This window comes from Schistocerca americana, chromosome 3 (genome assembly GCF_021461395.2).
Source record: "Schistocerca americana isolate TAMUIC-IGC-003095 chromosome 3, iqSchAmer2.1, whole genome shotgun sequence".
Lineage (NCBI taxonomy): Eukaryota > Metazoa > Arthropoda > Insecta > Orthoptera > Acrididae > Schistocerca > Schistocerca americana.
In genome coordinates, this window is record NC_060121.1 from 880,020,853 (window position 1) to 880,545,642 (window position 524,790).

Consider the following 524,790-nt stretch of genomic DNA (forward strand, 5'->3'; position numbering starts at 1 on the left):
TAATTTGCATCTGCAAAGTTTCCAAAGACAGCAAAAGCTGGCAGAATTTGTGACATCACTATTCTGTATTCAGAATTACCCGAGTTGTCCTCTGGTTGTTACATTGCCTGTATTTATGATGAAAAATGGTGGACTGGCAATGTTGTGTAAGTTTCAGTTGAAGAAAATGATGCGTTGATAAAATGAACGTATCTGCCAGGACCTGCTCATTCATTTTACTGGCTGGAAAGGAAAGATATATGTTGGATTCCAGAGCAACACCTGATTTGCATGCTTCCTGCTTCTCCAGTTACAGTGTCTGGCCGACAATATCAATTTCCAGAAACCATGATGAAGGAAGTGGCTTGTAAATGTAACAGAATGTGAAGAAAGATTACTATCAATTACAATCAAACTGTGTACATGGAATGGGGAATCATGTAACATAACCAGTTTACACATGAGAACCTAGGATAAGATGCTCAATCATTGGCTTAGGAACCAGGCAGACACTCACTTAAGGCTTTGAAGCCTCAAGTAGCAAATTACAGGCTGGGGAACCTGGACTGAGAAATCCACCCACGGCTGGTATTGCACAGCTACTGGGTGTGACCTCTACAGTGATGGGGTTGCCAGTTCAGGTTTCTTGAACTGGTAGTGCGACAATGTTGCTGTGGACCAACACAACAGAATACTCAAAGTTTCTCAATTTTTAAAAAAAACCTGTTGTTCAGAAATGCTCCTTACTTTGATCCTTTTCGTAGTGCACTATATGCCAGCATTGGTCAATCAAATCCACTTTTCTAGAATGATCAAAACATGCTTTTTCTGAAGAGAGTGGCTTTTGAAACGTTTCTAGAAGATAATTTTGTGCAATATCTGATTGAAAATACCCAAAGTCAGCGAAATGTCAAGTGTTGCCCTGTACGTGGTTGGATATGGGGGGTCAAAAAAATGGCTGTATCTCAAAGAGTGTTCCAATGAAGAATCTAAAACTTATCCAAAATTCGTCTGATATATGTGGTGCTCTATATACAAATTTCAGGAAAAAATTCAAGATCATTGAGTGGGGATCCTAGACCACTGGACATGGAATGACCAAAAAATTATTTGTGCCACACACCACTGATTGTCATACACAACGAAGCTTTTCACAACAATTCTAAAGTATGCCGAGATCTCTGCATTTCACACACAGTAACATTTCATGGAAATCTGTTCTTGCAGTGTATATGTCATCCCAGGAGGCCATCCACAGAATTCTTCTCATGTACCTTCACTTAGAAGTAAGAATTTCATTTTTTGTAGTAATTGTGATATGGTCTGTACAAATCCAGTAGCATCAACAGCTTCATGATGGAGATTAAATCTTGTTGCAAGATGATTACAGAGACCTACCCCATCACACATACTTTTTCTTATATCTATTGCTGAAAATATCCATTTTTTTCCTTCCTTATTTCGTGCACAGTATTTCCAAGCTGATAAAGCTGAAAGTGGTTTTTAAATAGAGATGCTGCACCATCAGGCATATGCACATGTTCAGGAAACATACGGCCTCTAGATGCAATGTCATCAATTATTATGCTGACTGCGTTGCATGCATGCGCACCTTCATGAACGAGATCATCACTGACAATAGCAAAAGGAAGTGAGCTACATATATGAATATTGATACCTGTGATGTGTGCCAGTGGTAACTTTGAATTTCATTCTGGAAAGCACTAGACCAGTTCTCAGCAAAGTCAAAATGAACTAATACATGTATTCTGGGATGTGGCTGATTTTACTTCTGCTATGGACTGTCTCTGAATCCTGTGAATATTATAATGAGCTACTCCTTTCATGACCCAATACCTAACCTCTGTAACAAACTTCCCTAGTTCCACCATCTTCTTCACAAACTCTCCTCCCTCCCATAATGTATCGATTACATCATTGTGAGTATACTGAAGGTGTAATGCTTCCAACAGTCATCCCTTCAGCACCAGGACACATTGCACACTCCTGCACCAACATTTATCTTGTGGTTATTAACACACACACAAAAGCATAAGGTCCATCCCTGTGTACTTCTTCCCTGTGACACAACTTACGGTGAAACAAATGTTTCTGTTTAGTGTAATAAATGAGTGTGCATACTTCCTTCACTTGCTGACATCTTATCCATTTTGGTGATAAACAGTAGAATTTGTGCGACCAGTTATCGATTCCGGTTCACCTTTTTCATTAGGAGATATGCTTCTCTTATTGATCTTGCCATACATCTTTTTACCTTTTTCACCATTTCCACTAACAGAGGTAACATTAGCCTGATTATGACTTCTGCTGCAATCCTTGTTATCACCTAAGATAATATTCCAGGGCAACATTAAGCATATCATCTTGCAATGCAGATCCACAGTAGGAATCTGGGCATGCCCAAATACGGTTTTTATTCTTTATTTTACAAGCTTTTGAAATTACATGATGTGAGGAAGTGGGCATGTATCCGCTGCTTGGAATAGCCACCTGGTATCAGTGTCAGTAACTGGACCTTCTCGGTATAAGTAGATGCCGAGATAGCAGTGTTTAGGTTTTGAAACAATACATCACACTGGGCACACGTCACTGCCTTCTGGTTTGGCACCAAGTGCATCTACATTATACAACTAAGTAAGTTTCGAAGATGTTGCTTGTGTAAAACTTGTTTCAAGTGCTACCACCTTTCTTTATATATACAATTTTTTTTCTTGTACTTCTTATCTTGACTGGGCATTTAAGGTGGCGGGAGGGGGGGGGGGGGGGGGGGGGTATTTTGGGCTACAACACAAATGCTAACATCCAACACATTAACAACTTCTCACCCAGGAATATAAACATCTATAGTGTCTTCTTCTGTTTCACATTCTGGTGATGGTGATAGTTCAGGTGGTTTATCAATAAATTTCTTGTTGTAGTGAGTATAGGAATTCCTGCACAATAGATGTGATGGTGACAAAATCAATTGAGGGCCAAGATATTTCTGCAATGCCTCTCACATATTTCAAACAATTGTGAAGAGTTTTCTCTTTTCTTAAACATCACCTTCCTGTGTGTGTTTTTCAGTCCATACACCTCACCCTTTCACTACTGTATTTCCTCACTGACATTGTAGTGAACAAAAAGTTCAATGATTCATGTGCAAGTTCTCACTTGTTTGTTATGAACAGAAGAGAGCTAGAAACAGTGTTGCCAACACACATATTTTACACTAAAAATTCAATTATGCGAAATATGCAGAATATTGAAAAATTTTTAATGCTTTACATAGAAAAATATTGTCCACTTTGACTGCAGTAACTACTAACACATTAACCAAAAATATATTGCTCAATCTTCATAAGTTTTGTGATAGTGGTTTTCAACTAAATAATTTTTAGTAATAAATATTTACATAATACAGATAGCTGGAACAGAGAAGGTCTTTTTTTTTAAAGTATATCAATTGTATCTAGTAATACAACAAAGATGTCAGCATTCTGTGACTTTCCAAATCAGAAAAAAATTTAAATTTTTGTATCTTCTTCTTAAATCTGTAAGTTAAAAGAAAGCCTATAAGTGTGTGTGTGTGTGTGTGTGTGTGTGTGTGTGTGTGTGTGTGTGTGTGAGAACTAAATTTGAACACAAAGATGGAGCTTTAAAACAAAACATCTGGCATATTTTTTAGTTCTCTACTGTTTAAAGAGTTACTTACAAAATACAGATTTTTTGAAGAACTGTACCATTTAAAAAACCAAGATAAAATGAAAATATTTACTTTCTTAATACACATGATGTAGATGTCTTAAAACATTTTTTCCACAGAAATTCATGATCATGAATTGACACGTCCTGCATGATTTGAGACGAAATTGCCCAGGAGTTCTCATAGTATGGTGTTCCATTCCTCCACTAACGCCTTTGACAGCTGCTAGGTGGTAGTTGGTGCATGTGGACGTGCTGCAATACATCTCCTCAACGCATCTGATATGCTCAATGGGATTTAAGTTGAGAGAACAGGCAGGCCATTTGACAGACATCCTCTCATTCCAAGAGTTCCTCTGCCTGCACTGTTTGATAAGGTCACACATTGTCATGCATATAAATGCAGTTAGGACAGAATGCACCCCTAAAGAGACAAACATGGGGAGGAGGTACAGTGTCACAACAACATTGACCAGTGAGTGTACAGTGTTCAAGCACACTGAGATCAGTACACACGTGCAACATTATGTGCCCCTCACCACAGCATCTAGACTACCAAAACAATCACATTCGACAATGTTCCTGGGTGAATTATGTGATCCTACCGCTTACCATTTGAGGGTAAGTCCAGAATCACTCCTCAGACTGAATTTGCTTTCATCCAAAAAAAGTGTTCGACTCCCACTTCTAGAAGCTCAGGTCCATATGCTCTTGGCACCATCACAGAAGGTGCCACCAATGAGCGGGTGTCAATAGAACACAACATACTAGCCATTGGCCAGAGTGTCCACCCCCATGCAGTCAGGTATCACTGTGGATGTGAGAGGTGGTGTGCCTTGCAGTCTTTAAAATGCAATTACAACTGCACCTGCTGTTAGACGTGGCTCCCTTCTTGCCTGTCGTAAAATTTAGCAGTGGTCATCTGCTGTTGTTGTTGAACAAGGTCGACCACCTCCTCTCCTTCAGGTGGCAGGACCTGTGGCACCCCATTCATGTGAAACAATGCTGTGCGCAATACCAAACTCCTGGGCTTCATCCATCTTCCATTTTGTGATGATTCTTCCATGTGTACAGTCATCCAAATGTCTCTGGACCATGCTGTAAGAAGAACACCAACAAAGTGCACCATAACTGTCCACTGACTGGCATACACCACCCTTTCCCGCACCTTCAATTGCCTCTTGTGAGGCCAGCCCCATTTGGTGCTATAGTCACGCTGACCTCAAATCATGTGACATCGAGCTTTCTGGGCACAAATGTGAGAGCTCTGGCAACACATTCCCACACTTTCATTCACTTCCACTGAGATGTTAATATTTTATGCTACTATACCTATCTGAGTCTTACATTGTGCAGATCAGTGTGATTGGAGAACTTATTGACCAAGTTTTTGTTTACATACAAGAATTACCTATTTAAAAAGAATTATTATCATTTTTGCCACACGTATCACGCACATGGTTATAGCCAGGCATGACTGTTTCCACTGCATAAGCTTTGACACTGTCTCTCAGTTATGTACCCATTAAACAACTAGGATACCTCAGTAAAGTACAGGACCACAAACCGCAGTATCACAGGCAGACAAGCAGACATGTTATTGTAATTTTTCTCTTTGTTTATTGCAATGACAAACATAAATTGATGCTGAACCAGTAAGTAATAGCTGTTTCATTTATTGGTTTATTTCAAATTAATCTGCGTAAAAAGTTTTAATGCAGGGTTTTTAATCCAATAACCACACAGTTTAACCAAAACGGGTTACAAATTTTCAGTCCCATAAGGAAACAACAAAACTTAAAAAGATACTGAGTATTCTCCAACAAGGAACAAACATCAATATTTGTTAAGTATCTGCAAATAACAATGGGTACTAAAGTTTTGGAAATTTGATTTATGAGATGTGTAATTAAGATACTCCACAAGAATATTACAAATTTGTTGGGTCAACAAAACAAACATAAACCAAATCCTCTTTTCAAAAAAGTATAAAGAAAACAGTAGTCACTAAAGTTTACAAGCCCACAAAATAATCATAGGCGCAAATTTCCAAACAAACAATGCTGATTGCTTTTGGTTGTAGTGCTCCTGACACAAAAATATCTATGAAAGCAAGTGAATGATACACAAGTTTCATATATTTTAATTTATTTTACAGTAACAATTGTAAACAAAGTTATCACTAAACACTTTATCATGGACAATTTTGTTATTCGATTCATCACCTGGCTCACACTCTGCAAGTTTCACACCAGTTACTTGAAATTTTAATTTGCAACAATATGCAAACAGCAAGGAATTGCCAATTCTCAGTCAATAACCTGACAGTGACTTCAGTGATTAGCTGCTCCTGCTTCCCTTCTGACAGCGTTACGATTCGCTTCCGTGTAATCCAATATTCTGCGACGTGTCTGTCGAACATACTGTTTTTGTTTATGGTATATTCTTAACACACCTTTGACAGCGACGAATGCCAATCCACCCTATGGAGAGAAAAAATTATTTTAGAGTAAGAATTGTAACAGAAAGCTCATCTAAACAGGCTCTGACACCTGCCTGTCAAATCACATACAATTTTTCAGACCAAAAATTGCCTCTTGATACTGGGTTGCAGCCATAAAAATATCACAACTTTCTGGCCTATAAAGGACTACTTAATTTCAAAATATTCCTCAATACACTGCCGATGAAGTCATGAAAGACTGCTGTAAATCTGAGTACGAATCCACAATCACATCTGGCTGGATGTGATTAGAAGGGCCACATAGTCTATGGAAACTTTAAGTACAACAGCATTTTCCACATCTGCTATTTTTCTGGAAAACGCTTCATTAAATGTTAATATAAAGCTTGTTTAAAGTTGACGTTTATTTAATATTTATCTCCCACACTGTCTGAGATGTTCAGTTAATTCCAGCCAGACTGTAAAGATCAATTGAGAATAGTTTGAGGTGATAGTGTGACCAATACCAAGGCCACAGAGGGAGCTGCTGGAGAGGTTACACTCCAGGAAATGGTTCAATGCTCTTTAGAAGGGGTTCCCAAACTTTTCATTCAATGGAACACTTTGAGAATCCTAGTACACTGATGGAACACCTTGTTTCTTTTGAAGGTTAATAAATTATTAAAAATGAGAAAAACTTGTTTTATTCAGTGATTAGTTCAATTCTGCAGAACACAGTTTGGGTAGCCCTGCTCTACAGCAACAAACTGTTTATGATTCTGACAATCCACATCAAATAACACAGGTGGGTCACCTCAAATCTCAAATGTCACTGAACAAAATGTATGTTACAATTTTAGGTTTACAATGATATCCTTGATTTGGAAATATGAGTCAAAGACCTCGTCGTAGCCTCCCAATTTTTTTATTTAATAATTTTTTTTTTCTTTAAATGTCAGTTACCGTATTTACTCAAATCTAAGCCGCACTCTTTCCGGTTTTTGTAATCCAAAAACCTGCCTGCGGCTTAGAATCGAGTTCAAAGTAAGTGGAAGTTCTGAAAAATGTTAGTAGGTGCTGCCACAACTAACTTTTGCTGCTGAATACATGAAGCGCTACACAGGCATGCTTTGCAGGTACAAAGATAAATACTGACGCCAAAACCTCTGTGTCAGTAAATAAATTAAAAGAAAAGGTAGAAGAATGAAAACATTATGCCATGTATTCTTCTTTCGTGTTTGCTGCTATCTCATTTAAATCCTGTCTGCCTAATAAACTATGAAACTAGAGTGAGACAACAGCAAATGCGGAAGAATATATATAATCACGTCATGTTTGTATTGATATTATTCTTATGCTGAATAGTGATACAGTCAGAAATGAAGCAAGGAAACTGACTAGATTTTTAAATCTAAGATTACTAATTTCTGCACAGAGTGTAATATACGAAAGAGGAATCTGCAAAGATTTTCAAACAGAGAAAAATGTTTGCTAAACTCTCATTCAGAAAATCTTGTATAATACGCAGTCTATTATTTGGTTAGTGTTGATCATTATCAAAGAAAGCAGCAGTGTAAGTAACAACAAATAGCAGTCTCTTGCCATTGTTTAGCTTATGAGACAATTCCTCTCTTTTTTTATTGTTAGCCGCGGTAGCGCGTACAAAAGCAAGCCATGCCGCGAGTGGCGACAAGTCGTTAACACTCATTATCAGAATCCGACAAACAATGCATGACACAGTACAATAATGCCTTTTCAGAAAGAGATTTTCACTCTGCAGCGGAGTGTGCGCTGATATGAAACTTCCTTGCAGATTAAAACTGTGTGCCGGACTGAGACTCGAACTCGGGACCTTTGACTTTCACAGGCAAGTGCTCTATCAACTTTTTTTTTTCTTTCTTTCTTTCTTTTTCCTTGTTTTGTTCAGTATTGTTCGTTGTGTTTGGTCTGGGCGGACATCGCAAGACATTGATTCAGGTCGATTATTGATTCCTTTACTCAGTTTTTTTTTTATTACCGAGGGCGAGCAGCCCACTGACTGAACACGCTGAGCTACCCAAGCACAACTCACACCCTGTCCTCACAGCTTTACTTCCGCGAGTACCTCGTCTCCTACCTTCCAAACTTTACAGAAGCTCTCCTGAGAACCATTTTGATGCATAGAGTGACATAAACACGTATAACAAAGAGAACGACACTTATCAGATCAAAGCATAATAAGCAATTGATTCAAACCAGACGAAGCACGTGAAAAAGGAAGGGTACTCGTATAAATATGGACAGAGCGCCTGACGCATAGCAATGGCTACCTGGTAAAGCTTAACTGCTAAGCTTACGACTCGAACCAAACTACAGTAGCTGTATGTTCATCCATTTGACCTAAATTGTGTCTCATGTTACAATGGACCAACTTTGTTTCGATTTGGAGGTGCGGTCTAAAAATTTTCTCTCCCCTTGAATTTCGAGTCTGAAATTTCAGGTGCAGCTTAGATTCAGGAAATTTCTTTTGCTTGATTCAGTGTCTCATTTTTCAGGTGCAGCTTAGATTTGAGTGTGGCTTAGATTTGAGTAAATACGGTAGTACCATATAGTAAAACATTCCCTGCAGAGGAGAATTTCCACTTTGTAGTTGAACAGGTTTTATAAACAATTTAAAATGTTGCCATACAATAACTCAGTTCCTTTTGCCACATCTTCACATATTGGTCTCATGAAATTAAAAGCTCATTTAGACTCAGAATTTTATCTATTCTGAAACGAATAAGCGGCACATTTTTTCAAACATAATAAAAGATTTAAATAAACAATTTGCAAAAGTTTCAAAAACTTAAAACTTGCAAAGCATGCAACTCATGTGCAATCTGCTTGAATTAAAAATGTGTTCAACTGCATCAGTCTCTTCCTCTGATATTGAATGAAGCCTTCGCATTGAATCAACAGCAACTGGAGCATTCATTCACAGTTTTTAAAATATTAGGAACCATAAGTTAGCACCGATGGTGATGGTGCTGTCTGCAGCTGGAAACTTGTGTCCAGCAGCCAGTCCATGTGGCAGCATGAAGTTCACAACAATTTAATTCAATTCTTAACTATTTGGTAGCAAGTCAAAGGTTGCAATTTACCGTTACTGTCAAAGAACAATTCACCCCAAACTTCAGTATATATCAACGTGGATAAATGGACATTTTGAGAATTTTAGAAGTTATCATTGATGTTTGCATAAACTATTTTTTAGTAAATCAGAGTTTGTGATTTAGTTCCTGTAGCAAATTTTATAACTAACATATAGTGTTGCATTTCACTTTCCCTTTCAAAGGGAGTGTATATTATCATAAGTTAACACTATTTTGAATGTCTTAGTAACTAACACCCAAAAGTTAGGAAACTAGTAACTTTCACCATGTTATTTTGTTGCCTTAATAGCAATTCTATTTTGTGTACTAATTTTTTTAATTCTTGGATGGAATTATGAATATTTTTTGCCCAGCAGATTAAAAGATAATCAGCAGGCTTAGTTTAAAGTTATTTGTTGATTCTCCTGTAAAACATTGCACCAACCACAATGCAGCCCCCCTGTGAATGCTGTTCTCAAATGGGACGAGTTAGTTGATGTTCATAAGCCGGTGGAAATCGCCTTGATTATTGTCAAAATTGGCAGTTGTTGCAAATTGTTGTTTGGTTTGTGACCCTCTCGAGCTCTCCCATTACAAAAGGTATCTAAAGTACTAACTTCTCCTGTGAATGCAGTCTCCTCTGCAGGAAGTATGGGATCTGCCACTACCTCTCCAGTTGAATGCAAGTGGCCTATCAGTGACAGGTATGGGCAGGCATACAAACAGATCAGGGGTATGGCCATATGAACCAGGATGGCTCCTTCCTATGCCAACCTTTTCATGGGTCACTTGAAGGCAGGTTTCCTGGGATCCATAAGTCTTTAGTCCCTTGTTTGGTTTAGATACACTGATGACATCATTGCCACATGGAATCATGGTGAGGTTGACCTGTTAACATTCCTGGAATCTATAAATACCTTCTCCCAATTAAATTTCACATGGACTTTCCAAATCCCATGCCACTTTCCTCGATGTTGATCTTGCCCTCACAGAAAGCCAGCTACACACTTTTGTCCACATTAAATCTACTAACAAACAACAGTACTTATATTTTGACAGTTGCCATGTTTTCTATGTCAAACGTTCCCTCCCATACAGCCTTGGCATTCGGGGCAAACTTATTTGTTCAGATGCGGACTCTTCATAGCACTACACCACCATTCTCACCTGAACCTTCACTTGGCGTTAATTACCCCACCAGCCTAATTCAAAAGCAGCTTTCCCAGACAATCACATCCATTCCTGATACTGCTGCCCCCCCCCCCCCCCCCCCCAAAAAAAAAAAAAACAACTACTTTGGAACACTTGTCACTCAGTATTATCCTGGCCTGGATTAATCAGCTACTTTGACATGCCCATGACTTCCTAAAATCATATCCTGAAATGAGATCCATTCTGCCCAAGATTTTACCTACCACACCTAGAATAGCTTTTTGTTATCCTCCCAATATCCTTGTCAGACTCCATGCTCCTTCTGTAGCCGTCTCCCTACACTGTGACCGATACCACTGAAAGATCTGTCCTATGCACCCTCCTACTAGTAACTCGCAAAACATATACTATTAAAGAGAGAGCCACCTGTGAAACGAGATGTCATATACCAGCTGTTGTTGTTGTTCTTCTTCTTCTTCTTCTTGCGTTACGGCCTCTGCAGGACCACCTCTTCATTCTTTCTCTTCTTCTCTCCTGCTCTTCTTCCGAGATCTTCAGTTTCCATTACTCCTGTCAGCTCCACTGGGGACACTCTAACTTTTTCCTGTATTCTACTTTGTCATTGATCTCCGGCATATTGGTCAGTGTATATTTGTTCCTCCAATTTTCCTTTCCTTCGACCTTGATCCCCAATTCCAAACAGTCCTTATGAAGTTCAACAACCCACTTGGTTCCTGTATTTCCCCTTGTCCTCCCTGTTGTTTCCCACACTCTCTTCGTCATTCTGTCCATACTCATCCTAACTACATGTCCCGCAAACCTTGCCCTTTTGAGTCTGACTTCCCCAGATATTGTTCTCATGTTCCGGTACAATTCTTCCCTAGGTCTTCGCATCCACCTCTTTTGGGACCTAGTATTTTTCTCAGTATTTTTCTCTCTTCTTTTTCTAGTTGTTCTGCCCAATTTCTTCCTAGTGTCATCGTCTCAGCACCATATAATACTGCATTCCTCATCGTTGCCTTGTAGTGGCGTATCTTTGTCTCTGTGGATATATTCTTATATTGTATATGTCTCTTGTCATGCAGAACGCTGACCTAATCTTCTTTGTCCTCTGTTATTCCCTCCTTGCTCCTGTTCCTTCCTGTTATAAATTCTCCCAGATATTTAAATCTGTCCACCATTTGCACAGTGCCTTCCGGTGTTTCCCAGTCTGCAGTGGTATTTAATGTCTTTGTCTTGTTATACGCGATCCTCAGCTGGCTACATTACTTAAGTTGTCGAGTTGTGTCTTTGCGTCTTCTTCCGTCTCACTATTGCTATACCAGCTGTTATGTAAACACTGTTTGGTCTTTTATATCGGCATGACAACCTGTTTCATCGCATGTGCCACCTGCATCTTTCCCTCAGACACCAGTTTCTCAGAACCCCACAGGTGGGAACTAATGCTGCAACACATCTTTGGTTTTCACCACCCACCTGGTCTTAATTTATGTTAATTTCTGAGCCTCAGCACTCCTTTCTTCATTCCACCTTTCATTTTCTGACCTGCCTATTTTTTGCTGTCCACCTCCCACCTCTGTTACATACAGTGCTTTTCATTCTTATTAACTTGTGCATGTTTTAGTAATAATCTCTGTCTTGCATACTACACAGTCTTCCACCTTTAGGCTCTCAGGTTTTCAAATCTTGGCCAGTGCAGTTCTCAACAGTCATCTTACCTTCTCATAGTGCCTGGTATGTCTCCCCTGACCAGCAGTTCTGGGTGACTTTTCTGAAATCTACCCCTTTTCCTAAGCCTCTCCAGTCCTCCTCCTCCACCCCTCTTCCCCTTCTGCTGGAAGAAGGGGCCACTATCCCTGAAGGCCTGCATATGTATAACCTTTTATGCTTGGTGAGTAGACTTTTTACATATCCAATTACATTATATTGTCAAACAACTGGTAATAATTTTAGAGCAATTATGAGCACTGTTAAAAATAATAATGATCTTTTCTGCCTGTGGTTGCACGTGCTGAATTTTGCGCATTGGCAAAAATCCTGATTTATGTCCTGTGTCGTCACTTATAACTGCAACACTTGTGGTCTTGTCCAGAAAATGTCACCCCAGTAAAAACTGAAACTTAAGTCATTACTCCAATGATATCCCTTTACTTCTTATAGCATAATCACAGACCATTTCTCAGCAAAACCACAGTGAAGCATTAAACACAGTTCTTCTGCCTGTAAAAGTCCCTTCACTTCTGCAATGTGTTGTTACAATTTCTTCAGATGATGGTGTATTACTACTTTCACTGACCATTTCCCCAGTCCACCAGTGAAAATGTTGATGGCAACGGTTTTCTTACTTAGTTTATTTTCCTTCCATGGTGGATATGAAACTTCTGGGGAGTCATCTAGTATGCCTTCCACATCAGGTGTCTGTAATGAAAGTCCTCCCTTTCCAGTGCAGTTGCCACATTCCGAAACAAACAGGACTCTTGCCTAACTGCACAGACTACTAAGAACTTCACACTTCCAACCACGGTGTGGTATGTCATGTGTTCAATAAGTTCTTCAGCGTTATCAAATGAAATTCAAAATGCACGCAATACACAGACATCTCCTAGATGGCTGTGGTAGTGTAACATATCACTTTGATGACGTGAAGTGTTGCACAGGCTTTTTTAAACCGATGAATGATTACAGTCACTATAAAAAGTTTATTTTCATAATGTATCAGGTAATCTATGTTTGGATGTTTGTTTTATTTACGTGTGTGTATCGTGGGATGGATAGACACAGCATATCTGCAAGCTGGGGCTACAATAAACATTATACCACATTTGCGGTACCTGCTGATTGGGCAGTTTATTCCGTGTGGCCGATCCATATTTTGGAGGTATGGTGCACGCCATAGAGCAAGAAAGGCCGTGGCAAAGCCAATGACGTCATGGGAAGAAGAGAAAATTTTTATAGAGATACATTCAGTTGACATCTATCAACGAAGCAAAATTTTTGGACTATGTCCTTATCAAAGTTTTTGCAGTGATCTGCATGATGTAATTGCTTTGTAATGCACAGTTATTGTAAACAAGATTACAATATATGAGATGACGATAATGAGAAGACTCATCTTTATTTTGAGAGTCTGATATTGGGATCATCCTCTTAACTTCCGGAAGTACCTGCAGCACTTTGAGAAAAGTAGTTTGATTAGAAGAGGTCTGTGAGCGTGCTGAAATATTAAATTGAGCAAGATTAAATCACAGGAAATCTTACATCCCAATCAGACTTTGTTCACCACTCAATGTCATGGTAGAGAATCGGTACAGTGTGGAACCACCCTCTTACGTCTTAGTGCATTAAACTTTGATCTTCCATTGTACAGGGTGTTTCAAAAAGGACTTTACAACTTTAAAAATACGTATAAATTTACTGAAGGAAGATATACAGCTCGGTTTAGTTTATCTTTTTAGGGAAACACGTCAAGTTTTTTACCTTAAACTAAGGATGTTGTATGTGGGTTCCGTTGGTTATCATGCACATGTCCCATCAGAAGTCAATTTCCTCCCTAACTAGCTGTAGCACTGCAGGTGTAACTTGCTCATCCTCACTGATCTGTGGTATCAAAAATTGTTGTAACATGTCTACGTACACCATCCCATTGATCGTTCTGTCACAGAAAAACAAGGGGCCTAAACTTTGTTCTTGCTCAATGCACAAAAAACATTCAGTTTATGGCTATCACAAACATGTTGCAATGTTTGATGTGGATTTTCACTGCCCCATATACTACAGTTGTGTGTGTTAACTTTGCCACTTAAGTGAAAAGTCGACTCATCAGAAAAGATGATTTTGTCCAAGAAATGATCATCCTCTTGTAATCGATTTAACGTATCTGCACAGAAGTAGTTGCGAGTTAATTTATCAATGTCTTTTATTGCTTGTACGATCATAAATCTGTATGGTTTCAAATGCAAACAGTTTCTCAACAGACGCCAGACAGTTGTACGTCGGATTTGCAGTTCGCGAGATGCATGCCAGCTCGATTTTGTAGAGCTGTTGACAAAACGTTCTCTTGCTCGCTCAATGATGTCATCAAATGTGCTTGGATGACCTGACGATTTCCCACGTCTTACCGAGCACCCTGTTCCTACAAAATATTTATGCCACTCATAGATTGTAAGCCTACTACGAGGATCTTTAGAATACTTGGTATGGAAATTACACTGAACTGTTGTCGCTAACTTCAATTCTTCAAACCAAAACAGACATCTAGCACGCTCGGGTCTAGTGAAGACATGTATTTTTAACGCAACTGCCGCTCGCACTCCTTACAATGCAATTCGGCACTAGCAAAGTATGCGAGACAAAACTTTATGTATTTCCCTACAACTTGACACCTCTGTAGGTACTATGAAGTAATTTATATGCACTTTCAAAGCTGTAAAGTCTTTTTTGAAACACCCTGTATTACGTTGTACACTACTGGCCATTAAAATTGCTACATCAAGAAGAATTGCAGATGATAAATGGGTATTCATTGGACAAATATATTATATGAGAACTGACATGTGATAACATTTTCACGCAATTTGGGTGCATAGATCCTGAGAAATCAGTACCCAGAACAATCACCTCTGGCCGTAATAATGGCCTTGATACACCTGGGCATTGAGTCAAACAGACCTTGGATGGTGTGTACGGTTACAGCTGCCCATGCAGCTTCAACACAATACCACAGTTCATCAAGAGTAGTGGCTGGCGTATTGTGACGAGCCAGTTGCTCGGCCACCATTGACTAGACGTTTTCAATTGGTGAGAGATCTGGAGAATGGACTGGCCAGGGTAGCAGTCGAACATTTTATGTATCCAGAAAAGCCCGTACAGGACCTGCAACATGCGATCGTGCATTATCCTGCTGAAATGTAGGGTTTTGCAGGGATCGAATGAAGGGCAGAGCCACGGGTCGTAACACATCTGAAATGTAACGTCCACTGTTCAAAGTGCTGTCAATGCGAACAAGAGGTAACCAATGGCACCCCATACCATCACGCCAGGTGATATGCCAGTATGGTGATGACGAATACATGCTTCCAATCAATGTGCGTTCATCACGATGTCGCCAAACACGGATGCGACCATTATGATGATGTAAACAGAGCCTGGATTAAACGGGAGGGGGGTGAGATGTTTTACCAATCATGTACCCAGGTTTGTCATTGAGTACACCATCGCAGGCGCTCCTCGCTCCTGTCTGTGATGCAGCGTCAAGGGTAACCGCAGTCATGGTCTCCAAGTTGATAGTCCATGCTGCCGCAAACGTCATCAAACTGTTCGTGCAGATGGTTGTTGTCCAGCAAACGTCCCCATCTGTTGACTCAGGGATCGAGATGTGGCTGCACGATCCATTACAGCCATGCAGATAAGATGCCTGTCATCTCGACTGCTAGTGATACGAGGCTGTTGGGATCCAGCACGGCGTTCCGCATTACCCTCCCGAACCCACCGATTTCATATTCTGCTAACAGTCACTGGATCTCCACCAATGCGAGGAGCGATGTCGCGATACGATAAACCGCAATCGCGATGGGCTACAATCCGACCTTTATCAAAGTCGGAGACATGATGATACGCATTTCTCCTCCTTACACGAGGCATCACAACAACGTTTCACCAGGCAATGCCGGTAAACTGCTGTTTGTGTATGAGAAATCGGTTGGAAACTTTCCTCATGTCAGCACGATGTAGGTGTCGCCACCGGTGCCAACCTTGTGTGATTGCTCTGAAAAGCTAATCATTTGCATATCACAGCATCTTCTTCCTGTTGGTTAAATTTTGCGTCTGTAGCACGTCATCTTCATGGTGTAGCAATTTTAATGGCCAGTAGTGTATATTGCTTCTTGTACATGGCAAAAGTGTCTTTAATATTGGGAGTCTTGTATCTTTAAACTTTCACCACTTTTTCTCCTTATACTGTTGTAGCACCTCCCTTGTTTGCATTCTGGTGAGAAGTCTCCTTCATCTTCCATATAAAATAACTGTGAATATGACCATAATAAGAATCTGATCTTCCTTTTACAGACCTCTAATTTCTTGTTTTGTCCACCATGTATTTTGACACACACGGAATGTGGTGCAAAACTTTTTTAAATGACTTGGGGATAAGAGACCTTGCACCTTTTCACTGTAGGAGTCATACAATTCGAAAGGTGAATTGATGTTCAAAAAAAAGTCTTGGCAAGTTGTGCTAGTTTCCTTCGATTGAATTTTACAGAAGCTCTCCTGCGAACCTTGCAGAACTAGCACTCCTGAAAGAAAGGATATTGCGGAGACATGGCTTAGCCACAGCCTGGGGGATGTTTCTGGAAACATCCCCCAGGCTGTGGCTAAGCCATGTCTCCGCAATATCCTTTCTTTCGAGAGTGCTAGTTCTGCAAGGTTCGCAGGAGAGCTTCTGTAAAGTTTGGAAGGTAGGAGACGAGGTACTGGCAGAAGTAAAGCTGTGAGTACCGGGCGTGAGTCGTGCTTCGGTAGCTCAGTTAGTAGAGCACTTGCCCGCGAAAGGCAAAGGTCCCGAGTTCGAGTCTCGGTCGGGCACACAGTTTTAATCTGCCAGGAAGTTTTAAATGTTGTCTGTGTCACTGAGCTGTGAGCACTTCGACTAGCTAACAAGAACTTTGCGTAGTGGGTAATTTGGTTTCCATGTACAGAGAACCTAGGAAGTGCTACCCTAGTGTGTAGTAATTCCGATAGGAATGTCCAGCTACGGACAGCTGAGTGCTGCCTACTGTAATGATCTGAGGCAGAAGGAAGTTTACTGACCCACAGCTCAGGCATGCTGGTGCAGTCAATGTGAGGAGAAAAATCTGCAGAAGCACTTATTGTAGAATTAAATGAACAGCTACACTCAAGAGTCCAAGCCACCAACAGCGAAATGGAAATTCCACTAACACTTACTGAACAATTTATGAACACACACCACAGCATGCAAAATTAGGAACTTCATTACCTTCATCCCACATCTATTACATGAAAGTAAGAGCCGTGCAGAATTCTTGTGTGAATGTTTAACTGTAGTTCTAAGTTAAGCAAACAGTATAGATGAAAAATGATACACAGTAACACATGTTACACCTTAGTAATAAGTTACTGGTATAATTCCATGTGGTTTAGTTTACTAGTTATGAGAAGACTAACTCAATAATATTGCAAACCCAATAATTTAACATATATAAGAAATAATTTTATATTTATACATTGTAGAGAATCAAATTAATGAACATTTTAGCAGGCTGCATATAAGATTACATTTATGTAAATCTAACAATTGACTTTGAACTAGTAAATTTTACACTACATTAGGATTCTTCACTAGTGATAGTGTGGCTGGAAGGGAGACAGTAAAAATGACAGTCAATGACAGACTATATAACTACATTAGTGGGGAAACACATTATAGAAGGACAGTACAAGTGTAGTCATTTGAGAATGGTATGGGAGACTGTGCTGTGAAATGACTGAATGAAGATCTGGCAGCACCATGTTTCTGGTGAGTGGTGGCGATCTCTGTGCTCACACTGATGTGTATAAGAATTTTCCATTCTAATACCAGATATAAACACAGCTTAGAAGCTTTTCATATATATATTTTTTTTCATAGATGACAAAAATGTAATGTCACGACACAAGTAAGAAATACTTACATACTTTCTTAGTAATTAGTCACTACTGGACCTCTCTTAACTCTAAAGCCACCTTTAATTTGACAACTGCACTCTTAGTTTTTGTTCTAATCCATAGAAAGAAAGATTAGGGTTCACCATCTCTGTTACAACAAAGTTATTAAAGACTGAGCACAAACTGGAGTAAGGGAGAAGTGGTGATAGGGAATTGGCAGTTTTCTACTAAAAGCAAATAGACTGACAATTGCTTTAGGGAAATCATGGAACGCCAAACTCTTTACACTTGTTATCCACACAACAGGCATTAACAAGCAAAGGGCACTTTTACTTTATTTGCTGTTTCTACATGCTACAACTTTTATCTACCATTTTGTTCTAAATATTTCTGTTTCTTTATATGTTTCTGTAAAGTACTTCTCAAGATCATTCTGAATGAAGAGTCCGACATGTACAAAATTGTGGTCTTCTCTGACAATGTGTGTGTGTGTGTGTGTGTGTGTGTGTGTGTGTGTGTGTGTGTGTGTGTGTGTGTGGGCGCGCGCGCACACACACACACACACACACACACACACGCACGCACGCACGCACGCACGCACGCACACACACACACACACACACACACACGCAGGGGGGAGGGCGGAGGTTGGACCAACCTGCATTGCAGTTTACATATTAAGGCATAACGCTGACCACAATGGCAAAACTGGCCAGTTCACAAGACAAAGAAAGGAGCAAGCATATCTTCTCCCAGAACCATGTCAAGCAGAGCAATGTGGTGTTAAACAACAGTTTCTGGTTTGATATCTGGTTTATTTTATTTTTTTGCAAAGCAAACTTCACCACATATCCTCTGTTTTGTAATAAAAGTCAGTTTCATGCGCTCAGAAAATAAAGGACTGTAAAGATGACACTACAACAAGAGATAAATGCATTGTTTTCTTTTTCCTGTGATTTTTTCCTTGTTTTCTTGCTGTTTTTATGTGATACATTGAAAGTGTTATTTCTGGATGAGCTTTGTAAATTTATTTCTTTGTACAACTATGTTTCTATTTAGGCACTGCAGTTGTCACGAGACACTGTAAAATTAAACAGAATAATGGTAATGCATTTCCTGACCTCAACACAGCTAATTTAAACACTTTAAAGAGTAAACTTAAGTATTTATTAATAGAGAAAAGCTGTTATTCAGTAGAAGATTTCAAGTTGTAATCTCCCTTTGTAAAACAGTGTATATAGCATAAGTTTGTTTTTGCAACACAAAAATGATAATTTATGATCTTCGCACATTACATCAATACATGCATTTATATTTCAAGCAGTAGAGTCTCTCTGTAAAACAGTGTATACAGCAGTTTGTTTTTGAAACAAGATATTTTTACCTTCACTATTTATGTCCATGTGAGCACTTATGTATGTTAACTAAACCTTTGTATATGTGAACTAAAATCTATGACAATGTCTGAAAACTGATTGTTATATGGACAGCAAACAAATAAACAAATATCCTAAATGCATGGTATGACAATCTTTCTTTAAATATACATAGATAATTAGTTTATTTGCGAGTGTTTGTCCACATGTGACTTATGTAAGCGTACAGTGACAACTGTTCACAGTATGGATTGTTTTGTGCAAACCGTGAAGTGTTAATTCAAATTACAAGTATATTAATGTACTTTCTTATCACGGACAGTTGTATTGTGAAAGGTCCCAAACCGCGATTGAGCGGAAAATCATAAGTTTGAAACTGTGACCTGTAATGGTTAGCAAACATTATCTACGTTTACATCTACATGAATACTCTGCAAATCACATTTAAGTGCCTGGCAGAGGGTTCATCGAACCACTTTCACAATTCTCTATTATTCCAATCTCGTATAGCGCGCGGGAAGAATGAACGCCTATATCTTTCCATACGAGCTCTGATTTCCCTTATTTTATCTTGGTGATCGTTCCTCCCTATGTAAGTCAGTGTCAACAAAATATTTTTGCATTTGGAGGAGAAAGTTGGTGATTGGAATTTCGTGAGAAGATTCTGTCGCAACGAAAAATGCCTTTTTTTTAATGAAGTCCATCCCAGAATCCTGTATCATTTCTGTGACACTCTCTCCCATATTTCGCGATAATTCAAAACATGCTGCCTTTCTTTGAACTTTCTTGATGTACTCAGTCAGTCCTATCTGGTAAGGACCCCACACCGTGCAACAGTTTTCTAAAAGTGGATGGACAAGCGTTGTGTAGGCAGTCTCCTTAGTAGATATGTTACATTTTCTAAGTGTCCTGCCAATAAAACACAGTCTTTGGTTAGCCTTCCCCACAACATTTTCTGTCACTTAAGGTCAACTGCCACTTTTTGCACCATCCCAATATTTCTTCTAAATCGTTTTGCAGTTTTTTTTTTTAATCTTCTGATGACTTTATTAGTCGATAAACGACAGCGACATCTGCAAACAACCGAAGGTGGCCACTCATTATGACATCGGGAGACATTATGTGTTAACTGAATGAAGTGTACCTTACTTTCATTGCTGCATGTAGATGTGCTATATGAGACAATTCTACAAACATCATTCACTCTTCCTATATTCACAATGGATGGCCAGCAAGACAGCAATAAATACTGGACTATATGCTCACAGATTATGGACCAACAATGCAAACATCGCCAACAGCGTCAACTGAGTGAAGAGACAAGAGCTCACCAACACGAACTATTGCCAAAAAGTACTTTATATTGAACTTAATAATTTTGTTACAGAAATGTTACTTTTTCATAGTCACTGTCTTTTGGATAACTGAAGTTGCACTTAACACTGAATTGTGTTTTTCCAATATCTTTCAAAATTAACAATTAAAAGCACTATTTTTCAGTAAAATGCAACTGGTTTTATAGAAGTCATTTCTTTGCAAACCTTCTATCTTCCTATTCTCCTCACTTGCTGGTTCTCATGTATTTCTTTAAATATACATACATAATCAGTTTAGTTGCATGTCTTTGTCCACATGTGCATGTTGTCTTGTTTTCATGTGTGATTTATTGTCCTATGTTGATCAAATATGCACAATGTGCAGTGTCACATTATGTTAGCAGACCGTAGCCCACCACGACTTGTCCACTGTGTTTAGTGAAATATTTTGTTAGGGTCAGCTTTTTGATTTTGGCAGATGGATGAATTACCCATCATATCACAGTTTTATGACATTGCTTTGTGTGTGTGTGTGTGTGTGTGTGTGTGTACATAATATTCAGTTGACCGTGGGAAACATTCAAGCTCACAATGGTTTTTGTTGAGATATATTGAACCATCCTGCAAATTATCCCAGCTTAGCACAAAGGGACTTCTTTCTTTGCACTACTTTGAAGGAGTACACACGCAGGGTCACCCCCCCCCCCCCCCCCCAATTCATCAGATAGGGAGGTAAATATCTGTACACCCAAGTAATATTACTTATTTTACACATAGAAACTGGCAAATTTATTATTGACTGTTACAGTTTTATGTAGCTACAGGGACACCACACAAGTATGGAATCTATGATTTTAAGCCCCAAATATTAGTCACAATTTCTAAGATATTACTGAAGCCCATCAAAAACATGAGGTGTGACTGAGAACCTGCTTACAGCTGTTCACTTACCTGCAGGATCAAATTTTCTTTAATTCAGTATTTCTCACAATGACACATTATAAAATGCCTAGTGACCAAGTAACTTGAAAAATGCACATGAATATACTTTCCAAAACCACTCATTTGCCACAAAAATACACTCACTCACCAACAATGTTCGATGAATATTTGACTCTACAGTTTCGAAGAAAATGTTTCCAACTAATGATGCCACAGTTGGCAATAATAGTGCTCCACAAAGCACTCGTGTTGCAGAAACGGGATCATTCATGGGAGGGAATTCTACACTGCTCCGTGTTCCCTCTGAAGGCCTGGAATGAAAAAATTATGGGAGTTTCAATCGTGGTAAGCAGACAAACTGATAAAGAAAAACAGTACACTGGTAACTGTGAAAACAGTGAAAGAGAGGTTTGAAATTAATCAAAATATCAGAGTACCCTTTATTTGCACATTTCTGTCATTCTTGGTAAGGAGGCTGATTCGCTGCAGCTCTACAGTTTAGTCTATGCCGTGCAAGTCTCTTCATCGCTGGTAAATATCGTTACCCAAATTGCTTGTAAGTGTACTGTTGTACTGCTAACCTATCGATAGTTGCCTCTCTGGCAAGGGTAGAATGCATGGGTAGTCGTAGCTCAGTTACTGCGGGGAGGTGATGCTGTGCTGTGTCTGCAGCACACATTTCTCAAGTCATTGTGACGTAATTAAAAATTTTTGCCACATAAGTTGAACATTTCATATCAGTGTTCATGGCTCAATATCTAAACGGTGACTACTTCCGATCTCGTATGTCATGTCGGGAGTTCAATAATCAATCACACCGGGATGGTTATGGGAAGATAGCCTGAACTGGATTGACTAATTACAAGTTCCAAGTGATACAAACATGTATGGCTGGACTGTTTGAATGTCACGAGCATAAATACTTTCTTGTTTCGGATGTTGCACACCTACTTTTTGAAACATCCACATCGTGACTCGGTCATGCGGACGCTCCTGTAATGAACGAAGGAATTGTTTAGTACTGACTGGAATAACTGTGGTTTACATTGACTTATAAAGCACATTCTGAACAGCGAATCTCATGTGTGTTCTGTGTTGCATGTATTTCAATTGGATACTATTACTTAGTATTTGAATTGGATCCTATTACTTACAACAACTTTAGTACATCAAAATGGATTATGCTGTTGGACTGTAACTACCGACTACGTCAACTGTGGAATGACGTTAATTGTGGAGAGAGCAGCTCAACCCTGTGTGTGTGTATGTAACAGAATATACTGAATTCCATCAGACTAAGTCAGTATTATTTGCGTGAGTAGCTCTGCATCTTGTTGGATAAAAATTATTATAGGAAACATCTAACTGGACAGTGCAATAAGAGAAGAGCAACCACTGCGGAAAACCAGGCATGTGGAGTTTAGGCAAGTGATCTCTTAAACGTCCAGCCCCTGTTACTGTCTTTAGGGAGTACTTGTGCAGAGAACATATGTACCGCATTTTCCCTGGGTATGTTACAAGCTGCTTCCCTGTTTCTATTGTTTCATACCCAGAAAGCTGTTGAACTGAGCTTAACAAAAAGCAACAATAATTGTGTGGATGAAACTGTGTGTGGAGAGTGAGACAGTGCGAATGAAATTAGAACACAAGATTTTCATCGTATTTGCACATAATTAAGAGACAATTTTTTTCCCCTGTTCCATTATCTACATTAAGTGACTTGTACTAAATTATTAAAGGTTTAAGAAATATTATTATTAATCACCTACATTCATTTGTAGCTGCTTACTGTAGTCAAGCCTTTGTCAGACACTATAATTTCTACACCTCCACTTCCATTCACAAGAAAATTAACTATTCCTCAATAGTAGAGTATGTTTCTTAACCTATAATTTTGTTTACTCATGTTGTGCCATTGAGCTTATCCCCCCACCTCCATTCAATTGACAACCATTTTCTCTCTTTACCCACACAATCTTCAGCATTCTTCCACAGCTCCACATTTCATCATGTTTTGTCCGTACAGTTTATCCTTCATATTTCACTTCCACATAAGTATACAGTCCACGTATTTGATGTCAAATATATTTCTCTTTTTAATAATAGTTTTTCTTGCAGTTGCCACTCTGCATTTCATATTCTCTCTGCTTTTGCCACTGCCAGTTATTTTAACTCCATACTCTCACTATACTTTTACTGGTGTTAATCTTATAATCTGTTTTCAAAACATAATCGATTCAGTTAACCTGATCTTTCATGTCCTTCGATGTATGATAGAATTATGATTCCTTTGACAAACCTTAGAAAATACTAATTCTTGTCATTGATCTTTAATCTCTTTGCCAAATTTCTTTTTCATTTTCTTCACTGCTTGTGCTATATAAAGCATGAATAACATGGAGGACAGCTTACAACACTGTTTCACTGTTTTCTCCACTACCATCTTCTTTGTGTCTTTAGCTTCTCAAAATGCAGTCCAGTTTTTGTACAACCTGTAAATAAACTCCTCCAAACATACTAAATTCATATAAATTAGGGTGTGGTTATGGGCAGCCGTCGACAAAACATGTGTTCACAAAAAATTAATAACATTTTGGCTACTCACCCTGATGGAAGAATGTATTTAAGAAGAGGCAATTTGTACGAATGTCGTCGCAAAAAATTTAGGACAGCATCCTCCCAGTGAAGAGTTTTTCCAACAATTAATACCATAGGTATCATAGGCAGTCCAAAAAGCAGCACAAAAGGGTCTGCCTTTTCCATTACAGACATACCTTCATCCTGACCTACCACCTGGAAAACAGACAAATACATTCTCATGAAAAATGGATGTAAATGATTCATCCCTAAATATAACTTTCCATTCATTTTACTTGCAGGTTTCACGCATATACTAATGGAAAGAGAACTTTCAAAACAAATTCCAACTGTCACTGATACTCCAAACAGCTTCGAACTCTGGTTTAATCTAAATAGATCAAAATTACTGACAACATAGACCCAGCTAACATATTTAAAACAAACAGTCAAATAACTATCAAATTATCCATACAAATCAGGAGCTTTGGGAAGCAGATTCTATAAAATTCTTGGAGATATTTTTTGACAAAAAAATATCATGGTCTTCACACAAATTACATACTTGCCAAATAAGTCAAACAGTTGTTTCCACAATGTCAATGTCGTCATCTACAACTGACATGAATACAATAATTTATGCAACTAGGGTACAGAGAATACTGTTATTACGAAATACAATTATTAAAACGGTGAGTAACATTAATCCTAGGGATTCATGCTTATCTTTATTTACGAATCAGTATTTTGACCATTCTATGTATTTTTATATGAATGGACTGTTTATCCTTACATCAATAACTAATCTCCACAACATATTCCTTACACAAAAAAAGGGAAAAAAAAGATCATGTTTCCACTCTGTGGATCAATAAAATACACATGTACATAAATTCTCAATCTGATTCCTGAAGTTGTACTGGTGGCACCGATAGACTTGTGTCCACATGCATTGACAATTCCAGTTTAGTGCACAGTATTCTGATAGGTGATATAGTTGATCTTTGTTCGATATTGTGAGTCATGTTCTTATACATGCTCACTGATCAGACACAAACCTGGCTGTGTGATGAAATAACATCATAAGTGAGGGCTGTCTGCTCTGCCCCCTCTGAGGTGTCACACAGAAAGCACAGGACATTCAGAGAACAGACACTGCAAGGTGCCAAGTAGGATGTGTGAGAGGATCAACATAGTTTTCTAACAAGTATTGGAAATCGGACAGACAGTGCTGAAGTCACTTCTCAAGTAACTGAGTCCACTGAGGCCTGAAATAGATCGTGAAATAGTCGACAAAGTGAGAGCCTGTGATACCCAGAGGAAGATCATCAATGTGGTTTACTGCCTCAACAAATAACGTTATTCTCAACACAGAGCCCTGAGGTATCCTGTCCTCATGAACAAAAAGGTCCAATACAGGCAGACTTGCATGTACTTTAAAAACCGGGCCTTAAAAATCTCCTAATTAAGTGGGGCGCTCCTCAAAGTGGGGCAGGTGACCTTGGAAGATCCGTGTATGGAGGATTCCCATCCTCCAACAAGTGTCATAGGCCTACTGGGCTTTTGATTATGTGTATTTTTACAAGGGTGACCTTCTAATGCTTTCATTGATGACTTCAAAATAGTTTCAGGGTCAAATGCAGTCTCCCCCCCCCCCCCCCCCACACACACACACACACGCAGGTGCACGTGTTTGGGCTCAATTCTGATGTCCAAATTTTTATTGAGGCATCACTTTTGGCAACTGGATTCTTAAGGGCTGACACAAAAGCAATAAGAAATGCTGGAAGCTGCATTGGCTTAACAGCTTTTATAGCTTCACTATAGAAGGTTCTTCTTTTAACTTTCAGCTCCAAAAGTTTTCTTTTGTCAATATAAATGCTGCACTTTCTGTTCCACACCAGGTGAGATAAATGGAACATTCTGTACAATTTGGAGGAGACGTACAGGATTCAAGTGATTTGTAGGATGGGCCTCCCCAATTTCCACTTTTAGTTATACTATTACACGCCACAGTGGTATGGTCAAATATTTGGCATTTAAGGCATCACATCTTATTTGGGATGTACTGTTAAACATTAAGGAGGATGTACCCTACAGTAATCTATTTAGGTAGTTCTGGTGTTCTGAAGGTTAAAATAAATGTTGCTTTTTTTTCCCACGAAACGTTTTTTTTCCGACATACATTTCCAGCTTTGTATTACCAATGTTTTTCCATTCTTCTTTTAGTTATTTGGGTATAATCATCATTGTAACTGAGTGGGCAACTAGACATTTGCTGTAGTCAATGGTGTTATGCATTTCAGTTAGACTAGGGTATTCACTTAATGCCTCACATCCTAGAAACCTATGCACTTTGTGTGATGTAGCTGTTTCTACTAGTTGTGTACCATTACACCCTTATGCAGTCATTTTATTCCTTTTAAAGAGCCAACAATTCCCTCCTAATAGAAAGAGGTTATCTTTTTTAAGGTTCTTTCTCTCCCTTAATTACTAAGGACGTATTATGATAGACTAGTGCCCATTTACTATCTTTTTGGTACTCTTTTTCGGTGGACTGACCATTCGAGCTCTGTTGGTTGGGCACAGGAACACACTGTTGATTGGGCATATTTACCTGATGGTCCCTGCCTCCCATTTGGAGTATTTTTGACGAGTTCACACCATTGGAATCCCATGAGACACTAGGAAAATGTCGACTCCGCTTATCTGAGTAAGGCTCTTACAACAGAAGGATGGGGGAGGGGGGCCGTGGCAGATGCATGGAGACTGCCCAGGTGTGCAGCACATCTTGAGGTGTGTGTGTGTGTGTGTGTGTGTGTGTGTGTGTGAGAGAGAGAGAGAGAGAGAGAGAGAGAGAGAGAGAGAGAGATATTCCGTCATCACACCTAATGATGGTCACTGGAGTATGCTCAGAGCTTGTGTAGTACAAGAGTACTGGAAATGCTGATCACAGCCCCAGCTTGGGAATCCCAGGTTTCCAGTCTCTGTAACTGTCCACCACTGGAGAGGCTCCATCCCCTAAGACGTGGAACATACTTCACCAGTACCCTCTGCTGAGGTTTGGCTTTGGTGACCCTGCCTGCAGCTACACCACCTCCAGAATAGCCCTCAGCTTCACTGAGACAGGCAAATCCTCCTGCCTGGCACTGAAAGTGCCTGCAACAACACGGCATCTGCTGGGAGGGTGTGCAATCAGTTTTAAAAATCTCTGTATGTCCATCTTTTCAGAGATGGTTGTGGGACTGAGCTGTTCAGCACAGAATGTCACATCTAACACCTTCCAGCCATCTAATTTCCAAACTGTTATTTTATTTGGATACCAGTTTTGGCAATTTACTACGCCATTTGCAAGTGCCCTGACCATGTAGGAAGATTTTAATCTCGGTTCCAGTCAAAATAGGGCCCAACATTCAAAGACTGGTATCTGTAGATATCTGCTCGATACAACGATCACTTCAACTGTCATCTGCCAACCAAAGTTGATGGTTGAAGTGATCACTGTATCAAGCAGAAATCTACAAAAAACCAGTCTTTGAATGCTGGCCCTTATTTTGATCGGAACCGATGTTGGAAACTTCCTACACATCAGTCAGGGGGCCTGAAGATGGCCTAGTAAAGCGCCGAAACTGGTAGTCAAATAAAATAACAGTTTGGACACTAGACGGCTGAAAGGTGTTTGACCTGACATTCAGTTTTAAAATGGTTTATATGCATCAGAGCTCTGTAGTTCATTGCTGAGTTTATTGACATGTATAGAAAACACAATCTTTTGTGGAAAACTAAGAGCAAGGAACACAGCAAGATTGGAAGAGGAGACCAGTTGTTTGTGGTTCTAAATGTCTATACCAGGTTGCTGGTATACTTTAGGTATGGAACCGAAAATCTCCAGACACACAGAAATAGAGTAGAAGATACCTCACTGCCCACTCATACAGTTTATTTGAATTATGTAGTTACAAACATGTCTAAAAATGTAAATATATTACTGAATACTTGTCACAATTGATACATCACTAGCCTTCATGAAACCAAAAAAACACACAGACACAAAATGATAACAACTAGGCCATTCATCAAGATATTATGCAGAAAAATGGAATCTTCAATCCTCACTGTCCCACATCAATTCACTGGTGAAAGATTCAGAGGGGCACCACAGCTGCTTGTCCAGAACATCGAGCCCTGAGTGAACTGTGTGGCCAGAATGGAGCAACATTTTCTGGCACATGTTATCACAGGTGACACCTGGCAGCACACATTCTTGTTGACCTAAGCATGCCCGCAAATTTATCATTCAGTGCAGCAATTCAACCCTAAAGTGGAGCCCCAAGCCCTCTCGTATGATCACGTAAGACTTGTCTACTAGCATACTTCACCTCTCGAGTATACACTGCAGCAGCCTACTGTAAGTTTTTGGCTGCCACAAACTTAGTGGAGAATTGTACAGAGAGTGGACAGTGAAATTGCATGGTTTATCCCCTGACTGTCGGTTCCAGTGCAATAATCCTCAATGTAAACAGTAATATGCAACTACTCATCAGAGACATGATTCTTGTACGTTCAACGGATGAAGGGGTCCATAATGACCTCCTCAGACTTGAGGTTCCCTTGTTAAATACTCGCCTCCCCATCATTAGGACTTCTGACAGTCTCTATCGTAATCAGCACCATTACATGGTCCTTTTTCACAGGTGTTTACAGCCTGTCTGACTTTCCAGCCCCAACACCGACCACAGCCTGCACGGCATTCTGATCTGCTCATGGCTGGCAAGCCCTCAATCAATGTGCATCGCCCACAACTGCAACTGTTTTACCACTCACCAATAGGCTAAATTTGGGCTCACCTCCGCTACAGGAACTCTCCAAACACCTATGTAGCTACAGCAACGAAACTATCTGAGTGAAAAGGCAGTTCGTGGCCCACATTCACTATCATTCTACAGTCTTCATGGCATGCATTTTTGTGGCAAACATTGAAGGAGCCACAGACATCCTTGGTTTGGACCTTTCAAAGTTTTGGGCTTGGAATTACAGCATTAATACATCAGGGGCTAGCTCCTACTCAAGCGAGCTTTGCTCCAAGTACAAGTCAGTTTGTTCTCATCCTACCACGGCCGACGCTAGTTTTGAGGCTCATCTCACACTCCTTGCACAGCCAATCCCTGGTTCTTCAAAGCACGAAATGTTCCATTCAGTCTCAGGGATAATCTACAAGAGCAGCTACAGCACCTCTAAGTGGAAGACATTCTACTACGTACAGACACCAGCAGTGAGTGAGCTACCCTCATTGTACCATGGAAAAGTCGAACATGAATTTATGGCAATTTCAAGGCCACAGTCAACACATAGTCTGTCGTAGATGCCTATCAGATTTCAGAGATGGATGACACTATGGTGCAGCTTGCAGCAAGCAGATTTTCACCGAGATTTATCAGCAAGATGCTTACCTTTAGCTCCCCCTGGATGAGGATTCGCAGAGCATTCTGACCATGAACGCTCTGTTTGGACTATTATGCTATAACAGACTTCCTTTTGGCATTGCCAGTGATCCGGTTAATTTTCAGTGGTACTTGGACAAGTCGACACAGCACATTCCCAGCACAGTGAACTATCTTCATAACATTCTAGTTACTGGTAAAAACACCCAAGAGCGGGTGCAACCCTCACGCCTGTTTTGCTCCTTCCACAACTCAGTCTCAAGTATCAAAGACAAAAGCCCTTTTTTTGGCTCAGGTGGAATATCTTTCATCATTTTCTCACTGTTTCGGGAATATGACCCATACCTCAATATAATCAAACCATTCAGCAACTTCCAGTCCCAAAGGACACAGGGTATCTACAATCTGTGCTTGACCAACTTAATTATTATTGCACGTTCATCCCACACGTCGTGGCCACAGCAAAACCGCCCTATCAGTTGTTAAACAAAAGTGTGAAGTGGAACTGAACTCCTGCATGTAATAAAGCTTTCCAAGACCTCATTTAAGGCTCGCTTCATCTGCCACGCCTTACTGCTTGCGACCCATCAAAATCTTCAATTTTATCAGTTGATGCTTCAGATTACGGCTTGGATGCGGAGTTATCCAAGGAAGTAGATTGTGTGGAATTTCTTACTGTGTTCACATCTAATACTCCGACACACACACAACACAACTATGGTCAGATAGCACTAGCTATTGTGTTTGCAACTCACGAAATTCCACAATTATGTGCATGGACGCCATTCCACATCATTGATTGACCATAAAACTCTTATTGCTTTTCAAGGAAGACTCCAATGTTCCAACCAAATTAGCACATCGCCTCCAGATGTGGGCAATGTTTTCATCTAGCTATTAATACGAGTTCAGATATTGCCCAATAGGTCAACATTCCAATGCTGACACACACCAGGTCACCACAGGGACAGGTCATGCAATTAATTGAAATGGAAGTCTGTTGCCATATGGGCACACAAGCTGAAGAAGACATAGCTACCCTTCCCTTGCCTTGGAGGTCTCATATATCCGGAAAATACTCTGGTGCACAGAGGGTGGCCAATGGATCGGAAATATTTCAGTCATGTGGGAGTCCAACAATGGCACAGGCATCACACATTCTCCACCCTCAGTGCAGTCTTCTTGTTGCAAGAGGAAGATGGTCGCGTCCGCAATCTCACTCCCCTTGCAGCACCACATCCTGCTCTCCTACATCAGGACCACTAAGGAGTTGTGCTCACGAAGAGGCTGGCCTATCAACATCTGTATTGTCAGGGCATCTATATCAACATTGCCAACATGGTGGCACCACGCAAGGCCTGTCAAAGCCACTAGGTAGCAACTGCTTGCAGGTACTACCCTTGGCCGTATGTTTCAGCACTCTGGTTGAGGCTCCTTTTAGACTTTGATGGCCTCTTCCTTTGTTATTCACAGTTTATTGGGTTCGATGTGGAAACTGGATTCCTGTATGTTTCTTGGACATCTCCAATATCCTCGGCACAGGCTTTGGCGTGAATCTTCACCATAGAAGGCCTCCTGAAAACCTTGGTTACCAACTATGAGCCTCACTTTACAACTTCTTTGCCCTTCCAACGTAACTGCCCTAGTGCACATGGTGCCTTTTCATCCTGCACCCAATGGATTATCAGAAAGTTTTGTTCACACGTACAAGTGAGAATTGGCAAATATGCACAACCATTGTAATTTAGATGAAGCCGTCACTCAGTTTTTGTCATCCTATCACACTCAATCCTTCAGGTCAGTGCCAGCCATGCTGAAGAGCTCCACGGACAGAAGCACTGGAATTCTCCATCCTACGAAAACTCAGTCTCTCCATCTGTGGGGTCTTGAGGCCACTCTTATTCCATCCAAAACAATGTCTGGAAGTTGGTTTTCTCAAAAAGAGTTGCTGCCACTGGGCCCCAGTAGTGGTCACCTATTTATTGGGACAACCCATGGTGGAAGTGAGGCTACATGACAGCTCCATTACACAAGTGTGTCAACCAGGTGCACCCAGGGTTAACAGCAACACCACCTAGCAGTGGATTGTCATGATCTTTTGTTCCACAGTCAGACGTGCCCATGGACATCAACCTCAGCCAACCTGAGTCACCAGTTCCATCAGCGCCTGAAAGGAGGTGCCAGGCTCCTCAGAGATCTAGGGTGGGAGGGATGCTGTGTACAGACTGTATACCCTACAGACTGACAACATCAAAACAACAATATACTAGCAGCCTATCTTCCACCAAGGGGTTATATCAGCAGATGACAGAGCTTAAATCACACATGCTGCCCAGGCCGACAGAGTGAGCACCGGCAGAAGTCGCTGTCCCTGTGGGCCTGTTTGCCTCTGCAGGTCACGTGATCACAAACAATTCCTCTAGGATCTCTACATGGCCTGGATATTTAGGGTGGCGCAAAACCATTGTGAGGTATCTTCTGTCCCATTCTGGGCCAGGCACTGACTGCACCTATATTTCTTTGACCGGAGCCTTGACCAAAATCTTAGCTACATCTGCCATGCTGCACCAGCCACCACCAACAGAGAACCTTCACCATCACCAGGACTCAGTCTCTGCATCAGAGATGACCAGGATCTTTGTATCAGCTGTTGACCTTTACTATGTTATTTTGTTCTACTTCTGAGTGAATATCATTACTGCCTTCAGCCTAAGTCCGCACTTGTGTAAATTCAGCACTAATCACTAACTTTCACAAACTATTGTAGTGATTAACTTTTTTCCAACAGGAGCATTTTGGCTCATGCGCTTTCCAATAAAACTGTTTTACATTGTCAATCTGGGATGTGTTCTCAATGCCCCTCATCCAGTGAAAGACTTAGTAGATCACTCGTCTCAGATCAGCCAGCAGGGCACACACTGCAAGAATATGAGCGACAGTGAGATGACAACCATAGCTGCATTGAGGGTTATACTCCTGATGCAAAGGAACTCTTGGGTAAGTCTGGTTTCACCAATATGCGGCCAGCACAGTAAGGTGGCATCTTTCTGAGAGCCCTGGTGAGAAGTATGACACATCTTGGCAGTCCTCTTGATTGCTCTCACCTTGTTGAAGGTGGTGGTGGCCTGACATTCAATATCTCACGTTTTTTAAGTTTGATGCCACAGCTGCAATCTGCAATTCAGCACTCAGTACTCTGAGTTAAGTTTGTCTCCTGTGGTTGCTTCTTTACCTAATTTGTCAGTGAGTTCATTTCCCAGAATAGCCACATGGCTCAGTGCCCTGATGAATGTTACTGTCGTTCTGGGGCTATGGAGGTCAACTGATAGGTTTTGGATGTCAGCGATTGAAGGGTTTTACAGATAGCACTGAAATATGTCCTATAAGGAGCTCACGGAGTTGCTACAAACCAGGAAGCCCTTCGTGGCTGGAGTTTTAACATACTGTAGTGCCTGTGATATAGTGACCAACTCTGCAATGTATACACTGCATGTCCCTTTGAATGTGCAAAAGGAAAACCGACCTTGTCATTGACTTTCGATCCATCTGTGTATGTGCATGTCGAATCTGGGAAGTCATGAAGAACAGAACGGAACATGCGCCTGAGGATGGTACGTTCACCGTTTTTCTTAGGGCCACAAAAGAGATCCATCTGAATGACAGGTCTGGGTATAAGCTACAGGCAAGAACAGAGAGGAGAAAGCAGGGTGAAGGCAATTTCTCAAGACGGGACACTCAGAGAAGACGAGGGGGCAGATAGAGATCCCTGCATAGAATGTCCAATATTATCTCACAAGCTGATCTACTCACTTTTGAGTGATTCATAAACAGTCTGAACTGATGATAATGAAACAGAGATGAGTACCTTGAGTGGGTAGGAATTTGACAATGTGACCACACAGCTCGCCAAGAGTTGTTGGCGTCTGACCCTCAGTGGTGGGACACCAGCTTTCACCAGGAGGTTGTCTACAGAGAACATACAGAAAGCTCCAGTTGCCGATCACATCTGTAATTGGGTCAGAATAAAATCAATGCTTTATAAAAATGCAGAAGAACTGTGCAGTCTGTGCCACAGGAGGTGCTGCTGAGAAATCAGAATATTAGGCTTCTCCATGCAATATGCTTTGAGGTGGTATAATGTGGTAGCCACATTAATTTACTGTCAACTAAAAGGCTTAAAAATTTGAAAGTTTCAACAACTTCAATTACTGGTTACTAAAGTAAAGTTCTGGGCACAGGAAGACAGTCCTAAGTTGACAAAAATTCACAACGCAAGTTTTTGCAGGAGAAAACTGATGGCCAGAATTCAGGGCCCAATAATGTACACTCTGTATTGCCCGTGAGATTAATACTTTATGGTGCGCAATCATTGAGAGCTGCAATACAGGCAAAGGTCATCCACAAACAGTGATTGTGAGGCTATGGATCCAACTGCAATTGTAATACCATTGACTGCAACGTCAAAGAGTTAGGCTCAGAACCAACCCCTGAATGACTCCATCTTTCTGTGAACAATGGCTGCTGAGAGTCAAACCTCTCCAGACCTGAAATCTGGAGGAGGACAGAAAGTTCTGGATAAAAATGAGTAAATTGTTTCTCGCATGAGGCTATTAGTTGTACATGTTGATAGCTTTTAATTACTAGATAGTCTACAGTTAGTCATGGTTTTTGATTATGTATTTTTCCGTTGCTTTTGTTAACACATAAAATGGCAACAGAAACTCTGTGCCTGGATAACAAATCACACAAAATGTATGTGTAACAACAAAACAAAAGAAATAGGCATATAAACAAGGGAAACAAGGGAAAAACGCTGACATCAAAAACCATGACAAGCTGCTTATTGTAGTAGTAGAGGGGTTTTTTGGGCGCACGACAGCAAGGTCTTCAGCGCCCTTTCAGTAACATAGTGAGACGGGTGTCAAGAAAAAAACTCAGAACAGCAATATAAAACGGAACATAAAACACAGGGAACAATTGTTGAAAAACATGTGCTCACCCACACCGAAGCGTGGGATGAAACAGGGCGTCAGCAGTAAAACATGGACAACACAGGAAGAAGGTGGTAGAGGGAGCTAAAACAATGTAGCAGATGGAAGTGGTTGGCTGACCACAAGGAAAAAAGGGAGGAGTCAGCCACTCTGCAATACACTAAAACCTCCAGCCTAAAAGTTTAGGCCAGAGTCCAGACACATTACAAAACTTAAAAACCCTAGACACACACGTCTCATTGTTAGCTAAAACACAAGGCAGATCCCCATCAACTTGTGCTTCTGCCCTTGCATCACGGTATAAAATGCAGTCTGTTAAAATGTGCCGGACAGAGACGTGCACACCACAAGCATCACAAAATGGAGGATCCTCCCGCCGTAATAAAAAGCTATGTGTGAGAGGACAGTGCCTGATCCGAAGACGTGTGAGGGCCACCTCTTCCCGCCTGAGCAACCGGCAGGAGGAACGCCACGGCCGAGTGGTTGACTTTACCAACCGCAGTTTATTGGCCGTCACCGCCAGCCATTTGTCCTCCCACAACTCCATGCACTTCCTGTGGAGTGCAGAGATGACAGACTGCAAGGGGATAGGACACTGGACCACATCCTGCTCTCTGTAGGCCTCCTTGGCAGCCCGACCAGCCTGTTCATTGCCCCATATTCAGACATGACCAGGCACCCAGCAGAAGGAGACCTCTTTACCCCGCTGTTGGAGCAAGTACAGTTGGTCATATATCAGCTGGACCATCTCCTCAGTCGGGTACAGGTTCTGCAGTGATTGTAAGGCACTAAGAGAATCGGACCAGAGAAGAAATCGATCACCCCGAACATGATTCATCTGCTCCAGTGCCTTCAAGATCGCGTGGAGCTCTGCTGCGAAAACGGTATATTCAGCAGGGAGGCGAATCCGGGTAACATGATCAGGGAACACCACAGAACAGCCAAGGAAATTCTCCTGTTTGGAGCCATCAGTGTAAACGACAGTGAAACCGTGATGCACATCTAAAATGTTAAAAAACAGAGATTGGAATCTAAAATCCGGTGTGCTACCTTTCTTAAAATTAGTCAAATCTAAAATAAGTTTGGGTCTCCGGAGGAGCCAAGGTGGAAATCTGCTCCAACCGTGACGTAAAACACGAAGACCAGCCATAGACATCACAGCGAGGCAATCCTGTACGCGAATCCTATAGGGCTGCGTTGCACGTTGCCAGGTGTGTATGGTGTGGACAAAGTTTTATACGCCTGGAGTACTGTAAGTAGCCGTCGTCGCATATGAAGTGGCAGTTCACCAGCCTCTGCACAGAGGCTTGGTATGGGGCTAGTTCGAAATGCCCCAGTGGCCAACTGAAGCCCTTCATGGTGCACAACGTCCAACATCTTTAAGTAAGAAGGCCTCGCAGACCCATACACCGTGCACCCATAATCGAGCCGAGATTGCACAAACGCCCTGTAAAACTGGAGCAGACAAGTCCTGTCAGCTCCCCATGTACTGTGGCTATGACATTTTAAAATACTTAAAGCCTGAAGCGACCGCCGTTTCATGTCTTTAAGATGAGGTAACCATGCAAGCTTCGAGTCAAAAATGAGGCCCAGAAATCTCACAGTGTCTTTCAAAGTAAGAATAGTGTTCCTCATTCTCAACTCAGGAAAGGTTAAAATCGAACGAGAACGGTGAAAAAGAACACATACAGACTTCTCAGAGGAAAACTTAAAACCACTCTTCTGCGCCCAGTCATCCAAACGTCTAATAGTAAGTTGCAACTGACACGTTGTCGTTGCAAGGCTGGAAGAAGAGCAAAACAAAGACAAATCATCCACAAACAAGGACAGGACTTTTCACTATGGACATAATGCTATTAATAGCAATGGCAAAGAGAGTCACACTTAAAACACTACCCTGAGGGACACTGTTCTCCTGCTCAAAGCGATCAGACAGGACGTCACCAATTCGGTATCTAAAATATCGTGACGAGAGGAAAGACTGAATAAAAAGAGGAAGACAACCACAAAAACCCCATTCGTGAAGCTGCTCCAGGATGAGACACCTCTAAGTGTTATCGTAGGCCTTCTTGATATCGAAAAATACACCTAGAAGGTGATGATGGCATAGGAAAGCTTGTTGTACAGCCGCCTCCAGGAGGACAAGGATATCGAAGGTGGAACGAAACCTCCTGAACCCACACTGAAAGCGACTAAGAAGTTGCTGGGATTCTAACATCCAGACAAGGTGGCGGTTGACCATCAGCTCCAAGGTCTTCCCCATGCAAGTAGTGAGGGCAACACTATGGTAGCTACTCGGGCTCGTGCGGTCTTTCCCAGGTTTTAAAAAAAGGAATTAAAACTGCCTCGCGCCACACGCCAGGAAGGTGACCCAATGCCCAAATGGCATTAAAAAGTGCAAGGAGGATTTCTTTGTTCCGCATTGTGAGGTGCCATAGCATACTGTAATGGATCCTGTCATGACCAAGGGATGTGTCACGAGCTGCAGACAATGCAGAATCCAGCTCCCACATAGAAAATGGGCAGTTGTAAACTTCATGAGAGGTGGACTGCAACCGCTCTATGGTGCTGGAAACCTGGATCCTGACTGGTTGTTGCAGTAACTGTGGCAAAATACGTTGCCATAGTCTGGGCAATGTCTCGTGGATCCGTGTGGAGAGTGCTGTTATTCATTACAGCAGCTATGGGGCACCTCCCTCCTCTGCCAGAAATTCTCCTGACGGTCTCCCACACAATGGAACTTTTGGTGGAACGATTAATGGTGTTCAGGAACTTTTGCCACGACCTCTTCTACCTCTCACGAATAAAGCGGCGACATCTTGCCCTCGTCACCCGGAAGGCTGCAAGATTCTCAGCAGTTGGCCGACACTGGAACCGACGCAGAGCCGCACGCCTGGTCCTGATTGTAGAGCGGCATTCGGCACTCCACCAAGGGACAGGTGGCCTCTTCCGGTGGCCCGTGGACTGCGGAATGGATGCTGCAGCAGCGTGGTGGACCGCTTTGGTAATATGATCCACCCACGCCTCAACATTCGCACAGTGTTCGAACTGGGCCAACTGGCTATAAAATGTCCAGTCAGCTCCACTGAGCACCCATCGTGGTGGTCTCCTTTCGGGACCCACGCGATCTGGCAGGTGAATCCAGATTGGGAAATGATCACTGCCATGCAAGTCAGCGACCACTTCCCAACGAGCACTCGCGGCAAGAGCTGGAGAGTAAACCGAGATATCAATGGCAGAGAATGACCCAGTCGCCATGCAGAAATGAGTGCTCTGTCCTCCATTGAGCAAGTAGGCACAGGATGACAGGAGAAGCCTCTCAACTGCTCTACCCCTGGGACAGGTAATTGCAGAGCCCCAAAGCACATTGTGGGCATTAAAATCACCACAAATAATGAATGGCTGGGGGAGCTGTGTAAGAAGGTCGGTGAGGGCCGCTTCATCAAGTGCATCATGTGGGGGCAAGTAAAGCGAACATACAGTCAATGGATGATGCATGTGCACGGACACAGCAGCGGCCTGTAAAGGCGTCGTAAGTGAGAGAGGTGAGGAGTGGTAGTCTGTCCTGACAAAAATACCTACGCCTCCTCTAGCTCTCTCTCCATGCAGGTCGTCCTTTTTGTGGAGTGTATAGGCTCGTAGCTCAGGGGAGTAAGAGGGATGGAAATAAGTCTCCTGGAGACATAGACACAGTGGTCTACCCTGAGATAGTAGACGAAGTTCCTCCACATGCGTCCTGAGCCTTTGCAAGTTCCACTGAAGGATGGGAGCCATCTATGATGGGGGTAGCACCTTCATCCTGTCTCTCCGATGGGGCGGGGAGACCGCAGCAGGTGGAGGGGCAGGCGTGGGGCGAGATGATTGCCCCACACATACATCGTATTCCATGAACTCTGGGAAGAGTCAGATGAAGCCTCACGTAAAACAACATCTGCATGGTCAGACGGTTTACCACGGGATTTGACCCGCTGTTGCTGCTGTACAGTAGCTTTCTGCAGTTTGGTGGGCTTTGGGGGAGCTGATGTGGGAGTGGTAATGGCTGTACAGGGCTGGGCTTCGGAACATCCTCCGCTGTTGGAGGCACCAGGGGCTGGCCCAAGTTCGTCACTGTACCTTTGTCTGCCGTTCGAGTAGGGGCTACTGGCTCTGAAACACTGGCTGCCTTGCAAGTGCACTGACAGCTGCAGGTATTAGTGCCAACACTCACCCCCTCTGTCTGCGTTGAGGCATCGACTTTTGGTGTAGGCTTCTGAACCAGGGATGCAAAAGATGTAGCAAATGTGGGAGGTTGCATCGACTTATGGATCTTCTTGGCCTCACCATAGGGGATACGCTTGGTTGTTTTTATTTCCTGGACTTTGCGTTCCTCTAAAAATATTCGGCAGCCCCTACTCCGAACAGGGGGGTTCCCAGAGCAATTGATACATTTGGCTGGAGACTAGCAACCAGCTCATTCATGAGCAGCCTTACCACAGTTGCCACAAGTCACTTCACCTTTACATCCTAAGGTGGTATGCCAAAAACAGTGGCATTTGAAACAGCGCATTGGGGTCGGGAAATAAGGCTTCACACTAAGGCGAAGGAAGCCAGCTTTACCATGTTCAGGTAGTTTCGCGCTACTGAAGGTCAGAATAAAGGAGTCGGATTTGACAAGATTGCCATCAACCCTCTTCATGATACTTCTGGAGCCCACTCACGTTGCAGTTCTTCCTTGGGAATGTCAACTAGATCCCGGCATGTCACAACACCTTTGCTGTAGTTAAAGGTGCTGTGCAGTTCAGTGTCTATGGCATACTCTCCAAGGCATTTAGCAGATTGGAGGTTAGTTGCTTGCTGGGAAGTGGAAGTTTCCACTAGCAAGGTCCCATTACGTAAGTGCTTCACCGATTTTAAGGAGCCACAGATTCCCTCCAAACCCTTTTGTATATAGAAGGACGAAACCTTCTCGAAACTACTCTCCTTCCATTTCACAATGAGAAACACATTCGGATTACCAGAATGCATTCTGTTACCTAAGACTTGACTCATCAAAGAAGTGCCAGAGTCAGGGGGACTGACTGCACGAGCCCTCTTAAGAGACTGGGTGTTAGAACCTTCCAGCGGCCCACCCTTTCCGCTGGGAGGAAGAAAAGAGAACTTCGAAGGATCCATCTCGGTCCCATGAGCAGCTAGAGAACTAAAAGTCCACCTAGACAGAGCCCTGCGTGCCTAGGTAAGCCTTATACAACTGAGGTGCTGCAGGTTCCCCAGAGGTTGCCCGCTAACGACTGTTCCACCTCAACAGCCATGCATCTCATCAGCGCACGGCACACCTTGAAATTGAGGGGTTGTTTATAGAGGTTTATCCCATCCTCGCGATCCCCATTCCCTGAGACACACAACATTCCACCGCCGCGCCACACGGTGGTCGGTGAGCTTACGGTGACGGGACTGGCGACGCTTACCAATCCCCAGCTCAGGAACCCCAGGGTCGCCAGGCCCGGCACCTGAATGCCGAGCCCCTGGGGGCCTGTTTATTGAAGACCATATTTAAAGCTAGCAGCATACACAACTAATAGCTTCTTGTGAGATGATGCAACATGCACTGAAGATCATAGGTGTAAGGTCCAAAGAATTGTCATTACATGGATGGACACCTGTTGGCGTCAGGCAGCCAATGGCCAGTGGCAGTTGTCTGTTCTACTGAACGGAATTCTCAAGCAAAAAATTATTCTGATCAGTTTTCTATTAATGGCAATTAAGGAAGTAAATTATCTTTCAGTTCCATCATATTGATGATTTCAGGAAACGAAAAGCACTTTACAAAATTTATGTTTATCTGCATCATTTGTGTGAGTACGGGTTGTCTGTTGGATTGGTGCTTGCAAAATATTTTGATGATCTCATGTTCGATTTCACCCGAGTCACAAATTTTAACATACACCATCCTTCACCTCCGTGAATGCCACACAAAAATGCTGGGATCGATTATCATTTGGACTCACATTGTAGCATGGTGATTCCCGCTACCAGCCGGCGTGAAATTGGTTTAGTTCAGACTGACAGACAAATGTAGCAGCAAATGAAAACTCCGAATGTTAATTCCAGATTCCTCCCCCCCCCCCCCCCCCCCCCCCCCCCCCCCCCCCCCCGCTATCAAAAAATAATAAATTGAAAAGTAATTATCCATTTGTGAACACAAAATTTGTTTGGTGCTACACACTTTGCTTACTAACTAGATTTTTCCCAAGGCTATGGACCAAGACCATGGATGACCACAGTAATATTAGTTCACAATATTTGTGATCCTTCAGCATTATTAATATTATACATGTCTTTCTTTTTAGAGGCAGAACATAGTGACCAGTACATAGAAATGCAATATAAATGTGATAAAGGGAGGACACAAACCCCCAAAGTTTGTGTTTGTTGACCAATGTTAACAAATAAGTTTATCTCTTTCTTAGAACTTGGAGTTGTCATTTCCAGTAACTGTATGTGTGTTAAGTATTAGGTCTAAGCATGCTATCATGTTATTATAATTAATTATTTTAATAAATGCCAATTTTTGATCAATTACCTGCAGCAATAAATTTTCACTATCAATCATCGAGATTTTTTTAGTTGTGGTATTAACGTATGGGAACTATAAACAAGAAGCAGGCTTAAGTTGGCAACATCATTTCAGAAATTATTAAACTCATTTCTCTATTACCTGCACTCCTAGACATGTTAATAACAAAACTAATAATCACTGTACCTTGCAACTCGAAAGTTTATTTGTTGTTGGGGTCCTTTACAACTATTGTTTCCCACATCGAATTACGACACATTGCAGATTATTGTATCAGTAAAGGAAACTGTCCAGCCATGACAACACAGCTAACTTTTTCTGTCTTTAATATTTTAGTTATTATGAGTACCATGTGTGTTTCAACTAGTGGAGATGACAAATTACAATGAAATCATCTTTTGAGAACCAGCGAGCATCACACCAAATAGTTGTGTGCCTTCCTAGCGAGTGACAGAGCTGGTGGGTGGAAACTTGTCACCAATCTCGTCCAAAATGTTTGGATCAGTGGTCTCTAGTGCACTGCAACAGAGTGTGAAGCACAATCCCTCAGACGTCCTGCCAATGCAGAATTACTACTACTTTTCCAGATGGTCTGCAGTTTTTGTTTCACTTAAATGTCTGACAATCAATAAGAACAGGAAAATTTTATCTGGATCTTAGTGCAGCTTCAAGGACTACATTAACTTATAAAATGTTTCACATACAGACATAAAATAATCATAATATTGATAAATAAGTATGTTCATGGGTTTTGTTTCATCTTCCTCTGAAGTTACGATATTTGGCTCCTTAGTGACTGCCAAATGTCGATCGGAAATGTGTATATATTCAAACTATGGCATCTGCATCTCCAGTCTTTCTGGCCTCTTTGTTACTGATACTACGATGTCTGGGGTGTAAAAAATGAATGTGTGAGATGTGAAGCGCTAAAATAGCGCAAGGAAGAATGAAGCTGTGGATCAGTTATTAATTTTGTTTATGAACTCTGCATTATACGAGGGTCACTCCAAAAGAACCACACACTATTTTTTTTTTTTAAATCCATCTTTTATTCTACATGTTTGAAAGTTTTACAGTGTGTAGATGCATCCTTTAGGAACAATATTTTCAATTTTCATTTCTCCACATAATTTCCATCCCTGTCAACTGCCTTACACCATCTTGGAACCAGCGCCTGTATACCCGCACAGTAAAATTCTGGACCAACCTGTTGGAGCCACTGTTTGGCAGCATGCACAAGGGAGTCATCTTCAAACCTTGTTCCATGAAGAGAATCTTTCAGTTTCCCAAAGAGGTGATAGTCACATGGAGCCAGGTCAGGACTGTAAGGCAGGTGTTTCAGTGTTGTTCATCCGAGGTTTTTGATTGCTTCCATGGTTTTTTGACCGACATGTGGCCGTGCATTGTGGTGCAACAGCAAAACATCCTGCTTTTGCCGATGTGGTCGAACAAGACTCAGTCGAGCTTGAAGTTTTCTTCAGTGTCGTCACATATACATCAGAATTTATGGTGGTTCCACTTGGCATGAATTTCACAAGCAAGAGTCCTTCGGAATCGAAAAAACACCATAGCCGTAACTTTTCCAGCAGAAGGTGTAGTTTTGAATTTTTTTTTCCTTGGGTGAATTTGTATGATGCCACTCCATTTATTGCCTCTTTGTCTCTGGTGAAAAATGATGGAGCCATGTTTCATCACCTGTCACAATTCTTCCAAGAAATTCATCTCCACCATTCTCGTACTGTTCCAAAAGTTCGCTACATACCACTTTTCTTCTTTCTTTGTGAGCCCCTGTCAACATCTTGGGGAACCCACTTGGCACAAACCTTTTTTAATGCCAACACTTTCAGTATTCTGCAAACACTTCCTTCCTCTATCCCAATGTAGCATGACAATTTGTTCACTGTGATGCGTCTGTCAGCAGTCACCATTTCGTTAACTCTCTGCACATTGTATGGAGTGTGCGCAGTATGAGGCCTGCCGTTGCGAGGACAATCCTCAATTTTGCTGTGCCCGCTTTCATCACATAACCTGCTTGCCCACCGACTAACTGTACTGCGATCGACAGCAGCATCTCCATACACCTTTTTCAACCTCTTGTGGATGTTTCCCACTGTCTCATTTTCACAGCACAGGAATTCTATGACAGCATGTTGCTTCTGATGAACGTCAAGAGTAGCAGATATCTTGAAGGCATGCTGTGACGGCGCCACTCACGGGAACAGGTTGAACTAAGTTTGAAAACAAGCGGGAAGGATGTATCTACACACTGTAAAACTTTCACACATGCAGAATGAAAACTGTATTTTTAGAAAAATAGTGTGCATTTCTTTTGGAGTGACCCTCGTATCATACAAAAATACATGCATCATGAAAAATGTGTTATTACTGACTGTGATGTTTGTACATAACTATTTCCTCCTTTGTCTTGTGGTAGAAGAAAATGGACCTTTCTGTTAAACCATTTTTGCTTGCAGTTTGTCTTCTGTTAACTCCTAACTCAGTCCAGATGACATCTCACTTTTTCGTTCCCTGCAAGGTGCAGTAGGACCCATGGGACAACAGGTATGTTAGTACTATTGTGTAACAGACAAGCTCTGCAGTTCAGCATAACAAGAACGTGAGGGGTCTCACGAATTGTAACACCAGCTATATGATCATAATAAAAACAAAATTACATTGCCATCAACGGTTTCTGCCAACAAAATGAACAGGAATATATCAATGGTCAAATCCCCTAACTAGAATTATTATTGCCAAATGCAATTTTTTTAAATTTAAAATGCCTCTGTCATAAAAATCCGATTATGTAACAAGTAAAATGAAATGAAATGAAAAAGAAGGTGGCTTACCTGCATGATCGTCACTGCGCCATATGTCACTGCTGTCCAATATATGGATCCAACAACAATGCCAGCAGCCATGAAAGGGCACACTTTTATGACAATACTATCAAGTGTGTCTAGTATAAACACCACTGTACCTGATTTAAAAAAGGAAACATGTTGAAAAAACACTCGACATTACTATACATCCAGCAAATTTATTTTTCTGTGGTGGAACTTACCCACATTAGGAATTAAAATTATGTATTCTGTTCCACACTGTGGACAAGTTACACGGCCGGAAGGATTTCCTTTTTGTTTCTCATCTACCCATCGTTGTATGCAGGACTGATGAACCTGTTTCACAGTAAAATACTTTGTTATTTAAGAAGTACTAAATTTAGTTAACATTTGCATATTGTTCAAGTTGGCACTAAGTATTTCCAATAAAAGGATTCATGTTATGAGGGGAAAATTTTATGTATTAAGTGCTGCAACTCCCATGGCATTTATCCCTTCCAGAGGCAAAATTTAAGGTTCATTGTAGAGTAGTATAGGTTACATCCATTCTAGTTTTGTATTTGAAAATTAGCAGTATTAGACTCATCTGTGAGTAGCTTTAGTTGAGAAAATTCAGTATACCCAACCATTTAAGTAGAGAGACACAAGTGTGGATTTCTTACTTAACTAATTGTGCATTCAGTACCTTTAACAGCATTCCAAAAAAGAATGTTGTCCTACAAAATATCAACAAATGGAAATATGCAATATTTTGCACACATCAAAAGAAGATGGCCTGAATGCAATTTTTTCTCCTCAACAAACATGGCACATGAATTGTTAAAAGGTAAGTTACACTTTGTTCCAATGGTGTGCACTTACTTCCTGAAAATGTATTCACTGCAAGTTCCATTGTTTACGACAGTAAATACTAGAAGCTTACCTGCTGCAACATATCTGACTCTCACGACTGCATAGTCCCAAACATCATTATTATTAACATTAAACAATGGGAAGGTCAGGATAGACAACTGTATTATGAAAAGGACTGATTGCTACTAACTATACAGAGGAGACATTGAGTTTCAGACTCGCACAACGAGAAGACTGCTACACATTAAGCTTTTGGCCAAAGGGGTTTCTTTCAAAGTAGCATTATTGTTATTGTTACAACAACAACAACTACTACTACTACTACTACTACTACTACTACTAGCTATATCCTGCCACACATTGCTGTGGCTCAGGTGGGGTGGGGTGAGGGGGAAGGAAGGAAGTGGGGGGGGGGGGGGGGGGGGAGAGAGAGAGAGAGAGAGAGAGAGAGAGAGAGAGAGAGAGAGAGAGAGAGAGAGAGAGAGAGAAGTTTCTAAAATGTATGACAACTGGATATCTGGATATACATCCTGATCTCCTACTCCTGCCCGTCTATGTCCTCCTCCTCCTCTCTATCATCTTCTGCCCCTTTCTCGGCCTAAAAACTCCTTTTCAATCTCTATGTCCATTTCCTTCCCACCCCTCTGTCCATTTCCTCTTTTTGTAACATGTATGGATATCATTTTTTCCATGATCTGATTCTGATGAAATATAGTGCATACAGTGCACAAAGCTCTACTCACATTATCTGCAAAATCTCTTGAAATTTCATCTAATGGTTTTAGAGATTAAAATATCCAAACAGACAGACAGACAAAAAAAGACACTACAGTCGTACAGTTTTATTATTAGTATAAATACTATGAGGACTGATCAGAAAGTTTCCGTTGGAAGGCCTTACTGTCCAGAATCTGTATGCCACGCAAGCAAAACTGTTGTGAGCACTGAGGCAATAATCCCATAGAAACACCAAGTTGAATATGCCTGTCTCATAAAAAACTGTGTTCTAGTGCGTGAAGAAGTCTGTATCTGCCTGTTGCACATCCTCATCTGACAGAAATCGTTGACCCTTTAACACCCTTTTTAAGGGACCGAATGGGGATCACCATGGGAGAAAACTGGACTACAGGACGGGTGCTCAAGTGTCTCCCACTCGAGTTGGTGCATAATGGATCAGACTGGCCACCCAGATTGAATGGAATCTGATGTCAAATTGCTATCAGCATGGAAGTCAGAGCACCATTTCACAACAGTGGTTTTCAACAGTCATGTTGCCCCATACGCATTCTTCATTCTCAGATGGCTGTCAACTGGTGTTGGTCCTTCAGCAGCCAAGAACAGAAAAAACAGCACATTGGCCCTGTTTGAATGCATTTGGTAGTAATGTTGTCATAATTCATGTTTCCCCTTTACCTTACACACAACAGAAAGACAAGAATGCCACACTATTCCTTGCCTACATGTCAGTGCTTATGTATCCCCATCAGAGATGCACTACGCTGCATATACGCTACAGCAACACAATCGAATGCAAGCTTTTTGATCACTCCTCGTATATATTTTTACAACATAACCTTATATATATTTACACAACATATGTCACTCCAGTAGGTATGCAAAAACACATGTGTATTCAAATACAACATTGTTTCAAAATTTAGAAGGAATCTAAGAATTTTGGAGATTTTTGCTAACAATGTATCCCTTTTATGCTGAAACATCATACATACATTCATTAATCAGTGTGCTTGTGGAGTATGCTGAAAAAAATAATAGTTCTATTTCTGGCACCAGGTGAAAATACGAAACTGTAAGCAGTCACAATGTGGTGTGGGTGCAGGAAAAAAAAAAGAATGATCAAAAACAAAGAAGAACCACATACAAGACAGAATCCAACTTAACACGGTATGTACCCAATGGATATGGACATTTTGGTATTAGAAAATGTATTAAACATATGGTAAAGTAAAGTTTTACTATTTTAAGAACTTAAGAAGAAAGATCCTACCCCCATGAACCATGGACCTTGCCGTTGGTGGGGAGGCTTGCGATACAGATGGCCGTACCGTAGGTGCAACCACAATGGAGGGGTATCTGTTGAGAGGCCAGACAAACGTGTGGTTCCTGAAGAGGGGCAGCAGCCTTTTCAGTAGTTGCAAGGGCAACAGTCTGGATGATTGACTGATCTGGCCTTGTAACACTAACCAAAACGGCCTTGCTGTGCTGGTACTGCGAACGGCTGAAAGCAGGGGGAAACTACAGCCGTAATTTTTCCCGAGGGCATGCAGCTTTACTGTATGGTTAAATGATGATGGCGTCCTCTTGGATAAAATATTCCGGAGGTAAAATAGTCCCCCCTTCAGATCTCCAGGCAGGGACTACTCAAGAGGACGTCGTTATAAGGAGAAAGAAAACTGGCGTTCTACGGATCGGAGCGTGGAATGTCAGATCCCTTAATCGGGCAGGTAGGTTAGAAAATTTCAAAAGGGAAATGGATAGGTTGAAGTTAGATATAGTGGGAATTAGTGAAGTTTGGTGGCAGGAGGATCAAGACTTTTGGTCAGGTGAATACAGGGTTATAAATACAAAATCAAATAGGGGTAATGCAGGAGTAGGTTTAATAATGAATAGGAAAATAGGAATGCGGGTAAGTTACTACAAACAGCATAGTGAACGCATTATTGTGGCAAAGATAGATACGAAGCCCACGCCTACTACAGTAGTACAAGTTTATATGCCAACTAGCTCTGCAGATGATGAAGAAATCGATGAAATGTATGATGAGATAAAAGAAATTATTCAGGTAGTGAAGGGAGACAAAAATTTAATAGTCATGGGTGACTGGAATTCGACAGTAGGAAAAGGAAGAGAAGGAAACGTAGTAAGTGAATATGGATTGGGGCTAAGAAATGAAAGAGGAAGCCGCCTGGTAGAATTTTGCACAGAGCATAACTTAATCATAGCTAACACTTGGTTCAAGAATCATGAAAGAAAGTTGTATACATGGAAGAACCCTGGAGATACTAAAAGGTTTCAGATAGATTATATAATGGTAAGACAGATTTAAGAACCAAATTTTAAATTGTTAGACATTTCCAGCGGCAGATGTGGACTCTGACCACAATCTATTGGTTATGAACTGTAGATTAAAACTGAAGAAACTGCAAAAAGGTGGGAATTTAAAGAGATGGGACCTGGATAAACTGACTAAACCAGAGGTTGTACAGAGTTTCAGGGAGAGCATAAGGGATCAATTGACAGGAATGGGGGAAAAAAATACAGTAGAAGAAGAATGGGTAGCTCTGAGGGATGAAGTAGTGAAGGCAGCAGAGGATCAAGTAGGTAAAAAGACGAGGGCTAGTAGAAATCCTTAGGTAACAGAAGAAATATTGAATTTAATTGATGAAAGGAGAAAATATAAAAACGCAGTAAATGATGCATGCAAAAAGGAATACAAATGTCTCAAAAATGAGATCGACAGGAAGTGCAAAATGGCTAAGCAGGGATGGTTAGAGGACAAATGTAAGGATGTAGAGGCTTATCTCACTAGGGGTAAGATAGATACTGCCTACAGGAAAATTAAAGAGACAAATATCAAGAGCTCAGATGGAAACCCAGTTCTAAGCAAAGAAGGGAAGCCAGAAAGGTGGAAGGAGTATATAGAGGGTCTATACAAGGGTGATGTACTTGAGGACAATATTATGGAAATGGAAGAGGATGTAGATGAAGATGAAATGGGAGATACGATACTACGTGAAGAGTTTGACAGAGCACTGAAAGACCTGAGTCGAAACAAGGCTCCGGGAGTAGACAACATTCCATTGGAACTACTGACGGCCTTGGGAGAGCCAGTCCTGACAAAACTCTACCATCTGGTGAGCAAGATGTATAAGACAGGCGTATCCTCAGACTTCAAGAAGAATATAATAATTCCAATCCCAAAGAAAGCAGGTGTTGACAGATGTGAAAATTACCGAACTATCAGTTTAATAAGTCACAGATGCAAAATACTAACGCAAATTCTTTACAGACGAATGGAAAAACTGGTAGAAGCCAACCTCGGCAAAGATCAGTTTGGATTCCGCAGAAATGTTGGAACACATGAGGCAATACTGACCCTACGACTTATCTTAGAAAATAGATTAAGGAAAGGCAAATCTACATTTCTAGCATTTGTAGACTCAGAGAAAGCTTTTGACAATGTTGACTGGAATACTCTCTTTCAAATTCTAAAGGTGGCAGGGGTAAAATACAGGGAGCGAAAGGCTATTTACAATTTGTACAGAAACCAGATGGCAGTTATAAGACTCGAGGGGCATGAAAGAGAAGCAGCGGTTGGGAAGGGAGTGAGACAGGGCTGTAGTCTCTCCCCGATGTTATTCAATCTGTATATTGAGCAAGCAGTAAAGAAAACAAAAGAATAATTAGTAGCAGTTGTTAAAGTCCATGGAGAAGAAATTAAAAAATCGCCGATGACATCGTAATTCTGTCAGAGACAGCAAAGGACTTGGAAGAGCAGTTGAACGGAATGGACAGTGTCTTGAAAGGAGGATATAAGATGAACATCAACAAAAGCAAAATGAGGATCATGGAATGTAGTCGAATTAAGTCGGGTGATGCTGAGGGAATTAGACTAGGAAATGAGACACTTAAAGTAGTAAAGGAGTTTTGCTATTTGGGGAGCAAAATAACTGATGATGGTCGAAGTAGAGAGAATATAAAATGTAGACAGGCAATGGCAAGGAAAGCGTTTCTGAAGAAGAGAAATTTCTTAACATCGAGTATAGATTTAAGTGTCAGGAAGTCGTTTCTGAAAGTATTTGTATGGAGTGTAGCCATGTATGGAAGTGAAACGTGGACGATAAATAGTTTGGACAAGAAGAGAATAGAAGCTTTTGAAATGTGGTGTTACAGAAGAATGCTGAAGATTAGATGGGTAGATCACATAACTAATGAGGAGGTATTGAATAGAATTGGGGAGAAGAGGAGTTTGTGGCACAACTTGACTAGAAGAAGGGACCGGTTGGTAGGACATGTTCTGAGGCATCAAGGGATCACAAATTTAGCATTGGAGGGCAGCGTGGAGGGTAAAAATCATAGAGGGAGACCAAGAGATCAATACACTAAACAGATTCAGAAGGATGTAGGTTGCAGTAAGTACTGGGAGATGAAGAAACTTGCACAGGATAGAGTAGCATGGAGAGCTGCATCAAACCAGTCTCAGGACTGAAGGCAACAACAACAACAACAACAACAACAACAACAACAAGTAGAAAGATGACTGATACAATCAGAACTTTTAGAACATGCCAAGACACAAAGGAAAATAATTCTGGTAGAAGAGACAAGTGGTACCCAATAATACCTGTGTCATTATACGATCTGACAGCAACGAATTTCTTTGGACCCTTCCAAAAGAAAGATGGGTACTAAATAAATTTTTGTGTTATTAGAGTGCTGGTCAAAATATGTAAAACTTTATCCTATTAAGGTAGCCAATACTAACACTGTAATATACTGTTCATGAGAATACTTTGTCAACATTGGAAAACCATGTCAACTGCTTATGGACGATGAATCTAAGTTTACAATACTACCTTTAAAGAGTTTTTGGTGTGGAAAGGCATTAAGCACATAGCAATATCCAAGTATCATCCACAATGTAATCTGAGTGAACGGTTGATGAAGGAAATTGGCGTTCTGTGTAAAACATTCTGCTCTGACAGGCATACTCTTTGGGTTCATCTTATTACAGAACAATTTTAAATGGACCACCACACCTTTCTACAGAGTTATTAGGTGTTGAAGTTTTAGGCAAACATTTTGCAAGAGGACCTCTATTGAAACTGCTTCGTTGGCCCAGAGGCACCATAATACAGCCAAATGATATGCAAGAAGTGGTGATAGACAATATACTTATGCAAGCAAATTCCAGAGAGCACAATTTTAACTATAACACTAGCGTATCTAATGTCTGTATCAACGATTTAGTACTGGGAAGTATCATCCACTGAGTTTGGGATTAAAAAAGGAAATGAGTAAATTTTTTCTGACTTACATTGACCTTTATAAAATAGTTGGAATTCCACATCCTAAAGTAGTGTTCCTGGTGGATCCAGTGACCAGCTAAAAGAAAGACCTGTATAATACAGAAATGATTATGAAATTCCTTGAAATCGCACAGAGACTACGGTCTTAAGTGGTCTATGCATCTTTAAGTAGGCATGGAACATGAATTAATCAATACAGTTTTACTTTTTCTTTTTCCCTGCATCGATTATTTATCCTCTTATGTTAGTCTTGCTAGGATGGGTAGAATGTGTGCATGCTGTGTGTGGATGCAAGAGAAGATGGCTACAGTTCACAAACAGCTGAATGTGCTTTTGTCTACAGACAGTCACCTTCACGCTGCTGTCTCAGGGTTCAGCAGTGGCAGAGAATCTGGCGAGTCACATTGTACACCTCAGGTGTCACTTGTTTCACCCACGAGCGCTGCCGAGGCACCTACTAGTGCGCCTGACATGGTGGCTCTGTCCTCATACTAGGGTGAGGAGGGATGGTAACACATTCGCATCCCTCGACTTGGAGGGCCAATGTGGAAGTTGGCCATCTGGCCTCACCCATTCACCCTGTGAGCAGACAGGTGGCTACTGCTTCAGCATGGTCCCAGTAAACACGAACGAAGGTGTTTACTAGTTATTGAGCGCCCTAGGCAGGTAGCATTTAGGGCTGAAAGAATACCAACGTGCGCTTGGAATGTCTGCCAGGGTGGGGGTGGGGGTGAGGGACACTCGTCCAAGAAGTCATTTCCAAGTTGGGACTAATGTCAGCACCAGTTACACCTGTCACATAGGTTCAGAGGTCACCCTCAGTTCATACAGGCAGCTGGTGGAGATGGTGAAGGCTGCTGGTCTTATGTGTGGGGTGCAAGGAGAGCTCGCTATTTGCAGCACTGTTCCCAGAGGTGACTGGGGTCCTTTGGTTTGGAACCGAATATAGGGTCTCAACCAAAGGCTTTGTCAACTCTTGTGAGGGTCTTGGCTGAAGATTTCTTGACATGCATTATCAGGTGGGGATTTGTAGAACTCCCCTTGATAGGTCAGTGGTGTACTTAGCACTTAAAGAAAGCAGCTATCCAGGTAATAGAGTCCTTGTGGAGTGCAAATGAGGATTTTCTTTACACTATGTCGTAGACTGAGGTACTCAAATGAACACTTGACAGTTGATACACACAAGGGAAGTCAGACAGTGTTCAGAAGTTCAGAACTCATATTTTTCTTGAGATTGAGACCTCGCTGAAACCCGAAGTAGAGATATATAGCAAGTCATGGAATGTATATCAGAAAGACAGATTAGAGGCCGTTTGGGGGGAAACCAAGTAAATTGTTGAATGTTTACGGGCCACGTGATCCCACTGTGGCAGTTCTACAGTCATTCAAAGAAAGTCTACGGTCAATAATGCGTAAATTCCCAGATCATGCAATACTATTTGGAGGAAACTTTAACTTAAATGTCTATGGATTCATTGTGAGGAGTACAGACCAACAGTCTTGCGAAGTATGTTTGAACACATTATCTGAAAACTGTCTTGAGCAGCTAGTTCGACAACGCACATGCAACACAAATATCTTTAACTTCGTCACCACAAACAGGCCAGACCTTAACAATGAAGTCACTATAGAAACAGGGATTAGCAATCATTATGTCATTATAGAACTGTGGTTAATAAAGTTAATAAATCAGTCAAGAAGGCTAGGAGAGAGCTTCTGCTAGAAAGAGCAGACAAGTAGTTGTTGGCATCTCACTCAGGCTGTGAAATGAAATCACTTAACTCCATTAAGATGGGCAGAAAGAAGTTATGGGCAAAGTTTAAGCAGATTCTGAATTGTGGTCTGGAGAATTCTGTGCCTCGTAAGTAGATTAAGGACAAAAAAGACCATCCAAGAAAGTTCTAGTCCTATGTAAAATCGCTAAGTAGGTCTAAGGCTGCAATCCAGCCACTTTTGATCAGACTAGTGTGGCAGTAGAAGATAGCAAAACAAAAGAAAGTTCTAAATTTTGCATTTAAGAAATTGTTGACACAGGAGAATCGTACAAACATATTGTCGCTTGACGTTTGCACAGAGTCCCATACGGACGACTTAGTAATAAGCATCCCTGGCATAGAGGAACTACCGTACTGAAAGAGTTCAAAGCAAATAATTTGTCAGGTCTCGATGAAATTCTAATTCAGTTTTACAAAGAGTACTCTATGGCACTGGCCCCTTACCTAGAATGCATTTATCGCAAATCTCTCACCCAGCGCAAAGTCCCAAGCGACTGGGAAAAAGGTGCAAGTGACTCCTGCATATAAGAAGGGCAAAAGAACAAACTTGCAAAACTCCACATCAATAACCCTAACATTGGTTTGCTGCAGAATCCTTGAACATATTCTCAGTTCAAAGATAATAAATTTTCTTGAGACCAAGAAGCTAAGTCCACGAAACAGCATGGTTTTAGAAAGCATTGCTAATGCAAAACTCAGCTTGCCATTTTCTCACATTGTTAACTGCAGCAGGCAGAAGACGACCTTCGTTAGCGATAGACAATTTAGCAAGTTTGTCCAAGATAAAACTCACGCCGCTACCTTCCTTCTTTGGCATGTCAGTGTATAAGTATGTTAGTGAAAGATCAGTGTAATACACGTTTATTTATGTATAAAAGCCAACTTCGAAATTTTCCTTTGTGCGAGTCTGCATATACACGATTTGTGTTCCGATTTGAAGTTCCAGATTCATATTTTTTACTGTTGGCATCACTTCTGTATAGAATTTCACTGATTGTACCAATACTCGTTCGTATTGTGCTCTACTGTGACATTCTGAACATCCACAAGTGCAGCAATAAAATCTTACTGTTATTGTCAACTGTAGGCTTAAGGTTAATTGTACCCTTTTAAAATTTTTAAGAATAGGAGGCCTATTGTCGTTCAAAACATTCATTCTCTAATTTCAATGTACAATTACGTGAGAAAGATTGTTTCTGAGAAATTTTGGAAGCTTAAAAAACTATATTTTCGTAAGTTACTGGTACAAGAGTTCTTGGATAACTTATTTCATAGCAAATCAAATCAGTGTTTGCGATTTACAGTTACTGGCAAAAAAGATAATCCCGAATTTCATTATATATCAATGCAAATAAATATGTATTTTTTAAGAATGTCTGGAAGGTACCATTGCCCTGTACATAATCAGCATGTCATTTAATTACTGTTGCAGGTATTGTAACTAACATATTGTGCTCCATCCCGTTTTTTCTTAAAGAGGAGTATATACTATCTACATTTATTGTAAATTAACTCTTTTCGAGTTTGCTAATAACTATAATTAACTTCAAAAAGTTTTAGGAAATTAGCAATTTTTACCCCAGTATTTCCTGTTGTGTATTTGCTTCAATTCTTCCAGGGAATCAGTTTTTTTTTAGTTCAACAGGTACAAAAGACAACATCTGGCTTAGTTTAATGTTCACTGCACCAGCCAAAATGAAGCCCCACTGTTAATGTCGTTCTCAAACATGAGAGGAGTTGGTCGACATTCGTAAGCAGCTGGAAATCACCCTTACTACTTTCAAACAAATGGCAGCTGCTGTGAATCAGTGTGTTTGAAGAGCTCCTGAGAGTCATGTACCTGTGATACCTGTACCAGAAGTACCTCAAGTACTATCCTCTCCTGTGTATACTGTCTTCTCTGCAGAAAGTACAGGATCTGTCATTACTTGTACACTTGACTGTGAGTGGCATGTCAATTGTAGATCTAGGCATCCTGTACAGGGTGGATAGGAAGCAGGGAGAACTCAGGGTGTTCTACCCATCCCATAACCAACAAGTTTGAGGTGTTTTCTTTCACTGAAACTGAATCTTAGTCAATGGGACTCATTTCACCTGTTTTGGGGAAACATGACCTGTTCAGTGTCAAGAGGAGGCAAACGCAAAAGAGTTGCAGTGTATTAATCATCAGCAATTCAAATGTGCCACAAAATGGTACTCCTTACATAAATAGCAGCAAGGGACAGGAAAGGACGCCAGGCACACTCAGTAGGTATGCTTGGGGATCTCATTTGACACGTTGAAGAGGCTATTCCGGCAACCATTTAGGGGACCGGGTGCAACCAACTGCAGACTGTGGCACACATTGGAACAAATAATGCCTGCCGTCTGGACTCCAAGGTCATTCTTGGGCCAGTCCAGCAAGTGACAGAGAAGGTTGGACTTCAACAAAGCTCACAATTTGCAGCATTGTACACGGAACTAATCATGGCCATTTGGTTCCAAGTCGGTGTAGAAGGACTGGACCAGAGACTTCGAAGGTTCCGTGACAATCTATGCTGTGACTTTCTGGACTTGTGGCATACGGCCGAGAACTTTAGAGCCCCCTAAATAGGTCAGATGTGCACTACACATCCGAGGCTGCTAATCAGATAGCTGACTATGTGTGGGATGCACACTAGGGCTTTGTTAGATTAGGTGACTCTCAATCCAATCCAGATAAGAATTGCTGGAAGTATCTGTGTAAGATCGAAAGAAATGCCTCCCACAGGTAAGTGAAATAAAATCACAACGGTAAGCTGTCGAAGCATTCGCAACAAAGTGGCAGAGTTTGAAGCTCTCCTGAAAAGCAGTGAAGCTCACACAACAGTAGGTACAAAAAGCTGGTTGAAACCTGAAACTGATAGTGATATACTGGAGGAAAATTTGAGTGCATATTGAAAGAATAAAAAAATGGGAAAGGAAGTTGGTGTATTTGTCGCGGTAGACAAGAAACTCAAATCCACCGAGATAGAAATTGAAGCTGGCTGTGACACTGTTTGGGCAAGACTAAGTATCAGGAGTGGGCACAAAGTGATAACTGGATTCTTCTATAGCCCACCAGATTCATCTCCTGATGTAACCAAAACCTATACAGAAAACCTCAGTTCACTTGTATGTAAGTTGTGCGGTCATACTGTAATCATCAGTGAAGACTTTAATCACCCAACAATCAACTGGTAAAATTACAGTACTGTTAGTGGTAGGCATTATAAGAAATCTCGCGAAACTTTATACTAAATGCCTTCTCTGAAAACTACCTGGAACAGGTGGATAGGATCCCCACTCATGATGGAAATGTATTGGTCCTAATGGCAACAAGTAGACCTAATATCTCTGAGGATGTCAACATTTAAACTGGTATCAGTTACCGGGATGTGGTTGCAGCAACAATGATTACCAAAATATATAGGACTACCAAAACAAGCTGAAAAGCACTTATATTCAGTAAACTAAATAACAAATCAGTAGCGGCATGCTTCGGTGAGGGACTTGAAACTTTCAGCACAAGACACGAGCACGTATTGAAACTATGGCTCAAGTTTGAAAGAATAGCACCCCATGCACTGGATAGATATGTACCCACTAGAATAGTTCATAATGGGAAAGACCCTTTGTGGTATACAGTCATTACGCAGAAACTTCTGAAGGAAACAGAGATTATTGCATAATATATTAAAAACAAAGTGTAGAGCTATAGACAGGGAGATGCTGAATGAAACACTTCTGCTGTCAAGAGAGTAATGCATGATGCCTACTATGACCACCGCAGCAGAATATTGTCAAATTATATTTCATCAAACACAAAGAAATTCTGGTCATATGTAAAGGTTGCTAGTGACACCAAAGTTAGTGTCCAGTCCCTTGCGAATAAGACAGGACTGAAATTGAGGATAGCTAAGCAAAAGATGTAATGCTTAACACCATTTTCAATGTTTCTTTACAAAGGAAACCCAGGACAATTGTCAAATTTAATTCTCATACCACTGAAAAGATGAGCGGAATCAGTATTTGTATCAGCGGTGTTGAGAAACAGCTGTGATCAAAGTTCCAGGGCCCGATAGAATCCCTAACAGATTCTACACTGAATTTTAAGCTGAGTCGGCCTCTCTTCTAACTATATTCTATCTTATATCCCTCGAACAAAAAATTGTGCCAAGTTCTTGGAACAAAGCACAGGTCACACCTATCCAAAAGATGGCTAGTAGAAGTGATCCACAAAACTACTGCCCAGCATCCTTGATAATGATTTGTTGCAGAATCTTAGAACAAATTCTGAGCTCAAACATAATGAGGTTCCTTGAATATGATGACCTCTTCAATTCCAACCAGCATGAATTCCAAAAACATCTATCATGTGAAACCCAACTCGCTCTTTTCTCATGTGACATAGTGAAAGCTTTGCATCAAGACAACCAAGTATATGCAGTATTAGGGTCCCGAGTTCGAGTCTTGGTCGGGCACACAGTTTTAATCTGTCAGGAAGTTTCATATCAGCGCACACTCCGCTGCAGAGTGAAAATCTCATTCTGGATATGCAGTATTTCTTGATTCCCAAAAAGAATTTGACTCAGTACCACACTTACACTTATTGTCAAAAGTACGATCATATAGGGTATCAAGTGAAACCCGTGACTGGACTGAGGACTTTTTGGTAGGGAGGACACAGCAGGTTATTTTGGATGGAGAGTCATCGTCAGCAGTAGAAGTAATTTCAGCTATGATCCAGGGTATGTTGTGACCCTTGCTGTTCATGTTGTATATCAATGACCTCGCAGGAGAGCGTCTGTAAAGTTTGGAAGGTATGAGACGAGGAACTGGCAGTAGTAAAGCTGTGAGGACGGGGCGCGAGTCGTGCTTGGGTAGCTCAGTTTGTAGAGCACTTGTCCGCGAAAGGCAAAGGTACCGAGTTCGAGTCTCGGTCCGGCACACAGTTTTAATCTGCCAGGATGTTTAATATTAACAGTAACCTCAGATTTTTTGCATGCGCTGCAGTTATCTATAATGAAGTCCTGTCTGAAGAAAGCTGGATAAATATTCAGTCAGATCTTGATAAGATTTCAAAGTGGTGCAGACATTGGAAACTTGCTCTAAATGTTCAGAAATGTAAAACTGTGCACTTCCCAAAATGAAAGAAGATAGAATCCTAAGACTATAATATCAGTCAGTCAGTTACAGTTACAATCAGCCAACTCATACAAATACCTGGGTATAAAACTTTCTAGGGATATGAAAGTGGAAGGCGTAAAAGGGTAGGTCAAATCTAAAAACTGGAAAAACAGAACAATAAAGAGGCGGTCTTTGGAAGGGGGTGTGGTCATGGGTCTCTCACCCATAAAACCAGAAGAGTAGCCCCAATCACAACCAACCTGCACCTGCCCTAGGAGTAAAGCAAAACCTTATAACTGAAAATAGAAACCACTTTCAACAAGAAACTGAGTTCTCATTCAACAATCCACGAACTGTCTGCTAATATTAAAGACAAAAAATCCGGAAGACTCTACTTAGCACGAAGGGCGAAAAGAAGGGAACATTCCATCAATATATGGGATACCATCAGTCTGGCTCCACAGCTACATTGTGGAGATGGCTCATAATGCAAGAGAAAACTATGGGTGAACCCAGTATGACTGATGCATAGATGGCATAATACAGTAGACTCATTCTGAGAAGAGCAGAAGGAAGAGCACCAAACTGCAGTAGTCTCCCTGATTATACGGAGTAGTAGCACACTAGATGTCATTCCACGTTTGGGCAGAGGGAGATTTAATATGTGTCCGTATATCTGCATCTGGAATCGTGACAGGGAATTGGGAGGGGGGGCAAGTATCTGCCTATCTAGCCAAACAGTCAGCTAGTTCATTCCTTGGGATGCCCACATGACTTAAGACCCAGAGAAAGACAGCTGAGCAGGCGGCACAACTGAGGACAGAGCACAGACCAAAGTGTGATGAGAATAGCATTGGTCTATAGTCTACAGGCTGCTCACTGAGACAGTACACATTAAAATACTGTGGAAGGAGGCCTGAGTAACAAAATGGAGGGTCCTGTTAATGGCTAGCAGCTCTGCTGTGAACACACTCCATGATCCCACTAGTAAATGGTATTCCATGCCAGAAGGACACGTACAAGCACATCCCACCTTATCTATCCTTTTAGAACCATCAGAGTAAAAGATGGTAGCACCCTAGAACTCTTCAAGGATGGACAGTACAAGGTGACAGAATATCATATGGGTGCCAGAGACCTTAGGACCCAGGAATAGGTCAGTCCTAATCTGTGGTCTAGGCACCGTCCACGGAGGGATGCAGGAGGAAATACACCAAGGGCCACATTCCAGGGAGTGGCGATCCCAACAGGAAGTGAGACACATTCCAACTGGTAATCCCACATGATGGCAGGTATTAGGAGGGAGACAACCCTCGTTTACAAATAGGATGGAGTATATGGTATGGTCAGGGGATCTCAAACGGCGATTGCATAGGAAACCTGGAGTTGGCTCCAGCGAATTTGTAGAGGGGGAGTCGCCGCTTGTGTGAGGAGACTGTCGACAGGACTAGTGCAAAAGGCACCGATAGCCATGTGCACCCCACAATGATGAACAGGGTCAGGTAGTTTCAGGGTAGAAGGAGCCACTGAGCCATAAACCTGACAACCACAATCTAGTCTGGAAAAAACCAGAGCATGGTTAATATGGAGAAGAGTAGCACAGTCTGCACCCCAAGATGTGTGGACCAGGAGGCAGAGAGCATTAAGCGTCAGCCTGCAGGTAGTCTTTAGGTGGTAAGTACACGATAGCCACATCAGCTTTTTATCGAAAAGAAGGCCCCAAAAATGAGACTGTGCTACAACATCTAGGTGCTGGTTGCCTAAATAAAGTTCAGGTCTGGGGCATTTTGTGGGTTGACAGCAAAGATGCATAACCAGCATTTTGGAGAGAGGAAACAGAATCTACGACAAATGGCCCACCCAGAGGCTCATCGGATGGCACCTAGGAACTGGTATTCAGCAGATACTACCATGGGGGAGCTGCATCAGATGCAAAAATTGTCCTCATACAATGCCTGGATAACCAGAGGCCCAACAGAGGTTACAAGCCCATTGATAGTGATGAGAAAGAGTGTGACACTTAACACAGAACCCTGTGGGATACCATTCTCCTTGATCCAAGGGGTGCTGAGTAAAATGCCAACTCTAACCTGGAAGAGCCAGTGGAATAAAAACTCATGGATAAAAATCTGAAGGGGGGCCGCGAAAGCTCCAGTGTGGAGAGTAACCAAAATGTGATGGCACCAAGCCGTGTCGTATGCCTTAAAACTGTGACAAGGTGTCGGCGTTTATGAAAAATCTGTCGGATTGCTGTTTCCAATCATAGTAAATGGTCAGTTTAGATTGTCCAACCAACAAGCCACACTAATATGGGGACGAAAGGCCCCAAGATTCGAGTACCCAACGTAATATGAAGGTAACCAACCTGAGCAGCTTAGAAAGTATGTTCGCCAGGCTACTCCGTCAGTAGCTGTCGAGAGATGTTGGGTTCTTCCTGGGCTTACATGTGAGAATAACTACGCTGTCTCACCATTATGATAGGAAGACATCTGTGAGCCAAATGTGGTTGAAGACCCTGAGTAGATGTTTCCTTTGGGTAACATCTAAGTGTTGGATCATCTGGTTGTGGATGCAATCCTCGCCTGGGACCCAGTCATAAGAGCCAGCAAAAATTCCCATTCAGTCAAGGCTTAAGCTTGGTGGTGGTTGAAACGGAGAGGGGTTTCTTTAACTCGTCATCTCTGTCAGAGAAATGCAGCAGTATAGGAAGAAGGCGCTGATGCTGTCGCAAAGTGTATCGTGAGATGTTCTGCAAGGATCGATGTATCAGTACACAGAGCATCCTGTAGTATAAGACCCTGGACAGTTGTTTTCAGTGACACAGAAGGCTATGGCTCTTGGCCAAAACCTGAGATGAAGAGGCACACATCCCTAGGATGGAAACATAGCACTCCCAGCATTCCTTTCTACTTGGCTTAATAAGGGAGTGAGTCTTGGCATGGAGATGCTTAAAAGCTATAAGATTAGTCTGTGAAGGGTGTCGTTTAAATCATTGTAGCACCTGTCAACGGTCCTGAATAGCGACTGCAACACACTTGGTCCACCATGGTATCGATCGATGTCAAGGAGGATAGCAGTGCCAGAGACAAGAAGAATAGTGACAGACATGTACTGCACAACCGCATCAATGCAGTCAGAGAAAGATGTCAAAATGCACAGCACACATACATAGAGGCCAAATGTCTCTGCAGAATGCCCAATGTAGGAAGTCTATCTGCCTGGTGCAGCAGGGGAACGATAGAATAACCAGAAAGGGGTCACTGTCACAAAGATCATCATGGGGTGACCAATGTAGTGAAGCTGCGAGAGCAGGGGAGGAGACTGTGTGATCAATAGCAGAAACAGTGCCATAAGTGGCACTGAAGTGGGTTGGAGAACCGTCATTGAGGGGAGACAAACCAAAGTCTGTAATATGTTTGTCAATTAGAAGACTCCTACACATTGAAGTAGCACTCACCCACATGGGGTGGTGTGCATTGAAGTCCCTGAGGAGGAGATACAGGGGTGGAAGATGCTGCATTAAGGTAGGCAGTTTAATATAAGGAAGTGGCCTACCTAGAGGGAGCTAGACAATGCAAATTGTGATTGCTGAAGTCGTTCACACTCGTACTGCTGCAGGTTAGTACAAAGGCAGGATCCTTTCACTAATGACATCAGAGCAAACTAAAGTGCAGAGCCCCCTGTGACGAAGCAAGCTGGGATAATTTTAATTCCCCTCTTGTTTTGCTATTTACCTCCTTAAATTCGTTTTTTTAACATACATGAATATAATCTGTATTTTCGTAAAAGAGAAAGGATGGCCCTCAGTTCTAAAGAATATAACACCAGATCTAATTTTGTGTTTAGTTTCATGCATGGAATTGATTTTCTAATTTATTTTGACTATTCCTAGTTAGTATCGTTTGTTATAGGGTGAAATCAGTGACTGTTTCGTAACTTAAATTCTATAATAATTGTAAAAATTTAGAAGACAAAATGATGGTATTCTTAAAGTATCTACACAGCTCTATTCGAAAACATGTTAGCAAAACCAGCCCTTCATTAATCCCAAAGTAATTAATGGTTTTATCAAAAGTATTTTTTGCATAACTATATTTGTTAATTTTACAATTTAAACAAATAATTTGGCATAACCTTCGTAGTAGAAGAAACTGCTAAAAAGAACCAATTTTTTGATGTATTCAGTTAATTTAAGGAGTTAAGTTTTAATTGTAATTTCTGTAAATTTAACTTTAAACAATGTGTAGTTTCAGCACCTATTATTGTGATGATATATAAGGGCCCGATTTTTGGTTGCGAGGCATTCAGTACATGGCCTAATTTCAGACAAGTAACCTATGCTGGTTAGATCAACAACAATGCTTCAAATTAACAGTTTAATAAGTGTTAAACAAATAGACCATGTGTAAAAACAGTTACAGTGTCTGCTCCATATGTACCTGATTATTCTTCAAAAACTGTGAACTTTATGGTTGGGTTTTACTGCTCGCAGCTATTCAACAGTAAACTATTGTAGCAGTATGTGGAGTTTCGCGTGCAAACCATTAATCAGGCTTATGGAAAGTTTAAACAATAGTACACTGGCCATATAACTGTGTATTATTAGTGCATTGTGAACAGTAAAATTAAAGCACTGTAAAACGTAACTGTGCATATGTCGGCCACATCATTTGCAGTAGCCGGTGTCAGAATCCACAGCCCATTGTTTCAGCCAGTGTAGCAATGCAGTACATCAACACCGAGGACAACAATCAACAAACGAAAGAAATAAAAGAAGGTGGAACCGCTACACCCTCCAGATGCTATCTTGGGACAAGCACAGATCCAACAGAACACCTGATAACCACAAAATGTTGGAGAGCAGTCATCACGGAAGAAAGTTTCCTGAAGAGCAGGACCAAACACAGAATAAGAGCAAACAAGTCATTGCATTTCCAGCTGCAATTTCACTGGATTATCATGTGCCAAGAATCCAGGTTAGACATAAAGACGCCAAGGTGAGGTCATGTCATCAGGTCAGTAGTCATCACTGACGAGGATCAGGTGACATCCATAAAGACTGGGTCTGATTTGGAGTGAAAAGGGGGGGGGGGGGGGCAAAGTCTTCCAGGATGCCGGAGAAGCCTCATCCTTGGACTTGCGCTGCTTCTTCTTCTTCTTCTTCTTCTTCTTCTTCTTCTTCTTCTCCTCCCCCCTCGGAGGAAGGGAGACTATGTCATCAGTACGGGTATAGATGGCAGCGATGTCTGGATCGGAACAAACAGCGAGCGGCTTTGGGGCTTTCGGAGTGTGGGTCCCTCGTCCAAGCCCCAACCCTGGCAGGAGCAAGAGAAGAGAATTTCTTCACTGGCTGCGGAGGAGGAGGAGGAGGAGGAGGAGGAGGAGCTGTTCCTTGCAGGGGATGGGAGCTGCCGGGGAGGGGGAAGTAACAACTGAGGCAAAGGTAGGTGAGAGATTCACAAGATGAATTCAGTCAAACTTCTTCCAAGCCTCAAAGTAGCTCAGATGGTCCAGGATCTTTATTTCATGGATTCTTTTTTCCTTTGTAAACACTGGACACTAAAGTGAAAGAGTAGGGAGAATGCAGACCAGGGAAGTTTTACACATTTAGGCGGCGGTGTGCAAGGGCTCCTCACAGGAAGAGGGTGGCAACAGTCATCACAGATGGCAGTGGCATCGCAATGTGAGGACATGTGGTCGAAATGGAGGCAATGGAAGCAACACACGGGAGGTGGAACGAATGGTTTGACGTTGCATCTATATATTGCCACCTTGACCTTCCACCGAGATGAAAGTGCCAGTCTCTACAAGATTGCTCTTAGTGTACCTCTGAACACACCAGATGAAATAAACGCCATGTCATTCCAGATTAGCCCCGAGTTCATCATCGGACTGATGGAAAAAGTCCCCATGGAAAATTACACCTTGTGTCACATTGAGAGACTTGTGAGGAGTGACGTTCACTGGGACATCTGGTCGCAGTCACAGCGGGAAGTGACTAGCTGACAGGGGCTGTCTTAAGGAGGGAGACAGATCCCATCTCGCTTAAGGATTCAACTTCACTGAACTTGTCCTTAATGTATGTAAAAAAGAAGGGTTTAGTTGTGCCAGCCAAAAGTCTCCCCTTCACTCACGATACAGACTAGGAACTGCGGAAAGGGTTTTGCTCCAAGTTGGTGGGCCTGGCTCTCCTCCCAGGGACTAGCCAGGAGGGGAAAGTCCATGAAGGCAGGAACAGCAACTGAGACAGAACTATTCCTCGGAAGACACACAGCCACAGAAGAGCAGCCAGAGTTTAACATGTTTCATGTGTCAAATATCAGCCTCTGCATCACCCACTCTGATCAGGGGCTCGCCTCACAGGTGCCACAGCAACAACCACCTGGCATGATGGTCACTGCCGGGAGCTCCGATAATCCAGAAAGATAGGCAACTTCTACTAGGCTTTCATGGGGTGTTCACAGTGCAGGTAATAGAAGTGTGATCCCTGTGGCATCAGGGGGATCAGCCAGATGGGTACATAAAAGCCCCACCACACAGACTGGCTACCAAGCATGTGACCTAGTAAGGCGGCAAAAGAGTTATTGTGGAGAGGGAGGGGAAGAGGGGAAAGGGAGAGAAGGGAGAGGAAGGGGAGAGGAAACCACACCAAAGACACTAGGGAGGGAGTTATTCCCCGTCTGGTTCACACTACATATATCAAATTTAGCGATAGAAGTCGAATCCATAAAGGGGACCAAAAAAGAAAACCCAGAGAGGGGAGGGGGAAGCAAACAAACCAAAACTGCAAGACGAAATGAAGTCAGGAGGATAGCTGGGCCACCATAAATAAAAACACCAAGCGAGGGAAAGGACTGTAGGCCCCCTGGGGGCAATCCCTGGAGAGAAGGCAGCGTTCTTTTCATGGAACACTAATGAGAAAATTTAGAGAAGTGGCATTTGAAGCTGATTGTATAATAATTCTACTGCCTCCAGAATGAATTTTCACTTTACAGTGGCATGTGTGCTGATATGAAACTTCCTGGAAGATTAAAACTATGTGCCGGACCAAGAATCAAACTCGGAACCTTTGCCTTTTGCAGGAAAGTGCTTTACCAACTGAGCTACCCAAGAACGACTCACGATCTGTCCTCACAGCTTCAATTCTGTCAGTACCCCATCTCCTACCTTCCAAACTTCACACAAGCTCTCCTGCGAACCTTGCCTGCAGTTTTAATCTGTAAGGAAGTTTCAATTCTACAGCCGCCAACATACAACGCGCATAAGGACCAATGGAGATAAGCTAAGAAAAAGTAGTGCACATATGGAGGCATACTGAAATTTGTTTGCCCCTTCGCTCTATTTGCGAGTGAAACAGTCAAAGGAATGACTTGCAGTGGTACAGAGTACCCTCCACCAGTCGCTGTATGGTGGTTTGAGGAATATGTAAGGAGATGCCTGCTCAGCTAGTCACGTGGTCTAACACGCTGCTTCCCAGGCAGGAACACATGCCGGTCCCTGGCACGAATCCACCCGGCAGATTAGTGTTGAGGTCTGGTATGTCAGCCAGCCTGTGGATGGTTTTTAAGGCTGGTTCCCCTTATTCCGCCTCAGTTACACTATGTCAGCAATTGCTGAGCAAACACTGTCTCCACATAAGTGTACACCATAATTACTCTATCATGCAAATACTTGGGGCTACACTCGTCTGGTGCGAGACATTCCCGGGGAGTCGGTCCACTAGGGGCCGAACTGCACAATAACCTTGGGTTCAGTGCGGGGCAGCGGTGGGGTAGGCGGACTGATGTGGTCTGTAGGTGGGTTGTGAACCACTGAGGGCTACAACAGGACAAAGCCTCTGTGCCATTTCTAGGTGCCCGGTTTAATACACAATGTAAATAGATGAAGATGTACATGCAATGAAATATGAATAATCTTGATGAAATATAAATACATTGTATATCTGTGAGTATTAAGTAGCACACAATGTTCTACATTAAAGGGGGAATAAGGAAACTTTAGTTCTATAGTGTTATATAGGAGAATGTCAGCTGAAATAAACAGGCGCAAGTTCAGATGCTCCATGAAGTAGTACTAAGGGTAGTGAAAGACATCTATGGAGATCAGGTGGAAAATAGTGTAGGTGGACCCATAACTGAGATGCCCTGGGTTATACAATGTGAACCTACAAATGGGATGGCCTTGACTTTCTTTTTCCCTTTTTTTCCCTTGTAACACTACATCAACTCACGGCTGAGATGACCTATGCCTAGACAAGGTAGACTCGTGAACAGGACGACCTTTACCATTGTAGGTTAACACCCGCCTCATGTTATGAATAATGAAGGGGTATCTTCCTCTCTGAATGAAGGTATTGTAGCGTTCTTATAAGAAATTAAGTGACGGTAGTGTAGAAGCATTCTTCAAATGGGAACGAACCATTAATCAAAATGATAACGGTTGAAGAAACGTAACGAAAGAGTAACTGATTATGATGTAAAGGAATGTAAGTGAAAAAGGTCACACAGGTTCCAAAATTGTATAAAATCTTGTCTCTCATCTAAGCAGACGAAAAATAAGATTTATGGGGACTGGTCCCTAAATACTAGGGGAAACCTTGAAAAAATTGTCATTTTCTAAACAGTGTAACGGAAAGAATAAGATTTGAAAGCCCATATAATGCTTACCATCTTTTCACACACCTTTTGGGAACATTTTTATGTATGAACCACAGCTTTAGCTCTCACACTTTTTTTAATTTTATTTTTTTGTTGCAAGTGAAATAAACCACGCTGATTACTTATGTACATCACAGGTACACATTACTCAAAACGCAAAGTAGAAGGTTTATTTTTTTCCTGTAAGTTCTTTACACTATTATCTTTAGGGCAGACTATTGACACAATGGTGCTGTCATAAATAGTAGTACAAATTTTTTTAAGTATGACTATCAAAAGTTTTAGACATGAATTCAGGGTTTTTCTTCAAAAAGTATTTTATTTTTTAAGTTAATCCACAAGAATACTTTTTAGTGAGGGATGTTTTAAGACAGTATACAAAATTTCAGCTCTCTATCTTTAATAGCCCCCCCCAATGAATTATGGACTGTTGGTGGGGAGGCTTGCGTGCCTCAGCAATACAGATGGCCGTACCCTAGGTGCAATCACAATGGAGGGATATCTGTTGAGAGGCCAGACAAACGTGTGGTTCCTGAAGAGGGGCAGCAGCCTTTTCAGTAGTTGCAGGGGCAACAGTCTGGATGATTGACTGATCTGGCCTTGTAACACTAACCACAACAGTCTTGCTGTGCTGGTACTGCGAACGGCTGAAAGCAAGGGGAAACTACAGCCGTAATTTTTCCCGAGGACATGCAGCTTTACTGTATGGTTAAATGATAAAGGCGTCCTCTTGGGTAAAATATTCCGGAGGTAAAATAGTCCCTCATTCGCATCTCCGGGCGGGGACTACTAAAAAAGGACGTCGTTATCAGATGAAAGAAAACTGGAATTCTACGGATCGGAGCGTGGAATGTCAGATCCCTTAATCGGGCAGTTAGGTCAGAAAACTTAAAAAAGGAAATGGATAGGTTTAAGTTACATATAGTGGGAATTAGTGAAGTTCGGTGGCAGGAGGAACAAGACTTTTGGTCAGGTGATTTCAAGGTTAAAGTTAGATATAGTGGGAATTAGTGAAGTTCGGTGGCAGGAGGAACAAGACTTTTGGTCAGGTGATTTCAGGGTTATAAATACAAAATCAAATAGGGGTAATGCAGGAGTAGGTTTAATAATGAATAAAAAAATACGAGTGCGGGTAAGGTACTACAAACAGCATAGTGAACGCATTATTGTGGCCAAGATAGACACAAAGCCCATGCCTACTACAGTAGTACAAGTTTATATGCCAACTAGCTCTGCAGATGATGAAGAAATTGATGAAATGTATGATGAGACAAAAGAAATTATTCAGGTAGTGAAGGGAGACGAAAATTTAATAGTCATGGGTGACTGGAATTCGACAGTAGGAAAAGGAAGAGAAGGAAACGTAGCAGGTGAATATGGATTGGGGCTAAGAAATGATAGAGGAAGCCGCCTGGTAGAATTTTGCACAGAGCATAACTTAATCATAGCTAACACTTGGTTCAAGAATCATGAAAGAAGGTTGTATACATGGAAGAACCCTGGAGATACTAAAAGGTTTCAGATAGATTATATAATGGTAAGACAGATTTAAGAACCAAATTTTAAATTGTTAGACATTTCCAGCGGCAGATGTGGACTCTGACCACAATCTATTGGTTATGAACTGTAGATTAAAACTGAAGAAACTGCAAAAAGGTGGGAATTTAAGGAGATAGGACCTGCATAAACTGACTAAACCAGAGGTTGTACAGAGTTTCAGGGAGAGCATAAGGGAACATTTAACAGGAATGGGGAAAAGAAATACAGGAAAAGAAGAATGGGTAGCTTTGAGGGATGAAATAGTGAAGGCAGCAGAGGATCAAGTATGTAAAAAGACGAGGGCCAGTAGAAATCCTTGGGTAACAGAAGAGATGTTGTTGTTGCTGTTGTTGTTGTTGTTGTCTTCAGTCCTGAGACTGGTTTGATGCAGCTCTCCATGCTACTCTATCCTGTGCAGGCTTCTTCATCTCCCAGTACTTACTGCTTCTCTACATCCTTCTGAATCTGCTTAGTGTATTCATCTCTTGGTCTCCCTCTACGATTTTTACCCTCCACGCTGCCCTCCAATGCTAAATTTGTGATCCCTTGATGCCTCAGAACATGTCCTACCAACCGGTCCCTTCTTCTTGTCAAGTTGTGCCACAAACTCCTCTTCTCCCCAATTCTATTCAATACCTCCTCATTAGTTATGTGATCTACCCATCTAACCTTCAGCATTCTTCTGTAGCACCACATTTCGAAAGCTTCTATTCTCTTCTCGTCCAAACTATTTATCATTCATGTTTCACTTCCATACATGGCTACACTCCATATAAACACTTTCAGAAACGACATCCTAACACTTAAATCTATACTCGATGTTAACAAGTTTCTCTTCTTCAGAAACGCTTTCCGTGCCATTGCCAGTCTACATTTTATATCCTCTCTACTTCGACCATCATCAGTTATTTTGCTCCCCAAATAGCAAAACTCCTTTACTACTTTAAGTGTCTCATTTCCTAATCTAATTCCCTCAGCATCACCCGACTTAATTCGACTACATTCCATGATCCTCGTTTTGCTTTTGTTGATGTTCATCTTATATCCTCCTTTCAAGACACTGTCCATTCCGTTCAACTGCTCTTCCAAGTCCTTTGCTGTCTGTGACAGAATTACAATGTCATTGGCGAACCTCAAGGTTTTTATTTCTTCTCCATGGACTTTAATACCTACTCCGAATTTTTCTTTTGTTTCCTTTACTGCTTGCTCAATATACAGATCGGGGAGAGGCTACAGCCCTGTCTTACTCCCTTCCCAACCACTGCTTCCCTTTCATGTCCCTCGAGTCTTATAACTGCCATCTGGTTTCTGTACAAATTGTAAATAGCCTTTCGCTCCCTGTATTTTACCCCTGCCACCTCTAGAATTTGAAAGAGAGTATTCCAGTCAACACTGTCAAAAGCTTTCTCTAAGTCTACAAATGCTAGAAACGTAGGTTTGCCTTTCCTTAATCTATTTTCTAAGATAAGTCGTAGGGTCAGTATTGCCTCATGTGTTCCAACATTTCTGCGGAAACCAAACTGATCTTCGCCAAGGTCGGCTTCTACCAGTTTTTCCATTCGTCTCTAAAGAATTCGCGTTAGTATTTTGCAGCTGTGACTTATTAAACTGATAGTTCAGTAATTTTCACATCTGTCAACACCTGCTTTCTTCGTGAATGGAATTATTATATTCCTCTTGAAGTCTGAGGGTATTTCGCCTTCCTCATACATCTTGCTCACCAGATGGTAGAGTTTTGTCAGGACTGGCTCTCCCAAGGCCGTCAGTAGTTCCAATGGAATGTTGTCTACTCCCGCGGCCTTGTTTCGACTCAGGTCATCCAGTGCTCTGTCAAACTCTATACGCAGTATCGTATCTCCCATTTCATCTTCATCTACATCCTCTTCCATTTCCATAATATTGTCCTCAAGTACATCACCCTGGTATAGACCCTGTATATACTCCTTCCACCTTTCTACTTTCCCTTCTTTGCTTAGAAACGGGATTCCATCCATGCTCTTGATGTTCATACAAGTGGCTCTCTTTTCTCCAAAGTTCTCTTTAATATTCCTGTAGGCAGTATCTATCTTACCCCTAGTGAGATAAGCCTCTACATCCTTACATTTGTCCTCTAGCCATCCCTGCTTAGCCATTTTGCACTTCCTGTCGATCTCATTTTTGAGACGTTTGTATTCCCATTTGCCTGCTTTCATTTACTGTGTTTTTATATTTTCTCCTTTCATCAATTAAATTCAATATTTCTTCTGTTACCCAAGCATTTCTACTAGCCCTCATCTCTCTACCTACTTGATACTCTGCTGCCTTCACTACTTCATCCCTCAGAGCTACCCATTCTTCTTTTACTGTATTTCTTTCCCCCATTCCTGTCAATTGTTCCCTTACGCTCTCTCTGAAACTCTGTACAACCTCTGGTTTAGTCAGTTTATCCAGGTCCCGTCTCTTTAAAAGCCCACCTTTTTGCAGTTTCTTCAGTTTTAATCTACAGTTCATAACCAATAGACTGTGGTCAGAGTCCATATCTGCCGCTGGAAATGTCTTACAATTTAAAACCTGGTTCCTAAATCTCTGTCTTACCATTATATAATCTATCTGATACCTTTTAGTATCTCCAGGATTCTTCCATGTATACAACCTTCTTTTATGATTCTTGAACCAAGTGTTAGCTATGATTAAGTTATGCTCTGTGCAAAATTCTACCAGGCGGCTTCCTCTATCATTTCTTAGCCCCAATCCATATTCACCTACTACGTTTCCTTCTCTTCCTTTTCCTACTGTCGAATTCCAGTCACCCATGACTATTAAATTTTCGTCTCCCTTCACTACCTGAATAATTTCTTTTGTCTCATCATACATTTTATCAATGTCTTCATCATCTGCACAGCTAGTTGGCATATAAACTTGTACTACTGTAGTAGGCATGGGATTTGTGTCTATCTTGGCCACAATAATGCGTTCACTATGCTGTTTGTAGTAGCTTACCCGCATTCCTATTTTCCTATTCATTATTAAACCTACTCCTGCATTACCCCTATTTGATTTTGTATTTATAACCCTTTATTCACCTGACCAAAAGTCTTGTTCCTCCTGCCACCGAACTTCACTAATTCCCACTATATCTAACTTTAACCTATCCATTTCCCTTTTTAAATTTTCTAACCTACCTGCCCGATTAAGAACACCAGTTTTTTTTTCTCCTGATAACGACGTCCTCTTGAGTAGTCCCCGCCCGGAGATACATTTGGGGGACTATTTTACCTCCGGAATATTTTACCCAAGAGGACGCCATCATCATTTAACCATACAGTAAAGCTGCATGCCCTCGGGAAAAATTACGGCTGTAGTTTCCCCCTGCTTTCAGCCGTTCGCAGTACCAGCACAGCAAGGCCGTTTTGGTTAGTGTTGCAAGGCCAGATCAGTCAATCATCCAGACTGTTGCCCCTGCAACTACTGAAAAGGCTGCTGCCCCTCTTTAGGAACCATACGTTTGTCTGGGCTCTCAACAGATATCCCTCCGTTGTGGTTGCACCTACGGTACGGCCATCAGTATCACTGAGGCATGCAAGCCTCCCCACCAACGGCAAGGTCCACGGTTCATGGGGGTAGGACAGAAGAGATACTGAATTTAATTGATGAAAGAAGAAAATACAAAAATGCAGTAAGTGAAGCAGGCAAAAAGGAATACAAACATCTCAAAAATGAGATCGACAGGAAGTGTAAAATGGCTAAGGAGGGATGGCTAGAGGACAAATGTAAGGATGTAGAGATTTATCTCACGAGGGGTAAGATAGATACTGCCCACAGCAAAATTAAAGAGACCTTTGGAGAATAGAGAACCATTGCATGAATATCAAGAGCTCAGATGGAAACCCAGTTCTAAGCAAAGAAGGGAAAGCAGAAAGGTGGAAGGACTATTTAGAGGGTCAATACAGGGGCGATGTTCTTGAGGACAATATCATGGAAATGGAAGAGGATGTAGATGAAGATGAAATGGGAGATATGATACTGCGTGAAGAGTTTGACAGAGCACTGAAAGACCTAAGTCGAAACAAGGCCCCGGGAGTAGACAACATTCCATTAGAACTACTGACATCCTTGGGAGAGCCAGTCCTGACAAAACTCTACCATCTGATGAGCAAGATGTATGAGACAGGCGAAATACCCTCAGACTTCAAGAAGAATATAATAATTCCAATCCCAAAGAAAGCAGGTGTTGACAGATGTGAAAATTACCGAACTATCAGTTTAATAAGTCACAGCTGCAAAATACTAACGCGAATTCTTTATAGACGAAGGGAAAAACTGCTGGAAGCCGACTTCGGGGAAGATGAGTTTGGATTCTGTAGAAATGTTGGAACACGTGAAGCAATACTGACCCTACAACTTATCTTATAAGAAAGATTAAGGAAAGGCAAACCTACATTTCTAGCATTTGTAGACTTAGAGAAAGCTTTTGACAATGTTGACTGGAATACTCTCTTTCAAATTCTGAAGGTGACAGGAGTAAAATACAGGGAGCGAGAGGCTATTTACAATTTGTACAGAAACCAGATGGCAGTTATAAGAGTCAAGGGGCATGAAAGAGAAGCAGCGGTTGGGAAGGGAGTGAGACAGGGTTGTAGCCTCTCCCCGATGTTATTCAATCTGTATATTGAGCAAGCCGTAAAGGAAGCAAAAGAAAAATTTGGAGTAGGTATTAAAATCCATGGAGAAGAAATTAAAACTTTGAGGTTTGCCGATGACACTGTAATTCTGTCAGAGACAGTAAAGGACTTGGAAGAGCAGCTGAACGGAATGGGCAGTATCTTGAAAGGAGGGTATAAGATGAACATCAACAAAAGCAAAACGAGGATCATGGAATGTAGTCGAATTAAATCGGGTGATGCTGAGGGAATTAGATTAGGAAATGAGACATTTAAAGTAGTAAAGGAGTTTGCTATTTGGGGAGCAAAATAACTGATGATGGTCGAAGTAGAGAGGATATAACATGTAGACTGTCAATGACAAGGAAAGCGTTTCTGAAGAAGAGAAATTTGTTAACATCGAGTATTGATTTAAGTGTCAGGAAGTCGTTTTTGAAAGTATTTGTATGGAGTGTAGCCATGATTGGAAGTGAAACATGGACGATAAATAGTTCGGACAAGAAGAGAATAGAAGCTTTCGAAATGTGGTGTTACAGAAGAATGCTGAAGATTACTAACTAATGAGGAGGTATAGAATAGAATTGGGGAGAAGAGGAGTTTGTGGCACAACTTGACTAGAAGAAGGAATCGGTTGGTAGGACATGTTCTGAGGCATCAAGCGATCACCAATTTAGTACTGGAGGGCAGTGTGGACGGTAAAAATCGTAGAGGGAGACCAAGAGATGAATACACTAAGCAGATTCAGAAGGATGTAGGCTGCAGTAGGTACTGGGAGATGAAGAAGCTTGCACAGGATAGAGTAGCATGGAGAGCTGCATCAAACCAGTCTCAGGACTGAAGACCACAACAACAACAACTACTACAACAACAACAACTAATTCAACTTTTGGGAAATTCAAGTTAAAGATATAACTTGCTTTTTCTATTAAACAAATGTACAGTACTAATGCATCCCAGGTCCATATTCATCCAGTTTCCTGTGTTGTTCTTCGTTGCTTCTCTTTTTCACACTACTCCGTATTCTTGCTTCTTTGGTGGCTTCCAACAACAATTTTTCTGCTTCGAAGAGTCTCCTTCGGTCAATGGCTATTACAGCTCTATACATATTCAGTCCAGCATGCACTTCCATCAGTTCCATAATATTAAGCCTTGAGACTGCACTGTCATTGCTTCCCATTGCTCTTAAGTGGAATAAGATACTCACATACACAATTACTTCGCAGTAAACAAAATATTCACACCAAAACAAAAGCACGTTAACCAGCTTATGGTCTAAAAAGTCATAAAAACAAAACGAATGACAGAAAAACTTTATTTTTTAACAGAGCTCACTTTGTGCCATGGGGATGTTGTGGTGTGTGCAGTCACTTTTAAAGTCCTCTAATTTTGGTACTTTCTGTGGTCCATTTTCCTGAAAGTAAACTTTTCCTCGTTCAGAAAACTACTGTGACTTTTATAAGACAAAAATTTTAAAAAACAATTTTTGACAGTTTTTCAGTACAAGTCCCCTTAAAGTTGGCCTAAAAATGTGCAAAGATATACAAAGATAATAAAATTAAACTTAAAGGGAATAATGAAGTTTCTATTTTCTTTTGTTCTTGAAAGAACATAACAGAAGCAGTATTAAAAGAGGTGTTAAGTAGCACACTAAGCCTCAATAATAAAATATTACCAAGATATAAATTAAACAAGGAGCAGTACAAGCTCAATGTAAATGAATAATTTCAACATCTTTCTCCTATGTGGCAGTATATGCAGTGTCACAGGTTATTTTGTATGAGACTGCATGTCACACTCAAGGATTAACTTAGCTTTTGAAAAGTGTTGGAAGATTTCTTAATGTGTAAGGTAGGCAAAAAGATTGGACAGCCCACTATGTGGGAAATTCTGTGGGAAGATGGAGTGAGAAATGAATGCTATATATATATATATATATATATATATATATATATATATATATATATATAATGGAAGGAAACATTCCACCCAACCTATCCGAACTCCGGAGATGGGAACTTGCCCTTCAGTATATCCTCTCTTCTCGTCATCCGCCAGGCCTCAATCTCCGCTAATTTCAAGTTGCCGCCACTCATACCTCACCTGTCTTTCAACAACTTCTTTGCCTCTACACTTCTGCCTCGACTGACATCTCTGCCCAAACTCTTTGTCTTTAAATATGTCTGCTTGTGTCTGTATGTGTGGATGTATATGTGCGTGTGTGCGAGTGTATACCTGTCCTTTTTTCCCCCTAAGGTAAGTCTTTCCGCTCCCGGGATTGGAATGACTCCTTACCCTCTCCCTTAAAACCCACTTCCTTTCGTCTTCCCCTCTCCTTCCCTCTTTCCTGATGAGGCAACAGTTTGTTGCGAAAGCTTGAATTTTGTGTGTATGTTTGTGTTTGTTTGTGTGTCTATCGACCTGCCAGCGCTTTTGTTCGGTAAGTCACCTCATCTTTGTTTTTATATATAATTTTTCCCACGTGGAATGTTTCCTTCCATTATATTGATATCATTAATTTGAATCCAACAATTACGTTTGTTATTGTCACTGTTGCATTTCGAAATCTTTTCTGTCGTCTTATTTTCCTCTTTCTGTTTTTGCCAATAGTTTCACTTTGTATTCCCCTTCTCTTTTTTACCGTAATCTGCTATACTATTTTATCCCGCTTATATATATACTCAATAATACGTAACCCACTTCCAAACCATAACCAAAAAAAAAAATATTTTTTTTTGCCGCATTCAGCACTACCGCCGCTATAATATCCACCGTTTCTAGCTCACAAACAGCTCCTTTCACCTTTTAAACAACCATTTCGGCCAGTTCTAATAACTTTCGCTTTATTTCCATTTCCGTTTTTCCCACATCACTGATCATTTTTAGCCGCTTCCCACGGGTTTTAACGCCATTATTTCTTCGTCAAACAATTGTTAGCCTCATTTTCATAATCTGCCACCACAATACCACTCCTTTTAATATACTACACGCAGTTTTTTCGAAATTTTCCCGAATTTCTCCGTCCTTTAACGTGTTTTGGCGGCAACACAACCACCTAACCTTTATGCACATCGTTGTCTACCAACCCAAGTCCAACATAGCCCAGCTGTAACCAACACCTTTTCGCCTTTTTTCATTCCAGATCTCCAGTTTTTTTCCGGTTCACCTTTATCTCTCCCCATATATTTTTATTTTCATTTTCATTTCACCTCATGTTACACTTTCCACCTTCTAATACCATGTCACCCTCACAACACCCCCACAATGACCCCATTAAGTTTTATTTACATTCCCTCCGCAAACATGCCTTCGCCCTAGCCAGATTACGCTCGCATATTTTATTTTCTCAGGCTTGTCTGACATTTGGCATTACCCCCAAAGGCCTCACACTCAAAGTTCCCATCTCTGGCTGCAACCCTTCCTTCCATCAGTCCCTATACCAGTTCCAAACTGAACAATCCATTGCCCTCACCCACCTAATCCTTCTCCTACACATCAACTCAGCCAATGAACACACCCGTCAACTCCTATCCTTAATAAAAGTCCTCAATCTTTCCTCTCCCACATCCACACCGGCTGTTCAGAGCATCCTCCTACAGGCCAACCGTAAATTAGAACAGCATGCCACCCTCCACCTCAAAAAACTATCCAATCTCCTGGTTTCCCACCTCCGGAAAGGCAACTCACTCTCCCTTCACAACCTTTCCAGCAAACCTCAACCTCCTCTCATTGCACACAAACCCAGTCTCTCCCATCTACTCAATCTCCCACTTCCAGCTCCACTCCCTCCAAAACCTCAAAATTCCGATCAACACAATCTGGAACCACAACACCCTAATTCAGTAGTTAACCTTTCCTCCAAACCTCTCTCCCAATCCGAAACCTCTGTCCTATCCAAAGGCCTCACCTTCAGCCCCACTCCCAGATTCAACCAAACAGCCCTCGTCAAAGATTTACTGTCCTACACCCGTACTCTCTGCTGGAAGTATCACTTTGCCACGAAGAAAAATGATCCTAATCCTACTCCTAATGATCCGACTCCTCAAGACACCATCCAAATTGAACCCTGCCTGGAACAGTTCCGTCCTCCGTCACAGCGGGACCCACCTCCTCTTCCTCAAAATCACCCTCTCCAAACCTTCCAGGAATTTCTGACTTCCAGCCTTGCATCTCAATCCTTCTTAAAAAACCTTAATCCTACACCCAACATCACCACTGCTGAAGCCCAGGCTATGCGTGATCTGAAGGCTGACCGATCCATCGTCATTCTTCCGGCGGACAAGGGTTCCACGACCGTGGTACTTGATCGTCGGGAGTATGTGGCTGAGGGACTGCGTCAGCTTTCAGACAACACCACATACAAAGTTTGCCAAGGTAACCCCATTCCCGATGTCCAGGCGGAGCTTCAAGGAATCCTCAGAACCTTAGGCCCCCTGCAAAACCTTTCACCTGACTCCATCAACCTCCTGACCCCACCGACACCCCGCACCCCTACCTTCTACCTTCTTCCTAAAATCCACAAACCCAATCATCCGGGCCGCCCCATTGTAGCTGGTTACCAAGCCCCCACAGAACGTATCTCTGCCTACGTAGATCAACACCTTCAACCCATTACATGCAGTCTCCCATCCTTCATCAAGGACACCAACCACTTCCTTGAACGCCTGGAATCCTTACCCAACCTGTTACCCCCGGAAACCATCCTTGTAACCATTGATGCCACGTCCTTATACACAAATATTCCGCACGTCCAGGGCCTCGCTGCGATGGAGCATTTCCTTTCACGCCGATCACCTGCCACCCTACCTAAAACCTCTTTCCTCATCACCTTAGCCAGCTTCATCCTGACCCACAACTTCTTCACTTTTGAGGGCCAGACATACCAACAATTAAAGGGAACAGCCATGGGCACCAGGATGGCCCCCTCGTACGCCAACCTATTCATGGGTCGCTTAGAGGAAGCCTTCTTGGTTACCCAAGTCTGCCAACCCAAAGTTTGGTACAGATTTATTGATGACATCTTCATGATCTGGACTCACAGTGAAGAAGAACTCCAGAATTTCCTCTCCAACCTCAACTCCTTTGGTTCCATCAGTTTCACCTGGTCCTACTCCAAATCCCATGCCACTTTCCTTGACGTTGACCTCCACCTGTCCAATGGCCAACTTCACACGTCCGTCCACATCAAACCCACCAACAAGCAACAGTACCTCCATTATGACAGCTGCCACCCATTCCACATCAAACGGTCCCTTCCCTACAGCCTAGGTCTTCGTGGCAAACGAATCTGCTCCAGTCCGGAATCCCTGAATCATTACACCAACAACCTGAAAACAGCTTTCGCATCCCGCAACTACCCTCCCGACCTGGTACAGAAGCAAATAACCAGAGCCACTTCCTCGTCCCCTCAAACCCAGAATCCCCCACAGAAGAACCACAAAAGTGCCCCACTTGTGACAGGATACTTTCCGGGACTGGACCAGACTCTGAATGTGGCTCTCCAGCAGGGATACGATTTCCTCAAATCCTGCCCTGAAATGAGATCCATCCTTCATGAAATCCTCCCCACTCCGCCAAGAGTGTCTTTCCGCCGTCCACCTAACCTTCGTAACCTGTTAGTTCATCCCTATGAAATCCCCAAACCACCTTCCCTACCCTCTGGCTCCTATCCTTGTAACCGCCCCCGATGCAAAACCTGTCCCATGCACCCTCCCACCACCACCTACTCCAGTCCTGTAACCCGGAAGGTGTACACGATCAGAGGCAGAGCCACGTGTGAAAGCACCCACGTGATTTACCAACTGACCTGCCTACACTGTGATGCATTCTATGTGGGAATGACCAGCAACAAACTGTCCATTCGCATGAATGGACACAGGCAGACAGTGTTTGTTGGTAATGAGGATCACCCTGTGGCTAAACATGCCTTGGTGCACAGCCAGCACATCTTGGCACAGTGTTACACCGTCCGGGTTATCTGGATACTTCCCACCAACACCAACCTATCCGAACTCCGGAGATGGGAACTTGCCCTTCAGTATATCCTCTCTTCTCGTCATCCGCCAGGCCTCAATCTCCGCTAATTTCAAGTTGCCGCCACTCATACCTCACCTGTCTTTCAACAACTTCTTTGCCTCTACACTTCTGCCTCGACTGACATCTCTGCCCAAACTCTTTGTCTTTAAATATGTCTGCTTGTGTCTGTATGTGTGGATGTATATGTGCGTGTGTGCGAGTGTATACCTGTCCTTTTTTCCCCCTAAGGTAAGTCTTTCCGCTCCCGGGATTGGAATGACTCCTTACCCTCTCCCTTAAAACCCACTTCCTTTCGTCTTCCCCTCTCCTTCCCTCTTTCCTGATGAGGCAACAGTTTGTTGCGAAAGCTTGAATTTTGTGTGTATGTTTGTGTGTCTATCGACCTGCCAGCACTTTTGTTCGGTAAGTCACCTCATCTTTGTTTTTATATATATATATATATATATGTGTGTGTGTGTGTGTGTGTGTGTGTGTGTGTGTGTGTGGGGAATGGTATGGGTGTTAAAACATCACCACCTGTTGTGATGTGGGGCTGTTTACTCCATGCTGGCACCATACCAGAGAAGAGTTTGGCCAACAGAATAGCACTGCAGACAACACTGTGCGATCAGCTCCTTCTCTGTGCAGAGATATCAAGTAATGTGGACCTCATGTGAGAAAACTGTCTACTCAGGCAATTGTAATATTATCTGGTGCTCAGCAAGACATCAATGTGAAATGTCATTTATGATGTTGAAGGGTATACAAGTTAAACTGAGGTCCGAATATTTGTCGATTTGGTGACGTTAGTTGGAGAACAATCTCTTTTACAGTTCCACACATAACTGCCGTGTGAAGAAGAATGATTAGCATGGCAGACTGGAACTGAGTAGCTGGTCTGGTCAACTACTACAAACAGCTGCCAAATTATTTAAGGAAATCCTTAGTCTTCAGAACACCAGGCAAGATAGTGTGCACACTTGCATGTACTACTTACACAAGTACAAGCATGAATAAAGCAACTGCCACACTGCAGCATTATCCACAAACCTAGCCCGTGAACAGATTTACCATGGCATATCCACAAGTGTCCCGATTCCACTGATCACCAACTGCAAAAGAACACTGCCCTTGATAACCAGTACCACCCTGGACTGGTACAATTTATCCATATTCTTCACTGCGATTTCAACTACTTATCACTAGACTGCGGATTTTAGGTAAAAACCTATTTTGTTCCTGAGTTCCTATTTGCATAAAAATTTGTACTTATGCGTTTCATGACTATTTACATTTAATAGCGTTAATTCTATAGGACCTAAAAAAGCCTATTTCGACGTTAGTGCCTATTTTTGCCTATTTCGACTTTAATATCCTAAAAAGTGCCTATTTCATCATATAAGACAGTGGCTCCAAGTTTTTCCACACTATACGACAGATGGAAAAAAAATATGTTCTGCCCAGCGTGCAGCGAGGTGGCTAGTTGATGTGCGCACATGCTTCGTATTTGCCTAACATTTCGGTCTTTTTATATTTTTTTTATATCGCTATCCCTGTTAATACCAAATACTCCTTATAGGTGTTTTATTATTCATATGTAAAAAATAGATCATGGATCTTCAGGTTAAAACCTATTTTGTTTTCCTAAGCTCCAATTTGCATATAAGTTGGTACTTATGCGTTTCATGACTGACTAAACTGAATACCGTTAGTTCTATAGGACCTAAAATTGCGTATTTCGACGTTGACGCCTAATTTGGCCTATTTCGCCATCAAAATCCTAAAAAGTACCTATTTCGTTAATCTGACAGAGTTCTTGTGTTTTCAAAGATTAGAAAAAGGAAGTAAACTTAGGGCTTTACATCACGTCGAAGGCGAAGCTCGTTAGAGACTGTTTACAATTCCTTTGCTTGCCTTACTACCAACAGCACTCGGCACGGTTGAATGGTCATCCATCCAAGTACACATCGAGCACGACAGTGCTTAACTTCGGTGAGCAAATGGGATCCGGTCAAAGATTTGAGTTACACATTAGAATCAAATGTGGGAGTACTAAATGATATATAGGAAAATATTTCATTCGTAGGATTCTGGTCAGCTGTGTATTTTCGCAAAGAAACGGTTTCATAGGCCTTAAGCTGAGCACGGATTAAAAAATCACAATGTTAATCGTAGACGTCCTCTATAGCTAAATTACTGCCCTTCGCGCATTTTCTCGCTGCTGTCTACAGGCAGTCCTATCAAACTACTCTGTTTCGTGAAAGGTATTATACGTGAATTTTCCGGTTCGAAAAATAGTTTGCCAGTGGTGAGATGTTTTCATCTGAAGCACCGGCAGATTCCATTCGCTTGTTCAGAAGGGGCGGCCATCTGTCAGGTGCCATATGTCCAGCAACGAGTACGGTACTGCCCCTACCGCTCCCATGCACCGCAGTAACAGGGGAAAAAAAAAAGAACAGGTCATCGTTCACTTTTCCCAGCGAAAACAAATCAGTACATTGTGTAGCGAACGACATTTTAAGTGTTACTGACGTTCTAAGTGCAAAATAAATTCTAGTTTCTGTGTGAGAATACTACAACATGCCGAAAACAGCTAGTTCAAAGTCTACTCACATAAGGCAGTGGCTGCAAGATTTTCTGCATTATACAACAGATGGGAAAATCATTTTCTGCCAAGCATGCAACAAGGAGGTTAGTTGATGTTTTTCTTAGACTTCTTATTTTCCTGTCACTTAGGATTATTTTTTAACGCTATCCTTTAGTAATACGAAATACTCATATATGCGATTCGAAACTGAATTTCCATTTTCTCTCGTATTAGGTTTAGTGTTAAGAAATCAAAATTAACTCAGCATGCAGATGGAATCGCACATACAGCTAATGTTGAACGAAAGTCAAAATTGAAGCAAACTCTTTTAACCAATAAATCTGGTGAATCCTCCGAAAAAAACTAGTTCTGCAGTGATTTGTGTCATGCACTTGTGGCAGCAAACATCCCCTTTCGGAAACTAGAAAACCCTATTTTCAGAGGTTATCATGAGAAGTACTGCCATCAGTCTATTCCTGCAGAGTCAACTTTACGTAAGAATTATGTGGAGTCAGCTTACAATGCTGCATTGCACAGAATCTGAGAAGACGTTAGAGAATCTTGTATATGGATTTCTGTGGATGAAACTACTGACAATCTTGGCCGTTACATTGCAAACCTGATTATTGGCAAGCTAGATCCAGATGCTCCATCCAGGGCTCATTTGATTTACTCAAAAGAGCTTGCAAAAACTAACCAACAAACAATAGCACAGTTTGTGAACAATGGGCTTAAGGTGCTATACCCAAACGGAGTGAATGAGAATAAGGTGCTTCTGACCGTCACTGATGCTGCTGCATATATGATAGCAGCATTTCAACTATTAAAAGTATTCTAACCATTGATGCTGCACGTAACTTGTGTAGTGCATGGGATCAACCACATAGCAGAGCAAGTAAGGCTACAATTTCCTAAAGTAAATAAAGTAATATCTATGGTGAAGAAAATTTTTGTTACGGACCATCAAGAATACAGCATTCAAAGAACAGCTTCCAGATGTCCCATTGCCGCCAGAGCCTGTTGTCACCCACTGGGGCACGTGGCTAATATCAGCAGAATACTATAGTACGCATCTCTCAGCTGTCCAGAAGGTGGTTGAAAATATACTGGAGGATGCTGCATCCGTAACTGTAGCAATGGAGTTACTCAAAGATTCTTCTTTAAAACGGGTCTTATGTTACATTAGGGCCCACTACGCATTTATGGCAACAATAATTTCACAATTAGAAGGCTCAGGGAGACCTATCTATGACAATATTTCTTTGCTTGAAGAAGTCAAAATGAAAAATAATGAAGTCAGGTGAAGTAGGGGAAAAAGAACGGGCAAAAATGCAAACGGTTTTGCAGAAGAACACTGGCCTGAAGGAGTTGTGTGTAGCTGCCGACATACTTAGTGGAAAATCCAGCACTCCTGACTGCAGCATTCCTGTCCAACATGTGCCAAAAATGAAGTACGCCCCTGTCACATCTGTTGATGTAGAACTTTTTTTTCAGCGTATAAACTGATTCTGACTGACAAGCGCCACCTTTTTTCACTAGAAAACCTAGAAAAGATTTTGGTTATTTATTGTGAAGCCAACTATGGTGAGAATATGTGAAACTACGAATGTATTAATTAATCCATGGCCACATCATTTTTAGGGAGATCTTTATCTTGCAGGAACTCAAAAATATTTGGAGTTATGTTCAACATTAATGTTGTAGATTGCTGTGCTCTGTAACTGTGTAAATATTCATTCTCCTTGTTTTAATGACTAATAAGATGTTCATACTGTCAACACTGTGTATTTTAATTTATTTTTATTTTCTCTGCATCATTTTTATTAGAGCCTATTTTAGGTTTTATATAGCCTAAATGAACTACTGTAGGAGCCTATTTTAGGTGCCTAAACCACACTTTTTACGACCTAAAAATCCGGGGTCTACTTATCACACCTGGAAATTAACATCCTACCTACAATTCTCCTCACTGCCTCCACAAGTGGTTTTCCACTGACTACGCAATCTAAAAAATACCCTAAAACCATCCTTAAATCACATATTACTCCCTAGCCCTTGCCACATGTCTTGTACCCCTGTGGGAGATGCTGATGCATGACCTGTCTGACACACCCATCCAGCACAGGACTATCTTATCCTATCAGAGGCAAGACCACCTTTGAAAGCAGCCAAATCATTTACCACTTATGCTGGGATCATGCAGAGCATTTTATGTGGGTGTGGCCATCATATACCTGCCCAAGCAATTGCATGGCCACAGTCAAATTGCAAACAACAGCCTCAACTTCTGTTAATGCTTTAGCGCTTGTGTCATTTAGACCCAACATCCCCCCCCACTATACTAGGTGCTCTTAATTATGTAGATAGGGATTGTTCTCCCAACACATCTTTTGATCCCATACACCTCTGATCTTAGCCTCAGCTAGCAGCTGTCCCAGCACCACCACTGTCTCCATGACATCTCACCCCGCCCCCACAACACTCCCACTTAAATCACTAGACATTCACCCACTCTTCCCAGCCATCTCCCTCTACTTCTTTTCTACCCATCCCTCAAAAACCATTAATTCCTGCCAATATGCAGAAAACACGATCCCTCCTGCCTGAGCAGCTTGCATCTGTCTACATAAAACTATCATCGGGGTACTTAATGTTTTAAGCATAAGCTACTGTTCATTATAATGATTTAGTATAAGGAAAGCTAGACAAACTCCCAAATCAAATTATAAACTGTCTCTCTCCACAGCAGTGAATGACACCAAAATCAATATAGCTGTCATCATTTTAAGAAAACTTACTTGTAGCATTGATGAGGACGAAAAGGATCTAATTCTCACCTAAAAACTAGACTGTTAGAGAAGATAATCCATATGAAACTTAATTTGAAAAATAATCAATCTTAGCTTTATTTTTCAGATGTGACTGCATCTGGCATACAACCAACTCTGCAGAATGGTGAATGCACTACCAAGATAAATGTTCAGGCCAGTGTGTGCCACCACTTCAATTTACTAATCCACTTTTGAGGATTATACATGCAGGGTGAAATAAATCATCTCTACTACTACTATTAGGTAATAAGTCGAGGGGCCTGAAAGGGAAGCAGTGGTTGGGAAGGGAGTGAGACAAGGTTGTAGCCTCTCCCCGATGTTAATTCCATCTGTACATTGAGCAAGCAGTAAAGGAAACAAAAGAAAAATTCGGAGTAGGTATTAAAATCCATGGGGAAGAAATAAAAACCTTGAGGTTCGCCGATGACATTGTAATTCTGTCACAGACAGCAAAGGACTTGGAAGAGCAGTTGAATGGAATTGACAGTGTCTTGAAAGGAGGATATAAGATGAACATCAGCAAAAGCAAAACGAGGATAATGGAATCTAGTCGAATTAAGTCACATGATGCTGAGGGAATTAGATTAGGAAATGAGACACTTAAAGTAGTAAAGAAGTTTTGCTATTTGGGGAGCAAAATAACCGATGATGGTCGAAGTAGAGAGGATATAAAATGTAGACTGGCAATGGCAAGGAAAGCGTTTCTGAAGAAGAGAAATCTGTTAACATCGAGTATAGGATTAAGTGTCAGGAAGTCATTTCTGAAAGTATTTGTATGGAGTGTAGCCATGTATGGAAGTGAAACATGGACGATAAATAGTTTAGACAAGAAGAGAATAGAAGCTTTCGAAATGTGGTGCTACAGAAGAATGCTGAAGATTAGATGGGTAGATCACATAACTAATGAGGAGGCATTGAATAGAATTGGGGAGAAGAGGAGTTTGTGGCACAACTTGACAAGAATAAGGGACCAGTTGGTAGGACATGTTCTGAGGCATCAAGGGATCACAAATTTAGCATTGGAGGGCAGCGTGGAGGGTAAAAATCGTAGAGGGAGACCAAGAGATGAATACACTAAGCAGATTCAGAAGGATGTAGGTTGCAGTAAGTACTGGGATATAAAGAAGCCTGCACAGGATAGAGTAGCATGGAGAGCTGCATCAAACCAGTCTCAGGACTGAAGACCACAACAACAACAACAACAACAACTACTACTACTACCACCATGGGCGTACCCAGAGAGGGGCAGGGGGGGCAGCTGCCTCCCCCCCCCCCCCCTCCTAGAAGATATTCGCAGTTTTTTACTAGTTTACTGATTTATTTAATAAGAAATGCTGCATGTTTTCTCAGATTGTACAAGTGCATTCTTGTATTTCAAATGTTCATTAAATGCAGTTTTTCACTGCTTTACTGTTTTATTTAATAGGAAGTGCTGTTTGTTGTCTCGAGTCTTTGTTTCCTGAGACAAGTATGACCTGACCTGCCCCCCCCCCCCGGTTCAGATCCTGGTTACACCCTTGACTACTACTATTAATAACAATAATAATAATAATAATAATAATAATAATAATAATTTTGTGTGGTTCAGTGGCCTGGCACAAGTCTTTCAATTGGATGTTATTTTCAGTGACTTGCGTGGCCATAACGTACCCCATTTATCCAATCAGGGGAAAAGGACCTACAGCTTAACCAGCCATATGTTTTTTGTGACAACTCTTCACATCATTGTGAGGTGAAGCTTAACACACATACTGAAAAATCCGTGGTTACACCTTGACTTGAAACCTTCAGTTTTCAGCCAAGTGCTTTACCACCAGGCCTGACATCTATAGTACTGAGGAATATAAGACACTTTGTGTGAATTGTGTTTTATTCATCTCATGACATACAGTTGCAATCCATTTGGTTTGCATACAGGAGACATGGCAAAAATTTATAAAACAATTACAATGATTTTTACATTAATAAATAATAGCACTATAATAAATAACAGCACTATAAGGATAACACATTGTACCCAGCTCAAATTTCCAGTTTGTCCTACATGAATTCATCCACTGAGTAATAACACTTCAGTGTCAGTACCTCAAATAGTTTTCTTTTAAGCGAATCTAAATTCATCTGCATCATCTTGTTCCCTTTTAATTTATTACAAATTTTCATTCCCATGCATTGAGGTCCCTGGGCATACAGTCTGAGGCGGTGGGTGGGGAGCATAAAATTTTCTTTGTTTCCGGTATCATGTGAATGGACAAAATGGTTTAAAGTTTTCCAAATAATGGTTGACATGATTCTTTGTGATTTGCAGTGCACATATTTCGTATGATTTTTTTCTGTATTTTTAGTATCCGCACTATGTTTGTCGAGTTACCCCAAAAAACAATACCATACCTAATAATCGATTCGAAGTAGCTTGTATATGCTACTTTTCGTGTGTCCATGTCAATATCAGTTGACAATATTTGCATTGCAAATGCAAAGCTGATCAGTTTGTGTGCCAGGTATTCAATGTGTGCCTGACAGCTCAAATTTTTATCTACATTTAAACCTAAGAATTTGACTGAGTCAACTTCTTCTATACCTTGGTTGTTGTGTTCAATCTTAATCTGCTCACATTTTGATTGTTTGGTTCTGAACTGCATCACATGAGTCTTAGATATGTTTAGATTCAGCCCATTTAGCTGAAACCAAGTTTCTAAGGTACTGAGGGTAATGATCACAGATTTGGGAATTTTTTCCGAGTCCTGATCTTCAACTAAGACAGAAGTATCATCTGTGAACAGAACTGATGGGGAGCTGATATTTAATGGTAAGTCATTAACATAAAAGAGAAATAGGACTGGGCCTAATATGGAGCCTTGTGGAACACCCTGAGATATTTTTTTTCAGTCAAAAAATAATATGTGCCATGTGAAGAAATGCTAACTCTTTGCTTTTTGTTGGATAAATAGGAGTTAAGCCTTGTAGGGCACTGCCGCTAATGCCATACTTTTCAAGTTTGTAAACATGCAATGCATGGTTTACGGAATCAAATGCCTTTGAGAGGTAGGAGAAAATTCTTGCCACCTTATTTCTCTTGTCTAATGATGTGCTTATTTTCTCGATGAAACTGTTTACTGCATCGATGGTGTTTTTACCCTGCTGAAAACCAAATTGATTGTTTAGAATAACAGAATATTTTGCAATGAAGTTTTCGATTTGTGCAACAGCAAGTTTTTCAAATATTTTAGATAGGACTGGGAGAATGGAGATAGGACGATAATTTCCCATGATCTCTCTTGATCCCCTCTTGAAGAGTGGTTTGACCTCAGCATATTTCAGTACCTCTGGGAAACAGCCCTCTTCAAAACACTGATTTATTATCTGAGCTAGTGGGTTTGCAATTCTATTGTGTACCACTTTAATAACTTTGGTGGGTATTCCATCCCACCCTGCAGATTTTTTGTTTCTTAATGTTAGAATAGCATTTTCTACATCCTCCACAGAAACTTTTGAGAATTTTGTAAAGTTTTCAGAGTTTTCACCTAGGCCAAAGGGATTCACTTTGTTGTGATAATCTGTTACATCTACATCAGACTTTGCTACATTTATAAATAATTCATTAAAGTACTCAGGTATTTGAGCTGGATTTACAATAATATTTCCTTCAATGTCACTACATAACCATGTAGTTAATGTCCTTTTCTCTTTAATTTCTTTTAATATCTGGGTCATACCATGTCAAATCAATACAAAAAAGACCATTTGCTACCTCACCATCTCATATTTTCTGGAAATTTGGCCCTGGTGTACTGTTGGTATAGACATAGAAAAATATGAAATTTTACTGAGCTATGTCAACTTGTTTACATAGCTGTAAATTTATCATAGCTGGATGCAAAAACAAGGCACAGCAGTTTTTAGAATTTCTGTAGAAACTTTCCTAATTGAACTACAAACCTGAGACACATACCATTTTACAACACCTTTTCACACCCTTTCATATGGTATAGAATAATATAGAGGTTAATATCAGAAAAATTTTTCAAAACAGTATTTAAAATATTTTTTAAGGTAAATATTTCAAAATTTCCAAATTTATTCCATGAGTAGCAAGTATTGCAAGAAAGCACAGGCTAAAATATGTATTTGGGATGATAATTTCCATATTATTAAAAGAAGAAGAAAGAAGAAGAAGAAGAAGAAAAGGATAATGACTGAAGCTCTATTTCCAATAATTGGACTGTGTACTCATGTTAATTGTTACAGTATTACTAATACAGACATTTTCATGAAAATAAACAAACACTGCTGTGATATTCCAGTATGAATCACAGGATTTACTTTCACCAGAACATCCATTACTGATACCCACAGAATGTCATTTCTTGGGTATGAGAAGCATGTAGATAGCCCAACTGAACAAAAAGTTATCTTTACTCCATTAGTTTCTCCATTTTTCTGTAAGATATACTTTGCAACTAGTTTGCTTGACAGAGCCAGTGATATATCATGGTATGTCTGCTAATTTTAATTTATCAGGAGATTTTGACACTTCCTTTTTGCAAAATTCTGCATCCCAACGAAGTTTTTCCACTGACCTACTTTTTGGAATTAATATGCGGTATTGATGCATTCCTTTGATGGTCAATTATTGTTTAAAGCCTTTTTTTTTTTTTCAAGAGATATTCTGATTCAAGAAAGTCTTCTCGAGCTCTACATTGGTAATGTTTTCTACTGCCCATTCAAAAAGTTGTGTTAGGTTTTCATATGGTTTTGCAAACTGGCACAAACTGCAAGTTCTCTACAGATCCTCCAACACACGTCCCTTTGCCATATGCTGCAGCAAAAAGTGCCACTCTGCTTCCACTTTACAATTAATTCATGGAAACATAAGGTTAAGAAGTTTTTTTGTTTTTGTACTAGGCAAAAGACCCATCTGAAAAACTGAGTAACTTTTTTTTTTTGCAATGTTTTGAAATGTGGCTGTCAGAAAAGTTTTGTGTGTGTGTGTGTGTGTGTGTGTGTGTGTGTGTGTGTGTGTGTGTGTGTGGTTTGAGGTGAGACTTTTCTTTTTTGAAAAGTGTATTCATAGACAATGGGTTACAAAGAACTTTTGCGAGGTACTGCTTGTAATTTTGAATTTTAGCTTTTGTTACAATTTTCTATTTAGTATTTTCTATCATTAGTTTCACATTTTTGTGATTTGTGTACACCCAAAAGGTGTATGCCCCTTTGACCAGCTAACATATAATGTTCAGATCTCAATTCAGCAAATTTAGAGAAACTCATTTTTATGCTGAAAAACTTGTCTTTAAAATTTGTGTGCTGCTTCAAGGTTACACAATGTGTGTGTTTTTGAAATCACTGACTTACTTCTGTCTGATTCAGTAACTGTCACAGAGTCTTTTATACCTTGCATTGCCTGCTTAACTACATCATCTCCATAAAATGAGTGTACAATTCCCACTGTCTCTATTGGCAAGCTTTTCCCTAGTTTTAAATACGAACCTTCCAAAAATCCTTTTTCTTTAAGAACTCTTTTTGACTGCCTGGCCATGTAGTTCAGTTCATTAAATTCACACATTATCTTTCTAATGGTCCAAATTTGTGGTAAACATTTTAGAAACTTGAGTCTTTTTGTCCTACATTTACAGCTATATCCATACTCTGCAAATCACCATGAGACGCATGGGAGAGGGTACATCCCATTGTACCAGTTGTTAGGGTTTCTTCCTGTTCCATTCATGTATGAAGTGCGGGAAGAATGACTAACTGAGTGCCCCAGCACATGCACCAATTATTCTAATCTTATCCTCACAATTCCTATGTGAGCGATACATAGGGGGGTGGTGGTTGTATACTCCTAGGAGTCATCATTTACAGCCAATTCTTTAAACACTGTTAATAGACTTTTTCAGGATTCTGCCAGTTCGTTCCTTTAGTATCTCTAGGACTCTCGTACGAATTAAACAAACCTGTGACCATTTGTGCTGCCCTTCTCTGTATACGTTCAATATCCCCTGTTAGTTCTATCAGGTACATGTCCAATACACTTGAGCAATGTTCTAGAACTGGTCGCATGAGTAAGCAATCTAGTTTGCAGACTGATGCACTTCTCTAGTATTCTAACAATAAACCAAAGTCTACCATCTGCTTTACCCACAAAAGAATATGCGATCATTCCATTTCATATCCCTATGAAATGTTACACCCAGATATTTGTACGAGTTGGTTATTCCAACAGAGACTCATTGATAATATAGCCAAAGGACACTACTTTTTTTTCATTTTGTGAAATATACAGTTTTACATTTCTGAAAATTTAGAGCAAGCTTCAATCTCTGCACCACGCTGAAATCTTATCAAGACCTGCCTGAATATTTAAGCAGCTTTCTTCAGACAGTACTTCATTATAGATAACTATCATATGCAAAACGTCTAAGGCTGCTATTAATATTGTCTGCAAGGTCATTAAGAGACAATATGAATAGCAAGGATCCCAACACACTTCCTTTGGGCACACCTGAAGTTACTTCTACAACCATCCAATATGACAAGCTGTGTCCTCCCTACCAAAAAGTCCTCAATCCAGTCACAAATTTCACTTGACACTCGATATGATCATACATTTGATAATAAGCGTGGCGCGGTACTGAGTCAAATGCTTTTCAGAAATCAAGAAATACTGTATGTACCTTGTTGCCTTAACTCAAAGCTTTCAGTATGTTATGTGAGAAAAGTGCGAGTCAGGTTTCACATGGTCGATGTTTTCAAAATCCATGCTGGTTGGCATGGAGGTCATTCTGTTCAAGATACTGCATCATGTTTGAGCTCAGCATACGTTATAAGATTCTACAACAAATCAATGGCAAGGATATTGGATGGTAGTTTTGTGGCTCACTTCTATTACCTTTCTTGCAGACGGATGTGACCTTTGCCTTTTTCCAAGAACTGGGTACAGTTTTCTGTTCGAGGAATCTACAATAGATTATAGTTAGAAGAGGGGCTAGCTCAACCACAATTCAGTATAGAATATGATAGGGATTCAACTGGAGCCTGGAGCTGTGTTCAATTTTAACAATTTCAGCTGTTTTTAAACACCATTGACATGAATACTTATTTCACTCATCTTTTCAGTGGTACTGGGATTAAATTTGGGCAATTCTCCTGGGTTTTCCTTAGTAAAGGAACATTCAAAAATGGAGTTAAGCATATCAGCTTTTACTTGTTACCCTCAGTTTCAATTCCGGTCTCATTCACTAGGAACAGAACCCAAACTTTGGTGCCAGTAATAGCCTTTACATATAATGAGTATTTCTTGGAATTTGTAAAATTTTAATTTACAATATTCTGCTACCATAGTCATTGAAGGCATCAAGCACTGCTTTTGACAGCCAAGCATGTTTCACTCAGAATTATCTATCTTTAGCCCTACACTTTGTTTTACGCGTATTATGCTGTAATCTCTGTTTCTTTACAAGATTCTTTACAGTGACGGTATACCATGAAGGTCCCCTCCCATTATGAATTGCTCTACTGGGTACATACCTATCCAGTGCCTCACTGTTGCCACAATGGCATCATGATCACTGATATCAGTTTCAATGTGGACTTCCTCAAAGAGGTCAGGTCTGTCTGCTGTAATCAAACTTAATATTTCCATAATGAGTGTGGTAGTTTTCAGAGTTCCACAACTAATTTGCATGGATATTACTACTTGGGCAGCACATAAAACAGGTGACAACTGAACTATAGTTGATATTACAAGTACTGCAATGACTAAGCAAGCATTCAAAATACACTTAATTTATCAACAAACACACCCTTTAACATACAAACAAGAAATAAATTAATCAAAACTTTTATCTGGGAGTACAGTTATGAAGGGTGGACTATAGAAAAACACAGAAAGAAAAAATTAGAAGTAACAGATGTGGATATGGACAAGAGCCACAGAAACAATCTGAACTGAAAGGAAATATAATGACCAAATACTAAAAGAAAAAATATTGTGGTATCCACATTCCCTATGTGTGCAGCTTTCATGATGTTGATCAAAAGAGAGGATTTAAAATTTAGACTGGCAATGGCAAGAAAAGCATATCTGAAGAAGAGAAATTTGTTAACATCGAACATAAAGTCTAGTGTTACACAACATTTTTCTCAAGGCAACTGTCTTGAGTGTAGCCTTGTATAAAAGTGAAATGAGGGCTATGAAATGAAATGTGTGGCGAGGGCCTCCAGGCAGGTAGCCCTGATCGCCTGATGCTAGTCTTTTGAAGTGATGCCACTTTGGCAACTTGCGCGTTGATGAGGATGAAATAATGACGATGATGGCACAAACACTCAGTATACCTGAGTGGTGCAAATCTCCAGCCCAGCCAGGAATTGCCCCGGCATGACAAGTGGTGCGCTGTCCACTCAGCTATGGTGGTGGACGTGAGGGCTATAAGCAGCACAGATAAGAAAGAGAACAGGAGCTTCTGAAATGTTGTGCTAAAGATGAATACTAAGCATTACCTGGGTACATTGGTTAACTAACAAAGAGGTGGTCAATCAAACTGGAGAGAAAAACCTATTGTACAATTTGAAAATAAAAAGAGAATGGTTTATGGTACGTGCCTTCAGGCATCAAGAACTTCAATTTGGTAATAGAGGGAAGTGTGGTGGGTAAATATTGGAGACAGAGACAAGGGTTTGGCTTTGATAAGCCAATTCAAGTGAATGTAGGTTGCAGTGGTTATGCAGGTGATAGGCTAGTTTGGAGAGGTGCAGCAAAACAGTCTGTGGATGGAAAACAGTAGTGGTAACATTGTGGTGATGTGCTTACTGTCTTAAATGGCAGTTCTGTTAAATTTCTTTCATGTATAAGATGCAATTTATTGCAAATATTAATGGAACTGTCAAGCTGTCACAGTACATAGTCTGATTCTAAAACTGCCTCACATTACACATTGTTTTACACAGCTGATATGTCTAACAAAGTTACTTATTTGAACCCCCCCCCCCTCCTTCCTCTCCCTGCAATCTTGGTTGTGGTAAAAGAGCGATCTGAAATGAAGTCTGAGGTCCACGTTAGGTTAGAAGGTGACAATTTGATTGTGGGATGATCAAGCCTACAAATGTTAAGGCAGGCTTTAGGTAACAAATTGACCAGTAGCAGCGACTAATGCTTTATGTCTGCGTCTTACTGAAAAATGCGGGCGGGGGGGTGGGGAGGTGGGGGGGGGGAGGGGGGTGAGGGTAGAGATTCTAAATATCTAAGAGGAAACACTCATGCGGTGGAATGTTGCCTAATGAAGATCCTTTTGGGAAAAACAAACAAGAAAAAACTGGTTTGCAGTTGTAGCCAACATACATCTCTAACAAAGATCAAAGATGAACCCAACATTCATAGCTGAGAATTAGGGAGGCCAATGACTGATGTAAAATCTCGAGAACAGAATGACAAGCTTTACAAAAATCTATTTTAAAAGTATAAGGCAAACAGAAGAACAAACTTGAATAAACAATGTTAACAAAACAGAGTAATCATTTAAAGGGGAAAATTGCCCAGTATGCTTGACCATGACACGAAGACAATAAAAAATGCAAATTACTCTCACTTATTTCACATAGTGTTCTTACCACTCTCAGATGGATGTATTATAATCCACGTCTTTAACTGTCATGGCATGAATCTCCCAGATGACGGGAAGTCTAATCCTCCAAAATGTGACATGGACAGAATAATAAATTGACTTTTTACAATAATTGTTATTCCAAATTAAGGGAATAATCAGTTCATCAATGAACCTGATGGTAGCAAACATGGCTGCTGAAACATTGTACCCGTTTGACACCAGTAACCAGCCTTTGCCTATGAACCAATTTCCAAATAGGAAACCAAAACGACTTACATCAAACAAGGACAATGAAAATTAAAATTATGTAGACTGTTTTAAGATGCTCAAAAGACACACGAATACAAAATGCAATGCAAACGTATACGAAAACAATGCTTTATTGTCACACCATAAACTAAAAACTGATGTTTACCCTTACTTACCCACTTAGTTGTACCACGACAATTGCAAGGATGCACCCACTCTGCTTCACTGTCATCATCATCAGTGGCAAAGCAAACCCAACACGTCCTCCTATTGAAACATGGCAAAATGTAAACAGCAAATACATCATGACACAAATCTTAACAACAGCAACTATCAGAACTTGTTCTCAAATTATTTGATGCTAAAATCACTAACAGCTGCATTTTACTTTATCTACTCTACAAACACAATTTAACAATTGGAACAGACAAAAAAGGGTACAGTGCATCAATATTATATGGAGAGAAACTGCATTACCTTTCTTCATCTAACCTGGACGTCGCACCTACTAGCTGATTGGCACTTTCCTCCCGTTCTCTTCCAGCCATCTCACTTTGTCACGATTCCAACATATCAGTTTCTGATAAGAGATAAAAAAATATTTGACAGTGCCTTGAGAACTTTGAGAGATCCACAGCTTCATATATGAAATAAAGAGTAGATTAAACGTCGTGAGGCAGATTTTCTCACAATGTAGTTCATATTTATTTATCACCTTAATGAGACTTTGTACTGGAACATGTGGGTTTTATGTTGTTTGCGTATCAACTGAAACCAATCATCATGAAATAGCACATTCATAAGCTATTTTGATTCATTATTGTCATGGTTTGTCAGATTATTTAGACTTATACAGTGAACCGTAAACATTTCTTAAACTAAACAGAAAAAAATACATATCGTTAAGAAACATACTCGAATGGATCACCAGCAGTCGTTACACACTTATCTCACGTTACGAACGAAATTTTGTTGTGCTGACACATGTGTCTACATTCCAGCAATTAAATGATCTTCCCAGGTCCCACACACAACACTGCTCAGCGGCTTTTAGCAAACACTTACGAATATCTTTGGAATGATTGTTGCAAACAAATACATCTGTGATCATTTACTGATTTCGATATGGTGTAACAAGACTGATTTTACACGCGTGTGTTAATCAGCGCTTTCTAAAGTCTCACCTTGGACGTGTAGTGTTTCGTTAATAAATACGTCATAAAGTGTAAATGCGCAGGGCTGAAATTCTTTCTGTACGCCCACTAACATCTGCACTGCAGAATTGCTTAGACGATTATCTGTGAATACAATAAATACGTGAGCCCAAGGAGGTATTATGCACCATGGAGCACATGAATCTAGCTGGCGGCTACTTTATATCAGCAAATGTTAATAATCGCTGATGTATTGGTGAAACAGACGGCAGTTTATTACTGAAAATGAGTAACTCCCTTTTGTCGCAAGAAAGTTGGTCTGGACGTCTCTACACTGCTGCTGATATTGCGATTATTGGTGCTGGGCTGTCGGGTTTGACAGCAGCATATAGGATTTTAAACAAGGACCCAAGTCTGCGTGTAATTGTGCTAGAAGCGAAGGGTGAGAAACTAACCTCTAATTTTGTCAGGCCATGAGAGTTTTTCTTCCCATAGATTTGAATTTATGTATTAAAACTGTAAACTCACTTTCTTGCGTTCTTAAAGATTGAAACGAGAAATATGACGTTCTCTCGAACCCGATATCTATTCTCATACGTACTTGTATGTGAAATGTAACGTATAGCTATAACTAACTATGGACCTTACACAGTGCTGCTACTAACCTCCGCTGAGGAGGAAATCAGCAGGATCGTACATATACCTAGGAGTAAAATGCCCACAAGTCAAGATGAAGTTAAAATGTGCCTACTAAAGACAGCATTAACAGCATGAAAGTATCCCTAACAGACGTTATAAATGAGCTATTCTCATCATGTTACTTCTGTAATTACCAAAGCAGGCAGAAGTACTTACCATTCATGAAAAAGGTGGTACAGGTAATATAGAGCATTACAGAACAGTTTCACTACTGTCTTCCTTTTCAAACATGGTAGAAACTATTATGAAAAACAGACTTATGGATTATTTAAATAAATACCAACTTCTGTGCAAGGTACAATTTTACTAGGTCTGGGAAGGGAACAGAAGCTGCTTTAGCAAGATTTACAAAAGCGGTTTTAGAAGCCCTACACAAAGGAGAACAAGTAACAGGCATTCTCCTGGATGGCAGTAAAGAATATGACACTGTTGAGCATGAAATACTTGTAGGTGAACATGATGCACTAGAAATAAGGGAGATGGGGTGGTAAATGAATGGTTTAGGCCTTCACTAGCAGACAATGTGCAGAGGGTAGAGATCCCAAATTTCAAGTGGCTCTAACAATATGGTGAAACATCTTTCAGAGACAGAATACTTGAACACCGGAGTTCCTCAAGGGAGTGTGTTAGACCCAATACTGTTTCTAATATACATTTACATGAGGAGAAACCATGTTATTTGCTGAGGACAGCAGTATGATAATTACAGAAAGGACACTTAGAAATTTTAGAAGTAAATGCTGTAAAGACACTTAAGGTGGTTTGCAGCTGGTCTAGTAACAATAAAGTAACTCTTAATGTGCTCCATGGTGCTAATAACCTAAACTTCTACATAAATAAAAACCAAATATAACAAAACTTAAAATACATAACAAATTCCTAGAGAGTGTAGCGGGCAGAAAATTTTAGGGTATGTATAAAATGGGATGAACATATCGGGGTACCAGGAAAAAGAATTAGCACTGCATGCTATGCCTTATGATTACTAACCACAGTGCACAATAGCTCATGCCTAAGAGGAACATACTATGCACACATACATTCTAATATCAGTTATGGCATAATATTCTGTGGTGCAAATGCACAGAATGTGGTAAATGTGTTCAAATTGCAAAAACGAAGCATCACAATCAGGGGGCATTTCCTGATATGCTAAAAGTCACTGAAATAAGATCAGTGCAATCAATGATACACAAAATTATAGATCTATTTTACTGACGTGAATAGTTTATAAGGTGTTAGAAAAGCTACTTACTGATCAACTGGAATTATTTTTCTGTAAGTACAATCTATTAAAAAACTGTCAGCATTGTTTCAGGAAGGGCAGGTCTGCAGTAGCAGCTGTAGCTACATTTTTTCAAGCAGTATTGAATAAACTTGATGAAGGAACAAAGTAGTTGACACCTTTTTAGACCTATCCAAGGCTTTTGACTCTGTAAGTCATTGTATGCTTCTGTATGAATAAGAAACTTTTGGAGTCAGGAGAGTGGCATTACATTTGTTAACATGTTACCTTGCTGACAGGGGTCAATGTGTTAAGCTGTATCATACAACTGTGGAACATGTACAAACAGTAAAACCATCTTATAAAATCCTTAACTGTAGAGTTCCTCGGGGAAGTATTATAGGGCCACTTTTGTGTATTGTGTACATCAGTGATATAATAATTCCTCAAAATTCAAATCTAGTAAATTATGCTGACAATACCTCCTTCATAAGCTGCAGCTCTACAAAACAGTAAGCAATGCAAAATGATACAGAGAACGTCAGTTTCATCGCAGAATACCTCACTGAAAACAAAGTAGCACTTAATTAGGCAATTCTGATGGAGTTTCTACAACATTATAAATCAAGACAAGTGGATACTGAGCCAGAGTTATGAGTTGAAACAATTGAGAAACATAAATTCCTGAATATTACAGTAGATGAACATTTTACATGGAAGGAGCACATCAGTTACACATATAAAAAAAGACCTCCTGTAGCACCTAAATGCTAAAACGCCTTTCAAGTGTAATAACATCACCTGTCTTAAGACAAATCTATTTTGGAATTATGCACTCCCACCAACAATATGGTATCGAGATTTGGGTTGGGGCATCAATGGTATACATGTATAAGGCTTTCAGAGCCCACAAAGGAGCAGTTATGATAATAGCTAATATCAGTAAACACCAGTCCTGTAGAGAATACTTCATTAAGCATAGCATACTAACAGAGTATTCACTCGACGTTTTCAGGACTATACTGTTTAAAAGAAAATATGGAGCATAATATAACCAGTAGTGAAATCCATAATTATAATACAAGAAAACGAGAGGATTACCACATAAAATTTAGTAACAAAAGAGCAACAGATCATAGTCCATAAAAGACTGACAAATAACATAAAACTGTTAAATGGAAATGTATTTTAGATAAAAATTAAAGGAACTGTTAATTGATAAATGTTTGTACTCCATCAAGGACTTTTAATGTTATTGTGTATAATTTATCCTTATTTCTAAACTCTTTTTAATGTTACATGTAAATAAACAGACTATGTCCATGACTGTAAAAGTTATTATGGACAAATAAACCATTTATTACTATTATTAAACAATGGAAAATCCAGGATGGTATGTAACAGTGTTATGAAAATTGTTTAATATTATGAAAAGGATAGTTGCTACTCACCGTGTAGTGGAGATGTTGAGTGCCTATTTGCAACTTGGCATCTCTGCCATATGGTGAGTAGCAACTATCCTTTTCATATTACTATTATTATTACTGAGCAAGAGTCATAAAAGGACCCCCTGCATTGAGGTATTAAAAAATGGGGTATTCTGACAGTTCAAGTGCATATGTATTCCAAACTGCAGTTAAAAAAAAAAAAAAAAAAGGCATTGAGCTCCATCATGATCATCAAACCAGATACAGTGATTGCTTGTACCTGGATAGAATGAATAGGTTTTCATCCCATTAAAGAATTCACCCAACATAAAATTATTACAAATAAATAAGCAGGTTGTTCAATTAGAAAACAGACAAAAGAGTATGGAGTGTGCTTGTAAGCAACACAATACACTGTAGTTTGTAATTTACACCAGGCAATGCGAAACCAAGTTGTATTATCGAATAAGTCTAATGATTCATTTCTGTTGTTAGAAGCAGGTTCTTCTGCCTAATTTAAAGCAGTGGTAAACTGTGTATATGTATATTTGTATTGTGGATATATTATGTGTAACCTATTTTTTCCATTTTCGTATATAGATTAGATTAGATTCAGTTTTTATTCCATAGATCCAAAAATGAGATGATTCTCGTAGTTGTGGAACATGTCAGAAAGTGCAACATAAAAGACATAGATCATTCGAATATAATACTCTCTTACCTGATCATTTGTCTGGAGACAGTCAAAATGTTGCAGTAAACTGGAACCGCTAATATTTACAGAATTAATACACTGTCAGAATGAAACACAGTTATGCACTGAAAGTATTTGTATGGAGTGTAGCCATGTATGGAAGTGAAACATGGACGATAAATAGTTTGGACAAGAAGAGAATAGAAGCTTTCGAAATGTGGTGCTACAGAAGAATGCTGAAGATTAGATGGGTAGATCACATAACTAATGAGGTTTTGAATAGAATTCATAGTCCTGAGACTGGTTTGATGCAGCTCTCCATGCTACTCTATCCTGTGCAGGCTTCTTTATCTCCCAGTACTTACTGCAACCGACATCCTTCTGAATCTGCTTAGTGTATTCATCTCTTGGTCTCCCTCTACTATTTTTACCCTCCATGCTGCCCTCCAATGCTAAATTTGTGATCCCTCGATGCCTCAGAACATGTCCTACCAACCGGTCCCTTATTCTTGTCAAGTTGTGCCACAAACTCCTCTTCTCCCCAATTCTATTCAATACCTCCTCATTAGTTATGTGATCTACCCATCTAATCTTCAGCATTCTTCTGTAGCACCACATTTCGAAAGCTTCTATTCTCTTCTCGTCCAAACTATTTATCGTTCATGTTTCACTTCCATACATGGCTACACTCCATACAAACACTTTGAGAAACGACTTCCTAACACTTAAATCTATACTCAATGTTAACAAGTTTCCCTTCTTCAGAAACGCTTTCCTTGCCATTGCCAGCCTACCTTTTATATCCTCTCTACTTCAACCATCATCAGTTATTTTGCTGCCCAAATAGCAAAACTCCTTTACTACTTTAAGTGTCTCATTTCCTAATCTAATTCCCTCAGCATCACCCGACTTAATTCGACTACATTCCATGATCCCCGTTTTGCTTTTGTTGATGTTCATCTTATATCCTCCTTTCAAGACACTGTCCATTCCGTTCAACTGCTCTTCCAAGTCCTTTGCTGTCTATGACAGAATTACCATGTCATCGGCGAACCTCAAAGTTCCATTCTGTTCAACTGCTCTTCTAAGTCCTTTGTTGTCTCTGATAGAATTACAATGTCATCGGCGAACCTCAAAGTTTTTGTTTCTTCTCCACGGATTTTAATACCTACTCCTAACTTTTCTTTTGTTTCCTTTACTGCTTGCTCAATATACAGATTGAATAACATCGGGGATAGGCTACAACCCTGTCTCACTCCCTTCCCAACCACTGCTTCCCTTTCGTGTCCCTCAACTCTTATAACTGCCATCTGGTTTCTGTACAAATTGTAAATAGCCTTTCACTCCCTGTATTTTATCCATGCCACCTCTAGAATTTGAAAGAGAGTATTCCAGTTAACATTGTCAAAAGCTTTCTCTAAGTCTACAAATGCTAGTAACGTAGGTTTGCCTTTCCTTAATCTTTCTTCTAAGGTAAGTCGTAAGGTCAGTATTGCCTCACGTGTTCCAACATTTCTGCGGAATCCAAACTGATTCTTGCCAAGGTCGGCTTCTACCAGTTTTTCCATTCGTCTGTAACGAATTCGCATTAGTATTTTGCATCTGTGACTTATTAAACTGATAGTTCGGTAATTTTCACATCTGTCAACACCTGCTTTCTTCGTGAATGGAATTATTATATTCTTCTTGAAGTCTGAGGGTATTTCGCCTGTCTCATACGTCTTGCTCACCAGATGATAGAGTTTTGTCAGGACTGGCTCTCCCAAGGCCGTCAGTAGTTCTAATGGAATGTTGTCTACTCTCGGGGCCTTGTTACGACTCAGGTCTTTCAGTGCTCTGTCAAACTCTTCACGCAATATCGTATCCCCCATTTCCTCTTCATCTACATCCTCTTCCATTTCCATAATATTGTCCTAAGTACGTCGGCCTTGTATAGACACTCTATATACTCCTTCCACCTTTCTGCTTTCCCTTCTTTGCTTAGAACTGGGTTTCCATCTGAGCTCTTGATATTCATACAAGTGGTTCTCTTTTCTCCAAAGGTCTCTTTAATTTTCCTCTAGGCAGTATCTATCTTACCCCTAGTGAAATAAGCCTCTGCATCCTTACATTTGTCCTCTAGCCATCCCTGCTTAGCCATTTTGCACTTCCTGTCGATCTCATTTTTGAGACGTCTGTATTCCTTTTTGCCTGCTTGATTTACTTCATTTTTGTATTTTCTCCTTTCATCAATTAAATTCAATATTTCTTCTGTTACCCAAGGAGTTCTACTAGCCCTCGTCTTTTTACCTACTTGATCCTCTGCTGTCTTCACTACTTCATCCCTCAGGGCTACCCATTCTTCTTCTACTGTACTTCTTTCCCTCATTCCTGTCAATTGTTCCCTTGTGCTCTCCCTGAAACTCTGTACAACGTCTGGTTCTTTCAGTTTATCCAAGTCCCATCTCCTTAAATTCCCACCTTTTTGCAGTTTTTCAGATTTAATCTACCGTTTATAACCAAAACATTGTGGTCAGAGTCCACATCTGCCCTTGGAAATGTCTTACAATTTAAAACCTGGTTCCTAAATCTCCGTCTTACCATTATATAATCTATCTGATACCTTCTAGTATCTCCAGGATTTTTCCATGTATACAACCTTCTTTCATGATTCTTGAACCAAGTGTTAGCTATGATTAAGTTATGCTCTGTGCAAAACACTACCAGGTGGCTTCCTCTTTCATTTATTAGCCCCAATCCATATTCACCTACTATGTTTCCTTCTCTCCCTTTTCCTACTCTCGAATTCCAGTCACCCATGACTATTAAATTTTTGTCTCCCTTTACTACCTGAATAATTTCTTGTATCTCATCATACATTTCTTCAAATTCTTCATCATCTGCAGAGCTAGTTGGCATATAAACTTGTACTACTGTAGTAGGCGTGGGCTTCGTTTCTATGTTGGCCACAATAATGCGTTCACTATGCTGTTTGTGTAGCTTACCCACACTCCTATTTTTTATTCATTATTAAACCTACTGCTGCACTACCCCTATTTAATGTTACAGAACTGCAATCATCATCCTAAAACTAAATCTCTACACTACTAGTAAATGGGAATTCTCTTAAACTGTAGAATGGGTTGACACAGCTGCAGGCATTGGGTTGTCTTTGAATTGCACTGTAGTTTATTAGATGAGAAGAAGTTTGGTGTTAAAAGGAGAGTGTCCTGTGATTTCTGGTGTAACCTTAATGTATCTTGATCTGTCGTGTTTAAAGCTGTGTCATCCACATAGCAAGTGACTGAAGTTGAGCATAATGTGACAAATAGTTAATTGCAACAGTGAAGAAGAATGGCCCAAGGACAGAGCCCTGATACACGACAGATGTGACTTTCAACAGGGAAGAATGCCTATTTTGAATTGACTGAGATTCCCCAAAGAATGAATTATTCCTAATGTTGTATTGTTTATTATATAACACTGTAGCATGGCTAGTAAGATGCCCAAGGGGATACATTCAAATGGTATAGCTCAAGACAGATTGTGTTCTCGTAAAACAAAAAGAAAACTTTATCTGTCAATCTGAAGCAGTTCTGATATTGATGCTATAGCACATTACAAGAAATACTGCAAGGTATTAAAGACTGTAATTCTGACATCAAAGCAAATATATTACGAGGAAAAGATAGTCATATCAGATAACAAAATAAAGACAATATGGGATATAGTGAAGGAGGAGACCGGTAGATCCAGACATGAAGAGGGACAAATGGCATTAAGAGTAAATGATACATTGTAAATGATACATGAATATCAAGAGCTTTATTGGAAACCCAGTTCTAAGCAAAGAAGGGAAAGCAGAAAGGTGGAAAGAGTAACATTCCAGTAGAACTACTGACAGCCTTGGGAGAGCCAGTCCTGACAAATCTCTACCATCTGGTAAGCAAGACGTATGAGACAGGCGAAATACCCTCAGACTTCAAGAAAAATATAATAATTCCAATACCAAAGAAAGCAGGTGTTGACAGATGTGAAAATTACCGAACTATCAGTTTAATAAGTCACAGCTGCAAAATACTAATGCGAATTCTTTACAGACGAATGGAAAAACTGATAAACCCCGACCTTGGCGAGGATCAGTTTGGATTCCGCAGAAATGTTGGAACACATGAGGCAAAACTGACCTTACGACTTATCTTAGAAGAAAGATTAAGGAAAGGCAAACCCACATTTCTAGCATTTGTAGACTTAGAGAAAGCTTTTCACAATGTTGATTGGAATCCTATCTTTCAAATTCTAAAGGTGGCAGGGGTAAAATACAGGGAGCAAAAGACTATTTACAATTTGTACAGAAAGCAGATGGCAGTTACAAGAGTCGAGGGGTATGAAAGGGAAGCAGTGGTTGGGAAGGGAGTGAGACAGGGTTGTAGCCTATCCCCGATGTTATTCAATCTGTATATTGAGCAAGCAGTAAAGGAAACAAAAGAAAAGTTCGGAGTAGGTATTAAAATCCATGGAGAAGAAATAAAAACTTTGAGGTTCGCTGATGACATTGTGATTCTGTCAGAGACAGCAAAGGACTTGGAAGAGCAGTTGAATGGAATGGATAGTGTCTTGAAAGGAGGGTATAAGATGAACATCAGCAAAAGCAAAACGAGGATAATGGAATCTAGTCGAATTAAGTCATGTGATGCTGAGGGAATTAGATTAGCAAATGAGGCACTTAAAGTAGTAAAGGAGTTCTGCTATTTGGTGAGCAAAATGACTGATGATGGTCGAAGTAGAGAGGATATATAAAATGTAGACTGGCAATGGGAAGGAAAGCGTTTCTGAAGAAGAGAAATTTGTTAACATCCAGTATTGATTTAAGTGTCAGGAAGTCATTTCTGAAAGTATTCGTATGGAGTGTAGCCATGTATGGAAGTGAAACATGGACGATAAATAGTTTAGACAAGAAGAGAAGAGAAGCTTTCGAAATGTGGTGCTACAGAAGAATGCTGAAGATTAGATGGGTAGATCACATAACTAATGAGGAGGTATTGAATAGAATTGGGGAGAAGAGGAGTTTGTGGCACAACTTGACAAGAATAAGGGACCGGTTGGTAGGACATGTTCTGAGGCATCAAGGGATCACAAATTTAGCATTGGAGGGCAGTGTGGAGGGTAAAAGTCGTAGAGGGAGACCAAGAGATGAATGCTATAAGCAGATTCAGAAGGATGTAGGCTGCAGTAGGTACTTGGAGATGAAGAAGCTTGCACAGGATAGAGTGGCATGGAGAGCTGCACCAGACAAGTCTCAGGACTAAAGACCACAACAACAACAACAACGATACATTGGTGACAGATGTGTATAGTGTTGCAGAAATTTTTAACAAACATTTTATAACTGTTGCTGAAAAGATGGAGTTGTCAGGTTCTGTAGATGCTGCTATGGAATACCTCAGACCAGACATTTTAAGTTACTTCCGTAATATGAATTTGACCCTCACTACCCCAGCAGAAGTAATGTCCATCATAAAATATTTTAAAATAAAAAACATCTAGTGGGTATGATGAAATATCAACAAAGTTAATTAACGTTATTCTGAGTTAAGTAACATAATAATTTGTCTGTGTAACCAATCGTTTATCAGTGGAATATTTCCAGAATGGTAGAAATATGCTGAAGTTAAGCCACTGTTTAAGAAGGGAGAAAAAAAAATAGCATCAAATTTCTGTCCAATTTCACTTTTGCCAGAACTCTCAAAAATTTTAGAAAAGGTAATGTACATTCCCTCCCCCCATGAACCATGGACCTTGCCATCGGTGGGGAGGCTTGCGTGCTTCAGTGATACAGATAGCCGTACCGTAGGTGCAACCACAACGGAGGGGTACCTGTTGAGAGGCCAGACAAACATGTGGTTCCTGAAGAGGGGCAGCAGCCTTTTCAGTAGTTGCAAGGGCAACAGTCTGGATGATTGACTGATCTGGCCTTGTAACAATAACCAAAATGGCCTTGCTGTGCTGGTACTGCGAACGGCTGAAAGCAGGGGGAAACTACGGCCGTAATTTTTCCCAAGGGCATGCAGCTTTAATGAATGATTAAATGCTGATGGCATCCTCTTGCGTAAAATATTCCGGATGTAAAATAGTCCCCCATTCGGATCGCCGGGCGGGGACTACTCAAGAGGACGTCGTTATCAGGAGAAAGAAAACTGGCATTCTATGGATCGGAGCATGGAATGTTAGATCCCTTAAACGGGCAGGTAGGTTAGAAAATTTAAAAAGGGAAATGGATAGGTTAAAGTTAGTTGACTGGAATACTCTCTTTCAAATTCTAAAGGTGGCAGGGGTAAAATACAGGGAGCGAAAGGCTATTTACAATTTGTACAAGAACCAGATCGCAGTTATAAGACTCGAGGGACGTGAAAGGGAAACAGTGGTTGGGAAGGGAGTAAGACAGGGCTGTAGCCTCTCCCCGATGTTATTCAATCTGTATATTGAGCAAGCAGTAAAGGAAACAAAAGAAAAATTCGGAGTAGGTATTAAAATCCATGGAGAAGAAATAAAAACTTTGAGGTTCGCCGATGACATTGTAATTCTGTCAGAGACAGCAAAGGACTTGGAAGAGCAGTTGAATGGAACGGACAGTGTCTTGAAAGGAGGATATAAGATGAACATCAACAAAAGCAAAATGAGGATAATGGAATGTAGTCGAATTAAGTCGGGTGATGCTGTGGGAATTAGATTAGGAAATGAGACACTTAAAGTAGTAAAGGAGTTTTGCTAATTGGGGAGAAAATAACTGATGATGGTTGAAGTAGAGGATATAAAATGTAGACTGGCAATGCCAAGAAAGCGTTTCTGAAGAAGAGAAATTTTTTAACATCGAGTATAGATTTTAGTGTCAGGAAGTCATTTTTGAAAGTCTTTGTATGGAGTGTAGCCACGTATGGAAGTGAAACATGGACGATAAATAGTTTGGACAAGAAGAGAATAGAAGCTTTCGAAATGTGGTGCTACAGAAGAATGCTGAAAATTAGATGGGTAGATCACATAACTAATGAGGAAGTATTGTGGCACAACTTGACCAGCAGAAGGGATCGGTTGGTAGGACATGTTCTGAGGCATCAAGGGATCACCAATTTAGTATTGGAGGGCAGCGTGGAGGGTAAAAATCATAGAGGGAGACCAAGAGATGAATACTATAAGCAGATTCAGAAGGATGTAGGTTGCAGAGGGTACTGGGACATGAAGAAGCTTGCACAGGATAGAGTAGCATGGAGAGCTGCATCAAACCAGTCTGAGGACTGAAGACCACAACAACAACAACAATGTACATTTGGCTTTATAACCATCTTATGACAAATAACATACTGTCAAAGTCACATTTCAGAGTTCTAAAAGGTTCTGATATTGAGAAGACTATCTGCACTTCCAGTGAAAATGCTCGTAATTCAGTAGACAAAAAATGACAGGCAGCTGGTATATTTTGTGATCTGTCAAAGGCATGTGACTCCTGTAAATCACAATATCCTTTTAAGTAAATTAGAATATTATGGTGTTATAGGAAATGCTGCAAAATGATTCAAATCTTTTATCTCCGGCTGGAAACATAGGGTGTTTTTGGAAAGAGACATGTATTAAGCTATCAGGCATCATCCAACTGGGAACTAATTACATGTGGGGTCCCATAAGGTTCCATCTTAGGGCCCTTACTTTTTCTTATGTATATCAATGACCTTTCATCAGTAACATTACCAGATGCCAAGTTTGTTTTGTTTGCCGAAGGTGCAAACATTGCAATAAATAACAAATCAAGTGTAGTCTTAGAAAGAGCGGCTAATAAAATATTTGTGTACATTAATCACTGGTTCCTAGCCAATTCTTTGTCACTAAACTTTGAAAAAACACACTACATGCAGTTCAGAACTTGTAAAGGGTGTCCCATGAGTATATGCCTAACATACAATGACAAGCAGATGGGAGAAGTGGACAGTGTTAAATTTTTGGGATTACAGCTTGATAATAAATTCAAGTGGGAGGAGCACACCACAGAACTGCTCAAGCGTTTTAACAAATCTCTATTTGCAGTGCGAATTGTGTCAGACGTAGGGGATATAAAAATGAAAAATCTGGCATACTATGCTTACTTTCATTCCATAATGTCATATGGGATTATTTTTTTTGGTAATTTACCAAACCAAGCTAAAGTTTTCTATGCACAAAAACGTGCAATAGGAGTTATATGTAGTGTGAACTCAAGAACATCCTGCAGAAGCCTGTTTAGGGAGCTAGGGGTGCTAACTACTGCTTCCCAATATATTTATTCCTTAATGAAATTTGTCATTAAAAATATATCACTCTTTCAAACCAACTGCTCAGTTCATGGAAACAATACTAGAAATAAGAATAATATTCACAAAGATTTAAAGTCACTTACTCTTGTACAGGAACACACATTTTCAATAACTTGCCAGCAGCCATAAAAAGCTTAACAACCAATGAAATTCAGTTTAAGAGAAGCCTTAAGGATTTATTGGCGGCCAACTCCTTCTACTTCATCGATGAATTTCTCAGTAGAACCAACGGATTTTGTGTGTGTGTGTGTGTGTGTGTGTGTGTGTGTGTGTGTGTGTGTGTGTGTGTGTAATTGATTAATGGAAAATCTCATATAAGATGTGAAACAAATACTAACAAAGAGATAGAGGGGCTGGCCAGTACTTACCTCAGCTCAGTACAGCCGATAGACACACACAAAACAGAACTGAAAATTTACATTCCTAGCTTTCGGAACTTTGTTCCTTCATCAGGGAGGAGAGAGGGGAAAAAAGGGAAGAAGGGAAAGTGGATTCAGTTACTCACAACCCAGGTTATGAAGCAACAGGGAAAGGTAAACAGGGAGGGTAGCAAGGATGGAGGCATGGTTGTCAGAGGGAAGCCAAGGATATTCTACTGTAAGTACTGTGCCAGCTTCAAACCAAAGAGGATGCATACAGAAGTAAAGAGGTATGTAGTATAAAGATAAACACAACTATGTAGGATAAAAAGATGCGTGAATGGCTAAAGAGGAAAGGCAAAGAGGAGAAGACTGAAGAGTGAATGGGATTGAGGTTGTTTAACGTAGGTTCAGTCCAGGGGGATGGCGGGATGAAAGGATGTGTTGGAGTGCAAGTTCCCATCTCCGCAGTTCAGAGGGACTGGTGTTGGGTGGGAGAAGCCAAATGGCACACATGGTGTAGCAGGTTCCTAGGTCCCTAGAGTTATGCTGGAGGGCATGCTCCGCTACTGGGTATTGGGCATCTCCTAGGCGGACAGTTCGTCTGTGTCCATTCATGCGCTCAGCCAGTTTGGTTGTTGTCATGCCGATGTAAAAGGCTGTGCAGTGCAGGCATGTCAGCTGATAAATGACATGTGTAGTTTCACATGTAGCCCTGCCTTGAATTGTGTATGTTTTACCAGTAGTGGGGCTGGAGTACGTGGTTTTGGGGGGATGCATGGGGCAGGTTTTGCAGCGGGGTCGGTTACAGGGGTAGGAACCGCTGGGTAGAGAAGGTAGTCTGGGAATATTGTAGGGTTTAACAAGGATGTTACGGAGGTTAGGGGGGCGACGAAAGGCAACTCTGGGTGGTGTGGGGAGAATTTTGTCAAGGGATGATCTCATTTCAGGGGTTGTCTTGAGAAAGTCATATCCCTGGCGGAGTAATTTGTTGATGTTTTCGAGGCCAGAATAATATTGGGTGACAAGGGGGATGCTTCTGTGTGGTCTGGGGGTAGGAACATTGTTGTTGGACGGGGAGGAATGTATTGCTCGGGAAATCTGTTTGTGGACAAGGTCTGCAGGATAGTTGCGGGAGAGGAAAGCACTGGTCAGGTTATTGGTGTAGTTGTTGAGGGATTCGTCACTGGAGCAGATACGTTTGCCACGAATACCTAGGCTGTAGGGAAGGGAGCATTTGATGTGGAAAGGATGGCAGCTATCAAAGTGAAGGTACTGTTGTTTGTTTGTGGGTTTGATATGGACAGAGGTGTGGATGTGAGCTTCAACAAGATGAAGGTCAACATCCAGGAAGGTGGCTTGGGTTTTGGAGAAGGACCAGGTGAAATTCAGATTCGAAAAGGAGTTGAGGTTATGGAGTAAATTAAGGAGTGTTTCTTCACCATGAGTCCAGACCACAAAGATGTCATCTATAAACCTATACCAGGCCAGGGGAAGCAGCTGTTGGGTCTTCAGGAAAGCCTCCTCCATGCGGCCCATGAAGAGGTTGGCATAGGAGGGAGCCATCCTGGTTCCCATGGCCGTTCCCCTGATTTGTTTGTAGGTCTGGCCTTCAAAAGTGAAGTAATTATGGGTGAGGATGAAGTTGGTAAGTGTGATAAGGAACGAGGTTTTTGGAAGATCTTCGGGTGGGCGTTGGGAGAGGTAGTGCTCAAGGGCAGAGAGACCATGGGTATGTGGGATGTTTGTGTAAAGGGATGTAGCATCTATGGTGACAAGTAAGGTTTCAGGTGGGAGAGGAGTGGGAATGGATTTGAGGCGTTCTAGGAAGTGGTTTGTGTCTTTGATGTAGGATGGGAGTCTGCGGGTGATAGGTTGTAGGTGCAGACATTTCAGGAATTCCTCACATCCAGTGTTGCCTCCCAGTCCTTCTTGAAGAACATCCCGACAACCCCCAACATCATCCCAGCTGAATCCCGTGCCATTAAGGAGCTGAAAATAGACCCCTCTATTGTCATCCTCCCGGCAGATAAAGGCTCCACAACTGTCGTACTTGACCGTGTGGAGTATGTGGCAGAAGGACTGCGTCAACTCTCTGACACCTCAACCTACAAAGCTGTTACCCAGGATCCCATTCCCTCCATCCAGACTGAGTTGCAAAAAATCCTAAAAATCCAAGGTCCCTCACAAGGCCTCACAACGGCTTCCATAGACTTACTCACTCCACCTGAGCCACGTACCCCTACCTTCTACCTATTACCCAAAATCCACAAAGAGAACCATCCTGGCCATCCCATTGTAGCAGGCTTCAAATCCCCAACCGAACGTATCTCAGCTCTGGTAGACCAGCACCTACAACCTATCACCCGCAGACTCCCATCCTACATCAAAGACACAAACCACTTCCTAGAACGCCTCAAATCCATTCCCACTCCTCTCCCACCTGAAACCTTTCTTGTCACCATAGATGCTACATCCCTTTACACAAACATCCCACATACCCATGGTCTCTCTGCCCTTGAGCACTACCTCTCCCAACGCCCACCCGAAGATCTTCCAAAAACCTCGTTCCTTATCACACTTACCAACTTCATCCTCACCCATAATTACTTCACTTTTGAAGACCAGACCTACAAACAAATCAGGGGAACGGCCATGGGAACCAGGATGGCTCCCTCCTATGCCAACCTCTTCATGGGCCGCATGGAGGAGGCTTTCCTGAAGACCCAACAGCTGCTTCCCCTGGCCTGGTATAGGTTTATAGATGACATCTTTGTGGTCTGGATTCATGGTGAAGAAACACTCCTTAATTTACTCCATAACCTCAACTCCTTTTCGAATCTGAATTTCACCTGGTCCTTCTCCAAAACCCAAGCCACCTTCCTGGATGTTGACCTTCATCTTGTTGAAGCTCACATCCACACCTCTGTCCATATCAAACCCACAAACAAACAACAGTACCTTCACTTTGATAGCTGCCATCCTTTCCACATCAAATGCTCCCTTCCCTACAGCCTAGGTATTCGTGGCAAACGTATCTGCTCCAGTGACGAATCCCTCAACAACTACACCAATAACCTGACCAGTGCTTTCCTCTCCCGCAACTATCCTGCAGACCTTGTCCACAAACAGATTTCCCGAGCAATACATTCCTCCCCGTCCAACAACAATGTTCCTACCCCAGACCACACAGAAGCATCCCCCTTGTCACCCAATATTATCCTGGCCTCGAAAACATCAACAAATTACTCCGCCAAGGATATGACTTTCTCAAGTCAACCCCTGAAATGAGATCATCCCTTGACAAAATTCTCCCCACACCACCCAGAGTTGCCTTTCGTCGCCCCCCTAACCTCCGTAACATCCTTGTTAAACCCTACAATATTCCCAGACTACCTTCTCTACCCAGCGGTTCCTACCCCTGTAACCGACCCCGCTGCAAAACCTGCCCCATGCATCCCCCCACAACCACCTACTCCAGCCCCGCTACTGGTAAAACATACACAATTCAAGGCAGGGCTACGTGTGAAACTACACATGTCATTTATCAACTGACATGCCCACGGTTCAATCCCGTCTCCGGCCATCCTGATTTAGGTTTTCCGTGATTTCCTTAAATCGCTTCAGGCAAATGCCGGGATGGTTCCTTTGAAAGGGCACGACCGATTTCCTTCCCCATCCTTCCCTCACCCGAGCTTGCGCTCCATCTCTAATGACCTCGTTGTCGACGGGACGTTAAACACTAATCTCCTCCTCCTCCTCCTCCTCCTCCTGCACTGCACAGCCTTTTACATCGGCATGACAACAACCAAACTGGCTGAGCGCATGAACGGACACAGACGAACTGTCCGCCTAGGAGATGCCCAATACCTAGTAGCGTAGCATGCCCTACAGCATAACTCTAGGGACCTAGGAACCTGCTACACCGTATGTGCCATTTGGCTTCTCCCACCCAACACCAGTCCCTCTGAACTGCGGAGATGGGAACTTGCACTCCAACAGATCCTTTCATCCCGCCATCCCCCTGGACTGAACCTACATTAAACAACCTCACTCCCATTCACTCTTCAGTCTTCTCCTCTTTCCCTTTCCTCTTTAGCCATTCACGCATCTTTTTATCCTACATAGTTGTGTTTATCTTTATACTATATACCTCTTTACTTCTGTATGCATCCTCTTTGGTTTGAAGCTGGCACAGTACTTACAGTAGAATATCTTTGGCTTCCCTCTGACAACCATGCCTCCATCCTTGCTACCCTCCCTGTTTACCTTTCCCTGTTGCTTCATAACCTGGGTTGTGAGTAACTGAATCCACTTTCCCTTCTTCCCTTTTTTCCCCTCTCTCCTCCCTGATGAAGGAACAAAGTTCCGAAAGCTAGGAATGTAAATTTTCAGTTCTGTTTTGTGTGTATCTATCGGCTGTACTGAGCTGAGGTAAGTACTGGCCAGCCCCTCTATCTCTTTGTTAGTATTTGTGTGTGTGTAATGTACAATCTAACTTCTGCTGCACCATTTCAGTGCAGTAATGTGTTCATTGTAAATAAGTATTGTAATAGTTCTATTATATGTTTATTACCTTATAAATAAAACATTTTTGTATTTTAAATTCAGTGCATTAATGTGATCTTAGTAAATGAGTGTTTGTAAAATGATTCTTTCATATAATGTTCATTAAAAAAAAAAAGAGAGAGACGATCATTCCACTTGGGACCTGTGGAAGGTACATTAGCTTATTTGTTTCAGTTGTAAATATATGTCATGTATTATTGTTTTTCTGATATGTTCTACATCCTGGAGGACCTTCTCACTACGGATCAATTGGAATCAAAGTAAATCTAATTTAATCTAATGTTTACAAATGCAGTTAATGTATAACTGACAATTTGAGGACTGCAGAAATGTTTTCTTCTTCTCCTTTCTTTCCTAAAAACCATGGTGTCTACTAATAAGTAGGATATGTTTTTCAAAGTAGTTACTAAGCTGTATGTAAAAAATTGCTTCAATATTTTGGAAAATATTGAAAAAATAGAGACAGGTCTATAGTTCCCAGTGAGGTGCTCTCCTTGCTTTGTGTATCTAGATATAACTTTTGAAATTCTAGGCATTCATTCACAATAAAAGCAAGTGGTTTGCAAATAAGGTGTATTGTAATTTTTATTGTGTAGTTAGATAGCCAATAGCAGATAATGCTTAAAAATTTTGAAACAGCAGTTACTATATCTATGGATGTGACAAGATCCCAATGGAATTCATGTCCTCTAGAAAGCCAGTTAACAAGTATATCAGTTGCTGGTTGAAACGTAACAGTTTAATTGAAACTCATTTAAACACTCAAATTTGCATGAGCTACTATGAACAACCCCATCATTATGTGTAGTTAGTTAAGTCAGGTTTCATGCTGTGTTTGTTTAATTTTAGATCTTAATTCATTTACTATAACACTAAAGTATTTATTGAGCTCCCTTGGCTCAAGCAGGACATCTTTAGTTTGGGTAGAAGTGAATTATTTGTACTATAATATCCTAACTAGCCATACATTTGTTTGTAGCTCCTTCTACATAATTTTCATAGGCAGCATGTTTGGCAAGTTTAAGTATGGCTTTGTGTTGGCATTCTGTCTCAGGCTCTGTAAATGAGGATTGTTGCCCCAAGAGGCAGTAGGAGCTAATATGCTGTGTCACTCGTTAACACATACACGTTATTATATGTGCTTACTAATAAATAGTGTGTAAATCATATCTCTATGCTGTGCCACTATTATGCTATCACACTGCCAGTACCCCATTACTGACAGTGGTGACCGTGAATTTCTGCATTGCGTCACATCACTCTGTGATTTTACTGTTAACTTGAAGATCTGCTGCACCAGTTATGCAATCAAGAATGCTGCCATTACAAATGGTACAACCGCACTGTTTCTTTGGTAATGTCAACAACATCTCTCGACAAGTGCTTGTGTATTCCACGAACATCCCATGTGCAAAATCACTAAATATCCTCAAAGGCTTGGACAACACTACAGTGCCGAATGATATAGTGACAATGCCTTCATTGTGTGCCACATCTTCAGACCAACCTCGCATTGCCATCGATGCCAAGCAGCAAACTGTGCCATGACAAGTGGCAAATTTATAGAGTGACTTCACAATAAAAATTTGAGATTTGGCACCAAGTGAATATATTCCTGGTATTTCAGGCAAACGTGTAGCAGAGAGTCACAATAAACAATTTCTGCCCACCTACATGACAAAATTTTGCACAGGACAAAACATTGTGTGTTCCAATGGTAGTGATTATTAACGATATGACACTCGCATTATTGATCTGAACCACCCGGACGCCTTCCACAGTGCCATCATGGTTGAACAACAGTAGCCATCGCCATACTACTCAGTCATTCCAGTTCATCATCCATCTGCCAACAGACCACAGGACCAAGGTTTACATCACCTTACAGTACCCTTGCATTCCAATTTTCGAAATCCTGTTTGGACTGTTGCGACACATGAGTTCTGCGAGACAGATTATGATGTCGCTCATATCCAAGCTGCGCCAGCTGCTCTGGGCATAACAACTGACTTGGGAAAGTTGTACATACCGCATTGGCCCATGGAACTTCTCTCCCATGCACAGCTGTCCTTCAAACAGGCAACTGAGTTCTATGCACATTGCCACGTGATGCCAATGTCACCTGCACTGCAACATGACCTACCTCATCATGTGCCACCTTCCCTCCAGCTGCATTTCCTGCCTGTCTCGTGCATTGGTACTCCTGCACCTCCCATAACATGCCATGTCCACCTCGTGCTGGTGCCTTACAATCAAACCACTGACAGCCATCATACAGACCACCTCCTTTGAAAACTATTGTTGTTTCGTGCGGATTCTCCCGTGATGTGGTTTGCCCTCAGCGAGTTTGATGTCAGCCAGTGGCACCATTGGGGATGATAAAAAGTTCGCCACTCTTCTTAACCTCCTCAGAGACAGTGCAGACCTTATTACCAACTTGATTTTGGACATTCTGACTTCTCCCAAATACCAGTCTGCCAAAATGCTACTGCTACGATGACTGACACACATACTTGAGCACCAGCTACATCTCATCATCAATGAAACTACTTCAGGCAACAGCACACTGTCTTTGCTCTGGCACCACTTTTGAGTTCTAATTGAACCAATGCTCCTGCCTGATCACATGCTGTGGACACTTTGGCTCCTCAAACTGCCAGAGAACATCCAAACAGCGATGCTAGCACATGACGGGGCACCGCTTGAGTTTAAGCTTCGACTTGCTGACAGAATGCAGGCACTATCACACCACTGCATTATAAGGAACAATGCCCAGTACGCCTGCAATGAAACCAGTTTTTCATGATCCCAGTTGAGCTGCCCCAAAATTCCCCGCAGTTGCAGACCACCCAACAATGGCCAGATTGACCCGAACTGAGTCATGCCCCCTGCCACTACTACCCAAAGTGCGTTTCAGGGGTCTGGCAGACAGCAGTCGCTTACCATCACAGCTGAGGTTGTCGCCCTCCCATCTGGCCACCACCCTGACTAAAGAAACGTAAGCCACGCCGAGAAAGGGCATCATCTACTTCTATGCCCCACACCCGAAAACACTATCGCTAGTTTCACACCTGATTTTGGCAGGATGCACAGCAGTGCAAACAACCCTGCCCCTACCTAAACTAGTAGGGTGATCTGACATAGGCACACATGGCTGCTCGTCATTAACAAGACACCTCTGCACACCACCACAAAACAGCACTGATGCAGTGTTTCAGCGAGCAGATGGACCCTGACTATTTGTCCATGACAGCTGCCATATGTCCTCATCGATACTGGGGCTGATGTGAACAATCTACCATCTGCTCTCGCACCTGCTACCCTGTTGCCATCGCCACTGCAATCACATGTGGCCAATGACACTATAATCGCAGCTGCTGGAACACATCATGCGCGACATCGGCACACATATGCAAATGCCTCGGACATTCCTAGTGGCAGTGACAGTTGAAGCAGTCCTGTGAGCTGACTCCCTCTGGCACTACCAGCTACTGCTGGATTTAAATTGCACCCTCCTACTACAATGTGATGGACAGTAGTTGATTCATGGTGTGGTCAGCTATACACTACCGGCTGGCACTGCAGTGCCCTCTGTCACACTGCCATCGTTTGATGCACCACTCGACCTAAAGCTACAAAGTGAAGCACTTTTCAACCAGCTATGTTTAAAGGCAGCCTAGTACTCATCATCACATCATAAAATCAAGGTCATCGGCCTGACCCATGAACAACTAGGGAGTCAAATCTTGGATGCCACAACACTGCTATGCACAGCTCAAGAGTATCTTGATGAGCTTTGCCATCGTGACACCAATCACTTCCGTGGCACTACTACTACGGGCACTTCCAAGCTTAGTGAAGCATCACAATCTCCAAACAAGTCCACTCCTGAGACAATGCCGTGTGATGTTAACAGTGATGGTGAATCACTTTACTCCCCACTTCCTGGACTCGCTCTACACTCTCCCATTAGACCAATACAATTCTTGTCATGCAGGACGGTATAGTCCAACACATTATGACCACAACAGGTCACATTGTCCATCACCACACCTGTTGTCTAGCTCCCCACAAATTTAAAGTGACTAAAGCTGTGGTGAATAAAGTTTATCGGGCTGGCATAGTCAGTCTGTCACACAGTGCTTGGTCCTACCCAATTAAACTAGTTCCTAAAAGGAATGGTACTTGGCAGTTATGCAGAGTCTACTGCTACCTCAGTGCCCATACAATCATTGACAGGTACCCTGTTCCAAACTTGCATGATTTTACCCTTGTCTTGGCCAGGATAAAACTTTTCAGTGTTGTTGATTGCAAAACAGCATACATGCAAATTCCGATGGCAGACAAAGACGTACCAAAAATTGTGATAATCATGTCATTCAGTCTCTTCAAGTTCCTGTGTGTGCCGTAGAGACTAAAAAATGTGACACAGACATGGCAAAGATTTAATGATAGTATACTGTTCAATATACCTTTTTGTTATGCCTATGCAGGTGATGTCATAATCTTTTTGCAAAACGAGCAAGACCACAATGACCACCTACGAGGTTGTGATAAATGATGATAAGTGCCAACTTCAGCAACCCCATGTGACCTTTTTTGGACACCATGTCGATGCATCTGGGATGTGTCCTACTCCTGAGAAAACTTTTCCAGATAAACCTCCTCCATCTCCCAACAACTACCAAGACCTACATAGTTTTTTGGGGAACATAAATTTCTACAGGAACCAATTGCCACACACTGATAAGATTTTGCTACTAGTCACCCAAGCATTGTGCAGGAAGAAACATCTGGTAAACGACATGTCAATTGGATGCTGCAAATGCAGGCAGCCTTTGACAAAATAAAAGAACACCTGTTACATGCCATATCTCTTGCCCACCCATTGCCTGATGTGCATCTAAGTATCAAGTCTGATGCTAGTGATTATGTGATTGGGGTTGCTTTTCAGCAAGAGACCAGTGGACTCACACAGCCACTCAGCTTTTTCTCATGCAAACTTACCGACAGACAGAAAAAATTGTCCGCATCTGATTGTAAACGACTAGCCATATATGAAGCAGTTTATCACTGTCAGATTGATGTTTAAGGGAGACCCCTTACCATATATACACACCATCATCCATTATTAGATGCATTCCACAACCCATTGTGAGGTTCTGCTCCCAGGAAATTCCACCACTTAGATTTAGTAGCACAGTTTACTACCAATGTGCGATACATTAAAGGTGCCAATAACTTTGTGACAGACTGTCTTTCCTGTATCGCATCTACCTCTGCCCAGTTGGACTTTAATAAAATAGCAAATGCACAAGTGATGGGTGCTGATCCCCACAGATTGTGTTACAAACCAGACACCAAACTCCAATTGCAACAATGCACACTACCTGGCATAACCGATCAAGTTTGGTGTGACATTTTGAACAGACAAGTCTGACCAGTCATCACAGAGCTGTTGTTGTGTCCCACTGATGAGTCCTGAGAGGGAGTGGAAGGACTGCAAGAAAGTGCATCAAATAACTTACTTGGCAGGAGGTCTCGTGGTCGTGGGCTGCCTTCTGTGCACTTGCTTCACTGAAAAGAGGGCTGTAGGGTGAGTTTGAATACGGAACTCGGCTGGGATCTCAGAGTACACTGGATGCAATCATAAATCATTGCATGAAGATATGCCCACTGGAAGCACCCTTGGCACATCCGTTTTATAAACAGTTCTGTATTCAAAGTCTGCTAACTGCCTTCTTAGTAGTGTAACTTCTCATTGCTCCCTGAGTGTAAGTCCCAATATAGCAGAGGCGGGGAACTGTTGACTATATGGAAATGAGTCTTAAGTCCCCTCATGGTTATGCAGCATTGCACTGCAATCTCACAGCATCATAACTCCAGCTAAACCATATCTGACCGACTGACCAGCTGCTCCATCACTGCCATCACTCTCCCAACACTATGGCGGCTAGCCTTTTTATAGGTGGTACTGCACTCAGCACCACTTGTTCTAGAAGTTTCCAGTACTCTCAAGCATTGCATATGTGTCATGTGGCAGCACGTGATGCCTACGTGACGAACAGGCCGTACTCCGCTATGTTTGCTGTGTCCAAGGATTGCGGCTTGTAACGGCTCTCGAGCCTCGTGATGTGGCATAGTCCACTCTTGTTAGCAGAGTGAACATTTCATATAAGCTACGTCTGGTCATGTCCACCTCGCTGGTAGCAAGAATTTCCAAGCCTACATTTTACTTGATTTTTAACCCTGTTTTCTATAATTCACGACACCTCCCTTCTCCTCGGACTCTCGAGGTTACAAAATTTTCGATCTCTACGTGTGGTGCCAGTGAAACCTGCCAGACTTTATTTTAAAACATTGCTTCACATCATAAACTCTAATACATCATAAACTCTAATACAAATGCATTGTCATAAAAATAGAAAGCACATTGTAAGTGCAACTGGCATTTGGTTGTTTGTTGTCCACACATACTTGTCGTGGAAACTTCCACATTAGACTTCTATATCACTCTTTTTATTGTTCGTAGTTCACACAACAATATAAAGTTTTACATTACACAATTCAAAGTTCAGAGCTTTACCTGATATAGCAAAGGTTTCACATAATATTACACATAGTACAGACCTCTTTTTTAATGCATGATCACTTTAAAATTTCATACACATAGTTTGCAACACAACACAAAAGAACAGGAAAAGGAAAAAGGTTACATAAAATATTATACAACATAGTTTATCATTCAACTTCAAATTACGCTTGTAGATAATTTTTAAGTTGTATTTTCATCTCCTATCTGTTTTGGGTACCAACAACTCCTCTGTATTTGCCTGTGGTTCGATTTGTTTAGTGAGTCATGGCGTTTGACTTTGCTCTCTCCATTGCACCCGATTGGGGAGAGGAGTACGTCATGTATACTTTAATTCATACTCTCCACCATCTTACTGCTCTCCACACTGTACAGAATGAACGGAAGGAGCGTATCAGACACTTCTTTCACAGCGGCTATCTGTTACCACCGTATTTGTCGCACACACTTTAGCACAACAATTTCCTCCCACTTCACACAGTCTTCTGCCACACCCTCGACAACAGTTGCAATAGATACATGAGCAACATATTTTAACAATTGCAACTAGGGCTACTGAACATGTGTATCCCCACGCAGAATACATACTTTGTGACCATCCTCAGAAGGTTGTTCGCTGCTGGTATTCTGTTTCATTTTGTAGTTCATCTGTTTTATGACTTGCTATCTTTAGGTCATCTAAGTGTCTTACAATATAACAGAATAGAATCTTTATACCCCCCCATGAACCATGGACCTTGCCGTTGGTGGGGAGGCTTGCGTGCCTCAGCGATACAGATAGCCGTACAGTAGGTGCAACCACAACGGAGGGGTATCTGTTGAGAGGCCAGACAAACATGTGGTTCCTGAAGAGGGGCAGCAGCCTTTTCAGTAGTTGCAAGGGCAACAGTCTGGATGATTGACTGATCTGGCCTTGTAACAATAACCGAAACGGCCTTGCCGTGCCGGTACTGCGAACGGCTGAAAGCAAGGGGAAACTACAGCCGTAATTTTTCCCGAGGGCATGCAGCTTTACTGTATGATTACATGATGATGGCGTCCTCTTGGGTAAAATATTCCGGAGGTAAAATAGTCCCCCATTCGGATCTCCGGGCGGGGACTACTCAAGAGGATGTCGTTATCAGGAGAAAGAAAACTGGCGTTCTACGGATCGGAGCGTGGAATGTCAGATCCCTTAATCGGGCAGGTAGGTTAGAAAATTTAAAAAGGGAAATGGATAGGTTGTGGGAATTAGTGAAGTTCGGTGGCAGGAGGAACAAGACTTCTGGTCAGGTGACTACAGGGTTATAAACACAAAATCAAATAGGGGTAATGCAGGAGTAGGTTTAATAATGAATAGGAAAATAGGAATGCGGGTAAGCTACTACAAACAGCATAGTGAACGCATTATTGTGGCCAAGATAGATACGAAGCCCACACCTACTACAGTAGTACAAGTTTATATGCCAACTAGCTCTGCAGATGACGAAGACATTGAAGAAATGTATGATGAAATAAAAGAAATTATTCAGATTGTGAAGGGAGACGAAAATTTAATAGTCATGGGTGACTGGAATTCGAGTGTAGGAAAAGGGAGAGAAGGAAACATAGTAGGTGAATATGGATTGGGGGACAGAAATGAAAGAGGAAGCCGCCTGGTAGAATTTTGCACAGAGCACAACATAATCATAACTAACACTTGGTTTAAGAATCATGAAAGAAGGTTGTATACATGGAAGAACCCTGGAGATACTAAAAGGTATCAGATAGATTATATAATGGTAAGACAGAGATTTAGGAACCAGGTTTTAAATTGTAAGACATTTCCAGGGGCAGATGTGGACTCTGACCACAATCTATTGGTTATGACCTGTAGATTAAAACTGAAGAAACTGCAAAAAGGTGGGAATTTAAGGAGATGGGACCTGGATAAACTGAAAGAACCAGAGGTGGTACAGAGATTCAGGGAGAGCATAAGGGAGCAATTGACAGGAATGGGGGAAAGAAATACAGTAGAAGAAGAATGGGTAGCTTTGAGGGATGAAGTAGTGAAGGCAGCAGAGGATCAAGTAGGTAAAAAGACGAGGGCTAGTAGAAATCCTTGGGTAACAGAAGAAATATTGAATTTAATTGATGAAAGGAGAAAATATAAAAATGCAGTAAGTGAAACAGGCAAAAAGGAATATAAACGTCTCAAAAATGAGATCGACAGGAAGTGCAAAATGGCTAAGCAGGGATGGCTAGAGGACAAATGTAAGGATGTAGAGGCCTATCTAACTAGGGGTAATATAGATACCGCCTACAGGAAAATTAAAGAGACCTTTGGAGATAAGAGAACGACTTGTATGAATATCAAGAGCTCAGATGGAAACCCAGTTCTAAGCAAAGAAGGGAAAGCAGAAAGGTGGAAGGAGTATATAGAGGGTCTATACAAGGGCGATGTACTTGAGGACAATATTATGGAAATGGAAGAGGATGTAGATGAAGATGAAATGGGAGATATGATACTGCGTGAAGAGTTTGACAGAGCACTGAAAGACCTGAGTCGAAACAAAGCCCCCGGAGTAGACAATATTCCATTGGAACTACTGACGGCCGTGGGAGAGCCAGTCCTGACAAAACTCTACCATCTGGTGAGGAAGATGTATGAGACAGGCGAAATACCCTCAGACTTCAAGAAGAATATAATAATTCCAATCCCAAAGAAAGCAGGTGTTGACAGATGTGAAAATTACCGAACTATCAGCTTAATAAGTCACAGCTGCAAAATACTAACACGAATTCTTTACAGACGAATGGAAAAACTAGTAGAAGCCAACCTCGGGGAAGATCAGTTTGGATTCCGTAGAAACACTGGAACACGTGAGGCAATACTGACCTTACGACTTATCTTAGAAGAAAGATTAAGGAAAGGCAAACCTACGTTTCTAGCATTTGTAGACTTAGAGAAAGCTTTTGACAATGTTGACTGGAATACTCTCTTTCAAATTCTAAAGGTGGCAGGGGTAAAATACAGGGAGCGAAAGGCTATTTACAATTTGTACAGAAACCAGATGGCAGTTATAAGAGTCGAGGGACATGAAAGGGAAGCAGTGGTTGGGAAGGGAGTAAGACAGGGTTGTAGCCTCTCCCCGATGTTGTTCAATCTGTATATTGAGCAAGCAGTAAAGGAAACAAAAGAAAAATTCGGAGTAGGTATTAAAATTCATGGAGAAGAAATAAAAACTTTGAGGTTCGCCGATGACATTGTAATTCTGTCCGAGACAGCAAAGGACTTGGAAGAGCAGTTGAATGGAATGGACAGTGTCTTGAAAGGAGGGTATAAGATGAACATCAACAAAAGCAAAACAAGGATAATGGAATGTAGCCTAATTAAGTCGGGTGATGCTGAGGGAATTAGATTAGGAAATGAGGCACTTAAAGTAGTAAAGGAGTTTTGCTATTTGGGGAGCAAAATAACTGATAATGGTCGAAGTAGAGAGGATATAAAATGTAGACTGGCAATGGCAAGGAAAGCGTTTCTGAAGAAGAGAAATTTGTTAACATCCAGTATTGATTTAAGTGTCAGGAAGTCATTTCTGAAAGTATTCGTATGGAGTGTAGCCATGTATGGAAGTGAAACATGGACGATAAATAGTTTGGACAAGAAGAGAATAGAAGCTTTCGAAATGTGGTGCTACAGAAGAATGCTGAAGATTAGATGGGTAGATCACATAACTAATGAGGAAGTATTGAATAGGATTGGGGAGAAGAGAAGTTTGTGGCACAACTTGACCAGAAGAAGGGATCGGTTGGTAGGACATGTTCTGAGGCATCAAGGGATCACCAATTTAGTATTGGAGGGCAGCGTGGAGGGTAAAAATCGTAGAGGGAGACCAAGAGATGAATACACTAAGCAGATTCAGAAGGATGTAGGTTGCAGTAGGTACTGGGAGATGAAAAAGCTTGCACAGGATAGAGTAGCATGGAGAGCTGCATCAAACCAGTCTCAGGACTGAAGACCACAACAACAACAGAATCTTTATTTGCCTTTCAATGTGTTTTCCATAGAATTGTAATCATCAGTGTGTTCAATACATTTTTTTTTAAATTACAATAATTATTATTGTACATAATTGTGCCTGTGCAGGGCAAGCAGATACGCATACTAAAGTAATATTGATAATACAACAGTTATTCATTCACAATAGTAATAATAATAATACATCATAACAGTTAAATATACAATAGTATCAAGATATATTTATGCTACATCTTACGTATCCATGTAAAAGTCTTTGTTGGTACATTGCTGTCACAAACATATAGGTATAATTCATATGGCAGTTTTTTGTTTCATGTAGCATATCTCTTTTGTGTCACTGTTTAGAAACTCATCAAGTGAGTAATACGACATACATTTGAACCACACTTCTATTGTTTGCTTAAAGTTATTCATTGGTAGTTCGCTCACAGCCTTTGAGAGTTTGTTATAAATTTTCAAGCTAAGGTGTTTATGGCTCTTTTGTGTTAATGTCAGCCTTGTGTATGGTAGGTCTATTTTACTATTATTTTGAGTATTATGAACATGCACTTCAGATCTTAAATTAAAGTTCTTTACATTCTCTTTAGCATATATTAAACAATTATAAATGTATATACTAGGTAGTGTCATTATCTTTAGTTCTTTAAAATGATTTTTGCAATTTTGTCTTGGTGTTAGTCCTAAAATGCTTTCTTCTGCCACTTGAAGATGGTACTTGAACCCACTGAGTTACGCCAGAGAAGTACCCCATATTGCAGTTCTGAATGGAAAAAAGCAAAGTATGTGGAGATTAGCAGATTTTTACTGATAACATGTCTCAGCTTGTGTAATAGAAAGAGAGTTCGAGCAAGTTTGCCACATAGATAATTTGTGTGTCTGTCCCATGTAAGATTTTGATCTATATGTAAACCTAGTAACTTGACATTTTTTGTATTATGTTTAATTGGTTTCAGGGTGAAGTAAATTTCTTCAGTTTTCAATTTGTTTATTGATAAAAGGTTGGCTCTGCACTAGTCACTGCTCATTTTAGTTACTACTTTGTTGTATTCTGTGACATCTTGCAGATTTTCTCCATCTGTTATTAGTGTCATATCATCAGTATACAGTACATTGTTGCATGGCATATAATTTGAGAAGTCATTGATGTAAACAATGAACAGGAAAGGGCCAAGCACTGAGCCTTGTGGAATTCCTCTCTTTACTTTCATGGGTGTTGACTTTTGATAGTTTGTTTTTACTAATTGTACCCTATTGCTTAAGTATGATTGAAAAAATTGTAATGGATGGTTTATCTACAATACCATAATGTTCTAGTTTTTTTTATCATTATTTCATGTGTGACTGAGTCGAAGGCTTTTGTTAAATCTAACAGTGTAGTACAAGTGAGTTTCTTGTTTTCATATCCTTCATATATATTACTAAGGAGGCATTCAACTGCTTTGCTTGTCAATAGTTCAGATCGAAAGCCAAAATGGTTCTTACTCAATAATTTATTACTTTTAAAATAATTGTAAATTTGGATATATATGCAGTTTTCTATTACTTTTGATATAATGGGAACTATTGATATATGTCTATAATTGTTTGGTATTTTTCTGTCACCTTTCTTGTAGATTGGGAGTGTAACTGTCATTTTCAGACATTCAGGGAATACTCCTTCAGGTATGTGATTCGTCAGATATGTTAGTGTCATTAAGATTGCAGTGGTTATGTGTTTAACAATATTGTAACTAAGCCCATAATAGTCCTCTGTTTTTGAGTTTTTAAGTTTCTTTATAGATTTGATAATGTGGCCGGAGGTGATTTTTGACCAAAAGAATTTCTTGGTTGCTGGTGTTTAAGAAGGGTTGCAGCAGCTCAAGTATTATCAGAATTATTTTTACCAAAAGAAGAAAAAGAATGAGAGCTGGCACAATTCATAAAATATTCGTTAACGATGTTGCAATCTATAGGCACTGTGGCTTCCTGTTTGCTCATATTGATTTCACTTCTTATTATATTCCAAGCTGCTTGACAGGCATTTTTGAGCCTGCAATATATTCATCATTTACTTTACATTTAGCTGATTTTATTTCATATTTGTACAACTTCTTAAGGGTCACATAGTGTTTCCTCGCTTCCTCATTTTTATCAGTATTATTTTTTAGTATAAGTAGCAGTGTCCTCATTTGCTTGAGCTCTGGAGTATACCACTTGTTAGAGTGCTGAGGATTTTTTCTGTTGTTAGGGGTGCGTCTTTTTGTGATAAGTGGACAGTGACTATCTACTGCATTTTTAATGATATATAAAAACATAGAGAAACATTCAACAAGACTTTTTATATTGTGTAGTGTATTTGACCAATCTACTACCTTCAGTTCATGTTCCAATTGTACAATATTGCTCTCTTTTTAGTATTCTGAAAGTGACTAACTGTTTAGTTCTCTCTGGTTTCATACTGCCTATTCTGACCCATATCCCATCATGATCAGATAACTCTAACTTAATCACATCATGCTTTAGTTGATCCTGATTTACATTACTAATTACATTGTCAAGGCATGTATCTAGTCGAGTAGGCTTTTCATTTATACAGTAGCTTTTTAGTACCTTTAGGCTGTTAACCATGTCATTTACATTTTTTCTACTTTCCCTTATATCTATATTGAAGTCACCTGCAATAAAAATTTTGTGATTTTTGTGTTTAGTGAATAACTTGATTATGAATTTAGTTTATCTATAAGAACTTCCTCATCAGAGGCTGGTGTACGATACACAGAAGCAATGATAATTTTTTGGGTATGCAATACTATGGCTGCTACTTCAAACACACCTTCAATGCAATGTTTGTGTAGGTCTATCACTGAATGCTGCAGATTTAAGTTTTCTTTGATGCAGATTGCAACTCCACCATGTGCAATATTTGTTCTACAGTATTTTGTGGCTTGGACCATAAGGTACACACAACTCTGTTTCTGAGTCATACAGCCAATGCTCATTAATACACAGTATGCTATAGTTAATTTTGTCTGCCAAGTACTGTAACTCATTAACCTTATGTCTTAGGGATTGTACATTAACATGAAATTAACTTTAAATCATTTTTGTTACTGGGAGGAATACTTGTTGCTTTTTCTGTTGCATTATCTTTACTGTCCCTTGCAAACTGTTGTGACCGAATCCAACTTGTGTTGGATTTGGTCACTACTGGGAGTTTCCCTGTATCATATCTCCATATCTTTGAACTGAAGCCTATAAATTGTTTTATTAGCAGAGCTTAATTTTTCTCTTACAATCCCAAGTATTTTTTTTGCTTAGATGTGACTTTCCTAAGCCATTTAGATGCTGACCATGGCTTGTATGATAAGCTCTGTTACAGTGACAAGGTTTGCTAGGGGGCACAATTGTGGTGTGGCAGCAGTCTGAAATATCATTCATGTCAATCACTGTTACATTTTTGAAATGTTTACATACTGAATCATAGAGGTTATTTGCTTTTTTAATTTCATTGTTCACACATGATTGTTCTATTAGCTCATAATGGTGAGGTATTTTAGCCACTATTACATTGGTATGTGTTAGCTTACCCAGTGACTCTTTCAGTGCTTTTGTTGCTGCAACTGTTTCATTGTGATACACATCATTAGCACCTCCTATAATTACTGCATAGTCGTTTGATGAAAGATTCTTGCATTCTCCTTCAACACTGTCAACAACTTGGCTTAATCTTGCATTAGGTTTTACTAGTCCCTGAATTTTGAACCTTCCTGCTGCATCATCTGTTTTCAGTTTTATAGCTAACCCTCTTCCGAAACTATCTGAGAAAACTTTTAGGTTATTATAGTGTTTATTTTTTCATAGTACCTTTGTGTTTGTTTGATGAGATTGTTTTATCACAGTTTTGTTTGGGGTATGTCTTCTTTGGACTGTCACTTGATGATCACTATCATTGTTTACATGAGTTAGAGGTGAGTATCTATTCTCATGTTCAGGGATTGTACGAAGTTTAAGATAACTATTCACGTTTGTGTTGTTTGTTACCTTACGATGCAGTCGAGGCATAATCCATCCTGTGCTGCTTTTCTGAAAATTTGTTTGCCCTATGGACTGAGACAGTGTTTTGTTATTTAGTGTGTCCATTGTTGTTGTAAATTCACTATGGTAAACTTCCTGATGGCTTATAGCATTAGATCTTGTCCTACATTCCTCACATTTACAGTTTGTCAACAATGTCATGTCTTCTGTCTTCTGTAAGGGATAGATCAACTTTTCCACATCTAAAGTGAAATAGTAGACAGCATTCGTTGCACTTCACACCATTTTTCACATTTTTCTTGCATCTTTTACAACAAGACGAAATATCATCGCTTGAAACTTGGGTGCCAGGATCTAGTCTTTTATCAGTGCGAGTTGTACTACGATTTTCTGTTATCATATATGAAAGTTCATCACATTTGTATTTTAATATATGTATTTCTTCTATTAACGCCATAATAATTTTGTTTTTACAGTCCTTTTTAAGTTTACTATTCAATTCATTTTGATCACATTTTACACATAACCATATTTTCCATTAGAAGTCGCATTTGCACATTGAAAATGAAATTTTGTTTTACATTTCACACATATTATTTCTTTGTAAGCTCACTTTTCACAGTAGCAATAACCGGAATCGAGAAATACGTTCATATCACTGTTGTAGGACGGTGGTTGCTATGCAGTCAATGTCTTTATAGCGTTTTTCTGTGTCCTTAGTCTTTATTTTGGTTGTTTTTCTGGCAATATGACACACCAAGCACATATTATTACGGTAAACACTGAATTGTTTGCACTTTTCACACATTTTCTCGCAATTTTTCTATGTTCTAAGGGTAACGATACAGGTATTTTTGTGACCTCCTGCTTCTCCTCATTTATCATACAACAGTCTATATCTAAACTTAACGTAGGTACTATGTTATTCTTGCTTACATTAGTACTAATTACATAGTCACCTTGTAGCATGACTTGCGCACCATATCCTTTGCACTGACTTGTAAATGTTAATTTACCAGTACCTCTTATGATAAGATCATTAGGGGGTAACTCATTGCACAATATCATTAAACCCTCATCCTTGGGCGTGACATACAGCCATTCATTGTCTTGTATCTGCGTCCAGATACTTTCATTCAATATCATATACTTTTGATTGCAATCTTTTGGAACTTCTCTTACAGGCTGCAACATACGAGCTTCACATCGCTTGTGGTCATAGGTGGACATTAAAACAAACCTCTGCTTGCAAATCTGACTTCTCGGTGTGACCATTTTACAGTGTAACTGGTCACGGGACAGTAGCGCATACTGTCGTTTCGCATCATCAGCCAGCAAGTAGTTTTTCTCAGGCTCTATATAGCAAACAATTTCTTTGCCTGATCATACTCTGTGGGTAATATCCATATTCTATATAATGTATATATGTTACTATCCACTAAAGGTACATTTAACACATAACTGAATGTAGTGCTGGCAAGAACTACATCTATATCTATTATACGAAGTAACAGATACCCTTGGTCCTTCATGAGTTCAACGGGGAACTTTTTGTCTCTTAAACCTTCTTTTATCAGTTCTAAATACTTGACCACCTGTACAGGGTTAATCAAGTGTGATTCTAAAAGACCTTTCTGCACGTTCACTATTGCAGACGCTAATAAGTCATATTTCCTCTCGAGTTCATTGAACATACCAGTAATCTGCATTATTTGCTCTGTAATAGTTAAGAGAATCAGGGCATGTGGTACCTTCCTAGTAGTGCTAAACTCATAATCCTCTACATGCATATACTGAGCGAGGTAGCGCAGTGGCTAACACACTGGGCTCGCATTTGGGAGGACGACAGTTCAATCCTGCGTCCGGCCATCCTGATTTAGGTTTTCCGTGATTTCCCTAAATCACTCCAGGCAAATGCCGGGATGGTTCCTTTGAAAGGGCACGGCTGACTTCCTTCCCCTTCCTTCCCTAATCCGATGAGACCGATGACCTCGCTGTCTGGTCTCCTCCCCCCAAAAACAACCAACCATCTACATGCATACTTAGATTTCTTATTCCTTCTGCAATTATCTGAGTATTCTTAGTTACTGTGTTAAGTGTTTGATTCACCCCTGTCAGTGACGCTCTCACAATGGTCACTTGTTCTTTGTCTTTTGACCCTCATTCATGCCTAGCCAACTGATCAATCAACTCTTTTGATCTAAAAAATTGACTCACATGCCATTTCACAGTATGCCGTGCATTCTCGCACTCTCTGGTGCTTAACTTTGCCTGATTCAGCTTACCCATGCAATGTGTTACCGCTCTATTGGCAACCACTGGTGTGTCCTCCAATTTGTCATGCAGTTCCTTGAGGTTAAAATAACTCACCACTCTCTATGCTGTGCTGTACAAACTCATGCTGCCCTGGTTGTTATAGTAAATCCCCGGTGCTGACTGGAATTTTTGCACTCGTACATCGTGTGGTGGCGCTTCTCATCCCGCGAGGCTGATCTGCAAGATAATCCCGACTATCGCTGTCACCCACAGTACCTTCATCCTTGGCATCTGTAATAGAAACTTACTTGTCACTCTTCTGCTCCTTTATCGCCTGCGGTCCTTCTTCCTTTTACATCATGTCTTCTAATAGAATGTCCACATTTCTGTTCAGTAAAATTCCTTCAGCCTATTGGCATGCACTTTTATACATTTCTTCCCATATAGCCTAATCACTATGTTAGGTTCTTGCACATCAACCACATTAAATGGCTCTTGCCATTGGCTATCTAATTTCTTCAATTGTCCCCAACACACGCTCTCATCATACAGCAATATGCGATCATTCCTTCTAAATTCCCTTGTGTATTGTGTTTTGTCGTAGTTATTCTTGTTTATTTCTTTGCACACTTGTGTTGCCTCATGGGCATCTTGGTGTAACATTTGTAGTTGCTGTCGAATCTCTGTCACATAATCGTCATAATTGTAGATTATGTTTGCTGGTTTCTTTTGTAGCCATCCCGGCAAATTGCACTTCCTGCCAAAGAACAATTCGAATGGTGTGTATCTCGTGGTACTATGAGTAGTATTGTTCACAAAACATGCAAATGCAACCCATTCGTTCCAATCTGTCTGGTCCTGGTTCACATTGTGTCGTAGCATCTCCATCAGGGTACGGTGTGTACGTTGTAGCGCTCCATTGGACTGCGGATGATATGCTGTCATTTGTATTCTCTATTCTCAGTAATTTGCAGACTCGTTTCATGGTATCGCCTATGAAATTGCTTCCCATGTCACTCAACAGAGCCATCAGGATCCCAAATTTTAAAATAATGCTTTCCACCAATTTTCGTGCAACCGTATCAGCGTCTTGCCAAGCTATCGGTTCAGCTATTACAAACTTCATGAGAGAGTCTTGAAAACTCAAAATATATTTGTGCCCAGACTGGGTAATGGGTAATGGACCTACTATATCAATATCACTGCGCTCAAATATAAATTCTGGGGTCGGAATTAGCTCTAGTGGTTGCTAAGTCATAGCTTGTGTGATCTTGTTCTTTTGGCAACTTTCGCATTTCTTGATGAACTTCTCTATGTCAGCTTTCATACCCAGCCATGTATAGTACTGTTTTATTTGTTTATACGTTCTTCCCATTCCTTGATGGCCTCCTATGGGAGATATGTACATCTACTTTAGAATTGCCAATTTGTCCTCTGCACTCAGAACATCATCTTTGTTTATCTGGGTTGTGTTACTGTCTCCGCTTGTCTCGGTCGCATCAGCTGTCTCTTCAGGGTCTGCTGTCTCAACTGTCACTTCTGTCTCCATTATCTCATCGCTATTCGAGTCCTTGATTGCGGTCTTAGCTGCGGCAGCCCCTTGCTTATCTTCGTGCCTGTCAGTCTCATTTGTGCCTCTCTTTGTAACCTACTGTGTTTGTTTGTCGCCTTCTTGTACACTCCAAATGCGTGATAGCGTGTTGGCCACACGATTTTGCTTTCCTTCCTTATATATGATTTGGTAATCGTATTTTTCTAACTTTAACCAAAGCTTCATTAATCTTGATGATGGATACATAATGCTACCTAACCACATCAGTGGTTTATGGTCCGTGAGTATCTTGAACTTCCTTCCAAAGAGATACGGTCGGAAATACTTAACTGCCCATACTATGGCAAGCACTCTCACTCTATTGTACTGTAATTCAACTCTGCCTTGTTGAGAGTATGTGATATGTATGCAATTGGTAAATTCTTTCCCATTGGACCTTGACTCATATATGCCCCTAATGTGTACTTACTGGTGTCAGTCATTAATAAAAACTCGTTAGTGAAGTCTGGATACTGTAGTATCGGTGGCTTGGTTTACTTCTCTTTCAATGTTTGAAACGCCTCTTCCTGCGCTTCCACCCAAACATACAGAACTCCTTCCTTTAATAGTTCATGTAGGAATTTTGCAATTTTGCTAAAGTTGCTCAAAAATCTTTGGTAGTATCCGATCATACCCAGATAACTTTTTAAGTCAGCAGTTGTCCTGGTCGCGGATACTTTTCTATTGCTGCTACTTTAGTGGAATTGGGTTTCAGACCTTCCGCTGTCAAAACGTGCCCCAAAAACATAACTTCCGTCCTTAGGAATTCACATTTGTCGACTTGCAATTTCAGGTTTGCTTTCGATAAGTGATCAAATACTTCCTCAACTTGCGCATTATGGTCCTCAAGTGATGCACCCACGACAGTGTTGTCTAGGCAAATGAACACTTTATTTTCCTGTACACCCGTGAGTACGGTATTCATTAACCATTGAAATGTGGATGGAGCCATCTTCATGCCCATCACCATCCTATTGTATTCATAATGGCCTGTAGGTGTGCTAAATGCCGTCTTTTCTCGATCCCGTTTGTCTATCAGGACTTGATAGTACCCTTTCGTGAGATCTAGGGTTGAGAAATACTTTGCCTTCCCTAGGCTATCTAGTGTTTCATCAATTCTGGGTAGTGGGTAGACCATATTTAACAACATATCATTTAATTTCCAATAATCGACAACCACTCTCCACTTTTGTGTGCTGCTGGCATCAAGCTTCTTAGGTAGTAATAACAGAGGGAAGTTAAATGGACTGGTACTTGGTGATATTATGCCATCATCCAGCATGCCACATCCAGCATGCCATCTATTTCCTTTTCAGTGCTTTCTGCTGGGCTTGGGGGATTTGGTAAGGCCTCTGATTTATGACCGTCCCTTCTGCTTCAGGTTCTAGTGGATTCTGGTGCTTCACTACAGTGGTGTATGTGAGCACGTCCCCCGGTAAATGAAAGACATCATTATACACCAAACACAACACCTGTACGGCTTCTTGCTCTTCTTGGTTTAAGTGCTCTATACGCATGTTTTCTTTCAACAAGCTCTGTTGTGGTTTTGTCCCATCTTTCTTTCCCTGTGGTGCATGTCGATTTTACAACTGCTTGTTGGCGGATTTTGTTCCGCTAATACCTCCGGTGCAATAAAAAGGACCTCTTGTTCCCTGGTGTTCATTACACTTGTTATGCACATCCCCTCTTGGATAGTCACTATGGCTTCTGGTATATAGACCCCTGGTGTAACCTCTTGTTTCGGAATTACCGTTTCACTCCCTAGTTTTCTTGTTATGCGAACTTTTATAAATCTTTCCTGTCGTGGCCCAATTCTTATTTCTTCCGAATCCTCCAGGGCTGGAGACATGTCACTCCTACTCATTGTGACCTTACATTGATTCTTTTCTCCTCGGGGCGGCCATTTACTTTGCTTAGTTTCATTTTCCTTTGGTTTTGTACAACCCGCTTGGGATGGCACAGTCGGCAGCCAGCTGACAACGCCTCACTGTTTATTTATCTTGACCAATACCCTTGTTATCTATGCAGAATGGGCCTCTATCATCCGTTTGCGTTGCAGCGACTGTTTCTGTGCATGCGGCGACCTTGGCTTGCGTCTTTCCAAACCTCTTTACAGCTGCGTAACATGCTCGTAGAGTCTTCCCGTTTCTATAATTTTGTACAGTTAATCTATTGACGGTTGCTTCTTTGCATTCTTCTCGCAACTCTATCCATTCACCTTGTACCTGCATTCTCCTATGGCCACAATCCAACATGACTTTATTTTTGTCCAGGAACTCCCGTCCCAGTACCCCATCAAATGGCAAATCAATACACTCATTCACTACTTGGAACTGCATGACCCAGTTGCTTCCCTCACCGTTGCTTAAACATACTGACACAGGACCCTCTGTCCTGACCTCTTCATTTACGATACTTTTTATCATTACCGCCCTTCGAGGATCCCACTTCACGTTTTCCTTCAGAACCTTGGACTGTATAAGGTTAATATGGGCACCAATATCTATCAATAACTTTGTTTCAGAGCCTTTCACATCCTTGCTCTGTACGCATATGTAATCATTTTTCCCCATGCAGTCAGCAGCTCTTATGATTCCTGACGCAGAGTAATGGAACTGTGGCATTACACCCACTGCTTGTTTCCCTGCACATTTTTCCTACGTATGTTAGCCCACTTACTTTTGCGACAATCACGAGCATAGTGTCCCATTCGGTCACACGTGAAGCATGTCACTGGCTTTGCTATAGTACACGGGGGCGAGTGCACCGTCAGATTACATGCCATACATCGTACTGGTGGGGGACACTGTGCCTGCGATCCAGTCCCTTTGAATTCACGAACATTGATTTCTTTAGGGGCAGCCGACTACTTTCTGTCTTTTGGGGAATCTCCTTTACAGTGTCTGTCTTCTGGACAGTATACTTTTTCCTACACTTATGCGATATGTGTCCCTCTTTCCCCCAGTTAAAACATTTCACACAACTTCTTTTCTCTGGCCGGGCTACAGATGCTACGCGGCGCTTATCTCTTTCCGAGGTTATTGCACACTCCTTGGTAGCTGCTAAATCAGTAGCTTTCTAGAGGGTGATCGGTTCACCTTGGGCCAGTATTACTGTCTTTATCCACTCATTATACAACCCTTGTATAAACATGGCCCGTCGTAACTTCCCTATCAACGCATTGCATCCTGCAGTTTCTTTGTCATCCGTGACCCTCTTCATTGCTTCTCGAAAATGGAATTGCATGGAATCCGTGCGAGAGCCCCACTGAGCCACACTTTCCCCCTTTTGTTGCCTAGTATTGAACATGGTACAGGTATAGTAATCAATAGTGCGTTTACTTTCATAATTTTCGAACAAAATTGCCCTCACGTCAGACCACGTTTCTGTATGATCTCTAACTAATAGCTTACTACGGACAGAGCCAATAATAAACTTTAAAAATACTTGCTTATAACTAGGATCTACTAAGTTGTAAGTGTTATCACAATTATCTAGGAATTCGGACAGTTTTTCTCTGTCCCCCTCAAATGTATGTGATACTAACTTGGTGACCTCACTATAACTTAAATATAATCTGTTCTCACTGGGGTTTACTTGCATACTCTCACCTGAGTCTACTGCGTCAGCATTTCCCATCTTCACTAACCTTGTTTCCTGTGGCCTGTACGGCGAACTCGGCGCTCTCGCTTGCAGCATGTGGATTTGCCCACAATGAGTTCAACATGAGATGGGTCAGCTGCTGCGGTGGCGCGGACCTGTGACCCTCCGATTCCACCACGATATGATGCGACGCTGGTGCTGCATTGACGTGAAGCGACGACCCTCTGCATAGATGTGGTGCATCTACCCTCTGGCTCTGCATTGGCGCAATGCGATGACCCTCTGCATAGATGCAGTGCATCTACCCTCTGCCTCTGTGTTGGCGTGATGCGATGACCCTCTGTGTAGACACTGAGTATCTACCCTCTGACTTTACGCTGAAGCGAGGCAACAACGCTCTGTGTAGACGTCATGTGTCTACCCACTGGCTCTGTGCTGGTGCTATTTGATGCCCTTTTTCCTATTCCTGTACTCCATTTCTGCTGATTATCCACCCCTACCACACACCTGGCACCAAATAGTTTTTTCCTCCTGTCTTGTCCCGTTGACGAGTCCTGAGAGGGAGTGGAAGGACTGCAAGAAAGTGCATCAAATAACTTACTTGGCAGGAGGTCTCGTGGTCGTGGGCTGCCTTCTGTGCACTTGCTTCACTGAAAAGAGGGCTGTAGGGTGAGTTTGAATACGGAACTCGGCTGGGATCTCAGAGTACACTGGATGCAATCATAAATCATTGCATGAAGATATGCCCACTGGAAGCACCCTTGGCACATCCGTTTTATAAACAGTTCTGTATTCAAAGTCTGCTAACTGCCTTCTTAGTAGTGTAACTTCTCATTGCTCCCTGAGTGTAAGTCCCAATATAGCAGAGGCGGGGAACTGTTGACTATATGGAAATGAGTCTTAAGTCCCCTCATGGTTATGCAGCATTGCACTGCAATCTCACAGCATCATAACTCCAGCTAAACCATATCTGACCGACTGACCAGCTGCTCCATCACTGCCATCACTCTCCCAACACTATGGCGGCTAGCCTTGTTATAGGTGGTACTGCACTCAGCACCACTTGTTCTAGAAGTTTCCAGTACTCTCAAGCACTGTGTGCGTGTCACGCAGCAGCACGTGATGCCTACGTGATGAACAGGCCGTACTCCACTATGTTTGCTGTGTCCAAGGATTGCGGCTTGTAACGGCTGCTCCCTACCGTATGCTTCATCACAAAACGGTTTGTCTGACCTAAAATCAAAAAGGGTTGTGCTATGTGGACCAGAATTTCCATTTCAAGCCAGCAGGAAAAAACTGGCTACCAAACACAGTACCCTTTGGTAAATTCCTGATTCCAGAGGGGCGGTTCCAGCACATCCACACTGACATTGTAGGACCACTCCTCAAATGTTATGGTTACCGTTACATTCTGCCAATGACAGATCGCGTGACGCAATGAGTGGAGGCCACACCCATTTCCGACATATCATCAGACACAGCAGTGAAAACTTTTGTCTGCAGCTGCCCAACTTCCTCATCATCAGAGCAGGGTTGGCAGTTTGAATCCCAACTGTTCAATGACTTATGCTACCTGTTTGGATGGCACCAGTTCCAGGCAACTGCCTACCACCTGCGTAGGTACATGGTGAAAGACACCCTGGATATGCTAAAGTTAAAATTTATTAAAAAAAAAAAATGAAACAGTGATTGACCATAAGTATTGGCAAAGATATTAATTATGAATGTGCGGTAAGGCACAGACAAAAAAAATTCATAATTCATTTTTCTTTGCACATTATTTTGTTGCACTCTCTCATGTGTAGAAGGATGGTTAAAATGTATTCCTCAAAAATGAATTATTATGAGCGTTTTGTATTATATGTGAGTCGGAATAAGAGAAGACTTAACAACAGTATTAAGTATTTTTACTGAAGTGAAGTGGAGCCAAGTAAGGAGCATTTTCTTTACTTTTGACACAAACTTGTGTCTCTGAAGTCAGCTACCTGCACCTACAATTGAAATGTAAGAGAGGAAGTCCGAATAGCCTAAATTTGTATGCACAGAACATTACTGATAATGCAATTGTACTATACCTTAAGTTTTTCCGTTTTTTAATTATTATAATACACACTCTCAATCCAATGGCCTCATGGAATGGTGGCATTGGACGATGAAAGCTGCTCTCATGTGCCACTCAGAATTATGAGTGGAGACGCTTCCATGGGGTCTCCTGGCATTCGCACAACACATAAAGATGACCCTGATGCGTCGCTCACTAAATACTATACGTCGAGCCCCTCACTCTATCCACTGCATTCATAGCACATGAACTGGCCCCCAGAGACCAGTACTTACACATGTATAAAACATCCATGTGCCACCTCCCTCACAACATGACACAACAAATTTTCATTCCTACAGACCTGGCCACATGTTCTTATGTGATGCTTCATGCAGCTGCCATTGACATGACCATATCAATTGTAGAAACATGATACAAACATTTTTGATATTGTAACTGCTGAAAAACAAATAACAGTGTTGGTGAACTGCCATGGACTTAAGTGAACCTGCCACAACAGACATTCCCCACCCCACCACCTCTTATGCATCTGTTAGCCAATTTTCAAGTGCATGTGAATCTCTAAGATTTCCTGCCTGATGACAAATCTGTCATGTTATGTGATACTGACCTCATGTGTACTGCTACCGCTACCTACATGAACAGGTGGTCAGGTGCAAGCACCATCACACACAGTTTCTTGCACAACACTCCGTCCCACCACAAGTGACATGGCAGGGCTCACCTCCCGTTTTGTAGCAGATGGTGCACTCATTACCAACACCCCGGCTTACACTACCTCTGGCTCTGCAATGCTTCCTGTGGATGCAACAATGCAAGGCAATTCCACCAACATGCCTCCCTCTTCAAATGTCACTTCCAAGCCAGCAACAGTTAAAAATGCCACTGATACTACTTCCTTATGTGCTAACGCCATAGGCAGCAACTCTTTTGTCACATTGCCGATGTTGTGCTTTTGGTGTGCCCTTTGCCCCCCGGTGCACCTTGGTGACTATGACATGTCTTCCATCACATCCACCATCACACAGCCACATCAATTCAGACAGATGATGCCCTACCACCACAACCTCTCCTCATTTACTCCTCACTGTGGGGGTGAGGAGAGAAGTGGTGTACCTCTGCGATGGCATAACGTCCTGGCTCCGTAAATGAGGGTCGCTGCCCCGTGTAATTTTAGGAGTTAGTATGCTCTGTACACTTGTAACGTTTACACATGGTATGTATATGTGGATGATTTCATCTCATATTGTACAGGTCAACCTGTGGTCATGAATTTCCCTGGAAAAAAATATATGTTAGACCTCTATATCATAAGTGTTAAGAAATAAAGTATTTTTGTTTTATCTTAATTTTTGTAAATGGTATGGCCCATTGGAAAACGTATATTTTCTAAATAACTCTTAAAATACTACAGAACAAAAAAGGTAACCAATAAACCAAAAGTACTGGAGACCTGGCAGGTGTTTTGTGTTAAAGCTCCCTGTTAGTGCATTCAAATTTACTTGACACTCGCACACTTATGGGCTTCATTTAACTTGCAAATTAAAGTAAAAAATACAAAATTGAAGTTAATTTTTCCCACTTAATTTTTTTTTTACCAGATACTACTGATGTAATTATAAACAGTATCTTCTCTGCTCCAGCTGTCTGTGTTAAGTAAATATTAATACTAAAAAAATAAAAAATAAATAAAAAAACTGCATTTTTATGAAGAATTTACTTCAAAACCCCCTTTCGAAAACTTTTCGAGAATTACACAAAATATTGTTTGGTTAATATGTTGAGTAGTCAGTGCAAACACAGTGGGCAATATTTTTCTGTGTAAAGTGTTAAAAATTTTTCAACATTCTGCATGTTTCACATCACTGAATCTCTAGTATAAAATATGCATGGTGGCAACACTGTTTCCAGTGCTCTTCTGTTTAGATCAAGTGAGTGAGAACTTATGCATAAACTGTTCTATATCAAGTTTTGTGTTTGGTTTGAACTTCTTGTTAGATGCAGTGTCAGTGAGTAAACACTGTAGTGAAAGAGTGAGGCGTGTGGTCTCTGAAAAAAGACACAAGAAGGTGGTGTTTAAGAAAAGTGAAAAACACTTCACAGTTGAAAATCTGTCAGAGCTATTGCAGAAATATATTGGTCCTCAAGTAATGGTATTAGCACCACATCCTTTGTGCAGGAATTGCTACACTCACTACAAGAAGAAATTTAGTGACAACCCACCTGAATGATCACCATCAGCCAAATATGAAACTGAAGAAGACAGTGCAGATGTTTGTATTCTTGGGTGTGAAGTTGTTGATGCATTGAATGTTAGCATTTGGGTTGTAACCCCTACTATATCCCCCCCCCCCCCCTCAGACCTCCAGGAAAGGTAAGAAGCACAAGTAGAAAAGAGTATGAAAAAGGAAAGTTGAAGAAATCGAAACAAGTTTTACACAAGCAACATCGTCAAAACTTTGTGAAGTGTATAATGTAGATGCATTTAGTGCGAAACCTGAAGATAGTGAGTGATATGCACACAAAATGTGATGTGTGGTTTCGAAACCTAAATACTAGTATCCCAGCAGCCACCTATGCTGAGAAGGCACAGTTACTGACACTGATATCAGGTAGGTACTCTAAAAAGCAGATACAGAAATATGTATCCACTTCCTCACATAATTTGATTTCAAAAGCTCATAAAATAACGAATGAGAAAGGTATTTGGAGATGCCCAGATTCTTTCTGTGGGTATCTGTAGCAACATGATACGCTTACTGTTGCTCTGGAATATTACCTAAGTGATGACAAAGATTGCAGCAGGCAAATTCATAACTAGGCTGATGTTATCTCTGTTAGTGAAAATGGTAAAAAAGTTAAAAAGGTGAAAGATATATGACAAGATCAAAAAGAGAAGCATATCTCCTAATGGAAAAGGATAACCCAAATTTTAAAACTTGTCTCACAAAATTCTACTCCTTACATCCAAAATGGATAAAATGGCGGCCAGTGAAGGAAGTATGCATATGTATTTATTGCACTAATTTGAAACTTGTTTATTTCACCATAAGCAGTGTCACAGGAAATAAGTACACAGAGATGGACCAATGCTTGTGTCTATGTGTGAAGAGCTGCACGATAAATGTCAGTTTCAAGAGTGTGCCATGTGTCCTGATGCTGAAGTGATGACTGCTGAAGCACTACATTTTCAGGATACTGACAGTGATGTAACCTATGCATAGTGGGAGGGAGGAGAGTAGGTGAAGAAGACTTTAGAGCTGGAGAAGTTTGTTAGAGAGGTTAGGCACTGGGCCATGAAGAGGTAGTTCAGCATCATATCCGGGAGATTCAAAGACAGGCCATAGCAGATGAGTAAAAAACAGCCACATCCCAGAATACTAACACCTTAGTTCTTCGTTTCAACTTTGCTGAGAACTTGTCTGTTGCTTTGCAGAACAAAATTCAAAGTTACCACTGGCACACATGTGTAGCTCACTTCCTTGGAACAGCATACTGTTTTACTGTTGTCAGTGATGATCTCATTCATGACAGTGCACATGCATCCTATGCTGTCAGTATGATAATTGATGACATAGCATCTAGAAGTCAATCATTTCCTAAACATGTGTATGTGACTGATGGTGCAGTATCTCATTTTAAAATATGCTTTCTGCTTTATGAGGTTGGTCAATACTGCAGTACAGGAATTGAGAAAAAAAATGGATGTTTTCAGCAACATATCATGGAAAAAGTGCATTGATGGAGTAGGAAGTCTCAGCAAACATCTTGCAACAAGATTTAATCCCCAGCATGTAGCAGTTGATGCAGTAAGAGATGCTACTGGATTGGTACACACCATATCAACATAAGTACAACCATGAAACTCTTAATTCTCAATGAAAATACATTGATGGAATCCCATTTAAAAAAGAGAGAAGAGTGGTCTGCTATGAAGCCTGGGGTAGGAAGTCAATCAAGTCACTTCTGGGTTGCATCACGGAGGGGCATATACATTGCAAGAACACTTCTCCACAAAATGCAGCCTGTTTCTGTGTGTGAAATGCAGAGATCACAGTATACATTAGAAGACTTTGTAGTGAGACACTTCGTTTCTTGTGTGTATTACAATCATTGGTGGGTGGGACAGATAATAAGTGTCTCTCATGAGCTGCAAGATATAACTGTCTCCTTTATGCCACATCATGTTCCTGCTAATGCTTTCAAATGACCATCATCAAAAGATCAGTATGCAGTTCCCATTTCCCAAGTACTGCTCTTGACGGCTCATCCTTGTCCATGTGCAAATTCATCTCAACTTTACAAGTTCAATGAGAAGCAGATGAAAAAAAAACAAGTGAACTCTTTTCAACAGTGCACTGTTGATTGTTACATTGTAGGCAATTTTAATTCTTGGAAAGTCATGAAGAAGTAAAATCGTGATAGAAGACAAAAATAATTTGTGAATGATATAAAAGAAAAATTGGTATAAATATTCTCCATCTCATTTTGTCATAAAATGCTTTCGAACAAAATTATGAACTGTTTTCCCACTCACTTATGATATTATAAAGTAACTATTTTGATGTATAAATACCAGTTTTTCATGACATTTACTGAAAATCAGTGATCAGTGTAAATATTTAAGTGTCCATGAAGTTTTGACCTTGAGAGTAGAGATAGGTCTACCTAAAAATATCTCACATGTTGTACAGACAAGCATTTTGTACAGACAAGCCCACTCTGATTGTACATTCCCAAAGTACAATGGGCAACTCATGTACCATGAAATTTTTAGAACATGTAGGATGGGGTTTTGGAGAAAATAATTTATAAATAACCAAAAAATTTCAGATTCTTTTATCTTTATGTACAAATATTTTGATATCATGCATTAATGTCATAGCTGACAGTTAGAATTTCTTCCACTTTATCACTCCTCAAGACAGTTAACATCCTGTGACTGTTCATATTTTCAAAACATAATTTTTAAATTTGCAAAAAGTTACAAATTTTCATAATTTAATGAAAAAGACCAATAATAACAATAATAATAATAATAATGAAAAAAGCTCAGAAGTGTGTATGAGTTAATCTTGTCTCATAGTGTTGGGAACAATGTATTTATTGATCTCTATCACTTTTGGTTTCCTTATTACAAGTTTCGATTTTGTTATGACATTTTCACAAATACTCTCATTTCGAGAGTTCTGTGTTGTTTTAACAAATCACCTGAAAATCAAAATATCATAGTATTGGACAGGTATCATGTGGAACTTCAACATATATTTTTTTCAACAAATTTTGAAATAGTAATGTGACATATTCATCTTCACCTGTATGATTTGAGATGAAATCGCCCATGTGCTTACTAATAAATAGTGTGGAAACCATATCTCTAAGCTGTGTCACTATTCTTCTGCCACACAGCTAGTATCCCATCTCCCACAGCTTATAATATTATTTTACATTTCAGGTAAGCTTTATAAGAAATGTCATTCTGCTCTGTGCCACATTTGGAATTTTTCATGTATCTTTTACAGTGAAAGTATCTTTTCCCTGATACAAGCAAGGTCATGAGTGTACCATTTAAGAGTTTAATTTTTCTTTTTGATTTAATATTATTTATTTTCAGTGGTAAGCAAGAGTACCATAAATCATTATATGTCTTAAATAAATAATTAGAGAGAGTTACAACAGTTTGTGGCGCCGATGAAATCAACACCAACATCGATACGCATTCATCTTTGGACTATAAGCATTACCTTTGGCTGTTCCGCCATGTTCAGTTCAGTTCTTTGTGATCCTTGTATGTGTTAAGGTTAATAAATGAACTACTGCTAAAGGGGTGATTATTGGTGAAACCAACCCGAACCCCCCCCCCCCCCGCCCCCACTTGTGACCCTCAGTTGTAACATCTTCTGTTTTTGCCGTTTTACTGTGTCCGCAACCTCTGCGTCGGTTATTTTCGCGTGTATTACATCAACACAGCATTCGAGCATTCGAACAATGACTTCGGCCCAGCGCCTAACGCCGGATTTTGTGATCGACATGCATCATGTTGCGGGCGATGTACACCCGCCAGGACTGCAACACGATGCCTCTCACTCAATGATTTCGCTGGACGTTTTCAAGCCTGCAACAATAAGTGAGGTTAGGAGTGCGTATGACTCCGGCTATCAAACGCCTTTGTTCCTGCCACATGTGCCCTCCCTCATTGACTATGCAGTTACCTCTTACGGATCTCCGTGCAGTGCAGGACTAATGCCGATTTCTGCAACTGCTTCGTCGGACAACCTACTACCTCCAGGACAACGATTTGCCATGCCGAAATCCATGCAGTACCATGTGGATACCTGCCACGTGGCTGGAACTGATTCGTTCACAGGTCAATCTCCTCAGGATCTGACCACACCCGCGCCTGCCTCGGTTCAGCATCAGCACATGCCTTCCTCCTTTTTTGATACCTCGGCCTGCAACAGGAACAATAACTTGTTATCTGTGCCTGACCTCCACGTCTGTCCCACTGCTACACCTCAGTGTTTTGTGCCAGGACATTCACCTTATCCGCACACTGTTTTGAGTGGAGTGACTATGAACAGTGAACATTCACGCATTCCGTCTCATGTTCGACATCATTTCCCACTCTGTGCTTTTGGACAGCCCACACCTCCTCAGCCTGCCAGGAACACAGGTGGCCCCAGCTCTGATCTTACGTCGAGCTTTCCGCGGACTAACATGCATTCTCAAACTTTGAACTTTTTCTCACCTGTCACCTCCACGCTGGCTCCAGTTGAGCTTCCGCTACCATTCTCAGCACATCTCGGTGCCTCATACGTGTCAGTCGTCCGCAATGCATCAATCCGAACACACCCACAACGTGTTGAGCTTCTGCAACTGCAATCGACACATTACAGTGTCTCACCCGTGTCAGCCTTCCGTGTTATGACAGATCACGCTCAACCACAACATGTCACCTTCATGCTGCCACCTGAACAGCCGTCGTTGCCACATACCCTGGAGGCACACTCTCCTGGAATACTACAGCAACAACAGCTCGAGTCAGGCAGTGCCCCGATGAACTCAACTCAACCTGTTCTTCCGAACATTCTACAACGCTTACCGACGCTGCCACAGTTTAATCCCGACAGAGCTACAACCTGGTTCAAAATTGTGGACGAAGTGTTCGACCATTACAAACTCGACAAGTCAACCAGGTTTCTGTGCCTCATCACCCACCTGCACGACCAGCAGGACTTGATTGCTGACCTGGTCGACACCTCGGACTCATCTACCCGGTACACTCTAGCCAAAAAGACAGTTCTACGTCAGCTTACATGCTCAACTGAGGCAGCAATACGGCAAGTGCTCCTCCACATCGAGCAACTAGGCAATGACAAACCTTCCCAGCTCTGGAGACGGCTACATGCCCTGGTCAGCGCCGATCTACTCTTTGACACAGCTCTCCTCGCCATCTGGTCAGATAAACTATCTCCTCACATCCATTTTGCTCTGGCTCAGAGGTCTCCCGAACCTGTCGAGCAAAGAATGACAATTGCTGACAAGCTACACGATGCATCCATTTCACCAGCTACTGCCTAGCTGACAAGTCTCAGGTTCAAGCTAATCGCCCTGTGCCGACCATTCCACTCGCTCCAGGAAGCAGTAAACAAGCAACTGGGACATCACCAGCTCCACCCACGGTCACGCCCCCTCCTACAACTGAGCCTGCTGCGGCAACTGAACCTCGGCCACCGCCACTGGCAACGAACTTTCCGCAGGAAATGCAACCACAGTACCTGTACTGTTACTTCCACACACGGTTTGGTGAGGCGGTACGGAACTGCAGACCACCCCGCTACTTCCCAAACGCCAATCGCAGGTAGGTCCGGGTGGTGACTCCCGCGCACAACATGACAGGCACCCCCCAGTGCTCTATTCTGTCCAGGAACGATCGGATAATTGCAGACAACTTTACATTAAAGACATTTCGTTGGGCTACCTTTTCCTAGGGGACACAGGCGCCGATGTTTTGCTGCTGCCTACGTCCTTAGCGTCGGCGAACATCCGCTCTCATCATACTTCACTGCAAGCCATGAATTCAACTAAACTACAATGCTCGGGTTCAACTTCCCACATCGTCTCAATCTCCACAAACTGCAAACTCGAGTGGACTTTTTTTAGTGTGCAAAACTGACGAACCTATACTAGGCATTGATTTCTTGCGACACCACAAACTTTCACCGGGCCTAGTGCTAAACACCGTGTTTCATCATCTGTCCAAGACTCACTTCCCCTGTGCTCCATTGAGCAAACCCCCCGTGACACGTCGGTCCGGGCTCATCTCATCCATACATGCTCGTCTCTGTCGACAACATTACAGGAAACAACACACAAGTGTCTTGTCGAGCTTGAACACGTCGCTCGCCTATGCAAGGAAAACTTCGAGCTCTCCCTCCAGCTCCACGAAACACAGCTCCAGCTCTCCGATGCAGCAAAGGAATTACAGACACTACTGCAAGGACAAAGCAAGGTCAGTAAGTCTGCCGAATTTGTTTGCAGCCCCAGCAATCGAGCTTCCGTGGTTTACCTCCCACTACCCCACGCAACTGTGCTATCAAGACTGCCATAACATGTACTGACAGTTCCACAGGGCCACACCCTCCTAACACGGCAGCATTTGACACTCAGCCGGACACAAGTGCACATGTGCGACGAGCATCAAGTGTTCCCAAACTGACGGCTTCTACCCCGCCCCTCGCAGACTGCACCTCAAACTATGCAACTTTGGCTCCTGCGTGCCGCCGTGTGACTGCCACTGACAACACAAACAGTGCACTCACACCAAGCGTTTCGCCCGTGACCATGCTGCCACAGGCTGCGCCCTCGGACAATGGACTCACTAACGGCTCACGAGCTCTACCAAGCTCACCCGACCACGGTGCCACTGCTTCGGGCCGACGGCCACCTTGTCGCCTTGACACTTTGTCACCTCAGTCCCTGTTGGATCCGCCGAGTGGCTCCGAACACCACGACCATGCCTCGCCTGCCCCGCCCACCACACACTGTAAACAAACCACCTCCCGTGCCGCCGGCAACATTTCTGTCGTCACTAATGGTACGGTTCACAAGCTTTGCCTCACGCCAGGTCCCCCGATCTCCAGTAAACCACATCGATTTTGTCCCGGGCGCCTCTCCGACCTTAAAAAGCAGATTTCTGAACTACTAAGTTCCGGCATCATTGAATCCTCTGCCAGTAGCTGGTCTATGCCCATACATATGACACCCAAGAAAGATGGGTCCTGGTGCATGTGCGGAGACTACTGTCGACTAAACGCACCAACAATTATGGACACCTACCCCATACCCAACATTGCCGACTTTACCAGTTCTCTGTCATTGATTACAAACGGGCCTCCCACCAGATCCCCATTGCACCTGAAGACATCGAGAAGATAGCAATCACCACCCCAATTTCAGTTTCGATTCATGCCCTTCGGTCTGAAAAACGCAACCCAGACCTGGCAATGCTTCATCAACGAAGTGCTATTCGACCTAAAATTCTGCTTTGCATATCTTGATGACATCCTTGTGTTCAGCTCCACTGTCGAGGACAATATTCGACATGTGCAAACTGCTATGAACACTCTTGCGGCAGCAGGCATCGAGACCAACCAGGACAAATTGCAGCTACGTCAACCCGCTGTCACTTTTCTTGGTTTTCAGGTCTCTGCCAATGGCATTTCACCCCCTCCCCCCGAGAAAGTACAAATAGTACTAAACCTCTGTCATTCAAAGAGCTCCAGCACTTTTTGGGGACGGTTAATTATTATCGCCGACATCTACCTCAGGCTGCAGAGATTTAGGCTCCACTGACGGACGCCTTGGCTGGCACCAACACTTATGGATCTCGGCCCGTTCCATGGAGCCCTGCTATGACTGTCTCTTTAACTGCCCTCAAAAATCTTCTTGCCGAGGTCTGCACCATTGCGCATCCTCATCCTAATGCACAGCTTTTCATCACCACAGACATGAGCGATACTGCCATTGGCGATGTCCTTAGCCAGACAATCCCCACGGCCAAACTTCGCCTCTGCAGTTCTTCTCACGCAAGCTCACGAATGCACAATGGAAATATTCCGCATTTGACAGGGAGTTGCTTGCGGTCTATGAAGCAATCAAGCATTTTAAGACTGACGTTGAGGGACACCCTTTCTATGTTTTAACGGACCACAAACCCCTGGCTGTGACCATTACAAACCTGCCAGCTGACCAACCTCCTCACCGCTTCAGATACATGGACTTCATATCTCATTTCAACACCGATGTCAGACACATAAAGGGTGCTGACAATATAGTTGCTGATTTCCTTTCATGAGTCGACGCCATCCATTCGCTGTTAGACCTCTCTGAACTGCCTAACCTCCAACTCGCCAACGAGGAAACACAAAACCTGATTTCAGACTCTAATTCTTCACCACACTTCGTCCGCACCACCTTCCCTGGCATTTCTGGTGAGATTTGGTGCAACAACAGTACGGGCATGTTACGCCCCCTCATCCCAACGCATTGCATAATTTAGCCCACCCCAGTGTTCGTGCATCCGCCTGCCTCGTAGCGGAGTGCTTTGTGTGGAGAAATGTCAACAAGGACTGCCAGCAATGGGCACGCTCCTGCGTCATGTGCCAATGCTGCAAAATACACAAGCACACTTCACGCCCCCCTCAGCGCCTTTTCGATCCCTCCTGGGCGTTTCCAGCATATTCATATTGACACTGTTGGACCTCCCCTCCCCCCCCCCCCCCCCCCCGCCCGCCCCAACGGTTTTCGTTATGTTCTCTTGTCTATCGACCAAACAACTCGCTGGGTTGAGGCTGTCCCCCTCCTCAATATTACTTCAGAAACTGTTGCTCGAGCTTTCGTCGAGTCATGGGTATTGCATTTCGGATGTCCAGCTATCATCATGACTGAACAGGGCAGAGAATTTGAGTTGGCCCTGTTCAACGGGATTTGTAACATTTGCAGCATCCGGCACATCCATACCACAGCATATCACACGCAAAGTAATGGGCTAGTCGAGTGCTGGCACCACACTTCGATGCCACGACTTTCTATGGATGGAGGCCCTTCTCCTTGTGCTACTCGACATTTGTGCAATCTATAAGGAAGACCTCAAAGGCACAATAGCCGAGTTCGTATATGGCTAGTACATTGTTCTCCCTGCCGAACTTGTGAGCCCTTCCGCTTCTCTCCCTCAGTCTGACTTACCTTCCTTCATGGACCACGTCAGACATCACTTCATCCACCTCCATATCCTCTGCCCACCAGCCATTCCCGCCCTAAGGTTCACATCCCGAAATCTCTGGACAATTGCGAGTATGTCATGCTCTGAGATGACACTGTCCGTGCTCCCCTCCAACCTCTATATACCGGCCCGTACTGGGTTCTCCAGCACTCAGCCAACACCTATGACATCCAGATGAAAAATTCAGCAGTTGCAGTCTCTCTCAACAGACTTAAGCCTGCTGATGTCGAGCCTTCTTCTACCCCCCTTCAGGCTATGACCATGCCAGTCACTGTCGTGGCTCACAACACTCCAACCACTCCCTCCATGTTGGAATTACACACTCAATCGGGTGACTTCCAGCTCCAATTGTCGAGCTCTCCTCCGACCTCGCCCTCTATGCCGGTCTCACACACTCCGTCGAGTGACTTCCAGCTCCAATCATCGAGCTCTCCCCCAACTTGGCCCTCTACTCCGGTCTCACGCACTCCGTCAAGTGACCACATGCTCCCCACGTCAAGCTTACCTATGATCACACCCTCGCCGCCGGCCCCTTCGCCTGTCCTTTCGACCTCACCACTGTCGCCTGCCTCACCCTGTCGAGGTTTATCAGGCCCCCCCCCCCCCCCATCTTGAACGTGCCCTCACTCGATTCTTTGTGCCCATCCCCCTGGACATAATCCATGGCATCTCAATAATACTGCGCGATTATACACTGTTCGTCATGTGTTTCTCTTCATCCAGTGCTCATGACACAACCTCCAACATTCCCTGCCACCTGGTGAAATGTGTTCCTCTCCCGCCTGACGTCGACCTGGAAATGCTTCGTGTGTTCGCCACGCCCTCCGGAGACATCGTTGCTCCATTCCACCCGCAAACCCCCAGCCTACCTGTTGCCGCACAACCAGCACTCCCAGTACGATGCCTGGCTTGCTTCAACAACTTCCAGGTTCAGTGGCCGAACCTTCCTTCACGACATCTTCCCACACAGCTCCCCGACGACACTGTTGAAGCTGACCATGGTCTGGCACCCGCGGACCACCCCTGCCTATGCCACAGTCACCCCCCCCCTGCTGCCAAAAGAATGTCTAGCAATAAGTTCATCAGAGGTCATAAGATAGAGCTGGTCAATAATTAGTTCTGAACTAGGTACATCAACGAACAGCCAGGAAATTTCAAGAATCAAAGACCAGGATGTTACCATTGTAAACCCTGTTCAAATATCTGATTGCGTCAATAATTTTGTTTTTATAAATGTAGCTAAATCTAATGTAAATGTGTCTACTTATAAGAATAATGTGCAGTTCTTTGGCCTTACTCAAAATTCTGAACAGCTTCCTGTGTTTACAAATGTTACACCAAAAGATGTAGAAGATGTTATATTATCCCCAAAAAATAAAAATTCTGCATGATGGGATGGTATACCAACTAAAGTAATTAAAATGGTGTTTAAAATAATATCACATCCTCTGACAGAAATAATTAATTAATCATTTGTGCAAGTATGTGTCCCAGAGTTACTGAAGTATGCTGAAATAAGACCAGTACACAAAAAAGGCCAAATAATATCACATCCTCTGACAGAAATAATTAATCAATCATTTGTGCAAGTATGTGTCCCAGAGTTGCTGAAGTATGCTGAAGTAAAACCAGTACACAAAAAAGGCCCAAAAGAAGAAATGGGAAATTACAGATCTTTTTCTATCCTGTCACTTTTCTCTAAGTTATTTGAAAAACTTGCTGCACCACAGATACTAAATTTTGTCTCAAAATTTAATACCATTGATAAAAATCAATTTGGGTTCCATAAAGAAAAAAGTACCTTAGATGCAATAAACACATTTGTTGAAAGAATTAGCTACTCATTGGATAACAGCAGCAAAGTTGCAGGTATCTTCTGCGACCTAAGCAAAGCATTCAATTGAGTGGATCACTTCATGCTGCTCTATAACTTAGAGAGATATGGGATCAGCGGGAGTGCCCTCCAATGGCTGACCTCATATTTGACAAACAGGAAGCAAAGAGTTATAATAACATCTAACTCTGCAAATTACTTATCGAAATGGCAAACTATATCACTAGGTGTTCCACAGGGCTTGGTTTTGGGACCAATTCTCTTCCTATTTTATATAAATGATTTACCCTTGAACATAATGCAAAGTCAGTCCCATTTGTAGATGACACTTCAGTGCTGATTGAAAAAAAAAATAACTCTGCAGAAATCACTGACTGTGTTGTATAGACACTTTGGATTCTCTGGAAGACTGGTTTCAATTAAATGGTCTGAAGCTAAGCATTACAAAAACACAACTTACACATTTCAAAACAAAACAATCTAAACCAAGTGAGATCTATGTCCTACATAAAAATGAGAATATAGAACCAGCAAGTACAGTGAAATACTTAGGACTAAACTTGGACAAAAACTTAAACTGGCAGGCACACTCAGAATATTTAGTTAACAAACTAAAAAAAAATGTTCAAATGTGTGTGAAATCTTATGGGACTTAACTGTTAATGTCGTCAGTTCCTAAGCTTACACACTACTTAACATAAATTATCCTAAGGACAAACTCAAACACCCATGCCCGAGGGAGGACTCGAACCTCCACTGGAACCAGCCAACAAACTAAATAGCCTTTCTTTTGCAATGGGAATGGTACATGATGTAATAGACATGAACAGCCGAAAAATTGTGTACCATAGTTACTTCAAATCTGTCATCAGATATGGCATAATTTTTTGGGGTAATTCAAGTTATATGGAATGGATATTAAAACTTCAAAATAGAATCATTAGGAAGATGTGTGCTGCACAGCCAAGAACCTCATGCTGCCCATTGTTTATAAAACTTAATATATTATCTGTCCTGTCACTATACATTTTTGAAATTCTAATTTTTCTACACATTAAACCTGAACTTTTCTAAGAATTTCACTTCAAACACACTTACACAACTAGGCAAAAACAAAATTTTATGTTCCCTCCACACTGATTAAAGCTATATTCTATGACTCCTCAATACATGAGCATGAAAATATACAATAAATTAAAGGGCCGTGATATTCTGAGCATGGAAATTGGTCATCTAAAGAAAAAATTACATGAACTCTTAGTGGAAAAATGATATTGTTCAGTGGAGGAGTTTATGAATGATGAGGTGTTAATTTAAACAGGGCAACTAAGATCTCTGTAGGGAAAAAAATGTAAAAGTATTGTACTGCTAGAAAATTGTTGATAACTATACTTGTTATTATTTTTAAGTCTGTAAACTAAATCCCTAAAATTATATATTGACATGTCTCCAGTACAACAGATCATGTGATCTGAATATTCTGTGTTATGAGATGAAATAAATCAAATCAAATAAGCATAATTATTATTTTATTAATATTATGAACAAGGTGTTCATTTAGTGTACTTCTCTTTTAACACAAGAACTTAAATTTTGTCCATGGGGTATTGTATCAACAACTGAATTTTTTGAATGGTTATGTTCTAAGAATGTCTTTACACCTGTAATACAGGTGTCTGCCTCATTACATGCCACATTGTTCAAGCCATTTAAACACATCGAATTGTCAGTTTCTTGCAACATTGTTTTCTTTTGGCTGATTCTTCTAGGGGGTCATTCTAGCTCTTGGTTTCCCGATTCCAGTAGCTGTGATGTCACTGTTTACATCATTCAATACACCAGTTATTTTCCTGCTGTGACTGTCCACCAAAAACAGCACATTCTATATAATACCTCATGGATTTTTGTTTGAACTGCTACTCTCTTTAGGCAGCAGATTAGTTTTCCATTGTTTAAAAAAGTGTTTGCCGTCATTATTATAAATACTGTGTCTGTGCTGCTTTTGTGACAATATGTTTGCCTCGGCTTTTTGACACTGGTGATTTGCACTTTATTCTTAGAGTTCTTATTTGAAGCACTAGAATCCTTGTTCAAAGTAATGAGCTTGTTATTATTGACATTTTTAATCACACATGAGTCACATGAACACAGTACACCAATTTTTTTGTGTACTTTCTGTTCTTTCTTTACTTCAAATTTCTTCATGTAGCCTTCATATTTGGAATACGTTATAGCCAAATCTTCTTTTAGTGCATTAATTTCTTCTTCCTGTGATGCCAAAAGAACCTTGAGATTGCTTACAACTAAGCATTGAGGAGATAGTTTCTTCTGTCACTATTTTGTGTTTCTTCAAGAGTTCTTCATGTTCAGAATGTATTGCTGCTAGATCTTCTTTCACTCTATTTATTTCCTTTTCGTACAATGTTAGGGAGTCCTGTAAATTGATTTATACTAAACGTTCAACACATGTATGACACTGCCACTGATCTTCATCATTTATGAAACTGAGATTTGTTTTCACGCACTTATCATGATACTGTTCATAAAATACCTTTTACTACTATATTACATACTATAGTCATATGAATATAAAAAGCTGTGCAATGATTGTAGCAGAGCTGATATATGACATGGCTGCTTTCACAGGTGGCACAGCCCTCGCATAGGATATGCCTGTAATGCGACTGTAGTAGGACGTGCTCAATGGTGGGATTAGGCAGGTCTTGCACCTGGTATTCCACAGGGATATGATCCCTATGCCAAGTGGTTGGGATTGGGAATGGCATAGGGATTGACTAGGATGTTGTGTGGGTTGGTTGAGTGATGGAATGCCACTCTAGCAGATGTGCCTAGGATCTTGGGCAGGATGTCCCTCATTTTAGGGCATTTTAGAGCATGATGGTTGATGAAGCCCTGAAAAAGGATGTATTGGGAGATTAAGGCCGGTCCTTCTTTGTAGCTGGTCCTTGGGGTGGTGGGAGGATTGATGGTGTAAGGAGATTTGGCATGGAAAATGTATTTGCAGATTAGGTCTGGGGTATAGTGCCTTTCTGTGAAGGCCGTTGTGAGACCCTCAGCACTGGGCAAGGGAGCTCTGTTCACTGCAAATACAGCGTACCCATACTGCCAGACTATAGGGTATAGTTTCTTTTTTGTGCAGAAGGAATGGCAACTATTGAAATGCAGATAGTGTTGGTGGGTTTAATGTGGAGAGAGGAGTGGATGGATCCATCAAAGAGAGGGAGTTCAACATTCAGGGAGGTGGCAGACGGGGTTGAGGAGGATCAGATGACGTAGGTGGGAAAGATGTTGAGACTGTGAGGACAGGGTGTCATAGCCCTGAGACCAGATCATAAGGACATCATCAATGAACCTGGACCAAACCATAAGTTTGGGAGGGTAGAACTGCTTTTCTGGTCCGTAAACAGCTTGACATAGGAAGGATCCATGCTGGTGTCCATAGTAGGAGGGAGCTGTACTGGTTGGTGTCAATGGCTGTCCTGCATATTTGTTTGTATATCTTGCCTATAAATGAAAGGTAGTTACATGCTAGAATAAAGGTAGTAAGGTGTATGAGGTAGTGGATCTGGAATCTGAAGGATGTTGGGAGAGTTAAGATTCAGTAGTGGAAAGACCATGGTCATGAGGGATGTTGGTGTTTAGGGAATTGGCATCAACAGTGATGAATAGGGACCCAGGAAGTAGAGGTGTGGGGATGGTGGAGAGTTGTTGAAAGAAATGGTTAGTATCTTTGACGTGGGAGGCTAGACTTTGGGCAATCAGTTGGGCATGTTGGTCATTGAGGGCCAACATTCTTTCAGTAGGAGCACAATAACTAGCTACAATAGGGTATCCAGAATTCTTAGGTTTGTGGATTTTGGAAGGTCTGTAGAAGGCAGGTGTATGGACTGTCATAGGGCTCAGGAGGGAAATGGACTCAGGAGAGAGACTCTGGGAGGGCCTAAGGCTTTCAGCAGGGACTGGAGGTTATGTTAGACTTGTGGAATGGAATCATTATGGCAAAGTTTTTAGGTAGAAAAGTCAGACATTTGCCAGAGGCCTTCTTCCAGGTAGTTGCTGTGATTGAACTGTGGCCATAGGTAGGATTATTAGGTCATGATCTGTTTTGAGGCTGTGTATAGCTGTCCTTTCTTCTGATCAAAAGTAGGCAGGCGTTCTTAGGAAGAGATCTGGGGGAGGATGGTGAGGCCAAGTTGGAGGTAAGGAATTCCTTTAACGCGACCAGTGGGCAGTTAGATGGGTGGAGGTGAGCATAACAGTTAGATGACCATATGAACTGGATAAGGCAGGGTTCCATTTTAGAATTAGGTTGGTTTCAGTTGGAAGGATTGGTGGCAAAGAAGTGTTTCCATTGCAGGGATCAGAAGAAGGAGAGTAGGCCTTTGACAATTTCCTCATGCCCATGGTCTTGCTGTTATTGAACGCTACCTCTCCCAGTGTCCTTCAGACTCAAAAGCCACTACCTCATTCCTCATGCAGCTGACTAACTTTACCCTAACACACAACTACATCTCCTTTGAAGGGAAGGTGTACAAACTAATCTGCGGCACAGTCATGGGCATCCACATGCCACCCTCCTATGCCAAACTGTTTATGGGCCATCTAGAGGAAGCTGTCCTAGCCTCCCATAACCCCAAAACCCTTGTCTGGTTCAGGTTCATTGACAATATTCATGGTCTGGACTCAGGGACAAGGCACCCTGTATCCCCACTGCTGCACAACTTCACAACCCCTCCTGTGTGCTTCACATAGTCCTCTGAAACCCAGTATGCCACCTTCACGGATGTTGACCTTCTCCTCTCTGATTGCTCCATCTACATTAATAATAATAATAATATTTATTCAACATCGAATAATCAAATACAATCCCTAGAAATAATACAGTTTCAGGACATCATACAGATTATTCTTCCGAATACGTCAGTTTATAAATTACAAAGTAAAGATTTATTTGTATTAATAAATTTTACATTTTGATGGATTTTACATTTGGTAGTATACAATCACTATATTACAAATACTGTTTTTATCAACATTATATTAGTTGTAGGTTACTTAAAACTATGAGCTTGACATATTTTTCATATGGATATAATACTCGTCTAGGGAATAAAAAGGGTTTTCAATTAGAATTCTTTTTAGCTGATTTTTAATTTGTTAGTAGGAAGGGCTGTGAGACTTTTTGGTAGGGCACTGGCTAGCTTCAGCCCAGCATGAAGTGCATTTTTTTCATATAAAGCTGTTCTGTGGCTATTTACATGGTATCTGAACTTTTGCCTTGTATCATACTGGTGCAGGTCACAGTTGAAATTTGGATTTATTGTTTTCACAAGCAATATAACTTTCAATATGTATACACCTATAATGGTAAGCACACCTAATTTTGGGAATAGATTCCGACATGATTCTCGAGGTTTGGCACCACAAATAATTCTGATAACTTTTTTCTGTAGTATTAATAATGTACTTAGGTTGGCTTGAGTTGTTGCAGCCCATATTTCTACAGCATAGTTTAAGTTTGATGAGAATAGGGCATGATAAGCAGTTTTTAGTACACACATGTCCTTACAATATTTGCTAATCATATTTATAGCAAACACATTCTTCGACAGCTTACATGCTAAGGAATCAATATGCATGTCCCATTTGAGGCTGTCCTGGATTGTAATTCCCAAGAACTTTGTCCATTTTTCCTTTTTTACAATGTCATTTCCTATGGATAATTTCATGTCAAATTCTATTTGTTTCCTTGTGTTAAATTCCATCATTGCAATCTTTGAAGCACTTACATTTAGATGGCTTTCATTAAAATACTTGACTATTTCATTAGTTACACTGTTGCACTGTACCTCCAGACTCTCATAGTCTTTGTGTTTACACACTATTGATGTGGCATCTGCATACAATATTTTTGTACAGTTAGGAGAACAATACTGTATATCATTAACATAAATCAAGAAAAGAAGGGGTCCCAAGACAGAACCTTGAGGCACTCCATATTTGATATCAGTAATTTTAGATTTGTAAGACCCACTGTTTGTTTTAAGCAAGACAAATTGTTTTCTATTGCTCATATACGATTTTATTAGCTCATAGCCAGTTCCTCTGATACCCAGGTTCCACAGCTTGTCAAGTAATATGGTGATGCTGACACAATCAAAAGCTTTTTCTAGATCAAGGAACACTCCAGTTACATACTCCTTGTTCTCTATGGCCATTATTATTTTGTCTATTAATTGTGCTGCTGCTACTGATGTTGACTTGTTTTTCATAAAGCCATTCTGATTTTCAAATATTAAATTGTGTTGACTCAGGAATGTCATTAGTCTAGTATAAATAGCTTTCTCAACTACCTTAGAAAATGCAGGTAAGATTGAGATGGGGCGGTAGTTTTCAATTTTAGATTTATCACCTTTCTTGTGAATCGGTGTTACTTGTGCTGTCTTTAGACTATCTGGGAAACAACTTGATGCAATTACATCATTTACTGCTGTGGCCATGGCATCAGATATGTTGTCTATGCATCTTTTCAGTGTACTGATAGACAATCCATCATAGCCTGCTGATTTTGTGTTTTTTAATGACATTACTATGTTTTTGACTTCCTTGTTATTGGTTGGGGCCAAGTATATGGTTTGTTTGATTGGAATGCCCCTATATTTATGCTGAAGATTCTTAAAATGGTCATTGACAGATTTTCCAACAGAAGAAAAGTACTCATTAAAAACATTTGCAATCTGACATTGACATTTCATGATATGCCCTTTATGGTTTATAGTAAAATCACTTGTTGATCTGTCCTTACAATCCCTAAAGCTATTTATTACTTTCCAAACAGCTAAACCTGTGTTAGTAGAGTTTCTTAACATTGTGGCTACATATTTACTTTTAATTTCTAGCAGAAGATCTTTATAGTAATCCTGATAGTTCTTAAATTCTACCTTTAGTCTATTATTATTGTTATTATTTATCATTGCATATTGGAAAAGTCTAAGTTTCTCTCTTGCTGTTTTTACATCTTGATTTATCCAGTTATTTTTTTGTATCTTTTTGCGGTCATTTACTGTAAAGGTCATTTCTGGACATGAGACATTGAAGCAATAATAAAAATCTGATGAAAACTCACTGAAAGTAATGCTGTTTTTTTCACCCCATTGTAGGCTTTTAGCAAACTGTTGAAATCTTTAACATTGTCATCATTGGTCATTCTTTTTGTCACATATTGTTTCTCTTTTCTATTGACATGAAGATTTTCAGCTTCTATCAATACCTGTAATGCGTGGTGGTCAGAAATGGCAAGCTTCAGAACTGATGCACTGCATGTAAAGTGGGACATGTTAGTTATAATGTTGTCAATGCATGATTTTACACTATTGACCTCTCTAGTGGGCTCGTTTATCAGAAATGCTAAGTTAAATTGAGCTAGTATTCGCATTAGTTTTTTAGACACAGAGTCATTGGACAGCAAGTCAATGTGTATATCTCCAGTTAGTATTATGTTAACCCAGCCATTTTTATTGCAGTGTTTACTGTCAATGTCAACAAGCAGGTCATTAAGAACATCAAAGAAACTATCTAGGCTACTAGATGGAGGTCTGTATTGGCCTATAATAATTAAGTTCTCTTTCCCCCACTTATAATTAATTGCTGCTAGTTCTGTTACACCCTCAATGCTGAAAGCACTTACATCTATTACACTATAATTACTACCACTGGCTGCAAAGATAGCTACCCCACCACCACGTTTCTCTTTTCTACTGAAGGCAGAGCAAAAGATCATGGAAAGTGGCTTACATACACTAATTAGCTCATCTGTGTACCAGTGTTCGCTTATAACTAAAACATCAGGGTTATCAATTGCTGCAATGGTATCCAACTCGTTGTGCTTATTGCCAAGACTTTGAAAGTTCTGCTGAATTAATTTGAAAGGGAGCTTGGATTGTTGAACGCTTGATGGACGTGTCACCCTACCAGAACCACTTATACATTTATCCCTAAAAAAGAAATATCAGTTGACAGAGTGGGTTTGGTATTTTTCACTATCCATTTATTCAAGTTGGTCTGTTTCCATGTACTGGGAGCCTGGGAAGAATCAGCTTTACCTGGTGTTTTCAGCAGCCATTTGTCCAATGTCGTCTGTCTATACCCATTGCTGCAGTCTTCTTGTGTTGTGGAGCACTCATTCTTCGAATGTGTGTATTTTGAGTATACGTTGTTCCTAGCATTTACGACGATTTCACAAATAATGGACGCTAAGTGACTTTTTCCACGCCGATTGAGGTGAAGGCCGTGAGTAGTGTAAAGATCTCTACTAAAATGTTGCACGTTAACCATTTGTATATTTGCGTAACGGTTGCAAATTTCTGCATATTGACTGTTTGTATATGCTACTGCCCTGTTTACACACGAGAATTGAGGCAAATCATACCTGTGTGGAATATTGAGAACAATGACGTTTGAGTCATTTAGATGGTTTAGAGCAGATTTTAGGGTATTAACAGCATGCAAACCATCGTTGTGTGCGACGTCATTTGCACAACCACATATTACAATGAAGTCTTCCTTCATTGTCTTTCGAGAGATATTGTTTACAGTTGAAAGCACTTGGTCAAGATGAGCGCCAGTTTTAATAAAACCTGAAGCATTCACTTCACTGTTTACGCTTTTTATTTTGTGTGCAAGGCCTCTAAGATGACTATCACCCATTAAACATACACTCCTGGAAATGGAAAAAAGAACACATTGACACCGGTGTGTCAGACCCACCATACTTGCTCCGGACACTGCGAGAGGGCTGTACAAGCAATGATCACATGCACGGCACAGCGGACACACCAGGAATCGCGGTGTTGGCCGTCGAATGGCGCTAGCTGCGCAGCATTTGTGCACCGCCGCCGTCAGTGTCAGCCAGTTTGCCGTGGCATACGGAGCTCCATCGCAGTCTTTAACACTGGTAGCATGCCGCGACAGCGTGGACGTGAACCGTATGTGCAGTTGACGGACTTTGAGCGAGAGCGTATAGTGGGCATGCGGGAGGCCGGGTGGACGTACCGCCGAATTGCACGTGGGGCGTGAGGTCTCCACAGTACATCGATGTTGTCGCCAGTGGTCGGCGGAAGGTGCACGTGCCCGTCGACCTGGGACCGGACCGCAGCGACGCACGGATGCACGCCAAGACCGTAGGATCCTACGCAGTGCCGTAGGGGACCGCGCCGCCACTTCCCAGCAAATTAGGGACACTGTTGCTCCTGGGGTATCGGCGAGGACCATTCGCAACCGTCTCCATGAAGCTGGGCTACGGTCCCGCACACCGTTGGGCCGTCTTCTGCTCACGCCCCAACATCGTGCAGCCCGCCTCCAGTGGTGTCACGACAGGCGTGAATGGAGGGACGAATGGAGACGTGTCGTCTTCAGCGATGAGAGTCGCTTCTGCCTTGGTGCCAATGATGGTCGTATGCGTGTTTGGCGCCGTGCAGGTGAGCACCACAATCAGGACTGCATACGACCGAGGCACACAGGGCCAACACCCGGCATCATGGTGTGGGGAGCGATCTCCTACACTGGCCGTACACCACTGGTGATCGTCGAGGGGACACTGAATAGTGCACGGTACATCCAAACTGTCATCGAACCCATCGTTCTACCATTCCTAGACCGGCAAGGGAACGTGCTGTTCCAACAGGACAATGCACATCCGCATGTATCCCGTGCCACCCAACGTGCTCTAGAAGGTGTAAGTCAACTACCCTGGCCAGCAAGATCTCCAGATCTGTCCCCCATTGAGCATGTTTGGGACTGGATGAAGCGTCGTCTCACGCGGTCTGCACGTCCAGCACGAACGCTGGTCCAACTGAGGCGCCAGGTGGAAATGGCATGGCAAGCCGTTCCACAGGACTACATCCAGCATCTCTACGATCGTCTCCATGGGAGAATAGCAGCCTGCATTGCTGCGAAAGGTGGATATACACAGTACTAGTGCCGACATTGTGCATGCTCTGTTGCCTGTGTCTATGTGCCTGTGGTTCTGTCAGTGTGATCATGTGATGTATCTGACCCCAGGAATGTGTCAATAAAGTTTTCCCTTCCTGGGACAATGAATTCACGGTGTTCTTATTTCAATTTCCAGGAGTGTATGTTTATTCTTCTTGCTGCATTTGTGGTGTTAGTTAAATTAACTGTCGTCTTGAATGTTGAATTTACCTTGCTTCTGTTTACGAGTGACGGTTTTGGCTGGCCAGGTTCCACATTTTGCTTAATAACAGGCTTTTTTTTCAGATGGTGCACGATTTGATCTTTTGTAGGTAGGCCTACCATTTTTTGGAGCACGGCAGGAGAATTTATTACTAAAGACGACGAAATGATTGCACTATGGTTAGCGTTACTGGTACACACAGAATGTGTTGGAAAACTTGAAATGGTGACGGAATCTTCAGTCACTGTGTACACTTTATTTCTGTCGAATTCACTTACGCCCTGCTCGGCGGTTTTTAATTTTCTATGATCATTTTCAAGACATTTGAGTCTATCAGCTAACACTTCGTTTTCTGCCAAGGATCTGCGCACAATTTCTTGCAACGAATTAATAGTTTCAACTAGTTTTGCTTTGTCAGGATGGACTCCACATGTTACACACTTACATTTTGATCTGGATGATTTTTCACTGCGAGTTTTTTGCGTGACACTAGACTTGAAACTTTGCGAAGCACTTTTGTTGATCATCTTCTTGCTATTTATGCCGGATAACATTTGAAAATTCGAAATAACTGGAGGCACAAATTCACTAAACTTCTCAATCGTCGCCATTAAACATAACAAAGGCCTTCACAGGCAGGTGTTATCCCTCAGACCTAATCTGCAAACAGATTTCCCATGCCAATTCCCCACACACCCCCAATCCTCTCACCAATCCCAAGAATCAGCTACTAAGGATTGCCACCATTGTCATCCAGCATCACCCTGGAGCAGAACAACTGAGCCACATCCTTCTTCAAGGCTTTGATTATCTATCATCATGCTTTGAAGTGAGGGACATCCTGCCCAATATCCTTCTCACCTCTACTGAAGTGGTGTTTCATTACCCTCTCAACCTCCACAACTTCCTAGTACATGTCTATGCTGTCACCAATCCCAACCCCTGACCACAGGGATCATATCCCTGTGGAAGCAGGTGCAAGACTTGCCCAGTTCACCCACCCAGAACTTGCTGTTCAAGTTCTGTCACAGTCATGTCCTACCCCAAAGGCCAGGCCACCTTTGAAAGCATCTATGTCATATACCAACTCTGCTGCAATCATTGTACAGCTTTTTATACTGATATAACTACTAACCAACTGTCCACTAGGATGAATGATCACTGTCAAACTGTGGCCAAGAGTAAAGTGGGCAACTCTGTGGTGCTTTATGCAGCTAAAAATAACATGCTTTATATCAGTGACTGCTTCACAACCGAGGCCATCTGGATCCTCCCCTCCATCACCAATTATCTGAACTGCACAGATAGGAGTTATCCTTACAACATATTCTCTGCTGCTAAAATCATCCTGGCCTCAACCTACAGTAACCTACTTTCCCCACACACTCCACCCAACAGTTTCTGCCCCACTGCCCTATCACCACCTCTCTCTTCAGATCCTGTGACCCTCATTGTGTTCCACCTCTGCCAATGCACCCACTGGTGTTTCCCCCTTCTCTGCTCCTCTACTGTTCCAGTCCTTGTACCCCCCACCCCCACTCCCTTCCCTCTCCCACAGTCTTCTGACAGCACACCTAGTAGCCTTGTCTTGCTACCATCTCATCCCTGCACACCCTGCCAGGCATTGGTCACTTCTCCCCCCTCCCCCCCAATCCATACCTTACTACCCCCCGTTTCCCCGCCCCATTCTGGATTACTGCTTTTGTTCATTGTGACAGTTGTATTCTGGCCAGAGGTAGTGGTCATGTGTGCATGAGGTGTGCTTCTTTGTGTGAATGTGTATATGTTTTCTTTTCTCTTCCAAAGAAGCATTTGGCTGTGAAAGTTCAATGTGTAGCAGCCTTTTTGTTGTGCCTGTCTCCAACTCAAAATGTCATATTTACAGGAGTAGCAATCCATCCTTTCCGTAGTACTGTTGATACTCCAACCTTGTCTTTTCATTGTTTGATAATAAGGTTAAAACTGTATGGAAGGTAGAACAGCCAGTCAGCGTGAGATATACCATAACAATTTTACTAAATGACAATTTTGTGCCTGATAATTTCACAAGTTGCAAGTATATTGTTACCCTGTAAAACAGGGTTTTATTGTCTGTCGTGATTGCATTAATTAAAGAAAAAAAGACCAATTCTGCATCTACATACATACTACACAAGTCACTGTACAATGCTTGGAAGAGGGTGCCCTCTACCACTACTGGTCATTTCCTTTCCTGTTCCACTCCCAAATAGAGTGAGGAGAAAATGACTGTCTGTATGCTTCTGCATGATCCCCAATCCTGCATGAGCCCCAATTTCTCTTATTTTTGTGGTGTTTATGTGAGATGTATGTTGGTAGCTGTAGAATCTTTCTGTAGTCAGCTTTAAATGCTGGTTCTCTAAATTTTATCAGTAGTGTTCCTCAAAAAGAACATCACCGTCCCTCCATGGATTCTCATTTGAGTTTCTGAAATATCTCTGTAATGCTTGCGTGTTATTTGAACCTACCGGCAACAAATTTAGCAGCCCGCCTCTGAATTGTTTTGATGTCTACATTTAACCTGACCTGGTGTGGATCCCAAACACTTCAGCAACACTCAAGAATAGTTAGCACGAGTGCCATATTTGTGGTTCCCTTTGCAGATGAACCACACTTCCCCAAACTTCTCCTAATTAACCAATGTCAATCATTTTCCTGCTCTACCAAAATCCTCACATGGTCATTCCATTTTTTATTACTTTGCAACATTACACCCAGGTTCTTAAATGATGTGACTGTGTCAACCAGTACATAACTAATGCTCTATCTGAACATTATGGTTTCGTTTTTCCTACTCATTTGCATTAACTTACTTTTTTCTTCATTTAGAGCTAGCAGCCATTCATCACACCAACTAGAAATTTTGTCTAAGTCATCTTGTATCCTCTTACAGTCATTCACCTTCAACACCCTCCTGTACATCAGCCCATCATCAGCAAACAACCAGAGATTGCTGCCCACCCTGTCTCGTTGTTGTTGCTGTTGTCTTCAGTCCTGAGACTGGTTTGATGCAGCTCTCCAAGCTACTCTATCCTGTGCAAGCTTCTTCATCTCCCAGTGCTTACTGCACCCTACATCTTTCTGAATCTGCTTAGTGTATTCATCTCTTGGTCTCCCTCTATGCTTTTTACCCTCCACGCTGCCCTCCAATGCTAAATTTGTGATCCCGTGATGCCTCAGAACATGTCCTACCTCCTGGTCCCTTCTTCTTGTCAAGTTGTGCCACAAACTCCTCCCCAATTCTATTCAATACCTCCTTATTAGTTATGTGATCTACCCATCTGATCTTCAGCATTCTTCTGTAGCACCACAATTCAAAAGCTTCTATTCTCGTCTTGTCGAAACTATTTATTGTCCATGTTTCACTTCCATACATGGCTACACTCCATACAAATACTTTCAGAAATGACTTCCTGATGCTTAAATCTATACTCAATGTTAACAAATTTCTCTTCTTCAGAAACGCTTTCCTTGCCATTGCCAGTCTACATTTTATATCCTCTCTACTTCGACCATCATCAATTATTTTGCTCACCAAATAGCAGAACTCCTTTACTACTTTAAGTGTCTCATTTCCTAATCTAATTCCCTCAGCATCACCTGACTTAATTCGACTACATTCCATTATCCTCGTTTTGCTTTTGTTGATGTTCATCTTATATCCTCCTTTCAAGACACTGTCCATTCTGTTCAACTGCTCTTCCAAGTCCTTTGCTGCCTCTGACAGAATTACAATGTCATCGGCGAACCTCAATGTTTTTATTTCTTCTCCATGGACTTTAATACCTACTCTGAATTTTTCTTTTGTTTCCTTTACTGCATGCTCAATATACAGATTGAATAACATCGGGGACAGGCTACAACCCTGTCTCACTCCCTTCCCAACCACTGCTTCCCTTTCATTTCCCTCAACTCTAATAACAAATTGTAAATAGCCGTTCACTCCCTGTATCTTACCCCTGCCACCTTTAGAATTTGAAAGAGAGTATTCCAGTCAACATTGTCAAAAGCTTTCTCTAAGTCTACAAATGCTAGAAATGTAGGTTTGCCTTTCCTTAATCTTTCTTCTAAGATAAGTCGTAAGGTCAGTATTGCCTCATGTGTTCCAACATTTCTGCGGAATCCAAACTGATCCTCGCCAAGGTCGGCTTCTACCAGTTTTTCCATTCGTCTGTAACGAATTCGTGTTAGTATTTTGCAGCTGTGACTTATTTAACTGATAGTTTGGTAATTTTCACATCTGTCAACACCTGCTTTCTTTGGGATTGGAATTATTATATTCTTCTTGAAGTCTGAGGGTATTTCACCTGTCTCATACATCTTGCTCACCAGATGGTAGAGTTTTGTCAGGACTGGCTCTCCCAAGGCCGTCAGTAGTTCCAATGGAATTTTGTCTACTCCCTGGGCCTTGTTTCGACTCAGGTCTTTCAGTGCTCTGTCAGACTCTTCACGCAGGATTGTATCTCCCATTTCATCTTCATCTACATCCTCTTCCATTTCCATAATATTGTCCTCAAGTACATCGCCCTTGTATAAACCCTCTATATACTCCTTCCACCTTTCTGCTTTCCCTTCTTTTTTTAGAAGTGGGTTTTCATCTGAGCTCTTGATATTCATACAAGTGGTTCTCTTTTCTCCAAAGGTCTCTTTAATTTTCCTGTAGGCAGTATCTGTCTTACCCCTAGTGAGATAAGCCTCTACATCCTTACATTTGTCCTGTAGCCATCCCTGCTTAGCCATTTTGCACTTCCTGTCGATCTCATTTTTGAGACGTTTGTATTCCTTTTTGCCTGCTTCATTTACTGCATTTTTATATTTACTCCTTTCATCAATTAAGTTCAATATTTCTTCTGTTACCCAAGGATTTCTACTAGACCTCGTCTTTTTACCTACTTGATCATCTGCTGCCTTCACTACTTCATCCCTCAGAGCTACCCATTCTTCTTCTACTGTATTTCTTTCCCCCATTCCTGTTAATTGTTCCCTTATGCGCTCCCTGAAACTCTGTACAACCTCTGGTTTAATCACTTTGTCCAGGCCCCATCTCCTTAAATTGCCACCTTTTTGCAGTTTCTTCAGTTTTTATCTACAGTCCATATCAATAGATTGTGGTCAGAGTCCACATCTGCCCCTGGAAATGTCTTACAATTTAATATCTGGTTCCTAAATCTCTGTCTTACCATTATATAATCTATCTGATACCTTCTAGTATTTCCAGGATTTTTCCATGTGTACAACCTTCTTTTATGATTCTTGAACCAAGTGTTAGATATGATTAAGTTATGCTCTGTGCAAAATTCTACCAGACGGCTTCCTCTTTCATTTCTTTCTCCCAGTCCATATTGACCTACTATGTTTCCTTCTCTCCCTTTTCCTACTCTTGAATTCCAGTCACACATGACTATTAAATTTTCGTCTCCCTTCACTACCTGAATAATTTCTTTTATCTCATAATACATTTCATCAATTTCTTCATCATCTGCAGAGCTAGTTGGCATATAAAATTGTACTACTGTAGCAAGTGTGGGCTTCATGTCTATCTTGGCCACAATAATGCGTTCACTATGCTGTTTGTAGTAGCTTACCCGCACTCCTATTTTTTTATTCATTATTAAACCTACTCCTGCATTACCCCTATTTGATTTTGTATTTATAACCCTTTATTCACCTGACCAAAAGTCTTGTTCCTCCTGCCACCGAACTTTACTAATTCCCACTATATCCAACTTTAAGCTATGCATTTCCCTTTTTAAATTTTCTAACCTACCTGCCCAATTAAGGGATCTGACATTCCACGCTCCAATCCGTAGAATTCCAGTTTTCTTTCTCCTGATAACGACGTCCTCTTGAGTAGTCCCCGCTCAGAGATCCGAATGGGGGACTATTTTACCTCCGGAATATTTTACCCAAGAGGACGCCATCATCATTTAACCATACAGTAAAGCTGCATGCCCTCAGGAAAAATTACGGCTGTAGTTTCCCCTTGTTTTCAGCTGTTTGCAGTACCAGCACAGCAAGGCCGTTTTGGTTAGTGTTACAAGGCCAGATCAGTCAATCATCCAGACTGTTGCCCCTGCAACTACTGAAAAGGCTGCTGCCCCTCTTCAGGAACCACACGTTTGTCTGGCCTCTCAACAGATACCCCTCCATTGTGGTTGCACCTACGGTACAGCCATCTGTATCACTGAGGCACGCAAGCCTCCCCACCAACGGCAAGGTCATGGGGGGGATCCAGTAGTTATATGTCAGGTAACACCATTTTGCATATGCTGCACAAAAAAGTTAGGTTATTGTTTTTTCCTTGTTATATATATAGAAATAGTAGTTTCCATTTTGCCACTCTGATTTCATGTAAACCCAATAGAGAGATATTAATTTTTTTCGTTTAACTTTAATGATACTTTGTTCATTGTTTACTGACTGCAGAATATATTCATAAAAAAGGTAATGAATTCATCAATAAGAAGCTTACTTTGAACATCGCAGTGCTATAGTTGGCATGATCCAGTTCTTTTGGAGGTGGTATGCCATTGCCTTCCTTCAACCTTTGAACTGAACTTTCCAGCCAGTTAGATGGGGGCCTATAGTTTAATCTTGAATCTGAACCACAGCACACTTTGTCATTTTTCACATTAACAAATTGCTATAACGTCAAGTTGAACACACATATTTTGAACGACACAATACATGTAAGTCACTGAGCAAGTAGACAAAGTAAGACATGTGTACACGATTACAGTCAAATCAGCACTGAGTCCAAGTCTGGCGGCTTGCTGGCTGCGTGGCTGCTTAGGTGGCATGGCTGCTTGGCTGCTTAGGAGGCGCGGCTGCTGCATGGCTGGCAGACAGCGCCGCATATAGAGGACATGCGTAACTGCGCGGCGGCACTTTGAAAGATCGGCGAGTCACAACACTTTTCCCCCATTTTAATTTTTTGCACTGGTCTTGATGGAGGTGGCCTGTAGATTGCTAACATCCGTAGGTGTTGTTTGACTGGCCATAAAGTCTTGAGGAGGAGGCTTCCCATACGGATGGAAGTGTCCCTGATGATAACGGGTCGAGATGACAGGAGACGTAGGGGTCGAAATTTGCTGGGGCCCTGTGCACCAATCTGTTCATTGCAGCAAGTCTGGTTGATATAACAGGAGTCATGGGCAATGTGTTGGCGTCCATAGGAGAAGGAGGCGAGTAGAGTTGCTTCGACAGATGATGGTCATCCGGTTCCTGCATGGGCACGTCTCCTGGTGGCGTCCATTTTTGTGCTGGCACCGAGATGATGGTGAGAGGGCTGCATTGGGAGTAATGAGAGATGCCAAGATCCTGAGCATCAGGTAGAGCTGAAGGTGGTGTAGCGGCATTCGGAACAGGCGTTGCCGCCACACGAGGCTGAAGCTGGTCCGAATGATGCACTGCAACACCCACGTCTGTCTGGATTTCATACAGGCATTGGCCACAGTGTCGTAAGATGCGGCCCAGACTCCATTTTGGCCGCCTGCCATATCCTCGTACCCATAGAAGGTCGCCGGCGGTGAACCGGCCAAGCGAAGGCACCCGCAGCTGTGAGGTGGAAGGCCACAGAAGATGAAGTAGCGTGCGGGTCTGTCGGCCATGTAAGAGTTCAGCCGGGCTGTGGTCACCCATGGGGGTGAAACGGTAAGAAGCCAGAAATTGGAGAAGCACATCATCAGCGGCAGAAGAAGTCAGGAGTTTCCTCATCTGAGCCTTAAATGTGCGGGTCAGTCGTTCAGCCTCACCATTTGATTGTGGATGGAACGGAGGTGCCGTGACATGCATGATGCCATGACGGGCACAAAAATCCGCAAAATCGGAAGAGGCAAATTGTGGACCATTATCAGTAACAAGAGTAGAGGGAAGGCCTTCCAAAGAGAAAATGTGGGCGAGAGCACTTGTGGTTGCTGCGGTGGTAGGCAACGTGCAATGGACAATGGAAGGGAAGTTAGAGTAGGTGTCAATTACAAGTAGCCAATAAGAACCTGAAAAAGGTCCTGCGAAGTCAGCATGAATGCACTTCCAGGGCTTCTCAGGCGAAGGCCACGGTGACAAAGATGACTTCGGGGTGGCAGCCTGTGATGCACAATGGCCGCAGGCAGCGACCATGTGTGCTATTTCAGAGTTGATGCCGGGCCAGTACACATGACGGTGCGCCAGAGATTTTGTGTGAGAGACACCCCAGTGCCCTTGGTGAAGGAGGCACAAGACCGAAGCACACAAAGACGCAGGAATCACAACACACGGCGAAGCATTATCGGTGGAAAGGAGGATAACACCATCCGTAGCTGTGAGGCGGTAGCGTAAGCGTAGTAGTTCTGCAATGGATCAGAAGTCTTAGTGGACGGATGATCTGGCCAACCCTTCTGAATACAGCGTAAAACCTGGGAGAGGGTAGGGTCAGAACCTGTAGCAGCCGCCAGCTGGTCCCCAGTGATGGGGAACCCGTCCACAACCCGCTGCTCGGCAACATCCAGGTGGAAACACAAAAGTTCGTCCCTATCGAATGCCAGATCAGGACCCATGGGAAGGCAAGACAGTGGATCAGCATTCACATGTTGAGCCATCAGCCGGAAATGAATCTCATAATTGAAACTAGACAAGTAATGAGCCCAACACTGGGGGTGGTGTGCAGCATTGTCAGGGAGTGACATTGATGGATGAAACAAGGAAACAAGTGGTTTGTGGTCAGTAACAAGATGAAATTTGGATCAGTTGGTGATAAGCTTCACAAATATGGGAACAGTGCGAACGACGGATTTGTAAGATACCTCAGCATTAAATTGTCCCAAGAGAGAAATCTTCTGTTTATTGTACGTCCGTAATTGCTGAGAGACAGGTGAAAGGAGTGGAGAACCCAACTGAAGATACGTCTGAGAATTAATGATAGTGGCAGCAGAACCAGTATCCACCTGCATGCTAACATCCCGACATATGATTTGGACAGGGAGGAAGAACTTCCCTGAAAGGGAAGAAGTGCAATTGACAGACAACACAGAAGCAGAATCAGTGTCATGTTCATGAACATCATGGATGTGGTCGGATTTGCAAACGGAAGACACATGACCCTTCTTTTTGCAATTGTGACACATGGCCCAACGTTGGGGAAAATCCTCCAGTGAATGTTTCGTAAAACACCGCGGACATGAAAGAAGTTGCCAGGGGTTTTGTTGCAGTTTCTTAGAGGTTTGTTAATGATTAGGCCGAGGTTGCACGTGGGAGCATATTGCGGCCACGTCGGCCTGCGGGGGGACGCCGCATGCATCGTCAACAGTGCACAGAGGTTGTATTTCCCCAACATCACCCCATCCCTCTATTTGCACCCCAGCAGCACGAGAAATTTCAAAAGACTGCATGATGGATGGGACTTCATCTAGAGTCGGATTTGCCAACTGAAGGGCATATTGCCTAACTTCTTTGTCGGGCGCCGACCGGATAATAGCATCCCGTACCATGGAATCGGCATAGGATTCTTTGTGAACGTCAGTAACAAACTGACACTTTCGACTGAGGCCGTGAAGTTCAGCAGCCCAAGCATGAAAGGATTGATGCGGTTGTTTTTAACAATGATAGAAGGCAACACAAGAGGCTACCACATGCATTTGCTTTTGAAAATAGGCAGACAGAAGGGAGCACATTTCAGCAAAGAACAAAGACGCAGGATCTTTCAAAGGAGCCAACTGTGACAACAACCGATACATTTGAGGTGAAATCCATGAAAGGAACAGAGACTTAGATGTTTGTTCGTCCGTGACATGAAATGCCAAGAAGTGCTGTCGAAGATGTTTTTTGTGATCAGACCAATCTTCCGCCGTCTCTTCATAAGGAGGAAAAGGAGGTATAGACAACGACGAGAAACGCCCCGCATTTGATGCCACGACGAAATCGCGAATCGCCAATGTTATAAGTGTTTGCTGTTCATTGAGACCTTGCAATAGTTGCTCTACAGTAGCCATGGAAAACTGTGGGTCAATTATGAAAAGGAAAAATCCACTACCTTGTCGCTCCTGGTGTAAGAAAATTATTTTCTCAGGAATGATTCCTCTACATCATTTCTAAAATGGTTAATATAGCACCTCAATTTGCTAGATATTTAAAAAATATATAAATTGGTACTCATAAAAGTAATGAAAAAGCATCAAATTGCTGGGAAATAACAGATTCATAAGAAAAACACTTAATAAAGTGAAAGCTGTTCAGAATATTATAAAAAAGAAATGAGGAATAATAAAAAGAATGGTAATAGTATTCAATTGAATGAAAATTCCCAAATTACCAGCAACCCAGTAATGTGCAACTATTGTGGTTAACGGTTTTTGCAAATGTAGCTGAAAAGCCTGTTGAGCAAAACATCACATGAAAATTACACAAATCTGAGGTCAAAAATGGAACAAGTACATAAAATAATATTTCTATGCCAACAGATGTACAGATAGTCTAGCAAGAAATTAACCTACTAAAAACTAAACATGCTGCAGGAATGATTAGTACATTAGATTTGGTTACAAAAAATGTACAGAGCCACACATTTGTCCCCTACAGATATCTAGCCAGACTGTTAAAAATTCCAAAAGTGAAAACTCTTCATAAAAATGGAAGCCATGAAATGGTGACAAACTGCAGACCTATTTGCTTACTGTAAGCCCTTTCAAAAATACACTCCTGGAAATTGAAATAAGAACACCGTGAATTCATTATCCCATGAAGGGGAAACTTTGTTGACACATTCCTGGGGTCAGATACATCACATGATCACACTGACAGAACCACAGGCACATAGACACAGGCAACAGAGCATGCACAATGTCGGCACTAGTACAGTGTATATCCACCTTTCGCAGCAATGCAGGCTGCTATTCTCCCTTGGAGACGATCGTAGAGATGCTGGATGTAGTCCTGTGGAACGGCTTGCCATGCCATTTCCACCTTGCGCCTCAGTTAGACCAGCGTTCGTGCTGGACGTGCAGACCGCATGAGACGACGCTTCATCCAGTCCCAAACATGCTCAATGGGGGACAGATCCGGAGATCTTGCTGGCCAGGGTAGTTGACTTACACCTTCTAGAGCACGTTGGGTGGCACGGGATACATGGGGACGTGCATTGTCCTGTTGGAACAGCAAGTTCCCTTGCCGGTCTAGGAATGGTAGAAAGATGGGTTCGATGACGGTTTGGATGTACCGTGCACTATTCAGTGTCCCCTCGACGATCACCAGTGGTGTACGGCCAGTGTAGGAGATCGCTCCCCACACCATGATGCCGGGTGTTCGCCCTGTGTGCCTCAGTCGTATGCAGTCCTGATTGTGGCGCTCACCTGCACGGCGCCAAACACACATACGACCATCATTGGCACCAAGTCAGAAGCGACTCTCATCGCTGAAGACGACACGTCTCCATTCGTCCCTCCATTCACGCCTGTCGCGACACCACTGGAGGCGGACTGCACGATGTTGGGGCGTGAGCGGAAGACGGCCTAACGGTGTGCGGGACCGTAGCCCAGCTTCATGGAGACGGTTGCGAATGGTCCTCGCCGATACCCCAGGCGCAACAGTGTCCCTAATTTGCTAGGAAGTGGCGGTGCGGTCCCCTACAGCACTGCGTAGGATCCTACGGTCTTGGCGTGCATCCGTGCGTCGCTGCGGTCCGGTCCCAGGTCGATGGGCACGTGCACCTTCCGCCGACCACTGGCAACAACATCGATGTACTGTGGAGACCTCACGCCCCACGTGTTGAGCAATTCGGCGGTACGTCCACCCGGCCTCCCGCATGCCCACTATACGCCCTCGCTCAAAGTCCATCAACTACACTTACGGTTCCCGTCCACGCTGTCGCGGCATGCTACCAGTGTTAAAGACTGCGATGGAGCTCCGTATGCCACGGCAAACTGGCTGACACTGACGGCGGCGGTCCACAAATGCTGCGCAGCTAGCGCCATTCGACGGCCAACACCGCGGTTCCTGGTGTGTCCGCTGGGCCGTGCGTGTGATCATTGCTTGTACAGCCCTCTCGCAGTGTCCGGAGCAAGTATGGTGGGTCTGACACACCGGTGTCAATGTGTTCTTTTTTCCATTTCCAGGAGTGTATTTTACTGTCAGATCTCTTAAATAAATACAACATATTAACAGAATCCAGACAAAGATTTCGAAGTAGACACTGAACTGAAACAGCTATTTCCTTTTTTGAGTAAAGCATTGCAGAGAATAGACAGGCTGATTCATGTTTGCAGCATGATTCAAGACTTATCAAAGGCTTTTGACACCATCAACCATAGTAAGTTACTTAGGAAGATGAAAAAATCAGGTATGGGGGAGCAGGAGATGGCTGATTTTATCTCCTAGATCCATGAAAGAAAACATTTCATAAGGATCGCACATGAAGAAAATAACATAGTTAACATCCATCAATCAGATCTACTAGTAATCAGACACTGTATGCCCCAAAGATCCATTTCAGGATCAGTCATATTTTGACTGTATGTAAGTGACATGAACATAACAGGCAGGTCAATAAGTTTTTTCATATCTGGTCTCACAGCCACATATTTATTGTCTTTTAATAAACAACAGAAATGATGAAATTTACAGTTGACACTGGCATTTTAATAACAGGTAATAGGAAAGAAATATTGGAAGAAAACATTAAACCCATCAGAGAGAATGTAGTAGATTATTTGAGGCAAAAGACTTACCTGTAAGTTCTTAGGTTTCCATGGCCACCATCATTTTCGATCAAATAATTTTGGGTTTTGTGCCGCGTCATTGTAAACTACTAAACAACTTAGTCACGACATTTTGACAAACTTGCTACAGTCCTCTTCAGGATCATTCACTGCTGTGTACTGGTGAATGTCTTCCTGCATGTATTGAATGAGCTCAAGACAACATTTAATGCAAATAGATATAGCAACAGAGACATACAATGAGCTACGAGGTACAGCAAAGACAAATCAGACAAATGTACAGAAGATACTCTTCCTCTTGCTTGTATACCTCATGTGATTGCTGTCAGTGACTGTGCAGGCAAGGTCCTGCATCACTCATATACCAGATCTATATTTGAGATCACTGAAAGATCCGAGATTAGTTGAGACCCAATAAGGATCCCATGACTGCTCTGCACACTGAAGTTGACTACAAAATTCAGTGTGAATGTGGTGAAGTCCATGATGGTGAAACCGGAAGACCTATTAGCATGTTATGTATAACAGGGACAGAACAACAAGTCAGCTGTAGCAGAACGCCACCAGGAACATGGCCAGTTGTCAAGAACCTTGCACACTTGCTCAGCAGCTGTGGATGCAACAATGGTAAATAAAAAAGGCCATTGAAATGCCCTAACAACACTAACAGGGAGGATGACTACAAGTTACCTACAGCCTGGCTGCCAGCGATTGCAGCCTGGGAGAAAGAGTTTGCCTACCAATCACTTACTAGAGTGGCACAGGTGACAGATAGCCAATACACCCCTCCAATCAGCCACCAGTATAGCACAGGAAATAGCCACCCCTCCATAACAACCTCTTCAAATTTTCCATTGACATCTCAGATATCTGACATTGGTAACCACCAGATAACTGAAAATGATGTTATATAAAGAAAGACATTCACCAGCATACTGCATTGAACTTCCCCGAAGAGGACCTTTGCAAGTCAACTGAAATATTGGAAATTTAGTTGTTTTAGTATTTACAATGACATGACCCAATACCCAAAATTATTTTATCCAAAATTTATCTGTAAATTTGGAAAATGCTGTTACAATGGGTATATTATGTTACAGAATAGGACACTAGCTAATTCCCATATTGAACTAAATGAATGAACAATCATCAAAACAGAATGTACAAAATTTCTAGGCATGTATGTAACAGAAAATGAAATGTGATACACAAATTATATAAACAAAAAGTTGAACAAGACATGTTTGATGATAAGAACACTACAGAACTGCATCTCATACAATAATCTCAGGACTATATACTTTAAATAAGTGTCATCATATGGATGCAGTATGGGCGGGCGGATGCAGTATGGAAGGGCATGGGTTCAGCACACCAATCTCCTTGCTGTTTTCAACTGTGCAGACCTTGGAGCCACTACTTCTTATTCAAGCAGCTCCTCTATTGGCATCACAGGGCTGAGTGCACCCCATAGCAGTCCTTCCACCATAGAGAAATCCCTGGCAGTACCAGGAGTTGTACCCACATCCTCTGCATGAGAGTCAGACAGACTGGGGGCTTGGCTATATAGGCAGACTTTGTACATATTAGAAAATTTAATTATTATAAAAGAAAAATTGAACATTAGTGACATTTGATTCTACCATAATTAATCTGTTGATAGCTAATATAAAAGATATCCAAATTATATATAGATAGAGCAGACAAATATGTCACTATTCCAAAAAGGCATACTCCTTCCTAGTAGCAAACTGTATAATGCATTAACAAGGTACATAAAAATAATAACAGGTAAGGATGAATTCAAATCACCAACAAAAGGCCACATATTTGGGCATCTAGAAAAACAAAATGATTCCTCCTTTTGATGCTATATTTGTAAAATTTCCACAATAGCCCAATGTTACATAATATTATTTGTAGTTGAAAAATAATTGTGTTTTAGTTTCTGACATGTTTGTAGCACTTAAAGACTGGTCAAATATTTACTGGACCATTGAGTAAATAAATAACAGAGAGGCCTGTTGGGTTGCTATGCTCCTTTGCAGCTTCTGTGTAAATGGCAGATACTGAGATAATAGCTATAGCTTATGAAGAATATGAGTATATAACAATATTACAGATTTCAGCTGCATTGATAACATATCTGACAAGTTATTAACCCCATGTTTAAGCAAGTAAGAAAACAGTGTTCCATCTTCAGATGATTTCGGGGGACGGACGCAGACAGTGCTACTAAAAGTTGCTGGTGGAGGCAAAGAACCATTTGATGTTGGTGGCCAATGGGTCGACTCTGGACAGGATGATATAATGCTGTTACTGGATGAGTTAGATATAACTAGCTTCCCACAATACAGAGACGGAAAAAAAGTTTTTGAATTTGGAGCACATTTGAAAACAGAAGACAATTGTTTTATCCCGGCCTGTTCATGGTACTGTCGTTTTCAACTGAACAGCTTTGTACGTAAGGTAAGGTAAGGTAGTTTTTTCTTTATTGTTGAGCCTGTGTTGCCCTCCTTTTGTAGTGTGCAAAATCTACAACCAGACTCTGTGTTTTGTGGAATTTTATATTGTTTTTGACATTTTTAACAGTGACAGAAGCAAAATAAAAAATATGAGCTGTAAAGTTGTAGGGGATGATAGCACACAGTGAAACAAATATTACAGTTTTAGTTATTTCTTACAGAAAAAAATGTTTGTATTTATTTAAATGAACAATTTGTTGCCAATGTTTTGGAATAAAGCAAAAATAACTTGGCAGCTAATTAAAAAATGAAGGTACAATTTTAACAAGACACTGTGAATGTTTAACTGCCTACTGTGCATAGTACATAGCGAAACAGTTATGATTTTTACATTATTTATACATGAATAGCTGAGATCACACATAAAACATTAATATATATGATAAGTACAATTACAAACCTCGAGGTAAGTTTTGCTCAGTGAACATCAAGACTACCAAAATTGGATGGACATAGAATACAATTTGGTAGTCTCTTGGCAGTCATAGGCATTGCTGAAGACAGAATCATTTGAAGGCAGAATCATTGCAATACCCTTATGTGATACACAAAATTAATTCACTTCTTCAGCTTCCAGCGTTATCGTATAAAATTATGTCTTCTGCTTCTGGAAATACTAAACCTGCTTTTGCTTTTCTTCAACATATGAGATCTCATATTCAAACACATTAGCTACAAGAAAGTTTAGCAATAAATATTCATCAATCGTGACATCCCAGTTCAAATTAAAAAGCTCTAATGATGAACTCATCTCTGATTCATCGTCTGCCACCTCATCTTTCACTTGAAGCCATTTTACTTTCACATTGCTTAATTTTCTGCTTGTGGACTCTCTTGACACTTCTCTTCTCTTTTCCTTTTAACTTTACCCTTCTCCTTAAATGCATTTTCTTCAATAGCCACCATCTCAGGTGTTGAAGTGAATATGATGCTTCTTTCTTTTGAGTACCCAGTTGTTTTTCTAGTAGGAACTTTTGGGAAACCGTGAAACTCCTTTGGTGAGATATGATTTGCTGGTGCTAGTGTTATCAGTGTACAAAATGCAGCTGACTGCCTGAACGTTTTGCATATCATCATCCAAGGTGTTTGGAGGTGTCACACATCTATCTAAATCCATTGGTTCTACTGGATTAGCCACACCATCAGAATTGAGAGAGTGGTCTGAAACTGAAGATGGAAGGAAATCCATCTAATCACAGGTGTTAACATTAAATACAAAAAATAGATTGATACTGACTGTTAAGGTGACACATTAAGTTGCAGACACACAATTAAAAGATACTTGCACAAAGCTTGTGGTCACAGGGAAGGAAGCACACCTCATGCACATATGACCACCAACTCTGGCAGTGGGATCGAAGCAGCAGTGTGGAGGGGGCAGCTAAGCAGAAGGGTTAGTAGTGTATGATTGGGGGAGAGAGGAAAGCTACCTGACAGAGTGTGCAGGGCTAGAATGCTAACAGGTGCTGTGTCAGGGGCTTGTGGGGCAGGGAGGTAGAGAAAAAAAGGAGTGAAAAAATAGAGGAGCAGGGAAAGATGGGCAGGTACTTTGGTATAGGGTGGGAGTCAAGAATGGGGAGGAGATAATGGGACAGAGGGGAAGGGAGTTGGGTGGAAGGTCTGAGGACAGTATGTTGCTGTAAGTTGAGACTGGGATAATTATGGAAGCAGAGAATGTGTTACATGGATAACTCCCATCTGCACAGTTCAGAAAAGTAGGTAGTAGAAGGAAGGATCCAGATGGCTTGGGTAGTGAAGCAGCCATTGCAATCAGGCATGTTATGTTCAACTGCATTTTGCTCTTGGCCACAGTTTGGTGGTGGCCATTCATCCTGGTGGACAGCTGGTTGATGGTCATACCAATATAAAAAGCCTTGCAATGATTGCAGCAGAGCTGGTTTATGACATGGATGCTTACACATGTGGCCTGGCCTCAGATGGGGTTGAATAAACCTGTGACAGGACTGGAATAGGAAGTGCTGGGTAGTGAAATGGGCAGGTGCTGCATTGCACTTGGGTCTTCCACGGGGATATGATCCTTGTGGCAAGGGGTCTGGGATTGGGAGCGGGATATGGGTGGACTAGGATGTTATGGAGGTTGGGTGGTTGATGGAATGCCACTTTATTAGAATTGGGAAGGATCTTGGGTAGGCTGTCCCTCATTTTAGGGCATGATGATAGGTAATCAAAGTCTTGGCAAAGGATGCATTTCAGTTGTTCCAGTTTGGGATGGTAATGAGCAACAAAAGGGGGACATTCCTTTGTGGCCATTCTTGCGGATGGTGGAATGATTGGGGGTGTGAGGGGAAATGGCATAGAACATCTGTTTACAGGATAGGTCTGAGGGATAGCGCCTTTCTGTGAAAGCCTTGGTGAGACTGTCAGCATACTGGGCAAGGGAATGCTTGTCACTGCAGATAAGCCATACCCAAGTGGCCAGGCTGTATGGGAAGGATTTTTTTGTGTGAAAGGGATGAGTCAATATCATGAAGATATCATAAATGAACCTGACCAGACTAGGGGTTTGGCATTTTGGGAGGCTAAGAATGTCTGCTCTAGATGGCTCCTTAAATAGGCTAGCATAGGAGGGTACAATATGGGTGCCTATGACTGTGCCATGGCTTTGTTTGTCTATCTTCCCTTCAAAAGAGAAGCAGCTTTGGGTTAGGATAAAGTTAGTAAGAGGTATGAGGAATGAAGCAGTGGGTTTGCAGTCTGAAGGACACTGGGAAAGGGGTGTTCAGTAGCAGTAAGACAATGGGACTGAGGGAAGTTGGTGTATAGGAATGTGACATCAACAGTGATGAGTAGGGATTCAGGAGATAAGTGTGTGGGTATGGTGGAGAGTCAGTGAAGGAAGTGGTTGGTATCTTTGACATGGGAGGCTAGACTACAGGCAATTGGTTAGAGGTGTTGGTAAATGAGGGCCAGAATTCTTTTAGTGGGGGCACAATAATCAGCCACAATGGGGCATCAAGGATTGTTGGGTTTGTAGATTTTGGGGAGCATGTAGAAGGTGGATGAGTGGCATGTCATAGGGGTGAGGAAGGGAAAGGGTTCAGGGGAGTGGTTCAGGGAAGAGTCTAAGGCTTTAAGCAGAGTGTGGAGGTTGTGTTGGACTTCTTTAATGGGATCACTGTGGCAGAGCTTATATGTGGAGGAGTTGGATAATTGACAAAGGCCTTTTGCCGAGTAGTCAGTGTAATTTATAACAGCAGTGGTGGAATGTTTGTCTGCAGGTTTGATGATTAGGTCAGGATTTGTTTTGAGGTTGTGTATGGCTATTCTTTCTTCTGTGGAAAGGTGTGGTGTTTTTTTTTTTTTTTTTTTTTTTTTTTTTTTTTTTTTTTTTTTTTTAGGGGTGGGACCTGGGGAAGGATGGTAGGGCTAAGCTGGAGGTAATGAATTCCTGGAAGGTGACTAGCAGGTGAGGTGGTTAGGTGGGAGGGGGGATCATGGTTGGATGGTGGTATCAACAGGGAGAAGCAGTGTTCAGTGGTGGAATTCAGTTGGTTTTGGTTGGAGGAATTGACAGCAAAGAAGTGCCTCCTCTGCAGGCATTGGGAGAAGGAGAGTAGGTATTTGACAAGTGTAGCATGGTTAAATTTAGGTGTAGGGCTGGAGATGAGGTCTTTGGATACAACTAAAATTTCTGTGGAGCTGAGGGATTTGGTGGAAAAGTTATCAACAGTGTTACAGGAACATCTTGGCTCTGGATTTGGTCGAGTGTTGGTAGGGAGTTTTGGGGAATATGGCAAGTTGAAAAGGTCATGTAGACAGGTTTTACGTTCTATGAATGGTGGACAAAGAGGAAGACTGTGAGTGGGATAGGAGTTGGATAGTGGTGCCCTGAGGTGGCAGTAGGCTGTTAATAGCAGGATGGATAACGTGGAGGTGGTGTCTGGAATGCTCTTCCAGGTGCCTGGAGGCCAAAGGATTCAGTTTCAGAGATGTGATGTATGAAACAGGTATTGCACAGTAGTAGTATCTTGTGAAGGGAGCCGAGGTGGTTCTGGGATGCCTGTGTCATGGAGATGTGCTTTACAGTACCAGGTTTGTGAGGGCCAGGGATTGGCAGAATCTGAAAAGCTGGATCTTGTTGTGAAAGGAGGGGTTGAGCCACAGAAAGGAATTTTTATGGTTAAGCCATGTAAGTGGTTTCCATGCCTTAGGCAGCATTTGAGAAATAGTTTGGGACTGGGCTTTAGCCAGGAAAAAGAACACATGTTTGAATTAGTACAGAAAGATGGATCACGGGTCCATTGTGGCATGTATGGCCTAAAGGAAATAGGAATCACCTGGAAACAGGGGAAATAGGTGTTGACAGTTGTGAGAGTAGATGAATAAGAGAAAACACGCATAAAAAATATGTAAACATAAGCAAAAAACATGCAAAGATCTACAAAAATATGCACAAAAATGTAGAAATATGTGAACCTGCATGAAAATACACACATATCTTTTATAAACATACAGAAACTTGGGAGAAAAGGAATGATGAGGTGTGTATGTGTGTGTGTGTGTGTGTGTGTGTGTGTGTGTGTGTTTGTTTGTTTGCATGCGTACATGCTTGTGCGCATGCACTGCGACAAGAGTAGAGAGGTGAAGGGCTTATGGCTTAGGTTGAGGATCACAAGTTCATGTGATAAGGGTAGGTGTGGAAAATAAAATGCTAAAGTACATGTGAGTCATAAAGTGGGATCACTAGGAATAAATGTAATTACTACTATCAGAGAAAAGAATCTGGGGCATCAGATGCTGCTTCAAAATCCTCGTGGTCATGAAGGCTGGGTTGTGATCAGCCAATCATTGATACAGTGTGGCTTCGAAGTATATGTGGTTTGGAAAGCCATGCATAAACACAGGAAAGAAGAGAAAGGATGAACAGTGAGAAGAGTAATGCTGTAGAGAAGGTAAGAAAGGGAAACATCACAGGGTTGTGGGATGGAAGAAAAGCTGTTCAGCAAAATCCAAAAATGGAAACTCTGGGTAGGAATATCAACAATGTAGGAAAATATAGATTGCTAGTTACCATAAAGATGATACATTAAGTTCCAGACAGGCACAATTAAAAGACTCATACACAAAACTTTCAGCCACAGCCCTCATCAACAAAAGAGAAGCACATTGGATTGTCTACTTTGCTCTTGGCCACAGTTTGATGGTGGCCATTCATTCTAGTGGACAGCTGGTCAGTAGTCATACCAATACATAAAGCTGTGCAATGATTGCAGGAGAACTGGTAAATGGCATAGCTGCCTTCACAGGTCACCTGGCCCCTGATGGGATAGGATAAACCCATGACAGGACTGGAATAGGAAGTGCTGGGTGGGTGGGTTGGACAGGTCTTGCACCTTGGTCTTCCACAGGGATTTGTTCCTTGTGGCAAGGAGTTAGGATTGGGAGTGGTACGGGGATGGACTAGGATGTTGTCAAGGTTGGGTGAGTGATGGAACTTTTAATCCACTACATGCCCGTTTACAGATGCCGCCTGATATATCTTCCCTTTTAGCAGATGACACGCGCTCAGCCAATCACATCCTCAAGTTTATCAGTGTCAGTGAGATGACACTGCTCATTTGATGCCCTTTTTTTGGGGAAAATAACCCCCCCTTCAATAGTAGTTTTCTAAGATCTACTTCCGTTTTTAGTTTCTTACCTTTTTGAGTTTCGCTCCCATTGATGGTGATTTAACATTCAGTTTTTTACCTTCCCTAAGCCACAGAATGGGCACTTATGACTGTAGCAGTTCTGCACTTTAAAACCATAACAAAAAAAAAAAACATTTGAGGTGGGGTGGGATGGATCTGGGATGGGATGTCCCCTATTTCAGTGCATGATGTTAGATACTCAAAGCCCTGTCAAAGGATATTGTTGTTGTTGCAGTCCAGTGTAGTACTAGGTGACAAAGGGGGCGCAACTTTGTGACTGGCTCTTGGGGGTGGTGGGAGGATTGGTGATGTGAGGGGAAATGGCCCGAAGATCAGTATGCAGACTAGCTCTGGGAGATAGTGCCTCTTTGTGAAAGCCTTGGTTGGTGAACCCTCAGCGTGCTGGGCAAGGGGCAAGGGGCAAGGGAGATCTTGACTCTGAAGATAAGCTGTCCCTGGATGACCAGGCTGTATGCGATGGATTTTGTGGTGGGAAAGAGATAACAGCTGTTGGAATGCAGGTACTGTTGGTTGTTGGTGGGGTTAAAGTGGACAGAGGTGTGAATGGAGCCACCTGTGAGGAGGAGGACAACATCTAGGAAGATTGAATGTTGGGAAGAGGAGGACCAGATGTAGCAGATGAGTGACACGGTGCTGAGGTTGTGAAAGATTGAAGATAAGGTGTCCTGGCCCTGTGTCCAGGTCATGAAGGTATCATCAATGAACCTGAACTAGACTAGTGGTTTGGCATTTCAGAAGGCTAAGAATGTCTCCTCTATATGGCCCATAAACAGGTTGGCATAGGAGTTGCCATGCTGGTGCCCATGACTGTGCTGTGGATTTTTTTGCATTCCTTCCCTTCAAAGGAGAAGTAGTTGTTTAGAATAAAGTTACTAAGGTGCATGAGGAATGAAGCAGTGATTTTGGAGTCTGAAGGACATTGGGAAAGGGGTGTTCAGTAGCGGTAAAACCATGGGAGTGAGGGAAGTTGGTGTGTAGGAAGGTGAGATCAACAGTGATGACTAGGGATTCAGGAGATAAGTGGGTGGGGATGGTGGAGAGTCAGTGAAGGAAGTGGTTGGTATCTTTGACATGGGAGGCTAGATTATGGGCAATTGGTTAGAGGTGTTGGTCAATGAGGGCCAAAATTCTTTCAGTGGGAGCACAATACTCAGCCACAATGGAGCATCAAGGATTGTTGCGTTTGTGGATTTTGGAGCATGTAGGAAGTGGGTCTGCAGTGTGTCATATGGACAAGGAGGGGAAGGGATTCAGAGGAGAGATTCTGGGACTGCTTAAGGCTTTAAGCAGGGATTGGAGTTTGTGATGGTCTTCTGGGATGGGATCACTATGGCAAAGTTTATAAGTGAAAGAGTCAGATAACTGGCAGAGGCATTCTGCCAGGTAGTCACTGTGATTCATAACATTGATGGTGAAACTTTTGTCTGCAGGTGGGATGATTAAGTCAGGATTTATTCTGAGATTTTGTGTGGCTGTTCTTTCTTCTGCTGAAAGGTTGGTGTTATGAGGAAGGGACCTGAGTAAGGATGGGAAGGCTAAGTTGTAGGTAAGGATTCCCTGGAAGGTGACCAGTGGATGGTCAGATGGGTGGGGGCAAGCATCATGGTTGGATGGTGGGATGAACTGGGAGAGGCAGGGTTCAATGTTGGAATTAGGTTGGTTTTGGCTGAAGAGACTGACAGCAAAGAAGTGCTTCCATCACTGGGACCTGGTGAAGGAGAGTAGGGCTTTACCATGTCCAGCATGATTATATTTGTGTGGAGGTCTAAAGGTGAGGCCTTTGGATATGACTAAAATTTCTGTAGAGCTGAGGAGTTTGGTGGAAAGGTTAGCAACAGTTTCACAGGAATATTTTGGGTCTGTGTTTGGTGGAGTGTTGGTAGTGTGTTTTGGGGGGATGTGGCAAATTGAAAAGATCAGCTAGGCAGCATTTAGGGGCTATGATGGTTGCATGAGGAGAAAGACTGGATAAGGTAGAGGTTGGATAGTGGTGCCTCAAGGTGGCAGCAGGATATCGGCAGCAAGTGTGACATGGTGGTATCTGGAATGCTCTTCCAGGTGCTGGAGAGCAAGGGATTCAATTTCAGCGATGTGATGTATGAAGCAGGGATTTCCCAGTAGTACTATCTTGTGGAGGGAAATGAGATCGTTCTAGTATGCCTGTTCCCTGGAGGTTTGTTTTTGTAGTACCAAGTCTGTGATGACAGGGACTGGCAGAATGTGAGAAGGGAATGTCATTGTGAAAAGAGGGGTGGGATTTGGAGAAAGGAATTTGTATGGTTAAGCCATTTTGGGGAGATTCCACGCTTTAGGCAGAATTTGAGAAGTAGGATGTGGGACTAGGTTTATCCAGTGAAAGGAACACAATTTTGAACTGGTACAGAAAGATAGATATCCAACATGACAGAAATAGTGTAAATGGGAATGTCATGGAAATGGGAAAATAGATGTTGATGGTTGTAGAAGCAGCTGGATAAGAGAAAAGACGCATAAAAATACGTAAAGAAGGCAGAAACACAGACAAATATGCACAAATACTTCAAAATATGTAATCATGTGTGAAATCGTGTAAAAATCACAAATAAGTTAAAAACATACAGAATCTTGGGAGGAAAGAAACGGAAGAGTTTTGGGAGTGTTTGTGTTGCAATAAGGGAAAGGAGAGGGAGGGAGTATGGGTTAGGTCGGGCACACAACCTTGTGTGGTATGAGCAGGAATGGAAAATAAAATGCTGAAGTACCTCAGCTTGAGGGCTGAAGTGGGATCAGTAGGATTGAATATAATTATGACTATTAAAGGAAAGAGTCTGTGGCATCAGATGCTGCATCAGCAGTCTGCACATTCATGTAGCTTGTGTTGCGTGTGGACAATTGTTGATACAGCTTTTTATATTGGTATGACTACCAACAAGCAGTCCACCATGATGAACAGCCAGTGCCAAACTGTGGCCAAAAGCAAAGTACACCACACTATGACACAGTATGCAGCTGAACATAACATGCTTGATTTCAATGGCTGCTTCACTACCTGAGCCATCTTGATCCTCTCTACCACCAGCAGCTTTTCTGAACTGTGCAGATTTGAGTTATCCTTCCAACACATTCTCTGCTCCCATAATTATCCCAGTCACAACTTATGGTACATGTTTTCCCATGTCTTCCATCCGACAGTTTCAAATCCCTCTGTCTTATTGTCTCCTCCCCACTCTCATCACCCACTCTCTGCCAATTCACCCATCCATCCCTCCCTACTCTTGTTCTTTTTCACTCCTTTTTTGCCCACCTCCCTGCCCCAGAACCTACTGATGCTGTGCCTGTTGTCAATCTAGTCCCTGCACGCGCTGCCAGACAGTGTTCCTGTCTCCCCTCACACACACACTACTATCCCTTCCCCTTCCCCATCACATCCAGATTGCTGCTTCCATCCCACATGATAGCTGAATTCTGGCCCAAGCTGCTGGAGTTGGCAGTCATTTTTACATGAGGTATGCTTGCTTGTATGTATGAATGGTGTATTTTCTAATTCTGTGGCCGAAAGCTTTGTGTGTCTTTTAATTGTGCCTGTCTACAACATAATGTATCATCTTTATGGTAACTACCAATCTATCTTTTCCTACATTGTTGATATTGCTACATGGTGTTTCCATTTTTTAATTTTGCTGAACAGTGTTTCTTCCATCCTACAACCCTGTGATGTTTTCCTTTGTTACTTTCCCTATAGCATTACTCTTCTCACTGTCCATTCTTTCTCTTCTTTCCTATGTTTATTGGTTTGGTGGTTACATGTGCTCAATGTTGAGGTCATCAGCACTACGTTTATTACAGGTTTCCGAACTGCCTCTACTTCCTAACCACACTGTATCAATGATTGCCTCATCACAATTCCAGCTCCATGTCCACAGGGATTGTTGATGTGGCATCTGACACCCCAGATTCTTTCCTGTGATAGTTGCAAATATATTTATTGCTAGTGATTCCAGTTCATCACCCATCCTGACATATTTTAGCATTTTATTTTCCACATCTCCCTGTGTCACACGAACTTGTGATCATCAACCTAAGTGTCCGCCCCCGGTAGCTGAGTGGTCAGCGCGACAGACTGTCAATCCTAAGGGCCTGGGTTCGATTCCCTGCTGGGTCGGAGATTTTCTCTGCTCAGGGACTGGGTGTTGTGTTGTCCTAATCAAATCATAATCATTTCATCCCTATTGACGTGCAAGTCCCTGAAGTGGCATCAAATCGAAAGACTTGCACCAGGCGAGTGGTCTACCTGACGGGAGGCCCTTGTCACACCCCATCCCCCTATCTTCCCTTTATCGCACCACACACACACACACACACACCTCATCCGTTCCTTTTCTCCCGTGTTCTTGTATGTTTTTAACACATAAATGCATGTCTTTACATGGTTTCATGCATTTTTATGTATTTTTACATATCTGTGCATGTCCCTGGCCCTCACAAACCTGGTACTGCATAAACACATCTCCATGGCGCAGGCATCACAATAGCACCTCAGCTCCATCTGGAAGATACTACTACTTTGAAATCCCTGCTTCATACATCACATCTCTGAAATTGAATCCCTTGGTCTCCAGTGCCTGGAAGAGCATTCAGGCACTAGCTCCATAAGTTATCCAACCTGCTGACATCCTACTTCCACCTTAGGTTACCACTGTCCAACCCCTATGCTATCCACAGTGTTCCTCCTTGTCAACACATCATAAATCCCAGACCCTGCCTAGCTGACCTTTTCAAGTTGCCACACCTTCAAGCCCCCTTCTAATGCTTCACTAAATCCAGAGCCGAAACAATCCCAGAATGCTTTCACTAACCTTTCCACCACATTCCTCAGGCCCACAGAAGTTTCAGTCCTATCCAAAGACCTCACCTTCAGCCATACACTGAAATTTAACCATGCTGGACTTGGCAAACACCTGCTCTCCCTCTCTTGATCACTGCAATGGAGACACTTCTTTGCCACCAATTGCCAAATGATGCCAACCTAATTCCAACATTGAACCCTGCCTTTTCCATTTCATACCACCATCCAACCATGATCCTACCCCACCCGTCCCCTCCCACCTAACCACTTGCTGGTCACCTTCCAGTAATTCCTTACCTCCAACTTAGCCTCACCATCATTCCCCATGTCCCTTCCTCAGAACACAAACCTTTCAGAAGAAATAATAGCCATATACAACCTAAAAACAAATCCTGACCTATCATCCTACCTGCAGGAAAAAGTTTCACAACTATTATTATGAATCACAGTGACTACCTGGCAGAAGGCCACCACCAGTTGTCTGACTCTTCTACGTATAAACATTGCCATAGTGATCTCATCCCAGAAGTCCAACACAATCTCCAATCCCTGCTTAAAGCCTTAGGGCCTTTGGAGAACCTCACCCCTGAATCCTTTTATGTCTTCACACCTATTACACTCTACACACTCACCTTCTACAAGCTCTCCAAAATCCGCAAACCCAACAATACTGGATGCCCCATTGTGGCTGATTATTGTCTCTCAACTGAAAGAATTTTGGCCCTCATTGACCAACACCTCCAACTAGTTGCCTGTAATCTAGCCACTCATGTCAAAGATACCAACCATTTCCTTCACTGAATCTCCAGCATCCACACCCATTTACCCTCTTGATCCCTACTTGTAACTGTTGACTCCACCTCCCTATACACCAAAATCCCTCACATACATTGTCTTACCACTATTAAACTACCTTTCCCAATGTCCATCAGGCTCCAAACACATTGTGTCATTCCTCATATACATTACTAACTTTATCCTAACCCACAACTACTTCTCCTTTAAAGGGAAGGTATAAAAACAATTCTGGGCAGAGCCATGAGCACCTGCATAGCACCCTCCTATGCCATTCACAACCTCAACAACTTATCTCCCATCCACTTCACCTGGTCCTCCTCTACCCAGGTGCTAGCTCCCTAGATGTTGACCTCCTCCTCTTTGATGGCTCCATCCACACCTCTGTCCACATTAAACCCACTAACCTCCAACAGTACCTGCATTTCAACAACTATCATTTCTTTCACATCAAAAAATCACTTCCATGCAGCTTGACCACCCAGGGATGGTGTGTCCACAGTGACAAGAACTCCCTTCCTCATTATGATGAGGGTCTCACTAAGGCCTTCACAGATAGGCACTGTCTTCCCAGACCTAGTCCGCAGACTGATTTCCAGTGCCATTTCCCATCACACCCCCAATCCTCCTACCACCCCCCAAGAACCAGCCACAAAGGAGTGCCCCCTTTGACACCCAGTACCACCCTGACTGGAGCAACTGAATCACAACCTTTGCCAGGGCTTTGATTACCTATAAAGGGCTTTGATTACCTAGCATATTGCTCTGAAAGGAGGGACATCCTACCTGAGATCCTTCCCACCCCTCCTTATGTGGTGCTCCATCGCCCACTTGATGTCTACATCATCATAATCCAGTTCTATGCCATTCCCAATCTCAATCCCTTGCAACAAGGATCTTACCCCTCTCATATGTAAAAAGTATTTGAATGCCCTCCTGACAACAATGACAGTACATCTGTTTATGTGTCAGTGCTTGTAGTTGTACGACAAGAGGAATACATTGAATTTAAGAATCTGAATTCTGGTACTTATCTGGTTGCTGCACTGATCTTCTTCTCCTTTCTCCAGCTGTTTTCAAAAGTTGGGTGATGGGTCATTTAATTATTAAAATGGACACAAAATGTTTTCCTTTGTTTATTTCCAAAAGCAATATCATCTCCTCATTACCATTCTATATCTATCACAATTTATAAAAGAACAGTTTTTTGTTCAACATTGCCAAGCTTCAAAGCATAAAAAGCTATTAATTCTGGCACTGATGTCTTTCTCTCTGACTGACTGACTGACAAAGCACTTTTCCTTTCTTTGTACACAAAAACAGACACTTTCCGATATGAGGGTAACACCACATTTACTAGTTAATTCAACAGTTTTATTTTAAAAACTTTGATTCTTGGAATTATATGATTGTTTGGTTAGTTGTATTTAGTTTTTACAATAAAGCAGATAACCAAAAAAATAAGAAGAATTCGCATTCTTACGTCTTTAATTTAGCTAGTCAAATTTGGTCATTAATTAATCTTTGAATTGATGTATAATAAATGTGATATAGAAATATAAATGCAGTTGTGCAAATATGCCTTTAGTTTGCATGCACTAATAAACATTTAAATAAAGTAATAAGCCATTCTACTTTTCCTCTAAACATGAATATGAAAATTGTAGAGAAATTATTTTATGGACATATGATATCTATCTGTTATGTGAAAAAATTGGTTCAATTATGGTGTGTGTTATATCTCCTTGCACTGACAAAGTCGTTAGTGTTTGTTTGTATACCTGATTTGATATAAATTTGGAAATGTAGTCTTAATGTGAAGAAAATGGTGTAGTATTGATTTCTTTGTTAATGATAAAAGAAGGTGTTCTGATGGCTTGTTTCATTATACATCCCCATCACATAATGTCAGACAGAGGCACTGGTTGAGAATGTGTGACATAACATGCCCTCTCTAAGATATAAAGTTTCTATGTAAAATTTTGTTGTGTGAATGAGATTCATAGAAATATTAAGTTACAGTCATGAAGAAAATTCTTGTGAATGAGATCAAAGGCATATTGCAATGCAGAAACAATTTCTACAAGAAACCATAGGTAACATGCCTGCGATCATTCACTAACAGAAAGAATAAGTGTATTAAACTTTAATTATATGATGGACATATAGATATATGCACATGTTAGTAACATCTTTGGCACAAGAGCTTTAATTGGTTAATATCATTTCTTTTAAATTAAAGCAAACTCAGCTTTTCAAGAAAGAATAATATGTATATATAATAATGTAGTGATAGGTATATTTATATGAAAGTTTATGAAAAGATTTTTTCATGTTGACATCTCTGCTGCACTTGTACTTGATTACTAGGCAGCAATAACATATTTTGTTATTGTTTAATCACACTGCATTCAGGAACAATGCTCAGATATAAGCATATATGTATCATGAGTAATTCTTTATGACTAAAAAGGTATTTCAAATGCTTGACCATTTAATATATTGTGAGGATGAGGAAGTTTGTTTGCCTTTTCCTCACTTGTGCACTGACAAATGGCAAGAGTGGGATTTCAAATTAACGGGGCCATAAAAGTTTTCATATGAGGTATTTATTTAAGTTTTCTAACAAAGATTTTAATCCAATTGCTTCACTTGTTAAGAGCTAATATTGTCATGTAGAAGAAGGTGCAATTAGATGAATGATGAACGCTAACTGCATTTAACAAAGGTTTATTCAGCACTTACACATACAAGAGTGTGGAGTGAACTGCCTCCAGCCAGAACACATACAATATATATGCAGCTACAGAACATTCCAGTACAATGATTCTTGATATTAATCGATACTTCTAGAATGTACTCGAACCGAATATAGAAATTAAAACTGTACAGTCCAGGTGAGTTTTGAACTCACGACCCTCCATGCAACAGTTTAGTATCATAACCTCTACACCACAGTGCTTCTCAGCTTCTTCTGCAACATTGCTCCCTCCTTAAGCGAACAGTGTCTCAGTGTTACATCCTCCTAGTACGGGAACGAGTCATCGGTCTTGCATACCCCAACTACCGATAACTGATGCTCGCCCTGGCAGTGATCTTCTTAGAACTTCTTTTGCTGCTACGCTCTTTGCCACCTTCCACTTGTTGCCTGTCACTGGAGATTCGAATTTACTCTGGGCTGCAGGATCCTTATAGGGCTTCATTCGAAGGATGTGGACCATATATCTGATCTTTCATCGTCTTTTGTCGGGATCGAAATCTTCAACTTCGTAAGTAACATCGGACAACTGTCTTACAACGTTATAAGGTCCAAAGTAGCGCCTGAGGAGCTTCTCAGAGGGACCAAGCTTCCGAACAGGAGTGACGATCCAGACGAGGTTACCAGGCTGGTAGACAACAGGGTGGTAGCTCGCCTCATACCTTTGGTATGAGCCTGCAACATGTGGAGTTGAGCTAGCTGCTGAGCTTCCACAGCTCTGATTAAAACCTGGCTGATGTAGTCATCATCCACGTCATCAGGATGTAACGGAAACACAGTGTCCATCGCTGTAGTCGCCTGAATGCCCATGCTCCAGGAAAAATGGCATAAATCCTCTGGTGTCTTGTTTGGTGGTGTTGTAGGCAAATGTCACGAAAGGTAGGACCTCATCCCAGTTGCTGTGCCCAACATTGACAAACATTGATAGCATGTTGGCCAAGGTCTTATTAAGGCATTCAGTAAGTTCGTTAGTTATGTTATGTTATGTTATGTGGTTTATTCATCTCATTACATACAATTTTCAAATCATTTGATTTGATGTACAGGAGACATGTCAATGTTTACAAAAGAAACTTTTTTCACTTTTTTAAGAGAACTACAAAAGTTTACATTATATTTTACATTTCTAAGTTACAGCTACACATGTACATAAAATAATAAATGTATTACAATCCCTGTGTTCAGATTGTGAAGCTGTCCTCAATGAATTCATCGACAGAATAATAACACTTTTCCACCAGGAGAGTAAAGAGCAATCTTTTCAGTGAACCAATCTCCATTTTTAAATATATTACTGCCTTTTATTTTATTGAAAATTTTTAACCCCATATACTCTGGCGTTTGGGCATAAAGTTTTAAACGATGTGTTGGAAGTTTGAAGTTATCTCTGTGGCGAGTGCTGTAGTTGTGGTCAAAACGGAAATTGTCTAGTGTATGTTGATTTCTATATAGGAACACCACCATCTCATATATGTAAAGTGAGGGGATAGATAGTACTTTTAAATTTTTTAACAGTGGTCGACAGGATTCCCATTTTTTTGCAACACACATGTTTCTAATTACTTTCTTTTGTAATACTAGGAGCCTAGTGACATTTGCTGAATTTCCCCAGAAGATTATGCCATAACGAATAACTGACTCAAAGTAGCAGTGATAAACTATCTTTCTGGTATCTATGTTTGTGGCACCTGACAAAATACACATTGCAAATGCTAAGTTGTTCAGTTGATTTGCTAAGTAATCTATGTGTACCTTCCAATTTAAATTTTTGTCAAGATTTAGGCCTAAGAACTTCACGTGGTTTGCTTCTGTGATATCCTGATCATTGCAAGTTATCTTTATTTCACTCCTTTCTACTGATTTAGCTTCAAATTGCATCATTTTGGTTTTAGTTACATTTAGTTTTAGTCCATTTTGATAGAACCAAGATTCAAGTTTTTCTAAAGTGTTTTTGGCTTTTTCTGGAATATTTTCAGATACCTCATTTTCAATTAGAACTGATGTATCATCAGCAAATAAGACTGAATGAACATCAATAGCAAGTGGTAGGTCACTTACGTAAAAAAGAAACAGATAGGGACCCAATATCGAACCTTGTGGGACTCCTTGGGGAACTGTTTTCCAGTCTGATGAATAATTGGTTCCATTTGAAGTTAAAATTACTCTTTGTTTCCTACCTGACAGGTAAGAGCTAAACCATTTTAAAGCAGTGTCTCTGATTCCATACATCTGTAATTTGTGGAGGAGTAATGCATGGTTCACTGAATCAAAAGCTTTAGTCAGATCACAGAATATACCTGTGACCTTTCTACCTTTATCTAACGTGGAGCATATTTTTTGGATAAACTCATTTATAGCATTCGCAGTGCTTTTACCCTGTTGGAATCCGAACTGGTTTTTAAAAATTATATCATTTACAGTAAGAAAGTTATTAATTTGTTTTGCTGCAATCTTTTCAAACACTTTAGAGAAGACCGGCAAGAGAGAGATAGGGCGGTAATTCCCCATATCTTCTGTCGATCCTTTCTTGAATAGAGGTTTGATATCACCATATTTCAATACCTCTGGAAAGCATCCCTGTTCATAAGATTGATTTATAATAGTTGACAGTGGTTGGGAAATAATATCATACACATACTTGATTACAGATGTTGTTATTTCATCCCACCCATGTGAGGTTTTGTTTTTTAGAGACAATATTTCCTTTTCCACATCCCTTTGGGTTATTTTTTCAAATTGTTTAAAAGATGTGTTCTGGCTGTTTTCCAAATTTGTGATGCCCTGATAGAATGTCATATCCACATCCGATCTTACTACGTTTAGGAAGAATTCATTGAAACAACTTGACATCTGAACAGGGTTTACTATAATTTCATTTTCATGTCTAATTTTCAAAATCTCATGAATTTTTACTTTGGCTCCTAGTTCAGACTGAACAACTGACCACACTGCTTTTGTCTTATTTCTGTGTTCTCGTATGAATTTATTATTTGCCATTTTTTTAGCTGCCGCTACAACTTTCCTAAATACAGCTTTATACTGTTTGACATAAATGACAAAATCTGGATTTCTGTTTGATTTTAACTCATTGTGGAGCTCTCTCTTTCTGGCACTAGAGATCTTTATTCCTGTTGTAATCCATTTGAGTTTACCATTAACCTTCTTTTGCTTATACCTACGAGGAAATGATTCATTAAATACCTCTAAGAAACAATTTAAGAATTTGTCATAGTTAATCGAGCTTGAACTATTGTAGTCTACAGGCCAGCTTATTATACTTAATTTACTGCGGAATAAATCCATTTTACTTTTACTGAGATCCCTTTTTATACACACTTCTGGAGACTTTAGGTTATTTGCTTTTGGGAGCTCAATAAACAGAGCTGAGTGATCTGAAATACCCAAGTCTAAGCAGTATTTGTGCTTATTTCCACTGTCAAATATGTAGTTAGTAATAATATTATCAATGCAGGTCACTGATCTGCTGTTTTCCCTAGTGCCTTCAGAAAAATTTAGCTTGAAACCAGATTTCTGAATTAAGTCACGAAATTTTGTGGAATCATTGCTTTCAACTAAGACATTTAAGTTGAAGTCTGCTGCTATAACAACTTTTTTCTTACTTTCTTTCTGGAGTTTTTCCAGGAGGCATTCGAATTTGGTTGAAAACACTTTTGTTACCGCACATCCAGGAATTCTGTAGATTGCTATAACCAATGTATTCAGATCACTCAGCTCTACAGAGCAACTTTCAAACACGCTCTCTTCATTTAAATAATTAAAACTATCTCTTACTGTATAACTTATGGAAGAATTGACAAGAATGCAGGAGCCTCCACGAGATTTGCTTATTCTACAAAAGCTAGCAGCTACCTTAAAATTATTAATACTATTTAGTACTTTTATACTATCTTCTGTTAACCAGTGTTCATTTAGGCAGATTATTTTAATATTTACGGATTCTGAAAGCAGAATTTTTAGTTTGTCGATTTTTGAGAATTTACGATTTGGTAGTTCTGCCCCTAAGCCATTTATATTCAAGTGCATCAATAGATCATTTTTTCTTTTAGTTATTTCATGTGCATCCTTTGTTTGGTACCTAAACTTTTTATTTTCAGTTTGAATTTTTTCTTTGTCACCCCTATCACAATGAATTAGTTTCCCTTGCTTCTAAGGACTTTACACACGTCTATGAACATTTTACTAAGGTTCACAGAGCCTAATCTATTCAAGTGCAGGCCGTCTTTTCCCAGACACTTGCAGTTTAAGAATTTGTTTGGGTCAATGAATACTGCACCGAGTCTGTTGCACTGTTCCCTAATGCCGGTATTTATCCTGTTGATGTAAGTATCACTTACCGATCTTCGATGAATGATTCCACTAATTACCAGCCTGGCTGTTGGGTATACAGTTTTCGCCGATCTAATCAGATTCCGCGTTTCATTCACGATTTCTTCCTCACTGTTACTGCGGATGGAGTTTGTGCCCACGTGGATTAAGACACCTCTGTAATCGTCGGTACTTAAAGTTTTGTTACCAGTTTCGCCCGTGTTTCTTTTCGTGGACAATACATTCTTAAAGTGTTTGTTGAGCTGATGCGATCGGATTCCAGGTCGAACATCGACCTTGCGGTCCGGCACAATAACATTTTTTAATATAGAATCACCTATTAACAGAAAATCGTTTTTGTCATCTTCTTTGTTCGTTGCACTTTTACGTTTGCCCTTCTTATTATAGGAAACTGTTTTCCATTTATACTTATCACTTGTTTCACTGACAGAGTTCTCTGTTGTATTATTTGCCGTATTACACAAATGCGGATGTTTGCCACTTTGTTCAGTAATGGGTTGATTTCTACACACGCAGGATTTTCTTTCAATAACCAGTTCAGAATTTTCTTGTTTCAATGCTAAAATTTCCGCCTTCAGCGCTTCAATGTCACTTTGAAGCAATTTAATAACTTCTTCTTTTGAGTTCACGGTACTTACGAGTTCGGCCGTCTCCATACGCAAACAATGTGGACACGACCATGGAAACTCGTCTTTTATGAGTTTTAAATTCACTTTCGCGCATTTTTCATGAAACCAGTAGTTACACTTCACACAAAAGATGCCTTTCATGACGCGTTTCGAACATTCCCTACACGATGAACTATTTAATTTAACCTTTTTTGAGGACTGAGATGTGTCACAACACTCTTCTATCGGCGCCATCTTACCTAGTTTGTGGATGATAGGCAGTCATCATATGATGAGTAATGTTGCACTGACGGTTTACCTCTATCACAAGATTTGATTGAAAAACTTTCCCTCGATCCAGAATTAATGACCTTGGGGCACCATGTTTTAGTCAATGTCTTCCACGATGAATTTGGCTACCTCGGATGCTTCGGCTGTTTTCACGGCTTTTGTAATGGCATAGCATGTCACATAATCAGTGCAAACAATAATCCATCTATTGCCACTAGCAGACATTGGAAATCGTCCGAAGAGGTCAATCCCAACACTGTGGAAAGGCGTTTCAGCTGGTGGAATTAGTATGAGATGGCCAGGTGGTTTCTGAGGAACTGCCGTTCTCCTCTGGCACTCCTGACAGAGCAACGCATAGTGACGGACATTCCTAAATAAACCTGGCCAGAAAAATCTCTTGCGGATTCTATCACATGTCTCAATGAATCCTAAATGTCCATCCTCTGGTGTGTCATGGAATTTCTGAAGAACATCTAAGCGCATGTGTTTAGGAATCACTGGTAGCCACCTCTTTCCAAACGCATCAAAGTTTTTCTTGCAAAGTAAAACTACCTTAAATTGTCCTTTAACATCTTCTGACCAATTTAATGCAAGCATAATTTGAGATATATTGGCGTCCTTCTTCTGCTCAGCAGAGAGATCCTGGTGTGCAGTAAGACAGTCTCTATTCTCATCAAAGTCTTGATGGTCTTGCTTAGGATTTCTTGAGAGACAGTCAGCATCTTGGTGTTTTCTTCCATTTTTGTACACTATGGCAATTTTATACTCTTGAAGATTTAGTGCCCACCTGGTGAGTCATCCTGTTGGATCCTTAAGACTTGTCAATCAACAAAGTTAATGGCCTTCCATAGAGATACTGTCGAAATTTGCATGTGGCCCAGGTCACAGCAAGACATTCCCTTTCTGTAGTTGAGTACTTTCTCTCGGCTTTTGTAAGTGTCCTAGAAGCATAGGCTATAACCTCTTTTCCATCCGAAATTTGCACCAATCCCACACCCACTGGCATTTGCGTAGTTCTGTAGGTGCTCTCTCATCATACAAACCAAGTATAGGGTCGGTCGTCAGAGCTTTTCACGGCACATTGAAAGAATCTTGTTGAGCACCACCCCAGATAAATTTAGCATCAGCTTTTAACAACTATTGGAGTGGCCTGGCTTTGATACAAAAGTCTTTGATAAAATGACGGTAATAAGAACATAATCCAAGGAAGCTTCTCACATCTCTAATACTTTTAGGAATAAGAAATTCCATTATAGATCTCATCTTTTCTGGGTCTGGCCACATACCTTCGTTTGACACAAGGTGTCCAAGTATTTTGATTTCTTTTGCTCCAAAGAGACATTTTATTGGATTAAGTTTCAGTCCGCTCTGCTGGAGACACTTAAGAATGGTCTTCAATCTTTTTATGTGTTAATAAAATGTCTCTGAGAACACCATAATGTCATCTAAATAACAAAGACACATCGTCCAATTCAGGTGACTTAGAAGATTACCCATCATCCATTCAAAAGTTGCTGGTGCATTACACAAACCAAACGGCATTACCTTAAACTCATACAGGCCCTCAGGGGTGATGAGTGCAATTTTCTCACAATCAGCCTCATCTACTTCAATTTGCCAATATTCCAAGTACATGTCCATGGTTGAGAAAAATTTAGCCCCCTTCAGACAATCTAGTGTATCGTCAATTCATAGAAGAGGGTAAACATCCTTTTCTGTTATCTTATTAAGCTTCCTGTAATCAACACAAAAGCACCAACTGCCATCCTTCTTCCTGACCACTGGTGACAACCGTGCGCTCTGTGAAGGCTGAATGATGTCATTCTTCATCATTTTCTCTACCTTGTCATGAATTATTCGATGTCCTGTTGCTGACACATGGTATGCTCTCTGGCTTATTGGTTGATGGTCTCCAGTGCTAATCCAGTGCTTCACCATCGATTTGTCTAATTTGCTCTTCACTTGTGGATTGAAGTATTCAGAGAACTCTTGGAGAATGGCAAGTAGCTTCTTCTGTTGTTCCTTAGTAAGATCTGGTGATAGTCGAGCTAGAAGATCTTGTCTCATAGTGGTAGTGCTAATTTTGCCCACAGACTCGGCATGGGAGGTTTCTATGATGCTCGGCTGTTCTTCAGTTAACAGCTCAGCATTTGCTATGCACATGCATCTTGGAAGGATCTGCGGTTCTCGGCAACAGTTAAGATGGCGGCTACAGTAAAAGTTAAGCAAGTGTCCTTCCAGAAAAACGTAAATTTTGCCGTAAAAAAGAAATCGTGTGAAAATTGTAAAGACGAAATCAAGAAACTGAATGAACGCATAACGAGCTTACAGTTCATAATCAGCAGTTTGAAAACGGACATTTCGAAAATACAACAAGAAAATAGTGAACTGAACACGCTAAAACTTGTGCGAGATAGTTCGTCCGTTACGGAAAAGTGGTCAAATGTAAAGTGCAAAAACAGCAAGTCCAAAGTGCAAATTCGGAAAACCTGCGAAAGTTACGCAAGCCTTGTGCACGAAAACACATTTCAAGTACTTTCGATCGCCGATAGTGAAAATGCAACTTACAGTTCGCATGAACGTTGGGAAAAGCAAAATGGCACTTTGGGGAATAAGGAAAGAGAAGAAAATTTACTGACGCAAACAACTGTGAAGGAGGTCAATATAAATGTGCCGACCAAAAATTGTGTCGAAGTGTGTGGTAAAACAATACAAAACGATTCGCAAATTGTGAACTCCAATAACAGGAAACTGTTTGTGTTTTCAGACAGCCATGGTCGTGGACTTCCTAGTAAACTAAGAGAAACAACTGAAACATTTTCGTGTGGTATAGTGAAACCGGGAGCCCCACTTAGCGAAATTAAAAAAATGACCGAATCCGCAGAGGCAAAAAATCTGCATGATAAAGACTTCGTTGTACTTATGGGAGGCGCAAACGATGTCTACAAAAATGAAACATTGAGTGCAACGCGCGATCTTAAACAGTGTCTGAGGAACCTCACTCACACTAACGTAATACTTGTCAATATTCCGCATCGCTATGATCTTGTAAGATGGTCATGTGTTAACAGGGAAATAGAAAGTGCCAACAGTCAGTTTGCAAAAATCTGCAAACATTTTAAAAACGTGAAATGCGTTGATATAAGCAGTATTGGACGTAGATTCCACACGCAACACGGACTTCACCTGAATGGCTTGGGGAAAAAATATCTGACAAGCCTGATAACCAGGGTAATAAAAAACCACCAAAACAAATTCAAAACCAAAACGATAATTGCATTGCCATCGCCTGACTCCATTACGAAAACACTTCAAAAAAATTCATTAGAAACTTCATCAGCAGCAGCAAAACATGTAAAAAAAGACCAAATTTTAACAGAAAGAACAGTGGACATCGATTTCAACAACAAAAGAACTACTGTTCCTCATCAGCCAAGTATTATTTTAGATGAAAATAACAAAAACGAGAAGACTCCAAGTTCACAAGGAAACACAGCAGTAGTGGTAGAACCAACATTTGAAGTGTCAGAAACAGCACCACCATCAACAACAACAAATAGAAGGCTGTTGGACAGAAGAAATGCTGAGCCTCCTTCTCATCTCAACGATTTTTTATGTGTGGGCCCGAAGAAAAAGAAGGGACAACAGTAGGTAGTGTCAGGTGTCTCCTCTCTCCTGTCTCAAGGCAGACTCCAATGGATTCTCAGTCAGGTAACAGCACTAATAGAATGAAAAAGCAAGAGGAAGGCATCTCTTTCTTTCATCAAAATATAAGGGGCCTCTTAAACAAAATAGATCAACTCCTTATTAACATTAGTGAAAAGGACAGTATAAATAATGCCCAGATTTTGTGCTTAACTGAGCACCATGTTACTGATAAATGTGCCTTGCCATCTATAGCAAGTTATACTTTAGTAACATACTACTGTAGGGAAAGTAAAGATAAAGGTGGAGTAGCAATTTATGTTAAGGATAGTGTAGCATACAAAGCTATAGATATCAAGAAATATTGTGTGGAACAACAATTTGAGGCATGTGCCACAGAAATAACAACTAAATTCTATCCAATAATAGTGTTGGCTGTCTACAGGGCTCCTTCAGGTGACATAAAAACTTTTCTGCATTCAATGGAACTCCTTCTGTCATGGTTACTTTCAAAAGCGAAGGATATTGTAGTATTAGGTGATTTTAATATAAACTTTTTGACAGAAAATAAGAATAAAATAGACTTTGAGATTGTGATGAACTTACTCAATCTGACTTCAGTAGTAAATTTCCCAACAAGAATTACATCCGAGTGCCAAACTATGATAGACAACGTTTTTTTAGATGTAAATAGACATCAGAATTATATTGTCAGGCAGGTTATAAGTGGGCTTTCAGATCATGATGGACAAATTCTCACTATTTATGACGTTAATCTGTTCAAAAAAGAATTTCCTCGATGGAAAGTCATAAGAGTAATTAATGAAAAGGCGAAAGGAACTTTCAACCACAGGTTGCAGCAAATGGATTGGTCTTTAGTATATAGCCATGATGATGTTGATACTAAATTTAACTGTTTTATAAATGAATTCTGTGCTCTTTTTGAAGAAATATTTCCCAAGAAATGGGTCAGAAACAGTGCTTCCAATTCTGTAAGCAAGCCTTGGATTACAAAAGGTATAAAACAGTCATGTAAAACCAAAAGGGAAACTTATGCTGCAATAAGATTCTGTAAAGATGTAGAAAAATGGGAACACTATAGAATATACTGTAAAATTTTGAAGAAACTAATACAGAAATCAAAAGCCCTTTATTATGAGAAGAAAATAGATAATTCTAATAATAAAATAAAAGCAATTTGGAGCATTGTAAAAAAAGAAACAGGAAGAGATGCAACAAGTAAAGAAGATATAAATAATATCAGATATGAAGGTATCCTAATAGATAACCCCAAAAGGGTGGCTGAGATTTTTAATAAACACTTCCTATCAGTATCTCAACAGATTGGTTGCAAGCCCGATGTTGATGAAGCTGTAACTCTTTGTCAAGCTGTATATTCTAACACAATTTCAGAAATGCACCTTAATACTGTCACTGTAGAAGAAATTCAAAAAATCATCATGTCTCTAAAAAGTACGAATTCTGCAGGGGTTGATAATATATCTAGTAATTTATTGAAATATTCTTGTGTGTGGATAAGGGACATTCTCTGTCATATTTTCAATGCTTCCCTTCAGAAAGGTGTTGTTCCCAGTAGACTTAAGTATGCCATTGTGAAGCCCCTGTTCAAAAAGGAGGATAAAGCTGAACTAACTAACTATCGACCTATCTCTTTGCTGACAGCTTTCTCCAAAATTCTAGAAAAGCTAATACATGTAAGAATTACTGATCATCTCATGAAGAATGGAGTTCTCAGCAAAAGCCAGTTTGGCTTTCAAAAGGGCCGTTCAACAGAAGACGCAGTCTACGCACTTGCAAATGAAGTTCTAGAAACCCTTAATGAAAAAATGCTAGCACTTGGTGTCTTCTGCGATTTATCCAAAGCGTTTGACTGTGTTGATCACCAGATTCTCTTGCAAAAAGCAAAATTAGTAGGAATAAGTGGTGTTGCAGGCAATTGGCTACAGTCGTACCTCCAAGACAGAAAACAAAAAGTTGTGTTGAATAGCTCGGGTGGAGTATGTGACACTTCCTCAGATTCTGAATGGAGTTCCATTACATGTGGAGTGCCCCAGGGCTCAATTCTTGGGCCACTATTATTCCTGATTTTTATAAATGATCTACCATCATGTACAAGCCTGCCGTGTAAATTTACATTATTTGCTGATGATACCACAATTTTTATGAGCAGTAGAACAGTCAACAATCTTGAGGAACTCAGTAATCACATACTCTCAGATATGGTTAATTGGTTCAAGGTGAATGGTCTCTCATTAAATTCCAGTAAGACCAGCTTTATTCAATTCTGTACAAAAACAGAAAAAGAGAGAGAGATAAGTGTGACATGTGGTAATCAACCAATAGTCAGAATGGAAACAACAAAATTTCTTGGAGTGCACATTGACAAGAAAATGAACTGGTCTTCACATATTATTGATCTCTGTAAGAGGCTTAGCTCTGCTACCTATGCTTTACGGGTTGTCACTACATGTGTTGAACCTAACACTGCAAAAGTGGCCTATTATGGCTATTTTCATTGTCTCATTGAGTACGGAATTATTTTTTGGGGCAACCAGCCATTAGCAAGGAAAGTGTTCATTGCACAGAAGCGAGCTTTAAGAATTATATGTAGATTGCGCCCAAGAGACTCTTGTAGAAATAGTTTTCGTAATCTTAAAATATACACAACTACATGCCAATATATTTTTTCTCTCATGTGTTTTGTTTGTAAAAATATAGATATATTTCAACCAAATAGTAATTATCATGAGCATAACACACGGAGGAAGAATGACATACACAGTGAACTCAGAAATTTGAGCTTGGCACAAAAGGGTGTCCATTACACTGGAGCAAAACTCTTCAATGCTCTTCCTCCCGAAATAAAGACAAAGATTCATAACAATAGCGAGTTTAAGAAAGCACTAAAAATATTTCTGCTAGAAAAAGCTTTTTACAGTCTAGATGAATTTTTAACTAAATAAATTGTAATATTTTAATATTATATAATATAAGTTGACATAATGCCACTACGAATTTTATTTAACCTGAGATCTGTATCTGTGTGTGCTCCGTATCTGTTTTCTGTAGTGTTTTAATAATTCTAAGAAAATATGTATTTTCTTTTTCTATATTGCTGCCCAAAGAATTTACTGTATAAGTTTTTATATAATTATGTACTCAAATTTCTGTATATGCTATAAGATTATCAGACTGTATTTGTAAAAAACTGACTCGTTCCACGTCCTTGTGTATTCAACACAGTTGACCTATGGAACACGAAATAAATCAAATCAAATCAAAATCCAAAATTCACTGAATCCATTCTTAAACGAGACGACAGAGGCTGGTATGACCAAGTTATTCTTCAGTGGTATGCTTCTCTTACATTCCACTTCATGACCCATGGGTTGATGCATGACAGTTACTTTTCAAGCACTGATTGCAGGAATGATCACTTCATCCAGCACACACAGTCTCCAATCACTCTGATGTGCATCTTCCTGTTCACAGTATCTCATCTCATCTAGCGTAATATTTGAGCTACCACAATCTATAATTGCCTGAAAGCTTTCAAAAAGTCCCAGCTGAGAAGGATGTCATGACTACACTCTTGTAAGATGATGAATTCTAAGGGCCACTTATACCCACACGAATGGTACATCTTCCTGTAGGTTTTACATATTTCCCATTAGCCACCTTCAGCAGAGATGTTTCGTTGTCGACGAATATGGTTTTTCTACAACTTGCGACGGTACTTCTCCGAAATGACTGAATATGATGCTCCAGAGTCCACAAGAGCTTGGGCTGGTTGGCCATCCATAAGGATATTGACATAGTTTCCTATCATTTTTGTAGTGATTGACAGCAGAGGATTTTTCTCTTCGGCAGCCGCACCTCCAAGGAAGGTCGCACCCTTTAGTTTTCCAAGTTTCAGCAACTAAGTGATCAGCTGGAGCTTCTAGATGGTGTGGAGACCTTGATCAGCGTGTTGGGGAGCATCCTCTCCAGCAGCTAGCTTGTGGTGATGGTGACCTACATCATCCTGCACCCACATCTTCTTGTTCATCTTCGTCGTCCTGGACTTGGCATCGGCTAAGATCAGTCTGCTGTCTTCTGGTGTGGGTGTCATCAAATATCCATCTCCTTTCTCAACAATGTCCCAGTTGTTTGCAGTGAAAACATATTGGTTGGGTACCCTGGGTCCTCCAGACATCAGTCTTCCTTGGTGCCCAAACAGGTTCCTCATGTGGCATTATAGGAATGTAACTTCACCTGGGTCTTGACTTTTTTTCTGTTTTAAAGGGTACTGAAGGACGAGAGATTGGTTTCAATGTCTGTTCCACTTCTTCCCTTGTGACCTCTTGAAACATCTCAGTTTCTTGCTTGCCGTGCAATCCAAGTGCCTTCTGAACTTCCTCTCTCACTATCTGATGAAGATCACTTGTGTAATCAGTTTCTTCCTGCATCACAGACATCGATATGACGTTTGGAAGCTGTTCAAACTTCTTTCATGTAGTTCTTTTTTGATGCATTGTCTCGATATACTGGCACCATTTTATGAAGTCGTCTGCTGCCGAAACCTCCTTCAGGAGTAGGGCTTGATACATGTCCTCAGCAACACCCTTCATGAGATGTGCATCCTTATCTTCCTCCTCCATTCTAGGATCCACAATTTTACACAGCTCCAAGACGTCTTGAATGTAGGATGCTGTAGTTTCTCCTGGACGCTGTGCCCTGCACTTTAATTTATCTTCAGCCTTGCATTTCTGTCATTGTGTGTCACCGAAATAATTGTGCAGTTCCACGTGGAATACTTCCTAGCTTGTGAACTTCTCCTCGTTGTTCTCATTCCATTGCTTGGCAGTGTCCTCCAAGCAGAAAAATACGTGTCATCCTATTTGTTATGTTTGTCTATACACTCATATACCTTCAGCCATTTGTTTGGGCCTTGGCCATTGTCACCAGAGAACCCAGAAATATGTCTCACATGGTGGCACACAGTTGCTGTCATTCTAACATCCTCTTCATCTTCTGTCTTCGGTAGATTGCAATCTGTTGAATATGGCTCGAACTCTGGTTTCTTGCCACGTAAATGGCGGCTCTGCCGTGGCCTGATGGGAGCCACTGTGTTGTCGATAATGTATGCTATCACAAGTTCCAATATCTGGCGCCTCCACCAAAAAAAAGTCACATAGAAGAAAGTGTAATTAGATGAATGACGAACACTAACTTCACTTAATGAAGGTTTATTCAGCACTTGCACATACAAGAGTGCATACTGAACTGCCTCTGGCCAGAATACATACAGCTACAGAACATTCCAGTACAATGATTCTTGACATTTGTGGATAGTTCTAGAATGTACTTGAACTGAATACAGAAATTAAAATTGTATAGTCCAGGTGAGTTTTGAACTCATGACCCTCCATGCAGTAGTTTAGTATCATAACCACTACACCACGGTGTGGCTGTTTCTTCTGCAACAATATTTACTGATCATGAGACTTATTTCTTATTTTCCTTAGGTGCATGATAGTTTTAAATACATGTACATTTTACAAGCATAATATTAGTAATTACTATCATAGTATTAAAAACAGTTTAAAAATGTACAGACTGAAAATACCTGATTGTTTCAGATATTAGTGTGAATGTTCACAGATATACTTGAATATCATACTATTTTGTCTTCAATGAGACTTTTTGTCTTACGTATCTACACTTAAAAATTTGTTCGGGTGCTTATAAATAAAGTATTTTACAATTTTATTTGTCATGTTTGCACTTTTCTCACATCTGCCAAGAACTGTCCATGAGTAGATGCATTTATTTTATTTCCTTTCCTTGTTTTCAAAATTCTGACAGGAATCTTTTATCAGCACTCTTTGTTTTTAAACAATGAAACAAACGAAGCATTCTCTTAAACAAGAAAAATATTTTTATATAACAAGTATCGGTAGTGCAGGATACATATTGGTACACATATTTAATAGAGTACCGAGATTTATGTATAACCTTGATTGGTATTATGTCATGTACTTAGCAAACAAATACTGAGCACATGTTGGAAGTATGTATGCAATTAGTTTGTGAAAGACTTTGTCAACTAGAGAGAGCCATTTGTTTTAAATTCATAGGCACAAAAATAGTTTTGTTTGTGTTCTGTAGAACGGGCAACAAATATTAATATTCTCTATTTTTCTTATTATTTTTTATTTACTTGGTCAGATAGCTTTCACACTCAAACAAAAACTTGCATTGGTACCAGTAATCAGACGTTTTACAATAGTTTTTCTTAAGCTATACAAGTTAGGTTATTAGTTTATGTTTCAACTCCAACTTTTAATGTTTCACTAGTTTTAGTATCAAAACACATTTACTGCTAGCCAACACAAAGCATAAAAAGAGTCCCTACCCTGAGGCCTTTCTACAGTAAAAACACCACTCCCCTGAAACATTTCAAAAAATTTCATCATCATTTGCATCTACAAGGCACTTTTGTTAAATGCCTTCATGTGTCAACAGGTACCTAAACTCCTCTGCTCTTTAATGTAATAAAGTAAATGCTCTGTCCGTGAATAAACATGTATACACATATTTTGCTAAATTGTTATTATCTCCCCCTGGTTTGATACATACCTCTCACACAACTTTCATACATTGTTGCAGCTTGCATAATACATTTAAAATTCCAATGGTTGTCACAGCCAACAATGTCTGTCTGACCTTTCCCCACCTCACCTTTTTCCTTTTGAATTTGTAGTTACTGATTTAAAGTTATTATAGTTTTTCATAAGTAGATATTTATGCAAGTAATAGATATTAGATGAGTTTTGATAACAAAGACACTTGTATAAATTGATATTAAATAGTTTGGTGAATGACTATTTAAGTCATATAATACACACAGCTAAGAAGATTAATGTGTTGTCATAGTTTATAGGTCTATGTTCTGATACTGTTTCATGGTTAATCTGGCAGGGCTTTGCCATTAGATATAGTGCCTGTATATCTGTAGTTCAGTGGCATTGTGTAATACAAATAACCTTCTGGATTTTGGATACACCAATCCTTCTGCATCATGGATTCTTTTCCTATTTCTCCTTTCTTTTTCATAATAATCTTGACACTGACTTCTGTTCCCCAGGTAGGAGACGAGATACTGGCAGAAGTAAAGCTGTGAGGATGGGGCGTGAATCATGCTTGGGTAGCTCAGTTGGTAGAGCACTTGCCCACGAAAGGCAAAGCTCCTGAGTTCGAGTCTCGGTCCGGCACACAGTTTTAATCTGCCAGGAAGTTTCATATCAGCACACACTCCACTGCAGAGTGAAAATCTCATTCTATGTTCATGACGTCTTTAAAATCCTTAATAAATTTTATCCAAGCTACATGGTTTTAATTACAGTAGGTTCTACAAATCCTTCCAATTTCTCTCCTGTATCTTTCAGATGAATTGCTGGACAGATGATAGACTGGGATTAAGATATCTCTAATTTTGGTATAGTCAAGTTCGAGATGTAAACCATGATCCATTATCTGAGAGGATAGCTTTAGGTTTCACAACCTCATTGAAACAGTCACTGATAAATTTTGTAATTAGCTCTTTACTGGTTGCTTTTTTAAGTAGGTATAGTTTCATTAGTTATGTGAAAATGTGTACAATTACAAACAATGGAACATGCAGGATGGAATGTAACAATATTATTAGAAGAAAAGTTGCTACTCACCATATGGCAGAGTTGCTGAGTCGCAGATAGCCACAACAAAAAGACTCACAGAATTAAAGCTCTTAGCCATTGTCCTTCGTCAACAATAGACATACATATGCACACACATGGGCGCGCAAATGCAAATCACACATACAACTGCAGTCTCAGGCAACTGAAACCACACTGCCAATTACGAAAATATAGCAACAACCCCCTTTGATTTTTGGCAGAGGTCCATATATGTCGACTATGATAAGATCTACATTTTTATCTGGCATCAAACCCCTGCTTATTACTAACTTTGACTATTTGACGTCTGTGACAGGCAGTAACTTTCTTTTTTACTCTCCTAGTAATATTATAAAAGTATATGTCTTCTTGTATTTTCTGTGTACATTTAGTGGTTCCACAGTGTATAAAGTGAGTGTACCAATGCATTGTTCTGCCCAGGATAGTTTCCTATTGTCTAAGTCAGGTTTGTACCTTCTAGACAGTATTCTGTTACGGACAATATAATACTGGTCAGTTGTTTCCCCAACTTTATTCCTAGAAAGCTTCTAATTGGTCTCCAGTTGTCATCATGATTTTGATTTCTTCTACTATCTTCAAAAATGTTCAATTTTTTTCTTCTTCTTTTACTCCCTTTAAATACATAAACAGATGTTCTTCATCCCCTCTACTGTTCTCTGTGTCATTTCTTTTCCCTGGATATATTTTACATCATAATCAAACTGCTGTGAAAACAATGACCACCTGGTAATTCTGTTGTGATAAAGCTTACATACCTGAATATAACATAATGCTTTGTGGTCAGTATATATGATTACTTTATGACCCAAGACGTAGTTCTTAAAATTATGGAAGGCCCAATATATGGCTAATAATTCTTTCTCTGTTATAGTATAGGATTTCTCATGTTTCTGTAAGACTCTGCTGGCAAAAACAATTTACTCTGGTTCTACGTTTCCCCCTTCTACCTTTTCTTGAAATCCAGTGCTACTGCTATCAGTCATAATGCAAAAGGGCAGAGACATAAAAGGTCTTGACAAAATTGGGACTTGACATAACTGTTTTTTTATTTTTTTTATTTCAACAAATGCAATGTGGCTCTCTTGATTCCAGTAAAAAAAAGGCAGGAAGCATGATTGGATTTACTGTCCTATCCACATTGAGGTCTTGGCTCTTGATTCCAGTCCCATATGGTGTTTGTTATAACCTTTAATCACTAATAAATTGTGTGGATATACAAACATAGAAACAATAGCTGGTTACATGCTACCAATTCCGTATCGGTCATTCGACTGCCGTGCCGTGACATGCGTCTGGCGCCGTTCGTAGCTAGGTGGCGCTCCCGCGCTCAGCCGAGTTGCGGAGTGCCTCTATCGCCGTTTGCGCATACTGACGTGGCGGCACTCTTAAATGTCGTGGCACTGTCACAACACTTTTCCCCCCTTGAAAAAAAACACTCACTTCCTGGGAGATACGGACACTGCGGAGACATCCATGGCCTCTTGGGAGGCCCCGAGAAGATCCCACGGAGAAACACGAGAGTACGGCCGAAAATGTCCAGGACGGAAGCCCGTGCGTGGAACGTGCCTCCTGGACAAGATGATGGGTGAAAACTCCGGAGCAGCATCCATAGGTGTCGTGGACCTGGGGGTGTGCTCCAGCGAGATGGGTCCCGGAGAAGGCGGCATCGCGACTGGGGCCGGGTCCGGCGTACTCCGAAGCGGTAGCGACGTCGACTGCAGCTACATGCATGGGAGATTGGCAGCAGTGACAGGACTGGCTTCTCGGGCTGATGGAGGTGAAGGAAGGGGCGGTGGCACCAGCGTGGCCACCACTCGTGTGTGCATCTGGTCGTAATGGCGAACAACCATGCCGTTGTCCGTACGTATTTCACAAAGCCAGCGGCCGCAAAGAGCCTTGACCACCCCTGGAATCCATTTAGGGCGAGATCCATACCCTCGTGGCCACACGTCGGCGCCCACCAAGTATTTTCCCACACAAGGGGACACAGTACAAGGCCTGACAGGATGAAGCAGCTGCAGGAGAGTGCGCGGTTGGCGGCCATGCAAGAGTTCAGCAGGGCTGCGATCACCCAGAAGCGTGAAGCGATAAGAACTCAGAAAATGCAACAGAGCGTCATCTGTGGAAAAATCACCAAGGAATTTTTTCATCTGGCTTTTGAAAGCGCGGGCAAGGTGCTCAACCTCCCCATTCGATTGCGGCTGGAAGGGCGGTGCTGTAACATGATGAATCCCATGTCCAGTAGAAAAATCATGGAAGGCCTGCGAAGAGAACTGAGGGCCATTGTCCATGACGATCATGGATGGAAGACCTTCTAGCGCAAAGATTTTGGACAAAACCAGCGTCGTCGCCGCAGTGGTGGGCGACGGACATCGAACAACAAACGGAAACTTTGAGAAGGCGTCAATCAACAGCAGCCAATAAGTGCCGAGGAAGGGGCCGGCAAAGTCAGCGTGCACCTGTTCCCATGGCTGCACCGGGTCAGGCCATGGAGAGGGCATTGTACGGGGTGCAGCCAGTTGTTGAGCACACTGACCACACGCAGCGACCATTTGGGCTATGTCCGAATCAATACCGGGCCAATAAACGTGCCTGCGGGCCAGGGACTTAGTCCGAGAAATCCCCCAATGACCTTCATGCAACAGTTTGAGAACATCTTTGCGAAGAGAGGCTGGCACCACGACCCATGGAGATGCGCATCCGTGGCCAGAAGAACAACACCATCATGAACAGACAGACGAAGGCGCAAGGCATGGTAGTTGCGAAGGGGATCCGATGCCTGGCCCTTGGTCCTGTCCGGCCAACCCCGTTGAATAAAACCGATCACCTGACTCAGGACCGGGTCCTGTGCAGTAGCCGAAGCGACCTGCGACCCTGTAAGTGGAAAACCCTCGACCACACAACGTTCTGGCTCATCAATGTGGAAACAGAGTAGTTCATCTTGATCGAAAACTGAGTCAGGGCCCATCGGCAAACACGACAACGCGTCAGCATTGGCGTGCTGGGCCGTGGGGCGATAGTGAATCTCATAGTGAAAACGAGACAAGTATAAGGCCCAACGTTGCAGGCGGTGAGCTGCCTTATCCGGAAGCGACGCCGATGGGCTGAACAGAGACCAGCGGCTTGTGGTTGGTGATGAGGTGAAACTTAGATCCATACAAAAAAATGCTGAACTTTTTAGAGCATAAATGATAGCGAGCGCCTCCTTTTCGATTTGAGAATAACGCCGTTGCGCATCGTTGAGGGTCTTGGAAGCACAGGCGATGGGTCGTTCCGACCCATCCTCATACCGATGGGCGAGAACAGCCCCTAGGCCATACTGGGACGCGTCAGTTGCCAGAACCAAGTGCTGACCTGTACGGAATGTGGCAAGACAAGGCGCTGACTGCAAATGAGCCTTCAGGCAGACAAAAGCCTGCTCACACTCGTCGGACCAACAGAAAGGAACGTTTTTGCGTAACAGCTGATGCAGAGGATGAGCTACTGCCACCGCGGATGGAATGAATTTGTGATAATAAGCAATCTTGCCTAGAAACGCCTGAAGTTCTTTTACCGTAGATGGCTGGGGTAGAGCGATAATGGCCGCAACATGCTGACGTAGAGGACCTATACCCTCACAGGACAGGTGGAAACCAAGGTACATGATGGAGGGTTGGAAGAACTGTGACTTGTCCAGATTGCACTTCAACCCAGCTGAATGCAGTGAACGCAAATTGCGAAGGTGCTCCTCAGTGGAGGCCCCCGTGACAACAATGTCATCCAGATAGTTTATGCAGCCGGGAACGGAAGCCGTGAGCTGTTCCAAAAACCGCTGAAAAATGGCCGGCGCGCTAGCGATGCCAAACGGTAACCGCTGGTACTGATACAACCCACAAGGAGTGTTGATGATGAGAAATTCCTTGGAAGACGCAGCCAACGGCAACTGATGGTTCGCCTCCGATAAGTCGAGTTTGGAAAAGAACTGACCCCCAGCAAGCTGGGTAAATAACTCCTCAGGACGGGAAAGAGGATAAGTGTCAAAGAGGCTTTGAGCGTTGACAGTGGCTTTAAAATCACCACACAATCGCAGACTCCCGTTTGGTTTAGAAACCACCACGATGGGCGATGCCCATTCGCTGGAGGTAACAGGAAGGAGAATCCCTGAAGCTGTTAACCTGTCTATCTCAGCCTTGACAGGTGCACGCAAAGCCACCGGAATAGGGCGTGCCCGGAAAAACTTAGGGCGAGCTGTAGGTTTAAGAGTAATTTGGGCTTCAAAATCCTTGGCACAACCCAGACCAGCAGAGAACACGGACGAGGATTCAGAACACAATCCATCCAGCTGTTGATATGGAATATCCTCAGATATGAGGTGCACATCATCATCAATGGAGAACCCGAACAACTGGAAAGCATCATAACCGAACAGGTTTTCAGTGCCCGCATGATCCACCACATAAAACGTGAGGGGCCTAACAACAGACTTGTAGGCAGTGGAAGCATCAAACTGGCCAACGATAGGAATTTTCTGTTTATTATAAGTTCTCAGATTTTGCGTAACTGGAGACAAGGGAGGGGAGCCCAGCTCCAAATACGTGCGAGAATTAATGAGAGTTACTGCAGAGCCAGTGTCCACTTGCATGCGAATGTCTTTATCCAGAACACGAACAGTAACAAACAACTAATTTGTTTGAGAAAGCACACAGTTAACATCCATGTCCGATGCCTCGTCCTCGTCGACAGGAACTTTAGGGGACTGACACACAGAAGCAATGTGGCCTTTTTTCCTACATGAATTACACTTGGCCCAATGTTTTGGACACGTGGTCCTGTCATGCTGTACGAAACAACGTGGACAAGAAGGAAGTGCGGAACGAACCTGCTTCTGTGGTTGCTGTTTTTGCTGCGAGCGTGTCGGCCCAACGCGACGTTGTTGACGCGAGTGAACCGCTGCCACATCATCGGTCCCCTGGGAAACAGGCAAATTGTCCATGTCGAAAGTGGTCTGTATAGTGCCTAAATCACACCACGTGTCTATTTGCGCACCAGCAGCGTGAGACACTTCAAAAGATTGAGCGATGCTTAGAACTTCCGACAACGATGGGTTTGGCAGTTGTAAGGCACGTTGCCGAACTTCTTTATCAGGAGCAAGCCGTAGAATAGCATCCCTAACCATTGAATCAGCATAAGACTCATGATGAGTGTCCGTGACAAACTGACGTTTCCTACTCAGACCGTGTAGTTCCGCCGCCCAAGCCCGGTAAGATTGATGGGGCTGTTTACGACACCGGTAGAACGCCACACGGGCGGCAATGATGTGGGTGTTTTTTCGGTAATAGTTAGACAATAAGTCACACATTTCTTGGAAGGATAGAGAGGCAGGTTCCCACAGCGGTGATAACTGAGATAGCAGCTGATAGATCCGTGGGGAAATCCAAGATAGAAATAATGACTTACACATAGGAGCGTCGACAACGCTGAAAGCCAAGAAGTGTTGCCGCAAACGCTTCTCATAATCCTCCCAGTCTTCAGCGGCCTCGTCGTAAGGAGGGAACGGAGGCAGAGAAGAGGAAGGACAACACCTGAATAGCAGCTGTCAGCTGTGTTTGTTGTTCAATGAGCACTTGCATAAGCTGTTCCATGTCTGCCCCGACACGAACACACAAATCCACAACGCAGGAACAAAAATATCCCATCCTCATCGCCAAAAAGTGTTATAACCTTTAATCACTAATAAATTGCATGGATATACAAATGTAGAAACAATAGCTGGTTACATGCTACCAATTCTGTATCGGTCATTCGACTGCCGTGCCGTGACATGCGGCCGGCACCGTTCGTAGCTAGGTGGCGCTCCTGCGCTCAGCCGAGTTGCGGAGTGCCTCTATCGCCGTTTGCGCGTACTGATGTGGCGGCACTCTTAAATGTCGTGGCACTGTCACAACAGTGTTCTTTTTCAGTAAATTACATAAGCAAGTGACACAGAGTGCTTGATTATTTATGAATTTTCTGTGAAACCTATTAACCAAAACAGTGTTTTAATTGTTTTTTATTCTTGAGTACAGGAATCTTAGCAATGGTTTCAAACTTACTTCCATCTGGTGCAATTTCTTTTTCTGCTATACACATCAAAAAAAGTTTTGCATCACCTCGGTTCCGAGAGGCTTGGAACCTGTACAGAAAGTTGGAATACAGATCAACGTAAACATCATTTCCACCCTTTTTATTGCTCACAAAAACCATACATTGCATGTTGTACCACCATACAGCAAGACCTTCAGAGGTGGTGGTCCAGATTGCTGTACACATCAGTACCTCTAATACCCAGTAGCACGTCCTCTTGCATTGATGCATTCCTGTATTCATCGTGGCGTACTATCCACAAGTGTATCAAGGGACTGTTGGTCCAGATTGTCCTACTCCACAATGGTGATTTGGCATAGATCCCTTAGAGTGGTTGGTGGGTCACGTCATCCATAATCAGCCCTTTTCAGTCCATCCCAGGCATGTTTGATAGGGTTCATGTCTGGAGAACATGCTGGCCACTCTAGTCAAGCGATATTGTTATCCTGAAGGATGTCATTCACAAGATGTGCATGATGGGGGCATGAATTGTCATCCATGAAGATGAATGCCTCACCAATATGCTTCTGATATGGTTGCACTATTGGTCGGATTTTCCCCTTAAACAATGCTCTACCTTATAACTGACTGGAAGTAGCTATGGTATGAAATTTTCCTTGTGTTTTTGTCAGTGGCATTTACCAATATTTCCACTGCAAATGCAAAGCTACATAATTTGTTTACTAGATATTCCACGTATTTGTTCCAATTTAAATTCTTGTCTAGGTTTAGTTCAAATGGCTCTGAGCACTATGGGACTTAACTGCTGTGGTCATCAGTCTCTAGGTTTAGTCCTAAAAATTTCACAGAATCCACTTCTTGTATATTTTCATTTTTATGGTTTATTTTAATTTCCTGGAATGTTGACTGTTTTGGTCTGAACTGGATCACATTGGTTTTTGGGATGATCAATGTTAATCTGCTGAGATGAAACCATGTTTCTAAATAACCTATTGTATTGATGATGCAGACAGAGATAGTTCCTGGCTCATGCTTCTCATTTAATACAGATGTGTCATCTGAAAATAAAATAGATGGAACTTTTATATTGAGTGACAGATCGTTAATGTAGAATATAAAAAAAATAGGTCCTAGGGTAGAAACTTGAGAGATACCTTGTTTTATTGTCTTCCATTCAGAATAATAAATAGCTCCATTTTCAGAGACAATCTCTCTTTGTTTCCTATTGCACAAGTACAAGGTAAGCCAATGTATAACACTACTCCTAATTCCATACCTGTCATGTTTATTGAAAAGAAGTGCATGATTTACTGAGTCAGAGGCTTTTGTGAGTTCACAAAAGATCCCTGAAACTTTAATTTTATTGTCTAATTTTCAACAAACTCATTAATTGCATCAATAGTGCTTTTTCCACGTTGAAAGTCAAATTGTATTTTCAAAATAATCTCATATTTTTCAACAAAATTTTGAATTTGGATGAAAACTATTTTATTGAATACTTTTGACAGTAATGGAACAAGAGATATGGGATGACAATTTCCCATTTCCTCTCTTGACTCTTTTTCGAACAGCAATTTTACTTCTGCATACTTTATCACCTCTGGGAAACATCCGCATCCCGCCCCAGTCGAGGTGGAGGTCCCGGATGTGTAGCTATCATCTCGTACGACCACCAGCAGCATCAAAGCCCACACTGTCTCCAGCCGAGACTCACCTGTGGTACTCCATACTGGTGAGGGGGGCTGTGTAATTCTAGGGGTCTGCTTTTATCTCTCTTGCTGTTTACATGGTACAACTACTGTGGAAATATATATTTATGTGCAGATATTTGTGGGACAGTTTGTTCAGTATACCTCTACACGCATCTCATTCTCATAAATGTTTTGCTCATTTTCTTGTTTATGGTCTGCAGCAATTGTTTTTTTCACACACTACAGAACACTTGATGCTTCAGCTCTTTATTTCTTTCTGTCATTAATCATATCTCACATTTCAAAATGTCTATATCACTTAAAAGCACTTTATAATTTCATCTTTTGACTTCACTGCTGAGGCTAAGCATGTGTTTTCTTGTTCTAAACAGTCAGAACACAATCACTGTAAACTGCCACTAACAAATTTGCTGGTTTTCCGACCTCATGCCCTGTTTCACCCTGCGCATGTTTCACGCCCTCACCTTCAACATCGGTGACACGCACACCTACTATCAGTTTGTCCTGCAGTGTGCCGCCGCACCGAGTGAACGATATTTCTATAGTGGCATTCAATGACTAAGTGCTCATTCTTTTGACAGATACTGGGGTCCTGCCATCGGACAGTCCCTTACACGTCAACATTGCACACAACCTCACACTCTCATGCGGGAGTGACTGAGCATCTCTACGTGCTTTCATTTCTACGGATGGCTCAATCCACTTAAGGGCCACACACATCTCCACCACGCCGTCAGCTGTCCCATCTGCTTACTGTCTCATCTGTCCACAGTGGCTGACTGATTACAAAATGGACATGCCTCTTGCCACTCGGCCTGCACAACCCACCTTGTTCGCAATGGAAGTACCTGTGGTGCGCCTTCCTACGTGCACGATTTCCACTGATATCGATGCCCACACACCCTCACCTTTGGACATCTGTTGTACACCGTACTGTGGGGGGGACTGTGTGGTGTCGAGAGTTCATAGTTCATATTGGCTGTGAAACTTAATATCTGTGCACTCTAAGTGCTCTGTCGAGCCTCCATCTTAACTTTACTTTAGTCAGTTCTTTGTTATACTTCATTCTGTATGGACTCAGTGTCAAGTGTAAATATATACAAGCTACTACACATATGGGAATTAAGTTTTCTATATCCTGATTACCAATCCCGTTCCCATAGATGAATGAAATAAGTATTAGTGTCAGTGGTGTTGAGAAATAGCAGAATCATTTAAATTGGACAAAACTGCAGAGCTAAATGGAATCTCTGTCAGATTCTATACTGAATTTGCAGTTGAATTTGACCCTCTTCTAACTACCATGTATCATATGTCCTTGAACAGAAAACCATGCCCAGTTCTTGGAAAAAGGTGCAGGTCACACCTTGTCTACAAGCAGGGTAGTAGAAGTGATCCTGCCCAATACCCTTGACATCACTTTGTTGTAGTATTTTAGAACATATTTTGAGCTCAAACTTCATGAGGTATCTTGAACAGAATGACCTCCTCAATGCTAATCAGCATGGTTTCTGAAAACATTGATCATGTGAGACCCAACTGGCACTTTTGTTGTATGACATACTGGAAGATTTCGATCAAGGCAATCAGGTAGATGCTGTATTTCTTGATTTCCAAAACGTATTTGACACAGTCCCAACCTATGCTTATTGTCAAAGATATACTCAGATGAGGTGTCAAGTGAAATTTGTGACTGAATTGAGGACTTTTTGGTGGGGAGTATGCAACATGTTTTCTTGGATGGAGAGTTATTGTCAGATGTAGAAGCACTTCAGGTGTTCCCCAGGAAAGTGTGTTGGGACCCTTGCTGTTCATGTTGTATATTAATGAACTTACAGACAATATTAATAGTAAAATCAGGGTTTTTGCAGATGTTGCAGTTATGTATAATGAAGTACTATCTGAAGGAAGCTACATAATTATTCAGTCACATTATGATAAGATTTCAAAGTGGTGCAGAGATGGGAAACTTGTTCTAAATGTTCAGAAACGTAAAATTTTGCAGTTCACAAAACAAAAAAACATAGCATCCTATAACTATAAAACCAATGAGTCACTGTTTGAAGCCCATTCAGTCACAGCTTTGTTTAATTTGTGGGAGAGTGTGACAGAGATGCTGAAGGAACTGAACTGGAAGACTCTTTAGGATAGATGTAAACTATCCCGAGAAAGTCTATTAAAAGAGTTTCAAGAACAGAAAGTCTATCAACAAAATTTCAAGAACAGAAAGTCTATTAACAAAGTTTCAAGAACCAGCTTTAAATGATTACTCCAGGAGTATAATTACTGCATATACAGAAGCTTTCAAACAATCATTCTTCCTGCGTTCCATATGTGAATGGAACAGGAAGAAACCCTAATAACTAGTACAATGGGACATACCCTCTGTCATGCACCTCACAGTCGTTTGCTGAGTACAGATGTAGATGTAGATGTAGATGGTTGCTGCTGATAGCTACTGACAAATAGCAACTGCCGATGTCAGTATTACAACAATCTTTGTTTATTTGTATGTTAGTTTCTTCATAAACAAATATAATATTCTTATATTTAGTAAGAGTATATAATATACTTGTATTTAGTAAGACCCCCCCCCCCCCCCCCCCCCCCCCCGTGAACCATGGACCTTGCTGTTGGTGGGGATACTTGCGTGCCTCGGCAATACAGATAGCCGTACCGTAGGTGCAACAACAATGGAGGGGTATCTGTTGAGAGGCCAGACAAACATGTCGTCCCTGAAGAGGGGAAGCAGCCTTTTCAGTAGTTGCAGGGGCAACAGTCTGGATGATTGGCTGATTTGGCCTTGTAACACTAACCAAAATGGCCTTGCTGTGCTGGTACTGCAAAAGGCTGAAAGCAAGGGGAAACTACAGCCATAATTTTTCCTGAGGGCATACAGCTTTACTGTATGGTTAAATGATGATGACGTCCTCTTGGGTAAAATATTCCGGAGGTAAAATAGACCCCTTTAAGATCTCCGGGCGGGGACTACTCAGGAGGACATCGTTATCAGGAGAAAGAAAACTGACATTCTACAGATTGGAGTGTGGAATGTCAGATCCTTTGATTGGGCAGGTAGGTTAGAAAATTTGAAAAGGGAAATGGATAGGTTAAAGTTAGATATAGTGGGAATTAGTGAAGTTTGCTGGCAGGAGGAACAAGACTTCTGGTCAAGTGAATATAGGGTTATAAATACAAAATCAAACAGGGGTAATGCAGGAATAGGTTTAATAATGAATAAAAAAATAGGAGTGTGGGTAAGCTACTACAAACAGCATAGTGAACGCATTATTGTGGCCAAGATAGACATGAAGCCCACGCCTACTACAGTAGTACAAGTTTACATGCCAACTAGATCTGCAGATGATGAAGAAATTGAAGAAACGTATGATGAGATAAAAGAAATTATTCAGATAGTGAAGGGAGACGAAAATTTAATAGTCATGGGTAACTGGAATTCAATAGCAGGAAAAGGAAGAGAAGGAAACATAGTAGGTGAATATGGAGTGGGGGTAGGAAATGAAAGAGGAAGCCGCCTGGTAGGATTTTCCACAGAGCATAACTTAATAATAGCTAACACTTGGTTCAAGAATCATGAAAGAAGGTTGTATAAATGTAAGAGGCCTGGAGATACTAAAAGTTATCAGATAGATTATATAATGGTAAGACAGAGATTTGGGAACCAGGTTTTAAATTGTAAGACATTTCCAGGGGCAGATGTGGACTCTGACCACAATCTATTGGTTACGACCTGTAGATTAAAACTGAAGAAACTGCAAAAAGGTGGCAATTTAAGGAGATGGGACCTGGATAAACTGACAGAACGAGAGGTTGCAGGGAGTTTCAGGGAGAGCATTAGGGAATGATCGACAAGAATGGAGGAAAGAAATACAGTAGAAGAAGAGTGGGTAGTGTTGAGGGATGAAATAGTGAAGGCAGCAGAGGGCTAGTAGAAATCCTTGGGTAACAGAAGAGATATTGAATTTAATTGATGAAAGGAGAAAATATAAAAATGCAGTAAATGAAAAAGGCAAAAAGGAATATAAACATCTCAAAAATGAGATCGTCAGGAAGTGCAAAAGGGCTAAGCAGGGATGACTAGAGGACAAATGTAAGGATGTAGAGGCATATCTCACTAGGGCAAAATAGATACTGCCTACAGGAAAATTAAAGAGACCTTTGGAGAAAAGAGAACCACTTGTATGAATATCAAGAGCTCAGATGGAAACCCAATTCTAAGTAAAGAAAGGAAAGCAGAAAGGTGGGAGGAATATATGGAGGGTCTATACAAGGGCGATGCACTTGAGGGCAATATTATGGAAATGGAAGAGGATGTAGACGAAGATGAAATAGGGGATATGGGACTGCGTGAAGAGTTTGACAGAGCACTGAAGGACCTAAGTCGAAACAAGGCCCTGGTAATAGACAACTTTCCATTGGAACTACTGACAGCCTTGGGAGAGCCAGCCCTGACAAAACTCTACCATCAGCTGAGAAAGACATATGAGACAGGCAAAATACCCTCGGACTTCAAGAAGAATATAATAATGCCAATCCCAAAGAAAGCACGTGTTGACAGATGTGAAAATTACCGAACAATTAGTTTAATAAGTCACAGCTGCAAAATACTAACACGAATTCTTTACAGACAAATGGAAAAATTGGCAGATGCCGACCTTGGGGAAGATCGGTTTGGATTCCGTGGAAATGTGGGAACACATGAGGCAATACTGACCCTACGACTTAACTTACAAGATAGATTAAGGGAAGGCAAACCTACATTGATGAATTCTTCTCGGGTTATCAGCCAAGTGGTGACGATGTCTTGTCACAACGTTTCAATGAGTTTTGTACCCATCATCTTCTGGAGAAGTGTCAGGATGCTGTGTTCTGCATATTTATATAGCTGCTTGGCTGTCACCACTACTGTAGGCCGGCCAATCATGTTCCTCCGGAATGGGGTACCGCTTTGGGGGGGGGGGGGGGGGGGGGCGCAGTCCTGAGCGGCGTCGAGTCCTGGTGGCTACCAGTCTGTCTGCAGAGGATGCCACTGCCTTCAGATCAGCGTCGACAGACAGATTGGATAGCCACCGGGTCTTGACGCCAGTCCATGTCGCCCCCCCTCTTCCCCCCACCACCACATACGCGGTACCCCCTTCCTTAGGAACGTGATTGGCTGGCCTACAGTAGCGGACGATGGCCAAGCAGCCATATAGATATGCAGAACACAGCATCCCGACACTTCGCCAGAAGATGATGGGTACGAAATTCATTGCGACAAGATGACGCCACCACTCAGCTGATAACCCGAGAGGAATTCATCAGTGGAATATGCCAAGAAAGACTGAAATTGCACAAACCTACATTTCTAGCATTTGTAGACTTAGAGAAAGCTTTTGACAATGTTGACTGGAATACTCTCTTTCAAATTCTGAAGGTGGCAAGAGTAAAACACAAGGAGCGAAAGGCTATTTACAATTGTACAGAAACCATATGGCAGTTATAAGAGTCAAGGGACATGAAAGGGAAGCAGTGGTTGGGAAGGGATTGAGACAGGGTTCTAGCCTATCCCCAATGCTATTCGATCCATATATTAAGCAAGCAGTAAAGGAAACAAATGAAAAATTCAGACTGGGAATTAAAATCCATGGAGAAGAAATAAAAACTTTGAGGTTTGGTGATGACATTGTAATTCTGTCAGAGACAGCAAAGAACCTGGAAGAGCAGTTGTGTGGAATGGACAGTGTCTTGAAAGGACGATATAAAATGAAAATCAACAAAAGCAAAACGAGGATAATAGAATGTAGTCGAATTAAGTCTGTTGATGCTGAGGGAATTAGATTAGGAATTGAGACACTTAAAGTAGTAGATGAGTTTTGCTATTTGAGGAGCAAAATAAGTGGAGAGGATATAAAATGTAGACCGGCAATGGCAAGGAAAGCGTTTCTGAAGAAGAGAAATTTATTAACATCGAGTATAGATTTAAGTGTTAGGAAGTCGTTTCTGAAAGTATTTGTATGGAGTGTAGCCATGTATGGAAGTAAAACATGGACAATAAATAGTTTGGACAAGAAGAGAATTGAAGCTTTTGAAATGTGGTGCTACAGAAGAATGCTGAAGATTAGATGGGTAGATCACATAACTAACAAGGAGGTCCTCAATAGAGTTGGGGAAAAGAGTAATTTGTGGCACAACTTGACTAGAAGAATGGATTGGTTGGTAGGACATGTTCTGAGGCATTGAGGGATCACCAATTTAGTACTGGAGGGCAGTGTGGAGGGTAAAAATCTTCAGGGAGACCAAGAGATGAATACACTAAGCAGATTCAGAAGGATGTAGGCTGCAGTAGGTACTGGGAGATGAAGAAGCTTGCACAGGATAGAGTAGCATGGAGAGCTGCATCAAACCAGTCTCCGGACTGAAGACCACCACCACCACAACAACAACAACAACAACAACATTTAGTAAGAATAGCACCGTCAGCAGTATTTGCTGGTTTTATTCATACACACCAGTTTCAATGCTACAGTGCTACTGTACAAGATACAAAATCTGAATATCTATAGTTCTTTTTTACTCATAAAACTACATTAGACTGATCCAGTTCCAACTACATATGTACATATAATAACCATAGTAGTGAAAACTTATTAAAACATGTTAACTATAGATGATGTCTATTCTGTGTCATATTTGTAAGTATTGTGATAAAATCAAATGGCCTACAAGATAGTGTATTACTAGGTACCTTAAAACATATTAGGCTATGTCAACCAGAAGAGGACTATGTTCCTCTTGAGTGAATCACATAAAACAATTCAAATGCACGTATAGCCTTCAACTTGTATCTGTACTTCTCCTCCGTGGTAATACATCTGTATTGTGGGATATTTGCTTTATCACAATAATTACAAATATGACACATTACAGACACTACCCGATTGATGAATGGAAGATCTCATACAGAAATGTGAAAATATACAGAGACAGATGGGGTGGTAAGCACTTACCTGATCTCAGTACAGCTGACATTCCCACAAAACCAATGAAAGTAGATAAAACCTAGCTTTCAGAAACATGTCCCTTCATTAGGGAAGAGAGGGGACGGAGGGAAGAAAATGGGAAGAACAGAAAGTGGATGCAGGTAATTCACAAACTAGTTTGAGATGACAAGGAGAAGGTAAGTAAAGATGGAGTAAAGGGTGTCAAAGGGAAGACGAAGATAGTGCATATTAAACACTGTAACAACTTCAAAGCATAGAGGATAGTTTGACAAGGGATAGTTTGACAAGTAAAGAGGCATATGTGAGATAAGATGACTAACACCATATAAAAAGAAATCAAACATGGAATATCCAGGATGCAATGAAACAATGATATGAAAAGTGTTTTTGCTATTCACCATATAGTGGAAATGCTGTATCACACACACACACACACACACACACACACACACACACACACACACACACATGACCACAGTTGCTGGCAGCTGAAGTAAGTCTACGAACAGCAGTGCATGATGGCAGAGGCAACCGGGTGGGGGTAATGAAGAGGCTGGGAGGGGGAGGGACAGTAAAGTGCTGCTGCAGGAGCATCCTGGGACGAGGTTGAGAGAGGGTAGAGCAGCTAGGTGCAGTCAGGAGGTTAGAAGGAGAGCGGCTGTGGTGGTGGTGGGGGGGGGGGGGGGCAGTGGAGAAGGAGAGAAATAAAAAGGCTGAGTGCATTGAAGGAATAGAGGGCTGCACAGTGCTGGCATGGGAACAGGGAAAGAGCTAGTTGGGTAAGGAGAGAAAGATAACAAAATAAGCAATGAAAAGTGTAAAAAGAAAGGGGTATCTGGTGTAGCAGGCACTTAGGTCACTAGAATTATGCTGGAGGGCAAATGGTTTGCCTGTGCCCACAGTGCTTATGATTCATTATCTTTTCTTACCTTCCCCTTGTTACCTCATAACCTACGTTGTGAGTTCTCTCTTTTCCATTTTCTTTCCCCGTTTTTCCCTCCCTCCTCTATGCTTTCTGATGACGGAACAAGTTACCAAAAGACAGCTTTTATTTATTTTCATCAGTTTTGTGTGAGTGTGACTGAGCTAAGATTTGTAGACATTATTTATAGCCATTTTGTTATTGAGATATTAACATTATGCTGATGACATGGAATTGGTTCAGTCTAATGTAGTCAATAGCATAAACACCACTCAGGGAATAGGCCTGAAGCCTGTTCCGACTAGCCAGCTGCTGCCTACAGGGTAGTACGGGGAGCAGTTTATGATCATGGATTCACATGAATAAAACCAGTAAATGCAGCTGATCGTGTTGTCCTTAGTATATAAGACACAATAACAGCTACTGTCCAGATATCCACCAGATGATGGATGTATGGAGAAAAAGAACATTTCTTTCAGGTTGTGACCAGATGTTAAAAGTCACATCATAACTCTTTAGAAGCACTTAGAAAAATACAGTAATTTAAGTTACAAATGAGAAGGTACAAATGAGAAGGTAATCAACTCCTCTGAAAGGAGTTCTTTAATATTATAAAAACACTTATTAGTATAAAAATTCTTCAGTGGCACTTCAGAGCAACTTCCTTAAAAACCTTTTAAATATCTTGGAAGTCTGATGTTAGTTTGAGCCTCATGTAATAGGAACTACATCTTCTGTGTTATACTTTGCCAGGCAATATGTACAGTATCTCCTTGTGTAATATGTGTATCAATTTCAATCTAGATCATTGTTATGTTGTATTTTTAATTTAGTTGTCCAGTTTTAGAAATAGTGCTCAGGAGCCTCACCACTCTTTGGTGGGTACATGCTTGGCTACTGTTTGGCCCCTGCCTTTGCAGCATCTTTTCCCTTACTGCTGTGTGTCTGTCCTCTTGCTATTCTTTTTCCCCCTCCCTTGTGCAATATGTCTGGGATGTTGTTGGAAATACATTCTTCATATTCAGTTGCCAATATCAGAACAGTCTGTCCACTCCTTTTGTTGCTTCTTTCTTTTCTTTGTTCCCTTTCTCCTATCCTTCCTCCATTTTGGGATTTGAGGTTCCTCTTTTTCTTCTTCTTCCGTGTGTGCTCCTGAAGGACAGCCCATGCGTCTGACGTGTAACAGGTGACTGGGAAACATGTAATTCCCAGCCCCAAGTTGACATGTAGGATTCACACGTACCCCCTGGTACAGGCCAGGCCCAGAGAGGGAGGATTGTCTGAGCTGCCACCTTCCTAAATTGCTGATTGGTCCCTCTGTCAGATGCTCAGGAGGTGTGAACAATCAACTAACGTGGGTATGCCCCCTTCTGAGGGGGTGACCCCCAGTTGGAAGGAGCATGCCATCGGAAATATTGGCAGTCATGGGAGATTTTCTCACAATGAGCCAATCATCTTTTTCACCACCATTGTCTACCAAACATAGATGGAATGAGGCTAACAACTGAAAGACCCACCCAGCTGCACCGTGGTTCTTTGTGATTTCACATACTGAAGGTAGTCACTCCTTTGCTGTGGTAAATCCGTTTATTATTCAGAAAGGTATTGATACAATTGCTGGCTCTGTGAAATCCTGCTCTTATTTGGACACTGGCACTTCAATTTTGGAGACTGCTTCTGATTCTCAGGCACAACAACTGTTTGCAGCTTCACTCCTCCATGGCTATCCTGTTGATGTCAAGGCCCACTGAATGCTGGATTCTTCCTATGGTGTTATGTACACTAGGCTCCTTAATGGCCTCACTCATGCAGAAATCCAAAAATATTTCTCTGGTCAGGGTGCATTGTAGACCATCAGGTGATGAAAAAAGCAGATGCATCCTTAGCGCCCACACCCACTCCCTATCTCACTTTTGATTGAGTGGTGCTTCCGTCAAAGATCAAAGCAGACTATGAAGTTATCACAGTATGACCTTACATTCTGAATGCAATGTACTGCTACCAGTGTCGTCATTACAACCACACTTGCATGTCCTGTTAACAACCATCCAAATGTGTAATCTGCGGTAGGAATGCTCACGAGGGTGATTGTCCACCTCCTTCTTCCCACTTGTGAACTGCAATTGTGACCATGCCACATCTTCCCAAGAGTGTCCCATGTATCTTGATGAGTGGGCTGTCAAGGAGGTCCAGGTGAAGGAAAAAGTGCCCCTTAGCTGGTCACTCACAAGTTGTTGGCTAGTCGGAAACCTGTGTTACACCATCTGGCACTTACAGTACTGTTCTCACTACATCTCGCTCCATGAAGCACATGGCCATGCAGACATGCAACCTCAAATTTAGCCCTGTGGTTGTGAAATCACACAGTGTTATGGTAGTGTTCCCATCTCCTCCTCCAGCTGTGCAACAAGCCACCAAACTTTTGCCTCACGGGGTGAAGTCACTTGCTACACAACTAGCCAGCTGGGAAGGACGGAAGGAATATTCCCCCAATGACTTCCTACATCCTTCCAGCCAACAAACATCTGAGTCTTCCTCTGCCAACTGGAAAGGCTCCAAGAAGTCAAACAAAGAGAAATGGTCTTCTCCTTTGCAGACTCGGATACCCTCACCCGGCCGACCTCAGTGTTGCCGGTGTGCACTGGGCAACTTCCTCACCCTTTTCTGCTGCTCAGTGACTTTAACGTGCACCATTCCCTTTGGGGCTTGCCCAGAACCTGTCAGAGAAGTGCCCCTCTTGTCTGACCTTCTCAATCACTTTAACTTCATCTGCCTTAACACGGCAGCACCCATGTTCCTTTCAGACTCCACTCACACCTATTCCCATTTAGGCCTCTCCTTCTGCCCTACCCAGCTTGCCCATCATCTCAAGTGTTCCATTTTCTCTGAGAAGTACTCGAGTGACCATTTCCATGTGGCATCTGATTGCTGACTACTACCCCACCTATGTGCACACCCAAATGGCAGCTTTGTAAGGCTGACTGTAGGCTTCACTTTTCCCAGGCGATCTTTAATGAACAACATTTCCCTAGTTGCAATGACCAGGTAGAATATCTTACAAACATCATCATTACTGCAGTAGAATGTTCCATTCTTTGCACTTCCTCTTTACCATTCTGTGTCCAGGTCCCTCGGTGGACTGAGTTGTGCCACAATGCCACTCATGCATGGAGATACGCTCTCAGCACTTTTAACCATCATTCTACAATGGCAAACAGCATTCGTTACAAACAATTGCATTCACAGTGTCGTCACATTCTTTGGGATAGCAGAAAAGCTAGCTGGATATCCTTTACCAGTTCTTTTAACAGAACCACTCCCAGCCTCTGACACCTGTCGTGGACCAAGGTCCATTCCTCAATTTCCAGCCTGACAGTAGCATAAGATGTCTTAAAGGCCCTACTGCTATCTTCAATACCTTAAGCCACTTAGTGCAGAGATTTTGAGCTCCACCCACTATTACTCAGCCTTCCTCCATTGGAAATGAGTAAAGAGACTCTGACAATACCCTTCTCTTTTCAGAATTGTGAGTGCTACAATGCCGCCTTTGCTATGAGGGAGCTAGATCATGTTCTCACTTCATCTTGATCCTCTGCCCCAGAGCCAGAAAATGTTCACATTTAGATGTTGCAGAACCTTTCTCTTGCAGGCAAGTACTTTCTCCTTAATACGTACAATTGTATCTGGGCAGAGGGCACGTTTCCCGATGCTGGCATGAAGCCATTGTCATACCCATACCCATGCTTGACAAGAACAAACACCTTCCTTCTAGTTATCACCCCATTTCTCTCACCAGCTGTGTTTGCAAGGTGGAATGTATGATTCATTCCCAGCTGGTATGGTGGCTCGAGTCTCGCAGTTTACTAAGCACTGCACAATGTGGATTTCAAGCATGCCATTCTGAGGTTGACCATCTCATCACCTTGTCAACCCATATCATAAATGGTTTTCTGTGGAAATACCAGACTATAGCCATGTTTTTTGGTTTGGAGAAAGCCTATGACATCTGCTGGAGGACTGGTGTCCTCCATACTCGCTACATGTGGGGCTTCCAAGACCACATGCCCCATTTCATTTAAGGAATTTTTAAAAGACAGAGTTTTCAAGGTACATATGGGTTCTGCCTTATCAGACACCTTTATTCAGGAAAACAGTGTGCCTCAGATCTCCATCCTGAGCATCATCCTCCTTGCTATCGCCACTAACCCTACAATGGCCTGCCTCCCATGGGGCATCTACAGCTCCCTTTTTGTTGATGATTTTGTGATCTGTTGCAGTTCTCCATGGACTTGTCTCCTTGAGCAGTGTCTTCAGCGATGTCTCAATCATCTTTACTCATGGAGCTTCGACAAAGGCTTTCACTTTTCCAGTGACAATGCCATTTGCATGAATTTCTGGCAGTGCAGTTGGTTTCTTCCACTGTCTTTACATCTTGGGCTTGTTGCTCTTCCCTTCATTGAAAATATAAATTTCATGGGGCTCATGCTTGATAGGAAACCCACATGTTTTACCTTGCTACCCACTGTACTTGGTCCCTCAATGTCCTAAGTGTCCTCAGTACCACTTCCTGGGAAGTGGGTCGGACCATCCTCCTCTGTTTGTAGCAGTCCCTTGTCCAATGGAAACTAGACTATGGGTCTTTCGTTTATGCATCTGCACGTCCATCCATCTTAGGCCATCTCAATACTATACACCATCGTGGCATATGTTTGGCCACTGGCGCCTTTTACACTAGCCCGTTTGAGAGTCTGTGGGCTGAGCTGCCGAATTACTGGTGTCACACCACTGTGATTTTCTGCTCAGCATATATGCATGCCATTTTTCTGGCATGCCTGGCCACCCATCCTAAGCCTCCTTCTTTGATAACTCCTTCGACTGCCAGTATGGAGCTCACTTTCAGCTCTTCCTCCAGCAGCTTAACTTCATGCAACTTGCCACCTTTCCAATGGGTGTGAACCCTTCACCACCTTGACCTGGTGCAGCAGCCCTCATTCACCTTGGCCTTCATTCACTTCCTAAAGACATTACTCCAGCCTCACTCTATCACCATAAGTATCATGATCTTCGCACAGAACTTCGCGATAGTACCTTCTTGTATACTGATAAGCTCTCAGACTAACCATGATGCCGGGTGTGCCTTCGTCATTGGCACCGACATTTTTTGGTATTGGCTTCTGGACCACAGCTCAGTATTTACAGCAGAGCTCTTCGCCCTGCATCAGGCCACACAGTGCATCCGGTAACATAGGCTTTTCAGTATTGCGTCATCTGCTCTGACTCTCTCAGTGCCCTTCAGAGCCTCTGTGTGCTGTCACTTTCTCACTCTTGATGGAGCCACTGTGATTTTTTTGTGGGTTCCTGATGGGAAACAAGGCCACTGACAGTGCTGCCAAGGTTGCAGTCCTCATACCTCAGCCAGCTAGTTCTTCCATTCCCTTTGATGATCTATGTGCTGCCGTCTGTCAGCAGGTAGTGTCACTTTGGGATAACCACTGGTTCTCCCTTCATGGGAACAAACTCCAGGGAATTAATCCTCTCCCATTGGCTTGGATGACCTCCCCTCAGCTCTCTCGCCGCTAGGAGATCATTTTAGTATTGAGCACCGTCTTTTTAGCCATTGCATTTGTTAAGTAGTGACCCCCCTCCACTATGTGCTCATAGCCCTCAACCTCTGACAGTTCACTGTTTCCTTACAGAATGCCCTTTTTTAACCACTTATGTTGTCATTTACATTTGCTCTCTGAGTTATCAGCCATTTTAGTGAACGATGCATGGGCTTTTACTTTTTATCCGTTGTAGCAATATGGTGAAGGACTTTTAATCTTTAGTTAAGACCTCCATTTCTCTGTGGCGTATTTTATAGACCTTTCTCCAAGACACTGTTTTTAGCTGTCTTCTTTTCTGTCGATTGGACTTCACTTATAGTCTTTTTTTAACTCCTGTTTTTTCTTAGTGTTCTACAGTTATGACATGGGAGCGTTTGACCCTAGTTGTTTGTGCGCCCTAAAACAAAACAAAACTAGTTTTAAAAATATATTATAACTGTGTAATTAATTTCTTACTCTTGATCATCCCTTTTATGAATCATTATAATTGAGATTGCAAGTCATTTATACTTCACCTCCCCCTTCCTTTTTTCACAGTATGAATACTCTGTTTATATTCTTTCATGCAGCACATTCCCTTGCTATAATTTCACATGTAAGGCACTAATAAACTATTAAAATACACTGTATGCATTTGCTGATAATACAGAACTCTTGACATTGTCCTTATTGTATAAACTGATTGTTGTAACCTTTTTTGTGCACTATCAATATGATTAGATTATAGAAACCAATTTCTTGGCCATATAATACTTTATTAAAATGAAAATTACAGCAGCACCACATTGGCAGTACATGTGCATGTACTGACTGTGCCAACACGTTGCTGCTTTAATTTTTAAATATGATGATAGCTGAGCCACTCCCAACATGTAAGGACCAGTATAAGCACATGAGTTGCAGCTCTGTAGATTTGGAGTAGCTAGCAGAATATTGACTTGTTTGTGTGAGGAAGCACTGAACTTACGACCAAAATCAATGAGAATGTCATAAGTTATTACACATTGCTGTTTCACACGTGTGTTGTAGATGGTAGGATGACATGGGAGAGCTACACTTTCATGCAGGCTGATCTGGATAGTGAAAAATGTTATACTAAGCGTCATGGTGACCACTTTTGTGCACCTGTTGTTCGCAAGAGCTGCAGTCATGGGATGGTCCATTGTTGTAGCGAAGGCAGTTAGCTAAAGTACACTGATTAAGATGCAGTAGCTGTTGCTGCTTGCTGCGGGTCCTCCACTGGGGGAGGGGGGGGGGGGGGGGGGGGAATTCCTAATCATAATGCTCATAATGAAATGAAGAGAGCACATGGATGGATTTCACAAACACTTTATTGTTTAACATGCAGAAAGAAGATGTACACAATACAGTAACACACAGCAGACTGTCAACATCAGATACTCTCCCCACAGGAGCTCAACCAGTCACCACAAAGTCTTATTTTCTCACATTTGTGTTGATTGTGAAGTCCTCACAACTTGTTCCAACTGAAAACAGTGAAAAAGAATATTAAGATGAAAAAGTTTAAATATCAGACTTCATTCATTGTATGGTATTTAATTTTAAGAAATAATTTTGTTCCAGGTAGAGAATATAATGAAAAGAATCAACTGGAATGAGCCATTAGAAGATCCTTATGTTAAAGAATTAGACAGCATGACGCTGGAAACTTTTCTCAACTGCCATCTTCAAACACAATTAGCTGTTGGTATCATGAAATCATTCGTTCAGACTTGCATAGGTATGGCTATTAAAAACTAATATTTGTTTTTATGTTGTTTTACTGCTGGTACCGTAAATATAAAATGCTTTGGTAGCAGGACTGAAAGATTTCATTGTGAGAAATTTGGTACGAGAATACAATTTTCATTGTATTTTTGTTTTCCAGCACACAACACCATTCACAGTAATCATACCTGCTGCAGGTATATCTCAAAATAATATGAAACTCAAGGCATCAAATGCAAACATGTGCCGACATTCTTTGTATGCACGTTATTTGTGTTGCTTTTGGTGTAGGATCAAAGATTTTGGAGTTTCATTTTATGTGTCATCAAGCATGATACTGAACTCATCCACAACACCTTGGCAAGTGCTTCTTCAGATTGCAGTCTTTGCATACAGTAACTTTCGATGTCCCATAGCTCCTGTCATATAGGAATTGCATTTATATAATTCATAGTTCTCTCGTTTGTCTAACTTTTGATTGCGTACGCAATCATGAACCTTGCAATTAGTGGGGAGGCTTGCGTGCCTTGGCAATACAGATAGCCATACCGTAGGTGCAGCCACAACAGAGGGGTATCTGTTGAGAGGCCAGACAAACATGTTCCTGAAGAGCAACAGCACTTTTCAGTAGTTGCAGGGGCAACAGTCTGGGTGATTGACTGATCTGGACTTGTTACATTAACCAAACAGGCCTTGCTGTGCTGGTACTGTGAATGGCTGAAAGCAAGGGGAAACTACAGCCATAATTTTTCCTGATGGCATGCAGCTTTACAGTATGGTTAAATAATGATGGTGTCCTCTTGGGTAAAACATTTCAGAGATAAAATAATCCCTCGTTTGGACCTCCAGGTGGGGACTACTCAGGAGGACATCATTATCAGGAGAAACAACTGGCATTCTATGGATTGGAGTGTGGAATGTTAGATCCCTTAATTGGGCAAGTAGGTTAGAAAATTCAAAAAGGGAAATGGGTAGGTTAAATTTATATATAGTGGGAATTAGTGAAGTTCGGCAGCAGGAGGAACAAGACTTCTGGTCAGGTGAATACAGGGCTACAAATACAAAATCAAATAACGGAAATGCAGGAGTAGGTTTAAAAATGAATAAAAAAAATAGGAACTCGTATAAGCTACTACAAACAGCATGGTGATTGCATTATTGTAGCCAAGATAGACATGAAGCCCATGCCTACCACAGTAGTACAAGTTTATATGCCAACTAGTTCTGCAGATGATGAAGAGATTGCAGAAATGTATGATGTGATAAAAGAAATTATTCAGATAGTGAAGAGAAATGAAAATGTAGTAGTCATGGGGGACTGGAATTCGACTGTAGGAAATGGAAGAGAAGGAAAAGTAGTAGGTGAATATGTAATGGGGTAAGGAATGAAAGAGGAAGTTGACTGTATAATTTTGCACAGAACATAACCTAATCAAAGCTAACACTTGGTTTAAGAATCATGAAAGAAGGTTGTATACATGGAAGAGGCCTGGAGACAGTGGAAGGTTTCAGATAGATTATACAATGGTAAGGGAGACATTTAGGACCAGATTTTAAATTCTGAGACATTGCCATGGGCAGAAGTGGACTCTGACCATAATCTATTGGTTATGAACTGTAAATCAAAGCTGAAGAAACTGCAAAAAGGTAGGTATTTAAAGAGATGGGACCTGGATAAACTGAAAGAACCAGAGGTTGTAGAGAGTTTCAGAGAGACCATTAGGGAACTATTGACAAGAACAGGGCAAAGGAATACAGTAGAAGAAGAATAAGTAACTTTGAGAGATGAAATAGTGAAGGCAGCAGAGGATCAAGAAGGTAAACAGACAAGGACTAGTAGAAATCTTTGGGTAAAACAAGAGATATTGAATTTATTTAATGAAAGGAGAAAATATAAAAATGCAGTAAATGAAGCAGGCAAAAAGGAATACAAACCTCTCAAAATTGAGATGGACATGAATTGCAAAATGGCTGAGCAGGGGTGGCTAGAGGACGAATGTAAGAATGTAGAAGCATATATCACTAGTTGTAAGATAGATACTGCCTACAGGAAAATTAAAGATACTTTTGGAGAAAACAGAACCACCTGTATGAATCTTAAGAGCTCAGACTGAAAACTAGTCCTAAGCAAAGAAGGGAAAGCAGAAAGGTGGAAGGAGTATATTGAGGATCTATACAAAGGCAATGTACCTGAGGGCAATATTATGGAAATGGAAGAGGACGTAGATGAAGATGAAATGGGAGTATGATACTGCATGAAAAATTTGACAGAGCACTGAAAGACCTAAGTCAAAACAAGGCCCCGCAGGGTGTACATGTGGACAAGGAGGGAGGCAAAGGAGGGAGGGGGGGGGGGGGAAGGTCCCGGATTTCCTGGTTAAAAATACACTATCTTCCAGGTGAAAATCTGTGTTAAGTGACAGTATACTTTTCCTCAGAACTGTAAAACTTATCAATCGTTTCAATGGTTATATTTCTATACACCGGTGTAGAATTACCTGGCACTTTAGAAAGCGAAACTCAGGGAAAATAATATGTTTTGGAAAGATCTTTGATGTACAGCAACATGTACACTACATGAAGCATTGAAATCAAGATTGTGATGCCCTTTTGTAAGCCAGTCATAGCTCGTGTCATGTGATCTCAGCAGCCAATGACAGTAGATATTCACAGCATAGGATACGTGATGTAGGCAGCCAATAGCAACATCACAGTTATGTGGTGTGAACACAGAAATAGGAAAAGTTGATGGTTTAAATTAATATGCATAGTGTTGCTACAAGAAAAGAAAAGCTTTTTCATTTAATATTGGTCTCGTAAAATTTTTAACAACGACATAGATGTCTGACCTTCTGGGCTTGAAATTCTTCTGAATGGTCATCCTCAAAGAGTTGTTTTTTTTAAATGAGAGTCAAACGCTCTGTGATTTAAGAAATTCATCATACATTCTCGGACATAGATCATCTTGTGTAAAAGGAAATTTACTTTGAATGTATGTGACCTGTTAGGAATAGGTTGTTTCAGCAGTTGCCAGACAGCACCAAATAACAGGTGTCCTGCATTTGCACAGCTAAGATGATGCAGGAAGCCTACATGTAAAACATTAAAAGATCTTACATTATGTCATAAAAGAAACAAGACGTTAAGAGTTTACTCCAAGAGCATCAAAATTTTGTGAACCATACTAAAATGCATAATTTGGCTTAAAGTGCACATTCATATGTCCAAGTGCACATTCATATGTCCAGATTCAGATGTAAATTTTCTTGGAGTACCAGTATTGTATCATCCCATGTTTGGTTCTTTATTATGGCATAATGCCATATGTGCTAGAAGATGAAAACATGCACTTGAAGTGCTGCGAACAGTTGAAACAAGCTAATATTGTGGAATTAAACACATTGTTACAAATAAGTTGACTGGCACAGTGGAAGAGATTAATAAAAGCCAGATTTCTTTAGCAAAGTGACAAAAATAACTTTATTGTTCTGCAAGGCAATTAATGCTTGACTGTCAGAAAGGTGGAAATAAAATTAAATCTTAAACTAATAACATATTGTAGCCTTCCATAATTATGTGAATGTATTTTAATTCATTTGATAGATCCTGACCACAGAAATCCATTTTGTTTTCATTTGACGTGAGAGCTAATAAATGAGGATCACAAAAGTAAACACATGTAATGTGGACATTACTCACCTCCCCACTATAACTCAGACTGCTCCATGCATCAGTCCCGGATCTACGATATTTTCAAACTGGAGTAACCCCCCTGCTCCTCGAGTGTTAGAGGTAGGACATCAAAAATTTTAAAAAATGACTTTTCAAAAATATGTTCATCTTTCTGAAGAGTCTGGCACATAAGACATACGTGTTCAAGGAAATTTAAGACATGTTATTTTGTCTTTAGTGTGCCAAAGTGCAGTGCCACGCCTCTTCATACAGCATTCTCTTATTGCACATCACTGTATTTCCCTCTGTGGAATTCAAACATGTAATATTTTGTAATGGATGCCATCAAACTACATTCAGGACAGTGGAAATTAAAATGTCCTGTGATGCCTCTCCTGCTCCCAGTCAGCCAGTTCGACATCCTGTGCCCCTTGAAAAGAAAAACTCACAATTAATACTGGATGGGATTACCTGTAACTGGGAGAACAAGAACTCTTCAGAGAATTTGCACTCTTTATTGCCTGTTAGCTAATAACTTGCTGTTTTGTGTGACATAAAATTAAGTATAGTATACATATAGAGACAAGAGACAAGCAAAACAGTACAATCTTCAATCCTTAAGTCCTAGCATATTTTTCTCTCAAATCTTGCTTCAGCTTTACATGTCATGTTTTCCTTTCTGGGAAAAAAATCTATTACCTCATCAAAGTTCATCAAACATTTTGCTACATGAAAAAATGAAATGTTGTTGTCTAATACTGAAAAAGCTATTAATACAAATAGTACCCAAGGTTGCTGTGGTTTCTCAATCTAATTATGTGTATTTTGTCACTGTCTGCTAGATAAAATGATATAGACCTGCCTAATATTGCAGCAAGACTGTTTTGGCACAAATGGTCATTTTTATAACACAACAGAATATAATTCACCAAACTACCAATATCAAATGCCTATAAGGTCTACAAGCAAAAAGCTTTATGTTAGGAAACAGTTTCACATTTCATTCATACGTTCCAGCTTCTCAAGCATGAGATTGAAAAGTAGTGGTACGAAATTTTTATATAAATTTGGAATTGTTATATTCTTCTATAATTTTTGTGATATCCTCATTTCTTCTCCTTCCTCGTTCTAAAAACAATCTTGTCATCAGTAATTCTGTAACTATTCCTGCCAGTGTCAAAACGTATTCTCCAGTTAACTTCACTAACCTTGTCAAAATCACCAGTTTAGTTATCCCACATTTATTCTCTGGTTAGGTGTTATTACATGTTCGTACAACACATTTTCTGCACTACTCCCATTAAGCGGCTGCTAACCGGGGACTGTACAACTGGTCCTTACTCGTATAATGGTCTGGCCAAAAATTTTCTGTCAAAATTTCATTTTTTTTGATACACCAAAAAGATAATACATAATCTTTCTTACCTGTTACTCCTGTTAGTCATTTATTTCCACCTTGGTAGTCTGAATCTATGGATTTTGCTAGTAATTGTAACAATGCTGATCATTCACAAACCAAGTCAACCACATAAACAGTGATTGGTATTCACCCGTTCGGCTTTATTCCGTTCAGCTCTTATAGCCCTGTGCTCTTTTGTCTGCCAGAAAGTTTATTTATAAATGCAACAGGGATTCCCCTCGCAGACACATCATGTATACTATCCACGCATTCAAGAGTCAACTCATGATTCATTCAGAAATCAACTTAGAATATGTCCAGAAATGTTCAAAAACCAACAGCAATGCGTTTCAAAATCATATGAATAATCAACAGATGCTAGACACTTTGGGAAACAAGCTTTTTTTTCTCAAGAATATGTATTTGTCCCGTCTCCCCCCCCCCCCCCCTGTCCCCTATAAAAATGCCAACTAGGGCAGATACCCCAGTTTATCCCCTTACCCCCTAGATCCAGGCCTGTTGCACATGCGTGAATCTGGCAGCTTGGGCTTGCCAGTAAAATTTTCCCGGCATCTGGCTGCTTGTTACTACTGCTTATGTAGCTAACAGCCACACTTCTGTAGCCAGAAGTGGAAGAAGGTACTACTCATATGCGATACAACTGTGCATGCACATCAGCTCACATAGTCTTCCTAAAGCCTTTGACACATTTTGCTATTGGCAGACGCTTGTATGAGCACTGTGTTTTGTGTAGCATGTGGCGCATTTCCTTTACAACTTAAGTTTTATTTCAGTTTATTTTCTCTTGTTCATGTTTTATTGCTGCAGTATTATCCTGCAGTAGCAAGATACAGTAATATCCTTTGTTAAAGTATCGGTTCTTACCAGTCAAAATTACAGAAATTTAACTGGAAACTAAAACAATAAAAAATTCCCAGAATTCTAAAAAATTCCAAGGTTTTTCCTGGTTTTCTCCGGGATGAAAAAATTCCTAGGTTTTTCCTGGTTCTCCAGATTGTCGAATACATGCTGCCCTGGGAGTAGACAACATTCCATTAGAACTACTGATAGCTTTGGGAGAGCCAGCCATCACACAACTCTTTCATCTGGCGAACAAGATGTATGAGACAGGTGAATTATCCTTAGACTTCAAGAAGAATATAGTAATTTCAATCAAAAAGAAAGGAGGTGTTGACAGGTGTGAAAATTACTGAACTATCAGTTTAGTAAGTCACACCTGCAAAATACTGACACAGATTGCTTGCAGATGAATGGAAAAACTTCGGTGAAGATCAGTTTGGATTCCTTAGAAATGTTGGAACATGCAAGGCAGTACTGAATTATCTTAGAAGATAGGTTAAGGAAAGGCAAACCTACATTTCTAGCATTTTTAGACTTAGAGAAATCTTTTGAAAATTTTGACTGGAATATCTCTTTCAAAGTCTGAAGGTAGCATGTGTAAAATACAAGGAGCAAAAGGCTATTTACAATTTGTACAGAAACCAGGCGGCATGAAAGGAAAGCAGTGATTGAGAAGGGAGTGAGACAGGGTTGTAGCCTATCCTCAGTGTTATTCAATCTGTACATTGAGCAAGCAGTAAAGGAAACAAAACAAAAATTTGGATAGGAATTAAAATCCACGGAGAAGAAATAAAAACTTTGAGGTTTACCGATGACATTGTAATTCTGTCAGAGGCAGCAAAGGATCTGGAACAGCAGCTGAACGGATTGTACAGTGTCTTGAAAGGAGGACATAATATGAACATCAACAAAAGCAAAATGAGGATAATGAAATGTAGTCAAATTAAATCAGATGATGCTGAGGTAATTAGATTAGGAAATGAGTCACTTAAAGTAGTAAATGAGTTTTGCTATTTGGATAGCAAAATAACTGAAGATGGTCGAAGTAGAGAGGATATAAAATGTGGCATTCTGGAAGCCATGTCAACAGAGGCCACTGATTACTTATTTACAGTTTGTAGTCTCATCCATTTGGCTTATTTCCCTATTTGTTTTATCATTTGTATAATATTATATTAGCTCTATAAGCTTGTTTTTATGTACGTCATTATATTTTTATCTAAAATCACCACAAGAGCATATCATAATTATTGTCATTTAACCATTTCTTCTTGACAGTCTAAATTTAACTTTAGTCATGTTTTTTTATTTTCTCATTACTGTAATACCTTATACACTTGGTAAGGTCACTATAGGCTTTACGTATTGGTATTCTTCTTTTTATTCCATATCGTAGAACTACATGTAGGCCTATAGTAGTGACATCTAATGAATGTATGACACAAATATTATGTGGCCCCTGTACAGCAGCTTGTTATGAACAGTGGTCCTATTAACGAGATGTCCCTGTTGACACTGTGGACTAGAATACACCATATTGTAAATATGTGTGACAGTGCTAAGCTAATTTTGTTTTTTCTTTTGATCATGCTACTACGACTTGATTGTATTAGGACATGTTTTAAAACAGGTATGGTTCATCATATATCTACATCTACATCTACATTTATACTCCACAAGCCACCCAACGGTGTGTGGCGGAGATCACTTTACCTGCCACTGTCATTACCTCCCTTCTCTGTTCCAGTCGCATATGGTTCGTGGGAAGAACGACTGTCTGAAAGCCTCCGTGCGTGCTCGAAGCTCATGATCTCCTCGGGAGGTATAAGTAGGGGGAAGCAATATATTCGATACCTCATCCAGAAACGCACCCTCTCGAAACCTGGTGAGCAAGCTACACTGCGATGCAGAGCGCCTCTCTTGCAGAGTCTGCCACTTGAGTTTGCTAAACATCTCTGTAACGCTATCACGATTACCAAATAACCCTGTGACGAAATGTGCCGCTCTTCTTTGGATCTTCTCTATCTCCTCCATCAACCCAATCGGGTACGGATCCCACACTGATGAGCAATACTCAAGTATAGGTCGAACGAGTGTTTTGTAAGCCACCTCCTTTGTTGATGGACTACATTTTCTAAGGACTCTCCCAATGAATCTCAACCTGGTACCCGCCTTACCAACAATTAATTTTATATGATCATTCCACTTCAAATCGTTCCGCACGCATACTCCCAGATATTTTACAGAAGAAACTGCTACCAGTGTTTGTTCTGCTGTCATATAATCATACAATAAAGGATCCTTCTTTCTATGTATTCGCAATACATTACATTTGTCTATGTTCAGGGTCAGTTGCCACTCCCTGCACCATGTTCTCACATATATGTCAGTAATACTTTTCATTACAGTGTACTTTATTGTTTTAAGATGTAGACAATCCACTGACAGTATTTATGTTCTTTCCAATGTTTTGCTGCAGATGTGTAGATGGTAATCACAGACAAAAGCCAGTAGTCTAAGGACCTAATGATTTTTTGATCACAGACGGAAATAAAAGAAATTTATTCAGCATAAATTTTATTAAGTTAATGAAAACTGAGAACGCTATTGTTACAGATGGAACAAAGATTACTAATATACTCAACACTTTCATAGGTGGCATACAAGATTTATAGTTTGAAAGAAATCATCAGGAATCAAAATATCCTAACACACTTAGCAACCATCCCACTCAGTGTCTTTGAACCAATGACAGAACCATAACTCAAAAAGATAAATCAGGAACTACAATCCAAGAAGTCAGCAGAAGTTAGTGAAATATCAAATTATCTAATAAAGCATGTGAATGAAGAAATAACAGAAGCATTAAAATAAGCAAACTTAATTTCAGCACACAAGAAAGGCAACAAAGGTAACATATATATTTAGACATTAGTATCTTTAATCTCTGATTTCTCAAAAAAACATAGCAATGCTTATGCGCAGAAGGTTTATTACATTCCATGAGAAATACACGAGTGTAATCCCAAAATTAAGGTCTTTTATTTTTTATAAGCACATAGACCTTTTTATTTCTACAATGGTTTACATCAGTTTACAGCTTCAACATTTAGCTTCTTTTTGACATAATCACCATTTCTGTCGATGCATTTTTGAAGACGCTGTGGCAGTTTTTGTATGCCCATGTCATACCAGCTCGTCCCCATGCTGTTCAGAAAGTAATGAACCTCTTCTTTCACCTCGTTGTCGGAGCTGAATCGCTTTCCGGCCAAATGTTCTTTTAACCAGTCCAGAAAGTTGTCCTGTTTGGCTGCAAGGCAGTGAAGAAATGCGCAGGAAGCATCAACTCATTGCTGCATGTGGTCTTCAGTCAGCATGCGTGGCACCCATCTTGCACACACCTTCCGGTATTTCAGTGTTTCCGTTAAAATTCTGTGAGCATTACTTCGGGAAACCTCAGGAACCAACGTGCAGAGATCACCCAGGGTGATCCACCAATCTTCACATATGCTTTGCTCAACCTTCAACACAGTCTCCTCAGAAATTTACAGTCTCCCACTCCTTTGTTCTTCAGGAATTTTGGTCTGACCAGCTTCAAACTCTCTCCACCACTTACAAACATTTTTGACATCCATGCACGACTCACCACACACTTCCGTCAATTGGCGATGGATTTCAATCAGTGCAGTGCCCTTTGGATTCAAAAACCGAATTATTGCGCATAATTCGCACTTGGTGGTAACATCCAACGGGAGGTCCATTCTCAACAGCTGACAAGCCAAGACTGAGTGCCTGAGTGCCCGTGAGCATGTTTACACACTGCGCATGAAGCACTCTTCATAACAGTGTAACCAACTGCCACACAAACAGAGTTCTGTACTTATAAAAAAATAGGAGACCTTACTTTTGGTATTACCCTCATAGTATTCTGATTCTGGCACAGCATGGTTCCCAAAAAGGGAAATCTACAGAAACTCTTATCCCAAGCCTAACAGAACATAGATGTGTTAGACAAAATAAATTTGGTATCTGCTATGTTTCTGGATTTGTCTAAATCTTTTTGACACAATCACCCTTGCAGCACTATTTGAAAAACTTGAAAGCTCTGTAATACATGGATAAGCACTGCAATGGATAAAATCATATCTTAGTAGCAGAAAGCAATATGTGACTACAAAATCTGGATGCAGATCTGAAATCAGGGATGTTAACTATGGTGTACCTCAAGGATCTTTCCTTCGCTCACTTCTATTCGACTTATATGTAAACTATATTGAAGTTGCCAGGTTAGCTATGCAGTCTAACGCACTTCTTTCTGGGCAGGAAGGCGTGCCAGTCCCTGGCACAAACACCCAGTGGATTAATGTCAAGGTTCAGTGTGCCGTCCAGTCTGTGGATGGTTTTTAAGGCAGTTTTTCATCTGCTGCGGTGAATGTGGGCTGGTTTCTCTTATTCTGCCTCAATTACAGTATGTCAGCGATTGCTGTGCAAACACTTTCTCCATGTATGCATACACTATAATTACAATAATTACTATATGACACAAACGTTGGGGTTACACTCATTTGGTGTGACACATTCCCGGGGTGTCCACTGGGGGCCAAACCGCACAATAACTCTGGGTTCAGTGTGGGGCGACAGAGGGGTGGGTGGACTTTGCAACCTGTCATGGGGTTGTGTACCACCGAGGCTACAGCAGGGACAAAACCTCTCTGTTGTTTCTAGGTCCCTAGTTCAATACAATACAATATTGAAGTCAGTGAGAAGGATCAAAAAATTGTATGTTGACCATATGAAATTGTAAGTGCAGAAGAAAACCTGGAAACATTTGAAAGAAGTGCATATATTTCACCAAATAATTCATTGCACTGGCCCATACATAATGACTTAATAATAAATCTAAAAAAGGTAATATACAACAATGGAAAATCCAAGATGGAATGTAACAATATTATAAGACTGCAGTCATGTGTGTGAGTCACATTTGCATGAGTGTGTGTGTGTGTAAGTGTGTCTATTGTTGACAAAGGTCATTGGCCGAAAGCTTTTAGTGTGAAAATCTTTTTGTTGTGCCTTTCTGTGGCTCAGCATCTCTGCTATATTGTGAGTAGCAACTTTCCTTCTCATAATAAAGGTAATATTCATTATGTTCTAGAATAGAGGAAGGAAGATCACATAGATATATTTGTAGCTGAAACACTGCTGGAAGAAGTTTCCCGCACAATGTCTACTGTAAATTAAGCACTGTAATATTTTATGGAACAGCTTGAGCACTGTGCTAGTAAACTACTTATGTGTACACGTACCATGCTCTTTTTGATCCACACTTATGCATTTCATTATGGAATTGCTGATGGGGAAACTCCAGCACAAATAATACAATAATAATATTTTCACTGCAGAAAAGGCTATTAGGACTAAACTGAATAAAAAATGAATTGACTCATGTAGAACTGCCTTTCATAATTAAATAATATTGTCATTTCCATCCATGTACAATACTTTAATCATCGAAGGAAGTCCATTACTAGAAAAAAATGCAGATGTTCATTCACATGACAAGAAATAAAGGCTAGCTGAGAAGTATACTGCACAGACTGAGAGCACTGAAAAAGGTCCTGGATTCTCAGCTCTCCAGCTGGTAAAATATCTCACTAAGAGTCTACCAGACAACATGAGTGAAACAGCGTTCCAGAAATTTCCAAAGGATTATTTAATGGAAGACTGTAATGTTGGCAAAGCATATCTTCTCAGTGTGAGTTTATTGATTTATTTTGATGCTTGGGGCCCGATATTTCTTATTTCATATTTATTTATCTTCCTCTAGTGCTGAAAGGCCATGTCTTTGTGTTTTGGAGTTACCAAGGTAAACCATTGATAATCATATATGACTAATTATGTTTCCACTTACCAGTTATCAATAGAAAATTTTGATCTTATCAACATATGAAACTGTAAAATCCATTATAATTTATTTTTTCTAAAACTAATTAATTATTAAAACTTAACAAAGATGCAATTATTATTCTATTTAAACTGTTATATTTATTTATCGCATGTGAACAAATCTCTATGAATGATACTGTATAATCTGTCCATGTAAGACTGATGATGTTGATGATTGACAATAATGGAAAATGTTGATGATAAGATGTGGGGAGGCAAAACTGTAATTTATCTCCATTGCACCCATGTGCAATATATTGTCAATTTATGAAGAAATGTGAAAAATTGTTTTGTGCTTATTTAAGACTGAAAAAAATGTATACTATGGAGATATTAATTGGTGTTTAATTTTGAACAAATAATGCATTGCACTGGCCCATACATAATGACTTAATAATAAATCTAAGAAAAGGTAATATTCAAACAATGGAAAATCTAAGATGGAATGTAACAATATTATGAGACTGCAGTTGTGTGTGTGAGTCGCATTTGCATGATTGTGTATGCATATGTTTGTCTGTTGTTGACAAAGGCCATTGGCAAAAAACCTTTATCTGTGTCAGTCTTTTGTTGTGTCTATCTGCGACTCAGCATCTCTGCTATATGGTGTATAGCAACTTTCCTTCTCGTAATATTGTCACATTCCATCCTGGGTTTTCCATTGTTAGATTTCCTTAATTTAGTTTGATATGTATAGTAAATGAATATTTTTTGTCATCTATGTTTGTCTCCTTCAAAATAATAACCTGTCAAATAATTCCAAGCCACTTGAAACTCCCTCCCACTCTCATCATTTTGAATCTTGCAGTCCTACTCACAGCTGAGAATATGACTGCTTGGCCATATCTGGTAATTTTCATCTATCGTTGACATAGCATTTGCTTGCCATGGTTGCATATTGCATATTGCATGAATGCAACTTGACCAGGCATGCAGCATGGTTTTTTTCACAAGTTGTCACCCATTATATTGTAAAGTAAGTTGTAACGTGGCTGTAACATAACTTTTTCTAACAGCAGTAGGTGTGTAGGCAAACAAAATCTTGTAGGAGGGGCAGTTGCCCACTCCCCTGCATCCCGCTGGCTATGCCCATGGCTGGAACTGAGACCCAATGAAGTGAGAGAAAACTGTACTTCGAATACAGAGAGGACAAAAACTAGACTATTTAGTGCAAACAGTTACAGAATAAATGTTATTGAAATTCTAAGACAAGTAAAAAGAAATACTAATTATAATTTTTATGATTGTTTGAAACAAATCAGTTGCACTTAAGAATTCTTTTGTGTTTGCAAGTTAAAAAGAGATATACTTAAACTTCTCACTCTTATGAAATGTTACATCATACAGAGTAGGAATAGCAGTGAACCTTTGTACATGGTATTGTGTGGGAGGGTATTACAATGAGTCTACCACTGTGTAATTCTGTTGTCGGGAATGACAATGTGGCTGTATTTAATGTACAACACAATACACCTTTTGTACCCACAATATTTTGTAACACTGGCAAAGCATATTATCCTAGTGTGAGTTTATTAATTTATTTCAATGTTTGGGGGCCCACATTTCTTATGTCATGTTTATTTATCTTCCTCTACCTCTGAAAGCCTATGTATTTGTATTTTTGAGTTACCACTGTGAAACATTGACAATCATATGTGATCAATTATATTTCCACTTACCAGTTATCAATAGAGAATTTTGATATTCTCAACATATAAAACTATTAAAAACCCATTATAATTTGTTTCTAAAACTAACTGATTATTCAATTTAACAAAAATGCATTTATTATTCTATGTAAACTATTTTACACATATGTCTTCTGTAAACAAATATCAATGTGAATGATACTGTATGGTCTGTCAGTATGAGACTTTCGTATAATTGATTTACATTTCTTTTTCTGAAGAGAGTTGGTAATGAACTGTGGAGGAGATGAGTCAGATTGTAGCTATGTTGATGATGGACAATACTGAAAAATGTTGAGGATTGGACTTGGGGTGGCGTGATTGTAACTTATCCCCATTGCACCCATGTGAAATATATTGTCAATGTATGAAGAAATGCAAAACATTATTTTGTGCTTATTTAAGACTGAAAAATGTATACTATGGAGATATTAATTGGTGTTTAATTTTGAACAAATTTCAGTTACACCTGATAACATTATCTTGAGAACATAATACAACTGCATTATTGCTAATTTTGTTGTTTGATGGAACTACAACTGAATTCTGAGACCAAGAAGAAAATTAATGTATTGTTTTTAAACATTTTCAAGATCCAGGCATCCTGTTGGTGAAATCATGCCCCATTTTATTTCATGACAATGAGCTGCTGAAGCAGCAGTTAATAGTAACATCAGGCTTTCTGCAGATGATACTGTTATCTATATTGAAGTATTATCTGAAAGATGCTGCATAAATATTCAGTAAGATATTGATAAGATTTCAATCAGTATTGAATAACCTTGATGATGGAAACAAAGTTATTGGCACCTTTCTAGAACTATCTAAGGCTTTTGATACTATAAATCACTCCATTCTTGTACATAAGTTAGAAACTTATGGGGTCAGAGGAGTGGCATTAAATTTGTTAAGATCGTACCTTGCTGACAGGAGACAATGTGTTAAGATGTATCATACAACCGGAGGCTTATACAAACAGTAAAATCATCTTATAAAATTCTTAACTGTGGAGTCCCTCAGGGAAGTATTATGGGGCCTTTTCTGTTCATTGTGTACATCAATGATATAATAATTCCAAAAAATGCAGACCTTGTGAATTATGCTGACAACACTTCCTTCATAAGCTGAGGCCCTACAAAACAGCCAGCAGTACAAAATAATATGAAGAACACTAACCTCATCACAGAATATATGACTAAAAATAAATTGGCTTTAAATAAGGAAAAGACAATTCTAATGGAGTTTATGCTAAATTACAAATCAAGACAAGTGGATACTGAGCCAGAGTTATCAATTGAAACAATTGAGAAACATAAATTCCTGGGTATTATAGTTGATGAACATCTTACATGGGAGGAGCACATCAGCTACATGTGTAAAAAAATCTCATGTAATACCTACCTGCTAAAACGCCTTTCTAGCATAAAAGCGTCACCAGTCTTAAGACAAATCTATTTTGGCATTATACACTCCCACCTACAATACGGTATTGAGATTTGGGGTGGGGCACCAACGGTATACATGGATATGGCTTTTAGAGCCCAGAAGAGAGCAATTAGGATAATAGTGAATATTAGTAAACGTCAATCCTGTAGAGAATACTTCATTAAGTATAATATATTAACAGTGTATTTATTATATGTTCTAAGGTCTATACTGTTTGTAAAAGAAAATGTGGAGCACAATATAATAAATAGTGATATCCATAGTTATAATAGAAGGAAGAAAGAGGATTACCACATAAAACTCAGAAATGAAAAAGCAACCGATCGTAATCCATTTTCTGCTGGAAGATTTTTTTACAAGAGACTGCCAAATACCATAAAAATGTTAAAAGGAAACATATTTGAAAAAAAATTAAAGCAGCTGTTACTTGCTAAATGTTTGTACTCCATCAAGGATTTTTAATGTTGTATGTACTTTATTTCTACTACTAAACTATTATTATTGTTCACGTATGTACCAACTGACTAGGCCCCTGACTGTAAAAGTTATTATGGACACATAAACCATTATTATTATTATTATTAGATACTGGCAAATTAGTTTAAATGTTCATAAATTTAAAATTGTACACTTCACAAAATGAAAAAAATGTAGAATCCTATGACTATAATATCAGACAGTCACTGCTGGAATTGGCCAACTCATACAAATCGCTGGGTGTAACACTTTTAGTGATATGAAATGGAATGATCACATAAGCTCAGTTGTGGGTAAAGGAGTTGGTATACTTTGGTTTGTTGGTAGAATACTGTGGAAGTGCAATCAGTCTACAAAGGAGATTGCACAAATCACTCATGAGATTGGTTCTAGAATATTGCTCAATAGTGTGGGACCTGTACCAGATAGGACTGTTGTTGTGGTCTTCAGTCCAGAGACTGGTTTGATGCATCTCTCCATGCTACTCTATCCTGTGCAAGTTTCTTCATCTCCAAGTAAATACTGCAACCTTTATCCTTCTGAATCTGCTTGGTTTATTCACTCTTGGTCTCCCTCTAAGATTTTTACCCTCCACACTGCCCACCAGTACTAAATTGGTGATCCCTCAATGCCTCAGAACATGTCCTACCAACCAATCCCTTCTTCTAGTCAAGTTGTGCCACAAATTACTCTTTTTCCCAACACTATTCAGGACCTCCTTGTTAGTTATGTGATCTACCCATCTAATCTTCAGCATTCTTCTGTAGCACCACATTTTGAAAGCTTCTCTTCTTGTCTAAATTATTTATCATCCATTTTTCACTTCCATACAAGGCTACACTACATACAAACACTTTTTGAAAGGCCTTCTGACACTTAAATCTATACTCAAAGTTAACAAATTTCTCTTCTTCAGAAACGCTTTCCTTGCCATTGCCAGTCTACATTTTATGTTCTTTCTACTTCAACCATCGTCAGTTATTTTGCTTCCCAAATAACAAAACTCATTTACTACTTTAAGTGTTTCACTTCCTAATGTAATTCGCTCAACATCACCTGGTTTAATTTGACTACATTCCATTATCCTCATTTTGCTTTTGTTAATGTTCATCTTATATCCTCCTTTCAAGACACTGTCCATTGAGTTCAACTGCTCTTCGGGGTCCATTGCTGTTTCTGACAGAATTACAATGTAATGAAAAAACCTCAAAGTTTTTATTCCTTCTCCATGGAGTTTAATTCCTACCCCAAATTTTACTTACTTTTTCATTTACTGCTTGCTCAATATACAGATTGAATAACATTGGGGATAGGCTACAATCCTGTCTCACTCCCTTCCCAACCACTACTTCCCTTTCATGCCCCTCAACTCTTATAACTGCCATCTGGTTTCTGTACAAATTGTAAGCAGCCTTTTGCTCCCTGTATTTTACTCCTTCCACCTTCAGAATTTTAAAGGGAGTATTCCAGTCAACATTGTCAAAAGCTTCCTCTAAGTCTACAAAAGCTAGAAATGTAGGTTTTCCTTTCCTTTATCTATCTTCTAAGATAAGTTGTAGGGTCAGTATTGCCTCACATGTTCCAACATTTCTACAGAATCCAAACTGATCTTCCCTGAGGTCAGCTTCTATCAGTTTTTCCTTTCACCTGTAAAGAATTCATATTAGTATTTTGCAGCTGTGACGTACTAAACTAATCATCTGCCTATGGCAATGTCTCAGAATTTAAAACCTGGCCCTAAATGTATAATCTATCTGAAACCTTCCAGTGTCTCCAGGCCTCTTCCATGTATACAGCCTTCTTTCACGATTCTTAAACCAAGTGTTAGCTATGATTAAGTTACTCTCTTTGCAAAATTCTACCAGGCAGCTTCCTCTTTCATTCTTTACACCCATTCCATATTCACCTATTATTTTTCCTTCTCTTCCTTTTCCTACAATCATATTCCGTCCCACATGACTATTAAATTTTTGTTTCTCTTCACTATCTGAATAATTTCTTTTTTCTCATCATACATTTCTTCAATCTCTTCATCTTTTGTGGAGCTAGTTGGCATATAAACCTTTACTATTGTGGTAGGTGTGGGCTTGGTGTCTATCTTGGCTACAATAATGTGTTCACTGTGCTATTCATAGTAAATTACGCGTGCTCGAATTTTTAAATTCATTATTAAGCCTACTCCTGTACTACCCCGATTTGATTTTGTATTTATAACCCTGTATTCACCTAACCAGAAGTCTTGTTCTTCCTGCCTCCAAACTTCACTAATTCCCACTATATCCAACTTTAACCTAGCTATTTCCATTTTTAAATTTTCTAACCTACCTACACAATTAAGGGATCTGTCATTCCATGCTCCAATCCATAGAATGCCAGTTTTGTTTCTCCTGATAGCGATATCCTCCTGAGTAGTTCCCACCTGGAGCTCCGACTATTTTACCTTTGGAATATTTTACCCAAGAGGACACCATCATCAATTAATGATATAGTAAAGCTGTATGCTCTCGGGAGAAATTTTGGCTGTAGTTTTCCCTTGCTTTCAGCCATTCACAGTACCAGCACAGCAAGGCCGTTTTGGTTAATGTTACAAGGCCAGATCAGTCAATCATCCAGACTGTTGTCCCTGCAACTACTGAAAATGCTGCCGCCCCTCTTCAGGAACCACACATTTGTCTGGCCTCTCAACAGACACCCCTCTGTTGTGGTTGCACCTATGGTACAGCTATCTATATTGTTAAGGCACGCAAGCCTCCCCACCAATGTAAGGTCCATATTTCATGGAACGGGGGGGAGGGAGGGGGGAGACCAGATAGGACTAACAGGGAATATTGAATGTAGGTAGAGGACAGCATGAATGGCCATAGGTTTTTTTAGTCAATGGAAGAATGTCACAGAGGCAATGAAGGAACTGAACTGGAAGACTGTTTAAGATAGATGTAAACTGTCCCGAGAAAGTCTGTCAACAAAATTTCATGAACCAGCTTTACATGTTGACTGTAAAAATATGCTACAATTCCTATGTATCACTCACATAGGGATTCTGACTATAAGATTAGACTAATTACTTCGTGCACAGAGGTATTCAAACAATCATTCTTCATGCACTCTGTAATGAATTGAATGGAAAGAAACCCTAATAATTGGTAGAATGGAATGTACCCTCTGCCATGTACCCCACAGTGGTTTGCAGAGTGTAGATGTAGATGTAGACGCAGGTGTGGAAGTGGACCTCTCGATAAACTCATCACTTCCATTCAATTACTGCTTGACTTGCTGCTACTCACAACTATTCTTTGCTGACCAATAATTGCTACAAATATAACTACCTCATTATCATCATTACCATTTGGATAATTATTATTATCATCAGCCTGTCTTGCGTTACTCACTTCACTACCTATGTAAAAAGTTTTCTCATTATACAGGTCTGTTTTCCCCAACAAAAATTTATAATCATTATCCCCAGAACATATTTCATTATCAACACTCAACTGCTGAATGCCATCAGTAAATAAATATGCTTGCACAAGCTCTTCACTCGTGCAGTTAGCAAAATAATTTCAATTGATTAGCGGTCAATGTAACTGTCCATCAATATAACATTTTCTGCAGGCAGACACACCATCACTTAAAATGCCTGATACAGAAACTACAGTGTGCCCATAAACTCCATCAACCATGTTATCCACAGTCCATATTGCCTCCATACAAATAATCTCAATTATTATCTATATCTCCATCCACTTTTACATTAATGATAGGCACTTTTCCTGTCACCAATAACCTCAATAACTGGAGCATATGCCTCCATGTATATATCCATCCATAAAAACATCAACACCAGGCCATATTGCCTGCACACAAGTGAAAGTTTTACCACTGGGTGTCTGCATAACAGAATACCCCACATTTCCAGACACTATAGATGTATGTTACTTATCTTACTGTTCATCTGCTAACTTTCATATTAATTGCAACAAACATTATTTCATTAGTATTCAGTCTGCCACTCACAGTTCCTCCCACAAAAACATTATCTGCAGCTATATTCTGCACATTGTAAACCAACAAAACCACCTGATACAGGACTACTGCCTGATCACTAAAAAGGTCTCATACAGTAACCACATCCTGCTCACACTCAAAAACATGTGATGCAGAAACCCCTTTCTGCCCACTAAAAACATCTGGTTTGGGAACCACTGCCTACTTATGAGTAATCTCAGCCACATCACTGGAGCATGCAACATCTCCACCTACAAAAATACAAGATTCAGATTCTATTGCCTCCACAGAATTATCACTGACTTTCACTGAAGCAAATTCCATTGCACCTAAATATCTGATACAGGAACATCTGCCTGCTCACAATCTCAAATGCATTTTCAACCTGATTCCTTAAATTGTTAGCTGAGCATGTCACTTCACTTATCACTGCAGATTCTGATTCATCATTGCCAGCCACAACCTCTTCATTCACTTCAGTTATAGCCTTCCCCATTTCAACATTACCAGCATCACATTTCTGCCCACTGTTTCCCCTTTTCATTCTGTCCCAACTGCATCAACTTCTTATGACAGTTTCTGTTCTTTACAGTACAGCTCACTTATATCCTTCCTGATTTAACATGCAGTCTCCAATTTTAAAGCTTACCTTTCAAAATTATCTCTTTCCATATTTTACTCCATTTTTTATTATATCGGTCAAGACAACTGTAAATTTCTCAAATATGACATTAAATCTTGTTTTAAAATTACCTGAAACATGCATCAAAAGACCTTTGTTTGCCTTTCTGTGTACCTGTGAGCTCACAGGCTCACACTAGCCATGGACTTGTGAATCATGGGTGATGTTCTGCTTTCCTTATCCATCTCTGTGGGTATCAAGAATACTGAAAATCACAAAAACGACATGCCTGCTACAACACTTAACATACTTATGACTACAACTCTGCTGCTGATGATGACTACTGCTGTTGTTGGCTGCTCTGATGTGATGTGGCACACTGCCAAAGTACATTGCAGTACAGTGTATGACTCAGCGGCAAGAAGGGGTAACAATTCCCTGTTGACTGTATTCCACATCTCCCTGCCGCTGGCTGTTCAGCGATCGCTACACCGCTTGGCACTCGGCAAAACATTTCTTGCAGATAGCTGAACTGGCTTTACATGAATCCTGTGCTGCCTACTGACTCAATTCACTGTTAACTGTCCTGGACCAAGCCCATATATCTGACAATATTGGTAAAAATGTTCCTTTACTAACTCTTGTTGATCCCGGACAAGACCAACTTATGTGACTATATGGATAAGAATGGAATTTAGAATATTTTCACCTTTCAACATTTTACATCTTGTTGGTGTAATTATGTACATTAAAGCTAAGAGACATGAAATGCCTGAAAATTTCAGTGACACATTGTTACACATAATGTGAAAATTATGTATGCAGAAAAAGCTTTTACTCAGTGATTTATTGCAACTTAGTATGACAGTAGCCAGAACTTTGTCACTTAAATCTGATTCCTCATACCCTTTTATGGCATAATATGCTTCCTTCTTAAACCACTCTGCTAGAACAATCTTAAATGTACTACAGGGAACAGAATGGACAGCTTTTGGGAGTCTATTGGAAAATATGGATCCTAGATATTTGTGGCTGTTTTGAACCTTAGCTAGCCTACTGTGAGTTATATCCATTGAGTGTCCAGTTCTTGTATCATGTTCATGTACAGACATCCTAAGGTTACAATTATTTAAATTCTCATTAACACTGAGAAGACAACTTTACATATAGAGGCTAGGGACTGTCATAATATTGAGCTCTTTGAAGTGATCTTTACAAGATTCTCTCGAGGAAAATACATCTGATAACCATTTTTTGCCACTTGAGTATGATTTTTGAGCCAGGGCAGTTACCCCATAGATGAGTTCCATTTTTTGTGTAACTTGCCAAGCTGAGTTTCTGATCTATGTGAAAACCTAACAGTTTGATTATTTTTTTCTCTTCGTTGGAGAAACTCAAATTGAAAACAATGTGTTCAGTTTTATTGTTGGTAATTTGCCTGGAACCAGTTAGTACATCAATACATTGCTACACTTAGCTCACATCTCCTCTGGTTCATCACCTTGTGTGGTTAGAGTTGTATCATCTGTGTACAATACTGCCTGACACGGCAAGAATGAGGGTAAATTGTTTACACATACAGTGAACGGGAATGATTCCATTACCGAGTCCTGTGGAATGCCTTTTGTAACAGGTAATGAATCTGACCTTTGGTTGTTTACAGTTACCATGTGCTAGGTGTTGTTTAGGTATGACTCAATAAGGTGAAGATCATTCTCTCCAGCTTCATAGTACTGGAGCTTTTTGATAAGTATACTGTGTGAGACAGTATCAAAAGCTTTCCTCAAATCTAGACGAGCCACACAGGTTGTTTTCTCAGTCCCAAAAGAATCATATATTTTTGTGATGACAGTCTCAACTCTTTGCCAGTGGAAGGATGAGGTCTGACACCATGTTGTGAAGAGCTAAGTAGGTTATTTTGCTCATAGTGCTGGTTCATCTGTTTGTGCATACAATATTCTATAATTTTTTATATGATTGGTATGGGTGAGATGGAACATAGTTATCAGGGGATGATTTATAACCTTTCTTATGAATAAGTGTTCAAATAGTAACTTTTAGGCAATCTGGGAAGATTCCTGCATGCAGTATTTGGTTAATGGTTTTGGTTAGTAGCAGTAGAATTTCTTTCTTTATATTTTTATTACATAATTTGAAAGTCCATAGAAATCTTCTGCTTTTGAGCTGCTAAGTTTGGCAGTTGCTTCACCAATCTGTCTGTAGGATACAAAAGACTAGCAGAAGTTGTCACCTTGCAACTATCTAGAGCTGGAAGCAAAACTACAGTTTTATTTGCATCTTCAGTGAGATTTTTATTTGAGCCAGAACTGTTAACGTATGTATTTAAGGTGTTTGGTTGACTTGGAATGTTGTACTTATTTCCAGAGATTACCTCAGCTTTGACAACTTTTCTAAGCTGTTTTTCACTTATATGTCAAATTGAATATGTAACTGTCAGTGGCTTTCCTCTTGGCTGCTCTAATTTCTGATCTGTATGCACTTGGCACTCCTGTGTAAGTTTCCTTCTCAGCTTGACTGTATTGCAATCTACATACACATCTATACTCTGAAAACCACTGTGACGTGCATGGCAAAGCACACCTCAATTTCTTCCCTAATTTTGCACAGGTGTTGCATTTATCAGTTTCTCAGTTCTTGGGGTTTATTACCCCGGTTCTGCTTTGTGTGGTTTTTGTAATATTTGGGACAACATGAGTCAAGGTTTTCTACTAATAATTCTAAAAATTTTTGTTTCTCCTGTTCACAGACAAGGCCAACATAAGTGACTTTATGGATAAATAATTAACAAAAGGTGAATAGAGAAGCTAAAACCTGTTGCTTCCACTAAGTAACTACATCAACTCAAATAATAAATTGAAAATCATACAATCACTGTTCATAGGGCTTCTGAAATGTGTAATGTGATTTTTAAATTTGTATATGCTGTTGCTTTAACCCTAAGAAATTCAGTCACAAATTCAAATAAATGCATGCGGAAATTTTGCAGTGAAAATAATGTTTACTACTTACCTTAAATATGGGGTCACATTTTGGGGAAATTCTAAAACAGCTAATATGACCATCAGACTGCAAAAAAGGGTATTAGAATCATGTTTGGATGCAAACCTAGAGAATCATGTAAAGCTCCATTTAAGATTTCTGGTATTCCTTCTCTCAGACAAAATAAAGGATTACATATGACCAAAAACAGCACATCTTTGTGCCAGAATGGAACTTACCACATGGGAATTAAACTTACCAAAAACATAAAAACAAATACTGATGTCAAAATCTCTGGAAAATCTTTAAAGTGATATTTGCAGAATCACTGCTTTCACTCTGTTGAAGAATATATAGGTGTATGAAGTGTATTATGTACATATTTGAATGGATATTTTCCTGTTCATTCCTGTACACTTTCTTCCACCTTGTAGCTAACAACTGTTGTGCCCCGACCTCCCCCTTCTCCATTTCTTCCCTTATTCAGACGTTCTCCTCACTGACCTCACCTAATCCAGTTACATCAGCTGCCCCCTCCCTTTGCAGATATCCTCTCACCAAGCTACACTCCAGTCTTTTATCATCTTTTTATTTATTTTTATTCGTATTTTCAAATTAATGATATGAATATAATAGAGGGAAACATTCCACGTGGGAAAAATATATCTAAAAACAAAGATGATGTGACTTACCAAACGAAAGTGCTGGCAGGTCGATAGACACACAAACAAACACAAACATACACACAAAATTCAAGCTTTCGCAACAAACAGTTGCTTCATCAGGAAAGAGGGAAGGAGAGGGAAAGACGAAAGGATGTGGATTTTAAGGGAGAGGGTAAGGAGTCATTCCAATCCCGGGAGCGGAAAGACTTACCTTAGGGGGAAAAAAGGACAGGTATACACTTGCGCGCGCGCACACACACACACACACACACACACACACACACACACACACACACACACACACACACACACATATCACAATATATATATATCCATCTGCACATACACAGACACAAGCAGACTTATTTTCAATTTGATCTCATACCATTTTCATGCTGATTTTATTTTGTTTCCACTATTGACCCAACTTACTCTGTGTTTATCTTTTCTGACCATATTTCATCCATTTCATCTTAGTTGTGTTTTTTGTGACATTGCTCATATTTGTATGCATTTTTCATCCTTCACTATAGATCTTGCTCCTTTCATCTATGCCAATAAAGAAAAATTTCTCAATCCCCAGGCAGAACGCACCTCCACATACTGTTCCTGCTCATGGAATCCCACCCCAAATGGCCTAACCATGAAATTACCCATCTACAGCTACAACCCCTCCTTCTACAATGATCTCCTTATTCCTACATTCCATCTATAAAACTGAAACCCTTTCCTTCCAGAAATTAGAGTAGCATGCTCATTACCACATCAAAAACTTTACCATCTATTCACCTCATATAACTATCACTGTCCACAACTACCATTACAAGAACCTCCATCAAACCTGTGCCCGCATCCTTGCATAGCTGCCAGACCTGCCTTATAGACATACTACATTTGCCACACCTCCAGAACTCCCTCCCATCATGCTAAAGAACCCAGCACCTAAAAACGCATAATTCCCCTGCCCTCAGCCTTTGCTAGTCTCTGTCCTCCAGAGTAGCATCCCTGTACACTCCCACAGCCAGCACTAGCATCTTCCGCAACATTTACCCTAGTATCCCTTGCCCTCCCCACCCCATGCCTCCTCTGTACCCCCACTGTCCATCTCAGCAAAGATGGCTACTTACACGAGACACAGTTGTGGTCGGGCTTTAGTGCCCAGAGACAACAGAGGCCATGCTTGTGTGAGTTGTGCTTGTGTAAATGTGTGTGAGTTTTCAATTTCTCATGAAAGTCGTAGTCTGATAGTGAATACATCTAGCGTTCAGTTTCATTGTGCCTGTCTGCAGCCAATTGTCTACTCTATGTGGTTAATAGTAATCTATCCTTTCCATATTGCTGGTATTCCATCCTGTGTTTTCCACAGCTTAAATGTATTAAGTGTATTATTTGAAATTTTAAATATGTGTGCATATAAACCACTTTCACCTCTAAACATGTAAAAAGACTCTTCCAATGCCTAATACATAAGCTGCTTTTATAGAATATAGAAGCTATAAAAATACAGTACTATACAATACTATACAATTATGCATCCTCTTGGTTTTAGGGGCTGAGTCTTCTCAGATTTCGGCATTATATTTTATATCATTTGTAAATGGAAAACAAGGATTTATAAACAAGCTGAAACTGATATTCCCAGGGGATGACACCCAAAGAATTATGGTAAAAATGTTTTTGTTGAATGTCTCATTCATCATTATCTTCCTATTTGTGAAGTATAATTGCAAAATGTGCATTAATGTTGTTTCTTATTCTACCTAACATGTCTTTCATTAAAGCAAATTTGTTCAAGAATGGTGCACATTATATATCAATGAGGCTTGCTGAGGAAATTGGAGATTCTTTGGAACTGGGTGATAACGTTATGGAAGTAGTTCAGCTTGATGAAACAGTTGACATTATGACAGCAAGTCAAAAATTATATCGGTAAGAAAGTATCTGTGTACCATAATTTATGAACAACATAGAATATATTTATATCATATCAATGATCACAACCTTTTGAGTCAACATACACATTTTCTAAATTGTTTTCTACAAGAAACTGACACTATTTGTATTTAACCTCATATAAAAACCCAGGGATTATAAGAGGAATGAAAAAATCACGAGCATGGAAATTATGTGAAATAATTAGGAGATGAAAAGAAATTGGGAGGAAAAGGAAAGAGATAGGACTGATTTAATATTGCAAGAAATACTGAGCCATTGTAAGGAAAGTGATTAAATGATTAAAAAATAGTTATGATGGGTTTGTCACTTGCAAAGGCATGTTAAAGCTACTTTCAGCTTCCTCCTGGGGAAAGATCCATGTGTCCCTGATGACTGTGTCTAGTGTGTGGTGGATGATCAAATGTGACATCCTTTTCCAAAATGTTTGTATGTATATCATGTAACTGAGGCAAAACCTGGGAGTCAGCTCAGTATATACTTGAGTTGAAACCTAAAGCCTAAAAACCATGTTCAAGATGGCCAGAACGCTGGCTTCTGCTGTTAATCCGTGCGGTGGATTCAGTCCAGGCCAAGTGCACCTCTCCATATCCCAGAAACCAAGCCCTTTAATGTGTTTAACTATCCAAGTGGGTCTGTGGGATAAATAAAATCACTAAAATCCAATTCTCTCTATGTATGGGAACTATTCTATTGCATAGGTAATATGCCACTATCATAATGTACATTTTCATGCAGGCTGAAATTTACTATTGTAAGAACCCTTTTCAAGAAAGGAGTAATTACTCAACAGACTTTATGCTAACCACTTTCTCAAAGGTACTGGAAAAGATCATGTATGCATAAAGAGAACACGCCTACCCAGGAATAAGATACTTAGTCTCTCCGTAGAACAAGCCATTTTTCACGTCACTAACCAGATTATACAAAAATTAAACACTCTAACAAAATATTGCTAGCTGATATTTTTTGTAACTTGTTAAAAATATTTGAAGAGTGTAAATGGAAAACATTCTCAGTGACATTTTTCAAAAAATGTGTTTGTAGTGATACTGAGTTCTTGGTGCTCTGTTGCATATCCCTAGACTTGATCGAGGTGCCAAACCCTGGAGAAAGTCTTTCAGACATGGTGCATGGTCTTCATGCCAAGCTGTGCTTCCCTCTGGAGTTCCAAAAGTTAAGAGATATGGCAAGTGGTTTCTGTTGACTACAGTTATACCAGTTAAAAACCTAATGCTGTGTTTCTGTACATGTACTATCACAAATAAAATGTAGTACCTCAGTATTAATGGCACTTGGCACAAAACCTTTTTACTATTTTGTTGAAAACTGTCATTTTTGAGATCATAGTTGTGTACAAAATGCAAATTGATACTTGCAAAGAAGAAACCACCAACTGGCCACCCTCAGTAAATTTGTTTATTTACATGAACAGTGCCATTACAATTTTCAAACCATCTCCAGACTGCTGTTCACATTTACATGTATATTACATTTGTTGTTGAGTACATTAGTTGTTGAGACAAAAACAGCACACATATACACTCCTGGAAATGGAAAAAAGAACACATTGACACCGGTGTGTCAGACCCACCATACTTGCTCTGGACACTGCGAGAGGGCTGTACAAGCAATGATCACACGCACGGCACAGCGGACACACCAGGAACCGCGGTGTTGGCCGTCGAATGGCGCTAGCTGCGCAGCATTTGTGCACCGCCGCCGTCAGTGTCAGCCAGTTTGCCGTGGCATACGGAGCTCCATCGCAGTCTTTAACACTGGTAGCATGCCGCGACAGCGTGGACGTGAACCGTATGTGCAGTTGACGGACTTTGAGCGAGGGCGTATAGTGGGCATGCGGGAGGCCGGGTGCACGTACCGCTGAATTGCTCAACACGTGGGGCGTGAGGTCTCCACAGTACATCGATGTTGTCGCCAGTGGTCGGCGGAAGGTGCACGTGCCCGTCGACCTGGGACCGGACCGCAGCGACGCACGGATGCACGCCAAGACCGTAGGATCCTACGCAGTGCCGTAGGGGACCGCACCGCCACTTCCCAGCAAATTAGGGACACTGTTGCTCCTGGGGTATCGGCGAGGACCATTCGCAACCGTCTCCATGAAGCTGGGCTACGGTCCCACACACCGTTAGGCCGTCTTCCGCTCACGCCCCAACATCGTGCAGCCCGCCTCCAGTGGTGTCGCGACAGGCGTGAATGGAGGGACGAATGGAGACGTGTCGTCTTCAGCGATGAGAGTCGCTTCTGCCTTGGTGCCAATGATGGTCGTATGCGTGTTTGGCGCCGTGCAGGTGAGCACCACAATCAGGACTGCATACGACCGAGGCACACAGGGCCAACACCCGGCATCATGGTGTGGGGAGCGATCTCCTACACTGGCCGTACACCACTGGTGATCGTCGAGGGGACACTGAATAGTGCACGGTACATCCAAACCGTCATCGAACCCATCGTTCTACCATTCCTAGACCGGCAAGGGAACTTGCTGTTCCAACAGGACAATGCACGTCCGCATGTATCCCGTGCCACCCAACGTGCTCTAGAAGGTGTAAGTCAACTACCCTGGCCAGCAAGATCTCCGGATCTGTCCCCCATTGAGCATGTTTGGGACTGGATGAAGCGTCGTCTCACGCGGTCTGCACGTCCAGCACGAACACTGGTCCAACTGAGGCGCCAGGTGGAAATGGCATGGCAAGCCGTTCCACAGGACTACATCCAGCATCTCTACGATCGTCTCCATGGGAGAATAGCAGCCTGCATTGCTGCGAAAGGTGGATATACACTGTACTAGTGCCGACATTGTGCATGCTCTGTTGCCTGTGTCTATGTGCCTGTGGTTCTGTCAGTGTGATCATGTGATGTATCTGACCCCAGGAATGTGTCAATAAAGTTTCCCCTTCCTGGGACAATGAATTCACGGTGTTCTTATTTCAATTTCCAGGAGTGTATATAAAAACAAAGATGATGTGACTTACCAAACGAAAGCGCTGGCAGGTCGATAGACACACAAACATACACACAAAATTCTAGCTTTCGCAACCAACGGTTGCTTCATTAGGAAAGAGGGAAGGAGAGGGAAAGACGAAAGCATGTGGGTTTTAAGGGAGAGGGTAAGGAGTCATTCCAATCCTGGGAGCGGAAAGACTTACCTTAGGGGGGAAAAAAGGACGGGTATACATTCGCACACACACACACATATCCATCCACACATATACAGACACAAGCAGACATAGTCAAAGGCCTTTGAAAAAAAAAAAAAAAAATCCTTATGAGAAATAATAAGACTCTCGCCACCAACAATACTGAAAACTGTGAAATCCTGGCTGAATATTTTGAGACACTCCTAAACTGCCAAACACCCATCCAGACTCTCAGTTTTACGCAACCAGAAACATTACCAACACGTTCAACACCTCCGACACGAGAGGAAATCACAAACATAATCAAAAATCTCAAAAACAGGAAAGCATGTGGAGAAGACACAATTATAGCAGAAATGCTCAAGCTTGGGGGAGAAACATCAGTAGAAGCACTACACAAAGAACTTGAACAAGTATGGGAAACCAAGAAAATCCCAAGTCACTGGAAAACTGCCCTAATTCACCCTATGTTTAAAAAAGGTGACAAAAGGGATGTTAACAACTATCGTGGAATATCACTTCTCCCAGTCCCATACAAAATTCTATCAAAAGCCCTGCTCAATCGTGTATCACCAATTACAGAGGGAAAACTTGGAGAATATCAAGCTGGCTTCAGACCAGGAAGATCCTGCGCCGAACAAATTTTTAACCTCAAAACAACAATGAACTATTTATCTACAAGGAGCAAGAAATATTTCATAACATTCATTGATTTCAAAAAAGCTTATGACTCAATCAGTAGGGACACACTCATCAAAACACTTCGAGAATATGAAATAGATGAAACAACAATCACCATAATCAAAGAAACATTAACAAATACAACATCAAAAGTAAAATTCCAAGGAGAAATTTCACGGCATTTCGAGGTCAAAACCGGCGTCAGACAAGGAGATGCGCTGCCCCGGTACTCTTCAACTGTGTTCTGGATAAAGTCATAGCAGAATGGAGAAAACTCACGCAAAAACATGGAGTTGAGAAAGTCCAAATTGGAGGGAAGTGCTACAAAGCCATTGAAACCAACTGTTTTGCCTTCGCTGACGATCTCGCCTGTTTAGCTTACACACAAAAAGACACAATAAAACAAATAGAATTACTTAAAGAAACTGCTGAAAAAGCAGGCTTGCAAATTTCATTTGCAAAGACAGAAGTCATTACAAATATCAAAAATCCACCGAAGAAAATAACTACGAAATATGGGAAAATACAGGTATCTAAAGATTTAAAATATCTTGGTGAACTAATTCAGCCTGTGGCAAAAGGTCATCCAGCCTGCAGGGCTAGAATACAAAAACTAGAGACAGCAACTCACTACTGCAGACAAATGTATTCAAAAAAATGTATATCCAAAAACATTAAACTCAGACACTACCAGACTGTCATTAGACCGCAGATAGTATATGCATCAGAAACACTGGCAAATTTTACATACGCAGAACAGATAGAAAATCGTGAAAGAAGAATTGTGAGGACAATTCTTGGACACAGGAAAATAACAGATGATCAAGGCAAGCCTGTATACAGACTAAAAAGCAACAAAGAAGTGTATACGAAGTGCAGCAAAATTACAGACGAAATTAGAAAAAGAAGATGCTCCTTTTATGCTCACATCATGAGGATGAACCCGAATAGGCTTACAAAACAAATATTTTCATACATCGCAAAACTAAAAATAAAAATTTATGGTTTATCAACACAGAAAGAGATCTAAAAGAAATGGACATAGATCAGGAAACAATATTTAACAGAAAGCTTTTTAGAAAAAAACTGAATTCATTCTCGAGTTTCGGTGTGAAAATTAAGAAGACTTGTGGAACTAAATGGTCTGAAGAGAGAAAAGCCGCCTTCAGCACAAGAATGTAAGAAGTGTGGACTGAGAGGAAGAAGACTTCCCAGAAGCGCAAGAAATAACTGTTTTCACGGTCTCTAACGGCCAAATTTGTATAATAATAATAATAATAATAATGCGGATGGATATGTGTGTGTGCGAGTGTATACCTGTCCCTTTTTCTCCCTAAGGTAAGTCTTTCCGCTCCCGGGATTGGAATGACTCCTTACCCTCTCCCTTAAAACCCACATCCTTTTGTCTTCCCCTCTCCTTCCCTCTTTCCTGACGAAGCAACGATTGGTTGCGAAAGCTAGAATTTTGTGTATATGTATGTGTTTGTGTTTCTATCGACCTGCCAGCGCTTTCGTATAGTAAGTCACATCATCTTTGTTTTTAAATAGATTTTTAAAAATATTTTTTAAATATATTTTTCCCATGTGGAATGTTTCCCTATATATATATATATATATATATATATATATATATATATATGAAACAATATTTAACAGAAAGCTTTTTAGAAAAAAACTGAATTCAATCTCGAGTTTCGGTGTGAAAATTAAGAAGACTTGTGGAACTAAATGGTCTGAAGAGAGAAAAGCCGCCTTCAGCGCAAGAATGTAAGAAGTATATATATATATAAAAAAAAACAAAGATGAGGTGACTTACCGAACAAAAGCGCTGGCAGGTCGATAGACACAAAAACAAACACAAACATACACACAAAATTCAAGCTTTCGCAACAAACTGTTGCCTCATCAGGAAAGAGGGAAGGAGAGGGAAAGACAAAAGGATGTGGGTTTTAAAGGAGAGGGTAAGGAGTCATTCCAATCCCGGGAGTGGAAAGACTTACCTTCGGGGAAAAAAAGGAGAGGTATACACTCGCACACACACACACATATATCCATCCACTCATATACAGACACAAGCAGACATATTAAAAGGCAAAGAGTTTGGGCAGAGATGTCAGTCGAGGCGGAAGTGCAGAGGCAAAGATGTTGTTGGATGACAGGTGAGGTATGAGTGGTGGCAACTTGAAATTAGCAGAGATTGAGGCCTGGTGGATAACGGGAAGAGAGGATATATTGAAGAGCAATTTCCCATCTCCGGAGTTCGGATAGGTTGGTGTTAGTGGGAAGTATCCAGATAACCCGGACGGTGTAACACTGTGCCAAGATGTGCTGGCCGTGCACCAAGGCATGTTTTGCCACAGGGTGATCCTCATTACCAACAAACACTGTCTGCCTGTGTCCATTCATGCGAATGGACAGTTTGTTGCTAGTCATTCCCACATAGAATGCGTCACAGTGTAGGCAGGTCAGTTGGTAAATCACGTGGGTGCTTTCACACGTGGCTCTGCCTTTGATCGTGTACACCTTCCGGGTTACAGGACTGGAGTAGGTGGTGGTGCGAGGGTGCATGGGACAGGTTTTACACCGGGGGCGGTTACAAGGGTAGGAGCCCTAGGGTAGGGAAGAAGTTTTGGGGATTTCATAGGGATGAATAAGAGGTTACGAAGGTTAGGTGGATGGCGGAAAGACACTCTTAGTGGAATGGGGAGGATTTCATGAAGGATGGATCTCATTTCAGGGCAGGATTTGAGGAAGTCATATCCCTGCTGGAGAACCACATTCAGAGTCTGATCCAGTCCCGGAAAGTATCCTGTCACAAGTGGGGCACTTTTGTGGTTCTTCTGTGGGAGTTTCTGGGTTTGAGAGGATGAGGAAGTGGCTCTGGTTATTTGCTTCTGTAGCAGGTCGGGAGGGTAGTTGCGGGATGCGAAAGCTGTTGTCAGGTTTTTGGTGTAATGGTTCACGGATTCCGGACTGGAGCAGATTCGTTTGCCACGAAGACCTAGGCTGTAGGGAAGGGACCGTTTGATGCGGAATGGGTGGCAGCTGTCATATTGGAGGTACTGTTGCTTGTTGGTGGGTTTGATGTGGACGGACGTGTGAAGCTGGCCATTGGACAGGTGCAGGTCAACGTCAAGTAAAGTGGCATGGGATTTGGAGTAGGACCAGGTGAATCTGATGGAACCAAAGGAGTTGAGGTTGAGAGGAAAATCTGGAGTTCTTCTTCACTGTGAGTCCAGATCATGAAGATGTCATCAATAAATCTGTACCAAACTTTGGGTTGGCAGGCTTGGGTAACCAAGAAGGTTTCCTCTAAGCGACCCATGAATAGGTTGGTGTACAAGGGGGCCATCCTGGTACCCATGGCTGTTCCCTTTAATTGTTGATTTGTCTGGCCTTCAAAATTGAAGAAGTTGCGGGTCAGGATGAAGCTGGCTAAGGTAATGAGGAAAGAGGTTTTAGGTAGGGTGATCGGCGTGAAAGGAAGTACTCCATTGCAGCGAGGCCCTGGACGTGCGGGATATTTGTGTATAAGGAAGTGGCATCAATGGTTACAAGGATGGTTTCTGGGGGTAACAGATTGGGTAAGGATACCAGGCGTTCGAGAAAGTGGTTGGTGTCTTTGATGAAGGATGGGAGACTGCATGTAATGGGTTGAAGGTGTTAATCTATGTAGGCAGAGATACGTTCTGTGGGGGCTTGGTAACCAGCTACAATGGGGCAGCCGGGATGATTGGGTTTGTGAATTTTAGGAAGAAGGTAGAAGGTAGGGGTGCGGGGTGTCGGTGGGGTCAGGAGGTTGATGGAGTCAGGTGAAAGGTTTTGTAGGGGGCCTAAGGTTCTGAGGATTCCTTGAAGCTCCGCCTGGACATCAGGAATGGGATTACCTTGGCAAACTTTGTATGTGGTGTTGTCTGAAAGCTGACGCAGTCCCTCAGCCACATACTCCCGACGATCAAGTACCACGGTCGTGGAACCCTTGTCCGCCGGAAGAATGATGATGGACCAGTCAGCCTTCAGATCACGGATAGCCTGGGCTTCAGCAGTGGTGATGTTGGGAGTAGGATTAAGGTTTTTTAAGAAGGATTGAGAGGCAAGGCTGGAAGTCAGAAATTCCTGGAAGGTTTGGAGAGGGTGATTTTGAGGAAGAGGAGGTGGGTCCCGCTGTGACGGAGGACGGAACTGTTCCAGGCAGGGTTCAATTTGGATACTGTCTTGGGGAGTTGGATCATTAGGGGTAGGATTAGGATCATTTTTCTTCGTGGCAAAGTGATACTTCCAGCAGAGAGTACGAGTGTAGGACAGTAAATTTTTGACGAGGGCTGTTTGGTTGAATCTGGGAGTGGGGCTGAAGGTGAGGCCTTTGGATAGGACAGAGGTTTCGGATTGGGAGAGAGGTTTGGAGGAAAGGTTAACTACTGAATTAGGGTGTTGTGGTGCCAGATTGTGTTGATTGGAATTTTGAGGTTTTGGAGGGAGTGGAGCTGGAAGTGGGAGGTTGAGTAGATGGGAGAGACTGGGTCTGTGTGCAATGAGAGGAGGTTGAGGTTTGCTGGAAAGGTTGTGATGGGTGAGTGAGTTGCCTTTCCGGAGGTGGGAAACCAGGAGATTGGATAGTTTTTTGAGGTGAAGGGTGGCATGCTGTTCTAATTTGCGGTTGGCCTGTAGGAGGATGCTCTGAACAGCCGGTGTGGATGTGGGAGAGGAAAGATTGAGGACTTTTATTAAGGATAGGAGTTGACGGGTGTGTTCATTGGCTGAGTTGATGTGTAGGAGAAGGATTAGGTGGGTGAGGGCAATGGATTGTTCAATTTGGAACTGGTATAGGGACTGATGGAAAGAAGGGTTGCAGCCAGAGATGGGAACTTTAAGTGTGAGGCCTTTGGGGGTAATGCCAAATGTCAGACAAGCCTGAGAAAATAAAATATGGGAGCGTAATCTGGCTAGGGTGAAGGCATGTTTGCGGAGGGAATGTAAATAAAACTTAATGGGGTCGTTGTGAGGGCATTGTGAGGGTAACATGGTATTAGAAGGTGGAAAGTGTAACATGAGGCTGAAATGAAAATGAAAATGAAAATAAAAATAAAAATAATTTTTTTTTTTTTAATTTCATCCTCATGTTACACTTTCCACCTTCTAATACCATGTCACCCTCACAACACCCCCACAATGACCCCATTAAGTTTTATTTACATTCCCTCTGCAAACATGCCTTCACCCTAGCCAGATTTCGCTCGCATATTTTATTTTCTCAGGCTTGTCTGACATTTGGCATTAGCCCCAAAGGTCTCACACTTAAAGTTCCCATCTCTGGCTGCAACCCTCCTTTCCATCAGTCCCTATACCAGTTCCAAACTGAACAATTCATTGCCCTCACCCACCTAATCCTTCTCCTACACATCAACTCAGCCAATGAACACACCCTTCAACTCCTATCCTTAATAAAAGTCCTCAATCTTTCCTCTCCCACATCCACACCAGCTGTTCAGAGCATCCTCCTACAGGCCATCCGCAAATTAGAACAGCATGCCACCCCTCACCTCAAAAAACTATCCAATCTCCTGGTTTCCCACCTCCGGAAAGGCAACTCACTCACCCTTCACAACCTTTCCAGCAAACCTCAACCTCCTCTCATTGCATACAAACCCAGTCGCTCCCATCTACTCTATCTCCCACTTCCAGCTCCACTCCCTCCAAAACCTCAAAATTCCAATCAACACAGTCTGGAACCACAACACACTAATTCAGTAGTTAACCTTTCCTCCAAACCTCTCTCCCATTCCGAAACCTCAGTCCTATCCAAATGCCTCACCTTCAGCCCCACTCCCAGATTCAACCAAACAGCCCTCGTCAAAGATTTACTGTCCTACACTCGTACTCTCTGCTGGAAATATCACTTTGCCATGAAGAAAAATGATCCTAATCCTACTCCTAATGATCCAACTCCCCAAGACACTACCCAAATTGAACCCTGCCTGGAACAGTTCTGTCCTCCGTCACAGCGGGACCCACCTCCTCTTCCTCAAAATCACCCTCTCCTAACCTTCCAGGAATTTATGACTTCCAGCCTTGCCTCTCAATCTTTCTTAAAAAACCTTCATCCTACTCCCAACATCACCACTGTTGAAGCCCAGGCTATCTGTGATCTGAAGGCTGACCGATCCATCGTCATTCTTCCGGTGGTCAAGGGTTCCACGACTGTGGTACTTGATCGTCAGGAGTATGTTGCTGAGGGACTGCGTCAGCTTTCAGACAACACCACATACAAAGTTTGCCAAGGTAATCCCATTCCTGATGTCCAGGCGGAGCTTCAAGGAATCCTCAGAACCTTAGGCCCCTACAAAACCTTTCACCTGACTCCATCAACCTCCTGACCCCACCGACACCCTGCACCCCTACCTTCTACCTTCTTCCTAAAATTCACAAACCCAATCATCCCGGCCACCCCATTGTAGCTGGTTACCAAGCCCCACAGAACGTATCTCTGTCTACATAGATCAATACCTTCAACCCATTACATGCAGTCTCCCATCCTTCATCAAAGACACCAACCACTTTCTCGAACGCCTGGTATCCTTACCCAATCTGTTACCCCCGGAAACTATCCTTGTAACCATTGATGCCACTTCCTTATACACAAATATCCCGCACGTCCAGGGCCTCGCTGCGATGGAGCACTTCCTTTCACGCCGATCACCTGCCACCCTACCTAAAACCTCTTTCCTCATTACCTTAGCCAGCTTCATCCTGACCCACAACTTCTTCACTTTCGAAGGCCAGACATACCAACAATTAAAGGGAACAGCCATGGGTACCAGGATGGCCCCCTCGTACGCCAACCTATTCATGGGTCGCTTAGAGGAAGCCTTCTTGGTTACCCAGGCGTGCCAACCCAAAGTTTGGTACAGAATTATTGATGACATCTTCATAATCTGGGGGGATGGATATGTGTGTGTGTGTGTGTGTGTGTGTGTGTGTGTGTGTGTGTGTGTGTGTGTGTGCAAGTGTATACCTGTCCTTTTTTCCCCCTAAGGTAAGTCTTTCCGCTCCCGGGACTGGAATGACTCCTTACCCTCTCCCTTAAAACCCACATCCTTTCGTCTTTCCCCCTCTTCCCTCTTTCCTGATGAAGCAACCATTGGTTGCGAAAGCTAGAATAATTTTGTGTGTATGTATGTGTCTGTTTGTGTTTCAAACGACCTGCCAGCGCTTTCGTAGGGTAAGTCACATCACACACACACACACACACACACACACACACACACACACACACACACACACACACATTCCACGTGGGAAAAATATATCTAAAAACAGAGATTCTGCAACTTACCAAACGAAAGCGTTGGTACGTTGATAGAATCAATAACAAACACAAACACACACACAAATTTCAAGCTTTCGCAACCAACAGTTGCTTCGTCAGGAAAGATGGAAGGAGAGGAAAAGACGAAAGGATGTGGGTTTTAAGGGAGAGGGTAAGGAGTCATTCCAATTCCAATCCCAGACATATGTCTGCTTGTGTCTGTTATGTGTGGATGGATATGTGTGTGTGTGTGTGTGTGTGTGTGTGTGTGTGTGAGAGAGAGAGAGAGAGAGAGTGTATACCTGTCCCTTTTTCCTCCCCAAGGTAAGTCTTTCCACTCCCGGGATTGGAATGACTCCTTACCCTCTCCCTTAAAACCCACATCCTTTTGTCTTTCCCTCTCCATCCTTCTTTCCTCATGAAGCAACCATGGGTTGCAAAAGCTTGAAATTTGTGTGTGTGTTTATGTTTGTTATTGTTTGTATCAACGTACCAATGCTTTCGTTTGTTAAGTTACAGAATCTTTCAGTCACTTCACAACCAGTAACAGTGCTATGTATTTATGTAAATAAATAGCATTATTAACAGTGGCTATTTTTATGCCTTGCAAGAAGCAACTTGTAACAACTTTCTCATTGACACTTCAAATAAGTTAGTTACCTGGTAGGCACTTATAATGTTCTGAATAAAGTATTTAGTTTCTAATTTATCTCATTATTTTTTTGTGGTGGTGCAATGAGCAGCATAGTTCTGTGCTATTAGAATATCTTCTCAACTTTTTTGGATACAAATCAGTTATCCACAAACAGAGATAAATTAATTTTTCATTCCTGTGACAAATGTCAGATCTGGCACTTTGAATGTTTTCCATATCCAGTCTTCTGTTGACTGTACAGTTCACAAGAAAAACTTAATTATGGTACCAGAGATCTTGCCAGTGGCTCACTTTTATCCTATTTAACCAAAAGAATTCTGTGTGTCACTTTAAAGAAACCCAGGAAGGATATGCAATGAAACACAATCTTTAGAATGAAGGAACATAGATGTACTATAGGAACCAATATTGGGTCCACTCTTGTTTTATATAAATGAGCTGCTTTAATATACACTTAAAAAAGGATGCACCACAAAGGAACTGCCTGAATGGGACAGAGATCAGTAGATGTGAAGTACATTACAGACAAATATATGATTACTATTTTAGAAAAATTAGATGATTTATTCAAGGGAAACTGTTTCACAAACTAAGCAAGTCAATAATGCATTGGTCCACCACTGTCCCTGATGCAAGCAGTTATTTGGCTTGGCATTGATTCATAGAGTTGTTGGATGTCCTCCTGAGGTTGCATTAAATTGTCAAAATCCCAAACTGTTGGGGTTCTGCCCATAATGCTCCAAATATTCTCAGTTGGGAAGATACCTTGTGACCTTACTCACCAAGGTAGGGTTTGGCTAGCATGAAGACAAAAACTGTAAACTCTTGCCATGTCCACAAGGGCTTTATCTTTCTGAAACATAAGCACAGGATAGCTTGACATGAAGGGCAACAAAATGGGGTGTAGAATCTTGTTGATGATGTACCATAGTGCTGTAAGGGAGCCATGGGTAAAAACCAAAGGGGTCCTGCTATGAAAATAAATGGCATGCCATCACTCCTGCAGGCCATGTGGTGGGTGACAATCAGGTTGGTATCCCACCACTGTCTGAGACCTCTCCAGACACACCCTTTCTCTACAGTCTCATTGACTGGAGAAGCATTGTCTTCAATGATGAATTACGCTTCAAACTCAGCCCCGATGACTGGCAAAGACTTGTCTGGAGATGCTCCGGACAGCAGTGGGATACAACCTAACCATAATTTGCAATATGGCCTGACAACCAGGAGTGATGATCTGGGGTGCCATTTATTTTCATAGCAGGACTCCTCTGGTTGTCACCCACAGCTCCCCTAGAGTACAGTGGTATGTTGACGATATTCTACCTTCCATTTTGTTGCCCTTCATGGCAAGCCGTCCTGGCCTTACATTTCAGCCCACTCACACATGATGAGAATTTTTACTGTGTGTCTTTGTGGTTGCCAAATCTTACCTTGGCCACCAAGGTCACCAGATCTCGCCCAATTGAAAACGTTTGGGGTATTATTGGCAGGTCCCTCCAACCAGCTTAGGATTTTGACATTCTTAACACCAGTTGAATAGAATTTGGCACAGTATCCCTCAGCAGGACATCTAAAATCTCTATCAGTCCATGTTGTTGTTGTTGTGGTCTACAGTCCTGAGACTGGTTTGATGCAGCTCTCCATGCCACTCTATCCTGTGCAAGCTTCTTCACCTCCCAATACCTACTGCAACCTACATCCTTCTGAATCTGCTTGATGTATTCATCTCTTGGTCTCCCTCTACAATTTTTACTCTCCACACTGCCCTCCAATACTAAATTGTTGATCCCTTGATGCCTCAGAACGTGTCCTACCAACCGATCCCTTCTTCTAGTCAAGTTGTGCCACAAACTTCTCTTCTCCCCAATCCTATTCAATATCTCCTCATTAGTTATGTGATCTACCCAAGCTGAATAACTGCTTACATAAGGGCCAGTGGTGGGCCAATGTGTTGTTGACTTACTCAGATTGTGAAGTTCTTTCTCTTGAATAAATTATCCAATTTTTCTGGATTTCTCATCATTTATTTACCAGTACATGTATATCACATCTGCTGATATCTTTTGTAATGCATCATTTTTTGCTCTTAGTGTGTATCTAAGAAGCTGAAATAGCTCTCTTTGCTGATGATGCTGACTTCATAATCAAGCCTAATGGAGAAACTACAAAACTTAAAAATGTATATGAAGTATTCCTGAAAATGATTAACTAGTTTTTTGCAAAGGGACAATAAAACACACTAAATGTTACAAATAATTCATAATGCAAATCATAAATGAAACAGAATGTAGTGTATTATTTTTAACACATGGCCATGGAAAAACGTGAAAAGACTTTTCAAATAACACAGTAAATGCTACGAAACAGTTATTGTTAAGTCAGGAGCAACAGTGAAAAATGTTACTGATGTCAATCTACATGACAAAATGTGAACAAAAAAATTGATGTGTATTGTGGATGTAACACTCTGTCCAACCATCCTGATTTAGATTTTCCATAGTTTTCTTAAGTAACTTCAGGCAAATTCTGGAGTGTTCCTTTAGCAAGACCATCAGGACCTGTTGTATTATCTTAAAGCATACTTATGTATATTTTTTTGACCTATTTATTTTCATTGTTTTATGATGAAAAATCATTTATCATTGTAAGATGATCCCTGAATGAATGAATGAATAAAATAAAAAAACTAAACAAATGTGGCTAAAAATAAGACAGGTAACTGCCTAGCAGAACTAAAGTTTCCAGAATATAATAATCAACATAACACACAGTCATGACATTAAAATATAGATATGACTTAATGTATCACTTATGCATGACTAAGAAATATGGAAAATGAACTTTAAAATGAAACAGATGTGTCCTTTGTTTGGCAGATGCAGCATCCTAGATATAGGCAAACTGAACAGATGCAAGCATACCCAACATTGAATGCATCTAAATTATGAAGGAAAGTACTTCATATGTAGAAAAGATAAATGAAATCTTTGCACAGAGAGAGCAGACAGCATAATTCCATGCGATGGAGCAAATTCATCGGCAGCAGAAATAATAGCATCACCAGTATCTCAAAAACAACAGTTCCATCAGTATCAGAACCAGCAGCTCAAACACCACTACACATAGCAGAAGCAGTGGCTCTTCCTACACACACAGAAAAGGGAGACAAAATATTTCGTTATGATTCACACCAGAATAGCAGTCCAAGCCATGTGGAACATCTCTCTAATGTATTCAAATTGAGTCTCCAGTGCCCAAAAGCAGAACTAACAACTCATGTGCAGAGAAAAAATATCATATTTATGTAAAAGTGAACCAGACTCAAAGTCTATATTCTATGAAAATATAAAATACCTGAATAATAAAATAGACCAACTAGTAATACATCTAAAAGATGAAAAAAAAAATGGAATTACTTCTGATGTTTTATATTTCTTTGAATATCATATTACAAACGGAATTCACGTGTTACAGATCAAAAAGTTTTATTTATCTGCTCATTACTGTAGATCTAGTATGGAAAAAGGTGGAGTTACAATGTTTTTAGAAACAATGTATGATATAAATCTCTAGATTTAAGCGAATAATTTGCTGAGCAGAACATTGATGTGTATGGCATCAAGATAACAGTAGATACTGGAACAGTCCTTGTGCTGTCAATTTATAGACAGGTGTGATAAGTAAGAGTGATTCATTGTTTCTCAGAAAAACATTCAAATTTCCAACAGGTGCCCTTCAAACTGGCAGTGCAAGAACTGTGAAACCTTCAGTAGAGTCTAAAAGGAAATGTCAGTAAATAACTAATAACATTTAAAATGGTAATATTGTATGACGTGGAAATTAACATAACTGGTATTTCAGCAGATGGCTTCTTAGCATTTGCCTGTACAAAGAACTACAATGAGTAGATTACAGTAATTTCATGCTTGGAAAAATTGATAATGAGTTACGTCTGCTTAGCCTGTCGTCGAAAATAGTTCCTTAGCAAACACTAAAAACAGTACATTATGGTGCAGTCTTGAAGATTATCACTTGTTTGCAAAGGATTGTGTTTCTCTTTTCATATAAATACTGCATAACCATTATGAAAGATTTCACTGTTCCGTCTATCTATGAAAGATGCAAAAGTCATTTTATTTTTATCAGTACATGCAAAAAATATATAATAACTAAATAAATTAGAAATTTGTTGAATGCTTTTATGTTAATCTGTTCCTTGAGTGAAATATTCCACTTTCGAAGTGCAAATGAGTCAGTGACAATTATTTCCTTCAATAGAAAAGACACCGTACTGAAATGTTTACTTACTGCTGCAACTTCTTTCTGTATAAAAATAATTTAAAACCAGAAAGAAACAATATTGACTCATGTCATTGCTAATAAACCTTTATGTTGGGAAGATATGCTGTGTGAGATAAGATTTGATTGTAAAATGAGTGCTTCCTTCAAACTTAAAAAGTATGTAAAATGTGAAGTACTAAGTTCCTTGTTTAAAAAAATAAATGGCTTTCTCTTGCAGGTGTCAATATGCAATAATGGCAATACCACCAAGTGAGGTGCAGAAAATACATTTCATGCCTCCTTTGCCAGCTCAACACAAGAAGCTCTTAGATCACTTTCCTGCTGGCCATATGATAAAATTTGTGGCAACCTACAATGAGGTTTGTAGCATTCCTGCTTTAATTGTGTTATATATAGCCAGTCTGCTTTTCCTTTTTGTAACTGAGTTTTTAAATACACCAGTGTGCAGAACTTAAGGGCAAAAGTAACTTTTGCGTGGTATGTCACTGCCAAGTAATACAGCCCAATGAAACTTTGACCCTACATGTAGAGAACAGCTACAGCATAATACAGAAGGTAACTGAAATAAATACACAAGAGATGAATGGAAATGACACTTTTATTCAAAGACAGTATGTTAGCAGAGTAATTTTCTGCAGGTATCTGATTGGAATGATAAGACTTGTTATCATAAATGAGGTAAAAATTGTTGCACAAACTCTTGTACAATTCAGTATGTGCAATAAAACACTGAGCATCCACAACAACATAAAATATAGTTACACAAGTGAGGCATAGACTCTAAATTCTTGCATTCCCACTAGAACCCTGCCTGGGAGGGGCAGGACAGAAAATTACATTTTCAGTCCAAAAATCTTATTACACCACATGATGGCAAGTGTTTTGCGAAAGGTTTTGTTATCATGTTTGTCAGAATTTGGTGTGAAGATATGTGTTCAACAGTGACTTGGACAGTTTTCATTTTATCTCTTATAAATTGCTGTCTATAATCTTTGCTTCAACTCTTGTAGCCACTAGTCTCAGACAAATAAGATTTTTTACACACACATTAACAAGTTAAAAACTGTTACAGAAACTCTTGCACAAGTCAGTACATGAAATAACAACACTGAGCATCCATAGCAATCCAAAAGATATTGATGCAAACAAGGCGCATGTTCTAAGTTTTTAAATAATAATTACATTGAAGTCACCATGATTTATGATGGTCCCCTGGACATTATAAAAGGTGGGACTTTGCTCTGCAATTTGGTCCAACGCTGGCCACAAGATTGGTAAGGTAAGGCATTGCATTCTATTCCCTCATCAATGAGGCTGACAACTGCTCGATAGTTGTTGAAACTGGATACATAGAAGCCTTTGGCCTGCTTAGCAGTTTTATGTAGGACCAGAATTTTCTTGGGTTCTTGGCAAGATCTTTTGATAAAGTCAATACCATCACTGCGTGATAGTGATGGGAATGTTACCGATGATGGTGCCACTAAAGCGGAGTTACTAAATTTCCATAATTCCTTCACAAAAGAAGATGAAATAAATATTCCAGAATTCAAAACCAGAACAGCTATTAGCATGAGTGACATAAAAGTAGATATCTTAGTTGTTGCAAAATAACTCAAATCTCTTAAGAAATGCAAGTCTTCCGGTCCAGATGGTATACCAATCAGGTTCCTTTCAGAGAATGCAGACACAATAGCGCCTTTGTTAGCAGTCATGTACAACCTCTCACTTGGCAAAAGATCTGTCCCTAAAGACTGGAAAGTAGCACAGGTCACACCAATATTCAAGAAAGGAAATAGGAGTAATCCATTGAATTACAGACCCATATCACTGACCTCAATTTGCAGTAGGATTTTGGAGCATATACTGTACTTGAACATTATGAATCACTTTGAAGAAAATGACTTATTGATACATAACAAACACAGATTCAGAAAATATCATTCTTGTGTAACACAGCTAGTTCTTTATTCCCATGAAGTAATGAGTGCTGTCAACAAGGGATCTCAGATTGATTCCATATTCCTAGATTTACAGAAGGCTTTTGAAACCGTTTCTCACAAGCGACTATTAATCAAATTGCATGCATATTCAGTATCATCTCAGTTGTGTGACTGGATTCATGATTTCCTCTCAGAGAGGTCACGGTTCGTAGTGATAGATGGTAAATCATCGAGTAGAAGAGAAGTGATATCTGGCGTTCCACAAGGAAGTGTCATGGGTCCTCTGCTGTTGCTGGTTTACATAAATGATCTAGTGATAATCTGAGCAGCCCCCTTAGACTGTTTGCAGATGATGCTGTAATTTACCATCTACTAAAATCATCAGATGATCAATTCCAATCACAAAATGATCTAGAGAGAATTTCTGTATTGTGCAAAAAGTGGCAATTGGCACTAAAAAAAAGAAAAGTGTGAGGTCATCCACATGGGTACTAAAAGAAATTTGATAAATTTTAGCTATACGATAAATTGCACAAATCTAAGGGCTGTCAATTCGACTAAATACCTAGGAATTACAATTACGAGCAACTTAAATTGGAAAGACCACATAGATAATATTGTGGGGAAGGCAAAACAAAGACTGCGCTTTGTTGACAGAACACTTAGAAGATGCAACAAACCCACTAAAGAGACAGCCTACATTACACTTGTCCATCCTCTGCTGGAATATTGCTGTGTGGTCTGGGATCCTTACCAGGTAAGATTGACGGAGGACATCGAAAATGTGCAAAGAAGGGCAGCCCGTTTCGTGTTATTGTGCAATAGGGGTGAGAGTGTCACTGATATGATACACGAGTTTGGGTGACAGTCACTGAAACAAAAGCAGTTTTCTTTGCGGTGAGATCTATTTATGAAATTTCAATCACCAACTTTCTCTTCCGAATGCAAAAATATTTTGTTGACACCCACCTACATAGGGAGAAATGATCATCATAATAAAATAAGAGAAATCAGAGCTTGAACGGGAAGATTTAGATGTTCCTTTTTCCCACACGGCATTCGAGAGTGTAATGGTAGAGAAGTAGTATCAAAATGGTTCGATGAACCCTCAGCCAGGCTCTTAAGTGTGAATTGCAGAGTAACCATGTAGATGTAGATGTGTAGGTGTGTAGATGACAGTGGTAGTAGTTGTATGTTGCACATCAATCTTTTTACAGATGGGCAAATTTCTGTTAACTTTTGCCAGTCATCATTTGTGTGTTCCTTTTTGAACTGAGAGTGCAACAGTCTCTGTTTCCTCAGCAATTTCTAAATTTTATTTTTAAACTGTGGTGTGTCTTTCCCACCCATGATACACTTAATGGCACATACGTCTCCAGAACACAATCTACCATTCATTTAAATTTTGCCCAGTGTCCTTCACACTGGAACTAAATGAAGTCCATTCATTTTCTACGTACAGTGCTAACAACTGCTTATCTATTCTTTGTAGCAAAAATACTCTCCTAGCCTTCTCGATGGATTTATTAATTTTAGTAAACATTGTCATTCAGATGACATCCCAATCACTAATCCCAGTTTCTTTATGGACACCATCAACAAAATCAGGCTTGTTTGAAGAAAAGAAGATTGAGGTTAACATCCCGTCAACATTGAGGTCATTAGAGATGGAGCACAAGCTTGAATTGTCAGGGATGGGGAAGGAAATTGGCCATGCCCTTTCAGAGGAAGCATCCTAGCATTTTCGTGGAACAATTTAGGGAAATCACAGAAAATCTGTATCTGGATGGCTGGACATGGGTTTGAACCACCATCCCCATAAATGCGAGTCCAGTGTGCTAATCACTGCACCACCTCGTGTGGTGCTTGTTTGTAGTCATGAGATCTAAAATACTTCCATTGTATCTGGACTGTTGGACTAGCTGCTGGAGACAATCTTTGGGCAATGTTTTCAGAAGTACTTCACAAACTTATCTGTCCATACCACCTGCAATAAACATGAAGATGTGGGCTCCAACAAAACCACAATCTGGGTATTTACATGCTAGTGAGTGTAGATTTTCTTTGAATAATTCTAAAACTGTTTTGGCAGAATCAGGTGGCCAGTATAAAACATCTGATAACTAACTTGAGTTCACCTAAATCTGTTAACACGTCCAGATAACTTCACAGTAGAACTCAGTATTGACTTCAATAAACTTTTGTGATTAGACTGACTTCTAAAGAAATTAAAGCTGGTGAGTCCTCAGTTTTTATTTTACAATGTTGCAGACAATGAAGGCATTTGTTGATATTGTGTACCCTTCATGATACATATAAAGCATTGTGGGGGACTGTGAAAACAGTTGTATTGTAATGTTATTACATACATTAATTTTCTTTTGAAGTTGTGATTTGAAATTACAGAAATTCTTAGTTAGTTGTGCTTCCTGTGCTTTGAATATTTTCAGTATTGTTGTATTTTTGAAGTATAATGTAAATGTTTTGTTTTTAAAAATAACCTATGGTACTTTATCAACAGTTTCATTCAGCATCTCTCTATCTATAGTGCTATTCTTTGTTTTACACCTAGTATGCAGTAGTTATTGTGTTTTTAGAGTTTTTTTACAGCTACTGAATATCATAGATGATACCTCCCATTATGAATTGTTTTACTATGTACATGTATATTTAGGGCATGATCAGTTATATTTTTTAACTTGAGCCATAGTAGTTCAAAATATTAATACAAAGAAGTAAATCTTTTGAGTTCCTCTTTAATATAAGACACTGCTGCTTCTTTATCTACTTTAATAAACATTTTAAATGCTTGAGATATTTTTTTCACCCCAGACCATGATTCACCAGTGTCCTCCATAATTTGGTTTCAATATTAACACAAAGAGTTCCAATGACAGTTCTGGTAATGATGTTTTCATATTTTAACTAATTCCTGCCATAACTAGTTTGCTCATAATTCTTGGTGTTTGCTGACACTAAGATTGTGACCATCATAAAAAAGGACTACATACACAGAGTGAGGGACTGTCATGCAGCCCATGTGTGTGCATCTAAGAGGTAGTAGACAAGTAGTTTTGACAATCAGGATTAAAGACAGAGATAAAAGTAGCTGACAAAAAAGCCTCTGTGAAGATCTGGGAAGGAAGTATGACAGGTGGTGGCATATGCTACCCAACTGCAACAGTTTGTGGAAGGACACTGTGAATGTTTAATACTTATATTGATACCCCTACTGTTGGGAACTGGTAAGTCTCCTGAGGCAAACTCAACAGTCTTACCCTGCCAGTCCAAAAAGTTTCAAGACTGGAGTAATAAAAAAATAGAGAAATGTGAACATGGTGGTTTTAAATCTTCAGATGTTCTACACAGTCTCCACCATTTGAGTACAATGCACAGGATGGTCGTACAAAATATGAAACTTCCATAAAAGTCCTTTGGGATCACATTCACACCTTCTTCTGTCTTGGAGAACCATCCGAGAGGTGTACTGCATGTTTCTGTTTTGTGGTAGATTCATACTCATAATACCAAGTCTTGTCCCCCATGATGAAATTTTCCAGAAAGAATGTTCCATGTTTTTCCTTTCAGTCAAGTCATGGCAGCCATCCATGCATCATAATTTTTTGTCATTGCAGGGGATACAGAGAGACAGTATTGTGGACTTCTGAACACATTTTAAAAAAAACTGTCGTAAGCAGCTAATTTGACAGCTCAAACTCAATGGGAATAGTTTAGACCTCATAGCTACAAACAGACCTGACTGTATCACCAGTGTCATTATAGGGACAGGGATTAATGACCATAATGTCATCAAGGCAACTGTGGTTACTAAATTTAATAAATCAAGAAGGCAAGGAGAATATTTCTTCTAGAAAGAGGAGATAAGCAGTTGTCACCATCCCACTTAGACAACAAATTTACATAATGTAGTTCCAGTTTGATGAATACGGAGGAATAAGGGTAAAGTTTAAACAGATTGTAAATCATGCTCTGGAGAAGTATGTATCTAATAAGTGGGTTAAGGATGGAAAAGACCCACTGTGATTTTACAACAAAATTTGAAAAATGCTGTTGCAGTCTTGCTAAATGACAACAGGCTAATGCTACTAGAGATTCATGTGTCTGTAAAATAATCAGTGTGCAAAATGTACAACTACCACCATCAGACATTAGCAAAAGTTTTGAGAAAATTCTGATCCTATGTGAAATTGCTAAGCAGATCTACGGCTTCTATCCTGTCACTCATTGGCCACTCTGGTGTGTCAGTGGGAGATAGCAAAAGGAAAGCCAAAGTTTTAAATTTCACTTTTAGGAAATTGTTCACACATTATAATGATACAAACATACCACTGTTTGACCACCATGCAAACATGGAGGACATAGTAATAGCCATGGATGAAGGGCAAAAGTCAGATTCCATATTCCTACTTTTCTGAAAAGCATTTGCCACTGTACCCCACTGCAGACTGTTGGCACACGGAGTAGGTTCGAAAATATGTGTGTGGCTCAAAGACTTCTTAAGGAATAGATCCCAGTACATTGTCCTCAGTGGCAAGTGTTCATCAGAAACAGGGGTATCATCAGGAGTGTCTTAGGGAAATGTGATAGGACCACTGTTATTTTCTGCATACATAAATGATCTGGTGGACAGAGTGAGCAGCAATCTTTAGGTTGTTTGTTAATGATGCAGCACTGTACAGGAAGGTGTAATATGAAATGACTTACATAAAATTTCTGGGTGGTCTGATGAATGGCAGCTAGCTCTAATGTAGAAAAATGCAGGTTGATGCAGATGAGTAGGAAAAACAAGCCCATAATTTTCAAATGCAGCATTAGTAGTGTGATGCTTGACATAGTCACATCAATTAAACATCTAGGCATAACATTGCAAAGTGATATGTATGAAATGGAACAAGCACATAAGGACAGTTGTAGGGCAGGCAATGGCTGACTTTGGTTTATCGGAAGAATTTTGGGAAAGTGTGGTTCATCTGTAAAGGAGACCACATATAGAACACTAGTACAACCCAGTACTGTTCAAGTGTTTGGGATCCACATCAGTTGTGATTAAAGGAAGTGACTGAAGTAATTCAGAGGTGGGGTGTGTATTGGTACTTGAATTACGTAACCATTATGGCACCTCAACTCAACCTCTTGATACCAGCAATATTCTACTGTGTTTCTGTAAAGTACTTAACATATTTCTGAGACAACATTCAGATTTGATTTCATTTGTGATACATCAATATGTTTATATTGCAATGATATTATTCTTATGTGTATTCTTTCTTTTGTCACTATGATCTTTGACGTACTTGTAACTCTGATTTTTGGGCGCGTAAGCGATTATTAGTTAGCAGTTAGAGTGTCGGTCCTTGAAAAAGTCAAGTCTTGGACGTCATGTTGGAAGGACACATAACGTAGTCATCTTATAAAATGTGAACTTTAACAGTGAGGAAGATGTTTTCAAGTATGTTTTGTATTGTGAAGTGATGTTTTGTGTTTTACGTGATATTGCAATAAAAGCAATTAAAAGGAAGTGTAACTTAAATTCGGAGTGCTGATTTTTCTTTTTTTTTTTTTTTTTTTTTTTTTCATCACTATTGTGCTAACTTTGAAAGGTTTAATCTTCAAGAATGGTTTGTGAAGTGCATCTACAAAACTTTTGAATATAGCAGAATAAAACCTAGGCCTTTTTGCATCCGAGCTTGGAATCATCACCACCTAGATTTTCGACGATTGAGCCATGAGTTTACAATGAGACCAGCGTGGGAAACACGAAAAGATGATGCCTAGTTTATTCGTTATTACATGAAATGATTTTATTAACTGTGCTCTAATGACACCTGCCACATAATAAATTTGTTGTTGCCTGAAAATGCAGTATTTAGCAGCATGAGCAACACCACAATCATTATTAAATTTTTGACCTTTGTTGTGGTAGGGTTGTTAGAGGTGCAACATTTGTTACTGACAGGTTTGAACAACATGCAGATATTACAGAGATGCTTTGGGAAATCAAATGGGAGTCCCTGGAGAGAAGGTGACATTCTTTTAGAGAAACATTATTGAGAAAATTTAGAGAACCAACATTAAGTTGACTTCAGGTCGTTTCTGCTTCCACCAACATACATTTTGCATAAGGACCATGAAGATAAGAGAAATGAAGGTTCATATGGAGGTATATAGATAGTCATTTTTCTTTCACTCTATTTGTGAGTAGAAAAGGAAAGGAAATGACAAGTAGTAGTATAGGGTAATCTCCGCCACAGACCGTATGGTGGAGTGTAGAAGTAGATGTAGAAAGTGTGTGGGACAAACTTTTTGCACACACTTTTCTTTTCATCAAAACATTCTGGATAATGCCTTGAACACTTGATTAGTAGTGTTCAGTTCATTGGACTATTGTGATTTGTGACACAACAATGCTGACACGCTACAGCAGCATAATCACTACTCACCACTCACTACCTGCTTACAACTGACTAGCCAAATGCACATCTGTTGTCTACAGCAGTTAGTTCAAGTAGCCTCTGCAGTTACTGCACTGACATTGCTTACACTCCAGGAATAAAGGCACTCTGAGAATTTTTTGGATGGAAGATGTTTACCTTGTAACTTTCAAAAACAAAGCTGACATAGCCAACCAAAATTTATATTGTACGGCAGCTTGAAGGAGCTATGTTTGCTATTACTGTGCAGTGCAATAATATTAATGGAAACACCATTAACTTGCATAATTGTGTATGATGTGGTAAATGTAAAGCAAAATGTGAAGCAAAATTTTGAAATATAACTTTAGTTTGTAACTGAATAAGCTTGCCAAATTTTTTACTGAAGCTTTGGTTACTTTCTGTTGTGGGGCTAAGTAAATTACTTTCCTTGGAAGTATTTTCTAGACTCTCTTCCAGAGCTTGCTTACTTTGTATGCACTAAAAACTTAAATGTCACATAATGTCGTACAGAATCAATTTGCTCTCTCCAGTAGGGTGTGTTCTGATTTGAAACTTCTAGGTTCGAGTCCCAGTCTGATACATAGCTCTACTCTGCTATGAAGTTTCATAATGTCTTTTAGTCATCATTCAGTGCTAAACCAAATGCAATCCTAAATTCACAAAAATTAGAGCATTAAATGTATTATGCAAAATCGGGCAGGTTAAAATTTTTCTGGTATTAAAATGCAAAAACACTAAAATGTTTGAACATATAATAGATTACTTTGTATACATATATTAGGAGAAAAATAACTGTTTTGATAAAAGCCACTGGTTCTCCTCTAATATTACCCTGCTGCTCTTTTTATCAACTGCTTTGTACTGTGCAGTTACATAACTCTATTGATTTGAGGAACCACTATGATCAGTCTACATGCTTGAAAAGTTAATGAACAGTTTAGTACCAACATTAGTGTCAATCTACATTTACATTCTCAAGTGTAGATATTCTGATAAATGAAGAATGTTGATGTACATGCATATGTAGATGTAGACTAGGTGAAAAGTAATCTAGCAGCAATTCCCATAATTATCAGTGCTAGTAATTAACATAAGTGATCATTTGTCATTAGTATACTTCACAAATGTTATCTGCAATTGCTGCTTCTGCCTACTAATGTAAAACTTGACTTGTTCCACATTCTTGAAGGCTCCCCATCATGATAAGCTTTATGAACACAATGTGTTTGAAATTTGCTGCCTCTTGACAGGGATACAGAAATTATTTTTTACTTATAGTATTGGGGTTTGTGAATTACACAGTTCATCCTAAGTGTAGTCTTTTAGGAGTACTGGCACAGAAGTGTAAGAAACGACAGGTCCTTGGAATGGATCCTACAAGATCTTTGGTTACCAACCTTATGCAATATTTCTACTGCACTCTTCTGCAGAATAAACACATTTTTGATCTTAGCTGCAATGCACCAGAAGATAATGCCATAGGAAAGTACTGAGAGACAGTATGCAAAGAACACCAATAGTGCCATCTCGATATCAACAGGAGATTTATACAAGGTCTGTTCAAAAAATTTCATAACTTTGTCGATGAAATTTTTCTACTTTTACCTTTGAAATACTGTCCTCCACAATTGATACACTGCTTCTAACACTGTTTTCGCTTCTGGAACCAGTATTGGTATGTTTCTTGCTGGATTGTGCGAAGCACTGCCTGAGAATTTTCTTTTATTTTGTCTATTATTGCAAATCTTCATCCTTTCAATGGAATATTCAGCTTTGGAAATTAAAAAAAAGTCCACATGCAGCTGGTCTGGAGAATATGGAGGATGAGGCAGCACAGTGATTTTGTGCTTTGTGCAATAGTCATGCACCAACTGGGATGACTGTGCAGGTGCATTATCACGTCGCAAGAGACATGAATTGTCTTGCCACAGCTCAGGCCATTTCCTTCTCACATCTTCTTGCAGGTGTCACAACACAACCCAATAGTACCATTAATTAACATTTTATTCCTGTGGCATGAATTCATGAAGAAATAATCCTTCAAAGCCAAAGAAAACTGTCAGCATGGCTCTGACATTTGACCTGACTTGATGAGCTTTTTGTGGTCCTGGAGAACCTCAGTGAAGATTGAACCCTGGTCTCAATATCATAATTGTAGACCTACAGCTCATCACCAGTTATGATTCTCATAAGAAACATTTCATTCTCATTTGCGTGATCCAAAAGCTCTTCACAGATTGCAAGGTGAAGGTCCTTCTGGTCTTGACACATGAGCCATGGGATAAACTTGGCAGCAACACACATTCCAAGATGCTGTGTCAATATTTTATTACATGATCCAAGTGAAATGTTACATTCTTCTGCAATGTCTCAGACAGTCAGTCTTCGATATACAGGCACAATTTTGTTGACATTTCCTGACATGAGTGTCATCGGTAGACATTGAAGGGCATCCCAAACAAGGGTAACCTTTGACTTCAGTCTGGTGATTTTTAAACCGTGTGAACCATTAATAACACTGAACTTGGCTTAAGCACTCATCACCATAGGCTTCCTGCCTCAAAAAATGGTTAAAATGGCTCTGAGCACTATGGGACTCAACTGCTGAGGTCATTAGTCCCCTAGAACTTAGAACTAGTTAAACCTAACTAACCTAAGGACATCACAAACATCCATGCCCGAGGCAGGATTCGAACCTGCGGCCGTAGCGGTCTTGCGGTTCCAGACTGCAGCGCCTTTAACTGCACGGCCACTTCGGCCGGCTCTTCCTGCCTCATTTAGCATGTCTCTGTAATGGTGTTCTTGAGTTTCACACAAAATTTAATGCTGGCACATTGCTGCTCTAACTCTGCTATCTTGAAATTTGCAAACTGTGCAACACAACATGCCACTCAGTACAGCACTGGGCAGTAACTGACAGATACACAACAATGAAATTTCTGACAGTTACAGATTAAACACAGGTGTGTGCAGGGATGCCAACTGCATTTCACTCCAGCACACCATTTGTGTGAAATTATGAATGTTGTGGAATTTTCTGAACAGACCTTGTGCAAATGCAACACAGGCTGAGCTAAGCTTTTTGATACATTTATTCCCTTTTTAGTATCCCCCCAGTTTGTTATCCAACTGTATGCTTAGAAACTTCTCACATGGAATGTCATGTAGTGTGTGCTCATTGTTTTATATTTTTGGCACATTAATTAATTTTAAGAATATAATTTTTCGTTAAGTTAAGGAATGATCTGTTCTCAGTGAAGAAATATAGTGGAACCCTGCATAGTGAGTATAATTCATTCCAGAATATTACTTGTAGTATGAAACACTCGTTAAGCAAAACAATTTATCCTGTATAAATTAACGTAAAATACAGTAATGTGTTCCATGCAGAAAAAGTACTAAAAACTTTATCTTATTCATGCCATTTATTCAAAGAAAATTATGCATACAGTGTTATGTACTTTATTATTCATGATACATAACTTAATTATTTTTTACTAGGAAGCTGTCTATAGTCATTTGTTTCTGTCAATGCTTCAACACTTGGTGAAAATGCGATATAGCATTACCTTCAAATAAATTTGTAGCACCCGTAGCCACTGCTTTACTTGGGTCATGATTTTCAATGTACAATGCATTAGATTCCCATGCTTCTGGCATTTCTCTTATTGCACCAGAAGATTGCTGCTTTGCTGTTACTGTCTCCTCCTCTTCCTCCTCCTCCTCCTCCTCCTCCTCCTCCTCCTCCTCCTCTGAAGAACTCCTCTCCACAATTTCCTGATGTGAAACACAGTGCAACTCCACAAGCTCTTTGGTGGTCATTTTTCAGCTGTGGTCTTCTACAATTTCATCAATATCATTGTTATCCACTTCTAGTCCCATGCTCTTGGCCAAAAACACAATCTTGTTGACCACGGCTTCACAGGTATTGATTCAGTTGCCTCAGAGTCACATTCAAAACGTACTCTGCCCAAAACTTCTTCCAAGCAGAAATGAGAGTTCTCTTGGTAACTCCTTCTCATGCCTTTTCGATTGTCTTAACACAGGCAACGATCTTGAAGTGATATTTCCAAAACTCTCTGAGAGTGAGATTGGTAGCTTCAGTCAACTCAAAGCAATAAAGCAATGCTCGAAGATTGCTTTGGTGCAGAGTTTCTTAAAGTTAGAAATAATCTGCTGGTCTGTAGGCTGGAGTAAAATAGTGGCATTGGAAGGCAGAAATTGGGTCTTGATGAATTGAAATTCTTCAAGGAGGTGGTCTTGTAGGCCTGGGGAAAGGGCAGAAGTGTTGTCCATAACAAGCAAGACATGGAGTGGCAGATTCATCTCAAGCAAATATTTTTTCACCAAAAGACAAAACACTTCATTGATACAATAAAAAAATAAAAAAAAAAGATCATTTGTCACCCATGCCTTGTTGTCGGATTTCCACATCACATTTAATCTGCTCTTCTGGACTTTACATTTCTTGAAGGCTTGTGGGGTTTCTAAATGATAAACAAGGAGTGGTTTAATTTTTAAATTGCCACTTGCATTGGCACAGAATAGCAATGAGAGATGGTCTTTCATTTGCTTGTGACTGCGCAATGCATTCTCCTCTGCTTTTATAATGGCATGCTTCAGCATCTTTTGCCAGACGAGACCCATCTAGCCACAATTAAAAACCTGTTGTGACAGGTAACCCTCAGAATCTATGAGCATCTTGAAGTTGCTGATGAAGTTCTCTGCTGCCTTTGTGTCAGAGCTGGCTGCTTCATCATGCGTCACAATGCTGTGGATAACAGTTCTTCTCTTAAGCTTCTTGAACCACCCATGGCTTCCCTTAAATATTTCTTTGGCCGCTGATGATCCTGGCATCTTCTTAACAATGTCGGTGAAAATCATTCTCGCATTCTCACAAATGATGCTCTCGTTAAGTGTCACCTTACAATTGCTTTTCACTTATCCATAGAAGGAGCAACCTTTGACATCATCCAGAATATGAAACAGTTGTTTACATATTCTTGTCACTCCCTTCGAAACATCTATCTCCTTAATCTTGTCCTTGCTCTTGAGGATAGTGCAAGTAGTTGATGTATGAGGATTGCCCAGAAAGTAATGCATGCATTTGTTTTCTTCAACAATTCTTTATTGAACATAATGGTAATTACACACACAAAAGAATAGTGTTTTAACTACACACCCTACACACCCTATTTATCCCCTGTATTCATCTTGTTTCATTGTGTTCCTGTCTGTTTTTTGTATGTATCTTGGGACATTCTGTTTGCTGGTTTATTGTGAATTCAGTGGATGTGTAAAGTTCACTCAGGAGCTGTGATTTCCAATTATTCATTTGCTTCCCATGCTGTTTCTTTACACTCACCCTTATTTCTTAGTCTGATTTCATTTCTCAAAGTGCTGGAGTTATTGTGGAAATTAAGAGTAAAATCCAATATCCAGATTCTAGAAATAAATGTGAAGCTTCTCAGAAACAACATGTTGTATATTGTGCTCTCATTTACAATGAGCATGCATAACAGAGTTGAGGACATAATCTATGGCCTTCCTCCTGTGCGAAACAAAGGTGTGTATGCCGTGTCATTACCAATCCTTGTCCTGGAGGCAGAGCCAGTGGTTCACTGTGTTAATCACTCCTCATTGTCCTCAAAATGTCTTCCATGAATGACATCCTTTAATGGCCCAAACAAGTGGAAACTGGCTGCAAATTGTGGAGTTCCACTGAACCGCCTTAGGATGACCTCACCCTCCGTGCCCAACAATTAACTGTACTTCTGTTTGGCAGCACACACTCTGTTGACTTTGTCCATCATTTGTGAATATTCCCCAAAGTTTCTTTTTATGCAGTGAGAAATTCAATGATGTTGCTTGTAACATACATAACCTACAGATACGATTATGAAACTGTCCTGGAGTTACATTATTTGTCGGAAGTGATGGAAACTTGGTGCACTCAGTCAGGAGACTTCAAATAATTTATACATAATGTCTCGCATTTATAGCATTGTTTTCAGCTGAGAACAAGAATAATGTGGATTAGTTTCTGGGCAACCCCTGACTGATTGTATGTGCATGCTAAATCAGCAACACCCATACCATGTTCACGGTTTTCAATGATTTAACGTTTCACTTCTAAGGTCATTTTCTTTCTCTTACAGTTGTCTTCTTGTAGCTTTATCTTCAGGAACATTTCTATGAAGGTTACTAAAATTAGCACACAAAAAAGCACTATATGAACACAAGCTCAGAAAAATGTGTGATCACAAGCTGCACTAAGATGGTAGCAGAAAGAGTGCTAAACCCAGGCTGCAATATGTATGAAAGTCATTGCTCATATGCTGCTGTCGACAACGAAGAGTGTTCATATTGCTGAATGTTTCCCCTGTCATGCATGAACAGATGGTGATGTCACACTAAAGAGTCATCTCTCGTTATCTGAAACATCGCTCATTCAGCAAGTCATTTTTTTACAATTTGTTTTGCTCATTATGTGAATTGTGTATTATGGCAGGTGCTCATTAAGTGAGTTTCCACTGTATTCGTCTTGTTTCATTGTGTTCCTGTCTGTTTTTTGTATGTATCTTGGGACATTCTGTTTGCTGGTTTATCGTGAATTCAGTGGATGTGTAAAGTTCACTCAGGAGCTGTGATTTCCAATTATTCATTTGCTCCCCATGCTATTTCTTTACACTCACCCTTATTTCTTAGTCTGATGTCATTTCTCAAAGTGCTGAAGTTATTGTGGAAATTAAGAGTAAAATCCAATATCCAGATTCTAGAAATAAATATGAAGCTTCTCAGAAACAACATGTCGTATATTGTGCTCTCATTTACAATGAGCATGCATAACAGAGTTGAGGACATCACACATACATTAATACAGACTATGTCCAAAACTGTCTGTATAAGTTAACAGATTTCAATTGAAAATTAAAATATAAGTTTTTCTCTCATCCCTATGAAGTCATTGGGATTGTCACTGCTGTTCTTCTTCCATGGCATGAATCATATCGCTAAGGCAAGACCTGACGACACAAAATAATCTGCCCGTGAATCATGAACATAGCAAGATTGTTATTGTCATCCAGGTTTATGGATATGCTGCATCCATCCACTACAGAATACATGCACATAAATGAAATGCACTTCCGAACAGAGAGCTATACCAGTTCATTACTTAAACAAACTTTTTATAGTGGTGATCAACATTCATCAGTTCAGTAGGTGTTTGTGTAACACATGACTTCATGAAAGTAATATGTTACACCACAGATTCCTCCTCTTAGGTGAATGATGTGGTGACTATAATAAAACTCAAATAAACAATGAACATGTGAAGTTCAAAACTAATTTTAACCTTCTTAACTAAAAATATCAAGTTTGTGTCTATCTGATGAATGATCACGACTGTAATTGAAACTCATTTCTAGTAAATATGCTTATTCATGTTTATTATATGTGTAATGTCCCACAATTAATTATAAATTATTAACCATAAGCATGTATTTAACATAATGTCATTTTGATCAAGTCATTTACACCTCTACCAGGCAATCATTCTTGTATAATGAATATGAACCCTCGGATAACAAATATTTATTAGTAGGATTCTGGTCCAAGCTGCTGAAGACGGCAGTCATGTCTGCATGAGGTGAGCCTGCTTATGTAAATATGTGTGTTTTCTTTTCATTTGGCTGAAAGCTAAATGTGTAACAGTCTTTTTGCTTTGCCTATCAGCAACTCAACATGTCAACTTTATAGTGCCTAGCAGTCTATCATTTTTCTATTGCTGTAAATATTTTTTACAAATACAGATCACTTAGCAATCTTACCACATCTCTTTATTTTATACACTACCACATCTCTTTATTTTATATACTTGGATTATCCATTATGAAGACATGCAGTTCACTAGCCCATTTACTGTAATTGCCCATATTTCATTTAACCAGCTACTTGCATAACTCAGTCTTTATTAGCCACACCCCATCACACTTTTAGAAATAAATGGATGTGTGCTACATCTCTGGTGAGCAAGACAGAATCTAGCAAACTTAATTCCAAGTCTACCTAGAAAGAGTATATGAAATTCTACAACACTTACAAAGCTATAACAGTTTCCTTTGTAAGTCATAGAGGAAACATAGTATCCATTGTTATAAGGGTTGTGGCAACCATCAACTGCCAGTAACTGCTGCCTGCCAAGTGCAGAGTAAATTGTCTTTGGACTTGGTGTCCTTTGGCCATTGTGTGTTGACTCTGGGGTAGATGTTTGAGTTGTTATTGTTTCTAATGTTTTTCATGTGTCTGGTGTAATTATACAAGCCGTAATAAAAGTGCCCGATTGTAATCAGTTGGAGTATTTTGCATGCAGTCAATCGCTATAGCTAGAAAACCTACATTGGTGATCCAGAGTTGTGAAAATACATTTCATTTGCTTGCTGTATATCACCAGTTTCGTGTCAATAGACAATGTTGCAACCTCCAGTTTTTCCAGCAGTGCAGGACCCTGCAACCATGAAATGGACCTTCAAATGTGAAGCACAATTCTTGATCACATGTGCTGGCTCTGTTTGTGTCAACTAGCCATACCGGGTGCTGTACACATCAGTGCAGATGTCTTCTACAGCATTCTGTGCTCAACAGAATGCTTCTCCAGCACAAGATTATGGATTCCCCTCACCCGAGTTTCTACCGCACTCCAACGTGGACCATGCGGCTGTCCAGTTTTGGGGTCCATAAGCATGACTACCCTCTCCTCAAAGTGGTCTGTTATTTAATGGTCCCCCTCCATGCTGGTCAAAGGGACACTCACGTCAACTGCTCTGGGCCATGTATATGTCTATCCATCCTGCCACCCTGTGCACACCTCGGGCAACACATCTGCCGTGGTTCCGCCCTGTCACTCAGCACACAATCGCAATTTTGCATCTCTGCTTGAGATTTCATCTGCATCAGCCTGCTGCACCATGCTCATTGTGTGGCCATACAGATTTACTTCCTACAAGGACTGGACTGGACACCATGTCACAGCTACCAGATGTTCAACACACCACATCGGCCTTCACTGAGGCACAGTTTGCATCAGTGAAGACTGTGTAGAGTTCCTACACAATTTGTGCCTTTCCTACACCCCTACAAGCACTGCCCCCAGGTCATTTTCTGAAGCTGCCAACTTTACAACTGGGCAACTCAGTGAGATGGTTTACCTTGGTGGACAACACATTGGACATACATGGCATTGTGGATGATGACACCCATTGTGTGTGTATGACCACCCTGATCTTATCAGTGACTTGCTGAACCCATCCAAAAGCAACAAATATACCTCTGCACATACACTACTCTTCGAACGTCTTTCTCTTCCACCAGCCAATACTATTCACAATGTTATTTATGACGATACTTTAGGTGACAGAACCTCCTCTCAGCTGTGGGGACACTTGTGTGCATAGGTCACCACCAAGATCTTGCCAAACTTAGTGCTCTGGGCATTTTGGTTGGTGAAGCTGCTGCAAGAACTACAATTACATTTGCTTCCCCATACCGCAGCGTCACTTGCGGATAAACTCCAGCTAGCAGACCAGGGATATGCCGTTATCTGGCACTGCCACCTCCCTTTGTGCAGCACAGCACTTAACACTGCCGAGGTTGGCAATACCTATGGCTATACTTTCACCATCATGCGATAGAGGCTGGGTGTGTGCATATCATGCACAGCTCACGGAACAGCAGTCAACTAGTGGCCAAGACTGGGAATTGCCAGCAGTTCAACATCAGCCTCTCTCCACTCCAACTGGGCTAGCACCTGCCCCTCCGCCTTCCCCTCATCTGGTTCTTTAGCTGGTGGGACAAGTACAGCTGACTCACTATTTCCATTCCACCTACAGGGGTGCCGCTCGCAACTGCAGCCCGCCCTGCGCATTCCCAAATGCCACACACGGGCTGCAGTAGGCGCCATGGCTCATGGTTATATGGAAGGACACCCACAGACATCACATTATGTCAGATCCTCCACCTCATGAGGTAATCTGTATGTCTTGGATTTGGGTTCATGCTGGTATTTGCTCATCGATACCAGAGCAGATGTTAGCATCATACCTCCCTCATTTACTGTAATGGACATGACATCAGCCAAACTGTGTCTTCAAGCAGCAAATAAATTGCCACTTCATGTTGATGGTTTTGCCAGTTACCTATTGAACTCATACCTGGCAAACGTTTCACTTGGTCCTTCTACATGGCTGACATAGAAGACCCAGGCATTAGTGTTAGGCATTGACCTCCCTTTTCACTTTAGTCTGTGTCCGGATCTCAAGTCAGCTGCATTATTGCATTACGCTTTGTCTACTCATATTGTGTATTCATTCGCCTCCTCAGTGGCTGCCCCTCCCCCTCAGCTTCCCCATGGTCTTGCCATGGCTCTTATCGAGCGCTCTTCACTGGCAGACAGCCTTGCAGCTTCCATTTCCCAGCTTCAATCCGACCCCCCTGCAGTCGACGATCTCAGTGCTTGCAACGCCGAACTGAATCATGCCATATTTTTGCCTACACAAGCCCTCATCAAGGCACAATGTCTCAAACAATGTCTGTCAATGCTGCCACCCCCCGACACCAGCAACACACTTCGTGGAACTTTGACACAGCCGCTGCAGACAGCTCCACCACCACATCAGGTTAGTGACTGTTGTTTGCTACTGATTCCTGTCCGTGAAGACCCCTGAGTGAGTTCATCAGCCCAGCTGAATGCTGTCATGAATGGAATGACACACAAAATTGTCACAACAGACAGGCCACCAGTGTGCCATAAAGCGTGTCGACTACCGTCACATATACTACACCTTGCTAAGGCCACAGAGGAGGAACTATTGCAGCAGGTATTGTCCATCCATCAGACAGTAACTGGTCTTTGCCTATACATTTAGTTCCCAAAAAGGCTGGCACAGTGTGCCTTTGTGACAACTATTGCTGCCTCAACATGCAGACTGCATTAGACAATTACCCTATATCTCAGATACAAGACTTCGCACAAGTACTTAGCGGAGCATGCATCTTCAATGTCTTGGATATTTACAGATACACATGGAACAGAGCGACAGACCAAAGACAGCGTTGATCACATCCTTCAATCTCTACGAATTTTGTTACATGCCTTATGGTCTCAAAAACATGGTCCAAACTTGGCAACATTTTATAGACTCACTTCTGTTTAACTGCTCATTGTTATGCATACCTCGACGATATACTCGTTTTTCTCCTCCTCTAACAGAGACACGAACTCCACCTGGCCATGATACAGGACCTATTAACACGCAACTGAGTCGAGTTTTTAGGAACCCTCAATTTCTTGTCGTTACCTACCAATGGTGATAGCCATTCAAGCCCCTCTGACTGATGCATTGGTTGATAAACAAACCTCTGACAATATGGTGAGAGCTTTCAAAGATCTTAAATCACTGTTAGCATATGCTGATACTCTTTCCCAGCCTTTGCCAGATGCCTGGATCCCTATTACAGCTGGTGTGAGCAATTTTGCAATCGGAGCAGACCTCCAACAGCACGTCAGTGACTCGACTCAGCCACTTCATTTTTTTTCCAAAAAACTATCTATGGCTCAACGTGTATGGTCAGTATTTCACAGAGAATTGCTTGCGGTGTATGAAGCTGTAAAATATTTCTGCACAGACATCAAAAGCAGGAATGTTACAATTTTCATAGGTCATCACCCCCTCACAGATGCTATTCGTAACCCTGCTGTTGATCTTCCTCCATGTAGGTTTCAGTAGATGGCCTTAATTTGCCAATAAACAACCTATATCCATTACATCTGAGGTTCAGAAAATGTGGTGGCTGACTACCTATCACATATTATTGCAATTTTGTACCCAATTAATTTCAATGAACTGGCTCGCTTACAAGACAATGAACTGCCCAACCTCCAACAAGACCCCGCTACTTCCCTCCAGATCATTTCCTGCAAACTACTGGGCTCAGCCAGGCCACTATGGCGTGATATGTCCATGGCACCACATGGCCTATTGTTCCATCCACACTGCATCGCCAGATATTCACTACGTTATATAACCTTTCACATCCTGGTGCTAATCCTACTATTCACCTTGTTAGCGAATGCTTTATGTGGCCGGGTGTGAAGAGGGACTGTTGTACTTGGGCTCGTGCACAGTGCCAGCACAGCAAAGTCAACAGGCACACACAGCTCCCCTCTAGGCAAATTAGACATCCCAGAAGGCCACTTCTGCGCGTCTGGGCCACATAGGACTGTTACTCCTGTCTGATGGTTTCAGGTGCATCCTGTGTGTCATTGGCCGCATTACACGTTGGGTGGAGGTGCTACAGAATTACATTGGATTCCAAAGCATGAGCATTTGTATCCTCCTGGATAACTCGATTTGGGTGTCCTACATCCACCACCACTGACCAGGGTAGGCAGTTTGAATTCCTACTGTTTAACAAACTTTGCGTGCCCTGTGGGGTGGATAGATTCCGCACTATGGCTTACCATCCACAGAGCAACGTGAAATATGCTCACTATTTTTATATACTTGAATTTAGCATATTTTGTGACAGTACTCACTTTTCTATGGATGTTTATAAGATGATATTTGACTTTTTTGTGTTGGCTTCAGTCATCTGGTGAAAGTATGATTCCATAATGCTGTTTCATCGGCTGTGGAAATGTCCTGGTTCAATGCGTTTGCCTCATTTTTGGTGTTTCAAATACCATTTTTCTGAATGTGCTTCCTTCTTGATGTTTATATAAAAAAGTAGTAGACTAACTCATTTTTGCTGGTTACTTGCAAATTATTATAACGGGGACGTGTACATTGTTCCACCATCACACACCGAGTGTTCACTGCCGACTGACTACGGTCAAAGACAACTCCAGCATCAAAGACATTTCACACAACACACAAGCTTCCACTTGCAACCAGTCTCTTTGATATTATTCGTCACATCTACTAATATTAATCAATATGCTGTCACTCTCGAACATATAAGCAAATGAGCATAAAATAAGGCAAATTACAATCAGCAAAAAATATTCTGCCAAAAATATATGAAAACATTTACAACCTCCCTCATTAGATTTGGTATCAACATATCTGGTAGAAAATAACACATCTCCCAGATTCATTACAAACGGACTGGTCGAGTGTTGGCCCAGGACTCTGAAAGCAGCCCTCATGTACCACGGTGGTGAGTGGTTCGACACCCTTCCCTGGGTTATGTTAGGAATATACACAGCTTACAAGACAGACCTCCAGGCATCACTTATGGCGTGACCCTCGTTCTCCCCAGAGAGTTCATCAATGAGAAAGCAACCATCAACCTATCTGACCTCCCTGCTCTAGTCAAGCGTGTCTGGTCACATATAGCCATGATGCGCACACCCCCTCATGACCACACACCCATTCTTGGGTTTTTCTCCATTTGACTCTGGACTCTTGCGAGTTCTTTATGTTACGGGATGACACAGTCAAACCATCATTACAGCCGCCTTACTCTGGCCCACACGGAGTAATTGGCTCACACAGACAATACTATGAACATTTCATCAATGGCTGTCAGTAGACAGTTTCTCTTCAACATGTGACACTGGCCTGGATGATCAAGGACTCTGTACCACAACCTCTCCAGTCAAATGCTCCTCCGTCATGCAATGGCTCTGATCTCACACATACTGCCCACTCCCCTGCACCCCACCCTGATCATATGTGCACTGAGCCTACATCCTTCATCATCTCAGTTGTTGCAGGTGATGATATTCTACCCTCACTTCACTCATGCACTGTGTGTGACGATCCACAGCCTCAGGCCCAAATACACATTGCATGTGACTTTACCCCGTCTCAAGTGTTGACACCCAATGCATCCATGGAGCATTCTAGTGCTTACCCCAAACTATGTTATCCCCCCCCCCCCCCCCCACCTTCCTCAATGCCCCCTACATCCACTGTTGATGAAATTTGCATCTCAGTCAATGCCTCTGGGTGTCCTGATGAGCTTTCCTTACAGCCCCACAAGGGATCCATCTTCCTCCTCCGTGTAGGGGATGCTTCACATGTGTCCACACCCACGTCACATATTACCAATCTGCACACAGTCCCTATCCCAAACAGGGTGGATATGGTTGACATTGCTCCAATGTTCAGCACCAATCGGACAGTCATTATTTGGATCCCCCTCTCCGCCTCTTCCGTGCCCGTCCAGTCCATGCGTGCAGATTGACCAGTCCATCTCCCCCCCACAGGTTGGCGAACTATATCATCACTAGTCCACCCTGCATAGACAGCATGGACTCTTCACACACACCTTTATCAACCAGAGAGATTCCCACAACACCACTACACAGGAAGACACCCACGTCCTCCCCCCCCCCCCCCCCGCCCCGCCCCCAGTGCTCAGCAGCCCCAGGAGGGGGGGTGGGGGTGTCAGCTCTGGTGCGACCATCAACTGCCAGTAACTACTGCCTGCCAAGTGCAGAGTAAATTGTCTTTGGACTCAGTGTTCTTTGGTCGGTATGTGCTTTTGACCCTGGCATAGATGTTTGAGTTTTTATTGTCTGTAATGTTTTTCCTGTGTTTTGTGTAATTATATGAGCCATAATAAGAATGCTCAATCACAATCAGTTGGAGTTTTCTGTGCACAGTGAATCATTATAGCTATAAAACCCACAGGGTGGTTTTCTCATCAGACATGTATGAGGCAACAGAGCATGTAGAGGTAAGTAATACTTTTAGCATTTATGGAACTACCACCAAAGCACAGGAGTCATGCTTTGTTATCAGGCATTCTATAATAGATTACCTATTGTTCCAATCCTGAAGAATAGCATGCAAAATTTAGATTCTTGCATCTTTATTATTCCATCTTTATGTTAGCATACAGAGAAGATTAACAAATTCAGATAAGTTAATCTACTTTGTTTCTTTGGAGGGACCTCAAAACTAATGGTAGCTACTTGTATAGTAACCTTCAAGATACACATACTTGATTTCAATGGTACAACATGCAGCTGAACATAAAATGTTTGATTTCGATGGCACAACATGCAGGGAAATATAATGTGCTTGATTTAAATGGCACAACATGTAACTGAATGTAACAAGTTTGCTTTCATTGGCTGCCTCACAACCCTGATCATATGAATCCTCCCATCCACCACCAGCTTTTTTGAACTGCACAGATGGGAGTTACCCTTACAACACATTCTCACATTCTCTGCCCCTGGAATCATCCCAGCCTCAACTTACAGTAACCTACTGTCTGCACACCCTCCACCCAACTGTTTCCACCCCCTCTATCATGTCACCTCCTCACAATTCACATCCTCTCACCCTCATTGTCCACTGCTCTCTGCCAATGTGCTCACCAGCCTTTTCCCCTTCTCTGCTGCTCTCCTTTCCACTCCCTGTTTGCCCCCCTCCCCCATCCCAGCCTCCATCACCTACAGCCTCATGACACCATGCCTAGCAGCCATCTCCTGCCACCTCAAGCCCCTATACTCTCTGCCAGTCAGCATATCCTGCTATCTGCCCCTCTTCACTGCCCCTTTCCACATTATTTCTCCCATTCCATGCGTGTAGTTGCATTCTGGCCTGAGCAGTCAGAGATATCTGTTATGTGTGTGTGTGTGTGTGTGTGTGTGTGTTTGCGTGTGTGTGTGTGTGTGTGTGAGAGAGAGAGAGAGAGAGAGTGTGTGTGTGTTTGTGTTTGTTTTCTGATGACAGCTTTGGCTGAAAGCTTAATGTGTGATGTATTTTCGTTATGCCTGACTGCAAGTCAGTGTGTCACCTTTATGGCAAGTAGTAATCTATCCTTTGCTTAACTGTCGATATTACAACCTGGACTTTCCACTGTTTGAAAACACAGAACTCTTTTCATTGTCTGTCTGCCACACATATTGCAATGAGCTTTACTCATGTTAATTTCATCCAAATAAAAAACTGTCTGATGCAATTAGCATTTGTGAACAATAATATCCAATAAGCAGTTTTCTCTAGGAGCTTTTAGAACTTTCAATGAGTCAATACTATGTTAGTGTGTTTCCCATCTTTAAATTATTCATCAAATTTAGTTTATTGAATGTTTCACTGGTGATGTGGTGAGAGAATCTGAAACATGATACCCATGTGGCTATAAAGGCCTCTACCACTGTATCTGGGGTTATGTCAGGCAGAGGTACTGCTTCAGGTCACCAAGTGAAGTGATTGATAATAGTAAGGAGATACCGGTGCCCATAGGATGATGGTGGGAGACGTACAATATCCGTACATATGTGAGAAAGCAGTAGTTCACTTAGGAGAAGGAAGCGATGGGGTGTACACATGCCTGCCTATGTTATAGCACAGGCACAGGACATAGGCATGGGCCCAGTTGGTGCAGCCCCACTGAATACTGGGCCAAACAAATTGCAGAGGATATGGCTGGACACATTCTCAGGGGAAGCTGAGTGGTTGACATTGGCACAAACGACACACCTGCTGGGCTTGTGGGCATTGGTATCATGTGAGGTTACAGGTTGAGACATTTATTTATGTCATTTTGCAGCTTTAAGAGCTCCGGGTTGGCAACCTGGGTGCTGGCAAAGGCCGCATAGTTGAGGGAAGCTGTAAGGGCACATGATCGGCTAAGGCAACTGGTGACTATCTTCTCTATTCTGGCCATGTGCTGGACATCAGTGATGAATTGTACAATATACTCCTGCTGTCAGAATTGGTGGAGTGAGATCTGCATGCCCTGCTTGTGGTATAAACCTGTTGTCAAGGGGGGGCAGTGGTCTGTAAAATATCGTGAAATGGTGTCCCTCCACTGAGGGGTGAAAATACCTAACTACCTCATACACAGCAAGCAGCTCACAATCATATGCAAACCATCACTGTTGTAGCTCCATAAGCTTCACCAAGGAAAATATCGGGGGCTGCCAAGTCCTTTCAGTGTGTTGCTACAGGACTGAGCCTGTGGCAGACTGGCTGTCATCAGCGACAATTGCTAGTGGAGCAGTGAGGTGGGTTTGCACTAGGAGGGCACCTTGCAAGACCTTGTTGTTCATTCAAAACTGCTCAACATTTGCGCTGTGCAGGAAATGGGCCTGTTGCCTTTTGTGTGCCATGCAGCCATGAGTGTGGCACTTGCACTGTTGCAGTGTCCTTTAGGTGGTGGCTGAAAAAATTTGCCATCCGAAGGAACCTCCAGACTTTTTGTATGTAGTCGGATGTGGGAATTCAGACAAAGTCTGGACTGTCTTGTTGAGGGGGCGAGAGCCTGCGGATCATATCCTACGACCCAGGAAGCCAATCTCTGGGACACCAAAAAGGCACTTCTCCAAGTTGATAATGACACCAGCCTCCTGGAGGCAAGTAAATACCTCTTGGAGATGAGAGAATACCTCCTGGAGACAGCAGTGTTGCTCTGTGAGATCACACAAATAAATCAGGATATCGTACAAATAGGTAAAAATTCCAAGAATGTTGCATAGGACATTGTCAAGGAAACATCATGTCTGGCAGTGTTTTAGAGGCCAAACGACAAGAAGGCACTCCCAAAGGGGCCAGAAGGTATAATGATGGCCATCTTCTCTACATCCTCAGGAGTGACCGGTGTCTGCATGAATGCTTTTGCACAGACCACTTTACTGGAAATGGTTCACTTTACTGGAAATGGTTATGCCACACAAGTTGTTGCTATAACTGTGCAAAAGTGGAATGGGGTAACAATATGGCAATGTTCTGGAGTTAAGTGCCCAGAAGTGCTCATACAGGCATGACACACTGTCTCTTTTTTGCATAAGGTGTTGGACAGAGGTCCACGGCCCTTGGAGAAGTGGAGCATACCTGTGGAAATCACTGCCTCGATCTTGGCCTGAGTTGCTCTGTGTATATCATGTGGAAGGAGGCCGGGACAGCAGAAAAGAAGCAGCCCAGGTGTCATGGCAATGTCGGGGCAGGTGTCATGGTGAACCTCTTGGGGAACACTGGAGGGGTGGGTGAAGAGGGGGAATGTGGTGAGGATACCAGCAAAGAGGCCGGAGGAGGAGAGCTGTTTGACAGAGCAAGAGGTGGTGGGGCGAGATTGACAGGGGATGGAATGATGGGAGGTGGCATCAACAATATGGCAGTTTGTCATGTCATGGAGGAGGCCATGATGAGAAATAAAATCATTGTCAAGGATGGGGCCTGTAGCATTAGTGATGGTAAACATCTACAGGAAATCTCCAACATGGCCTAGGTCAATGGATAGGGTGTGGGAACAGTAGTTTCTGATGGCTGAGCTGTTTGCTGCAGTGAGGAAGATGGACAGTGGCCAACAGAGGTAACAATTGGCAGAGATAAACAGAATGATCTGAACTTGTGTCTAGGAAGTGGGGTAGCAAGGAGTGGAAATTACCACTATCATGTACAAATAGGTGGTGCAAAATTTGCAAAGCAGCCGGACGCGCCTATTGTCAGCTGCTTTCGGCACTTGGGGCCCGCACAGATGGTGCACAGAAATTTGCAGTGACTCTGCCAAAATTATCACAGTACCAGCAGTATTGTCCAGTTCTACATACGCAACAGTCTTTGTGAACTGGTCATGGGGAAGTGGGGGGGGGGGGGGGGGGGGGGGGAGTTGTGCCCGCACAAACCACTGAGTGGAGGTGGACAATCCATGGTATGAGGTGGGTGCACACCCTCCAAGGCAGCTGTGAGCTTATCCATCTCACCATTCATCTATTCTGACTATTGCTTGACAGCATATTTATTCCCTCATTAAGTTTGTTGTGAATAATCCACTGCAGTTCAAAAGGAACAATGATTTACATTATTGCAATACTATAAGGAAAAATTATATTCATTTCTTCACATGAAGGTTGTCTTTATCACCAAAGAGGTACACAACACTGAAACAAAAAGTTTTGATAACTCACCTAGGCATATAAAATATCTGAAAGATGGCAAAGTAAAAAAGTTTCTCCTTGACAGCTACTTCTGTTTGGTAGAAGAATTTCTATTATTGTGTTGTGTAGAAGGTGGTGGGTAGGAATTACTAACTCATGCCTGTAGATATTTTCCATAAATATAAAAAAAGAACCTTTTTAAATGTCCAGCATGTGCTCATATTTTTAAATTAAGTTGTGATGTGCATGTTAAATGACTCATTCCACATTATTACAATTTATTGTGCAAATAATCCATGGAACATGAAACTAGCCAACTAACTAACTAACTAACATAAAAGTTCACACATAGTTTCACATTTCCACATGAAAATCTCAACACATAAAACACAGAACTCTTTTCATTGTCCATATGCTGCATTCATTGAAAAGATCTATAGAGATGTCCACATCAAAAACAGTCTGACACAGTTAGTGTCTGCAAACAAAAATATATGGTAAGCTTTTTCTCTCAAAGCTTCTAGAACTTTCAATGAGCCAAAGCTATGTTAGCATGATTTCCATTTTTAGATTATTCATTGAATTTTGTTTACTGAACATTTCTTTAGGCCTTGTATTTATATGAAGATCTTTAGTAATAACAGCTAATAACAATGAGTAAACCCTTTGCAAATATTAAAACTGGAAATTTCCTGTGATATTACAACAGTGATTAAATATTGATATAAGAAATATAAAAATATAAATCATGAAATAAGTTTTAATTGCAGCTGAAATGGTCTGTTAAAATTACCAATAAATAGTGTAGTTTTGATTAAACAGGATTTGCTCTTGAATTTTTATAAACTAATCTTCAAAGTGCATCTTTATACAAGGTGAATATATTGATACATATATAAAAATATATTTACGGAAAATTTTATGATGGATTTTGTAAACATCCACAGTAATGGATTGTGTGCCTTATAAACATAAACAAGAACAAAGATGGTCAGAATTTAGGTGGTAGCGCATACTTCGCTAGTTGGGAAAAAGGTTGCACCATACACTATTTTATTACACCCAGCATATTTACACTTTATAGATAATGGTATATCCCCCATAATTCACCTGTCAAAAGTGATGATGCTAATGGTCAGTACCATTTAGGAGATTCATCTAAGTTTTGTAGCCTATCTCCCAGCATATGTTTGCTAATTTTCGTTGTTTGCTAAATAGAAATGTAACCTTATTTCTACACACAAGTCTTCTATTGTTTATGAATTAATTATTCTATCAAATCACTTTTAAAGTATAGGATAGTTAAAAGTAATTACAGTTTTAAAGCAGATAGGGGAAAGGATAAGAAACTGCTATACAGAAATCTAAAGCAGAAGAAATACAGCAGATAGCTTGATACTTTATAGACATCAATCTGCTAAATTCACACAAGATGTGAATTTATCTCAGACATGTTTCTTAGGACATATATGTTATGATCATATCTATGTTACACAGACCTTTTTTTCACTCAAGGCATCTGTTAATAAAATAGTCTTTGGATGTGGAATTACTAAAATTCTGCATAATGTTGGAAAACCCACTCATTTCTTTCTTTAATTGTGAACTAGGACGAAAAGCTTTCGCAAGCACCATGTCATTCAGTTTAAAATTCGGGTCACTTGGCTTAAAATTATGTTCTCAAACTTGAAATTACGCTTGTTGTTTTAGATGCTTTTCCACCTTTGCTTGTAAATCCTACTATTTACCTCCTTTATATTTTTAATAAATGAGAAAAAATATTACAACATTAAAAACAATCATTTCCCCTTAAAAACTATCAGCCAGTGAAAGATATACAAGTGTCTGAACTTAAATTTTGACCTTGTTGATATCATCACATCTGCTTAGGCTGTTTATTTATTTATTAATTTATTTATTTACCATCTGTAGTATCACATTCATGAGACCAGACTCGTCAAGTATGAAACAGTATAAAATATTACATATGTACACCACGTACAAAATCTTATCATTTGTATCAACACATCTTTATAACAAAAACATTATTCTGCTTAATTAGATTATAAACTATTAAATACCAGTATTTTAGTTAAATATTCACAGTAACACAAGGCACAAAAGTTAGGTGCATAATTAGATACATACAAGGATGAAAGAAGTTTAGTTTTATCTAAGAATGGTTTGATAATTATGAATTTTTGCTTAGAGAGTTATGAAGCAGACAAATTTGACCAAAATTCCAGGTGTTCACTAATACTGTAGAAGCTGTTGATTATTAGTAGATTTTTTAGTTCTTTTTTAAATGTGTTAATGTTTGGTATTTTTTGGTGTTATCTGGCAAGGCAATGCACTGTAAAGAATTTTTGGTTTGTAAACAGTACTGTCCTGATATATTGATTTTCTGTGCACATCCCTATGATAGTCATCCCTGTTTCTTGTTTGATAATTGTGGATCTCACTATTCAAAGCTGAAACATGATGGTTTTTAATGAAGCAGATACTTTCAAATATGATTTTTAATTCCTTAAAGGTACCTCTACGTGATGCTCTGTAAGCAACATCACTTATTAATCTTACAGCTTTCTTTTGAAGCTTAAATGACTGCTTTGCAAAAGATGTATTTTCCCAGAATACTATATCTACTATGCATGTATGCATAATAAGCACTTAATAGTGTTTCACTATTGCAGCAGTCTTTAAGCATTCTTAACATGAAACAGTACTTGCTTAATTTTTTGTTAAACATTTCTACATGTTTTCCCACCTTAGATGCTCATCCACCCATAATACTAAAAAAATTATGTAATTATATTGCTGAATTTGGCTATTCAATGATGTGAATTTTAAATTGGTCGTGTTTTTGTTCCTTATATGGTTGAAGTTCATCCACACAGTTTTTTATCACTGACAACTAAACAATTATCATTAAACCATTTTTCTGCCACTTCTGCTGTTTTGTAGACTGTTTGCTGCATCTCATAAGCATTCTTCCCTTTTATAATAAAGCTGGTACCATGAGCAAATAATATAGTATCAGGTGTCTTTAATGACAACCAAGAACAACAATGGTCCCAAAATTCATTTTAAGGGCAGGATATCCCAGTTGTGATATTGGCCTGCTCAAAGTGTGGATCTGATATTTCCCTATGCAATCTTCATTATTTCAATCTTTGACTTCACCAGTCATATCCTTGATTACTGTGAGATACACCTCATATGGAATGATTCTTGGCACACGTCACTAGAAAATCCATCCATATGTGGGGTATGGACAAACTTTAAATCTATCCTTACAATTCCATTAAATAATCCATTACTTGTTAATATATACAATACAATGACATTGCTGAGCATTCTCACCCTTCACCAACCTTTCTATCAAAAACTGTCTCTTTTACAGCTAATAACAACAGAGTTACTAGCTTATGCACATTTATTCATAACTTAACTGTTCAGTTGAACATTCATTTAGGTAGGAATTGCTATCATAATAACGCTTAAAACCAACATACGACTCAGCGTAACCAATATTAGCCATGATTTCCAAACATAACTTACCCACAATGTGTGTAAAACTTAAATATTCATCTAAGTACTCATTAGAGTTCAGATATTTCTCAAAATCTGGCATACAATCATCATACATTATAACACACCCACTGGAACACAGAAATTCATTTCTAACTGTGTTGATATTACCATAAACTTATTTCTTTAGATCTTCTGTAACTTTACCCCTATTTTTATATATGTGCAATTCTAAGTCATTTGACTCCTTAATTATTTTATTTATACTTAGGTTCAATAATTTTTTCTCCATTCTCTCTGTTTCTGCAGTAGAATGAGGCATACCAAAGGACGATTCAGTATTTTCTCATACTCTATGATGGATGAAATGAGCTACATACTTTTCCAAGCTAGCAAGTGTAAAGTAACCACATCTGAATCCTTACTGAGGTTGACATACACTTTTTACATAGTTGCTTAATTAGTTAGATAAAAAAAAAAGACTCAGTCTTTCCTTCTCATCCCGTTCAGTAAGTCTCCCTTGACCAGTCGCTCTGGGTGACTTTCCTGAAATCTACCCTTTTCCTTAGATCTCTCCAGTCCTTTTGCTTCACCCCTCTTCCTTCCCCATCAGCCCTTCTGCCAGAAGAAGGAGCGACTGGCTCCAAAAGCTTGCCAATTACAACCACCTTTTATATGTGTGTTCAATGGCTGCTTGGTGAGTAGATTTTTTATCTGCCTAATTAAATACTTTTTACATTGTTTATTTCGACATCTTGTGAAAACCTAGGCTCAGTAAAGGATGACTAGACCTCCACAAACCAGACAGTTACCAGATCCCCTGCCAGTGTGGCATATCATACACTGTGGAAACTGTTTGCACGGTAGAAGATGGGCACCGCCCTTTGATTGTGGCACCATACACAATCATTAACTTTGCTCCAGGGAAGTAGGGTGCCTTTCCCTATTCCTCCACTGGGGTAATTCCTGTCTGGCGCGTCCACATCGCGGCGGTGGGCATCCTACACTTCAGTAGGCTGGAGTGCTAGGATGGCTGAGTTCAGGCAGGGACCCAATCCCGTGGGGTATAACACGGAACCCATGCCCAGGGTTACGGGTGAAGACCTTAATGGCAGCGACGGTGGAGAAGGCAGACTTCGGAATGGCGTAGCTGGCAGATGAAGCAACCCTCCTTTCTGGGGATTAAATGAGAAGGGAACCACTGCCTTCTGGTGGAGGAGAAACTCCAAAGGCTAAGGGAGACAACCCCAACAGAAAATCCTTCCCTGCGTTAGGCCTAGCAAGCCAGTAGGAAGGTCTTCATATATTGCTTTCAAAACACAGACGAGCCTCGGAACGAACCACTCAGGATTTGACCCCACTGCTTCTTCAAGTACTGGTGCAAATGATGAGAGACCTGATGATATTCATCTGTACAAGAAGACGAAACCAACTGGACTAAAAAATAACCTAAATATTGGCACCCTTAATATATTAACCCTCAATTGAAAAATGGAAGAAATGACAGATGTACTAACAGAGAGGAAGTTAGATATATTGGGATTAAGCGAAACAAAGTGGAAGGGAAAAGGTGAGAAGAATTTGAGAGGAGGAGGAAAACTGTACTGGAGTGGGAATAACAGGTCTGGAAGACATGGTGTGGCAGTGATGGTGAATAAGAATGTACAAAGCTGTATTGAAAATGTGAGATATATATCAGACAGGATCATAATCTTAAACCTGAGATTCCAAAAAGAAACACTAAAAGTAATCCAGATTTATGCACCTCAAGTGGGATGTAGCGAAGAAGAGAAGATGGACTTTGAAAATGTGTTAGAAAACCATATAGAGAGTGCTAATATAGTGATGGGAGATTTTAATGCACAGGTAGGCAAAGACAGAAAGGGATTTGAGCAAGTATTGGGATGTTTGGGATATGGAGGCAGAAATGAAGAAGGGGAAAGACTCCTGGATTTGTGCCAGAGGAATGGAATGAAAATAGCAAACAGCTGGTTTATGAAGAGAGAAAGTCATGTTATCACCAGATACAGTTGCGATGGAAGAACGAAGAGTGTAATTGATTATAGTCTAGTAGATAGGGAATGGGGAGAGAAAGTAACAAATGTGAAGGTAATTCCAAGTGTGAGTGCAGATGGAGACCATAGATTACTGGTGAGACAATGGAAAATAAATCAGTGTGTGAAAAATAGAAAACAGAAGAAAGTGATGAGGATATGGGATTGGAAATTGAAGGAGAGTGAATGTGCTGAGAAGTACAGAGAATTAATAACACAAAAATTTCCAAAAGAAGTTTTCTGCGATGTAGAAAAAGAATGGAGTTTATTCAAAGACACTTTAGTCGAAGCAGCACAAAAAGTATGTGGCAGAACATCTGGAAAGGAAAATATTAGACAGACAAGTTGGTGGGATGACACCACAATCCAAGCAGTTAGAAGAAAAAATGGAGCATGGAGAAAATGGTGGAAAACTAAAAATGACGAAGACCGTAAAAGATATATAGAGGAAAAGAAGAAGTGCAAAGAAATAGTGGAAACAGCAAAGAAAAAGGCATGGGAAGAGTTTACAAAAAAACTTGAAGAAGATGTGAAGAGCAATAAGAAAATGTTCTATAAAATGATGAAAAATAAAAGGAAGGCTTCTGAAGTACCAGTAAAGATGGAAACAGAGGACGGTACCATTATTGAAGATCCAGGGAATATAAAAGATCTATGGAAAGAACATTTTAAGAAGCTGTTAAACGCTGAGGAGCAGGTACATGAGGAAACAACAAATAATGGAGAAATTGAGAGAAGTTGGGAAGCAGAATTAGGACAAATTACACGGGAAGAAATGGAAAAAGCTTTGAAGAAGATGAATGGGGGGAAAGCCCCAGGACCTGATGAAGTATCAGTGGACATGATAAGAGCAGCAGGTCCAGTGGGAATGCAGTGGCTGTATAGAGTACTATCAAGCGTGTGGAGAAATAGTAAAATACCTGACGACTGGAGAACAGGAGACATTGTTCCCATCTTCAAGAAAGGCAATAAAAGACTTTGTAAAAACTACAGAGGAATAACCCTCATGAGTCATACAGCCAAGATTTTTGAAAGAATTTTACTAAATCAAATAAGTGAAAAGATAGAAAAGGAGCTGAGTGAAGAACGGCATGGGTTTAGGAAAGGAAGGAGCACGATCGACCTGATATTTTCTATCCGTCAACTGATGGAAAAAAGTTGGGAGTATAACAAAAGGGTGATAATGGTTTTTATAGACATAGAAAAGGCATATGACTCAGTTGACAGGGAAAGGCTCTGGGAAGAACTGAAGAAGATAGATATAGAAGATGGATACATTAATGTTATAAAGACAATGTACAGAGGCCACAATTGTAGAATTAGAACACCATTGGGGAACTCTGAATACTTCGAAATAAGACAAGGACTTGAGCAAGGAAGTATTCTATCTCCTGCACTTTTTAATGTTGTGATGGAGGGAATGAATAGGGCAGTTAAAGATATAGTAAAAGAAAAAGACAAAAAGATGAGTTTTGCAGATGATATTGTAATATGGGGTGATAAAAAGGTAGATGTACAGTTACAGCTTGATGCGTGGAAGGAAATAATGAAAAAGTATGGATTAAAAATAAATAAAGATAAGAGTGAAGTAATGGTATTTGGAAGAGAGAAAGGAATCAATGGAAATATTACCTTGAATGGAGAACCCCTCAAAGTGGTAGAAAGTTTTCACTTATTTAGGGAGTGAAATATCTAGGGGTGGAAGAATAACTGACAAAATTAATAGGAGGTTACAGAAGGGAGGCAATTTCTACCAAACAATAAAACATCTGATTTGGAATAATGAAGTTTCAGAAAGAGCAAAACTCCTTATGTATAAGAATTATTACATCCCTATTGTCACCTATGGTGGAGAAACATGGACAATGACAGAAAGGGACTGGAGCAGACGGCAAGCAGGGGAAATGAAATTTCTCAGAGCAGTTAAGGGAAAAACAAGAATGGACAGAGTAAGGAATGTAGAGATTAGGAAGGACCTCAAACAAGAAAGTATGAGAGAAGAAATTGAAAGAAAGAGATTAAGATGGTATGGGAATGTTAAGAGGATACATGGGCAGAGACTCCCCAAAATTATGGAAGAACTAAAGATGGATGGGAAAAGACCTAGAGGGCGCCCAAGAACATGGTGGAAAATGGGAGTGAGAATATCTGTTGAAAGGAGAGGTGTGATCTGGCAGCAAGTGGAGGTAGAAAAGTGGTGGGAGGACCGAACCAAATGGAGAGGACTCGTCAGCACCCACGCCCGGCAGTAGCTGGAGCGGGACTCGGATATAGATAGATAGATAGATAGATAGAAGATGGGCACCATGAACATAAACCAGATGAGCTGTGGCTGACCATGGCATAAAAACTGGCCATTCTATGGATTATGAAAACGCCAAAATACTTAAGCAATTGTCCTCCTCCTGGGATTACGTAATTAAATAAGCCAGACTGCAAGAAGCCAGATTGCAAGATGGTCCAATTAACAAAGACAGTGGTCTGCAGCTTAGTCAGGCATGGAACCCTGCTGAACCTGGAAAGGAAGAGGCATTCCCAGATGATGGTGTCCATGCCCAACAGTGGTAGCACGGACACTGCAGGCCAGAGTGGGAACTGAGGCTCTGCTTCCCCCACCACTGCCAATATCCACAGCGGTCTGTGAGGACAGCATACAGAGCAAGGTGTTGGAGGGGATAATGGCCAGCATATATAGGATGCTGAGAGGAGCATCGCAGGATTCATCAGGGACCACCTGAAGATGGCAACATGTGTTTTTGCTGAAATATCATGCAGGAATTATGATGTGACCCAGCTGGACACCGGCAGATTCTATAAATAAGAGATGCACTGGGGAAACATCATATCATAAATCTCACTGTTTAATTACCTCAGCATTTCCTTCCTCTGTTAAGGTGGAAAGTGTCATTGGCAATTGCAATTTTTTATTTTGAATTTCTTGTTCTTCCTGGCTTGGCTCATTGATGTGCTGCTCGAGATTGGTATGCGGTTGCCAGAGTGTGGTGTCAGTTGCTTTTATTCATTTTTTTTTTAAATTCTGAACCCTGTTCTTGGACAATGGAGTTCAACTCAGTCTTCATTTCCTTTAACTCAGTCTCTGGAGATTTCATACTTTCATTATTTGGATCTAGTTTAATGTTTAAGTTTTCACTGAAAGGATTAAACCACTCAGGGGTGTTAGCATCCATGTTTCTTGTCACAAGTGGCATGCAATATCTGCAGTAACACATGTTTAATTAAACTTAGTTTAATACTGTAATAATGCTTACCATGACACTGTAGTGCAATGACAAACTCTGGTTGTGGAACACACCCTGAAGCACCAAGAAAGTGTCGATTTGATAAGGGAGGCAAATGTGGGCGGTAAAACTTGTAGACAGACAGCTGGCAGGTTCAAATGGATGTAAGTTCCAGTAATTACGCAGAGACAATGAGGATTGCACAGCATAAACTAGCAAAGAGAGCTGCATCAAACAATGATGGTACTAGCCTGGTTCTGTCACTGCAAGTCCTTGGTGGTGCATAATGAAGTCTTGTGCTCTGAAACTGTTATATTTGGTAGTCTCAAAATTCAATATCACACACAACACCACTGATTTAAGTTTGAGATCTTTTCACATTCATTTATATTAAAACACACTTTGGCGATGACCACCTCACACTTAGTCAGTTGGTCAACAAGAAAGTCATCAATAATTCTAGTCCAATTTCCTTCGAGATGATAATACCAATAAACCAAGTTAGTAAAAACACATAATTGGTTGTAGACAGTGGCAGTTTGTTCAGAACACATTTCCATCCTGAATTCCTCATGCTTCTATAAACACAAACAAGTGTGACCTGGTGAAAACTGCAAACTGCAAACATTCCTCAGAAATGTGTCATGGAATCTTCGCTCATCTATCACTATAGAAAGTTATATAGTCTACGAAGCCAGGTTGTTCCAAGTATTTACACTGATTAACTCTGATCATATGAGCAACAAAGACTTACTCCTACACTCAGAGCTTTACTTGTTAGTGAACCTCAACTGTAAATTTTTACACTGAGAGGTACACCTGTATACAGAGATGTTGATCATGTGAAGAATGCTAATCTTGGTATGCTAACTTATTGTCTGATGATGGTCTGTATAAATATGTGTAAGGTTAATTAGTGGAAACAGTAATTACATTTTAGTTTATAATGATACAAAAGTCAAATTTAGTAGTGGTGTCATACTATTGCATAAGGTAATAATTATGTTTAGCTTAAGTTAGATAACTACTAAAGTAATAAAGTTCAAAATATTATTTTGTTAATACAGTTTCTGCTTCTATGGAGGCTTACCAAAATCCATGTACATTTCTCAGGTACTCAGTTTTCCTAATTTTCTTAGTTAGAACTTCATTCAGAAAATCAAATGCATTATTTGGTTCATCAAGATTACGACAACAAATGTGTAACATTGGGGATTAAACGAGATTAAAAGATCAAAAAACAAAAGAATTTTCTGGTGGGCCAAAATTTTTCATTTAATGAACTTTTAGATTACCAGAAAGTGTGAAATTAGGTCTATCAAATGGGCTATGACTCTTTGTGAATACACAATTATCATCTCAGCATTTTACACCCACATGGCATGTGGAGTTAGTAGGTAAGTTACTTGTTCTGTGGATTAAATTCATGATAAACATTATGATGAAGAACCTGACAACAGAAAAACGTAGAAAACTTAATAAAATAAAATAAAAAAATTATATTTAAATGGCTTTGTGCTGGCCATTTCCAATTTTTTCTAATTATCTTCACTCAAGAATTCCCTATAGTGTAGGAGGAGATGTTACAGAGAAAATCTTTAAACTACATTTGAAAACACGTCAGTTCTCTGTCAGACACTTTATTTCCATGGATAGAGTAGGTTTGGCATAAGAGATTAGGAGCTCTGACTTACTCAGTGTGGCTTCTGCAGATTATAATTGTGAGTGGTAAAATTATGTGACTACAAGTTTGCAGAACAATTTCTATTTAGTGAGCAATAATGGAGTTAGGTGTTGTAACTGTGCTTTTAAGAATGACAAAAAATGACATCTGTTAGGGGAAGGTAGTCAAGAAATTCTGGCATCTTTGATGAGAAAGGAAGCTTCAGATTTATATTTAAAAATTTATGCTATAACACAAGAAAACATTAATATTATGGTGTTGTGAGTTTCTGAATGAGACTCTCTCTTATTACAATCCATGAACTGAATCTTTACAGATAGAGACAAGATTAATGTCATCCTTTTTTCCCTCAATTATATAGTCTGAGGTGACAAAAGTCATGGGATACCTCATAATATTGTGTCAGACATCTTATTGCCCAGTGTAGTGCACTAACTCGGTGTAGCATGCACTCAACAAGTCATTGGAAGTCCTCTGCAGAAATATTGAGCCCTGCTCCATCTACAGCCACCCATAACTGCGTAAGTATTGCCAGGATTTTGTGCACAAACTGACCTCTCAATTATGTCCCATAAATGTTCAATGGTACTCATGTCAGGTAATGGGTGGCCAAATAATTCACTTGAACTGTCTAAAACATTCTTCAAACCAATCACAAACAATTGTGGCATGGTGCATTGTCATCCATAAAAATTCTATCGTTGTTTGGGAACATTAAGTCCATGAAAGGCTGCAAGTGGTCTTGTATGTAATCATTTCCATTCAATGATCAGTTCAGTTAGACAATAGGACCCAGTCCATTCCATGTAAACACAGCCCACACTATTACGGAGCCACCACCAGCTTGTACTGTGTCTTGTTGACAACTTGGGTCCACGACTTTGTGGGTCTGCGCCACACTCAAACCCCACCATCAGGTCTTACCAATTGCAATTGGTACTGATCTGACCAGGCCATGGTTTTCAGTTGTCTAGGGTCCAACCGATATGGTGACGAGCCCAGGAGAGATGCCGCATGTGATGACATGCTGTTATCTAAGGTAGTCGCGTTGGTCATCTGCTGTCACAGCCCAATAATGCCAAATTTTGCCACATTGTTCTAACACATAAGTTTGTTGTACTCCCCACATTGATTTCTGCAGTTACTTCATGCAGTGTTGTGTGTCTGTTATCACTGACAACTCTACACAAACACTGCTGCTCTCAGTTGTTAAGTGAAGGTTGTCAGCTACTGCATTGTCCATGGTGAGAGGTAATGGCTAAAATTTGATATTCTCAGCACACTCTTAACACTGTATGGTCTCTAAATATCGAATTTGCTAATGATTTCCAAAACTGAATGCCCCATGCATCTAGGTCCAACTACCATTCCATGTTCAAAGTATGTTAATTTCAGTCATGCTGCCAAAATCACTCGGAAACCTTTTCACATGAATCATCTGAGTGCAAACAGCAGCTCTGAGAATGCACTGCCCTTTTATACCTTCTGTACATGATAATACTATCATCTGTATAGGTGCATATCATTATCCCATGACTTTTCTCATTCCAGTGTATGCCTGTATACATATGAAACAATAGTGTACTTAATATAATATTTAGGAACTTCCAGTGCATATCATCAAAACAGCTCTGTACATAACCATACAAGTTATACAGGACCAAAATCAAATAAATAAGTATTTACTACAGACTTTTTATGTTGTTGTCGTCTTCAGTCCTGAGACTGGTTTGATGCAGCTCTCCATGCTACTCTATCCTGTGCAAGCTTCTTCATCTCCCAGTACTTACTGCAACCTACATCCTTCTGCATCTGCTTAGTTTATTCATCTCTTGGTCTCCCTCTATGATTTTTACTCTCCACACTGCCCTCCAATGCTAAATTTGTGATTCCTTGATGCCTCATAACGTGTCCTACCAACTGGTCCATTTTTCTCGTTAAGTTGTGCCACAAACTCCCCTTCTCCCCAATTCTATTCAATACCTCCACATTAGTTATGTGATCTACCCATCTAATCCTCAGCATTCTTCTGTAGCACCATATTTCGAAAGCTTCTATTCTCTTCTTGTCCAAACTATTTATCGTCCATGTTTCACTTCCATACATGGCTACACTCCATACAAATACTTTAAGAAACGACTTCCTGACACCTAAATCTATACTCTATGTTAGAAATTTTCTCTTCTTCAAAAACGCTTTCCTGGCCATTGCCAGTCTACATTTTATATCCTCTCTACTTCGACCATTATCAGTTATTTTGCTCCCCAATAGCAAAACTCCTTTACTACTTTCCTAATTTAATTCCCTCAGCATCACCCGACTTAATTCGACTACATTCCATTATCCTCATTTTGCTTTTGTTGATGTTCATCTTATATCTTCCTTTCATGACACTGTCCATGCTGTTCAACTGCTCTTCGAAGTCCTTTGCTGTCTCTGACAGAATTACAAAGTCATCGGCAAACCTCAAAGTCTTTATTCCTTCTCCATGGATTTTAATACCTACTCCAAATTTTTCTTTTGTTTCCTTTACTGCTTGCTCAATATACAGATTGAATAACATTGGGGAGAGGCTACAACCCTGTCTCACTCCCTTCCCAACCACTGCATCCCTTTCATGCCCTCGACTCTTATAACTGCCATCTGGTTTCTGGATACATTGTAAATAGCCTCTTGCTCCCTGTATTTTACCCCTGCCACCTTTAGAATTTGAGAGTATTCCAGTCAACATTTCCAAAAGCTTTCTCTAAGTCTGCAAATGTTAGAAATGTAGGTTTGCCTTTCCTTAATATAGCTTCTAATATAAGTCATAGGGTCAGTATTGCCTCACGTGTTCCAATATTTCTACGGAATCCAAACTGATGTTCCCCGAGGTTGGCTTCTACCAATTTTTCCATTCATCCGTAAAGAATTCGCGTTAGTATTTTGCAGCTGTGGCTTATTAAACTGATTGTTTGGTAGTTTTCACATCTGTCAACTCCTGCTTTCTTTGGGAATGGAATTATTATATTCTTCTTGAAGTCTGAGGGTATTTTGCCTGTCTCATACATCTTGCTCACCAGATGGTAGAGTTTTGTCAGGACTGGATCTCCCAAGGCTATCAGTAGGTCTAATGGAATGTTGTCTACTCCTGGGGCCATGTTGCGACTCAGGTCTTTCAGTGCTCTGTCAAACTCTTCACACAGTACCATATCTCCCACTTCATCATCATCTACATCCTCTTCCATTTCCATAATATTGTCCTCAAGTACATCGCCCTTGTATAGACCCTCTGTATGCTCCTTCCACCTTTCTGCTTTCCCTTCTTTACTTAGACCTGGGTTTCCATCTGAGCTCTTGATATTCATACAAGTGGTTCTCTTTTCTCCAAAGGTCTCTTTAATTTTCCTGTAGGCTGTATCTATCTTACCCCTAGTGAGATAAGCCTCTACATCCTTACATTTGTCCTCTAGCCATCCCTGATTAGCCATTTTGCACTTCCTGTTGATCTCATTTTTGAGACATTTGTATTCCTTTTCGCCTGCTTCATTTACTGCATTTTTATATTTCCTCCTTTCATCAATTAAATACAATATCTCTTCTGTTACCCAAGGATTTCTACCAGCCCTCTGCTGCCTTCACTATTTCATCCCTCAATGCTATCCATTCTTCTTCTGCTCGATTTCTTTCCCCCATTCATGTCAATTGTTCCCTTGTACTCTCCCTGAAACTCTGTACAACTTCTGGTTTAGTCAGTTTATCCAGGTACCATCTCCTTAAATTGCCACCTTTTTGCAGTTTCTTCAGTTTTAATCAACAGTTCATAACCAATAGATTGTGGTCAAAGTCCACATCTGTCCCTGGAAATGTCTTACAATTTAAAACCTGGTTCCTAAATCTCTGTCTTACCATTATATAATCTATCAGAAACCTGTCAGTATCTCCAGGCTTCTTCCATGTATACAGCTTCTTTCATGATTCTTGAACCAAGTGTTAGCTATGATTAAGTTATGCTCTGTGCAAAATTATACCAGACGGCTTCCTCTTTGATTTCTTACCCCCAATCCATATCCACCTACTATGTTCTCTTCTCTCCCTTTTCCTATTCTCGAATTCCAGTCACCCATGACTATTAAATTTTCATCTCCCTTCACTACCTGAATAATTTCTCTTATCTCATCATACATTTCATCAATTTCTTCATCATCTGCAGAGCTAGTTGGCATATAAACTTGTACTACTGTAGTAGGCATGGGCTTCGTGTCTATCTTGGCCACAATAATGTGTTCACTATGCTGTTTGTAGTAGTTTACCTGCACTCGTATTTTTTATTCATTATTAAACCTACTCCTGCATTACCCCTATTTGGTTTTGTATTTATAACCCTGTGTTCACCTGACCAAAAGTCTTGTTCCTCCTGCCACCGAACTTCACTAATTCCCACTATATCTAACTTTAACCTATCCATTTCCCTTTTTAAATTTTCTAACCTACCTGCCTGATTAAGGGATCTGACATTCCACGCTCCGATTTGTAGAACACCAGTTTTTTTTCTCCTGATAATGACGTCCTCCTGAGCAGTTGCTCTAAGCCTGAGAGGCAGTGCTGAAGGCTGTGGGATGTTAAGGAGATTGGCCAAGCTTGGTTTGTAGGAGAGGAGTGGTGGTTGATGGTGTGCCTGTTTAGGGAGATGCAGAGGGACAGGAAGGGAAATACCATTGTTCAGGTAATTTAGGAGAAGGTGGGATAGCTTTTTGAGGTGAAGTCTGGCATGTTGTTGCAGTTTGATGTTGGCTTGGCGGATGATACCATTCAAGGAAACATGAGGGGCAGATAACTACAGGATTTTATAGAAGTAGAGAAGTTTGGTAGAATGGAAATTTGCTGATGAGTCATGTAGGTCACAGATTAACTGGACAAGAGCAAGAGATTTCTGCATTTGAAACTGCAAAAGAGCCTGGTGTAGGGTAGGATTGCATCCAGAAATGGGGACTTTCAATGTTAGGCCTTTTGGATTAACTCCAAGGGACAAGCAGGTTTCAAGAAACAGAATGTGGGACCTTAGTTTTGACAGTGCACAGGAATGTTTTAGAAAGTAACAGATATAAAATGAGATTGGATTCATCATGGCAAGAGAATACAGTTTGAAGAGTTAAAAATCGTGAGAGTGGGGGAAAAAAAAAAAAAAAAGTAGAAAGTGAAAAAGACTGCCCACTGCAAGACTTTGCTTATGCACCCTCCTATCACCACCTGTATACTATGTGATCAAAAGTATCCGGACACTCCCAAAACCATACATTTTTCATATTAGGTGCAGTGTGCTTCCATCTACTGCCAGGTACTCTGTATCAGCGACCTCAGTAGTCATTAGACATAGTGAGAGAGAGCGGAATGGGGGGTGGGAGAGGGAGTGCTCTGCAGAACTCATGGACTTAGAATGTGGTCAGGTAATTGGGTGTCACTTGTGTCACACATCTGTATGCATGATTTCCACATTCCTAAACATCCCTAGGTCCACTGTTTACGATATGATAGTGAAGTGGAAACATGAAGGGTCACATACAGCACAAAAGTGTACAGGCCGACCTTGTCTGTTGACCGATAGAGATTGCCCACAGTTGAAGAGCGTTGTAATGTGTAATAGGCAGACATCTATCCAGACCATCACACAGGAATTCCAAACTGCATCAGGATCCACTGCAAGCACTGTCACATGTAGGCAGGAGGTGAGAAAACTTGGATTTCATGGTCGAGCAGCTGCTCATAACCCACACATCACACCAGTAAATGCCAAAGGACACTTCGTTTGGTGTAATGAGTGTAAACATTAGACAATTGAACAGTGGAAAAATGTTGTGTTGGTGATCCAATGGCAGGATGTGGGTATGGCGAATGTCCAGTGAATGTCATCTGCCAATGTGTGTAGTGCCAACAGTAAAATTCGGAGGGCAGTGTTGTTATGGTGTGGTCGTGTTTATCATGGCAGGCGCTTGCACCCCTTGCTGTTTTGCATGGCGCTATCACAGCACAGGCCTACATTGATGTTTTAAGCACCTTCTTGCTTCCCACTGTTGAAGAGCAATTCGGGGATGGTGATTGCATCTTTCAAGATGATTGAACAACTGTTCACAATGCACGGCCTGCGGTGGAGTGGTTAAACGACAATAACATCCCTGTACTGGACTGGCCTGCACAGAATCCTGACCTGAATCCTATACAGCACTTTTGGGATGTTTTGGAACAATGACTTCGTGCCAGACCTCACTGACCAACATCAATATCTCTTCTCAGTGCAGCACTCTGCGAAAAATGGGCTGCCATTCCACAAGGAAACTTCCCGCACCTGATTGAACATATGCCTGCGAGAGTGGAGGCTGTCATCAAGGCTAAGGGTGAGCCGACACCATATTGAATTCCAGTATAACCAACGGAGGATACCATGAACTTGTAAGTCATTTTCAGCCAGGTATCCGGATACATAGTGTAATAGCCCTGTAACTGGGAAAACATACACTATCAAAGGGAGATCCACCTGCAAAATGACACGTCATATACCGGCTATTATGTAAACACTGTTCAGCCTTTTACATTGGCATGACTACCACCAAATTGTCAATTAGGATGAATGGCATAGGCAGAGGGTATATACTAGCAACTTGCAATATCCTGTTGCAGAACACACTCGACAACATGATATTTGTGACCTTGGCACCTGTTTCATCATATGTGCCATCTGGATTCTGCCCTCAGACACCAGTTTCTCACAACTCTGCAGGTGTGAACTAGCACTACAACATGTCATCGGTTCTTGCCACCCACCTGGCCTTAATTTACATTAATTTCTTCCATCTCAGCTTTTCTTAACTGTAACTACTCTTTGCTTCACTCTGTTTTAGTTTTCTACACTTTCATTGTCTTTCCAGTCTATTTTTCACTGTCCCCTCCCACCTCTGTTACATACAATGTGCTCTTATTAACTCATGCATTATGTTTTAGTAGTAATCTCTGTCTTGCATATCACCCTGTCTTCTGCCTTTAAGCTCTCAGGTTTTCCAATCTTGTCTGATACAGTCCCCAACAATCAGTCTTTCCTTCTCATCCATACAATAAGTCTCCCCCGACTCACGGTTCTGGGTGATTTTTCCAAATCTGCCCCTTTTCCTAGACCTCTCCAGTCTTTTTCCTTCACCCTTCTTCCTTCCCCTTCAACCCTTATGCCTGAAGAATGAGCCACTGGCTCTGAAAGCTTGCCACTCACAACAGTCTTTATGTGTGTGTTTTGCTGCTGCTTGGTGAGTAGATTTTTTATCTATCCAATTAAAGAATTTTATATAGTTTTGTACGATTAATCACATTATCTGCTTGACTATTGTTTATTTTAATTTGTTTATTTTTTATTGATTTTATAGTGCTATTATTCATTTGCATAAGATTAATACTAAGCAATGGTTCAAGCTTATCAGTGTCACACCTAATTACATATGACAGAATTGCTTTGTGAATATATACATGTTTATATCTGTGTTAAAAATGTCTTTTTTTTCCCTTTTTGGCTGAAGACTATCACTTCTCACTACTGACCTTAACTCAGTGTGAATTGACCTTAATTCAGTGGGTAATATTGCATTAAAAGTAGAACTTTCTGTTTCAGAACTTAAAAATACTAATGATAATGATAACATGCAGGCTTTTTGGCGTGAGAAAGAATTGTCGGGTGAAGCAGTAAGTGATGGTGGATTAGATCCAGCAGAGTTTCCGATTAGCATGACGTATGACCTGACCACTCCTGGGGGTCATCCAGCAATTGGGGGCCACATAACTGGCAGCCAAATGGACTCCTTCATACTTAGAAGTGTGAGTTGTAAGAAGTACACACATCTTCCACTAGTTTTAAGAAGTATATATGTCTTCCACTAATTTAAAATTAACTACTGCAGCATATTTTGATCATTAGCAATGCCACAAAAAAAGTAGTAACTGATAACAAAATGATGGTGCTAAGTAATAGATGGTGAAAAAAAGGCAATTATTGACTCTATAGAGTCTTGAATCTTCATAATTAACAGATCCTCTGCAATGAACGAGAGATTAAATGCATTAGTTTGGGAGGAGGGGTGGATAAGGAAGTCATTTATTCAATCTCACGCTGTATTCTAAGGATATCAAAGTTGTGGAATAAGTCACAAAATGCAATAGAAGAGAGAAATTATGCTCAAAAATTTCATTGATATGTCCCTCTGTAAAAATAAAGATGAACAATCACTGCACAGGATACTGACTTTCCTTTTTCCAGAAGTTGCTAACTGCCTTTCAGTTAGATGTCTGAAAAGAATTACCTAAAGAGAATACTGGATATGAAATTACAACTGAATTTATGCCTGTGTTGATATTATCTGTAATCTTGCCAAAATCTTTCATTATTGCAGGGTTCATAAAATTTTGCTCAGAAAGTTGAAATATTATAGTATAATGGTAATCTTCTTCTATATATTAAGTCTTTACTGAGTAACTTAAAGCAGAGGGCCACACCAAGACTTCCCATCGTAGGAGAAAAACAATGCTCAGACAGAGGGAACATAAAATATCAGTTCTCACAAGTTGGTTACTGGATCCACTTTATCTGTGACATATGTAAATGATATTTCAAATACTACTTCAGACTATTCAGAATCTTTGATGTTTGCTGATGACCTAGACATATTAATTGAGGGTTAAAAATCATTCCTATGAGACACAGCTCAGATAATAGATGAACAAACCTACAGTTGATTCTCAGAGAATGGATTAATTAATTATTTTCACAAAGTCCCAGATCATGCAATTCCAAACAAATAAAAGTAACCTACTGACTTCATAAATAGATATTAATGGACATGAACTAAATGAAAAACTTTGTGTATAATTTCTTGGTTGCTAGATTGATCCCCCCCGTGAACCATGGACCTTGCCGTTGGTGGGGAGGCTTGCATGCCTCAGCGATACAGATAGCCATACCGTTGCTGCAACCACAATGGAGGGGTATCTGTTGAGAGGCCAGACAAACACGTGGTTCCTGAAGAGGGGCATCAGCCTTTTCAGTAGTTGCAGGGGAAACAGTCTGGATGACTGACTGATGTGGCCTTGTAACACTCACCAAAATGGCCTTACTGTGCTGGTACTGTGAACGGCTGAAAGCAAGGGGAAACTACAGCCGTAATTTTTCACGAGGGCATGCAGCTTTACTGTATGGTTAAATGATGATGGCGTCCTCTTGGGTAAAATATTCTGGAGGTAAAATAGTCCCTCATTCGGATCTCTGGGTGGCGACTACTCAAGAGGACGTTGTTATCAGGAGAAAGAAAACTGGCATTCTACAGACCAGAGCGTGGAATATCAGATCCCTTAAGTGGGCAGGTAGGTTAGAAAATTTAAAAAGGGAAATGGATAGGTTAAAGTTAGATATAGTGGGAATTAGTGAAGATAGTTGGCAAGAGGAACAAGACTTTTGGTCAGGTGAATACAGGATTATAAATACAAAATCAAATAGGGGTAATGCAGGAGTAGGTTTAATAATGAATAAAAAATACGAGTGCAGGTAAGCTACTACAAACAGCATAGTGAATGCATTATTGTGGCCAAGATAGACACTAAGCCCATGCCTACTACAGTAGTACAAGTTTATATGCCAACTAGCTCTGCAGATGATGAAGAAATTGAAGAAATGTATAATGAAATCAAAGAAATTATTCAGATAGTAAAGGGAGACGAAAATTTAATAGTCATAGGTGACTGGAATTCGGTAGTAGGAAAGGGGAGAGAAGGAAACGTAGTAGGTGAATATGGATTGGGGGTAAGAAATCAAAGAGGAAGCCGCCTGGTAGAATTTTGCACAGAACACAACTTAATCATAGCTAACACTTGGTTCAAGAATCATGAAAGAAGGCTGTATACATGGAAGAAGCCTGGAGATACTGACAGGTTTCTGATAGATTATATAATGGTAAGACAGAGATTTAGGAACCAGGTTTTAAATTGTAAGACATTTCCAGGGACAGATGTGGACTCTGACCACAATCTATTGGTTATGAACTGTTGATTAAAACTGAAGAAACTGCAAAAAGGTGGCAATTTAAGGAGATGGTATCTGGATAAACTGACTAAACCAGAAGTTGTACAGAGTTTCAGGGAGAGTACAAGGGAACAATTGACATGAATGGGGGAAAGAAATCGAGCAGAAGAAGAATGGATAGCATTGAGGGATGAAATAGTGAAGGCAGCAGAGGGCTGGTAGAAATCCTTGGGTAACAGAAGAGATATTGTATTTAATTGATGAAAGGAGGAAATATAAAAATGCAGTAGATAAAGCAGGCAAAAAGGAATACAAATGTCTCAAAAATGAGATCAACAGGAAGTGCAAAATGGCTAATCAGGGATGGCTAGAGGACAAATGTAAGGATGTAGAGGCTTATCTCACTAGGGGTAAGATAGATACAGCCTACAGGAAAATTAAAGAGACCTTTGGAGAAAAGAGAACCACTTGTATGAATATCAAGAGCTCAGATGGAAACCCAGGTCTAAGTAAAGAAGGGAAAGCAGAAAGGTGGAAGGAGCATACAGAGGGTCTATACAAGGGCGATGTATTTGAGGACAATATTATGGAAATGGAAGAGGATGTAGATGATGATGAAATGGGAGATATGGTACTGTGTGAAGAGTTTGACAGAGCACTGAAAGACCTGAGTCGCAACATGGCCCCGAGAGTAGACAACATTCCATTAGACCAACTGACAGCCTTGGGAGAGCCAGTCCTGACAAAACTCTACCATATGGTGAGCAAGATGTATTAGACAGGCGAAATACCCTCAGACTTCAAGAAGAATATAATAATTCCATTCCCAAAGAAAGCAGGTGTTGACAGATGTGAAAATTACCGAACAATCAGTTTAATAAGCCACAGCTGCAAAATACTAACACGAATTCTTTACAGGCGAATGGAAAAACTGGTAGAAGCCAACCTCGGGGAACATCAGTTTGGATTCCGTAGAAATATTGGAACACGTGAGGCAATACTGACCCTACGACTTATCTTAGAAGCTAGATTAAGGAAAGGCAAACCTACGTTTCTAGCATTTGCAGACTTAGAGAAAGCTTTTGCCAATGTTGAGTGGAATACTCTCTTTCAAATTCTTAAGGTGGCAGGGGTAAAATACAGGGAGCAAAAGGCTATTTACAATTTGTACAGAAAGCAGATGGCAGTTATAAGAGTTGAGGGATATGAAAGGGTAGTAGTGGTTGGGAAGGGAATGAGACAGGGTTGTAGCCTATCCCCAATGTTATTCAATCTGTATATTGAGCAAGCAGTGAAGGAAACAAAAGAAAAATTCGGAGTAGGTTTTAAAATCCATGGAGAAGAAATAAAGACTTTGAGGTTTGCCGATGACTTTGTAATTCTGTCAGAGACAGCAAAGAACTTGTAAGAGCAGTTGAACGGAATGGACAGTGTCTTGAAAGGAGGATTAAAGATGAACATCAACAAAAGCAAAACGAGAATAATGGAATGTAGTCAAATTAAATTGGGTGATGCTGCAGGAATTAGATTAGGAAATGAGAGGAATTAGATTAGGAAATGAGAGGCTTAAAGTAGTAAATGAGTTTTGCTATTTGGGGAGCAAAATAAATGATGATGGTCAAAGTAGAGAGGATATAAAATGTAGACTGGCAATGGCAAGGAAAGCGTTTCTGAAGAGGAGAAATTTGCACACATCGAGTATAGATTTCAGTGTCAGGAAGTCGTTTCTGAAAGTATTTGTATGGAGTGTAGCCATGTAAGGAAGTGAAACGTGGACGATAAATAGTTTAGACAAAAAGAGAATAGAAGCTTTCGAAATATGGTGCTGCAGAAGAATGCTGAAGATTAGATGAGTAGATCACATAACTAATGAGGAGGAAATATTGCCAGCAAAGTCAACCCATCATAAAGGCAAAGAGTGGACACAATCCATATTAATGTTCACTGATAGGTGTCAGATAGTGAAATGAAGTAAAACGGACCAATAACACTGACAATGGTGATAGAAAAGCAGCTGTGAGAAACTAATTCTGTAGGCTGTATTTGAAGGTAGCTAACATTAATGTTGTAATCTATTTGTATTTGCGTAGACTGCAAATGAACATTACAAAAAAATAAGAATGAAGCCACTAATTAGTGAGAAAAACTAACTGCTGCTTCTTAGATTATAATAAGCTGTTGATCAACTGCTGCTTCTTAGATTATACTAAACTGTTGAGCAACTGCTGTTTGCATAATATATCCATGACCACTTATGTAATGGTCAAATAATAATAGCCATCTGCATTCTCTAAAAATATAGCCCTGTTTAAGACAAATGTTGTTACTCAATAGGAGTTGTCAAGCTTTCAGATTAGGTCGTCCTATCATTTGTGGAGTGGCTCTCACAACATAATCTTCTTTTGAATTTGCAGAGCTACCCCATTTCTTTTCTTATGTCTAACTTGTTAAAGATATTTTCACTGCATTACAGAATCCTATTAACAAGACTGGAAGTAGATTATCTTATGTCTCATATTGTGGTTATGTGAATCAAGGTTCATCGAAACTGACTTTAATGTCTAACCACAAATTCGTAGATGGAATGCTCACTTTTTATTTATTTTTTGCGTGAGATCATCAAACAGAAGTCTGCCTCAATAACTGAGTGGTAAGTGCAGCTGAATGCTTTGCAAAGGGGCCCAGGTTCGATTCCTGACTGGGTTGGAGATTTTCTCCACTCAGGGACTGGGTATTGTGTTGTCTTCATCATCATCATATCATCCCCATCAACACACAAGTCGCCGAAGTGGTGTCATCTGAAAAGACTTACACAAGGAGACTGGTCTACCCGACTGGAGGCCCCAGGCACACAACATTTCATTTCATCAAACAGAAGACTTTTGGTAAATGATGTTGTTGTAAGTAAAAGTGTAAGAATGACTACACTTTCAATAAACGCAGAGTTATAAAATAGTTGCTGCATTCTATACACAATACACATGATAAAATGTGGTGTAGAAAGTATCAAATGTTGTGAGAGGTGGTAGTACTCATTGAAACAAGAAAAACAAATCAAATAAACATGGGTCTAGGAAAACATATGTTCTGAAATGAGAACACTTGTAGATAGGAGTATTTCAATATGATGTCCATTCATAACATTTGTTCATAGGAATGTGATGTCCATCCACACCAGTGCAACCTTCCATTTTTTGGCATAAGGAACCACATACATTTTGAAGTTGGTCCTGTTATTGTTGTACATGCTGACATACACTGAAGTCACATTCCTATAGTGTGTGCATGTAGTTGACTGGAGTGGTCATAGACGAAGTCCTTGAAGAGTCCCCATAATCAGAAAGTTTAGGGATTGTAGTCTGGGGAATGTGGAGGCAAGGTGAGGAGCTTCACCTAAATAATCCAGTGGTCCTGAAAGGTCAGCATCAGATGTTTATGCACATTGCTACAAAGCTGTGTTTGTGCATAATCAAGAATAAACAACTTTAGTCTTTACTGCCAAGGCAGCACATCTTCCAGAAAAGTAAACAAGATGTTAAGGAGGAAGTCTTGATTTTTATTCCCATTGAATCTCTGTTATAGCATGTATGAATCTATTAATCTAAATCTGCTTGTATACAGATTGACAGAAATGCTTCTAAAGTCCTCTCTTTCCAGCTGCATGGTGATTTTTATCAGCCTACATATGCTAATTATTAAAATTCACAGTACTGCATCTTATCAACGCCATTTCATCAGTAAATAAGATGTAAACAGTTGATTTGCACCACACTTCTGCAAGAGTCGTAGGCAGAAATGCTATCTGTCATTGTGGTGTTATGGGTTGTAGACTCTGGACATGCTGAAAATGGTGTGGATACATTAATTGTTCATGAAGTCCATCCAGACAAGAAGATGACTCATGCCTTCCAGTGCTGCCAATTGTTGCTCACTGGCTCCAGGATTTTTGTCAACTAAATGTGGCACATGCTGCTCCATGTCCAAGTAGTGTAATTTTATCTTTCTAGTCTCTTGAAGAGCAGTACTTAGGGTCCTGAAGTATATCTTTAGATTCTTCTCTTTAATGCTGATTCATGAAACCTTATAAGAAGGTTTTTGTGTGACAATTGGCATCTGCCTCCAAATGTTTGCCAATTCATATTTTTTCAGGATTTCTGTAACTCTCTCCCATGGTTCAGACAGACCTGTGAACATTAATGCTTCTCTTCTTCGTATACATTCAATATCTCCTGCATTCCTATTTGGTATGAATCCCAAATACTTGAGCAACATTCTAAGGCATGATGCACAAGTGTTTTTGAAGCACTCTCCTATGTACACTGATGCATTTTCCCAGTGTCCTGCCAATGAATCGAAGTATGGCACCTGCTTTGCCTGTGACTGAGCCTATGTGATTATTTCATTTCATATGCCCACAAATGGGTTGTCCAGGTATTTGAATGACTTGACTGATTCCAGTTGTGACTACTACTTTGCCTTTTTTTTTTTTTTTTTTTTTTAAAAAAAAAAGTGCACAATTGGATATTTTGTGGATTGAAAGCAAGTTGCCATTCGCTGCACCACTTTGAAATCTTATCAAGAACTGTTTTTTCAGATAATACTTCAGTACAGATAACTGTATCACCTATTAATAATGTGCTTCCAGGTGTTCTGCCAAGTTGTCATTTCCATTTTCTGCACAATATTTCTACAACCAACCCTGCTGTCATTTTAAGGTGCTATGAGAGTTGCTGTTTTATATAAAATCTTTGCCTGGACTCCAACCAGACTGGGAACTATTCTTGGTCTCACACTGCCATTTATAGCCGAGTTTAATTCCAGATGTCCATTATGCCCTTTGATCGTCTTTTATCTTTCAGAGATTGCACTGAATTTCTGTGAAATGCCAGTTCTCTCAGCATTTTCCACCTCTGACAGATGTGATGGTCAGTGAAATGGTAATAAATTGAGTGTCAGACCCAAGCAGCGAGGGACCTGGAATAGTTGCAATCCAAATCAAGAGTGCCTGAGGAACAGGATGAGACTGAGACAGGGAAAGAGAAGCAAAAAATCAATCCCTGGCCATTGCATCTACCACAGCTGACAAATGCGGAAAGAATTTGCATTTCATAGAATGTCAGTGCAGGCTCTGAAAAACAAAAGAGCATCAAAAGACATAGAGAGCATTGAGAATCAAACACAGCTATCAATGGCTTTGTGAGACCAGTAGTAGTTCACAGTCTGGTTGGAGTCCAGACTGAGAACACGTAACAACAAAACTTGCAACACCTGAAAAAGACAGCTGGGTCAGTTGTCAAAACGTTGTGCACAGAAAATAGAAAAACAACTGCATCCATCCTACCAACAAATCCTCAATACCCAATGGTATGGTACCAAGTCAAAAGGTTTTCGAAAGTCAAGTAATAATATGTCTACCTGATTCCTTTAACCTTTGGCTTTCTTGATCTCATGTGAGAAAAATGGAAGTTAGTCTTGCAGAACCATTGTTTACAACATACTTGCCATCTGGCAGGGGACAGGTCATTCTGTTTGAAATATTTCATTATGTTACAGCTCAGAATATGTTCTAGCCTCTACAAAAAGTGGATGTCAATGAGAGTGAACAGCAGTTTTGTGAGTCATTTCTGCTGCCCTTCTTTTAGATAGGTGTGACCCATGCCGTCTTCCAATAGGCACAGTTTTTTCTTTAAGAGATGTACAGTACATTATGGTTAAAATGGAGGCTAAGTTTGAGACAATCTGCTGGGTGGCAAAACCATGAAAATTTTTTTTACTCTTGAACTGTCTTCCTTTTAAATATATTCATTATTACTATTATACTGTTCCATACACTGGAAATAATTAGCCACTGGATTAAATAACCATGTACATTTATTGCATGAACTGATATAAGCAAAATGTAGGTAGAAATAAAGTTGTTTTCTTTCATTATTTCAAGTAGGGTGTCAGTGAGAAAAGGAAAGGTTGCAGTTTCTAGCTGTAATACTTTACTTATCATGTTAAGTGTTTATTGTAAGATTATTTCTGTTAATGAGTAGATTATGGCGCCATTTTAAATTTTTAAATTCTGTCAGTAGTAGTATAAAATATTATGGAGGCAACCTAGAACTCAGACCAGGTATTCATTTCAGCCATTCATTAATACAGGTGGTTTTTCTACATCTTCATCTACATCCATACTCTGCAAGCCACCTGACGGTGTGTGGCGGAGGGTACCTTGAGTACCTCTATCGGTTCTCCCTTCTATTCCAGTCTCGTATTATTCATGGAAAGAAGGATTGTCGGTATGCCTCTGTGTGGGCTCTAATCTCTCTGATTTTATCCTCATGGTCTCTTCGCGAGATATACATAGGAGGGAGCAATATACTGCTTGACTCCTCGGTGAAGGTATGTTCTCGAAACTTCAACAAAAGCCTGTACCAAGCTACTGAGCATCTCTCCTGCAGAGTCTTCCATTGGAGTTTATCTATCATCTCTGTAATGCTTTCACGATTACTAAATGATCCTGTAATGAAGTGTGCTGCTCTCCATTGGATCTTCTCTATCTCTTCTATCAACCTTATCTGGTACGGATCCCACACTTCTGAGCAGTATTCGAGCAGTGGGCGAATATGCGTACTGTAACCTACTTCCTTTGTTTTTGGATTGCATTTCCTTAGGATTCTTCCAATGAATCTCAGTCTGGCATCTGCTTTACCGACGATCAGCTTTATATGATCATTCCATTTTAAATCACTCCTAATGCATACTCCCAGATAATTTATGGAATTAAGTGCTTCCAGTTGCTGACCTGCTATATTGTAGCTAAATGATAAGGGATCTTTCTTTCTATGTATTCGCAGCACATTACACTTGTCTACATTGAGATTCAATTGCCATTCCCTGCACCATGTGTCAGTTCGCTGCAAATCCTCCTGCATTTCAGTACAATTTTCCATTGTTACAACCTCTCGATATACCACAGCATCGTCCGCAAAAAGCCTCAGTGAACTTCTGATGTCATCCACAAGGTCTTTTATGTATATTGTGAATAGCAACGGTCCTACGACACTCCCCTGCGGCAAACCTGAAGTCACTCTTACTTCGGAAGACTTCTCTCCATTGAGAATGACATGCTGCATTCTGTTATCTAGGAACTCTTCAATCCAATCACACAATTGGTCTAATAGTCCATTTGCTCTTACTTTGTTCATTAAACGACTGTGGGGAACTGTATCGAACACCTTGCAGAAGTCAAGAAACACGGCATCTAGCTGGGAACCCGTATCTATGGCCCTCTGAGTCTCGTGGACGAATAGCGCGAGCTGGGTTTCACACGATCGTCTTTTTCAAAACCCATGCTGATTCCTACAGAGTGGATTTCTAGTCTCCAGAAAAGTCATTATACTCGAACATAACACATGTTCCAAAATTATACAACTGATCAACGTTAGAGATATAGGTCTATAGTTCTACACATCTGTTCGACGTCCCTTTTTGAAAACGGGGATGACCTGTGCCCTTTTCCAATCCTTTGGAAAGCTACGCTCTTCTAGAGACCTACGGTACACCGCTGCAAGAAGGAGGGCAAGTTCCTTCACGTACTCTGTGTAAAATCGAACTGGTATCCCATCAGGTCCAACAGCCTTTCCTCTTTTGAGTGATTTTAATTGTTTCTATATCCCTCTGTTGTCTATTTCAATATCTACCATTTTGTCATCTGTGCAACAATCTAGAGAAGGAACTACAGTGCAGTCTTCCTCTGTGAAACAGCTTTGGAAAAAGACATTTAATATTTCAACCTTTAGTCTGTCATCCTCTGTTTCAGTACCATTTTGGTCACAGAGTGTCTGGACATTTTGATTTGATCCACCTACCACTTTGACATAAGACCAAAATTTCTTAGGATTTTCTGCCAAATCAGTATATAGAACTTTACTTTCGAATTCATTGAATGCCTCTTCTCGCATAGCCCTTCTCACACTACATTTCGCTTCGCATAATTTTTGTTTGTCTGCAAGGCTTTGGCTATGTTTATGTTTGCTGTGAAGTTCCCTTTGCTTCAGTAGCAGTTTTCTAACTTGGTTGTTGTATCACGGTGGCTCTTTTCCATCTCTTATGATCTTGCTTGGCACATATTGTACGATGGTTTTGAACTTTGTCCACTGGTCCTCAACACTATCTGTACTTGAGACAAAACTTTTGTGTTGAGCCATCAGGTACTCTGAAATCTACTTTTTGTCACTTTTGCTAAACAGAAAAATCTTCCTACTTTTTTAATATTTCTATTTACGGCTGAAATCATCGATCCAGTAACCGCTTTATGATCGCTGATTCCCTGTTCTGTGTTAACTGTTTCAAATAGTTCACGTCTGTTTGTCACCAGAAAGTCTAATATGTTATCGCCACAAGTCGGTTCTCTGTTTAACTGCTCAAGGTAGTTTTCAGATAAAGAACTTAAAAAAAATTCACTGGATTCTTTGTCCCTGCCATCTGTTATGAACGTTTGAGTCTCCCAGTCTGTATCCAGCAAATTAAAATCTCCACCCAGAACTATAACATGGTGGGGAAATCTACTCAAAATATTTTCCATATTATCCTTCAGGTGCTCCACCACAACAGCTGCTGAGCCAGGGGGCCTATAGAGACATCCAATTACCATGTCTGAGCCTGCTTTAACCATGACCTTCACCCAAATCATTTCACATTTCGGATCTCCGTCAATTTCCTTCGATACTATTGCACTTCTTATCGCTATAAACACGCCTCCCCCTTCACTGTCCAGCCTGTCTCTGCAGTATACATTCCAATCTGAGTTAAGAATTTCATTACTGTTTACATCTGGTTTCAGCCAACTTTCTGTCCCAAGTACTATGTGGGCATTGTGACAGTTTATTAATGAGAGCAGTTCTGGGACCTTTCAATAGATGCTCCTGCAGTTTACTATTAGCACATTAATATTGTTATTTCCTGTTGCATTTTGCCTACTCCTACCTTGCCACGTCTCAGGAGGTGTCTTGTTGGGCCTAGAGAGGGAATTCTCTAACCTAAAAAACCCACATGTGCACTCCACACGTACTCCGTTACCCTTGTAGCCGCTTCCGGCGTGTAGAGCACGCCTGACCTATTCAGGGGGACCCTACATTTCTCCACCCGATTGCGGAGGTCGAGGAATTTGCACCCCAGATCTCTGCAGAATCGTCTGAGTCTCTGGTTTAAGCCTTGCACGTGGCTCCAAACCAGAGGACCGCGATCGGTTCTGGGAACGATACTACAAATAGTTAGCTCAGATTCCACCCTGCGAGCGAGGCTTTCTGCCTTCAACAACTCTGCTAACCACCTGTATGAACTGAGGATGACCTCTGAACCCAGATGGCAGGAGTCATTGGTGCCGACATGAGCAACAATTTGCAGTCTGGTGCACCCAATGCTCTCTATCGCCGCCGGCAAGGCCTCCTCCACATCTTGGATGAGACCCCCCGGCAAGCAGACAGAGTGAACACTGGCCTTCTTCCCCGACCTTTCCGCTATTTTCCTAAGAGCCTCCATCACCCGCCTAATGTTGGAGCTCCCAATCACTAATAAACCCCTCCCCCCGTGTGCCACATGTCCACTCACAGGCAGAGCGGGCGATGCCACACGGCCAGGCTCCACATTGACCGTCCGCCTCATGCGCCACGAATGCCGCTGGTTCTGCTACTCCCCTTGGGGAGAGGGTGGCCCAACCGCGCCCAGTACCCACGAAGATGTCTCGACAGCAAGGACAGTGGGTGAAGCATGTAACACCTGGGGTGTACCATTCGACGCACCAGACTCCTCACTGCCGCTACTTATTGCAGATAAAGAAAAAAACAAATTCAGCTGAAATGTGATTTGCACATCCACAAGACAAGACACAAAACTAAAGTTCATGTACACTTTTCCTCCTCCATCGTGTTTCAGAGTTAAGTTGTATATTCTAGTATTCAGTCAGCTCCCTTATAACATGGAGCTTGATACTTAAAATCAAGACCAAATTAAAAGAAAACTAAAGAGACATTCCAAATGAGCCAGTTCTTCTTATTATCTGTATTCAAGAATTGTCACTTCCTGTGTTAGGTAAATAGCAAATAACTGTGTTTACTGTAAAGCAGTGCAACAAGTAGCAGTAAAGTGTAACTAGGCCTGTGGTATTACACATGTAGACTTTTCTTTGAAAAATACCTACACAATCAAGTAAATATTAAGCTACTAGTAGAAGATAAACAGTGTCTATCCATCATAATTGAAAAAGCAGCATCATTTCTCATAGTAGTAGCTTCCTCTCTGATTTACTAGGTTATATTTATGTGCCAGAATTATGAACAGCATTAACAATTATAGTGACAGCTTACTGCTGGAGCAGTATCCTTTGTGAAAATTGACTTGTTCCACATACTTGAAGGTAGGGTTCTTCTTGATGGAATCTATCAAACATGATGAATGAATGAGAGGAAAAACAAAAAATGGCTGAGTGAGGAAAATTAGAGAGCTTTTTCAATCCTTAACTGTGCATGTTGTCAGAACTAAATTATATGTAACACTGTCTTAATACTACAGATTAATATTTTATCAAAATTTTCTTTATAGGCCGAAAAACGAAAGCAGTTGGTATTACATCATCTTTTGAAACTGTTTGGAGAGGAAGCTCTAAAACCTATCGATTATGTAGAAAAAAACTGGTGTGAAGAATTATACATTGGTGGATGCCCAATTCAATACCTTACTCCTGGTGTTATGTCATGCAAACATTTCATGAGGCAACCCTTTATAAGGTATTATTTAATGGTATTTATTTAAATATCTGGAAGCTACATTTCAATTTGTGATTTACAGCAGATACATGACATAAGTAAGTCACTCTAATAGAAGTTCTGGAGTTTTAGCTTAGCTGATAGGAGCTTGCAAAAGTTGATAGCAAATCTGCATTAATCAAGTGACTTCCTTGGAAACTAGAGAGAAAGTCAAAGGGGAAAAAAATCCAATATTGTAATGGGTTGAAAAAAAAGAAAAAAAAAGTAACTGCAAGACTGACCGCTGAGTCTTCATCTGCCATATGGCATCATTTGAATGCAGTATGTAGGAAAACAGAATGAGCGATGAGTTGGAGTGCATTCCATTCCGGTCCTCCCACTGAGGAACAATCACTGATAGTAAGGGAATTGGACCTGATTCCTCTGTATTGCAGTCAGTGCGTTGGTTATTCCACTGTGGAAGCAGTGTAAAGTTTAATTTACTCAAACAATGGAAACTCCAGGTTGGAATATTAGCACTATTAGAAAAAGGACAGATTGCTACTTACCTTAAAGATGACCCATTGAGTTGCAGACAGGCACAACAAAAAGACTGTTACTCATTATAGCTTTTGGGCAAACCGTTTTCCAGCAAAGAGGACACTCACATTCACACAAGCAAACACACTTCATGTACACATGACTGCTACCAGTGACACTCCAACCAGAATTTACTCACAAATCTGTAGCAATAGAGAAAGAAGTATTGCAGATGAAGAAAAATTATGGAAGCAACATATTACAGCAGACTGTTGTTATGTATGCCTTTCTTTCCTCATTTACATGTGCTGTCCTACACTGTTTGTTTATATTGTTTCTGTCTCCTTTCCTATTTATCACAGTATCTGATGGTAAAATGCTCTGCATTTTCCCAAGTCTATATTTTTTCACTGGCTTTCTTAATTATTACTGCTTAACTAACTTTTTGTTTATGTATAATTCTCAGTGCTTTTTCAGTATGCTGTCTAGCTTCTCTACTACATTCATTCATTTCCCTTTCCTTATTTTTTAGTAACAATTCTCAAAATGGATGGAATGATTGGTAGAATTTGTGATATTTTTTCTTCCCCTCTTGTTTTGCCATCTGCCTACTTAAAATTCATTGTTTTCATTTTTAAATTAATTACCATTAACATAGGTGAGTATAACAGCATTTTCATAAAAGAGAAAGGTTGGCCTTTAGCCTTAGAGAATGTAACACCAGATCTAATTTTGTGCTTAATTTTAGGTATGTATTTGATTTTCTAATTTATTTCAACTATTCCTAGTTAGTATCTTTCATTATAGGGTGAAATCAGTAATTTTTTTGTAACTTAAATCCTATTGTTGATGTATAAACAAATATAAATTCTGTACTGATTATAAATGTTCGTAAGATGAAATACTAGTAATCTTAAAGTATCTATATGGCTCTATTCAAAAACATGTTAGCATAACCAGCCCTGAATTAATTCCAAAGTAATGAACAGTTTTGTCAAAAGTACTGTTTTCATGATGATATTTGTTAATTTCATGATTTAAACAAATAATTGGGCCTAACTCTTGCAGTAGAAGAAATTGTTAAAAAGAACCAATTTTTCGATGTATTCGCTTAATTTAATGAGTTAAGTTTTAATTGTAATTTCTGTAAATTTAACTTCAAACAAAGCGTAGTTTCAGTACCTATTATTGTGATGATATACAAGGGCCTCATTTTTGGTCATGAGACAGACAGTTCACGGCTGAGCTTCAGATGAGAAACCTGTGTTGGTTAGAGCAACAACAATTCTTCAACTTAACTGTGGAATAAGTGTTAAACAATTAGGCCGTGTGACAGTGTCTGCTGCATACGTACCTTGCTATTCTTCAAGAACTGTGAACTTTGTGGTTAGGTTTTTACTGCTCGTATGATCAATAGGAAACTATTGTAGCAGTATGTGGAGGTTTGCCTGCAAACTATTAGTGAGGCTTATGAAAAGTTAAACAATAGTGCACTGGCAATATAACTGTGTATTATTAGGGAGTTGTGAAAAGTGAAATTAAAGTTATTTTTTCACAAGGTAGTTTAAAAGAGAATGTTAAACCATTTTCTGAAAATAAACTATCAATAACAGATTCAGTATGGATTCTCTACGGAAAAACAATATATGCTATAACAAATGCATTTTGGCAGAAACAAACAAGAAAAAATATTTATAGACATCCAGATGAATAACGAACTGAGTTGGTAACAGAATGTGTGTAAGTCAATGAAAAACACTCAGATCTGCCTGCTTTGCACCTAGAAAACTCTCTCTCTCTCTCTTGTGTTAATCTGGAGAGGGGTTGCCAGCACACTTGCACCAGTGTTGTGCAACTCCATAATATACTACAGCAATGCAGTTAAGCTAAAAAAGTAATTGTCCTACAGAATCAGGCAATAAAAAATATTGTTTAGAAGTCTCAACAGGAACCTAGTTCTTACATATGCATGTAAATATGTGTGCTCTCTAATGGAATTTGTGATTAATAAGAAGAGTGAACCTTGGATTAGCTGGAGATTCACAACCCTTTCTACAGTAGGGTTCAGAAACGGAGACATATACTCCCTCTACAAATTTTGGTAGCTACATGCCTCATGCAAACCTCAGTCATGCATTGTGGTGTTTCCAACATATGCAGAGGCACAGGACATGCAAAAGCTTATTTTATATGTGAAGAACACATGCACATCACAGTATTCGGTACCTTATTGTGCCTTTCACGTGTGAGGTAACTAATATACATACTGACAATATACAAAGGCTAGATTGCAACTCACCACATAGAGGAGGCATTGAGACACACACAGGCACAATTGAAAGACTGCTAAACTTTTAGCTTTTGGACAAAAAAGTCCTCTTGCAGAAACGGGAAACACAACACTCAAGTGTGACACACACACACAGACACACACACACACACACACACACACACACACACACAAAAAGCACGACTCACATAGACATGGCAATTTCCTATTGCAGCTGAGGCCCAGACAGTAACCGCGTGTATGTGTGTGTGTGTGTGTGTGTGTGTGTGTGTGTGTGTGTGTCACGCTTGAGTGAGTGTTGTTTTTCCTGTTTCTGCATCAGGACTTTTTTGTCCAGAAGCTAAAAGTTTAGCAGTCTCTCCATTGTGCCTGTCTGCGACTCAATGCCTTCTCTATGTGGTGAGTAGCAATTTATATTTTTCATATTGTTGTTATTCCGTCTTGGACCTGCCATTTTTAATACACATGTTGAGCTTGGTGTATGTTACCCTCCGTGAAGAGACGGAAAAACTGAAAGCCAGAAATGTGAAACTAAAATTGTTGTACTTGAAGACAGACAGCAGAATCCAAAATGACATTATGCTTTGGGGCACGGGAGGTGACAAAGACTCAAAAGACCACTATTATAAATGAATCTAGTCAATCATTTAAATTAAATTCAATGAAATGAAATGAATGGGTTGAGGAGAATGAAATCAATGATGACTCAAAGACATGAAATGATATCAGTGAAAGCCAGTCAGAAATACAGGTTGTTTCAAAAAGAATGATCTTTCCACCATGTCATTAGAAGTGGGTTGCCGACCTGAACTCTTACCTTCATACCATCTTCCTGTCTCTTGAAATACGCTATACCAATAAAGAATGTTTTTGGGTACAGGCAGATCAGTGCCAAAACACTGACAAAAAGCACACTGGACCGAAATCCCTCACCACTCACTGTTCGCAAACTGCAGCACACCTTCTGCTGAGTGAATGCCATCTTATATCTGACTGATTGCAAACTGAGAAGATGCATTGTATGACATCTAACGGTGGTTTTCTGTATCTCCAGGCCACACCCATTAAAACAACACACATTTCCTTGCCTTGCCATTGTCAGTGCTTGATGCGATTGCCTCGTAAACAGGAGATCCCAGGTTTGAGTCCCAGTCAGGCATTCATTTTATAGTTGGGAGCTCCAACGTTAGGCATGTTATGGGGCCCCTTGGGGACATGGCTGCCAAGAAGGGAAAGAAAACCAATGTGCACTCCATGTGCATACTGGGTGGAGTCATACCAGATGTCGAACTGGTCCTCCGAGATGCCATGAAGAGCACAGGGTGCAGCCAACTGCAGGTGGTTGCTCACGTCAGTACCAATGATGTGTGTCACTTTGGATCAAAAGAGATTCTCTCTGATTTTGAGTGGCTAACAAAAGTGGTAAAGGCTGCCAGTCTTGCCTGCAAGATGAAAGCAGAGCTGACCATTTGCAGAACACCCGACAGGTCCGATTGCGGACCTCTGGTACGGAGCGGAGTGGAGGGTCTGAATCAGAGGCTCAGAGGGTTCTGTGACAGTGTAGGCTGCAGATTCCTCGACTTGCACCAAAGGGTGCTTTGGTTTTGGGTCCCGCTGAATAGATCAGGTGTCCACTCTATGCAGGAGGCAGCCACATGGGTAGCAGGGGCTGTGTGGCGTGGACTGGGCGGTTTTTTAGGTTAGAGGGTCTCAGGAGAACACTAGAAGGGCTTCAGTCACAAAGGGTGCATGCTGAACACAGGATGAACGTAGATACAGGAACCATCGGTATAACAATTGTAAATTGTCGTAGCTGTGTTGGGAAAGTACAAGAGCTCCAAGTGCTAATAGAAAGCACTGATGCTCAAATCATTAAAGGCACTGAGAACTGGCTAAAGCCAGAGATAAGTTCAGCCAAAATTTTTGCGAAGAACGTAATGGTGCTCCGATAGGATAGGCTAAACACGGTTGGTGGTGGCGTGTTTGTTGCTGTTAGAAATAGTTTATCTTGTCAAGAAACTGAAGTAAATGGTTTCCGTGAGTTAGTATGGGCAAAGGTCATTGGTGGCAACTGGAATAAAATAATAATTGAATACTTTTACCAACTTCCCAATTCAGATGGTACAGTTGCTGAAAGGTTCAAAGAAAAATTAAGTTTGATTTCAAACACGTACCCAACTCATACAATTATAGTTGGTGGTGACTTTAATTTAGCCTCAATGTTTTGGTGAAAATACGTATTTAATTCTGGAGGTACACATAAAACATCATCTGAAATTGTGCCAAATGTATTCTCTGAAAATTATTTCAAGCAGTTAGTTCATGAGCCCACACGAATAGTAAATGGTTGTGAAAAAACACTTGACCTGTTAGCAACAAATAATCCTGAGTTAATAATGAGCATCAAAATGATACATGGATTAGTGAACACAGGGTTGTCGTAGTGAGATTGAATTCTGTAACCCCCAAATCCTCCAAAAATAAACGAAAAATATACCTATTCAAAAAAGCAGATAAAAATTCACTCGCTGCCTTCCTGAGAGACAATCTCCACTCCCTCCTAATTAATTATATATGTGTAGACCAGATGTGGCTTGAATTCAGAGAAATAATATCAGCAGCAATTGAGAGATTTATACCAAATAAATTAACAAACAATGGAGCTGATCATCTTTGGTACACAAAATGGCTCAGCACACTGTTGCAGCAATAACAAAACAAACATGCCAAATCTAAACAGATGCAAAATCCCCAAGATTGGCGATCTTTTACAGAAGCTCAAAATTTAGTGCAAACTTCAATGCAAGATGCTTATAACAGTTTCCACAATGAAACTTTGTCTCAAAAGCTGGCAGAAAATCGAAAGAGATTCTGGTTGTTTGTTAAGTATGTTAGCAGCAAGAAACAATCAATGCCTTCTCTGCGCATTAGGAATGCAGGTACTATTGAAGACAGTGCTGCCAAAGCAGAGTTACTAAACACAGCCCTCCAAAATGCCTTCACAAAAGAAGAAGAAGTAAATATTCCAGAATCCGAATCAAGAACAACTGCCAACATGAGTAACATAGAAGTAAATATCCTTGGCGTAATAGAGCAACTTAAATCACTCAATAAAAGCAAGTCCAGACCGTATACCAACTAGGTTCCTTTCAGAGCATGCTGATGCAGTAGCTCCATACTTGACAATCATATACAACTGTTCGCTCGATGAAAGATCCTTACCCAAAGACTGGAAAGTTGCACAAGTCACACCAATGTTCATGAGAGGTAGTAGGAGTAATCTACTTAATTACAGGCCAGTATCATTAACATCAATATGCAGCAGGATTCTGGAACATATATTGTGTTCAAACATTATGAATTACCTCAAAGAAAATGGTCTATTGACACACAGTCAGTATGGGTTTAGAAAACATCGTTCTTGTGAAACACAACTAGCTCTCTATTCGCATGAAGTGTTTAGTGCTATTGACAAGGGATTTCAGATCGATTCTGTATTTCTGAATTTCCAGAAGGCTTTTGACACTGTACCACACAAGTGGCTTATAGTGAAATAGCATGCTTATGGAAATCGTCTCAGTTATGTGACTGGATTTGTGATTTCCTGTCAGAGAGGTCACAGTTTGTAGTAACTGAAGGAAAGTCATTGAGTAAAACAGAAGTGATTTCTGGCATTCCCCAAGGTAATGTTATAGGCCCTTTGCTGTTCCTTATCTATATAAATGATTTGGGAGACAATCTGAGCAGCCGTCTTACGTTGTTTGCAGATGACGCTGTCGTTTATCAACTAATAAAGTCATCAGAAGATCAAAACAAACTGCAAAATGATTTAGAAAAGATATCTGAATGGTGCAAAAAGTGGCAGTTGACCCTAAATAATGAAAAGTGAGAAGTCATCCATGAGTGCTAAAAGGAATCCATTAAACGTTGGTTACACACTAAATCAATCAAACATAAAGGCCGTAAATTCAACTAAATACCTAGGAATTACAATTACAAACAACTTAAAATGAAAGGAACACACAGAAAATGTTGTGGGGAGGGCTAACCAAAGACTGTGTTTTATTGGCAGGACACTTAGAAAATGTAACAGATCTACTAAGGAGACTGCCTACACTAAGCCTGTCCATCATCTTTTAGAATACTGCTGCACGGTGTGGGATCCTTACCAGATAGGACTGACAGAGTACATCGAAAAAGTTCAAAGAAGGGCAGCAAGTTTTGTATTATCGCAAAATATGGGAGAAAGTGTCACTGAAATGATACAGGATTTGGGCCGGACATCATTAAAAAAAAGGTGTTTTTCGTTGCGATAGAATCTTCTCACAAAATTCCAATCACCAACTTTATCCTCCAAATGTGAAAATATTTTGTTGACACTGACCTACATAGGGAGAAATGATCACCACAATAAAATAAGAGAAATCAGAGCTCATATGGAAAGATATAGGTGTTTGTTCTTTCCGTGTGCTATACGAGATTGGAATAATAGAAAATTGTGAAGGTGGTTCGATGAACCCCCTGCCAGGCACTTAACTGTGATTTGCAGAGTTGTTGTTGTTGTGGTCTTCAGTCCTGAGACTGGTTTGATGCAGCTCTCCATGTTACTCTATCCCGTGCAAGCTTCTTCATCTCCCAGTACCTACCGCAACCTACATCCTTCTGAATCTGCTTAGTGTATTCATCTCTTGGTCTCCCTCTACGATTTTTACCATCCATGCTGCCCTCTAATACTAAATTGGTGATCCCCTGATGCCTCAGAACATGCCCTACCAACTGATCCCTTCTTCTGGTCAAGTTGTGCCACAAACCTCTCTTCTTCCCAATCCTATTCAATACTTCCTCATTAGTTATGTGATCTACCCATCTAATCTTCAGCATTCTTCTGTAGCACCACATTTCAAAAGCTTCTATTCTCTTCTTGTCCAAACTATTTATCATCCATGTTTCACTTCCATACATGGCTACACTCCATACAAATACTTTCAAAAATGACTTCCTGACACTTAAATCTATACTCGATGTTAACAAATTTCTCTTCTTCAGAAACGCTTTCCTTGCCATTGCCAGTCTACATTTTATATCCTCTCTACTTCGACCATCATCAGTTATTTTGCTCCCCAAATAGCAAAACTCCTTTACTACTTTAAGTGTCTCATTTCCTAATCTAATTCCCTCAGCATAACCCAACTTAATTCGACTACATTCCATTATCCTCATTTTGCTTTTGTTGATGTTCATCTTATATCCTCCTTTCAAGACACTGTCCATTCTGTTCAACTGCTCTTACAAGTTCTTTGCTGTCTCTGACAGAATTACAGTGTCATCGGCGAACCTCAAAGTTTTTATTTCTTCTCCATGGATTTTAATACCTACTCCGAATTTTTCTTTTGTTTCCTTCACTGCTTGCTCAATATACAGATTGAATAACATCGGGGAGAGACTACAACCCTGTCTCACTCCCTTCCCAACCACTGCTTCCTTTTCATACCCCTCGACCCTTATAACTGCCATCTGGTTTCTGTACAAATTGTAAATAACCTTTCGCTCCCTGTATTTGAAAGAGAGTATTCCAGTCAACTTTGTCAAAAGCTTTCTCTAAGTCTACAAATGCTAGAAACGTAGGTTTGTCCTTCCTTAATCTAGCTTCTAAGATAAGTCGTAGGGTCAGTATTGCCTCAGGTGTTCCAATATTTCTATGAAATCCAAACTGATCTTCCCCGAGGTCGGCTTCTACTAGTTTTTCCATTCATCTGTAAAGAATTCGCGTTAGTATTTTGCAGCTGTGACTTATTAAACTGATAGTTCGGTAATTTTCACATCTGTCAACACCTGCTTCCTTTGGGATTGGAATTATTATATTCTTCTTGAAGTCTGAGGGTATTTCGCCTGTTTCATACATCTTGCTCACCAGATGGTAGAGTTTTGTCAGGAATGGCTCTCCCAAGGCCGTCAGTAGTTCTAATGGAATGTTGTCTACTCCGGGGGCCTTGTTTCGACTCAGGTCTTTCAGTGCTCTGTCAAACTCTTCACGCAGTATCATATCTCCCATTTCATCTTCATCTACATTCTCTTTCATTTCCATAATATTGTCCTAAGTACATCGCCCTTGTATAGACCCCCTATATACTCCTTCCATCTTTCTGGTTTCCCTTCTTTGCTTAGAACTGGGTTTCCATCTGAGCTCTTGATATTCATGCAAGTGGTTCTCTTATCTCCAAAGGTCTCTTTAATTTTCCTGTAGGCAGTATCTATCTTACCTTTGCAGAGTATCCATGTAGATGTAGTATGTCCCATGTTTAGTAATTATTACTGCCCAAAATCATGTCATTTTTTTAAACATCCTGTAGAGAATCTGCACTGTAACAAACATTTTCTACATCTACATCTAAAAAAAAAACTGTGCAGTCCACCTTACGGAGCATGGTAGAGGGTACCCATACCACTTCTAGTTGTTTCCTTTTCTGTTCCACTTGCAAACAGAACGAGCGGAATGTATGTTGGAGGCAACAGAATTGTTCTGCACTCACCTTCAAATGCTAGTTCTCTAAATGTTCTCAATAGTGTTCCTCCAAAAGAATGACACGTTCCCTCTAGGGATTCCCATTAGAGTTCCCAAAGCATCTCTGTACCACATACATGTTGTTCGAACCTACCAGTAACAAATCTTGGAGCCCGCCTCTGAATTTTTTCGTCTTCCTTTAATCCAGCCTGGTACGGGTCCCAAACACTCAAGCAGTACTCAAGAATATGTCAGACTTGAGTTCTATATGCAGTTTCCTTCACGAATGGACAACAGTTTTCTAGAATTCTGCCAATAAACAGAAGTCAACCATTCATCTTTCCTACCACACTCCTTGCATTCTCATTCCATTTCATATTGCTTTGCAATGTTATGCCAAGATATTTAAACAGCATGACTGTATCAAGCAGGCCAGTACCAATGCTGTATCTGAACATTATGGGTTTGTTTTTCCTGCCCATCCACATTAATTTACACTTTTCCACAATCAGTGAGTAAAAGTACAAATATGCATGGTACTCACTGAGAGTTGGTGATATGCAGCCTTACTGCTGAATTGAGACTGCGAGATCATGTGTGTTTGCGTTTATAGAAATATATGTAACACTAAAAACTGAATTGTGAATAACTAGGTTTAAGTAATAATATTTATATGTAAAAGGACATTAGGTTCTGTTTGGATTGGTGTGGTAATTTATGTTGAAAATGTGCTGGGAGTGCCAAACAGCTGCTCAGGACATCAGATCAGACAGGGGCTCAGGTTCTGCAGAGCAGTTCGGCGTGCCATGGAGCTCCATCCATGGCGAAGTTCTGTGATCATGGGACACGGTAACTAGGGAGACCTATAGATAACACAGAACTGAATTTGATGTGGAAGTGCAATGAGAGTTTGTTCATGTTACTAGTTGTAAGAAGTTCTTGTTGACTGGAAGTTAAACTAATTTGTAATTGGAATACTAAACACTTGTTTGTGAACCCACCAGCACCTGTTGCTACAGACTAGTAGTCATTTCACAGGAGAAGTCTGGTGGAAGGTGGGGTCTCTCCGAAATTAGTAAGAAATCACATCAAGGAGGAGAGAACCTTCACAAGTGTTAGCGGCCATTCATCACACCAACTGCAAATTTTGTCTAAGTCATCTTGTATCCTCCTACAGTTGCTCAACTTCGACACCTTACCATACACCATAGTATCATCAGCGAACAACTACTGATTGCTGCCCACCCTGTCCACCAAATCATTTATGTAAATAGGGAATAATAGAGGTCCTATCACAGTTCCCTGGGGCACTCCTGATGATACCCTTGTCTCTGATGAACACTCACTGTCAAGGACAACCTACAGGTTACCATTACTTAAGAAGTCTTCAAGCCACTCACCTATCTGTCAGCCTATTCCATATCCTCGCACCTTCTTTAACAACTTGCAGTGGTGTACCATGTTAAATGCTTTCTGGAAGTCTAGAAATATGGAATCTGCCTGTTGCTCTTCATCAATAGTTCACAGCATAGCATGTGAGAAAAGGGCACGCTGAGTTTCACAAGAACGATTCTTTCTAAAACCATACTGATTTGTGGATGTAAGAATCTCTCAAGAAAATTTATTATATTCAAACTGAGGAAATGTTCAAGGATTATGCAGCAGTCTGATGTTACGGATATTATTGGTCTGTAATTTAGTAAGCCCACTCTCTTGCTCTTCTTATGTACAAGAGTCACCTGCACTTTTTCCACTCGCTTGGGACTTTGTGCTAGGTGAGAGATTCATGATAAATACAAGCTAAGTAAGATGCCTGTGCTGTAGAGTATTCTTTGAAAAACCGAACTGGGATTCCATCCGGATCTGGCCACTTATCTGTTTTCAATTCTTTCAGTTGTTTCTCTACACTAGGGATACTTATTACTATGTCATCCATATATGAGTCTATTCAGTTGTCAAACAACAGTATGTTTGTACGGTTCTCCTGTGAGAATGATTTCTTGAATGTGAAACTTAAAACTTTGGCTTTCATTTTGCTGTCTCCAACTGCCACTTGAAACTGGTCAACAAACCTTAGACCCACTTAGTGATTTTACACAGGACCAGAATTTTCTTGGGTTCTCTGCCAGCTCTTTTGCTAAGGTATGATGGTTGTAACAGCTGCATGATTGACACATACATCTTTTCACATGCATGAATCTCTACTAACCTTTGCTTGTTGTCATTTGTGAGTTCTCTTTTGAACCAAGAGTGCCACAGCCTCTGCTTCTTCAGCAGTTTCCAGATCCCATTATTAAACCATGGTGGGTCTTTTTTATCCTTAATCCATTTACTAGGAAGGTAATCCTCCAGACAATGACTTACAATCTGCTTAAAATTTGCCCATATTTCCTCTGTGTCCATCTTACTGGAACTAGGTGATGTCAGTTCACTTTCTAAGTGACAAGCTAACAACTGCTGATCTGATCTTTCTAGCAGAAACACTCTCCTAGACTTCTTAACTGATTTATTAACTTTTGTAACCATAGTTGCTATAATGATATCACAATCGCAAATCATCATTTGTATACTGACATTGTCGGTAAGGTCCAGCCTATTTGTAGCTACAAGGTCTCAGACATTTCTATTGAGTGTAAAATGCTGAACTAGTTGCTCAAGATAGTTTTCAGAAAATGTATGCAAAAGTACTTCGCATGACTGCCTGTCTGTACCCCCAGTCCCCCACTGCAGTGAATCCATAAACATCCCAGTCTATACTTGGTAGATTAAAGATGCCTCCAACTAGCAATGCAGGATCTGGGTATTTAATCGCTACTGACCGTAGACCTTTGAATGTCACAGCATAATTGGGTGGCCAGTAAAAACATCCAACAATTAACTTGATATCACCTAGACTTGTTATATGCAAGCAGATAACTTCACTGTCAGACTCAACTTCAACCTCAGTAGGGGCAATGACCTCAATAGAGACTGATGAAAATTCATACCAAAAAATGACTTCTTTCAAGCAAAAATCTGGTCCAAACCAAGACTTGAACCTGTATTTGCTACTTCCACCTTACACCATTTGGCTGTATGAGTACCCTTCCACGTAAGACTGATGACATATACAGATGAGCATATCTGACCAATGTTCAGTGATCAGTTCACATCATTCAATCTTCTACATCTATACTGTGCAAACCACAGTGGAGTGCATGGCAGAGGATACATCAAATTGTATTAGTTATTAGTGTTTCTTCCCGTTCCATTCACATATGGCGCATGGAAAGAACGACTGCTGGAGTGCCTGTGTGTGTGCTGTAATCAATCTAATCTTGTCCTCATGATCCCTGTGTGAACAATTCACAGGAGGTTGTAGTAGGTGCCTAGAATCATCATTTAAAGCTGGTTCTTGAAACTCTGTTAAGTAGTCTTTCTTGGGATAGTTTATGTCTATCTTCAAGAGTCTTCCAGTTCAGTTCCTTCATTATCTCTGTGACACTCTGCCACAGATTCAACAAACCTGTTACCATTCGCACTGCCCTTCTCTGTGTATGTTCAATATCCCCTGTTAATCCTATTTGGTACAGATCCCACACATTTGCACAAAATTATAGATACATCGCACGCATGATTTGTACGCAATCTCCTTTGTAGGCTGATTGCACTTCCTCAGTATTCTACCAATAAACTGAAGCATACCACCCGCTTTGCCCACAGCTGAACCTATGTGATCATTCCATTTCATATCCCCACAAAGTGTGAGCCCCAGGTATTTGTATAAGTTGGCTGATTCCAGTTGTGACTCATTGATATTATAGCCATAGGATACTACATTTTGTTGTTTTGTGAACTACTCAATTCTACATTTCCGAACATTTAAAGCAGTTGCCAATCTTGGCACCACCTTGAAATCTTAAAAAGATCTGACTGACTGACTGTTTATGCAGCTTCTTTCAGACAGTAATGAACTGTAGATGACTGCATCATATACAAAAATTCTGAGAAACTATTATCATTATCTGCAAAGTCATTAATATATAACATAAACAACAAGGGTCCCCGCACACTTCCTGGGGCACACCCAGTGTTACTTCTATATCTGACCCTCCATTCTAGATAACATGACGCATACGCCCTACCAAAATAATGTAGTCAGTTGGAAATGATTTAAAAGTCAGTATTATGTAGGTTTTTAGCAGGGTCGGAAGAGGAACTTGTTGATGGCTATTTACTAATGGTCATTATATTAAAAATACTCCATACTCCCAGGTCTTGTGACATCCCCTTCCCCTAAAAACTATCATATGGCTGCTCTTGTTATTAAGATACTGTTAATAGCGTGAGCTGCTGTCTGTTAATGGTGAAGTTCCACTAAAATTTTTTGACATGTTCTACTTTACCTGAATCCGATGATTTAGATTATGTACTTTATGAGATTAATAAAATGCAATTCACTACCTCATAAAAACTGGAAGACTTATGCAAATCAAAGATACAAATAATTATTGAACTAGAGAACAGTCAAATATTTGACTTGTAGTCGTCACCCACAGTCGACAACACCCACTGCCAACTGATACCTACAGATTATGGCTTGTAGGTACCCTGAGGTGAATGCTACAGAACTGTGTGCTGCCTTTGTAGAAGCAACTGGGGGGACTGCGTCAACCCAGACAATACGTAACCATCTTCACACAATCAGTTGGCCTGTAAGAATCCGTTATAAACAGTACAGCCTACTGACACAGTGATGCACAAAGAAGATGGGCACAAGAAAACCTGGAATCGAATCTGGATCAATAGCATCAGGTTCTCTTCACTGTGAAGAGCAGCATTTGTCAGACACAAGACAATCTTCATAGAAGAGTGCGCCAGGCATGCAGTCTCACAGGTTTGTCTGGGAGAAACATTACTCATGTTTCAGACAAGTGCCACACAGGTATGTCTCACATCTCTCGTCACTATCGAGACTAATTTGAAGGATGCGCATTATTGACATGAGAATCTCTGATAAATTGTTCAGCCCTACTGCAGTAGGCATTTCAGTGAAATGTTGATGTTTTGAGAAGATAATGCACAGTCACACTGTCCACCCCATGATCAACTTCCTGCAGGAGACAGGGATCAGCCACATGGAATAGCCTGCAGTACCTGCTAACATGAAAGTGCCTGATTATGCTGGGGACCAGCTGAAACTTGCAGTACGTCACACAGTGGATGGCCCATGAGGCCCACCTTCAGAGAGAGGGACAGATTTGGGCAGCTACATATGCTGTGCCCAGTGAACAGCATGCCGAAGAGGATCCGAGGGTTTTACAGTGCATGAGATTTAGCAGCGGCGACAGACTGCCATTATTTTGATTATCGTTTTGTCTTTATTTGATAGTAAAGTTGTTTTCGTAGTTTCATATGAGTTATTCTTTCATTTGCTACTCCCCTCTGATCTAAGTTCAAACACATACATAGATATGGAGATGTGCAATACTTTATATGAGCAGTTTATTTTATTTGACTTGATTGTATATGCAATGCTGCTGTATGTATTGGTCAATAATTCAGACACACATTCATCCACAGGGTGTACTGGGCAGGAACAGAGGCTGCTGTATCATGGTTCGGATACATGAATGGTGCCGTGCAGGCTGGGAATGTGGCAGCACTGGAGACTTTATATCAACTAAGACCACAGTGTCTCACAGCTCATGACCTGATACAAGTTCACAGGTGAGTTCAGAACTATATTTTATTTGCAAGCAAGTAACATCATCGTATTTTATCTGTTAATATCAATACGTTCACTATTGAGACATTTACCACCCACTTCAAAACTGGGTTCATGGAGTATAGTTGTAGATGTAGAAGAAGTTGGAGGATCTTCTCTACATAATACTCGTGTTGCACGGTGACCATGGCATTGCCTCCATCCCTGAGAAGACAACACTGCCATAATCTGCTCGCACCTCCTGGTGCTGTACTTTCAACTCCAGAGCTGTTGGGTTTGGGTGGCCATGTCCTGGTCACTTAATGGCATGTATCATGACTAACTTCTGTGAGAGTCCAGAGCTGTCGAACATTTCTGCTTTCAGTAAAAGTAAAGCAGACTCTGACAGATACTCCTTAGTTATTTATACCTTAGCAGCTCTATAAAAGGAGTAGCCCAATTATTTGAAGATAAATGCACAATTCAATCTTCTCTTGACATGCAGTGACTGACTTGTACTGAGTCAGATGTTTAAGCGATCAAATGAACTTCATTAGAAAAATATCAATGTAATTGACATTATTGTCTGTCAGACATTTGGGTCATCATTATTCCTTGAAGCAGCATACAGTGCAGACGTCTCTTCACTGTACTGTACTTTGAGTGAAAATTCTAGCAACATAAATTAGTGTATTCAGTTTTTTATTTACAGTGGTAAGATAAATGACCCACTTCAAATCCTCCTGAATATGTATGCCTAAAGTTTTTGTATGACTGGCATTTTTTCCTTAAATCATGGAAACAGGATTTGCAGGATGGTGGTTTTGCATGATCTGAAATTTAACTGCCTCAGTTTTTTCAGAATTGATGTTGGTCTTGAACCATTGTGCTAAGTTATTCTTAAGCAATGTTGCAGTTTCCTGCAGATTTCCTCACTGTGTCCTTTAGTTAGAATAGTAGTGTCCTGTGGTTCCATCATGTATTTTATCAGCCAAGTCATTTACTTATGGCAGAAATAAGAGAGGTCCCAGCACTGACTGTTATGAGACTTCATACTTGAGTTTTGCTTATTACTGCAAATACTAGACTTTTTTTGTTTTGTTTTTCACTGTCTTCGTATTTTATTTCTGTAATTTAGATATGATTGGACCCACCTTTCCAATTGGCCTCTCAATTCTGTAATACTTGACTTCTGCAAGAGAATTTCATGGCCAATAAGGTCAAAGGCTTCATTAATGTCAAGAAATATTCCAGAGTATCATTCACTGTTTTTAATATTTCATTTAAAAAGGCAAAGATTGCTGACAAAATTGATCTATAATTAGAAATTTCACATTTTGCACCCTCCTTATGCAGATGTGTTATTTTCACAGCTTTAAGATATTCAGAAATCACCAGTCTTAAATGATGAATTTATTGTATCTGCTAGTGGTTCCACAATAACTGTTGCACTAGCTTTGATGGCAGTACCTGGTATCTCATCAGCACCCACAGAATATTTATTAGGCAATCTTTTAATGATTGTAACACTTCCGCAGCTGTCACTGAATACATGAATATTGTATTTGCATGAATTTTTTGATCTGACTGTACTCTCTTACTGTCTGGCTATTTGTCAACTGCTGTGCTATGTTTGAGAAATGATGGTTGAAAGCACTAGCCACTTGTCTGGGTTCAGTTAGCTTATTGTTATTCATAATTAGCTCCATATTACTGTGGTTAATGGACTTTGCATTCCGTTCTCTTCTTATAATTTGCCGGGTTACTTTGGTTTTATTCTTGGAATTATGCATTATTTTATCATCAGCTAGGTTACTTTGGTTTTATTCTTGGAATTACACATTATTTTGTTATTTTATAGTATTTTTTCCTTGTGAATTAACTTGTCTTAGTATTTGTTTATATCTTTTGAAATAGGTAGTAAAATCAGGATTAGTAGTTTCCTTGGAGTACTCATACTCACTACCTCCTCTTATTTTGACATGTTATCCTAATCCCTTTTGTAATCCACCTATTTGTTTTTGAATAGAGTTCAATGTTGTTTTTTTCTTCAGAAAAGCTATTTAAAAAATAATTAAACATGGTCATAAACTTATCATATTTTTCATTGGTATCATTACAGTTGCATATATCATTCCAAATTTCATCCTTCAGAAGGACACAGTTTTTGAATCGAAATTCCTTACAGTACGACTTATTCCATTGAGTTTTGAGTTTCCTAAAGCATTCATTGTAATTTAAGCATAGTGATCATTAGAACCTGCATTTACCACTTATATGTTATAGGCAGATCTGCATGTTTTTGTCACATTCTGGTCAATGATAAAAGCAGAGGTTGTTGTTTCTTGAGTTGGTTAAGCTACAGTTGAGCTTATGTTGAATGATTGTAATAAATTTATATCATCATCTTTGAATTTATTGGATTTTTAGATATCAATATTGAAGCCACCACATACGATTATATTTTCCTTGGGAGAGTGAATTTCTTCCTAAGGTTCCTCCATGTCTTTACAAATGATGGAGAACAGCCATCAGCTGTCCTTCCCTTTCAGGCTTTATAAAAGAATCTAGATTTCAGCTGGTAACTAGCCATTATCAGTACAGTATTTCCGAGTCTTAACACATGTCCTACTATATCAGTCCCCTGTTGTTCAGGCTTCTGTCACAGTTCATTCAAGACTCTTGTCTTAAGTCTTGAAGGAACTGTGACAGGAGCCTGAACAACAGGGGATTGGCATACTAGGACAGGTGTTAAAACTCTGAAATAATGGCTAGTTACCAGCCGAAATCTAGATTTGCTCTAATAAAATGTGAAAGGAAAGGACAGCAGATCATTTTGAAAGCCATATCACAGTCATTGACTGCATTCCAGATTCCTAACGGAAGTTTACTTGATGTTCCTCCATTATGAAACAATTTTTTCCCCAGCTGATGACCTTAACATGCAAATAATAATTGTATTTTGCCTTGGTAATTCAACTCGAGAGAGTTATATATCTTTTTCATTAGACAGATCATGATATTTAGTTATACTGTTGAAATCAGTATTTTCTTCAACATATGATGGGCACCCAAAAGAAACCAAATTTATGTTGTTGTTTTTTTTAACTTATTTATTTACTGTTTAAGCACAAACCTTCAATCCCCTTCAAAGTATCCTCCACATGCACCAACACACTTGCTAATCTTTCATTTCATTTTTCAAAACATTGTATAAATTCATATGTTGTTATGCTTGACAGTGCCTCTGTCATGTTGTCTTCATCTCAGCAACATCAGCAAAACATTTTCTTTGATGTCTCTTTTCGTTCCAGGAAACAAAAAAAGTTGCATGGGGCAAGGTTGTATGATTATGGGGGATGAGGAACAGGGGTCATACAATTTTTGGTCAAGAACTATTGCAAAGACAGGGCTGTGTGAGCAGGGGCATTGTTAGTATGCAAAAATTCAGTCACCCAACTGAAAATCAGCCATCCAACTGCCGCAAATCAAGCTGCACTATCTTCTCAAAATTTCCAAGTAGAAAGCCTGGTTAACTGTCTGGCCCTGCAGGAGAAAGTCTCAATGTATGACTCCTCTCCTATCAAAAAGGCAAATCAGATGTGTCTTAATGTTTGATTTCACCCAACGAGCTTTCTTGGGCTGAGCCAAACTTTCTAAGGCTTACACTGGCTTGATTATTGCTTTGATTCAGGATTGTAAGCACAGCACCAAGGTTTGTCACCTATGATAAATTTTGAAAAAACATTTCGGCACTCTTCTTAACAAAGCACAGCATCCTTCCATGTGACTTTATTTTTGTTCATCAGTCAGCAGTCGTGGCACGAATCTGGCAGCCACCCTTTTCGTTCCCAAATATTGTCACAATTACTGCTTTGAACTCCTACCTACAGAAAGTGCTTTTCTTGTTGATTTAAATGAAAGTTTGTGGTCCTGGGGGGCTGCACTGCCAAGTCATTCCCAACAGCTCCACAATTTCTTCAGTGGTCCATCACTGGTGACTGCATGAATGTTTTCAACATTTTCATGTGTTTGGGCTGTGGAAAGATGACCACAATGAGGTTTGTCATCAACAGACATTTCATTATTTTTGAAATAGGAAAACAACTCAAACACTTGAGCTTTCCCCATAGCATCATCCTTATACATCATTTTAACATTTCAAGAGTCTGTGTTCCCCTTTTTCTGAGTAAAAATTTCACCACTACACAATGTTCACAAAAATCAGGTATAGCACAAACGACAATCACCCAAAACAGTTGTCATTGTATAAATTCATATGTTGTAATACCTGACAGCTCCTAGTTCATTTTTTCTTCATCTCAGGAAAATCAGCAAAACATTTTCTTTGATGTCTCTTTTCATTCTAGGAAACAAACACAAGTTGCATGGGGCAAGGTTGTATGATTATGGGGGATGAGGAATAGGGGTCATACAATTTTTGGTCAAGACCTATTGCAAAGACAGGCCCGTGTGAGCAGGAGCATTGTTATTACAGAAAAATCAGTCACCCAACTGAAAATCAGCCATCCAACTGCCACAAATCAGACTGCTTCCACCCTGCCAAAGCTGGCCCTGACCTCCTTCAGCGACAGAATTTGGCTTACTGGATGTGTATGTTCCTAATGACAACACACAGTACTACAATATCTCTGCTCACCAAAAATGTGGTTTGGTTTCTTTTGGGTACCCCCTCATATGTACAAGAACCCCCATGACTAGATATTTTCATACAAAACGTGCTTGCAAATTTTAACTGAGGCAGATATGTTAGCTCTAACATATATTGTTTAAGGCAGTGTTTACCGAATAGGGCAGTTTTCTTGCTTGACCACATACCTCACTTTTTGCACTACTGTCTCTAGTGGGAAAAAATCCTCATTTTTTCCAGGAACAACATTGTTGGTGTTTTAACTTGAGGCTTATTGGCTTATTGGATGTGAGATTCTGCCTTTCTTCTGTTGGGATGCTGCCAATTTGCATTTTATTACAGTCCTTTTTCAATAAGATGATGATATCCTACTTCCCACTAACACAAAATTCATCAAGCTTGTTCATTTACATTCTTCTATTATACAGGAGTTTCCAGTCAGTCAACTAACTTTAATCAGAATCATTACTGATAGAAAAATGTAAAATGTCATTCTCTCTCATTGCTGTGCTGCATCTGATGTGAGTTCTATGCCAACTTTTTCTATTTGCACTGGTCAAACCTGATATACCAGTTTACGTGTTGCTGTAAAGTTTAACTTCTGCCCGGTAGTTTCACCATCAACTTGTCAATCTGTTTCTCAGAGATATTGTCCTCTTACTGTAGCTTTCTGCCCACAGGCTCAAATTTTTATGAACTGATGCTTTCTCTTCCAATGATTCTGCCTAGGCATATAATACATGCTAGAGCCATTTCTAATTCTCAAAATCATGAATGGCTGAAATAACTGATGAAGAGGCAGAAGTCTGGACAACAGTGTTTAGCTATCTGTGGGTGTACTGGATCCTTTCCATTACCTTTGCTAAGCTTTCTTGGTGTTCGTCCCTCTTAGCTGCAGCTGAGTTGCAATGGTTGAGGGTGGTGAAGACTAAAGTGACATTTGCATCTGAGGTTGACTGCATGAGCAACAAGCATACAACTTCTCTCCACACTGCTGATTCATGAGGTAGTTTCAGGTACATCACTGGTTTTTCATATCTTTTGTCACAATATTTCAATATCAATCACTGTCATCGACCTGTGCTCATTTGTGTGCTCTTTATATTTGCTGGTTATTCCCTCCCTTTTCTTTTTTGCAGTCACTATCAACTTCCAGGTGCTCCTGGACCGTCCAAGGTGCTCTGTATGACATCCAATACACCAGTCAGCAGCTGTCGCCTAGGTGGTTTTGTTCCAAGATGATTTTCTTGTGTGACCTTGCCTCTGTCCTTTCTTTAATTTTAAGGCAGGGTTCCAGCCTTTTCTGAGCTTTGAGGAAGATTCTCTGGTAATAAGGCTTCTGGCTTAGCTTATCCCAATTGCACCTCTAATAACGTTGTTCGAGAACCTAGGCACCTGAGGGAGGATTTCTCTTGCACCATAACTGTGATTTGTCCAAGCTCTAGAGAGTGTTCAATGGCTTGCTTCATTGCACCATTTAAGTGTGGCATTTATGCTCCAAGTTTTGCACCTCTTTAAGTCTTAGTTGTTTGATGTGATAAATTTCACTGACTAAGGAAGGTGCAAGTAATGGGCTTAAGCATGCCTAAGAGTTTTGGAGTCGGTTGCTTGTATTGTCCAATGGGAATAAGAGTTAGAAAAGCTCTTTAATTAATGTAAAAATGAAGATATACAAACAAATCCACAGTACAACTGCAGGCATCCGCATGTCTTTCATTGCTATCTACGATCCTAACTTTTTTCGGCATCATGTTCATAGTGATATCATCATGCTATAGATCCAGGACCAAAATGCACAATAATTCTCCCACAGCCTCGACACCATCTCTCGTTTTGCCCTCAGTTGGTCCTCCTCCTCCTCCTCCTCAGCCCAGCTTTCCACCTTCCTCAACCTCTCTGATGGCTCCATAAAAACTAGTGTCTATATCAAGTTCACTGGCAATAGTTCCTCCATTTTCATAGCTGTTATTCCTTTCACACTAAAAAGTTTCTTCCACACAGTCTGGCCACCAGGCAGTGGCACATCTGTAGTAAAGTGCAATCCCTTGTCCAGTATAGAAAAGATGTTACTAAGGCCTTCACAGAGACAGGTACAACCCCCCAAACCCAGTGCACAAGCAGATCTCCCATACATATGCGCATGCAACCCTAACACTGCAACCATTCCTACAAACCACCTGGAAAGGGGCACCCTCTCAGTACCCTATATCACCCCAGCTCAGAACAAGGTAAACAAATGAGGAACATCTGGCCATAATTGTCACCTTTTCCAAAGTGGTATTCCACTGCCCAACCAATTTAGAAAATATCAAACAAATGGCACACCTTCTTCCAACCTCTTGCAATATGAGCCATATCCTTGTGGAAGAGCCAGGTGCAAAATCTGCCTTACGTACCCAATCAGTATATCCTAGTCAAATTCCATTGCAGCTTTTCCTCCATATCAGAAACAGTGCACCTGTGAAAGCAGTCACATCATTTACTGATTCTGCTGTAATTTCTGCAGAGTTTCTTATATGGGCAAGACCACTAAACACCAGTCCCCTCAAACTGTGGCCACAAGCAGGAGGACTGTGGCCTCATCTCTCCACTAGCTCCAGCTCTGAAACCACCTCCACCACTCACTGACCTGCATAGCCACATCTCTTCTCTGTAGTCATCTTCTTCCTCTGTTCTATATCCACCTCCTGATCCATTCCTCCATTTCACTGTATGCCGTGCACAGCTTCCCTGCCTGGGACAAAAACAAGCTCACTAGTGCCACATTCCCGTTGTGTGCACTCCTGTCCTCTCTTCCCAGCTGACAGCCCTGCTTCCCCAACACTCCCTCCCATTCCTCATCTCCTTTCTTCCCTCGCCCACTCAACCCGACATGACCCCTCACTCCAGTCGGCATGCAAAGCAGGCACACTTTAGTCACTCGGGACAATGCAGCCCTACAGTTTGCATGTGAACTCTGTAGCTCTGGATTCATCAACTATACACTGAGTTATTACCTTAAATAATTTACTTGTGATTTACACAGTTAAATGCCTTTGACAGGTCATAGAATATGCTAGCAGCCTCCAGTTTATTGTCTAGCAAATTAAGCACATTATTGCTGTTTGTGTTAATAGTCTTCTTAGTTTCAGAACTGTTTAGAAATCTGAGCTGTGACTTTGACAATATATTATTTATAGTAAGATAGTTAAGAAGTCCCTACTCTATTACCTTTTGTAAAAATTTGGAGAATTCTGGCAAAGCCGAAAATGGACAGTAGTTTGCGGTATTTCTTTATCCGTATTCTTATACAGAAAATCAATTTCGGGAAATTTTCCAGTGATAAATGACTAACTACACAAATAACGTAATATACTGCTTTGCAACACTCGAGGATGAGGTAACATAACATATTAACAACTCAGTGGATATAAAAGAAAGTGCAGGAGCTTATTGCCAGATGTCTCCCAGAATCCTGGACATCGCATGACGTGAGGTCAGTGTGACTATAGCACCAAGTGGGGCTGGCCCTCAGACACGAACCAGGTGAAGGAGTCAGAAAAGACTGTGAATGTCAATAGCTGAGCAGGTACAGTGCACTGTGATGGTATTCATTACAACATGATCCAGAGACAACATTTGCATGACTTCACATTGGGTACAATCATCAGGAAACTGGAAGACGAATGAAGTATGATGAATGTAACCTTGGAGTGCTGATCACAGCATTGTTTCATGCTCATGGGAAGTGTTCTGAATCACAAGCACTGCCACCCGAAGGAGAGGAGTTGGTTGAGCACAGTCAACTACAGCAGCAGATGACCGCTGCATTGTGCAACAGGAAAGAAAGGCCTCACATCAAACAGCAGTTGTAGTTGCAACCACATTTAACAGGCATGCAATCTCATGTTCCACAGTGACATGGTGGCTGCATGGGGTGATCTCTCTGCCTGATGACCAGTACATTGTGTTCTGCCACCATCCACTGCAACATTTGCGATGGTGCCAGGAGTGTAGGGAGTGGACCAGCGAGGAGTAGGGTCATATGCTCTTCTCAGATGAGAGCAGATTGAGTCTGAGTAATGATTCTGCATGTACACTCTTATGGCAAGAGGTGGGGATACATAAGGCACCCAGGAACATAGTGGAACAAGATCATTTTGGTGATCCATGTGGTATGGTGCAGGGAGTCATAATGTTCCATGGTAGTACTGACCTCAAAGTGGTACACTCATTCTATCAACATTTCTGTGACATTGTACTCCTTCCCCATGTGTGTGTTTTCATGTGAGCATTCGGTCCAGAATACATTTTTAGGAGCTCTTGGAATGAGAGGATATTCATATTCAGTGAATGGACTCATCTGCCACCCAAACTTAAATACCATCCAGCACTGTGGGATGCATTGGGGAGACACATTGCAGTGTGTCCACATGCATCAATGACCATCCAGCAGTTGTTAATGGTGTGGTGAAGGAATGGAACGCCCTACCACAATAACTACTTACCAATCTCATGGCCAGCATGGGAGCACATAGCAAAGCAAAGCACGCACTGCCGTCTATGCTTCCATATTAAGTGCCATGACATTTTGCAATGTCCAGAGGCACATCAGAAATCACGTGATGCCTCTGAACAAAAATGCCATTTGTTTGTCTTATTGCATATTTATTTCAGTTACTTTCTGTACCGTACTTCAGCAGTTCTTTCCATGTACGTTCAAAGTTTTGTCGAGCTATTTTACTTGGTTGTGACAAATCATGCAGAATTTACTTTTGGCCTTAAATATGCACACCAGTGTACATTACCACATGCAGTGGAGAATTCTTTAATTAACTGTGGTGATTTTTTATCACAACCACTAAAAGTTTCAATTTTATGGTGGACATTATTTTTCTGGTGTATTGTGGGTCGTATTCTTATTACTGAAGTTATCAATAATGGCTGGTCTGGCATATTCCTTGGTGGAATCTACTGAACTTAACTCCACATTTTCCGTAGCAGTTATGAAATGCTTGTTAAAATGTTTTATACCACAGCATCAATGTTATTGTTTACTCTTGAAGCTATCTTCTGCTCCTAATCCCTTCTTTCACATCTCCTCCTTCACTTAATCTCGTATTGCCTTGATTTTGTTAGCTGATGTGACTATCATTTTTCTTATAATGCATTTGCTATGATGTCTATATTACCATCTTTAATATTTTGCATTCTGCCTTATAATAAGCTGTAGCATCAACTTCAGAACACTTGCTGAGTGACAGTTTCCTTTTTGACTTACAATATACCTATATTCCTTCAGCAATCCCCGGTTTTTTTGTAGATTTGGGTCTAAATCTGGGTTACTTTTGGAGGAAAACAGCTTTCAAATAAAGTAAAGGCTTTATCAATAAATGTGTTGTATTTTTCTTACATCTACAGAAATAAGTAGTTCTTTAATTTTATTCCTCTGTCCTTAAATATTCTGATGCAGAATGAATAGCTCGCATTTCACACTGACTGAGATACAAGGTGTCTGACAAGGAATGGTCAGTGTTTAGGGATATGACATGAACAGTTATTCTAAGCAAAAATGCCCAGTAAACATGTGTTCTAAAATGTATACCTTAACAGCTTTGAGCACTTGTTCAGCAGTGAGTATGCATTTTAGAGCATTGTTGTTTTAGTCCATACCACCACCTCTCAAATTATGGAAAGCAAAGAATTTGCAGTAGTAGAGATTTGTTTCACAGTACTGAAGATTAAGCAATGCTCATAGCTCTTAAGGTATGCATTTTAGAGCCTATGTTTACTAGACTTTTTTGCCTCAAATGATTGTTCCTGTCATAAGGCTGAATACTGACCATTTCTCTTGGGACATCTTGTATAACTGGGTGGAAAAAAAATTTCTGGCAGTTGCCAAAAATTATCAACTAACAGATCTTTGTACTAATGTCCTTCCTACTGTAAACAAGATGCTGCTCTGACACTTCTAACCACTGGTATTTTACCACTCATAACAGAGCCTCCTAACAAGAGAGACATCCCCTGCGGTGGGATTGACTTTTTGAAACCAACTATTCATTGATGTAGGTTAAGGTCCCAATATCACACCCTATAGCTATTCATCCTCAGTCCACCCTCTTTTGCGAATAATAAACAAAAATTTTCAGAAGTTCACATGGTGCTCTGAAACTTTCAAAAAGTAATTATACAGACTATTTGCAGAGCATAATGGTTAAGGTACAGTCCTCACATGAGGAAGGTTGTGGGTTCGAATTTCATTAGATACTTTGAAACTTTTATTTTTAAATCTTTATCAAAATGGCCTTGACCATTTCTTTTATTCAGTTAACTGGTTTAAATGTAACTTTTTTATTTCTGTTCCTTTGTCACATCATATTAATCAGTTTTTTCTGCTTGGTTTCTGTGTTCATGTGATTTTAATTATTTTTACGTATTAACTTCAATTTAGTTACTTCCGTTTTATCAGTCTGTTTTCATCCATGTGACTACATTCATTATTTCTATTTCTCATTTTTCTCGAATTTCATTTTACTTATAACCTCTTCTTTCATTTATATCTCCATCTGCATTATTTTGTCCATAGTGTAATATGAATTTGTGTTTTAAATGTTAGTATGATGATAACCATCCAAAAAAATGAATGTCTTTATAACAGAAAAATACACGTTCGACATCATTGCACAGACAGTATAGATAGATTACCTTATCTTTTGTTTTTTAACCAACAGATTGGTATTTTCAAAAGTTTAAATATTATGACAGATAAATAAATAATTAAATTCACATGCACAATAATTATAAGTGGAAAAAGGAGGATACGAAGAAGAATACAAGAGCAACTGATAAACTTAACACGGTGATTAAAATTATGTGCTAAATGAATACAACTAAAAAAATTAATTTTAACCAATTAACTGAATGACAGTAATGATCAAAGTCATTCTGATAAAGATTTAAAAGCAAAGAATTTCAAAGCACCTAATGAGATTGGAGTACCTTCACAATACTATGCAACCATTCTGTTTAATATTTCTACTTTCAAGCTGTAGAACGTCACACAAAATTCTGAATTTTTTTCATCAATTACTTGCAGATGAAGGCCCACCAGCATGAATGGCTGCAGGGTTTTATGCTGAGACCTTTAACTACATCACTGTACGGATGATTTCAAAAAGTAGATCCCACTACTCGGAACTAACCTTATAAGATAAATTGTTGTCTGAATTATACAACAATCTGTGAAGCAATCTTCTTGTGTTTCAAGGATTAGAACTGCATTGCAGACAGAAGGCCAGCAGAGTTACAAGGAACAGTGATTCAAAGCAATTTTACACGGTGATAACACTTTAGTTTGATGCAAGGAACTGCCACAAAGGTTTGACTGCCATGATAAAAATAAAAGAGGGTTCCACAATTAAGCTTTTGTTTGTTGGCAGTCCCATTACGCTCCAACAGCCCCACTTCACAGTATCGCAGCTCGCCACTAGAGCAGCCAAAACAAAATGGCAAAGCCTACCTCCAGTCTGTCATTGTGCTCCCACTTTGTTTTGGCTGCTCTAGCAATGTGCTGCGGTACTGTGTTGTGGGGCTTTTGGTGTGTAATGGGATTTCAGGTACTTCCTGCCAACAAACAGTAGCTTAATTATGGACCCTTCTTTTATTTTCATGGTGATAGTCAAAACTTTATGCTCATCTCTCACACAAGTTGAAACAATTATGGTATTTTTTACTCAACCTTTAGATTTTAAGATTACTGTCCTGTCAGAATGGTGCCTCTAAGACTTCCTTTCTTCCCAAGTCCGATTGGTGATTGTTGGATGCTCTAAGTGAAGTTTTAAATAACTGTACACATCATCTTCAAAGTGGATATTCAAGGTGTGCATATTTATTGTTACTGTTCTCGGTTGACAATGAGCAGCTGTTATATATTAAGCTTCATACTGACATCAAAAAAGTTGTGTAAATTCACAAAAACTTTGAAAGTCTGACTTACACAGACAAATGGCAGCAATACACAGTTCATACTCAATTCACGTTTCTCAATGTCGATATTGAGCAGTCTGTTTGGACTGTATGTAACAACTACATAACACATAATGACTAATTACACACATTTAACTGCATACTACTCTGCAGTTCACCCAGATTCACTGGCAGAATTTTACACGACAAATTCCTAGGATCAACTGGCTGTGGCTTTGCATGCAATGCCTCTTAAAAAATTCATGTAGCACAGTTGTCACAAAATGCTACAATAAGCCAGATATGGATCAAGGATGTACCACCAAAAAGCAAGCAAATGTTATACCAAGCATGTTAAGCTCCATTACTCCCACATGCATCAGAAATGTGTGTAATGAAGAAAACACAGTTAGCACTGTACAGGCGTGTGATATAAAATTTCAGATAAACAGGATATCACTTACTAGAATAGATAAGAGTATTAAATGAGTTGTTGACAGAAATAATGAAAGAGAAGCTCACACAGAGACCATACAAAAGGCAAGATTAAGGTAGTACGCGCAAGTTACAAGAATGGGAGTCGGAGGAATACTGAGACAGGACCGTGAAATGATAGAAAGAGACAAGAGACCCATAGGGTGACACACACACACACACACACACACACACACACAGAGAGAGAGAGAGAGAGAGAGAGAGAGAGAGAGAGAGATGGGTGGTTGAAATGACAGAATGGATGAAGAAGAGAGGAGATGACTGGGACTGAGAAGAGTGGGATATGTGAAAAGAGGAAAGGAACTGCTGAAAAGGTTTGTGTTTTAAACAGACCCAACCAGGGGCTGCAAGCTAGAAACATAAAAGCCCTGAAAAGTGTACATACATGAATTAGGCAGATAAATTACTGCAATTAGCTACTGGTTAATTGCTCTAAAATTCGTATAATAATTGTTCCAATTTATGAAGCAGAAGTCTGAGCTTGCATTAGTATTTACAAAGGACCACTAAGATTTTCTTAGTGTCAAATTTTCTAATTGAAATCTTTCATTAGCTAACAAGTTATTCTGGTAAAATTGTAAAAAACTAGATTTTTGAAAGGACAGATTCTAAGATTTGAACATTCTGGAATCTGACCATATTGAATGAAGATAACATCTGTCTGTTTTGCATTTAGAATTCTCTCCCATTGTGTTGATCTGCAGATGGGATCACTAGCACACTTTCACTAAATGCTGTCCCATAGCATAATATTCTGGGGCAACACAGCTAAGGTGAAAAGTCTATTTAATCTACAGAAGTGTGCAGTAAGAATATTATGTGAAATTGATAATCAAAGATCTCGCAGAAGCCTCCTCAAAGACTTGAAGGTTCTCCCATTTATACTTACTCCTTTATGGCATTTGTGGTTAGTAATAATGCTATTTGCTATCAGTGTCAAGTTACAAAAACTGAGTGTAAATGCAAAAAGGACCAGGAGATTACAACAATTAAAAATGACTCCTTGTAATAGTAAATGTGACAATATATTATTGGCAGCTATGAAAAAGGCAGGCAGTTTTGGGTAAAAGGCTCTTATGAATAAATAAAGGAAATAATATGGTAAGCAATGAATGTGAGGCCTCATTGTGAGACTTTCACCCTTGTAACTGCCACGGCAAAGGATGATCTTCTTCTGATGAATTCCTGTTACAGAAAATCCAAAAAAATGAACCATATCAAAGCCCTGGTTTATTTCCGCATTTGTCTATGTATGAGGTATCAGGTACAGCTCAATTTGGATTGTCCAGCCTTTGCAAAATATGAACACACTGAGACTGGAGGTTTACTGCAGCAAAATATTTATTGCAGCAATTGTATTTTGCAAACAAGGTGAACACAGAAAGCAGAAATTGTTATCATCTGTTGAGTACTGATCAGAACATAAACTCTGAAATAAATCATTCTCGAATGTACACATATTTGAGAGGAAGTCAGTGAGCTATTGCTATTGTAGCTTGAAGTGACAGAATCAAGAACAGAACATAAAACATAGAACATACAAACATATAAAAAATCACAGCAAGGAATAAACAATACACAGAGACGTAAAACTTGTTTGAAAATACAGCACCCCTGGCACCTGGCATGGAAGCTGCTTCACAGTTGTGATTCACTCGTTATCATGCACATGTTACACTACACAACTAAACGCATGAGCATCACTGGTTGGCGTGACCTCGACTGTCAACCACAGCAACAATATGCACATTTGTAGGAACCACCACATCAGCCCCCACAGTGGAAGTCAAGTCTTGTTACAGAACTGGGCAGGAAAATGTATGTGTCAGCTGGAACGGATCGTGTGTGTTTGTCTTTGGACTGCTTCAGCCAGTTGTTACCCCTGCGGCAGAGATTGTGGCACTGGTATTGGAAGATGCTGAAGTCTTGGTGCTGTGGATGCTGGCTCTTCCTTGAAAATGTACACCAGTTTGACATGGTTGATGGCAATGGTTGTGGGCTTTCTGCTTACTATGATGCCCAGCATCTGTGTACTTCTTTGTAGAACACAGTATGGGCCAGAGGACAGCAGTGGCAGTGGTGGTTTGACACTGCCTGTCTGGAACATCACGAGCAGTACAGGGCATGTAAGTGGTTGTTATACCATGTTTGGAGGCTGCGGGAAGTAGTATTTGAGTGATAGGTTATTGCCAAAGGAATTCCAGTTGGCCTTGGGTTGCTGATTGGTGTGGGGTGGCTTTGACAAATTCTCTGAGAAGATGGTTAAAAAAAAAAAAAAAAAGTGGTGCAAATGGCTCTGAGCACTATGGGACTTAACATCTGAGGTCATCAGTCCCCTAGAACTTAGGACTACTTAAACGTAACTAACCTAAGGACATCACACACATCCATGCCCAAGGCAGGATACGAATCTGAGAAGATGCAATGATTCATAATTGACCAGTTCTCCAACCAAGGAGTCCAAGTCCTGTTTACATGTCATTCGTAAGCCTATGAGGATTGATAGGGCACAAATCCATGAAGTTCTGTGGCGCATTAGCACCGCCTTCAGGGAACTATGCCATCTTTCAATCATTCCATTACTTTCGGGGTGGTAGCTGGTAGTCCTCTGATGTACATACCCACAGAACCTTGTCAGCTGGGCAAATAAATCTGATCTGAACTGCCAACCACAGTCAGTAGCTATGTGTAGCAGGTAGCCAAATGCAACTAGCCAAGTTAATGTGAATGCAGAGACCAAAGTTTCCATGGTAATGTTGTGCACCAGTGTTGTGTCCGGCCAGCACATAAAACAATCATAGTGAACAGATATCACTAGCCGTTTGGCAGAGGAAGTGGTCCTTCCTTGTCGAGGTACACATGTGCAAAATGAGAGGCTACATCTGGAAAATCACCGATGGTCGCATGCCCATGATGGAATACTTTACAGCATTGACATTGGAGGCATGTCCGTCTCCACTCTCATCAATCTCTCTCCTTGCCTGGCCAGATGAAACATTGTGACACTAGGTAAAAAGTCAAGTGGGCTCCAAGGTGGCACAGATTGTTGCTGCCGAAATGTAGGTGGTAGGAATGGTCATGGGCTTCCCTGTGAAACATCACGATACAATTGAACCTCTTCACCAGCAACGATGACCAGTTTGACTAGTTGCAACTGTAAATCGGTCAATGAAGATCTGGAGCTCATGATTGTTCTGCTGTGCCTTGGTGAGTTCTGAAAAGTCTATCGGTCGTGACACACTGCTGATACTCAAAAGGCAGTTGGCCACCACACTGTCAGTGTCGGCAATGTGCTTTATGTCTGTGCTAAATTGACTGATAAATTCTGGATGGTTGTACTGGTGGGGAGAGCAGTTGATGCTGTTCTGCTTGAGAGTGTAGGTTAGTGGCTTGTGATCCATGTAGATCATGAAAATCCTTGCTTCTGTGCACAAGGGAGTCATCACCTTCAAACCTTGTTCCACGAAGAGAGTCTTTCAGTTTCCCAAAGAGATGATAGTCACATGAAGACAGGTCGGGACTGTAAGGTGGGTGTTTCAGTGTTGTCCATCCAAGTTTTGTGATCACTTCCATGGTTGAAACTTCCTGGCAGATTAAAACTGTGTGCCCGACCGAGACTCGAACTTGGGACCTTTGCCTTTCGCGGGCAAGTGCTCTACCATCTGAGCTACCGAAGCACGACTAACGCCCGGTACTCACAGCTTTACTTCTGCCAGTATCTCGTCTCCTACCTTCCAAACTTCATATCAGCGCACACTCCACTGCAGAGTGAAAATCTCATTCTGGAAACTTCCATGGTTTTTTGACTGACATGTGGCCGTGCATTGTCGTGCAACAGCAAAACAGCCTGCTTTTGCCGACTCACAAGGGGCGGCCGCCAATTGTGAAATTCAGATTCGATTCATACTGCGCACAATAAAAGCTCATGGCCGGGGGTGTAATGTGGCAAAGCACCAAGATGCACTTCTCAGCCGTTGTCGAGAAAATCGATAGTTAAAAGAAACCGTTGCGGTGAAATACTCTCTACACTTAATAATTTTCTGCAGCGTCGTGGCGCAGCGGTAAGCGTTCGGGTTCGTAATCCCAAGGTCGTCGGATCGAATCTCGCGTGCTGCTGCAAACGTCGTCGAACTGTTCGTGTAGATGGTTGTTGTCTTGCAAACGTCCCCATCTGTTGATTCAGGGATCGAGACGTGGCTGCACGATCCGTTACAGCCATGCGGATAAGATGCCTGTCATATATATACTTGAAATAAATCCAATCCATTGTCCACCACCAATTGTCTTCTCCGATTTTTGCCGATATGATACGATACGCATGGTATGCATCAAACCTGACGAACGATAGAACAATTTTTCAGAATGTCAATCAGGTGTGTTTCCCAACAGAAAATTTAAAAAACAATTGTTCTTGTAAAAACGCATCGTTTATCAGATGTGCTCGATGTCGTGCTGTTTTCTGCTTCCCATGTTTCTATGATAACTATCACTCTGGTTCGTGCAATACTCCAGCTACTGCCGGTCACTAATCGTTAATTATGTGCGAGTGTGTACCGCACTTATCAATAAATTGTATCCATTTGTATATTATTTGTGATATTGTGTTTTATTTCAAGTTTTATTTTTCCACGACAAACGACTTTCAACAACTTATTATATGCATAATTGTTGCAACTGATTGCCGGGAATTGTATGTGTGTGTGTGTGTATACATTTGAATTACAAAAAAACAAATAATAAAAAAAAGTTGCATGGCGTGGGATTCGATCCGGCGACCTTCAGATCACGAACCCGAGTGGTTACCGCTGCGCCACGACGCTGCAGAAAACTATTAATCGTCGAGAGTATTTCACCGCAACGGTTTCTTTTAACTGTCGATTTTCTCGAACAACGGCTGAGAAGTGCATCTTGGTGCTTTGCCACATTACACCTCTGGCCATGAGCTTTTATTGTGCGTAGTATGAATCGAATCTGAATTTCACAATTGGCGGCCTCCCCTTGTCAGTCGAGCTTGAAGTTTCTTCAGTGTCATCACATATGCATCAGAATTTATCGTGGTTCCACTTGGCATGATGCCCACAAGCAATAGTACTTCGGAATCGAAAAACACTGTAGCCATAACTTTTCCAGCAGAAGGTGTGGTTTTCAATTTTTTTTTTATCACCTGTCATAATTCTTCCAAGAAATTCATCTCCACCATTCTCATACTGTTCCAAAAGTTCACTGCATACCGTTTTTCTTGTTTCTTTGTAAGCCACTGTCAACAACCTGGGAACCCACCCGGCACAAACCTTTTTTACCGCCAATACTTTCAGTATCCTGCAAACACTTCCTTCCCCTATCCCAACATAGCGTGACAATTCGTTCACTGTGATGCATTTGTCAGCAGTCACCAATTTGTTAACTCTCTGTACATTGTCTTGAGTGGCAATTAAGGACAATTCTCAATATTGCCGTGCCCACTTTCATCATGTAACCTGCTTGCCCACCAACGAACTGTACTGCGACCGACAGAAGCATCTCCACACACCTTTTTCAACCTCTTCTGGATGTTTCCCACTGTCTCATTTTCACAGCACAGGAATTCTATGACAGCACGTTGCTTCTGACAAACGTCAAGTGTAGCAGCCATCTTGAAGACATGCTGTGATGGCGCCACTCACGGGAACAGGTTGAACCAAGTTTGAAAACAAGCAGGAAGGATGTATCTACATACCATAAGACTTTCACACATGCAGAATGAAATCTGTATTTTTACAAAAATAGTGTGCATTTCTTTTGGAGCGACCCTCATATTTGCTCCACTTCCATAGTGATGTGACAGTTTGTGCAACGAGTACCCATGTGGTTGCCATGAATCATTTGACTACTGTTGCAGTACTGCACTGATAACAGTTTGGCTTGTGTCTACCACTAATGCCAAAGGTGCATCCAGCTTATTAGAGTACACGAGGATTGCTGTGTGTGTGCCAAACACTTTTTGCGGCCTCTAAAATGGAGCACACTGTTTTTCCTTCTACTGCACTGGTGTCCCAATCCGAACTTTTAGACTAATAAGTACTGTGCTCAATGGTTCTTGAAGTTCTTCTGTACGAGGTAGACAGCAGTAGAAGTTTAACACTCCTAAAAAGTGGTGTAACTCCTTGAGTGTGGTCAGTTGCGATTTGTGTAGAATTATTTCGACCTTCTCAGTTAGTGGTAGGGAGCCTGCAGATGATGTCAGGTGGCCTAGGAATGTGACCTCAGGTTGCCCAAACACACTCTTGGCTGTATTTAATACCACACCAAACTGCTCCAGACATTTACGTACCTCTTGAAGAATCCCTGGTGGTCAAATACACAAGCACATTGTCTAAACAGGTGAAGCAAAACAGCTCTCCCCACAGAATGGAAGCGATGAACCTACAGTTCTCCAGATTAATTCAAATTTAAGCCTTTCATATGAACTCTATTGAGTTGGTGCAGTAATCACATTTGTACTTCTGTGATGCAGCGGTGATCAAGTTGATGCACAACGGGGGCAAATTTCATTGAGTCACCTGGATTTCCTGCACTGCAAAAGCTAGCATCTACTAGTACAAACCATAGAAACGGGTTGTTGGCCAGAATGGAGATGAACGAAACCCTAGTCTGGAAACTACTGACTGCTGGCACATGGGTCATCTTGAAAAATAGGAAATCCAGTGGTGATTGTTCAGCCTTCTTAAAATACTTATTGCAGCAATTTTATATAGTGAAAAAGGTGAACAGGGAGCAAGCAATCATTACTGTCCATCAAGTATTGATTGGAATGTAAATTCTGACGTAAAAAGAAAGTTTCTACTCATCATATAGCAGAGATGCTGAGTCAGAGATAGGCACAACAAAATAAACTTTCAGCCTTTGTCAAAAATAGGACACACACACACACACACACACACACACACACACACACACACACACACAACTGCAGTCTCGTGCACCTGAAGCCACACTGCGAGCAGCAGTAGCAGTGCCTGATGGGAGTGGCAATTGGTCGAGGTTAAGGAGGAGGCTGGGGTGGGGAGGGGAAGGGTAGGGATAGTAGGGTACGGGTGGTGGACATTGAAGTGCTGCTGGGGAGCGCATAGGGACAAGGTGGAGAGAGGATAGGGGAGCTAGGTGGTAGTCGGGAAGTTAGACAGTGGGCAGGGGAGAGGTGGTGAGAGGGGATAGTGGAAAAGGAGAGAAGTAAAAAGACTGGGTGTGTTGTTGGAATAAGGGCTGTGTAATGTTGGAATGGGAACAGAAGGGGCTGGATGGGTGAGGACGATGACTAACAAAGGTTGAGGCCAGAAAGATTACGGGAACGTAAATCTCCTGAGCCCTATCCTTCCAGTCTCCCATCACCTTCCAAAGTCACACCATCTGGCCACAGAGGAGCATTCTCCTTGCAACTCAGTACCACCCAGGAGTGGAGCAACTGAATTACATTCTGCACCAGGGTTTCGACTACCTCTCGTTGTGCCCTGAAATGAGAAATGTCCTGTCCACTATCCTTCCCACTCCTCCCAAAGTCATATTCCGCTGTCCGTGACAACTCGTGGTGACATTTTTTTTACGTACTCTTAGTGGTTTTTCTTCTGAAAAGCACTACAATCAACCCAGTTCTCCATGGCAATGCACAGCTCTGCGGCTTTATAATACTGAGACATTCCCAATGAACATCAAATTACGAATTACATTTGTGAAAATAAACTTTATTTTTCACATATACTAGTGTACGGTTCATTTAAATCTTCTTTTTTTCACATAATTCTCCATGCATTTTTTCTTTTCATTGTAATATAAATTTATCTATTTCAGATGCTTTCCAGTAACAAGACCACCATCTGGAATCCCCTGGTGGCTACTATGGGTATCACTGGGCCTTATTGGAGTTACCTACATTGCTTATCGCATGTACAAACGATAATAGCTTTTGAAACTGTTAACCAAGTGTGATACAGGTTTTTGTTTAGGATCAGATGTAATTCTACTAACAATAAGTATATGCAAAAATAAAAATAAACAGACTTGTACAGCTTTTTGTGTGTTTCTGCTTCATTCTTCTTCCATTGATTACCAGACAATCATAAAATAACTTAATTTAGTTAGACAAATAATTATTTGCAAGCTAATTATTGCACAAAGTGTGATACAAAGCTAATATTGGGTTTACTAGTTAATCATGCCACATATGTTCATGCACACAAATGCACTGTGCAAACACACACACACACACACACACACACACACACACACACACACACACGGGGGGGGGGGGGAGGGGGAGAGAGAGGGGGAGAGAGAGAGAGAGAGAGAGAGAGAGAGAGAGAGAGAGAGAGAGAGAGAGAGAGAGAGAAGGGGAGGGGGGGGGCATCACATCAGCAGAAGGAAAAACGGTTATACTGAAGATGAGAATTTCATATCAGCTGCATCATAACAATGAACTCTTTATTAGTGACTTGTTCAATACACTTCCAACTTTATAAACAATATAATTTTGAAAAATTATGTACGACTTGAGTTACATGATAAAATTTAACATTTTCATTCAACATCAAGAAAACTACTTATATTTAATGATATTTGTATGTGTTCATGTTTCTCTTTTTCAATTGAGCCATTGTTGATTGATTATCAATAAGATAAAGTAAGATGAGGAAAAAAGCAAGACAGGAGGATATTTGGGTGGCTGAGCAGAGGGGGGAGAGGAGGGGGGGGGGGGGGGGAGGGGCATTTGAGTGGCATCAATGAAAAAGAATAAAAGAATAATATAAGAAACAGGCTTAAAGGTAGGACACATGGCAAAAATATACCTTAATGCACAAACAGTGCTGACATAGTAAATGCAAATGGTGGAGGACCTTACTACTCAAAATATATGAGATGACTAATAGTGTAAAAAAATTTATTAGTGTACATGTAGGCCAATACAATCTTCAATGTTACGTGAGTACAACCTGCTTTTTGAGACCAACATATTTTAATACTGAAAACTGTTTATATAACTGTTACATGAAAATTGAAGTTTTAAATGAATACTTCAGTTTTTGCCTGGCTTCGTAAGTCATGGAAGCTTTCCAAATAACTCAGCTTCTCAATGGATGATTCTGAAGCTGCTTTGACATGAGCCTGTAGGTTCTTCAGCACTAAGCGAACATTGCTTCTGCAGAACCATTCAACATCTGGAAAACCATAACAGGAAAGCAACTAATTTAACATTTTCACACATAAAATTTGCTTAAAGTTTTTCATCACAGTAATTAAAGCTGAGACACTTTTTGAACAAAGAAAACTCCAACATTCAAGATCTGCAGACCTGTACTTGATTAAAAATGGAAGTGAAAAATTTATACTAACAATATGACATGAACTGAATAATTATTTACTGGCCACTGAAATGTAGTAAATGGTGCATACAAAAGCTAAGATGAGCATGCCACTAAATATGCTGTAAGCTGTATTTTGGAGCTGAGATGTTGAGCAGTTCTCTGGTACAGTAAGGGAGGTTATTCCGAAGTTTGATTCTTGCTACTGAAAATGACTCAGAGAAATGAGCTGTTTGATCGAATAGGACACAGAGGATTTTTATGTAATGAGAAAGTGTGTTTCTGCTGCATCATTCAGAAAATATGGTCAGGGGCGAGGCGACAGTTATGGCACTTGTTTGTAAATAGGATGATAAAAGAAGCATAATGTATTCACATAGAGAACAAAAGTTGGTGGACTTGAGTTTTTAAAAAGGTCTACAAGTGGTTATTATTATTTATACAGGTGCTCTTATTCTTAAACACAGCCAAGGATTTTGGCAGAGCTGACAGAAGCAGTACATGTACTTAGCCTATTATGGATTCTCAGTATGCAACATGATACTTACAGAGATTTTTGTTATTTTTACTTGATTAACATCTGATGAACAGGCCATGCAGCCAGTGCCAGTGTCAGATGACCCTTTCAATGAAAAGAGGGGAGGGTCAACCCAACACAGCTAGTCTGTTGAGTGAAAACCATGATGGCTGATATCAAAACCTTTCTTTTTTGAGAGAATGAAGACACAAAGGATTGTCCATGTAAGTCAAACATGTGCATAAAACAAGCAGTGATCACTCTAGTAACAAAGTGCACGGCGAGGCAAAAAGTGACTAAAAACGCAACATTATCTGATTATATAAAAAATATTCCCATCCTCGGAACACGAAGCTCGAATAAAGGAACAAGATATAAATAAATATAGTAGGAAAGTTCTAGCAGAATGTAAATAATTTAGGAGTAAAAGAGACCACTGAGCAAATAGCAGAAGTGTTGAGTCTTGATAGGAGCACATAAAAGAGAAAGAAAACTTGCTAGCTTTCAGAATAAATCCTTTATCGAGCTAGATATCACACACACACACACACACACACACACACACACACACACACACACACACTACACTACACTTCCTGTGCCCTACATTGTGCCAGCTGGAATGCTAGAACTGCATTTCAGTTGGTGGGATCAGGTAGGATGAGGTGGGGGCCTTATCAGGTTGGGTGCAGTACATAGAGAGGCGGAAGGCATGAAGAGAGGTTGGGAGTGGATGGCTAGCAGCTTGGAGGGAAGCGCCAGGTTTGTTGGGTAGGAATTGGGGGGGGGGGGGGGGGGGGGGCACCTGAATGGGCTAGGCCTGTGATGCACAGCTACTGGAACTGATGGGGTGTGGCTCATGATGAAGGTGAAGTGGAGACATGGATTGGGAGGAGGTGAAAGTATAGAGGAAGGGGAACTGTTGGGTGGGGGATGTGAGGACAGTGAATTAACAGAGATTGGGCCCAGGAGGGTTATGGGAATAAAGGGTGTGTTGCAAGGATAACTCCCATTTATGTAGAATCAAACAATGAAAACTCCATGTTGGAATATCAACAACACTAGGAGAAGGATAGATTGCTATTCACCATAAAGATGACCCGTTGAGATGTAGACAGGCACAACAAAAAGAGTGTTACACATTATAGCTTTTGGGCAAAACCTACTTCCATTTGTGTAGTTCAGAAAAACTGCTGGTAGAGGGGAGGATTCAGATGGCCTAGGTTTTTAAGCAGCCATTGAAATCAAGTGTTTGTGCTCCAGTGTACATTGTGCCACTGGATTATCAACTTCGTTCTTGGCCACAGTTTGGCAGCGACCATTCATTCTCGTGGACAGCTGGTTGGTTGTCATGCCAATATAAAAAGCTGTCCAGTGACTGCAGCAGAGTTGGTATATGACTTGGCTGACTGCTTCCTCAGGTGGTCCTTCCTATGGTGGGATAGGATAAAATTGTGACAGGACTGGAGTAGGAAGTGCTGAATGGATGGATGGATTCGAATATTATTCCTGTGCCAAGAGGTTGGTAATGGGAGTGACATAGGAATGGACCAGGACGTTTTGTTGGCTGGGTGACTGAGTGACAGAATACCATTTGAGGAGTGGTGCAAAGGATCATTTTTGGACATGATGGTACATAATCGAAGCCCTGATGAAAGATATTATTCAGCTGCTCCAGGCGGGTGGTGGAGGGATTAGGAGCCTGTGAGGACATGGTATGGGAAATTTGTTTACACACTACATTGTGTGTGTGTGGGGAGGGGGGGGGGGGGGGGGTTGATCTGCGTGTGGAGGCATTTGTGATACCTTCAGCATACTGGGCAAGGGAGTTCTTGTCAGATGATATGCCATCCACAGGTGGCCAGGCTGCATGGGAGCTATTTTTTTGGTGTGGAACGGACAGCTGTGAAAATGCAGGTAGGTGTTGAGGTTGCAAAGGAATGAAGAAATGGTGTCTTGGCCTTGAGTCCAGATCATGAAACCACCATCAATGGACCTGAATCGGACAAGGAGTCTGGAGTTTTGGGAAGCTAGAAAGGTTTCTTCTAGATGGTGTATAAAAAGTTGGCACAGGAGGGTGCAATGCGGGTGCCCATGGCTGTGCTATTGATTTGTTTATATACTTTGCCCTCAAAGTAGCTGTTTGTCACAGTATGGTTGGTAAAGTGTAAGAAAGAATGAGAAAGTGGATTTTGGGTCTGAAGGATGTAGAGAGAGGTAGTGTTCGATAGTGGCAACGCCAGGGGCATTAGGGATGTTGTTGTGTACACAGGTGGCAGCAACAGTAGAACTCTGACCAGTCCAAAATGGTTAAACTTGGGAGTGGAGCTGAAGGTAAGGCTTTTGGATAGAACTGACACTTGTATGCGATCGAGGTTCTTGGTGGAAATGTTAGCAACTGTGTTTTGAGTTCATCTGGAGTCTAGTTCTTGTGCAGTGTTGGGAGTTTTGGAGGTGTGGCAAACTGAAAGGGTCAGCTAGGCAGGATCCAAGTGCTATGACAGGTGACAAGTGTGTTCACTATGGGTAGGACAGGTGTTGATAGGTAATGGTGCTCCAAGATGGGAGAGGATATCAACAGAATGGACAATTTATGGAGCTGGTGTCTGGAATGCTCTTTCAGGTGTTGGAGGGCAGGTGTTTCAATTCTGGAAATGTTGTGTACGCAGTTAGGATTGCACAGTAACCACAGCTTTATCTCCTGGGTCCCTACCCAACACTGTTGATGCCGCCTCCCTATACACCAACACCACCCTTCATGCCCACAGCTTTGCTGTTATCGCAACACTAACTCTCTCTACATCTTTCAGACCCCAAACCCACTATCCCATTCCTCGTACACCTTACCAACTATATCCTTACACACAGTTACTTCTATGTATACAAACAAAACTGCGGCACAGCCATGGGCACCCTCGTGGCACTCTCCTATGCCAACCTCTTTAAGGGCCATCTAGAGCAATCCTTCCTAGCCTCCCAAAACCCCAAACCCCTCCTTCATTTATATCTTCAGGATCTGGACTCAGAGCCAAGATACACTTTATTCATTTCCCACAACCTGAACACCTACTCTTCTATCAACTTCACCTGATCCTCCTCATAACTTAACGTGCCACCTTCCTGGATCTTTCAATCTTTCTGATGCCTCCATACACCTCTGTCTATACTAAACCCACTAACCACCAACAGTACCTGCATTTCAACAGCTATCATCCTTTCCATAAAAAAAAAAAAAAATGCTCCCATACAGCCTGGCCACCCATGAATCTGCAGTGACAAGAATTCTGCTGCACTCACACTGAGCGGCTTTTTATGTTGGTATGAAACCAACCAAGTGTCCATCAGATTGAATGATTACTGCCGAAGTGTGGTCAAGAACAAACTTGACCACCCTATAGCACAACATGCAGCTGAACTTTAGTTTAAAAAATGCTTCATAACTCATGCCATCTGGATCCTTCCCTCCAGCACCAGACTCTAAACTACGTAGATGGGAGTTATCCTTGCATCACCATCTTTTGGTGACATAACCATCCTGGTTTCAATTTCCATTTCCTCACACTGTCCATCAAACAGTATCCCTTTCCTACCTCCATTGTGGGACACACCACACTGGCTCTGGCACCAGTAAATTGTGTGTGTTTTCTAACTCTACAAACTATTTATTCCAAATTCTAGCCAAGTTTTTCTTTTATGTTTTCCTGTTGACAACTCACTGCTATCCGGTGGCTCGTCTCCTTTATCCTAAATTACGAAAAAGACATAAGCATGTTAATTTAAGAAAACAGTCTTACATTTATAAAAGTACACTAGGTGACAAACAAAATGATACCTTTCAGCACAAATCCTGAGTCCTTTATGGTCTTATGTTGCGTGGTCCACACTTGAAGCAGATGGAAAAAAATAGCAGCATAAAATTCATTAACCACATCAAAGACCTGTTGGCGTTCATTGCATTCCCTGAAACACAGTTCATATGTAGCTATTAAATTTATGCTCTAAATACTGATCAAGTTCTTCAATTATTGTTACAACTAGATTTTTTTACTTCCACTTAAAGTGAAATACGTATCATAGAGATGGCCATTTCATGAATATATTGTGACCAACTTGGACTGGAATCCAGATTTTCTGCTTTTTGGAAGCACCCACCTTAAGTGAGCTACATAACAAATGAATTTTACTGCAAATTCAACAATTACGATTGGTTTTCACTAATATCATTTCATGTCATTGTATCTACAATAACTTCACCCTCACTGAATCCACGTTCATTTCAGTGAGTATAATTAATTCTGCAGGCAATATAAGATTTAAAAATGAAAGTTTCATTCTATCACATGATAAACCTTACATATAATCTGTAGTCTGTAAATATTTCTATACTCTTCAAAATGTTGTTCAGCTGCGAACAAGGAATGTTATTGGTCTTCTCATCTTTCTTTCCTTCTTCTGGGGCAAGTATTGCATTCCTTGCCCATTTTCTTCACACACTGATCATAAATGCACTGAACTGTTTCTTCTCATACAATTTGTGTTCCACTTCCCAGACTTAGTCATCATTTTGTCTCTCTTGCCTCTCTTTCGCTCTTCTTGTTACATTTTACTTTTTTATCTTCAGTCTCTAATCCTCTGACATAGTGTGGCATAGAATAATATTTTATTGGTAGCACCTGTGCTGGTAAAAACATTGAGATAAAGTTGTGCAATATGACATCACAAACTGAGAGTTTGGGAAATTCAATGTACAAAAATTTATTGGCAAATGCAATTATTAAGGATGTGTTATTATTCAAAATGTACTGAATGAATGACAAAATTTACTATGAAGTTACTTGTGTCTCACAAAGGCAAGAGCAGCTCAAGTTGTCACCATCCTCATTTTATTTCCACAGCAATCTCCATGGGATCCCACAGTTCACTGGCTACTTCAGCTTTAGCAGGTTGAGGAATGATACTCCTCCAATGCAGACTTAACATGGAAAATCAACCCTCCAAACTGCCACCAGTGGCAACACTCAGTTTCCTGCTGCTGCAACAGGCTGGAGTCATTACAATTATATCCCATCACTGTTGATGGGATGACAGTGATGGTGGAGATATTGAAGAGCAACCAAATAAAATATGTTAATTCAATCTATGCAGTGATATGCAGCACAGAAAATTTAGGACAAAACAGTTTTATCAGAGATTACAAAGGACGTGAAAGATTAGTTAAACAGAACTTAGAGTGTCTTAACAAGAAGTTATAGAATGAACTTCAATTAAAATACACCAAGGGTAAAAGAGAATAACTGGATTAAGTCAGCTGGCACTCAGTGAGCTAGATAAGAAAATAAGGCACTAAAAGTAGTATATGAGTTTTGCTGTTTGCACAGCAACTGACGACAGCAGAAGTAAAGAGAATATAAAATCTAAATGGGTAATATGAAGAAAAATGATTTTATGTAAATGAAATGTGGACAAAAAAAGTCCAGAAACTTTGAAAGTGTGATGCTACAAAAGAGTGCAGAAGACTGGATGCATATATTAAGTAACTAATGAAGATGTAATGGGTATGCCATAGAAAGGACAAAACTACTGAACACTATATTTGGGCAATAATGTTCCTTCTGTTCAATGTAGTGACAAAGTACAATTTAAGGAGACATATTAGAAAGATTGACAAACAATTTAAGGCAGAATGGTAACTCTGGCATGAGTGGGAGGTGGGATGCATACAATAACATTATCATGAAATCCCTTTTAGATATGGATTTTCTTTACAAAGTGAATTCTGCTCTGTCTTTCATTTTTTGAGTAAACTGTAGTGCTTTTGTTGCTCCAAAGTCTCACATTTTCCATCTCTTTTCTTCAAATCACTGCAGTCTTCTATTACACCAGAAACCAACAACGGCATTTTTCAATATACCTGGTGATCAAAAAGTCAGTATAAATTTGAAAATGAATAAATCACGGAATAATGTAGATAAGAGAGGTACAAATTGACACACATGCTTGGAATGACATGGGGTTTAATTAGAACCAAACAAATACAAACATTCAAAAAATGTCCGACAGATGGCGCTTCATCTGATCAGAATAGCAACAATTAGCATAACAAAGTAAGACAAAGCAAAGATGATGTTCTTTACAGGAAATGCTCAATATGTCCACCATCATTCCTCAACAATAGCTGTAGTCGAGGAATAATGTTGTGAACAGCACTGTAAAGCATGTCCGGAGTTATGGTGAGGCACTGGCGTCGGATGTTGTCTTTCAGCATCCCTAGAGATGTCAGTCGATCACGATACACTTGCGACTTCCAAGTAACCCCAATGCCAATAATCACACGGACTGAGGTCTGGGGACCTGGGAGGCCAAGCATGACGAAAGTGGTGGCTGAGCACATGATCAACACCAAACGACGTGCGCAAGAGATCTTTCACGCGTCTGGCAATATGGGGTGTGGGGTTTTTTTTTTTCTTTTTTTTTCCAAATTTATACTGACTTTTTGATCACCTGGTACTTATTGTGTTCTTAAATGCAAATGCGTCTGTGGCATTCCATTTCACTGGATATGTTGCTTGCTTTTCTTGGCCAGACATTCTCAGTTATATATCATTCTAATACCTGTCTAAATCACATATTTTCTTTCTCTAGCTCCTGAACAAATAAATTTCATTTTCAGAAGGTTAAAATTTGAGACAATTTATTAGGGTTGGGTTGGGGGTTGGGTTGGGTTATTTGGGGAAGGAGACCAGACAGCGCGGTCATCGGTCTCATCAGATTAGGGAAGGAAGATGGCCGTGCCCTTTGAAAGGAACCATCCCGGCATTTGCCTGGAGCGATCTAGGGAAATCACGGAAAACCTAAATCAGGATGGCCGGACGCGGGATTGAACCGTCGTCCTCTTGAATGCGAGTCCAGTGTCTAACCACTGCGCCACCTCGCTCGGTGAGACAATTTATTAGTTTTATTGTACAACCCGGACACTGGGGTTCTATAAAAAGTGCACTAATGAGATATATAAGTGATGTCCAGAAATTAGGTTCCACTCACAAACATATATGATATCCTGAAGCAACAAAACTACAAATAATTTTCATGAAGGTTACAACTTTTCATTTGCTTATGTAATTTTTGTCTTCAATTTATAATGCACAGTCTCACAAAATGTCAAGTGTATTTAGTTTATATAATATAAATCATTAAGTGTGTGGGTAAAATAAAAGATTGTCTTTGGAGTGAACTGGAGTCACTGACATAAAGCACTCCAGTCCACCTTATATACCAGTAGGTCGAGCCAATTGGACATGTGTGCACAATAAATCACAGTGGAAGAAATGAGACTACAGTACTGTTCCTCTACTGAACCGAACTTACCACAACATCCTTCACAGAAGTCACCACAGTAGAATACATTCATCCACTATTATTTGCCATGAATGCATACACAATTGGCTCACACAATCATTACGTAAGACGGTCAGGTGCTTTCCAGTCAGTCTTTTCAGCTCGCTCTTAAGATGGCTGAATGGTTTACAGCTGAACTATTAGCAGCACAAAGAGTTTGATTATGGCTTGTGAGAACTAAAAGATTCACATAAATGAAAGGTAATATCTTTTACGAATATTTTAAAATATTACCCCAGCATTTGGATTTGAATGCGATAGATTCTTATTTCTCATTACACACAATGTTCAAGAGTGCTGTACAGTCACAGAACTCCAGTAATTCAACTTAGTATTGACTCAATAACAACAGCTCTTCAATTAAGTATTACATATATGTTAACACTAGAAACAACAAATTACATTTTTTGATGTTGCTGAGCAACAGTCATACAATAATTTTTAAATGAACACACTGCCATTTGACTTTATTGTTTATTTAACCCTTATGCGGTCGCACTGCTTTTCATAACGTTAATAGTCGCGTGGGATGTTGCTAACACCCCAAACAAAAGTGGCTATAATGACTTTGTTCTGCAGCATATCACTGATATGAATACATTTACTTCACAAATGGCTATTTAGAATGTTATCTCCCGGTACATTAGCATTTTATTTAATATTACTTTAGTATTAAATTGGGTTATTTGAAACATATGCAATAATTCCCATTTTCTTACAATATTTTGTTTACTTATTTATTTCTGTTATTCTTCATACTGTATGACAGGTATAAGACATTATACATATAATTAAACATTTGTTCAGTCAACTCATACAAACATTTTATGAAATCTGTCACTATCACTGGCTGCAAGGGGTGCGTTATCGTAACACTTTTCACACAAATTTCTCATGTGCTTCACACACATAACTTTCAAACATCGAGCACAGTGTGATTTAATTTACATATCTTTACTCCGAGGAGAAACTGTGCAGTACCTGGGTTTAAGTATTCTTTGTTTAGAAGGTGGTGCATTGTTGATGTCTTCAATTCCCACAATTTTTGCGACTTTCTGTCTATCTTGTTTAGGCAGTGAGCGAGTGGCTGCTCTCTTGCACACTATGGGATTTACTAATGACCTTCCAACATCACATAAAAACATTCTTCAGGAAATCCTCTCACTGTTATTATTTGCATATACGATGAAAGCTTTAATGCGAGCAATGTCAATCATTCAGAAAAATAGGGCAAGTGGGCAGCGTCTAGTTTTTCTTGAGGTTGAATAAGTAGCGCACATTTCATCTATTGTGTCAACATCTGGTCTCATTGTACATTGTTATAATTTCTGGCTTCTTTTCCTCCGCAGTATTAGTGTCAATGGCACCATCATGATGCAAAGATGAAAGGAGAATATCGTTTTTGCCCTTCTTTGGCACATATGAAACTATGGTGATATCCTTTCTGAATCCAAAAAGGCTGCTTCTAAGTTCACGACCTCTTGTGCAAACAAAGTCTGGAGGGAGTTCCCTCTTATTCTTTCTAAGAGTTCCTACTACTGTAAGTTTCTTTTTCAGGAGCTCTTCAGCCAGTGGTACGGAACAAAACCAGTGTCTAGTGTCACATTGCGTCCTGTACCTTCGATAGGCCGTACAATATATTTACTATCTCCTTAGGTGAGTCTGACAGTACAAAGGGACCCTCTAGCTGTTTCCCAACATAGATTTCCATCCCCAAAGTATACCATGTTCTTGCGTCACATAAGCTGAAAATTTTCAAACCATTTTTCGCAGGCTTGCTTGGTATATACTGTTGGAAACTGCATTTGCCTCTAAATGCAACCAATTGTTCATCCACTGTCGTACATTCAGACACAGTATAATTACTGACACAGTTTGACATGAATAATTCAAATACTTCTCTGAAAGCAGCTAGGCGATCAAGTTCTCTACGCTGTGGTCTGTCTCGAATATCATCAAATCTCAAACAATGCAATAAGAAACAAAAGTACCATAATCTCATTGTTGCATGAAATACTGCAATTCCAAAACCATATGTGTCACATAAGTCTTCCAGGTTTTGGTGTCCTACCATGTAATGCCCAGCCAATATCAACAGACCCAGAAGAGCTTTGATTTCCTCCTCATTTGTTGGTTTGGCATCACAGTCTCTTGTGAAATTTGATGCAATGTGTTGTATGTAAATATTTGTGCACGATGTAATCTTTCTAATTATTATGTCATTTATAAATATCGAAAAACAGTCCACAGCAGTTTTTGCAGATTTTGCAATACCTTTCACGCCAGGGAGATGAATAATGAGGTCCACACTTCTAGTTCTTTCGTTATGTCTAGGACAACTTTTCATCCATTTCGTAACCTTATCCTTTCCAATAAAAAAATCATGCTTGCTTTCATTATCTGCTGCACTTACTTGCGGTTCCAGTTCCAGGCTGTCTTCATCTTCCGTTTCTGTGTCACTGTGATGAGACAGAACTTCACAACTGTCTGTTTCCTCCTCTTCCTCTTCTCCTCCTTCAAAAGTTTCACCTAAGACCTCTTCCAGAAGCTTCCGCACTCTTGCTTGTTCTATTTCATAATGATCCATAGCTGTTTTAACTGCGTAGAGCGAAAAAATACGAGCAGCTGCTATGGCCTCAGAATATGCCCCACCAACCAATCCCTTCTTCTAGTCAAGTTGTGCCACAAAATTCTCTTCTCTCCAATTTTATTCAATACCTCCTCATTAGTTATGTGATCTACCCATCTAATCTTCAGCATTCTTCTGTACATTATATAATAATCCACCAATAAGGATGACTGGGGTGTTCTGAACACCCCACGTGACCGCTTAAGGGTTAATTACGACTCAGGTTTCAGCCTTTTATGCTATTTTCAAGTGACAGAGTCTATGTCATTAACACATATTGCAATACATCAGGCTCAAAATTGGCTATAGATTAAAAAAAAACATTCGCCCCCCACAAAGTACCAGATTCAATAATCATAATATTGTAAAAAGATCAGTAAATAAGAGTGGGAGCATGTCATATTTAATAAAAACCTGTTTTTATTAAATATTACATGCTCCCACTTTTATGCACTGATCTTTTTACAAGATGGATGAATTTACAGCTGGCACTTTGTGGAGAGCAAATATTTTTCTTAATTTATGGCCAATTTTGAGCTTGATGTCCTGCAATATGTGTTAATGACACACACTCTGTCACTTGAAAATGGCATAAAAGGCCGAAACCTGGGTCATAATTAAATAAACAACGATACAGTCAAATAGCAATGTGTCCATTTAAAAACAAATTACATCAATGCATTGTAAGTGAAATATTGTTTTCACTGCTGCTTGCCCACCACATACCTGTAGTAGAGAAATGCACTTTTCTAAATGGATGCGACTGACTGAAAGAGCCCCTGTAGCTCTTGATGCTTTACTGCTTCAACTCGTTGGATAGATGATTCAATGTGCTACACAAGAGATGTGTGTCTGTTTCACATGCATTATGAAGCGTGCATCATGTACATAGCTGAAATAACAACTGTAAAAAAATATTCAAAAGTAATTGCATTACTCAGCCCCACAACAAACAATCAGTATGAATATATCACTTTGTTATAAAAGGACAAGGGTAAGTCAGAAGCTTTTCCCAAAAGACATACACTTTAAGCTTACAAATCTAAGTATGATGCAGAAGTGGATCTAGTTTAGTGTTGGCAAATTTTTTAAAGCTATCTCTTCACAAATTAAGTATCTAGTAGATAATGATTCCTTATTTTTAAAAAAATAGGCATTTCCTGTTGCAAGGGCCATTTTACACTATAGAAGAGAAGAGTTCTTGAGCCATAATGTATAATGTCCATTCAGTTTGTGTGTGTGTGTATGTGTGTGTGTGTGTGTGTGTGTGTGTGTGTGTTTCGTTGTAACTGTATTATTATTTTTTTTACCTTACCAATGTGAACATGTTTCCATAGAACTGTGTACTGCATTAATCACAACAAACTTATAAAACTAACTCATTCCATACCCTGTGATTTGTTCACATGGACCTATGGAACACAAAATAAATAAATAATAGTAATTATGAGTATGTGTTCGAGATCAAATTCAAATAACATTGTACAATAACTGTAGTGTAACAATATAACATGTTTCACATGCATTATTTAAAGCTTTCCCAGCATATAGATTTTTCAATGGAAATTTGAGAGAACAGGCAGTTGTCAGTACCTTCCTGCCACAATATTTTGGTGCAGAGTATTCAGGCCATCTTCAAGTGTATACTGGCATAAATTTTCATGTATGTATTATTACACCTAAAGATGACCAGAAAATTCTGCATCAAAATACTGTGTCCTACAAAATACTGTGTCCTGAAATGCAACAGGAATTGCCAAAATACTGTGTCCTGAAATGCAACAGGAATTGCATAGAACACATACCTGTATAGCAATAATTAAATACTAATATACCACAAAGTTATCAGCTAAGCCTAACCTAGACAGCTCAGTTAATAAGAGCACTGCCTTTATAATGTCCAGATGAAGTCTAGTACACAGTTGCAATCTGTCAAGGGGTTTCATAACAGAGTGCCATTTATTGCAAACAGGATGATTAATCTCAAAATTAACAATCATTTCTTGAATGTCCCATCTAGTTCCCATAATCTTCCATAAATCTGTGGCTGTCCTACAAATTTTGAAGCTCATGATTTAGGCATTTTCGCATTTCATGTTACCTCCTTTTCATCTGGATCAAATTGGTAATACATGCCAGTAACATTTCTGGTGATACACACATATTGTCCCCTGACAAATTGTTCAATATCTTTTCTACTTTGGTCCCTCCATCAAGGTTCTAATTCACTGAGTGTAGCAGCAAGTACCAGTTACAATCGAGCCTACAAGCTGGTAACTAAATAAACTGCAATGAGTTTCATTCTTCCACTTAAGAGCAATAAACTGCACAACTTCACTTTCTGACTTACTCTTGTCACACTAATTTTTCTATACACTACAAAGAACAATCAAACAAAGAAGAAAAGATAGATGAAATATGTGCTCAACAATGATAAAATGATTTTTACTAACATTGGATTACACTCACTTGCAAATGCCCCCCCCCCCCCCCTTTTCTCAAGAATCACTTAAATTAATTAAAACAGGATATTCTAAAGGAGAGGATCAATGTACTGACATCTATCAATAAATCAGCACAGTGAACATAAAATAAATAACAAACATACAAAAATGCGAATATGTTGAAAACAATATAAAATTTTTAAAAAATGTTAGACTATTCTAAAAGCCCTTGTCTCAACAGTTATAACAGTGCTCTATTCCACAACAGGCATTGCAGGAGCTGAATACAAGGAAGAAGAAAACAGTGTGCTTTGAGCCACTGGAAAGTTGCACTTGGCAGAAAGTAATTCTTACAAATCAAAATTGTCATTGCCCTTGCAATATTATAATATCTGCCACATGTGCTGATAAATCGCACTTCTGTTAATCATAAATCACTCATTTGCACCATTTGTTTATGGACAATACAGGACGAATAACACATTTTTACATCAAAATGGCACTGCTATCAGTCCACAGACTGGCTGAAACACTGCAGCACTTTAATAGGTGTGATCGTATTGTAATGATGTGCCCTTGCCTTAGTTTGTCCTATGGAATAAGTACTGGGAGTCCTTGTGTTTAACAGAAGTCCAAACCCTGGTGCAATCTGACAACCATTACCTACAGTAAACATTACCAGAGGTGTTAACTGACATCATAAAAACCTAGGACTGTGCAGGAAACAAAATTTGAACCTTTAGATATGTAGTCTGACATTTACCTACTAAGCAACCAATAATGATGATGATGGTTATGGGTTTCAGGCATTCAGCATCACAGTTACTGGAGTCCTTACTGTCATATTCTGTGATCAAAGTTGTTTGAGTATCTAAATGTGCTAATTTAGCATTTGCCTTAAAATGTAATGTTAAAATACAAATATAAAGACTGAAAAATGTTAAAACAATATTTCAGGATAATGTGCCTGGCTGATAACTATGAAACTAAAGGAATGAGTCAGCAATCATGAAATCACACTAAAATCTCCCATCCAAGAACCTAGGCAAGAGTTGCATGGCACACAATCTTGAAATATGTACCACATTAGCTACAGACAGCAGATTACAACTCTCACATCTTGGGATTACTGTTAGGCTACTGTAGGGGTATACTTCAGCTCTGGGATCTGTGTCTAAAGCCAAGATGTTCTCTGTCCTGACTGGATGCAAAACAGTGGCAAAATCTGTCTAAAATCACAAACAAGAACTGATGAACAATAAAATTTTAAAAAAGTTAAACATGTTATGCTTAGTTTGCAATGGTGTTATAATCAAGAAACATTAATAACTACATAGCTGTCTTCCTGGCAATATGGCAAAATCTCATTAAGACATTCTAAAAAGGTTCACAGGTCAGGTGTACTTTAAGGAGAAATGATTTTTAGCATCATAACAGCAGCTTCTGCAAGAATTAACAGAATGTGAATCTACATAAATGGGTTCCAGAGACTATAAAAAGAAATAAATGCAGTATTATTACTGTAATTTAATTAATTCATCCAATAAAATACAAACTGAGTTTTTGAAGCACAGAAATTACACATTTTTAAGGAACTGATGAAGTATCTGTTGCTTCAGTCTACACTGGTGTTTAAGGAGAGTGTTTTCTACTGATTAGGTCTATAGTTAATGTCATCAAATGATTCAGTGTTTCCAAGGAAGACGTATCAGCATATCACGTTCAAGACTCAATGTTTTGAAGGAAACAGGTTCTGTTTTGCATTCTCATCCCTGCTTATCTTCAACAAGATTATCTTCCTTTGTTTTATCCTCCATTTCATCTATGTACAACATCTGAGATGAGATGTCATAATATTACTATCAATCTAAATAGAGTTATACATTTGGATGTTGCTGAGTTTCTCATAGACTACCTGCTACGATTTGTCATCGGTATAGTTAACAGCAGCATTTGTTCCTACACATGTCTATAGCTAAAATTTATCCAGGCTGCTGCACACAGTAAAAAAACATTTTCCCAAAAATTCCAAGAGGCTGATAAACTACTCAGAAACTCAAGCCTCCTAGAAACAGTTTCCAATGATCTGAAAGTTTCCCACACAGGTGAAATAAACCTCAGATCATACAGGAGATTAAATAGCTCCACAGATTTCAACACATTAATGTCTCTTAAATACCAAGTAAATGCAAAGAAATGTGTGTCCCCCTGATCGATGGGCTGAAATTTTCTGGTTGTGTTGGGAGGAAGGAAAGCAAGTTTAGTGTTCTGCAGTGAAACATCTTTCAAGTGAGCAACACAATTATCTATCAGAAGCAAAATCTTGTGGCTTTCTTTAATCATTTTGTGATCAAGCACTTTGAGCCATGTGACAAACGGAACTCCCATAAGTAGGCTTGTCGCTGATGTGTACTCGCATGGCAATCTGCACTTTTTGAATCAACAGGGACTAATGGTTTTTTCACGAGAAAACTTCAGTCTCTCTGTTACATAAGTGTGTGTTCTCATTTTATCTTTGCTGAAGTTCCCACCACAGCAAGTTTAATTTTGTACAGGACAAGTTTAATTTTGTACAGTGTAAGAGTTGTCAGCCCTGCATCCTGAAAAACAGCCCACTTTGACTGTTTTAAGTATGTCAGGCTTTTCATGCCATGTCATAAAGCCTGCTAAGACATTTTTTCAGGCAAGTTAACGTCAACTTCCTTTGCAGATTCAGTCTCACCACTGACTATGCAATTCCAGCACATCCCTTAAACATACAAGTCAATCTACAGATGCAATATAATATTCTATTTTCATCTTGATCACAACTTTTATCGCCTTTGCTTGAATTACTGGTCCAAGTACAGGAATTGACAAAATGCCTGATGTGTCCCTGAATACAACATTTTCTATCTCACCACATCTCCCAGTTCTCATTTTGTGGGAATTTGGTGCCTCTTCACAAGCAATTTGTTCAATGTCCTTCAACTTGCTAACAATGTCTCAAAATGCCAAAGGTGGCATCCCATGAGATTGTAAACATTCTTCTTCAAAGGTCTTGTTTTTAAGATACTTCTCTGTACAATTTGCTATTCCTCAGCCACACAAAACCCTTCTTTTCATTATTCACAGTCATTGCATCACAATCCAAACACTTTGCAACATAGATATGAAAATGTCATTGCCTAGCAATGCACTCTGTCACAACTGGGTAGACATATGAAACTGGTGGCTTTACCCGAGTGAGGAATGTGGGCTGGAAGACAAGACTACTGCTCAAGTCTCTCAAGACTTCATGAAAACACCCTACCGACAGAGAGCAGCACATCTTTATGTGGGAGAGTAGTATTTTAAATAGGAGATACTTTATATAGGCTCTTAGAGTTTTTTTTTTTTTTTTTTGTGGGACTTCACACATAAATTGTATATGTGCCAAAAATCCCATTGAAAAAACATGTAGTCAGTCCTGGCAAGTCATCAGATAATTTCAGTTTCACTTTCAAGGCTTTCAAAAGTATTTTCTTAATGTTTTTTCCCCCTCTGTTTCTTCCTCATTCTCTTCTGTGTATGGTATCTGCCTGGACTCCTCTATTGCTTTTGAATTTGCACTCTTGTCTCTGATCTACTGACTGCCTGCTATTTTTATGAGAATCTTCAATTTTAGATGCCAGACTTCCAAAACGCAATTAATATTTTTCCAAATTTAAGGTTCAAAGCAACCTCCCATCTTCTCCTGCACATGTACCAAGTGGAATACAGTGAATAAAGTGAGCGAGTGGTAAATTCAAAGTAATAACAGGCAGTGTACCACATGACGCGCTGGCCAATGGCGTCATTCAGCTCCACTTCAATGTGCATATGGTATATTTTTTCTAGAGCATGGCTATTTTTTCATTTTGCATTCATTACGGGTAACACAGGGCTTGGATCGTCCATGTTTTGTAAGTAGTCACCTTAACTATTAAGCTATCTGAGCACACCTACAAGTCTGACTCAAACTTTCATTGTCACTGATGTTTTCACATGATTTATGAAAATGGTCTTCCTTGAGGTCTTTTCCCATCGACCTGTCTTTCCAAATTTATTTTGGCTGTTCTAGTTGGCTCCATTCTCATCACAAGCCAGTACCATCGAAGTCCAGATGCACCAACTCGATATAATAGGGATGTCTTTATTTATTGCGGCTTCCTTCCTCACCCCCTCAGTCCTTAATGTGTCCATCTTGGTCTTCTGGATGGTGGATCTAAGAAATTTCATTTCTTATGCTTGCAGCCTTGATGATTCTCTTTTTGTAAGGGTACATGTATCAATACCACAGGTTAATATTGATATGAAATAGCTATTAAACATCATCAGTTTGGCCAGTTTTGGAATCAAGTCATCCCATAAAAGTTATCTTAATTGCTGGTAGAGTTCAAATCCTTTTTGCACTCTTGTCCACACACTCTAGTTGGTGGTCTCTTAGTTTTACACTTGTTGGTTGTCTATCTCTGTTGACTGCCATCACCACTGTCTTGGTCTTGGAGGTTATATTTCTGGAACTGAGATTTCCATTCATCGAATCTGATCTGTACTCTCTTCAGTTTCACCCCATATCATAATGTCATCAGCAAAGGCAAACACATTCAGTTCACCTGATTTCTCCTCGACGTTCTTCATTATAGTATCCATTACAGTGATGAATAGTGGTGGGGACAGTGCACTTCTTTGCTGAACTCCACTCTTGGTCTCGAAAATGATGAATGTCCTTCCCCAATTTGTACGCATCTAGTACAGTCTTTGTACAACATCTGAATTTTTCTCATTTGTCCTTCAGGCATATTCTTTTTTCTCAGACACTCCCAGATCTTATCTCTTATAACACTATCATAGGCTTTTCTTATATCCAGGAATACAATGACCACATTCTTGCCTTTCTCCCAATACTTTTCCATCAACATGCGGGTGCTAAAAATTAGATCTGTTGTTTACCTGTTACTTCTGAAGCCATATCGTTCCTTCTCCAGCTGAGGTCCTATGATAGTTCTCAGTCTCTTTTCTATGATCTTCAAGTACTGGGTGGCCCAAAAAGGATGGTCGGATTTGAACTGCGTAGTACCATTGAAAGGTGAGGAGGGGGGACCACTGCCGGCCGTCTGCAAGTCGGCCATTACACCCAGTTTGCCACGAGATGGCGCAGTGGACGGTCGAGCATCGTGTTTTTGCTGTGGAACAGTTTTTCAGAAATGATGAATCGTTTATTACTGTGCAACGATTGTTTCGACAACGTTTTGGTGTAGCGCGTGATGGACCCATTCCAGATCGCAGATCCATATCACGTTGGGTGACTGCATTCCGGACAACAGGGTCTGTCAAAAGTGGTAAATCTACAGGGCGTACACGTACGGCAGTTACTCCACAGAACATTGATGATGTTAGAGCGTCAGTGCTGCAAAGCCCGCGTCGTTCCACTAGGCGTCGTGCTCAAACTTTAGGCCTCAGCCGTAGTTCGTTGCAGCGTATTTTAAGCCGTGAGTTACAGTTTCACCCATACAAAATTATGATCACGCAAAAGCTGTATGATCGTGATTTTGAGCAGCGAAGACGATTTTGTGAATCAATGCTTGACATTTTGTACTCTAATAATGATGTTGTGCTTCTTATGTCAGATGAAGCCCATTTCCATTTAGACGGCTATGTCAATAAACAAAACTGCAGGTATTGGGCAGCAGATAATCCCAGAGAATTGCACCAAAAGCCTCTTCATAGTGCTAAGGTAACAGTCTGGTGTGGAATTTCAAGATTGGGGATTGTTGGTCCTTATTTTTTTGAGGAAAACAACGCTACAGTCACAGTGAACTCGAAACGTTACGTTAACATGCTACGTAGCTTTTTGGTGCTGAAACTGCGAGAGTTACATGTAAATCGAGATCGAATTTGGTTTCAACAGGACGGGGCCACGGCCCACACAGCCAATGACTCCATGTGTGTTTTAAGGCGGATGTTCCCCCACCACATCATCTCGCGTTTTGGAGATGTCCACTGGCCCGCGAGATCACCTGACCTCTCAGCCTGTGATTTTTTTCTTTGGGGATACCTAAAGTCAAAAGTCTACGTAAAGAAGCCCCGAAACTTAATTGATCTGAAGGAGGCAATCAGTGCGGAAATTATGGCAATTCAAGAAGAAACAGTAGTGAAAGTGATGGAAGACTTGTGGAATGCATCACCGAGGAAGGACACCATTTTCCGGAAGTCATTTTCCGTACATGATTTTTTGTGGTTAGTTCTTGTAATTGGGTGCCTGGGAGCATTTAGTTACGTAATTGAATAAAATTAATTTGTAAAACTGATGGAGTTATAGTTATTTAAAATGTGACCATCCTTTTTGGGCCACCCTGTATTTTCAGCCCATGAGACAATACGGTTATTCCTCTATAGTTAGTTCTGCCTGCTACCTTTCTTAAACAGGGGAATTATTACACCCTTGCTCCAATCTGCAGGTATTTTGTTATCTCCCCATATGGCACTGAGTACTCAGTGCAGCCACTGTATGCCTTCTGACTTTATCATGTCTGCATTCACTTCATCTGCATCTGAAGATTTACCTTTAGACATAGATTTTAAGGCTGCCTCTGTTTCTGTCCAGGTGATGGAAGTTTCCTCATAGTTAGTGTGGATTTCTAGTTCTGTATTTGCCTCAACTGATCTATTTAGTAGGTGGTCAAAATGGTTTTTCAGGACTTCTCTCACATCACTTTCTATCCTAACCATATTTCCATTTTCATCTTCAAGTGCTTTTATGGTATTCATTGGTTTCCTTTTACCTCTGACAACCCTGTACAACAGTTTCTTATTACCTCTATTGCCCTCCTCCAATTTCTGAGAGAATATCTTCAATGTCTTGGTCTTTTCTTCTGCAACTGTTCTTTTAACTTACATTTTCTTGATTCGGTACATTTGTTTGAGGTTTCTGATATTTGTCTCATCTCTTCTTTCCGCAAACTTTGGTGGCTTCCTTTACCAATATGTACCTTAGTCTGGTCCATTCTGCATCTCCATTTTTCCTTACATTTCTTGGTAACAGGGTTATCTGGTTCTGATATTCAGCTCTCTTCCCTGTTTTCTGGAGTCCCCATAATTTGATTTTTGGCATTTTCTTGTTCTGTACTATGAGCACATGGAAGTTTCTCACATCCGCTACTAACAGACTGTGATCACTGTCAAGGCTCTCGCTAGGGATTACTCTGACATCAGTTACTATTCTACTCCTCTCTTCATCTGTGATGACATGATCAATTACAGTCTTTTGTAATCCACCCCAACCATATCGTGTTATATTACGGCTCTGTCTCTTCACAAACCAACTGTTTTTCACCACCAAGCCATTCCTCATACAGAAGTCAAGGAGATGCTCATCTTCTATATTTCCTCTACGATATCCGTGGGGTCCAATTACATTCTCATATCCTGTTCTATCTGTCTCAATCTGCGCATTTAGGTCTCGTACAATCATCACTCTCTCTTTACTAATGACTTTTTCCAGATTTTCAAGAAACTGGATCTTATCCTCTTGACAACATCCAGTTTGAGGTCCATACACCTGTACTAAACCTGAGTAAGGCTGATCCAGTGACCAGAGAATGGACAGTGCATGATGTTCTCCATGAAAAGGTGTATTTGGAAGGCTCCACCACCGTTGTTTTGACCCTCCGCACCTCCACCCCCTCCCCCCTCCACACCTTCTCTCATGCCCTCCATCTAAACTGCAACACTTCACTGTCCGCCACTCCCACCATACTATCCCTCCCCCTCCCCACCCCATCCTCCTCCTTACCCCCACACAGTCGCCACTCCCATCATGCGCTGGAGCTGCTGCTCGCAGTGTGGAGCTGCTGCTCGCAGTGTGGTTTCAGCTCTCTGAGACTGCAGACATGTGTGCAAGTTGCGTGCTCGCGCGTGTGCCTTAATGGCTGAAAGCTATAACTGAGTGAATCTCTTTGTTGTGCCTATCGCGACTCAGCATCTCCTCTATACGGTGAGTAGAAACTTCCCTTCTCTGCCCTTGTTACATTCCATCCTGGATTTTCCATTGTTTCATTAAACCTTAACATTTTTTATTTCTTCTTCCTGAACCTTAATTCCCTTTTCAGATTTTTCCTTGGATTCCCTTTACTATTATTGTACAAAGTTCAAAAAGCACATGTGTCATTTGTAAGAGGAATACAAAAGAAGCATTTATTTGAAAAGCCTCTTAATTTATTTCAATAAAAAATTACTGTCTAACGTAGTTTGGTTTTAAGAGTATATATAGGAATACAAATGTCTCAAAAATGGGATCAACAGGAAGTGCAAAATGGCTAAGCAGGGATGGCTAGAGGACAAATGTAATGATGTATAGGCTTATCTCACTAGGGGTAAGACAGATATTGCCTACAGGAAAATTAAATAGACCTTTGGAGAAAAAAAGAGAACCACTTGTATGAATATCAAGAGCTCAGATAGAAACCCAGTTCTAACTAAAGAAGGGAAAGCAGAAATGTGGAAGGAGTATATAGAGGGTCTATACAAGGGCGATGTACTTGAGGACAATATTATGGAAATGGAAGAGGATGTAGATGAAGATAAAATGGGAGATATGATACTGTGTGAAGAGTTTGACAGAGCACTGAAAGACCCGAGTCGAAACAAGGCCCCAGGAGTAGACAACATTCCATTAGAACTACTGACAGCCTTGGGAGAGCCAGTCCTGACAAAACTATACCATCTGGTGACCAAGATGTATGAGACAGGCGAAATACCCTCAGACTTCAAGAAGAATATAATAATTCCAATCCCAAAGAAAGCAGATGTTGACGTGTGAAAATTACTGAGCTATCAGTTTAATAAGTCACAGCTGCAAAATACTAATGCGAATTCTTTACAGATGAATGGAAAAACTGGTAGAAGCCAACCTCGGGGAAGATCAGTTTGGATTCTGTAGAAATATTGGAACACATCAAGCAGTACTAATCCTACAACTTATCTTAGAAGAAAGATTAAGGAAAGGCAAACCTACATTTCGAGGGACATGAAAGGGAAGCAGTGGTTGGGAAGGGAGTGAGACAGGGTTGTAGCCTCTCCCCAATGTTATTCAATCTGTATATCGAGCAAGCAGTAAAGGAAACAAAAGAAAAGTTCAGAATAGGTATTAAAATCCATGGAGACGAAATAAAAACTTTGAGGTTCGCCGATGACATTTTGATTCTATCAGAGACAGCAAAGGACTTGGAAGATCAGTTGAATGGAATAGACAGTGTCTTGTAAGGAGGGTATAAGATGAACATCAACAAAAACAAAACAAGGATAATGGAATGTAATCGAATTAAATTGGGTGATGCTGAGGGAATTAGGTTAGGAAATGAGACAACTTAAAGTAGTAAAGGAGTTTTGCTATTTGGGGAGCAAAATAACTGATGATGGTCAAGGTAGAGAGATATAAAATGTAGACTGGCAATGGCAAGGAAAGTGTTTCTGAAGAAGAGAAATTTGTTAACATCGAGTATAGATTTAAATGTCAGGAAGTCATTTCTGAAAGAATTTGTATGGAGTGCAGCCATGTATGTAAGTGAAACATGGACGATAAATAGTTTGGACAAGAAGAGAATAGAAGCTTTCGAAATGTGGTGCTACAGAAGAATGCTGAAGATTAGATGGGTAGTCACATAACTAATGAGGAGGTATTGAACAGAACTGGGGAGATAAGGAGTTTGTGGCACATCTTGACTAGAAGAAGGGATCAGTTGGTAGGACATGTTCTGAGGCATCAAGGGATCACCAATTTAGTATTGGAGGGCAACGTGGAGGGTAAAAATCATAGGAGGAGACCAAGAGATGAATACACTAAGCAGATTCAGAAGGACGTAGGTTGCAGTAGGTACTGGGAGATGAAGAAGCTTGCACAGGATGGAGTAGAATGGAGAACTGCATCAAACCAGTCTCAGGACTGAAGACCACAACAACAACAACAACAACAACAACATATTACAGCAGCAGCTGAATCATTGGAGAAATACTGATAAAGAAATGCTGAGCAGGAAAATAATGCTGGGTATGTAGAATCGACAAAAATTATTCACCTGGACTGTTGTGATAGAAGACATACCACATTTGTATAGAATGTGATACACAGCCAACTTTTGGAGACTTAGATCACCTTTAACATTACAAAGAAGACTTTTATCTTAGTTGAAGGAAGTGATGTACTCTGAATTGTGTGTTTCTGTAGGAGTCTATTGGATATTGGACCAACATAAGGAAGATAAATGAGTCTTGGCAAACCTGAAGCAAATGCACTGGAATCCACAAAGTTGTAACCATCATATTTCTATTGGTATGTGGACAACATACGTTTGGTCATCTGGAGCAAAGAGTTTGAGTTCCTGGAACAATTAAACTCTATTCATCATAAAATAAAAGCCACAATGGAACTTGAATATTGAGAAAGAGAGCCAGCTATCTTTCTTCAATGTGTTACTTAAGAACAGACAGACCCCTGGGTCACTGTGCATATAGGAAGCATACACACACTGGGCTCTGTCTTCACGCCTTGAGCCATCATCATCTGTCACAATGAAATTCGGTGCTAAAGAGTATTGTCCATAGACGTTGAACACTTCCAGATGAGGAGTGTCTCACTGAAGAATTACACCACCTACAAATTGTATTCTAAGGAATAGGTACTGAAGGTCATCAAACTGAATGAGCACTGCAATCCAAATCAAGAATGCATGAGAAAGACGTTGAGACTGGCACAGAAAAAAAGAGGAAAAGGAAAAGAACCCAAGAATCACTCACCAGCCATTATATCCACCAGAGCTGAGAACGGCTGGGAAAATTTGGATATTGTGGAATACCAGTGGAGGCTCTGGAAAATCAAAAAGTGTCAGAGGGCATTGGGGCCACGGAGAATCAAACTCTGCTATAAATAGTCTGGTTGGATTCCAGACAATGAGTACATGTAACAGCAAAACTTGCAGCACCTAACGAAAGGAGCTGGGTCAGTCATCAAAATACTGTGCATAAAAGAGAAAAAAACAACTTGGCAGAACATCTGGAAGTACACCATTAATCAATAGTGCCAAGAAAATCTGATAGATCACAAACATTATCCAAAGAAGAGGAGGAAATGTAACAGGAGATGACACAGCAGACTACAAAATAATATCAGAGGCAACTGAGCAGACAAAGCATGGTAGAGCAGTGGTAAGACAAAAGACTGACTCAGGGTAAAAGCATTTCAAATCTTTGTGCGGCCGCCCAGATTTAGGTTTTCCATAGCTTCCCTAAATTTCTTAAGGCAAATACTGGGATGGATACAGACTATTTCCTTCCAGTCTGAGCTCCTGCTCTGTCTGCTACCAACATAGAATTACAATATTATCAGAAGGAAAGTTGCTTCTCACCATATAGTGGAGAGACTGAGTCGCAGATAGGCACAACCAAAAGACACTCACAATTATAGCTTTCAGCCAATAAGGCCTTATGTGTCTATTGTTGACAAAGGCCATAATGGCTGAAAGCTATAATTGTGACAGTATTTTTGTTGTGCCTACCTCTCTGCTATAGGGTGAGTAGCAACTTTTCTTCTCATAATAATGTTACATTCCATCCTGGTTTTTCCATTGTTGAACATAGAATTACAGTTCTAAAAAACAGGGAGACCATTTAATTTCACTTGAACATCTGATTGTAGGTAATGAAATCAGTTGTTTGCTAGAAATCCATGTTATAGTTTGACTGCTGGAGCGACACTAGTGCTCCAATCAGTGAGAAAGCAGATAGTCGTATGTGCCACAAGCATTGTGTTTAATTATTTTCATCTTAATTAATGAAATAGTTGTTATATGTTTGCATTCCATTCATTAGTGAGTTACCAAGAGGAATGAATCGTGAAATACACGTAAAAACAGTCTTATCACACTGTTTCAGAGGCATAAGCTGCAACTTATTGATGAAGAAACATTTTCAAATACATGAGTATCTATAGCTTATTCCACTGAAAGCAAGAGAATATATACCGTATTTACTCGAATCTAAGCTGCACCTGAAAAATCAGACTCTAAATCAAAGAAAAAAAATTTCCCAAATCTAAGCCGCACCTGAAATTTGAGACTCGAAATTCAAGGAGAGAGAAAAGTCTCAGACTGCACCTCCAAATCGAAACAAAGTTGGTCCATTGTAACATGAAATACAATTTAGGTCCAATGGATGAAGATACAGATACAGTAGTTTGGTTCGAGTCGTAAGCATAACAGTTAAGCTTTACCGAATAGCCATTGCTATGTGTCAGGCGCTCTGCCCGTATTTGTACGGGTACCCTTCCTTTTTCAGGTGCTTCGCCTGGTTTAAATCGATTGCTTACTTTGCTTTGATCTGATAAGTGCCGTTCTCTTTGTTATAGGTGTTTACGCCACTCTAAGCTGAAACTGCATTATTGTAATGTGTCATGCATTGTTTGTCGCACTCTGATAATGAGTGTTTACGACCTGTCGCCGCTTGCTCTTGTGCGCGCTACTGCGGCTTACAATAAGAAAAGAGAGGAATTGTCTCATAAGCGAAACAATGGCTAGAGACTGCTATTTGTTGTTACTTACACTGCTGCTTTCTTTGATAATGATCAACAAGAACAAAGTAATAGACTGCGTATGATAAAAGATGTTCTGAACGAGAGTTTAGCGAAAATTTTTCTCTGTTTGAAAATCTTTGCAGACTCTTCCTTAGTACATTACATTCTGCACATAAATTAGAGTCATCTTGGATTTAAAAATCTAGTCAGTTGCCGTACTTCATTTCTGACTGTATCACTATTCAGCATAAAAATAATACAAACATAAACATGACATGATATGTATATTCTTCCGCGTTTGCTGTTGTCTCACTCTGGTTTCGTAGTTTATTAGGCAGACAGGATTTAAATGAGATAACAGCAAACACGAAAGAATACATGGCATAATGTTAACATTCTTCTACCTTTTCTTTAAATTTATTTACTGACGCAGAGGTTTTGGCGCCAGTATTTATCTTTGTGTCTGCAAAGCATGCCTGTGTAGCGTTACATCTATTCGATGGCAGAAGTTAGTTGTGGCGGCACCTACCAACATTTTTCAGAGCTTCCGCTTACTTTGCACTCGATTCTAAGCCGCAGGCGGTTTTTTGGATTACAAAAATCGGGAAAAAAGTGCGGCTTAGATTCGAGTAAATACGGCACACATATTTCAGGCATGAGAAGCATATATTTCTGTTGTTATCTGCTGTTGCTATCAAAGGCACTTTCCTTAACACTTAAAATTTTTAGGGAGATTAATGATTCACCCATTCTTCACTCAACTTCCTAATACATGAATATTTTTGTAAATTTAATTAATTTGGTGTAAAAAACAAATGTTTTTAAGATTATTGCTGTTTGTGGCTCTGATATAGCAAAAATTCTGGAACTGGTTTCTTCTGTGTTGGGAAATAGTCTTATTGCTTTTGATGATTTATTATCATATCTGTATGGTTTTCCCTTAAGCTACATGTGTGGTGGCTTATTTGGTATATTAAATAACGTAGTTTTCCTATGTTCCACATTCATTGATTTGGCTGAAAGCATAGCGAAAAAAACTCCGCTGTACAACATCTTTCTGTAAAATGACAGGTCTTCTGGTGTTTACTAGCATTTTCTATTATTAAAGGTAAACAACATTATTTACTAAATATCTTCACATTATGAGAGAATTGTAAATGAACTGTCCTGCAATGTACAGTTTCATACCTCTCAAGGTCCTTAGGAAACTAAAGAATGACAAATGTGGTGTCATTTTTTAGTTATTGTCAATTTTTATGGCACTACACACACTCCCTATTGTGAAAACTATGTTACAAATCAGAATACATGTTAATATTCACACTAATCCAATATGGTATTCAGAAGTCTCTCTTGCTGGTCACTTCAGGTGATGCTATCACTGTGGGTACCAATACAATGGAGTATTGTGACTGTTATGTTAGACCATGGTTTTGGTGTCCTTAATTCAAAAAGGCCAGATCAGAGAAAATGTGGGTGTTTAATTCCACCTCCACATGGGGCACACCCCATCATCACCAGCTGGCACGATGCCAGGAGAGGGAGCAATAGTGGTGGGATTTACAGAAAAGAAACAGGTGATGCCCTGCTGCAAAATACTGCTTCTCTCTCTCTCTCTCTCTCTCTCTCTCTCTGCACAAGACACCTTGTACATACATATGTCTCTAATAACTTATACCATATTACACAATAAAATAACTTCGTCAAAGGCATTTTATAAAATTAATATAATGGAAGGAAACATTCCACGTTGGAAAAATTTATATATAAAAACAAAGATGAGGTGACTTACCAAACAAAAGCGCTGGCAGGTCGATAGACACACAAACAAACACAAACATACACACAAAATTCAAGCTTTCGCAACAAACTGTTGCCTCATCAGGAAAGAGGGAAGGAGAGGGGAAGACGAAAGGAAGTGGGTTTTATGGGAGAGGGTAAGGGGTCATTCCAATCCCGGGAGCGGAAAGACTTACCTTAGGGGGAAAAAAGGACAGGTATACACTCGTACACACGCACATATCCATCCACACATACAGACACAAGCAGACATATTTAAATATGTCTGCTTGTGTCTGTATGTGTGGATGGATATGTGCGTGTGTACGAGTGTATACCTGTCCTTTTTTCCCCCTAAGGTAAGTCTTTCCGCTCCCGGGATTGGAATGACCCCTTACCCTCTCCCATAAAACCCACTTCCTTTCGTCTTCCCCTCTCCTTCCCTCTTTCCTGATGAGGCAACAGTTTGTTGCGAAAGCTTGAATTTTGTGTGTATGTTTGTGTTTGTTTGTGTGTCTATCGACCTGCCAGCGCTTTTGTTCGGTAAGTCACCTCATCTTTGCATTTTATAAAATATATGACAGTGTACTGGGGTGCTTTTATCACATCTTCTATAAGAGATTGGTGAAAAATATCTGAGTGTGTAATATGGACCTAAGCAAATAAACAAGCTGGCTAATTTAGAAGTGGTTATAATGGATCATATGCAAGTCTTGAATGGAACTGCAGGCTGCAACAATGAGTATGAATCACCACTGTGTCTGTCTGAGTTTCACAGATTCTGAGGAAGCTTTTGAATCAACTTGGTACTAAAAGCTCTTCACAAGCAATGCAAAAACTCAACTTTGTTGGCACACTGCAAAATACACACACCAATCCTAAAGCTTCCATTAGCTTCAATGAGGCAGAAACATTCAAAACTGAAAGAGAAGCCAGATATAGTCACAGAGGACGTTTTCATATCTCTAAATCAGGAAAAGACGAAGCCATACTTCTTTCATGGAGAGATCACTGGTGACTTTTATTGGTCTGCAGAGAGGACTTACTGTTTAAACTCAGTAGCTCAAATTCACTTTTCTTTTTTACATTTATGCTAGAAGCATCATGCAAAAAAATAATGTTTAAAAGATAATATGCATATTTGGAACTAATGTAATGCAACCATTGATCTAGAAGCAGTGTTAGGGTGCAGAAGCAATGTTAGGGTGCGAAATTACTGTGTTACTTGCACTATAAGAAAGCATGCTCAGCCCCACGAACACCACTTCTGCACTAATCGTACAAAGACATTCCTATTTTGGAAGGTACCACTGCCATAACAATACAAAAATTTACTCAGGTAACAACTTTATCTAATGGACAGAGTGATAAGTATATACTATATGCATGAGCAACAGCAGCAATGTACATTTTCAAATAATTGCAGTAGATATTTTTCCAAACCTGTTAAGCTGTCCATGCCGTAAAGCTTGCAAGGCTACCCGTGTCAGGTTGAAACTCAGTACAGCAAGAGGAAAGCTATGAGTTGCATCTGTCGACACTCTATAAATGTGGCGTGCCAGTGATGACAATTTGGGATTGCTACTGAGATAGAGCAATTGTAGCATCCCCAGCATCCCGACACCTCGTAGATCTGAGCCCGGATCACTGCCCTGCATGATCAGCATGAGTCATGATCTTTATATTAAAACAACAGATCTGTATAAAACAACACAAAAAATAGAACAATCACTGATAATAGCAATTAGAAGATCACTTACATTCTGACGGTACAAACATTTTAGTTACCTGAAACACTCAATATCACTATGACAAACTCAATCATAAACAGCAGCCGTGTTGGAGAGGAAGCACTCCTGTCACCATGGCAAATGGGATAGTTTGGCATGTCATGTGACTGGAATATCCTCAGCCGTTGAACAGGTTGTCACTGAGACAAATGAGCACAACATGGGAAAGACACACGATATCAGTGTATTTGATCTTATCCATATAGCAGATGCCCAATACATGGGACATTCCATCTGTGAGGTTATGCATACACTGGCCTTTTCACTTGGTTCAATGACAAGTGTGTATTTCTTGAATACCTTAACACGTGGGGAAACTGCCACCACAGTAAACTGCTGTGGATAACAGTATGTCCACAACAGGGGTCACTGTCAACTACTGCTGATTGTAACAGAAGGTAGTTGGTCTACAGTGCAACAAACTACTTGATATCCAATGGTGGTTATCCACACTCACTACGGCATACAGAAGCTATCATCTCACACCGCACCTCTGCTCAGAGCATGATCCCACAGAACACAGAGATTAGCACAGTCACAGGAAAACAAGTGAAGAATGAAAGGACGGTGGAAGATTTTGCAGGTTGATATCAATCATGTTACCCATTAGCACATGCCCATGGTAGAAAATGATCACATCAAAAATCAATTTAAGTACCACATCTCACTTACCAACACTGCAAAGTTTAGACAAGTGGAGATACTTACATAGTATGAAACTGAAACACTGATATGTTTGCAACCCTCTCTAACCAGTAAACAATACAGGAATGAACTGTTCTGTCATGTGCATCAGTTTATTCGCTTACAGCACCTTACATGCTAGCTCTACCTTCAACAAGACAATGCAACATCCCATTAAAGTGAAATTGTGTAATAATGGTTTTAGGAACACCCCAAAGACTTAAGAGTACATGAACAGTTCCCCAATCACACCACTTTGATCCTGTTGAGCACTGTGGCCCTCTGCTCACATGTGGATTAGCTCCAATAAATCTCTCGGAGTTATGGTCAGTGATTGAGACATCATGAATCAGAGTGTCTCACCAACACTTTCACCGATTAACAAAGTCTATGTTAACGCAAACAGTTGAATGGGTTGCATTCCATGCCACAATATAGCTGTCAACCACTCATGAGAGTATTACATCTCACACTCTTGACTGTTTATCTACATTCACATACACTAAGGTGACAAAAGTCATGGGATACCTCCTAATATCATGTTGGACCTCCTTTTGCCTGGTGTAGTGTAACAACTCAATGTGGCAGAGACTCAACGAGTCACTGGACGTCCCCTTCCGGAATACTGGGCCATGCTGCCTCTACTGCTGTCCATAATTGCAAAAATGTCATTGCTGCAGGATTTTGTGCACAAAGTGACCTCTCGATTATGTCCTGTAAATATTCAATGGGATTCATGTTGGGCAATCTGGGTGCCCAAATCATTTGTTTGAATTGTCCAGAATGTTCTTCAAACCAATTGTAAACAATTATGGCCTGGTGACATGGCACACTGTCATCCACAAAAATCCCATCAGTGTTTGGGAGCATGAAGTCCACGAATAGCTGAAAATGGTCTACAAGTAGCCAAACATATCCATTTCCAGTCAATGATCAGTTCAGGTGGACCAGAGGACACAATCCATTCCATGTAAACACAGCCCACACCATTATGGAACCAACACCAGCTCCCACAGTGCCTTGTTGACAACTTGAGTCCACGGCTTTGTGGTCTGAACCACACAAGAACCTAGCCATCAGCTCTTACCAACTGAAATCGGGACTCATTTGACCAGGCCACAGTTTTCCAATTATCTAGTGTTCAACCGATATGGTCATGAACTCAGGAGGGGCGCTGCAGGTGATGTCGTGCTGTTAGTAAAGACACTTGAATCTGTTGTCTATTACCATAGCCCATTAATGGCAAATTTTCCTAAGCTATCCTAATGGATATGTTCGGCGTATGTCCCACATTGATTTCTGTGGTTATTTATGCAGTGTTGTTCATTTGTTAGCATTGACAACATTTCCAAAACAGAATATCCCACGTGTGTAGCTCCGACTACCATCCCCATTCAAAGTCCGTTAATTCCCGTTGTGCAGCCATTATCACGTCAGAAACCTTTTCACATGAATCACCTGAGTACAAATAACAGCTCTCCCAATGTGCTGCCCTTTTATACCTTGTGTAAGAGATACTAATGCCATCCATATAAGCGCATACTGCATGTAAATATTTTATCGCATCACAGGTTACTCTGTATTCATGATGAGAACAATGCCCTACAGAAATTCAGAAGGCTTTACACAATGAATTACTCTTGAAAAGAGCAAAAAACAGAAAAACTACATAGGCACAGACCAAAAACTTGAATGACATCGAGATTCACAATACATAACCTCTATCATTCTTTCTTCAATCATTTATCCAGTATGTCACCTTAACTGGTAACGTAGTGGTAAACATGACTTTGTTTGCAATATAGTAATTATTGGAGAGAACTGGTTTATTATTTATGTTCGCAGTAGTTTCACGTTGTTATCTTTGTACACTTACAGAGACGCATACCCAGTAGAAAGACAACAGAGAAGTTTGTAAGGCAGCATTAAGCTATGTGGCAGTATACTTTACCCACTAAAATATTCACGTTTATTAAAGCCAAAGGTATAAGTTTAAATCAGTTATAATTAATACTGAAGATATTTCAATCAAAATTAATATTTAATTTACTTTCACAGACTCTTTAGTGATGTGGATCCTAAAAGATGCTTCTACAAGTAACATGCCAAATTTCTAGATGGTGTGATGAATGGCAGCTAGTTCTAAATGTAGAAAAATGGAAGTTAATGCAGATGAGTAGGAAAAATAAACCTGTAATGTTTGGATACAGCATAAGCAGTGTGCTGCTTGACACAAGTCACATCGTTTAAATATCTGGGCGTATGTTGCAAAGTGATATGAAATGGAAAAATGGTTGACTTCAGTCTATTGGGAGAGTTCTAGGAAAGTGTTGTTCCTTTGTAAAGGCGACCACATATAGGACACTAGTGTAACCTAATCTTGATTACTGCTCCAGTGTTTAGGATTAAAGGAAGACGCTGAAACAATTCAGAGGTGGACTGTTAGAGTTGTTACTGGTAGGCTTGAACAACATGCAAGTGTTGTTGACATGCTTCAGGAACTCACATGGGAATCCCTGGAGGGAAGATGACATTCTTTTTGAGGAACATTACCAAGAAAATTTAGAGAAGTGACATCTGAAGCTGACTGCAGACCGATTCCACTGCCTTCAACATATATTGTGCATAGGGACCATGAAGATAAGATACATGAAATTAGGCCTCGTACAGAGGCATACAAAAGTTGTTTTTTCCCTTGCTCTATTTGCAAGTGTTACAGGAAAGGAAATAACTAATAGCGGAACAGGATACCCTCTGCCATGCACCATATGGTGGAGTGCAGAGTATTTATGTAGATGTAAATGTAGAACTAGAGTGCTTTCAAATTAATGATGATGAGGTAATCCAGCACTATGTAACATTTGCATTATAGGTATGATATCTTTTATTCACTACATTGCATTCAGTATATTTAATAAAAAATCATAAGGAGTCACCTTAAGCATCCCTAAAACAATGTTATTAAATCATGTGAATAGAATGGCTTGTTAGCAACATGACTCCATTTGTTCACACACACACACACACACACACACACACACACACACACACACAATACACGAGACATGGACATGCATATGGTCCTTCGAGTGACAGATGACAGACTGCGTCAGGGGCAGCAAGCTGAAGCTGCAAGGATGAACCTCGATTATGCTATGGCAGGAAAGGACTAGCAATGTACGTGCCAAAACTGTTAAATATATGGAGCTCAAGGAAACACTGTTTGCCATGCCACAATAATATATGAACGTTAACACATCACTGACAACAAAAATAACTGCTGTTAGTAACAGAAAATGATCCTCACAAAACATACATAAAAGTGTACACACTGAAAAGTTTGAAGTACTTAGAACATTAAGAGAACTGAACAGTTATTGGTCAGACTCAATCCTTACAACTCAACCATTCCAGGTCTAGATTATTCAAAGCAATACATTTGCAAAAATATAGTTAGTAATAAATTACATGTCAGTATCAGGTCTCCTTGTATTTTGGTTAATTATTTAATGAATTATACATCATACATAAAATGTTACCATCAGTGTTTGGACTTTTAAGGATACTTGCACAGGGAGCAGTGCTGAATAAATACAAATTTCTATAATCAATCTATGTTAGTCGCACTAGTGTTACCAGCATCCATAGCAAAATCCAACTATTTCTTCATTTTCTTATGAGGAAGGCTACATAGAGCAAAGGAGATGACATCATCTGGTAAGTGGCAAAGAAATGTTTGTAGCAAAACCATGCACAGGAAGATTCCCTTGGTTCTCACTTAACTGAAAGTCTTTCTTGTACCGCTAAAATCCCCTGACATAGATCTTATATACAATAGGAAAGTTCAGGCATAATGTAAATAATATAGGAGTAAAGGAGGTCACTCACCAAACAGCAGAAGTGTTGAGTAAATGATACAATCACTCAAAAGAGAAGGAAAACTTTGCTGGCTTTCGGAAGAAATCCTTCGGTGCATGCACACAGCAATATCGCTACTCTGTGGTAGCTAGCCACACAAAGCTGATATTAAAGTTCGACAGGTGGATTAGGGTGAGGTGGGTGTTGTGTTGGTGAGGTGGGTAGAGGGAGAAAGAGGCAGGAAGCAGGGAAAGGGATTGAGGATGGGTAGCGCTGTGTCCCTCTTACCTGCAACACTTACATCCTGTTGATATCCATGCTTCAGGCATCGTCTACCGCACAAACACCTGCAAGCCAAACAACGTCTCAAGCTATGCTCAATTACTGTCACCACATCCTCTACCCAACTATTTCCCCTTCCTCTGTCCTGTCATCCCGTCCCCATCCGTGTCCCAATATCATCTTCATCATGCATCGTACCTCACCAGTTCTGGTACATGTGTTATCACATGCCTAGCTCGTGCACATTTCATCCTTCCCTCCTGATTCCCTGACCAGCACACCTAGCTATTCTCTCCCCAAACCCCTCTTCCTGCTTCCCACCTCTTTATTCCTCTACCTGCCCCACCTGACATAACCTACATCCAACCCAAGACCACCTACCACACAGCATGCCAACACTGTGTGTCTAACTGGCACTATGTAGGGGCATGGACAGGTGTGTGTGTGTGTGTGTGTGTGTGTGTGTGTGTGTGTGTGTGTGTGTGTGTGTACTCTAGCTCATCAAAGTATTTCTTTCAGGAGTTAGCAACTTTTCATTCTCTCTTGTGTGTGCATACTGACAACTCAAAACTTCTGCTATTTGTTGAGTTGTCTCCTTTACTACTAAATTACTGTCATAGATCTCACAGAATAATGAATGCGATAGAAACTGTCACTATAATCTAAGGTTTAACAAGGCACGATGTTTCAGTTGCTTCGTTACTTATTTATCCCGATCTTGCATCAGATATGAAAATGGCATGAAACAGAAATTTACTTTGTTTACATGTTGTAATGGTATAATTACAATGTGCAAGTATTTAATAAAGTAAAAACTTTTCAAAAATGATTGTAATATTATTTCAAAACATAATTTGACTACACACAATATTTGTCACTTTCTGTATTTGTACCTCTAGTGGTGAAATGCCATCGGAGATGTCACCTGTAGGCCTTGCTACACCAAATATATAAATCTGATGCTAACATTGGTCGTTTTCAACTCTTTTACATGCCACTTTCTGCGCAACACCACCCCCTCCCCTAACCCTATAAAAGTGATGCTAAGGATGTCCCATCCCCACAGTAATTCTCTCCTGAAACTAAGTTGATGTACGATATGTGATTAAAAACAAACGGATATTTTTTAATTTTGTGAGCTTTATATATTAGATTAAAAAAAATATACCTTGTTGGTGTTCCTGGCGTATGTTCACATTGTCAGCCGTTTCTAATATTTATTTTATTGTTGATAGTCAGAAAGATTATATATGTTTTCGAGTGTTCGGCAAATTTTTGCTTTTGAAAAAGATGGCTCCATGAAATTGAATTAAATTTTGCTTGAAATATGGAATAAAGTGTAGAAATGCATTAAAAATGCTGACTGTGGCTTTTCTGCAAATCTACTATGAGTAAGACAAGAGTTTACGAATGTTATAAATGTTTCAAAGAGGGCTGAGAAGACACTGAAGACGACAGCCGCCTTGGATACCCTAGCATATCAATTACGGATGACAATTTGGAAGAAATAAAGAAAACGGTTCTGTAAACTCACCATTTCACCACCAGTGAGGCCGCTGATGACGTCAGCACATCCTTTGGCTCATGCAATTTTTTTTGGAGGTTTTGGGCAAGAAACATGTAGCAGCAAAGTTTGCTCCAAAATTGTTGAATTTCAACCACAAATGACATTGCTTAGACATCACTCAGGAACTGCTGAATGAAAACAACAGTGATCCATAACTTCTAAAGAAGATAATAACAGGTGACAAAACATGGGTATATGGGTATGGCGTCCACACCGAGGCCCAACTGAACCAATGGAAACTGCCTGAAGAGCCAAGACTGAAAAAAATTCGATAAGTTTGATCACATTTGAAAGTTTTTCTCTTACTCCTTCCTTCGATTACAATGGGACAGTGCATCATGAGTTCATGACTTATAGTCATATTATCAGTACTGTGCGCTACCTAGAAATTATGTGCCATTTGCTTGCACCTATCCAAAGAAAATGACCAGAACTGTTGTACTCATGGAAATTACATTACGACAATGCTCCTGCTCACACCTTAATGCTTGTTTGTGATTTTCAGGCAAGAACAAAACCGTTGCGTTACCTCACCTGCCATATTTGCCACGCATAGACACTTGGGACTTCTTTCAATTCCCTAGCCTGAAGAGAACCATGAAAGGATGTTGTTTTGCCACCACTGATGAGATATAAACAAAATTGCTGAAGGACCTGAACACCATGACGAAAAGTGACTTCCAGAAGTGTTTCCAAGGCCGGAAAAAGAGCTGGCACAAGTGTATTATATCTGAGAGGGATTACTTTGAAGGAGACAAAGCTGACAGTGAATAAATAAAGATTGGTTCACACACACACACACACACACACACACACACACAGACTGTAACACCACATGTCTTTATGGCAAAGTTCCAAGAGCTAGAGGGGCAATCAACATTAACCTCTGTTTTCTACATGCTGTCTAAAATTTAGTGCTCTGTATTCTCAAAGTTATGCACGACTGTGACTTGCAGTCTGTTTGTTTGCAAAAGGATACATCGCTACCTCAACCCTCTCAGTCCTGAATTATTTCTGGAGGAAGGAAACTTTTCCTTTATGTGCTAATGCTTTTAGGCGATTTTTAATGATTTTAGATACAAGAGTTGTACAAAAATATGAACCCATTTTCAAATCGTAATTTGTACACTTGGCTTTATTTTAGGAACCAAACTAATTACAAAATATTCTCTAATGTAATAAATATTAAAATGATTGTTTAATGATTACCATGCAAAATAACAAGAACAATATTCAATTATACAGTAGAATATAGCAAACCACCATGTATTCAGGTGGTCACACGCTGCTGCACACTGCTACATTGACTTGCTGATATTTTAATATTGATGCCCAACAGTTGGCAGCACTTATGCACGATGAAAAGTTGAACACTCACAAATGTGTACCTCAGTTTTCCATTGGGAAAAATTCTCCTGTTGCAGATAAGGCACAGTAAAAGTTTATATATACAACTGTAGCAAGAGAGACTGAAAGGGTTAAGGTACAACTGTGACATTACGGCCATACACAATGATGTTGCAGAGTGAAATTTCTCTCATCTTTATTAGCAATGAAATCTACAGCACAATTTTAACAAAGTTAGAACAGTCTCTTGTACATACTCTCTCACCAATGAAAAGAAAGGAGTACAGCGTAACAGGAAACCACAGCTGAGACAGAATATTTGCGGTTTCAAAAGAAGTTAAAAGAATTCAATTTTATTAGTTCTACTAGTTATTACAACTTGTGACTTCACTCACTTATCAGATATCAGTAGTTTTATTATGACGAGTGATGGTGAGTAAGATATTGTACATGCAATAATGATGTCAGCTGCCCTCATGTGTCTGTCTGTCTTTGGTAAGCATAGTTCGTGATGTGCGAAGCCCCCCTCCCCCCAACTGACCCAATCCACAGTGTGGCAGTACACACAGCATCACTGCCAAATGGTGCATGTGAAGGGACACAGGCATGCATCTCTGCATCGTGCTATTTAAACAGCTGTACATTAGATAACGAGTGCACTGTACAACATATTTAATATTTTTTTTCTTTTATCATAGATCACGTTCACTCATGTAAATAATATGTTTTCTTTTCCCTACTGCTTCTTCTTAAGGGTTGATTTATTTTCTTTCTGAAGTAGCCTATCTTCTTCCACCGGGTTAAAACTCTCTCCAAACCAAATTTCATCAAAATCAGTTCGGCTGTTTAGTAATGAAAACACGAGAGACAGCCATACTTTCACATTTAATAATATTAGTATGTATGTATGTATGCATTAAACACACTGAGGACTGTACAAGCACTGTATCCATTGCATTGTGTAGAACATACAAACCAGTAAAAGCATTTTCATAAATGAGTTAAGTTCAAAAGTCAAAGAATAAACAGATTTTTCAGAGTAAATATTTTCCCAAATTCACATAATATTCCTCAAATCAAACAAGCACCTTTTACTAAACTTTTCTAAAATAGCCTATGTCCTCTCTCAGTGTTCAAGCTTTCTCCACATAAATCTCACCAAAATTGGTTCAGCAATTCAGTTGTGAAAATGTAAGAGACAGACACAGTTCCGCAATTATAATATTAATACAGGTGTTTGACTGATGCAATGAGTAAGTCTGTTGTTTATATACACGTGACTAATGAGCAGAGTGAGAAGACTAGTTCATTCAGAATGTGGCAAAACAAGTTAATGGAAAACAAACTATTCGCCATGAATGTGTACAAAAATGAGGTAGATTCTGTGCATAAAAATGAGGTATATTCCAGTTTACAATGCAAGCCATCAGTTTTGACCTCTGCCACACTCAATATGACGACTGTGACATCACTGGAGGTTCTTTATCGCGCATATTTATAACAGCACTGCTGTGTGGATATTTCTTTTTATGGTAATATACCTATATTAGTTGTATGTATGGCACACTTTACTAATAAGGTAGTCAGAAATCATTTCTTATTCATAATTTGACGGATTTGGTAAGTGTGTGTGGCAATCTATACTTGATGTACACAAACAATTGTGATACAGGTTATTTCCCAAAAATGATTGTTTGCTTTGGTTCATATAAGCATGTGTTCATATAAGCAACTGTGTATCATTCTCTGTAGTTAAACTATACAGATGGAACAAATCTACTTGTTTTTCGGTTGGCAGTGTTCTGGAACTTTTCAGTAGGATGATATGTGTCGAATTCTATACAGGTCAGCTTCAGTTTGTGACATTTATTATTCCCATATTAAATTATTTCTGTTGCTTCTTTGTTATTCTCTTTTATTTACAAATTCTACAAATCTCCCTGCCCTAATCTAATTTCTTTCCAAGAGGGCTCCAGTAATCAAAAGTTAATCAAATGTGGTACATTATACACATCACATCACACCATAGTTAACATCATTTTATATTTAATGATTAGAATCTCAGTCTTGATATTATGGAGTTTGTTACATTCACCACAGTATGATGTCAAAGACGCAGTCTCTATTATATACGCACGACAGATAGTCGCCAAGGTGATTGCATCAGTGGCCAAAGAAGATGGATTGTAATGTAATTTGTCATAACAGCAAAGAGTGACCTCCAACAGCAAAACAAACCAAGAATAAACAACAAGCAACTGTGAAAGAGAAATGTGTGCAATGAGAGGGTTTTGCAGCCACTGAAAAAAATATACTGAGGTGACAAAAACCATGTGATAACAATATGCACATATATAGATGGCAGTAGTATCACGTACACAAGATATAAAAGGGCAGTGCACTGACGGAGCCATCATTTGTGCTCAGGTGATACATGTGGATATGTTTCCGAGGTGATTATGGCCACAAAACGGGAATTAACAGACTTTCAATGTGGAATGGTAGTTGGAGCTAGACGAATGGAATATTCAATTTCGGAAATGAACAGGGAATTCAATATTCCGAGATATGCACAGACAAGAGTGTGCCAAGGATACAAAATCTTCAGGCCTTAGCTCTCACCACAGACAATTCACTTAATGACCAAGAGCAGTGGTATTTTCGTAGAGTTGTCAGTTCTAACAAACCAGCAACAATGCATGAAATAACTGCAGAAATCAATGCGGATCGTATGACAAACATACCCGTTAGGATAGTGTTGCAAAATCTGGCATGAAGGGCCTATGAAAGCAGATGACCAAAGAGTGCGCCTCTGCTAACAGCACATTGTCTGCAGTGGCCCTCCTGGGTTTGTGACCATATCGGTTGAACCCTGAACGACTGGAAAACCATGCCCAGGGCAGATGAGTCCAAATTTCATTTGGTGAGAGCTGATGACTGTACGGTTAAAGTGTGGTGCAGACTCCACAAAGCCAATGGACCACAGTTGTCAACAAGGCACTATATAAGTTGGTGGTGGTTCCATAAATAGTGTGGGCTGTATTTACATGGAATGGACTGGGTCCTCTTGTCCAACTGAGCTGATCATTGACCAGAAATGGTTATGTTCAGTTACTAGGAGACAGTTTGCAGCCATTCATGGGCGTCCTGTTTCCATATGTCATGTCACCAGGCCACAATTGTTCATAATTGGTTTGAAGAACATTCTGCATAATTTGAGCAACTGATTTGGCCATCCAGATTGCCCGACATGAACCCCATCTAGCATTCATGGGACATAATTGAAAGGTGAGTTCATGCACAAAATATTGCGCTGGCAACACTTTCGTAATTATGCACAGCTACAGATGCAGCATTGCTCAGTATTTATGCAGGGGACTTCCAATGACGTGTTGAGTCCATGCCATGTCGCGTTGCTGCACTACACAGGGCAAATGGAAGCCTTACATGATATTAGCAGGTCTCCCATGACTTGTCAGCTCATGTATAGTGCACAGATACCTTGAAAGGCTTCATCAATGAACTTATTATTTTTTTTAAATGAATGTTTTAGAGACTTAAGACCTCTCCTGGCTCACAATCTTTGTTCAAGTACAAGAGTGAGCAAGTTTTTGAGGGTTTTTTTTTCTTTTTAACCAAAAATTTTAGGAAAGTAGTACACTATTAATGTAAATCCTAGTTCATATTCAAGTATAGCTTTAACACAAGGAAAAAGAGAATCTACACACGATCAAATCAATGCCTGCATTTTGTCATATGTGGATTAATCATAATGAGTCATTCAACACTTTTGTTCCACTTGGTTTGAATGGTACAGTACTTTCACTTGTGATACCTTCCGTGATGCAAATGTCATAATTAACACCATAAGGAAAAGGATAGATTGCTACTTATTATAAAGATGACATGCTGAATTGCAGATAGGCACACCAGTAAGGCTGTTATACACTTAGCTTTCAGCCAAAGCTTTCCAGTTGAGACTACCAGTAGATCAGGTTTCACTAGGCATAGCCCGCACCTTAACAGGTAGTAGTAGTTGGTGTTAGAGCTGCACCTTTTTTAAGACTGAAGCCAGTTGATAGGTGTACCTGCTCAGAGGAAGTCCTCTAACTAAGGGCTCACCTTCAGAGAATGTCATGTTTCCAAATAGAGGAGGAATTAGCATATTTCATCAAAATATAAGAGGTATTAGACAAAGTTAGTGAACTACTTATAGATGCTGACTCTGAAATTATTGGTATATCAGGGCAGCACTTAAATAATTTGACAATTCATAGGCTTCCTTTACCAGGTTACAGATTAGTTACATGTTTTTCAAGGAGTTCCTTGTGGGGTGGGGGAGTGGCCATGTATTTAAGAAAACAGTATTCCATTTGAGTCCATAGATGTATCACAGCACTACACTGAACAGATATTTGAAATGTTGTGCAGGGCCAGTTGAATTTAGTGAAACTAAACTTCTAACTGTTGTTTATAGGCCCCTAACTGTAACTTCAGAGCATTTCTTCTCAAGCTAGAGGGTGTTCTTGATTCACTTTATAGGAATTACCAGATATTAATTACATGTAGTAACTTCAATATTAATTTTGTGTATGATGGTGCAAGAAAAGGATGTTGGTAGATATCCTAAATTCATATGATCTGATGCAGACGGTGTTTTTTTTTTTTTCCATCTAGGGTGCAGGGGAACAGCAGCACAGCCATAGACAATGTTTTTATTCATTCTTGATTACTAGATGGGCATTCTGTTAGTAAAAGGGTGAATGGCCTTTCAGATAATGATGCACGAAATCTAACACTAAAAGGCTTTTGTACTCAAACAAATGTCACATACAATTACAAATTATGTAGGAAAGTTAATCAAACAGTAACAGAGAGTTTCATAAACCTCACCAAGGAGCAAGAATGGTAAGATGTTTATTGTGCCAATAACATAGATGACAAATATAATGCTTTCCTTAACACATTTCTCATGCTCTTTGAGAGTTGCTTTCCGTTAAAACATTCTAAATAGGGTACTTGCAGTAAAAGGCAGCCTGGGTGGCTGACTACTGGGATAAAGATATCACACAGAACAAAGCGGGAATTATATCAAAATGTTAGAAATAGTCACAATCAAGCTAAATAGCCCATTACAAACAATACTGTAAGGTGCTTAAAATGTTATTAGGAAGGCAAAGAGTATGTGATACACAATTAGAATAGCTAATTCACGGGATAAAATTTTATCCTGTGAATTAGCTATTAATTAAAACCATATAGTCAGTTGCCCCCCCCCCCCCCCCTACCCGAACCATGGACCTTGCCATTGGTGCGGAGGCTTGCGTGCCTCAGCGATACAGATAGCTGTACCATAGGTGCAACCACGATGGAGGGATATCTGTTGAGAGGCCAGGCAAATGTGTGGTTCCTGAAGAGGGGCAGCAGCCTTTTCAGTAGTTGCAGGGGCAACAGTCTGGATGATTGACTGATCTGGCCCTTTTAAGGGCGCTCAACTACTGAGGTCACTAGCGCCCAGTCACAATTGGTAGAGCACATAGAATCTAGTAAAACACAAGGGGGGGGGGGGGGGGGGGGGGGAAGGGACAAAGATGCAGATATAATAAGTGAAAGAGTTAGATGTCTTTGGATAAGCCAGTCAAGGTAATAAAACGAAGAACACGAGCAGCTGCTCGAGCGTCATTAGCTAAAATATCCTGTAAAGTAGATGGCAGAGACAGGACAACACAAGATTGACTAAAACGGGGACACGACAATAAAACGTGGCGCACTGTTAATACATGACCACAAGGGCACTGCGGGGCTGGGTCACCGGAGAGCAGGTAGCGGTGGCTAAACCGGCAATGCCCAATCCGCAACCTGGTCAGAAGGACCTCTTCTCGCCGAGATGGTCGGGAGGAGGTTGTCCAAGCAGTTGGGAACGGTTTTACTGCCCGGAGCTTGTTTCCTTGAAGTGAGGACCAAGCATCCCACCACAACGACACAAGCCTCTTACAAACAACCCCACTAACATCAGATCACGGGACACAATGGGAGGCTGGCCGAGGCAGGAGGACTGCAGCCTTGGCTGCAGCATCAGCAGCCTCATTCCCAGGCACTCCTACATGGCCGGGAACCCTCAGAAAGCTGACAGGAGAGCCACCATCAGCAAAATAATGGAGGGACTGCTGGATCCGTTGCACCAAGGGATGGACCGGATATGGAGCTCCAAGGCTCTGAAGAGCACTGAGTGAATCAGAGCAGAGTACATACAATGAATGGCGGTGGCGGCGGGCTTACTGAACGGCCTGATGGAGAGCAAAAAGCTCGGCCGTAAAGCTGGAACATTGGTCGAGGAGCCGGTATTTAAAGGTGACGGACCCGACGACAAAGGCACAGCCGACACCATCGTCAGTTTTGGAGCCATCAGTGTAAATAAAGGTGTGACTGGCAAGTCGCGCACGAAGTTCGACAAACCGTGAGCAATACACTGCAGCCGGAGTACCCTCCTTCGGGAGCGAGCTGAGGTCGAGATAAATATGAACCGGAGCCAGGAGCCAAGGTGGAGTCGGGCTCTCACCCTCTCTGAAGATGGTAGGGAGGGCAAAATCCAATTGTCGAAGCAGGCGACGAAAGTGGACTCCAGGGGGCAGCAGGGCAGACACATACAACCCATACTGACGGTCAAGAGAATTGGCGAAGAAGGACTGATAAGAGGGGTGGTCGGGCATTGACAACAGCCGGCAGGCATACCGACAAAGCAGTAAGTCGCGCCGGTAGGTCGATGGTAATTCGGCAGCTTCAGCATAAAGACTCTCGACAGGACTAGTGTAGAAGGCTCCAGTCGCAAGACGGAACCCCCTATGGTGGATGGAGTTGCGACGGCGTAAGAGGGATGGCCAAGCAGACGAATAGACGGGGCTCCCATAATCCAGCTTCGATCGGACTATGGACCGATACAAGTGAAGCAGGACAGTGAGATCCGCTCCCCAAGATGAACCACTAAGAACTCTGAGGACATTAAGGGAACATGTACAACGGGCAGCCAAATAAGAGACGTGCGGAGACCAACAAAGTTTCCTGTCCAGTGTGAGCCCTAGAAACTTAGTTGTTTCCACGAATGGGAGAACAACAGGACCGAGATGTAAGGATGGCGGAAGGAACGCTTTATATCGCCAAAAGTTGATGCAAACCTTCTTCTCTTCAGAGAACCGGAAGCCATTTGCCACACTCCATGAGTATAGGCTGTCTAGACAACGCTGAAGGCAGCGCTCCAGGAGGCATGTTCTCTGGGCACTGCAGTAGATCGCGAAGTCATCGACAAAAAGAGAGCCTGTGACATTAGGTGGAATGCAATCCATAATAGGATTGATCGCTATGGCAAAAAGGGCTACGCTCAAGACGGAGCCCTGAGGCACTCCGTTCTCCTGGAGGAAGACGTCGGACAAGGCGGAACCCACACGTACCCTAAACTTTCGGTCTGTTAAAAAGGAATCAATAAAAAGGGGCAGGCGACCGCGTAGACCCCACCTGTGCATAGTGCGGAGGATACCTCCTCTCCAACAGGTATCATAAGCCTTCTCCAAATCGAAGAACACGGCTACCGTTTGGCGCTTTCGCAAAAAGTTGTTCATGATGAATGTCGACAAGGTCACAAGGTGGTCAACAGCGGAGCGGCGGCGACGAAAGCCGCATTTAACATTGGTAAGTAGCCGTCAAGATTCAAGAATCCAAACTAACCGAGCGTTAACCATGCGCTCCATCACCTTACAGACACAGCTTGTAAGAGAAATGGGGCGGTAACTAGAAGGAAGGTGTCTATCCTTCCCGGGTTTGGGTATAGGAACGACGACGGCGTCACGCCAACGCATGGGGAATTGACCTTCGATCCAGACGCGATTGTAGGTACGAAGAAGGAAGCTTTTGCCTGCCGGAGAAAGGTGTGCCAGCATCTGAACGTGAATGGCATCTGGCCCCGGGGCAGAGGACCGGGACAGTGCAAGTGCACGTTCGAGTTCCCGCATAGTAAAGGGGGCATTATAATTTTCCAGATTCAGCGAGTGGAAGGAAGGTCGCCGAGCCTCTTCTGCCTCTTTCCTGGGAAGGAAGGCAGGGTGGTAATGGGCGGAGCTTGAAACCTCCGGGAAAAAGCAGCCGAAGGCGTTGGAGACATCCACAGGATCAACAAGGACCTCAGTACCTGAAGTCAGGCCAGGTACCGAGGAGTGGGCCTTAATGCCCGACAGCCGGCGCAGGCCACCCCAGACGACAGAAGAGGGAGTAAAACTGTTAAAGGAGCTGGTGAAAGAGGCCCAACAAGCTTTTTTGCTGTCTTTGATGACTCTACGGCATTGCGCTCGGAGTCGTTTGTATCCAATACAATTCGCCAATGTAGGATGGCGGCGAAAGGTGCGTAAAGCACGTCGTCGAGCACGGATAGCGTCTCTACAAGCCTCATTCCACCAGGGGACGGAAACGCGACGTGAAGAAGAGGTAGTACGAGGAATGGAACGTTCGGCAGCATTGATGATAACAGCCGTGAGGTATTTGACCTGACTGTCACAACTGAGAAAATCGTGGTCCGGAAAGGTCGCCAGGGAAGAGTAAAGTCCCCAGTCAGCATTCAATATGTTCCAGCTCGAAGGACGTGGGGATGGGGTGTGGTGTAGGAGATGAACGACACAGGGGAAGTGGTTGCTCGAATAGGTGTCAGAAAGGACATACCACTCGAACCGACGGGCAAGAGTGGTAGAACAGATCGAGAGGTCCAAGTGGGGGTAGGTAAGAGTGGAGTCCGAGAGGAAAGTCGGGGCACCAGTATTGAGGCAGACAAGATTGAGATGGTTGAAGACGTCCACCAAGAGGGAGCCTCTCTGACAGGATGCAGGAGAGCCCCAAAGGGGATGATGGGCATTGAAGTCGCCAAACAATAAAAACGGCAGAGGAAGCTGAACAATCAGGTGCATCACGTCAGCCCGACTAACTGCAAATGACGATGGAGTGTAGATAGTACAAACAGAAAAAGTAAAGGCAGAAAGAGTAATACAGACAGCTACTGCTTGGAATGGGGTGGTCAATGGGATGAGATGGTAATAGACATCGTCCCGAACGAGCAACATGACCCCACCATGAGCTGGAATACCGTCCGCAGGGGTGAGGTCAGTCCGCTCCGAGGTATAGTGGGTAAAAGCAATACGATCAGTTGGGCGCAACTTGGTTTCCTGGAGACCAAGGACGAGCAGACAGTGCAGGCGGAGGAGCAGTTGTAATTCCTCCCGATTAGATCGGATACCTCTGATGTTCCAATGTAACAAAGCCATCGCTAGTCAGAAAAAAGGGGGGAACGAAACGGGTGAAGAGCTGGTCACCTCGATGGCCGCAGAGGGCGAGGTTTCGAGGGAACAACACGACAACCGGCGGGAGGCGGATCCTATTCCATCGAGTCGTCACCAGCTGCAGCCGCTTTCTCGGGTTGTGTAGGAGGGGCAGCATCATACGCCGACGAGAGGCCAGCTGAGCGCCTGGCAGCAGAGCGTCCCGGCGAAACTGAGGACGGCCGGGAGCAGCGACTCATGGATGGAGCGTCAGACGAATCGCGCCGGGGTGGAGAGGGGGATAAAGATTTCTTCTTGGAGGCCTTCTTGGAAGTCCGATGAGGCACGGGGATGGTGGGATGGACCCGAAGAAGGTCCTCATGCGCGGGGTCCGTTTTGGAACGCCGGACCTCGGAAGCCGGGGTCCGGAACGTTTCCCCGATGGACGCCTGAGAAGAGGATTGCTTCTCAGGTGGGGGAGGGGGAGGAGGAGGAAGGGTGGCCCCTGGGGCAGAGGGGACAGGGGCCGCGAGGGAGGAGGATTTGGAAGGGAGGGATTTGGGAGGCGGAGGCATAGACCCCGGATGGGGTGAGGAGGTGGAGGGGGGACAGGATAGGGGTGAGGATACTGTGGAAGGAGTGGACACGACTGAGGCAAACGAAGTTGTCAACATCACGGGATGGAGGCGGTCATACTTCATCCTGGCCTCAGAATAAGAGAGACGATCCAAAGTTTTTAATTCTTGAATCTTCTTCTCCTTCTGATACGCGGGGCAGTCTAAAGATCTAGGCGAGTGGATGCCAGGACAATTGACGCACCGAGGTGGTGGGGTGCATGTATGTTCCTCACGAAGAGGACGTCCACAATCGCCACAAAGGGGCTCAGCCTCACACCGTGACGACATGTGCCCAAAGCGCGAACACCGAAAGCAGCGCAAACACCGAAAGCAGCGCATAGGAGGCGGGACGTAAGGTCGCACGTCGCACCGGTAGCACATCACCTTTACCTTCTCCGGGAGAACGTCCCCCTCGAAGGCGAGGATAAAGGCTCCGGTGTCGATGCGATGGTCTTTGGGGCTGTGCTGAACTCGCTGGACGAAATGCATGCCTCGGCGCTCCAGGTTGGCCCTGAGCTCCTCATCAGATTGCAGCAGGAGGTCCCGATGAAAAATAACCCCCTGCGTCCTATTCAGTGCCAGATGCGGGACAATGGACACTGGGATGTCCCCTAGTCGGTCGCACGCCTGGAGTGCCGCCAACTGTGTGGCGGAGGCGGTCTTTATAAGAACGGACCCCGAACGCATTTTACTGAGAACCTCGATTTCCCCGAAGATGTCCTCGATGTGCTGGACAAAGAACATGGGCTTGGAGGTGGCGAACGTTCCCCCATCGGTCCGAGAACAGACTAAATAGCGGGGGAAGTACTTTGCCCCAAGCCGGCGGGCCTGTCCTTCCTCCCAGGGAGTGGCCAAGGGGGAAAGGGCAGGAGAACCAGAACCAGAGACAGTACCTTTCCTTTTAAAAGACTCGGCCGCAGAGCGACCTGATACATGTTGACCTTTCATCCGCAAAACGTCCGCCCCGATACCACCCACTCCAACCAGGGGCTCTCCCCACGGGCGCCACCCAGCCGCAGCAAGGGCCACCTGGCAGGATGACCGTTGCCGGGAGTCCTGATGCCCCAAGGAGACGGGCATCTACTCCTTGGCCGACGTGGGGAGGGTGCAGCTCAGGTATCGGCAGTACGATCTCTGTGTTGTCAGGGGGCTACAACCTAGAGGGTACATGACAACCCCACCACAACGGGCTGGCTACCGTGCTGGATTTTGGGTGCCATGGAAAGTCCATCACGATCGTAGGTGCAGATGGGGACGCACTATGGGCGGAACGTGTGCCACCCATCAGGCGTTTAGGCCCAATTGGAGGAATAGTGGGTGTGGTTACAACGCCGTTACAATGCTGAGTGCCAAGGTCTTAGTGCACTGAGGACCAGTGATACACCACGTAAGGCGTCTTTCCCCAAAAGGCTCGTACTTCTGTAGAATTTGGAAAGAAGGAGGTCAAACCCCAAGGGGGACCATCACATGGAAGGCCGAAACAGTTGAAACTCCTTTTAGTCACCTCTTACGACAGGCAGGAATACCTCGGGCCTATTCTTACCCCGGACCCGCAGGGACATGATCTGGCCTTGTAACACTAACCAAAACAGCCTTGCTGGGCTGGTACTGCAAACGGCTGAAAGCAAGGGGAAACTACAGCCATAATTTTCCCCGAGGGCATGCAGCTTTACTGTGTGATTAAATGATGATGGCGTCCTCTTGGGTAAAATATTCCGGAGGTAAAATAGTCCCCCATTCGGATCTCCGGCAGGGACAACTCAGGAGGACATTGTTATCACGAGAAAGAAAACTGGCATTCTACAGATCGGAGTGTGGAATGTCAGATCTCTTAATCGGGCAGGTAGGTTAGAAAATTTAAAATGGGAAATGGATAGGTTAAAGTTACATATAGTGAAAATTAGTGAAGTTCGGTGGCAGGAGGAACAAGACTTCTGGTCAAGTGAAACAGGGATATAAACACAAAATCAAATAGGGGTAGTGCAAGAGTAGGTTTAATCATGAATAGGAAAATAGGGATGTGGGTAAGCTACTCCAAACAGCATAGTGAATGCATTATTGAGGCCAAGATAGATACAAAGCCCACACCTACTACAGTAGTACAAGTTTATATGCCAACTAGCTCTGCAAATGAAGAAGAGATAGATGAAATGTATGATGAGATAAAAGAAATTATTCAGATAGTGAAGGGAGACGAAAATTTAATTGTCATGGGTGACTGGAACTCGATAGAAGGAAAAGGAAGAGAAGGAAATGTAGTAGGTGAATATGGAATGGGATTAAGGAATGAAAGAGGAAACAGCCTGGTGGAATTTTGCACAGAGCATAAGAATCATAAAAGAAGGTTGTATACATGGAAGAGGCCTGGAGATACTGAAAGGTCTCCGATAGATTATATAATGGTAAGACAGAGATTCAGGAATCACATTTTAAATTGTAAGACATTTCCAGGGCCAGATGTGGACTCTGACCACAATCTATTGGTTATGAACTGTTGATTAAAACTGAAGAAACTGCAAAAAGGTGGGAATTTAAGGAGATGGGACCTGGATAAACTGACTAAACCAGAGGTTGTACAGAGTTTCAGGGAGAGCATAAGGGAACAATTGACAGAAATGGGGGAAAGATATACAGTAGAAGAAGAATGAGTAGCTTTGAGAGATGAAATAGTGAAGGTAGCAGAGGATCAAGTAGGTAAAAAGGCGGGGGCTAATAGAAATCCTTGGGTAACAAAAGAGATATTGAATTTAATTAATGAAAGGAGAAAATATAAAAATGCAGTAAATGAAGCAGGCAAAAAGGAATACAAACGTCTCAAAAATGAGATCGACAGGGTAAGGAGTAAGATAGATACTGCCTACGGAAAAATGAAAGAGACCTTTGGAGAAAAGAGTACCACCTGCATGGTGGTACTCCATGTGAGCAAGAGCTCACATGGAAACCCAGTACTAAGCAAAGAAGAGAAAGCAGAAAGGTGGAAGGACTATATAGAGGGTCTATACAAGGGCGATGTTCCTGAGGACAATATTATAGAAATGGAAGAGTATGTAGTTGAAGATGAAATAGGAGATATGATATTGCGTGAAGAGTTTGACAGAGCACTGAAAGACCTAAGTCAAAACAAGACCCCAGGAGTAGACAACATTCCACTAGAACTACTGACAGCCTTGTGACAGCAAGGCTTAACAAAACTCTACAATCTAGTGAGCAAGATGTATGAGACAGGCAAAATATCCTCAGATTTCAAGAAGAATATAATAATTCCAATCCCAAAGAAAGCAGATGTTGACAGATGTGAAAATTACCGATCTATCAGTTTAATAAGCCACGGCTGCAAAATACTATCGTGAATTCTTTACAGACGAATGGAAAAACTGGTAAAAGCCGACCTCAGGGAAGATCAGTTTGGATTCCGTAGAAATACTGGAACCCGTGAGGCAGTACTGACTCTACAACTTATCTTAGAAGAAAGATTAAGGAAAGGCAAACCTATGTTTCTAGCATTTGTAGACTTGGAGAAAGCTTCTGACAATGTTGCCTGGAATACTCTCTTTCAAATTCTGAATGTGGCAGGGGTAAAATACAGGGAGCAAAAGGCTATTTACAATTTGTATAGAAACCAGATGGCAGTTATAAGAGTCAAGGGACATGAAAGGGAAGCAGTGGTTGGGAAGGGAGTGAGACAGGGTTGTAGCCTCTCCCCAATGTTATTCAATCTGTATATCGAGCAAGCAGTAAAGGAAACAAAAGAAAAGTTCGGAGTAGGTATTAAAATCCATGGAGAAGAAATAAAAACTTTGAGGTTCGCCGATGAAATTTTAATTCTGTCAGAGACAGCAAAGGACTTGGAAGATCAGTTGAATGGAATGGACAGTGTCTTGAAAGGAGGGTATAAGATGAATATCAACAAAAGCAAAACGAGGATAATGGAATGTAGTCGAATTAAATCGGGTGATGCTGAGGGAATTAGATTAGGAAATGAGACAACTTAAAGTAGTAAAAGAGTTTTGCTATTTGGGGAGCAAAATAACTGATGATGGTCGAAGTAGAGAGGATATAAAATGTAGACCGACAATGGCAAGGAAAGCGTTTCTGAAGAAGAGAAATTTGTTAACATCGAGTATAGATTTAAGTGTCAGGAAGTCATTTCTGAAAGTACTTGTATCACTACACTAATGAGAAGGTATTGAACAGAATTGGAGAGAAGAGAAATTTGTGGCACAACTTGACCAGAAGAAGAGATCGGTTGGTAGGGCATATTCTGAGGCATCAAAGGATCACCAATTTAGTATTGGAGGGCAGTGTGGAGGGTAAAAATCGTAGAGGGAGACCAAGGGATGAAAACACTTAACAGATTCAGAAGGATGTAGGTTGCAGTAGGTACTGGGAGATGAAGAAGCTTGCACAGGAGTGAGTAGCATGGAGAGCTGCATCAAACCAGTCTCTGTACTGAAGACCACAACAACAACATGGTCAGTTGTGAAGGAAATGTCTGGTCAGCAGCACAAGGTTGACGATATAAAGTCAGTTTGTTGTAAAAATATTTCTGTTACTGATAAGTCAGATATATGTACAGTATTTAACAATCACTTTCTGAGCATTGCTGGTGAATTAAATAAAAATCTAGTTTCTACATGGAATCATTTAACTCTCTTGGCAAATGCCTTTCTGAGATTTATGTCTGAAATACTCCTCTGTGATACAGACAAGGGGGATATAGAGTCAATAATTAAATCACTTAAGACTAAGGACTCTCATGGATACAATGGAGTGCCTAGCAGAATAATAAAGTACTATTCTGCACATGTTAGCCCCGTATTTAGCCATATTTGTAATTTTTCCTTTAGGAATGGTCAGTTTCCTGAATGATTAAAGTACTCAGTAGTAAAGCCACTTTATAAAAAGGGAGAACAGGATAATGCAGACAATTTTAAACCTATTTCTATGCCATCAGTGTTTGCTGAAGTGATTGATATAGCTGTGTATGTAAAGATAATTGATCATTTTATATCACACAATTTGCTATCAATGTACAGTTCGGCTTTAGAAGTCATTTAACAACTGAAAATGTTATATTCTCTTTTCTCTGCGATGTACTGGATGGGTTGAACAAAATTTTTCGAACACTAGGCATATTTTTTGAGTTAACAAAGGTGTTTGTTTGTGTTCATCACAAAATATTGCTCCAGAAGTTGGACCATTGTGGAATACGGGGAGATCACAACTGGTTCACCTCTTGCTTTAGCAACAGACAGCTAAAAGTCATTATTCACAGTGTTGAGAATGGCTGTGATGTGGGGTCTGAGTGGGGTACAGTTAAGTGGGGGGTGCCCCAGGGATCAGTGTTAGGGCTACTCCTGTTCCTTATTTATATAAATGATATGCCCTCTAGTATTACAGGAAACTCTAAAAATTTCTGTTTGCTGATGACATTAGCTTGGTAGTAAAGGATGTTGGGTGCAACATTGGCTCAGTTTCAAATAGTGCAAATCAAGATCTAAGTACATGGCTTGTATAAAATAAACTAACACTAAATCACAGTAAAACTCAGTTTTTACAGCTTCTAACACACAATTCAACAAAACGTGACATTTTAATTTCACAGAATGGGCATACGAATAGTGAAACTGGACAGTTCGAATTTCTAGGTGTTCAGATAGATACTACACTGTTGTGGAAAGACCATGTTCAGGATCTTGTTCAAAGACTTAATGCTGCCATTTTTACTATTTGAACAGTATCTGAACTAAGTGATCGTTCAACACGAAAATTAGTCTACTTTGTTTATTTTCATTTGCTCATGTCATATGGTATTATATTTTGGGATAACTCTTCCCATTCTAAAAGGATATTTTTGGCTCAGAAGTGGGCGGTTTGGGCAATAAGTGGTGTTAGTTCACAAACCTCTTGTCAACTTTTGTTCACGAGTCTGGGTATTTTGGCATTTGCCTCTCAATATATGTATTCCTTACTGTCATTTCTTGTTACCAATATTAGCTTATTCCCAAGAATAAACAGCTTTCACTCAGTTTATACTTGGCAGAAATCAAACCTGCATTTGGCTCAGACTTCCTTAATTCTTGTGCAGAAAGGTGTGCAGTGTACTGCTGCATCTATATTCAATATTCAATAAGTTACCACAAGAATTCAAAAATCTTAACAGTAATCCATGTGCCTTCAAATCGAAACTGACGAGTTTCCTCATGGGTCACTCCTATTCTGTTGAGGAGTTCCTTGAAAAATTAAGCTGATTCTTGTTGTATTGTTGACTGCATTTACTTCTGATGACTTTACTTTTTCAGGTTCATAAACATTTTATTTTTATCTGTTATCACTTTTACGTTGTAATTTCACATACTGACATGTTCCATGACCTTGGAGATTTGCACCTCAATTTGGTCCTACAGAACTTCATGTGTAAATAAATAAATAAGTAACAAGCAAGCATCTGCCATCTCCAGCAGTTTGAACCAGAATGCATTCCAGTCTGAGCTGCTGGAGATTGTGGTCATGTATGCATGATGTGTGCTTGCTTGTGTTAATGAATATGTGTGTGTGTGTGTGTGTGTGTGTGTGTGTGTGTGTGTGTACGAGCTTAGGCTGAAAGCTAAGTGTACCTGTCTGTAAACTCACCATGTAATCTTTACGGTAAGTAGCAATCTAACCTTTTCCTTATATTGTCAATATTCCAACTTGGGGTTTCTATTGTTTAATTGTCATAATTAACAAGTCAATTATACAAACATAACCAAATGGAGCATTGTTGTATTGCCTCATAACAACTCTTATGGCATATAGTTCTATTATATCAGACATTAAGTATGAAATTACATGCAACAATTAAAATTGTAATAGGCAAGATTTTTGTTTGTCAATTCATCGTTCTGATTAACTTAATTTCAGAATATGTGTTATAATCATATAAATAACTTCCAAAGGACACAATAATTAAACATTTCATGTATGAATTTCCAATAACCGTTGCTAACAAGTGTTGTAAAATTAGATGTTAAAAGAACATTAATCTACTAAAAGATTTTGTGGACGACAAGAGTGTTATCAAATTATTTGCACTATTAAAACTACACATTCTTAAGGAACAGATAGCTCTGCTATGAAATTGTACTTTTATGAAACTATGTAAGACTGTATGTTCAAACATTTATGAATGAATTGTAAAATGTTTTTATTATTTTTGACTTCAAACTGTGATTTTTCACATTTGATTAATATTTTATGAAGTTGTCAAGCAGAAGGGTCCGTTAACAATGTAACATTAGTTAAAATATGACTGAAAAAATTTACTTTTCATTATTTCTTAATTATTGTTCATACATAAAACCACTTGTTACCTTGTAGAAATTATATTATGTTATATGCACATAAATATTAGAAAATAATTTCAGTAGAACGTATATGTTTCAGTTAGCAAAGTAAGCAATTTAGGCACAGGCTACACTGAAACACTGTTAGCCTTCAGTTAGTCAGAAGTTACTCATAAGTCAGTCTGGACAGAGCCTTCAGTTATGTATGGATGCAAATATGTACTCTAAAAAAAAAAAAAAAAAAAAAAAGAGTATGTGACAAGAGAATTACTGGTTTATTTTGGAAAGAAAGACCTAGTTACATTATTAGTATTTGCTGAACTTAATACCCCAGCTGAAAGAAATGAAGACATATGATTTTCAGTGATGATTAGATTTCATACTCATTATTACTGCAGTTCTCACTTTTTTGAGACAGCACAATGAACTGCACAACATGCAAAATGATGCACTATGGTGACTTGTAATACTGAGTCACACTGCATTAATTTTACATAGTAGACAAGAGGTGGGAAGTTACATTTCCCAAACTGCTGTGATCATCTGTTCTTCAGTTGTGTTAGAAGGACTGATTCCGGTTACATTGAAAAGTCTGTGGTACCTCTATTCCTTCCAAAGCAACAATTGTTTATTCCAGATTTGTTCTGCACTTTTCTTTCTACCATGCCTTACAATTACAGGAACCAATTACAATTCCACATTAGTTGCAGCATTACAGAGATCTATCTGCATAAAATTACTAGTAGAAGACCCTGACAATCAGTTGAAAACTTCTTTATGATCACTTACGGCTAATCAAAAGGCGTTTTTTTAAGATTATATAGTTATTCATGGACTAAATAACTAAGTCACTGAAAGATTCTTGTATCTTACCTGAAAACCTATATGCTCCCAGTGCACCCCATAGCATGGGCAGCCCAAATTTGCACCAGTAAATCTGTAATACACGGTCTGGAGAATTCTTATATGTGTTGCATCTCTGACATCCAGTTTACCTGAAAAAAATAATGCTTACTATGTAACTGAATTTACAGTAACTTAAATCAAGGAGGAAATATGTCTATGTTTTTCTTTTGGACAGTGAACAATCAAAAAGGTATTTTTTTTTATCAATTGGCCTTTACATAAGGCATATATTACTTTGTTATGAACATCTATGAACTAACAAAATCAACATCAGACTGCTGCAGCAGAACAACTGCCTATCAGAAGTCACTTGTTGACATAGCAACTGTAATACACACAAATTGTCAAATTTACTCAAAGCAATAAAAGAATGAGTAAGTACAAATAATTAGAATTTTAAATTTAAATAATTTTCATAATCTTCATTATTAAATTGATATATGTGTAATGTACATTATGTTAGTAACCAAGAGACATTTATGGGCCATAACCACCAATAGCTGAAATGGGGATCAAGTTGTTACAAACTCTATTAACATTTGAAAGTAACCAATTAGCATTCTCATACAACAAAATATTATTTATATAGTAGGTGAGATGGGTATCTACTGGCTGCAAAATATGATATGAAAATCTACTACTCCAAATAAATTTAATAATAAAAAATATTTTTCAGGACCTCGTTATCCTCTCTACTTTCCAAAAAATGCAGAATCTGGAAAACCTTTCAGCTGTGAAGAATATCAGAATGCACTGAACAACACAATATTTTATACAATTGGGACCAGCAGTCCATACTATGACAAGAAAAAAATATGTAAGTGAATAAGTCATCATGGAATATAACACAGAATTTTACTTGGCACAGTATTCATTAAAGGTAACGATACAATGAAATGGAATAATCATAAGTGGCTAAATTTTATTCACACAATTAACCATTGGAGACACACAGTATCAGGCTTCTTGGCATGCCAAATGTATGTTTTGTGCACACATCATTTATATAACAGAAATTTTTGATAAAGTTCTATGTACAGAGACTGCAGGGTTTTTTTTTGTAGACAGAGAACTGTGCTGTGGATGGGATACAACAGAAAAATTCTGTGTCCCTCCATGCTTGCACAAGCTTCTTAGTAAATTAATGACATAGGTCAGGTTAGGCTCAAAAAATACTTTCTGCTATTGTTGCAGAAAACGGGCAATACAAAGGTACGTATATAAAGTTATAAGAAACAAGACAAAATAACTATAACATTGTCAAATTCAATAAATTGTAAGGTTGAAACAAAATCAGAATGCTAATCAATCTGGATGTAAATAATAGTCTGCAAAAGAGACACTGTGCAGTTGTCATATTGTGCTTAGTCCCTAAACAAGCTTTCATCAATTTCATGAGTAACTTATAAAACCTGAAAATATATAGGAACATAATTGGGGGTTGTACTCTAAGTTAAAAAAAGAAAACACCCTTAAATAGAACACTGTTTATTTGAACCAAGAAATAAACATACCAGTATCTGAGAACAGAATAAGAGGTAAACATGAGTGAAAAAGGCAGGCATGCCTCACACATAACCGCTATGTCTGGCTGTTCCAGCCAGACAGTTTTTTAGCCTGAGTTGCTGGAGATAGTGGTCATATGTGTGTGAGGTGTGCCTGCTTATGTGAATGTGCGCACATTTTTCTTTTTTTGAAAAAGGCTTTGGGCAAAAGCTTATTTGCAACAGTCTTTTTGTTGGGCCTGTCTACAACTCAACATGTCATCTGTATAGTGAGTAGCAATCTACCTTTCCATAGTATTGTTTAAGTTAGTGTTTAGTGTTTTAGGGTGCCAAATGGGGAGACTATCAGTGCCTTTGCATGAAATAAACAGAGAGGAGGGTGGTGGAAATCTATTAAAAACAAAAAACAAAAAAAAAGGACTCTAAATTTTAAAACTAAGCTGTATCAACAAACAAGAATTTAGAACATGAGTGACACTAAGAGTTTCATAAATGACCAGCCATTAAATGCACATAAAACACAGCAGAATACCTAGATAAAACCAAGTATAAGGTGTGTTCAAGAAGAAATGAGCCGGAGTATAATTACAGAAACCAGTGCCTGTATGTTAGAAGTACTTACCCTGCTTGTTGAGGCACTTATCCCTCTGTAACACAAGGTGGTGAATGGCTGTCTCATAAAATTCCCGGGGCTGCGATGTGAACCAGTTCTGCACATACAGCTGGACGTCGTCGTCCACACGAGTACAAGAAAGGTTATGCTGACATTCTCTTTTGACCAAGATGGCCCCCTTCTGATTCACTTCCTGCATCACGGGACAACAGTAAATGCCCGGCGTTACTCACAAACCTTGACCACCCTTCGCCAAGCGTTCAAATCAAAATGACTAGGAAATCTCACCCGTGGGGTCATTCTGCTCCACAACACTGCAAAGCCTCATATGGCCAGCACAGTCGCGGCACTCCTGCAGAAATTCAAATGGGAGTTTCTCGGCCACCCTCCATACAGTCCGGATCTCTCTCCCTGGGATTACGCCATTTTTGGTCCCCTTAAAAAGGCTCTGAGGGGCAAACGATTTACCTCAGATGACGACATCCAGCTGTACATGCGGAACTGGTTCACATTAGAGCGCTGGAAATTTTATGAGACAGCCATTCACCATCTTGTGTCACAGAGGGACAAGTGTCTCAATAGCCAAGGTCAATACTTCTAACATACAGGTACTGGTTTCTGTAATTATGACTCTGGCTCGTTTCTTTTTGAATGCCCCTTACACAAAATATCAGTAGAAGTACATTTAAAACAGTCCAGATTATTGTAACTGAGTAACTACTTGGAAATAATGGGTGACCAAGCTACTCTGCGACACACTAAAATCTTACACACAATATTTCAGGAAGGAGCCCTGACACAGAAAACCTTAAAATACAAAAGTCACCTCATTGTCACTTAAAATATAGGGCTGATCCTTTGGGAGAAATAGATCTGCCATGAGGTCATCATATAAAACACATCCCATTAAAGTACACTGTATGGACATCTGTGTTCGACATCTCTGACATATTGATAGGTCCAAATGATTAATGGAAAATCTCATATGAGATGTGAAACAAATACTAACAAAGAGATAGAGGGGCTGGCCAGTACTTACCTCAGCTCAGTACAGCCGATAGATACACATAAAACAGAACCGAAAATTTACGTTCCTAGCTTTCGGAACAAATGTTCCTTCATCGGGGAGGAGAGAGGGGAAAGAAAGGGAAGAAGGGAAAGGAGATTCAGTTACTCACAACCCAGGTTATGAAGCAACAGGGAAAGGAAAATAGGGAGGGTAGCAAGGATGGAGGCATGGATGGCTTCCCTCTGACAACCATGCCTCCATCCTTGCTACCCTCCCTAGTTTCCTTTCCCTGTTGCTTCATAACCTGTGTTGTGAGATATTGATAGGTCCTTAATATGTAAGAGAGAGCCGTTTGTCAATTGGTGGTGTCCCTCTCTGAGCCTTGGAAGGACAGCTTCCTCAGCTCACAGTGATAGGAAGGACATAGGCTGTGGTTGCACTGAAGGTTTCATCGAATACAGCTCATTGTTTCTTACATCCAGCTACTGAGCCCCTCATCAACACATGGTCTTCTAGGTTAGGTATGTAGGGATTGCCTGCAAGGAGGCTGGACAGTGAGCAGGAAGCTGAAGGGAGCAAGCTTCCTCAGCAGCAGCAAGTTCATTTCCCCAGATACCGCATCCTCTGGTACCCAGCAGAAAATTATTTTCTTTTACTGCCTTTCCAAGAAAAGGAGAGTACCTTCAGCATCTCACATCACCATATTTAGTGGGTACATCTCACCAATAGCAAGGATATTTTGGGAAGATGGGGAATTACTTGCGATTATGTCATCTCATCTGGCATCAGGTGGCCTCAGGACAGCAAAAAATTCCACAAACTGAAAACTGCTCCATGAGCCCCATCCTAAGGACACAAATGAGGAACACAATAGAGCACCCCTGCCTAGACCCATTGGCATAAATACTAACAAAATCCAAATGACAATTTGAAACCTCATAAAATTTAGTTTTAAAAATGTAATCACCCTGTAACCACTCAGTTCAAAAATTAATCCAGCAGCTGCCGGGCAACAGGGATGGATGCTGGCAATTTTGGAACAGACAGAGCCCTGTATGTGAGGCATACCATGAGGAGATGGTGTTGGACAGTGCAGGCTGATCAGCCTCAGCAAACAAGCTAGACACTGGTCTTGTTGAGAGCCTAATATTCTGATGATGAGCCACTTCCAGCATTTTAAGGTATGAAGGCTGTGTTGATCCATAAATCTGGCATGCTTATTAAATCCATGTGGCAGGCACGTCAGTTTTTCATCAAAAGTAAGGCCCAGATATTTCATTTTCTCCCTAGAAGTGAGAATGGTACCCCAAGGTTTTAAAAGAGGTTAATTAAAAAGAGAGTGAGAGTGGTTAAAACCAACACAAATATTTTCTCCAAAAAAAACTTGAAACTTGTAGTGTTCACCCATTCCTCCAACCGGCTGATCATCAACTGTCATCGCTGAGTAGCTGTTACAATATTGGAGGACACACATACGATGGAGACATCACCCACGAGTAAGGAGTACTGCACAGGTCTGCTTACGATGACTGTAATATGACTGTACGAAAGTGGGGAGATGTCCACAGAAACTCACAGGGTCAGAACAAAATAATATGTTTCCAGGCAGTACTGTAGGCCTTTCGCCAAATCAACGAATGCACTGACAAGGTCTTTCTTATCGAAGAAAGCTTGTTAAATTCTGTTCCTAGCAGCTCAGGTTATTGTGTACTATGTGATACGTTCTGAAACTCGCACTGAGCTCACTTGGTGTGACCTTCGAGAATCCCCTAGTTGCCAGTTGACCACATGCTCCAGCATCCTTCCTGTGCAGCTAGTGAGACTGATAATAAGCTGAGGTGACAAAAGTCATGGGATAGCTCCTAATATCATCTCAGACTACATTTTACCCAACATAGTGCGGTAAATCTATGTGGTATGGACTCAACAAGTCATTGGAAGCCCCCTGCAGAAATATTGAACCATACTGCCTTTATAACCATCCATAATTGTGAAGTGTTTCCAGTACAGAATTTTGTGCATGAACTGACCTCTCGACTATCTAGCATAAATGTTCGATGGGATTATGTAGGGTGATCTGGGTGGCTAAATCATTTCCTCAAATTATACAAAATGTTCTTCAAACCAATCGTGAAAAATTGTGGCCCACCAACATGGCGCATTGTCATCCATAAAAATTCCATCATTGTTTGGGAATATGAAGTCCATGAATGGCTGAAAATGGTCTCCTAGTAACCGAACATAATCATCTCCAGTCAATGATCAGTTCACTTGGACCAGAGGATCCAGTCTTTTCCTTGTAAATACAGCCCACACCATTTATGGAGCCATCACCAGCTTGCACAGTGCAGTGTCTCCATTGGCTTTGTGGGGTCTGCACCATACTCGAACCGTACCATTATCAGATCTCATCAAATGATATCGGGACTCATCTGATCCGGCCATGGTTTTCCAGTCATCCAGGATCCAACCGATATAGTCACAAACCCAGGAGGGCCACTGCAGATGATGTGCTGTTAGCAAAGGCACATGCTTCAGTTGTCTGCTTCATAGTCCGTTAATGCCAGATTTCGCCACACTGTCCTAACGGGTATGTTTGTCGTAAGTCCCACATTGATTTCTGCAGTTATTTCATGCAGTGTTGCTTGTTTGTCAGCACTGACAACTCTACGCAAATACCACTGCTCCTGGTTGTTAAATTGAAGGTCATCAGCTAATGCGTAATCTGTGGTGAGAGGTACTGTCTGAAATTTGGTATTGCCACTGTGTATCTCAGAATATTGAACTCACTAATAATTCCCGAAATAGAATGTTCCGGGTATCTAGCTCCGACTACTATTCCACGTTCAAAGACTCAATTCCTGTTGCGCAGCAGTAATCATATTGGAAACTTTTTGACATGAATCACCTGACTACAAAAGACAGCAATGTGCATATTGCTATCCCATGACTTTTGTTACCTCAGCATACTGTAACTACTGTGTTTAGCACGATCCTCCCCTGGTTTTAAAATTGACATTAAGTAGCTTCTTTACACAAAATGGGAAACATTCCAGTCTGTCAAATGTTATTAAAAATCTGAAGGAGGACCTCCTTTGAATGCTGGTTAACCGCTTAAGCATTCTGTATGTTACCTGGCTGTGAGTGTGCACAGTATCACAAGCTACTGACAATGTAGAATACAACTCCCAGAGAGAGAAAGGCTAGTTGTATTCCTCCAAGTTGGTGACACAGAAATCCCAAGAACCTCTGTGTGTCATCTGATATTGATGGAATGTTGGTTCCTGGCTATTATTGGCCATAATGTTCTTATAAATTTCAACCATTGCCCAGCCAGTGTCTCTCAGTGTTGTTAAGAGGTATCCCTGCTTTTGTAAATCTGCTTTCGGCAGTCATGAGTGCCATCAGGAAATCCTCTTAATGGTTTCCCATACTTTACTTGCGGATGTGGATCTACTTGTGGAGTTCAAGAACTCTTGCCATGACGTCTTCTTACTGACTAGTCTCCCCACCTTTGCCTCCCCGACCCATATGGTGACAAGATTCTCATCCACAGGACACAGAATGAACCTTCACACAGCTAACTTCCTCTCCCTGATTGCAGAATGAAATTCATCATTACTCCAAGGGACAGTCTGCCTCCTACGTGTTCCTGATGATTTGGGGATGGATGTGTCAGTGGCTCAGTGAACCACAAGAGTAATATGATCTATTGTTCGAAAATAGTTAACTGGCTGTGAAGCATCCCTTTCAGACCAGCCATCACACCAGCTTCCCTTTGTCAACTGCTCCATTTGGCAGATGGATCCAGTTGACGTAATTGTCACTTACATGAAGGTCATAGTCCACCTCCTACTGCTCAGTGCCTGCAAGGGCAGGTGAGCAACAGGAGAGGTCAATGGCTATAGATGAACTTGTAGCAGTGACAAGATAACTAAAGTGACCCATACTCACCAGTACAATATTTTCAGTTTGCACGAGAACCTCAATTTCTGAACACTTGAGGCAAGAGATGTTGGGTCCTCACCGTACACTGTGTGCATTAAAATGTCCTATGAGGTGAAAGCGAAGGGGCAGTTCAGCAACAAGCAATCTGAGGTTCTCAAAGACAACAGGCTCATAGGGCAACATACATCAAGCACACCATGACATTAACATGGGCCTTTCTTGTGACACTCCGTGTTTGCGACTTCTTGTGCTTCCTTGGAGAAGAAACCTATCATTAAGGCAGACACTTTGATGTAAAATAAGAACAATGACTATTTTATTTTTATCCAATTTTGAGAACTTTTCAACTACCATGTACGTGTACTCTATGTGTAGTTTTTCTGTCCCAGATCATTTTTGTACAGGGGCACATCACAAATTTAGAAGAAAATTTCTCCTATGAAGGACTCCTTCCTGCAGAAAGATAAATACTAGGGCGATATCATAAGGTAAATGGAGAAACCTGAAATGCTTCTGACACATCTCATTTGAATAACACACGTCTCACTGCAAAGCAACAAATAGCAGTCAGTGATTGTTCAGTGACAGTTCTATTTGTCTGACAAGCCTAAACCTGTGTATTAGAGGAAAGTGTCTTATAATCCTCTGTAGTCATCTTCAATGTCGCTATTAAAAACAGCTGCCAAGGTTATTATGAGCAATTAGTAACTACCCCCAAATCAGCTATATGTTTAGTACAAAGGCTTGCACATTAAATTGGTACACCTCATGTACCAGATAATCATATCTAGTAGAGCTGCTTGTGAAGTGGAAACAATGTCTCACAGGTTGGTTACATTCCATTTTATCAGAAAGTTGAGTGCAGCTGTGTGTTCATGCGTCAGTTGTTGTTGAAAGCTCATTTTGTAGAGTTGTTACAGAAATGGTGTAGTTTGCATTAGAACAGTGAATTGATAATGTGGAGTGTTACATAAAGACAGGATCCATCAAGGAATGTAAAGAAATGTTTCAAGCAATGTATCCCTGTAGGAAACTCCCCACACCCAACAACACTCAAGATCTGTACAAGAAATGGAGGGCTGTTGGAACCGTTCAGAATGTGCACAGGAATAGGCTACCAACAGTGAAGACCCTTGAAACTACAGACAGAATTCACATGAACATTATGAGAAGTCCTCACAACAGGCTGATCTCTCTTGTACATATGAAATTAAAAGCATACCATCTGAATGAGGTGCAAGAGTTGAAATTTGAGGATCAGGAAAAAAAATAGAGAGAGAGTTCATTACTGTAACTGGCTGTTGACATCAACCGATACCGGTCACTTGGTTTCCTTGCTCTACTTCACGTCAGATGAGGCCTGCTTTCATTTGTCAGGTTATGTAAACTCCATGAACTGCAGATACTGGTTGCAGGACAGCCCACACAGTCTGCACAAAGAACCTTACCACTCAGAAAAGATAGGTGTTTGGTGTGCATTGTCCGGCATGTGCATTATTGGCCCAGTGTTTTTCCAATTACAGCTAAAACAGTGCCAGATATCTAGAGATCTTTGACTCTTTCTATGAAAAGGTAAGAAGCTGTATGCACTACTGCAACAAGATGAAGCAACATACAACCAAAGCATGCACCACATCACCAACGTGTTCCCTGAAGACAGACTTGTCAGAAGGGTGTCTGGCCCCCAGGGTCTCCGGACTTAATATCATGTGATTTTTATTTATGAGGCACAGAAATAAGCACAACAGACAACCTTAAATGGAACATTACTAGAGAAATTATCTCCACCATGTGTGCAGAATTACAGCATGTTGCTTGTACAGTCATCACATGAAGTCAGCGACACCTGGATGCCCTTTTCTACCACTTCTAGCATCTCTTACAAACAGGTAATACATGTTCCTTTAATGTTACTATTATCTTTTTTTTTACTTAGTTCACTGTTACTTGCATCTTGGGTATGAGGTGTACTAGTTTTATGTGGGACACCCTGTATAATTTTAAAAATGTGGAAGTTGCATAATGACAATCAACATACTTGATCATTAGACAATTTTTGTGTGTAATTTTCTGGGAACTATGAATTTTGTTCTTACACTAAATTATTTCCTTTGAACTGAACCAACAGCTGGCAACATCATATGGAAACAAAAGGGACTGACAAAAGATGACCTTCGCAAAGAAGAGCCAGAGTGTAAAGTGATACAGCCAGTTGTAACAAAAATAGAATGTAAATGGGTTCCTGTGGACACTAGCATCATATCACCAAGGTAAATCAATTTAATTACACAGATTCACTATACTGTAATACTACAATCAAAGGAGTAGTATAAACAGGATTCTCACACATATCTTTTTCATTTTCTAGCGACTGAATGCAATCAGAACTCATCTAAATAATACATCACATTTTTGAAAAATAATGATTTGGTACAACAGTTGCAAGTCACTTTATTCAAACTGCCAGTTTTGGCAAATAACAATCTGCAGGCATAAAGAACATCATTACCCCCCAGTGGATGTGCCTAGATATAATGTGCATCAACCACAAATAAAAATGTTCTGCACCGTTCCACTGTTGTTTCACAATTGTGAGCCCATACCTATTCGGTCATTATTCTTTAGCTAACACAGTGATAAATGGTGTTGTCATGCACCCAAGTGAGCAGCAGTAATATAAAACAGAGAACTAGGGGAGCAAAAAAGTTGTGATCCATGCAGGAAAGTGATCAAGAGTAGGCGCTAGCAGCACAATCCCAGGACGAGGCAGTTGTCTACAAGATAATTAGAAATCGAACAAGAGGCTGTCTGGGATCTGATGCAGCTGTGCTTTTTAATGCTTCAAGTGGTCCATTACTGTGGGATAACACTGTCTGTGGCAACATAGTGATATGATGAAGGGCCATTTCATTATTGTTTAATTAAACAGTGCTTTGGCTCGTATTATGTAAGTTTATTTTATTGCTGTTTAGTTAAACTAAGATTAAACTGTCATTCTGCTAATATATGTTGGTAATATAAAGACAGCATGCACACTCATGTTATGAAGAATGGCGCACCCACTCGAGGGTTAATTACAGATCACGTGTCCAAATATGATCATTTGTATCCAGATCAAAGTCATACATAAACTGCATCAAAATGAAAGAATGCAGGAAAGTACCCAATTTATACATTACGCACTTTGTTGTCAGGGCAGAATACAAGGCCAGACTGCAGTGGCATATGCTGTATTGCATAAATTGGGTACTTTCCCGCATTCTATAATTTTGATTCTGCAACATAGAGCTATTGCGCCAAATCATTTCATTGCCTCCTTAAAATAAATTACATTTGCTAATCATAATTCTTCAGGTCAACAATTTGTTGTCAAAAATTAATTTGTGGCTCTACAGAGGAAATGCACAGCATCATTACTTTTAGCAGTTGTGAGACAGAGCCTGTAACAAACTTTATAATTAACCAGTGAAAATGCATTATCTTTAATGATGTTGAGCAACTTTTCAAGCATACCAGTGGTGTTATTCCCATATGCCCCATTAGAGAATCTTTGGTTGCAGTGTTTGGAAGTAATAGGATGGTAAAATTTCTGAGTCTTGAGGAGTAATTGGTTTAGGAAATTGCTTGCAGTAAGCAGGGTGTTGAGGTTTAAACTCCACTTGGGCACAAATTTTCACTTGTCACGACAGATGTTTTTGGATGATAGTGGTAGAAGTCTTAATCCTAAAGATGATGAACAAAAGTCATGGCAGTTAATAGCCACTGCTTCGATACTGTATTTTCCTGAAGTTTCCCAGGAAGAAAGATGACCTTCAAATATCATATACATTTCTCTGCTGCAACAAAAATGGGCAACCAAGTTGCACTTTCACTGCGGGATGTGCCATAAACATCCCAAAGTTCCTCCTCGTCAGATTTACCATTCCTCCTCATCAGATTTACCACTCACTGTTTTGAAAAATGAAATGAATCAGTACTATTATCTTTTCCACAATCAACAGAGTGAGTGTTATGAATGAGAAACTCACTGTGAAGTACAAAGCAAAGCTTATGACAACCCAAAAGTTGTTTGACCACCACAATGATTTACTGGGACAGTGCCATTGGCAGCAGTATGCTTTGGTCTACCTCAGACATCTGAGCTTGCTTATCTGGCTTATGTACTTATAGGGGAACAGCAGAAGGAAGTTTCTTTACGTTTGAACTGTAGTCTATTTGTTACACAAAAATTCTTCCTACTTACTTCACAGGGGAAACTTATTTTCAGTGATGCCTTCTATTTTCATTGAATGAATGTGGGTTCTTGGTGAAACATTGCAAATTATTTAAACAAACACTGTTTTTTGCCTTGTTTCACAAATTTTATTATTGTTACTGCATAACCTAGGTTTCAGGTTATAAGCCCGTTTTCAAGTACATTACTGATTCCCAAAGGTGATAATGCAGAGATAAACATGATGATAAGGCAAATATAGTCATCTCAACTTCTTAATTTATTGATACTTGGCTTAATGTAAAATTACTTCAATGACCATTTTTTAACAAATTACATATGGAGTAACACAATTCAGCATTTACACTAACCTGGCTAAACATACCTGGGAATAAAGTTATGCATCCGCCAAGAACTTTTTTATCTAGTGATGGACTGAGATCAAAGTTTTACTTCTGTCCTGGAGTTGTGATATTGTCTAAAAGAGGCGAATAATTGAATTGGGTTTTTGCTCATTTAATAATAGGTGTGGGGATGTACACATTTTTATTTTTTTTAATTTCTAAAATTTCTAGCTGGCCGAGTTTAGCCTGCTTTTCCTCTGTGTGTAAGAAAGGGCTTCAAATGGCTCTGAGCACTATGGGACTTAACTTCTGAGGTCATCAGTCCCCTAGAACTTAGAGCTACTTAAACCCAACTAACTTAAGGACATCACAAACATCCACGCCCGAGGCAGGATTCAAACCTGCGACCGTAGCAGTCGCGGGGTTCCAGACTGTAGCGCCTAGAACCGCTCGGCCACTCCGGCCGGCCCTCTGTGTGTAAGACTTGTACATCTATTATATATTTGTGGTTATTGTTAATGGTGCAGATTACCTTCTACAGGGAAAACATCAAACAGGATAAATAAGGTTTTGGGGGCAAAGGGTTTCTCTCTGTTTTTCTATGTCGCTCACACAAAAGGTAGTTGCTTGTTCAATGCAAAAGACAAACAACGGAGTCAGCAAATAAAGTGGGGTTTATAAAATCACATGTGGCAGGAGTTAGTCTTGCTAAATTGGAAAGATGGAGAGGTCAATCAGCACCAGGCTTCAAGAACATCATAGAAGCTGGAGATTGAAGAAGTCTGATTCAGCCTTTCCAGAACATTGCCTTAACAATACCCACAAATACATAATAGATGTACAAGTCTTACAGACATGCGAAAAGAGGGCTAAACTCAACCAGCTAGAAATTTTAGAAATTAAAAAACAAATGTGTACATCCCCACACTTATCATTAAAAGAGCAAACCCAATCCAATTATTCACCTCTTTTAAACAGTATCACAACTCCAGGACAGAAGTAAAACTTTGACCTCAATCCATCAGTAGATAAAAAGTTCTTGGTGGATGCATAACTTTATTCCCAGGTATGTTTAGTCAGGTTGGAGTAGTTGCTGAATTGTGTTATTCCATATGTAATATGTTAAAAAAATGGTCATTGATGTAATTTTACAATAAGCCATGGATCGATAAATTCAGAAGCTGAGATGACTATCTTTGTCTTATCATCATGTTTATCTGTGCATTATCACCTTTGGGAATCAGTAATGTACTTGAAAATGGGCTTATAACCTGAAACCTAGGTTGTGCAGTCACAACAACAAAATTTGTGAAACAAGGCAAAAAACAGTGTTTGTTTAGTTAATGTCTTCTATTTATTGCTGAAATCACTGTCCTTAACTAGCACAACAAGAATTTCCAATTTCATGCAACAATGTTCTGCGATACAATAACCTGTGATTCTAAGATTATTCAGCAAAAAATAAAATTCAAATGGCTCTGAGCCCTAGGGGACTTAACATTTGAGGTCATCAGTCCCCTGGAACTTAGAGCTACTTAAACCTAACTAACCTAAGGACACCACACACATCCATGCCCGAGGCAGGATTCGAACCTGCGACCGTAGCAGTCGTGTGGTTCCGGACTGAAGCGCCTAGAACCACTCGGCCACCGTGGCCGGCATTCAGCAAAAGCTGGGAGGATGGAGATGAGTGTTGAGTAATGCTTGGTACTTTAAGATATTCAAAAAGGGAACTGTAGAACAGAGCATGTGAATAATAACTCTAATCATATAGGATCATAACTACTTAAAATGCTTATTTGCTACCTAGCACCATTATTACACACTCAAACTATTTAGTAAGCATAAATTTTGTTAACATGTGAATACAAGGGAAATGAAGTTGAAGATAAGATGGGAGGTACTGGAAGAAGAATCTGAGAGAGCTTGAAAAGACCTAAGTCAAAACAATATTCATTCAGAATACCTGAGATCCTTTGGAGATGACCATCACTAAACTATTCCACTTTGTATGCACAATATATGGAGAGGCAAAATACCCTCAGACTTCATGAATAATGTTCTATACACACATCTGCCTAGAAAGCAGGAGACTCAGGTCTGAATCCCAGTTTCTCACAAACTTTCACCTTACACCACTGATATAAATCAATGCCCAATGGCAGCTAATCTCTTTAATTCCTGTGTGTCTTAAAAATGTACTAATTCCTATTCCAAAGAACACAGATGTGAAGGGCATTAATATAACTAAACTATCAGTTAACAGAACACAACCTGAGGTGTCAAGGGATCAAATATTTGGTAATGGGGAAGAGGGGGTGGTATAAAAACTTTATGACACAAACAAAGCATGAATATGGCACCAAGGCATGAATATGGTATGAACTTTCATACGGATGTAGCTCATAGTAGTTATGCAGAGCATTTGCTCCAGAATTTGATGCCACAAGATGTTAAGGAATGGAAAGAGGGAAAGTTAAATCACTTTTTACATTTTCGTCTCCAAAATCTTATATTTTCCATAATTCAAAATTTTTAGGGCTTAGACATTTATGATTTCCTGTTCATGTCCATTATAATATAAACACTTAAGAATTTAGAATATTTTGTTCCATTTACTGATTCACCCTGATGTATAATTTCTAATAGTATGGTGAGGCCTTGGGCAGTATTGATGAAGATACTCTATTGGGTTTCATCATAATACTTGCATTTTCAGCAAAGAGAACTATTTCTACTTCTTGCATACATGATGAAAGATCATTTATATTTAACAAGAAGAGTTGTTCCTGGAAATGTGTTTAAGAGGTAAAAACAAGCATTTCAATTTAATTTTGTTTTTGCTGTACTTCATAGCACCACAACTCATTCAACATGAGTAACGACATAACTGCTGTCGTTGCAAATGGAGAAGTTTCCTCGCACCAACAAAATGTGATATCAGATTTTTACCAGATGTTACAGCTGGAAATAATATTGCCAAACTGAGGTTTACACTATATGTCATGTGGTGTGTTAAGTGACACAAAGTGTGAGCAAATACATTGAAGAGACTGACTAGAATACTTAATTTGTATTGCAAGGTTGCTCTGACAGAAACAGATTTTCTATGAAAGCTCCCTGCACAGAATATTCATCATAAAGCAAGAAAGGCAAAAGAAGTGAACACTATTCCTTACAATCAAGCCTCTGATATCATTCAAAACAGTTATTTTTCTGGAAAAAAAAAAACTTTTTTTTATTAAGAAGCCAACTTCAGTATTGCAGAAAAAAAGGAAAAAGAGAGAGAGAGAGAGTAGAAGAAGAAGAAGAAGAAGAAGAAAAGGAAAAAATGGGCACAAAATGCAAGTTCCTTTGAAAATTAACAAAAAGCTCTAGTTTTGAGCTTTGTTACTGACAATAGTAATGTTAATGACAGTTGCTGAAAAGTGGTATACCCACATAATTCATGCAACATGCTATTTTACAGTTATGGACATCACAGTAGCAATAAGGTGGGCAGGAGGAGTCTAGTTCAGTGACAGCAGGGAGGCCTATGTATGGGTTTGAAGCTTACAATGCTGCTGAAACTGAAATCCATCTGAAAATGTTTCCCATTGTTTAGGAATATCATTCATTTACTGCATGCACTGTGTGCATGTAAAGAGGAGAACTCAATGGAAAGGGAATAATTCATTTTATAATTTGAGATTGTTTAGGTAAGACTCATTATCTGGGGTGGGCATAAAATGAAAATCGGATCCTTCTATCACCCACCAGACTCATCTCCTAATGTAATTGAAAACTTTTTGAAAAACCTCAGTCCACTTGCATGTAAGTTCCCCCAGTCATACTGTAATCATTGGTGAAGACTTTTAATCATCCAGCAATCAACTGCGGAAACTACGGTTTTGTTAATGGTAGGTGTGATAGGACATCCTTTAAAACAATACCAAATGCCTTCTCTGGAAACTATTAAGAACAGATGGTCACAGACCCTACTCATGATGAACATATATTGGATCTAATTGCAACAAACAGGCCTGACATCTTTGAGAATGGCCACATCGAAACTGGTATCAGTGACCTTGACGCAGTTGTGGCAACAATGATTACCCAAGTACAAAAGACAACTAAAGCAAGCAGAGAGATATATACATTCAGTAAACTAGATAAAAAAAAATCAGTAACTTCAAATCTCAATAAGGAACTTGCAACTTTCAGAGCACAGGGCAGGAACATGTAGAGGAACTATGGCACAAGTTTAACAGAAATACTGGCCATGCAATGGATAAATATGTGCCTAATAGAATAGTTCAGATGGGAGGGACCCTCCATGGCATACTGCCACTGTAAAGAAACTTCCAAAGAAACACAGATTACTGCACAATAGGTGTAAAACAAAGTGTAAGGATATATATATATATATATATTCTCTCTCATAAACACAAACACACACATACATACACAGACACAAAATTCTAGCTTTCGCAACCAATGGTTGCTTCGTCAGGAAAGAGGGAAGGAGAGGGAAAGACGAAAGGATGTGGGTTTTAAGGGAGAGGGTAAGGAGTCATTCCAATCCCGGGAGCGGAAAGACTTACCTTAGGGGAAAAAAGGACAGGTATACACTCGCACACACACACATATCCATCCACACATACACACAGTTCATCCCTATGAAATCCCCAAACCACCTTCCTTACCCTCTGGCTCCTACCCTTGTAACCGCCCCCGATGTAAAACCTGTCCAATGCACCCTCCCACCACCACCTACTCCAGTCCTGTAACCCGGAAGGTGTACATGATCAAAGGCAGAGCCACGTGTGAAAGCACCCACGTGATTTACCAACTGACCTGCCTACACTGTGAAGCTTTCTATGTGGGAATGACCAGCAACAAACTGTCCATTAACATGAATGGACACAGGCAGACAGTGTTGGTTGGTAATGAGGATCACCCTGTGGCTAAACATGCCTTGATGCAGGGCCAGCACATCTTGGCACAGTGTTACACCGTCCGGGTTATCTGGATACTTCCCACTAACACCAACCTGTCAGAACTCCGGAGATGGGAACTTGCCCTTCAGTATATCCTCTCTTCTCGTTATCCGCCAGGCCTCAACCTCCGCTAATTTCAAGTTGCCGCCGCTCATACCTCACCTGTCTTTCAACAACATCTTTGCCTCTGCACTTCCGCCTCGACTGACATCTCTGCCCAAACTCTTTGCCTTTACAAATGTCTGCTTGTGTCTTTGTATGTGCGGATGGATATATGTTTGTGTGTGTGTGTGTGTGTGCGCGAGTGTATACCCGTCCTTTTTTCCCCCTAAGGTAAGTCTTTCCGCTCCCGGGATTGGAATGACTCCTTACCCTCTCCCTTAAAACCCACATCCTTATATATATATATATATATATATATATATATATATATATATATATATATATATATATATATATAGAGAGAGAGAGAGAGAGAGAGAGAGAGAGAGAGAGAGAGAGAGAGAGAGAAACATTTCACATGGGAAAAATATATCTAAAAACAAAGATGATGTGACTTACCAAACGAAAGCGCGGGCACGTCGATAGACACACAAACATACACACAAAATTCAAGCTTTCGCAACAAACTGTTGCCTCATCAGGAAAGAGGGAAGGAAAGGGAAAGACGAAAGGAAGTGGGTTTTAAGGGAGAGGGTAAGGAGTCATTCCAATCCCGGGAGCGGAAAGACTTACCTTAGGGGAAAAAAAGGACAGGTATACACTCGCACACACACACATATCCATCCACACATATACAGACACAAGCAGACATATTTAAAGACAAAGAGTTTGGGCAGAGATGTCAGTCGAGGCGGAAGTGCAGAGGCAAAGATGATGTTGAATGACAGGTGAGGTGTGAGTGGCAGCAACTTGAAATTAGCGGAGATTGAGGCCTGGTGGGTAACGGGAAGAGAGGATATATTGAAGAGCAAGTTCCCATCTCCGGAGTTCGGATAGGTTGGTGTTAGTGGGAAGTATCCAGATAACCCGGACGGTGTAACACTGTGCCAAGATGTGCTGGCCGTGCACCAAGGCATGTTTTGCCACAGGGTGATCCTCATTACAAACAAACACTGTCTGCCTGTGTCCATTCATGCGAATGGACAGTTCGTTGCTGGTCATTCCCATATAGAATGCGTCACAGTGTAGGCAGGTCAGTTGGTAGATCACGTGGGTGCTTTCACACGTGGCTCTGCCTTTGATTGTGTACACCTTCCGGGTTACAGGACTGGAGTAGGTGGTGGTAGGAGGGTGCATGGGACAGGTTTTACACCGGGGGCAGTTACAAGGATAGGAGCCAGAGGGTAGGGAAGGTGGTTTGGGGATTTCATAGGGATGAACTAACAGGTTACGAAGGTTAGGTGGATGGCAGAAAGACACTCTTGGTGGAGTGGGGAGGATTTCATGAAGGATGGATCTCATTTCAGGGCAGGATTTGAGGAAGTCGTATCCCTGCTGGAGAGCCACATTCAGAGTCTGGTCCAGTCCCGGAAAGTATCCTGCCACAAGTGGGGCACTTTTGTGGTTCTTCTGTGGGGGATTCTGGGTTTGAGGGGATGAGGAAGTGGCTCTGGTTATTTGCTTTTGTACCAGGTCGGGAGGGTAGTTGCGGGATGCGAAAGCTGTTGTCAGGTTGTTGGTGTAATGCTTCAGGGATTCCGGACTGGAGCAGATTCGTTTGCCACGAAGACCTAGGCTGTAGGGAGGGGACCGTTTGATGTGGAATGGGTGGCAGCTGTCGTAATGGAGGTACTGTTGCTTGTTGGTGGGTTTGATGTGGACGGACGTGTGAAGCTGGCCATTGGACAGGTGGAGGTCAACATCAAGGAAAGTGGCATGGGATTTGGAGTAGGACCAGGTGAATCTGATGGAACCAAAGGAGTTGAGGTTGGAGAGGAAAATCTGGAGTTCTTCTTCACTGTGAGTCCAGATCATGAAGATGTCATCAATAAATCTGTACCAAACTTTGGGTTGGCAGGCTTGGGTAACCAAGAAGGCTTCCTCTAAGCGACCCATGAATAGGTTTGGCGTACGAGGGGGCCATCCTGGTACCCATGGCTGTTCCCTTTAATTGTTGGTATGTCTGGCCTTCAAAAGTGAAGAAGTTGTGGGTCAGGATGAAGCTGGCTAAGGTAATGAGGAAAGAGGTTTTAGGTAGGGTGGCAGGTGATCGGCGTGAAAGGAAGTGCTCCATCGCAGCGAGGCCCTGGATGTGCGGGATATTTGTGTATAAGGAAGTGGCATCAATGGTTACAAGGATGGTTTCCGGGGGTAACGGATTGGGTAAGGATTCCAGGCGTTCAAGAAAGTGGTTGGTGTCTTTGATGAAGGATGGGACACTGCATGTAATGGGTTGAAGGTGTTGATCTACGTAGGCAGAGATACATTCTGTGGGGGCTTGGTAACCAGCTACAATGGGGCGGCTGGGATGATTGGGTTTGTGAATTTTAGGAAGAAGGTAGAAGGTAGGGGTGCGGGGTGTCTGTGGGGTCAGGAGGTTGATGGAGTCAGGTGAAAGGTTTTGTAGGGGGCCTAAGGTTCTGAGGATTCCTTGAAGCTCCGCCTGGACAGACATCAGGAATGGGATTACCTTGGCAAACTTTGCATGTGGTGTTGTCTGAAAGCTGACGCAGTCCCTCAGCCACATACTCCCGACGGTCAAGTACCACGGTCGTGGAACCCTTGTCCGCCGGAAGAATGACAATGGACCGATCAGCCCTCAGATCACGGATAGCCTGGGCTTCAGCAGTGGTGATGTTGGGAGTAGGATTAAGGTTTTTTAAGAAGGATTGAGAGGCAAGGCTGGAAGTCAGAAATTCCTGGAAGGTTTGGAGAGGGTGATTTTGAGAAAGAGGAGGTGGGTCCCGCTGTGACGGAGGACGGAATTGTTCCAGGCAGGGTTCAATTTGGATAGTGTCTTGGGGAGTTGGATCATTAGGAGTAGGATTAGGATCATTTTTCTTCGTGGCAAAGTGATACTTCCAGCACAGAGTACGAGTGTAGGACAGTAAATCTTTGACGAGGGCTGTTTGGTTGAATCTGGGAGTGGGGCTGAAGGTGAGGCCTTTGGATAGGACAGAGGTTTCGGATTGGGAGAGAGGTTTGGAGGAAAGGTTAACTACTGAATTAGGGTGTTGTGGTTCCAGATTGTGTTGATTGGAATTTTGAGGTTTTGGAGGGAGTGGAGCTGGAAGTGGGAGGTTGAGTAGATGGGAGAGACTGGGTTTGTGTGCAATGAGAGGAGGTTGAGGTTTGCTGGAAAGGTTGTGAGGGGTGAGTGAGTTGCCTTTCCGGAGGTGGGAAACCAGGAGATTGGATAGTTTTTTGAGGTGAAGGGTGGCATGCTGTTCTAATTTGCAGTTGGCCTGTAGGAGGATGCTCTGAACAGCCGGTGTGGATGTGGGAGAGGAAAGATTGAGGACTTTTATTAAGGATAGGAGTTGACGGGTGTGTTCATTGGCTGAGTTGATGTGTAGGTGAAGGATTAGGTGGGTGAGGGCAATGGATTGTTCAGTTTGGAACTGGTATAGGGACTGATGGAACTCCATTTTCACTTTCTTTACAAACGAGATAGCCCCAATTTGATCTTTGTACCACTGATAAGATGAATGAAATAATAATTAGCGTCAGTGATGTTGAGAAACAACTGAAATCATAAAAACTGAACAAATCTCCAGGGCCCGATGGAATCTTTATTAGATTTGTGGCTGAGTTAGCCCCTCTTCTGACTATATCATACGTCCTTAAAACAAAAACCCATGTCCAGTTCTACAAGAACGGTAATTGAAGTGATCGACAAAACAACCATCTAATATCCTTGACATCAATTTGTTGAAGAATCTTAGAAATATTCGGAATTCAAACATAATGAGGCATCTTGAAAAGAATGACTTCCTCCATTCCAACCAGCATGGATTCTAAAAACACTGATCATGTGAAACCCAACTCGCACTTTTCTCATGACGTACTGAAAGTTTTGGATCAAGGCAAGCAGGTAGATGCTGAATTTCTTAGTTTCCAAAAAGCTTTTGGCTCGGTACCACACCTACACTTACTATAAAAAGTATGAACATATGAGGTGTCAAGTGAAATTTGTGAATGGATTGGGATTAAGGATTTTTTGGTAGGGAGCCAGCATGTTATCTTGGATGGAGAGTCATTGTCAGACTTAGAAGTAACTTCAGATGTCCTCTGAGGAAGTGTGGTGGGATGCTTGCTGTTGATGATGTATATTAATGACCTTGCAGATAATATTAACAGCAACCTCAGACTTTTTGCAGATTATGCAGTTATCTATGGTGAACTATCATCTGAAAGTAACTGCATAAATATTCAGTCAGATCTTGATAAGATTTCAAAGTGGTGCAGAGACTGGCAGCTTCCTTTAAATGCTCAAAAATATAAAACTTTGCACTCCAAAAAATGAAAGAAAAAACATAGTATCCTATGATTATAATGTCAATGAGTCTCTGTTAGAATCAGCCACATCATACAAATACCTGGGTGTAACACTTTGTAAGGATACGAAATGGAATGGTCACATGGGCTCAGTCATGAGTAAAGCACGTGGTAGACTTCGGTTTATTGGTAGAATACACTGGAAGTGCAATCAGTCTACAAAGGAGATTGGTTAAAAATAACTTGTGTGACCGGTTCTAGAATGCTTATCAAGTGTGCGGGACCCTTACCAAATAGGACTAACAGGAGATATTGAACAAATACTGAGAAAGGCAGCACAAATGGTCACAGGTTTGTTTGATCCAGGGAGAGAGTGACAGAGATACTGAGGGAACTGAACTGGCAGGCTCTTGAAGATAGATGTAAACTATCCCAAGAAAATCTGTTAACAAAGTTTCAAATACCAGCTTTAAATGACGATTCTAGGAATATACTACAGCCCCCTATGTATTGCTTGCATAGGGATTGTCTACATCTACATACATACTCTGCAATCCACCATATGGTGCGTGGCGGAGGGTACTTCGTACCACAACTAGCATCTTCTCTCCCTGTTCCACTCCCAAACAGAACGAGGGAAAAATGACTGCCTATATGCCTCTGTACCAGCCCTAATCTCTCTTATCTTATCTTTGTGGTCTTTCCGCTAAATATAAGTCGGTGGCAGTAAAAATGTACTGCAGTCAGCCTCAAATGCTGGTTCTCTAAATTTCCTCAGTAGCGATTCACGAAAAGAATGCCTCCTTTCCTCCAGAGACTCCCACCTGAATTCCTGAAGCATTTCCGTAACACTCGCGTGATGATCAAACCTACCAGTAACAAATCTAGCAGCCCGCCTCTGAATTGCTTCTATGTCCTACCTCAATATGACCTGATAGGGAACCCAAACGCTCAAGCAGTACTCAAGAATAGGTCATATTAGTGTTTTATAAGCGGTCCCCTTTACAGATGAACCACATTTTCCCAAAATTTTACAGATGAACCGAAGACAACTATCCGCCTTCCCCACAATTGCCATTACATGCTTGTCCCACTTCATATCGCTCTGCAATCTTATGCCCAAATATTTAATCGATGTGACTGTGTCAAGCGCTACACTACTAATGGAATATTCAAACATTACGGGATTCTTTTTCCTATTCATCTGCATTAATTTACATTTATCTATATTTAGAGTTAGCTGCCATTCTTTACACCAATCACAAATCCTGTCCAAATCATCTTGTATCCTCCTAGAGTCACTCAACGACACCTTCCCTTACACCACAGCATCATCAGCAAACAGCCGCACATTGCTATCCACCCTATCCAAAAGATCATTTATGTAGATAGGAAACAACGGAGGACCTACCACACTTCCCTGGAGCACTCCAGATGATACCCTCACCTCCGATGAACACTCACCATCGAGGACAACGTACTGTGTTCTATTACTTAAGAGGGCTTCAAGCCACTCACATATTTGGGAACCAATCCCACATGCTCGTACCTTAGTTAGGAGTCTGCAGTGGGGCACCAAGTCAAACACTTTCCGGAAGTCAAGGAATATGGCATCCGTCTGATACCCTTCATCCATGGTTCGCAAGACATCATGTGAAAAAAGGTAGAGTTGTGTTTTGCAGGAGCGATGCTTTCTAAAGCCGTGCTGATGCATGGACAGCAACTTCTCTGTCTCAAGGAAATTCATTATATTCGAACTGAGAATATGTTCGAGAATCCTGCAACAAACCGATGTTAAGGATATTGATCTGTAATTTAGAGGATCCGTCCTTCTACCCTTCTTACATACAGGCGTCACCTGCGCTTTTTTCCAGACGCTCGGGACTTTACGTTGGCCAAGAGATTCGCGATAAATGAAAGCTAAGTAAGGAATCAATGCAGTAGAGTACTCTCTGTAAAACTGAATTGGAATCCCATCAGGACCTGGCAATTTATTTATTTTCAACCCATTCAGCTGTTTCACAACCCCAGGGATGTCTATCACTATGTCCTCCACACAGGAATCTGTACGAGACTCAAACGGTGGTATGTTTGTACGATCCTCTTGTGTGAAAGATTTCTCAAATTCTAAATTTAAAATTTCAGCTTTCATTTTGCTGTCTTCCGTTGCCAGGCCAGACTGATCAGTGAGTGACTGGATGGAAGCCTTCGACCCGCTTACCGATTTCACGTAAGACCAGAATTTCCTTGGGTTTTCAGCAAGATCTTTTGCTAAGGTATGATGGTGGTAGTGGTTGTATGCTTCGCACATCGCTCTTTTTACAGCAGCACGAATCTCTACAACTTTTGCCTATCCTCATTCTCCCGATCTTTCTTGTACCGCGAGTGTAACTGTCTTTGCTTCCTGAGCATTCTCTAAATTGCGCTGTTAAACCACAGTGGGTCTTTTCCGTCCATAACCTACTTTTTTGGCACATACTTCTCCAATGTGTGATTTACAACGTGTTTAAAATTTGCCCATAATTCTTCCACGTCCATCTTATCGGAAGTAAATGAAGTTGATTCATTTACTAAGTGGGATGCTAACAACTGCTTATCTGCTCTTTCTAGTAAGAATACTCTCCTAGCCTTCTTGACCGACTTTTTAACTTTCATAACCATAGTCGTAATGACATCATCATGTCTGTCTCAACACACACCGCCGATGAGGTCTGGTCTGTTCATGGCTACCAGATCTAAAATATTTCCATTACGCGTTGGCTGTCGATTTAGCTGCTCAAGACAGTTTTCGGATAATGTTTTCAACAGTAATTCACACGACGGCTTGTCTGTACCACCTGTAATGAATCCATAGACATCCCAGTCTATACTAGGTAGGTTGAAGTCGCCTCCGACTGGAAGATTGGAATAGCTGCATCACGCACAAAGGCATTGAAACAATTCTTCTTTCTGTGCTCCATACATAAATGGAACAGGAAGAAACCATAATAACTGATACAATGGGACATACCCTCTACCATGCACTTGACAATGGTTTGCTGAGTACAGGTGTAGATTTAGATGGACATGTAGTATATAGAATGCAATGACTGCAGTACTAAGAGCTGAATGACATGTGAGGGAGACAGTAATTAAAAAAGGGCATGAGACAGGGTTGTAACTTATTCCCAAAATTATTCAATACTACACAGTTGTAACCTATTCCCAACATTACTCAATGCTACATAAATGATGCAGTAAAATAAACCACCAACAAATTTTTAATATAATTTAAAGTTAGGGAAAATAAATTAACATTTAATGGTTTTTTGCAACATTATAATTTTGTCCTAGAAGGAAAATGACTTGGATAAACAAAACCAAATGAACAAGGGGTATAGAATGTGTCAAATTAAGCCAGCCATTGATGAGAAAATTAGATGAGGCAATATGGGACACCAAAATTAATAGACAAGTTTTCCTATTTGAGCAGCAAAATAATTCATGATGGCAAAAGTAAAGAGGATATTATTAGCAGACTGACAACAAGACAATATTTTCTGAAATATGTTAACATGAAATACAAATTTAAGTGTTGAAGTCCTTTGTAAAAGTATTTGTCTGGAGTGTAACGTTATCGAGCGAAACATGGGCAGTTAATATTAGAGTCAACTAGAGACAGTCATTTTTCCCTCACTCTATTTGTGAGTGGAACAGGAAAGGACATTACTAGTAATGGTACAGGGTACCCTCTGCCAGATGCCATACAGTGGCTTGCAGAGTATGTATGTAGATATACATGTACAGATGAAAGCTTTAGAAGTTTGGTGCTACAGAGGAATGCTGAAGATTAGAACAGTATGCTGAGGGTGTGGGTCCATCAAGTAAGTAATGAAGATGTATGAATTCAAGAGTTTTATGGCACAACTCTACTAAAGGAAGGGTTAGGCTGATAGGACACATCCTCAGGCACCAATGAATAGTTAATTTAGTAATGGAGGGAAGTGTGAGGAATGAAAATTGTACATGCATACCAAGGACTGAACACACAAAGCATTTTAAATGAATTAGGTTGCAGTAGTAGTCTTAATATGAGGAAGTCTTGCACAGGATACACTATAGTGGAGGGCTCTCCATTAGACCAGTCTTCAGTCTGATGAGTAGAACAATGACAACAACAATGTATTATTACACATATAATATATTTGACATTCTACAAATGTAAATATGCTTTACAAACAAGATTAACGGTCAGTAATAAGACTGGCTACTTAACTCATAAAAACAAACACTGTGATGACAGATGAGTCTGTTAGTTTTTTTCCACACTCTCCTTCATCACCTACATGCACAGTGGAGCCCTTAACTCAACCCCTGAAGCCAAACGTCTGACATGAAAATAGGATATCGCTTGAACATTGTTTAATCTCGGAGTTGTTTTCAAGGTGGTGCTTAGTGCAGCTGTGTATTGTGATCAGCTGAATAAAAGTTGCAGTTCTGCTGTAAAATGGATTTTTTGGGAACTGTAATAGTGATATCATGAAACTAAACAAATAACTTTCAAGTTTACAAAAAGTCTCCCCTGATCTGGGGTTCTGGGTGATTTTTCTTTAACTCTTCCCATTTCCTAAACATCACCAATGCTTTTCCTTCATTCCTCTTGCTTTCCCTTCAACCCATCTGCCAGAAAAAGGTGCCATCGGCTACATAAGCTTTCGCATATCCCAACCTTTTATATCTGTTTTCTCTTGCCACTGGTTGGTAAGTAGATTTTTTATCTGTGCATTTATATTATATTTGTAAACAATGTGATATTTGCAAATGTCATAATGTGACAAGTACACACAAAAAGAAATTTAAATAAAAAATAAAGTTTTTAAACTTTCATTCTGTAGCCTCAGCTTCCAACATGACTATTCGAAGAATAGTAACTGTATTTTCTAGTGAGATGTTACACAGTACTTTGACTGTTTGTTGTATTTTTCAGTTCCATAGAGGCATCCAAGCGGAAATGTGCAGACACGTGGGTGTGGTATGAGAGACACACTCGCACCAACGAGACTAGTACCCTGACCGAGATGCTGCCATTGCAAGGGCGCGCGGTACGGCAGTCTGCACCAAATATGGGATGCGGTGCACCTACTGCACCACGTATGACCACAACACCAGAGCATTACTTCCCTCGAGTGTGGAGTGCACACACACGTTTCTCCCGAGAACTGCCTACTGTACAATGATACTGACCTACACCTTTGTGACTTAAAAAGTAACAGTAAACAGCACACAAGTAGTGGAAAACTGCTGGTATAATGAAGAACCAAATTACATCTATAATTCCACAAAGAATAATAACAACATTTTAAAATGCGTGATTCGCTTACATTTCTTTGGTAGAAGCAAAATATACTGAGTCTTCACATAGAAAACACTGTGAACCACAGCCAAAACACTATTTCAGGAAATAAATCTTTGTCACCTACAATTTACTTCATTAATTTATTTTTGTTATAATCAGTTTCATCATCTACAACTACATCTACATACATACACACTCCGCAAGCACCCATATGGTGAATGACGGATGGCATGTTGTACCACAACTAGACGTTTCTCTTCCTGTTTCACTCACAAACAGAATGAGATAAAAATTACTATCTCTATGCCTCCTTATGAGCCCTAATTTCTCTTATCTTAGGTTTGTGGTCCTTACTTGAAATGTATGTTGATTGCAGTAAGACTGTCCTACAGTCAGCCTCTGATGACTTACCTTGCCTCTCATCAGCCCAGAGCTGGACCTGACTGACTCACTTGTCTTCAAAACAAAACAAATGCCAGTTCTCTAAATTTTTTCAATAGCATTCCCCAAAAAGAAAGTTGCCTTCCCTATAGGGATACCCATTTGAGTTTCTGAAGCATCTGCATCATACTTGTGTGTTGATCAAACCTTCCAGAAACAAATTTAACAGCCTGCCCTTGAATTGATGTCTGCCTTTAATCTGACCTGGTGGCAATACCAAACACGCAAGCAGTACTCGAGAATGAGTAAGACTAATGTGCTACATGCGGCCTCCTATACAGATTAACCACACTTCCCTAACACTCTCCCAATCGATCACTCTCCTTCCCCACTACAATCTTTAAATGCTCGTGCCATTCCACATCGCACTGCAACGTTAGGCTTAGGTATTTATTACATCAACCTGTGTCAAGTAGCACACCTACGAACGCAGAATTCAAGGGATTGTTTTTCCTTTGTTTGTAGGTAATTGTTCTCAGTGTCATTTTAGTGTGTTCCTCCACTGGCTGAAAAATGGATTGTGGATTCCGACACTGACTACTGTAAATAATGTAGCCTACAGGTGCACAATTGCATTGCACCATACTTTAATTTTACTTTGCACAACCCCCCAATAATACACAGTTATATGGCCAGAGCACTATTGCTTAACTTTCAGAAAGCCTCATTAATAGGTGAAACTCCACACACTGCTACAATAGTTTACTGTTGAATATCTACAGTTCTTGAAGAATAATCAGGTGTGTATGAAAACAGTCACTGTCATTGTTTTTACACACAGCCTATTGGTGTAACACTTATTTCACTGTTATGTCTTCCATTGTTGTCATTCTAACCAACACAGGTTCCTCGTCTGAAACTCGGCCATGGAATGACTGTCTCGTGACCAAAAATTGGGCAGATCACAATAATCGGTACTGAAATTGCACATTGTTCAAAGTTAAATTTACAGAAATTACAATTAAAACTTAACTCATTAAAGTAACTGAATACATCAAAAAAATGGTTCTTTTCAGCAGTTTCTTCTACTACGAGGGTTACGCCAAATTATTTGTTTAAATCATGAAATTAACAAATATAGTTACATAAACAATACTTTTGACAAAACTGTTGTTTACTTTGGAATTAATGAAGGGCTGATTTTGCTAACATGTTTTTGAATAGAGCTAAATAGACACTTTAAGATTACTAGTACTTTGTCTTCCAAATGTTTACGATCATTACAGAATTTATACTTGTTTATATGTCAACAATAGACTTTAAGTTACAAAACAATCACTGATTACTCCCTATAATGAAAGTTACTAATTAGTGATAGTCAAAATAAATTAGAAAATCAATTAATACTTAAAATTAAGCACAAAATTAGATCTGGTGTTATATTCTTTAAAACTGAGGGCCAATCTTTCTCTTTTATGGAAATGCAGATTATATTCACATTTGTTAATGATAATTGGTTAAAAGTAACAAAACGAATTTAAGGAGGCAGGTGGCAAAACAAAAGGGGAAGTAAAAATATCCCAGCTTGCTTCATCATACACTGTGTTCCTTGAACCACTCCATCACACTGGTGCATTATCTTGTTGAAAAATACCAATGCCGTCGGGAAACATGATCATCTTGAAGAGGTGTATTTGGTCTGCAACCAGTGTATAATACCTCTTGGCTGTCATGGTGCCCTGGACAAGCTCCACTGGATCCATGGAAGCCCAAGTGAATGTTCACCTGAGCATAATGGAGCCATCAGCTTGTCTCCATCCTGTACTAAAGGAGCCAAGGAACTGTTCCCCTGTAAGATGACGGATCCACGCCTTACCATCGGCATGATGATGAAGGTATCGGGTTTCATCCAACCATGCAATGCTTTGCCACTGCACCAACATCCAATGCCAATGGACATGTGCCCATTTCAGTTATAGCTGCCTATGTCGTGGTGTTAACATTGGTACATGCATGGCTCGTCAGCTGCAGATGCCCATCATGAGGAGTGTTCATTGCACTGTGTGTTCAGACACATGTGTACTCTGCCCAGCACTAAATTCTGATGTTAATTCTGTCACGGTTCGTAGTCTGTCCTGTTTTACCGGTCTGCCCAGCCCATGACGTCCTACATCTGTAATGAAGGGTGGTCGCTCAACCCCATGACGTCTGGACATGGTTTCACATTGGTTTCGCCATGTGGTGAAGACACCATAGCACTCCTCGAACACCCAACAAGTCGTGCAGTTTCTGAAATGCTTGTGCCGAGCTAACAACAGTTTCATAGCTTTTTCCCAATTATCAAATGCTCATCATAACCTCTTGTCCTTATTAATAATTGTGACGAGATCACAAAATGTGGGAACAAATGCAAAAAATTGCATATTCTCACTGAACCAAACCAAACTGTGGCCACAATTGTTGCTAATAAATGTATGTTTAAAAACAGAACAAATACATATAATATCACAGTTTTTGTATTACAAAATATAAACGAGCAGCATTAGACACAAGTAAGGTGACAACTTCAATCCGATACCAGTGATATGCAGAGTACACTACACTCACTGCACAGACATTTCTAATTTATGATAACATCAACTGAATATCTGAGGCATATGGCTTCATTTAATAGTAAAAACATTATGGGAACAAGATAAACATTAGTCTAGGTTCAATAGCTGTCCATGAATGGATAAAGGAACTTATTCCACAAATACAAAACAAAATAATGACAAATACATGTGCAGATTTTAATCTGTAATAACAACTGAATACTTTACTTGCACTTTGTAACATGACAGTCTTATGGGCAGTATAAGGAACTTGCATGATCTTCATTTTCAGACAGTTAAACTAACTTCTGAGACTGTTGAGGAGCAAAAGGTGGGTGGAAAGGGGGGAGAGGGGAGGGAGGGGGAGAAGGGGAGAGGGCGAGGGAGGGGGAGAGGGGGAGGGAGGGGGAGGGAGGGGGAAGAGAGAGGGGAGAAGAGAGAGAGGGAGAGAGAGGGGGGTGGAGAGAGAGGGGGGGAGAGAGAGAGGGGGGGAGAGAGGGGGAAGAGAGAGGGGGGAAGAGAGAGGGGGGAAGAGAGAGGGGGGAAGAGAGAGGGGGAAGAGAGAGGGGGAAGAGAGAGGGGGGAAGAGAGAGGGGGGAAGAGAGAGGGGGGAAGAGAGAGGGGGGAAGAGAGAGGGGGGAAGAGAGAGGGGGGAGAGGGGGCAGAGAGGGGGGAGAGAGGTGGGAGAGAGGGGGAGAGAGGGGGGAAAGGGGGGGAGAGGGGGGAGAGAGGGGGAGAGGGGGGAGAGAGGGGGGAGAGAGGGGGGAGAGAGGGGGGAGAGAGGGGGGAGAGAGGGGGAGATGGGGAGAGAGGGGGAAGATAGAGGGGGGAAGAGGGAGAGAGGGGGAAGAGGGAGAGAGGGGGAAGAGGGAGAGAGGGGGAAGAGGCAGAAGTGGAGAGGGGGGAGAGGGGAGGGGGGAGAGGGGGGAGATGGAGGGAAAAATTTCTTGCTTCATACATCTATTGCAAAACAATTGTAACACACATGCATGTAAATCAAATATATAGGCAATATAGGTAGGAAAAAGGGTTCACCTTTTAATTTTTGTACTCAAATCCATAAAATTCATCCTCAGAGCTAAAGGAAGAAATACTTGAAGCCACCATGTCAGAACTTGAATCTTCACAGAATAAATTATCCTGCCTACCATTCAGTGCATTACTGATTTCACACTTCTTAAATGATTTAACCACTCTTTCAGATTTTATAGAGTTCCACAGTGTTTTGACCCACTCACAAACTTGAGAAATGCTAGGTGTCCCCTGCCTTTCTGATGGTGTAGTTTCAAAATATGTGGACTCTATCCATCTGTTCTAATCCTACGCAAGTCCCTTAAACATTCTGTTGGTTCATACATCTAATGGTTGAAATTAACTAGTTAGCCCTTCGGGAATTACAGATGATTCTTCCATTCGTTCAGTGTAATTTTAATATTTTCTGTTCTGTGAGAATGAACTAATTCCATACTACAAGGGCAAGCTTCTTCAGTGGATCAGTGGTCGGCAAACTGGGGCTCGTGAGCCAAACATAGCTCTTTGGCTCCGTTAATTGTGGCTCTTCAGAAAATACCATTTGCGGTCATGCACATACGGTACTAAATCGCTTGATCATCACTAATTTAAATAATTATTAGTTCAAATAAAGAGTGAGTATGCAGCTTTTTTGCTGCACAACAAGATACTTTTGTTGTCAGGAGGAAATGTTTCACTTCCTTATTAACAGAATTTAAAGCATTTCTTCTTGAGAGGTTTTTTTCTCTATCCAGACCAGGCAAACATTACATCTCCTGTAAATAGGTTTAATCATAAACTACAGGGAAACGGAAACACAATTTTTTCAATGTGGGAAGTTATTTCATTAGAAAAAAAAAGTTCTCTCTTTTTTGCTCTAGATTTTGAAAGAGAAACTAAGTCACTCTCGAAACCTGCTGAAACACCAAGAAGGAAATAATACTGTTTATATTTAAATTGAAGGGAGGAGGGAAGAGAAAGGCAAGGAAAGGGGAAGGCCTAGTGATGTCAGCTGCATCGAGACTTGATGCAGGATCAGCACCGACAAGTGAGAATGTTTACCGGACTGGGATTTGAAACCGGGACATCCTGCTTACTAGGGAGTTGCGTTAACCACTGCGCCACCCAGAAAACAGTGTTTATCACAATCGTGTGAGCTATCTCGGCACGCCTCTCGGCCGACCCACATTCCCACCTAGTCCCACCTATCTGCAGTCCCTGTCCATGTTATCCACACTCACTAATGTGAGATTCCTGCAGGAAACGTAGTTGTGCATCCCCACTAAAGAAGGTAGATGCGTTGCCCCTCTAGGCAAATCAATTATGTGAATATGTGGTGTCTGTTATTTTGGACATTCTTATGTGGAAATGTGGGTCAGCCGAGAGGCAGGACGAGACAGCCCACACAGCTGTGATAAACACTGTTTTCTGGATGGAGAAGTAGTTAACGCAACTGCCTGGTAAGCAGGAGGTCCTGATTTCGAATCCCAGTCCAGCACAAATTTTCAATTGTCACCACTGATTCTACATCAAGTATCGATGCAGCTGGCATCACTAGTCCCTTCCCTTTCCTTTCCTTACTCCACCCTTCTCCATTCAATTTACATATAATGTATCACAGGTGTGGAGATGTCTGAAAGAACAGACACCATGCATTCATATAAATAATTCTGATATTGACATGTACTATTTCCAAACAACACTTTTAAAAATGAGGGAAGCTTTTCTCGGCAGGTTTCTGGAATTCAGAAACGGCAAAGCAATGTTAGGCTATGTTAAGAAACCTCTTAATGCTACTGTAACAGAAAATAATTTTTTCTCCCTTTAATGTTGCCATATGCAACTTTGAAATGCAATTGCTCAATTTAAAAAACAAAGAACTATGGAGCTCAAAATCTGAACATTTTTTTGTGCTGATTTAGGAATAATGGACAAAAACAAATGTGAGATCACAGCACAGGTGGTCTGCTTTGAAAGCCTTATAGACGGGAGATATGTTGATTTTTTTAAAACCTGGACTAGTACTCCTACCTTCTATAATCAGCTGAAAAAATTGTGTCTACCATTCTTTCCTATTTGGGTCTACATTCATGTGAACAATCATATTCAAACATGAACCTTATCTACAGTAAATTGAGAGGTCGTCTTATTGGTGAGAACCTGGAATTAAAAACAGCAACATACAAACTAGACTTACCCAAACTTTCCAAGGAGATCCAAGGCCATTGCTCACATTACTGTTTGACAGTCACTGTCATGATTTAATTTTATTAATACCTTACAATTTAATTTTATCAATAATACCAGTATTAAATAGATATCAAGTTTTATTCAATGTATCTAAGGTTTAAATAAAACTTAAAATTCTACCTAAAGTTTATTAAGTTAATTTTAAGGAGCATTGTGGAGTGAAAGATGATGTGTTGAGTATTCAGAAAGGTATGTTGACATGGACGGATGGAGAGGTTGAATGAAAGATGGCCAAAAAAAGTAAACGATACGAATATGGATGGGAGTATTGGGAGGGGGCAACACAGCAAACATGCTTCAATCAGACTGAGGGCATTTTTATCACAGGCCATCATAAGGATACACTAATTAACTTAAGAACTTTGCACTTACCTACACAGTTATGTACCTGCCTACATACTTTAAGTTTAAAAAATTTGGCTCTCTCAACAAATTTCAATTGTATCACTGTTGATATTAGTCTCTGTTGCCTAATGAGTTTGCCGACCACTGGCCTAGGCCAAATTTTATGTATCCACGTCATTTCTCCTCCATCCACCCAGCATTTTTCCATGTACATGTAAAACAACAGCTTTCGTCAATTATTTCTTAGGAAGTGTCTTTCTCCTAAAAATCAAAAGTGGCAGCAATTTTGTTCACTGAGCGCAGCACGATAAAACAACTGTGTAATGAGCCTTTTTGTGCCCTGAAGTTTTAACAGTATCGCTTTTCTTGCCCTTGAAATCCATAATTCTGTTTGGAGGCACATCAAAGGTGAGCAGAGTCTCGTCTATATTTCCAATTTGTTAAAGTTCAAACTTTTCTCTTTTCCTTGCATTAATGGCAAATCAATGAAATTCAATAATATGTTATTTGTACTCTGCTGGGATCTTCTGTGATATTTTTGTCTCAGCTCGCATACAAAGCCAATACTTCTATATAAATACCTCTACATAAATTTTTAACACCGCAATGTCAATCCAGTAATGTCAGTGATCTCTCTGTTAGTGGATATTGCTTTCATTCAAATTATCATTTCTGTACAAACTTAAATTCCTGCTTTTCTGTTGTCTAAAATCTGTCTATCAAGTTCTGCTTCAAGTTTTGGGCAGTTAACTCCCACTTCTCAGATTACGTTTACTGTGAGATGCTTCCTTTAAAACATCTTCCTGATTCCACTAACTTCTTATCATTTTTTCAGTTAGATGTGGCCCAAAATGCTTTTCTGCAGACATGTTTCCATGCTCTTTATCATATGCAATCACTTGTAGCTTTACTGCAATAGTACAGGAGTGATGTTTTTCTGCCCCTTTTGCAAATGAACCACTCTATAAGGTACAACACAAGTGGAGCTCCACACTTACCCAACAATATCTGAAGCTCAAACAAACAACAAAAATACTAACAATAGCGCATGTGCATCCACTGAACTATATATAACTCGAATGCTCAAAATTCGCGAGGAAGCTAAAAATGAATTGCTCCAAGATGAAACACTGAAATATGGAGGCTATAGGTGCCTACCTTAACTCACTGCCGGCGTTTAAGATGCATCCAGTTTTCAGGCCTATTTTCAGAGGGGAAAAAATGGTCTTATACAGCAGCAAATGCAGTAAATTTGTAACTGGCTGGTACAGTATATAGGCCATGCACTACAGTAATTAATACTGCAATATCTGCATGTAACTTTGTCAACAGAAAACTCTGCCTTTCTTCCCGATATCTGTCTTCCAAGAGAATGCAGAACAGCTTCTACGAAGTTTGGCACACAGGAGTCATATTGTGGAAGGTGGGTGTGAGCAGCACTCAGCTAGCTTAGTCAGTAAGAGCACTGCCACTGAAAAGCACACACACTGAGTAGGTGAATGGTGAAAGACCCCTTGGGTATGGTTAGGTTAAAATTTATTTAAAAAAGAAGAAGAAATGAAACAGCGATCGGCCATAAATGTCGGCAAAGACATTAATTATGAATTCACAGTAAGGCGCGCGGGAGGAGGGGGGGGGGGGGGGGGGGATAAGATAAAAATACATCTTTCATTTTTCTTTGTACATGATTTTGTTTTCACCCTCCCTTGTATGTAAAAGGATGGATGAAATTTATTGCTTAAAGTATGAAGTATTACAGGTGTTATGTATCATACGTGTGTGTGAATAAGAGAAGACTTAAAAACAGTATTAAATATTTTTATTGAAGTGAAGTGGAGCCAAATAAGGAGGATTTTCATCATTTTTATGGCACACACTGGTGTCCTTTAAGTTGGCTGACTGCATCTACAATTGAAATTTAAGAGAGGAAGTCTGAATAGCTTAAATTCGTACAAGCAGAACATTTCTAATAATGCAATTGTATTATCCTTTAATTTTTTCCATTCATATATATTTCTTTATTATTATAACACAAAAAACACACACACAAGTCATAGTGGTCTCTCCCACAATGTGAAATACTTCACAATGACACCAGCTTTGTTCCCAAAGAGGGTCAAGCATAACTTGCCCAGTTGATGACCATGTTCAGAATTACTTTAGTATGGGCAACGAGGAAGGGAGTCATTTCTTACCCACACTCTTCATTTTTGGTTGACCGTAATGAACCGAGGTTTTGTTCCCAGTGACGGAATCTCGCAAGGAAGGTATCACATTACTGTCTGGCACATTGCACTTTTGTGTAGTTTACTAAACTGTCACTAACATTTAAAATGTTATAAGGTCATTTAGGGTCACTCAGCAGTTTTCTTTGATGGTGTAATAGACAGCTAAAGTGTTCTCTAGAGTCATAATGTGACCCAGAAGAGGAGCTTCGAGCACAGACATTACACCGATTGAAAATTCCTGACACCATTCATTCATAAGCTTGCTGTTGTGGCAAATGTGCACCACCAAATGGAACTACATTCTACTTACAAGTTTACAGGCTTTATGGTTTACATTTTACTCTCGCTCCTATACTTACACATATACAGAATGAGCGTGAACGCCATGGCCTTAAGTTCACATGCTGTTTCAGGGATTTTTTCAGTATAAGGTACCCGTTATCTCTGGGTCACTTACTATAGAGTAGGTGCATTTTGTTTAATTTCTTATCCTAATTAATTTTTGTATATGCACTTTACTGAAAATCTGTGCACAACAGTGCAAAAGTCAACAGTATACACTTTGTGTCTTGAGTACTTGCTGTTGACAATAGTAACGCCCATTTTACTCTTTGCCCGTAACCTCGAATTTGTTACTGCTTGGTTCTGCCTCGGATTTTTTTTCCAGCCATGTCGATTGTATGTTAGCAGTTGGATAGGACAACGACCTGACCGATATTTACCTTGTGTGGATCCATTGAATGGAATGGATCAGTGGCCCAACTTTAATATACTTAGCTCTTCCTGCAGTGACAACATCATATTACTTTTATAACTTGCAATTCTTCATTAGTAAACCTATCCATACTGTTCTGTATTACTGTTAACATACATCACTGCCGGGGGGAAAAAAAAACCGCAACCAAACTGAGTACTACTGAATGTCAGCTTGAGGGTGTAAAGTAAACAGGCATTATTGTTGACAACAGCATATACCACAAGTGAATGGAACAAATCTGTTTCCAAACAAGAAGCCCAGCACATATCTTCACCACTATTACTGTTGTGCTGATATTTTCAGTGCAACACAGACACAAAGACTGGAACACATTTAACAAATAATTGAGGTCATAAGCTGTGAGCGCTACTCTGAGATGATGAGGATGGCACACGAGGGTTAGCCACGGTATCCAACATCAAACCAGTCAGAAGACTGATGACCTGAAATCTAAAAAATGACAGACACAAAGATAAACGAGGATAAGAAATCAAATGTAATGCAGTTACCAGGGGGACCTTGTACCAAAGTACTCAGGAAATATCCTTTAAGAATCTCCAAAATTTTGTCGGTAGCATTCAGGTTCACCCTATGTGTCTTCAATTGTGTGTCATGAGCCATCATACAGTAAATGATAGAGGTTACTTAGTGTATCAGTGTGATCCCCATGTTGTTGTTGTTGTTGTTGTTGTGGTCTTCAGTCCTGAAACTGGTTTGAAGCAGCTCTCCATGCTACTCTATCCTGTGCAAGCTTCTTCATCTCCCAATACGTACTGCAGCCTACATCCTTCTGAATATGTTTAGTGTATTCATCTCTTGGTCTCCCTCTACGATTTTTACCCTCCACGCTGCCCTCCAATACTAAATTGATGATCCCTTGATGCCTCAGAACATGTCCTACCAACCGATCCCTTCTTCTTGTCAAGTTGTGCCACAAACTTCTCTTCTCCCCAATCCTATTCAGTACTTCCTCATTAGTTATGTGATCTACCCATCTAATCTTCAGCATTCTTCTGCAGCACCACATTTCAAAGGCTTCTATTCTCTTCTTGTCCAAACTATTTATCATCCATATTTCACTTCCATACATGGCTACAGTTCATACAAATACTTTCAGAAACGACTTCCTGACATTTAAATCTATACTCGATGTTAACAAATTTCTCTTCTTCAGAAACGCTTTCCTTGCCATTGCCAGTCTACATTTTATATCCTCTCCACTTCGACCATCATCAGTTATTTTGCTCCTCAAATAGCAAAACTCCTTTACTACTTTAAGTGTCTCATTTCCTAATCTAATTCCCTCAGCATCACCCGACTTTATTCGCCTACATTCCATTATCCTCGTTTTGCTTTTGTTGATGTTCATCTTATATCCTCCCTTCAAGACACTGTCCATTCTGTTCAACTGCTCTTCCAAGTCCTTTGCTGTCTCAGACAGAATTACAATGTCATCGGCGAACCTCAAAGTTTTTATTTCTTCTCCATGGATTTTAATACCTACTGCGAATTTTTCTTTTATTTCCTTTACTGCTTCCTCAATATACAGATTGAATAACATCGGGGACAGGTTACAACCCTGTCTCACTCCCTTCTCAACCACTGCTTCCCTTTCACGTCCCTCGACTCTTATAACTGCCATCTGGTTTCTGTACAAATTGTAAATAGCCTTTCGCTCCCTGTATTTTACCCCTTGCCACCATTAGAATTTGAAAGAGAGTATTTCAGTCAACATTGTCGAAAGCTTTCTCTAAGTCTACAAATGCTAGAAACATAGGTTTGCTTTTCCTTAATCTTTCTTATAAGATAAGTCGTAAGCTCCGTATTGCCTCACGTGTTTCAACATTTCTACGGAATCCAAATTGATCTTCCCCGTGGTCAGTTTCTACCAGTTTTTCCATTCGTCTGTAAAGAATTCGTGTTAGTATTTTGCAGCCGTGACTTATTAAACTGATAGTTCGGTAATTTTCACATCTGTCAACACCTGCTTTCTTTGGGATTGGAATTATTATATTCTTCTTGAAGTCTGAGGGTATTTCGCCTGTCTCATACATTTTGCTCACCAGATGGTAGAGTTTTGTCATGACTAGCTCTCACAAGGCTGTCAGTAGTTCTAGTGGAATGTTGTCTACTCCTGGGGTCTTGTTTTGACTTAGGTCTTTCAGTGCTCTATCAAATTCTTCAAGCAGTATCATATCTCCCATTTCATCTTCATCTACATCCTCTTCCATTTCCATAATATTGTCTTCAAGAACATCGCCCTTGTATAGTCCCTCTATATACTCCTTCCACCTTTCTGCTTTCCCTTCTTTGCTTAGAACTGGGTTTCCATCTGAGCCCTTGATATTCATACAAGTGGTTCTCTTTTCTCCAAAGGTCTCTTTAATTTTCCTGTAGGCAATATCTATCATACCCCTAGTGAAGTAAGCCTCTACATCCTTACATTTGTCCTCTAGCCATCCCTGTTTAGCCATTTTGCACTTCCTGTCGATCTCATTTTTGAGACGTTTGTATTCCTTTTTGCCTGCTTCATTTACTGCATTTTATTATTTTCTCCTTTCATCAATTAAATTCAGTATTTCTTCTGTCACCCAAGGATTTCTACAAGCCCTCTTCTTTTTACCTACTTGATCCTCTGCTGCTTTCACCACTTCATCCCTCAAAGCCATCCATTCTTATTCTACTGTATTTCTTTCCCCCATTCTTGTCAATTGTTCCTTTATGCTCTTCCTGAAACTCTCTACAACCTCTGGTTCTTTCAGTTTATCCAGGTCCCATCTAGTCTCTTCAGTTTTAATCTACAGTCCATAACCACATCTGCCCCTGGAAATGTCTTACAATTTAAAACCTGGTTCCTAAATCTCTGTCTTACCATTATATAATCTACCTGAAACTGGTCAGTATCTCCAGGCTTCTTCCATGTATACAACCTCTTTTTAAGATTCTTGAACCAAGTGTTAGCTATGATTAAGTTGTGCTCTGTGCAAAATTCTACCAGGCGGCTTCCTCTTTCATTTCTTCCCCCCAATCCTTTCCTTCTCTTCCTTCTCCTACTATCGAATTCCAGTCACCCATGACTATTACATTTTCGTCTCCCTTCACTACCTGAATAATTTCTTTTATTTCATCATACATTTCTTCAATTTCTTCATCATCTGCAGAGCTATTTGGCATATAAACTTGTACTACTGTTGTAGGCTTGGGCTTCGTGTCTATCTTGGCCACAATAATGTGTTCACTATGTTGTTTGTAGTAGCTTACCCAAACTCCTATTTTTTTATTCATTATGAAACCTACTCCTGCATTATGCCTATTTGATTTTGTATTTATAACCCTGTATTCACCTGACCAAAAGTCTTGTTCCTCCTGCCACCGAACTTCGCTAATTCCCACTATGTCTAACTTTAACCTATCCATTCCCCTTTTCAAATTTTCTAACCCACCTGCCCGATTAAGGGATCTGACTTCCACGCTCCGATCCGTAGAACGCCAGTTTTCTTTCTCCTGATAACGACGTCCTCCTAAGTAGTCCCCGCCTGGAGATCTGAATGGGGGACTATTTTATCACCGGAATATTTTACCCAAAATGATGCCATCGTCATTTATCCATACAGTAAAGCTGCATGCCCTCGGGAAAAATTACGGTCGTAGTTTCCCCTTGCTTTCAGCCGTTCGCAGTACCAGCACAGCAAGCCCGTTTTGGTTAATGTTACAAGGCCAGATCAGTCAATCATCCAGACTGTTGCCCCTGCAACTGCTGAATAGGCTGCTGCCCCTCTTCAGTAACCATACTTTTGTCTGGCCTCTCAACAGATACCCCTCCATTGTGGTTGCACCTACGGTACGGCTATCTGTTTCGCTGAGGCACGCAAGCCCTCCCCACCAATGGCAAGGTCTATGGTTCATCAGGGGGGGGGGGGGGGGGGGTGATCCCCATACACTTCTAATTTTCCTGTTCTACTATTAGTTGTATGTGATAAGAAAAACAGTTGAAGTACTCCAAATTTTTTTCTAATTTCACCAGGCTCACCAGCTTGCAAGATGTATTTTGAAGCAAATAATGTGTTTCTTCGCTTCTCCTTGAGCATGCACTCTCAGAATTTTATGAATCAGTTTTTCCGTGATTCACAGTGCCTAAACAAACCCCTGGCAGTTTGCACAACTATTCTCTAATGATTCTTGATCTGGTACAGTCCAGGTTGGCAACATTACTGCAGAATTTGTTCAACTAGTTGTTCAAGCAACTGGTATTACCAAAAATTAAATTTCTGTGGTCAATTAAACTCAAACCACTTTGGATGAATATCCGCAGATGTGTCAAGGGTGGGACTCATTACTTTCACTGCTCAAAGATGGAGTCGTCTTCTGTTTCCGAACAAGTTGCTACTAGTGCTGTCTCCTATATACAACTGTGTAAACTGTAAACAGCTCAGAGACATATCGATTGTTATCCAGTAGGTAATTTACATCATTCAGTAAAGCAAAATAAGACCTGGCTAGGGTGGCAGAACTACTGTGTTTATGTTTGTGGGGGCAGGGAGGGAAACACGCACCAAAATTCTCACATGTGGAGAACTGACATGCTGTATGTCTATATGCTGGTGTTCTGATAGCACAATAGTCAAAATATTAACCAGCATTTTTGTTTGCCAGTAACTCTTGCACTTGCAGTAATTTGCACAAGATGCCTTGTTCATTCTGGCACTTTTTTTTTTAACACTAAATCACAATGACATAACAATTTTTCTCTCAGTTTCACAGTAAGCCTTGGTATCCAGTTCTGCGAGATAAAGGCTGTGTGAAGTTTTCACAAAGTTGATATCTTGTTGTATTGTTAACAATAACGCAGAAATTTTTGTCTAACAACACATTTCCTCATATTGCCAAAGAGATTTTTATTGTGTGCACTTTGCCTCTTCTCCTTTGGGATAGACACTCGAATCCCTCAAATTTTGCATTCAATCATATCTTCTATCAGTACTGTCACTCCTACCTCCATCTCTTTTTCAATAAATTTAATGGCATGCCTCAAAGGCATTGTCAGTAATAACTTTCCAGACATGCACGGTGATATAACAAAGCACACCATTCAAACTACAATGAGGCTGTAGCTGGTCATGACAAAATTAGTTCCCACTACAGCCAGGTCCACAGTTAGCTTTGTCAAATAATCCCTATAACGAACAGTAACAGTCCTATCACATTTCTTTTAATTTATTTATTTATTTATTAGGTTCCATGGGATTTTGGCTGAATGTAACTGGTCATAGAACTAGTCAGGGCAAAGTTTAGAAAATTAAAAAGAAAAAAACTAAAGGAATAATAAATCACTAAAAGACTGAGAGAATGTGCACATAACTGACACATACATAGGAAAGTAACCATTACGGTACCTCAACTCAACCTCTCGAAACCAGTGATATTCTACTGTGTTTCTGTTAACTACTTAACATATTTCTGAGACAACATTCAGATTTGATTTCATTTGTGATACATCGATATGTTTATATTGCAATGATATTATTCTTACGTGTATTCTTTCTTTTGTCACTATGATCTTTGACGTACTTGTAACTCTAATTTTTGGGCGCATAAGCGATTATTAGTTAGTTGTTAGAGAGTCGCACCTTGAGAAGGTCAAGCCTTGGACGTCATGTTGGAAAGACGCATAACGTAGTCAGCTTATAAAATGTGAACTTTAACAGTGAGGAAGATGTTTTCAAGTTTAATCTTCAAGAATGGTTTGTGAAGCGCATCTACAAAACTTTTGAATATACCAGAATAAAACCTAGGCCTCTTTGCATCCAAGCTTGGAATCATAACCACCTAGATTTTCGACGATTGAGCCATGATTATACAACGAGACCAGTGTGGGAAACACGAAAAGATGAGTGCCTAATTTATTCATTATTACATGAAATGACTTTATTAACTGTGCTCTAATGACACCTGCCACATAATAACTTTGTTGTTGCCCGAAAATGCAGTATTTAGCAGCGTGAGCAACACCACAATCGTTATTAAATTTTGACCTTTGTTGTGGTAGGGTTGTTAGAAAGCCTACTGAAAATTAAACCTGATAAATGGTGCATTTCTTTTTGTACACTGCTTAAATAATTGTTATTCAAGTGCAAATAATTCTTTTATACAGTGTTTGGACTCTGAATGAATGTCGCAGCATCCTGTGAATATGTCAAGATTGGCAATAACAAATCCCATAATAGAATATATCTACAGCAATGGGAGAGTTGAGGTATAGCATAAGTTACTTTTATTTCCGATGTTGTCTCATGACTGGCAATGATTCTTATGTATGAGCTACTCAATCTCTAAAAATGGTTTTCCATTGGCAACACAAAACATGTTCCATACTTTTGCAACAAGCTTACATCAATGGCAGACATCTGCAAATACGCACTTCTACTCTGAAATTCACCATAAAATTGGAACAGCTGGAATCTCTGTCCAATCATATTGACTCTACAATTATCTATAGCTAGAAGAGGAACTATTACTGTCAGAATGCCATTGCTAAGAGGACAAATGGATGAGACCCTGTGGGTACATAGTGTCATACTAGATGCTTACATTAAAACATGTTTAGAATTGTCTAGCTAATGGTCAGTTAATGTATAATTATCTGGAGCACAGATTTTAGTCTTAATATACCTAGTTCTGGCATTACAGTTTCTTCTACTGTTACAAATATAGTAAGAAAATTCTGACAGACTGTAAATAATCTGGGAACAAAGAAAACCACTCACTAAACAGCAGAAGCATCGAGACATCAACAGGCACATACAAAAGAAAATGAAAACTTTCCAAGCTTCTGGAAGACATCCTTTGACAAGCTAGAGTACACAAGCTCATCAAAGAATTTCTTCTGAAAGATAGAAAAGTTTTCATTCTCTTTTGTGTGTGCCTGTCACTGATTCAAAGTTCCTACTATTTAGTGAGTGATCTCCTTTACTCCTCCTACCTTATACTGTTATTTAGGCCACAATTTATTGGCAGCTAACACCACATTATAAATTGCACTGACATTAATTTATTTACCATGATATTTCCTTACTTGCACTTTCTTGTTTGACTACAATGCACAGAGACCATATCTCATGTGTGCAGCAATTTACGCAATGAATATGCACTTACATTTTGAAATGGCAAACACCAACTCTCTCTCTGAGCTGAGATGTTCATCCAGTTGTGGAGGACCAACCAAGCAAGACAAAAGTGTGCACAGTCCTTTTCTCTCCACTTCTACAATCACATTTTCCTGCAATATAATGGGGAAAAAAATGGAAAAGAATAAAGGATGAATGCACAAACACTATAATTTAAAAACTGAACAGCATTGTAAAGAACAATGACAATTGCACATGACACCCTTAAAATACAGAAATTGGGTGGTGACACTCAAGCATATTTGCCACAAAATCATCACAAAAGGCAATTGTATGAGCACCCTGCAAAATTACAGACATTACATACATCACCTCATATTTTACTTAGCTATGAAATGACTGTTTGGAGATCCAATACACAGAAAATGGGCACAATTTCCAGAGTAATAATAATAATAATAATAATAATAATAATAGTGTAAAGATGCATTCATACACACTGATGCCCCAATGTACTCACTCGTTAAGTATCTTCAGGATCTGCTTAGACCCTACACTACGAAATGTTCAACAAATCAGCAACTCTATGAACTTAATAGGTCACCTTAAAGACTTTAAGCTTAAGGATACCAACATCTTCGTGAGCTTCAATGTCATCTCTCTGTTTACCAGAGTGACTTTACAAGAAACCTCAGAACTATTGGCCTGAAATTTGACAGAGACCAAACTTTTTAGGCACGTCTTGATGTTAACGTACTTTCTTTTCCACCGTGGCTGCTGCAAGCAGACAGAAGATATGTAGAACATTTTAAGGCGATGCCTTAGAATCAGCCCAATGGAAACCTAGCTGTTCCTTGCAGTATGTAGACGACACCATCATATGGCCATATTGAAGAGACATATTGAATGGCTTCCTCATACATCTCAATTCCTTACACAAAACAGCAGTTTTACCAAGGAAGTGACCTGGATGAAGTGCTCCCCTTTCTGGGTGTCGTATAAAGAAGAGTGGATGGCACATTAGGCCACAGTGTGTACAAAAAGAAGACACACACCGACCTACACCTTCCGGCAGACAGCTGCCACTACCTGATGTGGAGGAAAGGAGTGCTCAAAACATTGGTACATAGGGCTCGCACCCTCTCTGACAATGCAAGTCTCAAACAAGAACTTTAACATCTGAGGGCCTTGTGCTAGAAGAACGGCTACAAAGAGTGGTAAATTCAGAAAGCCCTACGTCCACTATACAACCAGTGTAAACAGAAGATAGCCCTCAGAAGGCTGTGGCCATTGCATTTATTCCTTTTTGTGACACATTATCCACAAATTATTCTCCAGAAATACCAAGTGAAGATCATCTTCTGGCCAACAGCTAAAACACGGGCACTGCTCGATAGTGTCAAAGACGACCTCAGATTAAAGAAATCTGGTGCCTATCAGATACCCTGCCAATGTGGCAAGAGATATAAAGGTCAGATAGTGTGCACTGTCAAAGATCGTTGCTGAGAATGCCAATGGCACACCAGATTGCAGCAGCATAACAAGTTGACTGTTGCAGTGCACTGCCTATCAGAATTATATGGAATGGATTAAAACCACACTAAGGTTCTGATACAGACTGGCTGTGCCGTTAACGAATCTATCAAGATTGAGTAAAGGGAACTGCAAGTCAACCCTGATAATGGTACATCCTTGTTAAGGCCTGAGAAGCTGCAATTATTCTGATTAAGAAGTGGAACTATATACCACATAAACAAACTGACATTGGGAGCAGGTGGAGGAACAGCAGAGGTGCTGCAGCATACATTCCTGGTGCGAACCTATGTCGGAGGTGGGAGGAAATGCTGGACATGGACAGCGGTTAGAGTGGTAGATCAGAGGAAGACAAAAGCATCGCACCAGCCCCTAGTGCTCAGCTCATCAGTACACATAAGAAGAGGTCTCTGGGATGTGAACAGAAGTCAAGGGGGTACAAGGGCAATGCCATGGACTGCTTCACATTACAGAAGACTGTTGTATTACAGAGCTTATATATAAAAGGCAATGTCCTGGCTGACTGACTCATCATCGACCAGCCCAAACCGTGATGGACAGAAGTTTGAAATCTGGAGAAGGTGTGCTTTTATAGTGTAAATGTCATTTACAAAGGGATTTTTCAAAATAGGGGATGAAGGTTTTTTTTAAAAAAAATGTCACTATTGGACCTATGAAAATTGGCATTTGGTTTCTCGGTCAGAAATAAAGAAATACAAGGTTTCAGTATTTTTGGAAATTTCATCCTATGGGGCGAGGGAGGAGGGGGGGGGGGGGGGGAAGTGGGTGAAAGGTGTGAAAACTTTCTTTGAAAATATGTCATTATCAAAGAATTACTAAAGTATTTTTAAAGCTGTATCTAAAAATATTGGTATTCGACTTCTCAGTTAGAAATAAAAAATATGTTTCAATGTTCTTGAAAACTGAGTGCCAAAGGGTGTGAAACAGGGATGAGATTTTTTATGGCAATATTTTATAATCAGAGCATTTTTAAAGCTAAATCTACGAAAATTTAAATTTGGCTTATCAATCAGAAATAAAAAATATATGTTTCACTGTTTTCACACTTATGAGGGTGAAATGGAGAATGACAGTTTTTATGGAAATATTTTACTGTGCAAGCATTTTTGAAGCTAAATCTATGAAAATTTGTATTTTGCTTCTCTGTTGGAAATAAAACATACATGTCACTGGTTTTGGAAATGCTACCCCTAAAGAGGTGAAATAGTGAAACACTTTATGAAAATATTTTATTGTGAAAGCATTTTTAATGCTAAATTTTTGAGAATTGGTGGTTTGGCTTGATGGTTAGAGGTGAAAAATATCTATTTCATTGTTTTTGGAAATTCAGCCTCCAACGGAGTAAAATAGTATCAGACTGATTCACTGACACATCACCCGGCCTTAACTGCTAAGCATAGAAACGTGAAGTTTGGAGAGGGTGTGTATCTTATACTGTAGGCATATTTTACGAAGGGACTTTCCAAAATTCCACTTCTAAGGGGGTGAAATGCTTCTTGAAAATATGTCGCTATTAAGGGAATTTTGAAGCTACAATTACGAAAAATAGTATTTGGTTTCTAAGTCAGAAAATAAAAAAGACATGTTTCAGCATTTTTGGAAATTCAACCACTAACGGAGTAAAACAGTGGGCGAAAGTTTTTTTGAAAATAAATAATTACTAAAGAACTACTAAATGATTTTTAAAGCTACATCTATGACAACCGATATTTGACATCTCAGTTCAAAATAATAAAAAAATAAATAAAAATCTGTGTTTCAGTGTTTCGGAAATTGAACCCATAAGGGAGTGCAATAGGGGATGAAAATTTTTTAGAAAATAGTTTGTCCCATTAAAAAAGTCTTAAAGCTAAATTTATGAAATCTGGTATTTCACTTTTCAGTTAGATGTATAGATATATTTGTTAGGGGATGAATACTGTATCTCCACAAGAACACAAGTCATGATTAACAAAAACTTTGGACTCCAGCAACCAGAATTGCCATTTGGTCAGAAGTACTTTGAGAAGAGAACATGCTTACATGGCCTTAATTAGCATGAAAAGCTTAGAAAGGTGTTGCAATTTATGACCATAAAAATTCTATTATATAAAAACAAAAACCTGCATGCCATACAGCCTATGCGAGCAAAGCAGTGTACGCTAAGGTAGTCTAATGCATAAAAAGGAATATTTGTTTGTCTTCTACACATTCCTGTGCCGTTCAATCAATTATGATGAAACTTTGATGAGTTGATTTACACATGCCTGTGGAGGTTCCTGAAGGGTGGGAGGGAGGTCATGAGGGGGGGAGGGGGGAGGTGTGTTGTAAGAAGCACCTACCATCGATGGTGGTAGAGATGAAAAGGGGCTGACATCTGACGTAGAAGCTTAACTAAGGAACAGACGAAGCAAATTCAGTCAAATTTTGTACACACATTATTTGTATAGAAATACTGTTTGAGTAAAATTCACCAGGGCCTATGTAAAAATATTGGATAATGACCGATATTAGTATCGAATCCATAGCTTTTGGGGTCGTTAGACTTATTTATGACAGTCAAAGTGAAGTTTCACTCCTACCATTAGGGTTAGGAGTGGGTGCAAAGATAATGACATGTCAGCATCTCTCTGTAATGCCTGAAGGAATTTCTACCAAAATTGGCACACACATCATGGGGGCAAAAAGGCATGACAAAAGTATAACTCAGGAATGTCTGGAGCAATTTCAACAAAATTTGGTAATTGAAGGACTAATTATTTGTATAAAACTGTTGTGAGTAAGATATCCATACTACCATTAGTGGCGGGGGCGATGCTGAGAAGGGTTGATGTGAAGATACTCTTCAGTGCAGTATACTGTTTAACAGAGTTGACCAGTATAAAGTTAATAAGCTGCGGCAGATTGTTGAATACATGTGTATCTATTTGCCCAAGTCCTTTCTGTACTAAGTTACTAAACAAAATCTTAAATTGGATAACATGATACATGAATTATTTAGGAATAAAGGAGATGACTCACTGAAAGGCAGAAGTGCTGCATCATTGATAGGTACACAAACAAAAAGTACACAACTTCGCTACCTTTAGGAATGATTCACATGGATACACCTGTCTCTCTACATTCCAAAAGCTAGCAAAGATCTGTACCTTTTGTTTGTATACCTATGGATGAGACAGCAGTTCTGCCTTTCTGTGAGTCATCTCCTTTACCCCTAAATAATTCAAAATTCTCAACTAGAACTTTCCGTACATTACACATGACACATTTAATAAGCTGTGGCAGATTGCTGAATACATGTGTATCTATTTGTCCAAGTCCTTTCTGTACTAAGTTAGCCCCCTTGCAGTCTTTGTTGTGGTTGTGTTTGGCCCCAGTATTGTATTCATATTTTGCATTGTTTTTTGAAACAAAGAGAAGTACTACATCAAATGACATTAATGAATATATGTTCTAAATACCAAGTTTATTGTTATGGTCTATGTGGGATAATCTACGGCGAGCACCAAACATAATTCTTCAAACCCATTATGCCTACTGGAATTGTAGCTCAACTATGATGCTTTATTGATTCTAGAATGTGAATTTTTCACTCAAGGCTATGATTATCTACAGTTCCAAAAGTTTAACACTTTCTGCTTCTCATATTTCATTGTTTCAGTAGAGTATTTCCACAGCTTGCAGAGTTCTATCAGAAATATTGAACTGCATCTACAGAGTCTTGTGAAAATTTAATTATAATCCATATGCTATTTTTTGTTCATATACTTGTATCTTCTGGTAGTGCAAGTGGAATAAAATTAATAAAATTTATATTTTAATAGGGAATATCTAATGGTAAAAAAACAAAAGAAATTGGACAATTTCAAGAACATTAAAATTCCAACAAAACAGGGAAGTATTCTTGAAACATGTTTGTTTCTTGTATATATTAATGACATAACACAGCTATTAAACTCAAAGTTAGTAAACTATACTCATGATACATCCATTATTAGCTGGGGCACTACACAACAGTCAATAATGCAAAATAATATAGAGAATGTTGGCCTGGTAACAGGATATCTTACTACGAAAAAACTGTCACTGATTCAAGATAAGACAATTGTGATGAAGTTTTTTGTTAAATTATAATAAACCTTAAGTACGCATAAGTGCTAAATCAATGTCTTTGGTTGGAACAGCTGATTCGAGCAAAAACATCTATGCACTGTAATGGTGGAGCATATCATATGAAAGGAGTATAGTAGCTAAATCCACAAAAAGATTAACTGCAATGTTTTTAAAATTGACAACTGCAATATCTCCTCTTATTCTAAAAGAAATATCTCCCCCCCCCCCCTCCTCTCTCTCTCTCTCTCTCTCTCTCTCTCTCTGTGTGTGTGTGTGTGTGTGTGTGTGTGTGTGTGTGTGTGTGTGTGTGTGTGTGTGTACTTCAGTCCAAAGACAGGTTAGGTCCAACTCTCCACACTGTGCAAGCCTCTTCACCTCTACAAAACTACTGTAGCCTACATCCATCTGAACTCGCTTATTGTACTTCTGTATTCAAGCCCTGGTTTCCTCTATAATTTTTATCCTCCACACTTACCTCCATTACCAAACAGACTGTTCGTTGATGCCTTGTGCATCCCCCCCCCCCCCCCCACACACACACACACACACTACAGAACAGCACCTCACATTTGTTATTCAACCACTCCATCCACTCGTCAGCATTCTCCTGGGCCAACACACTTCAAAAAGTTCTGTTCCCTTCTACTGCTGGTTAGATCACTAACAACTACAATATGGGATTAAGATTTGGGGTGGGGTACCTGCAAGCCTACATGGAAAATGTACTCATGCTTCAGAAGAGAGCTGTTAGAATAACTGAAGACATACAGCAGCTACAAGAGAATGTAGAAAACAGCATATTGTTTTCAGCTAGTATAATGTAGTTGCACAGAGGGGGTGTGTCTGTGCATGGGAGTCAGGCTGAGGGTGGGACAAATTCAAACATTTATATAATTAAAAGCTGTTCATACTCAGTGAAAGATTTCTGAACTCCACCATCCATAGTACTATTTCTCTGGGATAATTTAAACATATCAGTGGTAGTAAATATTCATTTAATAGTACCTAATGTGCTACCTCAAGTACATATCTATTATACTTGCTTTATTAGTTCATTAACATAAGTGCACAAAAATTACAATTTACAAGACTAAAATTATTATGGGCAAATAAAGGTTATTATTATTGTTGTTGTTTATATCAGAAACAAAGTCCAAAACTGATTCCAGTAGTGCCAAACTGCTTAAAATTCTGAGTGCCCATTTCCATACTCCATTTAAGAGTATAAAAATTTCATCTTAAATTACATATAACTACTGTCTTCTCCCTTTGAAACTACTTACACTGGCCACTTTCACAAGCAAATGTAAACAATTATCAATGCTGAACAAAAGATTATGGGGAAACTGAAAGTGAATAACAAAAGGAGTGGTCACTGAAGAAACCAGGTAGGAGTATATGTGATCAATTTCTTCCTTTAAAAAAAAAAAAACAAAGAGGTAGTGGGAGTAAGAAAATGATTATACCATTTAAAGTGATGATGTAATTCAACCAAATAAGAGGACAAAAAACAAATGAGACACGTCATGCAGAAAGGATCATCTCAATCTTGTCTTGGTATGACAAAGGGGATCAGTTTTTGGGAATGCAAGTAAACAGCAGAGAGGGCTGAAAAACCTATATCCTTTCAGTTCTATTTACAATGGATGTGATCACAGCTATTCATGGTTTAAGACAACATAAACATTTCAAGAAAATGTCTTCACAAAACCACCTTAAAGCAGTTGCAATGCATATTTATTTATAAACAACAAGTTTTCATTGAAGAAGCAACCATCTTCAGGTCATGGGTGATATTACACAATTTTTACAGAAGGTTTCTTGGCATCAAATACACTGAAACTATACAGCTCTATCTACAGAAAAAAGAAAAACAATTAATGCATCATATTTCAATCCACTAATGTATCAAATTAGTTTTCAGGGAAACATAATTTATAAAGATAATAATTCTAGAACATAAATGTCTTTGTCTCCAACAGGTGAGTTGCTTAAGCTGGGATCTTAGTGATTGCCCCTCCTTTCCAACATCCTGTCTTTTTTCCCTGAGAGAGAGAGAGAGAGAGAGAGAGAGAGAGAGAGAGAGAGAACATGCAAGTTCTCCCACCCCTCCAGCTTTTCAGTCTCAAAAATTATCTGATCCATATATTCCCATCTGTCTCCCCTACTGTTTCTCCTCTACAGCTAACCCAAGTACTGTCCTCCATCCTGTCCCTTCTACCTGTCAATGTTTTCTGTATGTTCTTTTCTCTTCCAATTCCGCAGAGAAAGTACACATTTCTTATTTTATCAGTCTAGATAACTTTCAACATCCTTCTATAGGACCACATCTCAAGCTCTTCAATCCTCTTCCTTTCCAGATTTCCCTCAGCGCACAATTCACTACCATACAATGCTGTGCTCCAAATGGTATGTGCAGTTTTTTTGCTTTCAAGTGTTGCTTTTGCCTCCTGAAGGTAAGTATGGGTAGCTATTCTGTCAATCATAATTTAAAAATTTTCTGAACTGCTTTTTCCTTTTGATAGAATATATATTAATGTACTTTATTGTTATATGCCACTATTTATCTTTAAAAAATACAATGCACAATTAATATAAGGAGTAATAACAATATCTATTAAGATTCCTCCCCCCCCCCCATGAACCACAGCTTGCGTGCCACAACGCTACAAATAGCCATTCAGTAGGTGTAACAATGTCTGCGGAGTATCTGTTGAGAAGCCAGACAAACATATGGTTCCTGGAGATGATCAGCAGCCTTTTTCGCAGTTGCAGGGGCAACAATCTGGATGATTGACTGATCTGGGCTTGTAACATCAACCAAAACACCCTTCCTGTGCTGGTACTGCAAACGGCTGAAAGCAAGGGCAAACTACAGCAGTAATTTTTCCCGAGGGCATAAAGCTGTACTATGATGGTGTCCTGTTGGATAAAATATTCTGGAGGCAAAATCGTCCTCCACTTGGATCTCCGGGTAGGGACTACTCAGGAGGACATCCATCATCAGGAGAAACAAAAGTGGCATTCTCTGGATCAGAGTGTGGAATGTTAGATACCTTAATTGGGCAGGTAGGTTAGAAAATTTAAAAATGGAAATGGATGGGTTACAGTTAGATATTGAGGGAATTAGTGAAGTTCAGTGGCAGTTGGCACTGGACTTCGGCTCAGGTGAATATACAGGTTATATATACAAAACCAATCAGGAGTAACACAGGAGTAGGTTTAATAATGCATAAAAAAGGAGGAATGCAGGAAAGCTACTACGAACAGCCTAGTGAACACATTATTGTAGCCAAGACAGACACAAAGCCCACATCCACCACAGTGGTGCATGGTTACATGCCAACCAGCTATGCAGATGATTAAGAGATTGAAGAAATATATGCTGAGATAAAAGAAATTACTCAGATAGTCAAGGGAGACAAAAATGTAATATAGAATTTGATAGCAGGGAAAGGAAGGAAAAATTGTAGGTGAATATGGACTGGGGGGGGGGGAGGAGGAATAAAACAGGAAGTCAGCCAGTACAGTTTTGCACAGAGCACAATTCAATTAACACTAACATCTGGTTTATCTGACCACACTGAAGAAATTGCGAGGAGGTAGGAAACCTCGAAGGTAGTATCTGGATAAGTAGAAAAAAACCAGAGGTTGAGAGTTTCAGGGGGAGCATTAGGCAACTACTAACAAGAATGGAGGAAAGGAATACAGTAGAAGACAAATGGGTAGCTATGAGAGAAGAAATAGTAAAGGCAGCACATGATAAACGGGTAAAAAAACAAGGCCAAGTAGAAATCCTTGGATAACAAAGAGGTAATGGATTAAAGGAGAAAATACAAAAATGCAGTAAATGAAGCAGCTGAAAGGAAATACAAACATTTAAAAAATGAGACTGACATGAAGTGCAAAATGGCTAGGCAGGAATGGCTAGGCGACAACTGTAAGAATTTCGAAGCATATATCACTAGGGGAAAGATAGATACTACCTACAGGAAAATTAAAAAGAGGCCTCTGCAGAAAAGAGAAGCAGCTGTATGAATATCAAGAGCTCAGATGGGAAACCAGTCCCAAGCAAAGAACGGACAGGTGGAAGGTGTATACAGAAAGTCTGTACAAGGAAGATGGTCTTCCAGGCAATATGATAAAAACTAAAAGAAGACATAGATGAAAATGAGATGGGAGACATATTACTTTGAGAAAAATTTGACAGAGCACTGATAGACCTAACTCGAAACAAGGCCCCAGGAGTAAACGACAATCTTTCGGAACTACTGATAGTTTTGGGAGAACCAACCATAACAAAACTCTTCCGTTTGGTGTACGAGGTGTATGAGACAGGAGAAATACCCTCAGACTTTAAGAGGAATATAATAATTCCAATTCCAAAGAAAGCACGTGCTGACAGGTGTCAATATTACCGAACTACCAGTTCAATAAGTCATGTTTGCAAAACACTAACACAAATTCTTTAAAAAATGTAAAAACTGATAGAAACTGACCTTGGGGAAGATCAGCTTGGATTCTGGAGAAATACAGGAACACGCAACACAATACTGACCCTACGACTTATCTTAGAAGATAGGTTAACGAAAGGAAAACCTACATTTATAGCATTAGTAGACTTAGAGAAAGCTTTTGACAATGTAGGCTGGAATACTCTCTCCACAATTCTGAAGGTAGCAGGGGTAGAACAGAGGGCATAAACAGCTACCTACAACTTGTTCTGAGATCAGATGGCAGTCGTAAGAGTCAAGAGGCATCAAAGACAAGTTGAGAAACGAGTGAGACATGGTTGTAGTTTATCCCCAATGTTATTCAATCTGTACATTGAAGAAGCAGTAAACGAAGCCAAAGAAAAATTTGGAGTGGGAATTAAAGTTCAGGGAGAAGAAATAAAAACTTTTAGGTTTACCAAAGACATTGTAATTCTGTCCAAGACAGCAAAGGACTTGGAAGAGCAGTTGAAATGAGTGTCTTGAAATGAGGATATGAGATGGACATAAACAAAAACATGGATAATGGAATGTAGTTGAATTAAATCAGGTGACTCTGAGGCAATTGAACTAAGAAACGACACACTTTAAGCAGTAAATGAGGACTGCTATTTGGGCAGTAAAATAACTAATGATGGCCAAAGTAGAGAGGATATAAAATGTAGACTAGCAATGGCAAGAAAAGTGTTTCTGCAGAGAAATTTGATAACATCGAATACAAACTTATCTGTCAGCAAATCTTTTCTGAAAATATTTGTATGGAAGTGAAATCTGGATGATAAACATTTTAGACAAGAAGAGAACAAAAGATTTTTGAAATGTAGTACTACTGAAGAATGCTGAAGAGTTGACAATTAGACAACATAACTAATAAAAAGGTACTGAACGGAATTGGGGAGAAAAGAAAGTTGTGGCAAACCTGATTAGAAGAAGGGATATGCTGATAGGACACATTCTGAGGCATCAAGGAATCATCAATTTAGTACTTGGGGGAAGTGTATATGCAGGAGGGGGGGGGGATTGTAGAGGTAGACCAAGAGATGAATATACTAAACAGATTCAGAAGGATGTACATTGCAGTTGTTATTCCGAGCTGAAGAGGATTGCACAAGTTTGCAGCAAACGAGTCTTCAAATTGAAGACCACAACAATAGCAACATGAAGATTTCAAGGGTTGAATACTATAACGAATTAGAGGTTTAACACACTTTCAGAATAGAATGAGGTATATAACTACACATTTCCAACAGCTTGCCAGAACATATCAAATGTTTTGAGAGTAATGAAAGGAGTAAAGTTGAAGTTCTGAGTTGTTGATGGGCACATAGACAACTGCCCAGAATTGTATTAAACGTTTTGTGGGAAGTATACAGTAGTTTAAGAGGAATTAAGGCACCTTCCATTAACCAACTACTCTTACTCCACTGAAAAGTGCCCTCACAAGCATAGTTGAACATTAACATTTTAGAGAACAACTATATTTTATAGAAATTAACCAGTATGTACTCTTACTCAGTTAATGTTCTCATTTATATGATTATTCATAACTACTTTTGTATTATAATACACACAACTTTAAATTATTCTACTGTAAAGTGAAGAAAATACATCTTCAGCTTCCCTGCGCATTTCATAGGCTCTTCCAATTAAGGATCTATGGCACAAATATATGATTAAATCACATACCAGCTAGGTCCCCACATTAAATTTAAGTAGAGCTCTATCTGTCTATTGTTTTTGAAAGAACAAAGCCAATTATGCGGTCTTTGAATTCCTGAACAATTACCCCACTCTATAAGGCATTGTCTAATGTTTTCTCTCACTCTCGTATCTTCCATGTCCTTCTAATTTGCCCTCTCTCTGCCATATATATGCCTGTCACTTCTGCACAAATCCTAACTGTTCTACACCACGACGAATACTGGATTAAAAAAAACCTGATTAAGCAAAGGGATAGGTTTTGTAACTCAGTATGGTACATTTTATAAGTCCACATATTTAAGGAGAGCATACTGTTTAGCCTGTATCTTAACTCATCTACCAAATGTGCAACCCAACAGCCTATCATACTGCAGGTTTGGAACACTACATCATCATGCTCAGGGCCTGATACGCAACATACCTGTCACACATTACTTAAATCAAAGGCTACTAATAGACTAATAGTTCTTCGAACAATACTAATAGCCACATTTGGGCTTCATTTGATCAACACATTATTTTTTACTTGCCCTGACATGCACTGTTGCATTCAACACAGTTTTGAGGAGTTACAAAATAAGGCTACAACTTCATGACTACTATTAATATTCAAGTGTGTATCTTCAGCACACAGCTATCCAAAAAACTGAAGGACCAACTGATAAAGCTTGATAAAGAATCCAATCCGGTGTTATCAGTTACTGGACCACTCATCATTTAGTTTTCTGACTTCATCTACTGGACTAGGCAACCAATCCTCACCGTCTTCTGAGCTGAACAGAGCCGTTGAAAGTACGTTAATGCTTGCTGGAACGTCAAATGGGACAAAGGGTACATATTGAGTTGATACATCGGTTCCACTGTGGCAATTCCGTCCCATTCTCTTCTTGCAGATTCGACAGCAAACCTACATCAAAGGCAATTCAACAATATTTTGCTTGTAACAGATTTAAAGGGATCAAACACAAATTCAGCAGAGTAAACCTTTCTTTCTCTGGGGTAGCGTTAAGACGATGCCATGCAAATGCTGAAGTAATATCTAAATCTGATTTATTTCCGTTTCCGTCGCTTGCGGGCATCGCTTCGCACTAGGTCAAGCGGTAAAATTCCACTTAACTATTTACTAGTTACGATAGCACAATGCAACAATGAGCAAGGCCCACTTCTCCTTCAACAAGCGAACTTAACAACACAACCTGACGAGTGGAGTGTCTTTCTAAGTTTCTAATTATATCTTTGACCAAAAGTGAATCTCTTCAGCAGAAGTTAATTAATTGGGTCGTAGATGAAGTAAAGAAGTAAGAAAATAGTGGACAAGTCGTAAAATGAGTCATCAGAAAACAAAGAGAATGAAAACTGGAACAGGGATTTCTGAATAAAGCTTAAATGGTAAAACAATGTAGAAAATATATAACACCTCAAAAGGTAAATATTGGCAGGTAACAGCTATTTCACCACAGACTCTCTACACCGTACGCCACTACGAATTACGTATTCACAGGTTCACTAAGCTTGGAATGTAGTTTCATAAATTACGTATTTTAAGTGTCTTGCCATCTATTAAGACAGATTGCGATGCGGCATTTAATATTTTATTATGACTGAAAAGAAACTTTTATACAAACAAAGACTAGGCCTACTACGCAATGTGATTTGAATAAACAAGACTGCAGCGTCTGTTAGAATTCCTTATTGGAGAACATGGGCGATTTCGCAAATTAAATTTGCATCTTCGGTTGCTTCAAGCCAAAAAATTGAAGATTCTATTTAAACCGGATAAAGCCATTCACAACATTTATATCACAATACATAAAACTTCTGACTCACGAATGCGTGAGCGCCTATGATAAAATGTATTGGGGGATAAGGCCATCCCCAACATCTATTGTAGATAGCCTGGGGAGGAAGCATAGCTGCTGCCAGCGCCACCTAATCGCTATCTGTTAGTGGTTAGCTGGAGGTGACCTTAACCTACCGAGTATAGACTGAAACATCTATTGATTCACTGCAGGTGGTACAGACAGACAGTCTTGTGAACTACTCTAAAGAAGTTTTCCGCAAACTTATTTCAACAACTAGCTAGACAACCCACAAACTATGGAAATATTTTAGATCTTATAGCCTGGCCTTATCGACAGTATCAGTATAGGAAAAAGGATTAGTGATCATAATGTCGTCATAGCGACGATGGTCACTAAAGTTAACAACCCGTCAAGAAGGCCAGAACAGTGCTTTGCTAGAAAAAACAGATAACCAGTTGCTAGCGTCCCATTTAAAGAAAGGACATCATTAAGCTCCAGTATAATCGACATAGAGGCATTATGGATATAGTTTAAACTGATGACGCTATGAAGACATATGTGCCAAGTAAGTGGATCAAGGATGGTTTAATATCGCAATTCCGAAAACTCTGAGGAAAGAATGATTGTTACACTCTTGGTTCAAAACAGAGCGAGCAAAAGTTAGTAGTTGTGCGTCCCTAAGAAGAGTAATTTGCAAAGAATACAACGACTTCCTTCGTCATATATTAGCGAATCATCTTGCCAAGAACTAGATAAAATTCTGGCCATACTTAAAATCACTAAGCGAGTCGAAGGCTTCTATCCAGTCACTCGTCGATCAGTTTGGGGTGCCATCAGAAGACAACAAAAGGAAAGCTGAAGTTATAAATTTTATATTTAAGAAATCATCCACGCCTGAGGACCTTACAAACATATCGTTGTTTTACTGTCCTGCATGGAGAACATACATACGGCGTAGAGAAGCAAATGAAAGAGCTAAAAACAAATAGGTGGAATCCCAGTCCGGTTTTACAGAAAGTAATCTACGGCATTAGCCCCTTACTTAGCCTGCATTTATCGAGAATCTCTCGCCCAGCGAAAAGTCCCAAGAGACTGGAAAAAATTGCAGGTGACTCCTATATATAAGAAAGGTAAAAGAACTAACCTGTAGAATTACAGACCAATATCCCTAACATCGATTTGCTGCAGAATTATTGAACACATTCTGAGTTCGAATATAACAAATTTGCCTGAGACGCAAAAGCTTCTGGTACCAGCGGAGGTTCGAGTCCTCGCTCGGGCATGGGTGTGAGTGTTTGTCCTTAGGATAACTTAGGTTAAGTAGTGTGTAAGCTTAGGGACTGATGACCTTAGCAGTTAAGTCCAATAAGATTTCACACACACACACAGAAAAGCTTCTACCTTCAAATCAGCGCAGATTTAGAAAGCATCGCTCATGTGAAACTCAGAGTGTCCTTTTCACACGTGACATCTTGTAAACTATGGATGCAAGGCACAGGCAGATTCCATATTCCTAGATTTCCTGAAAGCATTTGAGACAGTGCCTCACTGCAAATTGTTGACGAAGGTTCGAGCACATGATGTAAGTTCCCAGATACTGAGTAGCTCGAACAATTTGTAAATAATAGAACCCGGTACATGGTACATGACAGCGAGAGTTTATCAGAGACAGGTGTATCGTCAGGAGTATCACAGGGAAGTATGATAGGAGAGTGTGTATTATGTATATACATAAATGAACTGACCAATGGTTCATATGGCTCTGAGCACTATGGGACTTAACTTCTGAGGTCACCAGTCCCCTAGAACTTAGAACTACTTAAACCTAACTAACCTAAGGACATCACAAACATCCATGCCCAAGGCAGGATTCGAACCTGCGACCGTAGCGGCGGATCCAGGCTGTAGCGCCTAGAACCGCTCAGCCACCCCGGCCGACATGAACTGACAGACACGATGTGCAGCAATTGACTGCTGTTTGCTGATGATGCTGTGGTGTACAGGAAGGTGACGTGGTTGAGTGACTGTAGGAATATATAGGGTGATTTAGACTAATTTTTACTTGATGTTACGAATGACAGCTTGGTCTACATGTAGAAAACCGAAAGTTATTGCGGATGAGTAGACAAACAGTCCTGTAACTGTTGAATACAGCGTTAGCAGGGTGCAGCTTGACACATTTATTTCAATTAAACATCTTGGCATAACGTCACAAAAAGAACTGAAATGGAATAAGCACCTGAGGTTGATAGTGGGGAAGGCGAATGTACGACTTCATTTCATTGGGAGAGATTTGGACAAACGTATCTCATCCAAAAAGCAGACGCTGGTGTGACTCATTCTTCAGTACTGTTCGAGTGTTTGGGATCCCCACCAGGACAGTTTACTGGAAGTCATCTGAACAATTCAGAGGTAGGTTACTATATTTGTTACTGGTAGGCTAGATCAGCACATAAGTGTTACAAAAATGTTTGGTGAACTCACTTGGGAATCTCTGGAAGGAAGACATTGCTCTTTCTGCAAGGCACTATTGCGCAAATTTAGAGAACCATCATTTGAGGCCTACTACAGAACGATCCTACCACTGCCAAGGTATATTTCGCGTAAGCACCATGAAAATGAGGGAAATTAGGGCTCGTACAAATGCTTTTAGACGACCGTTTTACCCACACTCTATTTGCAAATGGAAGAGGAGAGGAAATGTCTAGTAACAGTACGTCGTACCCTCTGCCATGCACTGTAAGGAAGTCTGTGGAGTATGTACACAGACATAGATGTGTCCACAGTATCCACTATTCCAGGAATGATGGGTATGCAGGAGAACATCCACATCTACATCTACACCTATACTTAGAAAACCACAGAGTGCACACAGAGGGTGCATCCTATTGTACCAGTTATCAGTCTTTTTCCTGTTCCATTCGCATATGGAGTGCAGGAAGAATGATTGTTAAATCCTTCTCTGCAATAACTGCATTGTTTGTGGAAAGTCTACAGTCACTGTTAATATTGTCTGCAAGGTCATTAATGTACAACATGAACAGAAAGCATCCCAAACCACTTCCTGGGGTACATCTGAAGTTACTTCTACATTTGCCAATGGCTCTTCATTCAAGATAACATGCTGTGTTTTCCCCACCAAGAGCTCCTCAGTCCAATTACAAACCTCACTTGATACCCCATATGTAAGTACTTCTGCTAGTGAGCATATGTGTGGACGGAGTCAAATGGTTTTTGGAAATAAAGGAACACTAGATCTATCTGACTGCCTTGACCTACCTCTATACCTACATCTAAACATATACTCTACAAGCGATTGTACTTTGTGTGGAGGAGGGTATCCTGTACCACTATTAGTCATTTGCTTACCTGTTCCACCCACAGTTAGAGTGGGGGAAGAACGACTGTCTATATGCCTTCGTACGAGCCGTAATTACTCTCATCTGCGTGGTTCTTACGCGAAATGTGCATTGGCGGCGGTAGGATCGTTCCATAGTCAGTTTCAATATTGCCAGTTCTCTAAATTTTTTCAGTAGTGTTACTCGATCAGAACGTCACCTTCCATCAAGAGATTCCTATTTGAGTTCCCGAAACATCTCTGTAATACTTGCACTTTGTTTCAACCTACCAGCAACAAATCTAGCAGCCTGCCTCTGAATTGCTTCGCTGTCTTCATTTAATCTGACCTGGTGTGGATTCCAAACACTCGAGAATTCATAATAGTGCCCTATATGTGGTCTCCCTCCTGTACACCAAGGCATCGTCAGCAAACAGATGCAGATTGCTGCCATTTTGTACGCCAGATCATTTATGTATATATAAATAATAGTAGTGCTATCACACTTCCCTGGTGGCACGCCTGACGATCCCTTGTCTCTCATGAACATTTGCCATCGAGGACAACATACTGGGTTTTATCAGTTAAGAAATCTTCGAGCCACTCTCTTATATTGAGAACCTATTTCATATGGTTGCAAATTGGTTAACAGTCTGCAATGGGGCACCATGTCAAATGCTTGATGGAAATCTAGTTATATGGAGCCTGCCTCTTTCCCATCATCCATAGTTCACAGTATATGGTGTGAGAAAAGGGCAAGCTGAGTTTCGTACAAGTGATGCTTTCTAAAACTGTCCTGATTGCTGAATGGAAGTATCCATGCCTTTAGTGATGTGAGAAAAACGCAAGTAGGGTTTCATGTGACTGATGTATTTGGATTCTGTGCTGGTTGGCAGAGAGGAGGTCAGTCTGTTCGAGATACCTTATTATATTCAGAACAGAATATGTTCTAAGATCCTATCACAAATGGATATCAAAGACACTGTACAACATTTTCGTGGATCCCTTCTACTGCCCTTCTTGTAGATGAATGTGACCTGCACATTCTTCAAACCACTTTACACAGCAGCTTGTTCGGTGGATCTTCGTTATATAGTGGCCAAAAGAGTGCTAACTCAGCTGCAAATTCGGTATAGAATCTAATAGAGATTCCATCAGGCCTTGAGTTTGTGAGTGCAGGCTTTCTTGGCGAATTTCATATATGAAGCCTTCACGGGTCGACAGCCGAGTTGTCAGGGAACGACGCTAGACGGCTGACAACCCGTGAAGACTTCATATAAGGCCTTGGGCTTTTTCAGTTCTAACCTACTACAATATGTATATATACAAAACACTATATTTTTCAGGGAAAAAAGAACAAATTCGTTAAAAATACTTATACATAGACATGCTATCAGAAACAGTGAGAGAAAGTTAAGTGTTCCTTATCATAACACAGCTAAATGTGAAAGAAACACAACTTATATGGAAATAAAACTGTTCAACTGTTTAACACACCATAATAATAATGATAATAATAATTTTACTGTCTTTAATCTATTACAAACATTAGCTGGAAAGAGAAATTTAAAAAAAACAATAAAAATATACCTTGTAGAAAGTTCATTTTACTTAGTCAATGAATTCATGGAATATGCCACAAATTGGGAACAGGCATATTGTGTAATAGAATTAAAACGTATGTAGGCAGAATGCCAGTGGATTCAACATGTGTACTTATGTATGGTATAATAGAATTAAACTGTGTGCAGATGGATTGTAGAATAAATGAAGAATGTGTTATTATGTTCAGTGTTGTATTTAAAACTGATATATCTGTGATAACTGTACAGTCTATGTGATTACTGTTTTGTAAAACTGGCATTGCAAATATTTATATTGATCTGATCCTTATATTTGCATCCAGGCTGCTCAATAAAATAAATAAACAACTAAATAAATGATTTCAGCTGTTCTAGAAGGCCCTGAGTTTAATATCTATTTCACTCATCTTTTCAGTGGTATGAGCATTAAATTGGGATATTGCTCCTGGGTTTTCCTTTGCAAAGGAATATTTGAAAATCATTTCAGCTTTTGCTTTGCTGCTCTCAATTTCAGTTCCAGTCAAATTCGCTATGATCTGGACACTAACTTTGTTGCCACTAACAGCCTCTATACACAAACATAATTTATTTGGGTTCTGTGGAAGATCTTTCGACAATATTCTGCTAGGAAAACCTGCAGTTCACAAGACTTCGTGCCACCGTGACGTTCTGACGTCACGCACAAGTATGGATGACCACAGGAATTGCTATCGACTTTCTTTGGGAGACACCACCTGGATTCTGTAATTTCGTATCGTAACTTGCATGCTATGAAGGGAACGGCACATTGAAGACTTATTAAAACACGTCGTTCTTGCTATGATTAAACGTCACATAATGAATTAAAGGCAGTTAAAGCATTCACGAGCTGTAATTTACAATGCAAAAGCTGCGATTTCGTTGGTTTATTGTGGTGTAGTGGTTATAAGCTGCAGTGTGGCGGGGTTTGAAATTCCGTGTGTTGTGCGGTCTGCAAATTAGAAATTCGCCTAGCTCAGAACGGCGTCTGCTCGATGTCCCTTCACTCGGCGACGTAGATACTTACAAGATGTTGTAAAAGCAGCGTTGATAAAAAACATCATCTAATATCTACAATTACTGAGGTCGCGCAACTCTAGTAATGAAATAAAGGTCTATAGAAAAACTATCAATAAAAAATTTAATGGGCGGTAAGATAATGGATTGGCTTCTGCAAAATAATGCTCGAAATTTACACAAAAAATGTTTATTTATAACCAAAGAAATGGTACTTTTCAGTCCACATTTAAACTATTGGTTATCCTCATCAAGTTCACAATTCATACACTCACTTCGCAAGTACACCAGCCAGAAATGTGTCCAAATCCGACCCGAGTTAAACAACGTATCCACAGACATTTATTCCACCACTAACATGAGTTATTACATTTGGTCCTTCTGGTGGATTTCAAAAAAGAACTTGCTCGCCATAAATGCACACCGGTTGAATACTGAAACGTGCCACGCAGGTACTATGAAGGCCAAATTCTGACATGCGAATATCATTCCAACAATACAGTTCTAAAACTTCCAAACTTCACAAAACTGTTCGTAACTACATCAGCGTTAGACACGTATCAACCGCGAGGAACTCAATATTCCTTCATTTTACACATGATTTTGACTCGCAGTAGTAACATGACCGCCCGCATTCAAAGCTAGCGAGAGACTCCCTTCTTGTGGCCTCACTCCCAGTATAACTATCAGGAATCATCTCAGTTCTGATTGGCTAAGCTTACTCGCTGTCAATTGGAATGCTCGTTCTTGATCATACTCGCGCCAAAACTGGCCTGCACCAACCAATCCTTACATACAGACGCATCTACGTCATTCTGATATATAAATATTAAAGTAATGTTTAATAAACGAAATCGAAAAGGCAATAAATGTGGAAATATCCTTTAGATACAGATAATATCGGGTGATGCTGAGGGTATCAGATTAGGAAATGAGACACCTAAAGTAGTAAAGGAGTTTTGCTATTTAGGGAGTAAAATAACTGATGATGGTCGAAGTAGAGAGGATATAAAATGTAGACTGGCAATGGCAAGGAAAGCGTTTCTGAAGAAGAGAAATTTGTTAACATCGAGTATAGATTTAAGTGTCAGGAAGTCGTTTCTGAAAGTATTTGTATGGAGTGTAGCCATGTATGGAAGTGAAACATGGATGATAACCAGTTTGGACAAGAAGAGAATAGAAGCTTTCGAAATGTGGTGCTACAGAAGAATGCTGAAGATAAGGTGGGTAGATCACGTAACTAATGAGGAGGTATTGAATAGGATTGGAGAGAAGAGAAGTTTGTGGCATAACTTGACTAGAAGAAGGGATCGGTTGGTAGGACATGTTTTGAGGCATCAAGGGATCACAAATTTAGCATTGGAGGGCAGCGTGGAGGGTAAAAATCGTAGAGGGAGACCAAGATATGAATACACTAAGCAGATTCAGAAGGATGTAGGTTGCAGTAGGTACTGGGAGATGAAGAAGCTTGCACAGGATAGAGTAGCATGGAGAGCTGCATCAAACCAGTCTCAGGACTGAAGACCACAACAACAACAACAACATACAGATAATACTCCAGCTGACTTTCTGGCTGCTCTGTTACAATAGCAATCACATCCAAACATACGTTATCAACAAAGTGGGTAAATTCCCTACGAACATTTTCCCACGACAGGCTTGTGTAACTCTTGCAGGTTACTTAAGACGGTATATAATGCAACATTAAAATTTGTCAACTGTCCCACGTACGCACTCTCATTGACTCACATATACTCCCACAACAATCTTAGACACCAATAATAATTTTGTCTGATTTTTATATTATGAAAACGAAAAATAATTAAAGTTTTAATATGAAAATCTCAATTAACTAATTCTGCACTATGCGAGTTCTGTTTATGTTTTTAGATAACACAAAGGGATAAACTATTACATTTGCTAACTGAATTTAGTTCCCTAAGCGTCAGTTTTAGACTCTGTTAGCATTTTTTTAATCTCTGAAACTATGATGGTTATAAAGCTGAAATTTGGATACAATCTTCTCCTGAATATCAAAAGGCAGTGTACCGATTTTGAAAATGATTTAATAATATTTAATATCATTTATTTAGGTTCTTGTAGGTGGTGAATGTAAGCGTCCGTAAGAGACATTGGATAGCTTTCCCACAGCAGGTAGTGACAGATGCGCATGTGTCTCCCAGTTAGGCCGGCAGATGTCAGCCCCCGAAGTTACATGCAGGTAGCTATCTTAAAACAAACGTTCGCTCGGAACAAACTTGCGACGCTTTCTAGGACAGTCGTACACCAAAATAGAGTAAAACTTCTCCATTAAACAAAATAAACAATCATCTGTTCTTCTGGGATGGAGACCAAAATAATTTAGTAACTTTGGTCATTTCAGTTAGCCTTAATTACAACACACAAGACGGACATACGAATAAGATTGGTTAGTATACTTACATGTTCTGATGGAAAATCTCCTCATTCCTCCTTCTATTTACTCCTCGAGTTTGTGTCATGAGGTTGGAATGAGCCTTAGTTGTGCACTATTTGCTTCATCACTAAACTGCCTAACGAAAACTGGACAGACCGGACTTGGATAAGTTTTGCCGGACACAACAGTAATAAGCGAGACACCTGGCAACCCCATAGTGCCGTCCCTCTCTCTCTATCTATCTATATTTCTTGCGCTCTCTCCCTCCCTCTCCCTCTCTCTCTCTCTCTATCTATCTATCTTCCTCACACTCCCTCTCCCTCCCCCCCTCTCTCTCACAGTCAGATGAGAGTTGTCATTGTCAATAAGTTACAAACTAAGCATGAAACACGCAACAAAATACATTTATCTTCTGGTAAAACACAGAAAACACTGACACATTTGTAAAGTTATTAAACGTTATCTTAGACTTAGCCATCTATAAAGTATAAAAAACAATTTACAAGCTAATTTTCTTAATACACTTCTTTTCGAAGTAAACATCTTCAATTGAATTACAACTTTAACCACCAACATTACTTTTTCATCTTTTTGTTACAACAAACTTTGCCAATACCGAAGCTTTTTCAAGACATCCTCAATGTGTTGGCGTCTTGAAATAGCATTTATTCATTGTACATAAGATAAATGAGCTGCTGCTTTAATTCGTCTGCTAGAACAGCTCCCCACCCTATCTAATTACAGACCAACACCTGACAATAGTTTTCATAGTTTATCAAAACAAACTTGTTTTGTTGAGACACCTTAAAGAAAACTGTCAGAACTCTCGAATGTAATCATACACATTGCTGGAGTTAGTACTGGGGCTGACTTAGGCTTTTCTTTTCTTATTGATTGTAAATCAGAAATCAGTAAGTTGTCTCACTTTCAGGGTTGATGAAGCTGTACTAGGAAAATTAGATAGTACAACACTTTAACCTCTCCACAGCCCAGTCCACATGAATGCAGAACTTCAAATATTCAAAAACAGCGTAACTTCGAGGTTAAGGTACATTAAAAAACATAATCTCCAGTTCTCTCTGTTTGTGTTGAATGTTAGGCTCGCCTCACGTATTGTAAACTGAATGATCACGAAAGTCGATAGTGAGCTCTTTTCATTTTCTACAGGTTACCCATTCTGACACAGTGGTCATAGAAAGCTTCACACATTGCCCTCTTGACTATGAAATGTGTTTCCATCAGCATCTCTTTGTCAGCAGTCTCAGGCTTTGTTTTATACCTATTCTGCTGTAGTCTCTGTTTCCTTTGAAGTTTCTTCTGTGAAGCTTAGAAGGTAGGAAATAAGATGCTGGCGGAAGTAAAGATCTGGGGTTCAGTGTAGATTTGTGCTTTGGTAGTTCAGTTGGTATAGCACTTGCCTGCAAAAGGCAAAGGTCCCCATTTCGAGTCCCAGTCTGGTACATAGTTTTGCCCTGACAAGTAGTTTCTAATTTAAATTACATGGATGTTCTTTAGTAAGAAGTAGTGTAGGCAACGACAAAAGGAAGGTAAGGTGCTCTTTATGTTAGACAACGCATTAAAACAAAAAACAACTTAACTCTTCACCCATATATCAGAGTAAAGCAACTAGAATTAGCTGCCATTCTGATATATCTCAAGGCCTACACGAACAATGCAATGAAACAAATGTGTAAGTGATAAAGACTGGTAGACAAAACTGAAGTTCAGGAAAAATCACCAGATATGATAACAGAGGGATGGGATGTACGATACCAAAACTGGGGTAGACTAAGAGACCTTGGCAATGTCTTGAAATAGGAGTCCAGTGAGACTCTGCTGGCAACAATACCAGAATTTGAGTTGGGACCTGATGTACAGCATCGTGGCTCTGGTCGGCACATGTCCCACCCCTCCATGGTCCTCTGGGAGTGCTAGGGAATAACATCTCTGAGCTGATATAGGAGCCAAATGCCATCAACAGACGTCGAGCCAGGAGAGTTTGGGACTGGTAGTACCTGAAACATGTGTATGCAGGAGGCATGACAGATGTTCACGTATTGGATGCATTGGACAATGTCGAGGGCTTATAGCCAGTGTTTTTCAACGCTAGCTCTGATGGACTGTAGCAGACGCCTATCGTTGATAGCCGCTGAGCGATGGAGATCGGCTGTGAATTCATTGCCAAGACATCGAACGATGGCGGCGACGCTAATTGGGCCTACACTTCCCTCCAGTAGGCCCTCATCATTTGGCATGACCTTGCATTTGGATACTTGAGGGAGCTGCCTGGTGGTTCGCTGTAAGCTGCCACTCATGTCACAGCTGCTCGAACTTCATCCTCACTGCACAGATAAAGGACGAAGTCGTCTGCTTAGGCCATGCAACAGATGTGGTGCCCATGCAATGTCATACCATCCAAACTTTGGCGTAGTTGTTGGAGCAGGGCATATAAAATCGCGGAAAGGGTGCAGACTTGCCGAACAGATCGTGCTATGACCAGGGGCGGCATGAGGCGGCCGTTGCACATGATTCGGGGGGTCGCGCCGCTCAAAAAGTGCAAAATTAGCATGACAAAATTGCCAGGAATACCCATATGTTGATGAACTGTCCGCAGGTAGGAGAGGTCTATATGTTCAAAGGCCTGGGTGAAGTCCAGCAATGCCAAGGCACCAGGGAGACGTTGGTGACGAGCAGATGTTATCACATCTCGGTAACAACAAAGGGCCATAAGGATATTCTTGTTGTCTCCTAGAGAAGTCTGGTCGCAGGAGGTGATGTAATGTACAACTTTCTTGTGTCATGATTCCAGCAGCCATGTAAGTATTATGAAAGGGTATAATGATGCCATCGAGAAAGTTGTTAGCGACTATTGTCATTAGGGATATCAGCTCTTGTGCGATGGTTATCCATGTGGAACCCTACAAAGAGTTAAAACTTTTGTAAAATTCGATGGGGGTCTCGTTGGGCCCTGGAGATCTGTTATCAGCTCGTCCCTTGATAGCATCGAGTATTGCATCTGTGGTAACGTCTTCCTTTAGTTCAGGTGCAACCTGCACAGGGAGAGCACTCATAGTAAATCGTGCGATATCTGTGATCAGTTCCACGGGATGTGATACAACTGCATACAATCCTGCTAAATAATTGTGGAGAGCATGGCTGATGGTTTGTTGGGTCTCATGCTAGTGGCGTTTCGCATGAGTGAGGACGTGGATCTAAGCCCTGAATCGTCGTTGTCGTCCCTGGAGGAGATGGTACATTGACGGATCTTCTTGAAGTATACGATTAGAGGTCTGACATCGGATTACAGTGACGGCGCATGATCAAGGAAATCTGCACCTTTGATCGGTGTACCACCATCTGCCTAGCTGGCAAAAAGGCATCGTCGCACAGTCACGAAGAACGGAATAATAATAGTGCAATGTATTAGTACGCCATGCCTTGGCTAGCTTACCATAGCTCATCAATGTTTTATGGAGGTTCGGCTTTGCATGGGAGAGCCATCAAGATAAGGTGGAGCCATAGGCTTCACGATAACGCCAGCATCGTACCCATACTTCCCAGATCATACAGCGACAGTCTGGGAAAGTCAAGTGGGTAACGCTGAATTTACACAGACCACAACTATGCCACACACGCTGTTGGGCAAGAACGACGCCGCATATGTATGCTTCCTTGGTCTGAAAAGGCCATGGGCCAGACTTCTGATTGGTGGGTGCCATCAGAAATCGGGCAGGTGAGGTAGACGTGATCTATGTGGCTTGACCAGTGAGCGGTATAAAATGAGTAATCCAGTTCGTTTCTGTGAAGGTGGAGCTTCGTCCAGCTGTCATCGAGTCGCAGGCGACCATGACCACCGTTAGAAGCTGCACAAAGTGAAGCCCTTGGCAGTCGATCACCGGGCCCTTGTTTCGAGCTGAAGTCCCGTCTGAGCCCCAAACCGTCTTGTGGGCTTGTGATAAGCAGTGTGACGTCCTCGGCAAAGAATGTATGTTGGTCATGATGGTGGCTAGAGCCAGACAGTGTGTAGATGTTAACCTTGCAGCGGGCGCGTGACGGAATACAGTACAGCCAATTCTGTTTCTTTCCATAGTTAAGTTAGCGCGCCAAGCATGCAACAATGGTGCTAGATATGCTTCGATGACATTCTCAGGCGATATGATTCACTATTGCCACATTATAAGAACCCTTTGTAATAGCTGTGACTGATCTGTGGAGTGGACAATTATACCGAGGCAGCACTGCGTACGGCACGCAGCTGGTGATGAAAGTATAGTGGCGTAATCTCTGCTACATTTACACCTACATCTACAGGGATACTCTGCAAATCACATTTAAGAGCCTGGCAGAGGGTTCATTGAACCACCTTCACAATTCTCTATAATTACAATATCGCACACCGCGCGGAAAAAACGAACAATTATATCGTTCCGTACGAGCTCTGATTTCCCTTATTTTATCATGGTGAACGTTTCTCTCTATGTAGGTCGGCGTCAACAAAATATTTTCGCATTCGGCGGAGAAAGTTGGCGATTGGAATTTCGTGAGAAGTTTCCTCCGCAATGCAAAAAGGCCTTTGTTTTAATTATGTCCACCCCAAATCCTATCATTTCAGTGACACTCTCTCCCCTATTTCGCGATAATACAAAAGGTGCTGCCCTTCTCTGAAATTTTTCGAAGTACTCAGTCAATCCTTTCTGGTAAGTATCCGACACCACGCAGCAGTATTCTAAATGAGGATGGACAAGTGTAGTGGATGCAGTCTCCTTAGAAGATCTGTTACGTTTTTTAAGTGTCCTGCCAATAAAATACAGTCTTTGGTTAGCTTTCCCACAACATTTTCTATGTGTTCCTATCAATTTAAGTTGTTTGTAATTGTAATTCCTAGGTATTTAGTTGAATTTACGGCCATTAGTTTTCACTGATTCATCGTGTAATCGAAATTTAACGGATTCCTTTTAGCATTCATGTGGATGACCTCAAACTTTTCGTTATTGAGGGTCAATTGCCAATTGTATGGTACTACAAGCCAATTGTGTGGTACAGTGTCAAAAGCCTTCTGGAAATCCATAAATACAGATTAAATTTGAAATCCCTTCGCAATAGCACTCAACACTTCATGCAACTAAAGAGCCAGTTGTGTTTCACAAGAACGATGTTTTCAGAATCCGTATTGATTGTGCGTCAATAGACTATTTTCTTCGGGGTAATTCATAAAGTTCGAACACAATATATGTTCCAAAATCCTGCTGCATATCGACGTTAATGATATGGGCCTGCAATTTAGTGGATTACTCCTACTGTCTTTCTTGAATATTGGTCTATCCAGTGTTTGGGTACGGATCTTTCGTCGAGCGAACGGTTGTATATGAGTGTTAAGTAAGGAGCTATTGCATCAGCATCCTCTGAAAGAAACGTAACTGGTATACAGTTTGGACCAGAAGACTTGGTTTTGTTAAGTGATTTAAGTCACTTCACTACTCCGAGGATATCTACTTCTACATTGCTCATCTAGGAAGCTGTTATTGATTCGAATTCTGGAATATTTAATTCGTCTTCTTTTGTGAAAGCATTTCGGAAGGCTGTGTTTAGTAACTCTGCCTTAGCAGCACTGTCTTCAATAGTATCTCCATTGCTATCGCGCAGAGAAGGCACTGATTGTGTCTTGCCGCTGACATACTTGACATACGACCAGAATCTCTTTGGATTTGCTGCAGGTTTCGAGACAAATGTTCGATGTGGAAACTATTATAAGCATCTCGCATTGAAGTCCGCGATAAATTTCGAGCTTCTGTGAAAGATCGCCAATCTTGGAGGTTTAGTTTCTGTTTAAATCTGGCATGTTTGTTTCGTTGTTTCTGCAAGAGTGTTCCGACCCTTTTTGTATACCGAGGGGGATCGGCTTCGTCGTTTGTTAATTTATGTGATATAAATTTCTCCATTGCTGTCCATACTGTTTCTTTGAATTCACGCCACATTTGGTCTACACTTATAGTCTGGAAGGAGTGGAGATTGTCTCTCAGGAAGGCGTCAAGAGAATTTTTAGAGTTTCTTGAATAGTTATGTTTTCCGTTTGTTTTTGGAGGACCTGGGGGTTACAATATTCATTCTCGCTACGACAAACCTGTCCACTAATTCCTGTATCCGTTTTGATGTTCGTTATTAACTTAGGATTATTTGTTGCTAAGAGGTCAAGTGTGTTTTCGCAACTGTTTACTACTCCTGGGCTCATCAAGTAGCTGCAGATGATGTTTTATGCGTACCTCTGGAATTAAACAAGTATTTTCGTCAACGTATCGAGGGTAAGTTAAAGTGACCACCAACTATAATTGTATGAGTCAGATATGCATTTGAAATCCAACCCAAGTTTTCTTTCAACTTTCAGCAGTTGTATCGTCTTTTTGGGAGGTCGATAAAAGTATTCGATTATTATTTTCTTCCGGTAGCCAACAGTGACCCCTGCCCATACTAACTCACAGGAACAGTCAGTCTGTCTGTCGCTATCGCCTTTGTCCCGAATTTGGGGCAGAGTCTGCATGGTTAAATCGGATTTTGCATGTTGATTTTAAGGGGTGGCCGGATGCCTTTCCTGCCACCACCCCATATCCCCGGGGCAGAATTAGTGTACCCCAACTGTCTCTGTCTCGTGTAAACCATGAAATAGAGTGAATGTGTTTCAAATGTCTGCGAGGCGAGGAACTGAGGCGGGACATGGGGGCTATCTCGGTATCCACCTAGGGGGATGTGGAACACCACCTAAAAATCTTATCCAGACCGTCATCGTTAATCCGCCGGGAGGATTCGATCCGGGGCTGGCGCAACTACCCGAGTCCAGCCAGGATGCAGCGCATTAGCGCTCTCGCCTAACATGGCAGCTACTAACTCACACGAACTATCTACTTCAATTTCGCTACAAGATAAACTACTACTAACACCAACAAACACGCCACCGCCAACGGTGTTTAGCCTATCCTTCCCGAACACCGTTAGGTTCTTCGCAAAAATTTCGGCCAGACTTATCTCCGCCTTTAGCCAGCTTTCAATGCCTATAGCGATTTGAGCACCAGTTCTTTCTATTAGTGCTTGCAGCTTTGGTAGTTTCCCATCACAGCTACGACAATTTACAACTGTTATATCGACGGTTCCTGTATCTACGTTCTTCCTGTGTTCAGCCTGCACCCTTTCTGACTGAAGCCCTTTGTGTGTTTTGCCAAGACCCTCTAACCTAAAACAACAGTCCACAACACACAGCCCATGCTACCGTATAGCTGCTTCCTGTGTGTAGAGGACTCCTAACCTATTCAGCAGCTGGCCGGAGTAGCCGAGCGGTTCTAGGCGCTTCAGTCTGGAACTGCGCGACCGCTACGGTCGCAGGTTCGAATCCTGCCTCGGGTATGGATGTGTGTTATGTCCTTAGGTTAGTTAGGTTTAAGAAGTCCTAAGTTCGTCGTCTGGCCAGAACGGCAAAGATGGCTGCTGCAATATCGGGAGGTTAAACTCAGGTTCCAGAAGGAACTACAAGCTGTTAGAACACGAAGCTGCGAAAGTTTCGTCCAGAACCAATAGGCGTTGGACCCCTGGGGCACACCATATAAACTAGTCAGAGAGAAGATCCGCTCTCCAGTGGAATTATCAACAGTCAGGCATGGGGACAGGATGACGGAATCCTGGCAGGAGACTGCCGAGGTCCTCCTCCGGTCCCTGCTGCCTGATGATAGCGCGGATGGGGAACCTGAACAGCAGCAACAACAAAGACTTAATGACCTTAATGAATATAATAACAACAGGGCAGTCTACCCTTTCTCAGAGGAAGAGGTGGCTGCCCACATAAAGTCACTTAAGAGGGGTAAAGCTCGCGGGCCAGAGGGCATTGTAGCGGAGGTGGTGCAGTTCCTAGCTCCCCAGCTAACTGCACCACTCACTCACCTGTACAATGAGTGTCTCAGACAACAAAAATTTCCAAAGGTATGGAAGACAGCGAACATTGTTAATATCCGAAAAGGACTAGACAAAGACCCAACGAACACGAAATCATAAAGACCAATATGCTTGGTGAATATTCTCGGGAAAATACTAGAAAAACTACTAGCTGACAGACTGGCCGCACACCGAGTGCTGTGTGAGATGAGCAGCAGGCAGTTCGGCTTCAGGCCCGGGGGCTCGGCATCTTCTGATGCAATCGCCCTGGCGGCTGAGGTCTGTGTCTCTACCCCACTCAAGTACATAGTGGGCATCATGGTGGACATCAGTGGCGCCTTCGACAATCTGTGGTGGCCTTCGCTCTTCTCCTGCTTACGGGAGAAGGAGTGTCCAGGGTCACTATATGGCTGTCTGAGGAGCTATTGCGAGGAGCGGGAGGTCTGGCTATCATCCCCTAGCGAGAGAATTGGAAAATCAATAACTAAGGGTTGCCCCCAAGGTTCTGTGTTAGGGCCTCTGTTCTGGAACATCCACATGAAGCCATTATTAGATACCTTACAACAAAGTTAAGAGGTGCTAGAGGTGATAGCCCACGCAGATGAACTCCTTGGTTGGCGGCCATAGCTGCGAAGACATAGAACCTAAGATAGAAATTGCCCTGAACAAACTGCAACTATGGTGCCAAAACACTAAAATGAAAGTATCACCAAGTAAGTCTACTTACTTATTATTAAAAGGAAAATTAATCAGTAACCTGACTGTACAAATCGAGCACTCGCTGGTTCTTCGGCGATGTGACACACGGTACCTGGGAATCATCACTGATGAAAAGTGGAACTTCGGGAAACACTTCGGCGCCGTAACCCAGAAAGCACTTCAAACACTAAACAATCTCATCTCCATCAGACACAAAAGATTTCATCTCCCCCTCATCTCATAAAACTATACCATAATAGTATCTTAACTTCAATAGTGGGTTACAGCTCGGGAGTCTGGGCACACAGGCTCACGAGGGTTGTGCCCGCCATGACAGTGAGAAGGGTTCAGAGGAACATGATACTCAGATCTGTGGGGGCCTATAGAACATCACCAGGGGGAGCCCTATTAGTCATAATTGGGTTGTGCCCCTTGGACATCAAAATTATAGAGCAGGCTGTGTGGTTCTGGGTTAAGAAAGGGAATGTTACGAAGACAGAAGAGATTTTAGGGACTGGGACTAGGGACAAGAATGAGATTCGGCAAAGGGGCGAACAGCTATGGCAAGAACTATGGGAGGCGGATGAAACAGGGCGTAGGACATATGAACTTCTTCCAAACATTAGGGAATGATTGAAAATGACATACTTTGAACCCACTAGAGGACAAATCCATTTTCTCACTGGACATGGGCCATACTCGACATACTTATGTCGGTTAAGGAAAAGGAATACCTCAGAGACATAAATTAATGTAAAAAATTGAGATATACTAAATACCAAATACGCGCCCTACTCCTATACCGCCTGCATGTGGCTAGGCCTACTTTCTCGTAGTCTGGAATCCGCCACATACGGGACTAGTGGTTGGATCAAATGGCTCTGAGTACTATGGGACTTAACTTCTGTGGTCATCAGTCTCCTAGAACTTAGAACTACTTAAACCTAACCAACCTAAGGACCTCACACACATCCATGCCCGAGGCAGGATACGAACCTGCGACCGTAGCGGTCACACGGTTCCAGACTGAAGTGCCTAGAACTGCACGGCCACACTGGCCGGCTCGGGACTAGTGGGAGTGGGGAACAATATCACCGACTAGACAAAGCACCGGATTTGACTTAGGTTAGAACTAGTTAGTAGGAGTTAGATTAGGAAATTAGTATTAGGAACCTGCAGCAAATAACATCTTGGCCTGCCCAGTGTCAGGGGCACACCCATCGGGATTAGCTCAATGGGCAAGGCAATAAAGTAGGTTTATATATATCTCTGACACAACTGTGACGCTGCAGGCAGTAGAGTTAGCTAAAATATTATACACTGAACACTAATACTTGTAGGAATTTAGCTGCCCATTGTAATTAGTTATAGCTGTAGGTCACAATTAATTAAATTACAATTAGCTTCAATTGATGTTCAAACAAATTAAGACCCACTAATCATATGAGGAAATGGGTTATGTTGTATAATTATTATTGTTGTTGAAACAAAAAATTTAAAAAAAAGTTCTAGGGGACTGATGACCTCAGAAGTTAAGTCCCATAGCGCTCACAGCCATTTGAACCCAACCTATTCAGCAGAACCCGAACCCCAACCACCCCATGGCACAAGTTTTTAAGTTTTTAAGATCAGAATCCACATTTTACAAAAACACATCGAGTGAATGATTATTTAGTTACTGAAGATTAGTAGTACACACTGACGAACCAAAGAAACTGGTATATCTGTCTAATATCGTGTAGGGCCCACGCAAGCACGCAGAACTGTCGCAAAACGACGTGACATGGACTTGACTAATGTCTGAAGCAGTGCTGGAGGCAACTAATATCATGATTCCTTCAGGGCTGTCCACAAATCCGTAAGAGTATGAGGTGTCGGAGATCTCTTCTGAATAGCACGTTGTAAGGCAACCCAGATGTGCTCAATAATATTCATATCTGGGGAGTTTGGTGGCCGGCGGAAGTGATTCGACGTCCATGGTTCGAGCAGGGTCATCCTTCACGGTCATGACATTTGATGGTCCCGGTTCGAGCACTGGGGGTGATGCCATGCTGATCTCATTGGCGCGTTGTGGTGTGGTGGGTGGTGTTGATGAGGCTTCAGGCATATCCTGAAGTGGCGTGGCAGGATTCTGTGCTGGTGACCGGTAGGTACGTGAATGTCGATGCTGGGGTCACTTCACCCTGTGGTGTCTGTATTAAACGTCGGCATAAACATTTGGACCAGACATGTCTTTCCTGCCCACACCCTGACCACATTCGTGTCTGACCACCATACATGATGATGGCCCACACACTGTCAGTCATCAAGTACGATGGAATGTGTTTCATCAGCTCAATTTTGATCTGCCGAATGCCATTTAACACTGGGTAGGTCGTAAATGTTTGCCACTTCTCTGCAAAATGACCCAAGACTTATCCATATTGTTGGAAAGTGGCAATTACCACTTCTTGAGGTACTTTGGATGGGAGCTGAAACACCTGTAAGGTTCAGAGACTGAATCCTGCATGGTCCACTGTCACCGCACCTACGTGTCCATCAGAGTGTCGTTGGACAACTTCAGAGCATAGCGCCTCTGTCGACATCTTGGTGTATACAACACTCCGTGTGATGGAACAATGTGTTCAGATCACGACCAGGGAGTTCAAATGCAAGTCCTCTCGTATGAACTGTTCAGCTTCAAAGGCTCTTGGTCGCAGATGTTCGGCCTGAAACGTTATTTCGATCGTCGCACGGCGGTAAGAGTGCGTTGTGAGGTACGTTAGTAGCAGACTCTATAAACAAATACCGCGACGCGGAAGTAAACAACGCCGGGGTACTGCTAGTAGCGTTTTGTTAGCTCAGTGGTCCTGAGTGAACGGGTCATCGATGACCTTGAACAGGTGTCATGGGACGTCCGCCCCAAAAAAACGAAGGAAACAATAACGGACAAATCAGATTAAAAAAAGGGGTTCTGCGCGTGTGTTACCATGTGATGGTGATGTGGGTTCCAAGTTCTGATCACGGTGGGAACAAAAGCACTTGTCTTTTATTTTTTTGGTTTGCTTTTTGCTTCATAGAGCTGATACTTTGTAGAAGAAATTCTTTAACCAAATCTGATGGAAAGCTTTACACAAGCCTTCTTGCACTCTCGACTCAATAGCTGTTTTAATTATCATAAACGTCTTACGAAAAGCACGATGTATCATTATACAAATGCCTCTGAAGAGATTCGAATCGACAGTAAACGATGCGAATTTGAGGTGTGCTCATCACATAGGACCCATATGTCAGGGGAGTGGCTATGAAGTGAACATATTGATTAATATACTACCTCTATGCTGAATGTCTATTATCAGAAATTGGGCACCCCCTGTAAATATTTGCTGACACCGGTGTTAGCAATTTCTTTCCCCTTAGGGTAGCTTCGAAGATGGACAGTTTTGCTGGTTTAACTCTAATCGAATACCACAAAAATCACATTCCATTAGTGTTCTCTATGAATCCATACGCTTACGCTGTCCTCAAAATGTGCAGTGTGCCTACTTGCTGCAGATCATGCGCTGCAAAGTATTCACACAGTTTATCGCATTCATTTATCCGTACAGAGCCAAACGAAGGGAATGAAAGGCTTTGTACGAGCGTTACTTACTGTGGCTCGACGGAACATACCAAATCTTGACTAAATAACTGCATGAAGAATTGCCTCTAAAAGGGAAATAAGTGAGACATGAAGCGTTAATAATAACATTAGACAACGTAGTGTGGTCTTTTAATTGGATCACAAACTATAGAAATAGTGAAACTTCCTGTCAGATTAAAACTGTGTGCGAGACCGAGACTAGAAATCGGGACCTTTGCCTTTCACGGGCAAGTGCTCTACCAACTGAGCTACCCAAGCACGACTCACAGCCTGTTCTCACAGCTTTACTTCTGCCAGTACCCGAGTTCGAGTCTGGGTCCGGCACACAGTTTTAATCTGCCAGGAAGTTTCATATCAACGCACACTCCACTGCAGAGTGAAAATCTCAATCTGGAAACATCCCCCAGGCTGTGGCTAAGCCATGTCTCCGCAATATCCTTTCTTTCAGGATTGCTGGTTCTGCAAGGTGGAAGGAGTATATAGAGGGTCTATATAAGGGCGATGTACTTGGGGACAGTATTACGGAAATGGAAGAGGGTGTAGATGAAGATGAAATGGGAGATACGATACTGCGTGAAGAGTTTGACAGAGCACTCAAACACCTGAGTCGAAACAAGGCCCCAGGTTCAAATGGCTCTGAGCACTATGGGACTCAACTGCTGTGGTCATAAGTCCCTTAGAACTTAGAACTAATTAAACCTAACTAACCTAAGAACATCACACACATCCATGCCCGAGGCAGGATTCGAACCTGCGACCGTAGCGGTCGTACGGTTCCAAAGGCCCCAGGAATAGACAACATTCCATTAGAACTACTCGCAGCCTTGGGAGAGCCAGTCCTGACAAAACCCTACCATCTGGTGAGCAAGATGTATGAGACAGGCGAAATACCCTCAGACTTCAAGAAGAATATAATAATTCCAATCCCAAAGAAAGCAGGTGTTGACAGGTGTGAACATTACCGAACTATCAGTTTAATAAGTCACAGCTGCAAAATACTAACGCGAATTCTTTACAGACGAATGGAAAAACTAGTAGAAACCGACCTCGGGGAAGATCAGTTTGGATTCTGTAGAAATGTTGAAACACGTGAGGCAATACGGAGCTTACGACTTATCTTATAAGAAAGATTAAGAAACGGCAAACCTACGTCTCTAGCATTTGTAGACTTAGAGAAAGCTTTTGACAATGTTGACTGGAATACTCTCTTTCAAATTCTAATGGTGGCAAGGGGTAAAATACAGGGAGCGAAAGGCTATTTACAATTTGTACAGAAACCAGATGGTAGTTATAAGAGTCGAGGGGCATGAAAGGGAAGCAGTGGATGGGAAAGAAGTGATACAGGGTTGTAGCCTATCCCCGATGTTATTCAATCTGTATATTGAGCAAGCAGTAAAGGAAACAAAAGAAAAATTCGCAGTAGGTATTAAAATCCATGGAGAAGAAATAAAAACTTTGAGGTTCGCCGATGACATTGTAATTCTGTCAGACACAGCAAAGGACTTGGAAGAGCAGTTGAACGGAATAGACAGTGTCTTGAAAGGAGAATAAGAGATGAACATCAACAAAAGCAAAACGAGGATAATGGAATGTAGTCGAATTAAGTTGGGTGATTCTGAGGGAATTAGATTAGGAAATGAGACACTTAAAGTAGTAAAGGAGTTTTGCTGTTTGGGGAGCAAAATAACTGGCGATGGTCGAAGTAGAGAGGATATAAAATGTAGACTGGCAATGGCAAGGAAAGCGTTTCTAAGAAGAGAAATTTGTGAACAGCGAGTATAGATTTAAGTGTCAGGAAGTCATTTCTGAAAGTATTTGTATGGAGTGTAGCAATGTATGGAAGTGAAACATGGTCAATAAATAGTTTGGACAAGAAGAGAATAGAAGCTTTCGAAATGTGGTGCTACAGAATACTGCTGAAGATTAGATGGGTAGATCACATAACTAATGAGGAGGTATTGAATAGAATTGGGGAGAAGAGGAGTTTGTGGCACAACTTGACAAGAAGAAGGGACCGGTTGGTAGGACATGTTCTGAGGCATCAAGGGATCACAAATTTAGCATTGGAGGGCAGCGTGGAGGGTAAAAATCGTAGAGGGAGACCAAGAGACGAATACACTAAGCAGATTCAGAAGGATGTAGGTTGCAGTAAGTACTGGGAGATGAAGAAGCTTGCACAGGATAGAGTAGCCTGGAGAGCTGCATCAAACCAGTCTCAGGACTGAAGACCACAACAACAACAAGAGTTCTGCAAGGTTCGCAGGAGAACTTCTGTGAAGTTTGGAAGGTAGGAGACGAGGTACTGGCAGAAGTAAAGCTGTGAGGATAGGCTGTGAGTCGTGCTTGGGTAGCTCAGTTGGTAGAGCACTTGCCCACAAAAGGCAAAGGTCCCGAGTTCGAGTCACGGGTCTGGCACACAGTTTTAATCTGCCAGGAAGTTTCATATCAACGCACAATCCGCTGCAGAGTGAAAATCTCATTCTATAGAAATAGTTTTCTACTGTGTTAGTGTAATAGAAAAGTCATCATTTTAAAAAGGGTCGTATGTCTTCGTTGCTTCCGAACGTGAAATACAAATTGTGGACATTTTTGTTGGAACATCACTCAACAACATCAAAGCATTTTATACTGCACAAAGTGACGAGTGGTAGCAAGCGCCTTCGACAAGCGGCGTGGGAGAGCAGCGTCGCCGCGGCAGCCGCTGCCAATAACTACCGTTTTGAGTGAGTGAGCCCCCGATAATGTGGCGTGTGTGGCGTTCAGGAGCAGTCGGTGCGCCAAGTGATCGGTTACTATTACCGGGTGAAACTGTTTTAACTGGCATTTCAGAAAGTGTAATAAACTGCAGCTCTGCTATCATTTCACTCATGACTTCAACATTCAGACGAAAGGTCTTATAAAAATTCAGCCGAGGACGGGTCTAGATCGCGAGGCCTCACATAGCGACGTCATGTGTTGTACCACTACACTAGGGCCACAGCCGGAACGGCCATTACGAATTGGACGCACGACGCAAGGTTTCCTCACGAAAGTGCCGCAGCATACAGTGTTGCTAGATCGTGCAGATGGCCGGTCTTACAATATTTATCAGTGTGGCCGGGTTGTTTGTTCCAACTTGCGATCGACGCGAACGTAGGCTCTGTGGCGGGCCATGTTTTATGTCAAAGAGTGTACCTTGCAGTAATCAAAAGGCATTGGCTCCAGTTCTCTCTGCTTGTGTTGAATGCTAGGCTCGCCTCACGCGTTGTAATCTGAACGATCACAAGATAGACAAGTCTTTTCATCTTCTGTAGGTTACCCATTCTGACACAATGATCATAGAAAGCTTCACACGTTGCCCTCTTGATTGTTAAATGTTTTTCATTCAGCATCTCTTTGTCAGTGGCCTCAGTACTCGTTTTATACCTATTCTGCAGTAGTCTCTGTTTCTTTTGAAGTTTCATCTGTGAAGCTTGTAAGCTAGTAAAGTAAAGGTCTCGGGTTGAGTGATGAGTAGTGCTTTGATAGCTCAGTTGGTTGCCGGCACGGTAGCTCAGTGTGTTCGGTCAGAGAGCTGGTTGGCCTCTGTAATAAAAAAACTGAGTGGATGGATCAACCACCGAACTTGAACAGGATGTCTTGCGACGTCAGCAACGACCAAACACAATGATCAATAATGAACAAAATAAAAAAGCCGGCACGGTAGCTCAGCGTGTTCGGTCAGAGGGTTAGCTACCCTCTGTAATAAAAAAAAACTGAGTTAATGGATCAATGACGAACTGAAACGGGTGTCTTGCGCCGACTACCCCGAGCAGATGAAACGAACGAAAATGAACAAAATGAGATTTAAAAAAAAAAAAGTTGGTTGAGCACTTGGCTGTGAAAGACAAAGGTCCCTATTTCGAGTCCCAGTCTGGTAAACAGTTTTAATCTGACAGGTAGTTTCTAATTTAAATTAGATGGATGTTCTTTAGTAAGAAGTAGTGCAATCAACGACAGAAAGAAGGTAGTGTGTTCTTTACGTTAGTCAACATATTAATGCAAAAACAACTTCGCCAGTACAGAAACTAGAGTAGAGAACCTATAATTAGGTGTCATTCTGATATATGTCAAAGACTTCATGAACAACGCAATGAGGCACCAAGTGGTGAGCATCTATCATTCATCAAATGGAGAGACTGATCATTTTTTGTGCAGATTTATTAATGTAACTGGACAAAGTGGGCCCATTGGCCTCTCATCACTGCTTGACTTGAATATGGGTACAAATTCCTGAATTCAGCAGTTTATAGTTATCACAGAGTTGGAACCCATATGACATTACAAAGGTAGCGACTTCCTTGAGTTGTGTTACATCTTACAGCAGGTTTTACAATGTAACGATCACCAAATAAGGTGAAGGAAATATAATTATTATTAATAATAGTAATAGTAGTAAAATAATACAGTTTCAGGACATCATACATATTATTATTCTGAATATATCAGTTTACAAGCTACAAAGTAAACATATGTGTTTAACAATAAATTTTAATTTTGATACACTTTACATTTGTTGATATACAAATAACGATGTCCCAAATATTTTTATTATCGTTAGATCACTTGTGAATTACTTAAAACAACGGGTTTGACATATTTACAAAGCACTTTTTATAAATTTGAAGTACTCGTCAAGGGAATAAAATGGATCTTCACTTAAAACTCTTTTTAGCTGGTCTTTTAATTTGCTACTACTAAGGGCTGTGAGACTTTTTGGTAGGGCTCTGGTTAGCTTCAGTCTAGCATGAAGTGCATTTTTCCATATAAAGACGTTCTGTGGCTATTCACATAGTATCTGAAATTTTGTCTTGTATCATGTTGGTGTAGGTCACAGTCGAGGTTTGGATTTATTGTTTTCATAAGCAATATTATGTTCGATATATATACACCTATAATGGTTAGCACATCTACTTTTGGAAACAGGCTCTGAAATGTCTTTCTTAGTTTGGCCCCACAAATAATTCTGATAACTATTTTTCTGTAGTGTTAGTAACAAGGTTAGTTTAGTTTGTGTTGTTGCACCACAATCTCTAGCACTAGCTAAACTAAACTACGTGCGAACAGGCCTGGAAGGCCCAGCGGTACCCACCGACTCACGTGTCATCCTCAGTCCACAAGTATCACTGGATGCAGATATGGAGGGGCATGTGGTCAGCACACTGTTCTCCCAGCTGTATGTCGGTTTACGAAACCAGAGCCGCAGCTTCTCAATCAAGTAGCTCCTCAGTTTGCCTCACAAGGGTTGAGTACACCATGCTTGTCAACAGTGCTCCGCAGACCAGATGGTCACCCATCCAAGTGCTAGCCCAGCCCAACAGCACTTAACTTCGGTGATCTGATGGGAACTGGTGTTACTGCTGCAGCAGGGCCATTGGCCTATCTCTAGCACATAGTTTAAATTGGATGAAAGTAATGAATGATAAGCAGTTTTTAGTACACACATATCCTTACATATTTATGGCCAATATGATTTCCGACGACTAACAGGCTTAGGAAACTATATGCAACTCCCATTTCGTCTTGTTCTAGATTGTAATTCTCAATAATTTTGTCCATTTTTTTCCCTTTTTACAATGTCATTTCCCACAGATAATTTAATACCAAATTCTGTTTGTTTCACACACATACATTTAGATGGCCTTCATTTAAATTCTTGGCTATTTCACTAGTTACACTGTTGCACTGCACCTCCAGACTGTTGCACACAATTGATATATTGTCTGCATGCAATATTTTTCTAGAGTGAGGAGAACAGTACTGTATGTCATTAATGTAAATCAAGAAAAGGAGTCCCAAGACAGAGCCTTGAGGCACCCCATATTTTATATCAGTAATTTAGGATTTGAAAGACCCACTGTTTGTTTAAAGCGACAGATATTGTTTTCTGTTGCTGATATAAGAATTTGTTAACTCATAGCCAGTTCCTCTGTTGCTTGTGTTTCCATGGCTTGCCAAGTAATATGTTGTTGTTGACATGATCAAAAGGTTTTCTAGATCAAGGAACACTCCAGCATCATAGTCTTTGTTCTCTATGGCTACTGTTTCCTCGTCTATTAATTGGTCTGTGGCTACTGAAATTGACGTATTTTTCATAAATCTATTCTGATTTTCAAATATTAAATTATGTTTGCTCAGGAATGTTTTTAGTCTATTATGAATAACTTTCTCCACTACTTGACAAAACGCAGGTAAGTCTGAGACGGAGTGGTAGTTTTCAACTATAGATTTATCACCTCCCTTGTAAATTGGCGTTACTTGTGTTGTCTTTAGACTGTCTGAGAAATTACCAATACAACTAAACTATTTACTGCAGTGGCCATAGCATCAGATACATTGTCTATGCACCTTTTAATGTGTCGAAATACAATCCATCATAGCCTGCTGATTTTGTATTTTTAGTGACCTTGCTATGTGTTTTATTTCCTTGGTATTAGTTGAGGCCAAGTATGTGCTTTTTTGATTGCAACACCCTCATATTTCTACTGATGATCGTTGAACTGGTCATTGATAGATTTTCAAACACCAGAAAAATACTCATTAAAAATAATTGCGAATTTAATTGGTGATACTCCATTTATGGTTATTGGTAAGATCACTAGTTGATTTGTCCTTACAATCGCTAAAGCTATTTATTACTTTGGAAACAGCTAAGCCAGTGTAAATTGTGGCTGTGTATAATGTACTTTTAGTTTCTGTCAACAGATCTTAACAATAGTCATGATAGTTCTTAAATTTTACCTTTAGTCTATTCTTCCAGTAAAATTTTGTCTTACTGTTTTCACTTCATGATTTATATAGCTATTTTTTTTTTGTAAAGTCATTTACTGGAAAAGTTATTTCTGGGCATGAGACATTGAAGCAATAATAAAGATCTGATGCAAATTCACTGAAAGAAATGCAGTTTTTCACACCTTGTATGCTCTTTAGCATACTGTTGAGATCTTTAACATTGTTATCATGGGTGGTACTTTTTGTTAAATATTGTTTCTTTTAGCTGTTGGTATGAAGATACAGCATGGTTTTCAGGAGTGGTAAGCTTCAGAACTGATGCATTGTATGTGAAGCGATATGTGTGAATTATAATGTTGTCAGTGCAGATTTAACGCTAATGACCTCTCTAGTGGGATCATTTATGACGAAAATTAAGTTAAACTGAGCTAGTATTAGCATTACTTTTTTCGAGTCAGTAGACAGCAAGAGTGTTGCCACCTCCAGTTAGTTTGATGTTAAACCAACCATTTTTGTTTAAGTGTTTAGTGTCTGTGCCAACAAGCAGGTCATTAAGAACATCGAAGAAAATATCTAGGCTATCATATGGAGGTCTGTTTGGACCTATAATATTTTAGTTCTCTTTCACCTACCGGTAATTGCTAGTTCTGTTATACCCTTAATGTTGAAAGTACTTATATCTATTACATTATTGTTACTACCTCTCACTGCAAATATAGCTACTTGACCATCACGTTTCTCTTTCCTGCTGAGGGCAGAGAAAAAGAGTGTGAAGAGTGGCTCACATAAACTGATTAACTCATCTGTGTAAACTGGAATTCTATTCCGATCGTTATAACCATGTGGGGACGTGAGCATCGCTGGCTAGAGGAAATGAGTCACAGTCTTATCTCTGAGAGTTAACAGTAGCAGTTGAGTTCACTCTGTGACTCCAGTGTTTTATGTATCATGTTTCTATAAAGTAAAGTGTGTTGCATACTCCGTATCATTGTGTTGCCTATCAATCGCTATCACTACATACCGGAGTTCCACATTAGTGACTCCAAACCTTGACTGAACGCTAAAATAGTGCAAATTCGCGTTTTGGCGATGTGGCCATTAAACCCCCATTTTGTTACGCCGACCGCGAATTTTGTTGAACTCTTGCGGCTCTCGCTGCCGATAGACATGAACAATGCTACGTACTTTGCTCAAATGATTAAAAGTGACAGTGACACATGTCACACTGCAGTCCTGTCGCAAATCGCTGGGACGCAACAATGCAATGCAATTGACAGTCCGCTTATTGACTTTGTTACGGACTGTCAGTGTAACGTATACGATCTGGACTACCGATTCATGTCGACAGTGTCGTAAGCACTGGACACATGTCCACCCGAGATGGGTGCAATTTCATCCGCGCCTCACGGCAGCCCAACCATCCTTTCGTCCACGCAGCCACCTGCATTACCAGCCGCTGCCCACCACCAGCTATCCCCATGCTGTGTGGCTGTACTCCAACCACATTTTCTAACCAAACAGCCTACTGCTTCACAGCTCACTCTACTGCAGTTCCGTATGGACAACACGCACCTGTGATTCGTTCTCGTCGAAAGCATATTTGGCTCTAATGCCATAGTCATGGAAGACACAAAGTACGTCACTCCACCCAGCCACCTTGTCACCCACGCTGACGCTATCTACAACGCTATCCTGGCGCCACCATCTACAGACAAGTATGGGACCCCCAAAACAATACTCTTATGGTGCCTCTCCTGGACTCCTGAGAAGCAAATCCACCAGCTACGTTACAACGAACATTTACAGGATTGGATCGCCTTCGAATTGCGTCGGCGTCTTCAAAGCACAATAGACCCATGCATCATGCCTGATAGGGGCTGTTGACGATTTGGATCATAAGGCTCCCATCCCACGTGCAGATGACTTTGCTTGAAACTAGTAACAAGTCTCTTGACGCCCGTCTGCCCCTGACTGACCGCATTTTCGCCGTTTCTCGACATAGGTACAGCATCATCCAAGGTCTCAGCAGTGGATGGGTATGTACTCTGCACTGCCACCCATGAAACCTTTCACAGCCACCGACAGTCATTGAGCGCTCCCGAACCTGCGTGACACTGACGTCACAGCTGCCACCCCCCCCCCCCCCCCACCCCCGTATGTTTAGAAAACAAGCTCGGCTCCGGCTATCACTCCCAGTACACTAGGAGCCATGCATGCATGGTCTCGCCTCTGTTAGTACCACACCCATCACGGCGATACCGCACTCCTCTGTCGTCAACCTTGTGACTACCCAGTTTCGCCTTACAGTCAGTGAGAGGCACCCGAGCCACGAATGACACGTAAGCCACCTCAACACACACAAAGTCACCATCTGTCCGCCAGCTTCCCATGTCACTCTGAACAACTGTCTATACATCCTCGAGCGCATCAGTTGACTATGTTTCCTGGTCGACACTGGATATCAGGTGGATGTCAGGTCAGCAATCCACCTCACATGCCTGCTTTGCCTACATCTGATACTCATGCCATCTCATAGCAGCTGCCAATGGCTCCATTTTCGCTGTTAGCGATGTCCAAACATGCACTCTAGAGCTCGAATTCGATACACCTTTGACAGTGACTGATGTTACAGATACAGTCCTGGGTGCTTATTTTGTACGGGTCTTTCACCTTGTGCCCTTACTTCATTCAGACAAGCTCCCCTAGAAGCCTTCTGACCACACTGCTGACAGTACATGTGCTGTGCCACCTTACCACCCCAACATGACTACACTGATGCTCTTTCACCCTCAGCTGTGCCCATGCAGTGATACGTACAACAGTGTATGGACTATGCTCACAACTTACTACACGTCTTTCTACAAGGTATGGACATGCAAGAGTCACTTAATCACCTCAAACTGGACAACGCATCACTACACAGCCACGTCCAAATAGCACAGGCAGAACTCGCAGTGGCTCACTATCCCCTTGACTACCTCTGTTCCTCACCTATCACCTACGCTTATGGACCTGTACGTACCACCCAACACCTCAAGTCACCTGACATAGCCGCCCTCGCACTACTGTTTACCCATATCAGTACATCACCTGCCACTTATTCTGTGCCTGATCCTTCACCACTGATTGTCATCCACACAGCGCTTGCACTGCCACCACTCACCTTCCCCGACGCCACACCCATGCCAGATGATGTCTGCCATGCTGTGACCTCACCTGCAGAGTAGGCCTCCTCCCACTCTGTGCCTGCTCCTACACACAACAGCCTCACCCTTTCTGCATCTGCATATCACGTCACTGCACATGCCAAGCCAGCACCTGCAACCAGCACTGCCTGCTGCACTGTGACTGTACTTCCACAGCTCTTTCACTGCGCCAAGCTTGTGTATGCACCGGCCTCACCTGGGCAGCCCAGCTTCAGTCTGCAGCTGCCATCTGCCACCTCCCTAGCCGAGCTAGTGCCTGCTTACAGCGCTGCCTGGCGCCCCACATCCCAACTTTTGTGGCTCACTGACTGCACCACGCATATGCAGACTACCCACCTTGTTCAGAAAACCCAGCTCCAGCCTACACTTGACATCCAACATCTTTTCTGCTGCTTGGGACTCCGACCTTCATGTGGCTGACAAACAGTGGCTCCATCATGTGTGAACTTTTCCGTGTCATCCATGAACAATGATATGGTGCACAACATTAACACTACACCCAGCCTGCTGGTTAGTCAGCACCCCAGATGGCTACCCTCTGACCACCTCTGCATGGCGAAGGTAGAGGTGGACGAGTTGTTACAGGCTGGCATTGTTCACTCATCAGATAGTAGCTGGGCCTTACCCATCTGCCTCATCCCTAAGAACGACTTTGCAAAATTACCTGGTCTCCAATATCCGAAACTTTACACACAACCTTGCTGGCGCTCAAGTGTTCAGTGCAAGTGATTGTTAGAAGGCGTATCTGTAGATACTGATGTATGAAGATGACATTCACAAGACTGCCATAAGCACAACTTTCGGTTGTTTGAGTTCCTTTTTATGCCTTATGGACTAAACAATGCTGCACAAACCTGGTAACGCTTTATAGGTAGTCTGCATTTTAAATTTTATTTTTGTTATGCGTATCTGGATGGTATCCTCAATTTTTTGTCAGACATTCACTCACACTGCATACATCCGGAACAAGTTCTCAGCTCTCCTGAAGCCAGCTGTATAGTGATTAACAGTGACAAATGTCAACTCCATCAAGCACAAGTCAGGATCTTGGGCCACACTGTTAATGCTTCCAACATCTGCCCAACACTAGAGCATACCAAGCTGATTCGTAACCTATCACCATCATCCAACTTCAATGAACTCTGCCATTTCCCCAGGATGATCAGTTTCAATCACCATGACTTACCCCAGATTAGATTAGTATTTGTTCCATAGATCATGAATACGATACTTTGTAATGATATGGAACTTGTCAGGTTAATAAAAGGTGTCTATATAAGATATTACATTACACAAAATATTACATGACACTTAAATATTTTTAATTTTTTTTTTTTTTTTTTTGGTGGGGGTTGGGGAAATTACCCACTTACTATATCCAAAAATTCATCTAATGAGTAGAAAGAGTTGCCATTAAGAAATTCTTTTAATTTCCTTTTAAATGCTATACGGCTATCTGTCAGACTTTTGATGCTATTAGATAAGTGACCAAAGACTTTTGTGGCAGCATAATTTACCCCCTTCTGAGCTAAAGTTAGATTTAACCTAGTGTAGTGAAGATCATCCTTTCTCCTAGTGTTGTAGCCATGTACACTGCTATTACTTTTGAATTCGTTTGGATTGTTAATAACAAATTTCATAAGTGAATATATATATTGTGAGGCTACAGTGAAGATCTCTAGCACTTTAAATAATTGTCTGCAGGATGATCTTGGATGAGCTCCAGCAATTTTTCTGATACACGATTTTGTGCAATGAACACTCTTTTACTCAATGATGAGTTACCCCAGAATATGATGCCATACGAAAGCAGAGAATGAAAATAGGCGTGGTAAGCTAATTTACTGAGATGTTTATGGTCAAAATTTGCAATGACCCTGACAGAATAAGTAGTTGAACTCAAAAGTTTCAGCAGATCTTCAGTGTGTTTTTTCCAGTTCAACCCCTCATCAATGCATACACCTAGAAATTTTGAATGTTCTACCTTAGCTACCGATTTCTGATCGAATTCTATCTTTGTTAATGGTATCATTGCATTTACTGTGTGGAACTGTAAGTACTGTGTTTTGTCAAAGTTTAATGAGAGCCCATTTGCAGAGAACCACTTAATGATTTTCTGAAAAACATCATTTACAATTTCACCAGTTAATTTTTGTCTGTTGGGTGTGATAGCTATGCTTGTATCATCGGCAAAAAGTACCAGCTTTGCATCTTCGTGAATGTAGAATGGCAAGTCATTAATATACAGGGTGTTACAAAAAGGTACGGCCAAACTTTCAGGAAACATTCCTCACACACAAAGAAAGAAAATATATTATGTGGATATGTGTCCGGAATAGCTTACTTTCCATGTTAGAGCTCATTTTATTACTTCTCTTCAAATCACATTAATCATGGAATGGAAACACACAGCAACAGAACGTACCAGCGTGACTTCAAACATTTTGTTACAGGAAATGTTCAAAATGTCCTCCGTTAGCGAGGATACATGCATCCACCCTCTGTCGCTTTGAATCCCTGATGCGCTGATGCAGCCCTCGAGAATGGCATATTGTATCACAGCCGTTCACAATACAAGCACGAAGAGTCTCTACATTTGGAACCGGGGCTGTGTAGACAAGAGCTTTCAAATGCCACCATAAATGAAAGTCAAGAGGTTTGAGGTCAGGAGAGCGTGGAGGCCATGGAATTGGTCCGCCTCTACCAATCCATCGGTCACCGAATCTGTTGTTGAGAAGAGTATGAACACTTCGACTGAAATGTGTACAAGCTCCATCGTGCATGAACCACATGTTGTGTCGTACTTGTAAAGGCACATGTTCTAGCAGCACAGGTAGAGTATTCCGTATGAAATCATGATAACATGCTCCATTGAGCATAGGTGGAAGAACATGGGGCCCAAACTAAAATGAGGTCTAACATGGAAATTAAGCGTTTCTGGACGCATGTCCACATAACATCTTTTCTTTATTTGTGTGTGAGGAATGTTTCCTGAAAGTTTGACCATACCTTTTTGTAACACCCTGTATATTAAGAACAGCAGAGGACCCAATCCCAAACCTTGCGGCACCCCATTCTTGATTGTTCCCCAGTTTGAAAAATCACTAGTTTTTTTTTTTTTTTTTTTTTTTTTGCATATTATGTGAACTGCTTATTTCAACTTTCTGCAATCTTTCAGTTAGGTATGATTTAAACCATTTGAGTGCTGTCCCATTCATACCACAGCACTTGGGCTTATCTAGAAGTATTCCATGATTTACACAATCAAAAGCCTTTGATAGATCACAAAAAATCCCAACGGGTGACTTCCGGTTACTCAGAGCATTAAATATTTCATTAATGAAAGTGTATATAGCATTTTCCGTTGAAAAACCTTTCTGGAAACCAAACTGACATTTTGTTAAAACTTTATTTTTACAAAGGTGCGAAGATACTCTACAATACATTACTTTTCCAAGAATTTTGGATAAGGCAGTCAGAAGAGAGATTGGGCAGTAGTTGTTCACATCAGACGTATCCCCTTTTTTATGCAGTGGTTTAACAATGGCATACTTCAGTCTATCTGGGAAAATTCTCTGCTTCTGTGAGCTATTACATATGTGGCTAGGAATCCCACTTATCTCTTGGGAACAAGCTTTTATTATCCTGCTGGAAATGCCATCAATTCCATGTGAGCTTTTATTCTTGAGAGAGTTTATTATCTTCCTAATTTCAGAAGGAGAGGTAGGTATAATTTCAATTGTATCAAATGGTGTGGGTAAGGCCTCTTCCATTAACTGACTTTCTTCTTCTAGTGAACATTTAGACCCTATTTTCTCTACAACGTTTACAAAATGATTATTGAAAATGTTTTTGTCTTCCGGGTTGTTGTTTGCCAAGTTTACATTTGCTTTGATGGTAATGCTATCGTCCTGTACTCTTGGTTGCCCTGTCTCCCTTGCAATAATATTCCAAATTGTTTTGATTTTGTTATCAGAGGTATTAATCTCAGACATGATGCACATGTGTCTGGACGTTTTAATAATCTTTCTTAATGTAGCACAGTAGTTTTTATAATATTTAGCTGTTTCTGGGTCATTACTCTTTCTTGTTGTTAGATACAGTTCCCTTTTGTGGTTACAAGATATTTTTATTCCTTTAGTAAGCCACGGTTTTTTTGCATGGTTTCTTATAATTAGATTTAACTACTTTCTTGGGGAAACAGTTTTCAAATTCTCTTACAAGTGCATCATGAAATAAGTTATATTTTAAATTAGCATCGGGTTCCTTGTACACCTCATCCCAGTCTAACATATTAAGCGAGACTGCAAGTTGTGGATGAGGGCCTGTGTACTGTGCCCGTGATGTGAAACCACATGGCACACTCAGTGCCGGTAGACACATTCCAGATACCAAAGGCATGCTTCATTTCACACAGCTTTCATTTCTGTGATTTCCAAAAGTCTCTTTGCTTTTCATGTTCTGGTCTTTTCTCAGCTGTATATGTCATAATTAGTTTCTCCATTGTTTTACATATTATTGCTTGTTCATCTTTTTCTACATGCTTGTTTTTCTAAATATTATCATTCAAACCTCCTGTCATTTTGTTTGCTTTTGCTACTTGTTCTCTGACTTCTTCTTCAACATTTCCACTGCTAGGTAGTTCAATATCAAGATACTGAAACATCATAACCTGTTAAATAATATTTCCATCCACTTCGAGTCAACACCTAATTGTTTTCATACATGTCACCATACATTTGTTTATTTGAGTGGATATGACCATATTTAGGTGTTGGCTGCTACATTAGAAGTATGTAAACCTTTCTGCATGTTATCTTCACTGTTTGCCAGAAGAATTGCATATTAAGCACAATAAATGATTTTTATTTCTTTGTCCCAATTTTATAACCATTTTGGGCCAATACCTTCTTTATCACCTCATCCATGACTATACTAAAAAGGATCGAGCTCAAAATCACCTCGTCTAGTACTACTATTTACTTCTGTGCAGCTAGTTAAGCTGGAATCAATTTTTGCCTTGATGTAGTGGTTGATATAAGTTTCTTCACTTGTTTTTGTTAAGTTGGAAGGAGTCCCTTATTATAGAGCAGGTTTGAAACATCTGTTCACTGAATTCTATGGAAAGCCTTCTATGAATAAATAAAATGAAGATAAGCTGGTCAGTTGTATTGAATGTACTTCTCTACAACTTGTTTAAGAATGAATACTGCATATGTGCATCTGCTACTGGATCTAAACGCATACTCAAAATATCCACGGGTGTGCTGCCGGTCTATAGTGTCCAACGGGCAGAATATTTCGGCGATCATACATGTCGCCATCATCAGGTGAACTGACTGACTGAGCTCCTGTGAACATGCCGGCACGGAGATCCGTACGCTATGGCTGCTCAGAGGGAACTGGGTTCGGTCGCGGCGGCAGCCGATTTAAATACCCTCCGCCCGCGGCGCACTCCCTCCGCCGTCCGCGCCCCGCGCCACGGTCGCGCGGTGGAACAGATTCCGACGGCGTCTGAGATGACATCGGTGTGATGGCTCTGTCCGCTGTGGTCGTCACAACTATACGTTTGCTCGATTTACTCTTGATTAACCCAATCGCTGGTTCCCAAGCCTTGCTAAGATTATAGCCACAGTCACGGTTTATGAGGTCGTCATTGGTGCGAATTTCGATGGCCTCTCTAACAACGCTGTCCCAGTATCTCGACGTCTGTACCAGAAGCCTCCTGCGGTCATACTCCATGGCGTGATTTTTCGACAAACAATGTTCAGCGACCGCCGACTTGCTCGGATACATCAGTCGAGTGTGCCTCTGGTGTTCACGGCATCGATCCTCGACGGTACGCATCGTCTGACCAATATACGACTTGCCACATTGACACGGAATCTGGTACACGCCGGCCTTCCTCAAACCGAGGTCATCTTTGGCGCTCCCCACCAATGCACGAGTTTTATTTGCAGGACAAAACACAGTTCCGACCCGGTGTTTCTTCAGAATGCGGTCGATTTTCCCCGAGAGTGCGCCTGTGTATGGAATAAATGCAGTGCCTACCTCTTCCCTCGTGACTTCATCCATCTCAACAGGTTGTGCTGCAGTGGTTGGGCGGAGAGCACGTTGAATCTGCCACTCTGAGTGCCCATTTTTTCGAAATACAGTTCTCAGATGTTCCAATTCTTGGGGTAGACTCTCTGCGTCAGAGATAGTACGCGCCCTATGTACTAGAGTTTTAAGTACCCCATTCCTCTGTGAAGGGTGGTGGCAGCTGTCTGCATGCAAATACAGATCAGTGTACGTTGTCTTCCGATACACCCCATGACCTAGGGTGCCGTCAGCCATTCTCTTGACCAAGACGTCAAGGAAAGGTAATTTACCCTGTTTCAGTCTCCATAGTGAATTTGATGTTGGGGTGTATGGAGTTTAGATGTGTAAGGAAGTCAAGGAGTTTATCCATACCGTGTGGCCAGATGACGAACGTATCGTCCACGTAACGGAAAAAGCAAGTAGGTTTCCATACGGATGACGACCGGGCTTCCTCCTCGAAGTTCTCCATGTACAAATTCGCTACCACCGGTGAGAGTGGGCTACCCATGGCGACTCCCTCCGTTTGTTCGTAGTATTCTCCATTAAAAAGAAAATACGTGGAAGTCAAGACATGCCTAAAAAGTTCAGTGGTCTTCTCGTCAAACTTCTGACTAATCAATTCTAATGACTCTCGCAGGGGTACCCTCGTAAACAAGGAAACGACGTCAAAACTCACCATGATATCTGACTCATCCAACCTGAAGCTATCAAGGCGTTTAACAAAATCCACGGAATTACGGATGTGATGAGGACATTTACCCACATAAGGACTTAATATTCCCTACCGGAAGATCAGCATTGACCCTACAAAGAAGGTGGAGAACAAGACGAGGGCGCTTCTCAAGGACGCAGATTTACCGGAGGGTGACGCTAAGAAATTGTTACCCCAAGGTCCGGTACCGCCTAGACTATATGGACTCCCGAAGGTTCACAAAGAGGGGGTACCATTACGCCCCATTGTCAGCAACATCAGGGCACCTACATATTTGTTGGCCAAATACCTGACGGGAATATTAAGTCCTTATGTGGGTAAATGTCCTCATCACATCCGTAATTCCGTGGATTTTGTTAAACGCCTTGATAGCTTCAGGTTGGATGAGTCAGATATCATGGTGAGTTTTGACGTCGTTTCCTTGTTTACGAGGGTACCCCTGCGAGAGTCATTAGAATTGATTAGTCAGAAGTTTGACGAGAAGACCACTGAACTTTTTAGTCATGTCTTGACTTCCACGTATTTTCTTTTTAATGGAGAATACTACGAACAAACGGAGGGAGTCGCCATGGGTAGCCCACTCTCACCGGTGGTAGCGAATTTGTACATGGAGAACTTCGAGGAGGAAGCCCGGTCGTCATCCGTATGGAAACCTACTTGCTTTTTCCGTTACGTGGATGACACGTTCGTCATCTGGCCACGTGGTATGGATAAACTCCTTGACTTCCTTACACATCTAAACTCCATACACCCCAACATCAAATTCACTATGGAGACTGAAACAGGGTAAATTACCTTTCCTTGACGTCTTGGTCAAGAGAAGGGCTGACGGCACCCTAGGTCATGGGGTGTATCGGAAGACAACGCACACTGATCTGTATTTGCACGCAGACAGCTGCCACCACCCTTCACAGAGGAATGGGGTACTTAAAACTCTAGTACATAGGGCGCGTACTATCTCTGACGCAGAGAGTCTACCCCAAGAATTGGAACATCTGAGAACTGTATTTCGAAAAAATGGGCACTCAGAGTGGCAGATTCAACGTGCTCTCCGCCCAACCACTGCAGCACAACCTGTTGAGATGGGTGAAGTCACGAGGGAAGAGGTAGGCACTGCATTTATTCCATACACAGGCGCACTCTCGGGGAAAATCGACCGCATTCTGAAGAAACACCGGGTCGGAACTGTGTTTTGTCCTCCAAATAAAACTCGTGCACTGGTGGGGAGCGCCAAAGATGACCTCGGTTTGAGGAAGGCCGGCGTGCACCAGATTCCGTGTCAATGTGGCAAGTCGTATATTGGTCAGACGATGCGTACCGTCGAGGATCGATGCCATGAACACCAGAGGCACACTCGACTGATGTATCCGAGCAAGTCGGCGGTCGCTGAACATTGTTTGTCGGAAAATCACGCCATGGAGTATGACCGCAGGAGGCTTCTGGTACAGACGTCGAGATACTGGGACAGCGTTGTTAGAGAGGCCATCGAAATTCGCACCAATGACGACCTCATAAACCGTGACTGTGGCTATAATCTTAGCAAGGCTTGGGAACCAGCGATTGGGTTAATCAAGAGTAAATCGAGCAAACGTATAGTTGTGACGACCACGGCGGACAGAGCCATCACACCGACGTCATCTCAGACGCCGTCGGAATCTGTTCCACCGCGCGACCGTGGCGCGGGGCGCGGACGGCGGAGGGAGCGCGCCGCGGGCGGAGGGTATTTAAATCGGCTGCCGCCGCGACCGAACCCAGTTCCCTCTGAGCAGCCATAGCGTACGGATCTCCGTGCCGGCACGTTCACAGGAGCTCAGTCCGTCAGTTCACCTGATGATGGCGACATGTATGATCGCCGAAATATTCTGCCCGTTGGACACTATAGACCGGCAGCACACCCGTGGATATTTTGATTATCAAATACGCCGGGAGAAACTCGAAAATCACATTAAACGCATACTGCTCCTCTGTAAGGGTTGTAATGCTTTTTATTTTGTTTCCTATTATTTTGGTTATGAGAACTGAACTCACTAGATTTATCCCTCTGTAGCTGGATGGGTCTTTCTTATTTCTTTTTTTGTATAGGATAGTTAAAATACTTGTTCTCCGTTCTTTGGAATTTTATTACTAGTTATAACATAGTTAATCAGTCTGGTTACTTGTTTAGATATTGGATATCCTCCATACTTCAGTAATTCATTGGGAATCCTGTTTTTCCCTGGACCCTTCCTATCTTTAACAGATGTACAGCCTCTTTTACCTCTGCATGTGAAACAATTACATTATCATTGACTTGTATGCTGATCTGTGATTTGTCTTCATTTTCTGGTGATCTTTCACCTTTACAGAACTCAGTATTTAACCCGTGATTCTTCATTTGTGTCATTCACTTTCAAATTTTCATTTACTTCTTTCCTCTGCTGTCACATCATTTTCCAAATTTGTTTCTGCAACATGTACAAGTCATCATCTCAATTTATAGAAAAGATTTTCCAGTGTTCCTATTTAAAATGATTCACTCATGATTTTGCCTCATTACGGGTTCTTTTGCAATCTTCATAAGACTCTTGTGTATTGAGTGTTTTGTATTTCCAATAGGCACGCCAATTCTTTTTACACATTTCTTTAACCTCTTTGCAAAACCATGGTGTTCTGATTGTTTTCTTCTCTTTCTTTATAATTCGTGTACCTAGATCTTCTTGAGCTGTTGCTTCAATACTTGATTTGATTTGCTTCCAAGTCTGATCTACAGTGTGACAATTATTGAACTATATGAAATAGAAACGTCACAATTTCTGAACAGTTTGCGTTAGGACGTTCAAATTGCACAGTTGGCTGTGGGGTATGGTGAGAATTAGTATGTGCGAGCATCGTTTTGTTTAGTGATGAACCCCACTTTCATTTGGATTCGTTTCTTCTGAAGAATAGTATAGAGAGCGTTGCATAGTTCAGGTATTATTTCACCCAGACGTTGCAGTCGTAAATTCTCAATCCTTATAACTTCTTTCTATTGTCAGGAATCGTACAGTTGCTGTTAAATGCTCAAGGAACGAAATTTATTTCCTGGTTCAAGTACCTTTTTGTATTAGATGTAGAGTTATGAGCGTGGATAAATACTTTTACGTCTCCACGTCTATTCGCAAACAGTTTCGCCAATTGTCAGATTCGTCATGTTGCTCACAATTTAAATTAATACGTGACAACTACCATTGCACAAGGACACAAGGAGATACTCTCTTGACTGTTTAGATCGTTCATTCTACCTCTGACACTTTTTCTATGTTCTTTTTTTTTTTTTTTTTTTTTTTTTTTTTTTTTTGCCAGATCAGTTGCAAACATTCACCACCAAAGAGGAATTTCCTGATTTCCCCACTAAAATATTCTTCATGGGAGCATTTCCAATTTCCTCAAAATCTTTTAGGGTGCTTTACATCCATTTGTTATACACACGACTATACAGTAGTCAACACTTTATTGCATTTACTCACTACACATAGAATAACGATGCAAAGCACACAATAGAAACTCAACAGCATAGTAGTCACCAAAGAATGTAAGGACATAAGTCATATTATCCAAGGTAAATCTTGTTGTTACATCACAGCTAACTCATGAATGCATCCTTGCACTCACTTCATACTGATTGCATATTTAAGTCCACCACATCAGTCCGCCCCCCCCCCCCCCCACCCCCCACCCCACGCCCATTTGGGACAGTTGTAACTCAGCGATGACATGTGGTGCATATTTAGTCACATGGTCTGTTGCTTCATCAGACCATGGGTTGTCGACAAAGTACTCATCTTCCATACTGCATTAACACAATTGACTTTTCGGTATGTTCCGGAGATGAATGTTTCTGTCCTCGTCTAGCATGTCATGTGAGGGATATAACAGCTGAGCTGTTTCACTGCGAGGTTTGCATGGAATGTTACGCAGTACACTGGCTTAAGGTAGAAAACTGACACTGTGTTTTGTTTACCATTTTATCACCCCTGGAAATCCCCTTAAAGGGTCTAATATATACAGCAGAAAGAGGAGGTGTAGCAGTGTCGCCTCCTGTCCATACAAACTCGCATTTGAATAAGTATTGCTGGAAGAAAATTTGTTTGCCTCCATGTCGCGACGAATTAATAGGTTTGAGGAGTTGCATTTCAGTTTCCAGCGTGTGTAAAAATATGGCATATTCATAATCGACAGATTGAAAGGGGGAGAGGAGGACAAAAATTGGCCTGGTATTTTCAGTTGTTTTCCATAGACTAATTGGGCAGAGGAACACCATATGTCTTCTTTATTGCTGTGCATGGGATGGTAGCTCATAGCTTGTATGTGTTTGCAACCACATCATCTCAAGGGCTTCTCAAACAAGTGCCATTAAAATTGTTTACAATTGCAGTAGTAATAATTTGAGGAATGCCAAACCTGGAGAACCAAGCAGAGATCAAGGCTCAGGGGACAGAAACTGCTGAAATATCTGCTGCTGGAACACCTTTGGGCCATGTAGCGAATCTATCTACCATGGTAACAAGAAAACGAAAGAAATCGGATGGGGAAAGAGGCACTAAAATATCCAAATGTAAGTGTAGAATCTCCCTGAAGGAGAGGGATGTTGTCCACCAGAGCAAAGCTATGGCGAGAGATTTTACAACCTTGAAATCGCATGCAACATCGAGCCCAACTGATGGCAATCTTTTTATATTCCCGCCCAAACATCCCTGTCTAGTACTAACTTAGCAGTACCTCTTAGCGCCAGGTGTGAAAGGCTTTGAACACTGGGTGTTGCCACTTTGCTGGGATAAATGGACATAACTTGTTTCCTGAAATGTAATCCCAAATCTCTTCTCTTGTGTTGTGCAGTGACAGGTGCTCAAGGTGTAGGCTGTCAATGCAGTACCAGCCCAACACTGCTGAAGAAAGCTGTCTGCATCTTGCTCTGCTGCTATGTCAGCTCAGTAAATGACGGAAGATGCCGCACAGTTGCCCACAAGCAGTCAGCCGTGACGTTATCCTGCCCAAGCTTCTGTTGCACACTCATGGAAAATTGGGCAATGAACTCTGCTTGGCGAATTTGATAAGGTGAGTTGCAGTCGGTAACATGTTGGGATATGGAAGTCAAGAGGTTTATGATCTGTGGAAATCATAAATCCCTGTCCCTCTAGGAACGTTCAGAATTTTTGACAGCTAGATGCATGGCCAGGCGTTCCCTGTCAAGCTCGCTGTTGTTTCTGCAGTACCGACAGGTTTTTTGAGAACAAAAAGCCAGAGGTTACCATTTTGTTGCGGCATATTGTCGCAACAACACACCCAGCGCCATCTGACTTGCGTCAACCCAAAGGTGATTGGCCCATTCTGAACAGGATGTGCCAGAAATGCATCATTCGCCAGTGCACTTTTAGATTGCAATATACAGATGTAACCATCCTGCTACTGGATATCTTTTTACTGGTGAGTAGTTTGTTAAGCAGATCGTGCAACTCTGCCAAATGTGGCAAGCGTCTTCTGGAATAATTTAAGATCGCCAGGAAACGTCTAAGGCAATAAACATAGAAAGAGGGGGCATGTTTACAGTATCTGTCATTTTCTTTTTTTGGGGGGGGGGGGGGGATTATGAGATACTGTGGCATGATACGATGTAGCAAAGAAACTTTACTTCTTCTTTTGCAAACACACACTTGTCTTTATTACTCATAAAACCATAGCACTCTAGTCTTTTGAACTAGTATACAGATGGTTGATACGCTAGTCTTTGGTTTTCGAAAATATTAACATGTCATCCATGTAGCAGAACACAAATGGAAGGTCATGCAGAGACTCATGCATGAAACACTGCCAAGTTTTTGCGTAGGCCAAAAGGCGTAGTACTGTGCTCAAAAAGATCAAATGGTGTTGTCACAGCTCTCCTTTTTTTGTTTTTCAGAGCCATAGGTGTTTGTGAGAACGTCTTAGCACAGTCAGTAACACTGGAAAAGCAAGCACCTTGTAGGTTACCATTAAAGTCATTTATGTGAGTACTGGGTACTGGTCTAGAACAGTGTGAACTGTAGTCTCCATAGATTCTCCATGGTTCATTTTTCTTTTTTACCATTTGCAATGGAGCTGCCCATGCACTGTGTTATCTTGATACAGCACCATCAGCGATCATATGATCGAATACCAGTTTTTCTGTGGGTAAGTTACCAGGAGGCATGCAACGGGGTCTGAAAGCTGGCCCAGTTTTGTATTAATAAAACGTTGAGTGGAATGACTACTGTTGCTCTTGGCTAATACCGGATCTGTTAATGCAGGAAATTCACGTAGCAGCCCTTGGCCGAGGTCTTTGCCCGATGCACAACTGCCCTTTGAGAAGGAAAAGCAGGAATAAACTCATGCACCACCTGTCACTCTAGCATCACTCACACAGATACTGTACTTTTTCATGTCTACAGCCCAGCTCTTTTTGTGATCTGGAAATTTTTCTTTGCATTTCATCATTTTCATCTAGTAATTCACCAGTGGTCGACCGTTCTGCAGAACACAGTCCTTGTATCTCAGAAATTTGGAAGTCTCTCTGAACTCCTAATACTCGATTGTTTCATGCGAATAAGTGTCCAGTGTGTTTTTGCATAACACACCTACACTGACGCGCCAAAGAAACTGGATAGGCATTCGAATTCAAATTCAGAGATACGTAAACCGGCGGAATGCGACGCGGCGGTCGGCAACGTCTTTATAAGACAAGTGTCTGGCGCAGTTATTAGATCGGTTACCGCTGCTACTGTGGCAGATTATCAAGATTTAAGTGAGTTTGAACGTGGTGTCACAGTCAGAGCACGAGCGATGGGACACAGCATCTACAAGGTAGTTATAAAGTGGGGATTTACCCGTACGAAAATTTCACGAGTGTGCTGTGAAAATCAACGAAACATCAAATTTTTGACACTGCTGCGACCAGAAAAAGATGCTGCAAGAATGGGACCAACAACGACTGAAGAGAACCTTCAGCACGACAGACGTGCAACCATTCCTAAAATTGCTGCAGATTCCAATACTGGTCACCAACAAGTGTTAGCGCGCAAACCATTCAGCGTAACGTAATTGGTATGGGCTTTTGGAGATGAAGGCCAACTCGTGTATCTTTGATGACTGCACGACACAAAGCTTTACGCCTCCCCTGGGTCCATCAACACTGACATTGAACTGTTGATGACTGGAAACATGTTGCCTGGTCGGACGACTCTCGTTTCGAATTGTATCGAGCGAAAGGACGTGTACGGATTTGGAGACTCATGTATGGAGACTCATGTATCCATGGACCCTGCATGTCACCAGGGGATTGTTCAAGATGCTGGGGGCTCTGTAATGGTGTTGGGCGTATGTAGTTGAAATGATATGGGACCCCTGATACGTCTAGATACGACTCTTACAGGTGACACGTATGTAAGTAACCTGTCTGATCACCTGCATCCATTCATGTCCATTGTGCATTCTTACGGACTTGGGCAATTCTGGCAGGACTATGCGACACCCCACACGTCCAGAACTGCTACAGAGTGCCTCCTGGAATACTGCTCTCAGTTTAAACATTTTCGCTGGCCATCAAACTCCCCAGACATGAACGTTATTGTACATATCTGAGATGCCTTGTAAAGTGCTGTTCAGAAGAGATCTCCACCCCCTCGTACTCTTAAGGATTTATGGACAGCTCTTCAGGATTCATGGTGTCAGTTTCCTCCAGTATTACTTCAGACATTAGTCGACTCCATGTCACGTCGTGTTGCGGCACTTCTGTGTGCTCGCGGCGGCTCTACACGACATTAGCCAGATGTACAAGTTTCTTTGGTTCTTCAGTGTATGCGTGCTCCACATTGAGAAGGTACTGCTGTATAACCAATGCGGCAGATGCGTGCAGCCCAGAAATCTGAAAGTGCAGAATTATTGGCAGCTGTGACAGAAGGAACATCTTCATTTTTGTAAGATTCATTCGGTATTTTTGGATAAACACTGATTTCTGAATGAGTACCTACTAAGAAAAGTGCACCAGACTTTCTGTCCTTGATAAATAATTAAGTGGAGTCCACTGAATTCTTTTAACATTTCAGGCACTATGAAAAACCCTGATGAGTGCTTGCACTTGCTGACACCCATTGCTTGCGTTCGGGTACATACAGGGGCTTGTGTACTGCGTCACTGCATTGGCAAAACTCCTGTGATACCAATACCGTTTTCTGTGTTGCTGGTTGCTCTTGTCTCGAACCCTGTCATTGTCAGGGAGCCTCTTCAACCTAGTCTGACTAGTTTATTCATCAATTGTTTGGTAGATGGCTCTGCCTGTGGGCCTTGTGTCTGTGATGCAGCAATGCGTGCGACAGGGCTCCCTACTGTAGCGGTGGTCACAACGCGTGTTCCAAGGCCACCCACCACTACCTCATCCACAGCGGCCCAAGTTGTATTACCCATGCGTACAATCACAACCACATCCGCTTTGTGTACCAGTTTGTCGAGGGAGAGAGCCGTAAAAACACAAAGGACACCCTCACGTTTTGTAGCAGTACATAACCAGTGAAGCACTTGGGATGGGAAATCACTGAAACACGTTTTACTCTCAATATATTTTGTACCTTTGATTTACGAAAATGCACAAAAGGCTGGAGTACAGCTTCTTTCAACACATCATAAGACTGTCAGTGTAAAACAGTGCCTAATTGTTCGAGGACATTAACTATAACTACGATATAATCAATGTAAACTCTTTTGTGTCAGATACAAGTTCATGTAATCGAAAAATGGCCTCCACTTGTGTTAATCAGTGTTGCACCCTGGTAGGCCATAAAGGCGAAATTTTTATGTTGCTTTTTTGTAGTCATTGCTTTAGCCTACACTGGTACTCGGAGCAGTTGTCTGCAGCATGGTGTTGCTGGCGGATGGTGGGTCCTGGCACTCCATTCCACAACTGTAGTTGTGTTGGGATCCGTTGTGCTGCATTACAGATTGAATAGAATGCTAAGTACTGTTCAATATGAGGTCACCATTCCAGGGGAA

At 40.7% G+C, this 524,790-nt stretch overlaps 3 protein-coding genes across 6 annotated transcripts; 1 reads left to right on the top strand and 2 right to left on the bottom strand.

The window, feature by feature from the left end:
• Nucleotides 1-5,800: 5,800 nt before the first annotated feature.
• On the bottom strand, nucleotides 5,801-95,336 carry LOC124607443 (E3 ubiquitin-protein ligase MARCHF5). 4 transcript variants are annotated; one of them, XM_047139776.1, is made up of 9 exons: nucleotides 94,930-95,181; nucleotides 94,730-94,782; nucleotides 94,492-94,594; nucleotides 94,191-94,281; nucleotides 44,312-44,426; nucleotides 44,097-44,227; nucleotides 24,291-24,478; nucleotides 21,834-21,996; nucleotides 5,801-6,167 (listed from the first exon to the last, which is right to left on the bottom strand). In XM_047139776.1, exons 3-9 carry the CDS (start codon nucleotides 94,560-94,562, stop codon nucleotides 6,018-6,020), a joined length of 909 nt encoding a protein of 302 aa, XP_046995732.1. In that variant the 5' UTR covers nucleotides 94,563-94,594; nucleotides 94,730-94,782; nucleotides 94,930-95,181; the 3' UTR covers nucleotides 5,801-6,017. The 4 variants fall into 4 exon arrangements, with proteins under 4 accessions (XP_046995732.1, XP_046995733.1, XP_046995731.1 ...); XM_047139777.1 differs by lacking the exons at nucleotides 94,730-94,782; nucleotides 94,930-95,181 and adding an exon at nucleotides 95,199-95,336; XM_047139775.1 differs by lacking the exon at nucleotides 94,730-94,782 and having other exon boundaries at nucleotides 94,930-95,180.
• On the top strand, nucleotides 95,115-365,348 carry LOC124606460 (amine oxidase [flavin-containing] A). Its single transcript, XM_047138441.1, has 12 exons — nucleotides 95,115-95,610; nucleotides 174,825-175,090; nucleotides 228,721-228,877; nucleotides 254,195-254,310; nucleotides 254,441-254,574; nucleotides 270,921-271,062; nucleotides 289,499-289,774; nucleotides 296,922-297,312; nucleotides 316,135-316,337; nucleotides 329,119-329,303; nucleotides 344,156-344,302; nucleotides 365,197-365,348. The coding sequence occupies exons 1-12, from the start codon at nucleotides 95,454-95,456 to the stop codon at nucleotides 365,303-365,305; spliced, it is 2,283 nt and encodes a 760-aa protein (XP_046994397.1). The 5' UTR covers nucleotides 95,115-95,453; the 3' UTR covers nucleotides 365,306-365,348.
• Nucleotides 365,349-366,096: 748 nt separating this feature from the next.
• On the bottom strand, nucleotides 366,097-477,814 carry LOC124607442 (ELMO domain-containing protein 3-like). The gene is made up of 7 exons (XM_047139773.1): nucleotides 477,603-477,814; nucleotides 477,381-477,525; nucleotides 464,807-464,930; nucleotides 421,670-421,791; nucleotides 395,477-395,685; nucleotides 371,054-371,181; nucleotides 366,097-366,560 (listed from the first exon to the last, which is right to left on the bottom strand). The coding sequence occupies exons 1-7, from the start codon at nucleotides 477,695-477,697 to the stop codon at nucleotides 366,406-366,408; spliced, it is 978 nt and encodes a 325-aa protein (XP_046995729.1). The 5' UTR covers nucleotides 477,698-477,814; the 3' UTR covers nucleotides 366,097-366,405.
• Between the last annotated feature and the right edge of the window lie 46,976 nt (nucleotides 477,815-524,790).

Coding starts and splice junctions, on each gene's coding strand:
- LOC124607443 (XM_047139777.1), bottom strand. CDS start 94,562: ATGGCTGGAAGAGAACGGGAGGAAAGTGCCAATCAGCTAGTAGGTGCG. Junction 44,228..44,311: donor AATTTTAATTCCTAATGTGG/GTAAGTTCCACC, acceptor TTTTTAAATCAG/GTACAGTGGTGTTTATACTA. Junction 24,479..44,096: donor GCGCAGTGACGATCATGCAG/GTAAGCCACCTT, acceptor TCTGTTTTCCAG/GTGGTAGGTCAGGATGAAGG.
- LOC124606460 (XM_047138441.1), top strand. CDS start 95,454: ATGAGTAACTCCCTTTTGTCGCAAGAAAGTTGGTCTGGACGTCTCTAC. Junction 175,091..228,720: donor TGAACAGCTTTGTACGTAAG/GTAAGGTAAGGT, acceptor ATTTTGTTCCAG/GTAGAGAATATAATGAAAAG. Junction 316,338..329,118: donor ACTCCTTCATACTTAGAAGT/GTGAGTTGTAAG, acceptor TTTTCTTTATAG/GCCGAAAAACGAAAGCAGTT.
- LOC124607442 (XM_047139773.1), bottom strand. CDS start 477,697: ATGCCCGCAAGCGACGGAAACGGAAATAAATCAGATTTAGATATTACT. Junction 477,526..477,602: donor GCTACCCCAGAGAAAGAAAG/GTTTACTCTGCT, acceptor CCTTTGATGTAG/GTTTGCTGTCGAATCTGCAA. Junction 395,686..421,669: donor GGGAGCATATAGGTTTTCAG/GTAAGATACAAG, acceptor CTGATCATGCAG/GGCAGTGATCCGGGCTCAGA.